Raw genomic sequence first — 576,716 nt, forward strand, 5'->3', positions numbered from 1 at the left:
TTCCTGCCCCATGCCAGGTTGAGTAGCCATCAATCTGGTATTCTCTTGACAGAACCTCATAAAAAACTTCCTTTCTGCAGCCATAGTGTCTCCAATACCAGCAGGGGTCTCACACCTTTAGCCTGGGCAGCGAGCTTCAGAGGAAAAGGACAGATCCTTATCACACAGCTGGTTGGTACAGGAAGGAAGATGACCTGAAAGTCCTCTTCAATCCATAAGCTTCATATTTTTCCCAAATTTCCCTAATATTTCATGGGTTATGGAAATGTGAAAGGAACCATCTTTTCAGAGATGGTTTTGGTTCTCCTAACCCACCTTCTAAGAAACCCGCGGACAAATCAGAGATTCCCGCTCTGAGATATAAAGGTTCTCAGGCACCCTGTGTTATCTTTTAGTCGTATTTGTTATCAGATGATGCGTAAAATTGTACTGATTATCAATATCAACTATATTTCTTGATTGGATGTACGGGATATGGAGAAATTGGCAAAGCAAAGATGCTGCCAGGTTTTCTCCCTATGGGGCAAAGGACTGCCCCTGTTCCAATTACACAAGGCTGGACCTGAACGTGTCATAACCACTCCCCACTTCAGAGTAGGTAAAAACAGTGACACACTGAGGTCCTGCGTCCTTCACCTACCATCTGACGTCGTCTAACATCTCGACCGCCCGCAGGGACACGGGCACCCCACCATCTTGGATTATTATTTCAAAGACTTTGCCTATTACTGGACCCTACCACGGTAATTCTGAACTTACAAACATTCTATTCCCTTCCACCTCTTACCTATTTCTATCCAAACCAATCTGTTCACCTGGCCGGTATATTTATCTGTCAGCTTTAATATATATATTTTTGTGTGTAGTTTTAGAATAAAAACTAACGATTTCATCGTTCCAGTTTTGCCCTTGTTACTTGATGACCTGATCTATGCTAAGAACTCTGTCCTCAGAAGACATCCTACCAAATTGTTTCATTTTTATAAATTGTTAGTGTACTAGTTGGTTGCAAATAACCGTTTCGTCCCTTAAGGATTAGCTAGCCGGGGTCTCTTCGCCCCAATTCAATACGAAGAGTGGTGGCAGCAAATTAATTTGATTTCCAGCGTGAAATCAGTAATTTTATTTTTACCGATTGTACATACAATCGTGATTGCATCCTGTCTGGGCCCACCAACCAATCTTAAACGTCTTCTGTGCTCACAGTGGATTCGCCTCCAGGAGTCTCTAGTGGAGACCTGTATGGCAACTGTGGCATAGTACGACGGGATTGGCGGGTGGTCGTCACAGGTATCACTCACAATCAAACGGATATTGTGAACTATGCCCTTTAACGATTTCTGAGAAAGTGGAACGGAATCAATAGCAAAAACAGGTATATCCTTTCCCAAAGTGCATACCTGGAAACCATGAGTTATAGCAAATTGATTATCAATGAGATTGACAGCTGCTCCACTATCTACAAAAATCTCACAAAAAAATGTTCTTGCTCTCTAGCGCCACCCTAGCAGGTATGACAAAACGGGAACTGCAAGCAAACGGTAAACCTACAATTTCCGCATCAACCTTGCCAATAGTAACAGATGGAACGTTTTTAGAGGATTTTTATCTTTTTGTTTCTTTATTACTCTCAAAAAACTGCCTGAATCTCCTAGAGGGACAAACATTTGCCTAATTCGTCCTAAGCGGGTTGCCTACTCCTCTAGTGTTGGGGCAACCTGGCTCACTAAACATAACCCCACCATTGATTGGCAAGCGAGGCAAATAAATGGTTGGAGTGACTTTTGCAGAGAGAATTGCCTCACGACATCTGTTTCAGAGGTTTCTACTAAGACTGTACCATCTTTTCTCTCTGAATTTTCGGATGTGTTTTCTGAGAGTGGTGTTCAGGACTTGCCCCCTCACAGGGAGTACGATTGCCCTATTAATCTCACCCCAGGCGCAAAGCTGCCTAAATCTCGTTTATACAATCTCTCCCAACCTGAAAGGGTCGCTATGCCTGCTTATATCTCTGAGAGTCTGAGAAAGGGACACATACGACCCTCGAAGTCACCTCTTGCCGCAGTTTTTTTCTTTGTTAAGAAAAAAAGATGGTTCTTTAGGACCATGTCTGGATTTCAGGGAGATGAACAGTATCACAATTCGTGACCCTTATCCGCTTCCTCTGATCCCGGACCTGTTTAACCAGATTGTTGGGGCTAAAGTTTTTTCCAAGTTGGATCTAAGAGGGGCATACAACCTGGTCAGGGTCAGAGGAGACGAATGGAAGATGGCCTTCAATACCCCTGAGGGCCATTTTGAGAATTTGGTAATGCCTTTTAGTTTGATGAATGCTCCAGCCGTCTTTCAGCATTTTTTATCATTTAATGGGGAAATTTGTATTAGTGTATCTAGATGACATTTAGATTTTTTCTCCTGATTTCAAAACTCATAAGGAACACTTACGTCAGGTCTTGCTCATCCTGCGGGAGAATAAATTGTACGCTAAACTGGAAAAATGTGTGTTTGCGGTTCCAGAAATTCAATTTCTGGGGTTTCTTCTTTCCGCTTCTGGTTTTCGCATGGACCCCGAGAAGGTCTGCGCTGTGCTTGAGTGGGAGCTCCCTGAGAATCAGAAGGCGCTGATGCGTTTTTTGGGTTTTGCCAATTATTACAGGAAGTTTATTTTGAATTATTCCTCTGTTGTTAAACCACTCACTGATATGACTAGAAAGGGGGTAGATTTTTCCTCCTGGTCGGTAGAGGCGCGTAAGGCCTTTTCTAATATCAAGGAGAGTTTTGCTTCCGCTCCCATCTTGGTACAACCTGATATTTCTCTGCCCTTCATAGTTGAGGTGAACGCTTCTGAGGTGGGTGTGGGTGCGGTCTTGTCTCAGGGTCCCTCTCCTGCCAAATGGCGACCGTGTGCCTTTTTCTCGAAGAAACTCTCATCCACAGAGAGAAATTACGATGTGGGAGATAGGGAGTTGTTGGCCATCAAGTTAGCTTTTGAGGAATGGCGCCATTGGCTAGAGGGAGCCAGACACCCTATTACCGTGTTTACTGACCATAAGAATCTGGCCTACTTGGAGTCAGCCAAGCGTCTGAACCCGAGACAGGCCAGATGGTCTTTGTTCTTTTCAAGGTTTAATTTTGTTGTCACGTTCCGCCCTAGAGTTAAGAATGTGAAGGCGGATGCCCTGTCACATTGTTTTCCGGGAGGTGGGAATTTGGAAGACCCGGGTCCCATTTTGGCTGAAGGAGGCAGAGGTTCAGGTAGCCCAGTCAGAGGCTCCTGATCTTTGTCCTCCTGGGAGGTTGTTTGTGCCTCTCGCTTTAAGACACAAGATTTTTAAGGTGCACCACGATACTGTCCTTGCTGGGCACCCGGGGGCAAGAGCCACAGTGGATCTCATCGCTCTGAGATTCTGGTGGCCGGCTGTCACGGAAGGTGTACAGAAAACAAGAAGACACAAAATGAAGATCCGACTGACTGGATCCAAAACTAAGGAACAAAAGGGAGAGCCCTGCAACAGACCTGGCTCTCTCCCTAACTGCTCAGCCTATGCGAAAATCTCAATGGTAGATGATCGCATATCCTCGTACCTCGACTGTATAACACCTGAACACCCTATAATAGTGAGGGGACATGACCACCGGCTCCCTACGCTTGATACGGAGGGAGTCAGGGTCACCTGGGATCCAGCAAACAGGAAAACACAAATGAATGAACAAAACTTATCTGTAGAAGACTCAGTAGTAGGATCAGCATGCACACACTCCAGGAAGGAATATAAACCGCAAAGTGATGCAGTATGGGGTGGGATTTAAAGGGATGCAATCAGTGCAACTACATGACAGCTGAGAGAGGCTAACGAGATGAGAAAATGAAAGCAAAACAAAAGGAACCTCAAGGAGGAGGTTCTGAAGGACGTCTGTCAGAGCTTCTCAGATGTCTGGTGGTGACAGAAGGCTTTCTGTTCTCACTTGGGGGTTCGGTTGTCATTCTCTTCTGCTTTCCACCCGCAGTCGAATGGCCAGACAGAGCGCGTCAATCAGAATCTGGAGACATATCTGGGCTGTTTTGTGGCGGAGAATCAGGAGGATTGGTGATTTTTTGTCCCTTGCTGAGTTTGCTTTAAATAACCGTCGTCAGGAGTCCTCTGATAAGTCACAGTTTTTTGGTGCATATGGGTTTCATCCGCAGTTTGGGACATTCTCTGGAGAGGGGTCTTCTGGTTTACCTGATGAGGACAGATTCTCCTCGTCTTTGTCATCTATTTGGCAAAAGATTCAGGATACTCTAAAGAGCATGAGTGAGAGATATAAGCGTGTGGCGGATAAGAGACGTGTGCCTGGTCCGGACCTGAATGTTGGTGATCTGGTGTGGTTGTCTACTAAGAATATCAAATTGAAGGTTCCCTCCTGAAAGTTGGGTCCTAAGTTTATTGGGCCTTACAAAATCTTGTCCGTCATCAATCCTGTTGCCTACCGTCTTGATCTTCCTCAGACTTGGAAAATCCATAATGTTTTTCATAAGTCCTTATTAAAACCTTATGTCCAACCCATTGTACCCTCGTCTTTGCCTCCTCCTCCGATTGTGGTTGATGGTAATCTTGAATTTCAGGTCTCTAGGATTGTGGACTCTCGTGTTGTCCGCGGTTCTCTCCAGTACCTCGTTCATTGGGAGGGTTATGGTCCTGAGGAGAGGATGTGGGTCCCAGTGATGGACATTAAGGCCACTCGTCTCTTTAGGGCTTTCCATAGGTCCCATCCTGAGAAGGTGGGCTCTGAGTGTCCGGAGTCCACTCGTAGAAGGAGGGGTACTGTCACCACCAGACACCTGAGAAGCTCTGGCAGACGTTCTTCAGAACCTCCTGCTTGAGGTTCCTTTTGTTTTGCTTTCGTTTTCTCATCTCGTTAGCCTCTCTCAGCTGTCATGTAGTTGCACTGATTGCATCCCTTTAATTCCCTTCCCATACTGCATCACTTTGCGGTTTATACAACTTCCTGGAGTGTGTGCATGCTGGATGCTACAACTGAGTCTTCTACAGATAAGTTTTGTTCATTCATTTGTGTTTTCCTGTTTGCTGGATCCCAGGTGACCCTGACTCCCTCCGTATCAAGTGTAGGGAGCCGGTGGTCGTGTCCCCTCACTATTATAGGGTGTTCAGGTGTTATAAAGTCGAGGAACGAGGATATGCAATCATCTACCATTGAGATTTTTGCATAGGCTGAGCAGTTAGGGAGAGAGCCAGGTCTGTTGCAGGGCTCTCCCTTTGGTTCCTTAGTTTTGGATCCAGTCAGTCGGATCTTCATTTTGTGTCTTCTACTTTTCTGTACACCTTCCGTGACAGTCATGTGACCCTCACACACTGCCCCTGCACTTAACTCCCAACAGTGGATGTACAGTTGGGAGGTGGAGAGTATTTGAACAGAGGAGACATCACATGGAGGTGATTTGCCTGGTCACATTTTATGGACAAAACTTCTGTGTGGACAGCACAAAAGACTTGGCAAATAAAGGGCATATCATATTAAATATAGAAAATGGTGCAGTATTTCAACAAAGTACCATATAATTATCTTACAAGCACATTGGTCAACATTAGTCAGAAAGTGGCCAACCCCTTTAATGGTGTTCCAAGTGGTAAATGTAGCAGTGAGGATGACATTTTGGGGGCTTATGCGTAATATGAGCCTTGTATAAAAAAAAAAAAAAAAATGAAAAAGGGTTTGCACTACACTCCAATTTTCAATATGGCCATGAACCGGCCACAATTCCACAATTCAAAGCAATTCTGACATTTTTGCATTCCAATCATAATGCACAATGCCCACCCCAAAATGACCTGAGATTTGACCATCTATTTAAAATTAAGTCATTCCTCAACCACTTTTGCACCAAGTTTGCTGAGGTGTACATCCTTTCATTTTCAAGAGGTGCTCAGGGCCAATTTTAGATAAAATATGGCCCTGGGCAAAATTAAAAGTTTGGCCCCAAATTCTGAAGTATTGAACAAACAGTCACATTCAGACAGTCTAGTAAATTTGGTAATTACATTTACCAAATAGTATATAGTATCACCCCCCAAGCCCCACACTATATTTAGTATAACCTCCCTCAGCCCCACACAGTATATGCTATTCCACCCCCAGACCCACACAATATATAGTATAGCACCCCCAGCCCCAAACAGTATATGGTATTCACTCCCAGCCCCACCCTTACACAGTATAGCATCCCCAGCCCCAAACACTATATAGTATAACATCTTCAGCCCCTCATATGTATATAGTATAGCACCCTCAGCTTCACACAGTATATAGTATAACACCCCAGCTGCTCCACCAATCAGCTTTACACTTAACTCTCCACCCCCACATTGTTGATACTGCAGGCACAGCCAGTTACAACATTTTTCGCTGCCTGAGGCGCTCCTACTTTTCGTGCCGAATTATCAAGCCAACTCCTCCCCCCAAGCCAGGAAAATTCAGCACTAAATACCTCTTACATCCAATGATGTCCCTACTCGGATGTAGACGTTCTCTTTCCTCATCTTTACCAGCCACATCTTGTACCTGCAGCCACCAATACTGTGCCCACTATGCTCCCCAATGCCCCAAAATACTATCCTGAAGAAATAATAGTGCAAGATAGTCCCCTAATAGTAATAGTGGTCTTCAAAGTCCCACCAATAGTAATACCCTCCCAGAGTCCCTCATTAGTAATAGTGCCCCCTAGAATGCCCTAATAGTGATAATGATCCAAAGAGTGGCTCTATTAGTATAAGGCCCTTCATATTGTGACCAATAATAATTATGCCCCCAAAGAGCCGCCAGTAGAAATAAGCGCCACCTATAGTGCCCCAAGTGGTAACAAAGCTCCCTCAGTAGTAATAAAGGCAATAATTCTACCCGTTTTTAACAGCCATTAAACGGGTACACTCCTGTGTAAACAGACTATAAAAATGGCCCATTGATTTTAATGAGGTCCGTCTGACCGTGAAAATGGACAAAAATAGGATATGCCCTATTTTTTGACAGCCGCTATTTACTGGCAGTTAAAAAAAAACAAAAAACAGCCATGTGAATAGCTCCATAGCCCTCCATTGGTTCTAAAAATGGTCTCTCACACAGCCGTATTTCCTGTTTGAGTGAATGTAGCATAAGGTTACATGCACACAAATGTAAAGAAAAAAAAATGCAGTTAAAAACAGACACACTGTTAGGCTACTTTCACACTTGCGTTCAGAGCGGATTCGTCTGGGGTCTGCACAGACGGATCCGCTTATATAACGCAGACAATGGGATCTGTTCAGAACGGATCCGTCTGCATTATATTTTTGAAAAAATTTTAAGTGTGAAAGTAGCTCAGACGCATCTGTCCAGACTTTACATTGAAAGTCAATGGGGGACAGATCCGTTAGAAAATGTAGCCATATTGTGTCAACTTCAAACGAATCCGTCCCCATTGACTTAGGCTACTTTCACACTAGCGTTCTGCTGTCCGTCCAGCCCTGATGCAGTCTGAATGGATGCTTCCGTCCAGCCCTGATGCAGTCTGAATGGATGCGGATCCGCTCAGACTGCATCAGTCAGGCGGCGTTCTGCCTCCGCTCCGCTCGCCTCCGCACGGCCAGGCGGACAGCTGAACGCTGCTTGCAGCGTTCAGCTGTCCGCCTGGCCGTGCGGAGGCGTGCGGATCCGTCCAGACTTACAATGTAAGTCAATGGGAACGGATCCGCTTGAAGATGACACCACATCGCTCAATCTTCAAGCGGATCCGTCCCCCATTGACTTTACATTGAAAGTCTGAACGGATCCGCTCAGGCTACTTTCGCACTTAGAAATTTTTCTAAGTTATTAATGCAGACGGATCCGTACTGAACGGAGCCTCCGTCTGCATTAATATGAGCGGATCCGTTCAGAACGGATCCGATCAAACGCAAGTGTGAAAGTAGCCTTACATTGTAAGTCTGGACGGATCCGTTTGCCTCCGCACGGCCAGGCGGACACCCGAACGCTGCAAGCAGCGTTCAGGTGTCTGCCTGCTGAGCGGAGGCCAAACGCTGCCAGACTGATGCATTCTGAGCGGATCCGCATCCACTCAGAATGCATTAGGGCAGTACGGATCCGCTCGGGGCCGCTTGTGAGAGCCTTGAAACGGAACTCACAAGCGGAGCCCCGGACGCTAATGTGAAAGTAGCCTAAGTTTTTACTTCAACCACTTACATGTGCTGGGACACTCACTTTTCACTGGAGGTGAGTATAGTTGAGGTGAGGTGAATAGTGTGAATGTGCCCGCAGGGTGCCTACCAGCCCGCTGCCTCCGGAAAGCCCTCCTGGTGCCTATTTGGATACTGGATCTCATCTTTGTTTGAAGGAAGCAGTGCTGATCTTCGTTTCATCTCTTTCAGCACCATTTGAAATGAATGTGCTTTCAGTGTACCTCGCTGTTAGGTATTTCTATTGCCCGGATGCCTAATATTTTATGGGGGAAATGTTTTTTATGGTGTGTGTGTTCCTGTTTAAGGGAGAATGCCAAATACACTTTTCATCTGTCTGAAATGACTACATTTCTAATATGTGCTCCAAGTTGATATATCACTTTGCTTTACATTTTTTGATGCTGTATGTACTATGCATAATGTATGTTTATTTATACCACTATGACAATAGCGGTTAATGTTATTGTGTAGAATGTGGGGGCCTTAGTGGAGCATCCAAGCATTATGCAATATTCAATCTGTGGCAATACCAGCTGGCCATTATCTGAGACCCATTTGTTCAAAGACTCTATCTTTAGTTAATCACTTGTGGATCAGACACTCTACTTATTCCACTCATGTGAGAGGATGAGTGTCTGTATCCACAAAAATATTCACTTTCAATATGATAAAATCAGTGTGGATCCAGAAGGGCATTATGTTGGTTGTCTCTCTCGGCTATATACACATACACGGACCAGACAGTGATATGGCAGCGTGGTTCTGGTCAGTGGAATACAGCAGTTTCCCCGTTTTTGGGGCAGGAGAACAACCTGAAGGTGTGCAATATTTGAAGCAAGTCACCACCTGTGTAGACGATCTGATAAGAAGCATTGCGTCTCCATGTTAGTTTACCCTCTTTTTTCTCCCTCCATCTTTAAGGACTAAACCTTGATGGTAGGGACCTCTGGTGATACTTGCCCACTGGTAGTGGTGTCTATGAACAGAATTGTGGGCTTTCAATTTTAGATATTAGATTAAAAGTTATATTTTACTACTGCCCGTTTTATACAATATGCTCTGCACATTGCGGTAGTCTGCTTGGACCACACAGGCCCATAAAGCAGAACAGCTTTAGGCTGCTTTTTGATTGCATCCTATACACTACTTTTCTAGTGATTTCTGCATTTTAGTTGCTATATATATATATATATATATATATATATATATGTAGAAAGGCCCAGCCCCTACTCACCTCTGCCGTCTAGTCCAAGTGTCCAAGCACTTCCGGTTCGCGTATCTGCAGGTCTGCGTCACTTCCGGTTCGGGCGTCCGACGTTTGGGGCGGCACAGCGTGTTCGGCGGTCCGGTCTTGGCTCCAGCCTAATCGGAAGTTGTGCTACTCCGGTCCCCACCACACCGCACGGTGGTCTCATCAGGGACCGGAGCGCACATTCCGGAAATTCACAGGGGACCACCTGCAGTCCCCCCCCCCTTACGTCGGCATCTGGGCTGTTTCCGTGCACCCGTCTGGGGTGGGGAGGGTTATCACACTGTTCCTTATGCCGCAGCACGTGGGAAGGCCAGTTCTGCATCGCAGACCTACCTACCTTCCTCTAACTTTCATTCACTCCGGGCTTTGTATTCAAATCGCATCCTGTTTGGCCTGCCAGCACCACCTAGTGGCTCTTAGGTGTTTTTTTTTTTCTGTCTTTTCCACATTATGTATTTCCCCGGCACCTAAGTATAGCAGCAGCCAGTAGCACACTTACTTGGAAGTCACCACGCAATAATTATTCGAACAATAGTTTTCTATGCCTTTACGTACAAAATTGCGCTCAGCCCTGTAAAATAAGCTCTTTTCTCTACAGATCATACTGTGTAAAAAAAACAAAGGGGGTTCTCTTTCCGCAATAGCACCGACCGGTTCGCTCTTTCTTATGTGTCAAAACCCTGATTCTTGTTCATAATCCAAGTATAGTTCATTTTTATCCAACTCTTCACTTCACTTCCTCACATAGTACGCCCATACGTCACGCTCTCTCAGATTTACATCTGTCTTAAACCCTTAGGTCTCTTCTTTCATTAAAACATGAAACAAGCTTTACTTCTCCATAAATAAATCGCAAGACCCTGGTTCTTGTTCCTTATATCCAGGTATAGTTTTGTTTTCAGTTATATTCAAGGCCGCAGTCAGCCCTCATTGTCATTTACCACGCTCGCATATCTCTCATTCATGCCCCCAGTAGTTCTTCAGGCGCTCACATGCCACGCTCACAGATCTACATCTGTCTCAAACCCCCTAGGCTTTTTCAGCGATATCAACTACCACTGGGCCTGTCTTCCATATACCCAAAGATCAAATCCCCGGGTATATTCACCATCAAGGTTAGTATTCTACCATCTCATAATAATTCGCCAATTATTCCATAGATGGTACGTGAACTGGCTCACAGGGTCTGGACGTCAGACCTAGCTCACTGATGCATTTACTAACCATCTCCCACCTCAACACGGAGGTACGGCCCAACGCCCAAATCATAGTTAGACGCCTCATTCGCTCTTCTATAGGGCCATAGTCAGGGCCTCACCTCTCACGGCCACACGTTTTGAACCTTTTAACCGTCATCGAGAGGCCAACATCCCGCCACCAAATCTGTGGCAATGTAGTTCACCTCGCCCAAATCATAGATAGAGCCTCTCACCGCCACTTGGCATTAGCAGGGTCTCATCAGCCACTAGTCTAAGTTAAGTTTTTCGCTTACAGTCCAGTTCACAGGAGCAATCCCCCCCCCCCCAAACCCCTTGAATTTATTTTATTTTTCTCAGACACCCCTACTAAATCCAACTAATTAATTCATTTTCTAGAATGTCGCAAGATACGTCTCCCATGAATGAGGTACCTGATGAGGATATAATATCCACTCCTATCCGACCAGTATCCGCAGGAGTATCTCTCGCCCCTTCTACCCCTATGTCTTTAAGAGCATGGACTATACCCAAAATCACAACTGAACTTAGACTCAGGGGCATCCCCTTTCCTGCTACGGCCAGAAAGGCAGAATTATACAGACTGTTAACCAACCAAGCCCCTGAGCCTAGGCCAGGCAGAAGCTCTCAAGGTCAACCTTTCGGCGCCGGGGTTGCCACCCAGGACACCCTTGCGGCAATCCTGGCCAACCTACAGACCTTGAACAGCAGGTTAAGCAAGGTGGAAAGTGCCATAGCCTCCCCAGGTAACCTTCCTGATCCTTCAGGCCTTGTCCCGGCAGTACCTACGGCACCAGCACCTGCCCCCACGCTTCCCCCTCCAGCTCCTGCTCCAGTCATGTCACCTTTCGTGTCACCAGCTCACTCCGTCCCAGACTCCATTAGGAAAGAAATCCTAGATGGGAAGGACGTGTGTCTGGTGTCTTTACTCATCGCCTCCCAAGACGTACTGGAGAACAGGGCTTACAATTTTGGCGATATCTTGGTGGTCCTTAAAACCAGAGACCCAAGGCTCAACAAGAAATTGTTGATTCCTAATTTTGTGTTGGCCTTTGGAATATACCGTGATGTCATCTGCTCTATGTATCCCCACAGGAGAGAGGAACTGGACCTCTATCTCCATAAAGTTGTGGATTTGGGCGTCAAGAACGGGGGCTCACCTTTTTATGATTATCATAAATCGATATCAGCGAAAGCGGCGACACATTTGAAACAGTTTAATGTCAGAATGAACTGGTGTCAAATGGATACAGAACTTTTCTGTCGCCATTTCGCTGGTCTGAGGCCCCCGTCCTGCACCATTTGCAATTCCTCTACCCACCTGGCCGATTTGTGCCCTTCTATGGCCGACTCATCCACCCCTACCCCTCAATCCTCTTCCACTCCTCACCTTAAACAGGAAGGCGGACAGCGGGATAAACTAGGGAGGCCCATCTCCTTTTTAGGGAAGGCCCAGGTGTGCAACAACTTCAACGCAGGTTCCTGCAGCTTCAGCGCTTGTAGATTGTTGCACATCTGCTGTAATGACCGGCAACACACATAGGGAGGGAAAAGGGAAAGTCCTGCCCAAGGGAGAGGGAAAGATAGTGACCCCTAACTCTCCTTGCGGCTGGCACCTGACTGCCCTGACGTCCCTAGACGGGTTCCTCACCCGTGCGGCGATCACGTGCCTAAACCCTGGCTTTCCCTGAAATGAACCCTAGATAATGAACGGGCCGGTGGGATCGCTAGTCCTCACCACTGACACTAAGAGGGAAACACCAGGGAGAGGACAGACAAACACAGACAAACACAAACACCCAGGTGGACGACAACAACTGTCCACAAAGGTCCAACAGGGATCCGGAGGGTAGCGTTCTGGATCAACTACCAGAAAACGCAACAACACAGCTCCAGTGGGTCAGAATAGATGTCCAGGCAGGAAGCTCTATATCTGGCAACCAGAGAAGTGTGAGAGGGGAATATAAGGAGGATTGGGAGTGCTGGACAAGGAACAGCTGAGAGAAGGAGCTACGGATCCCTGAGTGAGCCAAAAGGGTTTGCAAAGCAAACCTAGAAACCTACAATAAGGAAACATCCCTATCTTACATAGAGCGTGCAGCCAACCGCTGCGACCTCCTGACCCCGGGTACAACCAAGTCAGGCGTGGCTCTTGACACCCTCGTGACAGTACCCCCCTCTCTACGAGGGGCCTCTGGACACTCAGGACCAGGTCTCTCAGGATGAGAGGCATGAAAAAATCCGAACTAGCCTGTCGGCGTTTACCTCAGACGCAGGAACCCACATTCTTTCCTCGGGACCGTAACCTCTCCAGTGCACCAGATATTGGAGAGAGCGGCGGACCCGACGAGAATTAATAATTTTGGATATCTGAAATTCTAAATTACCATCCACGGCCACAGGAGGGGGTGGCAGCGGTGACGGTTCTAGAGGTGGAACATATTTTTTGAGTAACGACTTATGAAAGACATTATGGATTTTAAAAGTCTGAGGCAACTCCAGGCGAAAAGCCTAGGGGTTGATGATGGCTACAATCTTGTACGGACCAATAAACCTAGGACCCAGTTTCCAAGAGGGAACCTTCAACTTAATATTCCTAGTAGATAACCACACATAGTCATTCACTCCTAGGTCCGGACCTGGCGACCGTCTCTTATCAGCCATGCATTTGTATTTACCTCCCATATTTTTCAAGTTAGCTTGCACCTTCTGCCATACCGATGAAAGAGATGACGAAAACCGTTCCTCTTCGGGAACCCCAGAAGACCCCCCCCTTTGAAAGTACAAAATTGGGGATGAAAACCATATGCACCAAGAAATGGTGACTTGCCAGTGGATTCCTGACGGCGATTATTTATGGCAAACTCAGCTAAGGGTAAATATGACGACCACAACTCTTGGTTTTCAGACACAAAACATCTTAGATATGTCTCCAGGTTTTGGTTGGTACGCTCAGTCTGTCCATTCGACTGAGGATGGAAAGCTGAGGAAAAGGACAAGTGAACCCCCAAACGGGAACAAAAAGCTTTCCAAAATTTAGAAATAAACTGGGTTCCCCAATCCGAAACAGCATCGGAGGGGACACCGTGAAGCTTCACGATCTCACTGACGAATACCTGAGCAAGAGTTTTAGCATTAGGTAGTGCGGGTAACGCAATGAAGTGTGCCATTTTGCTAAACCTGTCCACTACTACCAAAATAACTGTTTTACCTGCAGACAAAGGTAAGTCAGTGATAAAATCCATAGACAGATGTGTCCATGGTCTATTGGGAATGACGAGTGGTAATAGAGACCCTGCAGGACGTGTATGTGAAACTTTTGCGCACGCACAGGTAGAACAAGAAGACGCAAAATCCAATACATCCTGACGCAACCTTGGCCACCAAAAACGATGAGACAATAGCTCCAAGGTTGCTTTACTACCCGGGTGCCCAGCAAGTGCCGAATTATGATGTTCCTTTAATAATTCGAGACGTAGGTTCAACGGTACAAACAATTTCTCTGAGGGGCAAAAGACCGGGGCGTCCCCCTGGGCCTCTAACACCTTCCCCTCCAAAGCAGAGTGTACCGCAGAGACAACCACTCCTCTTTGAAGAATGGGCACCGGATTACTCACATTACCCCCTCCAGGGAAACAACGAGATAGTGCATCAGCCTTGGTATTCTTTGCCCCTAGCCTGTCTAGGGGTGAGACGCTTAGCTGATTCGAGGTACAGCAGATTTTTGCGGTCCGTAAACACAGTGACGGGGTGGACTGCCCCCTCTAAGAAGTGACGCCACTCCTCAAACGCAAGTTTAATAGCTAACAGTTCCCTATTGCCAATATCGTAGTTCTGTTCTGCTGCAGATAGTTTTTTAGAAAAGAAAGCACAAGGACGCCATTTGCCAGGAGACGGACCCTGAGACAGTACAGCCCCCACTCCCACCTCTGATGCATCGACTTCAACAATAAAAGGCTGAGAGACATCAGGTTGGACTAGTACAGGTGCTGAGGTAAACCTCTCTTTTACAGAGGAAAAAGCAACTTTAGCAGCGTCAGACCATTTAGAAAAATCAGTCCCCTTCCTAGTCATGTCAGTAAGGGGTTTTACGATCACTGAATAATTTTTAATGAATTTCCTATAGAAATTTGCGAAGCCCAAGAACCGTTGTAATGCTTTGAGGTTCTCAGGAAGATCCCAATCTAAAATTGCCTGGACCTTCCTAGGATCCATACGGAAACCTGACGCAGATAAATAATAACCTAGGAATTGTATCTCCTGAACGGCAAAAACACATTTTTCAATTTTAGCATATAATTCATTCGTCCGTAGGACCTGTAGTACTTGTCTGACATGCTCCTCATGTGTTCTCAGATCAGACGAATAAATTAAGATATCATCTAGGTGTTTTACCACAAACCTGCCGATTAGATGACTAAAAATGTCATTAACGAAATGTTGGAAGACGGCAGGAGCATTGGTCAGGCCGAAAGGCATAACTAGATTTTCATAATGCCCCTCAGGGGTGTTAAAAGCTGTTTTCCACTCATCCCCCTCTTTAATACGAATCAGATTGTAGGCCCCCCTAAGATCGAGTTTGGAGAACCACCTAGCACCCGCAATCTGGTTAAACAGGTACGGAATGAGAGGAAGAGGGTATGGGTCTCGGATGGTTATCCGATTTAATTCACGAAAATCTAGGCAAGGACGCAGGCCCCCATCTTTCTTTTTAACGAAGAAAAACCCTGCAGCCACGGGTGAAGAAGAGGGTCTGATGTGTCCCTTAGCCAAACTCTCGGAGATATAATCCTTCATGGCTTGTCTCTCTGGACCTGAAAGATTATATAACCTGGTCTTGGGTAATTTTGCGCCAGGAATAAGGTTAACCGGGCAATCATAAGGACGATGAGGTGGTAACTTCTGACAACCCTTTTCAGAAAAAACGTCCTCAAAGTCCGAAACAAAAGTAGGTAGGGTAGCTATGGAGGCGACTAAGCAATTGCTATTTAAGCAATTTTCTCTGCACGGCTCACTCCACTCCGATATCTCCCTGGCCTGCCAATCCACCACTGGATTGTGCGCTACCAACCAGGGAAGGCCCAGCACTACCGGAGTGGGAAGCCCCTCCAGAACATAACATGAGAGCATCTCGTTATGGTGGTCCCCTACCCGAAGGTGTAAGTTATGAACAATGTGGGTGAGATTTCTCTGAGACAGAGGAGCAGAATCTATAGCAAATATGGGAATAGGTCTCTGTAGTGTACAGAGAGACAAACCCATAGTGCAGGCAAAATGGGCATCTATCAAATTTACCCCTGCTCCACTGTCTAGAAAGAAAGAAATAGTCTCTGTCTTATCACCAAAAACAATAACCGCTGGCAACACAAATTGTGATGTACGTATGGAGGAAACGTATACCCCCCCGGCTGACATCCTCCACACAGCCTGGGGTTAGTAGTTTTCCGACGGTTTTTTTGTTTCTGAGGAAAGAAGGACAGACATTAATGAAATGACCCCTCTCCCCACAAAAAAAACAAACCCCACGCCTACGGCGAACCTCAGGAGGACGGACCTGATGAGTAGTTCCTCCTAGCTGCATTGGCTCGTCTAAGTCCGTACAGACTAACTGCTGCTTGGGAGGGGTTACCAATGGCTCCGGTTTTTTCAACCTGTCCCTAAGACGTCTATCTATACGGATAGAAAGGGACATAACTGCATCAAGGGAAAAGGGGGTCTCATACAATGCAAGCGCATCCTTAACCCTTTCGGATAACCCAGAGCAGAACTGACTCCTGAGAGCCGGGTCGTTCCATTGGGTATCCGTAGCCCATCTACGGAAGTCAGAGCAATACTCCTCTACCGGCCGCTCTCCTTGTAGGAGTCTCCTTAATTTTGATTCAGCCAGTGCGACTCGGTCAGGGTCATCATATATGAGACCCAAGGCCCCGAAAAACTCATCCACTGACCGAAACGCCTGAGAATCAGTAGGTAAAGAGAACGCCCAGGACTGCGGGTCCCCCTGCAGCAGGGAAATAACAACCCCCACCCGCTGTTCTTCATTACCGGAGGAATAAGGGCGCAGCTTAAAGTTTAATTTACAGGCCTCACGGAAAATCAAAAACTTGTCCCTTCCCCCAGAAAATCTGTCAGGGAGAGGGACCTTGGGTTCCGCAACAACCTGGTTACCAGTAGCAACCGCTGGACTTGCGGTCTGTTGTAATTGCTGCTGTTGCTGGAGGACCGACGCCTTCAATCCTGCCACCTCCAAAGGCAGGCCATGAGATTGTTCAGACAGAGCAGAAATTTGATCCATACTGGATTCTAAGTAGGTAAAAAAAAAATATATATATATTTTTTTACCTACACAAAAATAAGGGCCAGATATAATGTAATGACCGGCAACACGCACAGGGAGGGAAAAGGGAAAGTCCTGCCCAAGGGAGAGGGAAAGATGGTGACCCCTAACTCTCCTTGTGGCTGGCACCTGACTGCCCTGACGTCCCTAGACGGGTTCCTCACCCGTGCGGCGATCACGTGCCTAAACCCTGGCTTTCCCTGAAATGAACCCTAGATAATGAACGGGCCGGTGGGATCGCTAGTCCTCACCACTGACACTAAGAGGGAAACACCAGGGAGAGGACAGACAAACACAGACAAATACAAACACCCAGGTGGACGACAACAACTGTCCACAAAGGTCCAACAGGGATCCGGAGGGTAGCGTTCTGGATCAACTACCAGAAAATGCAGCAACACAGCTCCAGTGGGTCAGAATAGATGTCCAGGCAGGAAACTCTATATCTGGCAACCAGAGAAGTGTGAGAGGGGAATATAAGGAGGATTGGGACAAGGAACAGCTGAGAGAAGGAGCTACGGATCCCTGAGTGAGCCAAAAGGGTTCGCAAAGCAAACCCAGAAACCTACAATAAGGAAACATCCCTATCTTACATAGAGCGTGCAGCCAACCGCTGCGACCTCCTGACCCCGGGTACAACGGAGTCAGGCGTGGCTCTTGACACCCTCGTGACATCTGCTCTATCTGTTTCAGGGCACACACGAAGACCATGTGCCCGGCCAGATTGTCCCCTAACAAATGACTAACCGGCGTTAATATCGACAACCTGGTTTTTTATTTAAAAAATCATCCAAGTAAACATCTGGTGGAGTATTTGATAACAGGTTTTACCCAGGGCTTTCTCACGGGTCTCGTGGCCATTCCCCCAGGGATACTGGAATGCCCCAATCTCCTATCAGCCTGCCTAGACCCGGAGGCCATGAACGTTCTCCTCTCCACAGAAGTAGCACAAGGTTTCATGATCGGCCCCTTCACCTCCTCACCATTTTTCTCCTGGCGCACTAACCCTATTGGCATAGCTGTACACAAATATTCAAATAAAAGCGTATGATTATTGATTTATCGGCACCGCACTCTTCTTTTGTCCCTAGTGTTAAAGATGTGTGAATTTTATTCTATATTTTGTATATCTAGGATTATAATGAGTTAACTTTTTCTACTTCCAAGTGCCCACCCACCTCCCTCTTTGTTTCAAGACTGGAGAGGAGAAAGAGGGGGGCAAAGAGCTGTGCTGTGGGAAGTGTCTGATTTCTCATATTTCTACAGGTGTCCCATAGAGTGTCAGGCATTGCCTTATGCATGAACAGGTGGAATGCGTAAGCCAATCATATGGCTTGATGATATGTATATATTATTCACTGCCTATAGAGAAGCACCTCTTTGAAGTGTCACATATGACGTAGGCAGTATTCTTGTTAGAATAAACTCCATTACAAAATGGCGATGGTAACCAGATGTTTACATTAGTTCACATTCCAAAGTGGTACTCACTGCGCAGATGTTGAAGTGTTATCTATGTTTCTCTTATCATTTTTTTCCTTTTTGACCAATGAAACAATGTTTTAACCTCAGAGAGGACTGCCCTCTTCTGAAGATTCATATACGCTTAGCCCATGTAATAAAGTTAGAGATTGCTTTGACCAACTTCTGTGTCAGTGTCCAGTCTCTGCGTGGATATTAACCCCTGGGGGGGGGGGGTACATTGATCTGGAACACCAGAGTGTATCTAAAATGCCCTAATTTAGGGTGGTTTTAACACTAGCATTAACGCACTCATTCCCGCAGACGAATTCTCACTACAATACGTAAAAATAGACGACGCAATACAAACCATCATTTCAACTGGTAGCAACGCTTGGCTTAGTAAAACAGACATTGCCAACGCATTCAAATTACTGCCCATGCACCCATCACTTTGGCACTTGCACGGTGTTAAATGGCGAAACAGATACTATTTTTCAATGCAACTCACCTTTGGGTCCAGAAGCAGCCCCAAACTGTTTGATATTTTCGCCGAAACTCTTTGCTGGCTGCTCCTGAACATTATTAGATGTCACGCCGTCATTCACTACTTGGATGACTTCCTCATCATAGAACCAAGCACACGCACACCCACAGATATCCTAAGCACCTCTGCTCTTTTCGCCACCCTCGGGGTACCCTTGTCTCCCACTAAAACCATTGGCCCCACCACTAAACTCACTTTCTTGGGGATAGAGCTGGACTCTGGTACCTTCCGCACCAGCCTTCCCCCTGAGAAACTGGTCCGCCTAAGAGGGGATATAGATATGTTCCTGCGGAATGATGTATGCACCAGGAAAGAACTTATCACGATCGGCGTGACTATTACATATGTGACACAGAGGGAGGGAAAGAGGAAGGCCCTGCCCAAGTGAGAGGGAAGGTGGTGACCCCTGACTCACCTTGCGGCTGGCACCTGGCTGCCCTGACGTCCCTAGACGGGTTCCTCACCCGTACGCCGATCACGTGCCTAAAACCCTGGCTTTCCCTAAGATGAGCCCTAGATAGTGAACAGGGCGGTGGGAACACTAGTCCGCACCACTAGCTCTAAAGGAAAACACCAAGGGGAGGACAGACAATACAGACTCAACATATAATCCCAGGTGGGCGACAACAGGAGACAACAAAAAGCCCAACAGGGATCCGGAGGGTAGCACTCTGGAACAACAACCAGGATTCACAGCTCCAGTGGGTCAGTATAGAAGTCCAGGCAGGAAGCTCTATAACTGGCAACTAGAGAAGTGTGAGAGGAGAATATAAGGAGGTTGGGAGTAGCAGACAAGAAACAGCTGAGGAGGAGAAGCTACGGATCCCTGAGTGAGACAAAAAGGATTGCAAGGCAAACACAGAAAACAATCACTAAGAAACAACGTGATCTTTAGACATAGAGCACGCAGCCACCCGCTGCGACTTCCTGACCCCGGGTATAACGGAGTCAGACGTGGCTCTTGACACCCTCGTGACAGTACCCCCCCTTTCACGAGGGGCCTCCGGACACTCAGGACCAGGTCTCTCAGGATGAGAGGCATGGAAAGCCTGAATTAACCTGTTGGCGTTTACCTCTGACGCTGGAACCCACATTCTTTCCTCGGGACCGTAACCCCTCCAATGCACCAGATACTGAAGAGAGCGGCGGACCCGACGAGAATCAACAATTCTGGATATTTGAAACTCCAGATTACCATCCACAATAACAGGAGGAGGTGGCAGCGGTGATGGTTCTAGAGGTGGAACATACTTCTTGAGTAACGACTTATGGAAGACGTTATGGATTTTAAAAGTCTGAGGTAGCTCCAGGCGAAAAGCCACAGGGTTAATGACGGCTACTATTTTATAAGGACCAATGAACCTAGGGCCCAGTTTCCAAGAGGGAACCTTCAACTTAATATTCCTAGTAGACAACCACACATAGTCATTCACTCCTAGGTCCGGACCTGGCGACCGTTTCTTATCGGCCATGCATTTATATTTACCACTCATATTTTTCAAGTTAGCTTGCACCTTCTGCCATACCGATGAAAGAGATGAAGAAAACCGTTCCTCTTCGGGAACCCCAGAAGACCCCCCCTCTTTGAAAGTACAAAATTGGGGATGAAAATCGTATGCACCAAGAAATGGTGACTTGCCAGTGGATTCCTGACAGCGATTATTTATGGCAAACTCGGCTAACGGTAAATATGATGACCACACCTCTTGGTTTTCAGACACAAAACACCTTAAATATGTTTCTAGGTTTTGGTTGGTACGCTCAGTCTGTCCATTCGACTGAGGATGGAAAGCTGAGGAAAAGGACAAGTGTACCCCCAAACGGGAACAAAAAGCTTTCCAAAACTTAGAAATAAACTGGGTTCCCCGATCCGAAACCACATCGGAAGGGACCCCGTGAAGCTTCACGATTTCACTGATAAACACCTGAGCAAGAGTCTTAGCATTAGGAAGTGCGGGTAGCGCAATAAAGTGTACCATTTTGCTAAACCTGTCTACTACTACCAAGATAACTGTTTTACCCGCAGACAACGGTAAGTCAGTGATGAAATCCATTGACAGATGTGTCCATGGCCTATTGGGGATGAAAAGTGGCAATAAAGACCCTGCTGGATGTGTATGAGAGACTTTCGCACGTGCACAAGTAGAACAAGTAGACACGAAATCCATTACATCCTGATGCAACCTTGGCCACCAAAAACGACGAGACAATAGCTCCAAGGTTGCTTTACTACCCGGGTGCCCAGCAAGTGCCGAATTATGATGTTCCTTTAATAATTCAAGACACAGGTTTAACGGTACAAACAATTTCTCTGAGGGGCAAGAGGCCGGGGCGTCCCCCTGGGCCTCTAACACCTTTCCCTCTAGAACAGAGTGTACAGCAGAGACAACCACTCCTCTTTGTAAAATAGGTACCGGATCACTAACATTACCCCCTCCAGGGAAACTACGAGATAATGCGTCTGCCTTGGTATTTTTTGCCCCAGGACGATAGGTGATTACAAAGTTAAATCTAGTAAAGAATAGCGACCACCTAGCTTGTCTAGGGGTGAGACGCTTAGCCGATTCTAGGTACAGAAGGTTTTTGTGATCCGTAATCACCGTGACGGGGTGGATTGCTCCCTCTAAGAAGTGACGCCACTCTTCAAACGCCAGTTTAATCGCCAACAGTTCCCTATTTCCAATATCATAGTTCTTTTCTGCAGTAGATAACTTTTTGGAAAAGAAAGCGCAAGGACGCCATTTGCCAGGAGACAGACCCTGAGACAATACAGCCCCCACTCCCACCTCTGACGCATCTACTTCAACAATAAAAGGCTGGGAGACATCAGGTTGAATTAGAACAGGTGCCGAGGTAAATCTCTCTTTTAGAGAGGAAAATGCAATTTTAGCGGCGTCAGACCATTTAGAAAAATCAGTCCCCTTCCTAGTCATGTCAGTAAGGGGTTTAACGATCACTGAATAATTTTTAATGGACTTTCTATAGAAATTTGCGAAACCCAAAAACCGTTGTAGAGCTTTAAGGTTCTCAGGAAGATCCCAATCTAAAATTGCCTGGACCTTCCTAGGATCCATACAGAAACCTGAAGCAGATAATAGATATCCCAGGAACTGTATTTCCTGAACGGCGAAGACACATTTTTCAATTTTCGCATATAATTTATTCGTCCGTAGGACCTGCAGTACTTGCCTGACATGTACTTCATGTGTTTTCAGATCCGCCGAATAAATTAAGATATCATCTAGGTATATGACTACAAACCTGCCGATGAGATGACTAAAAATATCATTAACGAAATGTTGGAAGACAGCAGGGGCATTGGTCAGACCGAAAGGCATGACTAAATTTTCATAATGCCCCTCAGGGGTGTTAAAAGCTGTCTTCCACTCATCCCCTTCCTTGATACGAATCAAATTGTAGGCCCCCCTAAGATCAAGTTTGGAGAACCACCTAGCACCCGCAATCTGATTAAAAAGGTCAGGAATGAGAGGAACAGGGTATGGGTCTCGGATGGTTATCCGGTTTAGCTCACGGAAATCTAGGCAAGGACGCAGGCCCCCATCTTTCTTTTTAAAGAAAGACCCTGCAGCCACGGTTGAAGAAGAGGGTCTGATGTGTCCCTTAGCCAGACTCTCGGAGATATAATCTTTCATGGCTTGTCTCTCGGGACCCGAAAGATTATACAACCTGGACTTGGGTAATTTTGCACCGGGAATCAGGTTAACCGGGCAATCATAAGGACGATGAGGTGGTAGCTTCTGACAACCCTTTTCAGAAAAGACGTCCTCAAAGTCCGAAATAAATGTAGGTAGGGAAGCTATGGAGGCGATTAAGCAATTGTTATTTAAGCAATTCTCTCTGCAATGCTCACTCCACTCCAATATCTCCCTGGCCTGCCAATCCACCACTGGATTGTGCGCTACCAACCAGGGAAGACCCAATACCACAGGAGAGGGAAGGCCCTCCAGAACGTAACATGAAAGACACTCATTATGGTGGTCCCCTACCCGAAGGTGTAAGTTATGGACAATGTGAGTGAGGTTTCTCTGAGACAGAGGAGCTGAATCAATAGCGAATATGGGAATAGGTCTCTGCAGCGTGGCAAACCCATAGTGCGGGCAAAATGGGCATCTATCAAATTTACCCCTGCTCCACTGTCTAGAAAAAAAGAAATAGACTCCGTCTTAACACCAAAAACAATAACCGCTGGCAACACAAATTGAGATGTTCGTATGGAGGAAACGTATACCCCCCGGCTGACATCCTCCGCACAGCCTGGGGTTAGTAGTTTTCCGACGGTCTTTTGTTTTTGAGAAAGGAGGGACAGACATTAATGAAATGACCCCCTCCCCCCACAGAAAAAACAAGCCCCCCACCTACGGCGAACCTCAGGAGGACGGACCTGACGAGAAGTTCCTCCTAGCTGCATAGGCTCATCTAAGTCAGTACAGACTAACTGCTGCTTGGGAGAGGTTACCAATTGCTCAGGAATTTTCGATCTCTCCCTAAGACGTCTATCTATTCTGATAGAGAGGGACATAACAGCATCAAGGGAAAGGGGGGTCTCATACAGCGCCAGCGCATCCTTAACCCTTTCAGATAACCCAGAGCAGAACTGACTCCTGAGAGCCGGGTCGTTCCACTGAGTATCCGTAGCCCACCTACGGAACTCTGAGCAATATTCCTCTGCTGGCCGATCTCCCTGTAGGAGTCTCCGTAACTTCGACTCAGCCAGGGCGACTCGGTCAGGGTCATCATATATGAGACCCAAAGCCCCAAAAAATCCCTCCACTGACCGGAGAGCCTGGGAACCATGGGGTAAAGAGAACGCCCAGGATTGCGGGTCCCACTGAAGCAGGGAAATAACAATCCCCACCTGTTCTTCATTACCTGAGGAGTAAGGGCGCAGCTTAAAATATAATTTGCAGGCCTCACGGAACGTCACAAATTTGTCCTATCCCCCAGAAAATCTGTCAGGAAGAACAACCTTGGGTTCTGTAACAACCTGGTTACCCATAGCAACCGCTGGGCTTGCGGTCTGCTGCATTTGCTGCTGTTGTTGGAGGACAGACGCCTTCAATCCTGCCACCTCCAAAGACAGGCCTTGAAGCTGTTTTGCCAAAGCAGCAATAGGATCCATATTGGATTCTAAGTAGAGAGAAAAAAAAAATTGTTTTTTTCCTCCCAAAAAATAAGGGCCAGTTATAATATCACGATCGGCGTGACTATCACATACGTGACACAGAGGGAGGGAAAGAGGAAGGCCCTGGCCAAGTGAGAGGGAAGGTGGTGACCCCTGACTCACTTTGCGGCTGGCACCTGGCTGCCCTGACGTCCCTAGACGGGTTCCTCACCCGTACGCCGATCACGTGCCTAAAACCCTGGCTTTCCCTAAGATGAGCCCTAGATAGTGAACAGGGCGGTGGGAACACTAGTCCGCACCACTAGCTCTAAAGGAAAACACCAAGGGGAGGACAGACAATACAGACTCAACATATAATCCCAGGTGGGCGACAACAGGAGACAACAAAAAGCCCAACAGGGATCCGGAGGGTAGCACTCTGAAACAACAACCAGGATTCACAGCTCCAGTGGGTCAGTATAGAAGTCCAGGCAGGAAGCTCTATAACTGGCAACTAGAGAAGTGTGAGAGGAGAATATAAGGAGGTTGGGAGTGGCAGACAAGAAACAGCTGAGGAGGAGAAGCTACGGATCCCCGAGTGAGACAAAAAGGATTGCAAGGCAAACACAGAAAACAATCACTAAGAAACAACGTGATCTTTAGACATAGAGCGCGCAGCCACCCGCTGCGACTTCCTGACCCCGGGTATAACGGAGTCAGACGTGGCTCTTGACACCCTCGTGACAGAACTTCAGTCCTTATTGGGGTCCCTGAATTTCGCAATGCGCATTGTTCCGCAGGGTAGATCCTTTGTGTCCAGGCTCCTCTGTCTGCTTCACGGGGTTCCAGACGCCTGCCCTATCGTGTTGGACCAGCACGCCAAAGCTGACCTACTCATGTGGGGGAAGTTTTTGACCCAATGGGACAGCATCTCCATGTTTATTCCCCCTCTCTCCGATTCCTCTCCCTGCATCTACACTGATGCTGCAGCCAACACGGGTTTTGCAGCTTTATTTGGCAATCACTGGTTTAGGGGTCACTGGCCAGCAGAGACGGATGCCTTGCCGGGGTTTAGAGAAATTTCAGCTCTGTTTGAGATTTACCCCATCGTGGCGGCCGCATACACTTGGGGTCACCTCTGGTCCGGCAAGGCAGTAAAATGTTATTCCGACAACTTGTCAGCTTGCGACATCATTAACAAAGAGCGCTCTTCCTCTCTTACCATCATGCGGCTGATTCGCAAGCTGACCTGGTTGGCAGCAACCGTCCAGTTTCACTTAATTTGCCTTCACATCCCGGGCATTCACAACACGGCTGCTGATGCTTTGTCTCAATCTCAATTTTAGGTGTTTTTCCAGGCACTCCCGTCAGCCCATCATCAACCATCCAGAACACCGAATTTTCAGGAGTTAATCTTGGATTGAACACACTCATGCACCACGCTAGGACTCTTACGCACCAAGCACTATCACCAATAACTACTATCACCTACAGTAGGGCACTTACCATTTTCAACAAATTTACAGCTGAATTCGGATTACAAGGTGATTTCTCGACCCAAACTATGGTGGCTTTTGCCTCTTTTTGCCACTAACACTTAAAACTCTCCCACAACACAATTAAATTATACCTCACGAGGGGACAGCATCACAGCCTCACTAATTTCCCTAACAATACCCCCTTTCTGTCATAATACCCCATCAAGAAAATCTTAAAGGGGATCTCTAAAGTATCGGTTCCACCTATCACCACCAGACTACCTATAGATGGCCCTATCTTTAGAGCACTTAGCAACCTCCTCGACGAATCCTCTTTTGATCCCAACACTAACCTAGTGATTAAATCTGCTATCTATTTGGCTTTTTATGGGTTCTTAGGACCTAGGGAATTTACTGTTGTTTGTCAAGGAGATACCACTCACAGCCTTAAAACCTCACAACTCACTAAAGTAGACGACCATTACATTCTCACAATCCCATCTACCAAAACTAATCAGTCCTCACACCCCACTATCATTCCTCTCTTTCCAACAGATAATGCTTGGTGCCCAGTTAAGACACTAGACCTCTTACGGTCAACCTATAGCACGCACTTATCAGACTCACCACTCTTACAACTACAAGGGCACCCACTCACTACAGCAAAATTCACCACACACGTTAGAACCTTACTGGGGAAATTGGGTCACAACCCAACTTCATTCTCCGGGCATTCCTTTTGTATAGGAGCCACTTCATCAGCCTCTAGCACTAACACCCCAGTCCATATCATAAAGAAACTGGGTCACTGGAAGTCCTCCATATACAATACGTATATTCCACAACCAGAAAGATAACTTCGCCTAGCCTTCAGGAATTTAGTCATGTAAACAAAGGCAATAAAGTGGTTTTTGAACTTCTCTTTGCCCTCTTTTATTTACAGGCCCACTCGGACATTGGTTTCGGCACACCACAACCAACTTCTTTCTCTGACACTATCCAACACATATTAAATTCCGAGCACAAGTAGAAAGGCCATTAGGCCTGAATTTGTGGGAGGAGTTAGTCCCCTACTTAAACCCCCAGCCCCTACTCATCTCTGCCGTCTAGTTCAAGTGTCCCCACCCACCAGCACCCTTGGCACATACAATCCTCCTTGGTGTGCCCTCTTTTATTTACAGGCCCACTCGGACATTGGTTTTGGCACACCACAACCAACTTCTTTCTCTGACACTATCCAACACATATTAAATTCCAAGCACAAATATATATATATATATATATATATATATCCCTACCTTATCCAGGTGACATTATGAAAAGAGTATTGACAATCTTGGCTGCATCATTTTTGGCCCCTATAGTAATGATTGGAGACTTTAACATGTACCTGAATTCCTGTATGGATACATTTCATGGTGGTAATACTCCTGACACTAGCTCTCAGACGGGACTGGCAAAGGTGCTTGCTGAAGTTGATATGTACAATATAGGGGGAATTCAGGAATTGATGTAATTGAATGTGGGTACCGCCTCCTTATTATCAGTGTGGGATAATCTTAAGAACAGAAATCTAAAAGCCTTCAAACTTTACAGACAAGAGTTACTGCCACTACTTTTTCCAGAAGCAAATGTATTTTGAGGAAGGTGAAAGTACTGGCAGGGGCGTAGCATGGGGGGGGGGGGGGGGGGGGGATTGGGGGTTGCTAAATTGCAGTGCAGGGGGCGCCAGGCAGCTGAAATTTAAAAGAGGACAACTGACTGGACATCATAGTAATAAGAGTGGAGAGAGGCAGCCATTACATTAATAACAAAGAAGGGGACATTACATTAATAACAAAAAGGGGGACATTATATTAATAATAAAGAGGGGGCCAATGTATTATTATTTATATTAATAATAAAGAGGGGGCCATTATATTAATAATAATATATTGGCCCCCTCTTTATTATTAATATAATGTCCCCCACTTTATTATTAATATAATAACCCCCTCTTTGTTAATATAATGGCCCCTTTTTGTTATTAAAGAGGGGCCATTACATTAATAATAAAGAGGGGTCCATTATATTAATAATAAAGAGGGGCAATTATATTAATGATAAAGAAGGACATTATATTAATAATAAAGAGAGGGGGCCATTATAATATACAGGGGGAATAATATTATGGGGAATGGGGGACTATCTGTATGGCTCTAGCACAGTATTAGGGGGCAGCAGGATGACAGTGTTTAGACACTAGGAAGGAAAGGATGATAGTAAAGTGAGGAACCTACAGTCAGGTCCATAAATATTGGGACATTGACACAATTCTTAAATGTTTGGCTCTATACACCACCAGAATGGATTTGAAATGAAAGGAAGATGTGCTTTAACTGCAGACTGTCAGCTTTAATTTGAGGGTATTTACATCAGAATCAGGTGAACGGTGTCGGAATTTCAACAGTTTGCATATGTGCCTCCCACTTGTTAAGGGACCAAAAGTAATGGGACAATTGGCTTCTCAGCTGTTCCATGGCCAGGTGTGTGTTATTATTATTATGTCCCATTACTTTTGGTCCCTTAACAAGTGGGAGGCACAGGAGCAAACTGTTGTAATTCCTACACCATTCACCTGATTTGGATGTACATACCATCAAATTAAAGCTGACAGTCTGCAGTTAAAGTACATCTTCATTTTATTTCAAATCCATTGTGGTGGTGCATAGAGCCACAAATGTTAGAATTGTGTCGATGTCCCAATATTTATGGACCTGACTGTACATTTTATTTCTGGGAAACTCTGCAGAGAGGAGAAGCGGCTGAAAGAAGGTATCATGGCGGTCTTATCTCTGAATGAAGACGTTGAGGAAAGTCTACATCACAGGAGACGTCACTGGATGTAACAGGTATGGTGCAGTATTCTACTGTAATAATAATGTCCATTCACATATCTGTTTCACTGTAGGATTGGGGGAGGAGATTGAGAATATGGCCCACCCTGCCTCATCCTGGCCCCAGACTTCAGGTCACACTGTGTGTATTCTGAATTCTGGGGGCTCACACCTATCTACTACATTATCTGTACTCAGAGAGTTATCACTGTGTTATCTGAGGTATTGCATAGGACTGCAGGGAACATCTATTACATTATCTGTACTCAGAGAGTTATCACTGTGTTATCTGTGGTGTTACATAGGACTGCAGGTGAATCTACTACATTATCTGTACAGGGAGAGTTATCACTGTTATCTGTGGTGTTACATAGGACTGCTAGTGATCTACTACAGTATATGTTAAAAGGGGCGTGCCTGGGGTAGGGGGGGCACAATTTTTGGGTTGTCCCAGGCGCTGGCAACCCACGCTATGCCACTGAGTACTGGACACTTTTTATTTATTATTATTAGGGTGCTGTCAGCAGGGCTCATCTTATATTTCTTGTCTTCATGATGTTGAGGGATGAAGATTCACTGAGACACTTTTGTGTGGTTTATAAGGTTCTCTATACCTCTAAACTTCAGCGCAGCAAGGATGAGATTTGGAATTTTCTTGTTGGTATTCCTTCCTCTACCCTGACTAAATGCAGAGAGAAACATTATAAGAATATTAGAATATTTCTTAAAAATACTGAGATTTTTTTTACTACTCCAGTTTCTTGATGTACAGTCGTGGCCAAAAGTTTTGAGAATTACATAAATATTAGTTTTCACAAAGTTTGCAGCTAAACTGCTTTTAGATCTTTGTTTCAGTTGTTTCTGTGATGTAGTGAAATATAATTACACGCACTTCATACGTTTCAAAGGCTTTTATCGTCAATTACATGCCATTTATGCAAAGAGTCATGCTCTCAATCAACTTCTGGGCCAATTCCTGACTGATAGCAACCCATTCTTTCATAATTTATACTTCTTGGAGTTTGTCAGAATTAGTGGGTTTTTGTTTGTCCATCCGCCTCTTGAGGATTGACCACAAGTTCTCAATGGGATTAAGTTCTGGGGAGTTTCCAGGCCATGGGCCCAAAATGTCAATGTTTTGGTCCCTGAGCCACTTAGTTATCATTTTTGCCTTATGGCACGGTGCTCCATCGTGCTGGAAAATGCATTGTTCTTCACTAAACTGTTGTTGGATTGTTGGAGGAAGTTGCTGTTGGAGGGTGTTTTGGTACCATTCTTTATTCATGGCTGTGTTTTTGGGCAAAATTGTGAGTGAGCCCACTCCCTTGGATAAGAAGCAACCCCACACATGAATGGTCTCAGGATTCTTTACTGTTGGCATGACACAGGACTGATGGTAGCGCTCACCTTTTCTTCTCCGGACAAGCCTTTTTCCTGATGCCCCAAACAATCAGAAAGAGGCTTCATCGGAGAATATGAATTCGCCCCTATCCTCAGCAGTCCATTCACCATATTTTCTGCAGAAGATCAATCTGTCGATTATGCTTTTTTTGCTGCCTTTCTTGACACCAGGCAATCTTCCAAAAGTCTTCGCCTCACTGTGCGTGCAGATGCGCTCACACCTGCCTGCTGCCATTCCTGAGCAAGCTCTGCACTGGTGGCACTCCAATCCCGCAGGTGAATCCTCTTTAGGAGACGATCCTGGCGCTTGCTGGACTTTCTTGGACGACCTGAAGCTTTCTTAACAAGAATTGAGCCTCTTTCCTTGAAGTTCTTGATGATCCTATAAATTGTTGATTGAGGTGCAATCTTAGTAGCCACAATATCCATGCCTGTGAAGCCATTTTTATGCAACGCAATGATGGCTGCACGCGTTTCTTTGCAGGTCACCACGGTTAAAAATGTAAGAACAATGATTTCAAGCATCACCCTTCTTTTAACAGGTCAAGTCTGCCATTTTAACCCAATCAGCGTGACATAATGATCTCCAGCCTTGTGCTCGTCAACATTCTCACCTGAGTTAACAAGACGATTACTGAAATGATCTCAGCAGGTCCTTTAATGACAGCAATGAAATGCAGTGGAAAGGTTTTTGAGGGATTAAGTTAATTTTCATGGCAAAGAAGGACTATGCAATTCATCTGATCACTCTTCATAACATTCTGGAGTATATGCAAATTGCTATTATAAAAACTTAAGCAGCAACTTTTCCAATTTCCAATATTTATGTAATTCTCAAAACTTTTGGCCATGACTAGCAACTGAGGAGGGTAAAATACCTAGTTCCATGGACAAAGCAATCATAGTAGTCTTATCTAAACCGGGAAAGGAACGTACAAGAGCTCTTATCATCCCATTTCTCTCATTGCACATACAGGTGAAACTCGAAAAATTAGAATATCGTGTAAAAGTTCACTTATTTCAGTAATGCTACTTAAAAGGAATTGCATTAATGCAACTTAAAATTAGAATATTGTGAAAAGGTTCAATATTCTAGGCTCAAAGTGTCACAATCTAGTTAGCTAATTAATCCATACCCCCTGAGCAAAGGGTATCTGAGATTGTGACTTTCGGGTTTTCATAAGCTGTAAGCCATAATCATCCAAATGTTATAATAAATAAAGGCTTGAAATATCTTGCTTTGCATGTAATGAGTCTATCTCATATAGTAGTTCAATAGTCTGAGACTATAAATTCGTGTTTCTGGTCTTTTATTTAAAACATAACTTTTATTTCTTATTATTAAAAACCAAAAGTGAGAAAAATTTTAAAATACATACGGAAGCGTACTTTGATAGGGGTTCAAGTGTGTAGGGTACTAAAAATACATATGGAGGCGTACTTTGATAGGGGTTCAAGTGTGTAACGTACTATCACTTGGTGTAGTGGAATCTAGGGGATATTATTGTCATATCCACCTGAGGTAGTGTGTAGTAGTCTATATGATTGTTATGTTATATTGTCTTCCTATAAACTAAACTACACACTATTAGCAGATCGACCGTAGGGGAATGCTCCTCGCTACTTGAGATTGTTGTCCTTCCTAGGACTTTATTGTCTCCCCGATTGATTGCTGCTAACTCCTCTAACTAATTATCTAGTTAACTAATTATAGACCAATCCAAAGACTGGTTATGCGCATGCGTTAGAAACTTAGAATATTTCAAGTTCCAACTATTATACTCGCATGCGCTAAGACTTAAAGAGTTCAAGATCTCAACTCACGCGGTTTATACGCATGCGTCAGGAACTTAGATTAATTTCAGGTTCCGAGATGTTAAGGGCGCATGCGTTAGAACTTAGGAGATTCAAGATCTCTACTTGTGCCAATATGCAGTCGCTGAAACTTGGAAATTTCACTATCCCCATCTACATAGTCAGTACGCATGTGTTGGGAACTTAGAATTAATCCCAGTTCAAAATACTAGGAACGCATGCGCTGGGACTCAGAATACTTTGGTACGTATATACGGAGAATCCATTTAAGAAGGTAGGGTTTACCCAGCGCATGCGCTAAAACTTAGAGAGTTTATATATAATATTGTTCAAATGCGTGGAGTTATCCAAAATTGCAAACTTAGAGAGTTTTTATATATATGTGTGATATTGTGCAAATGCGTGGAGTTATCCGCAAATGCAGTAACTAACTTATTTCAGAGGGTAGGACATCCACAAAACATGCACTAGAACTTACAAGATTTTTGGATATACACATCGTATTGCGCAAGTGCGTGAACGTATAATTTTTACCTGTGTATTGGAACTTTTTCCAGATGTTTAAATATACACATCGTATTGCGCAAGTGCGTGAACTTTCTCCAGATATCTCTTGTCACCACCAGACATCTGAGAAGCTCTGACAGATGTCCTTCAGAACCTCCTCCTTGAGGTTGCTTTTGTTTTGCTTTCATTTTCTCATCTCGTTGGCCTCTCTCAGCTGTCATGTAGTTGCACTGATTGCATCCCTTTAAATCCCTCCCCATACTGCATCACTTTGCGGTTTATATTCCTTCCTGGAGTGTGTGCATGCTGATCCTACTACTGAGTCTTCTACAGATAAGTTTTGTTTATTCATTTGTGTTTTCCTGTTTGCTGGATCCCAGGTGACCCTGACTCCCTCCGTATCAAGCGTAGGGAGCCGGTGGTCGTGTCCCCTATTATAGGGTGTTCAGGTGTTATACAGTCGAGGTACGAGGATATGCGATCATCTAGCATTGAGATTTTCGAATAGGCTGAGCAGTTAGGGAGAGAGCCAGGTCTGATGCAGGGCTCTCCCTTTTGTTTGATCTTCATTTTGTGTCTTCTTGTTTTCTGTACACCTTCCGAGACATCTCTATTATCATCGTCATAAGTTGTATACTATATTCATCATAAAATCTGGATATTCTTGCCCTATTACTTCTCAACGTTCTAGTATTTTTTGCATTTCTTTTTAGATTTCTTAAAAGAGAGAGAGAAGCAGGGGTCGAGTGGAGGGGGAACGCATGGGAAACGGCGTTCCTGCACTTTTTTCATCACAGGAACGCCGTTCCCTTTCAGCCTCAAGCCAGGAGAACACGGCTGAATTGATTCACAGGGGGAGACGGAGCGCACTGTGCAGGGCAGGTTAAGGGAGGAGGGGCGGCTTCAGTTGAGAGGAAGCTGTCTGTGACTCCTCTCATGGCGCCCCGCCCCCTAATGACATCATCTCCTTCACTACGAGATCATTTAGAATGTCTTTTAGAAAAGTTTGTCCTGGGATTCGAACTCACGACCTCTACACATCAGAGGAAGGCATTTACCCTCACAGCCATGAAAGCTGTCTAGGTAGTTGCTTAAAAAAAAAAATATAAGACTTCTACTTATACCTAGTGTACTGATACCTAGTGTACAACCATACACATGACAGCTGCCCCAACACACCCAGCTCTGCTACATCCATACACAGTGGGCAAAGTTACCTACAGTAGAAGTCTTATATTTTATTTTTTTTAAGTAACAAGCTAGACAGCTTTCATAGCTGTGAGGGCATATACCTTGCTTCTGCTGTGTGGAGGTCATGAGATCGAATCCCAGTACAAACTTTTCTAAAAGTGTTATTTTTTTTATTTATTTTTTTAGTCCGCAGCGACACAAATTACAGCATGCTAGATTTTCTGTGCTTTTTTATTTTTTGGAGGGGGGGGGGGGGGGGGGGTTGCAGTGGATCTTGGGTGAGTTCACACACTTTTTTTCCCAGGACTTGACCCCTGGAGAGAAGCATTATCAATTTGACTATAATCCTAGCAGAGTCTGGGAAGATTCCTCTCCCTTGCACTCTTCATATGAATGCTGTGAAGGAGAACCCTTCATTTAATCCATTTGAACTCATGGTATTAAGCCTTTGGATCCAACATGCTTCACACTGTAGGAGCTTCATGTCTAGATTGCCTCCTCTAGGGCCCAAACTTAACTTCTCAATACCCCAAAATCGCAGGACTGATATTTTATTATCATGTACATATTTAATGTGTCTCATGATCGAGGTATCCTTGCCCGTCTCAATTGAGCTCAAATGGCCTGAGATACGGCGTCTCAATTCCTGTGTGGTTTTACCCACATATAGCTTAGGACATGGGCAGGACGCTATATATATCACCTCTTGTGTTTTACATGTGATCAGTTGTCTGATTTCATATTCTTTGCTGTCATCAGGATTCATACATTTTTTAATTTGGGGGATATACAGGTCCTTCTAAAAAAATTAGCATATTGTGATAAAGTTCATTATTTTCTGTAATGTACTGATAAACATTAGACTTTCATATATTTTAGATTCATTACACACCAACTGAAGTAGTTCAAGCCTTTTATTGTTTTAATATTGATGATTTTGGCATACAGCTCATGAAAACCCAAATTTCCTATCTCAAAAAAATTGCATATTTCATCCGACCAATAAAAGAAAAGTGTTTTTAATACAAAAAAAGTCAACCTTCAAATAATTATGTTCAGTTATGCACTCAATACTTGGTCGGGAATCCTTTTTGCAGAAATGACTGCTTCAATGCGGCGTGGCATGGAGGCAATCAGCCTGTGGCACTGCTGATTAGTGTTGATCACGAATATTCGAATTTTGAATTTTTATTGCGAATATAGGTACTTCGAAAATTCGCGAATATTTTGAATATAGTTATAGATTCGTAATTTCGAATATTGTTTTTTTCCGATTTTTTCCCCGAATTTTTTTCATATTTTTTTTTTTTTTATCAGTACACATGATCCCTTCCTGCTTCTAGCTTGTGGGCCAATAAGAAGGCTGCAATATACTTGACTTTAGGAGTAGTGATGAGTGGCAGGGGTCATATTCGAAAATGCACGATTTTTTTTTCTTGAAAAAATCGGCAAGGTAATGATTGTGTAATATGCGAATTTTCGTAATTCGACTTTTCGGATTCGAATTTTTATTGCAAATTTTTCAACTTTTAGAGAAAGAAGATTATAGCACTATATTAGCTAAATTGCTCTATATTCGTTTTTTTCGAATATTCGCTATATTGCTATATATTCTTGTTTTAGAATATTACAAATATTCGGAAAAAAAAAATTATAGCAATATAGCGAATATTCGAAAAAAAAAACGAATATAAAAACGAGCAATTTAGCTAATATAGTGCTATAATCATCTTTGTCTAATAGTTGTAATTTTTTTCTCATCTAAAGTTCAGATTGGAAAAAAATTACAACTATAAAAAAAAAGATTATAGCACTATATTAGCTAAATTGCTCTATATTCTTTTTTCTCTAATATTCGCTATATTGCTATATATTACAAATATTCGAAAAAACTGTTATAGCAATATAGCGAATATTCAAAAAATCGAATATAGAGCAATTTAGCTAATATAGTGCTATAATCTTCTTTGTCTAATAGTTTTGTCTAAAAATTCGCAATAAAAATTCGAATCCGAAAATTCGGATTACGAAAATTTGCATATTACACAATCATTAGCTTGCCGATTTTTTTCAATAAAAAAATCATGAATTTTCGAATTTTCGCCGAATATTCTAAAAAATATTTGCGAAATATCGCGAATTCGAATATGACCCTTGCCGCTCATCACTACTGCTGAGGTGTTATGGAGGCCCAGGATGCTTCGATAGTGGCCTTAAGCTCATCTAGAGTGATGGGTCTTGCGTCTCTCAACTTTCTCTTCCCAATATCCCACAGATTCTCTATGGGGTTCAGGTCAGGAGAGTTGGCAGGCCAATTGAGCACAGTAATACCATGGTCAGTAAACCATTTACCAGTGGTTTTGGCACTGTGAGCAGGTGCCAGGTCGTGCTGAAAAATGAAATCTTCATCTCTATAAAGCTTTTCAGCAGATGGAAGCATGAAGTGCTCCAAAATCTCCTGATAGCTAGCTGCATTGACCCTGCCCTTGATAAAACACAGTGGACCAACACCAGCAGCTGACATGGCACCCCAGACCATCACTGACTGTGGGTACTTGACACTGGACTTCAGGCATTTTGGCATTTCCCTCTCCCCAGTCTTCCTCCAGACTCTGGCACCTTGATTTCCGAATGACATGCGACAGTCCAGTGCTGCTTCTCTGTAGCCCAGGTCAGGCACTTCTGCCGCTGTTTCTGGTTCAAAAGTGTCTTGACCTGGGGAATGCGGCACCTGTAGCCCATTTCCTGCACACGCCTGTACACAGTGGCTCTGGATGTTTCTACTCCAGACTCAGTCCACTGCTTCCGCAGGTCCCCCAAGGTCTGGAATCGGTCCTTCTCCACAATCTTCCTCAGGGTCCGGTCACCTCTTCTCGTTGTGCAGCGTTTTCTGCCACACTTTTTCCTTCCCACAGACTTCCCACTAAGGTGCCTTGATACAGCACTCTGGGAACAGCCTATTCGTTCAGAAATTTCTTTCCGTGTCTTACCCTCTTGCTTGAGGGTGTCAATGATGGCCTTCTGGACAGCAGTCAGGTCGGCAGTCTTACCCATGATTGTGGTTTTGATAATGAACCAGGCTGGGAGTTTTTAAAAGCCTCAGGAATCTTTTGCAGGTGTTTAGCGTTAATTAGTTGATTCAGATGATTAGGTTAATAGCTCGTTTAGAGAACCTTTTCATGATATGCTAATTTTTTTAGATAGGAATTTTGGGTTTTCATGAGCTGTATGCCAAAATCATCAATATTAAAACAATAAAAGGCTTGAACTACTTCAGTTGGTGTGTAATAAATCTAAAATATATGAAAGTCTAATGTTTATCAGTACATTACAGAAAATAATGAACTTTATCACAATATGCTAATTTTTTTAGAAGGACCTGTATTTGCAGAAGGAGCAATCTCAGGGTGCTGAACCACAATATTTTTCTCAGTGAAGTATTTTCTGTTCCTCTCTCCTTTAGGTGACTGTGCACTAGTTGATCTTTCAAGTTTGAGCCTCTCCTGTATGTTACACTGGGGTTCACGGTAAGGACTGATTTTAGATCTCTATCTGTCTGGATAATGTGCCAATGTCTTTCCAATATGTGATATATTTCTTTATTTTAGCCATCAAAAGTCTCTATAAATCTGATAATCTCGTTCTTTTTGGTTGGAATTGTTTTGAGTAAATTTTTAATTTGAGGACAAACCTATCCAAAATTCACTTGAATAGGTTCAGGGGTTTAAAAGTTAGTAAAAGTATCTTAAAGGGCCATAATCCTGAGGCAAGAGGCTGGTAAACAGGCCTCTTTAAAACCCAGTGGCGAGGTTGGTTTAGCCACAGGATCACTTGTGGGGTAGTTATACTGCCCTGGCATTTTAGGGGGCCAAATGCGTGCAAAGTAGTTTGAAATCAAAATCTGTAAAAAATGGCCTGAGAAATATCTTGGTCAAATGCCAACTTTGTATAAAAAAATCAGAAAAGTTGTCTTTTGCCGAGATATTTATCTCACCCAGCATGGGTATATGTAAAAAGACACCCCAAAACACATTCCCCAACTTCTTCTGAGTACGGCGATACCACACGTGTGACACTTTTTTGCAGCCTAGGTGGGCAAAGGGGCCCACATTCCAAAGAGCACCTTTCAGATTTCACAGGCGATTTTTTACAGATTTTGATTTCAAACTACTTTGCACGCATTTGGGCCCCTAAAATGCCAGGGCAGTATAACTACCCCACAAGTGACCTCATTTTGGAAAGAAGACACGACAAGGTATTTCATGATGGACATAGTAAGTTCATGGAAGTTTTATATTTTTTGTAACAAGTTAGTGGAATATGAGACTTTGTAAGAAAAAAAAATCATCAATTTCCGCTAACTTGTGACAAAAAATAAAAATTCGAGGAACTCGCCATGCCCCTCACGGAATACCTTCGGGTTTCTTCTTTCCAAAATGGTGTCACTTGTGGGGTAGTTATAATTCCCTGGCATTTTAGGGGCCCTAATGCGTGAGAAGTAGTTTGAAATCAAAATCTGTAAAAAATGCCCTGTGAAATCCGAAAGGTGCTCTTTGGAATGTGGGCCCCTTTGCCCACCTAGGCTGCAAAAAAGTGTCACAGATCTGGTATCACCGTACTCAGAAGAAGTAGGGCAATGTGTTTTGGGGTGTCTTTTTACATATACCCATGCTGGGTGAGAGAAATAGCACGGCAAAAGACAACTTTTCCCATTTTATTATACAAAGTTGGCATTTGACCAAGATATTTATCTCACCCAGCATGGGTATATGTAAAATGACACCCCAAAACACATTCCCCAACTTCTTCTGAGTACGGCGATACCACATGTGTGACACTTTTTTGCAGCCTAGGTGGGCAAAGGGGCCCACATTCCTTTTAGGAGGGCATTTTTAGACATTTGGATCCCAGACTTATTCTCACGCTTTAGGACCCCTAAAATGCCAGGACAGTATAAATACCCCACATGTGACCCCATTTTGGAAAGATGACACCCGAAGGTATTTAATGAGGGGCATGGCGAGATCACAGAATTTTTTTTTTGGCACAAGTTAGCGGAAATTGATTTTGTTTAGTTTTTTTCTCACAAGTCTCCATTTCCGCTAACTTGGGACAAAAATTTAAATCTTTCATGGACTCAATATGCCCCTCAGCAAATACCTTAGGGTGTCTTCTTTCCAAAATGGGGTCATTTGTGGGGTGTTTGTACTGCCCTGGCATTTGAGGTTCTCCGCAATCATTACATGTATGGCCAGCATTAAGAGTTTCTGCTACTCTCCTTATATTGAGCATACGGGTAATGAGATTTTTTTTTTCCGTTCAGCCTCTAGGCTGAAAGAAAAAATGAACGGCACAGATTTCTTAATTCGCATCAATGTGGATAAAAAAAATCTCTGGCAAAAAAAAAAAGGAGGGGAAAGGCGTCTGCCAGGACATAAGAGCTCTGCCCAACATCCATACCCACTTAGCTTGTATGCCCTGGCAAACCTGATTTCTCCATTCACATCAATCAATGTGGATGAATAAATCATTGCCGGGATTTTTTTTTTATATACAAAGTGTTTGCCAAAGCATATGAACACCGCCGCCCCCTCAGCTCATATGCCTCGGCAAACGTATCTTTTTCAGCAGAGGAGAAATCTCGTCTTGCAGCGCCGCATACACTGACTTTTGTGTAATCTGACAGCAGCGCAATGCTTCTTTCACAATGCACATCAGTCCTGCAGCTAGTCGATCGGTTGTTCCACCTGGAAGGTAAAAAAAAGAAAACAAAAAAGAAAAAAACAGGCCGCAACGCAATAAATTTATTAACTTTATAATAACATTTGAACGGAACATATAAACTTTATTAAACTTTTTGAACAGAACGTTAACTTTTTTGCTTACCGGTGATTATTTTTATTTTTTTACCTTTATAGGACAAATGTCTCCTTCCCCATGGGACAATGTGCAAAGCGCATATCGCCCAAAGATGTGGCGAAGTACATTATGCACTTTGTCCCAGGTGAAAGGAGAGGTGTGCAGCAGCTGTGAGTGAAAGGGCCCTAATAGCCCTGTGTGCCTGTCCTGTGAGATGCAATCCCTATGCTAAGTGTACCTGTGTGTGGTACTTCCGGAAACACTCCCCTAAGCATAGGGCAGGGTGGTCAGGGCAGTCAGGACAGAAATAGCGGGTGTCACACCTTATTCCACTCCTGCTACAGACACAACATCTTTTTCGGGGTGACGGTTGGGTTGAGGTACCAGCAACGACATTGGGGAAACGTTGTTAGTGTAGACGGCTCACTACACTGGTGGATGGGGCCACGGAACCTCCTGGATACAGGAGGTTCTCGATGATCTCTTCCTGAAATTTGAGGAAGGATCCTGTTCTCCCAGCCTTACTGTAGAGAACAAAACCATTATATGCAGCCAATTGAATCAAATATACAGGCACCTTCTTATACCAGCGTCTGGTGCGTCGGGAAACTACAAACCGGATTCCAAAAAAGTTGGGACACTATACAAATCGTGAATAAAAACTGAATGCAATGATGTGGAGATGGCAAATGTCAATATTTTATTCAGAATAGAACATAAATCACGGAACAAAAGTTTAAACTGAGAAAATGTACCATTTTAAGGGAAAAATATGTTGAATCAGAATTTCATGGTGTCAACAAATCCCCAAAAAGTTGGGACAAGGCCATTTTCACCACTGTGTGGCATCTCCCCTTCTTCTTACAACACTCAACAGACGTCTGGGGACCGAGGAGACCAGTTTCTCAAGTTTAGAAATAGGAATGCTCTCCCATTCTTGTCTAATACAGGCCTCTAACTGTTCAATCATCTTGGGCCTTCTTTGTTGCACCTTCCTCTTTATGATGCGCCAAATGTTCTCTATAGGTGAAAGATCTGGACTGCAGACTGGCCATTTCAGTACCCGGATCCTTCTCCTACGCAGCCATGATGTTGTGATTGATGCAGAATGTGGTCTGGCATTATCTTGTTGAAAAATGCAGGGTCTTCCCTGAAAGAGATGACGTCTGGATGGGAGCATATGTTGTTCTAGAACCTGAATATATTTTTATGCATTGATGGTGCCTTTCCAGACATGCAAGCTGCCCATGCCACACGCCCTCATGCAACCCCATACCATCAGAGATGCAGGCTTCTGAACTGAGCGTTGATAACAACTTGGGTTGTCCTTGTCCTCTTTGGTCCGGATGACATGGCGTCCCAGATTTCCAAAAAGAACTTCGAATCATGACTCGTCTGACCACAGAACAGTCTTCCATCTTGCCACACTCCATTTTAAATGATCCCTGGCCCAGTGAAAACGCCTGAGCTTGTGGATCTTGCTTAGAAATGGCTTCTTCTTTGCACTGTAGAGTTTCAGCTGGCAACGGCAGATGGCACGGTGGATTGTGTTCACTGACAATGGTTTCTGGAAGTATTCCTGAGCCCATTCTGTGATTTCCTTTACAGTAGCATTCCTGTTTGTGGTGCAGTGTCGTTTAAGGGCCCGGAGATCACGGGCATCCAGTATGGTTTTACAGCCTTGACCCTTACGCACAGAGATTGTTCCAGATTCTCTGAATCTTCGGATGATGTTATGCACAATTGATGATGATAGATGCAAAGTCTTTGCAATTTTTTGCTGGGTAACACCTTTCTGATATTGCTCCACTATCTTTCTGCGCAACATTGTGGGAATTGGTGATCCTCTACCCATCTTGGCTTCTGAGAGACACTGCCTCTCTGAGAAGCTCTTTTTATACCCAATCATGTTGCCAATTGACCTAATTAGTGTTAATTGGTCTTCCAGCTCTTCGTTATGCTCAAATTTACTTTTTCCAGCCTCTTATTGCTACTTGTCCCAACTTTTGGGGGATTTGTTGACACCGTGAAATTTTTAATCAACGTATTTTTCCTTTAAAATTAAACATTTACTCGGATTAAACGTTTGATCTGTCATCTACGTTCTATTACAAATAAAATATTGACATTTGCCATCTCCACATCATTGCATTCAGTTTTTATTCACAATTTGTTTAGTGTCCCAACTTTTTTGGAATCCGGTTTGTAAATAAGGAGCCAACATCTGGTCATTGAAGTCCACCCCTCCCATGTGAAGGTTATAGTCGTGGACTGAGAGGGGCTTTTCAATGACACTGGTTGCCCGTTCTATTTGTATTGTCGTGTCTGTGTGAATGGAGGAGAGCATGTAAACGTCACGCTTGTCTCTCCATTTCACCGCGAGCAGTTCTTCGTTACAGAAGGCAGCCCTCTCCCCCCTTGCAAGACGGGTGGTAACGAGCCGTTGGGGGAAGCCCCGGCAACTAGGTCGCGCGGTGCCACAGCAGCCAATCTGTTCTAGGAACAAATGCCTGAAGAGGGGCACACTTGTGTAAAAATTGTCCACATAAGGGTGACACCAAGTTCCAGACTGTCTTACCACTGCTCCCCAGGTAGTCAGGGCAACCGACCGGCTCCAGGGTCTGATCTTTACCATCATAGATCCGAAATTTGTGGGTATAGCCTGTGGCCCTTTCACAGAGCTTATACAATTTGACCCCATACCGGGCGTGCTTGCTTGGGATGTATTGTTTGAAGCCAAGGCACCCAGTAAAATGTATAAGGGACTCGTCTACGCAGATGTTTTGCTCAGGGGTATACAAATCTGCAAATTTGGTGTTGAAGTGGTCTATGAGGTGCCGAATTTTGTGGAGCCGGTCAAAAGCTGGGTGGCCTCTGGGACGGGAGGTGCTGTTATCACTAAAGTGCAGGAAACTCAGGATGGTCTCAAATCGTGTCCTGGACATAGCAGCAGAGAACATGGGCATGTGATGAATTGGGTTCGTGGACCAATATGACTGCAATTCATGCTTTTTGGTTAGACCCATGTTGAGGAGAAGGCCCAGAAGAAATGTAATTTCGGAAACTTGGACGGGTTTCCACCAGAAAGACTGGGCATAATAGCTTCCCGGGTTGGCGGCTATAAATTGTGTGGCATACAGATTTGTTTCTGCCACGAATAAGTCCAAGAGCTCCGCAGTCAAGAACAGCTCAAAAAATCCCAGGGCCGAACCGATCTGAGCTGTCTCAACCTGAACTCCAGACTGGGCGGTGAAAGGGGGAACTAATGGTGCGGCTGAAGTTGGGGACTGCCAATCAGGGTTTGCCAGCACCTCAGGGACTCTAGGGGGTCTACGGGCCTGTCTGTGCGGTGGCTGCGACGGGGTAACTATTGCACGTGCCACTGTACCAGCTTCAACTGCCCTTCTGGTGCTCGCCACGTCACCATGTTGTACGGCAGTGCTAGTACTAGGTCCAGGAAGGGCTGCGCTGCTGGTGTATGCCTCACCACGTAATCCGACAGCGCCAGCCCCACTCTGCTGCCCTTGAAGGGGATCCTGCGCAACCCGTGGTCTAGCAACACGGGGCCGGGTACGCCTGATGCTATCAGGGACCTCAACCTCCTCGTCCAAACTTTGGGTCAGACTGCCACTGCTTTCTACAGGTTCATATTCTGACCCGCTAGATTCGTCAGATGAGGGTTCCCATTCCTCATCTGACTGGGTCAGAAGCCTGTAGGCCCCTTCAGAAGAATACCCCTTGTTTGCCATTTGGTCAACTAAATTTAGGGGGTATTCCCTGAGACTACCCAAGAAAAAAAGCCAGCCTGTCTTACAAATGGGAGGCTAGCGAAGTACCGGAGGCCCCTGCGATTGATAAAAAATATCAAAACTGATTTTTTTATCGCCGCAGCGCTTGTGCAGTGATAAAAAAAAAATACAAATTTTTGTCACTGCGGCAGGGCGGGCATGGGTGAACGCAAGTGTGGGCGACCGATCAGGTCTGATCGGGCAAACACTGCGTTTTGGGTGGAGGGCGAGCTAAGGTGACACTAATACTATTATAGATCTGACTGTGATAAGGTTTGATCACTTACAGATACTATAAAAGTACAAATTCTGATTAGCAATACGCTAATCAGCGAATCAGTGACTGCGGTGCGGTGGGCTGGGCGCTAAACGATCGCTAACTACCTAACCAAGGGGCCTAAACTATCCTCTAAAACAGTCAATACCAGTGGGAAAAAAAGTGACAGTTTACACTGATCACTTTTTCCCTTTCACTAGGTGATTGACAGGGGCGATCAAGGGGTGATTAAGGGGTTAATTGGGGTGCTGGGGGGTGATCTGGGGCTAAGTGAAGTGTTTGGTGGCTACTCACTGTAAACTGTGCTCCTCTGCTGAGACCAACCAACGAAAAGGACCAGCAGAATATAAATATAAAGTGTTAACTGGCTTCTGATTCGTCTTTTTTTAAAATCATCAGCCTGCCAGCGATGATCATTGGCTGGCAGGCTGATGATGTAACCCCCCTTGAACTTTTACCGGCCGGCGATGCGCATGCACGGGCCGGCTGTAAGCGTCATCTCGCGTCTCGCGAGATGACGCTACGGCGCGTCAAGGAGGAATGAATCGACCGCCGCCAGGACGCATCCCTGTGTTAGGCGGTTGAGAAGCAGTTAAAGCCACAATTCCTATATATTTTTCATGACAGTCTTGTTTATATTTAAAAAAAAAATAAACCCTGTTTATTCCCCAATGAAAATGTGGATCCAAGGGGTTTATTCTTAAAAAAATTAAATAAAAGTTATATTTTAACATGGTGTGATTTAAGGGGATACCCTGGCTAAAAGCTTCATGTTGTATGTAATACTTTACATCCCACATACACTATAGGGTCCTTTTCTGTGTAGTTAATCTGGTAATAACAGGTACCTAACCCATGGCTGTATTTTTGGCTGCACAAGCCCAACAGTTTAAAGGATGAGGTAGCCTAGAGTCCTTGGAATCTGTGGGCAGCCCACCCCATACACACATACAAATATTCTGGAGCTTGGATCCATTATTAGACCCCTAGAAAATATTCCAACAATTTCAGGCATAATGGACAAATGATGCTGGTACCCTAAAGGCAGGGTATACACGTCCAGATGTTACCGCTGATTATCAGGCTGTTTGTTCGGTGAAGGAGACTGCTGCATTTACATGCAGCAAACTCCTTACAGTTTGAGGATGAGGGATTGCTATTTTGATCGCTCGTCCCCATACAGAATCATTGTTTATGGGTAGTAGATCGCTGAACTACCTACTGCCTAAAAGCGATGACCGATGTGCATGCATGAATGACAGGTTCATAGTGACATAAGGCTGTTAGTATGATCCTGTAGCAGCAAGGCCAAGCAGAGGCACAGAGCATTATAAATCAGTATAATGCCGTGTGCTCCTGCAAGTCTAGAGTGGAGGATCACGCTCACACACAGAGAGTGACTCCCGCAATGGACTCGCTCGTGTGCAACAGCCCTTAGGATGCAGATACAGTTGAATACAATGGTGAAGCAGGGAGCCATCACCATTCCTCTGCTATCTGGGATTCAGCACTGGCAGGCATGATATAGTGACATTTGAACTGAGCCACAGACAGCGCTCTGATCGTTAGGGAAATGTGGGGAATAACTCTGAGGGGGGTATCTAAGAGGACATAACTGTGATAACTGTGTAAAGCGGGGGGGGGGGGGCGGGCATAATTGTGAGGCAGTCACCTAAGGGGGCATCAATGTGTGTGGGGTCCACAAGTATAATGGGGGGCATCACTGTGTATGTGTGGGGGGGCATCTAAAGGGGCATAACTATAAGGGGGCATCACTGTGTGTGGGGAGCAACATAAGGGGCCTTACTATGTGGCAGGCATCACTGCATGTGGGAGCCAAATACAGTTGCAAGAAAAAGTATGTGAACCCTTTGGAATGATATGGATTTCTGCACAAATTGGTCATAAAATGTGATCTGATCTTCATCTAAGTCACAACAATAGACGATCACAGTCTGCTTAAACTAATAACACACAAATAATTAAATGTTACCATGTTTTTATTGAACACACCATGTAAACATTCACAGTGCAGGTGGAAAAAGTATGTGAACCCTTGGATTTAATAACTGGTTGAACCTCCTTTGGTAGCAATAACTTCAACCAAACGTTTCCATTAGTTACAGATCTGACGTGCACAACGGTCAGGAGTAATTCTTGACCATTCCTCTTTACAGAACTGTTTCAGTTCAGCAACATTCTTGGGATGTCCGGTGTGAATCACTTTCTTGAGGTCATGCCACAGCATCTCAATCGGTTTGAGGTCAGGACTCTGACTGGGCCACTCCAGAAGGCGCATTTTCTTCTGTTTAAGCCATGCTGTTGTTGATTTACTTCTTTGCTTTGGGTCGTTGTCCTGTTGCAACACCCATCTTCTGTTGAGCTTCAGCTGCTGGACAGATGGCCTTAAGTTCTCCTGCAAAATGTCTTGATAAACTTGGGAAATGTATTTTTCCTTCGATGATAGCAATCCATCCAGGCCCTGATACAGCAAAGCAGCCCCAAACCATGATTTCACAGTTGGGATGAGGTTTTGATGTTGGTGTGCTGTGCCTCTTTTTCTCCACACATAGTGTTCTGTGTTTCTTCCAAACAACTGAACTTTGGTTTCATCTATCCACAGAATATTTTACCAGTACTGCTGTGGAACATCCAGGTGCTCTTGTGCAAACTGTAAACGTGCAGCAATGGTTTTTTTGGACAGCAGTGGCTTCCTCTGTGGTATCCTCCCATCAAATCTATTCTTGTTTTGTGTTTTAGGTATCGTAGATTCGCTAACAGGGATGTTAGCATATGCCAGAGACTTTTGTAAGTCTTTAGCTGACACTCTAGGATTCTTCTTCACCTCATTGAGCAGTCTGCGCTGTGCTCTTGCAGTCATCTTTACAGGATGGCCCCTCCTAGGGAGAGTAGCAGCAGTGCTGAACTTTCTCAATTTATAGACAATTTGTCTTACCGTGGACTGATGAACAGCAAGGCTTTTGCAGCTACTTTTATAACCCTTTCCAGCAATTTTTAATTGTAGCTCTTCTGAGAGTTCTTTTGTGCAAGGCATCATTCACATCAGGCAATGCTTCTTGTGAAAAGCAAACCCAGAACTGATGTGTGTTTTTTATAGGGCAGGGCAGCTGTAACCAACACCTCCAATCTCATCTCATTTATTGGACTCCAGTTGGCTGACACCTCACTCCAATTAGCTCTTGGAGATGTCATTAGTCTAGGGGTTCACATACTTTTTCCACCTGCACTGTGAATGTTTACATGGTGTGTTTAATAAAATCATGGTAACATTTAATTCTTTGTGTGTTATTAGTTTAAGCAGACTGTGATTGTCTATTGTTGTGACTTAGATAAAGATCAGATCACATTTTATCACCAATTTGTGCAGAAATCCATATTATTCCAAAAGGTTCACATACTTTTTCTTGCAACTGTAAGTGGGTTTCACTCTCTGGGTGGCAGCACTTGAAGGGTCCGCACTGTGTGGGGTCACTTAATAGGGCATTATACTGTACGGGGTCCACTTTGGGGTGACTTAAAGGGAACCTGTCATCTGGATTTTGTGTATAGAGCTGAGGACATGGGTTGCTAGATGGCCGCTAGCACATCCGCAATATCCAGTCCCCATAGCTCTGTGTGCTTTTATTGTGTATAAAAACCGATTTGATGCATATGCAAATTAACCCGAGATGAGTCAGAGCTTGAAAATATGACTCTTCTGTGCTCACACAAGTAAGATATGACTCTTTTATGTTAATTTGCATATGTATCAAATCGGTTTTTATACACAATAAAAGCACACAGAGCTATGGGGACTGGGTATTGTGGATGTGCTACTGGCCATCTAGCAACCCATGTCCTCAGCTCTATACCCAAAATCCTGGTGACAGGTTCCCTTTAAGGGATCATCTTACTGTGAGGGGCCACTTAGGGGTATCATACTGTGTGGTGAGACACTAAGAAGGCACCACACTGTGTCGGGGCACCAAAGGAGCATTATACTGTGTGGGGGCACCAAGGGATCACCCTGCTGTTATGGGTGGGGTGGGTACAAAGGGGGTATCATAGTCTGTGGGGGGCACTAAATAGATATTATACTGTCCACAGGGCACTTAGAGGTATCAATATTTTTAGGTAGAACTAAGAGGACATTCTTACTGCTTGGACTTTAGCTGTTATGCTGGTCTTATATGAAATGTCAGCTTTCAAACAAGACCAGTTGCATGTTTCTAGCTGCTACCATTCAGGAGATAGCCGCATCTAAATCAGCCCTCCCCTTAAGTTAGCTACTTTTCGCACTGTTGGAGCAGGACTGGGGCAAAACAGTTAGGTGGTTAATTGAAAAAAAGAAAATTAAGAGAGGGTTAGTAGTCTTTCTAGAAACTAATTATATTGGACGTATATAAACTAGACACAGTAGAGATAAGTCGTTCATCAGGACTTTATCCTTGTTAACATATTTGGAATCGGAAGGACTTCCCTAACATGAGGAAAATCGGCTTCTGCCACCTGGGTGGTTTTCTGTTCTTCTGGATCAACACTGCAAGATAATACATTGAACTAAATAGATGCCTTTTGTCCACCCAAGTTAGGCACCTGCTGGCAAAAGCTTATCTATATATTTTTTTTATATATTCACATTTTTACAATGTTCTTGTAAGCATAATATAGTGATTTCAGCGAATTATATACTATTCCACTGTGTGAGTTGTGCTTTAAGGGAATCTGGCATGTGCAGTTTCCCATGCAGTACACAAAAATGCTGTTTGCAGTGGTTTTGTGTCCAACATGGGAACGCAACAAACTTGAACGGAACACATTCTGTTGTACTCTATTCCAGTTAGTTCCGTTTTGTCACCACTGACAATGAATGGGGACAAAACTGAAGTGTTTTCCTCCGGTTTTGCAATCCTCTGCCGAATCTCAAAACCGGAAAGGAAAACTCAGATGTGAAAGTAGCCTAATCCTGACAGGACTGCTAGAAGAGAGTAGTCCTGACCCTACCCAGGATGATAGCAGCCTTCAGTGTGCACATACTGATACAAGGAGAGTTGTCAATCTCTGAGTGTGGGCATATTTATCAGGACTCTGACCATCTAGCCTAGGACTCCTGTCACGATTTACTCTGCTTTTAATCAGAAATCCTTCTTCAAAGCAAACCTATTTATCACAGAGCTCAGCTCCTCATATAGTATAATCTCTGTTCTGTCCTCCCTATGTGTGAAGGTACCGATGTAGTAGAGTTACCACTCATGCTTTCTGAGTTGTGTTATCTAAACTAAGAAAACACCTTTAACCACTTAAGGACCACAGGTTTATACCCCCCTAGTGACCAGGCCCTTTTTTACAAATCGGCACTCCACAACTTTAGCAGTTTATCGCTCGGTCATGCAACTTACCACCCAAATGAATTTTACCTCCTTTTCTTCTCACTAATAGAGCTTTCATTTGGTGGTATTTCATTGCTGCTGACATTTTTACTTTTTTTGTTATTAATTGAAATTTAACGATTTTTTTGCAAAAAAATGACATTTTTCACTTTCAGTTGTAAAATTTTGCAAAAAAAAACACATCCATATATAAATTTTTCGCTTAATTTATTGTTCTACATGTCTTTGATAAAAAAAAAATGTTTGGGTAAAAAAAAAATGGTTTGGGTAAAAGTTATAGCGTTTACAAACTATGGTACAAAAATGTGAATTTCCGCTTTTTGAAGCAGCTCTGACTTTCTGAGCACCTGTCATGTTTCCTGAGGTTCTACAATGCCCAAACAGTAGAAAACCCCCACAAATGACCCCATTTCGGAAAGTAGACACCCTAAGGTATTCGCTGATGGGCATAGTGAGTTCATAGAAGTTTTTATTTTTTGTCACAAGTTAGCGGAAAATGATGATTTATTTTTTATTTTATTTTTTTCTTACAAAGTCTCATATTCCACTAACTTGCGACAAAAAATAAAAAATTCTAGGAACTCGCCATGCCCCTCATGGAATACCTTGGGGTGTCTTCTTTCCAAAATGGGGTCACTTGTGGGGTAGTTATACTGCCCTGGCAATTTAGGGGCCCAAATGCGTGAGAAGTACCTTGCAATCAAAATCTGTAAAAAATGGCTGGTGAAATCCGAAAGGTGCAATTTGGAATATGTGCCCTTTTGCCCACCTTGGCTGCAAAAAAGTGTCACACATCTGGTATCGCCGTACTCAGGAGAAGTTGGGGAATGTGTTTTGGGGTGTCATTTTACATATACCCATGCTGGGTGAGAAAAATATCTTGGTCAAATGCCAACTTTGTATAAAAAAATGGGAAATGTTGTCTTTTGCCAAGATATTTCTCTCACCCAGCATGGGTATATGTAAAATGACACCCCAAAACACATTCCCCAACTTCTCCTGAGTACGGCGATACCACATGTGTGACACTTTTTTGCTGCCAAGGTGGGCAAAGGGGCACACATTCCAAAGTGCACCTTTCGGATTTCACCAGCCATTTTTTACAGATTTTGATTTCAAACTACTTCTCACACATTTGGGCCCCTAAATTGCCAGGGCAGTATAACTACCCCACAAGTGACCCCATTTTGGAAAGAAGACACCCCAAGGTATTCCATGAGGGGCATGGCGAGTTCCTCAAATTTTTTATTTTTTGTCGCAAGTTAGTGGAATATGAGACTTTGTAAGGAAAAAAATAAAAATAAAAAAAATCATCATTTTCGGCTAACTTGTGACAAAAAATAAAAAATTCTAGGAACTCGCAGTGCCCCTCACGGAATACCTTGGGATGTCTTCTTTCCAAAATGGGGTCACTTGTGGCGTAGTTATACTGCCCTGGCAATTTAGGGGCCCAAATGCGTGAGAAGTAGTGTGAAATCAAAATCTGTAAAAAATGGCCTGCGAAATCCGAAAGGTGCACTTTGGAATATGTGCCCCTTTGCCCACCTAGGCTGCAAAAAAGTGTGACACATCTGGTATCGCCGTACTCAGGAGAAGTTGGGGAATGTGTTTTGGGGTGTCATTTTACATATACCCATGCTGGGTGAGATAAATATCTTGGTCAAATGCCAACTTTGTATAAAAAAATGGGAAATGTTGTCTTTTGCCAAGATATTTCTCTCACCCAGCATGGGTATATGTAAAATGACACCCCAAAACACATTCCCCAACTTCTCCTGAGTACGGCGATACCAGATGTGTCACACTTTTTGGCAGCCTAGGTGGGCAAAGGGGCACACATTCCAAAGAGCACCTTTAGGATTTCACCAGCCATTTTTTACAGATTTTGATTGCAAACTACTTCTCACACATTTGGGCCCCTAAATTGCCAGGGCAGTATAACTACCCCACAAGTGACCCCATTTTGGAAAGAAGACACCCCAAGGTATTCCGTGAGGGGCACGGCGAGTTCCTAGAATTTTTTATTTTTTGTCGCAAGTTAGTGGAATATGAGACTTTGTAAGGAAAAAAATAAAAATAAAAAAATCATCATTTTCCGCTAACTTGTGACAAAAAATAAAAAATTCTAGGAACTCGCCGTGCCCCTCACGGAATACCTTGGGGTGTCTTCTTTCCAAAATGGGGTCACTTGTGGCGTAGTTATACTGCCCTGGCAATTTAGGGGACCATATGCGTGAGAAGTACCTTGCAATCAAAATGTGTAAAAAATGGCTGGTGAAATCCTAAAGGTGCTCTTTGGAATGTGTGCCCCTTTGCCCACCTTGGCTGCAAAAAAGTGTCACACATCTGGTATCGCCGTACTCAGGAGAAGTTGGGGAATGTGTTTTGGGGTGTCATTTTACATATACCCATGCTGGGTGAGAGAAATATCTTGGCAAAAGACAACATTTCCCATTTTTTTATACAAAGTTGGCATTTGACCAAGATATTTATCCCACCCAGCATGGGTATATGTAAAATGACACCCCAAAACACATTGCCCAACTTCTCCTGAGTACGGCGATACCACATGTGTGACACTTTTTTGCAGCCTAGATGCGCAAAGGTGCCCAAATTCCTTTTAGGAGGGCATTTTTAGACATTTCGGTCCCAGACTTCTTCTCACGCTTTAGGGCCCCTAAAAAGCCAGGGCAGTATAAATACCCCACATGTGACCCCATTTTGGAAAGAAGACACCCCAAGGTATTCAATGAGGGGCATGGCGAGTTCATAGAAAAAAACATTTTTGGCATAAGTTAGCGGAAATTGATTTATATTTTTTTTTTTCTCACAAAGTCTCAATTTCCGCTAACTTGGGTCAAAAATTTAAAACTTTCATGGACTCAATATGCCCCTCATGGAATACCTTGGGGTGTCTTCTTTCCAAAATGGGGTCAGTTGTGGGGTGTTTGTACTGCCCTGGCATTTGAGGGTCTCCGCAATCATTACATGTATGGCCAGCATTAGGAGTTTCTGCTATTCTCCTTATATTGAGCATACAGGTAATGAGATTTTTTTTTCCCGTTCAGCCTCTGGGCTGAAAGAAAAAAATGAACGGCACAGATTTCTTCATTCGCATCGATCAATGTGGATGAAAAAATCTCTGCCCAAAAAAAAAAAAGGAGGGGAAAGGCGTCTGCCAGGACATAGGAGCTCCGCCCAACATCCATACCCACTTAGCTCGTATGCCCTGGCAAACCCGATTTCTCCATTCACATCAATCGATGTGGATGAATAAATCATTGCCGGGATTTTTTATATTTTTTTTATATATATACAAAGTGTTTGCCAAAGCATAGGAACGCCGCCTCCTCCTCAGCTCGTATGCCTCGGCAAACGTATCTGTCACTGCAGAGGAGAAAATCCCGTCTTGCAGCGCCGCATACACCGACTTTTGTGTAATCTGACAGCAGCGCAATGCTTCTGTCAGAATGCACATCAGTGCTGCAGCTGCTTGATCGCTTGGTCCACCTAGAAGGTAAAAAAAAAAAAAAAAAAAAACCAGGCCGCAACGCAATAAATTTATTAACATTAACTGTTATAAACTTTTGAAACAGAACAATAACTTTTTTGCTTACCGGTGATTTTTTTTTTTTTTTTTTTTTTTTTACCTTTATTGAACAAACCTCTCCTTCCCCATGGGACAATGTGCAAAGCGCAAATCGCCCAGAGATGCGGCGAAGTACATTATGCACTTTGTCCCAGGTGAAAGGAGAGGTTTGTGGCAGCTCTGTGTGAAAGGGCCCTAAGACCCCTGTGTGCCTGTCCTGTGTACGCAATCCCTATGCTAATAGTGTACCTGAGTGTGGAACTTGCGGAAACACTCCCCTATGCATAGGGCAGGCTGGTCAGGACAGTCAGGACAAAAAAAGGTGGTGTCACGCCTTATTCCACCCCTGCTACAGACACGACATCTTTTTCTTGTGGAACGTTGAGTTGGGGTACCAGGATAGACAGACGGGAAGTGTCTGCCATGTAGCCGGCTCACTACATCAGGGCCTTGGGGCACGGACCCTCCTGGATACAGGATTTCCGAAATGATCTCTTCCTGGAATTTTAGGAAGGATCCTGTTCTCCCAGCCTTACTGTAGATTACAAAACTATTGTACATCGCCAATTGGATCAAATAAACAGACACCTTCTTATACCAGCGTCTGGTGCGTCGGGACACTAAATAGGGAGCCAACATCTGGTCATTGAAGTCCACCCCTCCCATGTGAAGGTTATAGTCGTGGACAGAGAGGGGTTTCACAATGACTCCAGTTGCCCGTTCAATTTGGACAGTCGTGTCTGCGTGAATGGTGGACAGAAGGTAAACGTCCCTCTTGTCCCTCCACTTCACCGCGAGCAGTTCTTGGTCACACAAGGCAGCCCTCTCCCCCCGTGCAAGTCGGGTACTAACGAGCCGTTGGGGGAAGCCCCGGCGACTAGGTCGCGCGGTACCACAGCATTGAATTCCGACTATATGTAAGTGCCGAAAGAGGGCCACGCTTGAGTAAAAATTGTCCACGTATAAGTGGTACCCCTTGTGGAATAAGGGTGACACCAAGTCCCAGACAATCTTGCCACTGCTCCCCAGGTAGTCAGGACATCCGACCGGCTCCAGTTTTGAGTCTTTTCCCTCATAGACCCTAAAACGATATGTATAGCCTGTGGCCCTTTCACAGAGCTTATACAGTTTGACCCCATACCGGGCGCGCTTGCTGGGGATGTACTGTTTTATGCCAAGGCGCCCGGTAAAATGTACTAGGGACTCGTCTATGCAGATGTTTTGATTAGGGGTATACGCATCTGCAAATCTGGATGACAAATGGTCTATGAGGGGCCGAATTTTATGGAGCCGGTCATAAGCAGGGTGGCCTCTTGGATGACAGGTGCTATTGTCCGTAAAATGCATAAAGCACATGATGGCCTCAAAACGTGCCCTAGACATTGCAGCAGAGAACATGGGCATGTAATGTATTGGGTCTTTAGACCAATATGACCGCAATACATTTTTTTTAGTTAGACCCATGCTGAGGATAAGGCCCAAAAAAATTTTAAACTCGGAAACAGTGACTGGTTTCCACCGGAAAGGCTGGGCATAGAAGCTTTCCGGATTGGCGGTAATAAACTGTGTGGCGTAGCGGTTGGTTTCTGCCACAACTAGGTCATAGAGATCCGCGGTGAAGAACAGCTCAAAAAACTGAAGGGCCGATCCTAAATGAGCCGTCTCCACGCGAACTCCAGACTGGGCGGTGAAAGGGGGCAATACGGGTGCGGCGGAATCAGGGGATTGCCAATTAGGATTTGCCAGCACCTCTGGGAGACTAAGGGTTCTACGGGCCTGTGAACGCGGTGGCTGCGACGGGGGAGTTATTGCACGTGCCACCGTACCAGCTGGAACTGCCCTTCTGGTGCTCGCCACTTCACCAGGGAATACGGCAGTGCTGGTAGAAGGTCCAGGCTGTGCTGCGCTGCTGGTGTATGCCGCACCATAAACAAGATCAGCGCTAGCACCACTCTGCTGCAAATGAGGATCATCATGCAGGGTAGGCAGAACTCTTACATGGGATCGGGTACGTCTGGCCGTAGCAGGGACCTCTACCTCGTCATCCTCACTAGCCGTTAGAGTGCCACTGCTGTCTACAGGTTCATATTCTGAACCACTGGATTCAGCGGATAAGGCGTCCCTATCGCTTTCATCCATCACGGTCAGAATCCTGTAGGCCTCTTCAGCGGAATACCCCTTGTTTGACATTTTGGGTTCACTAAATTTAGGGGGTATTCCTCTGAGACTACCCAGGAAAAAGAGCAAACCTGCTTAGTAAAAAGGAGTGCTTGCGAAGTAAAGCTGCGATCGCTAATAAAGATCCAAAAAGCTCAAAAGTGATCTTTTATAGCGGCGCAGCGATTTTACGTTTTTTGCAGTGATCAGAAAAAAAAAATTCTGTCACTGCGGTGGGGCGGACTGAACGCAAGTGTGCGCACAAGATCAGGCCTGATCGGGCGAACACTGCGTTTTTTGTAGAACCTAAGGTGACCCTAATGTACTTATATAGATCTGATTGCGATCAGTATTGATCACTTACAGATACTATATAGTACTAGTGCTGATTAGCGACAGCGATGACGCTAATCAGCGACTAATCGGTGACTGCGGTGCGGTGCGGTGGGCGCTAAACTACCTAGCAAGTAGCTAACTACCTGGCAGGGGTGAGGGACCCTTACAGGGGGGGTGATCAATGACAGGGGGGTGGACAAGGGGGTGATCAGGGAGTCTAATATGGGTGATCAGGTGCTAAATAAGGGGTTAATAAATGACAGGGTAATATCTAATGTGTAGTGTGGTGTTTGGTGCTACTTACTGAGCTGCCTGTGTCCTCTGGTGGTCGATCCAAGCGAAAGGGACCACCAGAGGACGAGGCAGCAGTTATATCAGACGCTATTTTCAAAATAGCGTCTGACATAACCATTTCATTGGACGATTCAAAAATCTACAGCCTGCCAGCCAATGATCGCGGCCGGCAGGCTGCAGATGAACTTGTGCACTATGCGTTCCTGTGAACGCGCGCTCCTGTGTGCGCGCGTTCACAGGAAATCTCGGCTCACGCGAGATGACGCCAATCGGCGTTAGCGTAGCCTGGGAGCGCCGCAGAGATGACGCCTTTCGGCGTTAGAGTAGCGGTAAGAGGTTAATTTCTTTTCAATGGCTTTTGTTTCAAGATAACACGACGATTTAAGAAATTTGAGTTGAGTTTGAGTGGTGTACATAGCTTGACAGACAGCTAAACCTTTCCCAGCAATGAATTGACAATGGAGTAACGTCCAACTTCGTCTTTATTGCAAGGATATACAGGTGAAACTCCATTTATTTCAGTAATGCAAATTAAAAGGAATTGCATTAATGCAGCTTAAAATTAGAATTTTGTGAAAAGGTTTAATATTCTAGGCCCAAAGTGTCACACTCTAGTCAGCTAATTAATCCATACCCCCTAAGCAAAGGGTACCTCAAAATTGTGACTTTGGGGTTTCATAAACTGTAAGCAATAATCATCCAAATTATACCAAATAAAGGCTTGAAATATCTTGCTTTGCATGTAATGAGTCTATCTCTATCACGATCGGCGTAACTGTCACATACGTGACACGGAGGGAGGAACAGAGGGAGGCCCTGCCCTAGTGAGAGGGAAGGTGGTGACCCCTGACTCACCTTGCGTCTGGCACCTGGCTGCCCTGTCGTCCCTAGACGGGTTCCTCACCCGTACGCCGATCACGTGCCTAAAACCCTGGCTTTCCCTAGGATGAGCCCTAGATAGTGAACAGGGCGGTGGGAACACTAGTCCGCACCACTAGCTCTAGAGGAAAACACCAAGGGGAGGACAGACAATACAAACTAAACATATAATCCCAGGTGGGCAACAACAGGAGACAACAAAAGCCCAACAGGGATCCGGAGGATAGCACTCTGGAACAACAACCAGATTCTCAGCTCCAGTGGGTCAGTATAGATGTCCAGGCAGGAAGCTCTATAACTGGCAACAAGAGAAGTGTGAGAGGCGAATATAAGGAGTTTGGGAGTGGCAGACAAGAAACAGCTGAGGAGGAGAAGCTACGGATCCCTGAGTGAGACAAAAAGGATAGCAAGGCAAACACAGAAAACAAACACTAAGAAACACCGTGATCTTTAGGCATAGAGCGCGCAGCCACCCGCTGCGACTTCCTGACCCCGGGTATAACGGAGTCAGACGTGGCTCTTGACACCCTCGTGACAGTACCCCCCCTTTCACGAGGGGCCTCCGGACACTCAGGACCAGGTCTCTCCGGATGAGAGACATGGAAAGCCTGAATCAACCTGTTGGCGTTTACCTCTGACGCTGGAACCCACATTCTTTCCTCGGGACCGTAACCCCTCCAATGCACCAGATACTGAAGAGAGCGGCGGACCCGACGAGAATCAACAATTCTGGATATTTGAAACTCCAGATTACCATCCACAACAACAGGAGGAGGTGGCAGCGGTGATGGTTCTAGAGGTGGAACATACTTCTTGAGCAACGACTTATGGAAGACGTTATGGATCTTAAAAGTCTGAGGTAGCTCCAGGCGAAAAGCCACAGGGTTAATGACGGCTACAATTTTATAAGGACCAATGAACCTAGGACCCAGTTTCCAAGAGGGAACCTTCAACTTAATATTCCTAGTAGACAACCACACATAGTCATTCACTCCTAGGTCCGGACCTGGCGACCGTTTCTTATCGGCCATGCATTTGTATTTACCACTCATATTTTTCAAGTTAGCTTGCACCTTCTGCCATACCGATGAAAGAGATGAAGAAAACCGTTCCTCTTCGGGAACCCCAGAAGACCCCCCCTCTTTGAAAGTACAAAATTGGGGATGAAAACCGTATGCACCAAGAAATGGTGACTTGCCAGTGGATTCCTGACGGCGATTATTTATGGCAAACTCGGCTAACGGTAAATATGATGACCACACCTCTTGGTTTTCAGACGCAAAACACCTTAAATATGTTTCTAGGTTTTGGTTGGTACGCTCAGTCTGTCCATTCGACTGAGGATGGAAAGCTGAGGAAAAGGATAAGTGTACCCCTAAACGGGTACAAAAAGCTTTCCAAAACTTAGAAATAAACTGGGTTCCCCGATCCGAAACCACATCGGAAGGGACCCCGTGAAGCTTCACGATTTCACTGATAAACACCTGAGCAAGAGTCTTAGCATTAGGAAGTGCGGGTAGCGCAATAAAGTGTACCATTTTGCTAAACCTGTCTACTACTACCAAGATAACTGTTTTACCCGCAGACAAAGGTAAGTCAGTGATGAAATCCATTGATAGATGTGTCCATGGTCTATTGGGGATGAAAAGTGGCAATAAAGACCCTGCTGGACGTGTATGAGAGACTTTCGCGCGTGCACAAGTAGAACAAGTAGACACGAAATCTATTACATCCTGACGCAACCTTGGCCACCAAAAACGACGAGACAATAGCTCCAAGGTTGCTTTACTACCTGGGTGCCCAGCAAGTGCCGAATTATGATGTTCCTTCAATAACTCAAGACGCAGGTTTAACGGTACAAACAATTTCTCTGAGGGGCAAGAGGCCGGGGCGTCCCCCTGGGCCTCTAACACCTTTCCCTCTAGAACAGAGTGTACAGCCGAGACAACCACTCCTCTTTGTAAAATAGGTACCGGATCACTAACATTACCCCCTCCAGGGAAACTACGAGACAATGCGTCTGCCTTGGTATTTTTTGCCCCAGGACGATAGGTGATTACAAAGTTAAATCTGGTAAAGAATAGCGACCACCTAGCTTGTCTAGGGGTGAGACGCTTAGCCGATTCTAGGTACAGAAGGTTTTTGTGATCCGTAATTACCGTGACGGGGTGGATTGCTCCCTCTAAGAAGTGACGCCACTCTTCAAACGCCAGTTTAATCGCCAACAGTTCCCTATTTCCAATATCATAGTTCTTTTCTGCTGCAGATAATTTTTTGGAAAAGAAAGCGCAAGGACGCCATTTGCCAGGAGACGGACCCTGAGACAATACAGCCCCCACTCCCACCTCCGACGCATCAACTTCAACAATAAAAGGCTGGGAGACATCAGGTTGAATTAGAACAGGTGCCAAGGTAAATCTCTCTTTTAGAGAGGAAAATGCAATTTTAGCGGCGTCAGACCATTTAGAAAAATCAGTCCCCTTCCTAGTCATGTCAGTAAGGGGTTTAACGATCACTGAATAATTTTTAATAAACTTTCTGTAGAAATTTGCGAAACCCAAAAACCGTTGTAGAGCTTTAAGGTTCTCAGGAAGATCCCAATCTAAAATTGCCTGGACCTTCCCAGGATCCATACGGAAACCTGAAGCAGATAATAGATATCCCAGGAATTGTATTTCCTGAACGGCGAAGACACATTTTTCAATTTTCGCATATAATTTATTCGTCCGTAGGACCTGCAGTACTTGCCTGACATGTACTTCATGTGTTTTCAGATCAGCCGAATAAATTAAGATATCATCTAGGTATATGACTACAAACCTGCCGATGAGATGACTAAAAATATCATTAACAAAATGTTGGAAGACAGCAGGGGCATTGGTCAGACCGAAAGGCATGACTAAATTTTCGTAATGCCCCTCAGGGGTGTTAAAAGCTGTCTTCCACTCATCCCCTTCCTTGATACGAATCAGATTGTAGGCCCCCCTAAGATCAAGTTTGGAGAACCACCTAGCACCCGCAATCTGATTAAACAGGTCAGGAATGAGAGGAAGAGGGTATGGGTCTCGGACGGTTATCCGGTTTAGCTCACGGAAATCTAGGCAAGGACGCAGGCCCCCATCTTTCTTTTTAACAAAGAAAAACCCTGCAGCCACGGGTGAAGAAGAGGGTCTGATGTGTCCCTTGGCCAGACTCTCGGAGATATAATCTTTCATGGCTTGTCTCTCGGGACCCGAAAGATTATACAACCTGGACTTGGGTAATTTTGCACCGGGAATCAGGTTAACCGGGCAATCATAAGGACGATGAGGTGGTAGCTTCTGACAACCCTTTTCAGAAAAAACGTCCTCAAAGTCCGAAATAAATGTAGGTAGGGAAGCTATGGAGGCGATTAAGCAATTGTTATTTAAGCAATTCTCTCTGCAATGCTCACTCCACTCCAATATCTCCCTGGCCTGCCAATCCACCACTGGATTGTGCGCTACCAACCAGGGAAGACCCAATACCACAGGAGAGGGAAGGCCCTCCAGAACGTAACATGAAAGACGCTCCTTATGGTGGTCCCCTACCCGAAGATGTTCGTATGGAGGAAACGTATACCCCCCGGCTGACATCCTCCGCACAGCCTGGGGTTAGTAGTTCCGACGGTCTTTTGTTTTTGGGAAAGGAGGGACAGACATTAATGAAATGACCCTTCCCCCCACAGAAAAAACAAGCCCCCCACCTACGGCGAACCTCAGGAGGACGGACCTGACGAGAAGTTCCTCCTAGCTGCATAGGCTCATCCAAGTCCGTACAGACTAACTGCTGCTTGGGAGAGGTTACCGATTGCTCAGGAATTTTCGATCTCTCCCTAAGACGTCTATCTATCCTGATAGAGAGGGACATAACAGCATCAAGGGAAAGGGGAGTCTCATACAGCGCCAGCGCATCCTTAACCCTTTCAGATAACCCAGAGCAGAACTGACTCCTGAGAGCCGGGTCGTTCCACTGAGTATCCGTAGCCCACCTGCGGAACTCTGAGCAATATTCCTCTGCTGGCCGATCTCCTTGTAGGAGTCTCCGTAACTTCGACTCAGCCAGGGCGACACGGTCAGGGTCATCATATATGAGACCCAAAGCCCCAAAAAATCCCTCCACTGACCGGAGAGCCTGGGAACCAGGGGGTAACGAGAACGCCCAGGATTGCGGGTCCCCCTGAAGCAGGGAAATAACAATCCCCACCCGCTGTTCTTCATTACCTGAGGAGTAAGGGCGCAGCTTAAAATATAATTTGCAGGCCTCACGGAACAACACAAATTTGTCCCTTCCCCCAGAGAATCTGTCAGGAAGAACAACCTTGGGTTCTGTAACAACCTGGTTACCCATAGCAACCGCTGGGCTTACGGTCTGCTGCATTTGCTGCTGCTGTTGGAGGACAGACGCCTTCAATCCTGCCACCTCCAAAGACAGGCCTTGAAGCTGTTTTGCCAAAGCAGCAATAGGATCCATATTGGATTCTAAGTAGAGAACAAAAAATTAAATAATTTTTTTTTTTTTTTTTTTTTTTCCTCAAAAAATAAGGGCCAGTTATAATATCACGATCGGCGTAACTGTCACATACGTGACACGGAGGGAGGAACAGAGGGAGGCCCTGCCCTAGTGAGAGGGAAGGTGGTGACCCCTGACTCACCTTGCGTCTGGCACCTGGCTGCCCTGTCGTCCCTAGACGGGTTCCTCACCCGTACGCCGATCACGTGCCTAAAACCCTGGCTTTCCCTAGGATGAGCCCTAGATAGTGAACAGGGCGGTGGGAACACTAGTCCGCACCACTAGCTCTAGAGGAAAACACCAAGGGGAGGACAGACAATACAAACTAAACATATAATCCCAGGTGGGCAACAACAGGAGACAACAAAAGCCCAACAGGGATCCGGAGGATAGCACTCTGGAACAACAACCAGATTCTCAGCTCCAGTGGGTCAGTATAGATGTCCAGGCAGGAAGCTCTATAACTGGCAACAAGAGAAGTGTGAGAGGCGAATATAAGGAGTTTGGGAGTGGCAGACAAGAAACAGCTGAGGAGGAGAAGCTACGGATCCCTGAGTGAGACAAAAAGGATAGCAAGGCAAACACAGAAAACAAACACTAAGAAACACCGTGATCTTTAGGCATAGAGCGCGCAGCCACCCGCTGCGACTTCCTGACCCCGGGTATAACGGAGTCAGACGTGGCTCTTGACACCCTCGTGACAATCTCATATATTAGTTTCACCTTTTAAGGGTACTTTCACACTAGTTTTTTTCTTTTCCGGCATAGAGTTCCGTCACAGGGGCTCTATACTGGAAAAGAAATGATCAGGCATATCCCCATGCATTCTGAATGGAGAGTAATCCGTTCAGGATGCATCAGGATGTCTTCAGTTCAGTCATTTTGACTGATCAGGCAAAAGATAAAACCGCAGCATGCTACAGTTTTATCTACGGCGAAAAAAACTGAAGACTTGCCGGAATGCCAGATCCGGAATTTTCCCCATAGGAATGTATTAGTGCCAGATCCGGCATTCAAAATACCCGAATGCCGGATCTGTCCTTCCGGTCTGCGCATGCGCTTCCTTCCGGTAAAAGTGTGAAAAAAGATACAAGACGGATCCTTCTCTCCGCTTGTCATTTGGAGAGACGGATCCGTTCTTGCAATGCATTTGTGAGACGGACCCGCATCCGGATGCATCTCACAAATGCTTTCAGTCACATGCAGATCGTCAGATCCAGCGGGCAGTTCAGACGACAGAACTGCCCGCTGGATCACACTGCCGCAAGTGTGAAAGTAGCCTAAGCTGCATTACTGAAATAAATTAACTTTGCACGATAGAGTTCATAGGCTACAAGTAATGGAAGCTGAAGTGGGTCAAACTTCTAGTGTGAAGAGCTGCAGTTTGTATAAACGGCCACTAGATGGTGCAGTTACACAATGAACAGAGAATTATACATTATAAAGCATACTAACTGTGCATAAATTAACAATAACTGCTGAAGGTGTGACACTCTCCACCTGGTATCTTAAGGATACCACAATTAAGTCACCTCTGGAGAGAGCAACAAAATCAGTTCAGTAATGGGTCTGAGGAAGACTTTAGGCTTACGTTGCCTGCAGACTTTAACTTCCACCTTTCTGACTTTCCCATCCTCACTTGGGAACACCTTAGCTGTCAGTCCCAAATGCCAGTCATTTCTTCTTGACTGAAAGTCTTTGACAAGGACAAGGTTTGCCATTTATTCCAGACATGTAGTATAGAGATATATTGTTTCCTCCATTTATTCCAGAATCCAGCTGTATGCAAAGCTTCTTCAGTGAACAAACGTCCCTGGCATTTAGTCTTCTGTGTTGCACAAGTAGAGATGCAATATGATTGTTTGGGAGTATTATGGGATTTACATGTATTACTCTCGAGTTTTGCATTCGAAATATGTCCCCCAACTCTCAACAGGCAATTAGCATCTATAAAGGGGTCAAGTCTCTTGAGGGAACTGTCTTTAGGAACACTGTTGATTTCGGAGGAGTTAAAATTCTTGAGCATAGACCTCTTGTTGGATATAATGAATGATAACGTCTCTGGCCAGTGTGAGCTCGTCCACTGTATGGGCCTTATGAATGAAATGCCAACCTTTGCAATGTTCTGATCTTGTATGTGTGGCTCTAAAGGATCTGGCTATATGAATCAAACCAGCTATAGCTCTGTTCAGTGATTTCCACGTAGAAAACTTGTTGAATTGTTTGGATCCAAGCTGTTAGAAACTTTTGTGGTGAGTACAGAAACATGAGGATCAATCTCTGCATCAACATTTGGGTCTAGTAGTTCAAATGTGTCTTTCCCAAGAGTGTCAAGTACAGATTTGTAGAGGAATGGTGGCCCTGTGAGCCACGTAGTATCTGTAAGGTGGGCTGCAGGAACAGCTCTTGTAGCATGGTCTGCAGGGTTGAGGTCTGATGGTACATAGTGCCACTAGGTAGGCTGTGTTGACCTGCTATTTCTTTGAACTCTGTTATGAACACTGTAAATGTTAGTCCAACACTACTTTGCTGTCTGTATGGAATACTGTACTATCAAGATTTATATCTATTTCTGAAACAATAAGGTCTGCTAGTTCTACGGCCAGAACAGCAGCACAAAGTTCCAGTCTTGGTATGGTAAGCTCAGGACTTGGTGCCAGCTTTGCCTTGCCCATTGCAAAGCCAATTTGGACCTGACCTTTAATGTCTATAGTTTTAAGGTAAGCGACTGCAGAGATTGCTTTTACTGAAGCATCACAAAATATGCACAGCTCTCTGGACTGAACCTCTGCAGGAGAGAAGTGGGCATATGGCCTATATATACTGTACGTAAGTTAGATAATGCCGTTAGAGAGTCTCTAACCTATTCTAGATGACAGAATTATGCTAACTTTCTCCCCTAGATTCTAACACCCCAATATTTTCTATCACAATAGCTATATGGCAATAGGGGCCTATACTCAGATATTCTCTCAACCCAAAATTAACACTGTAACACAAGTTATCTATATGGGACCTAAAATCCTCTAAAATACTACTAGTAACGTTATTCCCTCCGAAAGAGCAAGCTCTATAAGACCACAAGGAAGGGACTTAAATTTTTAAATTTAATACACAATATTGCAGTGCAATACAAAAAGAAAGCGTCAGATAAAAGATAAAAATATACATACAATAACAATGCAGTAAAACAGATAAAATAAAAGGGATAAAATACAGAATATTGGCTTACTGAGATGCAGCAGTTATATTCCGGCTGTGGGGACAGATAAAGATATGGGCAGTCACTCCAAACAATGTGGATCCCCAAAATGGCTGACAATTACCTGTTCCCAAACACCCATTTTATTCCCCCTCAGCCGAGGGGTGGGCTGTGAGAGAACCTCCCTCCTTTCAGTCCGGCCTTCTGGGACGTCTGATATTATTCAGTTTTTTGATTCCTTGCCGTATGATAGGGACTGCGGGTACAGGTAAGATCCCATAATCTGAGTCGCCTCGTCCCGGTCATACAGACACCAAATATGATTGAGTTATGATTTCCAGAAGGCCAGATCCTGAATACCAAGAGATGCCTCATGTTCAGTATGACGTGTATAGACTCTACCCGAAGCCCATGTCAGGCTGAACACAATTATTAGGGTTCTGAGGATGTGGGTGTTATAAGGTCGGAGTTATGGCTTCTGATATTATTTCATTCATTATTTGAATGGGTTAGACCACCCGCTGGTCTAGCAGACAACATGTCTGGGGTTGCTCCGCATTTTTAATATCTCCCTTCCAGGTTTTCATTAGTGTGTCCAAATGGCTTGTAATTAGCAGGCCAGTGTTAAACAGAGCTTCCTCTGAGAAGGTGGAGTGTCTCACATAGTTTTCAGACCGGCTGGTACCTGGAGGTACAATTTGCATATACTTAATAGATCAACAGCCACTGCTATACAATCAGCTATTGATAATATGTTTAGGAAAATATGAAATCTAGCTATCTATATATCTATCTATCTGTCTATTACCTCGGATTTCGTTATAATCATACAGACTGTTAATAGTGGATAAGACTCCACGTCGTGTGAAGGGTTTTTGTTCTTGGTCGACCTGAAAGGTAAAGGTGCTAGACTTGAGGTCCCAGCTGAGCCCTAGGCTGTGTTTAAAAGTAATATCAGGAAGTACAAACCGGATTCCAAAATAGTTGGGACACTATACAAATCGTGAATAAATACTGAATGCAATGATGTGGAGGTGCCAACTTCAAATATTTTATTCAGAATAGAACATAAATCACGGAACAAAAGTTTAAACTGAGAAAATGTACAATTTTAAGGGAAAAATATGTTGAATCAGAATTTCATGGTGTCAACAAATCCCCAAAAAGTTGGGACAAGGCCATTTTCACCACTGTGTGGCATCTCCCCTTCTTCTTACAACACTCAACAGACGTCTGGGGACCGAGGAGACCAGTTTCTCAAGTTTAGAAATAGGAATGCTCTCCCATTCTTGTCTAATACAGGCTTCTAACTGTTCAATCGTCTTGGGCCTTCTTTGTTGCACCTTCCTCTTTATGATGCGCCAAATGTTCTCTATAGGTGAAAGATCTGGACTGCAGACTGGCCATTTCAGTACCCGGATCCTTCTTCTACGCAGCCATGATGTTGTGATTGATGCAGAATGTGGTCTGGCATTATCTTGTTGAAAAATGCAGGGTCTTCCCTGAAAGAGATGACGTCTGGATGGGAGCAGATGATGTTCTAGAACCTGAATATATTTTTCTGCATTGATGGTGCCTTTCCAGACATGCAAGCTGCCCATGCCACACGCCCTCATGCAACCCCATACCATCAGAGATGCAGGCTTCTGAACTGAGCGTTGATAGCAACTTGGGCTGTCCTTGTCCTCTTTGGTCCGGATGAAATGGCGTCCCAGATTTCCAAAAATAACTTTTAATCGTGACCACAGAACAGTCTTCCATTTTGCCACACTCCATTTTAAATGATCCCTGGCCCAGTGAAAACGCCTGAGCTTGTGGATCTTGCTTAGAAATGGCTTCTTCTTTGCACTGTAGAGTTTCAGCTGGCAACGGCGGATGGCACGGTGGATTGTGTTCACTGACAATGGTTTCTGGAAGTATTCCTGAGCCCATTCTGTGATTTCCGTTACAGTAGCATTCCTGTTTGTGGTGCAGTGTCATTTAAGGGCCCGGAGATCACGGGCATCCAGTATGGTTTTACGGCCTTGACCCTTACGCACAGAGATTGTTCCAGATTCTCTGAATCTTCGGATGATGTTATGCACAGTTGATGATGATAGATGCAAAGTCTTTGCAATTTTTCGCTGGGTAACACCTTTCTGATATTGCTCCACTATCGTTCTGCGCAACATTGTGGGAATTGGTGATCCTCTACCCATCTTGGCTTCTGAGAGACACTGCCACTCTGAGAAGCTCTTTTTATTTATACCCAATCATGTTGCCAATTGACCTAATTAGTGTTAATTGGTCTTCCAGCTCTTCGTTATGCTGACATTTACTTTTTCCAGCCTCTTATTGCTACTTGTCCCAACTTTTTTGGGATTTGTTGACACCGTGAAAATTTGACTCAACGTATTTTTCCTTTAAAATGATACATTTACTCGGATTAAACGTTTGATCTGTCATCTACGTTCTATTACAAATAAAATATTGACATTTGCCATCTCCACATCATTGCATTCAGTTTTTATTCACAATTTGTTTAGTGTCCCAACTTTTTTTGAATCCGGTTTGTATTACTTTACTGAGAGAGTAGTGGATGCATGGAATCTCCTTCCTGCAGAAGTGGTAGCTGCAAATACAGTGAAGGAGTTTGAGCATGCATGGGATAGGCATAAGGCCATCCTTTATATAAGATAGGGCCAGGGGCTATCCATAGTATTTAGTATATTGGGCAGACTAGATGGGCCAAATGGTTTTTATCTGCCGACACATTCTATGTATCAAAAGGCAGTAAAAAAAAGTTCGGAGGGAAAAGGACAAGCTAGACCAGCACAGTTGAAATTTTCCTCTTTCAGGGTTAGTCAAGTGCAAGCACATAACCAAAAATGGATATGGCCCACGGAAGGAGAACTGGTAAACTAGGGACAGGATCATGGTGGTCTGAGGCTCCCTGCCACTTGACAAGCACCTGTTGTGAAGGGGAGGGGGGGGGGGGGCTGCTATTAATTTATTAATTGCATTGTGAAGTTGTCTGACAGCACTGGGGGGGGGGGGGGATACAGTTAGGAGATCTCTTTGCACCTTCTTGTCTAGTGAACACAGGGCCATCCTCCATCACTTATTGTTATTAACCCCTCCCTTGCCAGCCCACCCAGCTGCATTTTGCTGTGTGTTCTGCTTTGAACATTTTTCAGTCCATGAAGGGGTTAATTAAGTGTTGGACGGGGTGGGGGGAGGGTGTTATTGTGCATATTGTGTTTGGGAGCCATTTAACAAGTTTGACCAGTTGGGTTTGAGAGTGGTTAAGCGTCATCCACTGATGCCCATAACAGAGTCATCCACAGATGCCCATAACAGTGTCATCCACAGATGCCCATAACAGTGTCATCCACAGATGCCCATAACAGTGTCAAAAGAGTCTACCTTGTCGTGGTAGCAAGCTTCATATTCTTTGGTCAAAAAAAAATGTCCTTACTGAAATCACTGATTATCACTTTTTACTGTCTTTGTAGTTGTAAAAAAAATAATGAAATTGGGGGTGGAGGGGGCTGGGAAGCGGAGTCAGGACAGATTTTAAAGGGGCGGAGTAGGAGGAGGCCATGTTGGGAGGGGGGCCCAGGCCTTGAGCTGTGTAAGCAGAGTCCAGTAGTGGGTATGCTGATGGCAGCCCTGGGTATCGGGTGTCGCCAAGTCCAGATCTTTCAAATCACTGGCAGGATCCTGGCCTCCATAACAACCTTGCTGTTTGAAGCTATCTTATGCAGTCTGAGGTTTGAACAGGAAAGCATACTTTGAGTCCTTTTGAGTAGACTGATTGCAGTCTCTGGTGAGGGCAGCGACTTTAAGCCGTCATCTACATAAAAGTCTCTTTCAACAAACTTCTTAACGTCCGCCCCATAGTCTTTTCCACCTTATTGGGCAGAAAGTCTTAGTCCATAAATATCAACTGCAGGAGATGGGCTGTTGCCAAAAATATGCACCTTCATGAGATATTCTATGATGTTTTGGGTAGGGTCATTGTCTTTGAACCAAAAGAATCTTAAGAAGTTCCTGTTTTCTTCTTTAACTAGAAAACAATAGAACATTTGTTGTATGTCAGCAACTACAACAATGGATTCTTTCCGGAATCTGATGAGGACACTGATAAGTGTGTTATTGAGGTCTGGTCCTGTCAAAAGAACATCATTGTGAACTGAAGTCAAATACTATGGATTTGTCCTGGCTTCTTAGGGTGGTAAACGCCAAAGATTGGTAGGTACCAGCATTCTTCCTTTTCCTTTAGGGTTGGAGCTACTTCTGCATGACTGTTCTCCAATATCTTGTTCATGAATAAGAAAAAATGTTCCATCATATCTGGTCTTTTATGAAAGTTGCGTTTGAGTGAACAGAAGTTTAAAGGCCTGATCCCTGTTGTTGGGAAGCTGGCGTCTGTGTTTTGAAAGGTAGTGGTGCAACCTAGGTGTTCATTTTATCCTTGAGCAAGTTTGGCAAAAGAAGTGGGAAAGAAGGCGCTCATACGGTAGTAAGTTTCGGGTACCAGACCTAGAGGGTATGCTGTGTCAATTGTTATACTCACCCTCTGGTGTTGTGCATGCATCAGTACAACACTCATGAAGGCGGGGAGGGGAAGGGGGGGGAGGGTTGGTGCTGCCGGTACTTCTCAGTCCTTGGAGTTTCCAGTTCTCCAAAGGGGTAATATGGAATACTGTAAGAAGCTGTGTACTGTGATCGTATATAATATGATACCTCTTGGCGCAAAACCAGAACCGCAAATGGCGTCTTATAAAAAGGGTTTTATTTTTGATCAGGTGACAATGCGTTTCAGAGTAGGAGTACTCCTTTTCAAGTCTAAAAGATATATAGTATGACATATAACAGTACAAAGGGATAAAACAAAACAAATAGACTTGTATAATTCATAAGAAAGGTGCGGTGCGAGGGCGATAGACAATATAATAATAACATAAATGTAGATGACATTGTCAAAATGTTCTGATATAATCTAACTGGGTATCCATACAGTAATTAGAATTTTCTTCGCCATTAAGGAAATATTAATAATAATAATAATAATAATATTATAAACATTATAAATATAATGGTAATAATAATGATGTTAAAAATAATGTTAAAATTGGTGGCCTTGATACAAAAGTGGACCCCAATCTCAAGGGGGATGATAACATTTGAGGACCAGGGAAATCATGATTAGAATAATAGTAACACTGATTAAAAAAGGTTAGGATCCAGTATCAAACAGGATTATAACAACAACAATAATAATGACAATAATAACAGTAATGGTAATAATAATGATAGTAGCAATAATGGCAATAATAGCAATAATCACAATAACGCAGACGAGATCAATTATGATTAAGATAATCAGAAACATCATTCATTGGGTGTGTAGATAGTTCAATAATTAAATAATGAGAGTGGCTAATATTGAGTAGAATTAATAATAATAATAATAATAATAATAATAAGAGGCATGGGTGAGGAGGGGGTAGTTACCTTTGGAACTGGACACATGCAGTTAGCGCGACCAATCAAGATGCTATAGGTCAAATGGAAAATGGTGTGAGGATTTGAACCCAGTAATGCTTCAGTGCCTGGCTGCAGCTCTGTCCGCTGAGCCACCTTCACTCCCGACTTGTTACCTTGTCGGATATCTTGTACTAGATACATTGCTTCCCAGTTCATTGCTGAACTCTGAACTCCTGGCTCCTACCATGTACTTCCTTTAAAAGCCATGTCCTGGCTCTGTTTCATTGCCAGATTATTGTGCTCTCTGCCAATATCTTGCTCCTCGCTGCTTCCTGTGAAATCAACGTTATCATCCGTGTACCTACCCGTGGCTTGTATCATCCTACTATGCTTGCTCGTGCTCCTTCACTTACCTGACATCCTCGGCTATAGACCCTTGCTTGTCCTGACTTCCATCTGCTTGCTGCCTCTCATCTACCTCTGCTTGTGCATTACTGCTTCCAGCTACTGGACTCTGAGCCTGAACCTGAATAGTTACAGAATAATCTGACCTAAACATGGAGTCTGCTGTCGCAGCTGCCTTGTCCCCTCTTGTGCAGCAAATTGCTGAGCTGAAAAAGTTTGGTGTCACTTATCAGAACAGGTTCGCAGGTCTACACAACATGGTGAAAGAACAACAAGAGGAGATCAATGATTTGCAGAGGCAAATACTGGACTTGCGCCCCTGGGATATCATCGCTACAGACTCTAGCGCACGCATGCCTTTACCGCAAAAGTTCTATGGGGATCGCAGGCAATACAGAGGTTTCTTTAATCAGTGCCGGATCTATTTCCAACCTGCTAACTGATGAAGCCCTAGCTTGGGCCTCTCCTTATGTTGAACAGATGAGCTTGCCAGAGTAGACACCCCTAATGATCTGGAGGCCTTCATCCAGCTATGTATCCGTATTGATCAAAGACTCACCGAAAAAAGGAAAGAGAGACTTGCACAGCGTGGTAATAATGGTGGGGGGCGTTTCTCTGTTAGTCCACCTGTACAGAGGAGTTTTTCTGACACACCTGAACCCATGCAGATAGACAAAATCAGGAAATCTATCTCTATTCAAGAGAAAGAGAGACGGCGTGCTGAGAATCTTTGCCTTTATTGCGGGGATTCTGGACATTACGCAGTCAACTGCCCTAATAAATTAAAAAGAACTATTGCTGCCACTGATCTAAAATTGTCCGAACAAATAAACTCAGTCGCTCAGACTGTCTCACCAGTAATTCCCGATGGAAATAAAGTTTGCTCTCAATCCTCTCATTTTGTCATTCCTATCCGTATCCTGCTGCAAGGACGTGACATTACTTGTTCTGCCATGTTAGACTCTGGAGCTGGTGGAAACTTTATGGACATAAAATTTGCTCATAATCACAATATAAAACTGATTAACAAGATGGCATCGGTTGAGATGGAGACTGTCGATGGCTCACCTTTATCATCTGGGCCGGTGACACATGAGACTGTTCCTCTTGAACGTCACATTGAATCCAATCACCAGGAGACCATCAGTTTTCAGCTAATAGAGTCACCAAAGTTTCCTGTCATTCTGGGCATTCCTTGGTTTGCTGCCCACAACCCTTCTATCAACTGGGGGTCACTCACTATAACATTCAGTTCGGACTTTTGCAACAAACATTGTCTATGGAGTCAGTACGTCACCCAGGAAGCTCAAGTTGAGGAAGTGGCTCCTATGCAATTTGCCTCCACAACACAGGCAATTTCAAGATGTCTGCGATAAAAATAATGCTGATCAATTGCCTCCACATCGCCCTTATAACTGTCCCATAGAGTTGCTACCTGGGGCAGAAATACCTTTTGGTCGTATTTGTTCTCTCTCAGAACCGGAATTGCGGGTTCTTAAGGAGTACATCAATGAAAACCTACAAAAAGGGTTCATCAGGCCCTCAACATCTCCAGCAGGGGCAGCTCTGTTCTTCGTTGAAAAGAAAGACCATAGCCTGCGACCATGCATCAACTATAGGGAACTGAACAATATTACAGTTAAGAATCGTTATCCACTTCCCTTAATCCCTGAGCTGCTTGAAAGACTTCAAACAGCTAAAATATTTACTAAATTAGATCTAAGAGGAGCTTACAACCTCATCCGTGTCCGTGAGGGTGATGAATGGAAAGCCACCTTCAGAACCAGATATGGACATTATGAATACCTGGTTATGCCCTTTGGCCTGTGCAATGCTCCTGCTACCTTCCAGCATTTCATAAATGATGTCTTTAGAAATCTATTGGACGTTTTTGTCGTTGTTTATTTGGACGATATCCTGATCTTTTCAGATGATGTAGAAGAGCACCGCAAACATGTTTGTACAATGTTTGAACGTCTGAGAGACAACAAACTGTACATCAAATTGGAGAAATGTGAGTTTGAACAAACCCAAATTCCGTTTTTAGGCTACATAATTTCTCCAGAAGGGCTGAGTATGGACCCTACTAAGATTAAAGCAGTAGTAGAGTGGCCCACACCAACTAATATTAAAGAGGTTCAAAGATTTGTGGCATTTGCAAACTTCTACAGGGGATTTATTAGAGATTTCTCAAAAGTCATTGCACCAATCACTCAGTTGACAAAGAAAGGCAAACCCTTATCCTGGTCACCTGAAGCACAGGCTGCGTTCTCCAAATTAAAAACACTTTTTACTTCTGCACCCATCCTGGTACATCCGGATCCCACACTACCTTTTATTGTAGAAGTAGATGCCTCGGATTACGCTGTGGGAGCAATTCTTTCTCAGAGGACTGGAGATAAGATGCAGCTTCATCCTTGTGCCTATTATTCTCGTCTAATGTCTGCTGCTGAAAAGAATTACAATGTTGGCAATAAAGAACTGCTGGCTATCAAAGATGCATTTTCCGAATGGAGACACCTTCTGGAAGGGGCCAATCATCCTGTGACTGTACTAACTGATCATAAGAATTTAGAATTTCTCTGTTCTGCTAAGGGGCTATCATCTCGACAAGCACACTGGGCTTCGTTTTTTTACCAGGTTCAACTTCGTGATCTCCTACAGACCTGGATCAAGGAATGGCAAGGCCGATGTCCTGTCTAGAACTTTGTCCAATCCCTTTGAAGAAAAACAGCCAGACTGTACCATTTTGCCTCAAAAGAACTTCCTGGGGGCTACTACACCCAAAGAGTTCCTAACACTTCTTAAAGATGGTTACAGTAGTGACCTACTCCTTTGTAATCCATCAACGGATATTGGTCGAACTTTTCAGAATGGATTATGGACGCATTCTAATTGCATATATGTTCCCGAATGTGCTAGAGTTTAAGTACTTAGACTAGTACATGATTCTAAACTGGCAGGGCATTTTGGGGCCATGAAGACTGAAGATCTTTTATCCCGATCATTCTGGTGGCCTAGTTATAAAAAAGATGGGAAGAAATAGGTTGCCTCTTGTCTGACCTGTGCCAGAAACAAGACTCCCCGATCTGCTTCTCTGGGATTATTACAGCCACTCCCAGATCCATCACGACCTTGGCGGTCCTTTTTTCATGGATTTCGTGGTGGATCTACCGCCTTCACACAATATGACCACTATCTTAGTAGTAGTGGACCGTCTCACCAAGATGGCTCACTTTATCCCAGCCAGAGGTGTACCCACAGGGGAACAGACTGCTAATCTGATGGTTCGTGAAATATTTTGATTGCACGGAATTCCGGATAATGTGGTGTCTGACAGGGGGGTTCAGTTTACCTCAGGATTTTGGAGGAACTTCTGCAAAGCTCTAGATGTTTCTATCAATCTGTCTTCTGCATTTCATCCCCAGACTAACGGTCAGACGGAAAGAACCAATCAGACTCTGGAACAATACTTGCGGTGTTTCGTCAGTTACCTTCAAGACGATTGGATGGATTACCTCCCCACTGCAGAGTTCGCTTATAATAACTCTAAGCACAGCTCCACTGCCCAGACCCCATTTTTCTTGAACTCTGGTTATCATCCAGTTTTTACCCCTAACCTGCCAGTCTCAACCCCTATACCAGCTGTTTCTACTAGAATAACAGCTCTAAAGGAAATTTAGGAAAAGTTGATTGATACTTTACGGGAAGCTCAGAAACGGTACAAAAAGACTGCTGATAGACATCGCAGAGCAGCCCCTTCTTTTCAAACTGGTGACTAAATGCCAAGTAGACAGCCAGACTTTAAGTCTGCCTCTAAATTGGGACAAAAGTATTTGGGACCTTTTCCAATTAACGCTCGGATTAATTCAGTAACTTTCCGTCTGCAACTCCCTAACAGTATGAGGATTCATCCCGTCTTCCATGTCTCCCTGCTCAATGCCTTTTGTGAAAACCCATTTTCTGGAAGAATTTTGCCAGCCCCACCACCAGTTGATGTCAAGGGTAAAGAGGAATTTATTGTGGAGCGTATTCTAGATTCTCGTATTCAGAAGGAAAATTCTTGGGAACCCGAAGAAAATATGCACGCCCCCAGGGTAACTAGGGAATGCCATCATAGGTTTCCTCATAAACCAGGTCCTCAAACGTCCAGTGGCCGTCATGGAAGGAGGGGGGTAATGTCAGCATTTGAACCCAGTAATGCTTCAGTGCCTGGCTGCAGCTCAGTCTGCTGAGCAACCTTCACTCCTGACTTGTTACCTTGTCGGATCTCTGGTACTAGATACATTGCTTCCCAGTTCATTGCTGAACTCTGAACTCCTGGCTCCTACCATGTACTTCCTTTAAAAGCCATGTCCTGGCTCTGTTTCATTGCCAGATTATTGTTCTCTCTGCCAATATCTTGCTCCTCGCTGCTTTCTGTGAAATCAACATTATCATTCGTGTACCGACCCGTGGCTTGTATCATCCTACTACGCTTGCTCGTGCTCCTTCACTTATCTGACATCCTCTGCTATAGACCCACGCTTGTCCTGACTTCCATCTGCTTGCTGCCTCTCATCTACCTCTGCTTGTGCATTGCTGCTTCCAGCTACTGGACTCTGAGCCTGAACCTACATCGTTATAAATGGATGGTTAGGGATGAAGAACTTAAAAAGTAGATTTAAAAAAAATAAGAAATAAGGAACTAGGTTGAGAATTATTGTAGGTCTTGCAATCAGAGGCTATAAAGAACTGAAGAGGAAAAGGAAATCATTGCAATACCTTTCGATCGGGCTGCTGTATGTGGTGCGGCATCCCATGTGTGTGAGAGCGCGCGCTTTCTTGAGTCGGGCAGTTGGGGACGTGGCTGATGGCGGGCTGCTGAATGGAGGATGCGGGGGAGTGGTGGGCGGGGCTATTGACGGGCAGCTGAAGCGAATGTCTCTCTATATATACATCTTCACATCATCTTAATCATAATTGATCTCGTCAGTGTTATTGCTATTTATTATTGCTACTATCATTATTATTACCATTACTGTTATCATTGTAATTATTATTATTATTATTATATTCCTGATTGATACTGGACCCTGACCAGTGATACTATTAGTCTAATCATGATTTCCCTGGTCCTCAAATTTTATCATCCCCCTTGAGATTGGGGTCAAGTTTTGTATCAAGGCCACCAATTTTAACCTAATGATGTTAAAAATAATTACCATTAGATTTATAATTTTATATTATTATTACTATTATTAATAATATTTCCTTAATGGCGAAGAAAATTCTAATTGCTATATGGATACCCAGTTAGATTATATCTGAACATTTTGACAATGTCCTCTACATTTATGTTATTATTATATTGTCTATCGCCCTCGCTCCTTTCTTATGAATTATACAAGTGTATTTGTTTGATTTGTTTTATTTTATTCCTTTGTACTGTTATATGTCATACTATATATCTTTTAGACTTGAAAATGGAGTACTCCTACTACGAAACGCGTTGTCACCTGATCAAAAATAAAAAACCTTTTTATAAGACGTCATTCGCAGTTGTAGTTTTGCGCCAAGAGGCATCATATTTTGTACGACCCCAGTACACAGCTTCTTACAGTTTTATCCTTAAGGAATCCTTGCTCCATTATATTTAAGAAGGCCTCATCTTCAATAGAGGGAGCTATCTTGTGGTTTTCCTTTGTCCTCTGGAACACCATGCACCCCGAGTGTCTCCACCACAAGAATGATTCTCGATTTCTGTAAAGTCAGGATATAGCAGACTTGCCGGCTTTTCTCTTACAAGTAATCTGTTAGGACAAGGCTGAAAGAGGGATGAATGTCCTTTCTCTAAGGTATTCGTGTAAAGAGAATTCACTGTGGTTGGCTTGTGAACATTTCCTAGGCAAACATATCCTATAATGACCCACCCCAGGTCAAGCTTCTGAGCATATGGAGAACTGTGAGGACCTTTTATTTGTTTTCTCACCTTGTGGACTCTTATGATATCTCTTCCGAGTAGAAGTACTTTTTGGGCCTCTGGGTCGAGTGCAGGTATGAGATGTGCTATGGATTTCAGATGTCCATGATGTAATGCTGCCTCAGGTGTAGGAATTTCTTCTCTGTTGTTTGGCATCCGATTGCATTCGATCAACGTAGGTAGAGGCAGGGATGCTTCACCATTTATGGATTTGATTTGGAAGCCAGTAGCTCTTCTGCCTTTTTCTTCACTCACACTTATCCAAGTTTTAAGTGAATATGAAGAGCAGTGTCCTTTAATATTGAAGATATCAAAGAAAGACGAGTTAGCGAGAGTCTGGTCTGAGGGTGTGAGAGTCCATGGAGCTGGCCCAGGGTGTAAAGCTGTATTGTGCTCTTCACTGAGCATCTGATGTTCGCTGTACCGTCTTTTGCAAGATGAGAGGTTGATGCACAACACCTGTCGCAAATGTGGTTTTCCTTGAGGAAGGTTTTGCAGTCCCTGAAAAGTTTTTCTCTAAATCCTCTGCATTTCAGCAATGAGTGTGGTTTCTTATGTAGAGGACATTCTCTGCATAGGTCCTTTGCTGAGATATTCTCAGTCTCTGCAGTATTATAGGTCTTGTTTGAGAAGTCTTTAAAAGATACACTGGTTTTGTGTACTGCAACAGGTGTACCTTTCATGTTACGAAGTGAGACAGGTCTACCTGATTTAGGGTAAGTGTTGTTAAACATTGAGAAGTCAAAGCTGGGATCATTCCTAGTCTTTGCTTGCTGGTGCACAAAGTCTACAAAGAATGAAAATGGAGGAAATGGCACATTGTGCTGTTGCTTGTACCTGGAGCAATCCACTTCTCTTACAGGTTGTAAGGTAGTTTTTGTACTATGGGGTTTACACCACGCACAGTATCTAAGAATGCCAGACCTTGTCTCCTTCAGCTTTGGCAACTTGGAGCTCTGTCAGATCACTCAGTTCTCTCAGCTTTTGGAAACCTTTGTTTTGGATCTAGGGGGAATCTTCAATTCTTTTAAAGAGTGCGTTCTCTATCACTTCTGGTGAGCCGTAACATTCCTCAAGTCTCTCCCATATCATGTTTAACCCTGTAATTGGGTAGATAATATTAATGGCTCTAATCCGCTTTGCATGTTCTGCCAACTCATTTCCTAGCCATTTGACAAGAAGATCAACTTCTTACCATGCAGACAGGTTTAGGTCTCCGATTGTATTTCTGAATGACGATTGCCATGACCTATATCTTTCAGGTCTGTCATCAAACTAGGAGAGCCCCTTGGTTACTAACTCACGTAGGGCAAAGAATTTTTGAAAACCTGACATACCTGGATCTCTGTTTGATGGATTGTTGTTGCAATAGCCGCTATCTACTTGTTCTTTCTTAAAGGATTTGAATATACTGAGATCATTTGTAGGTTTGAATGCAGGTTGCATTGAGAGCTGATACCCTATGAAACTGCATGGTTTCTGGTTAGCTAAGGTCGCTTGTTGTGTGACAGGAGTCTGCTGGGGATCTTTAGTAGGGGTTGACGCTGCTCTTGGACCCGAATTTAGGTTGTCATCCGACTCAGCATGCTGCATGACGCAATCTGAAGTGTGTTGCGAGTTATTGTGATGATCAGGTTCAGGCCCAATAATGTTGCTGAGTCTATTACTTGTGGACTTTGCTGCTTCTTCTAAAGCCTCTGCCTCTGCTACAGCAGCTGCAGCTTCCTTTTCAACAGTTAGCTTTTCCAGTGTTGCCTGTTATTCATATAGGGCTGCTTCCACATACAAGCTTTATATTTTGTCTTTCTTGTTCGGCAAATGTTGCACAGATTTTGGCGGCTTCAGCTTTTGCTCGGGCAATGGCGACTGTGGAGCTGCTCACTGATCTATTTGAGCTTCTGGAGTTAGCTGAGATGCGAGACCTTGTCTCGAACAGTTCGGATTCTCTTGTCGACATAATGACACTGTGGACAGGTTTGCACACTTGCAACTGTCGTGGGTGATGATCCTGCACCGTAGCACCTTGCAGGGTTCAGTATCATATGGTCCAGCCTGTTAGAGGTTGCTGACTCACTGTGGCCAGGATTTGAGGAATCGCAGTTTCTCGTATCCAGCTTGTAAGAAGCAGCTGTTTTACTGTGGCCAGGATTTAAGGAATCACAGTTTTACTGTTATGTCCTCCTTATGTGTGAAGGTACATAGCTTGACAGACAGCTAAACCTTTCCCAGCAATGAATTGACAATGGAGTAACGTCCAACTTCGTCTTTATTGCAAGGATATATATCAGGTAAAACTGAGGAACAGAAAAATAATGCACTTACTAATGCAGTCTGACATATGATAATACATATAATACAACATGCATACAGATGCAAACCATGTGAGACATACCAGTGATGCTACCGTAAGCTTAGATGTAGAGGATGGATCAGGACACTACCAGACTGTGTGAATACCTCTGTAATGGTGGCTGTGAATGACTGCTATGTGCAGGGCTGATGATGTCATTAGAGTTCATAGGCTACAAGTAATGGAAGCTCTAGTGTGAAGAGCTGCAGTGTATATAAACGGCCACTAGATGCTACCGTAAGCTTAGATGTAGAGCAGTGGTTCTCAACCTTTATAAAGCCGTGACCCCTTAATACAGTTCCTCATGTTGTGGTGACCCCCAACCATTACATTTTTTTCCTTGCTACATTTTGCTACGTCATAACTTATTTTGCTACTGTTATGGATTGTAATGTAAATATCTGATATGCAGGATGTATGGCAGTCTATTACAAGTTGTTAGGTAGTTCTGTAATTGGCGCTGTGTTGTGGGGGATCTGTGGAGGGCGCTGTGTTGGGGGGATTTGTGGAGGGCGCTGTGTTGGGGGGATCTGTGGAGGGCGCTGTGTTGTGGGGGATCTGTGGAGGACGCTGTTATATGGAGGATCTGTGGAGGACGCTGTTATATGGAGGATCTGTGGAGGACACTTATGGGGGACCTGTGGATGGCACTGTTATGGGGTGGATCTGTGGAGTACGCTGTTATAGGGGATGTGTGCTATGACACATAGGGCCATGAGGGGGGCCAGCATAAGACATATAGCATCTTATGCTGGTCCCCCTCATGGCCCTATGTGTCCCCTCATGTGTCCTAAACTGCGCACATAACTGTCTTTGCGTGTAAAGTATGTTACTCCTGTGTGAAACAATTTCTCGATTTCCCTACCTCCTGACTTCCTGTCGCACTGCTAATGACGTGAGAAGGCGTTCCTGAGTTTTGATGATATGCGCATGCGCAAACCGACAGTTTATGGAAAATCTCAGCGGAGTTCAGCTTTACACCGGGACACTGCGCATGCGCAGGAGAGCCTTAGTAGGGAAATATTACGGCCCAGTGCGCAAGCGTGGCTAACTCCGGCCGGCGCATGTGCAGTGTCCCGGTGTGAAGCTGAAGTCCGCTGAGATTTTCCATAAACTGTCGGTTTGTGCATGCGCAGATCGTCAAAACTCAGGAACGCCTCTTCACGTCATTAGCAGTGCGACGGGAAGTCAGGAGGTAGGGAAATCTCACGAAGTAGGGTAATGTAACGCTACAATCGTGCAGCCCTAATAGGAAGCCTCAGGCGACCCCCTGGAAAGGGCCGATCGACCCCTAGGTTGAGAACCGCTGATGTAGAGGATGGATCAGGACACTACCAGACCGTGTGGAAACCTCTGTAATGGTGGCTGTGAATGACTGCTATGTGGAGGGCTGAAGATGTCACTAGAGTTCATAGGCTACAAGTAATGGAAGCTCTAGTGTGAAGAACTGCAGGGTATGGTATATAAACGGCCACTAGATGGTGCAGTTACACAATGAACAGAGAATTATACATTATAAAGCATACTAACTGTGCATAAATTAACAATAACTGCTGAAGGTGTGACACTCCCCGCCTGGTACCTTAAGGATACCGCAATTAAGTAATCTCTGGAGAGAGCAACAAAATCAGTTCAGTAACGGGTCTGAGGAAGACTTTAGGCTCATGTTGCCTGCAGACTTTAACTTCCACCTTTCTGACCTTCCCATCCTCACTTGGGAACACCTTAGTTATCAGTCCCAAAGGCCAGTCATTTCTTCTTGACTGAAGGTCTTTGACAAGGACAATATTACCAACCTCCATGTTGGGTTTGCTAGCATGACAATCTCAGTTAGGGCAGCAGAAATCTCCTGGCAGGTTCACTTTAATGTTTCTATATAGAAGAATAAAGTGGAGAAAACAACACCCCTCAAAGCTACTGTAACATTCTAAAATTCTTAGTCCACTTTTACTACTGGTTTCTTTGCTTCTCTTGAATGGCTGGTGGTGACAAAATATATCTAATTATATTATTATTATAATTAATTCCAAAAGATATTTGTCACGAACCAGCGGGTGTGAACCCACTGTACCATGTGTCCTACCTCCTCTAAGGGCATTGTCTAAGTGAACACCTGGATCTTCACAGTACCCCAGAAGGTGGGGATAGACTTTCCCAAGGAGAACACCAGGTTGCTACCTCTTGAGGAGGATAGGCACATGAGGCACCTGGTCCAGGTGGACCAGGAGGTACCTGAGAAAGGTACCAGAGGAGCAGGACCGAAGGATGAGGCAGAGGCTTAGTCAGACAGGCAAAAGGTTAGGGCAGGCTGCACAGGTACAGTTCAGGCAATCCGGATTGGCAACAGGAAAGTCAAGGCAAGCAGATAGGGATCTAACAGGTGGCAGAGTCCAGAAATACAGATACGAGTCAGGAACACTAGTGGAAAACAGGAACCTTAACAGGACACAAGGGCCTTGACACTGAGGCATCTGGGAAGGGGGCTGAGCGACTTATATATGCGCAGGAGGGCTAGGATAGGTAAGTGAGGTCACATGATCTAACCCATAAAGCCCAGGAAGTGACGCGCCCCAGTCCTTAAAGAAGTGCTGCAGGAAACAAGCAGCAAGCATGCTGTGGCCAGGGCTAAGAGCAACTTTGGAGCGGATCCCAGAACAACAGCACCCACACAGACAGAGCCTAGGACTGCAGCAGGAATGGGAAGCACCGGACGCAGATCATTGCTGAACACAGCACCCGGGATCGCGACGGTAAGCAAAGGAACAGCGGCACCCAGCATGCTCTGCTACAATATTTATTGGGTTTTAAGGCAATGAATGTCAGCAACATACTTGCCTATACACCCCACACAGGGGAAATATACACAAAAGATAGCAACATGATATAACAAACAATAAAGATCAGTATGGATGATTCAATATCTAGTTAAATATACAGAGCGCTGAATAGTCATACAAAGTAGGTATATTCCTATATGACTTTGTTCACCACTTATCACAGTTAAACATAGTGCAAATCTGGATAATATTCTGGATAAAATCTATAAAATATTCAAGGTTTAAAGTGTCACACTCTAGTCAGCTAATTAATCCGTTCCCCTTTGAGCAAATGGTATCTGGGATTTTGACTTTGGGGTTTTCATAAACTGTAAGCCATAATCATCCAAATTATAACAAATAAAGGCTTGAAATATCTTGCTTTGCATGTCTATCTCATATATTAGTTTCACCTTTTAAGTTGCATTACAGAAAAAAATGAACTTTGCACGATATGCAAATGTTTCTAGTTTTTCCTGTATATTACCCTATGTAAGACGAATAGCATTTATTTTATTGATCTGCCTAATGACTGCTTCAAAACAGAGGGTTGATTTTCTCCACTGTTGTGCTATATGGATCCGGGCTGCCATGAGGATATGTTGTAGAAATTTAAAGGAAGCATTTGTGAGTTTAGGAGGTTTGTCTCGCAGCAGTAATACAGACAAGGTTAAGTTAAGTTGGGGTAGCTAACTGAATGTATAAGATGGCAGATTCTATTCCAAAATCAGTTTACTATCGGGCAGCACCAACAAATATGTAGATGTGATCCTCATTCCAAACAACCGCTTAAGCACTGATCCAGAATATCCAGGTTAATTGTGTGTAGTCTGGAAGGGACCATATATGCTCTATGCAAAACTTTAAGTGATGTTTCAGTTACGAGACTTGCTAGCTATTTTTGCTAGCTATAAGAGTACAGCAGTGATGCTAATGTTCTATACACGTGGTGGTATTCATATCAGCCTCCCACTGTAGCATAATTGGCAATTTATCCCGATATTGGGATCCATTGATCTTCCCATATAATCGGGAGAGGATGCCTGGGAAAGTGGAGCGAAATTTGCATATGGGTTCCATAACACTCAATTCTAGCTTAGGGGAAGAGCTAGTTAAGGACGACAGAAAGTGGAATATCTGTTGTTTTGTCCACACTCTTCGGGTGGGGGTTTGTATAGGGTATTAAAATAAGAGACCGATATCAATTTTCTGTGTAGGATGAAATCATGTAACGTAATGTGTTTATGTGAGTGCCACCACATAAAATTAGAGGTTTCTCCTGCTGGGAATGCTGATTTGGAGAATATAGGTGTCAGCATAGAGGGTTTTGACTGTAGTTTATATTTGAACCTCACTGGACACCTGTCACGGCTGAGGATGGGGAAAACCCTCAGCCGTGCGATGCCAGAAGATGTTAGGCTGCTCGGCCAGGACGACAGGATTAGGGAGCAGGTCACCTCCTAAAGCGTCCCTAACCTGACCCTAACTCCTAGCTGCATGGGCCGACCTTGAAGGTAGGCGGGCCCATGCTCAGGAACCTCGGATCCCTAACTCGCCCTCCGACCGGTCCCTGAACTAGGAGTCAAGGTAAGGACGGCCTGTTCCTTCTGGACACAGAGGAACAGGGGTCTCACTGGCCAAGCTACAAGGAATGGGGAAACACATACAACATACAGATAAGCCTATGACCACAAGGGTGGCCCCCACTGGCAGATGATATACACAGGAGGCTGCTCCAGCTAAGCATGGCTGAAGCAACCCACTGACACATGCCAAACACTGAGGCTTTATAGGCCTAAGAGGCCACACCGACACAGACACACCCAGTGTCTCACACACACAGAAAGGGAGTTAACCCTTCCAACACCAGCGAAGGGAAAACACCACTTAAAGGGGGAGTGTCCAAACCAAGATCACACTGTGGCTGTTGCCACAGGCAACGACATGGGTGGCAAACATGTCCTGGGAGTCAGCCCGAAGGCCGGGACACTGCCATCACATGTACACATCCAACCAAACGTTGCCACGGGCAGCCACAGTGAAGGGAAGAGTCCTAGTGCACACACACAACACAAAACGCAGTGCACACCAGACAAACAAACACAACACCCAACATGAAGGTTATTAGGTGCAACCGCATGCCATGCAGCAAGCTGCCCAGCACTGCTCAGGCTGCTCTGCTGAAACCAACACCATACAACTAGTTGCCCGCGGCAACCACAAGTGAGGCCACACACCAGCGGCTCTCAGCTGTGATTGAACACCAAAACCAAACCGCAGGCAACCGCATGCAGTTGAGGAGTCACGACCATAACCGTGGCCGTGACAACACCATAGGAGTATTGAAAAGAATGTAAAAGGAGCTAATTGTTTCACGTCGGCAGGGTGCGAAATTTCAGAAGAGAGCTAGCCAGGAAGCCGCTGGGAATAGTGAAGTCTCAAGGGAGACCCATAGAAGTGCATTAGGGCCTGCTAATATCGGTGCTAGTTGGGCAAGTCTTGCTGCCTTGTTGTAAGCTGCAATTAGGTACAGTCATTCCTCCCACTTTTTCATGTAGGAACATGATCTTTTTAGCTATGTGTGGACGCTTATGAGACCAAATAAAAGAAATCGTTAATTTCTAACGATAATTTGTTTTCCCTTAGTCCTAACAGCAGCACAGATGGGGTTAACTGCCCCTGTGGACTGGTAGGACCGGCGGAATTTTAATGAGCCCAAGAACCAATAAACGATCTTCAGCTCCCTGAAAAGGAGGACATCTTGAAGGAATTGTAGTATCGCAGGAAGGGGCGGATCTGCGGACGCCACCCGTTTGGAATCACACCATGCCACAAAGATTCTCATGATCCTGGAGTAGGCCTTCTTTGTAGACTCTGCTCGGGAATGCGACAACGTTCTCAGGACCGACTTGGAAAGCCCTTCTATGTTGGGAAGGGACTGATCAACCTCCAGGCTGTCAGGTTGAACCTGTGCAGATCTGGGCAGAGGTGAGTGTCCCACGACACCAGGGTCTGCTCCGGGGGAAGTCTCCAATATTGTCCCCGACTCATCTGAATGAGCTAGGTAAACCAGGATCTCCTGGGCCAAAACGGTATGATGGCTATTACCGAGGCCTGATCCTGACGGATTTTCATCAATACCCTCGGTATCATGGAAAACGGAGGGAAGATGTAAGCCAGCCTGAACCTCCACGGTATCGACAGAGCATCTATCGCCAGGGGGTTGTCTTCCCTGTACAGGGAACAGAACCTCAGCACCTTAGCGTTGAACCTGGTTGCCATGAGATCCACCTCTGGCATACCCCAACTGTGAACTAGCTGCCTGAAGATCTCCGGATGCAGAGACCACTCCATGGTCGGTAAACCTCGACTTAAGCGGTCCGCTATCATATTGAGGGAGCCTCAAATATGAACGGCAGATAAATGGGAAAGGTTCAACTCTGCCCACCGAAGGATCACCCCGATCTCTGATAGAAGGGGCAATGACCTTGTGCCTCCCTGTTTGTTTATATAGAGAACCGCAGTCATATTGTCTGACTGGACTTTCACCGCTTTGCCCCGAATCTGAGGGGCGAAGTGAAGAAGGGCTAGCCGGATAGCTCGCATCTCGCGAAGATTGGAAGAAAGACGCCGCTCCAGAGGGGACCAAGATCCCTGTATTGGGGATCCGTCCAGGTGAGCGCCCCAGCCTACCAGGGACGCATCTGTAGTCAATATGACCCAAGCTGGTTGGGTCATAGACTTCCCTGCTGGTAGCCAAAACCACCATCTGAGGGAATTCCGGGTTTGACCGGACAGGGAGCACAGGGAATCTAGCCCCGCAGGGCTGCCGTTCCATAAGTGTAAGACCTCCGACTGAAGAGGACTAAGGTGCCATTGTGCCCAAGGGACTGCGTCCGCAGCCGCTGAGATGAGCCCCAGCATCTTCATGAGAGTCCGGATAGAGACTCGACGAGGGACATAAAGGACCTTCGCCAGGTCCTGAATCCGCGCTTTCCTTTCTAGAGTCAACCAGAGGGACATCTCCACAGAGTCGACCACGAATCCTAAATAATGGATTGAAGTCGATGGGCTCACATACGACTTCTGACAGTTGATAATCCAGCCCAGGCGGAGGAGAAAGGAAATTGCGATCTGAAGATGGTGGGTTAGAACCGGAACTGAAGAGGCTTTGAAAAGCCAATCGTCCAGATAAGGAATAATGGTCAGTCCTTGAAGTCTCAAGGCTGCCACCACCGACACCACCACCTTGGTGAAGATAAGGGGGGCAGAAGAGATTCCGAAGGGAAGCGCGGCGAACTGAAAGTGCCTGCGGACCCCGGAAATCTGGACCGCAATCCTGAGGAGTTTCCGGGACGCGGAATGGATCGGGATGTGAAGGTACGCATCCTTGAGGTCCAGAGTAGCCATGACGTCCCCAGAGTTGAGGATATGGCTGACTGACCTTATGGTTTCCATGCGAAACCTTGTTTTTCTTATAAATCGATTGAGAAATCTCAAATCGATAATCATCCGGAGATCTCCCGTCCTTTTGGGAACCAGGAACACTGGTGAATAAATCCCTAGACCCCTCTCCCCTGCCGGCACCTCCTCTAGGTCTCCCTTGGAGATATAGTCCTGAATGTAAGATTCTAGGACCACTTGTTTGGCAGACCCGAAATTTCGTGTGGCGATGAATCTCTCTGGGGGGAGAGAGATGAGATCTACCCGGTACCCGACGGAAACTATGTCCTGGACCCAGGGGTCTGCAATCAATCGGCTCCAAGAGTCTTTGAAATGGGTAAGACGGCCCCCCACGGGAATCTGGGGGAGGGGTACGGGAAAATCTAGAGGAGACACTGCAGGGGCAGCAGGGCTTATCCAAGAGCCTCGAGGACGGCCCCCCCAATCTCTGCGCCTAGACTGCTGCCCCGGACGACCTTCGCACTTCTTCTCCTGTCTGGGGCGTCCCCAAAAGGGCTGCTAGGGGAGGCTCTTCCCCTTTTTATCGGAGAGCCCCTCCATTATCTTGTCCAATTCGGACCCGAACAGCCTATCCGGTTCGAAGGGGAGCCCACAAAGGTTGAACTTGGACGCGTTGTCAGCGATCCATGGTTTCAGCCAAAGTGGCCTGCGGGCAGCTGAAACTAGGGCCATAGTTTTGGCGGCCAGCTTCAACTGCATCTGGGTGGAATCGACCAGAAAGTCCATAGCCAGATTGGCTGACTTGAAGGCTGCCAGGATGTCATCTCTTGATACGCTCTGATCCACATCCGTCTGGATTTGGTTGAGCCTGGAGCGTAAATAGGCGGCTACCTCCATGGCCGCAATTGAAGTTGTTGCGGAGGCAGCAGCCGCCGCGTAACTCCTTCTAAGGGTGCACTCTGCCCTCCGGTCTAGAGGGTCCTGCAGACTAGACCCATCGTCTGCAGGAACTAGAGTGCGCCGGGACAACTTGGCTATAGCCATGTCCACCATGGGAACGGAACCCCATGATTCCACCAAGGGTTTAGCTATCGGGTACATAAGTTTGAATTTTCTGGTGAGTACTGGACCTTTCTCAGGCTTTCTCCACTCTGTGCGCATCACAGAGAGGAGGGTCTCATCCGCTCTAAAGACACGCTGTGTCCGTCCGGCGGGATCGGAAGACTCCCCAAGTCAACATCCTGGTCCCCCGACCTGATGGACTTGAGTAACTTCTGCATCTTTTCTGGAGGGAAAAAGCAAGAAGTAAATTCTTCTTCCTCGGAAGAAGACCCCACAGAACAGGGGGTAGGTCTTTCGACCGGTGCGACCACCTCCATGGGAGTCTGAGAGGGACCTGGTAGCCTCTCATTAAGCAGCCATACCACTCCCTTAATGGAATCATCCACATATGTTTTTGTCCACTGGAACATCTCCTGCATCGTGGGTTCCGTGGATGCCGTGCAACAATTCTCACATCTGGAGTAAGGACAGCCGTCACCTAAGGGTGTGTTACATTCGTAACACGCCAAATGCTTCCTCTTGGCCCCAGCCTTCCGCTGATCCGGATCCTTAGGGGAAGCCATAGTCTGTAATTGGAAAGAAAAAAACAGGTCATAACACCTACAATACCTGGAGGTGGAGAAACAAGACCTTAGAAGAAATTAGAGCTGTGAAAAAGAGGAACAACAAACCCCAAGCCAAGCAATATGAAAATATCTCAAGGCACAGGGAACTCTGGAGCTAACTTGTGAAAGTGACGCAACCAGAGCACTAACTGACAGGCTCTTGGGTGCTTTAAAGGAGGAAGCCCCGCCCCTTGGGCGTTTCCTTGATCGTAATTAGCCCAGCAAAATAACAGAGCCTATAATGGCTCAGCTGTTCTAAATGTCTCCCTAGATTTAATCCTGGGTCCCAGGATGTCTTTTATAAGGAGACAGTTAATAGAAATGGTGAGTTTTACAACCTCACTGCATCGCTCCGGAAAACCGGAAGTGACGTAGTGCACCCAGTGCGTGTCACTTCCGGAACATTGCGGCGCCCATAGCGCCGCACACATGCGGTTGGAGAGACGGGACACCACATACTGAGATGAAAGAAGAGGGGAGGGGACATCCCCTTCCCCGACGGTACCCCAGCGACAAAAAATCGCCGCGATCAGGCCTAAAATAAAGGCACTGAAAACAGGAAAAAAGCGACGCTTTAGCTTAAGGAAAAAAAAGAGCCCCTAAGCATTCTTCCCTGAGGGGGAGCAATACGCCAGTCCACCTGTCCAGAGGACAGAAAAAAACACGGTGGGCTGGGGGGTGATCTCCTCCTTTTCAGGGAGCTGAAGATCGTTTATTGGTTCTTGGGCTCATTAAAATTCCGCCGGTCCTACCAGTCCACAGGGGCAGTTAACCCCATCTGTGCTGCTGGTAGGACGTAAGGGAAAGATTTGTTTCTGCAGGGTTTGGACCGCATGTTGTGGGACTGGTATTGGGAGGGTTCTGAACAAATAAAGGATTTTAGGCAACAACACCATCTTTACTGCATGTATTCTACCAATCTAGGATAGGAACGGACAGTCCCATTTATGCAGATCAGAGTGCAATTACTTAAAGATGGAGACTTAGTTTTGTATAGATTATCTATGTTCTTAGTAAGTTTAATACCAATATAGGGTATATAGTGATTTCTGGGTTTAAAGCTAAAGTTTAGTTCAATGAGTTTCTGTCACGGCTGTGTCATGGTCTGGTGGTAGTGGACCGTGAGACTTTAGCCGTGCATGCTTGCTGCCCATGGCAACATGTAGTTTTTAGCATGTTTACACACTTTCCCTTTAAGGTTGTTGTCCCTTCTCATTCTGTGGGTATGGGGTTAAAATGTGAGCAAGGTGGAGCTGGGTGTGGGCTCTTATAGTACTTGGGCTTGAAGCCTAAGGTTGGTGGAACTTCAGCTTCTTGTGGAGCTGAAGTTATGCTGCCATCCTGGACCTTAACATCTGTCCAGTTTGTTGGACAAAGATTGTCATCCCTTATGTATCCTCCATGTTCCCTACCTTACCTGTGTTGATGTTTGGTGTGGGTTTATGTTCAGGGTGTGGTGTACGCCTTGTAGTTTCAGGTCTGGTCTTTTGGTGTTGTTCGTCCAGCATGTATGCAAGGCGTTTCCCTGTTTGTTGTGCCTCCGGTGAGGGGGCTCCTGGGTTCCTCGGAGCGGGGACTGCATTGACCACTTGCCTATGGAAGTGGGCTCCAGGGTTTCCCGGAAGGGGAACCACTAATTAATTGCAGTTGTAATTTTATCCAGTTGTTGTGGCAGGTACAGTAAGTGCTGTTGTTCTAGTGTATGTTGTTTGCGCTGGGTGCTTACCTGCCAATCTGGTTTATGCTACTGTCTGCTCCTTTCTTGTTGCTAGGCCTGATGGAGACTCCGGTTCATCAGTGTTGTGGATGAACAGGTCGTCTCCTAGTCCTGACATTATTACCTGGGATCTCTAGGCTTAGTAGGGCCCGAGGTTTGGGGAATGAGCCCCCCACCATTAGGGTTTACTCATACAGTTAGAAAATCAGGGCTAGAATTTAGGGATGTGTTAGAAGGTGACCTGCTCCCCTTATTCCTGTTTCCAGGCCTAGTGGCATATCCCACCAACCTACATTGTGGAGTTTCCCCCCACTGTGACAGTTTCTGGGGTGATACAGAAGAGAACATCAGATTTGGACGCATTCAGTTTGAGACCCGATATCCTAGCAAATTGAGTCAAAACTTTCATAAGGTTAGGGAAAGAGGTAAAGGGATTTGTCAGAATCAGTAGCAGATCATCTGCAAAAAGGCTCAGTTTGGTATGGGAGTGACCTATGAAAATGCCTTTGATATCCAGATTTGTTCTGATGGCTATTGCCAAGGGCTGCATGGCAAGAGCAAAGAAAAGGTGGGGGACAGCAGGCAGCCCTGTCTCGTACTCCTATTGATGTGTATAGGTGAAATCGTAGTAGGAGGGATTTTCAGGTAAGCAAAGTGGTTTGAGCAGGGGTGCACAACCTTTTTTGGACTGAGGGCCGCATTGTCACATCGCTCTATTTCAAGGGGCTGCAAAATAAAAAAAATGTTGATCGGCGCTCATTTGCATCAGCCAATGCAAAGTGATTGGGGAAGAATGATCACCATCACAGTCATTCCGCCTTCATTTAGTTATATTGATTATCGGTAGCTGATCCCCGATTACAGTGGGAGATGTGCTGCAGATAATTGTAATCCTTTCATCTTGATTAAATATGCAAATCCGCCGACAAACCAACGATTTCTTGTTTATTGACTGATCAGCCTATCCAGGCAATAGAACCTGTCTTGACCCAGGTATAAATTAATACTTCACTTTTATTTGAATACAGGTAAAACCTAAATGCTAAGTGTGTGCGAGGTGCACTCTTTAATTGAACTTAAACAGAACCAAAAAATTAAGGGGTGTTAAAAACACAGTACACCACTTCACTGATAGGTGTATTGCTTTGACAATTAGGCAGGGTGAAGAGATGTGCACTCTCTCTCACCCTTACCACTGTAAGGGCTGAACACTACCGTACCACCGTCTGCGGTGACTCTGCCAGGTGAGAATGGTTGTAATAACAGCCATATAGAGTGGTGGGAGAAATGGAAATATCAACCCACTATGTGAATGGCGCATAAAGCGTCTCAGTTGATCTCAGACTGGGCTTAGTGGCAACTAACACCGCAACACGGACTCTGTGCACAGTAGCCAAAACCACAACTAACTTGATTGCTAAACCAAACCAAGCAACGTCGTCCAGCCTGACCGCTAGTTGCTGGTTAACAGTGGAGTGGTGCACAGCGATTAAAAACTAACACTGCCCCTGACATGTTTCGCCAGTATTCTGGCTTCTTCAGGGGTTAATGGGCAGCCATGTTTTTTATGGCTGAGTGGTCTAAGGCACTAGACTCAAGAGTTAATCTCTTCCGTGTATGGGGTGTTCAACAAAAAAAAAAAAATGGCAGAGTGGTCTAAGGCACTAGACTCAAGAGTTAATCTCTTCCGTGTATGGGGTGTTCAAAAAAAAAAAAAAAAAAAAAAAAAAAAAAAAACATGGCTGCCCATTAACCCATGAAGAAGCCAGAATACTGGCGAAACATTATGTGAATGGCATTCCCTGTTGTCCTGGGATAAAACCAACTTGGTCTCTGTGAATAAGGGAGGGAATGAAGGAGTTGAGTCTACTGGCTATAACCCCTTAAGGACTGGGCAATTTACAATATATAATAGCCAAACAAAACTCAATATTTATGGCCCTGATTCTGTAGCTTACAGAAACACAATCACAGGAATAAAGTGGCAAATATGGGGGAACTGCTCAAACCCCAAACACTGTAGCGTGTTTCTCATTAGGGGAGCAGTCCCACCGCATCTGAACCGCAGCAAACGACCAACCCCAGCAAAAAAATGCGTACCATGGAGGATGCCGGCGCGGTCCACATGCACCACAAAGGCATCCTACACAAAACGGAGCCTTGTGCGGATGAAAATATAATGATATAAATCACAGAAGAAAAATGCACCAAACGGATATGCCACTGACTATACTAGCTAGTCATACAAGCAGATATTAAAAGCTGAGACTTTTGCCAATATATTCCTGTCAGGAACACATCGGAGCCCATCATGCTTTTAATATCTGCTTGCATGACTAGCTAGTATTTACTTTTTATTTAATAACTATTAGCCTCCTTAAGGGCTAGAACCCTTGTCATATTTACCCTAATAGAGCTCTATTAGGGTGAATAGGACTTTACACTCTCCCTGCTGCCCTGTGCTTTGTGCACACAACAGCAGGGAGCTGACCATTGCAGCCAGCCTCTCATGTGCCCCCCAGCCTCTCCCTCTTATCAGCCCCCTCTAGTAACTCAAACCCACCCCCCTCCCTCCCCAGTATTAATCATTGGTGGCAGTGGCCACAGGGTCCCCCCCCACATCATTGGTTCCGATTGGTTACCATGGCAGCCAGGACGCTACTGAAGTCCTGGCTGCCATGGTATGTTAGTGAGCAGCATTATACTCATGTGCGCCGTGGCCGCTAGGCGCTCCTTCTCATAGGTCTGTGTGGCGCATTGCTAATGCTATAAGCATTAGCAATGCGCCGCACAGACAGAAGAAGGAGCGACCGGTGGCCACGGCGCACGTGAGTATAATGCTGCTCACTAACATACCATGGCAGCCAGGACTTCAGTAGCGTGACTCCTGGCTGCCATGGTAACCGATCGGAGCCCCAGCCCTAGGGGGGCAACAGTATAACTGTAATAGTCATAGAACAAAATGAGGTTGAATATGACCAAAGTAAGGTCGAAACTGACCTATAGATAACAGATAGTCAAGCATTATGGCCAAACTAGTATCTACAGGTATAACCAGATAAGGCAACATGGTAATCCAAACAGTGACAGCAATATGTAGCTTAAAGTGTAACCGTAGCCTTTAACCACCTCCGGACCGCCTAACGCACGGATGCGTCCGGAAGGTGGTTGATTTACTCCTCCTGGACGCATCCGTGCGTCATCTCGCGAGAGGCGATATTTCGGTCACAGCCGGCCCGCGATGCGGCCAATGATCGCGGCTGGCAGGTTGCTGATTTTTACAAAATCCAATCAGAAGCCATATAGCAGATCATATTAGTAAATATGATCTTTTATATGGCTGCCCTGCTCCTCTGCTGGTCCTTTTCGTCGGTTGGATCCAGCAGAGGAGCAGGCTTCACAGTGAGTACACCAAACACCACACACTAGCCCCAGATCACCCCCTGCACCCCAATTAACCCTTTGATCACCCCTGTCAATCACTAGTGAAAGGAAAAAAGTGATCAGTGTAAACTGTCACTTTTTTTTTTTCACTGGTATTGACTGTTAGGTTTTAGGATAGTTTAGGCCCCTTGGTTAGGTAGTTTAGGGATCAGTTAGCGCCCAGCCCACCGCACCGCAGTCCCTTATTCGCTAATCAGCATTTGTACTTTTATAGTATCTGGAAGTGATCAAAACTGATCACTGTCAGATCTATAATAGTATTGGTGTCACTTTAGTTCGCCCTCCACCCAAAACGCAGTGTTTGCCCGATTAGGCATGATCGGTCGCCCACACGTGCGTTCACCCACGCCCGCCCTGCAGCAGTGACAAAAAATTATTATTTTTTGATCACTGCACATTCACTTTACACGTGCTGCGGCGATAAAAAAATCAGTTTTGATATTTTTTATCAACCGCAGTGGCCTCCGGTACTTCGCTAGCCTCCCATTTGTAAGACAGGCTTGCTTTTTTTTCTTGGGAAGTCTCAGGGAATACCCCTAAATTTAGTTGCCCAAATGTCAAACAGGGGGTATTCTTCTGAAGAGGCCTACAGGCTTCTGACCCAGTCGGATGAGGAATGGGAACCCTCATCTGATGAATCTAGCGGGTCAGAATACGAACCTGTAGAAAGCAGTGGCTCTCTGACCCAAAGTTCGGACGAGGAGGCTGAGGTCCCTGATAGCACCAGGCGTACCCGGCCCCGTGTCGCTAGACCACAGGTTGCGCAGGATCCGCTTCAAGAGCAGCAGAGTGGGGCTGGTGCTGTCGGATTACGTGGTGAGGCATAAACCAGCAGCGCAGCCCTTCCTGGACCTAGTACCAGCACTGCCGTACAACCTGGTGAAGTGGCGAGCACCAGAAGGGCAGTTGAAGCTGGTACGGTGGCACGAGCAGTAGTGACCCCGTCGCAGCCACCGCAAAGACGGGCCCGTAGAGCCCCTAGAATCCCTGAGGTGCTGGCAAACCCTGATTGGCAGTCCCCAACTTCAGCCGCACCTGTAGTTCCCCCTTTCACCGCCCAGTCTGGAGTTCGGGTTGAGACAGCTCAGATCGGTTCGGCCCTGGGATTTTTTTAGCTGTTCTTGACTGCGGAGCTCTTTGACTTAGTCATGGCCGAAACAAATCGGTATGCCACACAATTTATAACCGCCAACCCGGGAAGCTTTTATGCCCAGCCTTTCCGGTGGAAACGAGTCCAAGTTTCCGAAATTAAAACTTTTCTGGGCCTTCTCGTCAACATGGGTCTAACTAAAAAGCATGAATTGCGGTCATATTGGTCCACGAACCCAATTCATCACATGCCCGTGTTCTCTGCTGCTATGTCCAGGACACGATTTGAGACCATCCTGCGTTTCCTGCACTTTAGCGACAACACCACCTCCCGTCCCAGAGGCCACCCAGCTTTTGACTGGCTCCACAAAATTCGGCCCCTCATAGACCATTTCAACCAGAAATTTGCAGATTTGTATACCCCAGAGCAAAACATCTGCATAGACGAGTCCCTAATACATGTTACCGGGCGCCTTGGCTTCAAACAATATATCCCAAGCAAGCGCGCCCGGTATGGGGTCAAATTGTATAAACTCTGTGAAAGGGCCACAGGCTATACCCACAAATTGGAAGACAGTCTGGGACTTGGTGTCACCCTTATTCGGCAAGGGGTACCATCTTTATGTGGACAATTTCTACACAAGTGTAACTTCCCCCAACGGCTCGTTACCACCCGTCTTGCAAGGGGGCAGAGGGCTGCATTGTGTAACGAAGAACTGCTCGCGGTGAAATGGAGAGACAAGCGTGACGTTTACATGCTCTCCTCCATTCACGCAGACACGACAATCCAAATTGAGCGAGCAACCCGTGTCATTGAAAAGCCCCTCTCAGTCCACGACTATAACCTTCACATGGGAGGGGTGGACTTCAATGACCAGATGTTGTCTCCGTATTTAGTTTCCCGCAGAACCAGACGCTGGTATAAGAAGGTGTCTGTATATTTGATTCAATTGGCTCTGTATAATAGTTTTGTTCTCTACAGTAAGGCTGGGAGAACTGGATCCTTCCTCAAATTTCAGGAAGAGATCATCGAGAACCTCCTGTACCCAGGAGGTTCCGTGGCCCCATCCACCAGTGTAGTTAGCCGTCTACACGAGCGACATTTCCCCAATGTCGTTGCCGGTACCTCAACCCAACCGTCACCCCGAAAAAGATGTCGTGTCTGTAGCAGGAGTGGAATAAGGCGTGACACCCGCTATTTCTGTCCTGACCACCCTGCCCTATGCTTAGGGGAGTGTTTCCGGAAGTATCACACAGGTACACCTAGCATAGGGATCACATCTCACCAGGACAGGCACACAGGGCTATTAGGGCCCATTCACTCACAGCTGCTGCAAACCTCTCCTTTCACCTGGGACAAAGTGCATAACGCACTTCGCCACATCTTTGGGCGATTTGCGCTTTGCACATTGACCCATGGGGAAGGAGAGGTTTGTTCTATAAAGGTTAAAACAAAAAAAACAAACACCAGTAAGCAAAAAGGTTAATGTTTAGTTCAAAAAGTTAAAGTTTATATGTTCTGTTCCAACGTTAATAAAATTATTGCGTTGCGGCCTGGTTTTTTCATTTTTTTTTTTTTACCTTCCAGGTGGACCAACCGATCGACCAGCTGCAGCACTGATGTGCATTCTGACAGAAGCATTGCGCTGCTGTCAGATTACACGCAAGTCGGTGTATGCGGCGCTGCAAGACGAGATTTCTACTCTGCAGTTAAAGATACGTTTGCCAAGGCATACGAGCTGAGGAGGAGGCGGCGTTCCTATGCTTTGGCAAACACTTTGTATATAAAAAAATAAATAAAAAAATCCCGGCAATGATTTATTCATCCACATCGATTGATGTGAATGGAGAAATCTGGTTTGCCAGGGCATACGAGCTAAGTGGGTATGGATGTTGGGCGGAGCTCCTATGTCCTGGCAGACGCCTTTCCCCTCCTTTTTTTGGGGGGGCTGAGATTTTTTCATCCACATTGATCGATGCGAATGAAGAAATCTGTGCCGTTAATTTTTTTTCTTTCAGCCCAGAGGCTGAACGGAAAAAAAAAATCTCATTACCTGTATGCTCAATATAAGGAGAATAGCAGAAACTCCTAATGCTGCCCATACATGTAATGATTGCGGAGACCCTCAAATGCCAGGGCAGTACAAACACCCCACAAATGACCCCATTTTGGAAAGAAGACACCCCAAGGTATTCGCTGAGGGGCATATTGAGTCCATGAAAGATTTACATTTTTGTCCCAAGTTAGTGAAAAGTGAGACTTTGTGAGAAAAAACACACACAAAAAAAAAAATCAATTTCCGCTAACTTATGCCCAAAAAAAAAAATTCGATAAACTCGCCAGGCCCCTCATTGAATACCTTGGAGTGTCTTCTTTCCAAAGTGGGGTCACATGTGGGGTATTTATACTGCCCTGGCTTTTTAGGGGCCCTAAAGCATGAGAAGAAGTCTGGGCTCCAAATGTCTAAAAATGCCCTCCTAAAAGGAATTTGGGCACCTTTGCGCATCTAGGCTGCAAAAAAGTGTCACACATGTGGTATCGCCGTACTCAGGAGAAGTTGGGGAATGTGTTTTGGGGTGTCATTTTACATATACCCATGCTGGGTGAGAGAAATATCTTGGCAAAGACAACTTTTCCCATTTTTTTTATACAAAGTTGGCATTTGACCAAGATATTTATCTCACCCAGCATGGGTATATGTAAAATGACACCCCAAAACACATTCCCCAACTTCTCCTGAGTACGGCGATACCAGATGTGTGACACTTTATTGCAGCCTAGGTGGGCAAAGGGACACACATTCCAAAGAGCACCTTTCGGATTTCGCAGGCCATTTTATACACATTTTGATTGCAAAGTACTTCTCACACATTAGGGCCCCTAGAATGCCAGGGCAGTATAACTACGCCACAAGTGACCCCATTTTGGAAAGAAGACACCCCAAGGTATTCCGTGAGGGGCATGGCGAGTTCCTAGAATTTTTTATTTTTTGTCGCATGTTAGTGGAATATGAGACTTTGTAAGGAAAAATAAAATAAAAAAAAAAGTTATCATTTTCCGCTAACTTGTGACAAAAAAATAAAAAGTTCTATGAACTCACTATGCCCATCAGCGAATACCTTAGGGTGTCTACTTTCCGAAATGGGGTCATTTGTGGGGGTTTTCTACTGTCTGGGCATTGTAGAACCTCAGGAAACATGACAGGTGCTCAGAAAGTCAGAGCTGCTTCAAAAAGCGGAAATTCACATTTTTGTACCATAGTTTGTAAACGCTATAACTTTTACCCAAACCATTTTTTTTTGCCCAAACATTTTTTTTTTATCAAAGACATGTAGAACAATAAATTTAGCGAAAAATGTATATATGGATGTCGTTTTTTTTGCTAAATTTTACAGCTGAAAGTGAAAGTCATTTTTTTGCAAAAAAATCATTACATTTCGATTAATAACAAAAAAAGTTAAAATGTCAGCAGCAATGAAATACCACCAAATGAAAGCTCTATTAGTGAGAAGAAAAGGAGGTAAAATTCATTTGGGTGGTAAGTTGCATGACCGAGCAATAAACGGTGAAAGTAGTGTAGTGCAGAAGTGTAAAAAGTGGCCTGGTCATTAAGGGGGTTTCAGCTAGCGGGGTTGAAGTGGTTAAAAAAAAAAAAAGTGTAACCGTCACGTTTTCATAAAAAAATAAAATAAAATTTTAGCATATGTTACTGCAGGTGGAGAATTATGCATAAATCAATCTTTAGTTTCTTCCGATACCACTGTTTTCTTTGAGTTTTTCCCTTAGTTACGGCTGTTTTAACCTCTACAATATGAGGACCGTCTCAAGATGGCTCCTCTGCCAGTTCTCGGAGGCCAAAATTTCCTTCACTCACTTCACATACACACTTGCTGTAGCCAGCAGCTCCCTGCAAGCCAATCAGATTGGATTACTGAGAGACACGCCTCCTCACTCTGAAGCCTAATGCAGGCATGCAGTGTGAAGGTCTGCCCCTCTGGGACCAGTGGACAATAATGAAAGCTGTTATTATAAGGTAATTACAGATCTTTTGACAATCACTGACAGACTAAGGCTACTTTCAGACTTGCGTTCAGAGCGGATCCGTCTGAGACGGATCCGCTCATATAATGCAGACGGTGGCTCCGTTCAGAACGGATCAGTCTGCATTATATTGTAAAAAAATTTCTAAGTGTCAAAGTAGCCTCAGACGGATCCGTCCAGACTTTACATTGAAAGTCAATGGGGGACGGATCCGTTTGAAAATTGAGCCGTAGTGTGTCATATTCAAACGGATCCGTCCCCATTGACTTACATTGTAGGTCTGGACAGATCCGTTTGCCTCCGCACGGCCAGGCGGACACCCGAACGCTGTCCGCCTGCTGAGCGGAGCGGAGGTTGAACGCTGCCAGACTGATGCATTCTGAGCGGATCCGCATCCACTCAGAATGCATTAGGGCTGGACGGAAGCGTTCGGGGCTGCTTGTGAGAGCCTATGAACGGAACTCACAAGCGGAGCCCCGAACGCTAGTGTGAAAGTAGCCTAACTCAGGTGTACATGCCTAGGTCTAATGAACTAGCAAATAAAAAAATATATGACAGTTACACTTTCGAAACATGGTATTAAATTAAACTGGAATCCCAGTAGTACTCCTTTAAGGGTCACATCTAGGTTATACTTGATGCTATGTTTCTGCTTTGTCACAACCTGTTAAACTGAGCAAACTCTCCATTATGAAACAGTGATTGGAGACAAATGCCAAAAGACAGAATATTCTGCGGGGGTAGAGTGGAAATCACATATTAGTCGCTTACGGCGACTACACTAGGCAGCCATTCTTGATAGGTTTAAGTACAAAAAAATGAGCCATAAACAGCTCTAGAGAGCATTTAGTGCAGATAATACTTATCAGTCCAGTGATTTCAGGTAGTTGGTCTGGTTGTGGTCGGACACTGTGACTGCTGGTTATTCTCCCAGAGTCTTGCCGGGCGCTGAGGAAGTGGAGCTCGTGAGCCGGACTGTGGATGAGACTCCATCGGTATGTTTGCTAGCTGTAGTGCGTCTTGCCCTTCTTCCAGGGTCTTTGCCTTCAACTTGGAATGACAGCTGAAAAAAGAAGCCCCATCGATACCGGATCTGTGCTTTCTGTAGGGCTAACGTGACAGGTTGTATCTGTCTCCTGAGCTCTAGCATGGATGGTGCAAGGTCGGCAAACAATTGAACACTAGAGATCATTCCTGGTAAGGGCAAGATATTCTGTGCCGCAGCAATAAGCATGTCTCTAGCTTCGGGGTAGTGTAGATTGGGAATGAAGTCACGTGGCAAGGAGGGGTATTTTGGCGCAGTCAGTGCTCTATGTATGTGGTCTATATGGAAATTCTGAGGATCAGTGTGTGGTAGTAGAGCTTGAAACAGGTTTAAGGCCTCATGCACACGGCAGTATTCCGCGGCCGAGAGCGGACCCTGGAAACCCGGCCGGGATTCCTACTGACAGCATGAGCGCACGGAGTCATTGGTTGCTATGACGCCGTGCGCTTTATGCAGCCGCTGCTTTACAGTAATACACTATACTAGGCCGTGTGCATGAGGCCTAAAGCTGTGTCTTTCAGTCACAATCTTCCCCGGAAGGCCTCTTATACGGAGATTAGCCTGCCTTGAGCGATTTTCTGGGTCTTCCAATTTCAGCTCTAATTACGCTAGATTCATCCCATGATCGACCAGACTTGTTTAATCTGCATCAAGAGCACCTATTATTTCATCTGTTTTGGTTTGCATCTCATCCACCCCTTTACCAAGATCATGCATTTATTTGAAGATTTCTGATACAGCATTGTGGAGGTCTTTGAGTTTTTCCCTTAGTTACGGCTGTTTTAACCTCTACAATATGAGGACCGTCTCAAGATGGCTCCTCTGCCAGTTCTCGGAGGCCAAAATTTCCTTCACTCACTTCACATACACACTTGCTGTAGCCAGCAGCTCCCTGCAAGCCAATCAGATTGGATTACTGAGAGACACGCCTCCTCACTCTGAAGCCTAATGCAGGCATGCAGTGTGAAGGTCTGCCCCTCTGGGACCAGTGGACAATAATGAAGGTTCCTCACGCCCACTCACCACCATGTCTTCAGGTACGTTCTACATTGATATCTCCCTGTCCTAACTCCTGCTAGTGACTCTGCACGTATCCATATTGAGTCTCTTTATATATCTATGTCAACTATTGTTTACATAGTGATTTTCACCTGAGAATCTCACTTCCATGGTTTGCTGCTTTCCGGTTTCAATGCCATGTGAGGATACGCTGTGCCTTTCCCCTGCTATCAACAGGGCAAATTGCATTATTCGTTTGTAGATATTGTGTAGGAACTGCATATTGGACCATTTTGGTCACCTTTAAATGCACATCAGCACTTTACTCTGGTACCTGTAAAATGTGTCATTATTTATTGACACTTTGGTGAACTGTGGCGTCCGTGACCCTGTGCTTCTCTGCATTCTTGTAATTCTGTAGTAGCTCCATCTTTTGTATTTTTATCAATAAATTTAAATTTTTATACCATTCCCCACTTGTTAGTTTTGGTTTATTGTGGAGGTCTTGTCTGAACAATTGTGTTATGTTTTCATACACTTCAGTGGCGTTAAACCCCTGGGCAGTGTGGTTTTCTGGGGCTGTTGTATTGCTCAAGTCCCCTGGCGAGTTAGGCGGGAATGAGGGCTGGGCTTAGGCGGGAATGAGGCTTGCTGAGTACAGAAGAGTGCAGGAAGGGACTACGACAATGCGGTTGTAGTATTTCGCCCTAGGATCCTTTTCATATTTTGCGATATTTAGAGAGGAGCAGAGTGCTGAAGATCGCTTTTAATAGTTTTGTGGACAGGATTCTGGTTGTCACATGTCACTGTTGGAGCGCGGCGTAGCGGGAGCACATATACGCATTCCACACACTGCGGATGATTGCTGGTGAGAGATGTCAGGGTTGTGCCCCTTACAGTACAGTGTCAACAGGTAGTTCACACAGCTTGGGCATAAATGTTGGGAGGCAGGAGGGGAGAGAGGAGTTGGAAGGTACCGCTAATGTCCTGCACTGATTGCAGGTTATTCTCTAGCCCTTGCCTGTTTGTCCGCACTCCACCTGCACTTCCGGTCGGCCTCGTGGATCAAGAAAGGCCAGTGCTCCAGTCGGTGAGTAAGCCGCAAACACAAATCTGAGCCCCTCTGGGTGATCCTCTTGGGCTGAGGACACTGAATATTGAGGAGAGGGGCTGGCACAATGGCGCTAGGGCAGCGGATGGCGTTTCTGCGCTTGGATCTCTGCCACCATAAGTCTGGTCCCGTCCCCGGCCTAGGTCATGCCCCCTTATTATAATATATCACATTATAATATTCACTTGCTACCTAATCCCATTCCATACAAGCAAAATGTCAGGTCTGAACATGTATAGTAGAAAATTGCATTGAATATCTCCTATATTTATCTTTTTCATATCCATTGTGTATGTGAGTTAAATATTATTCAAACAAGACTGATTGCCACAAATTGACAATTTCATTGAACCTATAACCTGAAGTTTAACGCCTGGCTTACACTGCCCAATTCTTAGGCCGATTATTGGGAATGAGTGTTAGTACAAACATTCATTCGCAATAGCTGGCTCGTGTAAAGGAGCAAAATGCTTGTTCATTGGGTGAAATCTTCTATGCGGACACCTAAACTCAAATTTTTGACTAGAAGATTGTGCTGTGATCTGCTACCCAGAAATAATGAATCTGTATGATGAAGAGTGATTGTAGTAGCCATCACTCGTCCCAATACAGTGGAGGTTATTGTTGCATGTAAATGCAGCTCTTTCTTCCACCTATGAGCAGGCAATTCTCAGGAAGCAAATATTCCTGACAATAATAATGATAATTGTCTGCTGAGTCGGCACGTATAAATGCGCTTTAACTTTCTCTGCTCCATCTATGGATATTTTAATGTGAATGTTTGTAAATGATTTTCGAAGCAGCCAGCGAAATGTACACTTTGATTAAAGTCTATCTTTTGGATGGGTCGAAACCTCAAATCTATGCCCAGTAAAATTGTATGTACTATATGACCATCCAATATCTTGTTGTCTAACTGAGGTGTAAAGATTCATTATATGCTATAAAATAATTTTTACCATTCGTTGGTATAATAAGTTTCCCTAGTTTATTCATAAAAAAGAAACTTTTTTCTTCATTGTTTTTTTTTTTTTTTTACCTGAGTTGCACAGCCAAGTTTAATTAAACATAAGAAAAATGCAGTTGTAACAAGGCTGGGCAAAGACACTGGTGTGTATCACATGTAGATTGCACACTGTATACAGGACAATAGAAATCATTTGATGTGCATATAGACATTTTTCAATTCAATGGCACTTAGTGTTAGCGAATAGAATGCATTTAAATTTTTTAAATTTCAGAAAGTTCAGCAAGAAAATTACGGATCCAATCAAACAGGCAGCTGTGGCAGTAATTGGCAAGAAGTTATCTGGTGTCTATTCCTCATAAAGGATCCCTGTCCTCTTGCAGGTTGAGAAGCAAAAGGCAGTGATGTTATGTACAATGTCGTGATATTAACTAAATATGCATTTAATATGCTGTTATATTTAAGTGCACTGGGAAAAGCTCTTTTCTGAAAAATATAACTGACTTCAACTTGACCACTTCAGTTAATGTACATACATCGTCTATATTTGCAAAGTAAGTTGCCAGTACATCCTTTTGTGGCCAGCGTCCAAAGGGCTATTTTGCGTCGTTCACCATTAATACATAGAAAGGCACTTTCAATTATCCTTCAAATCTGTGTGTCAGATTATTTACATGACAGGAAAACGGGTGAGTGCTTGTTTTAGCTTCTCAGCGATCTGGGAAAAAAATAAAAATAATGGAATTACTTCATGTTTACAGTGCTAACATGTATTGATTTCATATTGTGGCTGTGTAAAGAATTGTACTTTCTCGCTGTGATGCAATACCCATACAAGTCAGCACAGATGTCAGACTGAGCACTTGCAGGATGAACTTCACAACAAGGTCAAGGGAAAATGCCCTAGAAACCAGCAACACCCTTTGGAGAAGGTATGAAATGTTCCCAGAATCTCTTTCAAAATCAGAGAGCTAGAATGCCATATATCTGCAAGTTAGGGCTCTTTCACACTTGCGTTGTCCGGATCCGGCATGTACTCCATTTGCCGGAATTACACGCCGGATCCGGAAAAACGCAAGTGAACTGAAAGCATTTGAAGACGGATCCGTCTTCAAAATGCGTTCAGTGTTACTATGGCAGCCAGGACACCATTAAAGTCCTGGTTGCCATAGTAACCATTCAGAAATAGCTAAACGGCGGATCCGGCAATGCGCGAAACGACGTTTAGCTTAAGGCCGGATCCGGATTAATGCCTTTCAATGGGTCGGATCCGGCCTTGTGGCAAGTGTTCAGGATTTTTGGCCGGAGCAAAAAGCGCAGCATGCTGCGGTATTTTCTCCGGCCAAAAAACGTTCCGGTCCTGAACTGAAGACATCCTGATGCATCCTGAACTGATTTCTCTCCATTCAGAATGCATTAGGATAAAACTGATCAGGATTCTTCCGGCATAGAGCCCCGACGACGGAACTCTATGCCGGAAGAAAAGAACGCAAGTGTGAAAGAGCCATTAGTGACTCTATGATGGAATTAAACATGACATTAGATTATAATTTTCTGACAATTAATAAAAAAATATTTAAAATCGGAAATTTATCATGAGGGGAATATTTCAAGTCAGTTTTGCAGGAGTCTGCGTCGCTACAATTTGCACCAAATTTATAAAATTTATGAAAAATCTGATGCATCTTTAAATCTAACACTTCTGTCAAGATGTCACTCCACTTTCTACATCACCCATTTACTGAAGTAAGACTGTGACAATGTTTGTGCAGTTGACAAATTGAGATTTAATCTGGCTCAGCCAGACGGGCTAAACTGTCTACTTTCCAACCGACTTTTCAAAACTGGAGTGAGTGGTGTAAAAATGAAAACTGCTGCACATAAACTTTGAAGAGGATACAGCACTAACACGAATGCTGCAGCCTCTTCAATCAGAGGGAGTGCAGGGAGATGGACCCACATATCTTATATTGATTATCCATTGCCAGGATAAGTCATCAATATACCGACACTGCTCAACCCTTTTAAGTGTGTCCCAAAAAACACATATTTTTTTAGGGCAGCCTATCACATTCAGCCCCAGGACATTATCTGACAGTACCCACCCCATGCACATACAGTGCTGCCCATAATTATTCATACCCCTTGCAAATTTTGACTTAGTTACTTTTATTCAACCAGCAAGTTTTTTTTAGACGGGAAATGACATAGGTGTCTCCCAAAAGATAATAAGACGGTGTACAAGAGGCATTATTGTGGATTTTTTTTTTTATATTTCTCAGCTTTTATTTACATTTAAACAAAAAGTCTCCAGTCCAAAATTATTCATACCCTTCTCAATAAGCAATAGAAAAGCCTTTATTGGCTATTACAGCACTCAAACGCTTCCTATAATTGCAGACCAGCTATTTGCATGTCTCCACAGGTATTTTTGCCCATTCTTCTTTGGCAATGAGCTCCAAATCTTTCAGGTTGAAGGGTCTTCTTGCAATCACCCTGATCTTTAGCTCCCTCCACAGATTCTCAATTGGATTCAAGTCTGGACTCTGGCTAGCCCACTCCAAAACGTTAATGTTGTTGTCTGCTAACCATTTCTTCACCACTTTTGCTGTGTGTTTTGGGTCATTGTCATGCTGAATTGTCCACTGGTGCCCAATGCCAAGTTTCTCTGCAGACTGCCTGATGTTGTCGTTGAGAATCCTCATGTACTGCTCTTTTTTCATGGTGCTGTTTACTGTGATTAGGTTCCCTGGTCCATTGGCTGAAAAACAGCCCAAAAGCATTGTTCCCACCACCATGTTTGACAGTGGGGATGGTGTTCTTTGGGTTGAAGGCTTCTCTTTTTTTACGCCAAATGAAGGAAACATCATTGTGACCAAACAATAAAATTTTTGTTTCATTTGACCATAACACAGAAGACCAGAAGTCTTCTTCTTTGTCCAGATGAGCTTTTGCAAAGGCCAAGCGAGCTTTTGTGTGCTATATCTGGAGAAGTGGTGTCCTCCTTGGTCTGCCTCCGTGGAACCCAGCAGTGGCAGTGTCCGTTGGATTGTCTGCCTTGGAACATTGCCACCAGCAGAGTCCAGATTCACCAGGATGGCGTTGGTGGTGATCCTTGGATTCTTTTTCACCTCTCTAACTATCCTCCTGGCCAGCACAGGTGTCACTTTTGGCTTCCAACCATGTCCTCTGAGATTTTCTACAGTGCGGAACATCTTGTATTTTTTGCTAAAATGTAAATAAAAGCTGAGAAATTTTTTTTTCCCCACAATAATGCCTCTTGTACATCGTCTTATTATCTTTTGGGAGACACCTATGTCATTCCCCGTCAAAAAATTACTTGCTGGTTGAATAAAAGTAACTTTAAAGGATAACTGTCACATTTAGACCCTAATTTCAATTTTCATATATGTAGTTACTCATAACATGATATTCCAGAATCAGTTACTATTAGACTGACTTACCCCATATTTAATAAGATTCAGCCCTTAGCAACCAGTCTGCATAAAACTGCAATTTCACTATTCAGTTAAGATGGCAGCCACTGCCCTCAACCTGAGGCTAATCCCGCCTGCCCTCACTACCCACAATGCATTGAGCTCCTCACAAGCACTAGCCAGTGACAATAGCCCCCCAAAAGTGTCAGTAACCAGAGCTCTCCCCCCCTAAAGGGTTAATCTCCGGCAGCACAAAGGGGTCCTCTTACCACATGTTGCTTTCATTTATACACTGAGCAGATGGCAGATCCCCCTTCCCTGTTGTGCGCTGCTCCAACTCTGCATTCTCCAGCTCTGCTGAGTGAGGGAGTGTCTGCCAAGTGCAGGGAGAAGTGCACAGAGCCCAGGCACTGTTATCAGCTGCTGGGGAGGACCTGGCTTTAATCATTTACTTACAGTCCCTGGCTGTCAGTAATGTGAGCCTTCTTCTGCATGCTCCGTCTATCAACAGATAGGGTTGCTACGCATGGTCCGTCTATTTTAAGCACAGGTAAAAGTAGGCAAAGTATGCAGTACAGGGAACAAGAATGTGGAATTGAGGGGTAATTGAATACACAGTGAAAAGTTGAAATAGGGCCACCAAGGTGATATTAAATCACCACAATCCAATACTCAAAAAATAAATAAAAAATACAACAGTTATCCTTTTAGTCAAAATTTGCCAGGGGTTTGAATAATTATGGGCAGCACTGTACAGAGAGATGTTGGCTGGTTGTTTGGCTCAGGTAGCGCTATATATACTACATTTTCTTACTTTTGGAGCAACCCTCATTTCCTCCTAGATTGTAAGCTCTCGTGAGCAGGGCCTCCAGTCGTAAACTTTTAGTTTTGCTACTCTGTAATGTCTGGTTTTGTGCATCTGATCCCTAAAGTGCTGTGGAATATGTTGGCACTATGTAAATAAAGATTATTATTAATACTTAATCCCTTTTAACATGTCGTACCACGATTTTCATACCAGAGAACCTAAAAGTAACATCACAACTGAAAAGACACAAAACCAAGCTCAGTGGGCACATTGTGAACAGCAACTTACTGCATGACTTGAGGACAGAGAATAATGAAGTACCGCCAAATTCTCCGGAATTTACAATGTAAAGCTGGCACTCTCTTTGACTGTGAAAGAACATTAGCCTTTGATTATGTACAAGGACAATAAAATGCAAATCTTACCGTTTCATAAAACTCTATCTGCTGCTCCAGGTAAATACGAATGACGCTGTTATAATCATAAATTCGATTGGAGTGAAAATGGTTCATTTCAGCTGTAGGGAAAAGCAGAACAGGAAGCTAATAAATTGAAGATTTATCGACACAGTAGACCTCTTGTCTATGCTGTAGACATAGGTTACCTTGAAGTGCAAATGACATTGTGCTCACTCTCTTCACCATGTTTAACTTGTCCTGCTGTGTAATTTTACTGGTAGCCAACAATTTATCACTTTCCTTCACTTTATCAATGGCTGCCTGCAATGTTAAAATATAGTACAATGTTTGAAAGTACAAGCATATATGTGCAATAATAGTATAATCCTTAAAGGGGTTGTCTCACTTCAGTAAGTGGCATTTATCATGTAGACAAAGTTAATACAAGCCACTTACCTAATGCATTATAATGGTCCATATTGCTTCCGTTGCTGGTTTGATTCATTTTTTCCATCACATTACTCACTGCTTGTATCCAGGGGTTACAGCTACCCTGCAGTCCAGCATTGGTGGCCATGCTTGTACTATTCAGAAAAAAAGCGTCTCTGGTGGCCGAGACCGCTGGAGTGTGCATAGGCCAGCGCTTTTTCCTATAGTGTGTAAGCATGGCCACTGCTGCTGGATTTCAGGTGGTCATAACTATGGAAACAGTGATCCATATAAATGCCATAAAAAGTGAATCAAGCCAGCAAAGGAGACAATATGGACAATCACAAAACATTAGTATGGGACTGGTATTAACTTTCTCTACATGATACATGCCATTTGCTGAAGTGAGACAACCCCTTTAATGTACACTAAGCTTTAAGCTGGGGTACACGGTGTTGCTCGATTTTTCATAGCAGACTCATTTAACATACACCACTACTAGTAAGGATCATGTGACAAAATTTCGCTTGGTAGTATGTTTTTTTCTGTGTATAACATAGATCCTGAATTCAAGCACAGATGAAAGCATACTAACAAAGCAACTAGTTTCCATGAGAATTGATGAAGGATGGGTTGTGTCACATAGACCTATAGCTGCAGCTATCTGACATGTTCACATATGTGGACGTGCTGGAGGTTGGCGTGCATCATGGACATGATAGGCGGTCCAGTCAAGGCATAAGAAATGGCTAACCAGAGAGAGTGCCTTTATGGTGTGAATAAACCATGCAGAACTGCTAATGGCAGCATATTACTAAGATGTCCCCATTCCCTAAATACTAGACAAGATTATAAATAGAGTGATTTTTGTTATTTAAAGGGACACTACCATCAACATTTTTCTCACATACTGTATTAAAAGCCTACTATATATACAAATATTCTATGTACTGTCTTTATTGCTTTATTTTTCTCCCAAAAGTGGGAGCAAAAATGTCAGTGCATCTTAAGAAGCAAATACTAATGAGCGCTACCACACTGGTGATATATTTTGTAATGAATCAGCTCTCATTGGATCAATGGCTGACAAAATCATTTGCTATCTAAAATTTAAATATGTAATAAAAATTATCAAAGTACCTTGTGAACAGAGATCATCTCTGGAAAACAACTTAAAAATCCCTTGTACTCATGATTGGTTTCCATTAGGTAATGAAGATCCTTTTTCGGCTGTAAAAAAATAAATAAACACATATAGCATACGGGTAAGTTCACACAGCATCTTTCGCATCTGTATTTTTTGGGCAGAATCCGCCTCCCATTGTTTTCAATCTGCAGCTTTGGGAATATTCCCAACCTGCAGCACACATACCCTGAGGGATAGCACCGCAGGTTGAGGGGGTATGCTGGAGGGAACTGGACATTCAACTATGGGGCACAGGAGCGAAGTCTTCTTGTTATGTTAAAAAAAAAAACAAGCTAAGACTTCTGGATCTATTCCTATTATTTTTATAAAATTATATCTAAACCTACTTTCTATGGATCTGCAATCCTCACAATCAGACAGCTGAGTAGAGTCGGTGAAAGCCGAAGGTGCAAAGGGATCAAAGAAATCCTTCTGCCCCTTTATGCCTTTTTCCCCCCAGGGTTTAGTTTCACTTCAACAAATATTAATCACAATAAATCGTTAGCCATTAACCCCTAAAGCACCATAGACCTCCAGTGTTGTTATATATAAATCCATAACCATGTATAATGTATAACAATATTGCTTCCCTTAAGGGTCTATTCACACGTTAGTATTGTTCTTTTCCAGATTTCCGTTACGGTTTTTTTCGGATATATGTTTCCGCAAAAATCCTTTCTGGTTTTCCACAAATAAAAAGGAAGGAGGAATATATGTTGCTAAGGTACAAAAAAATTTTTTTTTTTCTATTTCCTGGAAATGGATCCGCAATTGCAGAGGACATGTGGATGACATATTGATGCATTCCGTATGTCATCTGCATTTTTGCGACCCATTGACTACAATTGGGCCATTTTGCGGACAAAAGTAGGATAAGCTCTATTTTTTTTTATGGATCTGCATAATGGAATGGAACAACAGATGAGTGCTGTCCGCATTTTTTGCGGGGCCATTGAAATGAATGAGTCCATGTTCTGTTCTGTAAATTTGCGGAACAGATGCGGATTACAAAATATCTGAGCTTTGCCTAGGTCATGTGACAGATGAACATAACATCACTGGCCTAGGGTAAGCTGTGAGAAAGCCCAGGCACTCACTGGAGCATCACAGGGTCTTGGGTGTTGGACCCCACTGATCAGATACTATTGACCAGAGGATAGGTCATCAGTATATAAAAGATAGAAAAATTATTACGTGATTGTCATGTCACATTTGATCAGCCATAACATCTTGCCTAATATGTATTCGTTTCGCTTTATTTTAATCTTGATATGACTTAGGCCTCATGCACACGACCGTTCAGTTTTTTGTGGTCTGCAAATTGCAGATCCGCAAAACATGGAAGCCGCCTTTGTGCCTTCCGCAATTTGCGGAATGGAACTGGCGGCCCATTGTAGAAATGCCTATTCTTGTCAGAAAAATGGACAAGAATAGGAATTTTTTATTTTTTTTCTGCAGGGCTACGTAACGGAGCAATGGATGTGGACAGCACACGGATTGAAGTGAATGGGTCCGCAGCCGAGTCGTAAAGACTGCAGCTCGGATGCGGACCAGAACAATGGTCATGTGCATGAGGCCTTAACTTCATGGATTACTTTGCTTAACTGGATACCAACTATATATACGTTTTGTTTATTAGGTTTTATTTAACAAAAACTATTTAAAAACATGCATTTCATTAGAGATGTTATGTATACATCTACATGCATGCCCATCATATGTAGTCATATGTTATTTTACCTGCTCTTCCACCAAGTTGGCTATTGCTTCATATGTTTTCCCAGCTTCTGTGATAGCGCTGTTTAAGTCAGTTTCCCCTATGGAGCAGAAAAGGTCGACAGAAATAGTTTGAAGAACAAAAAAACAAAACAAAAAAAACATTAGACATCATGGATAGATGAACACAAAATAACCAGGAGGATGTGAATGCTGCCTGGCCCCGTCAATCAAAACTTGGAGGGAGATGACAGAGGTGGCTTAGAGGCTTATTAGCATTATTAAAAGTTATATTTCTGGAGTAACAGGGGCATTAAAAGTAGGAATAGGTTAGTTAGGTTCAGCTGACATTAGTACATCGCTAATGTCAGTCAGTTTAATTTAGGTTTTTCTGGTGAAAGAAACCCTTTAAAAGGTCAGCAGATTTGTACCTATGAAGTTGGCTTTTTGAAAGTGTGCTTCGGTAGCAGAAGGCATCCGTGTTGGCCCCATGTTCATATGTGCCCGTATTGCTGAGAAAAATTATGTTTTAATACATGCAAATGAGCCTCTAGGAGGGTGTAACTGTTGCACCCTCTCCATTTTGATTGACAGGGCCAAGCGTGCTTTACACTGCCTGTAATCAAAGTGCAGAGGAAGCGGCAGTTACGGATAAGCCCACGTTGTGCCTAGAGGCTCATTTGCATATATTAAAACATGTTTTTCCTCAGCAATCGGGGCACGTATGAACAAGGGGCCAACACCGCCTTCAGCTGCCAAGTGCACATCCAACAGGTCACACAGTTTCATAGGTACAAATCTGCTGACAGATGTCCTTTAAAAATAATGAAATATAAACAAAAACTAAACAATCTTTATGCTGGGAAATACCTTGGTAGCCGCTAGAGCTGAAGACTTGTGACAAATTCTGTAGTGCTTTTCCAATCTTCTGATACTCCTTGGGTAATGCTATGGAAAAAAAAAAAAGTAACATATTAGTTAGCATTCAATGAAAATCAAGCTAAAAAACAAAAAAAAAACAAAAAACTAATTATTCACTCATTCATTTAAAATGAATAGGCTACTATTTCATATTATCAACTTGCATTTTGGGTTTTATTACAGATATATTGGGTTTTATTACAGATATATTAACTGTTTATTCCTCAAATGCAGTTGGCACTTTATATGCACTGGCATATATCATTTTACACATTTTTATTTATTTGATATGGTAATATATGCATATGACGTCTGTTTGGGTGGAATTAGGGTTTTAGCTGTATGTTCACTGATGTATGCATTTCCTTTCTTGAGCTGCTCTTTTTGCACATCTTATAAGAGATATTTACCACAGTGGTACCATTTCTATTTTTTTGGTGTCCGTTTTTATTGATGACTTGTGGATAACTAAATAAAGTTTGTGACATTATTTGTATGCACACTTATATAAAGGGAGCCCGTCAGCACTTCTGACCATGCTAAATTTCTTTCAGCACTATGTAGGGGCTGCAAACAGCAGTACAAAAATACCATATCAGGAGTAGTGGAAATGTGAGGTTTTATTCTGCTAGGGTCTGCTCCAGAAAGTGCCCATGAGGCGGAGCTTAATTGTGAAGTACTCTCTGCACTGAGGTACTTCATGGCCCCTCTCCTCTGAACGACAGTTGTTGCATGAAACCAAGAGACCATACAGCTCATGTTCTCAGTACTTCTGTGCTGCTCTCCCCAACCAACTGCTGAGAGACTGCCTTTAATGTGTTCTGTGGCTTTAGTATAATGTACTGTATATCATCTGATAGCTTTTTTTCTCCTGCTCAGAATGGAGCTGTACTAGAGCACATCATGTCCAATGCTTGAAAATACACTAGAGGTTAGGCAGATGATGCGAAAGGTAGTCAAGCCAGAGCAGGAGGGCAAGGAGGTGGTGACTTGTAGCCTAAGAAACATTTTTGTGACTGTTATATTCATGTTCAGTGTTTCAAAGAGTTAATTGTTAAATTGTAGCATATAGGCCAGTTGATGGTCTCCTGCTGGGTTATGGATTGGCTGGAGGGCAAGACCTATCTGATAACATTATCAGTTAACCATCTGACTGGGCAAAGGAAATACAGGTTGTGTTTTCCCAGGGAAATTTTTAAAAACCAACCCAGATGTGTGTGTAGGGGTGGGTGGGAGGGTGTAGTATGTGACTGTGGAGAGTTGCTGAATGACAGCTCCCAGGAGGAAAATGGACTACAAGAACCGAATGCCAAGCTTTACTGCCAGGAATACCCGAACCATATATCTTTTAAAGACGCGAGTTTAGTTTTATGTAATCCTTTCCCATAACAAAATAAAATAAAATAAAAATTGCAATTTTGGCCCACCTCACCTCCCCCCCTAAAAATCAAATGACTCACACAATTGGAAGAAAAATAAAAATGTTCTGGTTATTACAAAACTGGGGGGGAAAAGTTGGTGCGTCTTATACGACGAATACACATTTTGCCTGCATTAAAACTGCCCCTAACTTTGTACTGCGGGCTGTGGAGACTTCTCTGACCCTCCCTGCACGGCCAGGCTGTGTATGTTCGGGCTTCCTCTTCCTCCTATAGCGCGCCTTGTCCCCCCCCTCCCGACAGTCTAACCACACATGTCACGCTCTGCTGAGCTTACCTTTCCCTCCATCAGAGCGGGCTGTGCCTCCTCATGTCCTCCGCAGTCTCACTCCTTGCTGGGCAGTGTGGGCACAATCGGCTTCTGGACATCTCCCGGGCACTGGGCATATCTCCCGCTGAAATGTCTGCCCCTCCTGCTTCATACGCCAAAGCTCCGCCCCCGAATCCCGAGGAGAAGGCACCGGCCTCCCTACGTCATACTGCTGCTCCTGCTCCGCCCCCCCTCCGACAGTCTAACCACATACTGACATGTCAACGCTCTGCTGAGCTTACCTTTCCCTCCATCAGTGCGGGCTGTGCCTCCGCAGTCTCACTCCTTGCTGGGCAGTGTGGGCACAATCGGCTTCTAGACATCTCTCGGGCACTGGGCATATCTCCCGCTAAAATGTCTTCACGTCTGCCCCTCCTGCTCCATACGCCAAAGCTCCGCCCCCGAATCCCGAGGAGAAGACACCGGCCTCCCTACCTCATACTGCTGCTCCGCCCCCCCTACTACTCTATTGGATGCCCATGATTGATGGGCAGAAGAATGGCTCCACAAGCTCCGCCCCTGAATCACAGGGAGAAGACACACACCCCTCCCTACCTCATACTGCTGCTCCTGCTCCGCCCCCCACTACTCTATTGGATGCCCATGATTGATGGGCAGAAGAATGGCTCCACAAGCTCCGCCCCCGAATCACAGGGAGAAGACACCCCCCCTCCCTCATACTGTTGCTTCTGGAAAGATCACAGGCAGCGTGTATGGTGTGTGTGAGAAAGTGTTCAGGCAGAGCAACTACAGGGTAAATAAAATGTAAAATGTGCATACACACCCACACACACCTAGGGTATAAGAGAGCTTAGAGCATAATGAACATTTAAAGCCAAGTATTGGCTGATTTTACTGATGACAAAAGTTAAAGTATGGCTGTTCCTGTGCCCCCATATGATGATAAATTTGCCATTGGCCATCTCCCCATATGTTGTCAGTGTGATGAATAGCTGTTCCCATGACTCCTGCGTGGTCAGTGTAACAGTCTGTAAACCAAGGCTGCAGACTATCCCACAACATTCTCTCCAGCAGCATTCACTCAAACTACCGTAGATGGCATATGAGGGGGTATGAGACCACCAGATGCAATATGGGGGGTTAGAGAGCACCAGATGAAATATGAGGGGGTATGAGACCACCAGATGCAATATGGGGGGTTAGAGAGCACCAGATGAGATATGAGGGGGTATGAGAGCACCAGATGTAATATGGGGGGTTAGAGAGCACCAGATGAAATATAAGGGGGGAGGGGAAATGAAGAACATATTGGTAATTTCTGGATTTCTTGTAGAAAATTACGGTACCGTTATCCTTTTCAAGATGTCTAAGCAGAAGAGACTGGCATATAAAGTTGCTTTCAAGCTGGAAGTAATCAAATTTTCTAAGGAGCATGGAAACAGAGCAGCGGAGAGACACTTCAGGCCACCTCCAACTGAGAAAATGATAAGAGAGTGGAGGAAACAGGAGGATCATCTCCAAAAGTTGGATAAAAGCAAGCACACCTTACGTGGACCAACTGCAAAGTGGCCAGAGGTAGAAGTGAAGGAGTGGATCACACGTCACCGGCAAAATGGACTTTCTGTCTCCACAAAAATGATAATCTATGAGGCCAAACGCATTGCTGTGGAGAAAGGCATTCAGGATTTCACCGGATCACCATTGTGGTGCTTTAGATTTATGAAGAGATCTGGCCTTTCTATGCGCACCAAAACCAGGATTGCGCAAAAAATGCCAAAGGAATATGAATCAAAGATTCTGTCTTTTCATAAGTTTGTTATTGATGTGAGGAAGAAGAATAACTTTGAAATGAGCCAGATTGGGAACATGGATGAAGTCCCGCTAACGTTTAATGTGCCATCTAACAGAACCGTAGATAACAAAGGAGCCAAAACCATAACCGTAAAATCCTCAGGGCATGAGAAAACCCACTACACAGTTGTGCTGTCCTGCTGTGCAGATGGTACCAAACTGCCTCCGATGTTGATCTTTAAAAGGAAAACATTACCAAAAGAAATTCCACGGGGAGTCGTCGTGCACGTTCATGATAAAGGGTGGATGGATGAAAATGGCATGAGGCTGTGGATTGACAAAGTGTGGTTCAAACGTCCTGGCGGGCTTATGAAGAAATCTTCCTTGTTGGTGCTTGACCAGTTCAGAGCGCACATTACAGAAACTACTAAAAAGAACTTTAACGAAGTTAAGACCCAAATAGCTGTGATTCCTGGTGGTCTTACCAGCCAGCTGCAACCTCTGGACGTTTCCATTAACAAACCGTTCAAAGTTCTCATGCGAGAGGAGTGGAACACCTGGATGTCAGCTGGGAACCATGATCTGACGCCTACTGGGCGGATGAAGAGGCCCACTATCACACAAGTGTGTGAATGGGTTAAAAGGTCATGGGACTCCGTGAAGGAGGACATTGTTGTAAAGTCCTTCAAGAAGTGTGGCATTAGTAATGCCTTGAATGGAATAGAAGACGACGTCTTATTTGACATCAGTGAGGAAGAAGGTGATGACAATGACTGCATGGATCTGTCCTTCCACATTTCTGATAGCAGCAAAGAAGAGGAATTCTTGGGGTTCGAATAAAAACATTACAGCCTTATTTTTGTTACTCACTGTTTACTGACTTTTCTGACTGTTAATGAGAGTAAAGATACGTATGGTAATATGTTACATGGTTGACATAAAATTGTTCTTAAACTGCTGTTAACTCTATACAGTTGATATAAAATATTTTACTACAGTATTTGGTTCAGAATCTTTTTTTTCTAGATTTCCCTCCTTTAAAATTGGGTGCGTCTTATATGCCGGAGCGTCTTATACGGCGAAAAATATGGTAGGTGGCAATGCAAAATATAACATGTTTAATAAAAATGAGATTTTAGGATGCAAAACTAGAAAATGAAAATAAAAAACAACTCTATAAATACGGTATCAACTTACAAAATAAAAATATCACATTACATATATCGCATGGTGAACCACATAAAAATTTAAAACTAGAAAACAGGATTGACAGGACTGCTATGTTTGCCCACCTCACCTTGCAAGTAAGATTAAAAAGCAATCAAAAAGCTATATGTACTTCAAAATAGTAAAACTAAAAATTACAGCTTGTTCCACAAAAAACAAGCCCTCACACAGCTGTCATCAAAAAAAATAACAAAGTTATGGCTCTTAAAATCCATTTCACTAAATTGCATGTTACAAAATCCAGCTGCTGCTCCTTCCCTTACAAACACTGTTGTTATATCCCCAAACTGTAGTTTATGACCATATTTGGAGTATTTCCGAACCAAAGAGAAATTGTGTAACAGATTATAGTATTTTCCACTTCATAAAAAATATTTTTCCATGGCAGTGCACCTTAGAAACAAATTAGTAGTGGGCGCTTCCATTATGGAAGCGCTCACTAGTATGCAGAAAGCACAGGGGGCAGTGAATGTAGCGCTTCTAGCACTGGCAGTCCTCACCACTCCCTGCTTTTCTCCAGGCACTGGGCTGCACAGTTCTGACGGCATACAGTGTAGCACAGGCCCCAAGAAGAAAAGGGAGCAGTGACTACAGGATGAGCTTCTGGATGTGCAAAATGGGGGCGCCATCCAGAGAGGTTAAGTTGCATGGATATTGCTTTTTTCTGCGGATTTTTGCCATCAACCAAGGGATTGTAAATGTTTATAGGACTTTGCCAGTAAGTTCTGAGGTCATTAATAGAGTTGAGCGAATTTCATATTTTGAAATTCGTTAACACTTTGTTTGATGGTAAAAGGGGAACTGCATTATGGATTTCATTACCACGGACCATAACGCAATTATGACGGAATGCATAACAGAATGCCTTTAGAAGGGAGTCCTCTCCTGCATAACGGAAACGGGACGGATCCGTTTTGCAGCCGATAGACTTCTATTATGATGGAATAAATAACGGAATACCTCTAAAGTCATTCCGTTATGCATTCTGTCATAGAATTGCATTATGGTCCGTGGTAATAGAATCCATAACGCATTTCACCTTTTACCACCAAACATAATTAGCTCATCTCTAGTCATTATACAGTATAATTATACCTAATGAGGTGTGTGGTGCCAATCTTTCAGCTATATGGAATACTACTACATAAAGTGACATATGTCAGATTTGAAAAATGGGGCTACACATTAAAGCCAAAATAGGCTTCTTAGGGGTTTAAATCATGTTAAACCATTAAAGGATATGGACACCTTTGGGGGTGTTTTTTTATTATTACATCATACTTATTTTGAACTAAAATTATTTTTTCAATTGGTTATTAAAAATGTTAAGCCCCTTTCTCTGTACGGTCTTAAGATTCTATAGTGGCATGCTCTGTGTTTCGGCAAGCAACTCAGCTGACAGCTCTTTATCTCTGACACTATAAACACTCATTATAGCTCAGTTCTTATCTTACTGATAAGAATGTGACTTAAATAAGTGTTTTGAGCTATTAGCAATTTAGAGATAAGGGTTATTAGTTGACGGCACAAAGTGAAAATAGAACTGCGATTCTCACAGCTAGGTAGAAGTTACCCTATATGACAAAGCTGCTGAATAATGTTAATAAAGAACAATTAAATAAATGATTTTAAGCCAAAAATGAGTAAAATGCAATCATAAAAAAAATTGCCCCTGAAGGAGTACATAGCCTTTAAAAGGAAACTCTCACCCCAATTTTGAACTATTATTTACAGTAATACATTTGTAGAACTGCAGATAAGGAGTGCAGATGACATTTTTTTTTCCCCCCAGTCCCCCTGTTGTCACCAATCACGTCTGCATTTAAATACACAGTCCAGTCTGCTGTGTTGTTCTAACATAATGGAGAGGCCTTTTGCGCATGCGTGGCAGTCCTAACAATGTATTGTGTGGAAAACTAAATGTAGCTGAAAGAAGTTATCATGGTGGTCTTCTTCCAATGGAGAAGATGAGGAAAGACAATGTCTAAATCAGAGGAGACAGCAATGGATGTAATAGGTATGTGGTGCTGTATTCTCCTGTATGTGTGATAGCACTGAATGCAATGTTAATGTAAATATCTCTTTAGCAGTACGGCTGGGGGGTACAGTATACTGTGCAGTAAACCCAAACTTGAGGAACAGCTCAGGAACTTCAGACCACTTAATCCGCCCCTGGTTCCAGTTGGACGCCGACACCTATCCTTTATACTGTGGATAGGTAGAAGTCTTTTTAGTTTTTAGGCATGGTTTCAATTCTATTTGTGTGATGAACCTACGTCCTGTGCATCGCTTCCAGTGCTCCTGGCCTACATTAAGTAAATCCTTCACCCCATCATCCATTGCTCTGGTGAACCTGCTGACTGCTTCACACTTCTGTTCCCTGTAGAAACAAAAGCACAATTATACATAACTTTTTATTATTATTATTATTAAATAATAAAAATGAAAATGTTAAAGTTAAACTAAAAAAAGGCTTTTTACCCAGACAAAATTTTCCATTCACCAAGTGCAAATGCAAAAAAAAAATTAAAAAAAGGGAAAAAAATAAAATTAAAAAAGTTTTATAAAGACTAATACACCACAACAGGCAGTGCTAATTAGTATGGGGAAAAGACGCGTGAGGGGAACAGTGTGTCATTTTAGTCTTCCTCCAGCTGTCAGATGCAGAAAGCAGAAAATAAGCTCTCTTTGGAATCCACATTTGTATTTTAGTGTCTTATACACTGCTTACTGCATAGCTTATTTAAGAACTAGCATTCTATAATAGTGATGACCTAGAAGAGGTTGTGCAGAAAGACACCCTTATAGTAAACAGTTATGATTTATAACCTGTTAGTTATGCCAAATGCAAACTCAACAAACAGGAAATCCTGGTATTTTGGGTAATTTTATGTCCAGTGACAAACGATTGTCCCCTTCCTATCATCTAGAACATACTGACTCATTATTAGATTTAAAGGGGTTGTCCACCCCTTTTTGGGGGGGATTTTGATACTTATGACCTACCCTCAAAATAGGTCATCAGTATCTGAGTGGTAGGGGTCCCGGGTGAAGTGAATGGGGCTGTGCACGATACCAACCACAGCCGTTATAAAATGTACAGCACTGTACTTGGTAAGTACGGAAAAAGCCGCAACGCTCACACGAGTGCCGATGCCTTCTCAAATAGTGATTGGCGAAGGTCCTGGGTGTTGAACCACCACTGATCAGAAAAAAATCCCAGAAAACCCTTTAAAGTGATGGCCCATTCTCAGGATAGGCCATCAGTAGCTTATAAATGGGGGTCCGACACCCAACCTTCCTGCTAATCAACTGTTAGCTCTGCAATAGCTCTGGCGCCAGAAGCAGACAGCTCCGCCAACTTTGTAGTGGACTGAACTCATCACTGCAGCGATGCTCCTATTGACTTCAATGGGAGCAGCAGTGCTGTGATGAGTTCAGTCCACTACATAGTAGACTAAGCTGTCTGCTTCCATAGCTATCTTGAGGCTTATTAAAGTGATGACGTTTAAAGGGGTGTCCCGATTGGTATTTCTATGGGAGTACTGGAGATAACAGAGTACTGCGCCCGGCTATCTCCGGAACTCCCATAGAAATTAATAGAGCGGTCGCACGCATGTATGACCGGCTGCTCTGGTCATTTCACGGGAGCCGCAGGGGGTACGAGGCCCCTTTTCTCGCGATTGGTGGTGTCCCAGTGGTAGGGCCCCCACAGATCTTAAGATTATCCCCTATCCTGTGGATAGGGAATAACTTAAACCAACAGGAATACCCCTTTAAACTAAATAAAAAAGTTAAAATGCTTAGAGGACCTTTCACCGGTCCAAATATTGTGAACTAAGTATCATGACATATACAGCGGCGCCCAGGGATCTTACTGCACTTACTATTATCCTTGGGCGCCGCTCCGTTCTCCCGTTATGTCCTCCGGTATGTTCTGGGACTTGGTTATAGTAGGCGGAGTCTGCCCTTGTTCTGCTGGGCGTCTCCTTCTCCTAGGCTGTAGCGCTGGCCAATCGCAGCGCAGAGCTCACAGCCTGGGAGGTTTTTTCTCCCGTGCTGTGAGCTCTGCGATGAGATTGGCCAGCACTACAGCCTAGGAGAAGGAGACGCCCAGCAGAACAAGGGCAGTCTTCTCCTACTATAACCAAGTCCCCGAACATACCGGAGGACATAACGGGAGAACGGAGCGGCGCCCAGGGATAATAGTAAGTGCAGTGAGATCCCTGGGCGCCGCTGTATAAGTCATGATACTTAGTTCACAATATTTGGGCCGATTAAAGTGTCACAACCAGACAGCTGAGAAGCTCTGACAGAGGCCTTTCAGAACCTCCTCCTTGACTTTCTTTGTTGTGGTATTCAGTTACTCATCTCGTTAGCCTCTCTCAGCTGTCATGTGTTGGACTAATTGCTTCCCTTTAAATTCCTCCCCAGAATGCTTTTCTGGGCGGCTTATACTTCTTCCCGGAGTGTGTGTGGTTGCTGGTCTTGTTCTCCTTTCTGCTACAAAGTTAAGTGTTAAACATTTATCTGCTATTTTCTGTTTGCTGGATCCCAGGTGACCCTGACTCCCTCCGTATCTTGTGTAGGGAGCCGGTGGTCGTGTCCCCTCACTATTGTAGGGTGCTCAGGGGTTATATAGTCAAGGTACGTGGATATGCAAACCTCCACCATTCGGATCTTTGCATAGGCTGAGCAGCCAGGGAAAGTGCCAGGTCTTCTGCAGGGGTCTCCCTTTTGTTCCTTAGCTTTTGGATCCAGCGAGTCATTTATGCATGTTGCTTTGCCTTGTTTCCTGTACACCGTCCGTGACATTATAAGCCGCCGAAACCGTCTCAAGCATAGATCCGGTTTCACTTTTGGCTGAACGCCTTCAGGGTCTTTCATTGGAGGTAGCTGATCTCCGCAGGACTTTTTCTCAGCTTCAAGTGACCGGTTCAGCTGGCGTTCATAGAGTTTGTTCTGAGCCTAAGATCTCGCTCCCGGACACGTTCTCCGGGGGTAGGGAGAATTTTGTGCGTTTTAGAGAGGCTTGCAAACTCCATTTTCGCCTTCTTCCCCATTCCTCTGGTGATGAGGAATGGAGGGTGGGGATCATTATATCGCTGCTCAGGGGTAACGCTCAGTCCTGGGCCTTTTCGCTGCCGTAGGGGGCACGGCCTCTCCGTTCAGTGGATGAATTCTTTGTAGCCCTGGGTCAGATATATGATGATCCGGATCGTATTGCTCTGGCTGAGTCTAGACTACGTCTATTATGCCAGGGTAAACAATCCGCAGAAATATACTGCTCAGAATTTCAGAGATGGGCAGTTGATACTGGTTGGAATGATGCTGCACTCCGAAGTCAATTTTGCCATGGTCTTTCAGAGGGATTGAAAGATGCATTTGCCTTTCATGAGAGGCCTATTTCTTTGGACTCTGCTATGTCTCAGGCCGTTCGTATTGACAGGCGTCTTAGAGAGAGAGGAGAGATGTCCCCTTCCTGTCATACTCAGTTCCAGGACAGTGCAGCGGTCCCATTCTGTGCGCAGGGGTTTCAGTCGCTGTCAGCCCCTTCTGAGCAGGAGCCCATGCAGCTGGGGTTGATTGCTTCTGACAATAGAAGATTCAGCTCGCATGGGAGGGTTTGTTTTTGTTGTGGAGGTATAAATCATTTGGCAAATATTTGTCCCTCTAGGAGATTCAGGCAGTTTTCTGGGAGTAATAAAGAAACAAACAGGAAAAAATCTTTTAAAAATGTTCCGTCTGTTACTATTGGCAGGGTTGAGGCGGAAATTGAAGGTTTTCCGTTTGCTTGTAGTTCCCGTTTTGTCCTGCCGGCCTAGGGTGGCGCTAGAGAGCAAGAACATTTTTTGTGAGATTTTTGTGGATAGTGGAGCAGCGGTCAATCTCATTGATAATCAATTTGCGATAACTCATGGTTTCCAGGTGCGCACTTTGGGAAAGGATATTCCTGTTTTTGCTATCGATTCCGCTCCACTTTCCCAGAAATCATTAAAGGGCATAGTTCACAATATCCGTTTAATTGTGAGTGATGCTCATGTTGAGGATGTGTCATGTTTCGTCCTTAGCGGTTTGCCTACCCCTCTGGTGTTGGGGCTGCCCTGGCTCACTAAGCATAACCCCACCATTGATTGGCAAGCAAGGCAAATAAATGGTTGGAGTGACTTTTGCAGAGAGAATTGCCTCATGACATCTGTTTCTGAGGTTGCTACTAAGACTGTACCATCTTTTCTCTCTGAATTTTCGGATGTCTTCTCTGAGAGTGGAGTTCAGGATTTGCCCCCGCACAGGGAGTACGATTGCCCTATTAATCTCATCCCAGACGCCAAGCTGCCTAAATCTCGTTTATACAATCTTTCCCAACCTGAGAGGATCGCTATGCGTGCTTATATCTCTGAGAGTCTGAGAAAAGGACACATACGACCCTCGAAGTCACCTGTTGCCGCTGGTTTTTTCTTTGTTAAGAAAAAAGATGGTTCTTTAAGACCTTGTCTGGATTTCAGGGAGCTGAACAGTATCACAATTCGTGACCCTTATCCGCTTCTTCTGATCCCGGACCTGTTTAACCAGGTTGTTGGGGCTAAAGTCTTTTCCAAATTAGATCTAAGAGGGGCATACAACCTGGTCAGGGTCAGAGAAGGGGACGAATGGAAGACGGCCTTCAATACCCCTGAGGGCCATTTTGAAAATTTGGTTATGCCTTTTGGTTTGATGAATGCCCCAGCCGTTTTTCAGCATTTCGTGAACAGCATTTTTTATCATTTGATGGGAAAATTTGTATTGGTGTATTTGGATGACATTTTGATTTTTTCTCCCGATTTCAAAACTCATAAGGAACATTTACGTCAGGTCTTGCTCATCCTGCGGGAGAATAAATTATATGCGAAACTGGAAAAATGTGTGTTTGCGGTTCCAGAAATTCAATTTCTGGTGTTTCTTCTCTCCGCTTCTGGTTTTCGCATGGACCCCGAGAAGGTCCGCGCTGTGCTTGAGTGGGAGCTTCCTGAGAATCAGAAGGCGCTGATGCGTTTTTTGGGCTTTGCCAATTATTACAGGAAGTTAATTTTGAATTATTCTTCTATTGTTAAACCACTCACTGATATGACCAGAAAGCGTAAGGCTTTTTCTGATATCAAGGAGAGTTTTGCTTCCGCTCCCATCTTGGTGCAACCTGATGTTTCTTTACCCTTCATAGTTGAGGTTGATGCTTCTGAGGTGGGTGTGGGGGCGGTCTTGTCTCAGGGTTCCTCTCCTGCCAATTGGCGACCGTGTGCCTTTTTCTCAAGAAAACTCTCCTCCGCAGAGAGAAATTACGATGTGGGAGATAGGGAGTTGTTGGCCATCAAGTTGGCTTTTGAGGAATGGCGCCATTGGCTAGAGGGAGCCAGACACCCTATTACCGTATTTACTGACCATAAAAATCTGGCCTACTTGGAGTCAGCCAAGCGTCTGAACCCGAGACAGGCCAGATGGTCTTTGTTCTTTTCTAGGTTTAATTTTGTTGTCACGTTCCGCCCTGGAGTTAAGAATGTGAAGGCAGATGCCCTGTCACGTTGTTTTCCGGGAGGCGGGAATTTTGAAGACCCGGGTCCCATTTTGGCTGAAGGTGTGGTGGTCTCAGCTCTTTTTCCTGAATTGGAGGCAGAGGTGCAGGCAGCCCAGTCAGAGGCTCCTGATCTTTGTCCTCCTGGGAGGTTGTTTGTGCCTCTCGCTTTAAGACACAAGATTTTTAAAGAACACCACGATACGGTCCTTGCTGGGCACCCGGGGGTAAGAGCCACACTGGATCTCATCGCTCGGAGATTCTGGTGGCCTGCGCTTCGTAAGTCGGTTGAGGGTTTTGTGGCAGCCTGCGAGACTTGCGCTCGTGCCAAAGTCCCTCATTCACGGCCATCAGGTCCTCTCCTTCCCTTACCCATTCCTTCCCGTCCTTGGACACATCTGTCCATGGACTTCATAACGGACCTGCCTCGTTCCTCGGGGAAGACTGTGATTCTGGTGGTGGTGGACCGTTTTAGCAAAATGGTGCATTTCATCCCTTTTCCTGGTTTGCCCAATGCTAAGACGCTGGCGCAGGCATTTATTGATCACATTGTCAAATTGCATGGTATTCCTTCAGACATAGTCTCTGATAGGGGCACGCAGTTTGTTTCCAGATTCTGGAAGGCTTTCTGTTCTCGCTTGGGGGTTCGGTTGACATTCTCTTCTGCTTTCCACCCGCAGTCGAATGGCCAGACAGAGCGCGTCAATCAGAATCTGGAGACATATCTGCGCTGTTTTGTGGCGGAGAATCAAGAGAATTGGTGTTCTTTTTTGTCCCTTGCTGAGTTTGCTTTAAATAACCGTCGTCAGGAGTCCTCTGATAAGTCACCATTTTTTGGTGCATATGGGTTTCATCCGCAGTTTGGGACTTTCTCGGGAGAGGGGTCTTCTGGTTTACCTGATGAGGACAGATTCTCCTCGTCTTTGTCATCTATTTGGCAAAAGATTCAGGATAATCTAAAGAGCATGAGTGAGAGATATAAGCGTGTGGCAGATAAGAGACGTGTGCTTGGTCCGGACCTGAATGTTGGTGATCTGGTGTGGTTGTCCACCAAGAATATCAAATTGAAGGTTCCCTCCTGGAAGTTGGGTCCTAGGTTTATTGGGCCTTACAAAATCCTGTCTGTCATCAATCCTGTTGCATACCGTCTTGATCTTCCTCAGACTTGGAAGATCCATAATGTTTTTCATAAGTCCTTATTGAAACCTTATGTTCAACCCATTGTACCCTCGCCTTTGCCTCCTCCTCCGATTATGGTTGATGGGAATCTTGAATTTCAGGTCTCTAGGATTGTGGATTCTCGTCTTGTCTGCGGTTCTCTTCAGTACCTTGTTCATTGGGAGGGGTATGGTCCTGAGGAGAGGATGTGTGTCCCAGTGACGGACATTAAGGCCACTCGTCTCATCAGGGCTTTCCATAGGTCCCATCCTGAGAAGGTGGGTTCTGAGTGTCCGGAGTCCACTCGTAGAGGGAGGGGTACTGTCACAACCAGACAGCTGAGAAGCTCTGACAGAGGCCTTTCAGAACCTCCTCCTTGACTTTCTTTGTTGTGGTATTCAGTTACTCATCTCGTTAGCCTCTCTCAACTGTTATGTGTTGGACTAATTGCTTCCCTTTAAATTCCTCCCCAGAATGCTTTTCTGGGCGGCTTATACTTCTTCCTGGAGTGTGTGTGCTTGCTGGTCTTGTTCTCCTCTCTGCTACAAAGTTAAGTGTTGAACATTTATCTGCTATTTTCTGTTTTCTGGATCCCAGGTGACCCTGACTCCCTCCGTATCTTGTGTAGGGAGCCGGTGGTCGTGTCCCCTCACTATTGTAGGGTGCTCAGGGGTTATATAGTCAAGGTACGTGGATATGCAAACCTCCACCATTCGGATCTTTGCATAGGCTGAGCAGCCAGGGAAAGTGCCAGGTCTTCTGCAGGGGTCTCCCTTTTGTTCCTTAGCTTTTGGATCCAGCGAGTCATTTATGCATGTTGCTTTGCCTTGTTTCCTGTACACCGTCCGTGACAGAAAGGTCCTCTTTAAAGTCGTGGTCCTAGGACAGGAGATGTCTGAGGAGTTCGACCGCTAGGACCCCGTCGATCACAAGAACGAGGAAACAGTGTTCCCTGTTTGAATGGAGAGGCAGTTATGCTGCTGCCACATTCATCTCTATGAAACTGATGTAAAGTCTTTATAAAGAGACAGCTCCTTTAGGAAATAACACCAGGGATGTTAATTGAATACCAACATATTAAATATTTTCAAAATTCAGCCCCATTCACTTCTTTGGGGCTGAGCTGCACCCAGGCAATGTGACCAATGACCGTGCTACTGCGAGTGCCACCGTCTTCTTAACCAGCTGATCAGCAGGGTTGTTGGACCCCCACCGATCAGATACTGATGACTTATCTAGAGGATAGTCACAGAAAATCAATTTAAAGGTGCTATGTTATGGCAACATAATACCAAGAAAATATACCTCATTAGGCTAGTTTCACACTAGTGTTAAGAAGATTCGGCAGGTTGTTCTGACAGGGACTCTCTGGATCCAGCATTGCCGAAAGCTACATGGATGTTGTGTGGCCCCATTAACTATAATGGGGACCAGCGGAGATCTGGCTGCACCCCGGAAAATATGTAGAGAATCGGCCCGACAAATACCACTGCAGCCGGATTACAGTTAATGGGGCCAGACGGCATCAATGTAGCTTCCGGCAATGCTGGATCCAGAGACACCTGGCAGGCAGTTTGGGCCTGATCTCCCGAACACTACTGTGAAACTAGCCTTATTTACTTACAGGTTTATTTCATAAAACAGACTTTTTTTAATTTAGGAACAAAAACATTACACTTCTATTATGTCCAAGTCAGGTGCTTCTGGTTCAATTGTGGAAAAAATCATACTGCCAACTAGTTCATCCTTCTCTGCTTTCCTCTTCCCAGTCTTCCATTCCTTAAAAATTGAAAATATATAAATAAGAATACCCTCCCCAAAAAGTATCATTTTACAATAAATAGTGCATTTCAAATGAACAAATACAGTATCTTACATGAAAACACTGTAAGAAAAACAATATTTTAAATTTCTAATTTTATTTAAAATAATATTCCCCTACATTCCATGACACAATGTTGTTCCTTTTACTCAGAATCCACATTTAATCTTCTTGAGGAGCTCTGGGCAAATAAGCCAGTTTTCCTTTACACCAGGTTTGATAAATCTCCCCCTGTAAGTTTTGCTGTGGGCATGCCATTCTTCCATTACATTGCACATATTTTGCTTTCATATCCTGTTCTCATAGAAACGATTCCTTAAAATTCCTGGAACTGCTAATATTGCTATTTTGGTTTTCATAGTGGTTGAGTTTTCTACAATTTCAATGGGTCCAATATTTCTGGAAGTAAACAGTGCTGACCAATTAATGGCTTCATAGGGTAGTTCAGCGCTCGACTTTGAGAACTAACAACTTTTTTATATATATTTTATTTCACTTTTGCACCTTGCCTGGCCCCCTGACTATGGGTTCTTGGAGAACAGCTTTAAAAACACTTTTAAACGTGTGGATGACATTTTTTTAAATGCATTCAACAATTTGCTAAAGGTTTTACTAAAAACTAAAATTTTACCAAAATACAAAACATGAATTTGTGAACATGGCTGCTTTCTTTTTTTATCAATTCAGAGCTAAATAATTTTAAAGCTCATATTAGATTCAGTGAGCAATAAAATATCCCATTCAGTTCATTCATTACCTTTATCTGTTTATACAGGTGAACAGATTATAACCCGAAATCTACACACTCGCCTGTTGGGAACAACACATCATAGCAAGCAAAGAAATGCCAAACAAAAAAAAGAAAACCAAACAAACATATAAACAATGTATTAACATATTACTGCAGTGTCAACATACCTTCTCATCTCGGAAAGCGAGGAACTGCTGGAAAACATCACTCTCCGATACAACAGGATGTCGGCACATTCGAGACATCCAAGCCTGTAACCTCTCCATGCGCATCTTAATGAATTCTTCTTCAAAACGACCTAATACACATAAAATAAATAAATTAAGCATACTTTGTACATGGGCTTATGTTCATTCATACTTGTATAAAATCTCATGCACAAATAAAATCAGAAAACACAAATCGCTCACCATATAGTATAGTATCATATAGTATCTATATTCTTAGTATTCCACATAAGGTATGGCATAAAGATTTACAAACTTTGTGAGAGTAGCTCCAGGTACACTCACAATTTCCGCATTTAGAAAGGGAAAGATTCCCGGATAGAACCCACAGAATGCCGCCCATCCTAGGAGATAGTGGGAAGATCGTGTGGCACTTACTGCACCCACTGCTGGATAAGTGTTACCACGTCTATGTGGATAACTATTATACCAACATACCCCTACTCATATCCCTAACTGGAAGAGGTACTGTGGCTTGCGGCACAGTGCGCAAAAATCAGAGAGGCCTCCCTAGATCCCTGGTAGGGCAACCGCAGAGAATGGGTTAAATTGGGCTCCCCTTCATGAGAAAATGCTGGTGGTTAAGTACAAGGACAAGAGGGACGTCCTTGTACTGACCACCATTCACATTAACACCAGCTCCCCTGCTCCTGTATGAGGTACCACAACCACTACCCCCAAACCAGTTTGCATACTGGACTACAACAGGGAGGGGTGGATCTTTCAGATCAACTTCTGAAGCCCTACAGTGCCACACGAAAAACGAAAGTGTGGAACAAAAAGCTGGCCGTACACATTGTACAGAAGGCAATGTGCAATGCGTACATGCTATCGCAATCTGCACTCAGGAACTTTCCTTCAGTTCCAAGAGGTGGTTTTCAAGGCCCTAATTTTTCAAAGCCAGGCCGAGGTGGGTCCCAGTACTTCAGGAAGTCATGGTGTCCATGTTGTACCAGGGCAACATTTCCCAGGTCAAGCCCCCCAGAAAGCAAGGAAGTGAAGGACCCCAAAAAGATGCAGGGTGTGTTCCAAAAGGGGGATAAAGAAAGACACCATTTACCACTACGAAACCTGGCCTGTGCATGCAGGAGTGTTTTAAAATCTACCACAAATCCATTGAGTATTAATTTAATCCATGATGTACCCTGTAGTTTTACCACCTTATATCTCTGATATAGTGTTGCATAGCTTACAGATCCACTTTTCACCAACCACTACATATTCATTTCTATGAAACACCTATCAAGTCAAAAGTGCCCTTTCCACCCCTTAAAACGTTCGTACGGATTCACCACAGCTACTGTGGATGGGATCTAATCCTGCCCCATCCACCGCATTAACACCGCCACAGTGCCCCAATTTCTGCAGTCCTGTGCTCCACTCATCACCCGACATCGTTTGAGCCAAGTGGGGAGCTTCTATGACCCGGGCGGCCCGAGATACATTTGCGGCCTAACCGACCAGACGGATCCCCGGCCTCGATTTTCAGGCGCGGCCCGAGCGCTGGTGCTCCGTGCTAGAGGCCCTCTGGTCCATCTTTCGATCCCAGCGGAGCTCGGAGGGGATTGAGTGGAGACCAAGCTCCATCAGGTCAGTGCTCCCCCCCCGCCTCCCCCCACTCACCGGGTTAGACGAGGAACATCGGCATAGCAGTGGCGCCATCTTGGAAATGGCGTTCTCCTTCTCCAGCATCCTCCCACAAGGGAGCAGAAGTTCTCTGTGCCTGCCGTCTACCGGACCCACAGGGTACCCTTTCCTGAGAAGGAGAGGGCCACACAGGATCACCGTATACCTGATAAAAGGCACAGCCTTGATGGGGAGTGTGTCCGGTTGCTGACGGTGATGGCTGCCTGAAGGAGCTGCTCTCGCCTGCACCGCAACTTTCTGGCCAGCTACACATCCTTCTGTGATCTTATGGGGAAGAAAAAGACCCCTAACCCTCCCCGATACCACTCGCCTGCTAGGACCCTGGACCAGTGCTGGGATCGCACATAGAGTCCGGCGCTTCCTCCTCGCAGCACCAAGGCACATAGGGCCTCCCGCCATTCCTCCTTCCCTCCGCTGGATTCCCGCGCCTTGACCAGGGAAGGGGACTCAGCGCTATTCACCCCTGCTGGACCTCTTCCAGGAACCGGGCTGCTTTCCTCGCGGATCCTCTGATCTGGGGCTCTCACCGGCCGCTCCGGATTTTTAGGAGGGATCTCGCCATGATGGCTCCAGGATCCATCTCTCAGGGGACGACTGCAATTAAAGGTACTGTGACCACTAGGGGACGGGATATTATCCCAGGGGACTCTACATCCAGCCTCCTTGGGGCCTCCCCACATGAGCCCTGGCAAAATTTGCAGTCCCCAGCTCCTCCATTGCTGGACCAGGGGGACAGCAGCTCTCCTCTCCCTTCTGACATCTGGGCCAGATCCCCAAGCCATCCATCACTTGTCGTTATTGACCCCCCACCCCTGCCTGAACCTCCACAGCCCTGGGCGAGCTATTTTAGTCGCTTTCCTACAAAAGATGACTTTTGGGTTCTTATTTCTGAAGTTACGGAAGCCTGCAGAGCTGAAATTGCGGCAGTTCGCACCGATATTAAACACGTGGTGGACTGGGTTGGCTCCCTAGAAAATGCCCATGATGATACCAGGCAGTATATTTCCACGCTTCATGAATCCATTTCTGCCCAAACGGCTGTGCTCAGGGGTATGGGGCGGCATTTAGAGGACTTGGATAACCGAGGGCGCCGGAATAATATTCGAGTTCGGGGTCTTCTAGAGGCTAACGGTGACGAAGATCTCTTTGCTACACTGGAAGCCATCTTCAACATGATCCTGGGGCAACCATCCTCGCACAAGATCAAGCTGGACAGAGCTCATAGAGCACTCAAGCCTAAGGGATCTGCTGCGCGTCCTAGGGACGCAATTTGGTGTGTCCACGATTTTGCCCTCAAAGAATCCATCATGGCTAAGTCGAGATCCTTACGCAACTTTGACTTTGATGGCGCCCCAGTCCAATTGTTCCCGGACCTGTCCTGGTTCACACTCCAGAAAAGGAGACATCTCCAGCCTCTCCTCATATTACTCAGGGACCGCCAGATCGCCTATCCCTGGGGATTCCCTTTCGCTCTGACGGTCCGTCATCAAGGAAGAACAGAGACTCTCCGTTCCTTTTCGGATCTTCAACCTTTCTGCGAATCGCTTAGAATCCCTATTCCTGACATGTCGGACTGGGAGTTTGTGTCTCCAGCGCTTCCTCCGCCCCGCATTTGGTCTCCTGTAACCAGGAAAAGAAGGCCTGGTCCAAGTGTGTCCTCTTCCCCGCGGTCTCCTCCGTCATCAGGACATCGCCCATCTGCTTGATCACCAATGGCTGAGGGGAATTGGTTGTCCAGAACTGCCCCTTAACCCCTTTCGCCCTCAGGATTGATGGTCCCGGAAGGGTCCCCATTTTGATCACTTATTCCCTCTGTTTAGCCAGTCATTGTTTTCTTGTTGCTACATTACGGCGCAGGCTCTCTGAAGGCTCCACCTAGTTGTATACGGTTTTCACTTCTCTCAAATAACTTGTAGTTGGCATCCTGGTTAGCCTTAACCTGTTGGTTTCTGACACTTACACCCCTGAAAGGGCCTTCTTTATTTCCCTAGCAGGAATTACATTTCTGGGAAAAGCGTTTTAGTGCTGTTTGTCTGTCTTTGTGTTGTCCCGTCCTGTCTTTTGCCCTTCCCCTCCCTTGTGTTCTCTCTCCTGTTGTAGGTACCTGAACTTCATTGCCTGTGGAGATCGTGTACTTCAGCTCTGCCTTTGACTTGTTGTCCAACTAGTGCGAACCTCCTGACATATACGGACCTCCTTGGTGAGCTGTACCCTATATACACTGTGTTCCATTTCATTCTCACACGATAAGGTGCATAACCTTTAATGTCAAGGGGCTTAACTCCAACGCCAAGAGGAAACGCTTGCTTTTGGAATTTAAATACCTTAAGGCGGACATTGTGTTCTTACAAGAAACACACTTTGATGGCAGCTCCTCCTTCCGTTTTGCTTCTCACCTTTATCCTACCGTTTACTCGGCTACTCACAGCCGTCGGAGGGTAGGTGTTGCCATCTTGGTATCTGCACAGTGTCCCCTCAGGATTGAATCTTCAATAGTAGATCCACAGGGCCGTTACATTATACTCCGGGGCCGTTTGGCGGATAGACCTATCACCTTGTGTAACATTTATGCATAAACACGTCCCAGATTCGCTTTCTCGGCGGAATCTTCCACAAGGTGTTTGGTGGGGGTGCGGACTCTTCGGAGCCCCTAGTCCTCCTATGTTGAGATTTTAATGCAGTGTTCTCTGAATCGATGGATCGTCTGGCTCTCCCATGTAGACCAATACACTCCACACAGCAGCGCTTAGCCAGAGATTTTCGTAAACTGTTGCGGAAATACTCTCAGTATGACCTCTGGCACCTCACCTATCCCACTGATAGGTCCTTCTCCTTTTATTCGGCCCCACACCCGTATTGATTATTTCTTTGGGACCATTTCAACCCTCAGATTATTGGAAGGAGCGGAAATGGGCCAAATCACCTGGTCAGACCATGCTCCTGTACCAGTTGACATTAGTTGTCGGTCGGGCCATGTACTCCATTGCCACTGGAGACTTAATGACTCCCTCCTGAAACAACCTACCATTAGGGAGGAACTACATGAACATTTAAAGACGTATTTTGAACTCAATGAGGGATCGGTAGGGGATGTCAGCCCTATGTGGGAAGCTCATAAAGCGGTCATGAGGGGACATTGTATCGCAATAAGCTCAAAATTAAAGAAAGACTCGACTGCCTTAGTCAAGACCCTTAAGTCCCGCCTTCAAACACTAGAAGGCAAGATGGCTGCTCACCCCTCACGCTACACACTGAGACAAATTGTAGATACTAGGACCCAATTGAAGACCCTAGCCTTAGGTCGCGTCAGCAAGTTGTTACTTTACACACAACAGCGCTATTATGCCTAGGGGGAACAAACCCCACACTTTGCTGGCCAGACAACTTAGGAACCACAGCTCCCAAACGGGGCCGAGTGCTATTAGGGGATCTGACGGAACAATCTACTATGACCCCCGGGTGATAGCGGAGAGGTTCTCAGCCTATTATTCCTCCCTGTATAACTTACCCTCCGACCTTCCCACGGATGAAGGACTGAGAGATAGTACACTCCGGTCTTATTTAGCATCCTGTCGCCTTCCTACACTATCGGCTTCCAACACCTTGCCGCCCTTAATAGTCCGATCGTGCCAGAGGAGATTGGGGAGGTGGTGGAAAATCTACCTGAGGGAAAATACCCAGGGCCTTTAAGGCCAAACTAATCCCTCACTTAGTTACCCTATTTAATCATTTCCTAGGGGGCAATGCTGTGCCTGCCCCAATGTCTCACTCGTATCTCACGATAATTCCGAAGCCTGGGAAGGATCTGCACGAATGTCCTAACTATAGGCCCATTGCCCTACTTAACTCAGATCTTAAGATTTTCACCAAAACCATAGCTACCTGACTAAACATCTTTCTCCCCTGCCTGATTCATAAAGATCAGGTGGGATTTGTCCTGGGCTGTCCGGGGGCCGACAACACACGAAGAAACATTGAACTGATGGATGTCATATCTCGCTCGGGTGAGGAGGCATTACTTCTTAGTTTGGATGCAGAAAAGGCATTCGACCGTTTAGGTTGGCCATTCCTCTTTGCTACCCTCCAGGCTTACGGCCTTTCTGGCCCGTTTGTTAGAGCCATCCATAGTCTATACTCCTCCCCCACAGCGACGATCAGACTTCCTCATGCTCAACCTCGACCCATAAACATTGCTAATGGAACGAGGCAGGGTTGCCCCATCTCCCCTACTTTTTGCCATGTGTATTGAACCCCTGGCGGCCAAGATCAGGGCTTGCCCAGATATTAGAGGTGTTATGGTCAAGGATAGGGAGTTTAAGCTATCGCTATATGCTGATGACACTCTCCTTACCCTTACCAAGCTTCACATTTCCTTACCAAACCTCCACTCCATCTTACAGGAGTTTGGTCGTCTCTCGGGGTATAAGGTCAACACCCATAAAACTGAGGCCCTCCCTCTTAATCTTTCTCAGACGGCCCTGAGCTCTCTCAAAGTTAACTTTTCTTTCCACTGGAAGACGGATTCACTACGATATTTGGGGGTTGACCTCACTCCACGATATGGCGAGCTTTACAAAGCTAATTTCCCACGCATATATGCAGAGATCAGGGGTCTTCTAGATAGGTGGCACCCTCTCCCACTCGCTCTCATGGGGCGTATTGCTGACACTAAAATGACGATCCTACCCAAGCTTCTGTACCTTTTTGAGACCTTACCGATTAAAGTCCCCCTTAAAGACCTGAGATCCGAACAATGGAGTATTCCACCGCTATGTTTCAGAAAAAAATAGCACTCTTCAACGCCATATGGGACATATGGGATACTTACTGGGCCACTAGGCAACCTTGAGGATCTCTGGTGAAAGGATTGTCCCCCCCCCCCATGTCTTTGTCCATGTCATTTGTCATGTCTGTTGGTTGGTTATTTGTTGGGTTGGGTATTACTAGTTGAGAATTTCTGGGTCTTAGGGTCCTTATGGCTATCTTGCTTCTACCTGATGTTTCTTTAAGACATATTGCACAGCAGTTCTTTCTAGTGCTGGTTACAGATAAACGCAGTCTCAGTTAGTTCAATTCAATGCTTTATTTTTGTTCGGTCTTCAATGCTTCATCACTGAATATTATCAAGTATTACATATGCTCATCCAATATGTATGTGATGTATTTTGTGTATTATTGTCCTTTCCTTGAACTTCTGTGCACTATGCTATTGTAAAAGTGTATTCACGTTTCTGTTTTATACTAGGGGTGCACCGAAATGAAAATTCTGGTCCGAAACCGAAAATTCAGGATACCACTTGACCGAAACCGAAACTGCCTTTTTGCCCAAATACTTTTAAAATACTTTTTTTTTAATGATTTTATTAATAATTCTTTTTCATGAATTTAATAAATCATATTACCCACCCACCCCATAACAGTGCCATCCACAGACCCCCACCCACCCCATAACAGTGCCATCCACAGACCCCCACCCACCCCATAACAGTGCCATCCACAGACCCCCACCCACCCCATAACAGTGCCATCCACAGACCCCCCACCCACCCCATAACAGTGCCATCCACAGACCCCCCCACGCTGAGGGCAGAGTGAGGCACTGGGAAATGAAGGGAATGGTAATGTTCTGTGGGAGACATGCAGTGAAAGCCTGAAACTTTGCAAACATAAAATTATACATTTCTCATTCAAAGGGCTGTGCAGTGTCCTGTTCAACTAAATGGAACATGAAGCTCTGTAATTACCCTGCACTCTGCTCCCGCGTGATCTATGGGAACACTCAGGGAGATTTTAATGTCTTCACTTTGCAGGCGGCGTCTTACCCTGTCCCTGACACAGCAGGGTAAAACCACTTTAGCCTCCCTCAGGTTAAAAGACAGCTCCACCTCCACATTACCTTGCCCTGCTGCTTCGTGCTGCTCAGTCCTCCTCTCCTCTTCCGGTCAGAAAAAGAAGGAGGAGCTGCAGCAGTAGCGCAGAAATATGTGGAGGCGGCGCCGCACACTGAACGTATTGCTGAAGAAGTCATCATCATGATGACTGCAGGTGGCGCTGAGCGGACATTATAAAGTGGTGAGCGGGGGCACAATAACTGATGCGCGGCCGCACACCCGCGCACCTTAGAGGGAACACTGCTGCAGAGGGGGCCTCATGAATAGAATGCTTATTAATTGCACACATTTTATAACTACTGGAGCTGGGGGCCAGAGCACAGTGAACGCACCGGCCCCCAGCTCCTCCTCCCAGTCCCTCCCCGCTATTTTCGGCCGATATGTACAAATATCGGGAGAAATGGATTAGGTGCATTTTCGGCCGATATTTTCGGTGGACGAAATTTCGGTGCACCCCTATTTTATACCATAATAAACATACAATTATATAGAAAAAAACGTTCGTACGGGGCTGCTCTTTCCAAAATGGGGTCACTTCTTAGGGTTTTAAATTTCTGGGGACCTCGGGAATTTTTTTTAATGCGACATGGCACCTAAAATCAATTTCTGCCAATTGCCTGCTATGCACCTATACAGCAGGCTACAAGCACATATGGTGTGTTTCCTGAATGGGGAGAAAATACTGGGGTGCATTTTCTCCTTTAACCCCTTGTGAAAGTGAAAAATTGGGGTCTCCATGTAATTTTTCATTTTTACAAACGTGTGCTTTGAAATCCTTTAACAAGTGTTTCTGTCCTCTGTGAAACACCTGTTTGCCACCTGTTTGCTTAAAAGTACCCTTTCCACAACTTAAAATGTTCATACGGGGAGGGGGGGGGGGTGCTCTTTCCAAAATGGGGTCACTTCTTAAGGTCTGCCAATTCAGGTCAGCAAAATCCATATTTTGCTGTTTGATTCTAGAGCCCTGCTATACGCCCATACATCATTTTTAAGCACATGTGGGGTGTTGCTCTATTCGGGAGGAAATGGGGGACAAAATGTGGGGTGCACGTTGTCCTGTTACCCTTTGTGAAAGTGAAATATGTGGGTGTAAAGCAACTTTTTCTAGAAAAAAATGAAATTTTTCATTTTCACTGGCAAGTGTTAATTCTAGGAAACACCTTTGAGGTCAAAGTGCTCATTACATATCTTGAAAGATTCCTTGAGGGGTGTAGTTTCCAAAATGGGGTCACATGTTGGGGGTTTCCACTGTAGGGCCACCTCAGGGTGTCTTCATATGCGATATAACTCCCAATTACCATTCCAGCTAAATCCGCTCTGCTAAAGCCATATAGTGCTCCTTCCACTCTGAAGCCTGCTGTGTGCCCATACATCAGTTTTTGAGCACATATGGGGTGTTTCTGTATACTCCAATATCAGGGTAATCAGTTTTAAGTCTTGTTTGGCTGTTAACCCTTGATGTGTCACAAAAAAATTGATTACAATTTAAAGTCTGCAAAAAAAAAAAGGGAAATTTTTAAATGTTATTCCCATTTTCCTTTAATTCTCGTCGGACACCTAAAAATATGTAAGCCCCACAAAGTGACTTCATAACTGAACTGGTCCTGAAAAAATTGGGGCTTGGAAATTTTGCTTCTAACGTCCCAAACAAATAAAATGTAATTTTCAAAATGATCCAAACAAAGTCAACATATGGGGAATGAAAAGTAATAACTATTTTGGGAGATATTACTATCTATTTTAAAAGTAGAGAAGTGGAAATTTGGTTTTGTTTTATAACTAAAAATGAAATATTTTGACTCAAATTTACCACTGTCACGAAGTACAATATGTGACGAGAAAACATTCTCAGAATGGCCTGGATAAGTAAAAGTGTTTTAAAGTTATCACCACATAAAGTGACACGTCAGATTTGCTAAAAATGATTTGCTAAAAATGGCCTGGTCCTTAAAGGGGTATTCCCTTCACAGACAATGGGGGCATATCCTAGACCTACAATGAGAATAGAGCGGGGAAACGAACAGAGAGTGCATTGAGCATGTGCAGCTGACCTCCATTCATTTCTATGGGGCCACTGAAAATAGCCGAGTGCTGGCTCGGCTATTTCCGTCTGCCCCATAGAAGTGAATGGGAGCAGGGGCCGAGCGTGTGTGGTGCGCTCCCATTCACTTCTAGGGGAGCAGCGTTTGGTGGTGGACGGATCCTGGGAAATCCGGGGTCCTCCAGCCACAGCTCTCCGTTCTAGTTGCGAGTCCCAGAGGAGAAAAATGGCAGGGTTCTACATTAGCTTTATATTAAATACCATTGTCTTTTAGTGTTTGCCGTAGCTGTACTTGCTCTCTTGCTACAGCAAAATATCTTGTGACTTAAGTTCTTTTCCGGTTTCTGAGTCATCTGGCTTAGACACGACATGAAAAACATTCTCTGGAGCATAATGTACAAAACACATGCTCTGCTATTAAATTATGCTAGTTTTATGCAACCTGTGGTTCACTCCATTACTCATAACATTCCCAGCATGACCTGTCAACTGGTGATTTCTAGGAGCAGTGGTTCCAAACGAGGTAACAATTCATACTATGGCCTAAGACCCAAATGTCATTTATAACTGCAGTTTAAAGGGAGTGTATAGTCAGGGACATCCCTATCCAACTGTTTACATAGGCACCTGTCTGTGGTTCCCCCAATTAAAAGACATCTGTCAGCAGATTTGTACCTGTGACACTGGCCGACCTGTTACATGTGCACTTGGCAGCCGAGTTGGTCCCATGTTCATATGTGCCTGCATTGCTGGGGGAAAAAAAAAATCATATTTTAATATATGCAAATGAGCCTCTAGGAGCAACGGAGGCTCTGCTCTCTCTGCTGCTACCTCTCCACTTTGACTGACAGGGTCAGGCAGTGAAAACGTTACCTTGTCTGGCTCGGACTTCTTCTAAACTCAATCAAGATGGAGAGGATGCAGCAGTTGCAGAGAGAGCAGAGCTACTAGGTGTAAAGACAAAGCCCCCATTGCTCCTAGAGGCTCACTGGCATAAATTTAATCTTCATTTTTCTCAGCATTGTGGGCACATATGAACATGGGACCAACATAGATGTCTTCAGCTGCCAAGCACATATGCCACAGGTCACCCAGTTTCATAGGTACAAATCTGCTGACAGATGCCCTGTAAAACACAGATTTTATTTTGTTGATCCGAGGCTCTGATACTTTTTCCTAATATGTAAATTAAACCTTTAGTTTAATGAGGGTGTCACCATTGCCCTTGTTGCACCGAAGCTCTGCTCCTTTCTGTGGCCAGCCTCTATTTAGCTGCTTTGCCACTGACTTTCCCTGTCAATCAAAGCGGTGAGGGACAGGTTGGCCACAGACAGGAGTGGAGCTTGTGTGCAAAGAGAGAAACGGTGTTGCACCAAACACCTAATCAGTGTTGCACCAAACACCTAATCTGCATATTAGAAAAAAGGAGCCTCAGATCAGCAAAAGAAAAACAGCACTTTAATCAGATGAACCACAGCTATGTGTCTATGCAAATAGCAGGATAGGAAGGTCGCTGGTGACAGATTTTATTTTAATGATGACAGTTAAAGGAGTTATGCCATGATAAATGCTAGAAATGAAAATCCACCATGATATATTAAATGACAATCTCTTTCTAACAAGGTGAGAACTAGCCTTGCGACTCACATGGATCCTGAACTCGCCCCATTAATTGCTCCAACAGCTCTGCTAGATTATTTCAAGATGGCAGCTTAAGGGGTATGTCCTTTCTGCTGCAGCGCTCTCCCCATAATTCTCACATCTTCTCACTGAAGATAAGGCGGTGTCAGTTGGAAGATCGAACTGAGCATGTGCAACAACTTCAGGGAAGTAGACAGAGAAATAAGGGAAAAAACCAGCAGGTGGCGCTATACAGATACATTACATTGAATAAATCCGGGCAAATCTAAATTTGTAATTACTTGCAATTACACACGTATTCAGATCCATGTGCTGGCTTGTAGAACGTAGAGCATTTGTTGTTGAAAAAAACCCTTTAATAAATACACTAATTGAGCTAATCAGCTAGTGTAGAAGCTCAATAGACCTCTGAACTTCTCAGTATTCCTATTGGTATTCCTCACTGTTTTCAAGACCTTTATTTGTTGTTATGAACCTCTACAGGATGAAAATAAAAATAAAAATCGGTCCTCCCATTTTTTTTCTTCAGAAGTAATATTTGGAGGTTTCCATTCAATTACTGCAAGCAGAGCAAGAAACTGACTTGCAAAGTATATTAGAAAGTGGCTTACATTTTCATCAAACAGAAAAATGGTGCTGAATTAAAGGCCCCTGCCTGTTTCCTAAGATAATAATTCCAAGGGACAAAATAAAAAAAGCATACATCCAAAAATGATGAGTTATCAACTATAGTGTGAAACATCCAGGAAAGGGATTTCCTTTTCTTAAGATTTCACTTTAGTAGCATCCTTGTATTGTGATAGTGCCTGCAACGCATGTAAACCATTGTAAAAAAAAAGTTTCTGTAACAGAAGTAAACGGCAAAAATAACAACTCTGTAAGCTAAAAGACGAGCAATACAAGAGCACTGGAAAGTCTGGGAATGTCAGCAAAATGACATGCAGTTACTCTAGAACAGTGGTGCCCAACCATTTTTTGTCTGAGGGCCGCACTAGACTTGCTATAAATTTCGCAGGCTAGAACCAGGTAGCTTTGCCAGAAAGAAATGCAAACACTGTGAGGGGCACATGTGAGCATTACTGCAGTGAAGAGGGCACATATCTGGCCATTATTACTGTGAGGGGGCACGTGTGAGCATTCCCATACTGCAGGGAGCTGTATCGCTCCGGCGCCCGCCCAATCTAACCAATAGCAAAGCTCCTTGCTGTCCGGAGCATTGCTATTGGTTATTGCAGACACAGGCAGCATCGCTGCGCTGCCTGTGCCATTCACAGCACACCCTGCGCTGATAAAAAAAGCTGGGAAAGGTCTAAGGCAGTGATGGCGAACCTATGGCACGGGTGCCAGAGGCGGCACTCAGAGCCCTCTCTGTGGGCACCCACACCCTGGAAAACGTCTATGTTGTACCAATATGCCTTAGACTTCTCCTGTCAGTCTTTAGCACAGGGCGCACCATGAACAGCACAGGCAGCGCACTGAATGTAGGCAGGCTACTATAGATGAATAATAAAGGACATGGAAGATATACTATATTGGACTGTAGTATTCAAGATAAATTGCTGTGTTGGCACTTTGCAATAAATAAGTGGGTTTATGTTGCCGTTTGGGCACTCGGTCTGTAAAAGGTTCGCCATCACTGGTCTAAGGCCTCCGGTCACTGCAGGGGCCGCATGACACAGCTTCGCGGGCCGGATTAGGCATCAGTGCTCTAGAAGATGACTTTGCTGAAAAGTCTTAATCCTGATCCAACCAGGTGCTACCTTCAAGCAGAAAGCTAGATAAATTTTCAGAGATACTTCCTATACAAATACACAGTTCTGTCCTAGAACATACAATACAGCTGTAGCCTAAAGTGGAGATTGCTTTCATAGACATTTCAAGGACACGCATCACACAAATGTAGGGTGACAATTGAAAAGCAAAGTAGACAAGTAGCCCAAACTTCAATAATGCTGGCAACCAGTAGGCCAGGTAACATAGTATAGAATGTCGAAAAAAGACATTTGTCTATCCAGTTCGGCCTGTCATCCTGCAAGTTGATCCAGAGGAATGCAAAAAAAACCTGTGAGGTAGAAGCCAATTTTCCCCAAATTCCTTCCCGACTCCAATCAGGCAATCAGAATAACTCCCTGGATCAACGACCCCTCACTAGTAGGTATAGCCTGTAATATTATTAAACTCCAGAAATACATCCAGGCCCCTCTTGAACTCTTTCAGTGAACTCGCCATCTCCACCTCCTCAGGCAGAGAGTTCCATAGTCTCACTGCTCTTACCGTAAATAATCCTCTTCTACAGTGCCTTGCAAAAGCATTCACCGCCTTTACTTTTTTTTGTATTTTGTTACATTACAGCCTTAAGTTCAATGTTTTGTTCGTCTGAATTTTATGTGATGGATCAGAACACGATAGTCTAAGTTGGTGAAGTGAAATGAGAGAAATATATAAATAAAACTATTGTTTAGAAATAGAAAACAGAAAATTGGCATGTGCGTATGTATTCACCCCCTTTGTTAGGAAGCCCATAAAAAGCTCTGGTGCAACCAATTACGTTCAGAAGTCACATAATTAGTGAAATGATGTCCACCTGTGTGCAATCTAAGTGTCACATGATCTGTCATTACATATACACACCTTTTTTAAAAGGCCCCAGAGGCTGCAACGCCTAAGCAAGAGGCATCACTAACCAAACACTGCCATGAAGACCAAGGAACTCTCCAAACAAGTAAGGGACAATGTTGTTGAGAAGTACAAGTCAGGGGTTAGGTTATAATAAAAAAATATCCAAATTTTTGATGATCCACAGGAGCACCATCAAATCTATCATAACCAAATGGAAAGAACATGGCACAACAGCAAACCTGCAAAGAGACGACCGCCCACCAAAACTCACGGACCAGGCAAGGAGGGCATTAATCAGAGAGGCAGCACAGAGACCTAAGGTAACCCTGGAGGATCTGCAGAGTTCCACAGCAAAGACTGGAGTATCTGTACATAGGAGGACAATAAGCCGTACGCTCCATAGAGTTGGGCTTTATGGCAGCGTGGCCAAAAGAAAGCCATTACCTTCAGCTAAAAACAATAAGGCATGTTGGGATTTTGTGAAAAGGCATTTAGGAGACTCCCAAAATGTATGAAGGAAGGTGCTCTGGTCTGACGAGACTAAAATTTAACTTTTCGGCCAAAGAAAACGCCATGTCTGGCGCAAACCCAATACATCACCCAAAGAACACCCTCCCCACAGTGAAACATGGTGGTGGCAGCATCATTCTGTGGGGATATTTTTCAGCAGCCGGGACTGGGAAACTGGTCAGAGTTGAGGAAAAGATGGACATTGCTAAATACAGGGATATTCTTGAGCAAAACCTGTACCACTCTGTGCGTGATTTGAGGCTAGGTTCACCTTCCAGCAGGACAATGACCCCAAACACACTGCTAAAGCAACACTTGAGTGGTTTAAGGGGAAACATGTAAATGTGTTGGAACGGCCTAGTCAAAGCCCAGATCTCAATCCAAAAGAAAATCTGTGGTCAGACTTAAAGATTGCTGTCCACAAGCGTAAACCTCCAACTTGAAGGAGCTGGAGCAGTTTTGCAAGGAGGAATGGGCAAAAATCCCAGTGGTAAGATGTGGCAAGCTCACAGAACTCGGAACTGCCTGCTCCCGGTGACCGCATGTGTTTCAGAGTGGCTTGCAGCACCGGTAAGGACTTACCTCTGCATCGCCGGGCTTGGGAATAAAGATGGCAGATCGCATGTGTTCGTCGGCGAACACTGTGAACTGGCCATCACTGATAGAGACTTATCCAAAGCGACTTAGAGCTGTGATTGCCGCAAAAGGTGGCTCTACAAAGTATTTAGACTTTTTTTTGTTATTTTGTCCTATTTGTTGTTTGCTTCACAATAAATAAACATCTTCAACGTTGTGGGCATGTTCTGTAAATTAAACGATGCAAATCCTCAAACAATCCATGTTAATTCCAGGTTGTGAGGCACCAAAATACAAAAAAAGTCAGGGGGGGGGGGGGGGGGTGAATACTTTTGCAAGGCATTGTATGTTTGTGTACAAATGTTCTTTCCTCCAGGCGCACAGGATGTCCCCTCGTCACAGTCACAGTCCTGGGGATAAATAGATTATGGGATAGATCTCTGTAACGTTTATGCATAGTAATTAAATCTCCCCTCAGTTGTCTTTTTTCTAAAGTGAATAACCCTAATTTTGATAATCTTTCAGGGTACTGTAGTTCCCTCATTCCAGTTATTACTTTAGTTGCCCTCCTCGGAACCCTCTCCAGCTGTGCTAAGTCTGCCTTGTTCACAGGAGACCAGAACTGTACACAGTACTCCATGTGTGGTCTGACTAGTGATTTGTAAAGTGGTAGGACTATGTTCTCATCACGGGCATCTATGCCCCTTTTGATGGAAACCATTATCTTATTGGCCTTGGCAGCAGCTGCCTGAGACTGGTTTTCACAGCTTAGTTTGCTGTTCACTAAAATTCCTAGGTCCTTTTTCATGTCAGCATTACCCAGTATTTTACCATTTAGTATGTACAGGTGACTTGCATTATTACTACTCATGTGCATAACGTTACATTTGTCAGTGTTAAACCTCATCTGCCACTTCTCTGTCCAAGCCTCCAATCTATCCAGATGCATCTGTAGCAGTACCGTGTCAATTACTTTACACAGTTTAGTGTCATGTGCAAAAATTAATATTTTACTGTGCAAGCCTTCTATAAGATCTTTAATATATTGAAGAGAATAGGGCCCAATACTGACCCCTAAGGTACTCCACTAGTGACAGTGACCCAATCTGAGTGTGTACCGTTAATACCTACCCTCTGTTTTCTATCACTGAGCAAGTTACTTACCAATATACAGACATTTTCTCCCAGTCCGAGCACTCATTTTATATATTAACCTTTTAAGTGGTACAGTGTCAAATGCTTTGGAGAAGTCCAGATATACGATATCCATTGATTCGCCGCTGTCTAGTCTAGAACTTACCTCCTCATAGAAACTTAATAAATTAGTTTGACATGACTGATCCCTCATGTCAAACTAATGACATGAGGGATCAGTTTTGGCGTTATTTACTTATTTTCATTGAGGTGCTCCAAGATAGCATCTCTTAGAAAACCTTCAGTTTACCCACGACTAATGTTAAACTTACTGGCCTATAGTTTCCAGGCTCTGTTTTTGGACCGTTTTTGAATATTGGCACCACATTTGCTATGCGCCAATCCTGTGGGACACTCCCTGACAGTATAGAGTCCTTAAATATTAGAAATAAGGGTCTGGCTATGACATTACTTACTTCTCTTAGGATACGGGGGTGTATGCCATCCAGTCCTGGCGATTTGTCCATTTTAATATTTTTAAGACGCGGCTGTACTTCTTCCTGGGTCAGACAGGGCACTTTTAATGGGGAATTTACTTTTACATTCTGCATTTCATCTGACAGTTTATTTTCTTCAGTGAATACAGTGGATAAAAAAAAAAAAAAACTTTAATAGCTTTACTTTCTCCCCATCACTCTCTGCAACTCCCTCCTCATCACTCTGGTAAGGGCCAACACCTTCAGATTTATACTTTTTACAATTTATATAACTGAAGAACATTTTAGGGCTAGTTTTGCTCTCTTTGGCAATTAATCTCTCGCTCTCTAGTTTGGCCGCTTTTATTCGTTTTTTACATATTCCATTTTTTTCCTTATAGTTCTTCAGTGCTTCCTCACTACCCTCCTGTTTTAGTGATTTAAATGGTCATAAAGGAGATTCTTTTTACGAACCTGAGAGATACCAAAACTAAATAATTGTTGCAAATCACATTCATACTTAAAAGGGTTGTCCGGGCCTGTCCTCAGGATAGGTCATCAGTATCAGATCGGCGGGGATCTGACATTTGACACCCTCGCCAATCAGCTGTATATGAGGAGATGGCGCGTGTAGTGCTCATGTGTCCCGCCTCTCTTCTCTCTTCCTGTTCATCCCTGCTGTTTATCGTCTTTACCATAGACAGCAGCAGCAGACAGGAAGAGAAAAGGGAGAAGCCATTTGCGCATTGCACGCGCCATCTCCTCATACAGATGATCGGCGGTGGTGCTGGGTGTCGGACGCCCGCTGATCTGATATTTATGACCTATCCTAAGGATACGTAATCAATAGTAAAAGCTTGGACAACCCTTTTCAAGAAGGCAAATATTTAACTCCGAACCATTACTGTCCTATATCACTGCTGGATGTAGATGTTGAACCATTTGCCAAATTCATGGCAAACAGACTGAAACAAGTGCTGATGGGTTGAGAGAGGAAGCATAATACCACTCAGATTTTACACTTTATCCAGTTCAGCCAGTTGAAAAACATCCCTCTGGTCTTATCATAAACTGAGATGCGGTCAACAGGATGGACTGGATATATCCTCTAATCTTTCTTAATTTTGTTTTCTGGCTGGATTTAATCAGCAAGTTTCTCTCTCTCTCTACTCTTCTATTAATGCTAGGATGTGGGGGTCAATGGCTCCTTGTCTCAACCTTTTCAAATTCGGAATGGAACAGTCAGGGGTTTCCCCTCTCTCCTCTGCTTTTTATTCTTAAATTACAATGGAAACTTTCTAAGGAGAACTGTCCCTGTTGTGACTGACCTTATAATTATTACCAATCTGCTAACACCCCTCCGCCCTTCTAAAAGTCTTTGGAACACTAACTTCAAGATTAATGCTAGTAAAAGGGGTATTTCCATCACAGACAATGGGGGCATATCGCTAGGATATGCCCTCATTGTCCGATAGGTGCGGGTCCCACCTCTGGGACCCACACCTACAAATGAGAACAGAGCAAGGAAATTAACGGAGGGAGCACTGCACATGCGCAGCCATCCTCCAATTATTTCTATGGGCCGCCGGAAATAGTCGAGCGCTGGCTAGGCTATTTCCATCGGCCCCATAGAAAAGAATGGGAGTAGGGTCTGCGCGTTCGTGGTGAGCTCCCATTCACTTCTATAAGAGCAGCGCTTGGTGGTGGACAGACCCCAGAAATCCGGGGTCCTCCAGCCACAGCTCTCCCCTCTCCTTGTAGGTGCGGGTCCCACCTCTGGGATGCCCCAATTGTCCCACCACCTATCAGACAATGGGGGCATATCTTAGCAATATGCCCCCGTTGTCTGTGATAGGAATACCCCTTTAAGGCCTCTTTACAAAGCCAATGTTCTTAGGAACGCTCGCTCCCAATACTGTGTAAATCATTGAGTGAAAGGACCCAAATCATGATTTCTGGGCAGCAGTTCTTGCATTCTAAAAATGGGCATGAGTGAGTACAGTAACGATCACTAGCCCCCATATAGCGGAGATGACTGCTGCATGTAAATGCAGCATGCATCTGCTATGACAAGCAAGCAATTATCGGGGATAAACGGTTCATTACCCATAATTGCCTGCTGTGTCGGTCTACGTAAAAGGGTCTTTAATGATAAGTCTGGAATGTCTTCTGCACACAAAAAAAAAAAAATGTAAGGATCGCTTTTCTACTTTATCTCTTTATTATATGAAAGGTTTTCAAAATTAAATTTGCACATGTCTCTTAAATTATAGGAGCATAACTACTCAACACTACTCTCCAATATTTAAAAGCATCATCTTGGGAGAATGAACCTTCTTAAGATAATAATCTTGACAAAAATGTTTTACTTACTTTGTCCCTTCTGATCCCTATTCCCCACAACTCTTTTTTAACATCTATCAGACACACATATCTCTGGAATAAGAATAAAACTTTACGTACTAACCCCTTTGCTTTGGATGAAAATTAAGTGAGCTAAACACTTTCTTGGCAATACCTGTAATATTCTCACTCAATTCTCTATTAAAACATGGTATTTCATGTATTTGGTATTAATTTTACTTTTTCTCCCTGTCCAATTACGACAATCAGGGATTTGAGCTACTGTTGGCTCTCCCTCTTATTTCCACAGAAGTTTCATGACTCCCATTACACTCCTCAACACTTACTGTTGTAAGTTATAGCTGAAGTCTGTGCCAGTGCAGGGAGATCAAGACTGGCGTGTGATAAATTTGTTAAAGGGGATGTCCCACGAAAAATATTCTACAGTCTTCAAACCAGCACCTGGATCTCAATACTTTTGTAATTGCATGTAAAAAAAAAATTTGCATAGCTACTGAGTAAGGCCTTATGCACACATCCGTGTCCATTGTTCCGTTTTCCGTGATTTTCTGCGGATCCATTGACTTTCAATGGGTCAGTTGAAAATGCACCGTTTGTCATCCGCGTCCGTGATCCGTGTTTCCTGTCCGTCCAAAAAATAGGACCTGTCCTATTTTTTTTGACGGACAACGGTTCGCGGAGCCATTCAAGTCAATGGGTCCGTGAAAAAACACGGAGGTACACAAGATTCTCATCCGCATCCATGATCCGTGTCCGTAGGCTACTTTCGCACAGACGGATCCGCAGATCAGTCTGCATAACAGCTTTTCAGATCTGAGTTTTCACATCGTGAAAACTCAGATCCGACAGTATATTCTAACAAAGAGGTGTTCCAATGGTCATGGGGACGCTTCAAGTTAGAATATACTAAGAACTGTGTACATGACTGCCCCCTGCTGCCTGGCAGCACCCGATCTCTTACAGGGGGCTGTGAGCCGCACAATTAACCCCTCAGGTGCCGCACCTGAGGGGTTAATTGTGCGTATCATAGCCCCCTGTAAGAGATCGGGTGCTGCCAGGCAGCAGGAGGCAGACCTCCCTCCCTCCCCAGTTTTAAATTCATTGGTGGCCAGTGTGGCCCCCTCCCTCCCCAGTATTAAATTCATTGGTGGCCAGTACGGCCCCCCCCCCTCCCTCCCTCCCCTGTATTAAATTCATTGGTGGCCAGTGCGCCCCCCCTCCCCTGTATTAAATTCATCGGTGGCCAGTGAGGCCCCCCCCTCTCCCCTGTATTAAATTAATTGGTGGCCAGTGCGGCCCCCCCTACCCCCCTAATTAAAATTCCCCCCCCCCCCGATCATTGGTGGCAGCGGAGAATTCCAATCGGAGTCCCAGTTTAATTGCCGCGGGCTCCGATCGGTTACCACTGCAATCCTGGCTGCCATGGTTACTTAGCAATTTTAGAAGCATTATACTTACCTGCGCTGTGAGGGGGCTATGATACGCACAACTAACCCCTCAGGTGCCGTTAATTGTGCAGATCACAGCACCCTGTAAGAGAACGGGTGCTGCCAGGCAGCAGGGGGCAGTCACGTACACAGTTCTTAGTATATTCTAACTTCAAGCGTCCCCATCACTATGGGAACGCCTGTGTTAGAATATACTGTTGGATCTGAGTTTTTTGACGCTGTAACTCAAATCCGATGGTATATTCTAACATAGAGGCGTTCCCATGGTGATGGGGATGCTTCAAGTTAAAATATACCATCAGATTGGAGAAAACTCCGATAGGGACTCCTGACTTTACATTGAAAGTCAATGGGGGACGGATCCGTTTGCAATTGCACAATATTGTGCCAACTTCAAACGGATCCATCCCCATTGACTTGCATTGTAAGTCAGGATGGATCCGTTTGGCTCCGCACGGCCAGGCGGACACCAAAAATCAAGGAAGACACACAGAAGAAAAAACTGACACAGATCACGGAACAACGGAACCCTATTTCGCGGACCGTGAAAAGAATACTGTCGTGTGCATGAGGCCTTATTCTGTAAAACGTATCTTTAGGCCGCTTTAACACAAGCGAGTTTTCCGTGCGGGTGCAATGCATGACATGAACACATAGCACCCGCAGTGAATCCTGACCCATTCATTTCAATGGGTCTTTGTACAGGAGCGTTTTTTTTCTTCACACATCAGTTCTGCTTTGCGTGAAAAACGCATTTTCTATATTCTGCTTTTTTCACGCAGCCCTGGCCCCATAGACGTGAATGGGGCTCCAGTGAAAAACGCATAGTATCTGGAAGTAAGTGTGGACGCAATGCATTTTTTACTGATGGTTGCCAAGAGATGTTGTTTGTAAACCTTCAGTTTATTATAACGCGCGCAAAAAACGAATTGCACCCGTGCGAGAAAAAAACTGAACGCAATAGCAGACAAAACTGACTGAATTTGCTTGCAAAATTGTGTGAGTTTCTCTGAACGCATCCGGAGCCAATCCGTTTTTATTATTTATAATTTCTTTGTCCAGCTCACTGAGAAGGCCGCACATGCTCAGTTTCCTCTTTCAGCTGCTTCCTGAGTTGTGATAGGGAGAACTGAGACACGCCCCCTTAGCTGCAGCAGAAAAGACACGCCCCCTGAGCTGCCAGCTTGATATAAATCTAGCAGAGCAATGAATAGGAAGATCTCTGGATCCATGTGAGGTACAGGGCTGGTTCTACGTTTATTAGAAAGGTATTGTCATGGGCTATATGATGTCCCATTTTCGTTTTTTACATTATTCATGGGATAACCCCTTTAAGGAAATCACAGGATTGACAAATATGTTGAAGATATGCCGTTCAATGTAACACCCAGCTGTTAGTGTATCTGAAATGAAGACTAGAGGGGTCCGGGTACCGTACATTATGCCACAAAACACTTTAATCCAGGGAGTAGGGCTGGTGTCACGTTCCCTTGTAAAAGCCTCTTCATGGCATTACCCACATGGCCATGACACCAATCTCTGGCTATCATCACATCCAAGACAAAAGGTGTGGCTCATCGGTGAACAGAATAGAATAGAACTTCATTCCAGCCCCCATTGATGTCTTTCTGTACACCATGATAGCCATGCTGTGAAATGGAACACCTGTACCCGGATTGTAGCCCACTGTCATACCACACTGTCTGATGCCCTAGGCTTGGGATGCGACATCCAAGTTCACCTGCAGTGCAGAAAGGATCACTATGCACCATTCTTATAATCAGATGATCTGTCCGTACAGAGATTCGCCTCTGTGCATCTCTTGCGGTCGTTCCAGTTCGCCGTTGTTCTCCTAATCAGTGCTGACATCTTGTCCTAGGCACTCAGTGATCTGTTGGAGTGATAAGCCAAGGTCTCTCATTCCAAGCATACTCTCCCTCTCAGTTTGTGGCGATAACTGGCATGTTAACAAGCAGGAGGCATTTCACAATCATCCAACACGATTTATCCAATCACGGCTAAAAAACTTTGCTTTCAATCTGGCTTTTATGACCCACATGCCACAGATTGGAACTAGGCGCTTGAAAATGTTATCTGCAGAGTGACACCTGCTATTTCTAATGGGCTTGTCCTATTGGGCTTGTCCTATTGGGCTTGTCCTATTTGGTGTGCAATTTCAATGTTGAGGACTGTATATTCAAAAGGCAAGAACTGCTTTGACATTCTTGTAAATCCACAACATACAGAGTTCACTCTCCTAGATCTTCTTTCTTACAAACATCTGAAACAAAGCTACTTGAAGGCCCTTAAACTGTGCTCTCCTTATCATTCTGAGATGTGGCTAGAAAATATTTATGTTTGTAGGGAGGTCATTAATATCTGATTGGTGAGGGTCCGATACGCTGCACCCCCACTGATCAGCTGTTCCCTGCAGCCTCTAGCAATTTAACCAGTACTTTGAATAGAACAGGAAGCACAGCTCTAGTGTTTGTGCTGGGTTACTGCAGCTCAGATCCCATTCCCTTAAAATGGAAGCTAAACTGTGGTAACCAATCATGGCAACTACCCAGATAGGTCTCCATTATGTTGGAGATGTTCCAACTCACCTTTAACATACTTAAACCATTTGGACCCATATCCACACAACATATTTCCTGGGTGCAAACTTAGTTTTTTAAATTTGTGGTCTTATTTTCTTAGGGCTTCCCCTGAATCCTCCTCAATACAGCAAAGTCGCTCATTCAGTTTTGCTGAGCCTCTACAGCAATCCCACTGATTCACTATTGGCTAATAAAGGTGGCCCAGTTGACTATAATGGAAGAAATGTCCCATCTGGAGCTGTGCACCTATCCTAAATACAGTATAAACAGACCCTAGTTTTTATTCTGCTCTACTTCTGTGTTTATTCACGGTAGGCAGCCTGAGCTCACTTTGGCTAACCTATGAGCTGATTGTGGATAATCTTTATAGTTACTGCTGTATTTGCAACTGGACTTACGCTCAACGTGACTGGTTGGTTTTGTCGGTTATTGTAGATGCCATACACAAACATGGACAGAAAAATTTAAGTGCGGAAAATGCCAGGTAGCAAACCTACTGTATTGATGCAGAGTCAAAACTAAAAGTGCCTGTTATATGATTTTGACCCAGGAGTCAGTCAGGTATATGGTTCTAGCTAAAGGCCATATGCACCTGACCTTGTGCCATACTTCCGTAAAGCTAGAACATCTATGGTTTTCTTAGGCTACAAACAGGGTTCTGTAGCAAACATTTTCCAATTTCAACTATCGAGCTACAGCGATTGTCCAAAGGAACAAATTGGGGCACATTTACTAAAGTGTTCTCATGAGTAAAAAGCCCGATTATGACAGTCTTATTTTTTAAGTCTCAATTACCAATTGTTTTTGCACCCGTTTTGGAGACATTTGCACCTATTTTGCTTTTTATGACAAATTCAGAAGTTTTCTAACTTTTGGGCCTAATTTCTGTCCCATTTTATGTAGGTGCACCTTATTTTGTCATAAAAACTGTCTAAGGCCTCTTGCACGCGAACGTGTGCGCCCTGTGGCCGCAATTGCGGGCTGCAATGCGTGAACACCAACCGTGGGGCAGCCGCAGCGGATCGCGGACCCATTCACTTTAATGGGTCCCCGATCCGCCTGTTCCGCAAAAAGATAGAACATGTTCTACCTTTTTGCGGAACGGAAGTACGGGACGAAACCCATCGGAAGCACTCCGTAGTGCTTCCGTAGTGTTCCGTGCTTCTGTTCCGCATCTCCGGATTTGGGGACCCATTCAAGTGAATGGGTCCGCATCTGTGATGCAGAATGCCCACGGAATGGCGCCCGTGTATTGCAGATCCGCAAATGCGGTCTCCAATACAGCCACGGCGCGCACACATTCGTGTGCAGGAGGCCTTATTTCTACGCCACTCCAGGGCTGGGGTACTTTTCTATCTCTGTTTTGAGTGGTGAGTTGCGCCACAATTTGCCTACTTTCATGGAGATGTGCGGCAAAATTCAGCTCATGTGCGCCACATTTTCATGCGCATACTAATAAGACCAGTTTTAGTAAATTTGAATCTGTCTTACGAGAAAATGACCGCTGGATTCAGACAAACCAGATTTATTAAGGAATAACCAATGAGGCACAAATTGTAGACAGACTTTGCCAATACGTAATTTTTTTTTTTTTTTACGCCCAAAAAAAGGTTAGCTTAGTAATTGTCCCCCATTAAGTCCTGTGGACTGCAGTAACCATTTAATAGTTAAATCAATCTTGTAGTACCACATAACGTCTAAGTGTGGCCTTATGGCGGATTGAGACGAGTAGATAAGCGTTACAATTCGAGCTATAGCGATTTGTGTTGGATGATAATCTTGTAATGTAAATGTAGGTGCATCGTGTGATCTTTCAGCGATGTGAATGATGTCAAAGCAGGCATACCAATTATCTTCCTGTGACTGTCTGAATACAGTCAATGATCACTGATTAGTAAACAACTGAATACAAACGATTTTGTACACGATTCTCCTGGCTTAAATATGCTTGTCTGTCATTAGTGTTAAATCGCTAATAACAATCATGCCGCTATTTGCCAAGAGGATTATCCACTCGTCTAAATCCGCCTTTAGTCTTCATGCACAATAGAATTTGTAACTGCCAACAGCTGTAAAGCCACAAAGTTCCCGAGTCACTAGATGGCGAACACTGCTGTATATATTGCCTAAAGGACTTGGGCTAGGGCTATAAAGGCAACTTGGGCTGCATACCATGAAGACTGCAAGTAAAGATTGTAATGTGGTAGCACTGTGACATATGCACTTCAGTTGAAAAAAATTCAAGCCTGTTGGAGTTGTGTTCATAAGTAGTGTTGAGCAAACTTGTGTTTTAAGTTCGGTGTCTAAAGTTCGGGTTATCGAAGAATTGCGTTATGGATTCCGCTACCACGAACCATAATGAAATTTAGAATCCATAACGCGATTCTTCGATAACCCGAACCCGAACTTTAGATATCGAACGTAAAACACAATTTCGCTCAACACTATTCATAAGTTGCAGGTTGCATGCCACTGCCATTCACTTCTGATATGTCTGAGATTATTCTTTCTGCCTTTCTTTCACAAATCCAAATTCGCAAATAGTTGAGTGACAGCAAGTGGCAGGCGAATCACACCCATTTTTCGGTCAGGTGACTAATAAATACAGATTGCTGTCACACAACCATACAGCCCTAGACTTATCATGAAATGTTAGTGAATATTCCTAACATGTTAGGGAATGTTCACATGTGGAAGATTTGTTGCAGAAATTTCTGAGACTATCCCATAAAACGAAACTGGGTTTGTACACATGTGTTGCATATACAACCCCATTCAGATGCATATAACGGATTTGTAGTTTGCTACAAAACCTGCTATACTTGCACCCTTATATCAAACTTTGTGGAATCCTTAATATGTTACCTGTGACTTGTTTGTCTGGAAGAGAAGGAATGGGAATAGCTAAGCCAAATTTCACCAAGAGACGCTCATACAGCCAATCAAAGTGCTTATATCTGTGGTTTACTGCCCGGTTTGTGCTCTAGAAGAGATAAAGAAAAGAATAAATAAAAGAAAGCAGAACTACTAAAATCAAAGCCCCACTGACAGTGAGGAGAGAAGCTTTGAGACTGATGGTTGTGGTTAAAGGCAATGTGTCACGTGGCTAATGAGGCCCTATTTGATGTAGCATAAACTGACCCCGATTTAAAGTAAGTTGAATCACTTGCTTTGACCCAATCATTCTATTAAAATCCCTACTGAGCAGCTCCAGCGAGAGATGAGCGCTAAAGTCCGCTCAGTACACGAGTTTGGGAGTCTTCGTATTCATGAGCTCCTACAAACTATAGGAACAGAGCTGTCAATCATCTGCAGGAGGGCGGGAGCAGTCACAGCTGATGAATATCATGACTCTAGCTGGAGTTTCTCATCGAGAAATTTAAGAAAAGGAGTGGGTGAAAAACACATACCGTAAGTGATCCAGCATTTCAATCAGAGTTGTTGTAGGACAACACAGAACTAGTGACAGGTTTCCTTTAAGCTGGCTACTTTCACACAGGCAATTTGGCCGATATCACAACACTTTCAGAAAATCACTCATCTCTCACTGCCTGGGAAAAATACTTCATATACTTTGGTTGGCATTACAATAGCAGAATAATAATCAGGCGAGAATTTCCGTTTCTAACATTATGAGACGCCTCTCACTTACTGTTGGTGTTAGCTGATATTCAATGTAACTCTTCAGACCATACATTTTGGTTCCCTTACGTGGATCAGCTACAACACAATCAAACGTTGATGTTGGGTAGACCCACATTGGCCCATAATCTCCAATCTGGAAAGCGAGAACTAAGTTTAGTCATGTTATGTTTCCATTTCTAAAGAGGCACTCTGTCCCCCTCAGTTTTAAATGTGCTGGTAAACATAATCATTACAACAAAAATAAAGGAGTGCCCCTTTAACCCTTTACTGCCATAAACATATGGAATATTTCAAATTCTTGCTGCACTTAGAATACATAAACCATAGATTGTCATTATACTGAGGACCAGAATCTTAGCTATAACAGATACCAGGCTCAATGTTTTAGCTGGAATATTTGGGGTGTAGCACTCATTCGTAGTTGGGGAGTAGCATGAAAAAGTGGGTGTATGTGGTGGAAGAGGTGGAAAGGAAGGAGCTGTAAGAGACATTAGGAAGAAAGACCACAGCCTTTTACAGGAATGAGCTTACACAAGATGTGCTGCTGACAACAATGACTTTTAGGCCCACTTAAAGAAGCGATCTGCCAAACAAAACACAAAAAACACCCCAAAACAAGTGTTTGCTTGTTTATTGTCTGATCGCTTTCATGTTTACACGGGCCAATAATCTGGAACAACTGTTCTCATGAAAGCAAGTTTGGATAATTTGTGGCCTACCGAAAAGAGCCTTGTGGGTCCTTTTACACAGGCAACATTTTGTCCTGTAATACCATGCTAGTTCTCTGCATTTACAGTACAGACCAAAAGTTTGGACACACCTTCTCATTCAAAGAGTTTTCTTTATTTTCATGACTATGAAAATTGTAGATTCACACTGAAGGCATCAAAACTATGAATTAACACATGTGGAATTATATACATAACAAAAAAGTGTGAAACAACTGAAAATATGTCATATTCTAGGTTCTTCAAAGTAGCCACCTTTTGCTTTGATTACTACTTTGCACACTCTTGGCATTCTCTTGATGAGCTTCAAGAGGTAGTCACCTGAAATGGTCTTCCAACAGTCTTGAAGGAGTTCCCAGAGATGCTTAGCACTTGCGCCTTCACTCAGTGGTCCAGCTCACCCCAAACCATCTCGATTGGGTTCAGGTCCGGTGACTGTGGAGGCTAGGTCATCTGGCGCAGAACCCCACCACTCTCCTTCATGGTCAAATAGCCCTTACACAGCCTGGAGGTGTGTTTGGGGTCATTGTCCTGTTGAAAAATAAATGATGGTCCAACTAAACGCAAACCGGATGGAATAGCATGCCGCTGCAAGATGCTGTGGTAGCGATTCTGGTTCAGTATGCCTTCAATTTTGAATAAATCCCCAACAGTGTCACCAGCAAAGCACCCCCACACCATCACACCTCCTCCTCCATGCTTCACGGTGGGAACCAGGCATGTAGAGTCCATCCGTTCACCTTTTTTGCGTCGCACAAAGACACGGTGGTTGGAACCAAAGATCTTAAATTTGGACTCATCAGACCAAAGCACAGATTTCCACTGGTCTAATGTCCGTTCCTTGTGTTCTTTAGCCCAAACAAGTCTCTTCTGCTTGTTGCCTGTCCTTAGCAGTAGTTTCCTAGCAGATATTCTACCATGAAGACCTGATTCACACAGTCTCCTCTTAACAGTTGTTCTAGAGATGTGTCTGCTGCTAGAACTCTGTGTGGCATTAACCTGGTCTCTAATCTGAGCTGCTGTTAACCTGCGATTTCTGAGGCTGGTGACTCGGATGAACTTATCCTCCGCAGCAGAGGTGACTCTTGGTCTTCCTTTCCTTAATTCAGATAATTTTTATTGAATATTTTCAAAACAAAAGATGTTACAACATCTACAAATCCCCCCCCCCCCCAAAACCCACCAAGGCAAGAGCAATTCACCAAAGTCCCACCATAACAACAGGATCCGACATATCAGCAAGGCAGTATTCAAAAGCTCAATACAGGGTTACAGCACAGTTAAAATCCAAATTTTGAACTACAATCTATGTTATTCATTTACCCACAGATCTAATATCATGTACACATTTCAAAAGCCCCTTGAAGCGATTATGTCAAACAGAACCCCTCAGATATCCCTAAAATACACCCTTGTACCCCTTTAAGTAAACTCTTCCATACCCCCATTCACACTCACTCCCATTTCCTTACACTTGAATATTGTAATGTTGGATCCTTAGTGCCCAAATTTTTTAAAAAAATTTCAGACCGTTTCTTTTATGATAGACAAATTTTTCAAGGCGTATCAGCATATGCACTTTATTTTCCAGCTCACTCGTCACTGGCGGCTGTTTGTCCAACCAGTGAAACGCTATCACCTTTCTCGCCTAATACAACACTCGGAGGATAGCCAATCGTTTCTCAGGCGCTGCTTCAGACAGTTCCACACATCCCAATATACAGGTCGCAATCGACATATCAATTCTAACTTCAAATACATTCCTTACTATCCCTTCCACTCCCTTCCAGTATCTCCTTAGTCTGGGGCAGTTCCACATTAAGTGAATGAGATCCGCATTCGCCACATCACATCTCGGACAACAATCATCCATTCTGTACCCAATTTTCTTCAAAAGGACTGGTGTTTTATATACGCAATGTACCAACAGGAGTTGAGACACCCTCTGAGCCTCACTCACCGCTACCTGAGTAAATTCTTCTAGGACAGTGTCTCATTGCTCCTCCGTTAAATCCGGAGCATCCTTCTTCCACTTCTCATATAACTTAAACTCCTGCTTTTTAAGCTGTTTTTCCATAAGGCAGGCATAGTTCAACGAAATAACTCCTGCTGTACCTCCACTAGACTTTACCAAGTCTATTACTGAGTTTTTCTGCGCCGGACGTACTTCAACCACCCGTCCTTGGGCTCGCAATGCATGTCTAAGTTGCAAGAATAGATAGAATTGTGACTTCTGCAACTCAAATTCCTGCTGCAGTATATTCTTTAAGGATATTATTATCATATAATTGTCTCATATATTTAAGCCCTTTTTCTTCCCATACCTGAACTCCGTTAACTTTATGTACTTCTTTATACATGGAATTCGGCCAAATACGGGTGAGATCAGAATACCCCTGTATACCCATAATTTCCCTAGCTTTCCACCACGTATTATGAATGGAACGCAATATCCTATATGTATTACCCATTTTGTGAAACGTGCCATCCTCCAGAGATGCCCTTAAGTTATCACTCCTCACCATAGCCTGAATAATTCTGCTGGCTGTGCCCAAGTCCTCCGTCGACTCCCATCCCCTCATATGCTGCAGTTGTGCCGCCAGATAATATATCCATGGATCCGGAACTCCCAGACCTCCATTAGTCTTGGGTCTACATAAAGTCGCTAATTTAATGCGGGGTGTGCCTTTCTTCCATATAAGGTCTCTAAATATTGCATTGACCACATAAAAGAGTCTCAAGGGAAGCCATACTGGAGAATTATGCAACAAGTACAAGAGCTGAGGCATCATTATCATTTTGATTAGGTTAGTCCTCCCTATCAAGGACAATGGTAGTTTTATCCAGGCACTCACCTTCTGTTTAAATTTTTGTAACAAGGCGGTGATGTTCAGTTTCTCAAAATCTGAATCATCACATGAAATCTGGATACCCAGGTATTTACAAGACTGAACAACCTGTAATCCATCGACACACGAGCTGACCTGAGCATTATCCCCCTTCAGAGGCATCAGCACTGATTTCGTCCAATTGATGCATTGACCTGATAATTTCCCAAATCTATCTATCACTTCCATAGCTGCCGGAAGAGATGCCTTCCAATTGTTCAGAAATAATAACAGGTCATCTGCATATAAAGCTACTTTCTCTGTTAGGGTACCATACGTGAAGCCTTTAATCCCCTCAGATGCTCGAATAGCCTCTGCTAGTGGTTCCACTGCAATCGCGAACAATAAAGGTGACAAAGGGCAACCTTGCCGCGTCCCCCTGTGTAGTACAAAGCTATCAGAAAGATTACCGTTAACTCTGATTCTAGCTGATGGACCATTATAAAGGAGTTGCACCCAACCTATAAATGCCCCACCAAACCCCATTTTCTGCAGCACTTTCCACAAGTACCTCCATTCCACACTATCAAAAGCTTTGGCCGCATCGAGAGATGCGACCGCTGCAACCGAAGTGTTGACCTGTCAATGTTTAGGAAAAGGCGCCTAATGTTGACCGCTGTAGACATATTTGGCATAAAGCCGGCCTGATCTGGGTGAATAAGCTTAGAGATAATTGTGTTTAACCGATTGGCCAACACTTTAGCAAGAATCTTAACATCCACCTGGAGTAAAGAAATAGGCCTATAAGACTCCGCCTCCAATGTATCCTTACCCGGTTTTGGTAGGACCACAATTGTCGCCTCGTGTCGTCATGCTGGGGGGCAATTTTTTCTGTGTCTTTGCCTCCTTAAAAACCTCTAATAGCTAAGGCAGCATCACTGAGGCAAACCGCTTATAGATCTCTACTGGTAACCTGTCACTTCCTGGAGCCTTATTATTAGACATACTTGATAACGCTGTCTCCATCTCAGTGACTGTTATAGGAGAGTCTAATGTAGCCCGCTGTTCAATTGTGAGTACCGGCAATTGCAGACCCATAAGAAATGACTATCTCTACATCTGAAGCTGTTAATTTGGAAGTATATAGACTTGAATAGAACTCCTTCATAATCCCCAGTATCTGTTCCGAAGCCTCACACTGAACTCCCGATGCATTCTTAAGTGCCGCTATATAACCTGAAGAGCGTTGTGCTCTAGACACCATTGCCAACATCCTTCCTGTCTTTTCTCCCTCTTCATAATATACTTGCTTCTGGAAGAACTGTTTGTTCCTAGCGTTAAGCAATAGTCTATCATTAAGCTCCTTTTGTGCCTCCTCCCACAACACCCTATGCACTTCAGTAGGCTGCTCAACATATTTAGCTTCTGCCACTTCCATTGCTCACGTTAATGCCTGTACCTTAGCTCTAGTTTCACTTTTTTTCCTGTTTACCTGTGCTATAAGTAATCCTCTCATATAAGCTTTTATAGTGTCCCATACTATTAGTCGTGAGGTTGCATGCAAATTGGTTCTAAAAAACTCCTCCAGTTGCTCCTTAATACTACCCACGTCTGCTAATATAGGTAACCAGAAAGGGTTAAACGACCATGGCTTACCATTCCCTATTCTAGGGGGTATAAAGGTAGCGGACACCAATAATGGAGAATGATCCGTCAGTCTCCTGGGAAGGTATGTAATATCTTGTACTAAACTCCCCATTACCTTGTTCACCAGTGCCAAGTCTATTCTAGACAATGAACTAAAGGAGCTAGAACAGCATGAGTATTGCTTCACCTGCGGATTTCTTTCTCTCCAAATGTCTATTAGAGATACCTCCTGCAACATTCTACCAAACAGGGTGTAGTCTCCTGTTGAAGCTCTCCCCGCCGTCCCCATTCTATCCAAACTAGAGCATATCACATTATTAAAATCCCCCATTATGAGAACTGGAACCCCTGGGAAGTCTGCTATGAAAGATAAGATCTTCCTGACTACAAGTGGGGAGTATGGTGGTGGGATATACACTCCACATACAACACACAGCCGGTTGTACAAAGTGCCATATAGGCATACATAGCATCCGTCATCATCCACCTTGCTAGAAAGGCAGCAAAACTGGATGTTCCTATGGATTAAGATACTGACCCCCCTAGCATATGTGGAATACGTTGAGTGAAATCCCACCCCGCCCAGGCAGGCCTGAGTAATTGTACCTGCTCCGGCAACAGGTGAGTCTCTTGAAGGCAGCATATGAGAGGATGTAGCGGCCGAATGCTCTCCAGGATCGCTCTCCTTTTGGCTGTGTCTTTAATCCCTCGCACATTCCAGCTAAGAAATTTAACGCAATTAGCCATTAGTACTACATAAACGTCTTCTGCACATTCTTTTAGCACCCCTTAGTTCCCTGCCCTTCTGTTCTCTTCGCTCTGGAGGATGGCACACCACATTCCACTGCATACACATCCACATCCAGCCTTGCATCCACACATTCCTGGAATCGCTCTGCCTCATAACATTTCCCACTCCCCCCCCCCCCCTTATAAACCTTGCCATTTGGTGGCAAAAACTAAAGAACTCTTTAATACACTGGCCTTTCCGACAGGCCCCACAACACGCCCAAATACTAGGCCCGTGGGACTATACTATACCTGTCAGCAAGGCCAGTTGTGATCCTCTGCTGAAAACAGTATCAGCAAAAAGGAACACAGCTAGATATAGCTTAGAGATATTGAATGTGCAAACGATAGGTCGTCCACACACACTGCAGTTATAGCTGATCGCCCTTCCACACCCCACACCTTACCCGGATATATAATATACGTTACATTGAACACATATCATCAAAACCCTCTTCATATTTACGAGACACATTAGCTGAGCTATCCCTAGAATGTTTCCCACCAAGCTCATTCCTGTCTAATATTATACCCCATCACAATCCTATTCATATACAGCAGTGAACATATGAACCTTTACCCTAACTCTCATGTCCGTTCCACTCTATATTGCTTTTAACAGGAAACCAATGTAAAAAATACCCCAATATAGAGAAATATGCAAAGGAGAGGTAGCTATAGTTAAGCAGTCATCTGCACCAAAGATGGTAAGGCCCTTCAAGCTGGAGGCTGCTGTTCCACCCGTATCTGCCGTTCATTTCTGTCCAGCCACTTTGCCGCCTCCTTGGGATCCTCAAAGAAGCTTGTTGTATTCAGGGCCACCACTCGCAGTTTGGCCGGGTATAGCATGGAGTAAGGAACTCCCATACTTCTCAGCCGCTTTTTAATGTCCAGGAACCGGGCTCTTCTTTTCTGGACCTCCATAGAGTAATCCGGGTATAGTTATATTTTATGTCCTTCCATGGAAATATCAGGCATTTCTCTGGCCTTACGGAGCAAGATATCCCTATCTCTGTAATGCAATAACTTAGCCAGAACTGTCCTCGGAGGGGCTCCAGGTGGCAGAGGCCTAGAAGGCACCCTATGGGCACGTTCTACTGCAAACAGCAGGGTTAGAGACTCGGGTCCAAACTGCTCTTTCAGCCACGTTTCAAAAAATTCTGTAGGATTCCTTCCTTCCACCCTTTCTGGTACTCCTACTATGCGCACGGTGTTCCTACGCAGACGATTCTCCATATCATCCTGCTTTGCAGATATCACACTCAACATTCGGGAATGTTCTACTAGCTCTCCCTTTACAGGTTGAACCTCGTCTTCAACATCCCCCATTCTATCTTCTAGGGCGCTCCGCTAATTTTTTAAAATCATGCCTTATGATAGAAATGTCCTCCTTAATTGCACCAACCTGAACTGTCAGGGCATTGAGGGATTTGCCACACTTGGAAATGGCATGCATCACATCCTTGAGGGTAGGTTCCCCGGAGTCTGAATCACAGGCTGCACGGTCTGGCTCCTCACTATTCAACTGTAGGGCCGCAAATCTGTTAGCGCTCTTACTCACAGTAGTGGAAGCTTCCGTCTCCTCAGGCTCTGAATCATCTCCCTGGTCAGGGGGTCCCCGATCCTGTGACTCTGGACGCCGTTTGGCACTGGAAGCCTGTGAGGAGCGGGCATACTGGCTTAGTTTCGCCACCGCCTCCTTCTGCATTTCAATAGCGCGCTCCCGCCGCTTCGGCGTGCCTGCTCCGGCGCCATCTTGGGGATCCTTGTCTGCTCCTCTGCCTTCTCGTTTTCTCGACATGGTTGCAGCAAGTGGCACGATATACCCTCCGGTAGGTGTCAGCTGACAATCCTCTATCGCCCAGGCTATATATCTTTGCAAATATGCGGATTTTCCAGGATAAATGGCCGGGTCAAAGCGGAAGCTCACTCAGCGTGCGACCGCTCACATGCCTTGCTAGCCACGCCCCCCTGGTCTTCCTTTCCTAGGGCGGTCCGCATGTGAGCCAGTTTCTTTGTAGCGCTTGATGATTTTTGTGACTGCACTTGGGGACACTTTCAAGGTTTTCCCAATCTTTCGGATTGACTGACCTTCATTTCTTAAAGTAATGATGGCCACTCGTTTTTCTTTACTTAGCTGCTTTTTTCTTGACATAATACAAATTCTAACAGTCTATTCAGTAGGACTATCAGCTGTGTATGCACCTGACTTCTCCACAACGCAACTGATGGTCCCAACCCCATTTATAAGGCAAGAAATCTCACTTATTAAACCTGACAGGGCACACCTGTGAAGTGAAAACCATTTCAGGTGACTACCTCTTGAAGCTCATGAAGAGAATGCCAAGAGTGTGCAAAGTAGTAATCAAAGCAAAAGGTGGCTACTTTGAAGAACCTAGAATATGACATATTTTCAGTTGTTTCACACTTTTTTGTTATGTATATAATTCCACATGTGTTAATTCATAGTTTTGATGCCTTCAGTGTGAATCTACAATTTTCATAGTCATGAAAATAAAGAAAACTCTTTGAATGAGAAGGTGTGTCCAAACTTTTGGTCTGTACTGTATATGGAGCAATTATCATTAGTATACATGCGTCTACTATGGGAGGCAAATCCAGCCAAAAATGACATGAAAATGCAAATACCTTTGTGAAATTTCTTTTTTTTTACATGTGTGAAAATGTCATGACAAAATTGAAAATAAAATTAAATCACTTAGTTTGCAATTTAAATTTTTCACCATGAGTAATTGGAGACAAAAATGAAATTAAAAAAGCTTTTCGTAATTTCATTTTCATTACCATACTGGCACTTCATGATCAAATCTAAAATACAAAAAAGCTGAATGGGAAAAGAAAAGTCAAGCTTCACTTTGGCTTCACTATTTCTTCATAAACTGCATAAGGGTACTTTCACACTAGCGTTTTTCTTTTCCGGCATAGAGTTCCGTCACAGGGGCTCTATACCGGAAAAGAACTGATCAGGCATATCCCCATGCATTCTGAATGGAGAGTAATCCGTTCAGTTCGCATCAGGATGTCTTCAGTTCAGTCGTTTTGACTGATCAGGCAAAAGAGAAAACCGTAGCATGCTACGTTTTTTTCTCCGGCGAAAAAAACTGAAGACATGCCTGAACGCCGGATCCGGCATTTTTTCCCATAGGAATGTATTAGCGCCGGATCCGGCATTCAGAATACCGGATCCGTCGTTCCGGCATGCGCATGCGCAGATCGGTAAAAATACGAAAAATGTACAAGACGGATCCGTCGGTCCGCATGACAAGCGGAGAGACGGATCCGTCCTTGCAATGCATTTGTGAGACGGATCCGCATCCGGATCCGTCTCACAAATGCTTTCAGGCAGCAGCAGATCGGCGGATCCGGCGGCCAGTTCCGACGACGGAACTGCCCGCCGGATCACACTGCCGCAAGTGTGAAAGTAGCCTAAGTGTCAAAATGAAAATGCAATATGCATTTGTTTTTCCTTTTCAACTGTCATATGCTACAGATGTGCCAAATGCAAATGAGAAATGGATAAATAAAAAGGCACAGTGGCAGTTTAAGAATCATTTTTAAGCCCTGAATCTGCTTTCGGTGCCAAAATGAAACTAAAAAGTGCAATCTACTGCTGGATTACCTTTCATTTCACACTTTTCCTCCCATATGTTTTCTAATTTGTGGGTGATCAATGTAATGTTTAACCCCTTAGTGACCAAGCCTGTTTGGGCCTTTATGACCAAGCGTTTTTCTTCCTTTTTTCATTGTCTCGTTCCAAGAGCTATAACTTTTTTCGTCTATATAGCTTTATGAGGGCTTGTTTTTTACGGGACAAGTTGTAGTTTTTAATGGCACCATTCTGGGGTACACATAACTTTCTGATGAACTTTTATTAACTCTTTCTGGGAGGGAGATGGGGAAAAATAGCAATACTGCCACTGCGTTTTTACATTATAAATTTTACGGCGTTCATTTTTCGGTACAAATAACATAATATCTTTATTCTCTGGGTCAGTACGATTACAGTGATACTAAATACTTATAATTTTTTTTTACGGTTTACAACTTTTTTTTTCCAATAAAACCCCTTTTATTAACCAAAAAAATGATTTTGCATTGCCACTTCACAAGACCCATAACTTTTTTTTTTCTTTTTCTATGGAGTTGTGCTAGGGCTTGATTTTTGAGGGACAACTTGTATTTTTCATTGGTATAATTTTGGAGTAAATGGAACCTTTTGATTGCTTGTTATTACGTTTTTTTCGGCGGAAACTAAGAATAAATTTGAAATTCTGTCTTGTTTTTTATTTTTATTTTTTACGGCGTTCACCATAGGGGATAATTTATGTAATATTTATGTAGTCCGGGTCATTACGGACGCGGCAATACCAAACATATGGGGGATATTTTCTTTTTGCAATTTTTTTCATTGAAAAGCGTATTTTCAATGGAAAAAAAAAACATTTTTTATTTTATGGAATTTTTTTTATTTAATAAATGTGCATTTTTTTCTATTTTTTTTACTACTTAAAAGTCCAACAAGGGGAATATAATATACAGTATTTTGATTGCTTTTAAAATGTAATGCATTATCCCTATAAAGCATTACATTTCAATAGCAATGCATTTCAAACATTGACTAGCAGGCTGCGCCAGAGAGGCACAGCCTGCTGGAGAGAACTGAAGACAGGCTCTGGGCCCTGAACGGAAGCAAGGTAAGCTTCCGAACACATCAGCACCTCGCGATCGCATTTTCGGGGGGGGTGATGGGAGACAGAGGGAGTCCGCTCCCTCTGTCACCACTTTACATGCAGTGGGCGCCATTGCGCCCGGCATGTAAAGGGTTAAACAGCCTGGATCGGCACTTCTGCCGGTCCGGGCTGTTAGAGCAGGGCCCTGGCTCTCATGTGAGAGCCGGGTCGGCGCTCCCCGCTGCACGGAGGAGCCGTAAAAACACGGCGGCCCAGCCTAAGGCCCCTTAGTGACCGCCATAAAAACATGTATGGGTGGTCACTAAGGGGTTAAACAGGGAAATTAATGTTCTCTCCTGATCAACAATCTGAGTAAAAGGATACCTTGACTGTCACCTTGGTGGAGGGTTATTTTTAAGTTCTACTAAAGAAGTGAGGAAATAAGTGACTGCACATTTAAAGGGGTTATCCTGGAAAAGACAATGATTACTTATAGTCAGGATAGGTCATCATTATCACAACAGAGGGGTCAGAGTACTGGCACCCCCACCTATCAGCTGATTCAAGGAGCCGCTGCACTCACTGAAGCTCTGGTGAGTGATGCAGGCTCCCAGCAGGTTTCCAAGGACAGCGCCGTACACTGTATGGTGGCAGTGCTTGGCATTGCAGCTCAGCCACATTCACTTAAATGGGGCTGATCTGCAACTAGGCCATGTGACCGATGTATAGTGATGTCACTGGCCTAGGAAAAGGCTGCGGCGCTCAAGACCTCTTCTAATAGCTGATTTGCAGGGGTCCTGAGTGTCGCACCACTGCAGATCTGATACTGGATAAGTGATAAATAACTTTACCTGATTAACCCCTTTAAGGCCCCAATACACATTAATTTGTATGAGAAGTTCCCGATTCTCCTTTCACAGATGAAGTGTGGGGAGAGGAGGATGGGGTAAAATAAACCTATTTTTCTCCCAGGAGATAAACTGCAGTCAGAGGTGTCTGGCAGAAGCTCTCCCCTCTCTTCCATAGACAACACGTACACTTTTGGCCAATCCGAACGTGTATGTGCATAGGGAAGTCAGGAGACGTAGCTGTTGGCCGAACAGTTGCTGTTGACCCTGTGAATCACAGGCTTCATTGTTTTTTAGCAGGTTCTGCATTGTTCAGACTTCTAGAAATGTATATAACTTATACTTTGATGCAAAATTACAAGGTGCCCATGATTATTAAGTGCCAAGTGGCATTTTCAGAATTTTCACGTCTACTAGGATGCCACAGATCCGCAAAACACTGACACCAGCAATGTGCGTTCTGCATTTTGCAGACTGCGCATCGCCGACACTATAATAGAATATGCCTAATCTTGTCCCCAAGAATAAAACTTGGTCTAGTTTTTTGGGGAACGGAAATGCGGACCTGGAAGTGCGGGTCCGCATTTCCGGATCCAGGGAGCACATCGTGCAGCCCCATAGAAATGAATGGGTCTGTAATTCTGTTCCGCAAAATGCGGAACAGAATTGCGGACGTGTGAATGGATCCATTTAATGTATGTCTATGCTTCCAGCGAGCCAAACCTTCAGTAGCACAACTGAAAACTTACAATAATTGATAGTTTTTCTTTGGGCTTTGCTGTCTGTTTGGATAACAGATACTGTTCAATTCCAGACTTTCCAAAACCAGGAAATCTAACAAAAGCAGACAAAACCAAAGTAAGTATTTTTTTTTTTTCATTTCAAAATTTACAGAAACAGGGGGAAACAAACGCTAGAAGTAGGTTATGGTTAAAAGAAATCATGAAAAACTCAGAAACATACAGATATATTGGATTGTGATTCTGCGGTTTGGAAGCAAAAGTGATTATGAAAACATGAGATTTGAATCAATACATTAGTTAATTGAATCTTTTCCTATAAAACTATATATGATTCTTCTCAGGTTGTCTTGCTCTTTCATGCTGCCCACACATAGAGCAGATGGTTCAACATGTCAAGATTCCCAAGTAGAATTAAAAATCAAAAGGTTTAATTGCATATAACAACTTTAAATGAATTCACTTTCCAATCAATATATGAACATAGAGTACAGTGTGGGTAAGGCTACTTTCACACTAACGTTAATATTTTCTGGTATTGAGATCAGTCACAGGGGCTTAATACCAGAAAAAAACGCTTCAGTTTTATCCCCATTCCTTGTCAACGTGGACAAAACGTAACTGAACAGAATGGAAAGCATTTTGGAGCTTCCTGCGGTTTGCTTTCCGTCCTGGGATGAGGAGCAAAACTCAATGGACACAATAGAAAACGGCTCCATCCCCCATTGACTTTCAATGCAGTTCATGACGGATCCGTCATGGGTATCTTAAAGATAATACAACCGGATCCAATCATAACGGATGCAGATGTATTATCTGTAACCGAAGCGTTTTTACTGAACCCTGCTGGATCCAGTAAAAATGCTAGTGTGAAAGTAGCCTAAGGCTAGGTTCAGACCTGCAGCTAAATTCAGCTTTTCTGTTTCAGTATAGGAACTGGAAAAACTGAATCGCCAGATCTGATGTATACTGGACATGAACAGGCCCGACGGATCCCACTCACCCCACTAATAGGGTCTCTTAGGTTTCTCTGCCAGACAATATACTGCTGCATTTAACTGTATTTTGTAAAATGTTTTACTTGTTAAGAGGTATCTTCATGGAGCTTTGCTTCCCTGCTCCCCTCTGACCTGCTCCTGCATCTGAGGTTTCTGAATCTTTGTAGCCAAGGTAACCAGGGGGTGAAGATTTTGGGTCATCCCAGTCATCATCCCACTCATCATCATCCACAGCTCCTAATAAAAAATTTAATATAGAAGATCTCAAAAGCATATGGAACAGACAACAAACAAGTCATAACTGTTATGCAAAGTAATAAAATAATAATAGTAATTTTTTTTTTACACATGACAATGTTATTCTAGTTTAAGCAAATAAACGCTACTTTTAACGCTACTTTTGGTATAAGGAAAAGTTATTTAATTTTCCAATTCGCTTTCATTCATCCCTTGGGAGTAAATAATGAAAGCTAAGGGACCAGTATTTTTCGCCCCATAAGACGCACTCCCCCCCCCCCCCCCTACCCAAAAGTGGGGGGGAAAATGTCCCTGCGTCTTATGGGGCGAATGCTTCCATTTTACATCGCAGACTGCGATGTATGAGCCGGGAGAACGGAGGGGCTGGAGTCCGGAACTAGGGGGCGGGGCCCGGTGCAGTCACTGTACTCTTACACCGGGCCCCGTCGCTCACCGAAGTATTAATAAACATGAATCCTTATCCTGTTATTAAAGGGAACCTGTCACCGGGATTTTGTGTATAGAGATGAGGATATGGGTTGCTAGATGGCCGCTAGCACATCCGCAATACCCAGTCCCCATAGCTCTGTGTGCTTTTATTGTGTACAAAAAAAATGATTTGATACATATGTAAATTAAACGGAGATGTGTCCTGTACGTGAGATGAGTCAGGGACAGGACTCATCTCAGGTTAATTTGCATATGTATCAAATCTTTCTTTTTACACAATAAAAAGCACACAGAGCTATGGGGACTGGGTATTGCGGATGTGCCAGCGGCCATCTAGCAACCTATGTCCTCAGCTCTATACACAAAATCCCGGTGACAGGTTCCCTTTAAGTTTAACTAACGCTGCGCTCTCCCATGTTCCCCTGTATCCCCACAGCACTTCCGAACAAGCTTCAATAGCAGGCAGAGCGGACGGCAGCAGTAACGTCACTCACTGACGTTGGGTGTCTGCTCCATTCATAAAGTGGGCGGAGCAGGCACTCGACGTCAGTGAGTGATGTTACTGCTGCCGTCCGCTCTGCCTGCTATTGAAGCTTGTTCGGAAGTGCTGTGGGGATACAGGGGAACATGGGAGAGCGCAGCGTTAGTTAAACTTAATAACAGGATAAGGATTCATGTTTATAAATACTTCAGTGAGCAGGGGGCTGGTGTATTGAGGGACACTGTTATGAGGAGGATCTGTGGATGACATAGCAGTGTCATCCACAGATTCCCCCCATAACAGTTCCATCCACAGATCCCCCACCCAATAACAATGCCATCCACAGATCCCCCCCACCCCATAACAATGCCATCCACAGATCTCCCACATGACAGTGCGTCATCCACAGATCCACCCATAATAGTGTCATGCACAGACCAACATTAATTCAAAACCCACCAAAAGCACACCTTTTGGTTAAAAAAATGTTTTTTCTTATTTTCCTCTTCAAAAACCTCCAAAAAAAGTCTTATAGGATGAAAAATCTGGTATATGAACATAGTATAACCTATCGTAAAACGTATAAAGTATGTTGATATTCTGACACTCACATTTATAGTAATGCATATTCATTATAGGAGTTTTCTGAGAAATAAATATTAAATATCGTCTTGCACAGCAGTTATGCAGCTTAAAGGGAACCTTTCACCTTTAAAATGCAGTCATCTGTAAACAGCATGTTATAGAGCAGGAGGAGCTGAGCATACTGATGCATAGTTTTGTGGGAAAATATTCAGTGTAACTTGTAATTTGCGGTCAATCACTGATAGGATTGCTTACTTGGCTTCAAACCTCTGAATGAGCAGGAATTTGAATGAATGAAATACAAGTTATACTGAATCTTTCCCATAAAACTATATATCAATCTGCTCAGCTCCTCCTGCTCTACAACGTGCTGCCTGCAGCTAAAACACCAAGTTCAATGTGTTAGGTTCCCTTTAAATATACAAATTACAACTTATACTGCATCTTTTCCCATAAAAGGCCGAGAACGCATTGCACCCGCACTGAATCCGGACCCATTCATTTCTATGGGGCTGTGCACATGAGAGGTGATTTTCACGCATCACTTGTGCGTTATGTGAAAATTGCAGCATGCTCCTCTTTGTGCGTTTTCCACGCAACGTAGGCCCCATAGAAGTGAATGGGGCTGCGTGAAAATCGCAAGCATCCACAAGCAAGTGCGGATGCGGTGCGATTTTCACGCACGGATGCTAGGAGACGATCGGTATGGGGACCCGATCTTTATTATTTTCCCTTATAACATGGTTATAAGGGAAAATATTAGCATTCTTAATACAGAATGCATAGTACAATAGGGCTGGAGAGGTTATATAAAAAAAAAAAAAAAAAAAAAAAAAAAGTATTTTTTTTAAACTCTCCTTAATCCACTTCCTCACGCAGCCCGGCTTCTCTTCAGGAAAAGGACCTGTGGTGACGTCACTGCGCTCATCACATGGTCCGTCACATGATCCATCACCATGGTGATTTTGTACATAATTATTTGAGCCTGTCTTCCGCACATCAAGCTGACCTCTGTAAGACGGCAGCCTAACACTAAGTTCTATCTGTGAAGCGCCATGACAGCGACCATGAAATTCAGGGGGTGTAGGTTCCACATGCATACTGGGTCCCCTTTGGTTTTTATCATTTTTGGTGCCAAAATGGCCTCCATTGAATACAAGGGATGCAAGTACCAACATGCATGCCGAGTCCACTACCCACTCCATACCTCTCCTGGTGTCAGGGGCTTCAGTCATAGCAGCGTGCACCTGCGCATTGGGATGTGCTGACCAACCCCTTTTGTGTTTCCCTTGTATTTTGCACTGGAGGTGTGGCTGACTCCAGTCGGTCGTGCATTCCTGACCAGCCTTTCTGCCTTATAGGCTGATTTTAATTAGCATGAGTATAAACCTTAGCCTGCTCCTCCCCACTCACTGGAAGAGGACACTAGGAGAGGTATGGAGTGGGTATGTTGGTACTTGCATCCCCTGTATTCAATGGAGGCCCTTTTGGCACCAAAAATGATAAAAACCAAAGGGGACCCAGCATGCATGTGGAACCTACACCCCCTGAATTTCATGGTCGCAGTCATGGCACTTAACAGGCAGAACTTTGTGTTAGGTTCCTGTCTTACAGAGATCGCCTTGACGTGCGGCAGACGGGCACAAATTTTGTACAAAATGTATTTGCCAAGCATCTCTACTTTATTAGCATAGCATTACAATATGTTTTTGTACTTTATTTGGCTCGCAGAGAGCGGTTGCATTATATGTTGTGTTGTTTTGTGTTTTCAGTCATAGCAGCGTGCACCTGCGCATTAGGATGTGCTGAGCAACTCTTTTGTGTTTCCGCTGGATACACCCATAACGTCGGCAGATCCACCGCCAACTATAGTGGTTATTAAGACCAGGGTCTATAACGCTAGTCTCAATAAATGGCCCCATAGTCTTTAATGTACAAATACCCTTTAATATGTACTCTAGTATGCCCTAGGAATCCCTCATAATCAGAGACCTACCCGAAATACGACCACCCTGCAAGGCACTCTTTTGTTCATTTTCTTGTTCCTTTTTTAAAAATAGACGATTAACAGCCTCCGGACCGCCTAACGCAGGATCGCGGTCCGGAAGTGGCAGTGTCAGGCAGAGTCACGCAGAGATGCGTCATCTCGCGAGACGCGAGATGACACGCTAAGCCGGCCCGTGCATGCGCATCGCGGGCCGGCAATAGTTCGAGGGGGGTCACGTCATCAGCTTGCCAGCCAATGATCGTGGCTGACAAGCTGATGATTTAAAAAAAAAAAAACAATCACAAGCCATCTAACACATTATATTTGTAAATATAATGTGTTAAATGGCTTCCCTGCTCCTCTGCTGGTCCTTTTGGTCGGTTGGTTCCAGCAGAGGAGCAGACATCACAGTGAGTAGCACCAAACACCACACAGCCCCAGATCACCCCCCCTGCACCCCAGTTAACCCCTTGATCACCCCTTCTTGCCCCTGTCAATCACCTAGTGAAAGGAAAAAAGTGAACTGTCCCTTTTTTTTTCATTGGTATTGACTGTTAGGTTTTAGGATAGTTTAGGCCCCTTGGTTAGGTAGTTTAGCGATCGTTTAGCGCCCAGCCCACCGCACCGCAGTCACTGATTCGCTGATTAGCGTATCGCTAATCAGCATTTGTACTTTTATAGTATCTGTAAGTGATCAAAACTGATCACAGTCAGATCTATAATAGTATTAGTGTCACCTTAGCTCGCCCTCCACCCAAAATGCAGTGTTTGCCCGATCAGGCCTGATCAGTCGCCCACACGTGTGTTCACCCACGCCCGCCCGGCTGCAGTGACTGCACAATCACTTTACAAGCGCTGCGGCGATAAAAAAATCAGTTTTAATATTTTTTATCAACCGCAGCAGCCTCCGGTACATTGCTAGCCTCCCATTTGTAAGACAGGCTTGCTTTTTTCTTGGGTAGTCTCAGGGAATACCCCTAAATTTAGTTGCCCAAATGTCAAACAGGGGGTATTCTTCTGAAGAGGCCTACAGGCTTCTGACCCAGTCGGATGAGGTATAGGAACCCTCATCTGATGAATCTAGCGGGTCAGAATACGAACCTGTAGAAAGCAGTGGCAGAACCTGTAGAAAGCAGTCTGACCCAAAGTTCGGACGAGGAGATTGAGGTCCCGGATATCACCAGGCGTACCCGGCCCCGTGTCACTAGACCACAGGTTGCGCAGGATCCGCTTCAAGGGCAGCAGAGTGGGGCTGGCGCTGTAGGATTACGTGGTGAGGCATACACCAGCAGCGCAGCCCTCCCTGGACCTAGTACCAGCACTGCCGTACAACATGGTGAAGTGGCGAGCACCAGAAGGGCAGTTGAAGCTGGTACGGTGGCACGTGCAGTAGTTACCCCGTCGCAGCCACTGCACAGACAGGCCCGTAGACCCCCTAGAATCCCTGAGGTGCTGGCAAATCCTGATTGGCAGTCCCCCTTTCACCGCCCAGTCTGGAGTTCGGGTTGAGATGTTTTTTGAGCTGTTTTTTTTAGCTGTTCTTGACTGCGGAGCTCTTGGACATAGTCGTGGCAGAAACAAACCGGTATGCCACACAATTTATATCCGCCAACCCGGGAAGCTTTTATGCCCAGCCTTTCCGGTGGAAACCAGTCCAAGTTTCCGAAATTAAAACTTTTCTGGGCCTTCTCCTCAACATGGGTCTAACCAAAAAAGCATGAATTGCGGTCATATTGGTCCACGAACCCAATTCATCACATGCCCATGTTCTCTGCTGCCATGTCCAGGGCACGATTTGAGGCCATCCTGCGTTTCCTGCACTTTCGCGACAACACCACCTCCCGTCCCAGAGGCCACCCAGCTTTTGACCGGCTCCACAAAATTCGGCCCCTTATAGACCACTTCAACCAGAAATGAGCAAATTTGTATACCCCTGAGCAAAACATCTGGGTAGACGAGTCCCTAATACATTTTACCGGGCGCCTTGGCTTCAAACAATACATCCCAAGCTAGCACGCCCGGTATGGGGTCAAATTGTATAAGCTCTGTGAAAGGGCCACAGGCTATACCCACAAATTTCAGATCTATGAGGGAAAAGATCAGACCCTGGAGCCGGTCGGTTGCCCTGACTACCTGGGGAGCAGTGGGAAGACAGTCTGGGACTTGGTGTCACCCTTATTTGGCAAGGGGTACCATCTTTATGTGGACAATTTCAACACAAGTGTGGCCCTCTTCAAGCATTTGCTCCTAGAACAGATTGGCTGCTGTGGCACCGCGCGAACTAGTCGCGCGGGCTTCCCCCAACGGCTCGTTACCACCCGTCTTGCAAGGGGGGAGAGAGCTGCCTTGTGTAACCAAGAACTGCTCGTGGTGAAATGGAGAGACAAGCGTGACGTTTACATGCTCTCCTCCATTCACGCAGACAAGACAATCCAAATTGAGCGAGCAACGAGTGTCATTGAAAAGCCCCTCTCAGTCCACGACTATAACCTTCACATGGGAGGGGTGGACTTCAATGACCAGATGTTGGCTCCGTATTTAGTTTCCTAACGCACCAGATGCTGGTATAAGAAGGTGCCTGCATATTTAATTCAATTGGCTCTGTATAATAGTTTTGTTCTCTACAGTAAGGCTGGGAGAACAGGATCCTTCCTCAAATTTCAGGAAGAGATCATCAAGAACCTCCTGTATCCAGGAGGTTCCGTGGCCCCATCCACCAGTGTAGTTAGCCGTCTACACAAGCGACATTTCCCCAATGTCGTTGCTGGTACCTCAACCCAACCGTCACCCCGAAAAAGATGTTGTGTCTGTAGCAGGAGTGGAATAAGGCGTGACACCCGCTATTTCTGTCCTGACTGCCCTGACCACCCTGCCCTATGCTTAGGGGAGTGTTTCCGGAAGTACCACACACAGGTACACTTAGCATAGGGATCACATCTCACAGGACAGGTACACAGGGCTATTAGGGCCTATTCACACACAGCTGCTGCAAACCTCTCCTTTCACCTGGGACAAAGTGCATAATGCACTTCGCCACATCTTTGGGTGATTTGCGCTTTGCAAATTGTCCCATGGGGAAGAGAGGTTTGTCCTATAAAGGAAAAAAACAAACAAAAAAAAAAAAACACCAGTAAGCAAAAAAGTTAACATTCAGTTCCAAAAGTTAAATAAAGTTTTTATGTTCTGTTCAAAGGTTATTATAAAGTTACTAAAATTATTGCGTTGCGGCCTGTTTTTTCCACCTTCCAGGTGGACCAACCGATCGACTAGCTGCAGCACTGATGTGCATTCTGACAGAAGCATTGCGCTGCTGTCAGATTACACAAAAGTCGGCGTATGCGGCGCTGCAAGACGAGATTTCTCCTCTGCAGTAAAAGATACGTTTGCCGAGGCATATGAGCTGAGGAGGTGGCGGTGTTCATATGCTTTGGCAAACACTTTGTATATAAAAAAATAATTAAAAAATCCTGGCAATGATTTATTCATCCACATCGATTGATGTGAATGGAGAAATCGGGTTTGCCAGGGCACACGAGCTAAGTGGGTATGGATGTTGGGCGGAGCTCCTATGTCCTGGCAGACGCCTTTCCCCTCCATTTTTTTTGGGCAGAGATTTTTTCATCTACATTGATCGATGCGAATGAAGAAATCTGTGCCGTTCATTTTTTTCTTTCAGCCCAGAGGCTGAATGGAAAAAAAAAAAATCTCATTACCTGTATGTTCAATATAAGGAGAATAGCAGAAACTCCTAATGCTGGCCATACATGTAATGGTTGCTGAGACCCTCAAATGCCAGGGCAGTACAAACACCCCACAAATGACCCCATTTTGGAAAGAAGACACCCCAAGGTATTCGCTGAGGGGCATATTGAGTCCATTAAAGATTTACATTTTTTTCTTAAGTTAGCGGAAAGTGAGACTTTGTGAGAGAAAAATAAATAAAAATCAATTTCCGCTAACTTATGCCCCCCAAAAAAGGCCCATCATTGAATACCTTGGGGTGTCTTCTTTTCAAAATGGGGTCACATGTGGGGTATTTATACTGCCCTGGCTTTTTAGGGGCCCTAAAGCGTGAGAACAAGTCTGGGATCCAAATGTCTAAAAATGCCCTCCTAAAAGGAATTTGGGCACCTTTGCGCATCTAGGCTGCAAAAAAGTGTCACACATGTGGTATCGCCGTACTCAGGAGAAGTTGGGGAATGTGTATTGGGGTGTCTTTTTACATATACCCATGCTAGGTGAGATAAATATCGGGAAAAAGTTGTCTTTTGCCGAGATATTTCTCTCACCCAGCAAGGGTATATGTAAAAAGACACACCAAAACACATTGCCCTACTTCTTCTGAGTACGGCGATACCAGATGTGTGACACTTTTTTGCAGCCTAGGTGGGCAAAGGGGCCCACATTCCAAAGAGCACCTTTTGGATTTCACAGGCCATTTTTTACACATTTTGATTTCAAACTACTTTGCACGCATTTGGGCCCCTAAAATGCCCTCATTTTGGAAAGAAGACATCCCAAGGTATTTCATGATGGGCATAGTGAGTTCATGGAAGTTTTTATTTTTTTGTCACAAGTTAGTGGAATATGAGACTTTGTAAGAAAAAAAAAAATAATCATTTTCCGCTAACTTGTGACAAAAAATAAAAAGTTCTATGAACTCATTATGCCTATCAGCTAATACCTTAGGGTGTCTACTTTCCGAGAAGGGGTCATTTGTGGGGTTTTTCTACTGTCTGGGCATTGTAGAACCTCAGGAAACATGACTGGTGCTCAGAAAGTCAGAGCTGCCTAAAAAAGCGGAAATTCACATTTTTGTACCATAGTTTGTAAATGCTATAACTTTTACCCAAACCATCTTTTTTTTTTACCCAAACATTTTTCTTTTTATCAAAGACATGTAGAACAATAAATTTAGCTAAAAATATATATTATATATGGATGTCGTTTTTAAAAAAAATAAAAATTACAACTGAAAGTGAAAAATGTCATTTTTTTGCAAAAATTTAGTTACATTTCGTTTAATAACAAAAAAAGTAAAAATGTCAGCAGCAATGAAATACCACCAAATGAAAGCTCTATTAGTGAGAGGAAAAGGAGGTAAAATTAATTTGGGTGGTAAGTTGCATGACCGAGCAATAAACAGTGAAAGTAGTGTAGTGCAGAAATGTAAAAAGTGGCCTGGTCATTAAGGGTGTTTCAGCTAGGGGGGCTGAAGTGGTTAAAACAGTGAAACCCTTCCAAATTACCACTTCTTTCAAATGAATCTGTCACAGTTTTTCTATGCTACCTATGTAAGGGCAGCACAGGGGCTTACTGGGAACTTAAAGTGGCCCTGGAAAAAAACCCCTAAAAGTGGCTCCATTTTGTAGGCAGGTCCAAATTGACCAAAGGCGGAGCAACACAAGTAGGTGGGGTCAACCATACCATAGTGCAAAATACCATCCCTGTAGAACCAAATAACACAGTGTGGCACACTCTATTGTCCCAAAAGCTGGCCCTCTGTGGTGGTCATCAATAGCTACCATCTTCTGTCCTCCTTCTCTAGTTGTCTATGGAGCAGGGGGCTTAGGAGGTGAGGTGCCGACCGCAGCAGTTGAATTCAGGGGGGCATGTGCGGTCGCTGGCTAGGCACATGGGTTCCTGATTCTCACAGCATGAATTACTATTGAGAGCTCATTATGTACCCGGTCAGCAGCACAGAGGAGGACTTGGGTGTGCCCCCTGGGGCATCATAAGCAAGTGACAGATCCCTTGTCCCTTCTTGAACTTACCCATCAGTTTTGATAACATATTGCACTGACCAACTTCAGCGCTGGAGCAGCTCAATACACATCACAAGCTGATGAGTCTTGATATTCATGAGGACCTGGCTCTCCTTGCCCCCGATTTACATATTTTCTCCTACAGCAAGCCATTTATAATTATCAGGACTCATCAGCTAAAATAGAAAAAATAGATTTTTCTGGAAGAAATGGAGAAGGCCAGTAATGTTGGAATAGGGAAGAATAAGTAAAAGAGAGCGTATCACAAAGTTTATAATGGATATTTATAAGCAATTTTCTATTAGTTGACTGTATATTAAGGAGTGTGTCCAGATCAAATATTTTAGGAAAATTGGCAGAATGGGTTAAAAAAATATGAGAGGGGCATTACTCATCTCATTAATTCAAAGCTTAGTGGGTCTCCGCTTCCTGGTCCTGTATTAACACACTGGAAATGCCTGCTCAGCCAGTCACTGGTCACAGCAGACACCCTATTGGCAGAGCAAGCATTTCTTGCGCGACGAGACTGGACTGGGAAGCAGAGTATTGGGCAAGCCGTTTAAAAATACAAATCCACATGAATATTATGTTTATCTCACCTGGGCCCTGGTATGCCTGCGGGTGACCAAATGCAGAATCCCAGTTGTCTGATGTGGAATTTTGGCTTGTACCCCAAGGATCACTTGCATTGTTGGTCGCAGAAGGCTTAGGTGGATTCCAGCTTGACCAGGGGTCATTTGTTGCCTGCATGATAAGGTTATGATAAAATATATAAAAATCCTCTATAATTACATAACTTTACAATTTAAAAACTCAATTTATTTCTGGTTGAGCATATCATTTAGAGCTATGAATTGAATTATAGTCGGATTACAAAACCTATATATGTACATTGTATGCAACTATACTGTACTGTTGTATGACTCCCATTTTATCTATATTATTATGCAGTATTATGGAGGTATTCTCACAAGAAGCATTACTTGAAGGTAATAGTGCAGAGAACTATAATCGTGATACATAGCAGGGGAATTTATCATGCTTTGCACTCCAGAATTCTAGCTTCAAAAAGCCACAAAAATAGGGTTTTCCAACTTTTTCAGATTATTTGCGTCTTTTTTGACAGTTTTAAAAAATGGTTACCACTGACCATATCGCAATTCAAGGATGGAATGCATAACGGAATGCCTTTAGAGGCATTCCGTCATAATAGAAGTATATGGCCAGCGTAACGGATCCCCCCACCCTTCCCCCGAGAGTGCCTAGCTCTCCAGCACAGAGCCCCTATGTGCCTCAGTACATCCTCCTGCACATGGTTTTTCAATGCTCAAAGCATAAAGTTGACCTTAAAAGAGAAATCCAATAATCTAGGTCACTTCAAAGAAAAAAAAAAAAATTCAACTCGTTTAGAACACTTGAAAGGTACATATTTCTGTTATCATATTTATAAAATAAATACAACCTTGACGTACTGCTGCTGTTTCAGCGCAGTTATCTAAAACTAACTTTGCCTGTAATGATAAGTACATAATAGCAGCACCATGAGCAGAGTTACGGACATTACTTTTCAGAATAATCTGGCTCAGTTGGAAATATACCATTAGGGTACTTTCACACGTGCGTTGTTGAATTCCGGCAGGCAGTTCCGTCGCAAACGCATACCATTTGTAGACGGATCCGGATCCGTCTCACAAATTCATTGCAATACCGGATCAGTCTCTCCGGTTGTCATCTGTAAAAACGGATCCGGTATTTATCTTTTTCACATTTTTCAAAGGTCTGTTTTTACAGAACAGTTGGGGCCGGATCCGGAATGAATGCATTTCAATGGAAAACAATGCCGGATCTGGCATTTCGGCAAGTGTTCCAGAATTTTAGACAGAGAAAACAGGTCTCACGCAGGTTGGAGGCAAGGAAGGGATGGATAGTGCAGTCCACACCCCTGTTCCACCACAGGTGAGACAAAAACTGGATGTAATCAGCCTGGCATAAAGCACCTCCTAGGGTGTCAGACAGGGGGCGGTGTTACCTGTAGACAGAGGCCTGGAGGCTCTGTCTGTGCGGCCTCAGCTGGGCTAAGCTGAGGGACCACGAGTCTAAGTGACAGCCTGGAATTTGGGGGACGCAGTGACGCCTACGGTACAAGGGCCACAAGGTCAGAGTCGGGAGGACTGCTGGACCACAATCCCCCAAAGGGACTTGCGTTTGCTACAGCCTGGAGGCTGCTGGGCTAGCTGAGAAAGCCACATGTTATGACTGTGTCTGAACAGCACTCTATAGGTGAGTCAGGGATACTGCACTATGTTTAGTTATAGCCCAGCTGGGCAGGTATTTGTTTTGTATTATGTTTGTTTTGCACAATAAATGCAATGTTTGGACCTGAAACCTGGTGTCCTGTATCTGTGGAATGACCCCCAGAAAAGACCCCCCCCCCCCCCCCACAGGGTATAAATCATTTGGCTAATGTTTGCCCCTCTAGGAGATTCATGGAGTTTTCGGAGGGTAATAAAAACAAAACAAAAATTGGAAACTTTTGCTTGTAGTTCCCGTTTTCTCCTACCTGCCAGGGTGGCGCTAGACAGCAAGAACATTGTGAGATTTTTGTAGATAGTGGAGCAGCTGTCAATCTCATTGATAATCAATTTGCTCTAACGCATGGTTTCCAGGTATGCACTTTTGAAAAGGATATACCTGTTTTTCCCATCGATTCCGCTCCACTTTCTCAAGATCGTTAAAGGGCATAGTTCACAATATCAGTTTGACTGTGGGTGATGCGCATGTTGAGGATATGTCATGTTTCGTCCTAAGTGGATTACCTACTCCTCTAGTGTTGGGGCTACCCTGGCTCACTAAACATAACCCCACCATTGATTGGCAAGCAAGGCAAATAAATGGTTGGAGTGACTTTTGCAGAGATAATTGCCTCACGGCGTCTCTTTCAGAGGTTTCTACCAAGACCGTACCATCTTTTCTCTCTGAATTTTCAGATGTGTTTTCCGAGAGTGGTGTACAGGAGTTGCTACCTCACCGGGAGTACGATTGCCCTATTAATCTCATCCCAGGCGCCAAGCTGCCAAAATCACGTTTATACAATCTCTCCCAACCTGAAAGAGTCGCTATGCATACTTATATCTCTGAGAGCCTGAGAAAGGGACACATCCGACCCTCGAAGTCACCTGTTGCCGCTGGGGTTTTTTTGTTAAGAAAAAAGATGGTTCTTTCAAGACCTTGTCTGGATTTCAGGGAGCTGAACCGTATCACAATTTGTGACCCATATCCACTTCCTCTGATCCCGGACCTGTTTAACCAGATTGTTGGGGCTAAAAATTTTTCTAAGTTGCATTTAAGAGGGGCATACAACCTAGTCAGGGTCAGGCAAGGGGAAGAATGTAAGACGGCCTTCAATACCCCTGAGGGTCATTTCGAGAATGTGGTTATGCCCTTTGGTTTGATGAATGCTCCGGCCGTCTTCCAACATTTTGTGAACAGCATTTTTTTATCATTTAATGGGGAAATTTGTACTGGTGTATCTAGATGACTTTTTTTTTTCTCCCGATTTCAAAACTCATAGGGGCCACCTACATCAGGTCTTGCTCATTCTGTGGGAGAATAAATTGTACGCTAAACTGGAAAAATGTGTGTTTGCAGTTCCGGAGATTCAATTTCTTGGTTTTCTTCTCTCAGCTTCTGGTTTTCACCTGGACCCTGAGACGGTCTGCTCTGTGCTCAATTGGGAGCTTCCTGAAAATCAGAAGGCGCTGATGCGTTTTTTGGGTTTTGCCAATTATTACAGAGAGTTCATTTTGAATTATTCCTCTGTTGTTAAGCTACTCACTGATATGACTAAAAAGGGGGTAGATTTTTCCTCCCGGTCGGTAGATGCGCTTAAGGCCTTTTCTAGTATCAAAGACAGTTTTGCTTCCGCTCCCATTTTGGTACAACCTGATGTCTCTCTACCTTTTATTGTTGAGGTGGACGCTTCTAAAAGGTGGGTGCGGGTGCAGTCTTATCTCAGGGTCCCTCTCCTGCCAAATGGCGACCGTGTGCCCTTTTCTCAAGGAAACTCTCATCTACAGAGATAAATTACGATGTGGGAGATAGGGAGTTGTTGGCCATCCAAATTAGCTTTTGAGGAATGGCGCCATTGGTTAGAGGGAGCCAGACAGCAAATTACCGTGTTTACCGACCATAAGAATCTGGCCTACTTGGAATCGGCCAAGCGTCTGAACCCAAGTTCTTTTCTAGGTTTAATTTTGTTGTCACGTTCCACCCTGGGGTTAAAAATGTGAAGGCGGATGCCCTGTCACGTTGTTTTCCGGGAGGGGGGAACTTTGGAGACCCGGGTCCCATTTTGGCTGAAGGGGTGGTCGTCTCTGCTCTTTATCCTGATTTGGAGGCAGAGGTTCAGGCAGCCCAGGCAGAGGCTCCTGATCTTTGTGCTCCTGGGAGGTTGTTTGTGCCTCTCGCTTTACGACACAAGGTTTTTAAGGAGCACCACGATAATGTCCTTGCTGGGCACCCGGGGAGTAGAGCCACAGTAGATCTCATTGCTCGGAGATTCTGGTGGCTGGCTCTTTGTAAGACTGTTCACGGCCATCGGGTTTTCTCCTCCCGTTACCCATTCCTTCCCGTCCTTGGATGTATCTGTCCATGGACTTCATTACAGACCTGCCTCGTTCCTCGTGGAAGACTGTGATTCTGGTGGTAGTGGACCGTTTTAGCAAAATGGTGCATTTCATTCCCTTTCCTGGGTTACCCAATGCTAAGAAGTTGGCGCAAGCGTTTGTTGATCACATTGTTAAATTGCATGGCATTCCTTCAGACATTGTTTCTGACAGGGGCACGCAATTTGTTTCCAGATTCTGGAAGGCCTTCTGTTCTCGCTTGGGGATTCGGTTGTCATTTTCTTCTGCTTTTCACCCGCAGTCGAATGGTCAGACCGAACGCGTCAATCAAAATATGGAGACATATCTGCTCTGTTTTGTGGCGGAGAATCAGTATTCTTTTTTGTCCCTTGCCGAGTTTGCTTTAAATAACCTTTGCCAGGAGTCCTCTGATAAGTCACAATTTTTTGGTGCATATGGGTTTCATCCACAGTTTGGGACATTCTCTGGAGAGGGGTCTTCTGGTTTACCTGATGAGAGATTTTCCTCGTCTTTGTCATTTATTTGGCAAAAGATTCAGGGTAATCTGAAGAGGATGAGTGAGAGATATAAGCATGTGGCGGATAAAAGACGTGTTCCTGGTCCGGACATGAATGCGGGTGATCTGGTGTGGTGGTCTACAAAGAATATCAAACAGAAGGTTCTCTCCTGGAAGTTGGGTCTTAAGTTTATTGGGCCTTACAAGATCTTGTCCGTCATCAATCTCGTTGCCTTCCGTCTTGATCCTCCTCAGACTTGGAAGATCCATAATGTTTTTCACAGGTCCCTATTAAAACCTTATGTCCAACCCACTGTACCCTCCTCTTTGCCTCCTCCTCAGATTTTTGTTGAAGGTAATCTTGAATTCCAGGTCTCTAGGATTGTGGATTCTCGCATTATCCGTGGTTCTCTCCAATACCTTGTTCATTGGGAGGGTTATGGTCCCGAGGAGAGGATGTGGGTCCCAGTGGCGGACATTAAGGCCACTCGTCTCATCAAGGCTTTCCATAGGTCTCATCCTGAGAAGGTGGGTTCTGAGTGTCCGGAGTCCACCTGTAGAGGGAGGGGTACTGTCACCGCCAGTTCTGTGAGAAGTTCTGACAGACGTCCTTCTCTAACTCTTGCATGATGTTCTTGGTTTGGTTTCACTTTCTCATCTCATTTCCTTCTCCCAGGTGTCACCTATTTAGACTAATCTTCTTTCCTTTATATTCCCTCCCATACTGCCTCACTTTGCGGTTTATACTACTTCCTGACTGAAGTGTTCACTGCTGGAGGCTTCTGCTGCTGCTTGTTCAGATAAGTCCTTTCATGTATTGTGTTTCCTTGCTGGCTTGATTCTAGGTGACCCTGACTCCCTCCGTATGAAGTGCAGGGAGCCGTGGTCGTGTCCCCTAACTATTATAGGGTTTTCAGGCGTCACACAGTCTTAGGTACGTGGGGCATACAATCGTCTACCTTCGAGACCCTTGTATGTGCTTAGCAGTCAGGGTGAGCTCTTAGGGTTTTATAGGGGTCACCTATATGCTCCTTAGTTTAGGATCAAGCCAGTTGAACGTTTAGTCATTACTTACAGCTGCAACATCATCCGTGACAGCAGCAGCTATACCCATGGTCTCCTGTATCCCGCAATGATATGCGCGAGAAATGGTAGTGCGTATGACGGGGAGAATATTAGTGAGCGCTTCCATTCTAAAAGTGGTCACTACTATACCGTATGACAGGGAGCGGTAAATACAGTGCTCCTGATGCTGACTGTACTCATCGCTCCCTGGCGCTTCATTGTCCTGCATGCGAAAAGTGTCAGAACATAGTACCCACACTATGACCTGACGCTGTGTGATGTCAGGTCATCGTGCAGTGAGGCACACGGAGAACACTAGGGAACAATAAGTGCATGAAAAGCCACTCAATATGCAAAGAGGCGGCATGTCCTGGAGCTGGAGAGATAAGTTAATTTATTTATCTTATGTCTGATCTGAGGTCTGATGAGAAATGGTGGGGGTCTGAGGTCTAATGATCAATGAGGTTCTGATTTGGAGGTATGATCTGAGAGCTAATGAAGAACAGAGGTTTGATCTGAAGTCTGATGAGGGTCTGATCTGAGGTCTAATCAGGAATGGTGGTCTGATTTGAGGTCTGATCTAAGGTCTGATGAAGATTGGCAGTTTGATCTGAGGACTGATGAAAAATATTTTTTTCGTTCTTTTCTTTGTTTAAATCCTAGTCGCATCTTATGGTCCAATGCATCTTAGGGAGTGAAAAATATGGTATTTTGTGTGTATATATGTTGTTTTTGTACTTGAAACATTTACTTGTTTTTTCTTTTTGTCATTGTAAGTTCTTTTCTCTAATTAATACAAATCTATTGAAATAGAAAATAATGACTTGATAAATGTTTTTTTTTTTTTCATTTTATATTTATTATATGAAAAGTTTTTCTTTTCACATAGAAGACTTCTTTCACAGGGTGCCTTTAATATGTATTTAGTTAGGTTTATTTTACTTAGGCCTCTTTCACACTTGCGTTGTCCGGATCCGGCGTGTACTCCACTTGCTGGAATTACACGCCGGATCCGGAAAAACGTAAGTGTACTGAAAGCATTTGAAGACTGATCCGTCTTCAAAATGCTTTCAGTGTTACTATGGCAGCCAGGACGCTATTAAAGTCGGTAGAGCGGTATACTTACAGTCCGTGCGGCTCCCGGGGCACTCCAGAATGACATCAGAGCGCCCCATGCGCATGGTTGACATGCCATGCGATCACGTCATCCATGCGCGTGGGGTGCCCTGACGTCACTCTGAAGCGCCCCGGGAGCCGCACGGACAGCAAGTATACTGCTCCCCCGCTCCCCACTACACTTTACCATGGCTGCCAGGACTTTAGCGTAACCAATCTAAAAAAGCTAAACGTCGGATCCGGCAATGCACCGAAACGACGTTTAGCTTAAGGCCGGATCCAGATCAATGCCTTTCAACGGGCATTAATTCCGGATCCGGCCTTGCGGCAAGTCTTCAGGATTTTTGGCCGGAGCAAAAAGCGCAGCATGCTGCGGTATTTTCTCCGGCCAAAAAACGTTCCGTTCCGGAACTAAAGACATCCTGAACGGATTTCACTCCATTCAGAATGCATTAGGATAATCCTGATCAGGAGTGTAGTAGGCAACTACAGTCCTGATCAAAAGTTTAAGACCACTTGAAAAATGGCAAAAAATCCTATTTAGCATGGCTGGATCTTAACAAGGTTTCAAGTAGAGCTTCAACATGCAACAAGAAGAAATGGGAGTGAGACAAAACATTTTTTGCGCCTTAAATTTAATGAAAACGACGAATAAACTGAAACAGGCTGTTTTTCAGCTGATCAAAATTTTAGGACCACATGCCTTTAAAAGGCCAAATCTGTGCAAAGATGTGGATTCATTGTCATTTTCTGTCAGGTAGTCACACGTTGTGATGGCAAAGGCAAAGGCAAAACGAGCTCTCCCTTTTTTAACGTGGCCGGGTTGTTGAACTGCATAAGCAGGGTCTCTCACAGCGTCCCATCGCTGCTGAGGTGGGACGCAGTAAGACAGTTATTTTGAATTTCTTTGAATTTCTTAAATTCTGAAATGATCTTGAGGGTGATGAAACAAAAAAGTCAAGTGGAAGACGCAAAAAAAAATTCATCAGCACTGAGCCGGAGGATCCAATTGGCTGTCTGTCAAATTGGAGCCCTTACTGGTGCTGACTGTCCCATAACCATCTGACAGCATCTGAGACTGAAGGGCTTCAAAAACAAAAAACGTCTTGAAAGACCTCGTCTCCTTAAACGCTACAGAACTGCTCGTTTGGACTTTGCAAGAGAGCACCAAACATGGGACATTCAAAGGTGGAAGAAAGTTTTATTCTCTGATGAGAAAAAATGTAACCTTGATGGTTTCCAATGTTACTGGCATGACAAGCAGATCCTACCCGAGATGTTTTCTACGCGCCACAGTGGAGGGGGCGCCATAATGGTCTGGGGTGCTTTTTCCTTCAGTGGAACAATGGAGCTTCAGGAAGTGCAGGAGTGTCAAACGGCAGCTGGCTATGTCCAGATGTTGCAGAGAGCATTCCTCGTGACTGAGGGCCTTAGCCTGTGTGGTAACAACTGAGTTTTTCAACTGGACAACTCTACAGTACACAATGCATGCAGGACAAGGGACTTCTTCCAGGAGAATAACATCACTCTTTTGGCCCATTCTGCGTGTTTCCCTGATCTAAATCCAATTGAGAACCTTTGGGGATGGATGGCAAGGGAAGTTTACAAAAATGGACAACAGTTCCAGACAGTAGATGGCCTTCGTGCGGCCGTCTTCACCACTTGGAGAAATGTTCCCACTCACCTCATGGAAACGCTTGCAGCAAGCACGCCGAAACAAATTTTAGAAGTGATAAACAATAACGGCGGAGCTACTCATTACTGAGTTCATGTTTGGAAGTTGGATTTCTGTTTTTTTTTTTTTGGGGGGGGGGGGTTAGTTGTTTTTTTTTTGGGAGGTGTGGTCCTAAACTTTTGATCAGCTGAAAAACCGCCTGTTTCAGTTTATTCGTTGTTTTCATTAAATTGAATGCTCAAAAAATGTTTTGACTCCGATTTCTTCTTGTTGCATGTTGAAGCTCTATTTGGAACCTTGTTAAGATCCAGCCATGCTAAATATGATTTTTTTGCCACTTTTCAAGTGGTCTTAAACTTTTGATCAGGACTGTATTTCTCCTTATGGAGCGCATCTAAGAGGCGGGAGAAGCCTTATAGGCCAGGCAACATTCCTCTGGAATTCTGGGAAAAAGGAATGCAAATGTGTCTTAGAAGCTCTGCCTCTAATGCCACCACATGTAAGGTAGCTATCCTATAAATCAATGTTTGACCTTTTGAACAGGCCTTGAGACATGACTTAAATAATAATTAAGCCAGCATCTCATCTGCAGACAGCTGTTTCAGGGTGAGTAACCCTCATCAGTGCAAAGCAGAGTACTGGCTTAACTGGGTGAGAGACCTAGGTAATGTTTTGGGGGAATACTATGTTAATTTTATTTATTTATCTGCATCTTAATTGTAATAGGAATGTAGGGTCTAATCATGTTATTACTTATCAGCTTTCAACATATTACTATAAACCTTCATGCATATTATTTTAAAACACAACCCATTTTCATCTAACCAACCAATGGAGGCAAGGGGAAAAAAAGACAAACATTCTAACAAAAGGCCTACCGTAATTATTTCCAAACTGCTTTTAAGAGTTTTTAATTTTGTACTGCTTAAAATTTTTTTTTTTTTAATCTATTTTCATGTTTTTCATATGTTGATTATTTACTTTAGTTGCTTAAGGCACAAATATTTCTTGAATGCATAGATTTAGCTTTTGGGTGTGGGGCATTTGGTGTTCATTTTAGTGTGATGCTAACCTCATCTTCTGTATGGGTTTAGTCATTTTTTGCAGCACCCATTTTCATCAAGTGATAACATGAAGTACAGCCATATGGGTTTTCCGAGACTCCTAATATTTTTCACTAGGTATACTCATATAGGTGCTCATCTCTTGTACATCTTACTCAAGCTTTTCTTTTTAAATGTGGACTCTCCTGACCCATTTTCACCAGTTAAATTAATTACTCTGTTTCTGCCACAGTTCCCATATAGTCCCTAATAATACCCCGTTTATAGCTCCCGCCCACCCCGCTAATTACATAGACACTCCCCTATCACTGCCCCTGTTGCTGATTTGAAATGACAATGGGTATAAAATCACAGGAAATAAGAGCTGCATGGACATGGTGATGTGACAACATCCTACAACAGAAGATAGGTGTAATAAATGTAAACAAACACATCATAAAAATGACAGCTACCTTCATTAAAGTAACACTCCCACAACATTTTTTATTCTCTGACCTGTTAGAAAGGCGCATGATGTTAACTGTAGTGGGAGTAATTTTCTTACCAGTGACTGTATTTGTGAGTTATAATCTCTCTTCTAATGTGATCAGCACTCTAACTATACAAATAACATAGCATCTTATGTGTGGACAGGAAGCCAGTTTCTCTATGTATTCCTACGAGAGCCTCAATGTCAGTCTCATAGGAATGCAAAGAGAAGTAACTGACTTCCTGTCCTGTGTCAGTTGGAGAGGCAGAGTGCTGGTCACATGACACAGCTAAGGATCAAAAGCGAGGTTATAACTCACAAATGCAGTCACTGGAAAGAAAGATTACCTTCACCACAGTTTACATCATGTACCTTTCTAACAGGTCAGAGTATAAAAACTTTTTGTGGGAGTGCTTCTTTAATAATTATTTACACAGAGTGTTGATGCAAATCGGAAAACCCCTTTATAGTAAATCAAAGTTTTATTAGAAAGCACGTAAAATTATAAAATATGAGTTATGTATAATTACACATTAATATGAAATCCAAGACAAAGTAAATAGTCTTATAAAAAGATACAGATCTGTTAGAATATTCTTACAGTAAAAAAATTTGTTCCAATGGAACAACCCTCTCAGACTGTCCCTGCGTGAGGCGCCAAGGTGAGTCGCCCGATCATTCGCCCAAAGGCCTTAACGCTCAGGTACACTAAACAATGAACAAGTTATGTCCCTTGGGACATAACTTGACGGCTCAGTGTTGCTACCATCTTTCTGTCCCTCTGTTTGCTTTGGGCGAATGATCGGGCAGCCCACCTTGGTGCTGCACGCAGGGACAGTCTGAGGGGGTTGTTTATGAGGTAGATGCAGGGCAACTATGGGTCTGAGAGACCCGATCCTGTATCTTTTCCATTTTCATCTCTTATGCCTCCCTTGGTCTCTAATTAACAGTGTATACGCACCTTGTATGCTACTGGTCTTCATATTCACCGTGGTGGGGCTTATTTTATTGATTGAATAAACGTTATGTTTTAAAGGTTGACCACATATATTTATTTGATCTATCCCAGGTACCTCGCTTTGCAAGGTTAGATCCCCTTACACGGGATCAATTCTCTTCCTTGCATGCTATACATAAATTTTTTCTAATACAGCACTTACACATAAGATAGCTGTTGACCAAACAGCCATCTCTCCTGACTCCCTAATACACATATGCATAAGTCTCGACCGAGTGTGCGGACTAAAGGTGTATTTAGACGGGACAATTCTACAGCCGATTGTCAGGAAGGAAGCATTTGTTCTAGACAGTTGGCTGCTTGTTTAGTGAAGGAGACTGCTGCATTTATATACAGAGATTTCCTTCACTCTATGAGGACGATTCATGGTTTCTGAGCAGCAGATTGCTGTTTAGACCACACGATCTTCTGCCCAGAAACTATGATCAGTGATGAATGACAGGATCACCCGATGAACGAGCACCTTTATCCACCTAACTGTTTTGAACAAGGTCAGCTTCGGCTGTGGGAAAAGTACTTAACTGGAAGTGGAAGGACTGCTTTAACTGCTGATATTCTCTGAATGGCAGCAGCTAGAAGCATGCAACTAGTCTTGTTTGAAAGCTGACATTCCAGGCTTTCATACAAGACTGACAGCATTAGTCCAAGCTAAACAGGAGATATCACCATTAAAAATAGGGTCTGGAACAATTGATTTAAACTTTTATATATATATATATATATTTTTTTTTTTTTTATATATTTAACATTTTATTTTTTACAGCTTTGTGCATTATTGTCAGTCGTGGTCATTTGCCGTGGGTCTCTGCGGAGACCCGCTGGCCATTGCGCCTGCTGCACACGCCAGAGGGGAACATGTTTGCCCATTGCTCCAGCTTTGTACATGTATGGCACTGGTAGCATAGGGGTTAAGGCTTTTTGAGGCCTGGTTAGTAAGTGGTTGATAGCCATGTAGAGAGCACCTGCTTAACATATGGTAACTAGGGCCCCGTAAATGTGTTAAAATGTTGATAGGGCTGTATTCAACTCAATCTTTGTTTCATAAGGGAAACAAAAAACCTTATTTATACTACTTATATGCACATATCAAATGGAGTATAAGTAAAACTACATAAGGTGATATAACAAAACATTAGTTAAAAGATACTGAAGTGTGAGCATCTTGAAGCTTAGAAATGACCTTTAGACAATAACGTTCGATGAAAAGGTTCTCGCTACAAACGTACCAGTTCACCATTATTGGTTGCAGCATTCTGAGCAGAACCACCAGAAAGGGAATCAAAAAAGGCCAAATCTGCAGCTGAATTACTGGAAGGAGCACCATGTGACATCAACTAAAAAACAAAGGAGTAACCATATAACAATAATTTGAAAAACAAAGCCAATATCATAAAAACATAATTTATACATATCTAGCTCTAGCCATAACAACCAATTTAATACAAAGCTAAGGCTTCAAGGGCTTGTTTCATTTCAGCAAATGGCATTTATCACGCAGGCATATATTGTGTGCAAATCCAGCCGCTGCTGCTGGACTGTAGGGTGATCGTAACCCCCAGAAAAGAGCAGTGTATATTGTGATGGAAAAAGTATTTACAGACGTGGACAAAATTGTTGGTACCCTTTGGTCAATGAAAGAAAAAGTCACAATGGTCACAGAAATAACTTTAATCTGACAAAAGTAATAATAAATTAAAATTCTATAAATGTTAACCAATGAAAGTCAGACATTGTTTTTCAACCATGCTTCAACAGAATTATGTAAAAAAATAAACTCATGAAACAGGCATGGACAAAAATGATGGTACCCCTAGAAAACACAGAACATAATGTGACCAAAGGGACATGTTAATTCAAGGTGTGTCCACTAATTAGCATCACAGGTGTCTACAACCTTGTAATCAGCCATTGGGCCTATATATATGGCTCCAGGTAATCACTGTGTTGTTTGGTGATATGGTGTGTACCACACTCGACATGGACCAGAGGAAGCAAAGGAAAGAGCTGTCTCAAGAGATCAGAAAGAAAATTATAGACAAGCATGTTAAAGGTAAAGGCTATAAGACCATCTCCAAGCAACTAGATGTTCCTGTGAGTACAGTTGCACATATTATTCATAAGTTTAAGATCCATGGGACTGTAGCCAACCTCCCTGGACGTGGCCGCAGGAGGAAAATTGATGACAAATCTAAGAGACGGATAATCCGAATGGTAACAAAAGAGCCTAGAAAGACTTCTAAAGAGATTCAAGGTGAACTTCATGCTCAAGGAACATCAGTGTCAGATCGCACCATCCGTCGTTGTTTGAGCCAAAGTGGACTACATGGGAGACGACCAAGGAGGACACCATTGTTGAAAACGAATCATAAAAAAGCAAGACTGGAATATGCCAAACTACATGTTGACAAGCCACAAAGCTTCTGGGAGAATGTCCTGTGGACAGATGAGACAAAAATCGAAGTTTTTGCCAAGGCACATCAGCTGTATGTTCACAGACGAAAAAATGAAGCATATCAAGAAAAGAACACTGTCCCTACTGTGAAACATGGAGGAGGCTCTGTTATGTTCTGGGGCTGCTTTGCTGCGTCTGGCACAGGGTGTCTTGAATCTGTGCAGGGTACAATGAAATCTCAAGACTATCAAGGAATTCTAGAGAGAAATGTACTAGCCAGTGTCAGAAAGCTTGGTCTCAGTCGCAGGTCATGGGTCTTGCAACAGGACAATGACCCAAAACACACCGCTAAAAACACCCAAGAATGGCTAAGAGGAAAAAATTGGACTATTCTAAAGTGGCCTTCTATGAGCCCTGACCTCAATCCTATTGAGCATCTTTGGAAGGAGCTGAAACATGCAGTCTGGAAAAGGCACCCTTCAAACCGGACACAACTGGAGCAGTTTGCTCATGAGGAGTGGGCCAAAATACCTGCTGAGAGGTGCAGATGTCTCATTGACAGTTACAGGAAGCGTTTGATTGCAGTGATTGCCTCAAAAGGTTGCGCAACAAAATATTAAGTTAGGGGTACCATCATTTTTGTCCATGCCTGTTTCATGAGTTTATTTTTTTACATAATTCTGTTGAAGCATGGTTGAAAAACAATGTCTGACTTTCATTGGTTAACATTTATAGAATTTTAATTTATTATTACTTTTGTCAGATTAAAGTTATTTCTGTGACCATTGTGACTTTTTCTTTCATTGACCAAAGGGTACCAACAATTTTGTCCACGTCTGTATATTTAAATATAATCTGTCTATCTATACACTTTCCTCAACATTGAAACTGCAACACAGAGAAGGATGGAATTACGGAAATCTGGATATACAAAGGATAAAAAAAAAAAAAATGGAAACAAAATATTCAAAACGTCTCGATTTCTACAGTATCAAGTGTGAGCACGAATCACAGAATTACATGTACTTACATGCCTTGGTATGCTATCAACGAGGTTACTAACTGTTGTCTGAGGAATCATCAAGAATTGGTACTGGCAGTGCCATTTGCAATTGCAACCAATGACGTCCCAGATATGCTTATAGGAGACAAGCCCGGAGATGCCACAGGCCATGGTAGCACATTTGGGCCACGGAGGCTGCTTACAGAAGCACATGCAACATGCAGTCTGGTGTTTTCCTGTTGAAAAATATGGCCCCTGGAACCATTTGGAGAAATGGCTGTACCCCTGGTTTCACAACTATGCCAATGCAAGAGGGGTCGATTACCGTACATTGTGCCACCCCACATCATAATCCCTGTAGTAGGGATTTGAGTGCAGTGGCATGAGGCCAATGGAACAACTGTGGCTGGACGTCTGGCTTGTAGCTCTATGTCGTGCAACGCCTTCTGAGGATTTGTGTAGACATGGCTTGCCGTCCTAGGCTTGGAATGAAACATCCACTTTCAGAACAAATCACTATGCTCCATTCTTATAAACAGACAATCCGTCCGTGCAGAGGTTCGCCTCATGGTTCTCCCAACCACAAGGACATCCAACATTGAACAGCACAGACATCTCAGCCTAGAAATGTAGTGATCTGCCAAAGTGATAAACAAAGGTATCTCAGTTGAAGGATTCTGTTCCTCTCAATTTGTGACAAGTGACAATAACTGGCACGTCGAAGAGGAGGCATTGTACAATCATCCCACATGACTTGATTTTTTTAGGCTAAAAAAACCTATGCTTTCAATCTGGCTTTCATGCACCTCCCACATGCCACAGATTGGAGATAGGTGTTTGGAAATGTAATCATTTGCAGATCTTAGCAACACTTGCTACTTCCGCGATTTGTATAACATTATGGCTTGTCCTTCTTGGTGTTGCAATTTCAATGATGAGGAATGCATACAGAATTAGACACATACTGTATATAGATATATTAATTATTTACATTTAAAGGGAGTCTGTCACCTGTTTTTCACCCACATATCTAAGAGCACTGTACCACAGAAGACTGCATACACATTACAGACATACCTGTGTGCACTTTGTGCCTTTTATTCTGCTGGAAAACAGCTCCTAAATGCCCAGCTCTGCTGCTCCAAATGCCCAAAGCAAACCAGACTGAAGAGGGGAGGGCTGCTTTAGCTGCTCATATCTCAGGATTGGTACCAGCTAGAAATATGGGCCTAACCTTGTTTGAAATCTGGCATTCCAACCTTTTAAACTGTACCAGCCCTTAGAAATTAAGTCAGGAGTGAAAGCTGTTTTCACTTTCAGCTGGCCACTTGGGAGCTGTTTTCAGCAGAATAAAAGTGGAATGAAGACACAAGTACACACAGGGATGTCTGGAATGTGTCTGCAATCTTCTGTGGGGCAGTGCTCTTAGTTATATTGGTGAAAATTAGGTGACAGACTCCCTCTAAAGCATAGTTCATTTTATTGGAGAGCACTTTATTTTTCATTTCGTAAGTACTATGTTATTAAAGATTAAATATAAAATATAGTCCCACTGTTAGTCAGCACAAAGAGAAAAAAACAACTCATATTGACAGGTAAACAATTGTTAGTTTACTGCAACTGTGAGGGAAAACGATATTTGTTAGTATGATAGACTGCAGAATCTGTATTACAGCTCTATTGTTCTCTTGATAGGCTTAGGAAAGATGCCCATAGCAGAGCATTGCTCAGTGTAATGTGTGATGCTCTAAGTCACTCACTGCCCCTTCCCACTCTGGTTGGAGTGAATGATCTCACTGAGAAAGTCAAACAAGGCTGTTTACAGTGCTAAAAGTCCCAACAAAGGGGTTGTCTCACCAGCAAATGGCATTTATCATGTAAAGAAAGTTAATAAAAGCCACTTTCTAATGTATTGTGATTGTCCATATTGCATCCTTTGCTGGCTGGATTCATTTTTCAATAGCATTATACGACCACCCTGCAATCCAGCAGCGGTGGCTGTGCTTGACAGAATGTTTAGACTTCTGCAGAGATTAGTCCATATACCACATGTGACTGCTGCAGCCAATCACCTGCCTCAGCAGCCTCTTGTCATAAAGGACAGTGTTTGGCTGCAGTGGTCACAAGTAGCGTTGGTCGAACTTGTGTTTTAAGTTCGGCGTCTAAAGTTCGAGTTCAGGTTATCGAAGTATCCCGTTATGGATTCTAAATTCCGTTATGGTCCATGGTAGCGGAATCCATAACGGGATACTTTGATAACCCGAACTTTAGACGCCGAAATTAAAACACAAGTTCGCTCAACACTAGTCACAAGCTGTATAAGGGCACATCATGGTTGCAACAAAAATATTACATTATGTTAGCAGCTCAGTGGAGAGGAGTGGTGGCACTGGATCAGGGTGGACTTGGGAAGGGTTTCATTTTTTTTATCATTACAGTCTCACTGCAGTTTCCAACCCCCCCCCCCCCCCCCCCAAAAAAATAAAAATTAATTTTTTTTTTGAGACAACACCTTTAACCCCTTCCAGACATCCACTGTACATGTATGACGAATGCTGGGTCTTTAAAGATGGCTCGACAGCAACCAGGTTTGCTTTTTAAGCAGCCAGGCTTTCTGTTTAACCCAGGGCTAATCTCCACGATAAGAATTTCCATTTTACCATTTAACACTTCAGATGCCCTGGTCAAATGTGACCACAGCATCTGAGAGGCTGAAAACTAGGAAGCACACACTTGCCAGGCAGGAACACCTCCTCCGGGTAGAGATTGGGAAAGGTGTTCCATTAAATTAATAGAGTCAGCCGGATTCTAGGCATTTACAATTCAGGCCATGATTGAATGTTGGGTTCCACTTGGGGGGGCCTAAAAAATAAATAAATAAATAAATAAATAAAAAGTTTGAAAAAAAATTATACATATTTCATATATATATATAGATGTCTGTCTGGTCGTTCTTTATGCGCGACCAAACGACTGGACCAATCTTCATCAAATTTGACAGACAGGTACATCAGCTGTCTGGGAAGGTTTTAGACCGGGTCTCAAACGTACCGTTCCTGAGATATTCCCCCAAAATGACCCACATTAGCCAATACAAGCCTGCAAGTCTTTCTCTTCAAATCCCAACTGCCATAAACACAGTTTTACTCCAGGTTTCCATAACAACCCAGCAATTTTTAATTACTGCTTAAAGGGGCGGGCACAGTGGAGGTCACAGTTATTAAAGGGATGGGCGCTATGAAGGTCCCTGTTAAAAAGGCGGTCACTGTGAAAGTCACTGTTAAAGGGCGGCCACTATTAAAGGGACGGGCAATGTGGAGGTCACTATTAAAGGGACGGGCAATGTGGCGGTCACTATTAAAAGGACGGGCAATGTGGAGGTCACTATTAAAGGGATGGGCAATGTGGAGGTCACTATTAAAGGGACGGGCAATGTGGAGGTCACTGTAAGGCTAGGTCTACAAGACGACATTTGTTGCGCGACATTTTGGAGGTCACCCTTAAAGGGACGGGCAATGTGGAGGTCACCGTTAAAGGGACGGGCAATGTGGAGGTCACCGTTAAAGGGACGGGCAATGTGGAGGTCACCGTTAAAGGGACGGGCACTGTGGAGGTCACCGTTAAAGGGACGGGCACTGTGGAGGTCACCGTTAAAGGGGCGGGCACTGTGAAGGTCACTCACTGTTAAAGGGGCAGGCACTGTGAAGGTCACTCACTGTTAAAGGGGCAGGCACTGTGAAGGTCACTCACTGTTAAAGGGGCAGGCACTGTGAAGGTCACTCACTGTTAAAGGGGCAGGCACTGTGAAGGTCACTGTTAAAGGGGCAGGCACTGTGAAGGTCACTGTTAAAGGGGCAGGCACTGTGAAGGTCACTGTTAAAGGGGCAGGCACTGTGAAGGTCACTGTTAAAGGGGCAGGCACTGTGAAGGTCACTGTTAAAGGGGCAGGCACTGTGAAGGTCACTGTTAAAGGGGCAGGCACTGTGAAGGTCACTGTTAAAGGGGCAGGCACTGTGAAGGTCACCGTTAAAGGGGCAGGCACTGTAAAGGTCACCGTTAAAGGGGCAGGCACTGTGAAGGTCACCGTTAAAGGGGCAGGCACTGTGAAGGTCACTGCTAAAGGGGCAGGCACTGTGAAGGTCACTGTTAAAGGGGCAGGCACTGTGAAGGTTACTGTTAAAGGGGCAGCCACTATGAAGGTCACGGTTAAAGGGGTGGTCAATGTTAAAGGGGTGGGAACTGTGGAGGTCACGGTTAAAGTGGCCATCACTATGGAGGTCAGTGTTAAAGGGGCAGGCACTGTGGAGGTCATTGTTAAACTCTTTAGGACACAGGGCGTACAGGTATGCCCTGATGTACTGGTACTTAAGGACTATCTGGACTTCTCCAAAGCATTTGACACTGTACCGCATACAAGGTTAGTATATAAAATGAGAATGCTCGGACTTGGAGAAAACGTCTGTATGTGGGTAAGTAACTGGCTCAGTGATAGAAAACAGAGGGTGGTTATTAACGGTACACACTCAGATTGGGTCACTGTCAATAGTGGAGTACCTCAGGGGTCAGTATTGGGCCCTATTCTCTTCAATATATTTATTCATGATCTTGTAGAAGGCTTGTATAGTAAAGTATCAATTTTCGCAGATGACACTAAACTGTGTAAAGTAATTTACACTGATGAGGACAGTATACTACTACTGAGGGATCTGGATAGATTGGAGGCTTGGGCAGATAAGTGGCAGATGAGGTTTAACACTGATAAATGTAAAGTTATACACATGGAGTACTGTTTACAGTCCTGGGCTCCTGTAAACAAGGCAGACATAGCAGAGCTGGAGAAGGTCCAGAGGAGGACAACTAAATTAATAACTGGAATGGGGCAACTACAGTACCCTGAAAGATTATTAAAATTAGGGCTATTCACTTTAGAAAAAGGATGACTAAGGGGAGATCTAATTAATACGTATAAATATATCAGGGGTCAGTACAGAGATCTATCCCATCAGCTATTTATCCCCAGGACTGTGACGAGGGGACATCCTCTGCGTCTGGAGGAAAGAAGGTTTGTACACAAACATAGAAAAGGGTTCTTTACGGTAAGAGCAGTGAGACTATGGAACTCTCTGCCTGAGGAGGTGGTGATGGTGAGTACAATAAAGGAATTCAAGAGGGGCCTGGATGTATTTCTGGAGCGTAATAATATTACAGGCTATAGCTACTAGAGAGGGGTCGTTGATCCAGGGAGTTATTCTGATTGCCTGATTGGAGTCGGGAAGGAATTTTTTATTCCCCTAAGGTGGGGAAAAATGGCTTCTACCTCACAGGGTTTTTTTTTGTTTTTGTTTTTTTGTTGCCTTCCTCTGGATCAACTTGCAGAATAACAGGCCGAACTGGATGGACAAATGTCTTTTTTCGGCCTTATGTACTATGTTACAGGGCGTACCTGTACGCCCTGTGCATTTCCGATCACTGCCGGCTAAATGCGCGGCACCTCGGCTAAATGCGCGGGGGTGTCCCGTGACCCCCCCATGTCGGCTTTTATGGTGCGGGCGGCGGTGCCATCGGGTCCCCATGGGGCTGTAGGGGGGACCCGATGGCATGGAAGGTAGCGTGATGCCTTCCTGTCACGAGCCTGTGAGATCCAGCCCCCTGGATCTCACAGGCCGGAAGCTGCATGAGTAATACACACAGTATTACTCATACAGCCAATGCATCCCAATACAAAAGTATTGGAATGCATTGTAAAGGATTAGACCCCCAAAAGTTGAAGTTTTAAAGTGGGACAAAAAAAAAAGTGAAAAAAAAAAAAGTTGAAAAAAAAAAATCAAAGTCCCCCCCCCATTAAAAGTAAAAATAAACAAAAACGTCATAGAAACATAGAATGTGTCGGCAGATAAGAACCATTTGGCCCATCTAGTCTGCCCAATATATCTGAATCCTATGAATAGTCCCTGGTCCTATCTTATATGAAGGATAGCCTTATGCCTATCCCATGCATGCTTAAACTCCTTCACTGTATTTTTTCCTTTATTCCCCAAATAAAGGAAAAAAAAAAAATTGGGGGAAAAAATAGACATATTAGGCATCGCCGCGTACGTATCGACCGGCTCTATAAACATATCACATGACCTAACCCCTCAGATGAACACCGTAAAAAATAAAAACTGTGCTAAATAAACCATTTTTTATCACCTTACATCACAAAAAAGTGCAATAGCAAGCGATCAAAAAGTAGTATGCACCCCAAAATAGTGCCAATCAAACATCTCATCCCGCAAAAATCATACGCTACCCAAGATAATCGCCCAAAAACTGAAAACACTATGGATCTCAGAATATTGAAACACTAAAACATGATTTATTTATTTGCTTCAAAAATGAAATCATTGTGTAAAACTTACATAAATAAAAAAATTGTATACATATTAGATATCGCCGCGTCCGTGACAACCTGCTCTATAAAAATACCACATGATCTAACATGTCAGATGAATGTTGTAAAAAAAGGGCCAAAACAGCTATTTCTTGTTACCTTGCCTCACAAAAAGTGTAATATAGAGCAACCAAAATCATATGTACCCTAAACTAGTACCAACAAAACTTCCACCCTATCCTGTAGTTTCTAAAATGGGGTCACTTTTTTGGAGTTTCTACTCTAGGGGTGCATCAGGGGGGGCTTCAAATGGGACATGGTGTCAAAAAAAAAGTGCGGCAAAATCTGCCTTCCAAAAACCGTATGGCATTACTTTCCTTCTGCGCCATGCCGTGTGCCCATACAGCAGTTTACGACCACATATGGGGTGTTTCTGTAAACTACAGAATCAGAACCATAAATATTGAGTTTTGTTTGGCTGCTAACCCTTGCTTTGTAACTGGAAAAAAAAAATATTAAAATGGAAAATCTGCCAAAAAAGTGAAATTATGAAATTGTATCTCTATTTTCCATTAATTCTTGTGGAACACCTAAAGGGTTAACAACGTTTGTAAAATCAGTTTTGAATACCATGAGGGGTGTAGTTTCTAGAATGGGGTCATTTTTGGGTGGTTTCTATTATGTAAGCCTCACAAAGTGACTTCAGACATGAACTGGTCCTTAAAAAGTTGGTTTTTAAAAATGTCTGAGAAATTTCAAGATTTACTTCTAAACTTCTAAGCCTTGTAATGTCCCCCAAAAATAAAATGTCATTCCCAAAATGATCCTAACATGAAGTAGACATATGGGGAATGTAAAGTAATAACTATTTTGGTAGGTATTACTATGTATCATAGAAGTAGAGAAATTGAAACTTGGAAATTTGCTATTTTAAAAAAAAAAATAGTAAATTTGGTATTTTCTTTACAAATAAAAAAAGATATATTTTTTTTTTACTTCATTTTACCAGTGTCATGAAGTACAATATGTGACAAAAAAACAATCTCAGAATGGCCTGGATAAGTCAAAGCGTTTTAAAGTTATCAGCACTTAAAGTGACACTAGTCAGATTTGAAAAAAATGGCCTGGTCCTTAAGGTAAAATAATGCCGTGTTCCTAAGAGGTTAAGGTAAAATAAGGCTGTGTCCTTAAGGAGTTAAAGGGGCGGGTACTGTAGAGGTCACAATTATGGGGGAAACTGTTGATCTAATTTTGACACACAGAAACAGAAAATGAAATATACTTGTGTGAAGCCATGTCCTTTAGCTAATATATATATATATATATATACACACATATACACACACACATATATATATATATATATATATATATATGTATATATATACATACATACATACATACATACACACACACACAGTAAAGACCAAAAGTTTGGACACACCTTCTCATTCAAAGAGTTTTCTTTATTTTCATGACTATGAAAATTGTAGATTCACACTGAAGGCATCAAAACTATGAATTAACACATGTGGAATTATAGACATAACAAAAAGGTGTGAAACAACTGAAAATATGTCATATTCTAGGTTCTTCAAAGTAGCCACCTTTTGCTTTGATTACTGCTTTGCACACTCTTGGTATTCTCTTGATGAGCTTCAAGAGGTAGTCACCTGAAATGGTTTTTACTTCACAGGTGTGCCCTGTCAGGTTTAATAAGTGGGATTTCTTGCCTTATAAATGGGGTTGGGACCATCAGTTGAGTTGTGGAGAAGGTGGATACACAGCTGATAGTCCTACTGAATAGACTGTTAGAATTTGTATTATGGCAAGAAAAAAGCAGCTAAGTAAAGAAAAACTAGTGGCCATCATTACTTTAAGAAATGAAGGTCAGTCAGTCCGAAAAATTGGGAAAACTTTGAAAGTGCCCCCAAGTGCAGTCACAAAAACCATCAAGCACTACAAAGAAACTGGCTCACATGCGGACCGCCCCAGGAAAGGAAGACCAAGAGTCACCTCTGCTGTGGAGGATAAGTTCATCCGAGTCACCAGCCTCAGAAATCACAGGTTAACAGCAGCACAGATTAGAGACCAGGTCAATGCCACACAGAGTTCTAGCGGCAGACACATCTCTAGAACAACTGTTAAGAGGAGACTGTGTGAATCAGGCCTTCATGGTAGAATATCTGCTAGGAAACCACTGCTAAGGACAGGCAACAAGCAGAAGAGAAATGTTTGGGCTAAAGAACACAAGGAATGGACATTAGACCAGTGGAAATCTGTGCTTTGGTCTGATGAGTCCAAATTTGAGATCTTTGGTTCCAACCACCGTGTCTTTGTGCGACGCAGAAAAGGTGAACGGATGGATTTTACATGCCTGGTTCCCACCGTGAAGCATGGAGGAGGAGGTGTGATGGTGCTTTGCTGGTGACACTGTTGGGGATTTATTCAAAATTGAAGGAATACTGAACCAGCATGGATACCACAGCATCTTGCAGCAGCATGCTATTCCATCCGATTTGCGTTTAGTTGGACCATCATTTATTTTTCAACAGGACAATGACCCCAAACACACCTCCAGGCTGTGTAAGGGATATTAGACCATGAAGGAGAGTGATGGGGTGCTGCACCAGATGACCTGGCCTCCACAGTCACCGGACCTGGACCCAATTGAGATGGTTTGGGGTGAGCTGGACGGCAGAGTGAAGGCAAGAAGGCCAACAAGTGCCAAGCATCTCTGGGAACTCCTTCGAGACTGTTGGAAGACCATTTCAGGTGACTACCTCTTGAAGCTCATCAAGAGAATGCCAAGAGTGTGCAAAGCAGTAATCAAAGCAAAAGGTGGCTACTTTGAAGAACCTAAAATGTTGTAGTCTGCCCCTCACCTCACCTGATGTATGGCATCATTGCTTGGAACTAGAGGAATTTTCAGGGTTAAAAAGGAATCCTCTTCCTCTGCCCCTGGATGGTTGCCACCTTTCTTGACCCCTCTTTTTTCTTCTGGTCCAACTCTGATTTCTGGTTTTGAAAGGACTGTCTCTGATAGAAGTAACGGTTTTCCATTGGAAAACCTTTTTCCTATCAGAGGCTCTATCAAGTATGTCATCCAGGGTTGAGCCAAATAATCTGTCTCCCTCACATGGTAGTGAACATAGGAGTTTTTTAGAACTTGCATCCACAGACCACGTACATCTCCTGCTCCTGGACGCCGCCGCTCCTCACTGCACGTGATCTGCTTCCTCCTGCTGTCGGCTGTGCTGTGAACTCCGACAGGAGAGGACCAGGAAACTGTGAATACAGAGCCTTCATCGATTCCTGGTCCTCCGGTACTAATTAGCGCTCATTAGTATTCGCTCCATAAGACGCAAAGGCATTTTCCCCCTACTGGGGGGGGGGGGGGGGGGGTTCTTATGCGCAAAAAGTAAGGTATATGCAAATGAGCCTCTAGGAGCAACAAAGGCATTGTCATTACACCTAGAGGCTCTTCTCTCTCTCCAACTGCCACACCTCTACACTTTGATTGACATGATGATGTTTTCACTGCCTGGCCCTGTCAAGGTGATGAAGGTGTGGCTGTGGTGAGGGTGTAATGGCAACGCCTATTAAATCTTCATTTTTCTCAGCAATTGTCACGGCTGAGGATGGGGGAAACCCTCAGCCGTGCGATGGTGGAAGATGGTCGCTGCTTGACCACTAACAGAGCGCTGCCAGCAAACGACCAGAGATGGGAACATGGAGAGGGACAAGAAATCACCAACACGGAAGGTAAGGTGGCGGGGAATAAGCCACCAACCGTGCCGTTAACGGTGATCCCCCCGGAGCGCTCTCCCTCTGGAGAACGCGCATGCAGGCCACAAGGGGATGGCACTGCATGCTGCACCCTCTTTCGAAGGTGTGCAAACCGCACACCAAACAAACACCACAAGTGCAAGATAAAATTAGGGGACGCCTAACGAGGCAACGGTGAAGGGATGGCGGGGAACGCCATTCACCGCGCCGTCAGCGGCGAAACCCCCATAACGCTCTCCCTCTGAAGAGCGCGCATGCACCCCATCAGCCTATGGCGATGCATGCTTCACCCTCTTTCGAGGGACACCAGGTGAGAAGCCGTTCTGGTCATACTATCACGGCTGAGGATGGGGAAAACCCTCAGCCGTGTGATGACGGAAGATGGTCGCTGCTTGACCAGGACTACAGGATTAGGGAGCAGGTCACCTCCTATCGCGTCCCTAACCTGACCCTAACTCCTAAATGCATGGGCCGACCTTTAAGGTAGGAGGACCCATGCTCAGGTACCTCAGAGCCCTAACTCACCCTCCGACCGGTCCCTGGACTAGGAGTCAGGGTAAGACAACCTGTTCCTTCTGGATGCGGAGGAACAGGAGTCTCACTGGCCAAGCTGCAAGGAAGGGAGAACAAATACAACCTATGGCAATGGCAGGTACTTGCCACAAGCATAACACTCACCTGCCACAGACACAAAGCCTGGAACCCATGTGGAAGTACTGCTATCCACCAACAAAAGGACTCAGCACACAGGAACCCAGGACCATAGGTGCAATAAACAAGCTTAAAACCAAACACATCTTCAAGACACCAAACGAGATATTATTTTGCTATGACCAGAAGGATGGCCCCCACTGGCAGTTGGTAAGTAACCAGGAGGATGTCTCCAGCCAGCATGACTGAAGCACCCTCTCTGGCTACTGCCTACAACTGAGGCTATATAGGGCCAAGAGGCCACACCCAACAATCAGACACACCCCGTGACTCACACACACAGAAAGGGAGTTAACCCTTCCAAAACCACAGAAGGGAAAACACAACTTAAAGGGGAAGTGTCCAAACAACAAACACACTGTGGCTGTTGCCGCAGGCAACGACATGGGTGGCAACCGTGTCCTGGGAGTCAGCCCGAAGGCCGGGACACTGCCACCACATGTACACACAACCAAACGTTGCCACGGGCAACCACAGTGCAGGAAAGATGTCAGTGCACACCACACATAACACAGAGTGCACCCAGACATACAAAAGTGCATACAAACACGCACACAACTCCAAGGGAACCGCACACATACCTGTTGTCCGCGGCAACCGCACCTGAGGCCAACAACATTATGTCTCCAGCTGCGGTTGACACTACAACCCAAACCACGGGCAACTGTATGCGGCTCCCAAGGAGTCACGGCCATAGACATGGTCGTGACAGCAATGTGGGCACATATGAACATGGGACCAACACAGATGTCTTCAGCTGCCAAGTGCACATGTAACAGGTCAGCCATTTAGTTTCATAAGTACAAATCTGCTGACGGATGCTCTTTAACATATCACTTACCTCAACATAATCTGTTGGTACAAGCCCTCTTTCACCTTGGTTATTCTTTACTTCTATCCATCCTCCACCGACATCCTGCAAGAGATCACAGGATGGTGAGTGAGAAATTCAGGTACAAACCTCAGACTTACATGAAAATGACATACACAATTAGTACATGCATGACTCTATAGAGGAGTCTGATTTACGAAACATCAGGCCCAGGCTCAAAGTGCTGGATCTTGGCATGCCTCTTATTTTCACAAGAAAAATCAGCATTGCTGAATACAAGAAAAATTATAAAACTATTACAATATATGTAGTATAGACACAGCAATCTATAAAAAATAAATGGTCCAAGCATGTTTTGTCCAGCAACATACAGTACATTCTGTGCAAACAGGTAAGGACAGGGAAAAAGCTAGGAAATAATGGTGGGGACCAGTCAGGAAAACATAGGAAAATAATCAAAGCACTACAGATGTATCTTCAGAAGTTAGGGTCTAGTGAATATCCAACGGTGGGGGCCATAGAGAAGAAAATGTGTCTAAAATGATTTAGCAAATTTTTGTTTTTGCATTTTTGATTTTACTCCCTGCCTTCCTGGAGCCACGACTTTTTTATTTTTTCGTTCACATAGCCATATGAGGGATGTTTTTTTTGGCGGGACAAGTTGTACTTTCTAGTGGCAGCATTTAACATTGCATACAAGGGAAAGCTGAAAATAAATCCAAATGGGATTGGCATTTTTATTTATTTTTTTAAATGGCGTTTTATACACTAAAACTGGCCTGTTCCCTTCATTCTGTGGGCCAGTACGATTACAGCAATACCACATTTACATAGGTTTTCTCACGATTTAAATTCTGAAAAAAAAATTACTTTGAAAATATATATTTTTTTTCCATCGCATAATTCTGACCGCCAGAACCTTTTTATAGTCACGTCCATGGAGCTGTGTAGTGGCTAATTTTTTTGAGAAGCAATATGTAGTTTGCTGTATGGGACAAAAATTTTTATATTTTTAAAATATGGACATTTTGGGATGCACCAATGCCCATGATGTTAATTTTTTCTTATTTATTTTTATTTCAATTTGGAGAAAGGGGGATAATTTGAAATGTTAGTTTAAAAAAAAATAAAAAAAATTTGGCCATTTTTATTCAGTAATGGAATTTTATCCTTTACGGAATACAAAAATTAGTATATTCCAATCCAATACAGTCACCTGCAGGCCTGCATTGGAATATACCATTAATAGGTCTAGAAGCCTTGTGCAGGCTAAGGGACAACTTCCCCGATCTCAGCAAGGGAAAGTCGCTCCTGGGTTTTTTACCTCTCAGATGCCGTGGTCGCATTTGATGCCATGGGTAAAATGTCTCCTATCGGCACTATCGCCGATCACAGACATTCTATTAGAAAACACCATTTTAGGCTGCATCACTGTCTCAGTCACGCATCACATGACTTCCTACATTGATAAGAATTCTATAAATATAAGAAATGAGCTCTTTAGCATTGAGTCATCTAGTTTGAGACAATGTACAGCTTCCTCTTAAAGCAGCAGGGAAACCTCATTCACTGATGAATAAGTAAAAAAAGTGACTGGACTCTGGACTTTTTAGTAATACGACAGCTGAGATAAGATTTTTTTGCCAAGAAATTATGTCATAAGTAAAACACATGACATCCTATTTTTACCCAGTACTATGTATTACAGAATAGATTATGATTTGTGAATTAGAGGGAGCACAACAAAAAGTTAGGCTAATTTCACACTGGCGTTTCTGGGTCTGCTTGTGAGATCCGTTTAAGGGCTCTCACAAGCAGCCCCAAACGGATCAGTTCAGCCCTAATGCATTCTGAATGGATAAGGATCCGCTCAGAATGCATAAGTTGAGCTGCATTCGATCACCGTTCCGCGTTTTGGTGACCGCCTGACGATCCGGAGCCAAACAGATCCGTCCGGACTCACTATTGAAGTCAATGGGGACAGACCGTTTGTACTGGCTCTGCTTTGAGACGGATCCGTTTCAAAACGTTCCCGTCCCTGCGCATGTCCAGTGATTTTCTTTCCCCCCCACCACTGTCGGCCATCTTGGAGTTTGTACTGTATGATTTGTTGCATTAATCAGTATGTGCTCTTATTATAGGCTTCTTCATCATCATCATCGGCCGGCTCTGACCAAGCCCGGACCGGGGCTGTCAAGAATTAAATGTAAATATAAAAAAAAAATATTATATTATAATATGTGCAATCTGTCTCTCTTTGGAATGTATAAACGTGCAAGAGAACTGTGAAAGGTTAATATACAATTCAAATATAGTTTATATGATTAATAATATATAATATTTCTCTTTGCCTTTTAGAACATTTTAATGCACCTGTTGTCGGATGCGGATCCATGAACTGTGCCCGTTGGAGATAGTGGACATCATAATGCACGTCTCGTGTCTCTTCTATATGCACTAATCCAGAATCATAAGCTTTATCACTGCATGTAGCTTCTCCATTATTGTCTGATTGTGATGCTGTCCCTTATTTTGGGGATGATCTCCCCACAGTTGTTTTTTTGTCAGGGGCTTGGCCGTTGATGTTGATATGGATCATGGAAGTGCTTCCTGTCGATACCTTCGTCCCTTTGGTTCGGTGTCCCGCTCGGCAGGGTGGGATTTCCGTCCTTCCACTGACATTAAAATAGGTAGGAGATCCCTACTACAACTACGTATAAAATGTTGATGATATTAGGTACAGCTCACATTAGCAATACATAGGGCTATTTGCCCTTAATTAAGATGGTGATCTTTTTGGATGACGCTACAGAACGCATGCGTCAGTAACTTGACTCCCAAGATGACGCTTCATTGGACTTGCGCATTGAAAAGATGGAGACGCTAGATCAGCATTACGGTATATGTGGACGCTATTTCTCCTTCTGGCATTTGTTTCTGTGATCCGCACCCTACCTCATATCACTGTTTTATCATGGTCTTCACTGGCATTATATATCTTTGTAAAAGATTCTCACTTTGAGAATATAAATCAGATGACACATGTCATTTTGACGCACGTGCACTTTAGATGTCTATAACAGATGTATGTAATTGGAATTTAATTGTAATCCCTACCTGATTGGTTACACAATGATGATATGTCTTTTATAATACCTTCACTTTCACTGTTTCAATGCTTGAGAAAGTCTCTGCGAGCCGAAACGTCGCGAGTTATGCCTGTTATGGGTGAATAAATCACTTTTTTCACTTTTATCTTGGAGTGCATTCTGGACTTTCCTGCTACTATATATATATATATATATATATATATATATAGATAGCAAAAAGATGAGGCAGCACTCCAACGTCAGGTGAAAACCGTGGATCCTTTATTCCCCTCTGCAACGTTTCAACCGCTCATTGCGGTCTTTATCAAGCATGGTTTACAAGTGTCATACAGGGGTATATATACCCAGAGTGCATTGTGCCAATACAAGTGAAAATTATTCAATTACATCAATATAAACATAAAAACACATTTTAGACTAACAGAAGTTGTTACCGGAGTAAACCCAGCATCACAGTGAAAACATACAATTGTACATATAATGTGAAATATCAATATACATGATCATATAAATGCCGCAGCATAGATATTCTAAATGAGGCTCATTCAGCCAATGATTCACCACATGTGTAGACGTGTTGATTATAATCATAATTAAAGACATAAAATAAACTCACACAGCAGTAGATGACTATCGGCGCCAAAATCCGCATCCTCTCACCCCAGCTGCGCATGTCCAAGCACCCAGCAACGCTACCCACCCAAAGCCAGAAAGGAGGCGTCACGCCGGCCACGGGATCGATCACCTGATCAACCACATGACCACCGCAACACCCACCTGTCACGTCAGAGGGCGGCGCCGGACCACGTCATCAGGGCGAGAGAGCGACGAACGTCAAAGTGCAAACGGCGTCAGCTAACTGGCGTCGTTGTCACAGTAACCATCCGCACATCCCCGCCCACCAGACGCGTCCAAGCTAGGGGCGGACATGAGCAGCAGGAGCATACAGGGAGTAGGAGAACCAGAGGGCACAATCTGATTAATGGTCAACAAAAACAAGATATACAAGTGAAAGTCAACATAAGAAATGTGTTGACTAAACATGCATGATCGCTGTGATAACAGCTCAAAAAACAGAGTGATCGTGGTACAACGTATATCAGCACCATATAAAATCTATCGAGATCGGTGCCATACAGCCCAATATGTGAAGGAGAAAGAGAGGGAAGAGCCAATGGTTATCCCATTTCCATGGTCATAGCCAGAAGCTCATAAAAGGTAAGAGGTCAAGGACATATCAGTGCCCCGTACCCCAACACCCAGTTTCACCCCGTATTCTCAAGAAAAAAGATAAGAAAATACCACCACTCCATATATATAGCCATCAGCAGACAACCAGCATAGTAATCATAAATATTTATTATGACATTTATCTCAATTAATTAGTATATGATTATTGTGCCCCATGGAACCCCCCAATCACAAGATAACATAAACGGAGAATCGCAGGATTCCGGAACCGCAGTACAACGAAACCGCTGTCAAGGCATTGATAGAAGTAATCTAAAATAGAAAACCAAAAACGGTTTAGACAATACTGTAAAACCAGTAATTGTAACAAATGGTGAAATAAATGACACTTATACATCTCACACATACACAGACAGAACCTAAGAAAAGGAAGAGCAGAACCGACAAGCAAGCCCTACATTATATCAAACTCCACTTGAAGTCAACATTAAGACCAGTGGGTCTCAAGGTGTTGAGGCGATGTATCCATCTAAGCTCCCTCTGTTTGAGAGCCCTTGTCCTATCACCTCCCCTCCTGGACTGAGTGATTTGATCCAGAATCATAAATTTAAGATCCTTCTCTTTATGATTAGCTTCAACAAAATGTTTGGGGACTGGCAAATCTCTTCTCTTACATCTAATGGAGAAACGATGATTATTGAGACGTGTCTTCATGTCACATGTGGTCTCCCCCACATAGAGGAGACCACATGGACAGGAAAGCACATACACGACAAATGAACTGTCACATGTCAGATAGTGACCAATAGCATACGAAACACCTGTTTGGGGAATTTCTCTCCCTTTATCATGTACGAACAATTTACACAACCAAGACAAGGGTAACTCCCTTTTCTACGTGATCCAATGTATGTTTGTGCAAAAACTTTAGTTGGAATATCAGCCCTAACCAATTTATCACGAAAACTCGTGGGGCGTTTATATGAGAAAAGAGGGGGTACAGTAAACGCTGTGATATTAGGGAGATTACTCTTAAGTATGGACCAGTGTTTGCGGACAATTTTAGCAATACATCCACTTTGCTCTGAATAAGTGGATATAAAAGGGATTCTCTCCACCTTGTTTTGTGTCAATATTAGTGACCCCTGCTGTGTCTTTTTAACCTTATTGAGATGTTTCTCAATGACCTGGGAAGGGTAACCTCGTTCCTTGAACTTATGTGTCATCTGTGCATACCTATCAGGCAATTTATCAACCTCCTGTACCACTCTCTTAACCCTAAGAAGCTGACTGTACGGCAATGAGTTAATAGTCGACCTGGGATGACAACAGCTGTAGTGCAATAATGTATTGCAATCTGTAGGCTTTGTGTAAATATCGGTAAGTAATTTATCTCCAACTATCATGACAGTAGTGTCAAGAAATTGTACTTGGGTCTCCGAATAGACCAAAGTGAATGTAATATCCGGATCCAATCCATTCAAAAAATGATGAAATGACTCCAGTGAAACTGGGTCACCATGCCAAATAAGGAAGACATCGTCTATGTATCTCCACCACCCCAGTACCTTACTGAAGTGGTGGGATACATAGACAAGGTCCTCCTCGAGGGCCGCCATGAAGACATTGGCGTAGGTGGGCGCCACATTTGACCCCATAGCGGTCCCTCTTAATTGTAGATAGAAACTATCTAAGAACAAAAAATAATTGTTCTTCAGAACCAGATCCAACAATTGGACAATGAAGTCCTGACAATCACAAGAGTGGTTACTTCCGGATAATTGTCTCCGGACAGCAGACAAACCTCTTGTATGGTCGATGGAAGTATATAAACTGGTAACGTCAAAAGACGCCACCAGACATCCATCAGGTAATCTGATACCAGAGATCTTGTCAAGAAAATCCCCAGTGTCCCTAATGTAGGATCTGGCATCAACTGCATAGTGGCGAAGCAGACGATCTAAAAAAATAGAGATGTTAGAAAAGATGGATCCGGTGCCAGCAACGATAGGCCGGCCAGGAGGGTCTATCATAGATTTGTGTATCTTTGGTAACACATAAATGACCGGTGTCCGTGGCTGTGATATGATCAAGAAAGAATAGAGCTCATTGTCAATAATGTCCTGACACAGAGCTGCATCAAGGACCCTCTTGATACAACGGGCTATATCAAATCTCGGATCACCTGTCAAGACCCTATATACATTCTCATCATTCAGTTGTCTCCTGATCTCCTGTATGTACTTGGGGGTGTCCATAACAACAACCGCACCCCCCTTGTCTGCAGGTTTAATCGTGAGGCTGTTGTTATGGCAAAGTCCCTCAAGCACAGCAATCTCAGAAGTGGTCATGTTAGGATGTCTCAGTGGCGTATCAGTAACCTCATTACGTAGGGCGGCCATGTCAACTGAGATAGCCTTTTTGAAGGTGTCAAGTACAGGTAAATTGCTAGATGGTGAAAAATCACTTTTAGTGAAAAGTCCAAAAGCCCCCAGCTTTAACTCAGAGTGTGTCAAACAATCAGTGGATTGGTCAGATGGAGGACGATCAGCGAACCATAACTTTAGTTCTATATTCCTATACAGGCGCTGCAGATCGACCTCTAACTGAAACCAATCCACTTTAGTGGCGGGACAGAAGGACAAACCTTTAGAGAGCACATTAATTTGTACATCAGATAAACATACAGACGAGATATTTACCACAGTAGACACATGATCAGATGCATTGATTATGGGACTTAGTTGGCCTTCCTGCGTCGAGCCATGGGTTTCACCAGTTTGGGGGATTTTTGATTTCCGCCATCTGTGATGTCTGGTGCCACCCCGTCTGGTTCTTTTGACGGCAATGGGCCCATCTCTAAAAAAGACTGAGTAGAGGAAGGGTCATGAGTGGCTATAGACCCTAAATGTCCAGGTGTTTGTGGTTTCCGATTAGACGGCCGATATGCAAAAGCTTGTTTTTTGGGTCCATCATTCTGCCACGTGTACACTTTACCCTTTGCATAATCATCCGAATCACGTAGCCACTTTTTCCTTTTGGTGGCTTCTTGTTCTTTGATGAATTTAGATAAATGTTCCATACAATTTTCGTCATAGGTTTTCCATTCTTCAGGTCCCAACATGGTTTTTAAAGCCAACATAGTTTCAGATTGTCGTTTTTTGCTTATCGCCAGTTCATGTTGTAAATATTCAAGATTCAGCAAAATTATATCAAAGGCATATTTATTTGAAATCTGGATAAATTTTTGAGCAAAGGCTGATTCCGTCGGAAATAAATTAGGTTTAAGTTGGGAACGGATCCCTCTGGGGATTCTGTGTTCCTTGAAATATTGACCAAGGGTCATTAGATGCAGGTCAGTAGAAGCAATTTTCTTGGCGTCAGCCTCATAACATTTTTTCAAATCAATCAAGGTTGGAGTGGATAAAAATGACGGCTCACTCACCAGACCCTGCAAAATCCTTTCCTCATCATCTCTAGTGTATGTGAAGACATCAGGGGGATCCATTGAGGTGATAATTTGAGCACGTAAAGGTAGGTGCAAGCTGGAATGAGTCCAAGTAATACAAAAAAGAAAAAACCAGCAGCACAAGACAAAAAATAATATGGGTGCAGAAATATCCTCAATTGAGGATATTTCTGCACCCATATTATTTTTTGTCTTGTGCTGCTGGTTTTTTCTTTTTTGTTTTTTATATATATATATATATATATATATATATATATATATATATATATATATATATTATACAGTAATAAAAAAAAAATACATTATGGTTAAAACATTTTTAGTTTTTGTTTCAGCAACCTGCACCTAGAGCCGCCAGTGAGGATCCCCCAGTAGCCCCCAGAGTTTGCGGGAACGTGCGTGGCGGTCGTAAACGTGCAAGTCTTGATTAAGTAGTTGCAATTTGCATTTTGTATTCGGATTTTCAGTGAATTTTGTATTTCTTTTTCTTTCAGGGTTCCAGAGGCTCCACCAGAGAATATGAGGAGCTCGAGGTCCCTACCATTGATAACAAGCTCCTCATACAACTGGTGGAGGTGCGTCCATCTTTATGGGACCACTCCGACCGCCGCCAAGCTGATCATCATTGGACCGAGCGGCTCAGACTTTTTTGAGGACTGGGGGGGATCTAAATGTGGCAGCTGTTAAGTACAGCAATATGCATTTTTCTACATTCCTATTGTTCTTTACCTTACATCATGCTAAGGCCCCATTCACACGACCGCAAAATGGGTCTGCATCCGTTCCGCAAAAAAAGACCCATTCATTTTAAATGGGGCTGGAATGTGCTGTCCGCATCCGCATTTGCAGATCCGCACTTCCACATCCGTGCTTCAGTTTCCGCAAAAAAATAGAACATGTCCTATTCTTGTCCGCAATTGCAAACAAGATTAGGCATTTTCTATTATAGTGCCGGCGATGTGCGGTCCGCAAATTGCGGAATGCACATTGCCGGTGTCCATGTTTTGCGGATCCGCAAAACACTTACGGATGTGTGAATGGACCCTTATTTTTAATTTTTATGTTACCACGCATTGGCGATCTATCCAGGGCCACTTCAGGAGGGACTATAACAAGGAGGTTCAGGCCCCAAGTGGCTCTGGAGCAACCTCAGGGCCTACATACATCTATATGGTGGCCCTGGGGTTGCTGCGATGCCCAATGGCACCAAGAAGGTAACTTTTTTTAAGGACTGTAAAAAGAATTTATTTAAAAGAGGCTGTCTGAGACAGCGGAGCATTTGGCTCCCCTGTTTTGGCCAGCCCCCTACAGTCAGAGGGACAACTGTTCTCTCCGTCTGAGTATAAGGGGCTGTCTGAGACACCGTAGCGTTTGGTTCCCCTGCTTTGGCCAGCCCCCTATGGTATAAGGTAGCCATAGCATAGTATGTTGTATTTAAAAGGACAATTCTTTACTTTCCTTTTTTTTTTTTTTCCTACAGAAGTGCCAGCAGCAACTACCACCAGGGTAACAGTAACCTTGGGCACTCCAGCTGCGGAGAAATTAAAACTACCCTAGGCTCACTACTGTGCGTTCATTATAAAACGCCCTTGTTATTTTTGTTTTCAAAACAGCATTAGTGCCAAAGGTGGCGGAACCATAACCATGACCATCAATAATGAGCTATCGTTTGGCTCTTTATTGATTGTATACTCTATAATTGGCACATGAACAAGCAAATTCTTGTTTAATCTTGTGCCCTTTCATATGAGCCCTTGTGGGGAGTCACGGTCCATCAGCATCATCATGAATTCATTAACAAATTGTAATTTCACAGTTTGATTAATGATTTTCCGATGACGTTCTGACATAACTAGTGTGATTACGCAAGGGACACGCAAAGGATATACTGATATGCCCCCATTGTCTGATAGGTGTGGGTCCCACCGCTGGGACCTACACCTATATCGAGAACTATATTGAGAACTAATACAGTCCTGATCAAAAGTTTAAGACCACTTAAAAAATGGCAAAAAAAATTCATATTTAGCATGCTGTTTTTCAGCTGATCAAAAGGACCACACCTCCCCCCAAAAAACTAACCCCCCCCCCCCAAAAAAAAAATGAAATCCAACTTCCAAACATGAACTCAGTAATGAGTAGCTCCGCTGTTATTGTTGATAACTTCAAAAATTCGTTTTGGCATGCTTGATGCAAGCGTTTCCATGAGGTGAGTGGGAACATTTCTCCAAGTGGTGAAGACGGCCACACGAAGGCCATCTACTGTCTGGAACTGTTGTCCATTTTTGTAAACTTCCCTTGCCATCCAACCCCAATGGTTCTCAATTGGATTTAGATCAGAGGATGGGCCAAAAGAGTGAGGTTATTCTCCTGGAAGAAGTCCCTTGTCCTGGGGGCATTGTGTACTGTAGCGTTGTCCTGTTGAAAAACCCAGTCATTACCACACAGACGAGGGCCCTTAGTCATGAGGAATGCTCTCTGCAACATCTGGACATAGCCAGTGGCCGTTTGACACCCCTGCACTACCTGAAGCTCCATTGTTCCACTGAAGGAAAAGGCACCACAGACCATTATGGCGCCCCCTCCACTGTGGCGCGTAGAAAGCATCTCAGGTGGGATCTGCTTGTCATGCCAGTAACATTGGAAAACATCAGGACCATCAAGGTATAAAACCTTCTTTCACCTTTGAATGTCCCATGTTTGGAGCTCTCTTGCAAAGTCCAAACGAGCAGTTCTGTGGCGTTCAAGGAGACGAGGTGTTTGAAGACGTTTTTTTGTTTCAGAAACCCTTCAGTCTCAGATGCCGTCTGATGGTTATGGGGCTGCAGTCAGCACCAGTAAGGGCCTTAATTTAGGTCGAGGATCGTCCAGTGTCTTGACTGACAGCCTATTGGATCCTCTGGCTCAGTGCTGGTGAAATTTTTTTGGGCCTTCCACTTGACTTTTTTGTCCATAAACCTCAGGATTATTTAAGAAATTCCAAATGACTGTCTTATTGTGTCCCACCTCAGCAGCGATGGCGTGCTGTGAGAGACCCTGCTTATGCAGTTCAACAACCCGACCACGTTAAAAAAAGGGAGTTTTTTTGCCTTTGCCATCACAAAGTGTGACTACCTGACAGAAAACGACAATGAATCCACATCTTTGCATAGATTTGGCCTTTTAAAAGGCATGTGGTCCTAAAATTTGGATCAGCTGAAAAACAGCCTGTTTCAGTTTAATCGTTATTTTCAATTAATTGAATGCTCAAAAAATGTTTTGTCTCACTCTCATTTCTTCTTTTTGTATGTTGAAGCTCTACTTGGAACCTTGTTAACCACTACAGGACCGCCGTACGCAGGATTGCGTCTTTGCGGCGGCCCTGTTATTCCGGGTGGACGCGCCTGTGCGTCAGCTCGCGAGATGCGAGATTTCGGGCAAAGCTGGCCCGAGCATGCGCATCGCAGGCCGGCAAAAGTTAGGCCTCTTCCACACTTGCGTTGTCCGGATCCGGCATGTACTCCACTTGCCGAAATTACATGCCGGATCCGGAAAAACACAAGTGTACTGAAAGCATTTGAAGACTGATCCGTCTTTAAAATGCTTTCAGTGTTACTATGGCACCCAGGACGCTATGAAAGTCCTGGTTGCCATAGTAGGAGCGGGGAGCGGCATACTTACAGTCCGTGTGGCTCCCGGGGCGCTCCAGAGTGACGTCATAGCGCCCCATGCGCATGTATGACGTGTCATGCGATCACGTGATCCATGCGCTTGGGGTGCCCTGACGTCACTCTGGAGCGCACCGGGAGCCGCACGGACGGTAAGTATGCTGCTCCCCGCTACACTTTACCATGGCTGCCAGGACTTTAGCGTCCCGGCAGCCATGGTAACCATTGAGAAAAAGCTAAACGTTGTATCCGGCAATGCGCCGAAACAACGTTTAGCTTAAGGCCGGATCCGAATCAATGCCTTTCAATGGGCATTAATTCCGGATCCGGCCTTGCAGCAAGTGTTCAAGATTTTTAGCCGGAACAAAAAGCGCAGCATGCTGCGGTATTTTCACTGGCAAAAAAACGTTCCGTTCCGGAACTGAAGACATCCTGAACGGATTTCACTCCATTCAGAATGCATTACGATAATCCTGATCAGGAATCTTCCGGCATAGAGCCCCGATGACGGAACTCTATGCCGGAAGACAAGAACGCAAGTGTAAAAGAGCCCTTAGAGGACAATTTCGTCATCAGCCTGCCAGCCAATGATCGTGGTTGGCAGGCTGATGATTTTCAAAAAATCGAATCAGAAGCCAGTTAACACTTTATATTTATAAATAAAAGGTGTTAAATGGCTTCTCTTCTCCTCTGCTGGTCCTTTTGGTCGGTTGGTTCCAGCAGAGGAGCACAGTTCACAATGAGTACACCAAACACCACACTTAGCCCCCAGATCACCCTCCATCACCCCAATGAACCCCTTCATCGCCCCTGTCAATCACGTAGTGAAAGGGGAAAAAGTGATCAGCGTAAACTGTCACTTTTTTTTTCACTGGTATTGACTGATAGTTTTAGGATAGTTTAGGCCCCTTGGTTAGGTAGTTAGCGATTGTTTAGCGCCCAGCCCATTTGTACTTTTATAGTATCTGTAAGTGATCAGAACTGATCACAGTCAGATCTATAATAGTATTAGTGTCACCTTAGTTCGCCCTCCACCCAAAACGCAGTGTTTGCCCGATCAGGCCAGATCGGTCACGCACACGTGCGTTCACCCACGCCCGCCCCGCCGCAGTGACCCAATTTTTTTGTTTTTTAGCACTGCACAATCACTTTACAAGCGCTGCGGCGATAAAAAAAAAAAATCCGTTTTGATATTTTTTATCAATCGCAGCGGCCTCCGGTACTTCGCTAGCCTCCCATTTGTAAGACAGGCTTGCTTTTTTTCTTGGGCAGTCTCAGGAAATACCCCCTAAAGGGGTATTCTTCTGAAGAGGCCTGCAGGCTTCTGACCCAGTCGGATGAGGAATGGGAACCCTCATCTGACGAATCCAGCGGGTCAGAATAAGAACCTGTAGAAAGCAGTGGCAGTCTGACACAAAGTTCGGACGAGGAGGTTGAGGTCCCGGATACCACCAGGCGTACCCTGCCCCAGGTTGCTACACCACAGGTTGCGCAGGATCTGCTTTAAAGGCAGCAGAGTGGGGCTGGCGCTGTCGGATTACGTTGTGAGGCATACACCAGCAGCGCAGCCCATCCTGGACCTAGTGCCAGCACTGCCGTACAACATGGTGAAGTGGCGAGCACCAGAAGGGCAGTTGAAGCTGGTACGGTGGCACGTGCATTAGTTCCCCAGTCGCAGCTACCGCACAGACAGGCCCGTATAGCCCCTAGAGTCCCTGAGGTGTTGGCAAACCCTGATTGGCAGCCCCCAACTTCAGCCGCACCAGTAGTTCCCCCTTTCACCGCCCAGTCTGGAGTTCGGGTTGAGACAGCTCAGATCGGTTCGGCACTGGGGTTTTTTGAGCTGTTCTTGACTGCGGAGCTCTTGGACTTAGTTGTGGCAGAAACAAACCGATATGCCACTGAATTTATAGCCGCCAACCCGCGAAGCTATTATGCCCAGTCTTTCCGGTGGAAACCTGTCTTCTGGGCCTTCTCCTCAACATGGGCTTAACCAAAAAGCATGAATTGTGGTCATATTGGTCCACAAACCCAATTCATCACTTGCCCATGTTCTCTGCTGCCATGTCCAGGACACGATTTGAGACCATCCTGCGTTTCCTGCACTTTAGCGACAACAGCACCTCCCGTCCCAGAGGCCACCCTGCTTTTGACCGGCTCCACAAAATTCGGCCCCTCATAGACCACTTCAACAACAAATTTGCAGATTTGTATACCCCTGAGCAAAACATCTGCGTAGACGAGTCCCTTATACATTTTACCAGGCGCCTTGGCTTCAAACAAATACATCCCAAACAAGCGCGCCCGGTATGGGGTCAAATTGTATAAGCTCTGTGAAAGGGCCACAGGCTTTACCCACAAATTTCGGATCTATGAGGGTAAAGATCAGACCCTGGAGCCGGTTGGTTGCCCTGACTACCTGGGGAGCAGTGGGAAGACAGTCTGGGACTTGGTGTCACCCTTATTTGGCAAGGGGTACCATCTTTACGTGGACAATTTCTTTGCCCCTCTTCAGGCATTTGTTCCTAGAACAGATTGGCTGCTGTGGCACCGCGCGACCTAGTTGCCGGGGCTTCCCCCAACGGCTCGTTACCACCCGTCTTGCAAGGGGGGGGAGGGCTGCCTTGTGTAATGAAGAACTGCTCGCGGTGAAATGGAGAGACAAGCGTGACGTTTACATGCTCTCCTCCATTCACGCAGAAACGACAATCCAAACTGAACGAGCAACCAGTGTCATTGAAAAGCCCCTCTGTGTCCACGACTATAATTCACTCATGGGAGGGGTGGACTTCAATGACCAGATGTTGGCTCCTTAGCTACTTTCCCGCAGGACCAGACGCTGGTATAAGAAGGTGTCTGTATATTTAATTCAATTGGCTGTATATAATAGTTTTGTTCTCTACAGTAAGGCTGGGAGAACAGGATCCTTCCTCAAATTTCAGGAAGAGATCATAGAGAACCTCCTGTATCCAGGAGGTTCCGTGGCCCCATCCACCAGTGTAGTGAGCCGTCTACACAAGCGACATTTACCCATTGTCGTTGCTGGTACCTCAAACCGACCGCCACCCCGAAAAAAATGTTGTGTCTGTAGCAGGAGTGGAATAAGGCGGGTAAGGCATGACACCCGCTATTTCTGTCCTGACTGCCCTGACCACCCTGCCCTATGCTTAGGGGAGTGCTTCTGGAAGTACCACACACAGGTACACTTAGCATAGGGATTGCATCTCACAGGACAGGCACACAGGGCTATTCGGGCCCATTCACACAGAGCTGCTGCAAACCTCTCTTTTCACCTGGGACAAAGTGCATAATGTACTTCGCCACATCTTTGGGCGATTTGCGCTTTGCACATTGTCCCATGGGGAAGGAGAGGTTTGTCCCTAAAAATAAAAAAAAATAAATAAAAAAAAAATAAAAAACACCGGTAAGCAAAAAGTTAACGTTCTGTTCAAAAAGTTATATAAAGTTTATATGTTCCGTTCAAATGTTATTATAAAGTTAATACTATTTATATTATATTTATTGCGTTGCGGCCTGAATTTTTATAATTTTTTTTACCTTCCAGGTGGACCAACCGATCGACTAGATGCAGCACTGATGTGCATTCTGACAGAAGCATTGCGCTGCTGTCAGATTACACAAAAGTCGGTGTATGCAGCGCTGCAAGACGAGATTTCTCCTCTGCAGTAAAAGATACGTTTGCCGAGGCATTTGAGCTGAGGGGGCGGCGGTGTTCATATGCTTTGGCAAACACTTTGTATATAATTTTTTTTTAAATAAATCCCAGCAATGATTTATTCATCCACATCGATTGATGTGAATGGAGAAATCGGGTTTGCCAGGGCATACGAGCTAAGTGGGTATGGATGTTGGGCGGAGCTCCTATGTCCTGGCAGACGTCTCTCCCCTCCTTTTTTTTTTTTTGGCAGAGATTTTTTCATCCTCATCGACAGATGCGAATGAAGAAATCTGTGCCGTTCATTTTTTCTTTTAGCCCAGAGGCTGAACGGAAAAAAAAAAAAATCTCATTTCCCGTATGCTCAATATAAGGAGAATAGCAGAAACTCCTAATGCTGGCCATACATGTAATGATTGCGGAGACCCTCAAATGCCAGGGCAGTATAAACACCCCACAAATGACCCATTTTGGAAAGAAGACACCCCAAGGTATTCTCTGAGGGGCATATTGAGTCCATGAAAGATTGAAATTTTTGTCCCAAGTTAGCGGAAAGGGAGACTTTGTGAGAGAAAAAAAACTTGCTAACTTGCACCATTTTTTTTTTACCCAAACATTTTTTTTTTTAATCAAAGACATGTAGAACAATACATTTAGAGAAAAATGTATATATAGATGTCGTTTTTTTTAAAAAAAAATTACAACTGAAAGTGAAAAATGTCATTTTTTTGCAAAAATTTAGTTAAATTTCAATTAATAACAAAAAAAAGTAAAAATGTCAGCAGCAATGAAATACCGTATTTTTCGCCGTATAAGACGCACTTTTTCCCCCCCAAAAGTGGGGGGGAAATAGCAGTGCGTCTTATACGGCGAATGTAGCCGATTTTGCTTAGTTTTCAATGATACACCCGCCGCGATGCCGTGCGGCGGGTATATCAGCTGTGAGGGAGGAGGGGCTGGGGGCGGCATCTGCATTTATAATGACAGCGGGGCCCGTGCAGTGACTGTATTCTACTACACGGGCCCCGCTTACTGTACAATCATATCCCTAATACCGTAGTTAATTGTTGTGTGCACTGCATGTAAAAGCATAATGAGCGATGATGAGCGCTATTACTTACAATTAGAAGCGCTTGCCGTTCGGAGCAGAGAGGAGGGAGGAGGCAGGCCGGGAGGACGGGCGCTGGCAGTGTGAGTCATACGTCACGCGCCTGCGCCGCCTGCTTCATGAATGAAGCAGGCGGCGTGGGCGCATGACGGATGACGGATGACTCACACTGCCAGCGCCCGTCCTCCCGGCCTGCCTCCTGCCTCCTCCCTCCTCCCTGCTCCGAACGGCAAGCGCTTCTAATTGTAAGTAATAGCGCTCATCATCGCTCATTATGCTTTTACATGCAGTGCACACAACAATTAACTACGGTATTAGGGATATGATTGTACAGTAAGCGGGGCCCGTGTAGTAGAATACAGTCACTGCACGGGCCCCGCTGTCATTATAAATGCAGATGCGACCCCCACCCCCATTATAAAAGCAAATGCGACCCCCACACTTATGGAGGGGATCTGTGGATGACACATAGCATAAGATGCTATATATGTGTCATCCACAGATCCCCCCCATAACTGTCATACACAGATCCTCATAACAGCGCCATCCAGAGAGGATCCCCTATAAGTGTCACCCACAGATCCCCCATAACAGTGCGTCATCCACAGATCCCCATAACAGTGCATCACCCACAGACCACAATTAGTTCAAAATATTTTTTTTCTTATTTTCCTCCCCAAAAACCTAGGTGCGTCTTATACGCCGGTGCGTCTTATACGGCGAAAAATACGGTACCACCAAATGAAAGCTCTATTAGTGAGAAGAAAAGGAGGTAAAATGCATTTGGGTGGTAAGTTGCATGACCGAGCAATAAACGGTGAAAGTAGTGTAGTGCAGAAATGTAAAATGTGGTCTGGTCATTAAGGGTGTTTAAGCTAGGAGGACTGAGGTGGTTAAGATCCAACAATGTAAAATATGATTTTTTGCAATTTTTCAAGTGTTCTTAAACTTTTGATCAGGACTGTAGATCATATTAGTGCGGGACAATAGCCCAGTGTGCGGCACAACATGGTCTGCACATGGTCCATACACACGATCAATGGCGAACCTGGACATATGGCCTGCTAATGAACACTATACATCTTTTAGTGCATGTAGTCCTGTAAAACAGTCCGAGAGGTGTGCTCCGTGATCAGAGCTGAAACCGGATCGACTTGGAATTTCAGCAAGACGGCCCCCAAGAGATTAGCAACGGAGCATTTAAATGCTTCAAAGCTAATGAGAACCCTGGTGATCTGAATACATGAAGTGGGGGGACACTTTGAGATGCTACTCAATACAAAACGGATCCACTAAACAGATGCAAAAACGGAAATGAACGTGACAAACGGATCCGCATTACAGACGGATCAGTTTGTACTGATCCGTCTGAATGGCTTCCATTCGTCTCTGTTTAGTCATTTTATTGACGGATCAGTTTCAAACGGATCGGTGAAACGCCAGTGTGAAAGTAGCCTTAAAAGAAATGATGGCACAATTCAATGGGTGTAAATATATTTGTCTATAATATTGCAACTTAAAACATTTATTTTTATTTTTTTTCATTAAATGCAACAAATGGAAAATTCTTTGAGAGAATACAGGGGTCGATTTCCTGCTGATCTTTTCCATTTTTGTAATGCAAATGTTGACGGGTGTACATGGTTTAGTAAGGGCAGGGTTGAAAGGGGTATTCTGGTTACGACAAGCTACCTTCTATGAACAGAGCAGTAGGTCGGGCATGTGCACTGACGTTCCATTCATCTCGATACGATTTCTGGAGACAGTCAAATACAGCCCTCAGCTTTTTCTGAAACTCCCATAGAGATGAATAAGATGGCAGTGTGCATGCTAGACCTCTTGCTCTGTTCATTTCAGTAGCCCCTAAGGGTATGGGATCTCCATTTCTGTGATCGTGGGGGTCCCAGCAGTAGGACCCATGTGGATAGGTAATAACTTGCTGCAAATGATTTCTTCCTTTAATGATTTCTTCCTTTAACCCATTCACTGACCTACACCACCGGGCACAAGAAGTTAGTATTATTTGGATACTGCATGGAGGTAATATATAGGCATAGATGGTTGTATATTTTGGTGGCATTATGTCTCTGTCTGTATACAGTTTAAGTCTTCAAAAAGCAGAGCAAAGTCTTTTTAGAACTTAAGCAGAAACACATGCAAACTCAATGCAAGTGTTTTCCTTGGATCTGAACCTGGAAACCTGATGCCGCAAGATAGCATTGATAACCAGTGATCCAATGTGCTGCCCATATTCAATGAATATCTGGTACAAGAATAGTAATACAAAATACAAATTACAACGTATTCCTGCTCAGTAGCCTATAACAGGAAACTCCAATTACACAAGTTAGAGGTTTCTGCAATGCACCATTCCTTCTGCTTTCTCAAAATCCTTGCATCATGAGAACACTACTGACAGCAATTTCCAATTTCAAGAAAAATTACAATCAGAGATGAGCAAATTTCATATTTTGAAATTCGTTCACACTTAGGCCGTGAGCGGTCCGTGGAACCACGGGCTGGATTCCTGCTGAGAGCAGGAGCGCACAGAGTCATTGGTCGCTATGACGCCGTGCGCTCCCTGCTGCCACCGCAATACAGTAATACACTGGTATGATCTATATAGCAACCAATAACGCCGTGCGCTCCTGCTGTCAGCAGGAATCCAGCCCATGGTTCCACGGACCGCTCACGGCCGTCAAACAGTTTGTTGGTAAAAAGGTGAATTGCGTTATGGATTCCGTTACCACGGACCATAACGCAATTCTATGACGGAATGCATAACACAATGCCTTTAGAAGAGAGTCCTCTCCTGCATAACGGAAATGGGACGGATCTGACAGGGAGCTGCGATAAGCGGCAGTTAACCCCTCCGGTGCGGCACCTGAGGGGTTAACTACCGCTGATCTGCTGCCAGACCCACTTCCTGTATTAAAGGTTAATTATTATTGGTGGTGCAGTGCGCCCTCCCCCCTCAACCCCACCAGTATTAAAATCATTGGTGGCAATGGCCACAGGGTCCCCTCCCTTCCCTCTCATTGGTGGCAGTGGCAGCGACAGCTTCTAATTGGAGCCCCAGCAGTGTAATCCTGGGGCTCCGATCGGTTATCATGGCAGCCAGGACGGTCCTGAAGCCCTGGCTGACATAGTCAGCTCCCTACTGCTGTGTGTACTATGCACAGGGCAGAGGGGAGAGTGTAAGATCCTATTCACCCAAATAGAGATCTATTAGGGTGAATAGGACAAGGAATCAAAAGATCCCAGAATAGAGCGAGCAGGGGCTCGTTACATTGGTGGCAGCGGTGGGATTGGCTCTCCAGTTACTGGGACACTCAAAATCACAACTAGGAATGACCAGCTACTTAGCCTGCAGGAGAGACACGCTGAAAGATTTACTTGAGAGCAGAGGAGGGATCGCTGGGACAAAGAACAAAGCCACCTTGATCAGCGAGTTAGCTGAGATGGATCAGAGGGATGGTGATGCTGGACCTCAGTCAGCGGAAGCCTTGTTTCAGCAACGAGTTAGAGAACGGTTGGCATTATATGGTGCTAACCAACCCATCCGAGACCGCCATACAGAATGCCATCAGAGACACAAAGCTGGAGGATGAGCGGCAAGAGAGAGAACTAGACCGACGAGAGAGAATTGGAGCGACAACATGAGTGGAGAATGGCGGAAATACGGTGATCAGAGACAGCACCTAGAGATACAGCACCTGTCCGTAAGTTGCCATTTCGCGCATTCAAATTATTTAAGGAAGGAGAGTAGGAAATAGAAGAGTTCCTCCAGGACTTTGAGAGACTGTGCCAGATACATAAAGTGCCGTCCCAAGATCGAGTCGCCTTACTGGCGAGTAACCTAACTGGCAAAGCTGCGGATGCGTATCGGGCCATGAAGATAATCGGCAGCACCATCGTCAGGCGGTATGGGTTAATGGGCAGCCGGCCCAGGGACTTCGTGATTTCGGGGCTACGATTACCCTTATTCAGCCGCACATGGTTCCTCAGTTGGCCCGAACCGGCCAGACTGTGGCAGTCAGGGTAGCAGGGGGCAAGGTGCTGCGCTTATCCACCTGCAGAGTTAACCTGGATTGGGGCTCAGGGAAGCGACAAGTGAGAGTAGGGATACTCTGTGAGTTACCCGCAGAAGTACTTTTGGGGAACGACTTGGGGCATTTGATTTCTTCATTTGCACCAGAGACCGCCATGGCCGTGACCACCCGACAACAAAGCCACCTACAAGGCAACTCCACTCCTATGGGGACCCAGGTAAGAACAAATCCTCCCACGTTACCCCGACTTGACAACCCCATGTCCTGGGATTCTCCTTCCGACATTAGGCAAGAAACCCGGAGAGACCCTACTTTAGCGTGCCATCGGGACAGGACGGGCAAGGATCCAGGGGGGTTAGGGGAAGACCGAATAGAGTGGGAGGGAGGGCTTCTTTATCGTTACACTGAAGGGGTGGGCAACGGGAAGCGCGAGGGCCCCCACAAACAGCTAGTCGTACCCCAGAAGTACAGACAGGAGCTATTGACATTTAGGGATAGCTAAGACCCGGAGTCGGTTGTCTCGTGCTTTCTTCTGGCCTAGGTTACATGCAGAGGTACGAGAATACTGCCAGACCTGTGAGACTTGCCAGAGAGTAGGAAAGGCGGGGGATCATCCAAAAGCCTCTCTGCACCCCATGCCGATAATTAGGGAACCCTTTAGCCGGATAGCAGTAGACATTATTGGCCCACCCCAGTGCCACTGGGAAGAAGTATATTCTTACAGTGGTGGATTACACCACCCGCTACCCGGAAGCTATTCCCCTATCCAATATCCAGGCTGACACGGTAGCTGATGCCTTACTGCGGGTGTTTACTAGGGTAGGATTTCCCCAGGAGATATTGTCTGATCAAGGAAATCAGTTCACCGCCGAGCTGGCCCAACAGCTCTGGCGCCTCTGTGGTATTAAAACCCTCCAGAGTGCACCCTACCACCCCCAAATGAACGGGCTGTGCGAGAGATTTAACGGGACCCTAAAACAGCTACTTCATGCCTTCGTGGAGAGTAGGAAGGATTGGGGAAAATATCTTCCCCACCTACTGTTCGCATACAGGGAGGTACCTCAAGAGTCCACAGGGTTTTCACCATTTGAGCTGTTGTATGGGCAAAGGGTTAGGGGACCCTTAGACTTAGTGAGGGCCCCGTGGGAAGGGGAAGAGGATCCTGAAGGCTTCCCCATCCTTAGTTACATCTTGGAACTCAGGGATCGACTGCGGGAACTTACCGAGCTAGTCCATGAGAATATGCAATCAGTCCAGAGTCAGCAGAAGGTTTGGTATGATCGATCTGCTCGGAACACAGCAGTTCTGTCGCACTTTTTGTGTCGGACAGAAGGTCCTAGTACTAAAACCCTTGAAGCAAAATAAATTACAGGCCTCCTGGCAGGGCCCCTATCAGGTGGTAAAACAGCTGTGCGACACCACCTACGTGGTCGCCAGCTGTGCAGACACAAGAATTAAGAGGACATTCCACATCAATATGATGAAGGCCTATCACGAGAGGGCTGAGGCAGTAGCCACCATATGCGCTCCTGCCACCGGGGACTCTGAATACCTGCCGATGCTGGAGCTTCCTGCAATCAGTAACCGTTCTGTGGGGGTGGAAGATGTTCAGTTAGGAGATGGGTTAGGACCCCAGGAACAAGAACAGGTCAGGGAATTACGCCAGGACCGGAAAGAGATGTTCTCAACACTCCCAGGATACACTCACTTGGCAGTGCACAAGGTGGAGACCCTCGGGCAGAAGCCCCTGAGACAATCAGCCTATAGGATTCCTGGAGCTGTGCAAGAAGGGATAAGAGCAGAGATTAGGGAGATGCTTGAGTTAGGGGTGATCGAACCATCAGCAAGCCCCTGGGCTTCCCCTGTAGTATTAGTCCCAAAACAGGATGGCACGACCTGATTTTGTGTGGACTATTGGCGACTGAATGACTGTACTGTGACAGATGCCTACCCCATGCCTCGAGTGGATGAAATGTTGGATAAAATAGCTCAGGGACATTATCTGACCACTATTGACCTGTGTAAGGGTTACTGACAGATTCCCCTAGAGGCGGACGTCATTCAAAAGTCGGCCTTCATCACCATGTTTGGCCTTTACCAGTGTCGGGTAATGCCATTCAGGATGAAAAATGCTCCGGCTACCTTCCAACGAATGATAGATCAACTCCTCGGTGGTCTGCAGGATTTTGCATGCGCATATCTTGATGACATCGCAATCTATAGCCAGACAAGTATAATATCGGGATGTCTGAGGTACAATATTTGGGACATAGAGTGTGATGTGGGAAGCAGAGGCCAAAAAGCGAGGCCATCCTAAACTGGTCAGTTCCCAGAACCAAGGCCCAGGTACTTGCATTTTTAGGGACAGCCGAGTACTACAGAAAGTTTGTACCTCACTATAGTGACATAGCCAAACCACTGATGGACCTGACCAAAAATAATTTCCCTAGACAGGTCCTGTGGTCCCCGGAGTGAGAAACAGCATTTCAACAGTTGAAAACCACCCTAACATAAGCTCCCATACTGGCGGTACCCGATCCTAACAAACGCTTTGTCGTACAAACAGATGCCTCCATGTTCGGACTGGGAGCTGTACTAAGTCAAGTTGGCGACGATAGGAAGGAGCACCCGGTGGCGTATCTCAGCCGCAAGTGGTTACCCTGTGAAGTTGGATATGCTGCCGTGGAAAAAGAATGTTTGGCTTTAGTCTGGGCTTTAAAGAAATTGCAGCCCTACGTCTATGGACGCTCTTTTACCGTCATGACGGACCACAATCCCTTGATATGGCTAAACCGGGTGGCGGGAGAGAATGGCCAATTACGAAGGTGGAGCCTGGCTTTGCAACCCTACAATTTCACCATACAATAATCGGCCAGGGCCTCAAAATGGGAATGCGGATGGATTATCCAAGCAATCGGACCTGGAATCTTAAGACTACTTTTCCAACATCCTCGAGTTGAACCGGTGAGGGTCCCACTGTGGCTGTTGGTCTGTTTCCCGGGAGGGGGGGGGGGGGGGTAATGTCATGGTTTGAATCTCTCTGTGACAATGGCCACACCCATCTGTCTCCCAGCCAAGCTCTTGAACTAATCTCTGCTTACCTCATTTGCATAGCCAATCAGAGGGGGTTTTACAATTTACCAATTGAAAGAGGCGTTCCAACTGTCAATATAAATATATGTGATGCATTCAATAAAGAATGGTCAGTTTGAACTCACATACAGCCTGACTGGTGTTAGTTCTGTGAGAATTAAAACGACATGAGCGGTCGTTTGAGGCCAGATCATCAATGGCGGAACCAGCAGATATTGTGGTCACATCAGGAAGTGCCGTGAGAGCAGAATAGAGAGAGCAGGGGCTCGTTACATTACACCCAGGTTCTAGCCCCTAAGGGGGGAAAAAGTAATTAACCCCTTTGGGACACAGCCTTATTTCAACTTAAGGACCAGGCCATTTTTTGCAAATCTGACCAGTGTCACTTTAAGTGGTGATAACTTTAAAACGCTTTGACTTATCCAGGCCATTCTGAGATAGTTTTTTCGTCACATATTGTACTTTATGACACTGGTAAAATGAAGTAAAAAAAAAATAGTTTTTATTTATTTATAAAAAAAAACAAATTTAGCAAAAATTTGCAAAAATTGCAAATTTACAAGTTTCAATTTTTCTACTTCTATAATACAAAGTAATACCTCAAAAAATAGTTATTACTTTACATTCCCCATATGTCTACTTCAGGTTTGGATCGTTTTGGGAATGATATTTTATTTTTTGGGGTTGTTACAAGGCTTAGAAGTATAGAAGCAAATCTTGAAATTTTTAAGACATTTTCAAAAACCCGATTTTTAGGGACTACACCCCTCAAGGTATTCAAAACTGATTTTACAAACTTTGTTAACCCTTTAGGTGTTGCACAAGAATTATTGGCAAATGGGGAAGAAATATGAGAATTTCATTTTCTTTGCCAAATTTTCAATTTTAACCCATTTTTTTCCACTAACAAAGCAAGGGTTAACAGCCAAACAAGACTATCTTTATTGCAGTTTACAGAAACACCCCATATGTGGTCGTACACTACAAACCGGATTCCCAAAAAGTTGGGACACTATACAAATCGTGAATAAAAACTGAATGCAATGATGTGGAGGTGCCAACTTCTAATATTTTATTCAGAATAGAACATAAATCACAGAACAAAAGTTTAAACTGAGAAAATGTACCATTTTAAGGGAAAAATATGTTGAATCAGAATGTCAACAAATCCCCAAAAAGTTGGGACAAGGCCATTTTCACCACTGTGTGGCATCTCCCCTTCTTCTTACAACACTCAACAGACGTCTGGGGACCGAGGAGGCCAGTTTCTCAAGTTTAGAAATAGGAATGCTCTCCCATTCTTGTCTAATACAGGCCTCTAACTGTTCAATCGTCTTGGGCCTTCTTTGTTGCACCTTCCTCTTTATGATGCGCCAAATGTTCTCTATACAGTAGGTGAAAGATCTGGACTGCAGACTGGCCATTTCAGTACCCGGATTCTTCTCCTACGCAGCCATGATGTTGTGATTGATGCAGAATGTGGTCTGGCATTATCTTGTTGAAAAATGCAGGGTCTTCCCTGAAAGAGATGACGTCTGGATGGGAGCATATCTTGTTCTAGAACCTGAATATATTTTCTGCATTGATGGTGCCTTTCCAGACATGCAAGCTGGCCATGCCACACGCACTCATGCAACCCCATACTATCAGAGATGCAGGCTTCTGAACTGAGCGTTGATAACAACTTGGGTTGTCCTTGTCCTCTTTGGTCCGGGTGACATGGCGTCCCAGATTTCCAAAAATAACTTCGAATCGTGAATCGTCTGACCACAGAACAGTCTTCCATTTTGCCACACTCCATTTTAAATGATCCCTGGCCCAGTGAAAACGCCTTAGCTTGTGGATCTTGCTTAGAAATGACTTCTTTGCACTGTAGAGTTTCAGCTGGCAACGGTGGATTGTGTTCACTGACAATGGTTTCTGGAAGTATTCCTGAGCACATTCTGTGATTTCCTTTACAGTAGCATTCCTGTTTGTGGTGCAGTGTCGTTTAAGGGCCCGGAGATCACGGGCATCCAGTATGGTTTTACGGCCTTGACCCTTACGCACAGAGATTGTTCCAGATTCTCTGAATCTTCGGATGATGTTATGCACAGTTGATGATGATAGATGCAAAGTCTTTGCAATTTTTCGCTGGGTAACACCTTTCTGATATTGCTCCACTATCTTTCTGCGCAACATTGTGGGAATTGGTGATCCTCTACCCATCTTGGCTTCTGAGAGACACTGCCACTCTGAGAAGCTCTTTTTATACCCAATCATGTTGCCAATTGACCTAATTAGTGCTAATTGGTCTTCCAGCTCTTCGTTATGCTCAAATTTACTTTTTCCAGCCTCTTATTGCTACTTGTCCCAACTTTTTTGGGATTTGTTGACACCGTGAAAATTTGAATCAACGTATTTTTCCTTTAAAATTATACATTTAGTCGGATTAAACATTTGATCTGTCATCTACATTCTATTACAAATAAAATATTGACATTTACCATCTCCACATCATTGCATTCAGTTTTTATTCACAATTTGTTTAGTGTCCCAACTTTTTTGGAATCCGGTTTGTACTGTACGGCCACACGGCGGGGCGTAGAGGGAAAGGAGCGCCGTGTGGTTTTTGGAGGGCTGATTTTTATGGACCGGTTTATTTACACAGTGTCCTGTTTTAACCCCCCGATGCACCCCTGGAGTAGAAACTCCCTAAAAGTGACCCCATTTTGGAAACTACGGGATAAGGTGGCGGTTTTGTTGGGATTATTTTTAGGGTATGATTTTTGGTTGCTCTAAGGAACACCTAAAGGGTTAATAAAGATTGTAAAATCAGTTTGGAATACCTTTAGGGGTGTAGTTTCTTAGATGGGGTCACTTTTGTGGAGTTTTTACTCTAGGGGGGCATCAGGGGGCTTCAAAAGGGACATGGTGTCAATAAAGAAGGCCATCAAAATCGGCGTTCCAGAAACCATGTCGGTCCTTTCCTTTTGCGGCCTCCCTTTTACTGATACAGCAGTTTACGAACACAAATGTGGCGTTTCTGTAAACTGAAGTATCAGGGTAATAAATATTAACTTTTGTTTGGTTGTTAACCATTGCTTTGTTACCGTAGAAAACGGATTGAAATGGAAAAGTGCCAAAAATAGCGGTTTTGGCACAGTTTTAAAATATATATATTTTTTTATATTGTTAATCTGGGGGGTTAGGTCATGGGGTATTTTTATAGAGGAGATTATTACCTAATAGGTCTACTTTTTTTTTTTTTTTTTACAATTTGGGGGCTCATTCTTTGCAGGATGAGAGGACGGTTTTATTGGCACTATTTTGGGGGCTATATGACTTTTTCATCGCTTGCTATTAAACTTTTTGTTATGTAAGGTAACCCCAAAAAAATTTTGGGACAGTGTTAATCTTGGGGGTTGGGTCATGGGGTATTTTTATAGGGGAGATTATTACCGACGCTGAGATACCTAATTTGTATACTTTCAATAAATTATTTTAGATTTTACAAATATTTTGGGTGTCTCAAGTCTGAGAACCAGTTTTTTTATCCAATGTCAGTGCTAAATTGGGATATAAATTTAGTACTCCATGGAAGTGTGGTACTCCCTGAAGCAACCAATAATGCAGAGGCCCGGATGATCGGGGCACCTGTCACATTGAGTAGTGGTGTCCTTCCGCATCCCCCTCCTGTGACACACTATGCACCTTTTTGGGGTTCGTCCCTTCTTTCCAGTATGGGGGACCACACCTGGAAAGTGTTGGCCAGGGACGATCCGGGCGCCTACAGTTCCCGGAGGTACTCCGGCCTGCTTTTTCCCAGTCCGAAAAGATCAGGGCCTTGAGGACTGCCTCATAGAACTGAAGGAATGTCCCTGTGTTGCCAGCGCTCCGGGACAGCACAAAAGAGTTGTACATGGCAACCTGCACCAAGTAGACCACAACTTTTTTGTACCATGCCTGGGTTTTGCGCATGGCATCATATGGCTTGAGGACTTGATCAGATAGATCAACTCCTCCCATATACCTATTGTAGTCGACGATACAATCGGGCTTGAGGACTGTTGCCGCGGTACCTCGCACAGGGACAGGGGTGATGCTGTTACCATGAATTGTGGACAGTACAAGGACATCCCTCTTGTCCTTATACCTGACCAGCAACAGGTTTCCAGTGGTAACGGCACAGGTCTCACCCCTGGGGATAGGTACCTGGAGGGCAGGGAGGCTGCGTTGATTTTTCTGCATGGTCCCACAAGACGTGGATCTGGTGGCAAGGGACTGGAACAAGGGGATACTAGTATAAAAGTTATCCATGTAAAAGGTGGCAACCCTTATCTAGCAGTGGGTGCATAAGGTCCCACACAAAAGTTTCCCGTTAACACCCAGAGTGGGGGGACATTCTGGGGGTTGAATATGGGAATCTCGCCCCTCGAATACATGAAACTTGTAAGTGTACCCTGAGGTACTCTCACAAAGTTTGCATAGCTTCACGCCATACCTCGCCCGCTTTGAGGGAACATACTGGCAGAAAATGAGTCTCCCCTTGAACGCAATGAGAGACTCATTAACCGCGACCTCCCCTTCCAGGTAGATAGGCCTGTACAAATTTGGCCCCAAAGTGATCGATGACCGGCCGTATCTTATACAGACGGTCATGGGCAGGATCACCTCGGGGGGGACATGCTGCATTATCTGAATAATGCAGACATTTCCGGATGGCCTCAAACCGGGAGCGTGTCATGGCCATACTGTAAAGTGGGGTCTGGTAAAGGACGTCCCCACTCCAGTAATGCCTGACACTGGGTTTCTTGACCAGGCCCATATGCAGCACGAGGCCCCAAAATGTCCTCATCTCTACCAAAAAGGAGCCCGGGTGTTGAGCAACGACCTGGTGGGCATACAGGTTCATCTGCTTCACCATCAGATTTACCAGTGGGTCACTGAAAAAAATGACAAAAAAAGACACATCAGTGTAGCCCACTGTGGAAATCTGGATTCCTGATTGGCCTACAAAATCAGGAATCGCGGGCTCATATCGTTCTGGGGTACACCAGACAAGTTCACCGGCAGGGTGCTTCGGTGGATTTAACTGGTGGGCCGGAAAACTAGTACGAGCCCCAGAGCTGCTCGTACTAGGGTGGGCCACAGGGTCACTAACATGGCGGTCCCCTTGCTCCGCCTAGCGGCGTCTCCGCCGCCTTGGGGGCTCATCATCATTGCTAGATGATGAGGAGGGCGCGGATGACAACAGGAAAGTAGGGTCATTCTCGTCTTCATTGGGACTCTGAGTCGGAGGCAAGCTGGGCGTATGCCTCCTCGGCCGAGAACGTCCGGCGGGCTATAGGGGAGTGTGTGTGTGCGTGTGTGTAAATCTTTATTTGGTGTAGGTGTGTGTGGGGGCACGGGTGTTCGCGAACTCACCCTAAAACTAACAGACACCCTACTTAGGGTGATGCATTAAAACTTTTTCAAACTAACTTTCCCTTTATTTTCCCCGCCTAGCCCAACCTTTCCCTAAGTACCTGCTAAACAGATGGGGGGTGCTGGGGCACAGATCGGGTCCTGGTGGGCACAGATGGGGTGATGCTGGCACAGATCGACGACGTGCAGGCAGCGCTCCTCTCTCCTCCGGCTCCGGGACACAAAAGGAGGAGGAGAGGAGCGCTGGCAACATTTGAATCTCCCGCCGACCCGCCCGCCAACCAATCAGAGGCGATCCTGAGGCGATCACCTCTCAGGATCGCAGGATGGTGATTGGTGGGGTAAAATCACACCACGGATCACCATCCTGTTCCGGGTTATCGGGTCCCCAGAAACCCGAATAACCTGGAAACGCAGCAAACCGCAGGTTTGAACTGACCGGCGGTTTGCTGCGATCGCCGACATGGGGAAGGGTCACAGGACCCCCCGGCGCATTTAGCCTAGGTGCCTGCTCAATGATTTGAGCAGGCACCGGGTCTCGATCACTGCCCGCCGGAGATCGGAACCATACGTGACGTACGTAATGTGTCCTTAAGTACCAGGAAAACAGGACGCACCGGTACGTCATGTGTCCTGAAGAGGTTAAATAAATTGTAAAAAAAAAAACTAACCAAAAAAACCACCGAGTATAAATCACCCCCTTTCCCAATTTTACATATAAAATATATAAACAATAAATATATAAACATATCACATATCACCACGTCTGAAAAGTCCAAACTGTTAAAATATATGCGTTGAATGCCGAAACAGGATAAAAAAAAAAAAGCGCAATTCGACTTTTTTTTAATGCAGAATGCACGTGGCTTTTTTGGCGTTTTTCTTTTTCCCGCGTGGTGTCGAATGGTATCGAGGATCGCAATACTTTTTTATGGTCTCGAAATCGAATCAAAAATTTGGTATCGCAACAACTCTAGACTCAATAATATCCGAATAATTGGGGTGCCGTGTCGTTCTTTGAGAAATGGCTTGCTGCCAAATTGGGAGAGATAAGCTATCTCCGCTTTTTGCTATTGAGCGGGCTCATCGTGTACCATTCCGGCTACCACCACCGGCGCCGCCGAGGCGTATTCTGGTGAAAATCTTGCATTTTAGAGATTGTGATGCTATCTTAAGAGGAACAAGAGACTGTGCGGATCTTACTGTAAATAGAAAATCGTATCTCGCTGTTCTCTGACTTCTCTGCAGAAGTCCAAAAGAGGAGAGCACACTTCCTACACGTCAAGAAAAGGTTGAGAGTTTTACAACTTCCCTACTCAATGATCTATCCTGCCAGACAGAGTGGATGTCTAATTCAGTGAGGACTATGGAGCTCTATAGTCTTCCTTCCATAGAATATATACTGTTGCTGAGTTAAGTTTGTTATATGCAGGGGGAAGGGAGGTGGGGGGGGGTCCTCTTGTCTGGGGGCTCTCCCTCCATTCCTTTTTTTGAACAGTATGGGGTTGTCCTGCACTATAGCGGCATAAAATATTTAGGGAGGTCGGGCTTATAGTCGAGTAGTTCTACTGAGATTGTTCATTGTTCATCCTAGTGATCTGCTTTTATATTACAGGGTTGGGAATTTTTTGTACCCCAGTTCCCTCGCAGTTGAGGGATATGTCTAACTTACGTTTAGTTTATGTGGGGATGAGGGGCAGGTATGGGGTCAAGTTGAGACAGAATGTATGCTTTTTATTATGCTATGGTGGTCCTAAAAGTGGTGAGCGGCAGCAGGCGCCTACTTTTCTGGATTTGGTTTGCTGATGGGTATCCTTAGGATCATTGACTGGAATGTGAGGGGAATGGGCTAGACTGTGAAGCATCATGCGAACTTCCATGCTCTGCAAACATATCAGCCAGCAATTCTTTGCCTATCTGAAACGCATCTTACAGATGACAAAACTCATCTGATACACAAAGCATAGATGGCGCATGAATTTCATTCTACTTATTCTACTCATGCGCGTGGTGTCAGTATTCTAATATATAGATTTGTAACATTTGAAGCTAGAGACACATGCAATAATAAAAGATTTATATGTGTAGACTGTTCTATTTTTCATTTTAGGTTGATTCTGGTGGAGGTATACATTCCCCCACCGTACTCCAGTGAAGTTATGACAAAAATACTAATGTTTACAGCCAAGTTACCAGGTGTCCCTGTACTAATGGTGGGAGACTTTAATATGGACAGTTGGTGGCTTGCCGGTGGAATTTTACAAGAAACACCAGGAGCTTCTTCTTCCACCCCTGCATAATGTTTTTATGGACTCATATCGGGCAGGTATTTTATCTAGTTCGACGAGAGAGGCGATTGTGGTAGTGCTTCCAAAACCAGGCAAGGATCTTACACAGGTGGACTCTTATCGTCCTATTTCACTGTTAACGGCAGATGTAAAAGTATTGGCCAAGGTTCTAGCCAATAGATTATTACATGTTGTCAGTATTACTATTTTCCATGAAGACCCATGCCTAGAAAATCCACATCCCTAAATTTTAGACACCCTGTTTCTGAATCTCAAGTTGGATGGGGGGGGGGGGGGGGGGGGCTGTTGTCTCACTCGATGCTGCCAAGCCTTTTGATAGCGTCGAGTGGGATTACCTTTGGGCAGTATTGTCTAAAATGGGATTCGGCCCAGGTTTCATAAGATGGGTACAGTTGTTGTATAACCAACCTAGAGCTAGGAATAGAGTAAATGGAGGGATTTCTCAGGTGCTGGCACTAGAAACGGGGACAAGGCAAGGCTGTCCACTGTCGCCTCTTTTATTCGCTATAGCAATAGAACCGTTGGTTCACCTTCTTAGAGCTACACCTGTTTTCCAGGGCCTTAGAAGGGGGGATTTGGAGGAGCGTTTGTCGCTGTATGAGGATTATATGCTGCTATATGTAGGTGACCTGGTCTCCCCATTGACCCTATTATCTCACTCATCTCTGAATTTGGCAGGCAGTCTGGTTTGGTTATTAATTGGAATAAGTCGGTGATACTCCCATATTGTCCCGGGTCACGGAGAGTCTGTCTTGCTCATACTAAACTCAGGGTAGTATCCTCATTCAAATATCTAGGAGTAGACATCTCCATCAATCCACATAATTACATACCTGATAATGTATTGCCTTTACTAATTCAATTTAGAACCAAGGCTGCTTTATGGCATAAACTTACCATATCCCTAGTGGGTAGGGGTAACCTGATTAAAATGGTGCTGATGCCGCAACTCATATATGCTTCATAAATTTCCAGTATGGATCCCTGCACATTTTTTTTTTTTTTTAAATACAGCAAATATTTTGAATCCTGTTGTGGAAGGATAAGAGAAGTAGAATTAAAGGGCTTCTGTCACCCCCTAAAAGTCTTTTTTTTTTTTTTTTCAATATATGTGGCTCTTACCCTTTTCTGTTGGCTAGTTTCTTTAACCACTTCAGCCCCGCTAGGTGAAACCCCCTTCATGACCAGAGCACTTTTTACACTTCGGCACTACACTCCTTTCACCGTTTATCGCTCGGTCATGCAACTTACCACCCAAATTTATTTTACCTCCTTTTCTTCTCACTAATAGAGCTTTCATTTGGTGGTATTTTATTGCTGCTGACATTTTTACTTTTTTTGTTATTAATCAAAATGTAACGATTTTTTTGCAAAAAAATGACATTTTTCACTTTCAGCTGTAAAATTTTGCAAAAAAAACGACATCCATATATAAATTTTTCGCCAAATTTATTGTTCTACATGTCTTTGATAAAAAAAAAATGTTTGGGCAAAAAAAAAATGGTTTGGGTAAAAGTTATAGCATTTACAAACTATGGTACAAAAATGTGAATTTCCGCTTTTTGAAACAGCTCTGACTTTCTGAGCACCTGTCATGATTCCTGAGGTTCTACAATGCCCAAACAGTAGAAAACCCCCACAAATGACCCCATTTCGGAAAGTAGACACCCTAAGGTATTCGCTGATGGGCATAGTGAGTTCATAGAACTTTTTATTTTTTGTCACAAGTTAGCGGAAAATGATGATGATTTTTTATTTTTATTTTTTTCTTACAAAGTCTCATATTCCACTAACTTGCGACAAAAAAATAAAAAATTCTAAAAACTTGCCATGCCCCTCATGGAATACCTTGGGGTTTCTTCTTTCCAAAATGGGGTCACTTGTGGGGTAGTTATACTGCCCTGGCAATTTAGGGGCCCAAATGTGTGAGAAGAACTTTGCAATCAAAATGTGTAAAAAATGACCGGTGAAATCCAAAAGGTGCACTTTGGAATATGTGCCCCTTTGCCCACCTTGGCAGCAAAAAAGTGTGACACATCTGGTATCGCCGTACTCAGGAGAAGTTGGGGAATGTGTTTTGGGGTGTCATTTTACATATACCCATGCTGGGTGAGAAAAATATCTTGGTCAAATGCCAACTTTGTATAAAAAAATGGGAAAAGTTGTCTTTTGCCAAGATATTTCTCTCACCCAGCATGGGTATATGTAAAATGACACCCCAAAACACATTCCCCAACTTCTCCTGAGTACGGCGATACCAGATGTGTCACACTTTTTTGTTGCCAAGGTGGGCAAAGGGGCACATATTCCAAAGTGCACCTTTCAGATTTTGCAGGCCATTTTTTTTAAACATTTTGATTGCAAGGTACTTTTCACACATTTGGGCCCCTAAATTGCCAGGGCAGTATAACTACGCCACAAGTGACCCCATTTTGGATAGAAGACACCCCAAGGTATTCCGTGAGGGGCATGGCGAGTTCCTAGAATTTTTTATTTTTTGTCGCAAGTTAGTGGAATATGAGACTTTGTAAGGAAAAAAGAAAAAAAAAGAAAAATCATCATTTTTCGCTAACTTGTGACAAAAAATAAAAACTTCTAGGAACTCGCCGTGCCCCTCACGGAATACCTTGGGGTGTCTTCTATCCAAAATGGGGTCACTTGTGGCGTAGTTATACTGCCCTGGCAATTTAGGGGCCCAAATGTGTGAAAAGTACCTTGCAATCAAAATGTTTAAAAAAAATGGCCTGCAAAATCTGAAAGGTGCACTTTGGAATATGTGCCCCTTTGCCCACCTTGGCAACAAAAAAGTGTGACACATCTGGTATCGCCGTACTCAGGAGAAGTTGGGGAATGTGTTTTGGGGTGTCATTTTACATATACCCATGCTGGGTGAGAGAAATATCTTGGCAAAAGACAACTTTTCCCATTTTTTTATACAAAGTTGGCATTTGACCAAGATATTTCTCTCACCCAGCATGGGTATATGTAAAATGACACCCCAAAACACATTCCCTAACTTCTCCCTAAATTTCAATCTTTCATGGACTCAATATGCCCCTCACGGAATACCTTTGGGTGTCTTCTTTCCGAAATGGGGTCACATGTGGGGTATTTATACTGCCCTGGCTTTTTAGGGGCCCTAAAGCGTGAGAAGAAGTCTGGAATATAAATGTCTAAAAATGTTTACGCATTTGGATTCCGTGAGGGGTATGGTGCGTCCATGTGAGATTTTATTTTTTGACACAAGTTAGTAGAATATGAGACTTTGTAAGAAAAAACAAAAACAAAAACAAACAAAAAATTTCCGCTAACTTGTGCCAAAAAAAATGTCTGAATGGAGCCTTACCAGGGGGGGGGGTGATCAATGACAGGGGGGTGATCACCCATATAGACTCCCTGATCACCCCCCTGTCATTGATCACCCCCCCTGTAAGGCTCCATTCAGATGATCCACATGATTTTTTACGGATCCATGGATACATGGATCGGATCCACAAAACGCATGCGGACGTCTGAATGGAGCCTTACAGGGGGGTTATCAATGTCAGGGGGGTGATCAGGGAGTGTATATGGGTGATCACCCGCCTGTCATTGATCACCCCCTGTAAGGCTCCATTCAGACGTCCGCATGTGTTTTGCGGATCCGATCCATGTATCCATGGATCCGTAAAAATCATGCGGAAGTCTGAATGGAGCCTTACAGGGGAGTGATCAATGACAGGGGGGTGATCAATGACAGGGGGTGATCAGGGAGTGTATATGGGTGATCACCCGCCTGTCATTGATCACCCCCCTGTAAGGCTCCATTCAGACGTCCGTATGCTTTTTGCGGATCCGATCCATGTATCCGTGGATCCGTAAAAATCATACGGACGTCTGAACGGAGCCTGACAGGGGGGTGATCAATGACAGGGCGGTGATCAATGACAGGGGGGTGATCAGGGAGTTTATATGGGGTGATCATGGGTGATCAGGGGTTTATAAGGGGTTAATAAGTGACGGGGGGGGGGGGGGTGTAGTGTAGTGTAGTGTGGTGTTTGGTGCGACTGTACTGACCTACCTGAGTCCTCTGGTGGTCGATCCTAACAAAAGGGACCACCAGAGGACCAGGTAGGAGGTATATTAGACGCTGTTATGAAAACAGCGTCTAATATACCTGTTAGGGGTTAAAAAATTCGGATCTCCAGCCTGCCAGCGAGCGATCGCCGCTGGCAGGCTGGAGATCCACTCGCTTACCTTCCGTTCCTGTGAGCGCGCGCGCCTGTGTGCGCGCGTTCACAGGAAATCCCGGCCCTCGCGAGATGACGCGTATATGCGTCATTGAGCGCAGGGCTGCCACCTCCGGACCGCACATCTGCGTTAGGCGGTCCGGAGGTGGTTAAAAACGGCACTTTTATCATATGTAAATTACCTCTACCAGCAAGTAGGGCGTCTACTTGCTGGTAGTTGCCGCATCCTCCTTTAAAAAAAAACGCCCCCTCCTTCTGCTGATTGACAGGGCCAGCGAGTGCTCTCTTCCTCCGGCTGCCCGGTCTGCAATTCAAATCCCGCGCCTGCACCTCATTCGGCGCAGGCACTCTCAGAGAAGGACGCTCGCTTCCTCAGCACTTCCTCTGTGCACCTGCGCTGATGACGTCACCAGAAAGAGAAGATGTCATCGGTGCAGGCGCACTGAGGAACCGCGCGTCCTCCTCTCAGAGAGTCTGCGCCGAAAGAGGTGCAGGCGCGGGATTTGAATTGCAGACAGGGCCAGCTCTCCTTGATGCTTGATGTTGTGGTGGCATCAGGGTCTGTAAAAGGAGCCATCTCAAAAGTTTATCGTTCATTGTATGATAAATACTTGAAGAAATTCAGATTAAAGGACAATGGGAAAAAGATGATTACAATGGGAACGATTACTGACACCCAGTGGGGCGACAATCTTGCATTAACTCCACATTTATCTCCTAGTGAAGCGGATAGCTTACAGCCGCCGATTATTACAGGTATTAACAGAATGCTATATACCAGGAACGTAAAACTTTGGTAGCAAAGTGGATTCATCCAGCCATAGTACAGTTTATTGCTAGGCTCAACGTAGTGATTCGATTGAAAAGGGGGGTGTATCTTAAACAAAATTGCATTTTAAAATTTGAGAGCATTTGGCCCCTTTCACACGGGCTGAGTTTTCCGCACAGATGCAATGCGTGAAGTGAACGAATTACACCCGCACTGAATCCAGACCCATGAGCTGTGATTTTCACGCATCACTTGTATTTTGCAGGCCCCATAGAAGTGAATGAGGCTGCGTGAAAATCGCAGGAAAGTGCGGATGCGGTGCGATTTTCACGCAAGGTTGCTAGGAGATGATCAGGATGGGGACCTGATCATTATTATAAGGGGAAATAACATGGTTATAAGGGAAAATAATAGCATTCTGAATACAGACTGCATAGTACAATAGGGCTGGAGGGATTACAAAAATAATAATATTAATTTAACTCCCCTTAATCCACTTGTTCGTGCAGCCGGCATCTCTTCTGTCTTCTTCTTTGAGCAATAGGACCTTTGATGACGTCACCACGCTCATCTCATAGTCCATCACATGATCCATCACCATGGTAAAAGATCATGTGACGGACCATGTGATGAGCGTAGTGACGTCATCAAAGGTCCTATTCCTTAAGGAAAAAGGCAGAAGAGATGCTGCGTAGCGCGAGCAAGTGGATTAAGGAGAATTAAAAATATGTTTAACCCCTCCAGCCCTATTGTACTATGCATTCTGTATTCAGAATGCTATTATTTTCCCTTATAACCATGTTATAAGGGAAAATAATACAATCTACACAACCCCGGTGTGGGTACCACATTCAGTTTTTTATCACGCGCGTGCAAAACGCATTGCACCCGCGCGATAAAAACTGAACGGGATGCAATCACAGTCCAAACTGACTGCAATTGCGTACCTACTCGCGTGGGTTTGCCACAACGCATCCGGACCTTTGGGGTCTCTGGATAGATAGATTCAGAGTATGTAGTCCTTGGCTGGCTCTTAATAGAGGCATAATGCACATTAACCACCTCAGCTCCCCTAGCTTAAACACCCTTAATGACCAGACCACTTTTTAAAATTCTGCACTGCACTACTTTCACGGTTTATTGCTCGGTCATGCAACTTACCAACCAAATGAATTTTACCTCCTTTTCTTCTCACTAATAGAGCTTTCATTTGGTGGTATTTCATTGCTGCTGACATTTTTACTTTTTTAGGCCTCATGCACACGACCGTTGTGTGCATCTGTGGCCGTTGTGCCGTTTTCCGTTTTTTTTCACGGACCCATTGACTTTCAATGGGTCCGTGGAAAAATCGGAAAATGCACCGTTTGGCAGCCGCATCCGTGATTCCTGGCCGTGAAAAAAATATGACCTGTCCTATTTTTTTCACGGCCAACGGTTCACGGACCCATTCAAGTCAATGGGTCCGTGAAAAATCACGGATGCACACAAGATTGTCATCCGTGTCCGTGATCCGTGTCCGTTTTTTCCTATCATTTCAATGGCAAACTTGACTTAGATTTTTTTTTTTCATTTTTCATGTCCGTGGATCCTCCAAAAAACAAGGAAGACCCACGGAAGAAAAAACGGTCACGGATCACGGCCCTACGGACCCCGTTTTTGCGGACCTTAAAAAAAAAAACGGTCGTGTGCATGAGGCCTAACCAAAATGTTTGCAAAAAATTTACATTTTTCACTTTCAGTTGTAAAATGTTTTTTAAAAAAAACTAAGTTTCTATATACATTTTTCTCTAAATTTATTGTTCTGCATGTCTTTGATAAAAAAAAAAAAAATGGTGCTCTTTAGAATTTGTGCCCCTTTGGCCACCTAGGCTGCAAAAAAAGTGTCACACATGTGGTATCGCCGTACTCGGGAGAAGTAGGGCAATGTGTTTTGGGGTGTATTTTTACACCCCATGCTGGGTGAGAGAAATATCTCTCTAAAAAGTCAACTTTTCCCACATGTGTGACACTATTTTGCAGCCTAGATGCGCAAAGGGGCCCAAAATCCTTTTAGGAGGGAATTTTTAGACATTTGGATTCCAGACTTCTTCTCACGCTTTAGGGCCCCTAAAATGCCAGGGCAGTATAAATACCCCACAAGTGACCCCATTTTGGAAAGAAGACACCCCAAGGTATTCAATCAGGGGCATGGCAAGTCTGGAATATAAATGTCAAAAAAAAATTACGCATTTGAATTCCGTGAGGGGTATGGGGAGTTCATGTGAGATTTTATTTTTTGTCACAAGTTAGTGGAATATGAGACTTTGTAAGAAAAAAAAAAGAAAAAAAATCAATTTCCGCTAACTTGTGCCCAAAAAAAAGTCACCACCCTGTCATTGATCACCCCCCTGTAAGGCTCCATTCAGACGTCCGTATGTGTTTTGCGGATCCGCGGTGTCCGTGTTTTACGGATCCACAAAACACGTACGGGTGTCTGAATTGAGCCTTACAGGGGGGTGATCGATGACAGGGGGGTGATCAGGGAGTCTATATGGGCTGATCACCCCCCCCCCCCCCTTGTAAGGCTCCATTCAGAGGTCCGTATGTGTTTTGCGGATCCGATCCATGGATCCGTAAAACACATACGGACGTCTAAATGGAGCCTTACAGAGGGGTGATCAATGACAGGGGGGTGATCAGGGAGTCTATATGGGGTGATCACCACCCTGTCATTGATCACCCCCCTGTAAGGCTCCATTCAGACATCCGTATGTGTTTTGCGGATCCGTGGATCCGCAAAACACGGACACAGCGGATCCGCAAATCTGAACGGACATCTGAATGGAGCCTTCCAGGGGGGTAATCAATGACAGGGGGGTGATCAGGGAGTCTATATGGGGTGATCAGGGGGTTAATAAGGGGTTAATAAGTGACGAAGGGTGCAGTGTAGTGGTGTTTGGTGCTACTTTACAGAGCTGCCTGTGTCCTCTGGTGGTCAATCCAAGCAAAAGGGACCACCAGAGGACCAGGTAGCAGGTATATTAGACGCTGTTATCAAAACAGCGTATAATATACCTTTTAGGGGTTAAAAAACAAACAAACGCATTTACAGCCTACCAGCGAACGATCGCCGCTGGCAGGCTGTAGATCAGCTAGTTTACCTGCACATCCTGTGTGCGCGCGTTCACAGGAAATCTCGCAATGATGCCCTGGAGGGTCCAGGAGGAATAACAGGGCCGCCGCAAAGACGCAATCCTGCGTGCGGCGGTCCTGAGCTGGTTAAGGAATAACTATGCTCAAAAGATTAGGTTGATGGCAGCTAATCATAAAATGCTGCCACTGCCCAAGGGATGTGCCACTGGCCGTGTCCCCCACCCCCATTAACTGATAAAGAAATGTATGTTATTTCTATTTTGTCCTGCTTAAGGGGGGGGGGGGGGGGGCTGCTGTTGATGACTGTACTCATGGTTTACTTCATGACCAAGTATGATTGTTTATCTAAACAATGTTTTATTTGAATCCGTATAACTTGTATCGTGTGATCAGAAGTGCACTTGTTTTGTACATGTTTTCAAAATAAATCTTTAAATTAATAAAAATTTGGTATAAAAAAAAAAGATATACAGTGCTGCCCATAATTATTCATACCCCTGGCAAATTTTGACTTAGTTACTTTTATTCAAGCAGCAGGTAATTTTTTGACAGGAAATGACATAGGTCTCACCCAAAAGATAATAAGACGACATACAAAAGGCATTATTGTGGAAAAAAAAAAAAACATTTCTCAGCTTTTAAATTTGAACAAAAAGTGTCCAGTCCAAAATTATTCATACCCTTCTCAATATTTAATAGAAAAGCCTTTATTGGCTATTACAGCAATCAAACGCTTCCTATAATTGCAGACCAGCTTTTTGCATGTCTCCACAGGTATTTTTGCCCATTCATCTTTAGCAAGGAGCTCCAAATCTTTCAGGTTGGAGGGTCTTCTTGCCATCACCCTGATCTTTAGCTCCCTCCACAGATTCTCAATTGGATTCAAGTCTGGACTCTGGCTAGGCCACTCCAAAACGTTAATGTTGTTGTCTGCTAACCATTTCTTCACCACTTTTGCTGTGTGTTTTGGGTCATTGTCATGCTGAAATGTCCACTGGTGCCCAAGGCCAAGTTTCTCTGCAGACTGCCTGATGTTGTTGTTGAGAATCCTCATGTATTGCTCTTTTTTCATGGTGCCGTTTACTGTGATTAGGTTCCCTGGTCCATTGGCTGAAAAACAAACCCAAAGCATTAGGTTCCCACCACCATGTTTGACAATGGGGATGGTGTTCTTTGGGTTGAAGGCTTCTCCTTTTTTACTCCAATGAAGGAAACATCATTGTGACCAAACAATTCAATTTTTGTTTCATCTGACCATAACACAGAAGACCAGAAGTCTTCTTCTTTGTCCAGATGAGCTTTTGCAAAGGCCAAGCAAGCTTTTGTGTGCCTTATCTGGAGAAGTGGCGTCCTCCTTTGTCTGCATTGTGCAGTGTCCGTTGGATTGTCTGCCTTGAGACATTACCACCAGCAGAGCCCAGATTCACCAGGATGGCCTTGGTGGTGATCCTTGGATTCTTTTTGACCTCTCTAACTATCCTCCTGGCCAGCACAGGTGTCACTTTTGGCTTCCAACCACGTCCTCTGAGTTTTTCCACAGCGCGGGAACATCTTGTATTTTTTGCTCAAATGTAAATAAAAGCTGAGAAATGTTTTTTTTCCCCCACAATAATGCCTCTTGTACATCGTCTTATTATCTTTTGGGAGACACCTATGTAATTTCCCGTAAAAAAATTGCTTGCTGGTTGAATAAAAGTAACTTTAAGTCAAAATTTGCCAGGGGTATGAATAATTATGAGCAGCACTGTATATATATTATATAAAAATAATAAATAATATATTATATATATATACAGGGAGTGCAGAATTATTAGGCAAGTTGTATTTTTGAGGATTAATTTTATTATTGAACAACAACCATGTTCTCAATGAACCCAAAAAACTAATTAATATCAAAGCTGAATATTTTTGGAAGTAGTTTTTAGTTTGTTTTTAGTTTTAGCTATTTTAGGGGGATATCTGTGTGTGCAGGTGACTATTACTGTGCATAATTATTAGGCAACTTAACAAAAAACAAATATATACCCATTTCAATTATTTATTTTTAACAGTGAAACCAATATAACATCTCAACATTCACAAATATACATTTCTGACATTCAAAAACAAAACAAAAACAAATCAGTGACCAAGCCACCTTTCTTTGCAAGGACACTCAAAAGCCTGCCATCCATGGATTCTGTCAGTGTTTTGATCTGTTCACCATCAACATTGCGTGCAGCAGCAACCACAGCCTCCCAGACACTGTTCAGAGAGGTGTACTGTTTTCCCTCCTTGTAAATCTCACATTTGATGATGGACCACAGGTTCTCAATGGGGTTCAGATCAGGTGAACAAGGAGGCCATGTCATTAGTTTTTCTTCTTTTATACCCTTTCTTGCCAGCCACGTTGTGGAGTACTTGGACGCGTGTGATGGAGCATTGTCCTGCATGAAAATCATGTTTTTCTTGAAGGATGCAGACTTCTTCCTGTACCACTGCTTGAAGAAGGTGCCTTCCAGAAACTGGCAGTAGGACTGGGAGTTGAGCTTGACTCCATCCTCAACCCGAAAAGGCCCCACAAGCTCATCTTTGATGATACCAGCCCAAACCAGTACTCCACCTCGCTGGCGTCTGAGTCGGACTGGAGCTCTCTGCCCTTTACCAATCCAGCCACGGGCCCATCCATCTGGCCCATCAAGACTCACTCATCAGTCCATAAAACCTTAGAAAAATCAGTCTTGAGATATTTCTTGGCCCAGTATTGACTTTTTAGCTTGTGTGTCTTGTTCAGTGGTGGTCGTCTTTCAGCCTTTCTTACCTTGGCCATGTCTCTGGGTATTGCACACCTTGTGCTTTTGGGCACTCCAGTGATGTTGCAGCTCTGAAATATGGCCAAACTGGTGGCAAGTGGCATCTTGGCAGCTGCACGCTTGACTTTTCTCAGTTCATGGGCAGTTATTTTGCGCCTTGGTTTTTCCACACGCTTCTTTCGACCCTGTTGACTATTTTGAATGAAACGCTTGATTGTTCGATGATCACGCTTCAGAAGCTTTGCAATTTTAAGAGTGCTGCATCCCTCTGCAAGATATTAGTTGCCTAATAATTATGCACACCTGATATAGGGTGTTGATGTCATTAGACCACACCCCTTCTCATTACAGAGATGCACATCACCTAATATGCTTAATTGGTAGTAGGCTTTCGAGCCTATACAGCTTGGAGTAAGACAACATACATAAAGAGGATGATGTGGTCAAAATACTCATTTGCCTAATAATTCTGCACGTAGTGTAGAGGGGATTCTCCCTCAGAAAGAGACATAGCACATAATCACTAAACTTTCATATCTGGAAATACGCAGCGGGAAGACACCGATGTTTTTGCTCAGCACCATCATCATCCAGAGGGGCAAGTTCAAGGATCACCATTCAGTCTTTTAAAATTCAAAATTATTCTAAAAGGCAAAGGAGAATTAACAGATTAGTTACGGATTAATGAACCAATTTCATATAGATTACAAATTTGTATTATCACCATTTCAGGGCACTTGTACAAAACCAATAGAGGACAACCACAAATGCACGGGAAATCTGGTTCAACCTCGAATCACAGATCTCTCATCTAAATTCTATGTTGAGCCCCATAGGGTGCAGGCTGTCGAGAGTATACAGGTCCTTCTAAAAAAATTAGCATATTGTGATAAAGTTCATTATTTTCTATAATGTACTGATAAACATTAGACTTTCATATATTTTAGATTCATTACACACCAACTGAAGTAGTTCAAGCCTTTTATTGTTTTAATATTGATGATTTGGGCATACAGCTCATGAAAACCCCAAATTCCTATCTAAAAAAATTAGCATATCATGAAAAGGTTCTCTAAACGAGCTATTAACCTAATCATCTGAATCAACTAATTAACTCTAAACACCTGCAAAAGATTCCTGAGGCTTTTAAAAACTCCCAGCCTGGTTCATTACTCAAAACCGCAATCATGGGTAAGACTGCCGACCTGACTGCTGTCCAGAAGGCCATCATTGACACCCTCAAGCAAGAGAGTAAGACACAGAAAGAAATTTCTGAACGAATAGGCTGTTCCCAGAGTGCTGTATCAAGGCACCTCAGTGGGAAGTCTGTGGGAAGGAAAAAGTGTGGCAGAAAACACTGCACAACGAGAAGGTGACCGGACCCTGAGGAAGATTGTGGAGAAGGACCGATTCCAGACCTTGGGGGACCTGCGGAAGCAGTGGACTGAGTCTGGAGTAGAAACATCCAGAGCCACCATGTACAGGCGTGTGCAGGAAATGGGCTACAGGTGCCGCATTCCCCAGGTCAAGCCACTTTTGAACCAGAAACAGCGGCAGAAGCGCCTGACCTGGGCTACAGAGAAGCAGCACTGGACTGTTGCATGTCATTCGGAAATCGAGGTGCCAGAGTCTGGAGGAAGACTGGGGAGAGGGAAATGCCAAAATGCCTGAAGTCCAGTGTCAAGTACCCACAGTCAGTGATGGTCTGGGGTGCCATGTCAGCTGCTGGTGTTGGTCCACTGTGTTTTATCAAGGGCAGGGTCAATGCAGCTAGCTATCAGGAGATTTTGGAGAACTTCATGCTTCCATCTGCTGAAAAGCTTTATGGAGATGAAGATTAAATTTTTTAGCACGACCTGGCACCTGCTCACAGTGCCAAAACCACTGGTAAATGGTTTACTGAAAATGGTATTACTGTGCTCAGTTGGCCTGCCAACTCTCCTGACCTGAACCCCATAGAGCAGTGGTGGCGAACCTATGGCACTGGTGCCAGAGGTGGCACTCGGAGCCCTCTCTGTGGGCACCCTGGAAAAAGTCTATGGTGTACCAGTATGCCTTAGACTTTTCCTACAATTCATCAGCACAGGGCGCACTATGAACGGCACAGGCAGCACACTGAAAGTAGGCAGGCTGTTATAGATAAATTATAAAGTACATGGAAGATATACTGTATTGGTATTCAGGTTAAATTGCTGTGTTGGTACTTTGCGATAAATAAGTGGGTTTTGGGTTGCAGTTTCGGCACTCAGTCTGTAAAAGGTTCACCATCACTGCCATAGAGAATCTGTGGGCTATTGGGAAGAGAAAGTTGAGAGACGCAAGACCCAACACTCTGGATGAGCTTAAGGCCGCTATCGAAGAATCCTGGGCATCCATAACACCTCAGCAGTGCCACAGGCTGATTGCCTCCATGCCACGCCGCATTGAAGCAGTCATTTCTGCAAAAGGATTCCCGACCAAGTATTGAGTGCATAACTGAACATAATTATTTGAAGGTTGACTTTTTTTGTATTAAAAACAGTTTTCTTTTATTGGTCGGATGAAATATGCTAATTTTTGGAGATAGGAAATTTGGGTTTTCATGAGCTGTATGCCAAAATCATCAATATTAAAACAATAAAAGGCTTGAACTACTTCAGTTGGTGTGTAATGAATCTAAAATATATGAAAGTCTAATGTTTATCAGTACATTACAGAAAATAATGAACTTTATCACAATATGCTAATTTTTTTAGAAGGACCTGTATACTCTCGACAGCCTGCACCCCATGGGGCTCAACATAGAATTTAGATGAGAGATCTGATTCGAGGTTGAACCAGATTTCCCGTGCATTTGTGGTTGTCCTCTATTGGTTTTGTACAAGTGCCCTGAAATGGTGATAATACAAATTTGTAATCTATATGAAATTGGTTCATTAATCAGTAACTAATCTGTTAATTCCCCTTTGCCTTTTAGAATAATTTTGAATTTTAAAAGACTGGATGGTGATCCTTGAACTTGCCCCTCTGGATGATGATGGTGCTGAGCAAAAACATCAGTGTCTTCCCGCTGCGTATTTCCAGATATGAAAGTTTAGTGATTATGTGCTATGTCTCTTTCTGAGGGAGAATCCCCTCTATGGCTGCTCAATTGCCGGCAATGAGGTTGGCGGTGTCAGCGGGGTACATTGCAGTGTCCCCCTCTGTCACATGCGACCTAGTGGGTCGGATCCATCTCGGCAGAGCTGGATCCCTCTCCACGTGCTGGACTAAGTAGGATGTACCTACTGCGGCTCAATACTTTAGAGTAAAAATCTCTGCATAGTTTGACATTTATGAGTTGCGTTTATGAAACTGCAGGGCAGGATTGCCCTTCAACAAAATGGCGGTTTCAACACGATTATGGTGAGCAGGGCTGTGGAGTCGGTAGATAAATGCTCTGACTCCGACTCCTCAGTTTTTTGTACTTCCGACTCCCCGACTCCTCTGTATTTAATATGCGAATGTATTTTATACATTCCTTGAAGGAAAGAAAGAAGTTCTTCTAAGCTCTTCTAGCACAGAGAGGTAGTTGGGCAGAAGCTGCTGCCTTCTCCTTTGTGTGCTGATCTTCTGCTGAAGATAGGGCAGTGGGAGGATCCAGGAAGGGACATTTATTTTAAAACATGATTTCCCTAGAAGAATCCCATAGTCATGTTTAAAGTTTAAGATAACATTCTGAGTTTACACGTTTTACAGCCTTAGCTGAATGACAGCAGTTTTTCCAATGGTTTACAGCTTCAGTCTTGAACTATTGACCCTCCATTCCCTTCACTTATACAAGTGTCTAGTCCTGCAAAACACATATTTACTTAATCCCTTATCAGTGAGAGGCTAGGTAAACCATGGGCATTGTGTTCCCTGTAACATCAGAACACAACACAATGGAAAGTATATGTATTGCCACTCCTAATTGTGCATTGCGTGCCATATAGTGAAGCATATGAAAAGCATGCTTCTTCACATCACTGAATGCGTTTGTTTTGCGGTTACGTGAGGCACTGCATGCATTGGCCTTTATTCTTACAGTAGAGAAGTCATTAATTATAACTGTTTATGAATTCGGACATTTAAACTTGCTTTTTTTTATATTTTTTATTCCAATTTAAATTTAGTAGGCGTAGGAGTCGGAGTCGGTTCATTTTTTGCCGACTCCGACTCCAGGTACCCAAAATGGACTCCGACTCCTCGACTCCACAGCCCTGATGGTGAGCACATGCGTCATACGTAAGTGCTCTGACAGACAGGATGACGCGAATCTGGACATGCGCAGTGAACAAATGGGAATGCTCAATGCGGCTTGATGGTACATGCAGGTGCCATTCCATCTAGAGGTGCGATTCTTAGATCTTCATCTGTAACACTTAATCACATTACCAAGTATGTTATATACATGTATTTGGAAACTATTGAGTTTATATATTTCTGTGATCAATGAACGGGGACATTGTTTCTGTACTTTGGATCTCTTAGCACATGTCACTTTATGCACATGCACTTTGTTTATTTGTATCATATGTATTCAATTTAAATCATGATTGTAATTGCACTGTGATTGGTCAGTCACTTGAGATATACCTTTATATGCTCTCATTTTCACTGTTTCTATGCTGGAAGAAGGCTCTTGTGAGCCGAAACGTTGCATAAGTTGCCACAATATGGGTGAATAAAAGTTCACTATTTTTCACTTTTAATTGGAGTGCAGTCCATTTTTCTTCAAGTGACATTTTTGGGGTGTTGTCGCGGCCCCTGCTGGACTTTTTCATTATATATATATATATATATATATATATATATATATATATATATATACACACATATATATACATACATACATACATACACACACATACAGCAGGCGGAATCCAGCCTGCTTTTGTGGGAGGGGCATAGGGGGCTTCTTAAGCTCTGCCGCCCAGCTCTCCTGGTGCACGTCCTCTCTCGCCTTTTCTGGTAGGAGGAGTTGCACCGGTCAGCTTCCTGTTCCAGCCTAGCTGTCACGCTGTCCGACCATTCTGTGCGCCAGAATCCTGCATCGTTGGTAAGTCCTCTGGTCCTTTCTCCCCCACCACATCAGCTGGACTCTCTCACTTCCCCCCCGCCGCCACGCGCTCGGGACCCGCCGCCGCCGAGCCAGAGGTCTGCGGGGGGGGGGGGGATCTTCCCGCACTGTCCACCCCTCACGCAGCAGCGCTTCACTCACCTTCGCGGCTTACTCTGCCCGCCCGCACCACGCCGATTCGGCCGGTTCCATCACAGTTCCCTCTGCCCGGTCCGCCCCCTCCCGCGTCTTCCGCCCACCGCCGTGCGCTCCAGCGTGGAGTGCATCACGCTGCCACAGCGGGTCGGAGGTCGGCGGGGAGGGCCTTTCACCTGCTGTCGGGCTCCCACCCACCACTGCCGCTCAGCCCCCGGCCGCCCACCGCTTCCTCCTGCCGCCACCCGCCCAGGCCGGAACAGCACTCCCGACCACGGCAGTGACCAGGGAGCCGGGCACGAAAAAAAAAAAAAAAAAAAACATTTAAATTTAAATATGGCTGCGGACATCTCCTTTTCACGAGGTCCCGATCCTCTGTCTCAAACACACATCCCCCAAGACACCCAGCATAAAAATGACATCACCCATGACATCCATCATGACACCCGCACACCGGCATCGGTGGGAGGGACAATGCGGCCTTCTTGTTCAGCCTTCGTCACTCCCACTTTGCACCCCACCACTGGTTCACACACCCGGCATCGCATGGCGCACTTCCCTGCGCATGCGTGCCACCCCTTTGCCCTCCCCGGTGCCAGTCTGGTAGTCTCACCAGGGCCAGCGCTGCCGGCGGGTCCGCATGGATGCCATCACCCTTTTCGGGTTCGGCCCTCCATTGGATTCTGGTAAACCACGGCAACTGTCCTACATACATACATTACCTGGATGACTTCTTACTGGTCGAGAACCCCAACCACGTGCCCGACAGGTTGGAAAGCCTCCTCAGCATTTTCTCTGCCTTACAGGTCCCAGTGGCACCATCAAAGGTTGATGGCCCTACCACGGTCATCACCTTCTTGGGTATCTCGTTAGATACCTGCAGAATGGAAGCCAGACTGCCAGAGGACAAACTAGTCAGACTCCAAACATCCATTTCCGCTCACGTAGGATCCAGGACCATCTCCAAGGCGACCTGCAGTCATTACTGGGCTCTCTCAATTTTGCAACCCGCATCATGCCACAGGGGCGATCCTTCACAGCAAGACTCCTCCAATTGTTGCCTACAGCCACAACTCAAGACTCGCTGATTCAACTGGACCGTGAAGTCCTGGCCGACCTAGACATGTGGAGGGTCTTCCTGTCAGCATGGAATGGCATCTCCCTGTTCGTCCCTCGCTGGAGTCCCACCTGTCCGACCGTGTATTCCAATGCGGCCGCGTCCGTCGGGTTCGGTGCCTTATTCGGCCACCAGTGGTTCGCGGACTCCTGGCCCTCCCAAATCCACTCGGACCCTAAAGCCATTCAGTCCTCTCCTCTCCTAGAGTTGTACCCCATCGTGGCGGCCGCACAAGTCTGGGCACAAGTCTGGGGCGAAGAATGGAGCAACATGCCGGTATGTTTCATCACCGACAACCGCACGGTCGTCGACATCCTCGCCAAAGGCAGGTCCAGCTCGTCCAAGGTCATGAGCTTCCTGCGCAAACTCACCTGGCTAGCCCTCAAACACAATTTCCATATTTCTTGCACCCACATCCAGGGCATCAGGAACGTCGCCACAAAGACCTACACCTTTCGTTTGTCAGGGGTCCAGCATCACCTCATGATCCGTCATCCAGACAGCAACTCAATATTTTCTTCCCACGCCATTAAAGCCACACTGCGGGGTATTCAAAAGAGCACACACAAATCCGAACCCTCCAGGCAACCCATCTCAGGGGACCTGTTCAGGAAACTCTCATCTTCCCTGGACGGCAGTCCTTTTGGCCCTTTCAGAAGCTGCATCCTCAAAGCCACCCTCTACCTAAGTTTCTATGGCTTTCTCCGGCCCGGGGAATTCACCGGCACCTCTCTTCACAACACATGCCCCGCACTAACGAGCGTTTCACTTTCACCTTGCCAGTCTCCAAAACCTCACAAACCGGGCCCCCGGTGTGCATAGAATACTTCCCTACCACCAACTCCTGGTGTCCCGTGGCCGTCCTCAACAGGTTACTAACCACCCTGGGCAACTGGGCTCCCGCCAGCCCTCTCCTTCCTTTCTCGTCATGGCCACTCACGTCCTCGCAGTTCATCAAACACATACGCAGCCTCGCATCAGGGTTTCAACCCCCAGGCCATCACGGGCCATTGATTCAGGATCGGAGCCGCCTCCGCCGCATCCAAACATGGGGTCCCGGCCCACATCATACGCAAAATGGGTCGCTGGAAGTCCTCCTGTTTCTCGCAATACATCCCGCATCGAAAAGCCGAAATCGCCAGAGCTTTCTCTGACTTGGTTCTGTAATACCACTATCCACAATAAAGAGTTGTATCCTTACCATTCCTACTTGTATTTTTGCCCCCTTTATTTGGCCTACTCTCGTCACGTGGCTACAGGCACACCACCAGCCACCTTAGCTAGATTAGGTTCAGTCTCACTCACCAGGCTTCGCGCCGTAGCCAGGACCACAAATATTTACACACACACATACATACATACATACATACATACACACACAGCTTCCATTCCATCAAAATCATATTACTAGCAACATTAAGCAATTCTGCCATAGTTTGACATGTTGCTTGCACCCCCCCCCCCATGCAGTCAGTCCTGTGCCATCAGCTCCCCCCAGTGCCATCACCCCCCATGCCATCAATCCTCTGTGCCACCAGCTCCCCCATGCCATCAGCTCTATGTGCCATCAGCTCTATGTGCCATCAGATCCCCCCATGCCATCAATCCTCTGTGCCATCAGCTCCCCTATGCAATCAGTCCTCTGTGCCATCAGCTCCCCCAATGCCATCACCCCCATGCGATCAATCCTCTTTGCCATCAGCTCTGTGCCATCACTGCCCCATGCTATCAGCTCCTCCCCGTGTCATCAGTCCTCTGTGCCATCATCCCCTCCGATGCCAGTGTGCCTTCAGCTCCCACAGTGCCATCATCTCCGGTCCTAGTCTCCAGCAGCCCTTTAATACTTAACTCTCCTATAGGGGCGCCACTCCACAACTCCTCTGTCTTCTCTGCGCTCTGCACTGTCATCCTGACGTCACACAGCATCAGGTCATAGTGCAAGCATACATGCACTATGCCCTGACAATGTGTCAGGAGCCAGCGCAGCATGCGGGCCGGCGAGTGACCACGGAGCAGTGAGTAATAGCAAGTGCTTGACTCCCACTCCGTGGTCACATGACACAAACGAATCCTCGATGCTAAAAATTAGCATCGAGGATTTTTGTGTCGAATTACTCGATTGAATCTAGTAATCATTTCAGCTCTAGTTACATGCATTAATTTAATTTTAGTTTTCTCCCCTATGCGCCACAGTAGCACAAGGAAGGACAATCAGTAAGCCTTACTGATCCTGTGCACCCAAGGCTCACTTGTGAATATGGGGAACAAGGGCTAGTCCAACCGCATGGAAGATCTACTGTAGCACAGACTGCTGAAAAAGTTAATGTTGGCCATGATGGAAAGGTGTCAGAGGTGTATTGCAGCTTGTCACACATAGGGCTGCTTAGCCTGAGACTGTCAGAGTGCCCATAACGTGAGCATCAAAACTGGGTCATGGAGCAATGAAAGGAGGTGGCCCATCATGTGAGAGATGTCATCTGAATGCACTTTGTTAAGAAGGCAGACTGGGGCAGCGTGATACTCTGGGCAATGTTCTGCTGGGTCTTGGAGTTCATGGGAATGTTACTGTTGACATGTTCCTAGATATCATACTGTTACAGATCAAGTACACCCTCCATGGCAACTTATGCCCCAATGTCAGTGGCCTCTTTCAAGACAGATTCTTCCTGACACACACTGCAAAAGTTGTTCAGCAATGGCTGGAGGAACATGAGTTCACGGTGTTGACATGGTCTCAAAATTCCCCAGATCTCAATCTGATTGAATTTCTGTTAGGCTACTTTCACACCTGCGTTCGATCGGATCCGTTCTGAACGGATCCGCTCATATTAATGCAGACGGTGGCTCCGTTCAGAACGGATCCGTCTGCATTATAACTTAGAAAAATTTTCTAAGTGTGAAAGTAGCCTGAGCGGATCCGTTCAGACTTTACATTGAAAGTCAATGGGGGACGGATCCGCTTGAAGATTGAGCCATATGGTGTCATCTTCAAGCGGATCCGTCCCCATTGACTTACATTGTAAGTCTGAACGGATCCACTCGCCTCCGCACGGCCAGGCGGACACCCGAACGCTGCTTGCAGAGCGGAGGCTGAGCGCTGGCAGGCGGATGCATTCTCAGTGGATCCGCCTCCACTGAGAATGAATTAGGGCCAGACTGCTGCGTTCAGGGCCGCTTGTGAGCCGCTTCAAACGAACTCACGAGCGGACACCTGAACGCAGGTGTGAAAGGAGCCTTAGATGTGCTAAAAAAGAAGTCTGATACATGCATGACAGCTGATTTGGTGGCAACTGGGAGGATGTGGCTACACAATATTAGGTAGGTGTTTTAATATTATGGCTGATGGGTGTATAATCCCCGATTTGGTAAAGGGAATACACAAATAAGGGGGCACACCTGATACAATGTACAGTGCAAAGGATGGTAAAAAAAAAAAAAAACATAAGACAATGTAGCTGACCCAAGAGAGAGTCATGAGAACCACCCCATGTATGCACATCCAACATTATCAAAAATATAAAGTTTATTAGACACACCAACAAATACAGATAAAAAAATTGCATACAATAGAACAAAGTGCGGTATGCAGTAAATATAACCGACACATTCAGGTCCACTAAATGCCACAATTAGGCATGTATATTATAAACCAGCACATACAGGTCCTTCTAAGAAAATTAGCATATTGTGATAAAGTTCATTATTTTCTGTAATGTACTGATAAACATTAGACTTTCATATATTTTAGATTCATTACACACCAACTGAAGTAGTTCAAGCCTTTTATTGTTTTAATATTGATGATTGTGGCATACAGCTCATGAAAACCCCAAATCCCTATCTAAAAAAATTAGCATATCATGAAAAGGTTCTCTAAACGAGCTATTAACCTAATCATCTGAATCAACTAATTAACTCTAAACACCTGCAAAAGATTCCTGAGGCTTTTAAAAACTCCCAGCCTGGTTCATTACTCAAAACCGCAATCATGGGTAAGACTGCCGACCTGACTGCTGTCCAGAAGGCCATCATTGACACCCTCAAGCAAGAGGGTAAGACACAGAAAGAAATTTCTGAACGAATAGGCTGTTCCCAGAGTGCTGTATCAAGGCACCTCAGTGGGAAGGAAAAAGTGTGGCAGAAAACGCTGCACAACGAGAAGAGGTGACCGGACCCTGAGGAAGATTGTGGAGAAGGACCGATTCCAGACCTTGGGGGACCTGCGGAAGCAGTGGACTAAGTCTGGAGTAGAAACATCCAGAGCCACCGTGTACAGGCGTGTGCAGGAAATGGGCTACAGGTGCCGCATTCCCCAGGTCAAGCCACTTTTGAACCAGAAACAGCGGCAGAAGCGCCTGACCTGGGCTACAGAGAAGCAGCACTGGACTGTTGCTCAGTGGTCCAAAGTACTTTTTTCGGATGAAAGCAAATTTTCCATGTCATTCGGAAATCGAGGTGCCAGAGTCTGGAGGAAGACTGGGGAGAGGGAAATGCCAAAATGCCTGAAGTCCAGTGTCAAGTACCCACAGTCAGTGATGGTCTGGGGTGCCATGTCAGCTGCTGGTGTTGGTCCACTGTGTTTTATCAAGGGCAGGGTCAATGCAGCTAGCTATCAGGAGATTTTGGAGAACTTCATGCTTCCATCTGCTGAAAAGCTTTATGGAGATGAAGATTTCATTTTTCAGCACGACCTGGCACCTGCTCACAGTGCCAAAACCACTGGTAAATGGTTTACTGACCACGGTATTACTGGGCTCAATTGGCCTGCCAACTCTCCTGACCTGAACCCCATAGAGAATCTGTGGGATATTGGGAAGAGAAAGTTGAGAGACGCAAGACCCAACACTCTGGATGAGCTTAAGGCCGCTATCGAAGCATCCTGGGCCTCCATAACACCTCAGCAGTGCCACAGGCTGATTGCCTCCATGCCACGCCGCATTGAAGCAGTTATTTCTGCAAAAGGATTCCCGACCAAGTATTGAGTGCAGAACTGAACATAATTATTTGAAGGTTGACTTTTTTTGTATTAAAAACACTTTTCTTTTATTGGTCGGATTAAATATGCTATTTTTTTTAGATAGGAAATTTGGGTTTTCATGAGCTGTATGCCAAAATAATCAATATTAAAACAATAAAAGGCTTGAACTACTTCAGTTGGTGTGTAATGAATCTAAAATATATGAAAGTCCAATGTTTATCAGTACATTACAGAAAATAATGAACTTTATCACAATATGCTAATTTTTTTAGAAGGACCTGTAGATATACAATATCAAGCATAGAGCAAATATGAAATAAGGTGAGACCATTAAAAATACAAGCAAACCAGAATAAAGTCTGAATACAAAAATGTCAAACCTAAATAACCGCTGGTATAGTGGACCTGTGAGAATGAGAACGCACCCAACGCGTATCGCCGGAACATTCCGGCTTCCTCAGGAGTAAAGGACCAAGTGTTGGGGTGTCATGTTATAAAGAGTAGCAAATAAGGTTTGTATAAAATTCACCTGTGCAGCAAAGTACTGTCAGCAATCAAGGGGTGTGTTAGGCGGTTTGTGGCCGGAAACCGGAAGTACAGGTCACATGATCGGCTGGTGGAACGCATATGCGTTGCGTTCCACCAGACGAACCGTGGTAATGTCCGATTGCCATAATGCTTATAGTATTGAGTTTGTAGATGAGACAGTTACCAATAAAGGCTCCTGATGCCAAAAGATTCTGTAAGGATCAAGATTTAACAATTTTTCTATGCAACAAATTTTTCAAAAAGGATTGGAGAATGAATGGGAGCCACCGCTATGCAGCTAAATATGCCGGATATGTGGGTCACATGACCGGAAATAGGGGGCCGCAATGGAGCGCATGGTGGAACGCATCGCGCGCCCCAATTATGTGATAGAACGCGCGATGCGGCCACCATGCTGAAGAGTGAAGGTGTAGCCATACATCACCTTGGTTTAGGGATCACAGATGGGTGGAACAGCGGAAGCAAATTGACGGCAGTGGCGTACCGGAAGTGTAAATCACAGTAACCGGAAGTCCAGGACCGTGATGGAACGCATGCTGGAACGCATCCGGCGCTCCTCAAAGAATCGTGGAACGCACGGTACACTCCACATACTAGGGAAGAAGAGGGGGCATACGGACATGGAGGGGGAGATGATAGAGCATATATGAACATGGAGATGGTATTAACACAAAATCTAGTGCCATCCATCCATATTACATGTTGGGTACATACAATAACTTATATACAATGAATATAGGGCAGAGTCTTACAATATCCACATACCACAGGAAAACATGATAATGATAGACCCAATTAAGGGTTCCTACAGGATAATATCGTGATACAATTTTATTGTCATTATTAGTTATATATTAGTGATAACTTGAAAATGAAGATCCTGGGAATTAATCCAACCTAAACTAAAATGTGACGCAAAAAACATAAGTGAAAGAGTAAGCCGTGTAAGAGAACACAGAAAGGGTGACAAAAAGTGAAAGGGTGCGTGCCCAAGAATGAAAAGGAAAAGAAACAAAAAGAGGAAGACCTGTAGGGAACAAATAAAAGATGAGTACATAAATGAAATACTATATATATTTTAATAGATCAATTAAGCCTGCCCAATATCAATCCACAATAAAATCTATATATCCCTATATACCCATAATAATACATTTTCAATACCGACGCACACATAAAAATAATTAGCTTGAATTGCGTCTCCCATCCACGTATTGACTGCCCAGATGCTCCATTCAATCAGACGGGTTTATCCACCATGCCATGAGCCTGATGGGGGCATAATACAGCTTAAGAGGAAAAATTCTACATATGAATGTACACTCCAAATGAGGAAAGATTTGAGGATACATATGTATATGCTCAGATTTAAATATAGAAGCCAGTGAAGGTAAGTTCTTCATTAAGCCCATGTGGAGTCACTGTGTCCAAATTGAAGATCCATTTAGATTCTAGACGCAGTAGTCGGGACGTAGACGATCCCCCCCCCCCCCCTCACATTGGTACGAACCATATCTAGACCAGCAATCCTGAGTCCAGACGTGTTACATTGGTGGCAATCCAGGAAATGCGCAGCAACTGAGGTCAATGGTTTCTTTGCTTGAGTCCGATCACGACGGGCCAAAGCGATGTTTGATAGATGCTGTTGAATGCGTTTCCTCATCTCCTGACTGGTCTGACCAAAATAAATTTTTCCACAATCGAAAATGAGTGCATAGATTAAGTTCCTAGTCCGACAATTGATGTAATGGCCCAAAGAAATGGCAGTTGAATACCTGCAGGTGGAAAAGGAATCAGCACAAATCATATATTGGCATGTGTTACAATTTCCGCATGGATACGTCCCCCGTAATCTTTCAGAGACCCGTACAGGGTTTGGGGAGAGGTTTTAGATTACGGGGGACGTATCCATGCGGAAATTGTAACACATGCCAATATATGATTTGTGCTGATTCCTTTTCCACCTGCAGGTATTCAACTGCCATTTCTTTGGGCCATTACATCAATTGTCGGACTAGGAACGTAATCTATGCACTCATTTGCGAGGCGAGCGGATCCGTTCCGACTTATAATGTAAGTCAATGGGGACGGATCCGCTTGAAGATGACACCATATAGCTCAATCTTCAAGCGGATCCGTCCCCCATTAACTTTCAATGTAAAGTCTGAACGGATCCGCTCAGGCTACTTTCAGACTTAGAAAATTTTTCTAAGTAATAATGCAGACGGATCCGTTCTGAACGGAGCCACCATCTGCATTAATATGAGCGGATCCGTTCAGAACGGATCTGATCGAACGCAGGTGTGAAAGTAGCCTTAATTGATCTATTAAAGGGTTTCTACCACTTCGGTTTCACATATTTAGCTGTCAGACACTAGCGATCCGCTAGTGTCTGCTCTGCCCAACCATCCTAATATAATTGCTTTTGGGGCAGCCGTTTTGCTAAAAAAAGAACTTTTATTAATATGCTAATGAGCCTCTAGGTGCTATGGGGGCGTCATTAGCACCTAGAGGCTCCGTCTACCTTCAGAAACTGCCGCTGCCCAGCGCGTCCCTCCAGCCCGCCCATCTCCTCCTGAATGCGATCCTCCTTGTGAGCGTATGTATTCTGCGCATGCGCAGTGAATGTCTGACCGCTTCCATGCTCAGACATCTCCACTGCGCCTGCGCGATGACGCCATAGTGCTCCGAGGAACAGGCGCAGTGGAGATGTCTGAGCAGGGAAGCTGTCAGACATTCCCTGCGCATGCGCCGAATACAGGCGCTCACAAGGAGGATCGCATTCAGGACGCGCTGGGCGGCGGCAGCTTCTGAAGGTAGACGGAGCCTCTAGGTGCTAATGACGCCCCCATAGCACCTAGAGGCTCATTAGCATATTAATAAAAGTTCTTTTTTTTTTTTAGCAAAACGGCTGCCCCAAAAGCAATTATATTAGGATGGTTGGGCAGAGCAGACACTAGCGGATCGCTAGTGTCTGACAGCTAAATATGTGACACCGAAGTGGTAGAAACCCTTTAAAATATATGTAGTATTTCATTTATGTACTCATCTTTTATTTGTTCCGTACAGGTCTTCCTCTTTTTGTTTCTTTTCCTTTTCATTCACGGGCACGCACCCTTTCACTTTTTGTCACCCTTTCTGTGTTCTCTTACACGGCTTACTCTTTCACTTACGTTTTTTGCGTCACATTTTAGTTTAGGTTGGATTCATTCCCAGGATCTTCATTTTCAAGTTATCACTAATATATAACTAATAATGACAATAAAATTGTATCACGATATTATCCTGTTGGAACCCTTAATTGGGTCTATCATTATTATCATGTTTTCCTGTGGTATGTGGATATTGTAAGACTCTGCCCTATATTCATTGTATATAAGTTATTGTATGTACCCAACATGTAATATGGATGGATGGCACTAGATTTTGTGTTAATACCATCTCCATGTTCATATATGCTCTATCATCTCCCCCTCCATGTCCGTATGCCCCCTCTTCTTCCCTAGTATGTGGAGTGTACCGTGCGTTCCACGATTCTTTGAGGAGCGCAGGATGCGTTCCAGCATGCGTTCCATCACGGTCCTGGACTTCCGGTTACTGTGATTTACACTTCCGGTACGCCACTGCCGTCAATTTGCTTCCGCTGTTCACCCATCTGTGATCCCTAAACCAAGGTGATGTATGGCTACACCTTCACTCTTCAGCATGGTGGCCGCATCGCGCGTTCTATCACATAATTGGGGCGCGCGATGCGTTCCACCATGCGCTCCATTGTGGCCCCCTATTTCCGGTCATGTGACCCACATATCCGGCATATTTAGCTGCATAGCGGTGGCTCCCATTCATTCTCCAATCCTTTTTGAAAAATTTGTTGTAAAAATTTGTTGCATAGAAAAATTGTTAAATCTTGATCCTTACAGAATCTTTTGGCATCAGGAGCCTTTATTGGTAACTGTCTCATCTACAAACTCAATACTATAAGCATTATGGCAATCGGACATTACCACGGTTCGTCTGGTGGAACGCATATGCAGGGCTATGAAAATTCCATACCACTTCATGTCAGTTTTCTCTGGAGGCTGCACCGTTAACCGCATAGCCTCTGGAGAAAATGCAGCAGAGTTAACATTTAAATTATCATTATAGGGAAGGGAGTAAATCGTATCAACTTTGCAAATCATCGGCTGAACCAGGGTGAAAGAAGTGAATTCAAATATAAACAAACACCGTTTCAATTCTTTACACCCATACCAACACATAGGGAACTTTGCCCTGGCCAGATGCTTTATGGTTAGGCTGCCACATTTTAGAATAATTTTGTAGTTATCCAAGGCTTTAATACAAAGCATATAAACAGTTCCCTTTACTTTATAATCTGTTTCATAAGAAAAAATCTGAATGACTTAGAAGGATAGTCCCCCATCTGGATATTTATGGCATATGTACAATAAATGTTCATATTTGCAAGGGTCCCACCTCTACGAACCACACTCTACCTCTTAGGGCCCCCATCTCATCTCCGAACCGAATTGAGAGATGGATGCACGGCTCTCTCAATCAATTTCTATGGGATCCCAAAAATAGATGATCATGCTTAAATGGCTATCTTCAGAACCCCCTAAGAAGTGAATGAAGTGAGCTGTGCATGCAAGGCCATTAACGGTGGATGCAATCTGGGGGCCCATAACAAGTTAAGTGCGGGTCCCAGAGGGGGTACTTGAATCTACTGGATATTTGCATCCTTGCATGTGGATATGTCATAATGGTCGAGATGGGAATACCCTTTTAACATAAAGCTAACATAAAAGGAAATGAGCTGTGAATTTCTGAGTTCCCCTAAACACTATCTAGAGGAGTGGGTAATTATTAGCACAGTAAAAAAAAAAGGAAACATAACTATAATATTTCATCTAAAGGGGTTGTCCAGCTTTTATCACTTTAAAAAAAATAAAAAGATATTGTCCCATCTGAGACATTTATGGGACCTGCTCCTATCTCAAGAATGGCAAGTGTAGCTTTTGCTACGGGTGAAGCAGGAGGGAGTTGAAATTTTTAAAAATAAAATAAATAAAATAAAAAATAAAACAAAAAAGCTGGATAACATCTTTTTAACCCCTCTTGCTACCAGCACCATACATGTATGGCACTGGAGCAATGTAGGAACACGGTGCCCAATCGCACATGTAGCGGGCCTTCATGGCCTGCAAGTCTTTGCTGTTTCAAACAGCAGAGACCTGCGTCCTAATTACCGTGACCGGCAATAATGCCGATCACTGCAAATAAAAGGCTTTAGATGCCGTGATTAAGTGAGATCACGGCATTTAAGTGCGCAAAAACCCAGAAGCTTGCGCTTTTGAGCTTCCTACCGACACCCCCTGCGGCCAATGGAGGCATCGGTAGTTGTGCTGAACATTATGAGCCTCACGGACTAGCCTGATACTGTTCATGCTGCAATTCTTATTTTGGCCAGGATAAGAAATGAGCAATTTTCAAACCAAAACCCATTTTAAAAATCCCTGATGGCACAAAATGAAAAATTAAAAAAATATTTATAGGCTCATATATGAGCTTCAAAATCATCACAAGCAATAAAAAAAGTAAAATATTTAAAAAAGTTTCACCCCCCTTTCCGTCTAATTAAAAAATAAACACCTAAATAACAATAAATATAAAAATCATGGGTATCACCGTGACCAAAAATGCCCACACTATTAAAATATAGAAAAAAAAATCCAATACTGTGAATGGTGTAACGGAAAAAAAAGGTCAAAATGGCAGATTATTTTTTACCTATACATATGGGGCATCGTCTTAATTGTACTGACCCAGAGAATGAAGAGCATGGGTCAGTTTTGCCACAAACAAAACGCTGTAGGAATAAAATCCGTAAAACGGTGGAGAAATAGCTTTTTTTTTTTTTTTTTTTTTTTTTTATTCCACCTCATTTGGAATCTTTTTACTGCTTCCCACTACATTTTATGCCATAATTAATGGGGACATTAAAAAGTACAACTTGTCCCGCAAAAAATAAGCTCTCATTCAGCTATGTTAACAGAAATATAAAAAAGTTATGGCTCAAGGAAGATAGGGAAGAAAAAGAAAAATGCAAAAACGAAAAAACCTCAGGTAGTGAAAGTGTTAAAGTCCTGCACCATGTCACCGCTGAGTGGGGGTTAGTAAGGTCCCCGAAAACCTAACGTCCTATTACATGGCAGATTATCTAAGTAAATAAAAGTCAGTCAAATATATAGCATGGCTACTATCGTTTTTTTTTGTACATTTAAATGCACCACTTATACTGTATGAGAATGAATGATAGTTAAAGTAGTTGGCATTTGTCTGCCAAAAACACAAGCCTTTTGATGCCCGCATGAAAGCTGTGCATGGGGGGGACTGGCCACAGACTCTACAGGGAAATTTCCCAGTGGGCCGAAGCCCAGCAGGCCGTCTGAGCCTTTCTTATGGCCACCAGCCAGGTAAATAAAAATCTAATTCTCTCAAAATTAATGAATGTAGGGGCAACCGACACTTATGCACCTGACCAGTGGCTGCAGGTGCCCTCCTAAATTTAAATGCATTACCTTGCTCTCGATGCGTGGGCCTCTATTTAAGCGCCACGGTTCTGCTGACCCTGCCTACTTCTGTTGTCCTACCTTCTGTCATTTTGGACCCACCAACAACATGAGGCCACTTTTCTATTTTATCGGAGAGCCATTTTAAGTTCCCAGTCCTTCCCTGAAAATTTGATCAACTGATTTGAATTGAAACAGTGTTTCAGAGTCTTTCCCTGCACAGCAGGGCCCCACTCCATTCAGGTGAATCATCACTACAGCCCCTTCATTCTCAGGATCAGTGGAGGTCCCACAGGTCAGATACCCCCATGAACATAAAGTGATAATATATCCTAGAGATACACATCAAATGACAGGTGATTTCCCTGTATTAGACAGCCCGATTTAATAGGCGATTGTCGGGAGGAAAGCGTTCCTTCCCGGCAATTGTCTGCTCGCTAGAAGAGAAGACCACTGCAATTACATGCAGCGATCTCCTCCTCAGTATAGGGAGGAGCGATCGTTATGCCATCGCTCTTCCCCATAATGAAACATTGTTTGCCGGAAGTAGATCGTGATTACCCAGCATGATCTGCCCCCTAAAACAATGATTTTTATTTTTTTTAAAGGGAACCTGTCAGGCTGCTTTCACACTAGCGTTCGGTATTCCGTTCGTGAGCTCCGTTTGAAGGAGCTCACGAGCGGACCCGAACGCAGCCGTCCAGCCCTGATGCAGTCTGAATGGAGCGGATCCGCTCAGACTGCATCAGTCTGGTGGCGTTCAGCCTCCGCTCCGCTCGCCTCCGCACGGACAGGCGGACAGCTGAACGCTGCTTGCAGCGTTCGGGTGTCCGCCTGGCCGTGCGGAGGCGTGCGGATCCGTCCAGACTTACAATGTAAGTCAATGGGGACGGATCCGTTTGAAGATGCCACAATGTGGCTCAATCTTCAAGCGGATCCGTCCCCCATTGACTTTACATTGAAAGTCTGGACGGATCCGTCCCAGGCTATTTCCACACTTAGCTTTTTTTTGCTAAAATAATGCAGACGGATCCGTACTGAACGGAGCCTCCGTCTGCATTATTATGGGCGGATCCGTTCTGAACGGATCCGCCCGAACGCTAGTGTGAAAGTAGCCTCACCTGGATTTTGGGTATAGAGCTGAGGACATGGGCTGCTAGATCGCCGCTAGCACATCTGCAATATCCAGTCCCCATAGCTCTCTGTGCTTTTATTGTGTAAAAAAATGATTTTATAGATTATATATAATATATATATATATATATATAAAAACCTTAGATGAGTCCAGTCTCCTCCATGCTTGAGAATTGAGTCCAACGTTCTCTGACTCTGAGCCCAGCCACGCCCACTGTGAAGGAGCCCAGCACAGCCCCGCATCCTCCGAATCTCCTCCTTGCTCGCCGATGTCACAAAGCTAGTGCGCCATAATCTCGCGATGCGGGAGCTAGCACATGCACAGTTCGGTCCCTGAGGCTGATGCCAGCACAGGGAAGGAACACTATGCCGACACTGCGCATGCGCTAGCTCATGCATCGCGAGATTATGGCTCTAGCTTTGTGACGTCGGGGAGCAAGGAGGCGATTCGGAGAATGCGGGCGGTGGTGGGCTCCTTCACAGTGGGCGTGGCTGGGCTCCGGAAACGTTAGTAGCCTCATTTACATATATATAAAATTGTTTTTTTGACACAATAAAAGCACATAGAGCTATTGGGAATGGATGGATTGCGGATGTGCTAGCGGCGATCTAGCAGCCCATGTCCTCAGCTCTATACACAAAATCCCGGTGACAGGTTCCCTTTAACCGGTCAAAAGATTTGGATTGCCTGATGAACAAGCTCGTTGATCGGGCAATCGGCGGCAGTATTAGACAGCTAGAAAGCTTGTTAGCAATCATCTGCTGAAAATTCGGCAGGCGCAATACACCCTTTATTTTGTGTATAGAAAAGACATAAGTCATAGTGTGCGGTTTGAGGAAACATGACTCACACGGTTTCTTAGAAGCCTGCACACATTGCAGATTACGCGCATTTTCCTGTGCAGATTTGGATGTGGAAAAACTGAAGTGTAATGAAGTACCAGCAAAGTGAACGATATTACATAAAAATTGTGGGATTTCGCTCTGGTAGACAGGATTAGCGGAAGCAGTATAGAGGCAACAACAAGTTCTTTAGATCAAACAATTCAGGGTTTATTCACACTTTAGGCAAGTGACAAAACAAGCAGTCATATTCAAATAAAAAGTCACCTTGCGGTGTTGGTGGTAATTCACACCATACAGCAATTCTGCCTCAAAGAGTCCTTGACCATAGCAGCACCACCCTGTTTTCACGCCAAACAGGTATCAAGCCTTCATCCAAACACAAGGCTCCCAGATCCCAACACAGAGAGCTGGCTTCTGATCCCAGCTGCCCATTTAAGGACAGCCAGGTGCTGCCAAAACCCAGACCGGCGCTTAAAATCCGGTCCAGTATTTGACCTCACCTGGCTGTAAATAAGCCCATGCTGGGAGGAAAATAAATTTTTTTCCCCCCAGACAAAACCTCTCACTGTCACAATATATACAATATATATGATCTGCTGTGCAGATTTAGAAATTGGATTGTTTGTGCAATTTTTGGTGCGGATTTCATCCTTTTCAATGAAAGTAACACATGCGGTTTCTGGTGCAAAGACACACAGAAATCCGCACAGAAAACCACAGACTTTCTGCACATTAACCTACACCCATGTGCAGGTACTTTTAGGCCCCACGGGCGAGTATTCCGCGCGGAGGCGATGCGCGAGTTGAACGCATTGCACCCGCACTGAATCCCGACCCATTCATTTCTATGAGGCTGTTCACATGAGCGGTGATTTTCACGCATCACTTATGCGTTGCGTGAAAATCGCAGCATGCTCTATTTTGTGTGTTTTTCACGTAACGCATGCCCCATAGAAATGAATGGGGTTGCGTGAAAATCGCAAGCATCAGCAAGCAAGTGCGGAGGCGGTGAGATTTTGACGCACGGTTGCTAGGAGACGATCGGGATGGAGACCCGATCATTATTAGTTTCCCTTATAACATGGTTATAAGGGAAAATAATAGCATTCTGAATACAGAATGCAAAGTAAAATAGCGCTGGAGGGGTTAAAAATAATAATAATTTAACTCACCTTAGTCCACTTGATCGCGAAGTCGGCATCTCCTTCTGTCTTCATCTTAGCTGTGTGGAGGAACAGGACATGTGGTGACGTCACTCCGGTCATCACATCATCCATCACATGGTAAAAGATCATGTGATGGATCATGTGATGACCGGAGTGACGTCACCACAGGTCCTGTTCCTGTACACAGCACAGAAGAGAAGCCGGGCTGCGCGAGCAAGTGGCTTAAGGTAAGTTAAATTATTTTGTAACCCCTCCAGCGCAATTGTACTATGCATTCTGTATTCAGAATGCTATTATTTTCCCTTACAACCATGTTATAAGGGAAAATAATAAAGATCGGGTCCCCCATCCCGATCGTCTCCTAGCAACCGTGCGTGAAAATCGCACCGCATCCGCACTTGCTTGCAGATGCTTGCGATTTTCACGCAGCCTCATTGACTTCTATGAGGCCTATATTGCGTGAAAAATGCACAAAATAGAGCTTGCTGCGATTTTCACACAACGCACAAGTGATGCATGAAAATCACCGCTCATGTGAACAGCCCCATAGAAATGAATGGGTCCTGATTCAGTGCGGGTGCAATGCGTTCAACTCAAGCATTGCACCCGCGCGGAAAACTCGCCCGTGTGAAAGGGGCCTAATAGAAGATGTATTTGTGGTTCAAGAGAATGGGACGGAGGAGCTGCAATGACACTGCTCGCCGCTGCAATGTTGACAGTGAGCAGGTAAACAGTGAAGAGAATGCAGCGCTCGCCCCCAAACAGTTTTTAATTTGGGTGAAAAAACATTTCAGCATTAAAAATATAAACAAGTTGCCAAATACTTACAAATACTAGAAGCGACTACAGTATAACCCTGGAGTCAACTCGGAAATGACAATTAATTGTAAGCGCAGCTCTATACTATAAAAGCTTTGGCCCACAATTAGGACAAGAAATAATGGAAGGTATTTACAAAGTGAATTTCTGGCAAATGCAAAGTATCAGGAAATACAAGAGATTCACTAATGAAAACTTTCAGGAGGAAATTTCAGTTTTTCCATTGCGTGGGTGTGAGGCAATGCTTTCCGGGATGTCCCCATCACATGCAGTTTATGCAGCAGAGTGACCACATGATACCTCCCTCACTGGACAGTGATCACAGCAATATACAGTGATAACAGCAGAAACAACAACCTTCAAAGGAATATTTCTCTTTTATGACCCACCTTATTGATTATTGTGAGAATTTCCCCTTCTTTCACGGTTAGCTCATTATTTCCAGGCTCAGCGACAAAATCGTACAAAACTTTAGCCTAAAAATGTAACGAAAACACAAAAATATTATTAAATGCCGGCATTTATATGTAATTTCAGTTCAACTAAAAGCCCTGCTGACTCATATCTGCTCATCTGTGTCTCTCGGTTCTTCATTTCATCACATTGCACAGTAAATCAGAAAACCTCATGAAACGTCCTATCTACATCTATACTTCGCAGATCCAAACACGGCAGAACGAGCATTTAGAGAAATTCAATAATTCCTTCTGAGGAGAACAAGATGAACAGTCTGGGTTTTGGGAAGGTCACAAAGCTGCGCTTTAGGTTTGCATTTTATTCTGAAGTCCAGATTTGAATTTGCAATATGAATAGTTAGCTATAAAGCACTGAACGGATACAAGCTAAATATACATAGATGTAAATATGAGTTGTGTGTCCATGGTGTTTCCTATTACAACTGTATGTGAATACTGCCATCAAGCTTCACATTGTCCCACGAATTTTAGAAACATTTTAGCAATTATAATATTTCATAATACCGATTAATGCCAATAGTGCATAATGTTCTACATCAGATATATGTAACTGAACTTCCACTTGAGGTCATACAGGTGGAATAATACTGGTGGAACGTCAGCCTAACAGCTGTAGCCTAGGTGAGACAAACTCTTTATGTTAGTAGTTAGTCCCAGATGGGAAGGTTTTTGCGATTTGTGATTTGTTACTGAAATACTGGAAATCCTGGATTCCACTAAAGAAAGCCCGTGTTGATTTAAACCTCATGAAACTGGATCCTAATAAAAGCGACGTGAACTTTATGCCATCTGTGCCTCCGCGGTTGTCAGTAACAGTACTCTACCCCCCCCCCCCCCCCCCACCCCACCGGCTTACACACTGCATAAAAGAAAGACAACTCTTATTATTTCATCACTGTGAGAAATGGTCCCCATTTACTATTGTGGCAGCACATGAATTCTGTCAGTATTTTCACAAACATTTGGGACATTTTACATATACAGTGGTCCCTCAAGTTACAATATTAATTGGTTCCAGAACAACCATTGTATGTTGAAACCATTGTAAGTTGAGTAATCGGTTCCAAAGCCCCAAAACGTTATTCAAGATCAGAGAAAATGCAGTTTGTTTGAACTGATGTATCCTCTGGATAGATCATCAGCATCTGATCAGTGGGGTCCGACACCCGGGACCCCTGCGGATCAGCTGTTTGAGAAGGCGCCATGGCCTTCTCACTGTCTACCGCAGGCCCAGTGACGTCGCGACTAGTATCACTGGCCTGGGCGCGGCTAAGCTCCGTTCACTTGAATGGAGTTAAGCCGCGCCCACGCTAGTTGATACTAGTCGTGACGTCACTGGGCCTGCGGTAAACAGTGAGAAGGCCATAGCTTTGCTGGAGCACCGCTGCCTTCTCAAACAGCTAATCAGCGGGGGTCCCGGGTGTCGGACCCCCGCCGATCAGATGCTGAGGATAGATCATCAGTTTAAACAAACTGCAGAACCCCTTTAAGAACAAAAAGCAGGCAACTGATACAGATAAAACAAGTCCTTACATATAACAGCCAGGACTAGCTGCTAAGTAGCAAATAATACAGCTATTTTACCATTGAAGGGGTCTTGATCGGTTGGGTCTCAGTTATTGCATGTTGAGTCTAGTTTCAACTTACAAGCAAAAAAGATATAGTCTCTGTTAAATACACCAATATCCTCGAGCGCTGCAAGTCTAAAGACAATGTGGGAAAAGTCTATTACTTGGCGAAAATGTACGGAAAAAGACTGCGCTGCAAGAGGAAAATCTTCTCTGTGTATAAAGTTCACTTTTTAAATCTTCAACTAGTAGAATCACAAGCCACCTCACAATCCAACATTAGTGTGCAAACCTGTGGATGATGAAAACGCACTATGGTGTAGCAGGTTCCAAACAACTAACGCTCCATGTGAACACATTTATACTCACAAGATCCCTTGTAAGTGAAGGCGTGTATAGATATCGATGGTATCAAGATAGAGCTCTGTGGAAAAGAGGACTATAGCGTAGTATATCACAACACTTAAAATGCCTGCAAACAGATTATACTTACAGGGCTTCACTTGTCAGGTGCGCATATACGATTTTCTGTAGGTCGCTCAGATCCTGGATTACAACCATACTCGATGTCCAAAAACTCTCAAGGGAAAAGGTCACAAGAGAAGTATGTGCGTACCAGAGGTCAGATTGAAAACAATTTAATATTGGTAAAAATTACAGCTAAAACATATAAAAATCAGGAATATAGCCCGACCCGGGTTTCGCGTTGATGCTTCGTCTGGGGCATTAGTTGGTAATTGCAAACCACTGTGTTTTAAATAGACAGGGAACCTCCCCTGGATGACATCATAGGCTCTTCCAATAATACAAGTTAAAACAAACTATACACACAAAATAAAACTAAAACATTAAAAGGACTGGGACCAGACCGGACAGCTGACGGCAAATATATTAAAATAGACAATTGTTAATGTCACATTCGATATTCAAACCTTGCGGTTGAATGGTGCCCATACGAAACATCCACTCAACCTCTTTTTTTATTCATTAAGGCAACAAAGTCCCCCCCTCGAATGGGGGTATGTACTAGTTCTAATCCAGTAAAACGGAGACCTTTCGGATTTTTGTCATGGTAGATCTTAAAATGCAGCGAAACACTATGGGTCTCAAGACCTTTTTTGATATTACGAATGTGCTCCTGCACCCGAGTCTTAAGGCTCCGTGTAGTCCTGCCTACATATTGGAGGCCACAAGGGCACTCCAAAAGATAAATGACTCCAACATTGTTGCAAGAAAAATGTCCCTTAATTTTAAAAATGGTCTCTTTTGTCTTTTTGGATGTAACGTGATCCACACATCTCTCTCGTTGTTTCAGGATACGGTTTTTGCAAGGTAAGCAAAAGCCGCACCATGTGAACCTACCCTTACTAATATCAGTGCATTTTTTGTTAGTAGCGAGATTAGCACTACGGACCAATTTGTTGGAGAGATTATCTGCTCTTTTGAAAACTACAGGAGGTTTCAATGGTAGATCTTTACTAAGTATAGGGTCATTTTGAAGAATGTGCCAGTTTTTTTTGAACCATATTCTTAATATAGCCTGTTTTACTATTATACTGGGTCAGAAAAGTGTACCTAAAATCTTTCTTTGTTGTTGCCTTATTAACATTATCAATCTGGGGCTTATTCTCAATACGTTTCTGTTCTATTTCATCTTTGCAATGGTCTAAAAAACCTTTTTCATAGCCTTTTTCCAAAAATCTATGTTTGACCATCTGCCCCTGCTCTCTGTAGTCCTCTAATTTGGTACAGTTTTTTGAGATGCGCTGAAATTGGCTTTTGGGTATGTTTTTAAGCCAAGAGGGATGATGACAGCTCTTGAGCTCTATGTATGTATTCACATCTACTGCTTTGAAAAAAGTCTTAGTTTTTAGTCTATCATCCTCCAAAAAAATGACCAAATCGAGGAAATCCACAGAGGTGTCGCTAATGCAATGAGTGAATTTGAGATTAAAGTTGTTGACATTAATGTCCGCTAAAAAACTTTCTAGACCCTCCCTCTCACCTAACCAGATGAGGAGGCAGTCGTCTATATATCTTCGCCATACAAAATATATCTTAGCTGTAATTTTTACCAATATTAAATTGTTTTCAATCTGACCTCTGGTACGCACATACTTCTCTTGTGACCTTTTCCCTTGAGAGTTTTTGGACATCGAGTATGGTTGTAATCCAGGATCTGAGCGACCTACAGAAAATCGTATATGCGCACCTGACAAGTGAAGCCCTGTAAGTATAATCTGTTTGCAGGCATTTTAAGTGTTGTGATATACTACGCTATAGTCCTCTTTTCCACAGAGCTCTATCTTGATACCATCGATATCTATACACGCCTTCACTTACAAGGGATCTTGTGAGTATAAATGTGTTCACATGGAGCGTTAGTTGTTTGGAACCTGCTACACCATAGTGCGTTTTCATCATCCACAGGTTTGCACACTAATGTTGGATTGTGAGGTGGCTTGTGATTCTACTAGTAGTTTCAACTTACGATGGGTCAGAAAAGCCCACTGTATGTTGAAAATATTGTATCCTAAGGCCATTGTATCTTGAGGGACCACTATATACAGTATATATGTGTGCTGTCCACATTTTTTTTCCGGCCCCATTGAAATGAATGGGTCCACACACCCGTTCTGCAAAATTACGGAATGGATGCATTCCTCGTTTATACGGCCGTCTTAATGAGCCGTAAGGATGTACTTTTTTAAGTTTAGTATTCTGTAGTTCTGGAGAGGGTTATGGGATTGCACAGTTGTAGAACCCTTTAGAACTAGTTCTTTTATCAGTAGGACAATTTAGGGATGCCATTTGTTATGGAGGAATTTCATCTTCAGAGGTTTGGACAATTAAGTTACTACATTTTCAATATAAGTATGTAAATTAAAAGGGTTTTCTGAGATTTTTGAACTGATCAGTGGGGGGTCTGACACCCAGGACCCCCGCCGATCAGCTGTTTGTGATGGCACCAGCGCTTGAAGTTGCACAGCGGCTCTCTGCTCACCAACCACAGTGCCTTCCATTGTATAGCGTCCGTGCTTGTATTCACTTCAATGGGGCTGAGCTGTGTCTAGGCCATGTGACATCATATGGCCTAAGTAAAGCTGTGAGAAGGCCATGGTGCTACTGTGAGCACTATTGCCTTCTCAAACAGCTGATCGGCGAGGATCCCAGGTGTCAGGCCCCACAGATGAGATGGTGATGACCTATCCAGAGGATAGATCATTAGTTCAAAAATATCAAAGAACCCCTTCAAGTCAATCAGGTCACTAATTTAAGGGAAAGAACAGAATTTTTCAACTGGAAGAACTGGTATAACATGAGCTGTTCTTTTAGATAAGTACAATTGATAATCATTATAGGTAGAGCTGAATACATTTGCTCTCATTGTACTGTATCATGTTCGATCTTCCTGCTATCTTTACTAGCTCACTGGCCTCGGAAAAGCCGGGAGAATGCCGCTGTGCTCACAGGAGCGCCAGAGCCTTTTCAAACTGCTGATTAGCGCGGTCCCGGGTGATTCAGAGGATAGGTCATCAGTATTAAGATCTCAGAAAACCCCTTTAACTGCATGTTACGTTACTACGATCGTTAATCACTCAGTTTCATGGATTGTCAGCAGCAGATCCCTGCCGAGTCTATGTGCTGCCGACAATGATTTCTTTTGTATAGCAAAAACAGATTAGCTGACAAAACAGCATTTGTTTGTCCACTGAGCACTGGCGCAATTATAGAGGCCCATTATTGGGAAATTAGTGTTCATATAAATGCTTTTTAATGATAAATGACCTGATCGTCTGCCCATGTAAGGCTGCATTCATATCTGTGTTTTTAATTCAGGTTTTGAGATCCGGCAAATCTCAAAACCTGAATTAGGCTACTTCCGGATTTGCGTTTTGCTGGATCCATCAAGGGATCAGCAAAAACGCATTCGGTCAATACAACTGTCTGCATCCGTTCAAAACGGATCCGGTTGTATTATCTCCAACATGAACAAGACAGATCAGGCACTAAAACAATTGTAAGTCAATGGTGCCAGATCCTTTTTCTTTATTTTTATTTTTTTCAGACACCGAAAAATAAAATAAAAAATAAAAATAATAATAATATAATAAGGATCCAGCGCCCATTATTACTACTGGGGGGGGGGGGGGGGAAGAGTGTGGAACAATTACTGGGCACAAAGGACTACGGCTGCAAAAAACTGCAGAGAAGAATGCAACAGGGCTGTGATGTGGGGCAAACATACACACAGCACATGTTCTGCTCAAGTCAGGGGTTTTCCAAGATTTATTTTTATGAATGATCCATCCTCTGGATTAGTCATCCCCAAGAACCCCCGCCGATCAGCTGCTTGATTAGGCACTAGCCCTAAGACCCCTTTCACATAGGGCGAGGTTTCCGCGCGAGTGCAATGCATGAGGTGAACGCATTGCACCGGCACTGAATCCGGACCCATTCATTTCTATGGGGCTGTGCACACGAGCAGTGATTTTCACGCATCACTTGTGCGTTGCGTGAAAATCGCACCATGTTCTATATTGTGCGTTTTTCACGCAACGCAGGCCCCATAAAAGTGAATAGGGCTGCTTGAAAATCGCAAGCATCCACAAGCAAGTGCGGATGCAGTGCGAGTTTTTACGCACGGTTGCTAGGAGACAATCGGGATGGGGACCCGATCATTATTATTTTCCCTTATAACATGGTTATAAGAGAAAATAATAGAATTCTTAATACAGAATGCATAGTACAATAGGGCTGGATGGGTTAAAAAACAAAAAGAATAATAATTTAACTCACCTTAACCACTTCAACCCCCCTAGCTGAAACACCCTTAATGACCAGGCCACTTTTTACACTTCTGCACTACACTACTTTCACCGTTTATCGCTCGGTCATGCAACTTACCACCCAAATTAATTTTACCTCCTTTTCTTCTCACTAATAGAGCTTTTATTTGGTGGTATTTCATTGCTGCTGACATTTTTACTTTTTTTGTTATTAATCGAAATTTAACGACATTTTTGCAAAAAAAGAAAAAATGACATTTTTCACTTTCAGTTGTAAAATTTTGCAAAAAAGAAAAACGACATCCATATATAAATTTTTCGCTAAATTTATTGTTCTACATGTCTTTGATAAAAAAAAAATGTTTGGGTAAAAAAATAAATAAATGGTTTGGGTAAAAGTTATAGCGTTTACAAACTATGGTACAAAAATGTGAATTTCCGCTTTTTGAAGCAGCTCTGACTTTCTGAGCACCTGTCATGTTTCCTGAGGTTCTACAATGTCCAGACAGTACAAACACCCCAAAAATGGCCCCATTTCTGAAAGTAGACAGACACCCTAAGGTATTCACTGATGGGCATAGTGAGTTCATAGAACTTTTTATTTCTTGTCACAAGTTAGCGGAAAATGATGATTTCTTTTTTTCTTACAAAGTCTCATATTCCACTAACTTGTGACAAAAAATAAAAACTTCCATGAACTCACTATGCCCATCACGAAATACCTTGGGGTGTCTTCTTTCCAAAATGGGGTCACTTGTGGGGTAGTTATACTGCCCTGGCATTTTAGGGGCCCAAATGCGTGCAAAGTAGTTTGAAATCAAAATCTGTAAAAAATGACCGGTGAAATCCGAAAGGTGCTCTTTGGAATGTGTGCCCCTTTACCATCCAGCGCTATACCCCTGAAACACAGCACCTAAGATTTAGACCACTGAAGAAGGCCGTGACAGGCCGAAACGTCTGGTCAATTTTCTTCTATACATTAAGCTGTGATGTGAAAATTTGCAATAGAACTTTGATTATGTGATGAAAAAAGAAAAAATTAAAATTTAATAAGCAACAAGAAAAACTGTGTGCTGCAATCTTTCTATTATTGGAGTGCGACTGAATAAGTCCTTGCAGGCACCAGTGAACCAAAACGGAGTGCGGTACTCCAAAACTCAACACCTTTGCCCACCTAGGCAGCAAAAAAGTGTCACACATGTGGTATCGCCGTACTCAGGAGAAGTTGGGGAATGTGTTTTGGGGTGTCATTTTACATATACCCATTCTGGGTGAGAGAAATATCTTGGCAAAAGACAACTTTTCCCATTTTTTTTATACAAAGTTGGCATTTGACCAAGATATTTATCTCACCCAGCATGGGTATATGTAAAATGACACCCCAAAACACATTCCTCAACTTCTCCTGAGTACGGCGATACCACATGTGTGACACTTTTTTGCAGCCTAGATGCGCAAAGAGGCCCAAATTCCTTTTAGGAGGGCATTTTTAGACATTTGGATCCCAGACTTCTTCTCACGCTTTCGGGCCCCTAAAATGCCAGGGCAGTATAAACACCCCACATGTGACCCCATTTTGGAAAGAAGACACCCCAAGGTATTCAATGAGGGGCATGGCGAGTTCATAGAATTTTTTTTTTTTTTGGCACGTTAGTGGAAATTGATTTTTTTATTTTTTTGTATTTTCTCACAAAGTCTCCCTTTCCGCTAACTTGGGACAAAAATTTCAATCTTTCATGGACTCAATATGCCCCTCACGGAATACCTTTGGGTGTCTTCTTTCCGAAATGGGGTCACATGTGGGGTATTTATACTGCCCTGGCATTTTAGGGGCCCTAAAGCGTGAGAAGAAGTCTGGAATATAAATGTCATTTGGATTCCGTGAGGGGTATGGTGAGTTCATGTGAGATTTTATTTTTTGACACAAGTTAGTGGAATATGAGACTTTGTAAGAAAAAACAAAACAAAACAAAAAAAACTAATTTCTGCTAACTTGGGCCAAAACAATGTCTGAATGGAGCCTTACAGGGGGGTGATCAATGACAGGGGGGTGATCAGGGAGTGTATATGGGGTGATCAGGGGTTCATAAGGGGTTAATAAGTGACGGGGGGGTGTAGTGTAGTGGTGTTTGGTGCTACTTTACACAGCTACCTGTGTCCTCTGGTGGTCGATCCAAACAAAAGGGACCACCGGGTAGCAGGTATATTAGACGCTGTCATCAAAACAGCGTCTAATATACCTGTTAGGGGTTAAAAAAAAAAATCGCATCGCCAGCCTGCCAGCGAACGATCGCCGCTGGCAGGCTGGAGATCCACTCGCTAACTTTCCGATCCTGTGAACGCGCACGCCTGTGTGCGTGCATTCACAGGAAATCTCAGCTCACGCGAGATGACACGTATATGCGTCACTCTGCGCAGAGCTGCCGCCTCCGGACCACGATCCTGCGTTAGGCGGTCCGGAGGCGGTTAATCGACTTGTTCGCACAGCCCGACTTCTCTTCTGCCTTCATCTGTGAGGAAAAGGACCTGAGGTGAAGTCACTGCACCCATCACGTGATCCATCACTATGGTGATGATCAAGTGATGAGCACAGTGACGTCACCATAGGTCCTTTACCCAGGTCCTGAAGAAAGAGGACACAAGAGAAGCCGGGCTGCGCGAACAAGTCGATTAAGGCGAGTTAAAAATGTATTTTTTTTTTTTTTTTAACCCCTCCAGCTCTGTACTATGCATTCTGTATTACTATTTTCCCTTATAACCATGTTATAAGGGAAAATAATACAATCTACACAACACCCAAACCAAACTTCTGTGAACTTGCGCGGAAAACTGCGCATGTTCCCACAACGCACCCGCATCTTTTCCCGCAACACCCGTGTGAAACCAGCCTAAGGCCCCTTTCACAGGAGCGTGTTTTCCGCGAGGGTGCAATGCGTGAGGTGAACGCATAGCACCCGCACTGAATCCTGACCCATTCATTTCAATGGGTCTGTGTACATGAGTGTTGTTTTTCACGCATCACTTGTGCGTTGCGTGAAAATCGCAGCATGTTCTATATTCTGCGTCTTTCACGCAGCCCTGGCCCTATAGAAGTGAATGGGGCTGTGTGAAAAACGCATTGCATCCGCAAGCAAATGCGGATGCAATGCGTTTTCTCACTGTTGGTTGGTAGGAGATGTTGTTTGTAAACCTTCAGGTTTTTTTTCACGTGCGTGAAAAACGCATTGCACCCGCACAGAAAAAACTGAACAACTGAACGCAATCTCAGGCAAAACTGACTGAACTTGCTTGCAAAATGGTACGAGTTTCACTGAACGCATCCTGAGCGTATCCGGACCTAATCCGTCACGCTCGTGTGAAAGAGGTCTAAGGCCTTCTCACACAGCTTTACCTAGGCCATGTGAGGTCATATTTATTGGTCACATGAATTAGGCCAGTGATGGCTAATCTTCAGCACTCCAGCTGTGGTGAAACAGACTCCCAGCATGCTCCATTCATTTCTATGGAGTTTTGAGAACAGCCACGCAAGCGTAAATCTTGGGAGTCGTAGTTTTACCACAGCCGGAGGTTAGCCATCACAGATGTATGCGCAGCTCAGCCCTATTGAAGTGAATGGCCATACAATGTACGGTGCAGTGCTTGGTGAGCACAGAGAAGGTCGTAGCACTCACAGGAGCACCAGTGCCTTCTCAAACAGCTGATTTGCTAGGGTCTTGAGTGGCAGACCCCCAACGATCAGATACTGATTATCTATCCAGAGGATAGGTAATCAGTATATAAGTCTTGAAAAAAAAACTTTAACTCGCTATCGCTATATTTAGTTTTTGATTCTTTACGACATATCGCGTGGCACCAGAGCAGTGTGATCATCAGTTACTCATCGAATCACAATTTTGAGTCAGCAAGTCAGTTTCAATGGATGAAGTAACAGCTACATCAGCCAAGAACAAGCATTTCAGGTTTGCATTCTTGGCAGTAAATGGTACATAATCCATATTATTTTCGATCGCTATATTGCAGCTTTCTCCAGAGGCAGGTGATATCAGCAATGATGTTGTAACGCATGTACATTTATGCGATTAATGTTAAATCTATTAAAGACACAGCAGCATAAACATTAATGATGTATCTTAACAACTAAGCCATCTGGGTATTGTAGTAGCCCAGAGGGAAGAATCGTGGATGGTCAGTACGTCTCACTGAGAATGTATGCCTCAGTGATATAATTCTCGGAAGCAAGTATACCAGTAACATTAGGTTGCTGGGAGGTTTTCATTAAAGTGTATTTTGGGTCCGGGTTTTAGGAGTGACCAGAGAGCTTGGGTGGGACAGGTCACTCCCGTACTCCATCCAGGGTTTTCCTACTGTGTGGTTAAAAAGGATGTGGGAATCTCAGCTGAGGAGATCACAAGTCTGCACAGGCTAACTGAAAGCTGAACAAGCTGAGAGGGAGGATTTGGTCTCTGAAAGACACCAGAGAGTGGTGAGATCGTATTGTTGTTTCTGATTTGGACTGAACACAAAATGTGGGACTTTATGTTATGTACTATTTGCGGGCTGAAGAAAGCCTAAAGCTAAAGTTTGGACATGTTTACTGCTGTTTTCTGAAATAAACACTGCCTGTGGTGAAGAGTGAACTGACACGCGTGTATGTGTGCACAGTGACGGAATTAAAACCCCCACAATTGGTGTCGGATGCGGGCAAAACGCTCCTAGAAATCGCAGCCACCAGCAGTTGTAGGAGGTACATGTCCTGGGTAAAAACTGCAGCGAAATTACAGTCTGAACGTCCAACCATGGAGGATTTAGTAAAGCAATTGGTGCAGGCTAACTTGCTACAGCAACAGGCTACTGCTCAACAGCAGAGAGCCCATATGGAGGCTATGCAAGCCCAGCAGGAGACAAATCAGCTACTGATACGACAGATGTCTGTATTGACTGAGGCCGTCAAATCTCAGGAGGGGGTGAGCCTTCCCAGTCAAAATGGCAGTGTTAAAGCCCGAAAGAATGTGAGGGAAACTTTGCAAAAAATGACACCTGAGGACGACGTTGAGGCGTACCTGTCCGTGTTTGAAAGGGTGGCAGAAAGGGAAAGTCTCCCACCCGAGCAGTGGGCAGAAGTGTTGGCGCCATATTTAACAGGAGAACCTCAGAAAGCATATTATGATTTAACCTTGCAAGATGCGAAAGAATACAGCAAGCTAAAAGCAGAAATTCTTGCTCGGCAGGGGGTGACTGATGCAGTCCGAGCGCAGCGTGTTCACAGCTGGGAGTTTTGCCAAGATAAGCCTCCCAGGTCCCAAATGTTCGATCTGTTCCACCTGGTACAAAAATGGTTACAACCAGAATCATCCTCCCCAGCTCAAATGGTGGAAAAAGTGGTGATGGACCGGTTCCTTCATACGCTGCCAAAACCCATACAATGTTGGGTTGCCCAGGGAAACCCCCAGACTGCGGACGAATTGGTGGGCCTCGTAGAAAGGTATGTCAGCGTGGAGGACTCCCTGGAAAATAAGGGGGGATTGAGTCGGCCATATCGCTGCACCAAGAACGGGACTGGGTTCCCCAAGAAAGGACTACAATCCAGACCCAACTGGAAAACCCAGCTTAAGGAAAAGTTGGAGACTGGAACCCGAGTCCAGACCGGCCCCATTATCTGTTGGAGATGTCAGGCTCCTGGACATATAGCAGCGCACTGCCCTTTGTCTGCCGAGCCCATGGAGTGCGGTGTCGGCCAACCTTATTCTCTTTTTGCACATCCTGTGTGCAGTGCAGTTACCCAAGCCCAGGAAGGACCCCAGGTGTGCCAAGTGACCGTGAACAATGTTATAGTGACTGCCCTCTTGGACTCCGGCAGTTTGGTCACTTTGATGATGTCCATGGTGCCTCATGTATTAAATCCTGAAAGGCATGTGGGAGTGTTGTACATCCATGGAGACACACGGGAGTATCCTGTCGCTCAGGTGTCCATAAACACTATGTGTGGTACGGTACTACATGAGGTGGGAGTTGTGAAGGACTTACTGCACCCAATGATACTGGGAAGAGACTTCCCGCTGTTCTGGGACCTGTGGGCTAACGCTAAGGTCCCGACGAAACTGTCAAGTACTGAGCATTCTAGTTGTGATGTGGTGGGAGAGGTGTTGGAGTATCCTGGGACTATATCAGGGTCTCCATTAGCAGTGATGTTAGGTGATGAGGATGAGGAATTAACCCCTGAGACCGATGTCCTGGATCTTGAAGTGTCTCGGGACAATTTTGGAGAGGCACAGCTCAGAGATCTTACCTTGAAAGGTGCCCGGGAGAATGTATCAGTTCTGAATGGGGTTGCCCAAAGTCCAGGGGCTGATAATCAGTTTCCCCACTTCGCCATAAACAATGATATGTTGTATAGAGTGACCAAAAGGGGGGATGAAGTAGTGGAACAACTGCTAGTACCCAGTCCTTATCGACAAGTGGTATTAAGGATGGCCCACTCGCATGTTTTAGCAGCTAAAACCCAAGAACGCATTCTGCAACGATTTTATTGGCCGGGGTGTTATAAGGAAATAGCTGACTATTGCCAGTCGTGTCCCACTTGCCAGGTATCAGCCCCTATCCCTCATTTCAAAAGTCCTTTGGTCCCTCTGCCAATCATTGAAGTTCCGTTTGAACGGATTGCAATGGACCTCGTAGGACCCCTAGTAAAGTCAGCTAGAGGTCATCAGTATATTTTGGTGGTAGTAGATTATGCCACCAGATACCCGGAAGCAGTCCCTTTAAGAAATACCTCATCAAAAAACATTGCGAAAGAGTTGTTCCAGATGTTTGCCAGAACTGGTATACCAAAAGAGATATTAACTGATCAGGGAACACCGTTCATGTCTAAAGTCATGAAAGAGTTATGTCGGATGTTAAAAATTAAACAACTGCGAACATCAGTATATCATCCGCAGACAGACTGTCTAGTAGAACGTTTCAATAAAACACTTAAGAGTATGTTAAAAAAGGTGGTAGAGAAGGATGGTCGTGATTGGGACTGTCTGCTACCATACTTACTGTTCTCTATTAGAAAGGTTCCTCAAACCTCCACTGGGTTTTCACCTTTTGAATTGTTATATGCTCGGCACCCTCGGGGGTTACTAGATGTGGCAAAGGAAACCTGGGAAAATGAGACAACCCCATATAAAAGTGTAGTGGAACACATTTCACAAATGCAAGAGAGGATATCTAAGGTCATGCCCATAGTAAAAGAACATCTAGTGAGGGCTCAAGGTAACCAAGCTCGAGTGTATAACAGGGCAGCCAAGGTTAGGCAGTTCAGTCCAGGGGACCGAGTGTTAGTTTTGGTACCCACGGTGGAAAGCAAATTCCTAGCTAAGTGGCAGGGCCCTTATGAGGTGGTTGAGAAAGTTGGGGAAGTTAACTACAAAGTTCATCAGCCTGGGAAAAGAAAACCCATCCAGTTGTATCATGCGAACTTGTTAAAACCGTGGAAAGATCGAAACTCCCTGGAAATGACCTGTTTGGTGGTAGAGGCTAAAAGTAACAGTCAGGATGTCACAATTGCGGAGACCCTCTCCAACTCCCAAAAACAGCAATGTAAGGAACTGCTACAACAGAATAGAGATTTGTTCTCAGATTTGCCAGGTCTCACTAATTGTATTGAGCATGAGATTCGAACAAAACCACATGTTCGAGTAAACATAAAACCCTATAGAATCCCTGAGGCTCGTAAGGAAGTAATATCACAAGAGATCAAAAGGATGTTAGAGCTAGGAGTGATTGAGGAGTCCCGGAGTGGGTGGTCCAGTCCAATAGTTTTGGTACCAAAACCGACTGGGGAATGGCGGTTCTGTAATGATTACAGAAAACTCAATGAGGCTTCGGAGTTTGACGCCTACCCTATGCCAAGAGTAGACGAACTCATTGAGAGGTTAGGTCCAGCGCGGTATATTACTACGTTAGACCTAACAAAAGGGTATTGGCAGATCCCTCTATCAAAGGATGCTAAAGAAAAGACTGCCTTTTCCACACCTGAAGGGTGTCACCAATATGTAAGGATGCCAATCGGTTTACAAGGTGCCCCAGCTACATTCCAAAGGGCTATGGACAGGATCTTAGGCCCTCACAAAAAGTATGCAGCTGCATACCTGGACGATATCGTCATCTTTAGCCCAGATTGGGAGAGTCACCTGGGTAAAGTTCAAGCCATACTAGATTCCCTAAGAACAGCCGGATTTACCATAAACCCCAAAAAATGTGCCATGGGTATGGAAGAGGCCAGATATCTCGGGTATGTAGTAGGGAGAGGTCTGATTAAACCCCAGATTAACAAAGTGGAAGCAATTCAAACCTGGCCACGTCCACTTACAAAAAAACTGATAAAAGCTTTCTTGGGAATAGTGGGCTATTACAGACGATTTGTACCGAATTTTGCTACAATAGCTGCCCCGCTAACGGAGCTTACAAAAGGGACAAAGTCAGTCATGGCTAGATGGACCCCGGAAGCAGAACAGGCATTTAACGAGCTTAAGCTACGGTTATGCCAGCAGCCAGTATTAGTGGCCCCAGATTTTAGTAAGGAGTTCATAGTGCAGACAGATGCCTCAGAGGTAGGTCTAGGCGCTGTGATGTCCCAAGAGGTTAGGGGGAAGAACACCCGGTGTTATATCTGAGCCGAAAAATTACCCCCTGCGAAAAAAATTATTCTATTGTGGAAAAAGAATGTTTGGCGATAAAGTGGGCACTGGACTCCCTTACATATTATCTACTGGGTAGGAGGTTCAGATTAGTTTCAGATCATGCACCACTAAAGTGGATGTCTGAGAAAAAGGGGAGTAATGCCAGAGTAATGAGATGGTTTCTGACGTTACAGGATTTCAATTTTTATATAGAACACAGGGCCGGGAAGTTGCATGGGAATGCCGATGCTTTATCAAGGGTACGTTGTTTGATGGTAACAGGTGCCCAGCCCCTCGGCTTTAGGCAGAGGGGGAGGGTATGTAGTAGCCCAGAGGGAAGAATCATGGATGGTCAGTACGTCTCACTGAGAATGTATGCCTCAGTGATATAATTCCCGGAAGTAAGTATACCAGTAATATTAGGTTGCTGGGAGGTTTTCATTAAAGTGGATTTTGGGTCCGGGTTTTAGGAGTGACCAGAGAGCTTGGGTGGGACAGGTCACTCCCGTACTCCATCCAGGGTTTTCCTACTGTGTGGTTAAAAAGGATGTGGGAATCTCAGCTGAGGAGATCACAAGTCTGCACAGGCTAACTGAAAGCTGAACAAGCTGAGAGGGAGGATTTGGTCTCTGAAAGACACCAGAGAGTGGTGAGATCGTATTGTTGTTTCTGATTTGGACTGAACACAAAATGTGGGACTTTATGTTATGTACTATTTGCGGGCTGAAGAAAGCCTAAAGCTAAAGGTTTGGACATGTTTACTGCTGTTTTCTGAAATAAACACTGCCTGTGGTGAAGAGTGAACTGACACGCGTGTATGTGTGCACAGTGACTGAATTAAAACCCCCACAGTATCTAGAAAACACAAGGCTGTCCCCCAGGTACTGTACTCTGATCAGGAGGCACAGACTCGCGCATTAGGCAAAGACTCTCTAATTTATTTTCTTGTCTATACATGTAGCCCTCATCTCTAGAACCTTGTATTACTAGTGTTGTCATTAGCTAATTGTGTATTATAATAAGCAGGCCACAGCAGATAACATTTATCACTATTAAAACATTTATTAAAGATGTATTCTGGTTTTACTGATTGCACTTATTTGTTCAGAAAACAGGATGCTGAACAGTTCTTAAAGGGCTTCTGTCAGCCCACTAAACCCTTTTTTTTTTTCCCCCGTTAATATTAATCCCTACACTGCAAGCTCCCTCTACATATGCTAAATATTCATTTTCGTTCAGTAGATATTGTTAAAAATCAAGTTTTATAATATGTAAATTACCTTGCTACCAGCAAGTAGGGCGGCTACTTGCTGGTAGCAGCCGCATCCTCCTCTCATCATGACGCCCCCTCCGCCGTTTGATTGACAGGGCCAGGGAACGGGTTCGTTCTCTGCTGGCCCTGTTCTAATTCAAAATATCGCGCCTGCGCCGTACCTTTCTTTAATCGGTGCAGGCGCACTGAGAGGCGGCCTCTCTCCCGGCCGCTCCATCCTCAATGCGCCTGGTGTGGATGTGACGTCATCGGCGCAGGCGCACTGAGAGGCGGCCGCTCTGTCGGCCGCTCCATCCTCAATGGACCTGCGCCGATGACGTCACATCTACACCCGGCATGATATTTTAGGCATGATATTTATACATGAGAACATCGAACATGTGACCATATTATCTCATGTGACCGCCAGACTGTGGAGCATTTGGAATCTTATATTGCTCTCCTGACGATGTGATGCGTCCAGCCACATGATCGGGGGTGCGATCACATGGTATGATCACATGCTCTAAGGTCCTTGGACATGCGCATCCTGATGATCGGCCTGAATGGATGATCACATGATCAGAGTAATCAGGAAGGTCCTGTGACATGTGCAATGTAATGCTAGAGACACCCAGCTCATCACCTACACTGAAGGTACACCTGTACACTTTGGGTTTTGAAGAAGACCCACACCTGTGTTAATAATTGTCACAATTAGATAATTTTGAATTATGTATGATTATTCTAACACTGTTATGAGAAGGATCGACATTACATCACTTTATTGAGATCTGGAACAGGTTGCGATTGTACCAGCACACTGATAATACTTTTTGTATTAATATTTTTTAATATATTGTCTCTAATGAATGCACACTGCACTGCCCACTGTGTCACTGCTTGAGAAAAATCCCATTGAGAGGATTGAAACGTTGCATGTCTGGTAAATAAAGCCTTTTTCTACAAATTGGATGTGCTGCGGAATTCTTTGCTTTTACATTTTGGAGGTGGATCGCCCCCACAGCCGCTGGCACGCCGACTGCACCTAGTTGACAGTGGTGCTGCCCACGCCATTTTTATCTGTGTGTATGTATATATATATATATATATATATATATATATATATATATATATATATATGGTACAGCCCATTTTAGGGTCCATTCACACGTCCGTATCATATTTTGATGATCCACAAAACACGGACACCTTCAATATGCCCATTCTTGTCTGCAATTGCGGACAAGAATAGGACAAGTTCTATTTTATTTTTTTAATCGGGAACGGTAATGCGGATCCGGAAGTGCGGGTCCGCATTTCCGGAGCCGGGCCTCACATCGTGCGGCCTCCTAGAAATGAACGAGTCCGCAATTCAGGTCCCGCAAAATGCAGAACGAAATTGCAGATGTGTGATTGGGGCCTTAGTCCTATAAAATGCATCCATAGAAGAGCGGGCTAGGACTAAACATGGCTTCAGTCATGTGAGCTGTCATGTTACCCAGTTTTCGGTTTCCTGTCCAGGTATCTAAAAGGTGAATAGTAGTGCACTGAGGAGCAGAACATACTCAGTATATACCATATTACAAACCTTAGCAGCATCTCATAACATCTGTCATTGTCTGTATAGAAACAGATCTGTGTTGTGTTTTTATTTAACACTAAACGTCATTTACAAAATAACCACCTACAGACAGGCAGCCATTTACAACATAAAGTACAGACAAGTGGCCATTTTACAAATCACCTATAGACAGGCAGCCATGTAAATACACACAATTATGTAGTTACTGTAATAATCACAATAAAAATAAATCATGATTCCATCACCAGTCCTATTTAATTATCACATGGATGTGTGCTGAGCAAGCACATCTATGCTGCTTACTGAATGACAGGGATTATATGATCAGAAGAGGGTCACATGACAGATACCATATTTAAAGGGGTTCTGCAGTTTGTTTAAACTGATGATCTACTCTTTGGATAGATCATCATCATCATCTGATTGGCGGGGGTTCGACACCCAGGACCCCCGCATTTCAGCAGTTTGAGAGGGCAGCGGCGCTCCAGGAGCACCGCGGCCTTCTCACTGTTTACCGCTGGCCTAGTGACATCACAACTAGTATCAACTGGCCTGGGCGTGATTAAGCTCTGTTCACTTGAATGGGGCCGCAAAAGATGCAGACAGCACTCTGTGTGCTGTCCGCATCCGTTGCTCCGTTCCGTGGCCCAGCAAAAATGATAGATCATGTCCTATTCTTGTCAGTTTTACGGACAAGAATAGGCATTTCTATAATGGGCCATTCAGTTCCATTCCGCAAATTGCAGAAGGCACAACGGCGGCATCCGTGTTTTGCGGATCCGCAATTTGTGGACCACAAAACACGGCACGTTCGTGTGCAAGAGGCCTGAGGGAAATGCTTGGTTGCTTGCAGCTTTCCCTATTAAAATCCGCTCTTTGCTGGTGCACCAGGAGTGGCAATCAGCTGATTGCAATGGCACATTCTAAAGGCTTATGTACATGAACCTATTTGTTGTCCGTGTCCTGTTTTTTTTGTATTTTTTTTTGCAGTAGAACTATTCAGTTTAATGGGGCTGCAAAAAAAATTTTTTTATATATATATATATATATATATATATATATATATATATATATATATATATATATATAATCACTCCATGTGTATTCCATGTCTGTATAGTCATTCCTCAAAAAAAATAGAACATCTCCCATTATTTTCAGCATTATGGATAAGGATAGGACTATTAGGGTCCGGCTGTTCCGCTACGCATAATGCAGAATGCACATGGCCATAATCTGTTTTTTTGCAAATACGCAATTTGCAGACCACAAAACATCCAACAGCTGCGTGCATGAGCCCTAAAAAAGATTTTCTCTGACGAGAAAACCCCTTAAAGGAAGTCTGTATTCAAAGATGACAAAAAAGAATCTCTTTATAAATGAACATATTTCTTACGGTTTACAACTGGGGAAATATCAAACAGGTAACCAGAACAAACAAACCAAGAACGCAAGGGAAAGGGACCAGTACATAATAGATGAATGTTGATTCTACAACGGTTGTATTTTGGGGGGGGGGGAATACATATACTGTATATAATGTAGCAAAGCAAAGAGTAAAATAATATATATAATGTAGAAGTGAACCCTTATGGGATTTCCAAGTAGTCCAATGAGAAAGCCTGACAGAGGACTTGATCTGTTCCCAGGCAGACATGTTCCTCTCATTCTGGAAAGCATTACTGCAGACGAGGACAGCGAGCCCACATCACGTGCAGCATTGCACAATGTTACTTGTTTTAAACCCCTGTTTTTCAGTCAGCATTTTGAGGTTTTACTTTAACAGCATGTGTACACACAGACAGTCGTTTCCAGCTTGTGGGAGAAGGCCACTAAGACAGAGCACAGTACAGAACCATATAGCGGATGTATCTTGCTCACTATTTCGGTTTAATACTGACCTGTAAGGGTACGACATAAGACATGGTGCAATTTTTTTTATGCAGAATCGGCCAAAGAGACACCCTTCCTATATCCTATGCATGGCTGCTGATCCTAGTGCACTTTTACCGTGTATATACCTGAAGGAAGGAAACGTTCATACTTGCACTGGCAGATCAGCTAGACTATGACACCCCGCTGCACAATATATCACGTGCTATCATATAACCGGCAGGCTACACGCTGCTTGACAATTAACAGACTGAAGCGTGAGCTACAGGAACCAATGGGTTATCTAAACCCTGCATTATATTATCAGAACGCTTCCGCCCATGTAAATTCAGTATATCAGGAAAGCACACATTCATTCCTTAATAGGAGGACATTGCTATTCTGGAACTTTACTTAAAAGTTACCTAAAAAGTCTTGTGCTATGGGTTCAGCCTGATTAGGGGACACATAGATACACAGTAGCAGTTATGCATGGACACGAGTGAAAATTTATTTAAATCCACTTAGTGAGGGAATTTATCAAAGGGCTGGCCCAGATCTCAGACAAGACCCCCAGTTTTATTTTCTCCAGCACAGTTCTCTGCACAGCGACATGGGGGGTATAGCATGTGACCACAGCAGCCAATCACTGTCCTTAGCACTAGACCGCAGAGAACAGCAGTGGGCTGAGACGGTCACGTGCAGTGTTAATATCTTTTTTTTTTACTTTAGGTTATTGTATTGCTTGTCGGAGAATTTTAAATATGTCGGACAACCCCTTTAATTCATTTGCACCAGATTTGTAGTGCAAAGAAGAAGTCAGAAATTATGGTGCATGTTGTATTTGCAACCTTTCTTCTAGTCACTTTTCCTAAAGCAGGTGGGGTTAACCAGGAGAGACCTATCATCACTAAAGACAGAGGTAAATAAAAAAGCAGGTAGGTGCTGACTTAGGGTACTTTCACACTTGCGTTGTTTGATTTCGGCAGGCAGTTCCGTTGACTGATCACGCATTTTTCCAGACTGATCAGGATCCTTATCAGTCTGAAAAATGCCTGATCAGTCAGAAAAATGCATTGCAATACCGGATCCGTTTTTCCGGTGTCATCAGGCAAAACTGATCCAGTATTTATTTTCTCATTTTTAAAGGTCTGCGGATGCGCAGACCGGAAGGACTGATCCGGCATTCCAGTATTTTGAATAATACATTCCTATGTAAAAAAAGGCAAGTCTTCAGTTTTTTTCGCCGGAGAGAAAACCGTAGCATGCTGCGGTTTTATCTTTTGCCTGATCAGTCAAAATGACTGAACTGAAGACATTCTGATGCATCCTGAACGGATTACTCTCCATTCAGAATGCATGGGGATATGCCTGATCTGTTCTTTTCCGGTAGAGAGCCCCTAGGACGGAACTCAGTGCCGGAAAAGAAAAACGCTAATGTGAAAGTACCCTTACCTATCATTTCTGACCTCCAGACTGGACCGTTAAGAGGCTGCTATCATTTCACTTCTGATATGCAATAGAGATATGTCAGAAGTTCAGTTTTAGATCCCCACCAACTGATGGGTACTAGTACGCTGCTGAGTAGTGTGCCTTTTACCCGACGGCAAATGTGATGGGGTATAAGGTTTGGGCAGTGGGATTTCAACTGCCAGAAGCTCTTATTCTTGGGGAGACAACAGCTTTTTCCCGTCTTCCCATTCACAACACATGCAAGCTTTAGACAAGCTGAGGAGCACAAGTATAGGATGGATCGAGGGAGAGGGCTTTCAGCCAAACAGATATCTCCTGTGTATGTCCGGCCTATGGCTGTCCTAAGATCTGTAACTTTAATATAGGAGCCTGCGTTTCTCCCTGTACCACTCAGAGCTTATTGGCAGATGGAAGTTGATTGCCTCCACATTTACAGTATTTGTGCATATGTTCTTCAAAATCATCAAGGAAACAAACCACAAACTAAAAAATGAAAAGCCAAAGAAAACCTTACTAAAATAATAACTACTGCTCAGAGAAAAAATAAATAAAAATAATATATATATATATATATATATATATATATATACACATATATATACATATACACACACACATACACACAGTACAGACCAAAAGTTTGGACACACCTTCTCATTCAAAGAGTTTTCTTTATTTTTATGACTATGAAAATTGTAGATTCACACTGAAGGCATCAAAACTATGAATTAACACATGTGGAATTATATACATAACAAAAAAGCATTAAATAAGGAAAGAAAAGAAGAAATCGCACATCCACTGCAAATGCTATGATCTCATCCCTGCTTTCCTGCAGGAGACAGCACTAAATAGCGCATGTGTACCACCTCCAAGCTACATGCTAAGAGGCATGTGAGCCAGTTTCTTTGTAGCGCTTGATGGTTTTTGTGACTGCACTTGGGGACACTTTCAAAGTTTTCCCAATTTTTCGGACTGACTGACCTTCATTTCTTAAAGTAACGATGGCCACTCGTTTTTCTTTACTTAGCTGCTTTTTTCTTGCCATAATACAAATTCTAACAGTCTATTCAGTAGGACTATCAGCTGTGTATCCACCTGACTTCTCCACAATGCAACTGATGGTCCCAACCCCATTTATAAGACAAGAAATCCCACTTATTAAACCTGACAGGGCACACCTGTGCAGTGAAAACCATTTCAGGTGACTACCTCTTGAAGCTCATCAAGAGAATGCCAAGAGTGTGCAAAGCAGTAATCAAAGCAAAAGGTGGCTACTTTGAAGAACCTAGAATATGACATATTTTCATTTGTTTCACACTTTATTGTTATGTATATAATTCCACATGTGTTAATTCATAGTTTTGATGCCTTCAGTGTAAACAAAACTCTTTGAACGAGAAGGTGTGTCCAAACTTTTGGTCTGTACTGTATGTGTGTATATATATAGCAACATAAGTTCTGCACGTTTCTGGCAATATATTTATGTCCCTTCACATCCACAAATGTCCCTTTAAGGCTACTTTCACACTAGCGTTCGGGGCTCCGCTTGCGAGTTCCGTTTGAAGGCTCTCACAAGCGGCCCCGAACGCATCCATACTGCCCTAATGCATTCTGAGTGGATGCGGATCCGCTCAGAATGCATCAGTCTGGCACCGTTTGTCCTCCGCTCCACTCAGCAAGCGGACACTTGCAGCGTTCGGGTGTCCACCTAGCCGTGCGGAGGCAAACAGATCCGTCCAGACTTACAATGTAAGTCAATGGGGACGGATCCGTTTGAAGTTGACACAATATGGCTCAATTTCAAACGGATCCGTCCCCCATTGACTTTCAATGAAAAGTCTAGACGGATCCCATCGTCTGCATTATAGGAGCGGATCAGTCTGTGCAAACACCAGACGGATCCGCTCTGAGCGCAAGTGTGAAAGTAGCCTAAATCTGTAAAAGTCTAAACTTTGCTGCATGGGATTTTAGTCTACTTAGATTTAACTGAATGTTTATCTATCTACTACAAACATGGTTTCTGCTTAAAGTATAACGGTCATATTATTATTTTTTTGAGTATTTAATTGTGGTGATAAATATCTCCTTGGTGGCCCTATCTAAACTTTTCAATGTTCAATTAGCCCTTAATTCCACATTTTTGTTCTCTGTTTTACCTGTGCTTAAAATAGGGTTGCTAGGCATGGTCCGTCTAACTGTTGATAGACGGAGCGTGCAGGGTCACATTACTGACAGCCAGGTCCTCCCCAGCAGCTGATAGCAGTGCCTGGGCTGTGTGCACTTCTCCCTGTCCCTGCGCTTGGCAGACGCTCCCTATTATTTTTTTGATCACTGCACAATGACTTTCTAAGCGCTGCGGCGATAAAAAAAAAAAAATCTGTTTTGATATTTTTTATCAATCCCAGCAGCCTCCGGTACTTTGCTAGCCTCCCATTTATAAGACAGGCTTGCTTTTTTTCTTGGGTAGTCTCAGGGAATACCCCTAAATTTAGTAGTCCAAATGTCAAACAGGGGTATTCTTCTGAAGAGGCCTACAGGCTTCTGACCCAGTCGGATGAGAAATGGGAACCCTCATCTGATGAATCTAGCGGGTCAGAATATGAACCTGTGAAAGGGCCACAGGCTATACCCCCAAATTTCTGATCTATGAGGGCAAAGATCAGACCCTGGAGCCGGTCGGTTGCCCTGACTACCTGGGGAGCAGTGGGAAGATACCATCTTTATGTGGACAATTTCTACACAAGTGTGCCCCTCTTCAGGCATTTGTTCCTAGAACAGATTGGCTGCTGTGGCACCACGCGAACTAGTCAAGCGGGCTTCCCCCAACGGCTCGTTACCACCCGTCTTGCAAGGGGGGAAGAGGGCTGCCTTGTGTAACGAAGAACTGCTTGCGGTGAAATAGAGAGACAAGCGTGACGTTTACATGCTCTCCTCCATTCACGCAGACACGACAATCCAAATTGAGCGAGAAACCAGTGTCATTGAAAAGCCCCTCTGTGTCCACGACTATAATTTGCTCATGGGAGGGGTGGACTTCAATGACCAGATGTTGTCTCCGTATTTAGTTTCCCGACGCACCAGGCGCTGGTATAAGAAGGTGTCTGTATATAATAGTTTTTTTCTCTACAGTAAGGCTGGGAGAACAGGATCCTTCCTCAAATTTCAGGAAGAGATCATCGAGAACCTCCTGTATCCAGGAGGTTCCGTGGCCCCATCCACCAGTGTAGTTAGCCGTCTACACGAGCGACATTTCCCCAGTGTCATTGCCGGTACCTCAACCCAACAGTCACCCCGAAAAAGATGTTGTGTCGGTAGCAGGAGTGGAATAAGGCGTGACACCCGCTATTTCTGTCCTGACTGCCCTGACCACCCTGCCCTATGCTTTGGAGAGTGTTTCCGGAAGTACCACACACAGGTACACTTAGCATAGGGATCACATCTCACAGGACAGGCACACAGGGCTATTAGGGCCCATTCACACAGAGCTGCTGCAAACCTCTCCTTTCACCTGGGACAAAGTGCATAATGTACTTCGCCACATCTTTGGGCGATTTGCGCTTTGCACATTGTCCCATGGGGAAGGAGAGGTTTGTCCTATAAAAAGGTTAAAAAAAAAAAAAAAACCCCAGTAAGCAAAAAAGTTTACGTTTTTTTCGCAGATGACAATAAACTGTGTAAAGTAATTAACACTGAAGAGGACAGTATACTACTATAGAGGGATCTGGATAGATTGGAGGCTTGGGCAGATAAGTGGCAGATGACAAATGTAAAGTTATGCACATGGAAGGAATAATGCAAGTCACCCGTACTTATTAAATGGTAAAACACTCGGTAACACTGACATGGAAAAGGATCTAGGAATTTTAATAACCAGCAAACTAAGCTGCAAAAAACAGTGTCAGGCAGCTGCTGCCAAGGCCAATAAGATAATGGGTTGCATCAAAAGGGGCATAGATGCCCGTGATGAGAACATAGTTCTACCACTTTACAAATCCCTAGTCAGACCACACATGGAGTACTGTGTACAGTTCTGGGCTCCTGTAAACAAGGCAGACATAGCAGAGCTGGAGAAGGTCCAGAGGAGGGCAACTAAAGTAATAACTGGAATGGGGCAACTACAGTACCCTGAAAGATTATCAAAATTAGGGTTATTCACTTTAGAAAAAAGACGACCGAGAGGAGATCTAATTAATATGTATAAATATATCAGGGGACAGTACAGAGAACTATCCCATCATCTATTCATTCCCAGGACTGTGACTGTGACGAGGGGACATCCTCTGCATCTGGAGGAAAGAAGGTTTGTACACAAACATAGAAAAGGATTCTTTACGATAAGAGAAGACACTATGGAACTCTCTGCCTGAGGAGGTGGTGATGGTGAGTACAATAAAGGAATTCAAGAGGGGCCTGGATGTATTTCTGGAGTGTAATAATATTACAGGATATAGCTACTAGAGAGAGAGATTGCCTGATTGGAGTCGGGAAGGAATTTTTGTTCCCCTAAAGTGAGGAAAATTGGCTTCTACCTCACAGGTTTTTTTTTTGCCTTCCTCTGGATCAACTTGCAGGATGACAGGCCGAACTGGATGGACAAATGTCTTTTTTCGGCCTTATGTACTATGTTACTATGTTCAAAAAGTTAAAGTTTATATGTTCTGTTCAAAAGTTATTATAAAAGGTAATAAATTTATTGCGTTGCGGCCTGTCATTTTTTATTTTTTTACCTTCCAGGTGGACCAACCGATCGACTAGCTGCAGCACTGATGTGCATTCTGACAGAAGCATTGTGCTGCTGTCAGATTACACAAAAGTCGGTGTATGCGGCGCTGCAAGACGAGATTTCTCCTCTGCAGTAAAAGATACGTTTGTCGAGGCATATGAGCTGAGGGGGCGGCGGTGTTCATATGCTTTGGCAAACCCTTGTGTGTGTGTGTGTGTGTGTGTGTGTGTGTGTGTGTGTGTGTGTGTGTGTGTGTGTGTGTGTGTGTGTGTGTGTGTGTATATATATATATATATATATATATATATATATATATATAAAAACGTGCAGAAAGTGACGCACAGGAATGGTGCAAACAGTGGAGGAGGTGCTCTCAGTAGAAAAGGAATCACCCTTCCTTTTGAAAATGAATAGTAAAAGAATAAAATACTGGGCACTCTCCAAAATATATGTACCTCACAGTTTATTGAAAATTAAAAATTAATAATTAAAAGCTAACAATACATAAAACATGATCTTAGAATAGCTGATAAAACATACAGATAAAAATATATATATATATATAAATAGTTAAAAAATATATATATCAAGAGTCCTGGGTATTAGTGTGATCCAATCTATGGGGATGATAATATTTGGAGAAAGTTGTCTATTCCACCTTGGTGGTTATATTCTGTACAGTCTTTGTAGGAAAATGAAATCCACAATGTTAGTATCCTTCGAGTAGGAGACACAGAGGCAGCTGATACAATAGCAGTGAATGATACGTGCGGCGTCCCGCTGTTACTCACTATTCGGTGCTATGCAAGATTCCGCTGCTGTGCCAAAGCCTTTTAGGATCGGTATTTCCTTCGGTCCTTTCCCCACACTGTCCTTTAACACGCCGCTCTATAGATGTAGGTTCCGGCGCTTGTTGCAATCATCGACTCCTTTTTCAGCGCTGGACGGGCGTCATGCGTCCCTCTGGTAAATCAATGTCCGATGCGCCTTGGATCTCCGATTGTGACAGGGTTAACTTGGGGTGTCCGTGGTCTTTAGGCTGGCAGATTCAATGTTCATAGGGGGGTTTTTCTTTACACCAAACGCGTTTCGGGGTCCTTTATCACCCCTTCCTCAGTGGTAGTGAGGCCCCCTTCTGACTTTCTTTTTATAGTGATTGGTGATTGAATTATTGACATCTCCTGCGTGGTTTGGGCTTACTTGGCAAAACTTGGTGTGGATTTCAGAACGCCCATTTTTCCATGTTTTCTCTCTTTATTTACCCCATTGAACTATTTCATGTGTAATGTGGATCTTATCCATTAGTTTGCTGCACAGAGATCATATTCATTATCAATTGACATCATACTGCATTTCATTTCAATATAAATGTTTTGTGGCAGTTCCTTTTAATACATATGGTGACAAGTGTATCTTTTTTCTTGTTGCATCTACGCTTTAAAAACAACCGCTAGTTGTTTCCTGCGGCAATCCTGTGGTTTTATCTTTAGTTCGTTATTAGTGCAACAGATACACCTCTCCATATATATTGGCCTGCCCCAACTGTTTGATCAGTTTGAATTCTTTTGTTAAATTGCATACATATAAGTGAACAAACAGCATAGGTTTGAGCACTATAAAAAGGTATATACCATATAGAATACATTAAACTACCGGTGTGCATATAAAAAATCATTAAATAGATGTTATTGCCATTCTAATATAACGGTACATAATACACTTAAAATTTTTGTTTCAATAAAAATATATATATAGATGCATCAAACATAAAAAATAAATAAAATATAATATAAACATATGAAGAATTTCCTAATTCTGCTATATACAAAAGGTATTGAGGACAGTGCGGATCTGCAGGTCCTATATGAATTGACCGGGTGAAGCGGTTGTTTTTAAAGCGTAGATGCAACAAGAAAAAAGATACACTTGTCACCATATGTATTAAAAGGAACTGCCACAAAACATTTATATTGAAATGAAATGCAGTATGATGTCAATTGATAATGAATATGATCTCTGTGCAGCAAACTAATGGATAAGATCCACATTACACATGAAATAGTTCAATGGGGTAAATAAAGAGAGAAAACATGGAAAAATGGGCGTTCTGAAATCCACACCAAGTTTTGCCAAGTAAGCCCAAACCACGCAGGAGATGTCAATAATTCAATCACCAATCACTATAAAAAGAAAGTCAGAAGGGGGCCTCACTACCACTGAGGAAGGGGTGATAAAGGACCCCGAAACGCGTTTGGTGTAAAGAAAAACCCCCCTATGAACATTGAATCTGCCAGCCTAAAGACCACGGACACCCCAAGTTAACCCTGTCACAATCGGAGATCCAAGGCGCATCGGACATTGATTTACCAGAGGGACGCATGACGCCCGTCCAGCGCTGAAAAAGGAGTCGATGATTGCAACAAGCGCCGGAACCTACATCTATAGAGCGGCGTGTTAAAGGACAGTGTGGGGAAAGGACCGAAGGAAATACTGATCCTAAAAGGCTTTGGCACAGCAGCGGAATCTTGCATAGCACCGAATAGTGAGTAACAGCGGGACGCCGCACGTATCATTCACTGCTATTGTATCAGCTGCCTCTGTGTCTCCTACTCGAAGGATACTAACATTGTGGATTTCATTTTCCTACAAAGACTGTACAGAATATAACCACCAAGGTGGAATAGACAACTTTCTCCAAATATTATCATCCCCATAGATTGGATCACACTAATACCCAGGACTCTTGATATATATATTTTTTAACTATTTATATATATATATATTTTTATCTGTATGTTTTATCAGCTATTCTAAGATCATGTATGTTTTATGTATTGTTAGCTTTTAATTATTAATTTTTAATTTTCAATAAACTGTGAGGTACATATATTTTGGAGAGTGCCCAGTATTTTATTCTTTTAATATATATATATATATATATATATATATATATATATATTAGGGGTGCACCGAAATTTCGGCGGCCGAAAATGCACATAATCTGTTTCTGCCGATATTTTTACATATCCGCCGGAAATAGCGGGGAGGGACTGGGAGGAGGAGCTGGGGGCCGGTGCGTTCACTATGCTCCGGCCCCCAGCTCCAGTAGTTATAAAATGTACAATTAATAAGCATTCTATTCACGAGGCCCCCCTCTGCAGTATTACATTCAATACAGCCACATCCTACTCACAGGGCTGTGCTGGCCGGCCGGGCAGAGGAGCGGCAGCGTCACGACTGACGTCACATGCCTGCGCCGCCTCCTTCATTCAGAAAGTAGGCCGGGCACATGACGTCAGTCATGACGCTGCCGCTCCTCTGCCCGGCCGGCCAGCACAGCCCTGTGAGTAGGAAGTGGCTGTATTGAATGTAATACTGCAGAGGGGGGCCTCGTGAATAGAATGCTTATTAATTGTACAACATTTTATAACTACTGGAGCTGGGGGCCGGAGCACAGTGAACGCACCGGCCCCCAGCTCCTCCTCCCAGTCCCTCCCCGCTATTTTCTATTAATTGTACAATGGGGGGGGGGGGCTGTGGATGGCACTGTTATGGGGTGGGGGGCTGTGGATGGCACTGTTATGGGGTGGGTGGGGGTCTGTGGATGGCACTGTTATGCGGTGGGGGGGTCTGTGGATGGCACTGTTATGGGGTGGGTGGGGGTCTGTGGATGGCACTGTTATGGGGTGGGTGGGGGTCTGTGGATGGCACTGTTATGGGGTGGGTGGGGGTCTGTGGATGGCACTGTTATGAGGTGGGGGGGTCTGTGGATGGCACTGTTATGAGGTGGGGGGGGTCTGTGGATGGCACTGTTATGGGGTGGGGGGTCTTTTAAAAGTATTTGGGCAAAAAGGCAGTTTCGGTTTCGGTCAAGGGGTATCCTGAATTTTCGGTTTCGGACCAGAATTTTCATTTCGGTGCACCCCTAATTATATATATATATATATATATATATATATATATATATATATATATATATATATATATATATATATATATATATATATAGGCAATGATTTATAAATCCACATCGATTGATGTGAATGGAGAAATCGGGTTCGCCAGGGCATACGAGCTAAGAGGGTATGGATGTTGGGCAGAGCTCCTATGTCCTGGCAGACGCCTTTCCCCTCCCTTTTTTTTTTTTTTGGGGCAGAGATTTTTTTCATCCACATTGATCGATGCGAATGAAGAAATCTGTGCCGTTCATTTTTTCTTTCAGCCCAGAGGCTGAACGAAAAAAAAAAAGAAATCTCATTACCCTTATGCTCAATATAAGGAGAATAGCAGAAACTCCTAATGCTGGCCATACATGTAATGATTGCGGAGACCCTCAAATGCCAGGGCAGTACAAACACCATTTTGGAAAGAAGACACCCCAAGGTATTCGCTGAGGGGCATACTGAGTTCATGAAAGATTTGAATTTTTGTCTCAAGTTAGCGGAAAGGGAGACTTTGTGAGAAAAAAAATAAAATCAATTTCCGCTAACTTGTGCCCCAATTTTTTTTTTTCTATGAACTCGGCATGCCCCTCATTGAATACCTTGGGGTGTCTTCTTTCCAAAATGGGGTCACATGTGGGGTATTTATATTGCCCAGGCTTTTTAGGGGCCCTAAAGCATGAGAAGAAGTCTGGGATCCAAATGTCTAAAAATGCCCTCCTAAAAGAAATTTGGACACCTTTGCGCATCTAGGCTGCAAAAAAGTGTCACACATGTGGTATCGCCGTACTCAGGAGAAGTTGGGGAATGTGTTTTGGGGTGTCATTTTACATATACCCATGCAGGGTGAGAGAAATATCTCGGCAAAAGACAACTTTTCCCATTTATTTTTTTTATACAAAGTTGGCATTTGACCAAGATATTTATCTCACCCAGCATGGGTATATGTAAAATGACACCCCAAAACACATTCCCCAACTTCTCCTGAGTACGACGATACCACAGGTGTGACACTTTTTTGCAGCCTAGGTGGGCAAAGGGGCCCACATTCCAAAGAGCATCTTTCGGATATGACAGGCCATTTTTTTTACAGATTTTGATTTCAAACTACTTTGCACGCATTAGGGCCCCTAAAATGCCAGGGCAGTATAACTACCCCACAAGTGACTCCATTTTGGAAAGAAGACACCCTAAGGTATTTCATGATGGGCATAGTGAGTTCATGGAAGTTTTTATTTTTTGTCACAAGTTAGTGGAATATGAGACTTTGTAAGGAAAAAAAAAAATTTCATAATTTTCCGCTAACTTGTGACAAAAAATAAAAAAGTTCTATAAACTCACTATGCTCATCAGCGAATACCTTAGGGTGTCTACTTTCCGAAATGGGGTCATTTGTGGGGTTTTTCTACTGTCTGGGCATTGTAGAACCTCAGGAAACATGACAGGTGCTCAGAAAGTCAGAACTGCTTCAAAAAGTGGAAATTCACATTTTTGTACCATAGTTTGTAAACGCTATAACTTTTACCCAAACCATTTTTTTTACTTACCCAAACATTTTTTTTTAATCAAATACATGTAGAACAATAAATTTAGAGAAAAATTTATATAGAAATGTTTTTTTTTATTTTACAACTGAAAGTGAAAAATGTCATTTTTTTGCAAAAATGTTGTTAAATTTCAATTAATAACAAAAAAAGTTAAAATGTCAGCAGCAATGAAATACCACCAAATGAAAGCTCTATTAGTGAGAAGAAAAAGAGGTAAAATTAATTTGGGTGGTAAGTTACATGACTGAGCAATAAACGGTGAAAGTAGTGTAGTGCAGAATTGTAAAAAGTGGTCTGGTCATTAAGGGTGTTTAAGCTAGGGGGGGCTGAGGTGGTTAAAGGGAACCTGCCACCAGTTTTATGGTGTCCTAACTAAGGGCAACATAAATAAGTGACTGATTCTTTTAGCAAAATGCTGGGTCACTTTCTTTAATTGACCCAGTCAATCTGCCAACATCTTGTATTGAAAAGCTCCAGCTGATGATGATGAGTCATGAATATTCATGAGCTCCTGACTCTCCCTGCCCACCTGCTGTTGAATGACAGTTTGTTTCCATAGGAATCAGCAGCAGGTGGGCAGGGGAGTGGCTATAGCTCTGAATTAAATATACGCTGGACTCGATGACCTCACGCCGGACTCGAAACAGCTCATTAGCATGCGGCATCTTTGTGTGTATATTATGAGGTAACCATCTGTCACACCAGTAAGTGAATACATCTAAGGTACTTTTTAGTAGTTAATGATTGTATATAATTAGTTAGATTATAATTAAATATCCACATGACAGGTTCCCTTTAAATATGGGGTAAGTCAGTCTAATAGTAACTGATTCTGGAATATCATGTTATTAGTAACTACATATATGAAAATTGCAATTAGGGTCTAAGTATGACAGTTATACTTTAACCGCCTCAGGACCGCCGCACGCAGGATTGCGTCCTGGCGGCGGCCCTGTTATTCCTCTTGGACGCGCCGGTGCGTCATCTCGCGGGAGGCGAGATTTCCTGTGAACGCGCGCACACAGCAGCGCGCGTTCACAGGATCCAGAGGTAAACTAGTGCATCTACAGCCTGCCAGCAGCGATCATTTGCTGGCAGGCTGTAGATGCGATTTTTTTTTTTTTTTTTTTTTTTTTTTTTTTTTAACCCTTGAAAGGTATATCAGATGCTGTTTTGTTAACAGCATCTGATATACCTGCTACCTGGTCCTCTGGTGGTCCCTTTTGCTTGGATCGACCACTAGAGGACACGGGCAGCTCTGTAATTAGTAGCACCAAGCACCGCACTACACTACACCCCCCCCCCCCCCCCATTGATCACTTCCCTGTAAGGCTCCATTCAGACTGTCGGTGTCCGTGTTTTGCAGATCCGCGGTGTCCGTGTTTTGCGGATCCGCACATTGCCAGAACTATATAGAAAATGCCTTTTCTTGTCCGCAATTGCGGACAAGAATAGGACATATTCTATAGGCTCTACAAAAAAAAAAAATGCTGTGTTCGCCCGATCAGGCCTGATCTTGTGCGCACACTTGTGTTCAGTCCACCCCACCACAGTGACAGAATTTTCTTTTTCTGATCACTGCAAAAACACCGTAAAATCGCTGCGGCGCTATAAAGATCACTTTTGAGGGGCATGGCGAGTTCATGGAAGATTTTTGGGGGGGCACAAGTTAGAGGAAATTTTTTTTTTTTTTTTCTTACAAAGTTTCATATTCCACTAACTTGTGATAAAAAAAAAAATCTCACATACCCCTCACGGAATCCAAATGCGTAATTTATTTTTTTTGACATTTATATTCCAGACTTGGAAAATGCCAAAAATGCCAGGGCAGCATAAATACCCCATAAGTGACCCCATTTTGGAAAGAAGACACCCCAAGGTATTTCATGAGGGGCATGGCGAGTTCCTAGAATATATCCCTTTTTTTTTTTTTTGGGCACAAGTTAGCGGAAAATGATTTTGTAAGAGGAAAAAAAAAACATTTTCCGCTAACTTGTGCCCAAAAAAAAGAAAAACTCACCATGCCCCTCACGGAATACCTTGGGGTGTCTTCTTTCCAAAATGGGGTCACATGTGGGGTATTTATACTGCCCTGGCATTTTAGGGGCCCTAAAGAGTGAGCATCCAAATGCCTAAAAATGCCCTCCTAAAAGATACTCATTGGAATTTGGGCCCCTTTGCGCACCTAGGCTGCAAAAAAGTGTCAAACATGTGGTATCACCGTACTCAGGAGAAGTAGGGCAATGTGTTTTGGGGTGCATTTTTACATATACCCATCCTGGGTGAGAGAAATGCAAAGTCAGGACGGATCCGTCTGACTAACTTTCAGACTTAGATTTTTTTCTGACATATAATGCAGACGGATCCGTTCTGAACGGATACCATTGATTGCATTATAGGAGCGGATCCGTCTGTGCAGACACCAGACGGATCTGCTCCAAACGCAAGTGTGAAAGTAGCCTTAGTTAGGGGAGCTGAGGTGGTAAAGACTTCTTTATGTGGAGCGAAATTATATACTAAAATCCCCTGCATTTACAGTAGCAGCAAAGTCAGTGACATTGACATGCAGATTTATGCTGCGGATTTTACTCTTAGAATGCAAAGGATGACATCCGGGCCAAACCCAAAGCGTTTCTGCCACCAGTCACAAGATTATTAAAGCGCTTTTCTGGCATTTTGATACTGATTACCTATCCTGACACCCCAGAGCCCCACCGATCAGCTGTGTGAGAAGGCACTGGTGCCCCTGTGCGTGCTGCAGCCTTTTCACAGTGCCGTACATTGTATAGCAGCTGTACTTGGTAATGCGCTCAGCTCCATTGAAGTGGCACCAGTATTTTCTCAAACAGCTGACCAGCGGGGGTCCCAGGTGGCAGACCCCACGATCAGATACTGATGACCTATACTGAGGATCAAAAGTATCAAAATCCCGGAAAACCCCTTTAATAAGTCATAAAACATCAAATAATATTACATTTCAAAACATATAATAACATATCAAAATTGATCATTCTAAAAAGGAGGTGGCCGTGTAAAGAGAAATCATACTAATGGTACTCACCATGTACAATTCAGAAAGTATTTGCTTTGAGGATACAAAAGCAAAAAACAACTGCAAATGAATGTAGACAAACCCTTCTACTCCTTTAAGACTAAACATTACATGGGTGTATCCTAAGTGCAGGAAAATTACGAAAGTATCTCTTCCTAGCAAAGTACTGCCAAACCCATGCTTGACTGGGGCTATTTTTAATGGCCGTTCCCTAGAAATACACAAGATCAGGAGAACAAGAGCTGCAGAGTCCTCCCTGTATCTGATGTCTCAGGAAAACAGGAGATAAGAAACAAATGCACTATTTCCTCCAATCAAGGTCAGCAAAGTTAACTCTTTTAGGCTAGTTTCCCATATGCGGTAAGAGATCCAGTAGGCTGTTCTGGCAGAGCTCTCTGGATCTGGCATTGCTGGACAGTACCTTAATAGCCGCTGGCACCGTTAAAGGGAATATGTCAGCTCCAAGACACCCCGTAACCTAGAGTAAGCGGTGTATAGGGTAAGTGGTGCCGAATCAGATTATGTAATTTGTTTTCTTCATACTCACTTGCATTCTGATCCTGTTCTCTGAAAAAGCAGCAGTACAATCCATTGGGAGCTCAGGAGTCCTCTCAATGCACTTTACTGCTGGTTTGTTGGGACAACATGCAAGTATGAAGATAAAAATGATATAACTGGCAGAGGTTGCAATAACGCCTGTACAAGTGTAAAAAGTCTAAGGCATACTAAAAGCTTTGTTATTGGTTATTTTGGGCAGGCGCTGGAGAGATGCAGGCCCTACAGTAGAGGACGCCAGCGGGAGCTGGAAGGAGGGCAGGGCTCCCGGGGGTGGGTGCAGCAAGGAGTGCCGGTTGCGATGCGAAAGGACCCTGGTAACCATGGCCCAGCTTGGTGCTCAGCAAAACATGCTGTGACCTGAAAATAAAGCTAATGCCACCCCACTCTGAGATAAGATCCTGGAAGCAAGCAGAGCAGCCGATGACGCCCAAGTTACCAGGTACCCGTGTATCATTCCACCCACCGCAGCCAGGGACAGAACCATACAAGTTTGCTCAGAAACAGTTTGTACCATTCAAATTTGTTGGAAGAGAAGCAATTGTAGCACTGGTCCTGAAAAGATCAGCCCCTATATCAATAATAAGGTTTGATTTAATCCTGGCTCCTTTCATATTCTAGTAATAAGCCTATAATGGACCTAAGTAACACATTCCCTCTCCAACAACATTCTGTAAACCTAACAGCATCCATAAACCTTACATTTCACTCATACCGCTCCATTCTCCTCACTGATCATGAAATTAACCACATACATCACACTGATGTGTATAGTGCAGTGTGGAGTGCCAAGTACAGGGAAGATCTGCCATATTGGACTGGACTTTATCATTTGGCTAGAATTGTCTGCTGTTATTTAGATCAGTAATGGTCCCCCACATAAATAATCCCCTCATACCACCGCTATTTACTTATGTTGTTCTGCTCAGTTACATGAGAACAATGAAAATAACAAGTGCTGGATCGGGCAAGTGAGGGTGTTTTTATTTCATAACTTCAACATGCACAAAAAACGTATACATTAACAGATGCCATACTGTGGCATCCGTCACCATGGAATTCCACTGTAAAAAAACAATAAAGTATAGATTTTTTAGCAGAACTGCAGGATGGGAAAATCATAGTGTACCATGTTTTTCCATCCTGCAAAGTCCAGCAAAAAACATAATTATTTTTTTCTGTAAACCAAATGTATGACAAAAATGTGATGTGAACCCAGCCTAACTGGCAGGGAAGAAGCTGAACAGACTCTGCTGACTGTGATGGGATCTGTCTTTTTACCAGACAAAAAAAAAAAAAAAAAAAAAAAAAAAAAAGAAGGAGCTGCATATAAGGCTTTTTTTTTTCGGTCTGGTCTTAGGGTACTTTCACACTTGCGGCAGGACGGATCCGACAGGCTGCTCACCATGTCGGATCAGTCCTGCGGCTATTTCGCCGGACTGCCGCTCTGTCCCCATTGACTATAATGGGGACGGGGGCGGAGCTCCGGCGCAGCACGGCGAAAGCCCGCCGGACTAAAATTACTGCATGTCAGGCTTTTTAGTCCGGCGGCTTTCGCCGTGCTGCGCCGGAGCTCCGCCGCCGTCCCCATTATAGTCAATGGGGATGAAGCGGCAGTCCGGCGGCACGGTGTAATAGCGGAAGGACGGATCCGACATGGTGAACAGCCTGTCGGATCCGTCCTGCCGCAAGTGTGAAAGTACCCTTACAACAGAACCTGCAACAGAGGCTCCAAACGCAGCCTCCAACACACATGTGAGCGAGTGCAGGCCTATGTATTATGTATTTGAATTACCGCAACTTTCGCACTCCTCCTCGGGTAAAAATACTTCTCAAAAATGGTCAGAGGACAACTGAACTCTGCATCACTTACACCCCTTAGGGCTGTTTCACACGAGCGGATGCCGTGCGTGACATCTGCTGCGTGAATGACAGCCAAGACCTGATGCGGACAGCAGAAGCACGGAGCATTAACATTATTGATAATGCTCCGTGCCTCTCTGTGATCTCTTTACTATGAAATCACAGTGACAACTTTATCTCACTGTGATTTCGTAGTAAAGAGATAACAGAGAGGCACACGGAGCGTTATCAATAATGTTAATGCTCCGTGCTTCTGCTGTCCGCATCGGGTCTTGGCTGTCATTCACGCAGCGGATGTCACGCACGGCATCCGCTCGTGTGAAACAGCCCTTACTTTGGTTTTGGAGCTGACAGATTCCCTGTTAATGCTGGCTCTTTCTCCAGCAGTTTTACTGAAGCAAATACAGCAATGGTCCCACATGCACAGTACCTATCTATTCACATAAGGGACCTCCATTATTGTAATCGCTGGGATCTCAGCAGGCAGAACCCAGCAATAAGTGTTCTTAGTGGGGAAAACCCCTTTAAGAGGCTAAACCCATGAATATGTAAATCAAGAGTACCGTATTTTTCGCCCAATAAGACGCACCTAGGTTTTTGAGAAGGAAAATCAGAAAAAAAAAATATTGAACCAAAAGGTGTGTTTTGGTGGGTATTTCATTAGACATCAGAGCCAGATCAACTGTAACTATCTAACTGAACTAGACTGCTTTTTCTTCTTAAGGCCTCATGCATACGGCCATGGCAGGTCCGCAACACACGGACATCGGCCGCATGTACCCCGCATCATGGATGCAGACCCATTCACTTAAATGGGTCCGGAACAGAAGCACAGATCGGAAGCACTCAGTCGTGCTTCTGTGGCGTTTCTGTCCGTGCCTCCGTACCACAAAAAAATAAAACTAGATGTTCTATTTTTTACAGTGCGGACGGATCTCGGAACCATTCAAGTTGAATGGGTCTCGATCCGTCCCGGCCGCCGCACGGATGTGCATGGAACAGCCACACAACGACCGTGTGCATGAGGCCCAACAGTAATATTACAAAGGGATAGTTTCCCCATGTACTCAGACTGTGGTTTCCTGCTTGTGATTCTACTTGGATGCGATAGGACATTTCATAAATTTTAGAAGCCTGTAATGTAATAAACAGGTCACAGATGCAAGCTCCGGCAAGAACAATTAACGTCACATTTCCAATTCCTCAGCTGGAGAATTCAGTGAGCTATCTTATTTTCACCTTCATCCAGAAATCTATCCCAAAACGTTGGAAAAAATAGCTCAGCAGGCTCACCCAACTAAGTAACTACAGTGGATATACAAAGTCTACACACCCTGTTAAAATGTCAGGTTTCTGTGATGTAAAAAAATAAATAAAAATTAGACAAAGATAAATAATTTCAGAACTTTTTCCACCTTTAATGTGACCTATAAAACTGTACCACTCAATTAAGGGTACTTTCACACTAGCGTTTTTCTTTTCCGGCGCTGAGTTTCGTCCTAGGGGCTCAAATCCGGAAAAGAACTGATCAGTTTTAGGCCTCATGCACACGACCGTTTTTTTTTAAGGTCCGCAAAAACGGGGTCCGTAGGTCCGTGATCCGTGACCGTTTTTTCGTCCGTGGGTCTTCCTTGTTTTTTGGAGGATCCACGGACATGTAAAATGAAAAAAAAACGGACACGGATCACGGACACGGATGACAATCTTGTGTGCATCCGTGATTTTCACGGACCCATTGACTTGAATGGGTCCGTGAACCGTTGGCCGTGAAAAAAATAGGACAGGTCATATTTTTTTCACGGCCAGGAAAAACGGATCACGGATGCGGCTGCCAAACGGTGCAGTTTCCGATTTTTCCACGGACCCATTGAAAGTCAATGGGTCCGCAAAAAAAAACGGAAAACGGCACAACGGCCACGGATGCACACAACGGTCGTGTGCATGAGGCCTTATCCTAATGCATTCTGAATGGAGAGTCAGTCCTTCAGGATGCATCAGGATGTCTTCAGTTCAGTCTTTTTGACTGATCAGGCTTTTCAGAAAAACGTAGCATGCAGTATTTTTACCTCCGGCCAAAAAGCCTGAACACTTTGACTGAACGCCTGATCAGGCTTTTTTCCCATTGACTTGCATTAACGCCGGATCCGGCCCCGTGTGATCAGTCAAAACGGATCCGGCTTTTGCATGTTAAACCCGAAAAATGTGAAAAAAAAAGTCCATAAATGGCGGATCCGTTTTTTCCAATGCATTTTTCCCTTGTGATCGAAAGCCTGATCAGGATTCAAATGTAATCCGTTTTCACACGTTTTTCCGGATCCGGCGGGCAGTTCCAGTGTCGGAATTGAACGCCGGATTAAAACAACGCTAGTGTGAAAGTAGCCTAAAAAACAAACCGAAATCTTTTAGGCGGAGGGAAAAAAAAAAAAGAATAATAATGTGGTTGCATAAGTGTGCACACCCTCTAATAACTGGGGATGCAGCTGTGTTCAGAATGAAGCAATCCCAAAATCATGTTAACCACCTCCGGACCGCCTAACGCACGGATGCGTCCGGAAGGTGGTTGATCTACTCGTCCTGGACGCATCCGTGCATCATCTCGCGATAGCCGAGATTTCCTGTGAACGAGCGCACACAGGCGCGCGCGCTCACAGGAACGGAAGGTAAGCGAGTGGATCTCCAGCCTGCCAGCGGCGATCGCTCGCTGGCAGGCTGGAGATGTGATTTTTTTTTAACCCCTAACAGGTATATTAGATGCTGTTTTGAGAACAGCGTCTAATATACCTGCTACCTGGTCCTCTGGTGGTCCCTTTTGTTTGCATCGACCACCAGAGGACACAGGCAGCTCTGTAAAGTACCACAAAACACTACACTACACTACACCCCCCCGTCACTTATTAACCCTTTATGAACCACTGATCACCCCTGATCACCCCATATAGACTCCCTGATCACCCCCCTGTAAGGCTCCATTCAGAGGTCCGTATGATTTTTACGGATCCACGGATACATGGATCGGATCCGCAAAACACATGCGGACCTCTGAATGGAGCCTTACAGGGGGGTGATCAATGACAGAGGGGTGATCACCCATATAGACTCCCTGATCACCTCCGTCATTGATCACCCCCCTGTAAGGCTCCATTCAGACGTCCGTATGATTTTTACGGATCCACTGATACATGGATCGGATCCGCAAAACACATGCGGACGTCTGAATGGAGCCTTACAGGGGGGTGATCACGCATATAGACTTCCTGATCACCCCCCTGTCATTGATCACCCCCCTGTCATTGATCACCCCCCTGTCATTGATCACCCCCCTGTCATTGATCACCCCCCTGTCAGGCTCCATTCAGACGTCCGTATGTTTTTTACGGATCCACTGATACATTGATTGGATTAGCAAAACACATGCGGACGTCTAAATGGAGCCTTACAGGGGGGGTGATCAATGACAGGGGGGTGATCACGCATATAGACTTCCTGATCACTTCCCTGTCATTGATCACCCCCCTGTCATTGATCACCCCCCCTGTAAGGCTCCATTCAGACGTCCGTATGATTTTTACGGATCCACTGATACATGGATCGGATCCGCAAAACACATGCGGACGTCTGAATGGAGCCTTACAGGGGGGGGTGATCAATGACAGGGGGGTGATCACCCCATATAGACTCCCTGATCACCCCCCTGTCATTGATCACCCCCCTGTAAGGCTCCACTCAGACATTTTTTTGGGCCCAAGTTAGCGGAAATTTTTTGTTTGTTTTTGTTTTTTCTTACTAAGTCTCATATTCCACTAACTTGTGTCAAAAAATAAAATCTCACATGAACTCATCATACCCCTCACGGAATCCAAATGCGTAAAAATTTTTAGACATTTATATTCCAGACTTCTTCTCACGCTTTAGGGCCCTAAAATGCCAGGGCAGTGTAAATACCCCACATGTGACCCCATTTCGGAAAGAAGACACCCCAAGGTATTCCGTGAGGGGCATATTGAGTCCATGAAAGATTGAAATTTTTGTCCCAAGTTAGCGGAAAGGGAGACTTTGTGAGAAAATACAAAAAAAAACAATTTCCGCTAACTTGTGCCAAAAAAAATAAAAATTCTAGGAACTCGCCATGCCCCTCACGGAATACCTTGGGGTGTCTTCTTTCCAAAATGGGGTCACATGTGGGGTATTTATACTGCCCTGGCATGTTAGGGGCCCGAAAGCGTGAGAAGAAGTCTGGGATCCAAATGTCTAAAAATGCCCTCCTAAAAGGAATTTGGGCCCCTTTGCGCATCTAGGCTGCAAAAAAGTGTCACACATGTGGTATCGCCGTACTCAGGAGAAGTTGGGGAATGTGTTTTGGGGTGTCATTTTACATATACCCATGCTGGGTGAGATAAATATCTTGGTCAAATGCCAACTTTGTATAAAAAAAATGGGAAAAGTTGTCTTTTGCCAAGATATTTCTCTCACCCAGCATGGGTATATGTAAAATGACACCCCAAAACACATTCCCCAACTTCTCCTGAGTACGGCGATACCAGATGTGAGACACTTTTTTGCAGCCTAGGTGGGCAAAGGGGCACACATTCCAAAGAGCACCTTTCAGATTTCGTAGGCCATTTTTTACACATTTTGATTGCAAAGTACTTCTCACACATATGGGCCCCTATAATGCCAGGGCAGTATAACTACCCCACAAGTGACCCAATTTTCGAAAGAAGACACCCCAAGGTATTCCGTGAGGGGCATGGCGAGTTCCTAGAATTTTTTATTTTTTGTCGCAAGTGAGTGGAATATGAGACTTTGTAAGAAAAAAATAAAATAAAAAAAATCATCATTTTCCGCTAACTTGTGACAAAAAATTAAAAGTTCTATGAACTCACTATGCCCATCAGCGAATACCTTAGGGTGTCTACTTTCCGAAATGGGGTCATTTGTGGGGGTTTTCTACTGTCTGGGCATTGTAGAACCTCAGGAAACATGACAGGTGCTCAGAAAGTCAGAGCTGCTTCAAAAAGCGGAAATTCACATTTTTGTACCATAGTTTGTAAACGCTATAACTTTTACCCAAACCATTTCTTTTTTTTGCCCAAACTTTTTTTTTTTTATCAAAGACATGTAGAACAATAAATTTAGCTAAAAAATTATATATGGATGTCGTTTTTTTTTTGCAAAATTTTACAGCTGAAAGTGAAAAATGTAATTTTTTTGCAAAAAAAATCTTTAAATTTCGATTAATAAAAAAAAGTAAAAATGTTAGCAGCAATAAAATACCACCAAATGAAAGCTCTTTTAGTGAGAAGAAAAGGAGGTAAAATTCATTTGGGTGGTAAGTTGCATGACTGAGCAATAAACGGTGAAAGTAGTGTAGTGCAGAAGTGTAAAAAGTGGCCTGGTCATTAAGGGGGTTTTAGCTAGCGGGGTTAAAGTGGTTAAATAGGAGTTAGCATACACCTGCCATCATTTAAAGTGCCTCAGATTAACCCCAAATAAAGTTCAGCTGCTCTAGTTGGTACAAAAGAATTCCCAAGGCATTAGATATACCATGGAACACAGTGGAGAAAATATGGCACAACAGTGACATTAAACAAGTACGTCCCTCCAAAATTGATGAAAAGACGAGAAGAAAACTGGTCTGGGAGGCTACCAAGAGGCCTACAGCAACATTAAAGGAGCTGAAGGAATATCTGGCAAGTACTGGCTGTGTGGTACATGTGACAACAATCTCCCGTATTCTTGACATGTCTGGGGTATGGGGTAGAGTGGCAAGACGAAAGCCTTTTCTTACGAAGAAAAACATCCAAGCCAGGCTACATTTTGCAAAAACACATCTGAAGTCTCCCAAAAGCATGTGGGAACAGGTGTTATGGTCTGATGAAACCAAGGTTGAACTTTTTGGCCATAATTCCAAAAGATATGTTTGGCGCAAAAACAACACTGCACATCACCAAAAGAACACCATACCCACAGTGAAGCATGGTGGTGGCAGAATCATGCCAAGGGGCTGTTTTTCTTCAGCTGGAACTGGGGCCTTAGTTAAGCTAGAGGGAATTATGAGCAGTTCCAAATACCAGTCAATATTGGCACAAAACCTACAGGCTTCTACAAGAAAGCTGAACATGAAGAGGAACTTCATCTTTCAGCATGACAACGACCCAAAGCATACATCCAAATCAACAAAGGAATGGCTTCACCAGAAGAAGATTAAAGTTTTGGAATGGCCCAGCCAGAGCCCAGACCTGAATCTGATTGAAAACCTGTGGGGTGATCTGAAGAGGGCTGTGCCCAGGAGATGCCGTCGCAATCTGACAGATTTGGAGTGTTTTTGCAAAGAAGAGTGGGCAAATCTTGCAAAGTCAAAATGTGCCATGTTGATAGACTCCTACCCCAAAACACTGAGTACTGTAATAAAATCAAAAAGGTGCTTCAACAAAGTATTAGTTTAAGGGTGTGTACATTTCAGTTTGTTTTTCAATTGAGTTGTACAGTTTATAGGTCACATTAAGGCTATATGCATATGGCCGTGCCGTTTTTTTTTTGCCCACGTGCCTTACGCAATTTGCAGAACGGAACGGGCGGCCCATTGTAGAAATGCCTATTCTTGTCCACAAAATGAACAAAAATAGGACATGTTTTTTTTGTTTTTGTTTTTTGCGGGGCCATGGAACAGAGCAACTTTTGCGGCTTCACTGAAGTAAATGGGTCCGCATCCAAGCCGCAAAAACTGCGGCTCTGATGCAGACCAGAACTACGGTCGTGTGCATGAGGCTTAAAGGTGGAAAAAATTCTGAAATTATTTATCTTTGTCTAATTTTATATAACATCACAGAAACCTGACATACCAGGGGTGTGTATACTTTTTATATCCACTGTATATGCTGGATAAACTGAATATACAGTAACCATAGAGCCGCTTCATACTTCTGCAATACCGTGCAGCCATTAACAATGCAGACTAAACAGTACAGTCCTCATTACTTATCGCCCACTGCAGTACCCAACCACGATGCAACACGGCATGTACCTTTCGTGCACACAACCATTTTGTGTTTTGCGGTCCACAAATTGCGGATCCGCAAAACATGGATTGCGTCCGTGTGCGTTCTGCAATTTGCGGAACGGCATGGACAGCCATTAATATAACTGCCTATTCTTGTCTGTAAAACAGACAAGAATAGGACAGGTTATTTATTTTTATTTTTTTCACGGACCACGGAATGGAGCAACAGATGCGGACAGCACACGGAGTGCGGCCCCATTAAGGTGAATGGGTCTGCATCCAAGCCACATTCACGAAATGGATGTGATAGGACACGTAAATTCACAAGCAGATGTCAAACTCATGGCCCTCCAGATGTTGCAAAACTACAACTCCCATCATTCCCTGATAGCTGTAGTATGCCCAGGCATGATGGGAGTTGTAGTTTTGCAACAGCTGGAGGGCCACGAGTTGGACATCCCTGGTCTACTGAGTACATGGGGAAAATATCCCTTTGTAATATTACTGTTGGGCCTCATGCACACGGTCGTTGTGCGGCTGTTCCGTGCTTCTGTTCCGCACCGAATCTCCCAGATTGCGGACCCATTTAAGAGAATGGGTCTGCATCCATGATGCAAGGTGCACGCGGCCGGTGCCCGTGTATTGTGGACCCACCGTGTGTGGGCCGCAATACAGCAATGGTCATGTGCTTGAGGCCTTAAGAGATTGTGGCCTCATTAACCACCTCCCGACCGCAGGAGGCCGGGTTATTCCTCCTGGACGCGCCGGCGCGTCATCTCGCGAGACGCGAGATTTCCTGTGAGGTAAACGAGTTGATCTACAGCCTGCCAGCGGCAATCATTCGCAGGCAGGCTGTAGATGCGTTTTTTTTATTTTATTTATTTTTAACCACAAAAAAGGTATATTAGACGCTGTTTTGATAACAGCGTCTAATATACATGCTATCTGGTCCTCTGGTGGTCCCTTTTGCTTGGATCGACCACCAGAGGACACAGGCAGCTCTGTAAGTAGCACCAACCACCACTACAATACACCCCCCCTGTCACTTATTCCCTGATCACCCCATATACACTCCCTGATCACCCCCCTGTCATTGATCACCCCCCTGTAAGGCTCCATTCAGACGTCCGTATGTGTTTTGCGGATCCAAGGATCCACAAAACACGGACACCGGCAATGTGCTTTTCGCATTTTGCGGATCCGCACATTGGCAGAACTATATAGAAAATGCCATTTCTTGTCCGCAATTGCGGACAAGAATAGGACATGTTCTATAGGCTCTACAAAAAAAAACGCAGTGTTCGCCCGATCAGGCTTGATCTTGTGCGCACACTTGCGTTCAGTCCGCCCCACCGCAGTGACAGAATTTTTTTTTTCTGATCACTGCAAAAACACAGTAAAATCGCTGCGGTGCTATAAAGATCACTTAGACTTTTAGACATTTATATTCCAGACTTCTCACGCTTTAGGGCCCCTAAAATGCCAGGGCAGTATAAATACCCCACAAATGACCCCATTTCGGAAAGTAGATACCCCAAGGTATTCGCTGAGGGGCATATTGAGTCCATGAAAGACTGAAGTCAGAAGTTAGCGGAAAGGGAGACTTTGTGAGAGGAAAAAAAAAAAAAAAAAGGAAATGCGATACCACATGTGTGACACTTTTTTGCAGCCAAGATGCGCAAAGGGGCCCAAATTCCAATGAGTACTTTCAGGATTTCACAGGGCATGTTTACGCATTTGGATTCCAAACTACTTCTCACGCTTTAGGGCCCCTAAAATGCCAGGGCAGTATAAATACCCCAAATGTGACCCCATTTTAGAAAGAAGACACCCCAAGGTATTCCGTGAGGGGTATGGTTAGTTCATGTAAAAATGTATTTTTTGTCACAAGTTAGTGGAATATGAGACTTTGTAAGAAAAAATAAAAATAATCATTTTCCGCTAACTTGTGACAAAAAATTAAAACTTCCATGAACTCACTATGCCCATCAGTGAATACCTTAGTGTGTCTACTTTCCGAAATGGGGTCATTTGTGGGGTGTTTCTACTGTCTGCGCATTGTGGAACCTCAGGAATCATGACAGGTGCTCAGAAAGTCAGAGCTGCTTCAAAATGCAGAAATTCACATTTTTGTACCATAGTTTGTAAACGCTATAACTTTTGCGCAAACCAATAAATATACACTTATTGCATTTTTTTTATCAAAGACATGTAGAACAATACATTTAGATAGAAATGTAGTTTTATTTGAAAAATGTTACAACTGAAAAATGTCATTTTTTGCAAAAATTTCTGTCAATTTCGATTAATAAAAAAAAAAAATGTCAGCAGCAATAAAATACCACCAAATGAAAGCTCTATTAGTGAGAAGAAAAGGAGGTAAAATTCATTTTGGTGGTAAGTTGTATGACCGAGCAATAAACGGTGAAAGTAGTGTAGTGCAGAATTGTAAAAAGTTGTCTGGTCAGTAAGGGGGTTTAAGCTAGGGGAGCTGAAGTGGTTAAATAGCTGATTGGTCGAGGTGTCAGATCTGAGGACAGTTCATCAATATTTAAGGCTAGGGCTACACTGGTCGCACTACAGCTGTAGTAGCTAGCATCGCAGAGTAGCGGTGATCCCATAGAAATCAATGCCAAAAATCTAATACTGTAGAATTTTTTGCAACACATGCTGCGATCCCATTAATTTCAAAGGGATCACCGCTACTCTGCAATGAATCTCCCACAGAGTCTGTTTTTTTTTGTTTTGTTTTTTTGCAGAAATCTAAACAACCTGCAACAGAAATTCCACTGCAGATATGCCACAAATTTCGTCCAAAGCATTGCAAAGGGTAAAACATGCACAGTAGATATCCGCAGCTCAAATGAAAATTATTCAAAAGGTCCAAAAATATTTTTTTCCGGATATATCATGGATGACATATTTCTTAAAACCTCATCCAAAAAGTCCTGCACGCGCAAACTTTTGTCTGGTCTAAACCCAACATTTATGCCAGAAAGTGGCTTGAGCCAATTATAGTCAATGGGGTCCGGCCGTGCTCGGCATTGTGAGCCAAAGCCAGGCGCAGGTAAAAACACAGAGTAGGTGCAGATGTTCCCATTATACCTTATCGGCTTCACTACTGGTTTTGGCTCACAATCACTGATGGAAATAACTAACCAAATAAGGCCCCATGCACACGGCCGTGTTTCACAGCCGTGTGCGGGCCGTGGAACCGCGGCCTGGATCCCTCCTGAGAGCAGGAGCGCACGGCGTCACTGGTTGCTATGACGCCGTGCGCTCCCTGCTGCCGGCACAGTAATACACTGGTATAGATCAGCAGGGAGCGCACGGCGTCATAGCAACCAGTGACGCTGTGCGCTCCTGCTCTCAGGAGGGATCCAGGCCGCGGTTCCACGGCCCGCACACGGCTGTGAAACACTGCCGTGTGCATGGGGCCTAACTGAAGTGTGAACTCCGCTTTAGGGATCATGCACACAAACGTATTTTTTTTCCTTATCAGTTTTTTTTTTTGGGACCGTATACGGAACCATTCATTTCAATGGGTCCGCAAAAAATAAAAAACTACTCCGTGTGCATTCAGTCTCCGTATGTCTGTTCTGGAAAAAAAAATAGAACATGTCCTATTATTGTCCGCGTTATGGACAAGGATAGTACTGTTCTATTAGGGGCCAGCTGTTTCGTTCCGCAAAATAAGGAATGCACACGGACGTCATCCATATTTTTTTGCGGACCACAAAATACATACGGTCGTGTGCATGAGGCCTTAGGGCTCATGCACACAAAATGTACAGCCCATTCCGTGCATTGGGGACTGCAAATTGCAATCCCCAATGCACAGACACCGTACGTTTGGCTGGTGCAGAGTTGCAGACCTATTCAACTTGATCCGTCCGCACCACAAAATAAAATAGAACAAGTTCTATTTTTTTGAGGTGCGGAGGCACGGAGAGAAACACCCACGGAAGCACTCCATAGCGCTTCTGTGCCTCCGTTTGGCACTGCACCTTCCGGATTACAGACCCATTAAAGTGAATAATCTTAGAAATAATCGCTTGTTCCCCATGCAGTTTCTATTGGGCAGAGTGAACCTTTATTGATTTGTTTTATCGTTAACCACTTCAGCCCCGCTAGGTGAAACCCCCTTCATGACCAGAGCACTTTTTACACTTCGGCACTACACTCCTTTCACCGTTTATCGCTCGGTCATGCAACTTACCACCCAAATGAATTTTACCTCCTTTTCTTCTCACTAATAGAGCTTTCATTTGGTGGTATTTTATTGCTGCTGACATTTTTACTTTTTTTGTTATTAATCAAAATGTAACGATTTTTTTGCAAAAAAATGACATTTTTCACTTTCAGCTGTAAAATTTTGCAAAAAAAAACGACATCCATATATAAATTTTTCGCCAAATTTATTGTTCTACATGTCTTTGATAAAAAAAAAAAATGTTTGGGCAAAAAAAAAAAAAAATGGTTTGGGTAAAAGTTATAGCATTTACAAACTATGGTACAAAAATGTGAATTTCCGCTTTTTGAAACAGCTCTGACTTTCTGAGCACCTGTCATGATTCCTGAGGTTCTACAATGCCCAAACAGTAGAAAACCCCCACAAATGACCCAATTTCGGAAAGTAGACACCCTAAGGTATTCGCTGATGGGCATAGTGAGTTCATAGAACTTTTTATTTTTTGTCACAAGTTAGCGGAAAATGATGATGATTTTATTTTTTTTATTTTTTCTTACAAAGTCTCATATTCCACTAACTTGCGACAAAAAATAAAAAATTCTAGGAACTCGCCATGCCCCTCACGGAATACCTTGGGGTGTCTTCTTTCCAAAATGGGGTCACTTGTGGGGTAGTTATACTGCCCTGGCAATTTAGGGGCCCAAATGTGTGAGAAGAACTTTGCAATCAAAATGTGTAAAAAATGACCGGTGAAATCCAAAAGGTGCACTTTGGAATATGTGCCCCTTTGCCCACCTTGGCAGCAAAAAAGTGTGACACATCTGGTATCGCCGTACTCAGGAGAAGTTGGGGAATGTGTTTTGGGGTGTCATTTTACATATACCCATGCTGGGTGAGAGAAATATCTTGGCAAAAGACAACTTTTCCTATTTTTTTATACAAAGTTGGCATTTGACCAAGATATTTCTCTCACCCAGCATGGGTATATGTAAAATGACACCCCAAAACACATTGCCCAACTTCTCCTGAGTACGGCGATACCAGATGTGTCACACTTTTTTGCTGCCAAGGTGGGCAAAGGGGCACATATTCCAAAGTGCACCTTTTGGATTTCACCGGTCATTTTTTACACATTTTGATTGCAAAGTTCTTCTCACACATTTGGGCCCCTAAATTGCCAGGGCAGTATAACTACGCCACAAGTGACCCCATTTTGGAAAGAAGACACCCCAAGGTATTCCGTGAGGGGCATGGCGAGTTCCTAGAATTTTTTATTTTTTGTCGCAAGTTAGTGGAATATGAGACTTTTTAAGGAAAAAAGAAAAAAAAAAGAAAAATCATCATATTCCGCTAACTTGTGACAAAAAATAAAAAATTCTAGGAACTCGCCATGCCCCTCACGGAATACCTTGGGGTGTCTTCTTTCCAAAATGGGGTCACTTGTGGCGTAGTTATACTGCCCTGGCAATTTAGGGGCCCAAATGTGTGAGAAGAACTTTGCAATCAAAATGTGTAAAAAAATGCCCTGCAAAATCCGAAAGGTGCACTTTGGAATATGTGCCCCTTTGCCCACCTTGGCAGCAAAAAAGTGTGACACATCTGGTATCGCCGTACTCAGGAGAAGTTGGGCAATGTGTTTTGGGGTGTCATTTTACATATACCCATGCTGGGTGAGAAAAAGATCTTGGCAAAAGACAACTTTTCCCATTTTTTTTATACAAAGTTGGCATTTGACCAAGATATTTTTCTCACCCACCATGGGTATATGTAAAATGACACCCCAAAACACATTCCCCAACTTCTCCTGAGTACGGCGATACCACATGTGTGACACTTTTTTGCAGCCTAGATGCGCAAAGGGGCCCAAATTCCTTTTAGGAGGGCATTTTTAGACATTTGGATCCCAGACTTCTTCTCACACTTTCGGGCCCCTAAAAAGCCAGGGCAGTATAAATACCCCACATGTGACCCCACTTTGGAAAGAAGACACCCCAAGGTATTCAATGAGGAGCATGGCGAGTTCCTAGAATAAATTATTTTTTTTTTGCATAAGTTAGCGGATATTGATTTTTTTTTTTTGTTTTTTTCTCACAAAGTCTCACTTTCCGCTAACTTAGGACAAAAATTTCAATCTTTCATGGACTCAATATGCCCCTCACGGAATACCTTGGGGTGTCTTCTTTCCGAAATGGGGTCACATGTGGGGTATTTATACTGCCCTGGCTTTTTAGGGGCCCTAAAGCGTGAGAAGAAGTCTGGAATATAAATGTCTAAAAATGTTTACGCATTTGGATTCCGTGAGGGGTATGGTGCGTCCATGTGAGATTTTATTTTTTGACACAAGTTAGTAGAATATGAGACTTTGTAAGAAAAAACTAAAACAAACAAAAAATTTTCGCTAACTTGTGCCAAAAAAAAATGTCTGAATGGAGCCTTACCGGGGGGGTGATCAATGACAGGGGGGTGATCAATGACAGGGGGTGATCAGGGAGTGTATATGGGTGATCACCCGCCTGTCATTGATCACCCCCCTGTAAGGCTCCATTCAGACGTCCGTATGCTTTTTGCGGATCCGATCCATGTATCCGTGGATCCGTAAAAATCATACGGACGTCTGAACGGAGCCTGACAGGGGGGTGATCAATGACAGGGCGGTGATCAATGACAGGGGGGTGATCAGGGAGTTTATATGGGGTGATCATGGGTTTATAAGGGGTTAATAAGTGACGGGGGGGGGTGTAGTGTAGTGTGGTGTTTGGTGCGACTGTACTGACCTACCTGAGTCCTCTGGTGGTCGATCCTAACAAAAGGGACCACCAGAGGACCAGGTAGGAGGTATATTAGACGCTGTTATGAAAACAGCGTCTAATATACCTGTTAGGGGTTAAAAAATTCGGATCTCCAGCCTGCCAGCGAGCGATCGCCGCTGGCAGGCTGGAGATCCACTCGCTTACCTTCCGTTCCTGTGAGCGCGCGCGCCTGTGTGCGCGCGTTCATAGGAAATCCCGGCCCTCGCGAGATGACGCGTATATGCGTCGTCGTGCGCAGGGCTGCCACCTCCGGACCGCACATCTGCGTTAGGCGGTCCGGAGGTGGTTAAAGGGATTCTGTCCCCAGGTTTCACCCCTGTCAGCTAAACATATGCTGATGTTCAGGGCCTCATCACGATTCCTAATGTGGGCTGCTAAATGTGATCTGTAGCCTTATTTTGCTAAAAAAAACAGCTTTTACTAACCTGTCATTCAAAGAAATAAAAAGGTGCCCAAGGGGATGTCAAGAGATCCAAGCTGCCGGCCACACCCGCCGCCGTTCCTGCCCAGCGCCGCCTTTCCAGACTTCTGCGCCGCCTCCTAACCCTCTGTGCCGCCTCTCGCTCTCCCTCCCCCCTCCTCCTGCTGTAAGATCTCGCGCATCCAGGGGTTGAGCGAAGTGCCGGCGCATGCGCACTTCGCTGTAAGAAGCCAAATTGAGAAGTCCGCGCGTGCTCACAGGGCTCTGCCTGATGCGCCCGTGCGGACTTCTCCATTTTGCTTCTTACAGCGAAGTGCACATGCGCCGGCACTTCGCTCGAGATCTTACAGCAGCAGGAGAAGGGAGAGCGAGAGGCGGCACAGAGGATTAGGAGGCAGCGCAGAAGTCTGGAAAGGCGGCGCTGGGCACGAACGGCGGCGGGTGCGGCCGGCAGCTTGGATCCCTTGACATCCCCTTGGGCACCTTATTTCTTTAAATGACAGGTTAGTTAAAGCTGCTTTTTTTTTAGCAAAGTAAGGCTACAGATCACATTTAGAAGCCCACATTAGGAATCGTGATGAGGCCCTGAACATCAGCATATGTTTAGCTGACAGGGGTGAAACCTGGTGACAGAATCCCTTTAAGCAGCGCATGTTATGACCGTCTAAAAAGAGAACGGACCATAGACTCCTAATGCCTCATGCACACAGCAACATCAGTGCGGCAGCCGGGACGGATAGAGATCCATTCAACTTTAAAAGGGTCCGTAATCCGTCCGCAGCATTAAAAAAAAATAGAACATGTTCTATATTTTTTTTTTGCTGTGCGGAGGTACGGACAGAAACACCACGGAAGCACTCCGTAGTACTTCCATAGGTTTCCAATCCGTGTTTCAGTTTTGCACCGCAGCTCCCAGATTCAGCAACACCCATGTGGATGAGGCCTAACACTGCTAAATAAGTGCTGGGGAAACAAGTTATGATATCATAATTGTTGCATACCAGAGAAAAGAGATTTTTATTCAATTGTCTCCTGTAAAAGGACATCACACGAGGCTGAAGACTAATCCAAATGGCTTCTTGCTACTGCCCTGTGAATCTTCTGTGATGGTTTCTCATGGTTTGTACGGTACATGCAGATTCCATATACAAACAGCAGCTTTACACATGCTTAGCTCTTAGGAATAACACAGTGTTTTGGTTACCCAAGCAGTTTTGGGCCATTAGGCACAGAACTCATTTAAACATAGGGGTTTAGTTACATTTTCCTTTTCATATTGGGCCCTCTCGCTATACCAACTGTGACTAGCAGTGCCTCAGCAATAGGAAGGGCATGTTCCACAGATAGCAGAAAAGCAAAGAGCCTAAGGCTACTTTCACACTGGCGTTTTGGCTTTCAGTTTGCGAGATCCGTTCAGGGATCTCACAAGCAGTCCAAAACGGAAATGGATCCGCTCAGAATGCATTAGTTTGCCTCCATTCAGTCACCATTCTGCTCTGGAGGCGGACACCAAAACGCTGCTAGCGAAACTGAGCCAAAACGGTTTTCTCTGACAATAGAAAACGGATCCGTCTCCCATTTGACTTTCAATGGAGTTCATGACAGATCTGTCTTGACTATGTTACAGATAATACAAACTGATCCGTTCATGACGGATGCATGGGGTTGTATTATTGTAACGGATCTGTTTTTTTTTTTTTTTGCAGATTCATGACGGATCCTCCCAAAAGGCGAGTGTGAAAGTAGCCTAAGATGTCACAAAAACCTCCCACCTACTGTTTAGAAGTGGCCCTTGTGCCATTAACTGAATTTTTCCGCTGCATTCTTCCTCCCATTACAAAAGCCACGTTTGCACCCCCTTATGCCCCCTACTAGTACATTGCCAATCCACATTGGCTTCCATCGTACACATTGTACAAATTCACAGATATCCATTTTCTGACATCAGTTGTTTCAGGTAACATTATGTGGCACTCCTGGGGTATATTCATACGTTTCATATATCTGCAACCCGTACTTGCTGCTGCTCCGCTACCTGAGGCAGGTGCTACTCCACTGACCCTCCTGCTACTTCTTTGGTGATCAGGACCCACCAGTCTTCCACAGCTCCCCTGCGGCAGGTTAGGTCACTGGAGTCGTCTGCTCCATCCTCCCCTACCATCATTATTTATAAAAAAAAAAAGTTTAAAAAAATAAAAATAAAACACACACACTAAGAAAATAAATGCAATGTGATATCCACTCCCAAAAAAAAAAAAATATATACATTTTTTAAATATAGCCAACTAAAGCTGAATCTAAACCAGCACTTAGATCTGTTAGCAAACTGTTCTCATCTAATAATTATCTACAAAGGGTGGAACTTTATGTTGCAAGAGACAAATTAGGAGGCTAGGTTACTTGTATTCTTCCACTTGCAGAACTACAACATGTACATGTGCAGTTAATATGTACCTCCAACAATAAACAACTTTGCATAAATGAATACTAGCGGTGAAGTGAAGAAACCTTTCAATATATCTTCTAAAAGAAAAATGCATATTTCTCTATTGGCAAGCCTCCTTTCGTCAAAGGGGGCCTCTACTGTGCCTTCGATTGTCTGCGCCAAAAAGCGCTCTAAAAAAGTAACGCAAACTGCGGCAATTTGGTGCATTTGGGTTTCTACAATCCCCCCCTCCCCCAACATGCTTGACAGAAGGCTGGAGCATACCAGGAAGTGGGCATATATCTCCTAGAAAAGGGCGGTTTAAGCCCAAAAAAATACTCTATATTGGACAGATTGAGATGTTTGGAATATTTTGTTTCTGATTTATCATTTTCAGATCATTAACAATGTCTATCAATCCTTTGATTTCCATAATTCCTTGACTTTTCCTCCTTAGGGCCCTTTCACACGAGCGAGAATTCCACGCGGGTGCAAGGCGTGATGCGAATGCATTGCGCCCACACAGAATCCGGACCCATTCATTTAAATGGGTCTGTGTACATGAGCGGTGGTTTTCACGCATCACTTTTGCGTTGTGTGAAAATCACATTGCAGCCGCAAGCATGTCCAGATGCGATATAATTTTCACAGATGGTTGCTAAGAGATGTTGTTTGTATACATTCAGTTGTTTAATCAAGCGCAAAACGCACTGCGATAAAAACTGAATGCAATCACAAACAAAACTTAATGGCTTAGTTTGGGAAATCGTGCAGTTTTCACTGAACACATCCGCAATGCATTTGGACATAATCCGGACACGCTCATCTGCAAGGGGCCTTAGTGTTGCAATTTCAATGTTCAGGAGTGTAATTTGTGGTTATTCAAATAATCCATACTACAAACTACGCTTACTCATATACCTATGAGATCCAAAGTGATGTGACAAATACTTGAGATGCTTAATAAAGCTAAAGCACCAAGGAGACTTGAAGATGACTTCATTGTCCCTACTATGAGAAACAAAGTTGTAAGAGACCTTGAAACATAAGGGCTACTCAAATACTGGAGATTGTTGTATTTTTATAAAACATCAATGCTCTTCTAAAATTGGGACAGAGAAATTTCCAAAATGCCGCACCTTGCAGAACTTTATTTTGTATGGTCTATTTCCAATGATCTGTGTCAGAAATCTGACTACAACCATGTGTGTGCCTCGCCTGCTGACATACTAAAAGTCAGTATAGTCAAGTATGCGGAGCTGTCGTGGTCAGTACTGCCAGCGAACAGTCTTTTTCAGCCATCAGCCTATGAATGGTTTTCCACTACTAAAGCCTATGTGCTGCCCGATTTAACTTAGTATGATCTCTTTACAAAATCTGTGTGTACACTCCTCCATTTTCAATATATATGTCAAAACCACCAAGTGCTGTCTGTATGGCAGGGTCAGTGCTTGACTGTTCCTAACAGAAGAAATGGCACTTGGCGCAACTAGCAGTCAAATATCCTTGACGTTAAAAGTGTTGGCCAGCCATATATATTGAGGACTTATCCTCAGGATAGACCATCAATATCTGATTACACTACATGTCATCTTGTCTGTAGCAGCGGCGTCCTAGTGTAGTAAGCACTGGTGTCGGACCCCTGCCGATCAGATCCTGATAACATATCCTGAGGATGTCATCAATGTATATGGCTTGGACAACCCCTTTAACCCCTTAGGGACACAGCCTTATTTCACCTTAAGGACCAGGCCAGTTTTTGCAAATCTGACCAGTGTAACTTTAAGTGCTGATAACTTTAAAACTTTGACTTATCCAGGCCATTCTGAGAATGTTTTTTCGTCACACATTGTACTTCAAGACACTGGTAAAATGAAGTAAAAAAAAAAAAAAAAAAAAAACTAATTTACCAAAAATGTGGACATTTGCAAATTTCAAAGTTTCAGTTTCTCTACTTCTGTAATACATAGTAATACCCCATAAAAGTGTGACTTTACATGCCCCATATGTCTACTTCATGTTTGGATCATTTTGGGAATGATATTTATTTTTTGGGGATGTTACAAGGCTTAGAAGTTTAGAAGCAAATCTTGAAATTTTTCAGAAATTTGCAAAAACCCAATTTTTAGGGACCAGTCCAGGTTCTGAAGTCACTTTGCGAGGCTTACATAATAGAAACCACCCAAAAATGACCCCATTCTAGAAACTACACCCCTCAAGGTATTCAAAACTGATTTTACAAACCGTTAACCCTTTAGGTGTTGCACAAGAGTTATTGGCAAATGCGGATGAAATTTGAGAATTTCATTTTTTTTGCCCAATTTTCCATTTTAACCCATTTTTTCCACTAACAAAGCAACTGTTAACAGCCAAACAAGACTGTATCTTTATTGCCCTGACTCTGCCGTTTACAGAAACACCCCATATGTGGCCGTAAACTACTGTACAGCCACACAGCGGGGAGTAGAGTGAGAGGTGCGCCGTTTGGTTTTTGGAAGGCAGATTTTGCTGGACTGGTTTATTTACACCATGTCCCATTTGAAGCCCCCCGATGCACCCCTAGAGTAGAAACTCCATAAAAGTGACTCCATCTAAGAAACTACACCCCTTAAGGTATTCAAAACTGATTTTACAAACTTTGTTAACTCTTTAGGTGTTGCACATTTAATGGAAAATAGAGATACAATTTCAAAATTTAACTTTTTTGGCAGATTTTCCATTTTAATATTTTTTTCCCAGTTACAAAGCAAGGGTTAACAGCCAAACAAAACTCATTATTTATGGCCCTGATTCTGTAGTTTACAGAAACACCCCATATGTGGTCGTAAACTGCTGTACGCACACGGCAGGGCGCAGAAGGAAAGGAATGCCATACGGTTTTTGGAAGGCAGGTTTTGCTGGACTGGTTTTTTGACACCATGTCCCATTTGAAGCCCCCCTGATGCACCCCTAGAGTAGAAACTCCAAAAAAGTGACCCCATTTTAGAAACTACGGGACAGGGTGGAAGTTTTGTTGGTACTAGTTTAGGGTATATATGATTTTTGGTTGCCCTATATTACACTTTTTGTGCGGCAAGGCAAGCTTTTTTGGCACCGTTTTTTTGTTTTGTTATTTACAACATTCATGTGACAGGTTAGATCATGTGGTAATTTTATAGAGCAGGTAGTCACGGACGCAGCGATACATAAATAAAAAAAATTGTATACATATTAGGTAAGTTTTACACAATGATTTCATTTTTAAAACAAAAAAAAAATCATGTTTTAGCATTTCCATAGTCTGAGAGCCATAGTTTTTTCAGTTTTTGGGCGATTATCTTGGGTAGGGTATGATTTTTGCGGGATGAGATGAAGGTTTGATTGTTACAATTTTGGTGTACATGCAAATTTTTTGATCACTTTTATTACTTTTTTTGGGAAGTATGGTGGGCAAAATTTCAATTTCATCATAGTTTTTTATTTTTTTATTTTTATGGCGTTCACCGTTCGGGGAAAGTAACATAACCGTTTTATAGATCAGGTCGTTACGGACGTGGCGATACCAAACATGTGTAGGGAATTAAAAAAAATTCATTTTTAATCAGTGATAAATGTTTTTTGATTTTTACCTTTTTTTCCCTCATTTTTTTTTACTTTTTTTTTTTTACCCAGACCCACTTGGTTCTTGAAGATCCAGTGGGTCTGATGTCTGTATAATACAGTACACTATATAGTGTACTGCACTGGATTTTACTTACACTTTGTCTGAACAGATCTATGCCTTTAGCACAGATCTGTTCAGAACCATGGACAGCAGGATGCCGGAGAACCAGTGGCCACAAATGCGCAGACTGGGAAGGGTAAGGAGGGGGGCTCCCTCCCTCTGTCACTGCATCCTGTCCGGGGGCTGCAAAGGCACAGCAGCCCTCCGATGGGAGAGGGAGGGAGCCCCCTCTTACTGTTAACCTTTTCCATACCGCGGTCCGTACGGGCCGCGGTATGGAAAGGGTTGAACGGCTGACATCGCATCACAGATGTAAGCCGATTATACCAGGGTGTCAGCAATGTGCTGACACCCTGGTATACCCACTTGCCACCGATTATTCAAGGGAGGCGGGCGGGGGATCGCGATCCCGCCTGCCCGCAACCCGCCCCCCCCCCTGCACCCCGCCGACACGAAATCATAAATCATTCAGGGGTGCGGGGGGGAACATATATTTTAGGCATAAAAAAAGTTTCTGATCCCCGCGGCTCAGAAACTGCAAAAAGCGCAGCAAACCGCAGGTCTGAATTGACCTGCGGTTTGTTGCGATCGCCGACATGGGGGAGTCAGTAACTGGACCCCCCGCGCATTTAGCCGAGGTGCCTGCTCAATGATTTGAGCAGGCACCTTGTTCCGATCACTGCCGGCCGGGCGGCAGTGATCGGAACAACACATGACGTACCGGTATGTCATGTGTCCTTAAGAACCAGGACGACATGTGTCCTAAAGAGGTTAAGGTGAACAGACATGGTCGATGCAGCCTATCAATGGCTTTAGCAATCTAGTGCTGTATACAGTTAAAGGGCTTCTGTCACCCCCCCCCCCCCCCCCAAAAGTCATTTTTCATTTTTGTGGGTATTGCTAATATTTACACTTAAAATCCTTATAGTGCACCTATTCAATATATAGTGCTCTTACATTTTTCTGTGGTTTAGTCTCTTTAAAAACTGCACTGAGGCGGGCCCCGTCTGCGTTCCAAATCTCGCGCCTGCGCCGTACAGGTCTTCAGTCGGCGTAGATGTGCCGTAATCGGCGCAGGCGCACTGAGGAAGGAGCGGTCGAGCAAGGTCCTCCTCTCAGTGCGCCTGCGCCAACTGAAGACCGGTACGGCGCAGGCGAGAGATTTGGTACGCAGACAGGGCCAGCCTTAGGAGGAGAGCGCTCGCTGGCCCTGTCAATCAACAGGAGGAGGGGGCGTTTTTTTTAAGGCGGATGCGGCGGCTACCAGCAAGCAACCACCCTACTTGCTGGTAGCCAGGTAATTAACAGATTATAAAAGTGCCGTTTTTAAAGAAACTAAACCACAGAAAAATGTAAGAGCACTATATATTGAATAATCGCACTATAAGGATTTTAATTAGCCCAAAAATGAAAAATTACTTTTGGGGGGTGACAGAAGCCCTTTAAAGCCAGCGATAGGATACAGAGGTCACATGCCATATATACCTTCACATCAGCGCTGCAGTTTTGATTACAAAGAATGGGAGCAACAACTGCAGCAATCACCTCTGCTGTACGTGGAGAAATGATAGTCACTGCAATAACTTGTCCTCATGCAGATCGCTGTTTACAGAGAATAATTTGCTGCACAGAAACAATGATTTTGATGTCCACATCAACCATGCCTTCAGATGATGGAAGAACATTTTGGCCTTTACACGGGGCAATTATCAGGAATGATTGTTCGTAGCGACACTCCTTCCCCATAATTGCCCGGCTAAAGGGGCCTTAACACCTCAAGAGGTCACATGCCAGTCTGAATCCTATTTGGTATTATCTAATCTGTTTATCCGCAGACAGGTGGACCAAGCAGATTAATACCAAAGTGTGTTTCTCTTTTAAATGGATGTTGTCATAACAGTGAAACGTGTATATATGTAACTCAGCTGTAGAACAACAATAAAGCCCTTCACTTTCTATGGTGTGTAAATATTAGCAATATCCAAATAAAATTTAAAAGGTGGTGCCCACTTTGGGCTATACCTCTCTATCAGACGCGTGCCTTGACACTATGCCGATTAGACAGAGTGCCACTGCTAGGCCCCTCAAGGGTTAAATTGTCATCCAGTGGCACCACAACAGCAGGACAAAGTAGTGCGCAAATGAATAAATGCAAATACATTGGAAATACTATATACACAGACGAGTAAAGAGGTAACAGTGTTTTGAACTTTTGAATTTCAGGCTGCATACTGTATCTCACCATCCACTACAGCTTGGAAAGTGAGACTATTATAATTTTATAGACAATCATCTTGGCTATATCTTACATAATTTGGACTTACAACTATTTATCATATGATTAGTTATGGAGATTCTTGGGTGGCCGTGGCCGTATTGCGGCACTTGAATGGGTCCGCAATTCCAGAGATGAGGAACGGAGTCACGGAACTGATCACCTGAAGCGCTACAGGTCATTTTTTATTTTTTTTTGCGGTGCGGACAGACCACGGACCCATTCAAGTTAAATGGGTCCAGCCTGCTGCACGGATGTTGCCCGTGCATTAGAGACTGCAATTGCGGTCCCCAATGCACGGAACGGCAGCACAACAGCCGTGTGCAGGAGGCCTAACTTGTTCTGTAGGATACATACAGTAAAGCTCGGCATTGAGACCACCATAGATCCTAGTATCCAACGCCTTTGGCTGTTAAACAACCCCATATCATCAGGCTTCCTCCACCAAACTTGACAGTTCCTTCAATTTCTCAATCAGTTAGTCTCCTTCTCCCTCATTTCTTCCAGACCCATTTTCACCCATCAGAGGCCAGTCTATTGACTTTCATCTCATCGCTCCAAATTTCCAATTTTTCCACTGTCCATACTATTTAGCAAACTCGAGCCAACACTTCTGATGACGATATTGAAATTGAGGCTTCTTCACCTTTTTTCAGCCCACCATTCCAGACTAGTGTAATGCGCATCGGTTAGTGCTTGCATGGACGTCTGTGATCTCGATATTACAAAGCATACGACCCACCTCCACTGCCGTGTTTGACGTGCCAGAACTGATAGACCTTGTGATGAGCCGACGTGTTGATTCTGATATTTTGGACGTCCACCTCTTGGCTTTGGAGTGAACAGATAGCGGTATCTCTGCCAAGAAAATTGATATCGATGAGCTGGATGATGCCATTTCTCTTTTCTTGGGGAATCTTCTTCATGGCTGCTCCTAGATTCAAACCAGTGATCTTTTGCTTGGGAATAAACCTAATAAGACATTGAGCCATTAGGGTGCTTAGCTATAGTGGTGTGTATTGCAGTAATAATTCCAGCTCCAGATGTTAGCTGAATGTCTATGGGAAATATGAAATACAGAACACACAAGCATTTAATGCCACTTGCCTTTTTGTTCATTATGTGGCATTTTGTGTCTTTCTTGCCTCTTTTCAAAAAGGTGGCATTTCCATATGGTAGGGGCTGGCACAGACTTGAGCTATGACCTACACCAGTTTCTGTGTGACTGGCAGCTCCGGTCATTTCAGGGATATGCAGGAGATACTGGGCACCCACTCTCGTGATAGGTAGGAACGCCAGCAATAGGATAACTTGTACCAACCAAAATACCCTTTAACTCAAATGTGATTAATGAAGAGGTAACTGAAGTGTTAACGTAAGCATGTATAACCAAAAAGTCTGGTACCGTGTTAGCCAATAGAAAAATGGTTTAGTGCTCTCATTAAGAGAAACAAAATAAGAGTATTGCAGGTTTGATACCTTTTTAATGGCTAACAAAAATAGAAGTAATGATGTTACATAGCGAGCTTTCGAGACATCATTCTCAAGATCTTTAATATGTTTTTTTTTTTTTTGTTTTGTTTTTTTCAAATGTCCATTCATTACCCCCATGCCTCTGTTCTTATTGTATATATTCCCACACAGAAGTCAGCTTTCTGGACACCACCATAAAACTTCAAGACAGCTCAATACAGACATCCCTGTATCGGAAACCTATTGATCGGCCTACATACCTCAAATGGGACAGCTTCCACCCCAAACATATTAAAAAGTCCATCATCTATAGTCAAGTCGTCAGAGATAACCGAATCTGCTCCAGCCCATTAGACAGGGATGAACATTTACAATATCTGAAAAGGACATTTTTACACCAGGGCTACCATCCTGCTTCAATTGAAGATCAGATCACAAGAGCCACCAAGATCCCCAGAAGTCAACTTCTCCAATACAATGAAAAGAAACAGAAACAGCGCATACCTCTGGTTGTGACCTACAACCCACAACTAGATGTACTGAGGAAAACTGCCAAAAAATTACATCATGTCCTACGTAAGGATGAACGACTAAAAACAATCTTCCCAGACCCCCCCTTACTAGCTTACCGACAACCTCCAAATCTGAGGAACATTTTGATCAGATCAAGTTCAAGGCCAGGTACCACAGAAAAAGGAACCCATCCCTGTAATATAAGCAGATGCAAAACCTGTTCCCATATAATGACAACAGATAAGATCCGGATCCCCAACACACAGCAGGAATATAGGATCCCTGGGACATTCACATGTTCTACATCTAATGTTGTTTATCTGATTCTCTGTACTAAATGTCCTGTTAGAGGCCTCTACATTGGAGAAACAGGACAGAGACTCAATGCAAGGATGAGGTCCCACCGCCACACAATTAAAGAGAAGAAACTACACTTTCCTGTGGCTAAGCATTTCTGTAGCCCAGGACACAATGTAGAACATATGAAAGTTCTCATATTAAAAGGTAACTTCAAATCCCAAAAAGCTAGAAGAATTTGGGAATACAAATTTATAACACTGCTTGACACTTTGAATACTGGACTGAATTTGTCCCCGGGATTTATGACACACTACAAGATCTAAAGAGTCTTCTGAAGACATAGTCGGGGCACCAGGTCTCTGAGATAACATCAATTTAGAGACCATAAAACTTTCACACCCCTTATCTGTAAGATAATTAAGGACTCATTCTCAAGATCTTGAATATGTTGTTCTGTTTTTGTTTTTTTTTCAAATGTCCATTCATTCCCCCCATGCCTCTGTTCTTATTGTGTATATATATTGCTGTTTCTTCATATATTCTTGTAGTACGCCTGATGAAGAGACTACTCTTCATCAGGCGAGAAAGCTCGCTATGTTACATCATTACTTCTATTTTTGTTAGCCATTAAAAGGTATCAAACCTGCAATACTCTTATTTTGTTTCTCTTAATGAGAGCACTAAACCTGTATAACCAAAGACATCTTAAACCTTAAAGGGGTATTCCCATCTCAGACACTGTTGGCATAGCACTAGGATAGGTCTGGTCGCCCTCTGGGACCCTGAAATGAAGGAGAGCACACTGTACAAGCGCGGCCACCCTCCATTCACCACTATGGGAGCGCTGGCTCAGCTATTTCTGTCAGTCCCATAGCAGTGAATGGAGAGGTGGCTGTGCCTGCATGGTGTGCTCTTCATTCACCCCTATATGACGTCTAAAAGCAGCCAAGCATATTTTCACAACTCCCATAGCAGTGGATGGAGAACATGCCATGCGTCCAGTGTGCTCGCGCTCCATCACTTTGGGGGCCTTGTTCCTGAGATAGGAGTAGGTCCCAGAGGTTGAACCCGCACCCATCTGACATGATGGCATATCCTAGTGATATGCCATCAATGTCTGAGATGGGTCAACCCCTTTTGCATGTGGCTACAGGGCGACACGTGGCGAGACTTCTTGTTGCAGAAACGCCGTGACTATCATTGTAAAAAAAAAATTGCAATGGTGTCATAGTACAGCATGTGATATGCTGCAACTGCGACAGTCACAAACAAATCCGACTTGGATGGATTTTTTGTGACTTACATTACAGTATGTCACATTGTGACCCGACTGACTATAATTACAAAAGTCATGTGACATGTCGCCATGTAGCTGTAGCCTGACCCTTACACGATGCAACCCTGACAGCAAGATCCGCATGCAGCTCATCGCTAATTGCCATGCCGAATCTATAACCATCAACCAGTAGCTGTACAGTAGTGGCCAAAAGTTTTGAGAATTACATAAATATTGGAAATTGGAAAAGTTGCTGCTTAAGTTTTTATAATAGCAATTTGCCTATACTCATATAATGTTATGAAGAGTGATCAGATGAATTGCATAGTCCTTCTTTGCCATGAAAATTTACTTAATCCCAAAAAAACCTTTCATTGCTGTCATTTTGGAAGATGGCCTGGTGTCAAGAAGGGCAGCAAAGAAGCCACTTCTCTCCAAAAAAAACATTAGGGACAGATTGATCTTCTGCAGAAAATCTGGTGAATGGACTGCTGCGGACTGGGGCAAAGTCATATTCTCTGATGAAGCCTCTTTCCGATTGTTTGGGGCATCGGGAAAAAGGCTTGTCCGGAGAAGAAAAGGTGAGCGCTACCATCAGTCCTGTGTCATGCCAACAGTAAAGCATCCTGAGACCATTCATGTGTGGGGTTGCTTCTCATCCAAGGGAGTGGGCTCACTCACAATTTTGCCCATAAACACAGCCATGAATAAAGAATGGTACCAAAACACCCTCCAACAGCAACTTCTTCCAACAATTCCACAACAGTTTGGTGAAGAACAATGCATTTTCCAGCACGATGGAGCACCGTGCCATAAGGCAAAAGTGATAACTAAGTGGCTCAGGGACCAAAACGTTGACATTTTGGGTCCATGGCCTGGAAACTCCCCAGATCTTAATCCCATTGAGAACTTGTGGTCAATCCTCAAGAGGCGGATGGACAAACAAAAACCCACTAATTCTGACAAACTCCAAGAAGTGATTATGAAAGAATGGGTTGCTATCAGTCAGGAATTGGCCCAGAAGTTGATTGAGAGCATGCCCAGTCGAATTGCAGAGGTCCTGAAAAAGAAGGGCCAACACTGCAAATACTGACTCTTTGCATAAATGTCATGTAATTGTCGATAAAAGCCTTTGAAACGTATGAAGTGCGTGTAATTATATTTCACTACATCACAGAAACAAAGATCTAAAAGCAGTTTAGCAGCAAACTTTGTGAAAACGAATATTTGTGTCATTCTCAAAACTTTTCGGCCACGACTGTACATGCCGTTTGTTTCAAATCCCATGTATAAGTGTGGCCAGGCGAGTATAGGTTCCGCTAGGCAATTAGTGGTGAGCCACACGTGGATTCTGCTTCCGGGGCCACAAGTGTAGTTTTACAGTGTCAATTTGCATTAACATTTCTGTGAACTATTTACTGTAATGACTCAATTTCCACACACAACAGCAAAATGTAAAACTACACCCTTCAGTTTCCAGTCTAGGCATAGTAGTACTATTAATAGACAAGAAAAAAAATAATAATACTATAGCTGCAAAAGCGACTTACCAATGGAACACTGCTGAATCCTCAGTGGTGGAGACTGCTGCTATTACATGCAGCGATCTCTTCCACAGTATGGGGAGGAGAGATCGATAATGTCATTGCTCGTCCCCATACTGACTAATTTTTTTGCCAGCAGCAGATGCCGTTTACATAGTGCACGCTACTGCCGGCAAACGACAATTTTAGGGACTGCGTGATACTGCCAGATAATCGACACCATCAAGTAGTTAGTAAGGAGCACTCCTGCGATCATCTGGCCGAGAATCAACCCACGTAAACGGTCCTCTAGAGTCACCTGCAATTTATTGTTAAACTGTAGTTTTGCAAGTAATTTCAATGATGCAAGAGACGACGTAAAAATCTCAGTTTAAGGCCTCATGCACACAACCATTGTGTGTTTTGCGGTCTACAAATTGCGGATCCGCAATACACGGATGGCGTCCATGTGCGTTCCGCAACTTGCAGAACAGCACGGACAGCCATTAATATAACTGCCTATTCTTGTTCGCAAAACGGACCACGGAGCGGAGCAACGGATGCGGACAGCACACGGAGTGCTGTCCACATCTTTTGCGGCTCCATTGAAGTGAGTGGGTCTGCATCCAAGCCTGCATCTGCGGCTCGGATACGGACCAAAACAACGTTCGTGTATGTGGGATAAGGCTACAAGCACATGAATGGATTTTGTTTCTGTTTCCGTTCTAGTTTTTTGAAGATGATAAACAATTCTTTTCAATGGGTCAGCAAAAAAACCTTGTGCTGTCCGCAGTATGTCTGTTTCATAGTCCCGCAAAAAATATAGAGCATGTCCTAGTCTTGTCCTAGTCTTGTCAGGATAGGCATTGTTACAAAAGAAAACAAAAGAAAACAAAAAACAAAACAAATGCAATACGGATGCCAAAAGGACGGCATCCATATTTTTTGCAGATCAGTGTTCTACTGACCACAAAACACATACGGTCGTGTGAATGTAGCCTAAGGGCTCCTGCACACAACCGTATGTATTTTGCGGTCAGCAACAAAACAGAGCCGCAAAAAATACGGATGACGTCCGTGTGCATTCTGTATTTTGAGGAACAGAACAGCTGGCCCCTAATAGAAAAGTCATATCCTTGTCTGTAATGCGGACAATAATAGGATATGTTCTATTTTTTTTTTTTGCGGAATAGACATACGGAAACGGAATGCACACAGAGTAACTTCCTTTTTTTGCGGACACATTGAAATAAATGGTTCCGCATACAGTCCGCAAGAAAAACGGAATGGACACGGAAAGAAAATACGTTCGTGTACATGAGTGCTAATTTTTTTACTCACAGGGAAACACTTAAGTGTCCTGGAAGTAGCAGTCCAATAAATAGAAGTGGAGGCAGCATTTATTGGGAGCCGCTTAAGTGAAAAAACACGTGCAGAGGGTAGTTACGTTTCGGCTTTTGCTGTGGGTCAGCCAAAACGTAACTACCCTCTGCACATGTTTTTTCACTTAAGCGGCTCCCAATAAAGGGATTTTTTGTACAGGACATGCTGCCTCCACTTCTATTTATTGGACTGTATACACAGGAGCCCTGATGGATCTTGGACTCGAGGTAGGCTGTTGCATTCCGGATGACCAGAAGTTCTGGTGAGTGCGATTCCACAATACTTTTTTTTTCACTGGAAGTAGCAGCGACATCATGAGTCTCCCTGGAGTCCTTTCTCAATGGAGGGCAAAATCACTTAGCTTAGTGTTGTCAGCGGAGAAATTGGTTATATATTACAAAATCTTCCCCCGTATCTGCAAATTACCACAATATGGCACAATTAGATCTTCATTTTTTTTCCCCAACTCGCTGGAGTAGGGTGTGGGGCTTAGTAGGAAAAGGGGTGTGGGGCTTAGTAGGAAAAGGGGTGTGGACTAAAATGCAAAATTTTTCGCCAAAATTCTGCAAAATTTCACTACAATTCTGCCATAAAATTGTATCTCAAAGTAATATATACAGTTAGAAAAAAAAATGTGGTTCAGTACAAATGATAAATCAGGTGCAAGTCTAGAAAGTCTAAGTTTATGCCATCTATACCAGGAGTACTCAACTGGCAGACCATGGTCCAAATCCGGGATGTGGTTGTCAGCTGTCTGGACCCCTGCATATCATGCCTTCAAATGTATCTGCGTCCTAAGAGCAAAACTGTATGTGAGGAACCACTAAAGATGGCATAACTATAATGGGGGTATATCTAAGGGTGCATAACTATGCGGGCGGCAAGACTGTGTGTGGGGAGGGCAAATCTAAGGGCGCATAACTATGTGTGGAAGTACGAGGAGGCTGCACTGTGTAGTGGGTCACTTAATAGGGCATTAATACTGTGTGGGGGGCCCATTTAAGAGGACAACATAAGGCAGCATCATACTCTGTGGGGCACCAAGGCATCATTATTATCAGGTGGCACTAAGAGGACATTGTTACGGTGTGGGGAGGCATTAAGGGGGGGGTACTGCTACCGTGTAGTTGTCAGAATGGGGATCAGAGGTGTGGCTAGCGTAAAAAAAATAAATAATAATAATTATAATTTGCTGCTGGTGTTGTCCATCCTTACTTTTGTGTGTGTGTGGCTCATGTCGACAGTACTTTGTATTCTGTCCAGGATGAGAGTGACCAGACTGATTTGCTATGCTTGCCCATAGATCTCTATTATGATGGATCAAAACGGAATGCCAATGCGAACCCGCCATTGCAAGGAAAAAACAGCCCCTGTGGGGGCATTGTGCAGAGGTATTGCTGGATCAGGGTCTGCTTAGACCCTGCAGCTCTGCTCCAGACACACTTGGCAAACATGTGATCACTAGGTTCAACCACTTCCTCTATTTACTGAGCTATTATGTGTTATGCATCTGTCTTCTCCACAGGTCCCTGGATATCACTGACAGTGACTCGTCCTAGGCCAGCAATGTCATCGGTCATGTGGCTTAGTGCAGCTCAGCCCCATTCAAATTAGTGGAGGTGAGCTGCAATACCAATCAGAGCTGCTATACCAGGGATTACCAACCTTTGGCACTCCAGCTGTTCCGAAACTACAATTCCCAGCACGCTTCATTCATTTCTATGAGAGTTCTCAGAGGAGCATAGAAAATATGCATGCTGGGAGTTGTAGTTTCACAACAGCTGGAGTGGCGGAGGTTGCCTTACCCCTGCGATATACAACGTACGGTGCTACGCTTGGTAAGCTGCTGGGAGGCCACAGTGCTCAAAGGCGGTAGGACGGATCCAACAGGCTGTTCACCCTGTCGGATCAGTCCTGCAGCTATTTTGCGATGCCGCCGCTCCGTCCCCGTTGACTATAATGGGGACTTAGGCTTCTTTCACACCTGTGTTTAGGTGCGGATCCGTCTGGTATCTGCACAGACTGATCCGCACCTATAATGCAAACACTTGTATCTGCTCAGAACGGATCAGTTTGCATTACCATGAAAAAAAAAAAAAAATTTTTGTTCATGGTAATGCAAACAGATCCGTTTTGAGGCGGATCAGTTTTCAATTGCACTATATTGTGTCAGTAAAAACAGATCAGTCCCCCAGGACGGATCCGTTTGGCTCAGTTTCGTCAGACGGACATCAAAACAGCGTTTTGGCGTTCGCCTCCAGAGCGGAATGGAGGCTGAACGGAGGCAAACTGATCCTTATCCATTCAGAATGCATTGGGGCTGAACTGATCCGTTTTGGGCCGCTTGTGAGAGCCCTGAAACAGATCTCACAGGCGGACCCAGAAACGTTCGTGTAAAAGTAGCCTTAGATGGTTTCCAAAATTGGCTGCTAATTATGTATGGACAGCTTTAGGAACCAGGCATGATCAATGACCTCTTCTGACATGTCTACGAGATGCCTGCTTGTTTGTCATAGCAGTGTTTTCATGTGTATGGATTCATGGAGTTTTTAACCTGTAGGATACCAGCGCTGAACATGTACGGCGCTGGAAAGTGGGTCAGAAATCCCACTTCAGCGCTGATTACACCTGGTCCCTGAGCGAAATCGCTCGGTGACCAGAGTATAATGGCTGCTCTGCACGGCATGGTGATGGATCATGTGATGGGCCATGTGATGGGCGCAGTGACTTCACCAAAGGTCCTTTTTCCTCCCAGGTCATCGAAGAAGAAGAAAGAAGAGAACCCGGGGAGCGCGAACAAGTGGATAAGGAAAGTTTAATTTTTGTTTATTTTTTTAACCCCTCCAGCCCTATTGTACTATGCATTCTGTATTAAGAATGCTATTATTTTCCCTTATAACGATGTTATAAGGGAAAATAATAATGATCGGGTCCCCATCCCGATCATCTCCTAGCAACCATGCATGAAAATCGCACCGCATCCGCACTTGCTTGCGGATGATTGCGATTTTCACGCAGCCCCATGGGGGGGGCCCCCGTTGCGTCAAAAACGCACAATATAGAGCATGCTGCGATTTTCACACAAGTGATGCATGAAAATCACCGCTCATGTGCACAGCCCCATAGAAATGAATGGGTCCGGATTCAGTGCGGGTACAATGCGTTCACCTAACGCATTGCACCTGCGCGGAAAACTTGCCTGTGCGAAAGAGGCTTTAGGGGCTAGAACCTGGGATTCCTTGTCCTATTCACCCTAATAGATCTCTATTAGGGTGAATAGGACTTCACACTCTCCCGGCTTTGTGCACATGGCAGCAGGGAAGTTACCATAGCAGCCAGGGATTCAGTAGCGTCCTGGCTGCCATGGTAACCGATCAAAGCCCTAGGATTACACTGCTGGGGCTCCGATCAGAAGCTGCCACTGCACCACCAATAAGATCGAGGGGAGGGGACCCTGTGGCCACTGCCACCAACGATTATAATACTGGGGGACGCACTCCGCCATCAATGAAAATAAGTAACCTTTTAATACAAAATACAGGAAGCGGGTGACAGCACACAACCTTTATGACAGGGCGCTGCGATCCGTGGCAGTTAACCCATCAGGAGGTGGGTGCCGGTGGCAGAATCACATAGCCGGCACCCGCCACAGTCCCTCCCCTCCTCCGCCCCTCTCTCTCTTCTTATTGGCAGCAGCAGCACAGGGGGGTGGGAGAGACTCTCTCCCCTGTGCTGCTGAGGAGAACATGGAGGAAAGGGAAGGACCCAAAAAATATGCAGGGTGTGTTCCAAAAGGGGGATAAGGAAAGACACAATTTACCACTGTGAAACCTGCCCTGAAAAACCTTGCCTGTGCATGCAGGATTGTTTCAGAATCTACCATGGAGTATTACCGTAATTTAATTTTATCCTTGATGTACCCTGTAGTTTTACCACCTTATATCTCTGATATAGTCCTCATATCTTACAGATCCACTTTCACCAACCACTACATATTGATTTCTGTGAAACACCCGTTACGTCAAAAGTGCCTTTTCCACCACTTAAAATGTTCGTACGGGGGTGCTCTTTCCAAAATGGCATCACTTCTTGGGGTTTCTAATTTCTGGGGACTTCAGGAATTATTAACATGCGACATGTCACCTAAAATCCATGTTCGTTTATTCAGGGCTTCTTCCAAAATCCATATTTTGCTGTTTGCCTGCTGTACGCCGATACAGCAGGCTACAAGCACATATGGGGTGCTTCCTGAATGGGGAAGAAATGGGGAACATATAATGGGGTGCATTTTCTCCTTTAACCCCTTAAGGACACAGGGCGTACAGGTACGCCCTTGTGCCCTGGTACTTAAGGACACAGGGCGTACATGTACGCCCTGTGCATTTTCGATCACTGCCGTGCGGCTGGCAGTGATCGGAACCCGGTGCCTGCTCAAATCATTGAGCAGGCACCTAGGCTAAATGCGCGGGGGGGTCCCGTGACCCCCCCATGTCGGCGATCGCGGCAAACCGCAGGTCAATTCAGACCTGCGGTTTGCTGCGATATCTGCAGTTTATGATCCCCGCGGTCCCTGACCGCGGGGATCAGAAACTTTAGGATTCAAAACTTTGTCCAGTATTCCTCCCCCTGCACCCCTGAGTTATTTGGGCACGGTGGAAGGTGCAGGGGGAGGGTTGCGGGCGGTGCGGGCGGTGCGGGAGGCGGGCGGTGCGGTAGGCGGGATCGCGATCCCCCGCCCGCCTCCCATTGCGTAATCGTTGGCGTCTAGTGGGTATACCAGGGTGCCAGCACATTGCTGGCACCCTGGTATAAACGGCTGACATCGGTGATGCGATGTCAGCCGTTTAACCCTTTCCATACAGCGGTCCGTACGGACCGCTGTATGGAAAAGGTTAACAGTAAGAGGGAGCTCCCTCCCTCTCCCATCGCAGGGCTGCTGTGCCTTTGCAGTCCCCCGAATGGAGAGGGAGAGAGCTCCCAGGCAGCCCCCCCAAGCCCCGTCCTTACCCTTCCCCGTCTGCGCAGTTCTGACCATAACTGAGCAGACGGGGAAGGTTCCCATGACAACAGGACGCCTTCTCAGGCGTCCTGCTGTCCATGGTTCTGAACAGATCTGTGCTGAAAGGCATAGATCTGTTCAGACAAAGTGTAAAATACAGTATAGTACTATATATTGTACTGTACTGTATTATGTAGACATCAGACCCACTGGATCTTCAAGAACCAAGTGGGTCTGGGTCAAAAAAAAAGTGAAAAAAGTGAAAAATAAAGTAAAAATCAAAAAACACATTTATCACTGATTAAAAATGAAAGAAATAAAATTCCCTACACATGTTTGGTATCGCCGCGTCCGTAACGACCTGATCTATAAAACGGTAATGTTACTTTACCCGAACGGTGAACGCCATAAAAATAAAAAATTAAAAACTATGATGAAATTGGAATTTTGCCCACCTTACTTCCCAAAAAAGGTAATAAAAGTGATCAAAAAAGTCGCATCTATGCCAAAATTGTAACAATCAAACCATTATCTCATCCCGCAAAAATCATACCCTACCCAAGATAATCGCCCAAAAACTGAAAAAGTTATGGCTCTTACACTATGGAAACACTAAAACATGATTTCTTTTGTTTCAAAAATGAAATCATTGTGTAAAACTTACATAAATAAAAAAAAAGTATACATATTAGGTATCGCCGCGTCCGTATTCACCGGCTCTATAAAAATATCACATGACCTAACCCCTCAGATGACCACCGTAAAAAAATAAAAATAAAAACGGTGTAAAAAAAGCCATTTTTTGTCATCTTCCGTCACAAAAAGTGTAATAGCAAGCAATCAAAAAGTCATGTGCACCCCAAAATAGTGCCAATCAAACAGTCATCTCATCCCACAAAAAATGAGACCCTACTTAAGATAATCGCCCAAAAATTTAAAAAACTATGGCTCTTAGACTATGGAGACACTAAAACTTTTTTTTGTTTTAAAAATGAAATTATTGTGTAAAACGTACATAAATAAAAAAAATTGTATACATATTGGGTATCACCGCGTCCGTGACAACCTGCTCTATAAAATTACCACATGATCTAACCTGTCAGATGAATGGTGTAAATAACAAAAAAAAAAAAAACGGTGCCAAAAAAGCTATTTCTTGTTACCTTGCCGCACAAAGTGTAATATAGAGCAACCAAAAATCATATGTACCCTAAACTTGTACCAACAAAACTGCCACCCTATCCCGTAGTTTCTAAAATGGGGTCACTTTTTTGGAGTTTCTACTCTAGGGGTGCATCAGGGGGGCTTCAAATGGGACATGGTGTCAAAAAAACCAGTCCAGCAAAATCTGCCTTCCAAAAACCGTATGGCATTCCTTTCGTTCTGCGCCCTGCCGTGTGCCCGTACAGCAGTTTACGACCACATATGGGGTGTTTCTGTAAACTACAGAATCAGGGCCATAAATAATGAGTTTTGTTTGGCTGTTAACCCTTGCTTTGTAACTGGAAAAAAAATATTAAAATGGAAAATCTGCCAAAAAAGTGAAATTTTGAAATTGTATCTCTATTTTCTATTGAATCTTGTGCAACACCTAAAGGGTTAACAAAGTTTGTAAAATCAGTTTTGAATACCTTGAGGGGTGTAGTTTCTTAGATGGGGTCACTTTTATGGAGTTTCTACTCTAGGGGTGCATCAGGGGGGCTTCAAATGGGACATGGTGTCAAAAAAACCAGTCCAGCAAAATCTGCCTTCCAAAAACCGTATGGCATTCCTTTCCTTCTGCGCCCTGCCGTGTGCCCGTACAGCAGTTTACAACCACATATGAGGTGTTTCTGTAAACTACAGAATCAGGGCCAGAAATAATGAGTTTTGTTTGGCTGTTAACCCTTGCTTTGTAACTGGAAAAAAAATATTAAAATGGAAAATCTGCCAAAAAAGCGAAATTTTGAAATTGTATCTCTATTTTCTATTAAATCTTGTGCAACACCTAAAGGGTTAACAAAGTTTGTAAAATCAGTTTTGAATACCTTGAGGGGTGTAGTTTCTTAGATGGGGTCACTTTTATGGAGTTTCTACTCTAGGGGTGCATCAGGGGGCTTCAAATGGGACATGGTGTCAAAGAAACTGTCCAGCAAAACATGCCTTCCAAAAACCAAACGGCGCACCTTTCACTCTACGCCCCGCTGTGTGGCCGTACAGTAGTTTACGGCCACATATGGCGTGTTTCTGTAAACGGCAGAGTCAGGGCAATAAAGATACAGTCTTGTTTGGCTGTTAACCCTTGCTTTGTTAGTGGAAAAAATGGGTTAAAATGGAAAATTAGGCAAAAAAATGAAATTCTCAAATTTCATCCCCATTTGCCAATAACTCTTGTGCAACACCTAAAGGGTTAACAAAGTTTGTAAAATCAGTTTTGAATACCTTGAGGGGTGTAGTTTCTTAGATGGGGTCACTTTTATGGAGTTTCTACTCTAGGGGTGCATCAGGGGGCTTCAAATGGGACATGGTGTCAAAAAACCAGTCCAGCAAAATCTGGCTTCCAAAAACCATACGGCGCACCTTTCACTCTACGCCCCGCTGTGTGGCCGTACAGTAGTTTACGGCCACATATGGGGTGTTTCTGTAAACGGCAGAGTCAGGGCAATAAAGATACAGTCTTGTTTGACTGTTAACCCTTGCTTTGTTAGTGGAAAAAATGGGTTAAAATGGAAAATTAGGCAATAAAAGGAAATTCTCAAATTTCATCCCCATTTGCCAATAACTCTTGTGCAACACCTAAAGGGTTAACAAAGTTTGTAAAATCAGTTTTGAATACCTTGAGGGGTGTAGTTTATAGAATGGGGTCATTTTTGGGTGGTTTCTATTATGTAAGCCTCGCAAAGTGACTTCAGACCTGAACTCGTCCCTAAAAATTGGGTTTTTGTAAATTTCTGAAAAATTTCAAGATTTGCTTCTAAACTTCTAAGCCTTGTAACATCCCCAAAAAATAAAATATCATTCCCAAAATAATTCAAACATGAAGTAGACATATGGGGAATGTTAAGTCAGCACAATTTTTGGGGGTATTACTATGTATTACAGAAGTAGAGAAACTGAAACTTTGAAATTTGCAAATTTTTCCCAATTTTTGGTAAATTTGACTTTTTTTTATGCAAAAAAAAATATTTTTTTAACTTTATTTTACCAGTGTCATGAAGTACAATATGTGACGAAAAAACAATCTCAGAATGGCCTGGATAAGTCAAAGCGTTTTAAAGTTATCAGCACTTAAAGTGACACTGGTCAGATTTTCAAAAAATGGCCTGGTCCTAAGGTGTAAAAAGGCTGTGTCCCTAAGGGGTTAACCCCTTGTGAAAGTGAAAAATTGGGGTCTGCTAGAAATTGTTCACTTTCACAAATGTGTGCTTTGAAATCCTTTTAACAAGCGTTTCTGCCTTCTGCGAGACACCTGCCTCTAGAGCCTTGCCATGCGCCCATACAGCAGGCTACAAGCACATGTGGGGTGTTGCCCAACGCTGGGTTCAGACCTGAGCGTTCTGAAAGGAGCGCTCTGTATGCGCGATTGTACCGGCGTTTGCAATCACGCATACAGAGACAAGCGAACGCCCATTGTCGCGCGTTCCCGAAAATCTATGTACGGGAACGCGCGACAAGACGCCCCAAAGAAGCTCATGTACTTCTTGGGGCGTCGGGCGTTTTACAGCGCGATCGTACACGCTGTAAAACGCCCAGGTGAGAACCATTCCCATAGGGAAGCATTGGTTTCTCCTTGTTGAGAGTTTTACAGCGCGTAGGAACGCACTGCAAAACGCTCAGGTGTGAACCCAGCCTGATGCAGGGGGAAATAGGTAACAAAATGTAGTGTGCATTTTGTCCTGTTACCCCTTGTGAAAGTGAAAAATGTGGATGTAAAGCAATTTTCTGTAGAAAAAAAAATTGGTAATTTTCCGTTTTCACAGCCAAGTGTTTCCTAAGGCCTCAAGCACACGACCGTTTTTCGGGTCCGCATCTGAGCCGCAGCTTTTACAGCTCGGGTGCGTACCCATTCACTTCAATGGGGCCGCAAAAGTTGAGGACAGCACCACAAAAAAAGATATAGCATGTCCTATTCTTGTCTGTTTTCCGGACTAGAATAGGCATTTTTACAATGGGGCTGCCCGTTCCGTAAATTGCGGAAGGCGCACGGGCGGCTTCTGTTTTTTGCGGATCTGCGGACCGCAAAAAACAGAACAGTCGTGTGCATGAGGCCTTATTCTGTGAAATGCCTGATGGGTCAAAGTTCTCAGTACACACCTTGAAATACTCCTTGAGGGGTCTAGCTTCCGTAATGGGGGTCAATTTTTGGGGGTTTCCACTTTAGGGCCACCTCAGGGGGTCTTCATATGCAACATCCTCTCAACCCTGCAAAATCTGTCCTCCAAAAGCCCTATGGCGCTAGTTCCCTTATGAACCCTGCCATGCACTCATACGACCGTTTTTTAGCACATTTTTTGGGAAGTTTGTAAACTGAAGAATCAGGGTAATAAATAATGAGGTTTATTTTCCTTTTAACCCTTGCTATGTTACAGCAAAAATGGAAGAAAATGGAAAATCTGGAAAATAAAAATAATAATTTAGAAATTTTGCCTTAAATTCCCATTAATTGTTGTGGAACACATCAAGGGTAGGGCCTCTTTCACACTGCGGGCTGCAATACACGAGCACAGTCCGTGGGGCAGCCGTAGCGGATTGCGGACCCATTCACTTGAATGGGTCCGCGATCTGGACGTTCCGCAAAAAGATAGGACATGTTCTATCTTTTTGTGGAACGGAAGTACGGGACGAAACCCCACGGAAGCACTCCGTAGTGCTTCCGTAGGGTACCGTTCCATACCATTCTGCATCTCCGAATTTGCGCACCCATTCAAGTGAACGGGTGCGGATCCGCAAATGCGGCAACGGGGTGCACACGTCAGTGTGAACGAGGCCTTAACAAAGTTTGTAACATCAGTTTTGAATAATTTGAGGGGTGTAGTTACCCATTTATGGGTGGTTTCCACTACATAAGCCCCTGAATAACTTTATAACTAAATTGGTGCTTAAAAAAAATGGTTTTGGAAATTTTTAAAAATTGCATCTAAAATTGTAAGCCTTCTAACGTCCTAAATAAATGAAATGACATTTACAAAATGAAGCCAACATAAAGTAGACATCGGAAAAGTGTAAAGTAATTATTTTGTGAGGTATTTAGAAAATAGTGAATTTTTCTAAAATTTCTGTAATTTTTTTATAAAAATAAAAAAAGGTCTGTCATGAAGTACAATGTGGCATGAGAAAAGAATCTCAGAATGTCTTGGATAAGTAAAAGCGTCCCAAAGTTATTACCACATAAAGTGACACGTCAGATTTGCAAAAATCGGCCTGGATTTTAGGCATTGTAAGTCTGGATGGATCTGTTTGCCTCCGCACGGCCAGGCGGACACCCGAACGCTGCAAGTGTCCGCCTGCTGAGCGGAGCGGAGGACAAACGGTGCCAGACTGATGCATTCTGAGCGGATCCGCATCCACTCAGAATGCATTAGGGCTGGACGGATGCGTTCGGGTCCGCTTGTGAGAGCCTTCAAACGGAACTCGCAAGCGGAGCCCCGAGCGTTAGTGTGAAAGTAGCCTAAGGCCTCTTGCACACAACCGTATGAGCTCATTCTCCCTGGCTAAGAGGGGGGCACTCTGATTGGATGCGCTCACAGCCAGGGAGATGATAACCACTCCCAGGGAAAATACAAGTCTCCGCCTAGTATAACCAAAGTCGCCTCATTATAATATAAGGTGCCAAAATATACAAGGCCAACAGCGGACGAACTGTAGAAAGAAGAAGAAAAAAAAAAAGAAAAAAAAAGGCCATGGCATCAGTGGGGGCCACCCTATAAGGTAGGATAATAATTAGACTAGGGCTAGTCTGACAAAAGGTCCTCTTTAAGGGCTCATGCACACGGCTGTTGGTCGGCCGTTCTGTGCATTGGGGACCGCAATTTGCAACAGCCGTGCAGATGCCGCAGACAGATCCAGACCCATTCAACAATTGGTCTGTGATCCGTCTGCACCGGGGTTCTGTGCCTCCGTTCCGCACCGACCTGCGCCCCACAGCTTTTAATGCAGAACTTCAAGTCAGCTGCGGCGGATGGAGGGCGGGCGGCTTTCTTCCTGCAGCTCACGCTCAGACGGCCCAGTGCTGCTTTCTGAGTGTGAGCTGCTAAAAGGAACATCCCTGCGTCCGTCCGGGCCCTGCGCCGGACGGAGGACAGGGGGGTCAGAAAGCCGGACTATCCTGCCTAAGACCGGACCTCTGGCCATGAAGGATGAGCCAACTTGTGTTTCAAGTTCGGCGTACAAGGTTTGGTTTATTTAAGTATTCCATAACGGAATGATTGGCGCTATAAAAATAATAAGTCTGCGGCATTTTCCACGATTTTTACAAAAAGTTTGCGGCACTGGATCCGGCAGGAAAGAGAAGTCCTCCCTTTACATTTCTCATTCCCTTCTGGTTTTGACTCAAAAACTTCCACAAAAACTGCAATAAAGCGCAGCGTCACACTAAAAAGAATAAAAATATTTTACAAGTTTTTCCGTACCACAAACACTTCAAGTAAAATTACACTAATGGGACAGCTCAGCACCAACATGTGGGGAAGGATGAAGCAGTTCAGGACTGTCAGTGAAGGGTTAAGCCGGTCCTGGGTATGAGCAGTCCCGAGTATGAGATCTTCCCTGTGACACTTGCAGCCCTTTGCCCCGGCCCCTCCCAGGCTCATGTGTGACCCGGGCCCGGTGACTATACAGGGCACCCACATATGTGGTGGACATGGCTGTTCCAGGAGTGCCCTCCTCACCCATCTTCCTGCCCCGCTCTCCCAGTTTAGATCAAATGTCACTTCAGTGACTCCATCCCCCTCCCCATGTAACGTTCCTCTCCCCCCTCTAGACTTCCACTTTCAATATTAAGAATGCCGGGTGAGCCCCCCGCCCCTGGCTGTTGAAATCAGGCACTGGCCGCTTTGTGTCACTGAGCCCCCCCAAGTTTCTGTCAGTGTCCCTCATTGTGCTGCCCTGACACTCTGCTCCCGCCCTGTAGACAGACTGCCCGCGACCCCGGCAGCCAGCCGTCCCCTATAAAAGCCCTGCTTACCTTTGTGGCCATGCTGTGCCCCTCCAGATCACTAGCACCTCGGGAGCCAGACGCACAGGGAAGCTACCACAGCACTACCTCTTCCTGTCCCAGCCCCTGTGCTGTGTACACAGGCCTGCTGCTGACTCCCTCTATCTTCCACACGGCGCCATTACCGTCCTCACTCACTTCCACTATAGCTGAAGTACTGTGTGTATAGGGCACGGGCCTGTGCTGCTATATAGTGCGCCCCAGTGCAGGTGTGCGGGTTGTTGCTAGGGGACAATGCCAGGTATACTGTACTATTTACAGCTTATGCCAGAGGCCAAGGAAAGGTGAATGCTGCCCCTCGCCTATGAAGACAGCCGTAGGTTTGTCCTGGCAGCCATATAAAAAAATTGCACAGTGCTCTGTCATATATGTGCCTTCAGACAGGGCCGTCTTTAATATTGATTGGACCCTGGGCAAAAATTTACTTGGGGCCCCTTGGATCCTGCCTTCCCACACCTTAGCAGGCAATCACGCCCTCCACCACAACACACACACACAAAATCCACACATCTGGTAGAGTACAGTGAATGACTGTAAATACTTCCAGTTCTGAAGACTCCAGCGGCTCAGGATCAGTGCTCTGGGCAGCTGGGCTCAGGCTGGAAGTGGGCACCGCTCTGCAGGAAGGAGACCATGGCTCGGCTCACCCTAGTGTTACAGTGCACCCCACAGTATGCAGTATAGCACCCTATAGTATACAGCACCACACACTATGCAGTATAGCACCCCACAGTATATAGTAGAGCAGTATAGCAGCCCACAGTATACAGCACCCCACAGTATACAACACCTCACTGTATACAGCATCCCAAACTATACACAATACAGCAGTATAGCACTCCACACTATACAGGCCCCCACACAGTATACAGCCCACCACACAGTATACAGACCTCCCACACAGTATACAGCCCACCACACACTATACAGCCCCTCACAGTATACAGCCCACCACACAGTATACAGCCCCCACAGTATACAGGCCCCCACACAGTATACAGCCCACCACACAGTATACAGTCCCACACAATATACAGGCCCCCACACAATATACAGCACCCACTATACAGTAGTTTACAGTATATTAACATAACAGCCCCTGTCACTTTTTTCTGATGTAATCTTCACACAACAAAGCTCCACAGTTAACTTCTGCAACACTCCTGATAGGACCTATGATGACCTCATAGCCATGTGACCAGTAATTGCTAGGTTACTGGTCACATGGTGATGATGTCATTAAGGTCCTACATCACAACGTTAAAATCCACAGACAGCTTGACACCCGGGGCAGTAGCTAGCAGGGCTCAAGAGGCAGCTGCCTTGGGCCCCCCAGGAGCAACTGGGCCCGGGGCAGCTGCCCCTTTTGCCCCTTGGTAAAGACAGCCCTGCCTTCAGACCTCTGTGTCTTTATACAAACCATTATTCGCAGGAACAACACGGCCGCGTGCATTACTTCGCTCCATTCTATTCAAAGGGTCCTGTGATGCCATGTTAGTGTTCCCTTTTATAACTGACCCATCGCATAGTAAACTGATAAAAAGTTTATTTAAAAAATTTGGCGGACAGATCGACAATGGTAAAAAAAACACGACCTAAACTTGGACACATTTTATGACACATTGTACTTCATGTTAGGCCTCATGCACACGAGCGTAGACGGCCACGTGAATGAGTCCACAATCCAGGAGATGCGGAGGCACAGATCGCAAGCCAACAGAATCACTATGGTTTTCAGTCTGTGCCTCCACACTGCAAAAAAGTAATGCATGGGGTAGTTTTTTGCAGTGCTGATCATGGACCCCATTCAAGTAGATGGGTCAACGTCCATAGACGGCAGGCAAATGGTCGGTGCCTGTACATTGTGGACTGCAATTTGGGGTCCACAGCACAGGCATGCCCAGCACACGTGTGCATGAGGCATTAGTGGTAAATTTGGGTCAATATGTTTTACCTTTATTTATAATCCACCCTTAACATTTTTCAAAACTGAACTTAGAAACTCTCTTAACCCTTTTGCTGTTCCGCAAAATGAAGTTTTAATAAACATTTCACATTTGCACGGCAACACCCCTATGTGGTCACAATCTGCTGTCTGGGCACACTGCAGGGTACAGAAGAAAAAGAGTACCATGTTCATCTGAGGCCTAGTTTGGTGATTTATACAGCACTTGCCGACAACTGCGCAGGTGAATTAAAAAACGAAAAAAAAAAAAACAAGAAGTGACCCTATTATGGAAAACGCACCCCCTCACAGAATTTAAAGGGAGTCTTTCGCGCCGATTGACCCTATAAACCTATTAATAGACTTATGTCCATGGCATCCCCCCTATTAAAACTGTTCTTACCGTCAGTTCCCTGCTATAATCGTTCGTCCGAAAAACACTTTTATTCTGTATGCAAATTAGGCAGTGAAGGTGCCCAGGGGCGGCCTTACAACGGCCGGTGCCCAGGCCCCTAGGTCATCTTCATACCAATCCACTCCCCCTCCACCGCGTCTGCCCGCCCATCCGCCGCGTCTGCCTGCCCTTGGTCTCTTCTCTATCCTTCCTCCTACTGGCCGTAATCCCGCACATGCGCCGATGACCGCGATATCAGCTCATGCGCATTGTATGCCCACAGTCTGGCCGGGGCATCACAGTTTACCTTGCCTAACTTACGTCACAGCGCTACGCTGACGGCAAAGAAGTCTGGTCTGTGGCAGGCATTACTTCTCTCTTCTCTCTCCTCTCCTCCAGTGTCAAAGACTCAAAGAGGATTGAATTAGTTAGTATAGTTAACTAAATATATGTGTAATGTATTTTCCCACTAATAGTCTATCTCCCAAAGAAAGGCAACAAATAAAATGATAGATAGTACAGCCATACAGAAGGACATGCTGCTAAGTGTGTCTTCCCTACTTTTGAAAATCAAAGACAGAGCCACATGTCCCCTACTTTTGACACTCAAATACAGAGCCACATGTCCGCCACCTTTGTGTGTCAAAGATAGGGCCACATGTCCGCCACCTTTGTGTGTCAAAGATAGGGCCACATGTCCGCCACCCTTGTGTGTCAAAGACATATATGCAGTCGAGATATAGACTCCTGTCGAAATAAATAACCAGTGTCATTTTAAATTGAGTAAAGCTATACAACAATGTGAATCACTCTAATAATTAAAAAATATACTGTGTTCACATGTGCATTACTTTAATCGCCTCCGGACCGCCTAACGCAGATGTGCGGTCCGGAGGCGGCATCGCTGCGCAGACTGACGCATATACGCGTCATCTCGCGAGACGCGAGATGACGCGCTATGCCGGCCCGCGCATGCGCAGTTCGGGCCGGCATTTCGTCAAGGAGTAAATCGTCATCAGCTTGCCAGTCAATGATCGCGGCTGGCAAGCTGATGATTTTTAAAAAATCCAATCAGAGCGCCAGATAGCAGATCATATTAGTAAATATGATCTGTTATATGGCTGCCTGCTCCTCTGCTGGTTCTTTTCGTCGGTTGGATCCAGCAGAGGAGCAGGCTACACAGTGAGTACACCAACACTACACACTTAGCCCCAGATCACCCCCCCGAACCCCAATTAACCCTTTGATCGCCCCTGTCAATCACTAGTGAAAGGAAAAAAGTGATCAGTGCAAACTGTCACTTTTTTTTTCACTGGTATTGACCGTTAGGTTTTAGGTATAGTTTAGGCCCCTTGGTTAGGTAGTTTAGGGATCGGTTAGCGCCCAGCCCACCGCACCGCAGTCCGTTATTCGCTGATTAGCGTATCGCTAATCAGCATTTGTACTTTTATAGTATCTGGAAGTGATCAAAACTGATCACGGTCAGATCTATAATTGTATTAGTGTCACTTTAGTTCTCCCTCCACCCAAAACGCAGTGTTTGCCCGATCAGGCCTGATCGGTCGCCCACACGTGCATTCGCCCACACCCGCCCCACCGCAGTGACCCAAAATTTTTTGGGGGGGATCGCTGCACATTCACCTTACACGCACTGCGGCGAGAAAAAAATCAGTTTTGATATTTTTTATCAACCGCAGTGGCCTCCGGTACTTCGCTAGCCTCCACTTTGTAAGACAGGCTTGCTTTTTTTTCTTGGGTAGTCTCAGGGAATACCCCTAAATTTAGTTGCCCACATGTCAAACAGGGGGTATTCTTCTGAAGAGGCCTACAGGCTTCTGACCCAGTCGGATGAGGAATGGGAACCCTCATCTGATGAATCCAGCGGGTCAGAATACGAACCTCTAGAAAGCAGTGGCTCTCTGACCCAAAGTTCGGACGAGGAGGCTGAGGTCCCTGATAGCACGAGGCGTACCCGGCCCCGTGTCGCTAGACCGCAGGTTGCGCAGGATCCGCTTCAAGAGCAGCAGAGTGGGGCTGGTGCTGTCGGATTACGTGGTGAGGCATACACCAGCAGCCCAGCCCTCCCTGGACCTAGTACCAGCACTGCCGTACAACCTGGTGAAGTAGCGAGCACCAGAAGGGCAGTTGAAGCTGGTACGGTGGCACGTGCAGTAGTGACCCCGTCGCAGCCACCGCAAAGACGTGCCCGTAGAGCCCCTAGAATCCCAGAGGTGCTGGCAAACCCTGATTGGCAGTCCCCAACTTCAGCCGCACCTGTAGTTTTCCCTTTCACTGCCCAGTCTGGAGTTCGGGTTGAGACAGCTCAGATCGGTTCGGCCCTGGGATTTTTTGAGCTGTTCTTGACTGCGGAGCTCTTAGACATAGTTGTGGCCGAAACAAACAGATATGCCACACAATTTATAACCGCTAACCCGGGTAGCTATTATGCCCAGCCTTTCCGGTGGAAACCAGTCCAAGTTTCCGAAATTAAAACTTTTCTGGGCCTCCTCCTCAACATGGGTCTAACTAAAAAGCATGAATTGCGGTCATTTTGGTCCACGAACCCAATTCATCACATGCCCATGTTCTCTGCTGCTATGTCCAGGGCACGTTTTGAGGCCATCCTGCGTTTCCTGCACTTTAGTGATAACAGCACCTCCCGTCCCAGAGGCCACCCTGCTTTTGACCGGCTCCACAAAATTCGGCCCCTCATAGACCATTTCAACCTGAAATTTGCAGATTTGTATACCCCAGAGCAAAACATCTGCGTAGACGAGTCCCTGATACATTTTACCGGGCGCATTGGCTTCAAACAATACATCCCAAGCAAGCGCGCCCGGTATGGGGTCAAATTGTATAAGCTCTGTGAAAGGGCCACAGGCTATATCCACAAATTTCGAATCTATGAGGGAAAAGATCAGACCCTGGAGCCGGTCGGTTGCCCTGACTACCTGGTGAGCAGTGGGAAGACAGTTTGGGACTTGGTGTCACGCTTATTCGGCAAGGGGTACCATCTTTATGTGGACAATTTTTACACAAGTGTGGCCCTCTTTAGGCATTTGTTTCTAGAACGGATTGGCGCCTGTGGTACCGCGCGAACTAGTCGCGCGGGCTTCCCCCAACGGCTCGTTAGCACCCGTCTTGCAAGGGGGCAGAGGGCCGCACTGTGTAACGAAGAACTGCTCGCGGTGAAATGGAGAGACAAGCATGACGTTTACATGCTCTCCTCCATTCACGCAGACACGACAATACAAATTGAGCGAGCAACCCGTGTCATTGAAAAGCCCCTCTCAGTCCACGACTATAACCTTCACATGGGAGGGGTGGACTTCAATGACCAGATGTTGTCTCCGTATTTAGTTTCCCGCAGAACCAGACGCTGGTATAAGAAGGTGTCTGTATATTTAATTCAATTGGCTCTGTATAATAGTTTTGTTCTCTACAGTAAGGCTGGGAGAACTGGATCCTTCCTCAAATTTCAGGAAGAGATCATCGAGAACCTCCTGTATCCAGGAGGTTCCGTGGCCCCATCCACCAGTGTAGTTAGCCGTCTACACGAGCGACATTTCCCCAATGTCGTTCCTGGTACCTCAACCCAACCGTCACCCCGAAAAAGATGTCGTGTCTGTAGCAGGAGTGGAATAAGGCGTGACACCCGCTATTTCTGTCCTGACTGTCCTGACCACCCTGCCCTATGCTTTGGAGAGTGTTTCCGGAAGTACCACTCACAGGTACACTATTAGCATAGGGATCTTCTCACCAGGACAGGCACACAGGGCTATTAGGGCCCATTCACTTACACAGCTGCTGCAAACCTCTCCTTTCACCTGGGACAAAGTGCATAACGCACTTCGCCACATCTTTGGGCGATTTGCGCTTTGCACATTGACCCATGGGGAAGGAGAGGTTTGTTCTATAAAGGTAAAAAAAAAAAAAAAACAGTAAGCAAAAAGGTTAATGTTCAGTTAAAAAAAGTTACAGTTTATATGTTCTGTTGCAAAGTTAATAAAATTATTGCGTTGCGGCTTGGTTTTTTCATGTTTTTTTTTTTTTACCTTCCAGGTGGACCAACCGATCGACCAGCTGCAGCACTGATGTGCATTCTGACAGAAGCATTGCGCTGCTGTCAGATTACACGCAAGTCGGTGTATGCGGCGCTGCAAGACGAGATTTCTACTCTGCAGTAACAGATACGTTTGCCAAGGCATACGAGCTGAGGAGGAGGCGGCGTTCCTATGCTTTGGCAAACACTTTGTATGTAAAAAAATAAAATAAATCCCGGCAATGATTTATTCATCCACATCGATTGATGTGAATGGAGAAATCTGGTTTGCCAGGGCATACGAGCTAAGTGGGTATGGATGTTGGGCGGAGCTCCTATGGCAGACGCCTTTCCCCTCCTTTTTTTTTTTTGGTAGAGATTTTTTCATCCACATTGATCGATGCGAATGAAGAAATCTGTGCCGTTCATTTTTTTCTTTCAGCCCAGAGGCTGAACGGAAAAAAATATCTCATTATCTGTATGCTCAATATAAGGACAATAGCAGAAACTCCTAATGCTAGCCATACATGTAATGATTGCGGAGACCCTCAAATGCCAGGGAAGTACAAACACCCCACAACTGACCCCATTTTGGAAAGAAGACACCCCAAGATATTTGCTGAGGGGCATATTGAGTCCATGAAAGATTTAAATTTTTGTCCTAAGTTAGCGGAAAGTGAGACTTTGTGAGAAAAAAAAAAAAAAAAAACAATTTCCGCTAACTTATGCCCAAAAAAAAAAAATTTATATAAACTCGCCAGGCCCCTCATTGAATACCTTGGGGTGTCTTCTTTCCAAAGTGGGGTCACATGTGGGGTATTTATACTGCCCTGGCTTTTTAGGGGCCCTAAAGCGTGAGAAGAAGTCTGGGATCCAAATGTCTAAAAATGCCCTCCTAAAAGGAAGTTGGGGAATGTGTTTTGGGGTGTCATTTTACATATACCCATGCTGGGTGAGAGAAATATCTTGGTCAAATGCCAACTTTGTATAAAAAAATTTGAAAAGTTGTCTTTAGCCAATATATTTATCTCACCCAGCATGGGTATATGTAAAATGACACCCCAAAACACATTCCCCAACTTCTCCTGAGTACGGCGATACCAGATGTGTCACACTTTTTTGCAGCCTAGGTGGGCAAAGGGGCACACATTCCAAAGTGCACCTTTCGGATTTCACCGGTCATTTTTTACAGATTTTGATTGCAAACTACTTCTCACACATTTGGGCCCCTAAATTGCCAGGGCAGTATAACTACGCCACAAGTGACCCCATTTTGGAAAGAAGACACCCCAAGGTATTCCGTGAGGGGCATGGCGAGTTCCTAGATTTTTTTATTTTTTGTCGCAAGTTAGTGGAATATGAGACTTTGTAAGGAAAAATTAAAAAAATAAAAAAATCATCATTTTCCGCTAACTTTTGACAAAAAATAAAAAATTCTAGGAACTCGCCGTGCCCTTCACGGAATACCTTGGGGCGTCTTCTTTCCAAAATGGGGTCACTTGTGGGGTAGTTATACTGCCCTGGCAATTTAGGGGCCCAAATGTGTGAGAAGTACTTTGCAATCAAAATGTGTAAAAAATGGCCTGCGAAATCTGAAAGGTGCACTTTGGAATATGTGCCCCTTTGCCCACCTTGGCAGCAAAAAAGTGTCACACATCTGGTATCGCCGTACTCAGGAGAAGTTGGGGAATGTGTTTTGGGGTGTCATTATACATATACCCATGCTGGGTGAGAAAAATATCTTGGCAAAAGACAACTTTTCCAATTTTTTTATACAAAGTTGGCATTTGACCAAGATATTTCTCTCACCCAGCATGGGTATATGTAAAATGACACCCCAAAACACATTCCCCAACTTCTCCTGAGTACGGCGATACCAGATGTGTCACACTTTTTTGCAGCCTAGATGCGCAAAGGTGCCCAAATTCCTTTTAGGAGGGCATTTTTAGACATTTGGATTCCAGACTTCTTCTCACGCTTTAGGGCCCCTAAAAAGCCAGGGCAGTATAAATACCCCACATGTGACCCCACTTTGGAAAGAAGACACCCCAAGGTATTCAATGAGGGGCCTGGCGAGTTTATAGAAAAACATTTTTTGGGCATAAGTTAGCGGAAATTGATTTTTTTTTTTTTTTTTCTCACAAAGTCTCACTTTCCGCTAACTTAGGACAAAAATTTCAATCTTTCATGGACTCAATATGCCCCTCAGCAAATACCTTGGGGTGTCTTCTTTCCAAAATGGGGTCAGTTGTGGGGTGTTTGTACTGCCCTGGCATTTGAGGGTCTCCGCAATCATTACATGTATGGCCAGCATTAGGAGTTTCTGCTATTCTCCTTATATTGAGCATACAGGTAATGAGCCTCTGGGCTGAAAGAAAAAAATGAACGGCACAGATTTCTTCATTCGCATCGATCAATGTGGATGAAATGCCAACTTGTATAAAAAAATGGGAAAAGTTGTCTTTTGCCAAGATATTTCTCTCACCCAGCATGGGTATATGTAAAATGACACCCCAAAACACATTCCCCAACTTCTCCTGAGTACGGCGATACCAGATGTGTGACACTTTTTTGCAGCCAAGGTGGGCAAAGGGACCCACATTCCAAAGTGCACCTTTCGGATTTCACCGGTCATTTTTTACAGATTTTGATTGCAAAGTACTTCTCACACATATGGGCCCCTAAATTGCCAGGGCAGTATAACTACGCCACAAGTGACCCCATTTTGGAAAGAAGACACCCCAAGGTATTCTGTGAGGGGCATGGCGAGTTCCTAGAATTTTTTATTTTTTGTCGCAAGTTAGTGGAATATGAGACTTTGTAAGAAAAAAATAAAAATAAAAAATCATCATCATTTTCCGCTAACTTGTGACAAAAAATAAAAAGTTCTATGAACTCACTATGCCCATCAGCGAATACCTTAGGGTGTCTACTTTCCGAAATGGGGTCATTTGTGGGGTTTTTCTACTGTTTGGGCATTGTAGAACCTCAGGAATCATGACAGGTGCTCAGAAAGTCAGAGCTGCTTCAAAAAGCGGAAATTTAAATTTTTGTACCATAGTTTGTACATGCTATAACTTTTACCCAAACCATTTTTTTTTTTTTTTTGGCCAAGCATTTTTTTTTATCAAAGACCTGTAGAACTATAAATTTAGCGAAAAATTTATATATGGATGTCGTTGTTTTTTGCTAAATTTTACAGCTGAAAGTAAAAAATGACATTTTTTTGCAAAAAAATCGTTAAATTTCGATTAATAACAAAAAAAGTAAAAATGTCAGCAGCAATGAAATAACACCAAATGAAAGCTCTATTAGTGAGAAGAAAAGGAGGTAAAATTCATTTGGGTGGTAAGTTGCATGACCGAGCGATAAACGGTGAAAGTAGTGTAGTGCAGAAGTGTAAAAAGTGGCCTGGTCATGAAGGGGGTTTTAGCTAGCGGGGCTGAAGTGGTTAAGAACGTCTGTGTTTGCAGCACATTCATTTCAATTTTTAAAAAAGTGTTTAGTCTGCCTTATGTGCACAGGTGGATGTGATTTTTACATGTAAAAAAAAAACAAAAACGGTGTAATAAGGCGTTGTGTACCTGTGGACGTTGAACAGCCAGGCTTCATAAACAGGGTGTAATATGTGTGTGTGTGTATAGGTGGACCTTCTACCTCATGGCGGCAAACTACACGCTGATTCTCTGTGCTTACCGGTGGACCTTCTACATCATAAGATGCTATATACAGTCATGTGAAAAAATTAGGACACCCTTTGAAAGCATGTGGTTTTTTGTAACATTTTTAATAAAAGGTTATTTCATCTCCGTTTCAACAATACAGAGAGATTAAAGTAATCCAACTAAACAAAGAAAACTGAACAAAAGTCTTTTCAAGATCTTCTGTAAATGTCATTCTACAAAAATGCCTATTCTAACTGAGGAAAAAGATAGGACACCCTTGCCCCTAATAGCGAGTGTTACCTCCTTTGGCTGAAATAACTGCAGTGAGACGGTTCTTGTAGCCATCTACCAGTCTTCGACATCGGTCTGAGGAAATTTTACCCCACTCCTCAATGCAGAACTTTTTCAGCTGTGAGATGTTTGAGGGGTTTCTTGCACGTACAGCCCTTTTCAAGTCACCCCACAGCATCTCAATGGGATTCAAATCTGGACTTTGACTTGGCCATTCCAGGACTCTCCATTTCTTCTTTTTCAGCCAATCTTTGGTTGATTTACTAGTATGTTTTGGGTCATTGTCATGTTGCATGGTCCAGTTCCGCTTCAGCTTTAATTTTCTAACTGATGGTCTCACATGTTCTTCAAGCACCTTCTGATACACAGTAGAATTCATCGTGGAGTCTATGATGGTGAGCTGACCAGGTCCTGCTGCAGCAAAGCAGCCCCAAACCATGACACTTCCACCTCCATGCTTCACAGTTGGTATGAGGTTCTTTTCTTGGAATGCTGTGTTTGGTTTACGCCAAACATGTCCTCTGCTGTTGTGTCCAAATAATTCAATTTTGGACTCATCTGTCCAAAGAACATTATTCCAGAAGTCCTGGTCTTTGTCAACTTTATCTCTGGCAAATGTCAGTCTGGCCTCGATGTTTCTCTTGGAAAGCAAAGGTTTCCTCCTTGCACACCTCCCATGCAAGTTAAACTTGTACAGTCTCTTTCTGATTGTAGAGGCATGTACTTCTACATCAACAGTAGCCAGAGCCTGCTGTAGTTCTCGAGATGACACTTTAGGGTTTTTGGAGACCTCTTTTAGCATCTTGCGGTCTGCTCTTGGGGTGAACTTGCTGGGGTGACCAGTCCTGGGCATGTTGGCAGTTGTTTTGAAAGCCCTCCACTTGTAGACTATCTTCCGGACAGTGGAATGGCTGATTTCAAAATCTTTTGAGATCTTTTTAAATCCCTTCCCAGACTCATAGGCTGCTACAATCTTTTTTCTGAAGTCCTCTGACAGCTCTTTTGCTCTCACCATGGTGCTCACTCTCACTTCAACAGTCAGGAGCACACCAAACTAAATGTCTGAGGTTTAAATAGGGCAAGCCTCATTCAACATGCAGAGTAACGATCTACTAATTATGTGCACCTGGTGTGATATACCTGTGTGAGATCTGAGCCAATTTAAGAGGGAATACATGTGAGGGTGTCCTATCTTTTTCCTCAGTTAGAATAGGCATTTTTGTAGAATGACATTTACAGAAGATCTTGAAAAGACTTTTCTTCAGTTTTCTTTGTTTAGTTGGATTACTTTAATCTCTCTGTATTGTTGAAACGGAGATGAAATAACCTTTTATTAAAAATGTTACAAAAAACCACATGCTTTCAAAGGGTGTCCTAATTTTTTCACATGACTGTATGTGTCATCCACAGATCCCCCCCATAACTGTCATACACAGATCCCCATAACAGTGCCATCCAGAGAGCCCAATAAGAGCCACCCACAGATCCCCCCTAAGTGTCACCCACAGATCCCCCCTAAGTGTCACCCACAGACAGGGCCGGATTGGGGATAAAAACCAGCCCTGGAAAAAGTTGCATACCAGCCCCACAGCATTGCATCATTATTTACTTGTTTATAAAAGGGGAAAGCAGTCATTTTAAAACACGAATATGAACTTTGCCCCACAATAGCTCTTTTGTAGAACCCCATTGTTCATATTACCGTTTTACTGGCTAGGGCAGCGCTAAATCCCGGCCATCAGTGACGGTGACATCACTGGGCTTCCTGGCAGCCCCATGGAGAGCCCTGGTACGTCACCAGATCTTCAAAAAATGCCTTTGCCCTGCACGATTTAGCGCAGGGCAAAGTAGAGCATCGGAGCATGAACTGCTCCGATGCTCAAATCAGGGGGGCTGCCGGGGTGAAAATGGAGGTATGTCTGGGTTCAGCTCTGAACCCGAACAACCCCTTTAATTTATACTCAGATATAGTCCTCCTGTAAGTACCTGGCCTTCCCCCTCTTTCTCACCCCCCTTCCCCCCCTCTTCCTGACCCCCTTCCCCTTCTGTCCCCCTTGAATGTATGTCAGCAGCAGCACCAGGAGAAGGACTGGAGTTGCAGGCTGCACAGGGACAAGTGAGTGACTGGCAACCCCTTCCTGCTGTCACAGAGTTGCTGGATTCTCCTGGAAAAGTTATTGAAGCACAGCTGCCTGGAGGTGGGGGCTCCAAGCTTCTCACAGCCACTCAGTCAGGCCGGACGAGGAGCGCAGCGGTGGGGGAGGCCGAACATGAAGCGGCTTGGCGGTGAAGGGACAGGTGAGCTAAGGGTTAAGTGTGGGTGGGGGCGGGCTTGGAAGAGAGGCGCGAGTTGCTAGAGTAGCGGGGGGTGCGGCCAGCCCTGTGACGAAAGGAGGAGGCGGGGAGCAGGAGCATTGCAGCCAGGGGAGAGAAACGTCAGGCTGTGTGATGGCGGCGCCGGTGATGTCAGTTGAGGAGATGTTGGAGCGGCTGCAGTGTGAGGCGGAGGTGCGGGGGCCTGGCTGGCTGCAGGAGCAGGTCGGTGCGTGTATAGTTTCTCCTGCTCCTGTGGTTACCCCCACTGTTCGGGCTACCCGGCCGCGGCGGAGTATTCCACCGGCGCGCCTAAGCCCTGAATGCACCCCCCGGGCCCGGCGCCGAGTGGGGAGCCCCTCTGCGGACCTTCGGCGGCGGAGAGCGTCCGTTCAGCCTTCTCCGAGTCGCTCTCGCCACGGGAGGAATCCCAATACACGGCGGGGCCCTGAGCGGAGCGGGACGCCCCTTCCCCTGCTCCCTGCGGCAGTTCAGCTGGATTCAGGACCAGGATCAGTGGACCGGCCCAGTCCTTCCTACAGCGGGCGGTCCACTCAGCTTCTTGGCGATATCCGGGTTCCTCGGGCTGCACTGAGTGGAGGGGAATATCAGCGCAGGTCCAGAGAAGAGCAAGACAGTGAGGAAGAAGGTCCCCTTGCCGTGGGGGGTGCCGCGGTCTCGTCCCGGTGTCCGTCCAGCGTGGTGCAGAGGGTCGTGCAGGTGATCCAGGAAGGAGAGCCGTCGACGTCCAGGAGCTGTGCCGGTGAAGTGTCCGTGCTGCGGGAGTCTGGATCTACGGCAGCGGGAGTCACAGCGCCCGTGGTGCCTGGTGAGATTGCTTGGGGCTCCATGTTAGCGCAGGGTTTCCCGGTTAGGGGGGGGGGGTGGCCATGGGTGACTTTGGTAAGGGGTTGGGGCAGTTGTTGGGAGAATGGCGGGATGGTTGTCTAGTGTGGGGGCTGGCGGGGGGTCTCCTTTGCCGGGTTGGGGAGTGGTGCCGGGGCCGGTTGCGGGGCCGCAATGGGGGGTGGCTGGGTCGGTGTCGGTTGAGACTCAGGCGGGGGGAGAGGAGGAGGTGCAGAAGTTGGATGATAGGGCGCGTGGGGAGGTGTATGTGTGCTTTGAGGGCCCTTTGGGGCTCATTTGAAGCAGGAGGTGAGGGAGAAGATATGGAAGGGAGAGTATGTGGAGATATTCTCGCTGCTTCCATTGGAACGGTTTAACCTGGATAGGGGGAAGAAGGATGAGAGTAAATAAGAGGATGAGGATAAGCGACGGCATCGATTGATTCCGCGGACGTTTGCTAATTGGCTGCAGGCGTTTGCCATATTAGCAAGTGTCATTGGGGAGCGGTCTCCGGATTGTTGTTCGGCGCTGTTTTGCTACCAGGATGCCATTGGTGAATCTTACAGGGTTTATGGTGGCGTGGGCTGGCTCAGTTATGACGAGCAGTTCCGGCAGCGTAAGGCGGTGAGGCCTGATATCCGGTGGGATCACAAGGATATTGGGTTGTGGTTGAGGGTGACAGCGCCGCCTAGGGCTGGGCAGTCCTTTCGGGGGGAATCCGGGGGGTCATCCCCGGGTGCCTTGGCAGCTGCGTCGGCAAAAGGGTTGTGTTTCCTTTTTAATGAAGGGAACTACAGATTTGGTGCTAAGTGCAAATTTAAGCACGAGTGCACGGGGTGTGGGGGACCCCATGGAGCTAACCGTTGCTTCAAGGGGGGAAGGAATAAGGGGGGTGAGGGGGCTGGAAAAGGGTTGGATGCCGGTTCGGGTGGAAGAGATGCAGGAGTTTCTAGATAAGTATCCTGTTCGGGTGGCGGCTGGGTTGTTGGGGGATGGGTTTAGGTTCGGTTTTCGTGTTCCGTCGGTTGTCACGGCGGGGCCTGTTGTTCTTAAGAATCTTAGGTCCGCGCTGGTTCATGCGGGGGTAGTGGCGGAGAAGTTGAGGAAGGAGGTGGAGTTGGGACGGATGGCGGGTCCGTTCAAGGAACCGCCGATCCCAGGCTTGAAGGTGTCTCCTCTGGGGGTGGTGCCTAAGAAGGAGCCGGGCAAGTTTCGGCTCATTCATCACTTGTCTTACCCAAAAGGTGCGTCGGTCAATGATGGTATAGATCCTGAACTTTGTTCGGTGGTCTATACTTCCTTTGATGCGGCTGCTAGATGGGTGAGGCGGTGGGGACAGGGGCGTTGATGGCTAAGGTTGATGTGGAAGCGGCTTTTCGGTTGCTTCCGGTTCACGTGGAGAGCATGGGTTTGTTGGATTGTTTTTGGGATGGGCAATATTTTGTGGATAGGTGTTTGCCCATGGGGTGCTCTCTCTCGTGTGCGTATTTTGAGACCTTTAGCTCATTTTTGGAGTGGGTGGTGGTGGAAGTTTCGGGTTGTTCGTCTATTATTCATTATTTAGACGATTTTTTGTGTTTGGGCCGGCAAATTCACGGGTTTGTTCTTTGTTGCTGCACTCGGTGCAGTCGGTTTTTGCGCGTTTTGGGGTACCGTTAGCGCATGAAAAGATGTTAGGTCCGGTGACGGAGTTGTGCTTTTTGGGGATTGTCATAGATATGGAGCGGATGGAGTGTAGGCTTCCGGGGGATAAGTTGCTGGATTTGCGCCAGGAGATTGATAGGGCCATAGGTAGGGAGAAGATTAAGTTGCGGGATTTGCAGTCGTTGTTGGGTAAGCTGAATTTCGTATGTCGGATTATGCCGATGGGTAGAATTTTCTGTAGAAGATTGGCCGCGGCTACAGCGGGTGTGTCAGCGCCTTATCATTTTATTAGGTTGCGTAAGGAGTTAAAAGGGGATTTGAGGGTGTGGGCAGAATTTTTGGGTCAGTACAATGGCAAGTCTTTAGTGATTGGGGAGTTGTGCGATAGTGTGGATTTTGAGTTATATACGGACGCGTCGGGGGGGGGGGGGGGTTTGGGGCTTATTGCCAGGGACAATGGTGTGCGGGCAGGTGGCCGGATTCGTGGGTGAGTCGGGGTTGGGTGAGGAACATGGCTTTGTTAGAACTTTTTCCCATTGTGATGGCGGTTGTGTTGTGGGGCGGGAAATTTGAGAACAGGAAGGTGCGGTTCTATTGTGACAATTTGGGGGTGGTTCAGGCTATCAACAGTTTGTCTGCGTCTTCCCCGCCGGTGGTCAGGCTCTTGCAGTTTCTGGTATTGCGATGTTTGTCGCTTAATGTGTGGTTGGTGGCAGAGCATGTTGCTGGAGTGTCTAATTCTGTGGCGGATTCTCTTTCTCGTTTACAGTGGGAGCGGTTCCGGCCGTGGCTGTGGGGGATCCTGGAGGAGAAGTGATGGGATTGTTAAGGGATTCGCTGAGTCCGGGTACTTGGAGGGAGTACGGTAAGGCGTGGGCGACCTGGGAAAGTTGGAATGGGACTTGGGGGGCTGGTGTGGGGGAGGGGGATGTTAGGTTGTTGATGTTGCTGGGTCAGTTGAAGAGTGAGGGGTGGTCGGTGTCGAAGGTGAATCATTTTATTGCGGGATTTGACAAAGAGTTTTTTGGTGCGGCAGGTTTTGAAGGGATGGCGTAGGGGAGCGGGTAGGGTGATGGATTGTAGGAGGCCAGTGTCTTTTGAGCTGTTGCTACAGTTGGGTGATAAGTTGAGTGTCATTTGTAGCTCGGCTTGGGAGTTGGGGTTGTTTAGGGTGGCGTTTGCTCTAGCGTTTTTCGGTGCCTTCCGCTTGGGGGAGTTGGTGTGTGGCAGTGTTAACAGAGCGGGGGGACTTAGGAGTGAGGATGTCGAGTTGGCGGGGGATAGGGTGTTTGTCCGGATTCGCAGGTCAAAAACGGATCAGGAGGGTAGGGGGCAGCGGTTTACTTTGTTTTCGGTGCCGGGGTGTAGTATGTGCCCGGTGCGGTGTGCAGGGTTTTATGGTTCGGGTCTTCAGAGGGATGCGGTTCCGTTTCTTAGGCATGTGGACGGTTCCTTTTTGTCTAGATTTCAATTTTTGGCAGTCTTTAAAAAATGTTTAAAGGGTTTGGGTGTGCCGGTTAAGGACTATTCGGGTCATTCGTTTAGAATTGGGGCGGCGACTGAGGCAGCCAGGGTAGGTGCCAGTGAGGAGGTGATTAACCGCTTGCCACCACGCTAACGTGAGCCGAGATTTCCTGTGAACGCGCGCACGCAGACGCGCGCGTTCACAGGAACGGGAGGTAAGCGAGTGGATCTCCAGCCTGCCAGCGGCGATCGCTCGCTGGCAGGCTGGAGATGTGATTTTTTTAACCCCTAACAGGCATATTAGACGCTGTTTTGATAACAGCGTCTAATATACCTGCTACCTGGTCCTCTGGTGGTCCATTTTGTTAGGATCGACCACCAGAGGACTCAGGCAGCTCACTAAAGTAGCACCAAACACCACTACACTACACTACACCCCCCCTGTCACTTATTAACCCTTTATAAACCACTGATCAGCCCATATAGACTCCCTGATCACCCCCCTGTCATTGATCACCCCCCTGTCATTGATCACCCCCCTGTAAGGCTCCATTCAGAGGTCCGTATGATTTTCACAGATACATGGATCGGATCCGCAAAACGCATACGGACGTCTGAATGGAGCCTTACAGGGGGGTGATCAATGACAAGGGGGTGATCACACATATAGACTTCCTGATCACTTCCCTGTCATTGATCACCCCCCTGTAAGGCTCCATTCAGACGTCCGCATGTGTTTTGCGGATCCGATCCATGTATCCGTGGATCCGTAAAAAATCATACGGACGTCTGAATGGAGCCTTACAGGGGGGTGATCAATGACAGGGGTGTGATCAATGACAGGGTGGTGATCATCCCATATAGATTCCCTGATCACCCCCCTGTCATTGATCACCCCCTGTAAGGCTCCATGTAGACATTTTTTTGGGCACAAGTTAGCGGAATTTTTTTGTTTGTTTTTGTTTTTTCTTACAAAGTCTCATATTCCACTAACTTGTGTCAAAAAATAAAATCTCACATGAACTCACCGTACCCCTCACGGAATCCAAATGCGTAATTTTTTTTACACATTTATATTCCAGACTTCTTCTGACGCTGTAGGGCCCCTAAAATGCCAGGGCAGTATAAGTACCCCAAGGTATTCCATGAGGGGCATATTGAGTCCATGAAAGATTGAAATTTTTGTCCCAAGTTAGCAGAAAGGGAGACTTTGTGAGAAAATACAAAAAAAAATCAATTTCCGCTAACTTGTGCCAAAAAAAAAAATTCTAGGAACTCGCCATGCCCCTCACGGAATACCTTAGGGTGTCTTCTTTCAAAAATGGGGTCACATGTGGGGTATGTGGGGTATTTATACTGCCCTGGCATGTTAGGGGCCCTAAAGCGTGAGAAGAAGTCTGGGATCCAAATGTCTAAAAATGCCCTCCTAAAAGGAATTTGGGCCGCTTTGCGCATCTAGGCTGCAAAAAAGTGTCACACATCTGGTATCGCCGTACTCAGGAGAAGTTGGGCAATGTGTTTTGGGGTGTCATTTTACATATACCCATGCTGGGTGAGATAAATATCTTGGTCAAATGCCAACTTTGTATAAAAAAATGGGAAAAGTTGTCTTTTGCAGAGATATTTCTCTCACCCAGCATGGGTATATGTAAAATGACACCCCAAAACACATTCCCCAACTTCTCCTGAGTACGGCGATACCAGATGTGTGTCACTTTTTTGCCGCCTAGGTGGGCAAAGGGGCCCACATTCCAAAGAGCACCTTTCAGATTTCACAGGTCCTTTTTTACACATTTTGATTTCAAACTACTTACCACACATTAGGGCCCCTAGAATGCCAGGGCAGTATAACTACCCCACAAGTGACCCCATTTTGGAAAGAAGACACCCCAAGGTATTCCGTGAGGGGCATGGCGAGTTCCTAGAATTTTTTATTTTTTGTCACAAGTTAGCGGAAAATGATGATTTTTATTTTATTTTTTTTCCCCTTACAAAGTCTCATATTCCACTAACTTGTGACAAAAAATAAAAAATACGGTATATAACTTTTTTTAAATGATAGTCTAAAGTCAATAAAAAAAACTTAAAAATACTACTGCAGTAAATATCTAACACAAGGTCTTCTGAGAGAAGCATGTTTAATTATGTCAAATAAACTGCAAATGAGCAGAAAATTAATGGAAGGAACATCTTTCAAACGACAAAAAACATCGAGAGTCACATGTCAACACAGAGACCTGTCCGATAGACTCAAGTGCTGCAAATATTTCTGATCTGCTCAGACCTCTCACAGGGAGGGCAGTAACACTGAGCTTTTTAATTGAAAGTTAACATGCAGTACACACCTTTTCTGTTGTTGACCATACGTCTATGGTTTCAATTGTTTTTTGTCTGAAATTTTCATTTTCTATATAGTATAAATTCTATATGTATGTAATTAAATCAAGCTATAACAATTTTGAAAAATAGATTTATAAAGAGTATTAATTCTTCCTTTAATTTTTTTTTATAAAGATATTATTTTTTTCATATGTACATTAACCGTTTATTTTTTTCGACGGAAGAGAACATCCCTGCAAATGATTGCAGCAATCTATACGTGATATTATCTACACAATCTGATTCAAGTATTTTGTTGAATACAAATTACAATATATTAGCATGCTACATAGAGGATGAATCTCTTAATCTAGAAGTATGTAATAGTTAGTTTAATCTAGCTGGCCTCACCTCACTTAACAAAAAAAAAAAAATTCATTATAGATAATTATTAATTTATCAACTGATTAATTATGATACAAATAAATTTTTCTATTAATTTTGTAAACTTGATTATGGAGTAATCAAACTTTAATTTTTTTTAAATTTCCTTGTAGCACTAAATGGTCTAGAGTGCCTCACCTTTTTCATCGTCGATTACTAATACTCTAGTTGATCAATGCAATATAAATGTTATGTTTATTCGATATATGTGTTGTTGCGGAAACACTGGTATCAAATACAATGACAAATTTGATTGCACAGATCAAACATAATATTTGTATTTAATGATTAATATTTCATGATAAATATTTTAATTACATTTTTTATTTTATTTCAGGCGTTATTTGAAAACTCTGATTTGCATGGTTCGGAGAACATGTTTCCGTTGGAGGAAGTAACAACAACCGTATCTCAACAAACATTGTTGACGGCAGATACAAAAATAACAAATGAGTCTGAGGATCCGGAGGTAATTAGATATTTCTAAATATCATACTAATACTAATTAACCGACTTGAATGTTGATTACAATTATTAATATATTTTTTTACAGTTACAAGAACTTATGTCTCAGTTAAGAATAAAATATTTTGGAGATCTCTTGACCTCCCCAGCAATCCTATTAGAGATGAAAACAGCCAGTAATATCGTGTTTCAACCGGCAAACTCTAATTGTCGTATAGGAAAAAGAGATTGGTGTCTTTGTGACAACTGTCCAATAATAAAAACAAACATTGAATCTATATGTTGCAGAGTGGTAGAAAATGCACAAGAATTTATCGAGGAATCGGGTTGCATCACTAAACATGAATTCTTTTCTATTTTCTGCCAAAGAGAAGATACCGTTACTGTGGTGTTTCGCACGGTTGGGCAACAACAAGCACCACCACCTGCCAAAGACATGAACAGGTAATGTAATATATTATATGCTCTTTTGCTCATATATGCGCTTGCGCTCCTCTGGCCCTTTGTTCCGGTGCATGGTCCACAACCCCTTTGGCTTGCAGAATGTGCATGCGATTACTGTTTTAGCATTGACTCAGCATTTCAGTGGATTATAATATGCCAATGGATACTATGGATATGGATTGTGATTTTCTCCTTAATCATGTATGTTATGAAATGTATATATTTTCAATTTATGAATTAGCTTTTATGTATTACACTGCGGCTGGATAGGGACTGGATGTTCGGACATCATGGATATGAATTGTGATCTTCTCCTTTAATCATGTATGTTATGTGATGTATATATTTTTATGTGTCCGGACATCATGGATATGAATTGTGATTTTCTCCTCCAATCATGTATGTTATGTGATATCCTAAAAATTCATGAATTAGGTTTTATAAATTATATTATTATTGGTCAGGGATTGGAGGCTTTGGGGTCACATGATATTTTTAATGTATTTTTGCACTACTGTATATCTATTGTGGCATATAACAATCATACAATTAGGAGGTAAATCCGGAAATGTATCATTTTCCATATATTGTTCTGTTACTATGTAGATGTATATATTAACCACCTCCCGACCGCTGTACGCATATATGCGTCCGGGAGGTGGTTGCTTTATTCCTCCTGGACGCATATACGCGTCTTCTCGCGAGACGCGAGATTTCCTGTGAACGCGCGCACACAGGCGCGCGCGCTCACAGGAACGGAAGGTAAGCGAGTGGATCTCCAGCCTGCCAGCGGCGATCGCTCGCTGGCAGGCTGGAGATCCGAATTTTTTAACCCCTAACAGGTATATTAGACGCTGTTTTCATAAAGGCGTCTAATATACCTCCTACCTGGTCCTCTGGTGGTCCCTTTTGTTAGGATCGACCACCAGAGGACTCAGGTAGGTCAGTACAGTCCCACCAAACACCACACTACACTACACTACACCCCCCCCCCCGGTCACTTATTAACCCCTTATAAACCCCTGATCACCCCATATAAACTCCCTGATCACCCCCCTGTCATTGATCACCGCCCTGTCATTGATCACCCCCCTGTCAGGCTCCGTTCAGACGTCCGCATGATTTTTATGGATCCGATCCATGTATCCATGGATCCGTAAAAATCATGCGGACGTCTGAATGGAGCCTTACAGGGGGGTGATCAATGACAGGCGGGTGATCACCCATATACACTCCCTGATCACCCCCTGTCATTGATCACCGCCCTGTCAGGCTCCATTCAGACGTCCGCATGATTTTTACGGATCCGATCCATGTATCCATGGATCCGTAAAAATCATGCGGACGTCTGAATGGAGCCTTACAGGGGGGTGATCAATGACAGGCGGGTGATCACCCATATACACTCCCTGATCACCCCCTGTCATTGATCACCCCCCTGTCATTGATCACCCCCCTGTAAGGCTCCATTCAGACGTCCGCATGATTTTTACGGATCCGATCCATGTATCCATGGATCCGTAAAAATCATGCGGACGTCTGAATGGAGCCTTACAGGGGGGTGATCAATGACAGGCGGGTGATCACCCATATACACTCCCTGATCACCCCCCTGTCATTGATCACCCCCCTGTCATTGATCACCCCCCTGTAAGGCTCCATTCAGACGTCCGCATGATTTTTACGGATCCGATCCATGTATCCATGGATCCGTAAAAATCATGCGGACGTCTGAATGGAGCCTTACAGGGGGGGTGATCAGTGACAGGGGGGTGATCACCCTGATTACCCTGATCACCCCCTGTCATTGATAACCCCCCTGTAAGGCTCCATTCAGACGTCCGCATGCGTTCTGTGGATCCGATCCATGTATCCATGGATCCGTAAAAAATCATGCGGATGTCTGAATGGAGCCTTACAGGGGGGGTGATCAGTGACAGGGGGGTGATCACCCTGATTACCCTGATCACCCCCTGTCATTGATAACCCCCCTGTAAGGCTCCATTCAGACGTCCGCATGCGTTCTGTGGATCCGATCCATGTATCCATGGATCCGTAAAAAATCATGCGGATGTCTGAATGGAGCCTTACAGGGGGGGTGATCAGTGACAGGGGGGTGATCACCCTGATTACCCTGATCACCCCCTGTCATTGATAACCCCCCTGTAAGGCTCCATTCAGACGTCCGCATGCGTTCTGTGGATCCGATCCATGTATCCATGGATCCGTAAAAAAATCATGCGGATGTCTGAATGGAGCCTTACAGGGGGGGTGATCAGTGACAGGGGGGTGATCACCCTGATCACCCCCTGTCATTGATAACCCCCCTGTAAGGCTCCATTCAGACGTCCGCATGCGTTTTGTGGATCCGATCCATGTATCCATGGATCCGTAAAAAATCATGCGGACGTCTGAATGGAGCCTTACAGGGGGGGTGATCAGTGACAGGGGGGTGATCACCCTGATTACCCTGATCACCCCCTGTCATTGATAACCCCCCTGTAAGGCTCCATTCAGACGTCCGCATGCGTTCTGTGGATCCGATCCATGTATCCATGGATCCGTAAAAAATCATGCGGATGTCTGAATGGAGCCTTACAGGGGGGGTGATCAGTGACAGGGGGGTGATCACCCTGATTACCCTGATCACCCCCTGTCATTGATAACCCCCCTGTAAGGCTCCATTCAGACGTCCGCATGCGTTCTGTGGATCCGATCCATGTATCCATGGATCCGTAAAAAAATCATGCGGATGTCTGAATGGAGCCTTACAGGGGGGGTGATCAGTGACAGGGGGGTGATCACCCTGATCACCCCCTGTCATTGATAACCCCCCTGTAAGGCTCCATTCAGACGTCCGCATGCGTTTTGTGGATCCGATCCATGTATCCATGGATCCGTAAAAAATCATGCGGACGTCTGAATGGAGCCTTACAGGGGGGGTGATCAGTGACAGGGGGGTGATCACCCTGATTACCCTGATCACCCCCTGTCATTGATAACCCCCCTGTAAGGCTCCATTCAGACGTCCGCATGCGTTCTGTGGATCCGATCCATGTATCCATGGATCCGTAAAAAATCATGCGGATGTCTGAATGGAGCCTTACAGGGGGGGTGATCAGTGACAGGGGGGTGATCACCCTGATTACCCTGATCACCCCCTGTCATTGATAACCCCCCTGTAAGGCTCCATTCAGACGTCCGCATGCGTTTTGTGGATCCGATCCATGTATCCATGGATCCGTAAAAAATCATGCGGATGTCTGAATGCAGCCTTACAGGGGGGGTGATCAGTGACAGGGGGGTGATCAGGGAGTCTATATGGGTGATCACCCCCCTGTCATTGATCACCCCCCTGTCATTGATCACTCCCCCCCTGGTAAGGCTCCATTCAGCCATTTTTTTTGGCACAAGTTAGCGGACATTTTTTGTTTGTTTTTGTTTTTTCTTACTAAGTCTCATATTCCACTAACTTGTGCCAAAAAATAAAATCTCACATGGACGCACCATACCCCTCACGGAATCCAAATGCGTAAACATTTTTAGACATTTATATTCCAGACTTCTTCTCACGCTTTAGGGCCCCTAAAAAGCCAGGGCAGTATAAATACCCCACATGTGACCCCATTTCGGAAAGAAGACACCCCAAGGTATTCCGTGAGGGGCATATTGAGTCCATGAAAGATTGAAATTTTTGTCCTAAGTTAGCGGAAAGTGAGACTTTGTGAGAAAAAAAACAAAAAAAAATCAATATCCGCTAACTTATGCAAAAAAAAAAAAAATTCTAGGAACTCGCCATGCCCCTCATTGAATACCTTGGGGTGTCTTCTTTCCAAAGTGGGGTCACATGTGGGGTATTTATACTGCCCTGGCTTTTTAGGGGCCCGAAAGTGTGAGAAGAAGTCTGGGATCCAAATGTCTAAAAATGCCCTCCTAAAAGGAATTTGGGCCTCTTTGCGCATCTAGGCTGCAAAAAAGTGTCACACATGTGGTATCGCCGTACTCAGGAGAAGTTGGGGAATGTGTTTTGGGGTGTCATTTTACATATACCCATGCTGGGTGAGAAAAATATCTTGGTCAAATGCCAACTTTGTATAAAAAAATGGGAAAAGTTGTCTTTTGCCAAGATATTTCTCTCACCCAGCATGGGTATATGTAAAATGACCCCCCAAAACACATTCCCCAACTTCTCCTGAGTACGGCGATACCAGATGTGTCACACTTTTTTGCAGCCAAGGTGGGCAAAGGGGTACCTTTCGGATTTCGCAGGCCATTTTTTACACATTTTGATTTCAAGGTACTTCTTACACATTTGGGCCCCTAAATTGCCAGGGCAGTATAACTACGCCACAAGTGACCCCATTTTGGAAAGAAGACACCCCAAGGTATTCCGTGGGGGGCACGGCGAGTTCCTAGAATTTTTTATTTTTTGTCACAATTTAGCGGAAAATGATGATTTTTCATTTTTTTTCTTTTTTCCTTACAAAGTCTCATATTCCACTAACTTGCGACAAAAAATAAAAAATTCTAGGAACTCGCCATGCCCCTCGCGGAATACCTTGGGGTGTCTTCTTTCCAAAATGGGGTCACTTGTGGGGTAGTTATACTGCCCTGGCAATTTAGGGGCCCAAATGTGTGAGAAGAACTTTGCAATCAAAATGTGTAAAAAATGCCCTGCAAAATCCGAAAGGTGCACTTTGGAATATGTGCCCCTTTGCCCACCTTGGCAGCAAAAAAGTGTGACACATCTGGTATCGCCGTACTCAGGAGAAGTTGGGGAATGTGTTTTGGGGTGTCATTTTACATATACCCATGCTGGGTGAGAAAAATATCTTGGTCAAATGCCAACTTTGTATAACAAAATGGGAAAAGTTGTCTTTTGCCAAGATATTTCTCTCACCCAGCATGGGTATATGTAAAATGACAGCCCAAAACACATTCCCCAACTTCTCCTGAGTACGGCGATACCAGATGTGTGACACTTTTTTGATGCCAAGGTGGGCAAAGGGGCACATATTCCAAAGTGCACCTTTCGGATTTCACCGGTCATTTTTTACAGATTTTGATTGCAAAGTACTTCTCACACATATGGGCCCCTAAATTGCCAGGGCAGTATAACTACCCCACAAGTGACCCCATTTTGGAAAGAAGACACCCCAAGGTATTCTGTGAGGGGCATGGTGAGTTCCTAGAATTTTTTATTTTTTGTCGCAAGTTAGTGGAATATGAGACTTTGTAAGGAAAAAAGAGAAAAAAAAAAAAATCATCATTTTCCGCTAACTTGTGACAAAAAATAAAAAATTCTAGGAACTCGCAGTGCCCCTCACGGAATACCTTAGGGTGTCTTCTTTCCAAAATGGGGTCACTTGTGGCGTAGTTATACTGCCCTGGCAATTTAGGGGCCCAAATGTGTGAGAAGTACCTTGCAATCAAAATGTGTAAAAAATGCCCTGCAAAATCCGAAAGGTGCACTTTGGAATATGTGCCCCTTTGCCCACCTTGGCAGCAAAAAAGTGTGACACATCTGGTATCGCCGTACTCAGGAGAAGTTGGGGAATGTGTTTTGGGGTGTCATTTTACATATACCCATGCTGGGTGAGAAAAATATCTTGGTCAAATGCCAACTTTGTATAACAAAATGGGAAAAGTTGTCTTTTGCCAAGATATTTCTCTCACCCAGCATGGGTATATGTAAAATGACACCCCAAAACACATTCCCCAACTTCTCCTGAGTACGGCGATACCACATGTGTGACACTTTTTTGCTGCCAAGGTGGGCAAAGGGGCACATATTCCAAAGTGCACCTTTCGGATTTCACCGGTCATTTCTTACACATTTTGATTGCAAAGTTCTTCTCACACATTTGGGCCCCTAAATTGCCAGGGCAGTATAACTACCCCACAAGTGACCCCATTTTGGAAAGAAGACACCCCAAGGTATTCTGTGAGGGGCATGGTGAGTTCCTAGAATTTTTTATTTTTTGTCGCAAGTTAGTGGAATATGAGACTTTGTAAGAAAAAAAATAAAATAAAAAATCATCATCATTTTCCGCTAACTTGTGACAAAAAATAAAAAGTTCTATGAACTCACTATGCCCATCAGCGAATACCTTAGGGTGTCTACTTTCCGAAATGGGGTCATTTGTGGGGTTTTTCTACTGTTTGGGCATTGTAGAACCTCAGGAAACATGACAGGTGCTCAGAAAATCAGAGCCGTTTCAAAAAGCGGAAATTCACATTTTTGTACCATAGTTTGTAAACGCTATAACTTTTACCCAAACCATTTTTTTTTTGCCCAAACATTTTTTTTTATCAAAGACATGTAGAACTATAAATTTAGCGAAAAATTTATATATGGATGTCGTTTTTTTTTGCAAAATTTCACAGCTGAAAGTGAAAAATGTCATTTTTTTGCAAAAAAATCGTTACATTTTGATTAATAACAAAAAAAGTAAAAATGTCAGCAACAATAAAATACCACCAAATGAAAGCTCCATTAGTGAGAAGAAAAGGAGGTAAAATTCATTTGGGTGGTAAGTTGCATGACCGAGCGATAAACGGTGAAAGGAGTGTAGTGCCGAAGTGTAAAAAGTGGCCTGGTCATGAAGGGGGTTTCACCTAGCGGGGCTGAAGTGGTTAAGGATCTAATTATGATTAAGAAAATTACATATGTTTTTTGTATCAATAATATTTTTGCTGTAGCTGTTTTCGTTTGCGCTTTGCGCTCCATGGGGATCAATTTGCGATGTGGCTCGCGGATGTGACGTCGGACTCCTCGCTGCGCTTCCGCTGTTTGGAGCGCATCGTGGAGCTGAGGTCTCTTCCGGGAGCCATCTTGCGCATGCGCACCCGCGATGTCAACACGCCGGCTTCGCTGGCGTTCGCGGGTGCACGTGGACCAAGCACCGGGACACCTTCAGATGATACCTGCCGGCCCCTCCACCTAACGTTAGCTTCTTTTTTAACAGGTATGATTACAATCTATATATATTTATTCAATTAATGATATTGACTATATAAGATGAGATTTTAGGATCACAATGTCACGAGGGTGTCAAGAGCCACGTCTGACTCCGTTATACCCGGGGTCAGGAAGTCGCAGCGGGTGGCTGCGCGCTCTATGTCTAAAGATCACGGTGTTTCTTAGTGTTTGTTTTCTGTGTTTGCCTTGCTATCCTTTTTGTCTCACTCAGGGATCCGTAGCTTCTCCTCCTCAGCTGTTTCTTGTCTGCCACTCCCAACCTCCTTATATTCTCCTCTCACACTTCTCTTGTTGCCAGTTATAGAGCTTCCTGCCTGGACATCTATGCTGACCCACTGGAGCTGAGAATCTGGTTGTTGTTCCAGAGTGCTACCCTCCGGATCCCTGTTGGGCTTTTGTTGTCTCCTGTTGTTGCCCACCTGGGATTATATGTTTAGTTTGTATTGTCTGTCCTCCCCTTGGTGTTTTCCTCTAGAGCTAGTGGTGCGGACTAGTGTTCCCACCGCCCTGTTCACTATCTAGGGCTCATCCTAGGGAAAGCCAGGGTTTTAGGCACGTGATCGGCGTACGGGTGAGGAACCCGTCTAGGGACGACAGGGCAGCCAGGTGCCAGACGCAAGGTGAGTCAGGGGTCACCACCTTCCCTCTCACTAGGGCAGGGCCTCCCTCTTTTCCTCCCTCCGTGTTACGTATGTGACAGTTACGCCGATCGTGATATTATAACTGGCCCTTATTTTTTGAGGAAAAAAAAAAAAAAAAATATATATATATTTAATTTTTTTTTTCTCTACTTAGAATCCAATATGGATCCTATTGCTGCTTTGGCAAAACAGCTTCAAGGCCTGTCTTTGGAGGTGGCAGGATTGAAGGCGTCTGTCCTCCAACAGCAGCAGCAAATGCAGCAGACCGTAAGCCCAGCGGTTGCTATGGGTAACCAGGTTGTTACAGAACCCAAGGTTGTTCTTCCTGACAGATTCTCTGGGGGAAGGGACAAATTTGTGTTGTTCCGTGAGGCCTGCAAATTATATTTTAAGCTGCGCCCTTACTCCTCAGGTAATGAAGAACAGCGGGTGGGGATTGTTATTTCCCTGCTTCAGGGGGACCCGCAATCCTGGGCGTTCTCGTTACCCCCTGGTTCCCAGGCTCTCCGGTCAGTGGAGGGATTTTTTGGGGCTTTGGGTCTCATATATGATGACCCTGACCGTGTCGCCCTGGCTGAGTCGAAGTTACGGAGACTCCTACAGGGAGATCGGCCAGCAGAGGAATATTGCTCAGAGTTCCGCAGGTGGGCTACGGATACTCAGTGGAACGACCCGGCTCTCAGGAGTCAGTTCTGCTCTGGGTTATCTGAAAGGGTTAAGGATGCGCTGGCGCTGTATGAGACCCCCCTCTCCCTTGATGCTGTTATGTCCCTCTCTATCAGGATAGATAGACGTCTTAGGGAGAGATCGAAAATTCCTGAGCAATCGGTAACCTCTCCCAAGCAGCAGTTAGTCTGTACGGACTTGGATGAGTCTATGCAGCTAGGAGGAACTTCTCGTCAGGTCCGTCCTCCTGAGGTTCGCCGTAGGTGGGGGGCTTGTTTTTTCTGTGGGGGGAAGGGTCATTTCATTAATGTCTGTCCCTCCTTTTCCCAAAAACAAAAAAACGTCGGAAAACTACTAACCCCAGGCTGTGCGGAGGATGTCAGCCGGGGGGTATACGTTTCCTCCATACGAACATCTCAATTTGTGTTGCCAGCGGTTATTGTTTTTGGTGTTAAGACGGAGTCTATTTCTTTTTTTTCTAGACAGTGGTGCAGGGGTAAATTTGATAGATGCCCATTTTGCCCGCACTATGGGTTTGTCTCTCTGTACGCTGCAGAGACCCATTCCCATATTCGCTATTGACTCTGCTCCTCTGTCTCAGAGAAACCTCACTCACGTTGTCCATAACTTACATCTTCGGGTAGGGGACCACCATAAGGAGCGTCTTTCATGTTACGTTCTGGAGGGCCTTCCCTCTCCTGTGGTATTGGGTCTTCCCTGGTTGGTAGCGCACAATCCAGTGGTGGATTGGCAGGCCAGGGAGATATTGGAGTGGAGTGAGCATTGCAGAGAGAATTGCTTAAATAACAATTGCTTAATCGCCTCCATAGCTTCCCTACCTACATTTATTTCGGACTTTGAGGACGTTTTTTCTGAAAAGGGTTGTCAGAAGCTACCACCTCACCGTCCTTATGATTGCCCGGTTAACCTGGTTCCCGGTGCAAAATTACCCAAGTCCAGGTTGTATAATCTTTCGGGTCCCGAGAGACAAGCCATGAAAGATTATATCTCCGAGAGTCTGGCCAAGGGACACATCAGACCCTCTTCTTCACCCGTGGCTGCAGGGTTTTTCTTTGTTAAAAAGAAAGATGGGGGGCCTGCGTCCTTGCCTAGATTTCCGTGAGCTAAACCGGATAACCGTCCGAGACCCATACCCTCTTCCTCTCATTCCTGACCTTTTTAATCAGATTGCGGGTGCTAGGTGGTTCTCCAAACTTGATCTTAGGGGGGCCTACAATCTGATTCGTATCAAGGAAGGGGATGAGTGGAAGACAGCTTTTAACACCCCTGAGGGGCATTACGAAAATTTAGTCATGCCTTTCGGTCTGACCAATGCCCCTGCTGTCTTCCAACATTTCGTTAATGATATTTTTAGTCATCTCATCGGCAGGTTTGTAGTCATATACCTAGATGATATCTTAATTTATTCGGCTGATCTGAAAACACATGAAGTACATGTCAGGCAAGTACTGCAGGTCCTACGGACGAATAAATTATATGCGAAAATTGAAAAATGTGTCTTTGCCGTTCAGGAAATACAATTCCTGGGATATCTATTATCTGCTTCAGGTTTCCGTATGGATCCTGGGAAGGTCCAGGCAATTTTAGATTGGGATCTTCCTGAGAACCTTAAAGCTTTACAACGGTTTTTGGGTTTCGCAAATTTCTACAGAAAATTTATTAAAAATTATTCAGTGATCGTTAAACCCCTTACTGACATGACTAGGAAGGGGACTGATTTTTCTAAATGGTCTGACGCCGCTAAAATTGCATTTTCTTCTCTAAAAGAGAGATTTACCTCGGCACCTGTTCTAATTCAACCTGATGTCTCCCAGCCTTTTATTGTTGAAGTTGATGCGTCGGAGGTGGGAGTGGGGGCTGTATTGTCTCAGGGTCCGTCTCCTGGCAAATGGCGTCCTTGCGCTTTCTTTTCCAAAAAATTATCTGCAGCAGAAAAGAACTATGATATTGGAAATAGGGAACTGTTGGCGATTAAACTGGCGTTTGAAGAGTGGCGTCACTTCTTAGAGGGAGCAATCCACCCCGTCACGGTAATTACGGATCACAAAAACCTTCTGTACCTAGAATCGGCTAAGCGTCTCACCCCTAGACAAGCTAGGTGGTCGCTATTCTTTACCAGATTTAACTTTGTAATCACCTATCGTCCTGGGGCAAAAAATACCAAGGCAGACGCATTGTCTCGTAGTTTCCCTGGAGGGGGTAATGTTAGTGATCCGGTACCTATTTTACAAAGAGGAGTGGTTGTCTCGGCTGTACACTCTGTTCTAGAGGGAAAGGTGTTAGAGGCCCAGGGGGACGCCCCGGCCTCTTGCCCCTCAGAGAAATTGTTTGTACCGTTAAACCTGCGTCTTGAGTTATTGAAGGAACATCATAATTCGGCACTTGCTGGGCACCCGGGTAGTAAAGCAACCTTGGAGCTATTGTCTCGTCGTTTTTGGTGGCCAAGGTTGCGTCAGGATGTAATAGATTTCGTGTCTACTTGTTCTACTTGTGCACGCGCGAAAGTCTCTCATACACGTCCAGCAGGGTCTTTATTGCCACTTTTCATCCCCAATAGGCCATGGACACATCTATCAATGGATTTCATCACTGACTTACCTTTGTCTGCGGGTAAAACAGTTATCTTGGTAGTAGTAGACAGGTTTAGCAAAATGGTACACTTTATTGCGCTACCCGCACTTCCTAATGCTAAGACTCTTGCTCAGGTGTTTATCAGTGAAATCGTGAAGCTTCACGGGGTCCCTTCCGATGTGGTTTCGGATCGGGGAACCCAGTTTATTTCTAAGTTTTGGAAAGCTTTTTGTACCCGTTTAGGGGTACACTTATCCTTTTCCTCAGCTTTCCATCCTCAGTCGAATGGACAGACTGAGCGTACCAACCAAAACCTAGAAACATATTTAAGGTGTTTTGCGTCTGAAAACCAAGAGGTGTGGTCATCATATTTACCGTTAGCCGAGTTTGCCATAAATAATCGCCGTCAGGAATCCACTGGCAAGTCACCATTTCTTGGTGCATACGGTTTTCATCCCCAATTTTGTACTTTCAAAGAGGGGGGGTCTTCTGGGGTTCCCGAAGAGGAACGGTTTTCTTCATCTCTTTCATCGGTATGGCAGAAAGTGCAAGCTAACTTGAAAAATATGAGTGGTAAATACAAATGCATGGCCGATAAGAAACGGTCGCCAGGTCCGGACCTAGGAGTGAATGACTGTGTGGTTGTCTACTAGGAATATTAAGTTGAAGGTTCCCTCTTGGAAACTGGGTCCTAGGTTCATTGGTCCTTATAAAATTGTAGCCGTCATTAACCCTGTGGCTTTTCGCCTGGAGCTACCTCAGACTTTTAAGATCCATAACGTCTTCCATAAGTCGTTGCTCAAGAAGTATGTTCCACCTCTAGAACCATCACCGCTGCCACCTCCTCCTGTTGTTGTGGATGGTAATCTGGAGTTTCAAATATCCAGAATTGTTGATTCTCGTCGGGTCCGCCGCTCTCTTCAGTATCTGGTGCATTGGAGGGGTTACGGTCCCGAGGAAAGAATGTGGGTTCCAGCGTCAGAGGTAAACGCCAACAGGTTGATTCAGGCTTTCCATGTCTCTCATCCGGAGAGACCTGGTCCTGAGTGTCCGGAGGCCCCTCGTGAAAGGGGGGGTACTGTCACGAGGGTGTCAAGAGCCACGTCTGACTCCGTTATACCCGGGGTCAGGAAGTCGCAGCGGGTGGCTGCGCGCTCTATGTCTAAAGATCACGGTGTTTCTTAGTGTTTGTTTTCTGTGTTTGCCTTGCTATCCTTTTTGTCTCACTCAGGGATCCGTAGCTTCTCCTCCTCAGCTGTTTCTTGTCTGCCACTCCCAACCTCCTTATATTCTCCTCTCACACTTCTCTTGTTGCCAGTTATAGAGCTTCCTGCCTGGACATCTATGCTGACCCACTGGAGCTGAGAATCTGGTTGTTGTTCCAGAGTGCTACCCTCCGGATCCCTGTTGGGCTTTTGTTGTCTCCTGTTGTTGCCCACCTGGGATTATATGTTTAGTTTGTATTGTCTGTCCTCCCCTTGGTGTTTTCCTCTAGAGCTAGTGGTGCGGACTAGTGTTCCCACCGCCCTGTTCACTATCTAGGGCTCATCCTAGGGAAAGCCAGGGTTTTAGGCACGTGATCGGCGTACGGGTGAGGAAACCGTTTAGGGACGACAGGGCAGCCAGGTGCCAGACGCAAGGTGAGTCAGGGGTCACCACCTTCCCTCTCACTAGGGCAGGGCCTCCCTCTTTTCCTCCCTCCGTGTTACGTATGTGACAGTTACGCCGATCGTGATACACAATGCACATGGACCTCTGAGGAAGCTGGTCTAGGAACCAGCGATACGCGTTTTAGTGCACTCCTCTTGGATGGGTTTTGTATGCCTTGTGTGTTACCACTGATCATGTTTCTATTACAGGATTGAGGGACATAATTTTGATAGTGATTTTACGGTTTTCCCGCTTGTTCATTGTCTTTCTTGTGGGACATTATTATATGTTTATATAATTATTGTCATACCTCTTACTGAACCATCCTTGGGGTTTGCCCCATGTACTTGTTGTTATTTTTAACCTAGATATTTCAATAAAAAATTCTCTATTTTCTTTTTGATGTGCGGCCATTTTATGGTATTTCTTTGTCTGGTTGTATTCATGTCTTATATATATACCAGGCCAGCACTCTGTTAAAATGATTATTGGTGTGCCCCCCGTGCTTTAGTACTATAGTTTCGCTTTTTTGGCTTGGGATACGTTCTCTTCTGCCTTTTCTGGGGTTGTGGCACCCTATTGTGGTCATATCATGGCATTTAATTTGGAGGTGAGGGAAGCAGCACGGGCTTCGCAGGCTACTGCTTTGTTCCATGAAGATGGGGTCACTGATAGAGGGGGTGACTTCAGAGCATTAACGTCTGAGATTATCGACGCTCATAAGTTGTATACACGAGTATGGTGGAATATCAAGAGTCTTGAAGAATACCTTAAGTGCTCCATTATCCCTAGGGGCCTGAGGGTACAAAAATGTCCTGCATGGGAGGTCACTGTTGAATTTAAAGAGACCTGGGAACAGGGACTCCTGCAATGTTCCAAAATAATGATGGATATGTTGATTACACATGATAAGGAATTGTTACAACAAACTAGATTAAGACTGATGGAGTTAGAATCAAAATTGGGTCAGCATGATAAGGAGAAGGTTGCGTCATTTCAAGTGAGATTGAAAGAAATATTGGAAAGCTTTGATAAAGAGATTTTGATAGGTAAAAAAACGAAATTTCAACGTGACAAAAGTGACTTTGAGAGGAGACAGGCTTTTAGGTGGAAACATAGTGGTAATACACGGGCACCTCCTAGGGGTTATCAAACCAACAAAGTAACTGTAAAACAAGTGACCCCTGGCACGATGAGTGATGCCGATTTTTTTTTTTTTATCCGAAAACAGCGAAGACAGCGAACTCGGAGGGGATTATGAAAATCCCAGAAGGAAGGGACCTCAATTACGCAGGGGCAACAACCAATCAGCACCATACAAGAAACGGATGTAGAAACTATGCCATCACAGACAGTTATGCTTCAAGCTACTCTATGCCCAACCCACATTGTTGACGGAATTAATGGAGGATGAACGTGGTGTTTTTCTTGATCTAATGGATTTATTAAAGGAGAGTGAGAGCGACCTAGCTGTCCTTCAGGAAATTCGCAAAATCCCAAAAAATACTATCAGGGGACGAAATATGGCTGCAACAGAATCTGTCATCATTAAACAGCTGCAACAAAACAGTTCCTTTGTCATTAAAGAAGCCGACAAAGCAGACCCCACAACCACCTTTAAGAAAAAAACTGGACCAACTCGTGAAAAGGGCCCTTGATATGAGAATCATAACGAAACGGGAACTCCATTTCTTGGAGCCATTCGTCCTGGGATTGAAATCTTACATCCGTGACTCTATGCACCTTATTCAACAACTTAAGCATATTACCTTGCCATCAGATATTCTATTGGTTACATGCGACGTTGAGTCGCTATATTCCAATATTGCCCACAACCATGGGATCACTGCCGTTGAATTTTTCTTGTCCTGTTCCACTACAGGCGATCCCGCCCACCACACTTTCCTGGGTTCAAGACAAGAATGTGAAGATTTCATTAACCAACTCAATGACAATCAATATAATATAACCTTGACATCTAATATTTCGGATTCCAAGGTTGATTTCCTGGATCTTCAAATTAAGCTTTCACCCTAAACATCTAAAGATGGGTATACCTGGGGGCCAGTTCCTACGCTTACGCCGCAACTGCACGGAAATGAATGATTTTAAGATGGCATCAGCAGATTTATCCATGAGACTACATGAGAGGGGTTACCCCAAAAAAGTCATATCACGGGCATTTGAGAATGCAAAAGGATCAACACGTGAGGATCTATTCATACCCAGACTTAAACCAAGGGATAGTAAGGTACGGCTAATTACTAAATACAACAATCAATGGTCGGACCTCTATAAAATCTTGAATACCCACTGGTTTTTACTCCAATCGGACAACAAATTGGCGGCATACGTTGATGATAAACCTAAGATCATAGCACGAAGGGCAACTAATTTAAAAGACACGCTAGTATCCAGCCATTTTCAACGCCCGGCTAAATCTACGGGCAGGGGTACTGCCCTAAAGGGAATGTAGTATATGCTCTTTTGTGCCCCTGTGAGAAGATCTATGTGGGCCAGACAATGCAAGAATTGAGGAAAAGAGTGCAACAACATACATCAAATATTCGATTGGCAGCAAGAGATAGAAGCAAGGGCGAAAAACCACTTACATCAGTGGCAGCTCATTTTTTGGACCACCACAATGGATCACAGCATTAAAGCTCACTGCAACACAGGATTCACCGCAACACGAATACTTTTCTCCCCTGGATCTTTTCGTCTAATTGACCTTATAACAGAGGGATAACTTATCAAAAGGACACTTCTAATATTATCACTGACCCCGGATCTTTGGACTTGCTATGATTTATTTGTGCGACTCCAATGACCCTAGGTCATATTTCTTCATTGTAAACACAATATCCTCATTTTAACCCGTTTCGGGTGATTAACCGGGTCTTTATTTGAATCATATATCTTCATCTATATGCTGTATGGACTGCTGATAATTTGGTTTTTGATATACAAATAGCGGGATCATATAATTTTAATTGAGATATATATTATTCGTCTTTTTATGAGTGCTCCTGGTTTGCTCTTTTGCTCATATATGCGCTTGCGCTCCTCTAGCCCTTTGTTCCGGTGCATGGTCCACAACCCCTTTGGCTTGCAGAATGTGCATGCGATTACTGTTTTAGCATTGACTCAGCATTTCAGTGGATTATAATATGCCAATGGATACTATGGATATGGATTGTGATTTTCTCCTTAATCATGTATGTTATGAAATGTATATATTTTCAATTTATGAATTTATGAATTAGCTTTTATGTATTACACTGCGGTTGGATAGGGACTGGATGTTCGGACATCATGGATATGAATTGTGATCTTCTCCTTTAATCATGTATGTTATGTGATGTATATATTTTTATGTGTCCGGACATCATGGATATGAATTGTGATTTTCTCCTCCAATCATGTATGTTATGTGATATCCTAAAAATTCATGAATTAGGTTTTATAAATTATATTATTGGTCAGGAATTGGAGGCTTTGGGGGTCACATGATATTTTTAATGTATTTTTGCACTACTGTATATCTATTGTGGCATATAACAATCATACAATTAGGAGGTAAATCCGGAAATGTATCATTTTCCATATATTGTTCTGTTACTATGTAGATATATATATATATTAAGGATCTAATTATGATTAAGAATATTATGTTTTTTGTATCAATAATATTTTTGCTGTAGCTGTTTTCGTTTGCGCTTTGCGCTCCATGGGGATCAATTTGCGATGTGGCTCGCGGATGTGACGTCGGACTCCTCGCTGCGCTTCCGCTGTTTGGAGCGCATCGTGGAGCTGAAGTCTCTTCCGGGAGCCATCTTGCGCATGCGCACCCGCGATGTCAACACGCCGGCTTCGCTGGCATTCGCGGGTGCACATGGACCATGCACCGGGACACATTCAGATGATACCTGCCGGCCCCTCCACCTAACGTTAGCTTCTTTTTTAACAGGTATGATTACAATCTATATATATTTATTCAATTAATGATATTGACTATATAAGATGGGATTTTAGGATCACAATGCACATGGACCTCTGAGGAAGCTGGTCTAGGAACCAGCGATACGCGTTAGGTTTTAGTGCACTCCTCTTGGATGGGTTTTGTATGCCTTGTGTGTTACCACTGATCATGTTTCTATTACAGGATTGAGGGACATAATTTTGATAGTGATTTTACGGTTTTCCCGCTTGTTCATTGTCTTTCCTGTGGGACATTATTATATGTTTATATAATTATTGTCATACCTCTTACTGAACCATCCTTGGGGTTTGCCCCATGTACTTGTTGTTATTTTTAACCTAGATATTTCAATAAAAAATTCTCTATTTTCTTTTTGATGTGCGGCCATTTTATGGTATTTCTTTGTCTGGTTGTATTCATGTCTTATATATATACCAGGCCAGCACTCTGTTAAAATGATTATTGGTGTGCCCCCTGTGCTTTAGTACTATATATTATATCTTATTCATTTTTTTTTCTTCTTAAAGGGGTTACCTGAACTTTCTTACAGCTGCAGATCTATCCTCGTTATAGATCATCAGCATCCGATCGGCGGTGGTCCGTGGACTAGGACCCCCGCTGATCAGATTCTGATGATCTATCACAAGGATAGATACTAAGCTGAAATAAAGTTCTGTGGTCCAAGAGTGCTAGATGGAAGACCACACAATAGAATGTTGCGCTAGTGTAGCCAAGGGATGATGAGGACATGTACAAGCAGATGAGTAAGGTGCGGATGCTGGATAGGTTTTTCAGTCTGAGGCGACAGGTGGGTGAAAGGGTTCGGATGTGCGATCGGAATGAGAGGGTAGAATATAAGGTCACTCCAATACAAGGGAACTTGGCTGTTATTCTGGTCAATGTTGACTTTGGTGATGGCAGTATCATCCGGAACTTATTTTAATCGGTGTAATTCAAATATTTTTTGTGATGCCATTCTGTTCTATCATTAACAACGCCTCAGACTCGAGCCTGAAGACGTGACCAGGTGCATCAGAGAACGGCGGGACGGCTGTATTTATTTGTCGTGCTCATGAACAATACAGATTTTTTTTTTCTACGCCATAAATGGCCATAGCAACGCTCAGTTGCAGAACATTTTCTAGCTTGATTTATTCACTTGACTCTTGTAACTTTCGACAGCTGGAGGTGGTTATACGACAGAAGGGCTGATCAGAAGGCAGAAATAACTTTTTTTTTTACATTGACATGTTCTATTAATGCCAACTCGGGGCGCCTTTAGAAGCTGAATAGGATACTTTTAGAAATATATTTTTTCATTATGTTTAAAACAAACAACACAAAAAAGGTACCATTGTACTAAGAGTCAAACATTCTGTATTATGATGAATGGGCTGATTATAAAAGGCTAGAATTGTTTGATATAATCCCTTTCATTTAATTTTGTAAGTTATTTTAGAAGTATTTGAATAAATTATATTTTTTATATTTATAGACAACGCAGAAAGACTGCATATCGGACTTTTACTGCATGGGTGCATGGATATCTTGGGAAGGGTAATCGACGACCCATCCCGGCATGTGTGGTACATAAAGTACGGCAAGCCTTTGCTGACACGGATGAGGAATACACTGGTTTCAAGCATGCACCAGATATTCCAGCTGAATTTATGGCCTATGAATAAGCTCTTGTTATTGAAAAAATTAATAAATCAGTTTTTGTTGCCAGGGGTAGAAATAACTATTTTATATTAATGGTATATTAATAGAATAGGTAATCTATACTAAAAGTACAGGCACCCGCTTAAAGCAACTATAGTATTAATATTATGTTGTTTATGTTTTCAATTTCAAATTAAAATTCATGTTATTTTAAAAAATTTTAGAAGTTGAATCTCATTATTGGTTAATATATATAATATATAAATGCTTTAAAAAGTGTAATGTGTTTGTTAAAAAAATACAGGGTGGGCCATTTATAAAATGGTAATGGGTGGTGATATTAACTTCCTGTTTGTGGCACATTAGTATATGTGAGGGGGAAACTTTTCAAAATGGGTGGTGACTAGAGTTGAGCGAACACCTGGATGTTCGGGTTCGAGTAGTTCGGCCGAACTTCCCGGAAATGTTCGGGTTCGGGATCCGAACCCGACCCGAACTTCGTCCCGAACCCGAACCCCATTGAAGTCAATGGGGACCCGAACTTTTCGGCACTAAAAGGCTGTAAAACAGCCCAGGAAGGAGCTAGAGGGCTGCAAAAGGCAGCAACATGTAGGTAAATCCCCTGCAAACAAATGTGGATAGGGAAATGAATAAAAATAAAAATAAAATAAATAAAAATTAACCAATATCAATTGGAGAGAGGTCCCATAGCAGAGAATCAGGCTTCACGTCAGCCACCACTGTAACAGTCCATTGTCATATATTTAGGCCCAGGCACCCAGGCAGAGGAGAGAGGTCCCGTAACAGAGAATCTGGCTTCATGTCAGCAGAGAATCAGTCTGCATGTCATAGCAGAGAATCAGGCTTCACGTCAGCCACCACTGTAACAGTCCATTGTCATATATTTAGGCCCAGGCACCCAGGCAGAGGAGAGAGGTCCCGTAACAGAGAATCTGGCTTCATGTCAGCAGAGAATCAGTCTGCATGTCATAGCAGAGAATCAGGCTTCACGTCAGCCACCACTGTAACAGTCCATTGTCATATATTTAGGCCCAGGCAGAGGAGAGAGGTCCCGTAACAGAGAATCTGGCTTCATGTCAGCAGAGAATCAGTCTGCATGTCATAGCAGAGAATCAGGCTTCACGTCAGCCACCACTGTAACAGTCCATTGTCATATATTTAGGCCCAGGCACCCAGGTAGAGGAGAGAGGTCCTGTAACAGAGAACCTGGCTTCATGTCAGCAGAGAATCAGTCTGCATGTCATAGCAGAGATTCAGGCTTCACGTCAGCCACCACTGTAACAGTTCATTGTCATATATTTAGGCCCAGGCAGAGGAGATAGGTCCCTTGACAGAGAATCTGGCTTCATGTCAGCAGAGAATCAGTCTGCATGTCATAGCAGAGAATCAGGCTTCACGTCAGCCACCACTGTAACAGTCCATTGTCATATATTTAGACCCAGGCAGAGGAGAGAGGTCCCGTAACAGAGAATCTGGCTTCATGTCAGCAGAGAACCAGTTTGCATGTCATAGCAGAGAATCAGGCTTCACGTCAGCCACCACTGTAACAGTCCATTGTCATATATTTAGGCCCAGGCACCCAGGCAGAGGAGAGAGGTCCCGTAACAGAGAATCTGGCTTCATGTCGGCAGAGAATCAGTCTGCATGTCATAGCAGAGAATCAGGCTTCACGTCACCCAACATTGGAACAGTCTATTGGCATATATTTAGGCCCCGGCACCCAGAGAGAGGAGAGGTTCATTCAACTTTGGGTTGCCTCGCAATATAATGGTAAAATGAAAATAAAAATTGGATTGAATGAGGAAGTGCCCTGGAGTACAATAATATATGGTTAAGGGGAGGTAGTTAATGTCTAATCTGTACAAGGGATGGACAGGTCCTGTGGGATCCATGCCTGGTTCATTTTTATGAACGTCAGCTTGTCCACATTGGCTGTAGACAGGCGGCTGCGTTTGTCTGTAATGACGCCCCCTGCCGTGCTGAATAAACGTTCAGACAAAACGCTGGCCGCCGGGCAGGCCAGCACCTCCAAGGCATAAAAGGCTAGCTCTGGCCACGTGGACAATTTAGAAACCCAGAAGTTGAATGGGGCCGAACCATCAGTCAGTACGTGGAGGGGTTTGCACACGGACTGTTCCACCATGTTAGTGAAATGTTGCCTCCTGCTAACATGTTGCGTATCAGGTGGTGGTGCAGTTAGCTGTGGCGTGTTGACAAAACTTTTCCACATCTCTGCCATGCTAACCCTGCCCTCAGAGGAGCTGGACGTGACACAGCTGCCTTGGCGACCTCTTGCTCCTCCTCTGCCTTGGCCTTGGGCTTCCACTTGTTCCCCTGTGACATTTGGGAATGCTCTCAGTAGCGCGTCTACCAACGTGCGCTTGTACTCGCGCATCTTCCTATCACGCTCCAGTGCAGGAAGTAAGGTGGGCACATTGTCTTTGTACCGTGGATCCAGCAGGGTGGCAACCCAGTAGTCTGCACATGTTAAAATGTGGGCAACTCTGCTGTCGTTGTGCAGGGACTGCAGCATGTAGTCGCTCATGTGTGCCAGGCTGCCCAGGGGTAAGGACAAGCTGTCCTCTGTGGGAGGCGTATCGTCATCGTCCTGCGTTTCCCCCCAGCCACGCACCAGTGATGGGCCCGAGCTGCGTTGGGTGCCACCCCGCTGTTACCATGCTTCATCCTCCTCCACCTCCTCCTCATCCTCGTCCTTTGTACCTGGCCTCTGCTGTTGCAAAAAAACTCCCTCTGAGTCACTTCGAAGAGACTGGCCTGAAAGTGCTAAAAATGACCCCTCTTCCTCCTCCTCCTCCTGGGCCACCTCCTCTTCCATCATTGCCCTAAGTGTTGGTGGAGTACTCGAAACAGCGCAACAGGGCACACAGGTCTCGCATGGAGGCCCAGTCATTGGTGGTGAAGTGGTGCTGTTCCGCAGTGCAACTGACCCGTGCGTGCTGCAGCTGAAACTCCACTATGGCCTGCTGCTGCTCGCACAGTCTGTCCAGCATGTGCAAGGTGGAGTTCCACCTGGTGGGCACGTCGCATATGAGGCAGTGAGCGGGAAGGCCGAAGTTACGCTGTAGCGCAGACAGGCGAGCAGCGGCAGGATGTGAACGCCGGAAGCGCGAACAGACGGCCCGCACTTTATGCAGCAGCTCTGACATGTCGGGGTAGTTGTGAATGAACTTCTGCACCACCAAATTCAGCACATGTGCCAAGCAAGGGATGTGCGTCAAACCGGCTAGTCCCAGAGCTGCAACGAGATTTCACCCATTATCGCACACCACCAGGCCGGGCTTGAGGCTCACCAGCAGCAACCACTTGTCGGTCTGTTGTTCTATACCCCGCCACAACTCCTGTGCGGTGTGGGGCCTGTCCCCCAAACATATGAGTTTCAGATTGGCCTGCTGATGTTTACCCCGGTTGTGCTGAAGTTGGTGGTGAAGGTGTGTGGCTGACTGGATGAGCAGGTGGAAGAAGAGGAGGAGGAAGCTGAGTAGGAGGAGGTGGCAACAGGAGGCAAAGAATGCTGCCCTGCGATCCTTGGCGGAGGAAGGACGTGCGCCAAACAGCTCTCCGCCTGGGGCCCAGCTGCCACTACATTTACCCAGTGTGCAGTTAGGGAGATATAACGTCCCTGGCCGTGCTTACTGGTCCACGTATCTGTGGTTAGGTGGACCTTGCCACAGATGGCGTTGCGCAGTGCACACTTGATTTTATCGGATACTTGGTTGTGCAGGGAAGGCACGGCTCTCTTGGAGAAGTAGTGCCGGCTGGGAACAACATACTGTGGGACAGCAAGCGACATGAGCTGTTTTGAAGCTGTCTGTGTCCACCAGCCTGAATGACAGCATTTCATAGGCCAGTAGTTTAGAAATGCTGGCATTCAGGGCCAGGGATCGAGGGTGGCTAGGTGGGAATTTACGCTTTCTCTCAAATGTTTGTGAGATGGAGAGCTGAACGCTGCCGTGTGACATGGTTGAGATGCTTGGTGATGGAGGTGGTGGTGTTGGTGGTACATCCCCTGTTTGCTGGGCGGCAGGTGCCAACGTTCCTCCAGAGGCGGAAGAAGAGGCCAAGGCGGCAGCAGCAGAAGAGGCCGAGGCGGCAGCAGCAGAAGAGGTAGCAGGGGGAGCCTGAGTGACTTCCTTGTTTTTAAGGTGTTTACTCCACTGCAGTTCATGCTTTGCATGCAGGTGCCTGGTCATGCAGGTTGTGCTAAGGTTCAGAACGTTAATGCCTTGCTTCAGGCTCTGATGGCACAGCGTGCAAACCATTCGGGTCTTGTTGTCAGCACCTTGTTTGAAGAAGTGCCATGCCAGGGAACTCCTTGAAGCTGCCTTTGGGGTGCTCAGTCCCAGATGGCGGCTGTCAGTAGCAGGCGGGGTCTCTTGGCGGCGGGTGTTCTGCTTTTGCCCACTGTTCCCTCTTTTGCTACGCTGTTGGCTCGGTCTCACCACTGCCTCTTCCTCCGAACTGTGAAAGTCAGTGGCACGACCTTCATTCCATGTGGGGTCTAGGACCTCATCGTCCCCTGCATCATCTTCCACCCAGTCTTGATCCCTGACCTCCTGTTCAGTCTGCAGACTGCAGAACGATGCAGCAGTTGGCACCTGTGTTTCGTCATCATCAGAGACATGCTGAGGTGGTATTCCCATGTCCTCATCATCAGTAAACATAAGTGGTTGCGAGTCAGTGCTTTCTATGTCTTCCACCGCTGGGGAAGGGCTAGGTGGATGCCCTTGGGAAACCCTGCCAGCGGAGTCTTCAAACAGCATAAGAGACTGCTGCATAACTTGAGGCTCAGACAGTTTCCCTGGTATGCATGGGGGTGATGTGACAGACTGATGGGCTTGGTTTTCAGGCGCCATCTGTGCGCTTTCTGCAGAAGACTGGGTGGGAGATAATGTGAATGTGCTGGATCCACTGTCGGCCACCCAATTGACTAATGCCTGTACCTGCTCAGGCCTTACCATCCTTAGAACGGCATTGGGCCCCACCAAATATCGCTGTAAATTATGGCGGCTACTGGGACCTGAGGTAGTTGGTATACTAGGACTTGTGGCTGTGGCAGAACGGCCACGTCCTCTCCCAGCACCAGAGAGTCCAATAACACCACCACGACCCTGTCCGCGTCCTTTACTAGATGTTTTCCTCATTGTTATCGTTCACCACAACAACAAAAATATTATTTGGCCCAATGTATTGAATTCAAATTCAGGCCTTTTTTTAAAGACACCTAACACTATCTGGCTATCTATTTAGGTACCGTATTACACCGTATACAGGCACAGCAGTAACCACAGATTTAGCTGACTATAAATTTGAGGCCTATTATTTAGGCGCTGAGTGACAGGTATACGTTTACAGACAGAATTAGACTGGGATATGCACAGTAGCGTGTGTGTGAAGTTATTTAGAATGACCCTATCTGCACCTTGAATCTAATATACCCTTTTAGGGATAAATTTAAAGTAGGCCTGATACAGCAGAAACCACTAATTTAGAGAATTGCTAAATTGGGAATTGTATTTCAACCCAGAACAAAAACTGTGCTTTGACGGACACTAAATAACTTGACCAGCTACAGCAATAACGACAGATTTGGATGACTATAAATTTGAGGCCTATTATTTAGGTGCTGGGTGACAGGTATACGTTTACAGACAGAATTAGACTGGGATATGCACAGTAGCGTGTGTGTGAAGTTATTGAGAATGACCCTATCTGCACCTTGAATCTAATATACCTTTTTAGGGATAAATTTAAAGTAGGCCTGATACAGCAGAAACCACTAATTTAGAGAATTGCTAAATTGGGAATTGTATTTCAACCCAGAACAAAAACTGTGCTTTGACGGACACTAAATAACTTGACCAGCTACAGCAATAACGACAAAAATATTATTTGGCCCAATGTATTGAATTCAAATTCAGGCCTTTTTTTAAAGACACCTAACACTATCTGGCTATCTATTTAGGTACCGTATTACACCGTATACAGGCACAGCAGTAACCACAGATTTAGCTGACTATAAATTTGAGGCCTATTATTTAGGCGCTGAGTGACAGGTATACGTTTACAGACAGAATTAGACTGGGATATGCACAGTAGCGTGTGTGTGAAGTTATTTAGAATGACCCTATCTGCACCTTGAATCTAATATACCCTTTTAGGGCTAAATTTAAAGTAGGCCTGATACAGCAGAAACCACTAATTTAGAGAATTGCTAAATTGGGAATTGTATTTCAACCCAGAACAAAAACTGTGCTTTGACGGACACTAAATAACTTGACCAGCTACAGCAATAACGACAGATTTGGATGACTATAAATTTGAGGCCTATTATTTAGGCGCTGGGTGACAGGTATACGTTTATAGACAGAATTAGACTGGGATATGCACAGTAGCGTGTGTGTGTGTGAAGTTATTGAGAATGACCCTATCTGCACCTTGAATCTAATATACCCTTTTAGGGATAAATTTAAAGTAGGCCTGATACAGCAGAAACCACTAATTTAGAGAATTGCTAAATTGGGAATTGTATTTCAACCCAGAACAAAAACTGTGCTTTGACGGACACTAAATAACTTGACCAGCTACAGCAATAACGACAGATTTGGATGACTATAAATTTGAGGCCTATTATTTAGGCGCTGGGTGACAGGTATACGTTTACAGACAGAATTAGACTGGGATATGCACAGTAGCGTGTGTGTGAAGTTATTGACTATGAACCTATCTGCACCTTGAATCTAATATACCCTTTTAGGGATAAATTTAAAGTAGGCCTGATTCTGCAGAAACCACTAATTTAGAGAATTGCTAAATTGGGAATTGTATTTCAACCCAGAACAAAAACTGTGCTTTGACGGACACTAAATAACTTGACCAGCTACAGCAATAACGACAGATTTGGATGACTATAAATTTGAGGCCTATTATTTAGGCGCTGGGTGACAGGTATACGTTTACAGACAGAATTAGACTGGGATATGCACAGTAGCGTGTGTGTGAAGTTATTGAGAATGACCCTATCTGCACCTTGAATCTAATATACCCTTTTAGGGATACATTTTAAGTAGGCCTGATTCTGCAGAAACCACTAATTTAGAGAATTGCTAAATTGGGAATTGTATTTCAACCCAGAACAAAAACTGTGCTTTGACGGACACTAAATAACTTGACCAGCTACAGCAATAACGACAGATTTGGATGACTATAAATTTGAGGCCTATTATTTAGGCGCTGGGTGACAGATATACGTTTACAGACAGAATTAGACTGGGATATGCACAGTAGCATGTGTGTGAAGTTATTGAGAATGACCCTATGTGCACCTTGAATCTTATATACCCTTTTAGGGATAGATTTAATGTAGGTCTGATACAGTAGAAACCACTAAATTAGGAAATTGCAAAATTGGGAATTGTATTTCAACCCAGAACAAAAACTGTGCTTTGACGGACACTAAATAACTTGACCAGCTACAGCAATAATGACAGATTTGGATGAATATAAATTTGAGGCCTATTATTTAGGCGCTGGGTGACAGGTATACGTTTACAGTCAGAATTAGACTGGGATATGGCCACGAAATAACCACACTATTGATGGTTAAATGCACTTGGTGTGACAGCTTGACCCTGATGTAGGATATAGCCAAAAAACAACCACACTATTGAGGGTTAAATGCACTTGGTGACAGCTTGCCCCTGATGTAGTATATGGCCAAAAAATAACCACACTATTGATGGTTAAATGCACTTGGTGTGACAGCTTGACCCTGTCACGAGGGTGTCAAGAGCCACGTCTGACTCCGTTATACCCGGGGTCAGGAAGTCGCAGCGGGTGGCTGCGCGCTCTATGTCTAAAGATCACGTTGTTTCTTAGTGATTGTTTTCTCTGTTTGCCTTGCAATCCTTTTTGTCTCACTCAGGGATCCGTAGCTTCTCCTCCTCAGCTGTTTCTTGTCTGCCACTCCCAACCTCCTTATATTCTCCTCTCACACTTCTCTAGTTGCCAGTTATAGAGCTTCCTGCCTGGACTTCTATACCGACCCACTGGAGCTGTGAATCCTGGTTGTTGTTCCAGAGTGCTACCCTCCGGATCCCTGTTGGGCTTTTTGTTGTCTCCTGTTGTCGCCCACCTGGGATTATATGTTGAGTCTGTATTGTCTGGCCTCCCCTTGGTGTTTTCCTTTAGAGCTAGTGGTGCGGACTAGTGTTCCCACCGCCCTGTTCACTATCTAGGGCTCATCTTAGGGAAAGCCAGGGTTTTAGGCACGTGATCAGCGTACGGGTGAGGAACCCGTCTAGGGACGTCAGGGCAGCCAGGTGCCAGCCGCAAGGTGAGTCAGGGGTCACCACCTTCCCTCTCACTTGGGCAGGGCCTTCCTCTTTCCCTCCCTCTGTGTCACGTATGTGATAGTCACGCCGATCGTGATATTATAACTGGCCCTTATTTTTTGGGAGAAAAAAAATATTTATTTTTTTTTCTCTCTACTTAGAATCCAATATGGATCCTATTGCTGCTTTGGCAAAACAGCTTCAAGGCCTGTCTTTGGAGGTGGCAGGATTGAAGGCGTCTGTCCTCCAACAACAGCAGCAAATGCAGCAGACCGCAAGCCCAGCGGTTGCTATGGGTAACCAGGTTGTTACAGAACCCAAGGTTGTTCTTCCTGACAGATTTTCTGGGGGAAGGGACAAATTTGTGACGTTCCGTGAGGCCTGCAAATTATATTTTAAGCTGCGCCCTTACTCCTCAGGTAATGAAGAACAGCGGGTGGGGATTGTTATTTCCCTGCTTCAGGGGGACCCGCAATCCTGGGCGTTCTCGTTAGCCCCTGGTTCCCAGGCTCTCCGGTCAGTGGAGGGATTTTTTGGGGCTTTGGGTCTCATATATGATGACCCTGACCGAGTCGCCCTGGCTGAGTCGAAGTTACGGAGACTCCTACAGGGAGATCGGCCAGCAGAGGAATATTGCTCAGAGTTCCGTAGGTGGGCTACGGATACTCAGTGGAACGACCCGGCTCTCAGGAGTCAGTTCTGCTCTGGGTTATCTGAAAGGGTTAAGGATGCGCTGGCGCTGTATGAGACCCCCCTTTCCCTTGATGCTGTTATGTCCCTCTCTATCAGAATAGATAGACGTCTTGGGGAGAGATCGAAAATTCCTGAGCAATTGGTAACCTCTCCCAAGCAGCAGTTAGTCTGTACTGACTTAGATGAGCCTATGCAGCTAGGAGGAACTTCTCGTCAGGTCCGTCCTCCTGAGGTTCGCCGTGCCGGGGGGGGGGGGGGGGCTTGTTTTTTATGTGGGGGGTGGGGTCATTTCATTAATGTCTGTCCCTCCTTTCTCAAAAACAAAAGACCGTCGGAAAACTACTAACCCCAGGCTGTGCGGAGGATGTCAGCCGGGGGGTATACGTTTCCTCCATACGAACATCTCAATTTGTGTTGCCAGCGGTTATTGTTTTTGGTGTTAAGACGGAGTCTATTTCTTTTTTTCTAGACAGTGGAGCAGGGGTAAATTTGATAGATGCCCATTTTGCCCGCACTATGGGCTTGTCTCTCTGTACGCTGCAGAGACCTATTCCCATATTCGCTATTGATTCTGCTCCTCTGTCTCAGAGAAACCTCACTCACATTGTCCATAACTTACACCTTCGGGTAGGGGACCACCATAATGAGTGTCTTTCATGTTACGTTCTGGAGGGCCTTCCCTCTCCTGTGGTATTGGGTCTTCCTTGGTTGGTAGCGCACAATCCAGTGGTGGATTGGCAGGCCAGGGAGATATTGGAGTGGAGTGAGCATTGCAGAGAGAATTGCTTAAATAACAATTGCTTAATCGCCTCCATAGCTTCCCTACCTACATTTATTTCGGACTTTGAGGACGTTTTTTCTGAAAAGGGTTGTCAGAAGCTACCACCTCATCGTCCTTATGATTGCCCGGTTAACTTGATTCCCGGTGCAAAATTACCCAAGTCCAGGTTGTATAATCTTTCGGGTCCCGAGAGACAAGCCATGAAAGATTATATCTCCGAGAGTCTGGCTAAGGGACACATCAGACCCTCTTCTTCACCCGTGGCTGCAGGGTTTTTCTTTGTTAAAAAGAAAGATGGGGGCCTGCGTCCTTGCCTAGATTTCCGTGAGCTAAACCGGATAACCATCCGAGACCCATACCCTCTTCCTCTCATTCCTGACCTTTTTAATCAGATTGCGGGTGCTAGGTGGTTCTCCAAACTTGATCTTAGGGGGGCCTACAATCTGATTCGTATCAAGGAAGGGGATGAGTGGAAGACAGCTTTTAACACCCCTGAGAGGCATTATGAAAATTTAGTCATGCCTTTCGGTCTGACCAATGCCCCTGCTGTCTTCCAACATTTCGTTAATGATATTTTTAGTCATCTCATCGGCAGGTTTGTAGTCATATACCTAGATGATATCTTAATTTATTCGGCTGATCTGAAAACACATGAAGTACATGTCAGGCAAGTACTGCAGGTCCTACGAACGAATAAATTATATGCGAAAATTGAAAAATGTGTCTTCGCCGTTCAGGAGATACAATTCCTGGGATATCTATTATCTGCTTCAGGTTTCCGTATGGATCCTAGGAAGGTCCAGGCAATTTTAGATTGGGATCTTCCTGAGAACCTTAAAGCTCTACAACGATTTTTGGGTTTCGCAAATTTCTATAGAAAGTTCATTAAAAATTATTCAGTGATCGTTAAACCCCTTACTGACATGACTAGGAAGGGGACTGATTTTTCTAAATGGTCTGACGCCGCTAAAATTGCATTTTCCTCTCTAAAAGAGAGATTTACCTCGGCACCTGTTCTAATTCAACCTGATGTCTCCCAGCCTTTTATTGTTGAAGTAGATGCGTCAGAGGTGGGAGTGGGGGCTGTATTGTCTCAGGGTCCGTCTCCTGGCAAATGGCGTCCTTGCGCTTTCTTTTCCAAAAAGTTATCTACTGCAGAAAAGAACTATGATATTGGAAATAGGGAACAGTTGGCGATTAAACTAGCGTTTGAAGAGTGGCGTCACTTCTTAGAGGGAGCAATCCACCCCGTCACGGTGATTACGGATCACAAAAACCTTCTGTACCTAGAATCGGCTAAGCGTCTCACCCCTAGACAAGCTAGGTGGTTGCTATTCTTTACCAGATTTAACTTTGTAATCACCTATCGTCCTGGGGCAAAAAATACCAAGGCAGACGCATTATCTCGTAGTTTCCCTGGAGGGGGTAATGTTAGTGATCCGGTACCTATTTTACAAAGAGGAGTGGTTGTCTCTGCTGTACACTCTGTTCTAGAGGGAAAGGTGTTAGAGGCCCAGGGGGACGCCCCGGCCTCTTGCCCCTCAGAGAAATTGTTTGTACCGTTAAACCTGCGTCTTGAATTATTAAAGGAACATCATAATTCGGCACTTGCTGGGCACCCGGGTAGTAAAGCAACCTTGGAGCTATTGTCTCGTCGTTTTTGGTGGCCAAGGTTGCGTCAGGATGTAATGGATTTCGTGTCTACTTGTTCTACTTGTGCACACGCAAAAGTCTCTCATACACGTCCAGCAGGGTCTTTATTGCCACTTTTCATCCCCAATAGGCCATGGACACATCTGTCAATGGATTTCATCACTGACCTACCGTTGTCTGCGGGTAAAACAGTTATCTTGGTAGTAGTAGACAGGTTTAGCAAAATGGTACACTTTATTGCGCTACCCGCACTTCCTAATGCTAAGACTCTTGCTCAGGTGTTTATCAGTGAAATCGTGAAGCTTCACGGGGTCCCTTCCGATGTGGTTTCGGATCAGGGAACCCAGTTTATTTCTAAGTTTTGGAAAGCTTTTTGTTCCCGTTTGGGGGTACACTTGTCCTTTTCCTCAGCTTTCCATCCTCAGTCGAATGGACAGACTGAGCGTACAAACCAAAACCTAGAAACATTATTAAGGTGTTTTGTGTCTGAAAACCAAGAGGTGTGGTCATCATATTTACCGTTAGCCGAGTTTGCCATAAATAATCGCTGTCAGGAATCTACTGGCAAGTCACCATTTCTTGGTGCATACGGTTTTCATCCCCAATTTTGTACTTTCAAAGAGGGGGGGTCTTCTGGGGTTCCCGAAGAGGAACGGTTTTCTTCATCTCTTTCATCAGTATGGCAGAAGGTGCAAGCTAACTTGAAAAAGATGAGTGGTAAATATAAATGCATGGCCGAGAAGAAACGGTCGCCAGGTCCGGACCTAGGAGTGAATGACTATGTGTGGTTGTCTACTAGGAATATTAAGTTGAAGGTTCCCTCTTGGAAACTGGGCCCTAGGTTCATTGGTCCTTATAAAATAGTAGCCGTCATTAACCCTGTGGCTTTTCGCCTGGAGCTACCTCAGACTGTTAAGATCTTCCATAAGTCGTTACTCAAGAAGTATGTTCCACCTCTAGAACCATCACCGCTGCCACCTCCTTCTGTTATTGTGGATGGTAATCTGGAGTTTCAAATATCCAGAATTGTTGATTCTCGTCGGGTCCGCCGCTCTCTTCAGTATCTGGTGCATTGGAGGGGTTACGGTCCCGAGGAAAGAATGTGGGTTCCAGCGTCAGAGGTAAACGCCAACAGGTTAATTCAGGCTTTCCATGCCTCTCATCCTGAGAGACCTGGTCCTGAGTGTCCGGAGGCCCCTCGTGAAAGGGGAGGTACTGTCACGAGGGTGTCAAGAGCCACGTCTGACTCCGTTATACCCGGGGTCAGGAAGTCGCAGCGGGTGGCTGCGCGCTCTATGTCTAAAGATCACGTTGTTTCTTAGTGATTGTTTTCTGTGTTTGCCTTGCAATCCTTTTTGTCTCACTCAGGGATCCGTAGCTTCTCCTCCTCAGCTGTTTCTTGTCTGCCACTCCCAACCTCCTTATATTCTCCTCTCACACTTCACTAGTTGCCAGTTATAGAGCTTCCTGCCTGGACTTCTATACTGACCCACTGGAGCTGTGAATCCTGGTTGTTGTTCCAGAGTGCTACCCTCCGGATCCCTGTTGGGCTTTTTGTTGTCTCCTGTTGTCGCCCACCTGGGATTATATGTTGAGTCTGTATTGTCTGTCCTCCCCTTGGTGTTTTCCTTTAGAGCTAGTGGTGCGGACTAGTGTTCCCACCGCCCTGTTCACTATCTAGGGCTCATCTTAGGGAAAGCCAGGGTTTTAGGCACGTGATCAGCGTACGGGTGAGGAACCCGTCTAGGGACGTCAGGGCAGCCAGGTGCCAGCCGCAAGGTGAGTCAGGGGTCACCACCTTCCCTCTCACTTGGGCAGGGCCTTCCTCTTTCCCTCCCTCTGTGTCACGTATGTGATAGTCACGCCGATCGTGATAGACCCTGATGTAGGATATAGCCAAAAAACAACCACACTATTGAGGGTTAAATGCACTTGGTGACAGCTTGCCCCTGATGTAGTATATGGCCCAAAAATAACCACACTATTGATGGTTAAATGCACTTGGTGTGACAGCTTGACCCTGATGTAGGATATAGCCAAAAAACAACCACACTATTGAGGGTTAAATGCACTTGGTGGCAGCTTGTGCTGGCGCACCACAAGACACAAAATGGCCGCCGATCACCCCAGAAAAAAGTGACTGAAAAACGCTCTGGGCAGCCTAAAAACAGTGAGCAATTGAATAGCAGCAGTTTAATCATCCACAGCTGCAGATCGATCTCTGAATGAAGTCTTTTGGAGGAGTTAATCACTGCCTAATCTCGCCCTAATGTCGCAGCTGCAACCTCTCCTTATACTGATCAGAGCAGAGTGACGTGCGGCGCTACGTGACTCCAGCTTAAATAGAGGCTGGGTCACATGCTGCACTGGCCAATCACAGCCATGCCAATAGTAAGCATGGCTGTGACGGCCTCTTGGGGCAAGTAGTATGACGCTTGTTGATTGGCTGCTTTGCAGCCTTTCAAAAAGCGCCAAGAAAGCGACAAACACCGAACCCGGACTTTTACGAAAATGTCCGGGTTCGGGTCCGTGTCACGGACACCCCAAAATTCGGTACGAACCCGAACTATACAGTTCGGGTTCGCTCATCCCTAGTGGTGACCATGGCGGCGATTTTGAAGTCGGACATTTTGAATCCAAATTTTGTTTTTTCAATAGGAAGAGGGTCATGTGACACATCAAACTAATTGGGAATTTTACAAGAAAAACAATGATGTGCGTCAAGACATAGGAACACTGTGGGCATGGTGATGGTGACACACAGGGAGAGACACACAGACACAGGTGACAGACACACACACACACAGGGACAGACACATACATATGGACAGACACTTATACGATGGTGAGATCGTCACAGCACCTGCTGTGTATAGGGCAGGCTCACTGCCGCAGTCTGCTCCATCCATTGTCTCAGCACCGCATAGTGAGTGGAGCACAACACTGTCTGCATGGCCTGGCTTATCATTAGCTGGGCCATGCAGGCAGCCGCCGGAGACAGCGGTGAAAACCCAGTGACAACTCAGGGTTCTTTCACATCACCGTTCAGCCTTTCTGTTCTCCTGCTCCATTTAGGAGCAGGAGAATGGACAGGACGGATTCGGCACATAACTGAGCCGACCGATCCTAAGGACCCCATAGACTATAATGGGGTCTGTTAGGTGTTCGCTCAGAAGAAGATTTTTGAAGGAAGCGGGATTGGAGTCGGGAAGGAATTTTTATTCTCCTAAAGTGAGGAAAATTGGCTTCTACCTCACAGGGTTTTTTTCTTCCTCTGGATTAACTTGCAGGATGACAGGCCGAACTGGATGGACAAATGTCTTTTTTCGGCCTTATGTACTATGTTACTATGTTACTATGTTACAAAAGTCTTGCATGCACTACTTTTGTTTCTTCTCCAAAATCATCTTCTGAGCGGAAACCTAAAAGACTTTATTATAGTCTATGGGATCCATAGGCTCCGTTATGTTCTGAATCTGTCCTTTACATTGTCCTGCTCCTAAATTGAGCAGTGGACGATGGGTGATGTGAACGAAGCCTCATACTGATCTTTTCTATACGGGCCCCCTTCTCTCTCTGTACAGAGAACACTGACAACTGTTGCGGTCTGCATCTTTTGCAGCCTGATTGAAATGAATGGGACCGCTCACATTACGCAAAATTGTGGCACGGAGGCGGACAAGAATTACGGTCGTGTGACTGGACCCTAAAGGTGGGTCATCAGCGATACTTGGTGGTGACAGCAGCGCTGAGTGACAGTAACTACTGACAACACCTACTAAGGACACACTCTAAAGATTTAGCATGGACAAGTACTACTTCTCCATGCTAAATCTTACAGCGTGTCCTGATTATAAGTAAATGGGACATCATGGGAGGGGAGTGGTGCTGGCCGAGACTCACTATTTGGCTAATGGAAAAAGCTCAGTCACTGTGACATGGCAGAGCCTCGAGGGGTTAAAATTAAACAACTGGACAAAAGAAGGAAGAAAAAAAGGACCTTACTAGCTTACTAGTTTGAAGACAGGCCAGCAGCAAGCAGGACAGGAGCAGCCACACTGAGTGGTCACCCTCTGGTGATCACAGAAGAACGTGGGGCATGTCAGGAGCACGGAGGACTGCAGAAGGAGGAGGCAATGATCGGGTTATTTTCCTGGGACCCGGCCCCTCCTTCTGCAAGTCTCTCTCTCAAGGCTGTCGAGCTCTTTTCCCTGGCTGTGTGAGGAGGCAGAGCCAAGGATAGCAGCATCGCACAGTGAGTGAGAGGCAGCAGCACACTTATCATAAGCCGGGACATGCTGGCAGCCGCCCGCGACATTTGGGACCTATCATATTTAGCTGCAGGAGTGAGCTGGCACAGTGGGCCCCCCCAGGAGCAGTGGGCCCCGGCACTTGACCCACCCACACTCCAGCAGCTCAGCTCGCAGCTTCCTATCCTTGTACGTGGCGCTCCAAGTCTGCGACTCCGCCTCCTCCACTTCCGGCCAACCACCTCCAAGACTGCCTCTCTACCTACGGCCTCCAGCTCCGAGTCCAACCGCCCCCTATCAGAGCACCAAGCCCGGCCCACTCACCACATAAATTTTATTTTAATTTTTTTAATCCTCAGTTGTCGGCGGCCCCCCAGTGGCATAGGGCCCCATATCCATTGCTATGGCTGCTATGGCGATCCCTACGCCACTGGTTCAAGTGGCATAACAATAAACATACAGTAGCTTTCTTTATGTTTGAGAATATTTTCTTTACTTGAGTTTCTATGTATAGTTATTATTATAATTGCACATGTGTTTCCAAAATAACGTTAAATAAAGGATAAATTAATGTTTTCTTGCTCCTCCATAGGACAATATACATTTAATACATTGTTATAGTGCACACCGATACATGAATGTAATGCTACCTTGTTATTTTTCTTTACACTTGCAGAAGTTTCAAATGAGGACTCGAAGGGGACCAGGGATGGTACTTACTGTGTTTGAGACCAGGCTGCTAAAACCTTCTTTCATTGTTTCCCCGCTCAGCTTCTGCCTATGCCCACCCCTTATTCCCTTGCATCAAGCTGTTTCTGGCACGAGTTTAGTGCGGCAAACTGAACTAGCTGCACCATGTATCTGTAAAACAGTTAAATCGCTAGAGCAACATATCTGAGATCCAAGTGATCGTTATTAACTAGCCTATAATAAAGAATCAGAAAAAACAATTTTATACTTTAGCGCAATTACAAAACACACAGCAATTAAATTCAATGTAAACTAATTGCTTTTTCACAGTCTATTTATCATAGTGCGTTAAGGATTGAAGCACTGCATATTCAAAAAACAAAGGGTATCTATCTATTTGAAGAAAACATAAATCTGAACAGTTTTCTAATCTTGCATTTTAAACAAATATGGTTTGTTCAATTTCAGTTGACTGGAATGTGTCCACCGGTCAAATTTTCAACTGTATTTAAATAGATTTGAATCGACTGATTTGCTGGCATTTAATGTCCTCTTTTTGTGGTTGTGGTCTTTTCTTGTTGATGATATTCGGTGGTAATGTCGGTGCTCTAGATGTCCATGTTGATTTAAGATCACCCTTGACTAGTTTCAAAACCTCTACACATATATCTTCGAGATAGTCTACTGATTTTTTTTCATAAACGTCACGTACTATCCATCTTGTTGTACCCTTTGGAATCACAAGACAGGTATGTTTTGTTCCAGTTGATTCAGAATTTTTCTTTGGGCACTTGATCACTGCTTGCTCTCGACCAACATTTCTGTTATGAGTCAGGGCAGCTAATTTTGTCCTGGCCTCCATTGCGTCTTTGCCAAAATTGATTCTTTTAGTTCTGTATTTTAGGGCCAAACTATGAAAGTTTTCCAATAGACCTGTATGGCAAATGTGTTTTTATTTCATGTCCAGGAAAAGCACTTTTATTCTGCTGAAAAACGGCTCCCAAGTGCCCAGCTGGGCGGCCTTTACTTTGCCTTGGGCACTTGAAAAATCAAACTTTGCCCATCTCTATCGGCTACAGTCTCAATCATAGGGATGGGCTGCTCTTGAATGGGGAAGGGGCAGCTCTTTTTGGGAGAAAATGGCTAGAAGGTTGGAGGAGTGTTTAAACTAGGTCATATATCAAACACGTAAAAACAGAAAACACACAGGCGGCACCGCTCAGTACAATACAGTGTACGTGGTGCACTGCCCTGAAGAGGGTGCAGCTTCAACAATTGATTGTAGATAAAGACTAAACAGGCGGCACTCACCACTGGAATCATCAGTCTTCTTTATTCATCAATATAGGTAGAGATAAAAACAGGGCTGGGCCGGACTTGCATCTCCCAGAGCGCTAAGTAGCGACGGCCATTTAGCACAACTGCACTTCTTCCGGCTACTGGCATCATGCCATCAGCGCCATGATACCAGTAGCTGGAAGAAGAGCAGTTGCGTGGAACGCCCCAGCCCTGTTTTTATCTCTACCTGATGAAAAAAGAAGATTGATGATTCCAGTGGTGAGTGCCGCCTGTTTATTCTTTATCTACAATCAAGTGTTTAAACTAGGGACTGGGTAATTACATTATAGGATGGGAAGATAGTGCAGATAGAGACCGGGTAAAAAATATACAAAGGCCTCTGAATTGTATGTACACTGATGCCAGAAGCCTGACTAATAAAACCGGGGAACTGGAATTAGTGATATGTGAGTGGGTAGAAATATATGGAGGCAAAAACAATAATAAAATACAGATTTGTTATAAGCCACCTAATATACCACAGAAAATCTGCTACTAAGGGAAATAATCATAATGAGGTTGCTATTATAGGGGACTTTAAACAGGTTCTTGGCCATAACCAAAGACCATTACCTTTCCCAAGTGGTTCAGGACCCAACTAGAGGGACTGTCATTCTGGACTTAGTATTAACCAATAGACCTGACAGAACAACAGATATGCAGGTTGGGGGACACCTGGGAAATAGTGACCAATCTTAAACTCTAATTGGTACGTTATTGGAATAAATAGGTAAGGAACAATAAAAACAATGTGGTAAATAGAATTGTAAAGAAAGCAATAAATGACAAAAAGAAAGCATTTAAATCACTAAAACAGGAGGGTAGCGAGGAAGCATTGAAAAAATAGGAAAAATAATAGAATATGTAAAAGACAAATAAAGGCAGCTAAACTGGAGACAGAGAGAATTATTGCCAAAGATAGTAAAACTAACCCTAAAATCTTCTTCAATTATATAAATGGCAAAAAGTATAAATCTGAAGGTGCCGGCTCTTTACAGAGTGAAGAGGGGGCAGTTGCAGAGAACAATGAAGAGAAAGAAAATATTTTTTCTCCACTATATTCACTGAGGAAAATAAACAGTCAGATGAAATGCAGAGTTTAAAAGTAAATTTTCCATTAAAAGTAGCCTGTCTGACTCAGGAAGAAGTGCAGTGGCGTCTTAAAAAGATTAAAATAGAAAAATTGCTGGGACCAGATGGCACACACCTCTGTATCTTAAAATAATTAAGCAATGTCATAGACAGACCCTTATTTCCGATATTTAAGGACTCTCTTAGCAGGGAGTGTTTCACAGGATTAGAATTTTAGCAAATGTGGTGCCAATATTCAAAAAGGGGTAAAAAACAGAGACCCAGAAACTATAGGCACCGCTCTCCTAAACGTGTCGCAGACTGTTCTTACTCTGTAAGTGTTGCTGTGTCTATATGAGGAGATAGACAGGATTGCTGTGATCACTCTGAGTTCTCACTTGCTTAAGGCTGAAGGGTCACTATAAGGGCTCATGCACACGACTGTATGTATTTTGCGGTCCGCAAAACCCGGATCTGTGAGCATACCGTATTTTGCGGAACAGAATAGCTTGCTCCTAATAGAACAGTCCTATGCTTGTCCGTAATGTGGACAATAATAGGACATGTTCTGTCTTTTTGCGGAACAGACATACAGAAACAGAATGCACACAGAGTAACTTTTGATTTTTTTGCTGACCCATTAAAATGAATGGTTCCGCACAGCGCAGACTGGCCCACAAGTGAACAGGTGAATCCTCCGGTGGTCCCCTAAGCAAGGTGCACCCCTAGAGTCTCCCATCCCATGCACAAGTGGCACATAACACAGTAGACTTACTGCACTACATATGCATATTCCATGTACAGCACCTCCACGAGCCTATGTTCATATAAAAAAAACTTGATAGATTAAAGAAACTCCCCAGTTTATTATTATAGACATGATCAGCGCTGAGATGACTTGCCAGTATCCTTTTTCTCAAGGACCTACCTTCTCAAAGTTGCTGCAGGGAGCCCCATATTCAATCATCTGGCAGCATAGTGCTGCTGTGTGAGCAGGTCATATTTGAATGTATCCTTACGGTGGTTCTTCAATTATTTTTTTCACCCAGGCCGACACTGGTTCCGCATACAGTTCGCAAAAAAAACGGACACGGAAATAAAAAATTTTCGTGTGCATGAGCCCTAAGATTGCTGGGATGTTCAGATCAAAGAAAACACCCAGTTGGGCTAATAAATGTACAGTTTAGCTGGTAATGCTGCACTCCAAAAGTCCCGCACAAGATCAAAGGACTTTGTTGCTTTACATAAAGAGCATAATGATTCTGCCTTATGCCTCATTCACATGTCACTGTTTTGGTCAGTGATTTCTATCAGTGATTTTAAGCCAAAAGCAGGTGTGGCTCTAAACACAGAACAGGTGCAGATCTTTCCCTCATACATTATGTCTGTGAAGGCTCCAGTCCTGGTTTTGGCTCGCAATCATTGATGGAAATCAGTGACCAAAACACTGATGTGTGAATGAGGCATTAGGAGCCTCAATCTAACTCTCCAGGGCCAAAAATCAACATGGAAATAGTTAACCCCTTCCCAACGAGCGCCGTAATAGTACGTTGCAGCGGGACGTGACTTGCCGCCCAGCGCCATACTATCACGGCCCGCTGATTGGGCGGGTGCAGGAGCTGCACCCGCCCATTCAGCTACAGGGGACTGGAAGTTCCTGTTAGCTGGACCCTGCTGTATGCGCCGCCATCGGTGAAAAAACAGATTCCGGCGCATTTACCTCTTCTATGACGCGGTCAGCGCTGACCGCGACATAGAAGGGGTTTGAGAGAGAGCCCATCGGTTCCCCGCGCTGCTGTGGCAGGGATCCGATAGGTGTGAGAAGGCAGTCCTATGACGTGTAGAGGCTGCCCAATGCCTTGCACGGCATTGGGACCTGCCTTCTACGAGTGACCAGGAGATCCTGCATCAGGCTGGGTATCTTAGGCAACCTGTTAGTGGATTACACAGAGTAATACACTAACAGGCAATGCATCACAATACAGATGCAGATGTAATGCATTACAATACAGTGTTTTGAATAAAAATAAATAATGTTTTAAGTGAAAAAAAATGGCCCTTTTCCCCTGATTTTATAATAAAAATAAAAAAACAACACATATATTAGGTATCGCCGCGTCCGTAACAACCGGCTCTATAAATATATCACATGATCTACCCCATCCAATAAACACCACAAAAAAATTAAAACTGTCAAAAAAAGCCATTTTTGTCACCTTACATCACAAAAAGTACAACACCAAGCGATCAAAAAGGCGTATGTCCCACAAAATGATACCAATAAAACCGTCACCTCATCCTGCAAAAAATGAGATCCCACCTAAGACAATCGGTCAAAAAATAAAAAAGCTATCACTCTCAGACAATGGCGACACTAAAGTATGTTGTTGTTTTTTTGCTTCAAAACTGCTATTATTGTGCTAAAGTGAAATAAATAAAAAAAGTTGACATATTAGGTATTACCGCATCCGTATCAACCTGCTCTATAAAAATAGAAAACAGTGCCCAAAAAAATCAATTTTTTGTCAACTTACATCACAAAAATTGCAACCCCAAGCAATCAAAAAGGCATAAGCCCCCCAGAATAGTACCAATCAAACCGTCGCCTCATCCCGCAAAAATAAAAAAAAGCTATTGTTCTCAGACTATGGCTACACTAAATCATCATTTTTTTTTGTTTAAAAAATGCTATTAATAAATAAGAAAAAGTATACATATTAGGTATTGTCACATCCATAACTATCTGCTGTATGAAAACATCACATGACCTAACCCCTCAGGTGAACGCTGGAAAAATAAATAAAAACTGTGCCAAAATTACCAATTTTTTGGTCACCTTGCCCAATAAAGTGTAATAATGAATGATCAACAAAATGATATTTACCCAAAAATGGTACCAATAAAAATGTCAACTCTTCCTGCAAAAAATGAGCTCCTGCATAAGACGATCGGCAGAAAAAAAAAAAAAATACGGCTTTCAGAAAATGGAGACACAAAAACAAACATACTTTAAAAAAAAATGCTTTATTATGTAAAACTGAAACAAAGTAGACATAGTTTATATAGTTGCATCCGTAACAACCTGCTCTATAAAAATAGCACATGATCTACCCTGTCAGATGAATGTTATAAAAACAAAACGGTGCCAAAACAGCAATTTTTTGGTTACCTTGCCTCACAAAAAGCGTAATATAGAGCAATTAAAAATCATATTTTTTTAATATACCTTTTCCCCTAGTTTCCAAAATGGGGTCACTTTTTGGGAGTTTCTACTATTAGGGTGCATCAGGGGGGCTTAAGGCTACTTTCACACTGGCGTTTCAGGGTCCACCTGTGAGATCCGTTTCAAGACTCTCACAAGCGGCCCCAAATGGATCAGTTTAGCCTCAATGCATTCTGAATGGATGCGGATCCATTTAGAATGCATCAGTTTGGCTCCATTCCGCCTCCATTCTGCCCTGGAGGCGGACAGCAGCGTTTTGGTGTCCACCTGGCGGTGTGGAGCCGAACGGATCCGTCCTGACTTACAATGTAAGTCAATGGAGACGGATCCGTTTACATTGACACAATATTGGTGCAATTGTAAACGGATCCGTCCCCCATTGACTTTCAATGTAAAGTCAGGAGTCCCTATTAACCCTTTCATGACCAAGGGTCATTGATGCCCCAGTGTCCAGGTCAAAATTTACAAATCTGACATGCGTCACTTTATGTGGTAATAGCTTTGGAACACTTTTATTTATCCAAGCCATTCTGAGATTGTTTTCTCGTGACATATTGTACTTCATGATAGTGCAAAAATTTCGGTCAATTTCGATTAATAACAAAAAAGTAAAAATGTCAGCAGCAATGAAATACCACCAAATGAAAGCTCTATTAGTGAGAAGAAAAGGAGATAAAATTCATTTGGGTGGTAAGTTGTATGACCGAGCAATAAACTGTGAAAGTAATGTAGTGCAGAATTGTAAAAAGTGGTCTGGTCATTAAGGGGGTTTAAGCTAGGGGAGCTGAGGTGGTTAAAAGTGCCCTCTCTGACCCAGGAAGAAGTATAGCGGTGTCTTAAAACGATTAATTACAACCCCGTATCCTAAGACAATTAAGTAATGTCATAGCCAGACACTTATTTCTGATATTTAAGGACTCTATACTGACAGGGAGTGTTCCACAGAATTGGCGCAATTAGCAAATGTGGTGCCAATATTCAAAAAGGGTTCAAAAACTATAACTATAGGCTGGTAAGTTTAACCACTTCCCATCCGGGCCATTTGCCCCCTTCCTGACCAGGCCTAATTTTGCAAATCTGACATATCTCACTTTATGTGGTAACAACTTTGGAACGCTTTTACTTATCCAAGTCATTCAGAGATTGTTCTCGTGACACATTGTACTTCATGCTAGTCATAAATTTGAGTCAATATATACCTTTTTTTTATGAAAAAATCCCAAATTTTCAAAGTTTCAATTTCTCTGCTTCTAAAACAGAAAGTCATAACTAATAAAAATATTTATTTCTTAACATTTCCCATATGTCTACTTTATGTTGGCATCGTTTTGGAAATGTAATTTTCTTTTTTTAGGACGTTAGAAGGCTTAGAAGTTTAGAAGCAATTCTTAAAATTTAAAAAAAATATCCAAATCCCACTTTTTAAGGACCAGTTCAGGTCTGAAGTCACTTTGTGAGGCTTACATAGTGGAAACCGCCCATAAATGACCCCATTGTAGAAACTACACCCCTCAAGTTACTCAAAACTGATTTTACAAACTTTGTTAACCCTTTAGGTGTTCCACAAGAATTAAAGGAAAATGGAGATGACATTTCAAAATTTCACTTTTTTGGCAGATTTTCCATTTTATGACATTTTTTTTCTTTAACACATTGAGGGTTAACAGCCAAACAAAACTCAACATGTATTACCCAGATTCTGCGGTTTACAGAAACACCCCACATGTGGTCATAAATTGATATAAGGGCGCACGGCAGGGCGCAGAAGGAAAGGAACGCCGTATGGTTTTTGGAAGGCAGATTTTGCTAAACTGGTTTTAGATCTCATCTCCCATTTAAAGCCCCCCTTGATGCACCCTTATAGTAGAAACTCCCAAAAAGTGACCCTATTTTGGAAACTAGGGGATAAGGTGCCAGTTTTATTGGTACTATTTTGGGGTACATATGATTTTTAATTGCTCTATATTAAGTTTTTTGTGAGGCAAGGTAACTGAAAAATGGCTGTTTTGGCACAGGTTTTCTTTTTTTACAAGATTCATCTGACAGGGTAGATCATGTGCTATTTTTATAGAGCAGGTTGTTACGAACGCAATGATATCAAATATGTCTACTTTCTTTCTTTGTTTGTTTCAGTTTTACATAATAAAGCAATTTTGAAAACAAAATTATTTTTTTGTGTGTCCATTTTCGGAACACCATATGTTTTTTATTTTTCTGCCTTGTGCAGGGGCTCGTTTTTTGCAGAAAGAGTTGTGGTTTTTATTGGTACCATTTTTGGGTACATAGGATTTTTTTGATTATTACACTTTATGGGGCAAGGTGACCCAAAAAGTTTCTTTTTTGGAACAGTTTTTATTTATTTATTCTTACAGAGTTTATCTGAGGGGTTAGGTCATGTGACAGTTTTATAGAGCAGATCGTTACGGACGTGGCAATACCTAATATGTATACTCTTTCTTATTTAAGTTTTATACAATAATAGCATTTCTGAAACCCAAAAAATGATGTTTTAGTGTCTCCATAGTCTGAGAGCCATAGCTTTTTTATTTTTTGGGCGATTGTCTTAAATAGGGTATGATTTTTTGCGGGATGAGGTGACGGTCTGATTGGTACTATTTTGGGGGTCATACGCCTTTTTTATCGCTTGCTGTTGTACTTTATGTGATGTAAGGTGACAAAAATAGCTTTTTTTTACACAGTTTTTATATATTTTTTTTATGGTGTTTATCGGACGGGGTCTATCATGTGATATCTTTATATAGACGGTCGTTATGGACGCGGTGATACCTAATATGTGTAGTTTTTTGTCTTTTTTTTATAGGAAAAGGCAATTTATTTTTTTAATTTTACATATTTATTTATTTTATTTTTTACTTTGATTTTTTTCATTTTTTTTTTCTCAAGTCCCTCTTAGATCTCTAGGATCCAGTGGGGCTGATGGCTGTGCTAGTATAATACAATCAGATGCCCTGTAGGTGGCAACAGCGGACGCAGCATTGCAGCCCCGATGGTGGAGAGAGGGAGCCCCCTCCCTCTATTAACCCCATGGATGCCGCTGCCGCGGCATCTATGGGGTTACAGCAGAGTGTCAGCATACAGCTGACACTATCTGCTGATGGCGGTGGCTCAGGAATGGAGCCGCCGCCATCACACACAGCAGGGGGACCGAACCGTATCGGGGGCAGTGCTGGAAGGGGGGGGGTGTCATGGCCAGCATTGAGGGAGGTGGGGCAGGAGGAATGTATGGGGTGGGGAGGGGGCGGACCGCATCAGGGCACTGGGCAGCAGGCTGATTGACTGTGGAGACAGGTGCAGGCGGCAGGCGGACACAAGGAGGGGCACAGATCGGGGGGGCACGAGGACACTATGTGATTTCAGGCTCTGATCTGCAGAGCGCAGATCAGAGCCTGAAACCGGCATTTTTTCACTGCCTCGATCCGATTGGTTAGTCTGCACAGACTAACCAATCGGATCGATTGCCGGCAAGGGGCCATTCTGACATTGGTCCCTTGCCGGCATTACTGCACTGTATTCTGTCCGAGACAGCAGCAGTGCAGGGACAGAAACTTTAATCCAAGCGCTTTGCAGTGCTTGGATTAAAGAGCTGTCAGAACGTTTATATACATGGTAGCTGCACGGGGTATGTGCAGCTATCATGTATATATACGGATTGTGGTCAGGAAGGGGTTAATATACCATCGGATCGGAGATTTCTGCAATCCGATGGTATATTTTAACTTGAAGCGTCCCCATCACCATGGAACGCCTCTATGTTAGAATATACCATCGGATTTGAATTAGATCGTGAAAACTCAGATCCGACAGTATATTCTAACACAGAGGTGTTCCCATAGTGATGGGGACGCTTCAAGTTAGAATATACTAAGAACTGTGTACATAACTACCCCTGCTGCCTGGCAGCACCCGATCTCTTACAGGAGGCTGTGATCCGCACAATTAACCCCCCAGGTGCCGCACCTGAGGGGTTAATTGTGCGGATCTCAGCTCCCTGATCGGGTGCTGCCAGGCAGCAGGGGCCAGACCCCTCTCCCTCCCCAGTATTAAGCATAAGGGAACAGCTAACCATCTTCCCCTTCATTGACCAGTGTGTTATAAAGGTCTTTTGCTGAAACACCCCTTTGAAGTTATTTCTTTTATTGGTTAACTGAAAAAGTAGCAAAATATTTAACTTGGCTATTATAGCAGTTATCTTACAATGTATTTTTGAAATCCACTGTTGTAAAAGCTAGTTACAGTTAAAAGAATTATTGAAAACATTTAATTAATTTTGAAATTGTTTGAATATTCTATGTACCAAAGTACTAATATCAAAGCTAGTGGAAACTTGGGTTGCTGAGTTTTGTGTTTTTGTCAAAAAAATAAAAGAAAGATAACATAAATTTGGAAAAATTAGCAATTTTTAAGATTGGGAAATGTATGATTTTAAGGAGATGTACACAACAAGCAGTTCCTTTTTTATTTTATTTTTTTTTATTTATTTTTTGTTGCAGCCCGTATGCGGAACCATTGACTTCAATGGGGCTGCAAAAAATGGAAACGACTCGTATGTCCACATGGCCGTCCTGCAAAAAATAGAACATGTCCTATTATTACGGATAAGAATAGAATTCCTATTATTGTCCATATTATGGACAAGAATAGAATTGTTCTATTAGGGGTGGGTCATTCCACAAAATGTGGAATGCACCTGGCTGGTATTCGTGTTTTGCAGATCCCTAGTTTGCAAACCACCAAACATTCAACGGTTGTGTGCATGACCGATAGATAGTCATACCAAACAAAAAAGTTTCCCATAGGTATTTCACAGAATTTATTACCATTGGGACCGTAGTCCCGAAACGCGTTCGGTACGTCCCCCATGAAAGATTAAGAAGACTCATACTTCAAGCATTGCTGGTTTCAGTAATTAAGAACTCTGCAATTTTTTTAAAAACCATTGGAAAGGAGCTTCCCTACTTCCGTAATATAGACCTACCTACGTGCAAGAAAGCTTCGGTCCTAAGTGAATCGGCACCGGAAAACGAACCGAGGTCAAAGTGGCGGTGCTAGCTAAGCGTGGGAAAAAGAAGTAGCGAGGACGCCAAATCGTGAGTTAAACAAATACACTCAAGTGTGTTATATATCTCTCACGAAAACAACATATATCGCATGCTATATAATTCAAGAGTATTGTTGATATTTTATGAGAAGGAAATCAGCAAAAGGAATTTATTAAGAAAGAGTATTTGGGAATTAGGACGCCATTTGTATGTTTGGAGTAGCGGGACGCCGTTAACTCGTGAGAACTTTTTTTAACTATACAAACCTATTTCCTCATACAAGTATTCTAGTTTAAGATATTCTTTAAAGTACTTTCAAGAGGATTCGAATATTCTGAATATTCTTATGTACCCAGTTACATGTTTCTGATACAATTAGCCTTTGGTTCCTGTTTATCTTCTGTTGATTCACATACTTTGCACAGACTTTCGAACTGCCTCAAGTAGTAATCGATTTTATTCTATATCTATCGATTTATCAAATTTATCGATTTTTGGGAGTATTACATGCTGCTATTGTTTTTTTTTGTTTTTTTTGCACATTAGAGACCCTCTTCTGGAGTATTATACAGGACTGCTGCTATATATTGTACCCTGTTTTATTTATATTTACCAATTTGTTCAGTGTTAAATAAATTAATTGCTCTTAACCTTTCTCCATTGTCAGTGAGTGCCCAGTTTTTACTTGAATATTATGCAGTTTTAGCTCCAAAGTTTTCATTTTTACAAGGGCTAACAGAAGACTAAGCACCCCAAAGGTTGTTACCCATTTCTCCCGAGTACAGCAATACACATTACATGGCTTTAACATGTTGTTTGGGCACACACCAGGGCTCAGAAGCGAAGGAGCACCATTTAGCTTTTGAAACCCAGATTATGCTTGAATGGGTTTAGGTGCCATGTTGAACTTACTCCTCATGTACCAGTTTGATGGAAATCCCAATAAATAACACTATTTATGAAACTACACCCAAAATAATTCAGCTAGGAGTGTACTGATAGTTTTGACCCCACAGGTGTTTCATAGCATTTTTTTTTTTCTAAAAGTGTAAGAAATATAGGTTTTGGAAATAATATATGCATTATGTTGCATTATATTTTATAGATTATGAGGGATTTATTTGTGTGAATCAGAGACGGGTAGGTGACTTTACGCATGAGTATGTATCTAGCTTCTTTTGTCTTGGGGCTTGTTCACACGACCGTGCCGTTTTTTACAGTCCGCAAATTACGGATCTGCAAAAAACGGATGCCGCCCGTGTGCTTTCCACAATTTGCGGAACAGAACAGAAGGTCGATTATGAAATGCCTATTCTTGTCTGCAGAACGGACAAGAATTGTCACATCTGTGACAGATCTCAGAAGGTCTGAAAGATTATCTACGCATTAGTGATCTGACAGCCTCTTTTGGTTTCACTTTGTCTATGTGTTGCTGGTATGTCCACACTCCTGTTCAGGTGTGGATCATGTGACCTTTACCTCGCCCTATTTAGTCTGACTTTACCCATCACTCCTTGCTTGGGATAGCTTCATTTGGTTTTGGAAGAGCTGGAGTGTGGTTCTTGCTGGAGTCCTGTTCATCCATCATCCTCAGAAGTTAAGTGTTCCGCTTGTGTTTTGTATCCCCGCCCGGTTGTTTACTAGGCCTCAGTGAGATGCTAGTTCCTTCAACGGGTGGTCTCTGCCCTGTCATTATCTTTGGGGCATCCAAGGGTCACCAGGGTTTTCTAGGTTCCTGTGTATGGGTATCTCTACCATCGAGAGGTGCCCATATGGATAGGAGTTAGTGCCAGGAGCAGGGTTTTATTGGTGGTGACCCTTTTTCTTCCCTAGCGGTGAGGCCTAGTGTCTTTCCCCTTCCTTCTTGTTGTCTTTTGGTGTTCTTCCCTACTACATCTGTGACATTATCTCAAGCCAATACCGCCATTTTTGTTCTGATCTATGCAGCTATTGATACTATGTCTGCACTGTTAGACCAGCTGCAGAATATGACTTTGGAGGTAGCATACCTCCGCGCAACTGTCTTGAAGATTCAGTTCCGGAGGTGGGTCCCAGGCCTGTCCTGAACCGAAGGTGGCTCTCCCGGACAGGTTTTCCGGCGGTAGTGACAATTTCATCCGGTTCGAGGAGTCATGTATATTATACTTTAAGCTGCATCCATACAGTTCTGGGGATGAGTGTCAACGTGTGGGTATGATTATTTCATTGCTTAAAGAGAACATGCAATCTTGGCCTTTTTCTCTGCCGACTGTATCACCGTCCCTCCAGTCGGTAGATTAATTCTTTAGAGCCTTGGGTCTCATCTACGATGACCCGGATCGGATCTCTCAGACCGAGACCAAGTTACGGAGTTTGCGGCAGGGAGAACGTTTTGCTATTGCTCTGAACGTTTTGCTATTGCTATTCTGACCTATTTCTCTGAATTTAGGAGATGGGCTACCGACACTGAGTGGAATGATCCTGCTCTCCGTAGCCAATTTTGTCAGGGTCTCTCTGAGAGACTGCAGGAGGCGTTGGCTTTTCCTGAAAATCCTGTGTCATTGGAAGCAGCTATGTCCCTTGCTGTACGTCTAGATAGACGCCTGAGGGAGGCATCTAAGGGTCCTCACCTTCAGGATGTACTGTCCAATAAGAGTACTGCTTCCTTTGACACTTATGGTGGAGAGACACTAGTGGTTGCGCCTTGCGAGGGGTCTATGCAGTTAGTAGGAGCTACTCCTGGTACTACTGGCAAAAGTTTGGGTCATGTGAAAGGAGTCTGCTTTTATTGTGGCAAGAAGGGACATTTTGTGAATATTTGTCCATACTTGCAGCATCAAGTAACAAAAAGGAAAAAACATTTAATCCTCAAATTACTATTGGTGGTCTGGATGGGGAGCAAGAAAACCTACTTTTGTCTTTTACTAGTAGTACCCGTTTTCTCCTGTCTGCCGAGGTGGCGCTAGAGTCCAAAACTGTGAAAAGCATTTATTGACAGTGGGGAAGGAATTAACTTGATTGATGGACAGTTTGTACACATTCACGGGTTGACTACTAATGCATTAGAGAAAAGTATTTCTGTCTTTGCAATTGACTCAGCACCTCTCACCCAAAAATGCCTGTCGCAGGTAGTAATTCATTTAAGAGTGGGTGATTTGCATCAGGAATCTATCTCCTGTTATGTATTGGAGGGTCTGCCTGCTCCGTTGCTGTTGGGCTTACCATGGTTAAGCAAACATAACCCTAACATCGACTGGCAAGCGAGACAGATTCTCGATTGGAGTGATTTTTGCAAGGACCACTGTCTTAATGCATTGTTCTCTATGGTTACCACTAAAACTGTACCCTCGTTCATTTCTGAATTTTCTGATGTGTTCTCTGAGAGTCGTAATCAGGAGTTGCCTCAGCACCGGGAGTATGACTGTCCCGTCAATCTTATTCCCGGAGCTAAATTGCCCAAATCTCGGTTGTATGATCTTTCGGAACCCGAAAGAAAGGCCATGCGAGAGTATATTACCGAGAGTTTGGCAAAGGCACTGTAACGGATCTCCTGACACCCCGACCGGGTACCTCCGTTGATAGATGCTCCAGTGCCTCCCGAGGACTCCAAGCACTCCGCTCGACACCGATATCACCACAGGAACAAGGAACAGCTCTTGCAAGAGCTAGGAGTAATAGCTAGCCAATATACACGTATAGCAATCCCCACACACATGAGACGAGGCTCTATGTTGAGTGTAAAACAGGAACTCTTTATTGAGGGCTACCCGCCCGTATTTATGCAGGTCCCCATCTGGTGGACACGCCCCTAGGGGACCAGAAGAAAGATTGTGACACAGGACAGATATGCAGCAATTCAGGATACAGACACAATACATCCCCACAATGCATCATGGTTTCCTCCTCTCTGCCCTGGAGACACCCGAGGAGCAATTCAATTATCTCTCAGGACAAAGGGAAATCACCAATACACATGTGGAGACAACAGGACAGAAATCACCATTTAAACATACAATGTCACAACCCTTACAGTAAACACAGACATTTAACATATCCCCAGATAGCTCAAGTCTGAGTGCATATTATTAGGCGAATGGCACTCAGACTACACAAATACACTAAAATTAGCTATCTGGGTAGCCTCACATAACATACAATACAATTCCAAAGACAGAAAAATACCTGAACTTATATAACTATGCCGCTATTGCATAAAACCGATGCATACAACATGGGACCATAATCACAGGGTAAGAGGCTGGCAAGTAGTCCTCTCCAAGCCCTTGAGGCAACCTCAAAAGAGGGGAGTTTGTCACAGGGACATATTAGACCATCCAAGTCCCCAGTGGCTGATGGGTTTTTCTTTGTAAAGAAAAAAGATGGTACCCTGAGACCATGTCTGGACTTCCGTGAGCTCAATCGTATCGACGTTATTCCTTACCGCCTTCCTTTGATTTCGGATTTGTTTAGTCAGATTGTCAGTGCCAAGGTGTTCTCTAAATTGGATCTGAGGGGGGCATATAATCTGGTAAGGATCAAGGAGGGGGATGAGTGGAAGACCGCATTTAACCACTTCAGCCCCGCTAGGTGAAACCCCCTTCATGACCAGAGCACTTTTTACACTTCGGCACTACACTACTTTCACCGTTTATCGCTCGGTCATGCAACTTACCACCCAAATGAATTTTACCTCCTTTTCTTCTCACTAATAGAGCTTTCATTTGGTGGTATTTCATTGCTGCTGGCATTTTTACTTTTTTTGTTATTAATCAAAATGTAACGATTTTTTTGCAAAAAAATGACATTTTTCACTTTCAGCTGTAAAATTTTGCAAAAAAAACGACATCCATATATAAATTTTTCGCCAAATTTATTGTTCTACATGTCTTTGATAAAAAAAAAAACAGTTTGGGCAAAAAAAAAAATGGTTTGGGTAAAAGTTATAGCATTTACAAACTATGGTACAAAAATGTGAATTTCCGCTTTTTGAAACAGCTCTGACTTTCTGAGCACCTGTCATGTTTCCTGAGGTTCTACAATGCCCAAACAGTAGAAAACCCCCACAAATGACCCCATTTCGGAAAGTAGACACCCTAAGGTATTCGCTGATTGGCATAGTGAGTTCATAGAACTTTTTATTTTTTGTCACAAGTTAGCGGAAAATGATGATGATTTTTTTTTATTTATTTTTTCTTACAAAGTCTCATATTCCACTAACTTGCGACAAAAAATAAAAAATTCTAGGAACTCACCATGCCCCTCACAGAATACCTTGGGGTGTCTTCTTTCCAAAATGGGGTCACTTGTGGGGTAGTTATACTGCCCTGGCAATTTAGGGGCCCAAATGTGTGAGAAGAACTTTGCAATCAAAATGTGTAAAAAATGACCGGTGAAATCCAAAAGGTGCACTTTGGAATATGCGCCCCTTTGCCCACCTTGGCAGCAAAAAAGTGTGACACATCTGGTATCGCCATACTCAGGAGAAGTTGGGCAATGTGTTTTGGGGTGTCATTTTACATATACCCATGCTGGGTGAGAAAAATATCTTGGTCAAATGCCAACTTTGTATAAAAAAATGGGAAAAGTTGTCTTTTGCCAAGATATTTCTCTCACCCAGCATGGGTATATGTAAAATGACAGCCCAAAACACATTCCCCAACTTCTCCTGAGTACGGCGATACCAGATGTGTGACACTTTTTTGATGCCAAGGTGGGCAAAGGGGCACATATTCCAAAGTGCACCTTTCGGATTTCACCGGTCATTTTTTACAGATTTTGATTGCAAAGTACTTCTCACACATATGGGCCCCTAAATTGCCAGGGCAGTATAACTACGCCACAAGTGACCCCATTTTGGAAAGAAGACACCCCAAGGTATTCCGTGAGGGGCATGGCGAGTTCCTAGAATTTTTTATTTTTTGTCACAAGTTAGCGGAAAATGATGATTTTCTTTTTCTTCTCTTTTTTCCTTACAAAGTCTCATATTCCACTAACTTGCGACAAAAAATAAAAAATTCTAGGAACTCGCCATGCCCCTCACGGAATACCTTGGGGTGTCTTCTTTCCAAAATGGGGTCACTTGTGGCGTAGTTATACTGCCCTGGCAATTTAGGGGCCCATATGTGTGAGAAGTACTTTGCAATCAAAATCTGTAAAAAATGACCGGTGAAATCCGAAAGGTGCACTTTGGAATATGTGCCCCTTTGCCCACCTTGGCATCAAAAAAGTGTCACACATCTGGTATCGCCGTACTCAGGAGAAGTTGGGGAATGTGTTTTGGGCTGTCATTTTACATATACCCATGCTGGGTGAGAGAAATATCTTGGCAAAAGACAACTTTTCCCATTTTTTTATACAAAGTTGGCATTTGACCAAGATATTTTTCTCACCCAGCATGGGTATATGTAAAATGACACCCCAAAACACATTGCCCAACTTCTCCTGAGTATGGCGATACCAGATGTGTCACACTTTTTTGCTGCCAAGGTGGGCAAAGGGGCACATATTCCAAAGTGCACCTTTCGGATTTTGCAGGGCATTTTTTACACATTTTGATTGCAAAGTTCTTCTCACACATTTGGGCCCCTAAATTGCCAGGGCAGTATAACTACCCCACAAGTGACCCCATTTTGGAAAGAAGACACCCCAAGGTATTCCGTGAGGGGCATGGCGAGTTCCTAGAATTTTTTATTTTTTGTCGCAAGTTAGTGGAATATGAGACTTTGTAAGGAAAAAAGAAAAAAAAAGAAAAATCATCATTTTCCGCTAAATTGTGACAAAAAATAAAAAATTCTAGGAACTCGCCATGCCCCTCACAGAATACCTTGGGGTGTCTTCTTTCCAAAATGGGGTCACTTGTGGCGTAGTTATACTGCCCTGGCAATTTAGGGGCCCAAATGTGTAAGAAGTACCTTGCAATCAAAATGTGTAAAAAATGGCCTGCGAAATCCGAAAGGTGCCCCTTTGCCCACCTTGGCTGCAAAAAAGTGTCACACGTCTGGTATCGCCGTACTCAGGAGAAGTTGGGCAATGTGTTTTGGGGGGTCATGTTACATATACCCATGCTGGGTGAGAGAAATATCTTGGCAAAAGACAACTTTTCCCATTTTTTTATACAAAGTTGGCATTTGACCAAGATATTTTTCTCACCCAGCATGGGTATATGTAAAATGACACCCCAAAACACATTCCCCAACTTCTCCTGAGTACGGCGATACCACATGTGTGACACTTTTTTGCAGCCTAGATGTGCAAAGGGGCCCAAATTCCTTTTAGGAGGGCATTTTTAGACATTTGGATCCCAGACTTCTTCTCACACTTTCGGGCCCCTAAAAAGCCAGGGCAGTATAAATACCCCACATGTGACCCCACTTTGGAAAGAAGACACCCCAAGGTATTCAATGAGGGGCATGGCGAGTTCCTAGAATATTTTTTTTTTTTGCATAAGTTAGCGGATATTGATTTTTTTTTGTTTTTTTTCTCACAAAGTCTCACTTTCCGCTAACTTAGGACAAAAATTTCAATCTTTCATGGACTCAATATGCCCCTCACGGAATACCTTGGGGTGTCTTCTTTCCGAAATGGGGTCACATGTGGGGTATTTATACTGCCCTGGCTTTTTAGGGGCCCTAAAGCGTGAGAAGAAGTCTGGAATATAAATGTCTAAAAATGTTTACGCATTTGGATTCCGTGAGGGGTATGGTGCGTCCATGTGAGATTTTATTTTTTGACACAAGTTAGTGGAATATGAGACTTTGTAAGAAAAAACAAAAACAAAAACAAACAAAAAATTTCCGCTAACTTGTGCCAAAAAAAATGGCTGAATGGAGCCTTACCAGGGGGGGGGGGGGGGGGTGATCAATGACAGAGGGGTGATCAATGACAGGGGGGTGATCACCCATATAGACTCCCTGATCACCCCCCTGTCATTGATCACCCCCCCTGTAAGGCTCCATTCAGACATCCGCATGATTTTTTACGGATCCATGGATACATGGATCGGATCCACAGAACGCATGCGGACGTCTGAATGGAGCCTTACAGGGGGGTTATCAATGACAGGGGGTGATCAGGGTAATCAGGGTGATCACCCCCCTGTCACTGATCACCCCCCCTGTAAGGCTCCATTCAGACATCCGCATGATTTTTTACGGATCCATGGATACATGGATCGGATCCACAAAACGCATGCGGACGTCTGAATGGAGCCTTACAGGGGGGTTATCAATGACAGGGGGTGATCAGGGTAATCAGGGTGATCACCCCCCTGTCACTGATCACCCCCCCTGTAAGGCTCCATTCAGACATCCGCATGATTTTTTACGGATCCATGGATACATGGATCGGATCCACAAAACGCATGCGGACGTCTGAATGGAGCCTTACAGGGGGGTTATCAATGACAGGGGGTGATCAGGGTAATCAGGGTGATCACCCCCCTGTCACTGATCACCCCCCCTGTAAGGCTCCATTCAGACATCCGCATGATTTTTTACGGATCCATGGATACATGGATCGGATTCACAAAACGCATGCGGACGTCTGAATGGAGCCTTACAGGGGGGTTATCAATGACAGGGGGTGATCAGGGTAATCAGGGTGATCACCCCCCTGTCACTGATCACCCCCCCTGTAAGGCTCCATTCAGACATCCGCATGATTTTTTACGGATCCATGGATACATGGATCGGATCCACAGAACGCATGCGGACGTCTGAATGGAGCCTTATAGGGGGGTTATCAATGACAGGGGGTGATCAGGGTAATCACCCCCCTGTCACTGATCACCCCCCCTGTAAGGCTCCATTCAGACGTCCGCATGATTTTTACGGATCCATGGATACATGGATCGGATCCGTAAAAATCATGCGGACGTCTGAATGGAGCCTGACAGGGGGGTGATCAATGACAGGGGGTGATCAGGGAGTGTATATGGGTGATCACCCGCCTGTCATTGATCACCCCCCTGTAAGGCTCCATTCAGACGTCCGCATGATTTTTACGGATCCATGGATACATGGATCGGATCCGTAAAAATCATGCGGACGTCTGAACGGAGCCTGACAGGGGGGTGATCAATGACAGGGCGGTGATCAATGACAGGGGGGTGATCAGGGAGTTTATATGGGGTGATCAGGGGTTTATAAGGGGTTAATAAGTGACGGGGGGGGGGGTGTATTGTAGTGTAGTGTGGTGTTTGGTGGGACTGTACTGACCTACCTGAGTCCTCTGGTGGTCGATCCTAACAAAAGGGACCACCAGAGGACCAGGTAGGAGGTATATTAGACGCTGTTATGAAAACAGCGTCTAATATACCTGTTGGGGGTTAAAAAATTCGGATCTCCAGCCTGCCAGCGAGCGATCGCTGCTGGCAGGCTGGAGATCCACTCGCTTACCTTCCGTTCCTGTGAGCGCGCGCGCCTGTGCGCGCGCGTTCACAGGAAATCTCGCGTCTCGCGAGAAGACGCGTATATGCGTCCAGGAGGAGTAAAGCAACCACCTCCCGGACGCATATACGCGTACAGCGGTCGGGAGGTGGTTAATACCCCTGAGGGTCATTTTGAAAACCTGGTCATGCCATTTGGGTTAACCAATGCTCCTGCGGTTTTTCAACACTTTGTCAATGACATCTTTCATCATCTGGTGGGGAGGTTTGTCGTTGTATACCTTGATGACATACTAATTTATTCGCCTAATATGGAGACTCATCAGGATCATGTGAGACAGGTCCTAAGAGAGAATAAGTTGTATGCTAAGATGGAAAAGTGTGTATTTGCTGTACAGGAAGTGCAATTTCTGGGTTACCTGCTTTTATCCTCAGGTTTTCGTATGGATCCCGAGAAGGTCCGTGCCGGGATCGACCCGAAAATCTGAAAGCGATTATGCAGTTTTTGAGGTTTACCAACTACTACCGTAAATTTATCTTGAACTATTCATCGGTGGTTAAACCTTTAACAGACATGACTAGGAAGGGTGCGGATATTTCTGTCTGGTCTGATGCAGCATTACAGGCCTTTTCTGCTGTGAAAGAATGTTTTGCTTCGGCCCCTATTCTGGTGCAACCGGGTGTGACTCAGCCATTTATTGTTGAGGTTGACACGTCTGAGGTAGGGGTAGGAGCAATCTTGTCGCATGGTCCTTTACCTAGTAAATGGCGCCTATTGCATTTTTTATTTTTCTCTAAAAAACTCTCTACTGCTGAAAGGAATTATGATGTGGGGAATAGGGAATTGCTGGCCATTAAGTTGGCGTTTGAGGAATGGCGGCATTGGTTGTAAGGAGCAATTCACCCTATTACGGTAATTACGGATCACAAGAATCTGTCCTACCTGGAGTCGGCTAAGCGACTGAACCCAAGGCAGGCCAGATGATCATTGTTTTTCACCAGATTTAACTCCATCGTCACTTACCGCCCTGGGGTTAAGAACGTCAAGGCGGACGCTTTGTCGCGTAGCTTTCCTCGGGGGGGGGGGGGGGGGTGAGTCTAATGACCCTAGTCCCATTTTATCTGAAGGGGTAGTCATATCCGCTCTTTATCCTGATCTCGAGGCCAGGGTGGTGGAGGCACAGGAGGATGCTCCGGACTCTTGTCCTCCGGGGAAATTGTTTGTTCCCTCCGAATTACATCACAAGGTGTTTGAGGAACATCACTGTACGGTGCTTGCTGGGCACCCTGGGAGCAGATCGACTGTCAATCTTATCTCTCGCAGATTTTGGTGGCCGGGGTTGCGTAAGAGTGTTGAGGACTGTGTGTCAGCCTGTGGTACCTGTGCACGTGCTAAGGTGAAACATACTCGGCCTTCCGGATCTCTGCTTCCATTGCCCATCCCATCCAGACCTTGGACCCATTTATCCATGGATTTTATCACGGATTTACCGAATTCTTCGGGAAAAAACGTGATTCTGGTGGTTGTAGATCATTTTAGTAAAATGGCACACTTTATTGCATTACCTAGTCTACCCAATGCTAAAACTCTTGCACAGGTGTTTGTCAACAACATTGTGAAACTACATGGCATTCCCTCTGATTTGGTGTCCGATAGAGGGACTCAGTTTGTTTCCAGATTCTGGAAAGCGTTCTGTACTTGTCTGGGTGTACAATTGTCCTTCTCTTCGGCTTTTCATCCTCAGTCGAACGGACAGACGGAGCGCACTAATCAGAATCTGCAGACTTACTTTTGTTTCAGAGAATCAGGAAGAGTAGTCTTCATTTTTGTTGTCAGCTGAGTTTGCTATAAATAACAGTAGACAGGAATCCACTGATAAGTCACAGTTTTTTTGGGCTGAAAGATTTTGGAAGGCACTCCGTCAAAAATAAAGGAGTATGTACTCCAATTGGGAGGTGCTCGGTGGAGAGGCTGTTAATGCCAGTATCAAATAATATATGGATCCACGGCACTCTCGAGTAGTAGTAGTAGTAGTAGTAAAGAAATATTTTATTGTAATGTACAACACCAACTTGAGTGTAGTATAACTAAAGAGCAGGGCCAACGTTTCGGTCCAATCTGACCTTGATCACGGCCTATAGTCAATACAGAAATATTTATATATAACATCAGTCAGTTGTTGGGTCACAATAATCAAATATAAGATATAAGATGAAACAAAAATAATCCACATAGGAATAAGGTTCATAAATAATCGCTAGTGGGAATTAGTCTACCCAAAGGTGGAAAAATGAACTCACAAGGTGAGAGTGAGTCAAAACCATATCGAACAGCAATATTTTAAATAAAGGTTGTTAGCCACAAGATTTAATTCTATATAAATTTAGTTTTAAATAAGATATGGATGACTAACTGTCAACCCTGTAAGACAAATTATCAACCATGGTGTATTCAGACAGACAATAGATGTACTATAAAGCAAATAGTCTACTAATCATGTACAAGAAACAGTAATATGCAACAAAAGGGGCTATATGCAGAGTTACAAGGGAAAATGACATTTTGACTAAAGCCCAAGATGCAAGTCAACAAAAGATTTAAAGAGATGGTCATATTCTTACCTATATGCTGTGGAAACAATGTATGCTCGTTGGTGGTATAGGAGAAACTGAGACTGTGCGGTCTATTTATAATGGGTCAACTCGTGGAGAGTGGCGTCTGACGTCATTGATCGGCGTCTAGTGTGTATGTGAAGCGCAAGGCGCACAGTTAGGGCGTCATAGTTGAGCGTCCGGTTGTAAAGTGGAACGCACAGTGGCAAAGATCCAATTTGAGCATGCGCATAAACTATTCTATAGTATCGTCCGCCAGAGCGCCCAAGTTTATAGGACATCAGGTATATATATAGTATAGACATGGGAGAGATACATTATAAGTCGGCGTCTGGTGTGTGAGCGAGGCGCAAGGCGCTCAGATAGGGCGTCACAGCTGAGCGTCAGGTTGTAAGGTGGAACGCACAGTGGCCAAATTACAATTTGCGCATGCGCATGAATTATTCATTAGTATCGTACTCCAGAGCGCACATGTTTCCAGGGCATCAGGTATATTAGTATACATTTTGAAACAAGTACAAACAGTATAGACATAGAGGGTAATGAGAGAGACAGGTTGATGGAATAATGATGGGAAGATCAAGATCGGCATATAGTTGAATTTGAGAGTATTATTCATCACAAATTGTTGGTTTGGATAATATAAATCATCACAATGCTTGCATCTTGAATTTTGACATCGGCGAACTAGATAACCAGTCTCAATCCTCATTGATCTCATAAGGTGTCTGGATTAGTTACAAGGTTAGATATGACACAAATTAATATGTTAATGTGAAATAATGAATATCTCAAAATAGTATATAGTAGTACAATTATCGAAAAAAACTGATTGAATAACTAAAGAAAGTTATGGCCATCCGCAGAATTATATTCATCAATATTATCAAAATATCATAGTATCAATCATGAAAATTCTATTTGGATGGCATTCATATTGTTCCCTAATTATTATTATATAGTAATGAATAGCATCAGTTAGTTGTAGAATTAATCTAACAAGAATTAGTATATATTAGGAACAAAATATATTTAAGGGCCTACCTAGACCTATGTATCAGCGCGTCTAGATAGGAAGAAGATAAGAAAGACATATGGTTATTAAAGACAAATGCAGTCAAGGGCCTAGTATAAAGAAATCAATATGAATATTATATTAATTGTACAGAGACATCAAATCAATAAATCAAATTCACGATTTAATCCATATGGTGTAATGGTCTTAAGGTCATAAATCCAGAAGGACTCTCTCTTGCGTAATAGAAGTTTACGGTTGCCTCCACGCCTTGGCATTGATACGTGGTCTATGATCTGAAATTGTAGCTGACTAACTGTATGTTGTGACTGCAGAAAATGGTGAGGGATAGGGAGTTCGGCCTTTTTGCACCTGATGTCCGATTTGTGTTTGCTGATCCTGTCACGAATGGGTTGTGAGGTTTCGCCAATGTATGTCTGGCCACACGGGCACTTAATCATGTAGACTACATAGGATGTTGCACAAGTATAATAGCCTTTGATGTTGTAAGTTTTGCCAGAGTGGGGATGGGAAAAGGTATTGCCTTTTTTCACGTTAGTGCATTGAGCACAATTTAAGCAGGGAAAGGTGCCAAATTTCGAAGGAGCCAGAGTGGGCTGAATAAATTTAGGTTTTAGAGGACCAATATCAGCACGAACCAGAGAGTCTCTAATGTTGTGTGGGCGCTTGTAGCACATTCGCATTGGGAATGTGAACTCTGGAATCTCAGGATGGAATTTTTTAAGTAATGACCAGTGTTTCCGAATGATTTGGTGTATCTACGGTACGAGTGGATGGTAGGTGGTAACGAATGGTATGCGTGGAACAGGAGTTGGTTTATTAACTGATGTGGTATATGAAGCTATTTTTTTGAGTTCAGTGTCTAAGAGTGTTTGGGGATAACCACGTGCACGGAATCTTTGGGACATTTCTTGGAGACGTATCTCACTGGTGTGGGGCTCAGTCACGATTCGTCCAACTCGCAGAAATTGGGATTTTGGTAAGGATATTTTGGTATTATGAGGATGATTGCTAGAAAAGAGAAGAAGGGTATTTCTATCGGTCGTTTTTTTGTAAAGATCTACCGTTAATTTACCATCTCTTTTCACTATTAGCGTATCTAGAAAGTGAACAGAATGTTCGCTAATAGTAACTGTAAATTGTAAATCAGGTGGCACATGGGTTCCATCCACAGTTTGGTACATTTTCTGGTGCTCAAAATTCCGGCATTCTTGAGGAGGAACGACTTTCCTCTTCTTTGTCTTCTATTTGGCAGAAAATCCAAAATAACCTGAAAAAGATGGGCAACAGGTATAAGCGTGCAACTGACAGGAGACATATGTGTGATCCGGACCTGAGAATGGGTGATTCTGTGTGGTTGTCTACAAGAAACATTAAACTTAAGGTACCTTCTTGGAAGTTGGGCCCAAGATTTATTGGTTCATATAAGATCACTGCCATTGTAACCCTGTAGCCTTCCGTCTTGAACTTCCTCAGGCATTGAAAATCCATAACGTATTTCATAAGTCGTTGCTAAAGAAAGGTGTCAAATCTGTTGAGCCATCCTCCTTACCTCCCACTCCTGTCATGGTGGACGGCAATTTAGAATTTCAGATCAGCAGGATTGTGGACTCCTGAGATCCCTCCAGTATCTCGTTCATTGGAGAGGGTACGGACCAGAGGAGAGGATGTGGGTTCCAGCGACCAATGTAATCTGGCCTGGTGCAACTGGCCAACCCCTACCATCCCTGCCTCTTCCTCTGCCTGTCATTTTCTAAATGACCCTATGATATTATGAGTGCGGGACAATAGCCCTGCGGGCGGCCTGATGCGCACAGCATCATAGTAACCTATGATGCTGTGGCTCCCGTGCGCACGACGTATGCCGCTCTGGGACATATGGCCCGCAAGAAGGTATATAGCAATAGCACCCCTCAATCAGTATTTTGTGGAAGAAGGTATATGGCAAGCCTCAATCAGTATTTGGCAGAAACAGGTATATGACACCCCTCAATCAGTAATTTGTGGAAGCAGGTGTATTGCAGCCCTCAATCAGTATTTGGTGGAAGAAGGTATATAGCAATCGCACCCCTCAATCAGTATTTAGTGGAAGAAGGTATATAGCACCTCTCAATCAGTATTTGGCGGAAACAGGTAGGTATATAGCACCCCTCAATCAGTATTTGGCGGAAACAGATATATGGCACCCCTCAATTAGTATTTTGTGGAAACAGGTGTATCGCAGCCCTCAATCAGTATTTGGTGGACAAAGGTATATGGCAACCCTCAATCAGTATTTGGTGGAAACAGGTATATGACACCCCTCAATCAGTAATTTGTGGAAGCAGGTGTATTGCAGCCCTCAATCAGTATTTGGTGGAAGAAGGTATATGGCACCCCTCAATCAGTATTTGGCAGAAACAGGTAGGTATATAGCACCCCTCAATCAGTATTTGGCGGAAACAGATATATGGCACCCCTCAATTAGTATTTTGTGGAAACAGGTGTATCGCAGCCCTCAATCAGTATTTGGTGGAAAAAGGTATATAGCAATCCCACCCCTCAATAAGTATTTAGTGGAAGAAGGTATATGGCACCCCTCAATCAGTATTTGGCGGAAACAGGTAGGTATATAGCACCCCTCAATCACTATTCCAAGGTTAGCCAACAATACACGAATGTGGGTTATGAATTTGGGGCAGGTGAGGTGAGTATCGTAGAAAGGCAGCAACGGGCTATAGGGCAGTTTGCCGTTTAACATGTTCAATAGCTGTTGGAGAACATGAACAGGGCACCAACGATGTGTGGTAGGAAAATATGACACCTGAGTCGGGGGCCTACCTGAGACATATTGTGGTAATTAGCGAGAGTATGAAACCGTCTCTGGTACCGTTGAGCTGTCTGACGGTGACAAACCTATCACTGTTAGGAGGGTAAGTAAACTCTACTGGTCTCAAGAAACCGTAAAAGGCCAAGTACATAGCTGCTTTCACTACTAAACTTTGCTGGGCACCGAAAGGTTCTCTGTCCAGCATGTCGGACAGATCACAGAAAACCTTGCCGGTAATGGGTTGCCGGCAAGTGCGTCTCTTGCTTTGATGGCATGGATAGAAAACAAGGAACCCTCCTCCGTGTGACTCATGGCTCTGAAATGCTGAACTCCCGCGTAGGACTTGACCGTGGAGTGTGACAGTTTCAAATCGGTGTGACAGTAACCAATGAATGCTAGAATGTACTCAACAAACTCAGTGTTGCCTTGAGGAAATTTGCCCTGGAATTTGCGCAAAGCTCCCCAACCTGTCTGATAGGCCCTAGCAGTATTAGGCGATAGGGATTTGGCTAACAATGAACGCGCTGTGGCTAGATGAGAGTCTAGATTAGGGTCAGAGAGGCGTACGGAGGGACTGTGGCACCGATGACGTCTGCTTCTGGACAGACCTGCGAGAAAAGGGAAAAGTTAAATCGAGATAAGGCATCGGCAGCTGTATTGTTGGTCCCGGGGATGTGCGAACATATATAGCGGAATTGGTGTTGTAGAGCAAGAAGAACCAGACGTCTTACAAATGACATAACGTGAAGGGACTTGGACGACCCGCTAGTCAGAATGTCAACGACTGCGGCATTATCTGAAACAAATGATACTGTTTGGCCAGGCCAATCTTGACCCCAAACATGGGCAGCTACTACTATGGGGTAAAGTTCAAAAATTGCCGAAGTGTGAAAGAAACCTGGGATAGAGCTGACTTCATTTGTCTACTAGCCAGTGGGTGCCAAAAATAGCTGCAAATCCTGTATTTGCTGCGGCATCAGAAAAAACTACAGGAGAGTTGTTGGATATTTTCGGATTGAAAAGCGAAATGCCATTCCACTGCCTAAGAAAGTGGTCCCACATGTTTAAGTCTGCAATGACTAGCTCGTCCAGGCATATGAGGCTATCCTGGGAGGGGGCTGTAGGGAGGAGTGTGAGCAAACGAGAAATGAACGCCCTACCTTGCGGAATGATGCGCAAGTTCAGCATGCCCAAGAGTGGCTGTAGCTCCACTTTTTTGACCACCCTGGCCAACTTGAAATTGTGGATGACTTCCCTGATCCTGTGTAATTTGTCTTCCGGCAATCTGGCTAGCATATTGTGGGTGTCCAAAATGATGCCAAGGAAGGTGATTGTGGATGGGCCCTCAACCTTCTTGGGAGACAGAGGAACGGCAAGTTGACTGAAACAGTTTAGAAGTGGATAAAGGTCTTTTGTGGTGGAGTCAGGGTGTTCGATAATTAGAAAATCATTTAGGTAGTGAATGACATTACTGCAGTGGAATTCATGGACTAGTATTCAGTGGAGAGCTTGGGCTAACTGGTCGAATAACCATGGGCTACTCTTGGAGCCGAATGTGAGTTTGGATGCAAAATAATAAAGACCCCTTCACTTGATACCATACCACTGCTACAGAGACGGCTTCATAGGCAGTAATTTGAAGGCATCTGAAATGTCAGCTTTTGACAGGATTGAGCCGGGGCCTAACTGCAATATGATGGCGATGGCTTGGTCTATGTACGAATATCTCATGCTAACTTCTTCTGACGGAATGAGGGAATTGATGCTGGGAATGGAGGAACCATGCGGGGCAGACAGGTCGATAATCAATCTCTCTTTCTTGCTGAATTTACCGGTGACTGACCCTCCACCGTTCGAAGGGTGAGGATGAAAAAAGGCCTATCAAGAAACCTTTAACTAACTCTGCTGTGATCAATTTATCAGAGACATTTGGGTTACGGTCAGCGGATTGTACATTTTTGCATTCGTGCAACCATCCCAGTGTCGAAACCAAACGTGAGACCTATGACTAGGAATTCCACAAAACCTGGGTCGTGATGGTAGCGTAAGAACCTTTGCAAGCAACCTACGTTAACGACACACATGTAACTTTTATCCGATTTTAATGAACAGACTGACTTAGGATGGGCTCTGAAGCAGTTAGAACAAATATGCAGCAAATGACACTGACTATAGTTACAGGATGAGTAATTGAAATTGTTGCATATCTGTGACCTACCAAGAAGTTTGATGGGTCTACCTAATTTGTCTACCTTGCCAGAGGATTTCTGCGGTTCAGAGGGCCCGGCAACCGTAACTGTGGAACTGAACTCAGCACCGGGAGCGGCCTTATGACACCATACTGTGGAATGATAAATGGATTGGCACAGGGAGCATGATGGGGCCCCCAGACTAGCAAAATGCCTGCAAAATATCTGTGTCGATGTTGGCCCAGTTCGTAAGGAACTGGAACTGACTGAGAGCAGCTGCTGCCTTAGCTGAGAAAGAACAGTGGTAGTCATAGAAGGAACTACCACCGTACTTGTGTCCCAGTTTGGTTACTCTAAACAAATACAAATCTAGTTCTTCCCTCCGGTCAGGATGCACTGAGCAGATCACGTGTCTGTACAAACTGAAGGCAAGAACAAACTCTGGTATGGTGAGCTTGCAATTCAGCCTGTGGTCCCGGCCTCTTAGGACCACCGGCTGAATTGCAAGCTCACCATACCAGAGTTTGTTCTTGCCTTCAGTTTGTACAGAGACGTGACCAGTAAGCGAAGTATTAGCGGTACCGCGGGACTCAACCGCATCCAGTCTGGTTTGGATATCCGAGACGGACGAAGTCAGGTTGTTCTTGCAATTTGTGCAAGGGAAGTCTGTACTGTGGTCAGGGAGACCTCTTCCTGACGTTGAGGGCATGAGCTAGCGATGAGCAGACGATATAGTTCGGCTTTTCTGGCAGTAGCGGGAAACGAGATACCCCTTTTTGATAGTTCCGACATTAACCTGGAATACTGCCCCCTTCTGACATCCTGGTGGCGTTCTCGTCGACCGAAGCCTCCACTATGTCTGATGCGTGTGCCATTTTCCTGTGGATACAGTATGCTACAATGAATCCCGGTAACCAAGCCGTCACCAGAACCGCGTGGCAAACGACACTCGTGCAAGACGTGAGAAGGCTCAAGACCATGCAAACTGTGTTGGATATATATGAGGGATGAGTGACACGGTGAGCCTGTGAAGCAACCTGAACTGAAAGCTGAATCCTGACTTGTCCACAGTGACAGGTATGTCAGGTGGTGATACGGAGCTAACACTACCACCTGACAAGAACTTTAGGATAGAAATAGCAAGTAAAGGCTGACGTCTACCATACTGTACCCTGCTAGTTGTAGGAAGGAACGTAAAACACGTAGAACCACAACACGGATCCTGAAACAAAAGGAGATGTAAGAACATAGCATACGCGCTACACCCAATGCGTGTTGGCACATGGATGAAAATAACGAGTAGACGAGTATGTGCAAAAATGCGTCATCGTTCTTTTTTTTTTTTATTATATATATATATATATATATATATATACACTTATTTTATATATATATATTTATTTGTATATATAAATATATATATATATATATATATATATCCTTTTTTTACATGTAGTAACTGAAGTGGCCACTACAGGGAACTGTGAACTGTGACTCTCCTCCTGCCTGCAGTACCGGACCACTAGAGGGCACCAGAGACACTACCAGGAGCATCTGTGGAAACCGAACAGCAGATCAGTGCAAGGCAGGGGTGAGTGAGTGCGGGATTCGGGATCGCGCTGACACGTGCCCCTACGATTCATGCCGCGTGGAAGCCGAAGCTGCCTGGCAGAACACTCTGGTGCGGTGTAGCTCCCCCTTACCTAGGAAGCCGGCACCGCCGGTCAGACTTTCGACATCAGAGCTGCGATACGAGGCAGCCACTTACCTGATCTTGTCGCGAGTTTGTCGATGTAGTTTGTGAGGCACGAAAATTTCGCAGGCTAGAAGCAAAAGCTGTAGCGCTCCACCACACAGAAACGAGGCCAGTGTTGAAACGACGTTCGTTGAGGGAGGGGGCATACTGCCAGGATATAGGCAGCAGTGCCCCTCCCACAAATACGGGCCAATGGATCGGCCTTAAAACTATTTCTATGTTATACTTATAATATACTTTCTATTACAACCCTCTATAGCACACCTATCGATGGCACACCTATACCAGTCCTTAAAAGGACTTTTGTGGCCTTATTAGCTAGCGTTTAGTGTCCCTAACTGTCCCTGCTCCAAAATGCAACCTCTCCCTACACTGGCCAAACACATAATGTAAAATGGCTGCCAGATCGGGTTCTTTTATAGGGTTGGGGGTGTGTCCGTGTGCTGAAACGTCTCAATTGGCTGTCCTGTCCCACCTGATGGATGTGTCATGGGTCAAAGTTTGGCACTATGCAAAAAAATATGGCGTGTGCGAATATCGCCATATGTTTGCATGTTTGGCGAATAGCAAACGAGCAAAGTTTGCTGCAAAATGATCACAGGGCAAACCGCAAAGCCATATCTATTGAGAAATTCATGAGGGAAGAGGAGCTGACACTGACGCGCCAAGAAAGCGAGATGGACACCAGGACAAGCGAGAAGACAAGCAGATGAGTCCGAGGAAGAAAGGGAGAGCGACTTGGCAGATACCAGAAACCCTGACGAGAGACCTGTCTACACATCATTTATGAGAGAGCTTCTAACTGAAGCTATGGACCCTTTGGTTCAAGAGCTTAAAGACATGCGGAAAGATCTGCTCCAGCTTGGGGAACAAGTTGAGGCCTTGCAGTCAAACCAGTCGGCGCTGATTGAGTTAGATTAGATGGTGATCCGGAACTTGGACAATGCTCAAGCTCATATTAACACCCTCTACAATATGATAGAGGATCAAGACAACAGAGGACAATGAAATAATCTCCGTCTGAAGTGATTTCCCAAATCCATTCCGGCGGATTCCATCATGGCCGCCCGACTGACTTTTTTACCTCATTGCTGGGGGCTGATGACACAGTTAACTTTACCATAGACAGAGCGCATCGGGCACTGCGCTTCACACCTAAGCTTAATGAGCCACCCAGAGATATTGTGTGCCGGATAGCAAATTTTTTGGTGAAAGAGAGGATTCTGAAAGCAATTGGTGCTGGGCCTCACATTTGCTGAATCTCCTGTGTCCATCTATCAGGACTTGTCCTCCCAGAAACTCTGCAGAAACTGTGTTTTTAAGAATGCTGCCAGAGGTTCTCAAGGAGAGGAAACTGACATACCATTGGTTGCAATCCTTTGGCCTCCTTTTAAATTGCCCAGATAGGAAGCTGGTTGTCAGGGATCATGGAGACCTCTTCGGAGTTTATACTGCCCTGGATATCAAGGACTTACAGATTGAAGATTGGAACCCTGCAAGGGAATTGGCATCCTTACCGGAGCTCCCAATCATAGAGCCGTGGTCACCTGGACGCACGCGGAGACACAAGAGGAAGCACAGAAAAATATCCCCGAACCATCTTCAAGCTAACCCAGACTGAGATACTAGTAAGCTCTCTGCTATCTATACAAGGCCCAGAGCCTAGCTGTTGCTGGAGCAGCTACCTCGCTGAGGGCCTCAACCTCTATAAATCCGCCAAAGAAGGTCCCCTAAAGATATTCACCAGGGATTTACCCTTCGTTCTAAGTTGCACTTATCGTTGTTTTACCCTCTTTTTGGGCTTTCGATCTGAAAAGCGGATCCCTTTGCAACATTTACATTCTCCATCTTCAGTCTTCTGTTTCTTACTGAAGGGATTTGCACTTTTTTTTTAGCCATATCCCGGGCCTCACCCATCTAGAAGGCCTGCATGTCCTAAGATCCACTTTTCAACAGCTTACACTTTCCCTTTCCTTGTCTATTCCCTCCAACTCACTACTCTATGTGCAAGAATACGATTGAGCTAACTCTCCAAAGAAAAAAAAGGGAGGACCTGTATGGTGCCTTCTCTGTATATGACCTTTCCACCTGTTTATTATGGCCTCTATAAAACGATGTTCCTTTAACGTGAGAGGGTTGAACACGCCATCCAATAGAAGCCAAATATGTCATATGGTACGTTCAGACAGCTTTCCTCTATAGAACATCTCTCTACATCTCCTTCTTTACATCTGGCATGCATTTGGGGCTTTTTCTGGTTTTACACTTTCCTTGCCCTGGCTGCTACCTAATCCAGGGCTGGCTTCACTCTCAGCTCTGACACTTAGCATGAGCTCCCATCCCCTCTCTAGTCATAAGGGTGTATTAGACAAACTAATAATTGGAAGAAAATCGTTATATAATTTGCAAAATACTGATATTTGTAGTGTGTAATAGCTGCTATCGATCAAGAAATTGCTCAATTATCCTGGCACCAGATATTTCAACTTACTAAAAAATGATCGTCCATCGGGATGACATTTCAGCACATAATAAGTCGTTACCTGCTTGTGAAGACATCATAATATAGGAGTGGTATCGTCTTTGTGGGCGTACAAAAAGGAGTGTCTACTTTAATTGCATCTGTTTAAATACGTGTCCATATAAATAGAGAGTAGATTTCAGTCACTCGCAATTTTCTATACCATTGTTGATGAACATGCAAATGCTCAAACATTGACTCGTATTTTGCTACATACTCTCACTTATAAAAGGTAATGATTGTTTTCATGTTGTAATGTTTGTTGCTATGTACCTATGTCTGCATACATTTTAAATGTTTGAAGCAACATACTACAGATAATGCTTTCCATATAAGTTTTCCACATTAAAAGTTAATTGTCATTGTTACCAAATCGACCTAATACACCCTTTAGACTCACTCCCACTCAAGCACTCTAAGACTGGTCTAATGCCTCCTCTCTATATAGAGAGGGTGACAACAGCCCCACCAAGTGGAGGGTGTAAATATGGCCTATTAAGTCCTTGCATAAAAAGTGCATTTTCAGCACCTCTGCAGTATACAGTTGATAGAAAAAGTATGTGAACCCTTTGGAATTATATGGATTTCTGCACAAATTGGTCATAAAATGCGATCTAATCTTCATCTAGGTCACAACAATAGACAATCACAGTCTGCTTAAACTAATAACATACAAATAATTAAATGTTACCATGTTTTTATTGAACACACCATGTAAACATAAACAGTGCAGGTGGAAAAAGTATGTGAACCCTTGGATTTAATAACTGGTTGAACCACCTTTGGCAGCAATAACTTCAACCAAACGTTTCCTGTAGTTGCAGATCAGACGTGCACAGCGGTCAGGAGTAATTCTTGACCATTCTTCTTTACTGAACTGTTTCAGTTCAGCAATATTCTTAGGATGTCTGGTGTGAATCGCTTTCTTGAGGTCATGCCACAGCATCTTAATCGGGTTGAGGTCAGGATTCTGACTGGGCCACTTCAGAAAGCGTATTTTCTACTGTTTAAGCCATTCTGTTGTTGATTTACTTCTATGCTTTGGGTCGTTGTCCTGATGCAACACCCATCTTCTGTTGAGCTTCAGCTGGTGGACAGATGGCCTTAAGTTCTCCTGCAAAATGTCTCGATAACTTTGGGAATTCATTTTTCCTTCGATGATAACAATCCGTCCATGTCCTGACGCAGCAAAGTAGCCCCAAACAATGATGCCCCCACCACCATTCTTCACAGTTGGGATGAGGTTTTGATGTTGGTGTGCTGTGCCTCTTTATCTCCACACAGTGTTGTGTGTTTCTTCCAAACAACTCAACTTTGTTTTCATCTGTCCACAAAATATTTTGCCAGTACTGCTGTGGAACATCCAGGCGCTCTTGTGAAAACTGTAAATGTGCAGCAATTTTTTTTGGACATCAGTGGCTTCCTCTGTGGTATCCTCCCATGAAATCCATTCTTGTTTAGTGTTTTACGTATCGTAGATTCGTTAACATGGATGTTAGCATATGCCAGAGACTTTTGTAAGTCTTTATCTGACACTCTAGGATTCTTCTTCACCTCATTGAGCAGTCTGCGCTGTGCTCTTGCAGTCATCTTTACAGGACAGCCAGTCCTAGGGAGAGTAGCAGCAGTGCTGAACTTTCTCCATTTATAGATAATTTGTCTTACCTGAAAGTGTCCTTTCCTTCTCAATGCACCTTGATTCCTTTCTTTGTCTCCAAAGACAGGTGCCTGGAGAACTTGTTTCACATTGACACATGCAGTATGATGTCAGAAACAGTTCTGTTTATTCTTAATCATACGGGCCTTTTATACATCCATCCATACATACAAGAACAGCTGCAGCTCTCATTACAATAATGCTGACTAGGAACAGTTCCTTATACAGACAGAAGGTCAATGTAAATATAGTCACCCTCTAATATGATGTCACCCAATCTCCTGTCCTTCATACAGATCATATAGCTTATTCTATTTAACCCTTCAATCCCCTCTTAAGTCATGAATATGACTTATCTTTTTTTTTCTCATAGAGAGGTAAGTAGCATATGATTGTCCAAGGTCTGTGGGTTTTGGACACATTACACAAAACATCTGTATGAGGGAAGGGATACATTGCATACAACAACATATGACAATCAAGGAAGCAATTATAATTATAATACTGATCAATAATGTTCTTAACCAACTCAAATCCGGCAGCCAGCTCAATAGCCAGTCCCACCAAGAGGATGAATCAACATCTTCCCTGATATTATTAGCAATTTCATGTAACGCTTGAATATGGGACTGGATTGATCTGGAATGATCAGATAAATTAAAGCAACACATTCCTTTAAAATCTTGACATCCTATATTATGTTTAAGTTTAAATTATGTTTAATTATGTTTCTAGCACTCCTCCTCTTACGCCTTGTAGCTAGGTCACATGCAATAGAATTTATAGTACGAGTATTATATATAGCCAGTCCAGGCACTCCTAATATAGAGGCGCTCAAACTTGTATTTTCTGTACGGCTGAGAAGGGGTAAAGTAGAGTCACAGTCTTCTGATAAAGTCTTGGTAACCGTTCTGTAAGCTCTCCTGATAGGGGGTTGACTGGGAAGAGCCAAAGTCAGCCTGGATAACGCACAGGGACCTCCAATAACATTAGCAGGAATGTAATTGTAAGTGCTGTTACCACAAGACAAAAACCATCCCTTAGGGAGCATTATATTATAGATAAAACTGGGAGTCACAATGGTCTTATTACAACTCATGGAATTATCCAGGGAGCTAGCAAGCCTACTATTCTTTTTACAAGTGTCGTCAATATAATCATATACATATTATCACAATATAAAGTCATATACTGGGGAAAAAGTAAAACAAGTCTCTGCTGCAGTCACGTTAATAGTAGTTATTCTAATATTATCCCTGCTATTTTCTAATTTCTGACACTCCCCACAGAAGTCATACAAGGGAATAAAAAATTGTACATTGTTAGCCATTGCCCAGACTTCAAGGAGGGATTCATCGGGTGTAGGCACAGCAATAACACATGTTTGTATAAGATCCCGTGGACTCTGTAAGTCTTTAAGGCACAATGAACTAACATTTAGGGCATTTGCCCTCCTGACTTTACTATTCTGTTCAGAATAAAAGGGGACGGGAGCAAAGGAATCTTGCTCCTGAGCTCTTTTATATACTGGCCGATTATTTGGTGCACCGCAGAAGAAATTCATCTCATCTGGGTGATAAATACATGTTGTGGCCGCGGCCACGGTCAGTAAGGTGACGGGAGGGGGCTGGACAGTGGCTGGTGTGTGCCTGGAGCCACGGGACGTGGGCCTGCCTAAAAAGAGGGCCAACCCTAGGGAGAGTGGAAGAAAGGGGGGGGAAAGGGTGGGTGAAGTGCGGTGGCGGACGCGGTGAATGGTGAGTCGTGCAGGGGGGTTTAAGTAGGGGACCTGGCCCCTCCCACAACAACAGGCTGCATGCAGCCTTAACTATTTGTGGCCGCGGCCACGGTCAGTAAGGTGACGGGAGGGGGCTGGACAGTGGCTGGTGTGTGCCTGGAGCCACGGGACGTGGGCCTGCCTAAAAAGAGGGCCAAAGAGACACCAGGTAGGAGAAGTGCTGCTGTTTAATGCGTGTGAAACAGGGTTACAAAGCCAAGGAACGGAATACCTGTCGGGTTTCAGTCAGCGGATCCGGGATGTATCGGGAAAAACAGGCAGATCTCCACCTACCCATGTGACGGATGACGTGCGGAGGCGTCCCGTGCTTGGAAGCCGCTGAAGCTGCTCCGATGCGGAATGAATGACCTGATATGGTCTTGGGGTCCACCCCCAACCCTGCGACCAGGGATCTGATGTGGGAGACAAACTGTGGCGTGGAAAGGGGGTTCCCCTGGAATGGCAGCAACGGAGACTCTGGATCTGGAGAAGGTGTGTAACCCAGGAGATGTTGGAGTACCACCACCGGACACCAGGCGTTCCCGGACTTGAAGAAACGGATCAGTACGGGAGGACCGGTCTGGGACGTCTTGGTGGAAGGCAGGCTTAGTACCAGATGATCCTGGCTCCAGGATAGCTGTTTCTTTTTCAGGAAGACCGTTTTCCGGGAAGGAACTGAAAATTCTCCTGGACGAAGGAAGCCGTAGAAGCTTAGGTACATCGCGGCTTTGATGACCAGGCTAGTGAAATGGCCAAAAGGATTGCCATCTAGGGCTGCAGACAGCTGCCTAAACAGCTCACCGGAGACCGGCCGACGGGACGGGTTGGAGTCTTTACTGTTTTTCTCAATGCCTCTGAGCGTGGCCTTGACGGCTTGGGATGTGAACGCTGCGCGTACTTCTGGGTTCTGAAGGGCTAAGAAGTGCTGTGCCCCGGCCAGGTACAAACGTATGGTGCTGGGTGCCAGCTTGAGGTTGACATGGCAATGGGCCATGAAAGCCATGATGTACTCAATGAAGGACATCCCCTGTTGGGGATGGACCCTGGAAAACGCCTGGAAGTGGTTCCAACCCGTGCCGTAGTTGCGAGCCGTGTTGACCGAAAGGGATCGGTGCCTGAGGTCCTCGGCGGTTGCCAGCAGAGACCTTAGTCCAACATCAGGTCGCTGAAACCGGGAATTCGGGCCCCGGTCCGGTCTGCTTCTGGACATACCTGAAAGAAGGTGTGAAAATTGAACCTTGATAAGGCATCGGCCGCCGTGTTGCTGGTACCTGGGATATGGGAACATGAAAAATGAAAGTTATGGGTCATGGCCAGCCAGACCAGTTTGCGCAACAGGGACATGACCCTGGCCGACTTAGCTCGGCCTTTGGAGATGATGTCCACGAGGTCCTGGCTGTCAGACACAAACATGACGCTGGAATTCGCCCAGAGGTGACCCCAGACAGAAGCGGCCGCCACGATGGGGTAACATTCCAGGAATGGTGATGAGCTGAGGGACTGAGGGTCAGAACTGACCTGAGAAGGCCATGGGCCAGCCAGCCACTGGGACCCGAATATGGCCGCGAAACCCCGGGATGCCGCGGCATCGGCAAACACCCTGGTGGACGACTGGGACCATGAGGGGACAAACAGGCTGACACCGTTCCAAGATAACAGAAAGCTGTCCCACATGCGTAAGTCTGCCATGGCAGCCCTGTCCAAGTGGACAATGCTGCTGGGTTCGGAGGCTGAGGGAAGGAGCGAGAGCAGCCGGGAAATGAAAGCCCTGCCCTGGGGCATGACCCTTAAGGCAAAGTTCAGCCGACCCAGGATGGACTGTAGCTCGACCTTGGTCACCTGGGACGAGGTGATGGCCCTGGCCACGACTTCCCGTATCTGGGACAGCTTTGCCTCTGGGAGCCTGGCTTCCATTTTGTCTGAGTCCAGGACAATGCCCAGGAAGGTGATGGAAGTTACCGGCCCCGCGGTCTTCCCCTGCGAGATTGGAATGGAAAGGGCGGCAAAGATCTCCAGGAGTGAGAGCAGCCCTGATGGTTGACCTAGCGGAGGTTCGATGAGGAGGAAGTCGTCCAGGTAATGGATGACCGCTGGGGCGCTGCCATGGTGGATCAGGATCCAGTGCAGGGCCTGCGCCAATTGGTCGAATAACCACGGGCTGCTTTTTGAGCCGAAGGTCAACCTGTTGGCAAAATAGAACCTGCCTTCCCACCTGATGCCATAGAACTGCCAAAGGTGAGGGGCAATGGGCAGCAGTTTGAAGGCGTCCGCAATGTCAGTTTTGGACAACCAGGCGCCTTTCCCGGCGCTAAGGATGAGGGCAATGGCCTCGTCTATGGATGCGTAGGTCATGGAAAATTCTTCCGAAGGGATGAGCGAATTGATGCTGGGGATGACAGAATCATGGGGGGCGGAGAGATCATAAATTAAACGTTTTTTATTAGAATCTTTTTTGGCCACGATGCCTATGGGACTGATGCGCCAGCGCGAGAAAGGAACCTGGTTGAAGGGGCCCAAGAGGAACCCTTTCTCTACCTCCGAATTCAGGAGTTCCTGTACAGCGGTGGGATCTGACCTGGCCGACTGCAGGTTGTCGCACTCCCAGGTGGAATGGGGTAGTGCCACCAACCCTGTGTCAAACCCGGAGCAGAGGCCCGTGATCAGGAAGTCCACGAACCCTGGCACCGGATGGTCCCGTAACAGGAGAGCCAGGAGGTTGATGTCGCAGTCGGCTAGTCATAGGCGTTTGTACCCCTTCTTGGGACATGTGGACCTGGGGTGGGCCCTGAAGCAGATGGAGCAGATGTGCAGGGCCCTGCAACCGCTAAACACACATGCACCAAAGTTAAAGTTGTTGCAAACTTGGCTGTTGCCAAGGTAGACAATGGGTCTGCCCAACTTGTCGGTGGTGGAGGGGCTGCGGGAGACCCCAGAGGGGCCCGGAATGGCCTTGTCTGGTTGGGCCGTGGCCGTCTGAGGGCACCACTCCGTGGAATGGAAAATCGACTGGCAGGTCGAACAAGCGGGGGCCCGGAGGCCGGCGAAATGCTGGCAGAACAACTCCATGTCCAGCGTGGCCCAGTTGACGGAGAACTGGAACTGGGCAAGTGCGGCGGCGGCCCTGGCTGAGAAGGAGCGGTGGTAGTCATAAAAAGCCGTGCCGCCGTACTTGTGCCCCAGTCCAGTGACCCTGTGTAGATACGTGTCCAGCTCCTCCCGGCGGGCCGGGGCAGCGGAGCAGAGCACGTCTCTAAACAGGCCGAAGGCCAAAACAAACTCGATGACAGAGAGCTTGCGGTTGAGACGCCCATCCTTGGCACGAAGGACCACCGAGACCTCCCCGCAGTCAAAAGTCTTGCTGTCTGCGGCATCGTGGGACGCAATCAGGATGGACGCGAGATTCACGTCCTTGCCCGCCAAGATGTCCTTCCTGATGTGGTCGGGTACCAAGTGCGCAGGAGCCACCACCGGAGCAGCCGGGAACGTACCTGGAGCCGGAAGCTGCAACAGAGGGGAATCGGAGACGGGGACCACCGCCTGGGAAGATGCCGGTGTTCTGGACTCCAAGTCCACCACCCTGGTCCTGATGTCAGCCACGGACGAGATGAGGGAATCCAAGGAGGCCTGTAACAGCACCAGGGACTGTTGGATGGCTGGAGGTGGATCTTCCCCTTCAGGAGCGCCGGACTGGGTCATCAACAGGCGGTATAACTCGGCCTTCCTGGCTGACGCTGGGTGTCTGATGCCTCTCTTGGCCAATTCCGCAATGAGCCTCGGCACAGTCCATCTCCGGAGGGCAACTGGGCCGCCTTGACTGGAGACTGACGTACCCGGGAGGGACAACATGTCGTCGACGTCGGAGACCTGAGACATGGCTTCAACGATGGCCGAGACCTTGCCACACCTGGAATTAAAGACAACAATACGGCCGCTGGAGAGGTCGTGGGGTCGTGCACCCCGACTAACAAAAAGTCGTGGATGAACGTAAAAGATGACGTACCTGGGAGCGTTGGGTCAACACACTTGTCTTACCGTCAGAGGACGGACGGGAACGAACCGGCTGGACCTGGGAACTGGAAAGTGGGGAGTGACGTGAGAAAAAGCTGCGCGAGCCTGGAACTATTGTGGGTGTGCATGGACACCGTGACAGTGAAGACACCTGAACGCTTCAGGCAAGGACGGACAGAGAAGACACCTGAACGCTTCAGGGTACCTGGACGAAGAAGACACCTGAATGTTTCAGGGCGCCTGGACAGAGAAGACACCTGAACGCCTCAGGCAAGGATGGACAGAAAAGACACCTGAACGCTTCAGGCAAGGACGGACAGAGAAGACACCTGAACGCTTCAGGGTATCTGGACAGAGAAGACACCTGAATACCTCAGGCAAGGACGGACAGAGACGACACCTGAACGCTTCAGGGTATCTGGACAGAGAAGACACCTGAATGCCTCAGGCAAGGACGGACAGAGAAGACACCTGAACGCTTCAGGGTATCTGGACAGAGAAGACACCTGAATGCCTCAGGCAAGGACGGACAGAGAAGACACCTGAACGCTTCAGGGTAGCTGGACAGAGAAGACACCTAAGTGCCTTAGGCAAGGAAGGACAGAAAAGATACCAGAACGCATCAGAGTACCTGGAGCAGACACCTGGACGCCTTGGGAAACGATGGACAGAGAAGACCCCTGAGCGCTTCAGGGTATTTATACAGAGAAACCACCGGTACGCCTCAGGCAAAGATGGACCGAGAGGCCCCTGAACGTTTCAGGGAACCTGGAGAGAGAAGACACCTGAACGCCTCAGGTCAAGATGGACAGAAAGAACACCTGAACGTTTCAGGGTACCTGGAAAGAGAAGACACCTGAACGCCTCAGGCTTAAGCAGGACAGAGGAGACACCTGACCGTCTCGGGTTGAGAGTGAGAACACATCCCCGTGTGCCTCCTGGGAGGCAACCCGGGATGTCGGGAGGAGGGACTGCCAGAAGCAGCCCCCGACTACCTACCTGAACCCTCAGGTATGAGTTCTCCCGTGAGCGGCCGACAGCAATTTCCTGCAGGACCTAACCTGACGTCGGGAACGTCGGAATAAGGTACGACGGGAACCACGAACGCTACTGGCACCTGGGAAAGGAACACACATGTGAACATGGAGAGTACCAAGGCCGGAGCCCCCAGGGGCCCCGCAGGGAGGCCGTGGGTAGGCCGAGCCCTGGATGACCTGGAGCGCCCCTGAGCTGGACGTGTGTGACGGAACCGTGGCGTGTGCCGACCTAGCCGGAGCGGACCTGGGGGTGGGCCCGCCGGCCCGGCACGGCGGCCTGAAGGGGCAGCGGGATGTGGAGGGGATGTGGCCCGTGAATTGCCCATCTGGCCACCCGTGGCGGGCAATTCGCCGTGTGCCAGGGCTCAGACCACCCAGTGTCGGTCATGATCATGGGGCCATCCCGGGCTGGGCCTGGAGCAGGACGAGGCCCAGGCCCCATGAGAGGCCTTTTTTTTTTTTTTTTTTTTTTTTTTTTTTTTGAGAAGGGACATGATTGTGAAAATGTTTTGAAGGGAAAGATGCCCCCCCCCCCGCCCATGGCAACCAACCACACCACAGCCTCCAATCTCCAAGAGCAGGATTTGGAATGACCGCCGGGCCGTGACTGGTCGCCATGGGCAACAGCCAGCCTCCCCCCCAGACAGCTCCCCAATCCATATCATGCGCGGCTGCAGTGTACAGTCGGGGTGCCGCGACATGACACATCTTGTGGCCGGCGGTTTCCCCCCCCCCCCCCCGGCCGCCCGCGTGCGTTCGGGAGCGGGTGCTGTGGAGCCGCGCATGCGTCCCGCTTCTCGCGAGAGGACGGGCGGCCGGACGGCGGAGAGGGGAGGGAGAGGGCCCGCGGCGGCCGAATGCGGGTGGAGGAGTGAGCCGGCGGACGGACAGGCCGGCAGGCGGGAGACCGGAGCTCACCATGGGAACGCGGCGATACTTACCCGGGGCGCGTGCTTGCCGGAAGTTACGTGCTTACCGGAAGTGACGAACACGTGAAGTGCGGTGGCGGACGCGGTGAATGGTGAGTCGTGCAGGGGGGTTTAAGTAGGGGACCTGGCCCCTCCCACAACAACAGGCTGCATGCAGCCTTAACTATTAGTAATAAGCCAGACTGGCAAGAAAACACAAAGATTAATAATTATCAGCAGACAAACAAATCTCCCAGAATATTGTGGGGTCATCATCTTCAGCCTGTGGCACGGCACTTTTCAGGGAAACTTCTTCTGAGTTCCCCTCTTTGATCAGGGAATTCACACCTGCTTCACCCTCTTTGTCTTTGTCCGTCACCGGAGAAGAAGCCTCAGGGACCCTTTTCACTCTGCTAGCGTGAATCCAGATTGGAGCCTGTTCTGTGAGAATCGCTGTTCTGGTGACTGCTACCACTCGGGTGGGTGGTCCAAACGGGAACTCAGTCTGTTTTCGTCCTTTTGCCAGGTGCTGGACTATCACCACGTCTCCTGGTTGGAAAGGATGCATAGGTTTCTGTAGAGAGAAAGGAGAGGCACGGCAATATCTTGTTCAAATTGATCTAAAGTTTCTACAAGTTTCCTCACATATTCTGCCTGTACCACTTCTAGATCCCCTTTTTCTATCACAGGGGACTTTGGACCCCAAGGGGTGGGGAAGGGTCTTCCCATTAGGACCTCAAATGGTGAGAAACCAGTATTCTTATTAGGCTGCATCCTAATTTCTGCTAGGGCTATAGGCAAGAACTTTTTCCAATTAGTGAATGTGCCTCCAGTAATTTTCCTTATTTTCTCTTTAATTGTTATATTCATTCTTTCTTCTACCCCTGAACTCTGCGGGTGATAAGGAAAATTAAACTTCCAGTCAATGCTAAGGGCTTTGGAAAGCTCCTTACATACCCTGGACGCAAAGCTGGGCCATTATCTGAGTCGATTTGAACAGGACACCCCCATCTAGGGATGATCTCCTGTAACAACATTTTTACCACAATGTGTGTGGTTTCATTGGTGGTAGGAAAGACCTCTGGCCATCTAGAGAACATATCCACAATTACAAGGTCATACACCTGCTTTCTTCCTGTCTTTGGGATATGGGTGAAGTTAATTTGTAAGTGAGTGAATGGTGAAGTTGGGTAATTCAGATGCTGGTGTTGAGCCTTCTTTAAATTATTTGGGTTGTTTCTGAGACCTATAATACACAGTGAAACATAAGATTGTACCTTTTGATCTAAGACCTAGTATAAAAAAAATCTCTCCGGATGAGGTCAGTGGTTGCCTGTGCTCCCCTATGGCCAAGACCATGATACTGTGCAATTAAAGTCGGGGCGCTTGCAACTGGGATACATGGCTTCCCCTCTTTGAAGATAAGACCTGTATTAGGGTCTTGTAATGCACCTACCGACTGCCATTCTATTTTGTCATTACTGGTAGCCAAATCCTGGAGGCTGAGCAATAGATTGTCAGTAAGGGTAATGTCTGGAACTAGGTAGGGCATTTGAACTGTTTCTGCCATTCTAATAGCAGCCTCTTTTGCTGCCTGATCAGCTAGGGCATTCCCTTTAGCTATGTGCTTTTGTAGACTAGTATGTGCCTTACAATGGATAATAGCACTTTTGCTTGGTAATTGGATAGCGATCAGGAGATCATGTACTAGGGTGGAATGTAAGATTTGGCTCCCATCTGCAGCTATGAAGCCTCTCCTCTCCTCTCCTGCCAGATTACCCCATGGTCATGTACAACCCCAAAGGCATACTTGGAATCGGTGTATACATTTACATCTTTCCCCTCAAAAAGACAACAAGCTCTAGTGAGGGCAATCAGTTCAGTTGCTTGGGCTGACTGAAAAGGTATAGGATTCGATTCCAGTATAACATCAGGGAGCTGAATCGCAGTGTATCCTGCATGATAAGTGTTGTCATTAGGGCGGGATCAGGATCCATCCACAAAAATATCAGGTGCTCCTTCAATGGGTGTGGACTGTCATTAGGGCGGGAACAGGATCCATCCACAAAAATATCAGGTGCTCCTTCAATGGGTGTGGACTGTAAGTCAGGCCTAGGTGACGTATGTTCATGTATAAGTTCAGTACATGCATGGGGAGGAGGCAAATCATCCTGCTCTCCCTTGTAGCCAAGTAGGGCATTCAGTATAGCCATTGGACCGAATGTGGGTGCTGAGTATTTGATATTAAGTTGAGTATTAGATAGCAACAAAACTTCATATCCACTCAGTCTTTGTGCTGACATATGGTGCATATGTATGTTCTGTCGGGCATATTTATATCTGCACATTAAGGTCTGACAATATTAGAACCAAAATGGAGATTCACATTACCTTTAAGAGGCCAAACTCTCTGTTGGAATAAGCCAGAGAAGATCATGATGGTCACTGGCACACAATGTATATTGTTTTAAAAGTTATTGCCAACAGATGTGGTATCTTAAGAGAATGTAATGGGTCTCTAAACATATCAGTCTGAGGAACAATGGGTGTTTCATGGCTAAGCCATGATCTGATAAGAGACGTCCATAAAACACATCTGGTGTGGAATGGGTATCTTTTCGTATATATATATATATATATATATATATATATATATATATATTCCTGTGTGCATTTATTTAGCGCTTGAACTTGTTAATGATTCATATATACTATGCAATATTGATATATTATAACCAAACATTATTAATGTATCTTTTTGTATTGTATCTCATTGAGGGGATATAGCAAGTTGTTGTTTTTCTTCTCTTAAAAAGGGTCTATTCAGAGGAGCTGATATTTCAAACGTCATTAGTCAATAGCTGTGACATTAGGTGTATACAAACCAGGGCAAAAGCTAGAAGTTTATGGTTCTCTTATCTGACCATAAATAAGATGGTCTGTTAACTGTCAAAATGGATCCATGATGTCTGGGAAAGTGATCCTAAAGTGTCAGAAATAATACCTCCTAATTGATTTAAGTTGGGAGAGACCAAAGGTTAAGAGGAGTAATAAAGCCAGATATATATGTTAATTCTTAAAATTGCTATATGATACAACAGTGCCATCAAGTGGTAGATGGACAGAAGGAATGCCCATTAAATGACATCATCCCCATGATTACCATACGTAACACCCACCTTATCTAATTGGAAATCCCTAATCCAAGAAGGGATGGACATAGATAAGGATGAGAATATAGATTCCAGTTTTGGGGACTTGAAAAGGAAGATCACTTGAAAACTCACTTGAGACAAAGAGGACTTGAGCCAAACATCACTTGGAACTTCTTCAGGGAGAACACTTGGGAATTCATTCATTAGCATCACTTCACACATCAGGAACGTACCACAGGACGGGATAGATCTGAATCTTGGAAAGCTGGGTCCCTTCTAAAAGCTCTTTATCCCAAAGCAAGGGGTAATGTATAATCTATTTTACTTGCAGTAATTATAAATCGCTCCAATTGGCATATAGTTGAGACCCCATTATTAGTGGGTCAATAGTGTTAAAACAATAATTTTATGGGAAATTTTAATGAACGTGCACATCATTAGAATTTCTGTAATGTTGCTATCAGAGTGGAATCTCTGATCAGATTTTATTATCCGTAGTTAGGTCAACGGACGTATTTATAAGATGTCTCTGACTGCCATATTCTCTGATTGAGCATAAGGGATTTTCTACAGATTCATTTCTATCGTTTTTTTTTGTTGTTGTTGCATTATAATATTTTGATTACCAGTATATTAATCGGTAATAATTTGATAAAAGGAAAAAGTAGTATTGTATTGTACTTAAGTCAGCCTGTAAACGGTGGAGCACCATCTTATGGTCAATTTTGATATTATCTTTGTATTCAGTTGTATGCCATTTTTACTGCTTGTATTTATAATAAATTATATTTTATATAATTAATTGCACCCTGTTTCATTAGCTGCACAAATTAACTTTAGATCTCATCAATAAAAGAACTGGCGTTTATATGTCCGCCAATTAAATTTTCAAAATTTATTTTTTCATAAAAAATATGAAATCATAATTTTATGATTTCATATCTTATATGAAATAAATACCCGACAGTTCTTCAATAGGGCCTGAACATTGTGTGAGGTATGTAGAGTAGTGGGATGACCTATGATGATAGGCATGGCCATCTCAGCGACCATAGCACAGGCTGCCAAACTCCAGAGACACGCAGGCATGCCCTGAACCTGTACGGGAACCACTTTTGAGAAAAAAGCAACAGGGTCGAATTTGCCTCCATGATCTTGCACCAGGACTCCTGCCATGGTTTTACAATTGTCCCTGGCAAATAAGTGAAACATCACGCCATAGGCCCAAACCAGGACTTTAAACCATTGCACATTTCAAATGACTAAAAGCTTGTAACATTTCATCAGACCATTTAATAAAGTCAGGCATATCAGTATTAGTGGCTTGTCTCAGAATATTATCATAGTAGGAACAATCAGCAATCCATTGGTGGCAGTAACCAATCATGCCAACATGTATTTTCTATTCCGCAGACAGAGCCCCCAGCTGAAAGTGTCCTTTCCTTCTCAATGCACCTTGATTGCTTTCTTTGTCTCCAAAGACAGGCGCCTGGAGAACTTGTTTCGCAGTGACACAGGCAGTATGATGTCAGAAACAGTTCTGTTTATTCTTAATCATACGGGCCTTTTATACATCCATCCATACATACAAGAACAGCTGCAGCTCTCATTACAATAATGCTGACTAGGAACAGTTCCTTATACAGACAGAAGGTCAATGTAAATATAGTCACCCACTAATATGATGTCACCCAACCTCCTGTCCTTCATACAGATCATATAGCTTATTCTATTTAACCCTTCATTACCTTGGACTCATGAACAGCAAGGCTTTTGGATATACTTTTATAACCCTTTCCAGCTTTATGCAAGTCAACAATTCTTAATCGTAGGTCTTCTGAGAGCTCTTTTGTGCAAGGCATCATTCACATCAGGCAATGCTTCTTGTGAAAAGCAAACTCAGAACTGGTGTGTGTTTTTTATAGGGCAGGGCAGCTGTAACCAACACCTCCAATCTCATCTCATTTATTGGACTCCAGTTGGCTGACACCTCACTCCAAATAGCTCTTGGAGATGTCATTAGTCTAGGGGTTCACATACTTTTTCCACCTGTACTGTAAATGTTTTTGTGGTATGTTCAATATAAACATGGTAACATTTAATTCTTTGTGTGTTATTAGTTTAAGCAGACTGTGATTGTCTATTGTTGTGACTTAGATGAAGATCAGATCACATTTTATGTCCAATTTGTGCAGAAATCCATATCATTCCAAAGGGTTCACATACTTTTTCTTGCAACTGTACATCTGCATTGCATGGCTTTTTCCTGTGTTATCTGTGCAAATAATGAACATGCTCATTAGTCTTGCAAATTATAGTCTGGAGCATGTAAATGAGGTTTAAGGCTACTTTCACACTAGCGTTTCTCTTTTCCGGTATTGAAATCCGTCATAGGGTCTCAATACCGGAAAAAAAAGCTTTTGTTTTGTCCCCATTCATTGTCAACGGGGACAAAACGTAACTGAACAGAACAGAATGCTCCAAAATGCATTCCGTTCTGTTCTCCTACTGGAGAGCTTTGCGACCTGGGATACGGAGCAAGATGGATTCGTCATGACCCACAATGCAAGTCAATGGGGACGGATCCATTTTCTATGACACAATCTGACACAATAGAAAACGGATCCGTCCTCCATTGATTTTCAATGTAGTTCATGACTGATCTATTTTGGCTATGTTAAACATAATACAACCGGATCCATTCACAACGGATGCAGATGGTTGTATTATCAGTAATTGAAGCGTTTTTGCTGAACCCTGCCGGATCCAGCAAAAATGCTAGTGTGAAAGTAGCCTTACACACTTATTCTTTTTCACTGGATGTACAATATTAGTGGAATTGAAAGGATTTTGGTGTGGAATCCATGCTGAAATTCTAATCAAATTGTCAGCATGTGTATTTACAATTTTGGACACAGAAATCAATTAGAATCCTTTTAAAGGGGTACTCCCATTTAGGTATTTATGGCATACCCACAGGATATGCCATAAATGCTTTACTCACGTATGGAGAGAATAGCCACTTGCTCTGTCGTTGAATTCTCCAAATGCTTCAGCCGTCAGGTGGCCTTATTGAAGTGTACTTAGTAGCCAGAGGATTTCTGTTACTAGAATTCACATTTACTATATTGTAACTTGCTTTGGATTTTGGGGTGCAGTTTGCACCAATCTGTGACAAATCCATGTTGTTTTAACCCTTAAAATACCTCAAAGGGCATGATCAGTGGAGGTTCTTCTCTGCACAAAAGCTTTACTGGTCACTCACATGAGTTCTCAAATAGAGGCCATGCAGACAACACAGTGTGCAAAACAGGGGTATGTGTGGATGTGTGCTAAAATTAATAATTTCATTTAACAGATAATATTTCCATGTAGCTGAATCAGTTCGACTGGTGCACTTGTGGGCCATTGGCACCACAGTCTGACACTGATCATAAAGACCTCTTTCAGACAAAACTTGTCTCTGCATACAAGCCTGCTACCCCCAATACCATTCTCAGTGCCCCATAGTCAGTAATTGTGCCCCAGACAGTAATATATTTCCTATGTTGCCAACCACATAATAGTAATGCCTCCTGTGCGCCACAGTTAAAATTCCCAACCTTGGGGGCCCCACGCAAAAATAATTACTCCTTTGAGTTCCACACAAATGAATAATGCCCATTTATGCCCCACAGTACTATTGCCATCCTTTGTACCCTAAGCCGATAATAAGTAGCACTTTACTACCCTTCATAGTAATCCTCCTTTGTTCTTACCACAAGGTAATAGTGCCCTGAAAAGTAATTCTCTCTTTGTGCCCCCATAGTAACAATGTATATGACTATTGAAACAATTAACGCTATATCACATTCTCATAGCAAGAATCTGCTCTGCCACAGTATTCAAGTTGAGTCTGGCAATGGCCTGGTGTGCCAAACCAATTATTCATTGAATGGCCCCACATACCCACTGCTAGCAACTAGTGACGAGCGGCAGGGGTCATATTCAAATTTGTGATATTTCGTGAATATTTAGTAGAATATTTGTCATATATTCGTTATATACAACTTTTTTTTTTACGCAAAAATCCGTAAGGTAATGATCGAATATATAGCACTATAGAATATTCGTTTTTAGAATATTCGTAATTTTTTCCATCTGAACACATGATTCCTCTTTGCTTCTTGCTTAAGCAGGGAGGAATCATGACTTCAGATGTCAAAAAATGACGAATATTCTAAAAAACGAATAAAAACATTATATTCAATATAGTGCTATATATTCGTTTTTAGAATATTCGTCATTTTTTTTCTATCTAAAGTGAACACATGATTCCTCTCTGCTTCTTGCTTGTGGGCCAATAATGTAATTGGCCCACAAGCAAGAAGCAGGGAGGAGGTGCAGAGTACTGGAGTTAGGGTTGATGGTGTTCCTGGGTGTTGTAGTGCAATCTTGACCACTAACCTGGGACAGCTGACTCTCTGAAAGGGGGTGCAGTGATAGGTAATGTTCGTGACGCCAGTGCCAAGTAACGGTGGCACGCCTTTTGCTGATAGCAGGAATAACTGAGGAACCACGTAATAATAAAACAGAACTTGAACTTTACTTGTTCTTTAGTAGTCATCATGCATGGACATAGTTGGAAGCGCAGTTCCTTTGAAGACAGTTAGTTTCTGTACATTGAAGACAGGCCTTATGTAGAAAGGTGACTTCAGAGGGTTAACCACAGGACTTGCAGTACAGGCGGCTTGCACTCTATTCCTGACTGATCCTGAAACATGGAAACTATTCTCCAAGGCCCGATGCCCTAGCTCTGGCGTATATCCTTGGGTCTGTACTTATCAAGTACCTCCTCTGCTGCTTCGAGTACCTTTAGCTTTATTAGACTTGCCTCTGCTTCTTTCTGTTTCCTCAGGCTGGTTAACTGTGGCGTTCCTGCCTTAGCAAATAAGGACTCAGGAGGGGAACCTTCTCCTTGGATCTGGAACCCGGTTACAGGGATTACAATACCCTCTCCTAGTCTGCAGGCTCCAGGCCTGCTCTGCTCTCACAGGCCCATGGCCTGGCCTTAACTCGGACACAGTCTAATCTCCCTCTCCCTATTCTTCTCCCTGACTGGGCCTTATATAACCTAGGGCTCCCTAGCTCCCTCTAGTGACTCAGAGCTGGAATAACACCCCTAGCAGGCCTGCACATTCACATTTCACAGTAACAGGGAAGTACATAGCATTACATTATGAAGATGACTTATACCAACCTCCCCATAAATAAGGGGAAACGACAGCACACAAGTGACCCTTCTGTAGTGACGGGCATTACAGCTCCCGTACACTACAGAATCATTTGTTAAGATGTTAAAAAAAAATGCAGACTATTCGTCATTACGAATATATAGCACTATATTCTAAATATTAGTGAATTCTCGAAGTGCCGATATTCCCGATTTAAAATTCGCTATTCGAATATTTACGCTCAACACTACTAGCAACACCGCTGCTTGACTATGTGAACATGTGGCATTTTGGGGTTTTGTTAAGCATGTACATTATTGTTTATTTTTTAGCACTAATAAATGAAATCTATGAAATGTAAATATAAGTATTTTTAAAATTTCTTTTTTGACAATATTGAAAATTTAAAAAAAAATCCACATAAATCACTAAGATATTGTAAACCTTAGTTATCTGTTCCACAAAACAAATCATTCATTCCATCATTGGCTGTGTAATGACAGATGCAGTAATCTATCTGTGGATTTTCCGTACGGATTTCAACCTTTGCAATATGGAGAGTGTAATCTATGGCCAATCCGCAGCAAAACTACTGAAAAATTCACTCGTAGCATCACATCTGACACCAGCATTACATGTAACACCGCTACTAACACTCTGTTGACCTCAAAGTTGGAGGCTACAATAGGTGTACACACCAGGAAAAGCTCTTGTCATAGACACCAAATATACCCATGGGGCTCCGTGTACTAAAAAGATGCCAGAAGAGTGTGCTTGTCTTTGCCTCTGTCAGGCTGTTACATGCCAGTATACTACTTTTATATGGTACAGTGTTGTAGACTACACTACTGCATACAAAGGTACACAATAATACATGGTATACTGCTCGGTATACAAAGTATTATGAAGGCTTTAAATGTGTCAATTTACTGTATGCTGATGTTTTAACTGACTTCAACAAACTTGGGGGTCATTTACAGGGCCGGCGCTATAATAAGGCAGACCAAGCGGCTGCCTTAGGGCGCAGAGACGGCCCTAAGGCAGCCAAACTTTTTTTTAAATACCTAGTATTTTTCACCCCTGGGTCTTATGGGGTGAGTACTAATGAAGCGCTTCCAGTTTGGGAAGTACTGTTGAAGGATCTGTACTCACCTCTTCCTGATCCTCCGCTTGGCTGTCTGCTGTAAAGGGCTGCGCACCATGACTGACATGGAGGGGCATGATGACTGACATGGAGGGGCATGATGGCTGACATGGAGGGGCATGATGACTGACATGGAGGGGCATGATGACTGACATGGAGGGGCATGATGACTGACATGGAGGGGCTGACCTGAGTCATTGGGGGTCTAATCTGAGGTCTGATTAACATTGGGGGTCTGATTGCTGGTCTGAACTGAGGTGCAATGGAAAATATTTTTTTCTTATTATCCTCCTCTAAATCCTAGGTGCCTCACATGGGCCGGTGCGTCTCAGAGGGCGAAAAATACGGTTCTTAAACCAGTCTGAAGCAGAGCGAAGATACCAGGACCACACAGAGGAGAAGCCAGCTGCTGCAGACGGGACCAGGGCCAGGTGAGCTGCGAGGGTCAGGGGGACGCCAAAATATAGCTTTGCTTGTGTTGGCAAAAATCCTTGCACCGGCCCTGGTCATTTATAAAACTAGTGTAAAGTAGAACCAGCTTAGTTGCCCATTGCTGTCACGGTAGGTGAGGGAAGGGAAGCAAACCAAACCCAACTAAATTAAACAAAACAGCAGGCTAGGCCCCACAGCTAGGGAACAGGGAAAGGTCACCACCTGACAATCTCTGAGCCTTTCCCTGACTGCTACCAACATGAACAAATCTCGATGATAGAAGTGTTCATGCACTCCAACCTAAGCCCTGCGGCAACTGACACAAACCCTCAGCTAGGGAGCAGGTGAAAAGACAACCGGCCTACCCAGTACAAACAACAGAAGGGAAGTAAGGAGGACTTAACTGAAGACTAACTCGGGGCACGAGATCCACCAAACACCAGCAGAGAACTCCAGGAGAAACTCTAAACCGCAAGGGCTATATGAGAGGCAGGTATAAATAGCACCACTAACTAACTAATGAGCAGAACCTGTGAGGGGGTGAAATCCTGCCCAAAGCCACAACAAAGAAATCTGTCAGATTCATGTGCAGCAAGTCTGACAGATCTTCTCAGAATACTCACAGGGTAGGGCGTGACAATTGCATACAAACAGAGTCCACCTGATTGGAATCTGATTGGTTGTGATGGACAACTAAGCCAGTTCTACTTTACACCAGTTTAATAAATGACCCTCTTTACTTTTATGGACAGGCTCTAAATCTGATTTGAATAGAGCCTTACGTGTGAGCTGCCAGAATGGCTGAAGTAGTTGGTATGTTATGAGAACAGTCATGTTATTGGCAGATTAGGGACATACAGTACAATGTAGTGTAGTCTTATTTCTAAGAGAAGACATGCAGATTATATTCACATTATATCACATATTTCTACACAGAGTATATATAGACTGCAGCAGCAGTAGGGATTTTAGGGATTTTCGATCACACTGGCTGCAAAGTAAGCTGATAAAATATATTGCAATGTTGATTAACTTCATGATTCCTAACAAAATTTGCAATAAAAATATCTTGTCTTTAACCACCTACCGCCCGCCCGTTGATTATAAACGTCCGGGAGGTGGTTCTCTATCTCTGAATAGACATTTCTGAACGTCCATTTAGATATCGCAGATGAACGCTAATCGTGCAGCTGCAGATCGGGTTGCCCGCTGTCAGTGACAGCAGGGCAACCCAGAGAGAGCCCAGGCACAGTTCCCAGGTGTCCCTGCCTTCTAGATCGCTCACCAAGCGCTGTGTATACAGAGCAGGAAGCGCTATGCGCCAGGAACCATCAGGGACAGGAGAGTGCAGGAGCTGTTGGGTCTTTCACAGACCTTGATCAGCCCTGCACTGAGGCTGTAAAGCACAGTATACCGCTGTACAGCCTATCTGGGGGGTGTATTTCTTCTGTAACTGGGGCTACTATGTCAGCTGCGTCCGTAACAACAAGCTCTATAAAAATATCACATGACCTAACCCCTCGGATGAACGCCCTAAAAAAAAAAAAATGCAAAAAAAGCCATTTTTGTCACCTTACATCGCAAAAAGTGCAACACCAAGTGATAAAAAAAGGCGTATGTCCCACAAAATGGAACCAATATAACCGTCACCTCATCCTGCAAAAAATGAGCCTTTACTTAAGAAAAATCATTAAAAGAATAAAAAATAATATAGCTCTCAGAACATGGACACATTAAAACATGATTTTTTGTTTTAAAAATGCTATTATTGTGTGAAACTTAAATAAATAAGAAAAAGTATACATATTAGGTATTGCCACATGCGTAACGATCTTCTCTATAAAAATGTCACATGACCTATGCCCTCAGGTGAACGCTGTGAAAATAAATAAATAAAAACTGTGCTAAAACAACCAATTTTTGGGTCACCTTACCCCATAAAGTGTTATAATGAATGATCAAAAAATCATATGTACCCCAAAATAGTACCAATAAAACTGGCACCTTATCCCCTAGTTTCCAAAATGGGGTCACTTTTTGGGATTTTCTACTGTAAGGGGGGCTTCAAATGGGACATGGCATCCAAAAACCAGTTCAGCAAAATATGCCTTCCAAAAACCATGTGTGTTCCTTTTCTTCTGCGCCCTACTGTGTGCCCTTACATCAGTTTACAACCACATGTGGGGTGTTTCTGTAAACCGCTGAATCAGGGTAATATATAGAGTGTTGTTTGGCTGTTAACCCTCAATGTGTTAAAGAAAAAAATAGATCAAAATGGAAAATCTGCCAAAAAAGTGAAATTTTAAAATTTTATCTCCATTTTCTTTAATTCTTGTGGAACACCTAAAGGGTTAACAAAGTTTGTAAAATGAATTAAGTAACTTGAGGGGTGTAGTTTCTACAATGGGGTCGTTTATGGGGGTATCCACTATGTAAGCCTCCCAAAGTGACTTCACACCTGAACTGGTCCTTAAAAAGTGGGTTTTGGCAATTTCCTTAAAAATTTTAAGAATTGCTTCTAAAATTCGAAGCCTTATAACGTCTTTAAAAAAAAAATAAGTTTACAAAATGATGCCAACATAAAGTACACATATGGGGAATGTTAAGTAATACATATTTTATGAGGTATCACTTTCTGTTTTAAAAGTAGTGAAATTGAAATTTTGAAAATTGCAATTTCTTTTTATTTTTGGGTAAATTTGGGATTTTTTCATAAATAAAGCTGAAATATATTGACTCAAATTTATAACTATCATGAAGTACAATGTGTCACGAGAAAACAATCTCTGAATGGCTTGGATCAGTAACAGCGTTCCAAAGATATTAGCACATAAAGTGAGATATTTCAGATTTGCTAAATTAGGCTTAGTCAGGAAGGGGGCAAATGGCCCGGATGTGAAGTGGTTAACTTTATTTAACTTCATATCTATGCCAAAAACTATTTCCTATAGTTTTTCCTGCCTTTTATTCTTTTTTACTTATTCTTTTTTTTTTTTTTTTTTTTTTTTTTTTTTAGCTTTTCCGGTCTTTGGTATATCCCGAGGATTTGAGGGGTTGTGCCTGTTTGGGGCAGAACTGTGAAAGGAAACATACTTACCTGCTGATCCCCTGCTGGCCCCAACTCCTTTCCTCTTCGGCCTCTGCTGCTCTGCTCATGTCCTTCAATGTAAACTTCCAGTTTGATGCTGCTGCAGCCAAATGCTGGCTGCAGTGGTGACCTGCTCCCACCAGCAGTTGGTTGCAGCAGCATCAAACAGTAGAGGCAAGTATGCTTCCATTTGCAGTTCTGCGAGGAGGTTGGAGGGGATAGGATGGGCAAACGTTCACAACCCCTTACTTGACTTTGGATGGCCATATTGGAAGTCTAGTATTTTGTGATGTGTTGGAAGTTATATTATATGCATAATTGAAGTGACATTGCTTTTCTTTAGATGATTTTGTTTTGCAGCATGAGAGAATCAATATAGATGTCCTTGTTTATGCCTGCTGTGCCTATTCCTGGCTTCTGTTCTTGTTTATGCTGTTAATTTGTGGTTTTAAAGTATTTCTTAATTTGAATGACTAGCCTTAAACACTATTTCTTTAAAATCTAAGTGTGCCTAAAATCCAACAGATTCAATTTTCATATGACCTCTTTTTGGGATTGAAAAAAATAAAAATTTGAAGCTGCACAATTAAAAAATTTAACCTTTCTGGTGGTGGTGCCGGCAGTGTTGGGAGCCAGTCTGAAGATCCCCTTCAATGTGTCGTATATATAAAAAAAACACAGCATTCACTTGTCTTCAATTATGCAGGATTTACTCACCAACACAATGCAACGTTTCGACTGACATGGTCTTTCTCAAGGCTTGAGAAAGACCATGTCGGTCAAAACGTCGCATTGTGTTGGTGAATAAATCCTGCATAATTGAAGACAAGTGAGTGCTTGTTTTTTTTATATATATACGATGGCTCTCTTTTGGAGGCAGAGTGCAATTTACTACATTACTGCTCAACAATCCTGAAATCACTAGCTGAAGTATTTCTGAAGTATTTCTCCACACCACAAAGATTGGCAGAGTTTGTTCCACTTGATGCTGTACGTTTCACATCCAATCCTTGTTCCAGCTTCTTCATGTCTTTATATTTCGTAAATCCTAATGCATGCTCTCACCACTGTGTCCAGCTCTCTGCTGAGATTTGTAGTTTCATGCAGCCAATACCTCTTGTGGATTTAATCCTGGATGCTAGAAGTTAACAACTTGTAACATGTCTGTACCTGAATACTTTATACTATGAATCCATAAGGAAGACCTGTCTTATGGTTGAAATGCGTTGATTTTATGCAGGAAGATTATTTGTTTTTACATTTTTTTGAAAGAAGAAGTAAAGAATCATTGATTTTACTCGTTGGATCCATTTGGACCTTTTTGGCTGCATCTACATTGGGTGTGAACACAGCCCGGATCCGTGCAGAGCAGAACACCTTTACCACTTGAGAGCAGGACTTTGTTGTATTTATAAGCCTACTGTTTCATACAGACACCTGCACCTAATGCCTGCGATCAGCTGTAAAGGCAACAGCGGACATTTAACCCCTCAGATGCCATGGTCAAATGTGACCACGGCATCTGAAAAGGCTAAAACCTGGAAGTGCGCGCTTCCAGGTCAGGCATGCTTTCACCCGGCCGAGATCAGGGAAAGCGCCCTGTTCTAATAATGAGCTGGAGCCTGTACTAGGCTTCCAGGGTCATTATTAGTACATCCCACTTCAGGTGAGCAGGTGGCCACACTAAACTGGGATACAGCCATTTCTGTACAGAGTATTAAAGCAAATGCCATTATTCTCTCCAAGTTGCAATTTAATGATTGGGGACCTAACAAAAAGTAAAAAAAAAACTTTTGAAAAATGTAATATATACAATACAGACCAAAAGTTTGGACACACCTTCTTATTCAAAGAGTTTTCTTTATTTTCATTACTATGACAATTGTAGATTCACACTGAAGGCATCAAAACTATGAATTAACACATTTGGAATTATATAAATAACAAAAAAGTGTGAAACAACTGAAAGTAGCCACCTTTTGCTTTGATTACTGTTTTGCACACTCTTGGCATTCTCTTGATGAGCTTCAAGAGGTAGTCACCTGAAATGGTTTTCACTTCACAGGTGTGCCCTGTCAGGTTTCATAAGTGGGATTTCTTGCCTTATAAATGGGGTTGGGACCATCCATCAGTTGCGTTGTGGAGAAGTCAGGTGGATACACAGCTGATAGTCCTACTGAATAGACTGTTAGAATTTGTATTATGGCAAGAAAAAAGCAGCTAAGTAAAGAAAAACGAGTGGCCATCATTACTTTAAGAAATGAAGGTCAGTCAGTCCGAAAAATTGGGAAAACTTTGAAAGTGTCCCCAAGTGCAGTCACAAAAACCATCAAGCGCTACAAAGAAACTGGCTCACATGCGGACCGCCCCAGGAAAGGAAGACCAAGAGTCACTTCTGCTGCGGAGAATAAGTTCATCCGAGTCACCAGCCTCAGAAATCGCAGGTTAACAGCAGCTCAGATTAGAGACCAGGTCAATGCCACACAGAGTTCTAGCAGCAGACACATCTCTAGAACAACTGTTAAGAGGAGACTGTGTGAATCAGGCCTTCATGGTAGAATATCTTCTAGGAAACCACTGCTAAGGACAGGCAACAAGCAGAAGAGACTTGTTTGGGCTAAAGAACACAAGGAATGGACATTAGACCAGTGGAAATCTGTGCTTTGGTCTGATGAGTCCAAATTTGAGATCTTTGGTTCCAACCACCATGTCTTTGTGCGACGCAGAAAAGGTGAACGGATGGACTCTACATGCCTGGTTCCCACCGTGAAGCATGGAGGAGGAGGTGTGATGGTGTGGGGGTGCTTTGCTGGTGACACTGCTGGGGATTTATTCAAAATTGAAGGCATACTGAACCAGCATGGCTACCACAGCATTCCTCCACACTCTATATACCTCCTGAAATAGAAATCTGCAATAATCTGTTGTAGAAAAATGTAATAGTGTAATCAGCTCGCATCAAAGTTTGTGTAAGCAAAAAGGTAAATCCATTCTTATCATCTGCAGTCAGAGACAGACCCACTTGTTACCATCTTGATTGAAATCTCCTGAGCATCTTCCCCCGCCCTGCTCAGTATGTACACTTTTATTAACTAAACAAAAGGTGTAAAAGGGGCTGGCGTATAGAAGGAATGGAAACAAAAAACAACATAAGTACATGTCCTATTTCCTTTCGCCCGGATCCAATGGAAAACCAGTGAGCTCCAAGACCTCCCAAACCTTTAAAAAGGATTCCAACCCTCACTAGTCATAGCTCCTCTGCCCTGCTCCTGTCAGTATGGACCTGACCCTTATCAATGGTGTCTGCTAGCCAGGTATAACCGTCATCTAATTCACAGAAACCCTCCTCTGGACGCTACTGATGTTTCTCGGGGATCTCTCTCTCTGCCTCAACGGTTTCATTGAACATCTCATCCACTATGGACGAGGAATTGTTCAATCACTTCATAAGTCCAACTCCCCATCCCACCCAGCCACAAAACAAATCCCTTCCAGCTCTCCCTGCCCTTCTTACCTCCTTCCACATGATCAGTTTCTCCCAATCAGCTGCAACGTAAGATACAGGGACAAGCTTCACCAGGACACATGAACCTCTGGCATTAGGGGGAATTACCTTATAAGCGGCTAAACCGCATAAGAAATAGTACGGACCCGTCAACTCTACACAAGAACTTCTGACGGTCACGGGCTTCCAGTAATAACTGAATATACTGAGCGATCGCTCCCTGAGTCTGAACGTCACACCCTTCTTTCCAGCAGATATAATCTGGTCTATGGGTGTTATTAAAGAGATCGGGGGTTTCATTAGTAAGGTTGTCCATTATACCTTCCTCACAACTGGAGGATCCCACAAACTTATGCCCTTTACCACATCCGCGGGCCGCCTAGCTGCCCGGATACCCATACAGGATTAACAACCGAGGAGCAGGAGCCAGAGCTATTATTAAACCTATAGCTGATATTATCCTATAGGAATGTAAAACCAGTGCTATCAACAAACATTAAACTAAACAAATAAACAAAAGTGATACTCTGCATTCTTTGACTTAGTTGAGCAGCTTCTTGCAGTGACCGGTGTGGATTCAGTTGTCTCGTCCCTCGAACTTCAGAGAGGTTGTCGTCATTAACAGCACCTGGAATGGCCCAAGATATCTCGGCTCTAGTCCCGTCCTTGGATGTTTCTTTAGCACGACCCAATCACCTGGTTGACTAAAAATGAACACTGGTTATTGAGTCTGGGTCCGGGAGAACTCCCGAACCCGGTGGTGGACATTGGGTGATAACCCGTGGGGCTGCCTGGGGGCATACCTGATGGAATAAAAGGGTTACAGCGGAACATTCAGGCCATGGATCGGCCGTGATTTTTACCTTCTTTGCAAAAATTTGACCCAAGTACCAGCAAAGAAAAGGCAGTTGTGATGGTTTAGAAATTGATTGACATTTGAGAGGTTAGAAAGTTTGAAGATCGTTGTTTTCTGCACCACTTTCCCCCCTTCTCATCGTCCTTAAAACCAGGATGAAGAGAAGCTGGATTAAACATGGTGCATCGTCTCAAGGTTAGATGGAGAGATGAGGGAGGGATGAGAGAGAGATAGAGAAAGAGAAAAAGATAGAGAAAGAGAAAAGCAACCCTGTCAGTAGTGGAGGTGGAAGTGACTGTTAGGGACTCACTTACCTCGGGTACTGGTTGTTTCAGTAGGCCCGGGTTTAGTGGATCCAGCCTGTTTCAGCAAAGTCAGCCCAGATAGAGCCTCCTCTGCTTCCTGCATTGGATCCCTAATCTCAGTTTACCCCTCAGGCCAGGCCGTACATCACTCAGTTCTTCCGGATTAAAACTGGGTTCTGTACGCCCTGCTTAATTACGATGATTGACTTTTGCAGCCACAATTGCGCTACCTAACGTCCAGAGGGATACTCCAATTAGTTCCCTTGGACCACCTACTCCATTCTTTAAGGGGCTTTGTGGCCTTCACCCCATAACTAGATTTCATGTACTGAGCAGCCGTCTGACCCCACAAGGGGAACTATGTTTTCCCCCCAAAAAATGGATCTACCACAACCCATCCTTGGTTAACCAAGCTTTACCAGTGTTGCCTGCGTCCAGGGACATGCTTTTGACCGTGCATGGAGGGTACCGCCTGGCTCATTCTTACGGTACGTCTGCCCGACCCCGACTTTTACACAGCCTATGTCGAACGGCTAGAAATCTCTTGCACTGAGGGCAGCCTATTGCTACTCTCAATGCTATTTCCACTCCCACAGGGCATTTAAGCCAAAGCTCCTTTTGCTGGATTCCCAGTATGCCTCCTAAAGGGCTATACACACAGCTGAGCTACGCCTGCGTTCGGCCAGCACGACAAGCCAATAATTGAGACCCGCTTTACTCCAGCTCAATGTGGCTCCTCTAGTCAATCTCCTGCTGATAAAGTAAAAATAAATACGGGGTTAACCTCTGGTTGTTAAAGAGAGAAGAGTCCTGGAGTGGAGAACCGTCACTTGGAAAAGAGTAATAGAAGGAAAAAAGTATGTTAAGATTGAATATAGAACTGCAGAAAAATGTCAATGTAAATTAATCAAAGAAATACCCAAACAAAAATAGACAAAAATAACTGAAAAATTAAAAAAGGAAAAAACACTTGATTACATACATTGAGCTTGAATAAAAAGTTAATTAACCCAAAACACATACAAAACCTAAAACCTTAGGAACAGATACAATTGTATAGGACTGAATTAACAAATCAATGTCCTGGAGGGTTCCCCTGAAACTGTACAGGAGAAATTCTACCCACCCAGTAATTGAAATGTTAATTTGCCCAGCCCCAAACAACTTCAGATTCATTTTACCAGAGAAGCAGGATTCAACATCACAAGGTCCCAAAACTGTTTTTTCCTAGGGCAAGGGATTCTACTCAAATTAGGTCTTAAGAGTTAAAATGGTTTACAAAGCCCTTAATGTACCCCTTCTTTGACACACAAAAATTAGAAACTCTACTGAATTCCAAGAACCGATCTCTTTCCTCTCTGAGCTTCACATTTTCACATTTTAACAGGTTCATATTGTGATTTAAAATCTGCTTCACTGATAAATGACCTTGGCTGTCCCTGGGTTCTCTGCCTTTGCAAAGAAACATGTCTGGGACAATTACCCCACCTTGCTGAATAAACCACTTCACTTCTAGGTGTGGTTCTGGGGTACTTAGCAAACCTGTGTCTGTTGCCATTAGCAACATTACAATATCGTGCAATGTGACTGTATTCCCTGCATGCAAAACAGCGGATAGCTCGCCTCCGTGCACAAGGCGATTTGACTTGGCGCACAACATTAACCATCTTAGCCACACTACTATCTGCATTGGGTCCACTTACCACGGACTCATCTGAGGAATCTTCTGGCCTTGTGTTAACACTTCCAACTCCAGGGTCAGACACATTGTCCATCTCCATCCCTGAGTTGGTTCCACCATGTGACCCACAATCCTCAGACTTCTCCATGCTTTCAGCCCATACATTGCCTCTAATCCCAGATACATTACTCTCCAACGGTTGTTTCAATAACTCTGGCAATTCCCTTACAGCACCCTGTGCATGCATCAGGCTTTCAGATAAACTTTCATTTTCCTTGCACAGCTCAGTATTACACCTCACAGTACATTCATACTCAGGGCTAGCTTCAGCTGCCTGCTGGACAAGAGTTTTCTATTTACCAATTTCCACTTTAAAATCCTCTACTTCTCCTTCCAAACTCAGCTTCAGCCTACAAGACTCCTGATATTTATCCGCTATCCACCCAGCAGCAAAAATCAGAGCATACTTGCCTTTCCTTTTGCACCATTTTTTGGTACCGATCAGGTTTGCTACACAATTCTGGGCCTGCAGCCATGGATCAGTAGATCCCTGCATAGCCTCAAGAATGGCTGCCGTGTCCTTCAACTTTGCTACTTCTTTAAAAATATTTTCCATTGCACCAGAAAACAAACACCACAATGGTTGCTACAAAAAAACAAAACACCTAGTACCAGTTTCTAGGAGTTGTCCCAATACTTTTGGCACAGAACCTTTCTACACTGTAGTACCCGTATTAATTATGCCAAACAAGTCTACAATTCAATGTAACAGCCACAGATATGCAAACATTAAGCAGAATTATCAACTATAGGATGATTTCACCACTAAACTGCCACTAATGTTCACACAATGATTCCTGTATCAGACTGGTCACTGCGCTATAACATAACCAAACACTAAATCGATATCCAGCACAAAACTTATCAAAACAAAATCAAACTGTACATAGAAAGGTTACAAAAAGACAAGATAACTATTCAACAAAACTAACATTTCAGGCAAAGACAATCAAATCGACTCCATAGCAACTTAACTAAGATGGCCGACAAACTTAAAGATGGCCGACAAGCATGGTAAAGATGGCCGACAAGCACATGGTCATACACAAAGGAAATCAAGATAGTGTCTACAATATCCAGCAATAAAAATCAGTTTTTATATTTCCCTATGTTCCCTACCCCTGAAACCAGAGCAAAACCTCCACTCTGTGGGTGATTTACAGGCTAACAAATGTACAAACACTAAACCCAATTTCTACCTCTATAAACCTCTATAAAATTGCCTCTTACAAAATCACAGTAACATAAAAGTTAGGAAGTTACAAAAAAACACAATTCCCTGTACTATTCAGCACACAATCGCATCGTACAACCTCCATACAATCAACACAGATCCACCAAAAACTATACAACGGAAAAACTGTTACCTTATCCTTACACAAATAGAGCGAAAAATGTTCTTTTAACAAGCAGAAATTTTCTCTGACGCAGCAGACAAAACTATAGTTTCCCTCCTTTTACCTGCCGTGCAGAGAAAAATATCTGTTGAATCCACCTAGCTCGCCATCTGAAATAGAAATTTGCAATAATCTATTGTAGAAAAATGTAATAGTGTAATCAGCTGGCATCAAAATTTGAGTAAGGAAAAAGGTAAATCCATTCTTATCATCTGCAGTCAGAGACAGACCCACTTGTTACCATCTTGATTGAAATCTCCTGAGCATCTCCCCCCGCCCTGCTCAGTGTGTACACTTTTATTAACAAAAGGTGTAAAAGGGGCTGGTCCAAGACAAGGATACAGGAAGTGATGACGTACAGGAAGTGATGACATAGGAAGACAAGCATTTAGAATAACATAGCCAGCTAACAAACACATGTATACAATAATCTAACATTACCACTGGAGTGAACTTTATCCAGCCTTGCTCAGTGATCAATGCCAGATAAAGTTACTATGATTCACATGCAGGTTTATTTACAGGACAGCGTCATTATCTCCAGCGGCTGAACAGGCGCACTAGAGACAACAAACGCACGTTCCTTTATATTGTTCTCTTAACAAATGCATCCACGCCAAGCCAATAAATCCGCGTCTTGCGCGGGGGCCCTAGCCGGCGGCAATACATGAGCCAACAAAACACTGCTCTGCTGAACACATCAGTCTCCCCCTGCCCACAGCCCAGTGCTTAGCACATGGACCATTCGCCGATGGAGACCCCTGCGCCCAGCAGCTGTGACAGGACATACACGGGAAAATATCCACTCCAATGGTTTACCCTGACACTGAGAGACATGATGACAATACACAATATATCAAATACACATCCTAATAAAATTTCCACAACACTCCCTTGGGACATCTGTAGAAAACCACAGCACTACTCTTTGTCTCCCCCTCTCTTCTCCAGTCTTGAAACAAAGGGAGGGGTGGGAGGCACTTGGAGGAGAAAAAGTTAACTCATTACAAACATTACAAACTAGATATACAAAAATATAGAATAAAATTCACACATCGTTAACAAAGGTGTGTCCAACCTTTTGGTCTGCACTGTGTATATATATACATATATATATATATATATATATATATATATAACAGAAAAAAGGAATTGGCGGCACCAGTCTGTTGGCTCAGGTGCTGTGTCCAAAGGAATGAGCTTTCACCTTCTTATATATGTAGAGAATCGGACAGCACTCCAAGACTTGAAAAAAGTAGAAATCTTTATTCACCCATGTGAAAAATAATTGCAATTATTTTTCACATGGGTGAATAAAGATTTCTACTTTTTTCAAGTCTTGGAGTGCTGTCCGATTCTCTACATATATATATATATATATATATATATATAGAGAGAGAGAGAAAAATATATATTTATTAAAATCACTCCCCTTTCCCCAAAATCAAAATAAACAATTAAAAAAAATATAACATCATGGGCATACTTAAAAAATTATCCCATACGGTGAATAGCTGTTTTTTTAGCAACTTATCTCCCCAAAAAATTGAATAAAAAAATTATCAAAAAGTCATTAACATCCCAAAATGGTATTATCAACAACTACAGATTGTTCCGCAAAAAATGAGCCCCAGTTTTTATTTTTTGTGGTATCACTGCAGTTTTACTGCATGGTGAACACCGTATAAAACAAAAAAAACTAAAATTGGGTAGGAATTGCGGTATGTTTTTTTTTTCAATTCCACCTCATTTCAAATTTTTTCCCACTTTCCATTACATCCTATGCAATATTAAATGGTGGCATTACAAAGTACAATGTCCCTCAAAATAACAATCCCTCATACGGCTATGTCAAGGAAAAAAAAATAGAAAATTGCTGTGTCAGGGAAGGATTAATTCTGCCCCAAACCTACTATGAAGGACCCACTGAGACTGACCAGTCCCAGTCTTAAGAATATTGGAATGTTTATCAGCACTTCAGGTTCTTCAATACTTTTTGTACAATAAATATAACACTTCAGTTCAGTAGTTTGAAAAAAAAACCACTAATGATAAACGGTGTAAATATTGTGAATCAATAATTAATAATTATTGTAATCTCGATTATATTGAGTGCTTACACTGTATGGCTTTGAATGTAATTGCAAACGTGATGCAGTTTAGCAAGTTTCAACCAGATATTGCTGTATGACAACAAAGGTGTCTTTCGAGCAGCGAGTTTGTAGAGTATATGATTGTATAGACTTCACTATTAGCAGATTGTCTTTAATATGCTATGATTCAAATGTTTCAGGACATTACAAAAGAATATTTAGTTTCAAAATCTTTGAAGACTCAGCAGTAGTTAACCACATGATCCCACTCTAAAGTCACTCTCACAGATCGTACAGCTGAAATTGCTGTACGACACAAAAAAAGCCGGGAATGTATCGTGCTCACCAGTAGGTATTGTGCAATGGTAGGCACAACGCTAATGTGAGCTGTTGGAGCATACCTGAGGGTTGGTGCAGCCGAAGCTATTTGCAGTCCTCCAAGAACAGTAACCAACTGACAGCTGAAGTAAGGACGGTCTCACAGTGATTAGTAGGTTTGTAAGAGCAAGAACATACATATACTGTATGTGACTAAAAACAGAAGAACACAGAGGCTCAATGATTGGTGTGCAAGTCCTTCAAGAATGATAGCCAACCGACAGGAGGCGAAGGTATAAACAAGGGATGGCTGAAAGTTGAACCAGAACAAGTCTCACTGTTATTCTTAAAGGGGTTGGACACTTTCTGGCTACTGTTGACCTATGTGTTTGTAAGATGATTTTCTGACACTTACTAATATAGTCTTTGTTGAAATTCTATGGTATTTTCAGAGCCAGAAAGTGGCCAACCCCTTTAAGCTTTTTGGTGCAAGAATACGACCATTAGAATAGAAGATAGAACTTTGTTGATAGCCGTACTTTAGTACTTTATATTGAAAATGAATTTTCGGGGACTAGGACCCCTTTTTCAAGTCTAAAATGTAACATTAATAAAAAAATATAAATAAAATCTATACATGTATGTGACTAAAGGACACAGGGGCCCTACTACGAACTGTGGGGATTCGCTCTGTTAGGCAGATTAGTGGACGCAGTACAGAGGCTAAAATAAAGTCTTTAACTTAAACAGTGCAGTGTTTATTCACACAAATAAAAATGACAGTTCGTCGTCTTGGTGTTCATTCACACCATGGCAAGTCCACAAAACAAAAAACACTCACCTTGTCAGCGGTTTTGGCAGTAGCAGTCCCCAACAGGCTTTAGGGCCTGCTTCCCAGCAACGCAGCTCTCAGCCCTTTAGTACGGCACACATCATGCAGATCTCAAAAACAGAGCCTCCACAGCTTCCCTATGAAATGGAGGATAATCCACACCCAGCTGCGACTGCTGGCTGGGTTTTTATATCCCAAACCAAAACCCGACCTGGAACGTGGGAAACAGCCACCCACCCTGCACTTTGGCTGCTCCCAGTAAGAGTCGGCCCGGATCAGCTTTACAGTCACACTAAATAACCAATAGTGTTAGTCAGCACTTGCTGTCGCTGACACTTAAAATTACCGGCTCTTAGCTCACCGAGGCCAGGAACCTCGGTAACACATATCTTCCGTCAATGACAGACCCTTGCACTTTTCTACATACCTCCCCCTTTGTTCAACCCTGAGAGGGGTGAACACCCACCAGTGTCCCTGGGACAGGGCATCTGCATTTCCCTGTAACCTGCCTGCCCTATGTTCCATGGAAAACTTGAAGTTCTCTAGAGACAGAAACCACCTAGTAACCCGAGCATTCCTCTCTTTGGCTTAGCTCATCCACTTGAGGGGAGTGGTCGGTTACCAGGCGGAACTTTATCCCCAACAGATAATAGTGGAGAAACTCGAGTGCCCACTTGATGGCCAGGCACTCTCTCTCCACTATACTGTTCCTAGTCTCAGCTGGGGTAAGTTTGCGGCTCAGGAACACAACGGGATCTTCCTCCCCATTGATGTCCTGAGATTACAGCTCCGAAGCCTACTACAGAGGCATCGGTCTGTACCACAAACTCCCTCTTGAAGTCGGGTGTAGCCAACACCAGAGACCCACACATGGCTGACTTCAGAGCGGAGAAAGCCTTTTCTGCCTGCTCATTCCACTGCACCGTCACTGACTTGTGTCAGTTCAAAGGGCCTCTCAATGGTGCAGTGACTGTAGCAAAGTGGGGGACAAACCTCATATAGTATCCCACCATTCCCAGGAACAACTTTACTTGCCGAGTAGTGACTGGTCGTGGTCAATTCTGAATTGAGGTTTAATAATTCCGCGCCCAATTACATACCCCAAGGTACTTTGTCTCTTCTAACCCAATTGCGCACTTTTTTGGGTTAGCGGTTAAGTTAGCCTTCCTAAGGGAGTCCACTACAGTCTGTACTTTAGGTAGGTGACTTTCCCAGTCGGTGCTGTGGATAACAATATCGTCGAGGTACGCCGAAGCGTACCAACGATGTGGATGGAGTACAATGTCCATTAGCCTTTAAAACGTGTCGGGAGTGCAATGTAAACCAAAGGGTAATACCTTGTACTGACACAGCCCCTATGGCATGATGAAAGATGTTTTTTCCTTGGCAGCCTCCGTCAAGGGTACCTGCCAGTACCCTTTGGTGAGGTCCAACACAGAAAAATACTGGGCTTGGCCTAACTTCTCAATAAGCTCATCTACTCGGGGCATGAGATATGCGTCAAACTTGGACACCTCATTCAGTTTACGGAAGTCGTTACAGAAGCACAATGCCCCATCCGGCTTGGGTATTAACACTATCGGACTGGCCAATTCACTTTTTGACTCCTGGATGACACCTAGCTGTAGTGTTAGCTGCACTTCCTCCGCGATGACTTGTCGCCGATCCTCGGGTACCCAGTATGGTTTTAACCCGACTTTTGCTTGAGGCTCAGTGATAATGTCATGTCGGATTAGGGAAGTGCACCCATTCGTGTTCCGACTAACGAACTCCCTGATTTCCTGAGCCTGTTTAGAGGAGAGGCTGTCAGCAATTTTCACTGTGGCAGCCGCTTCCCTTGCTTCAGACAGAGGGACTGATTATAGACCCTACTCTGGGCACGCTGCGCTGCCTCCAGAGGTAACACTGTTTCCATCCGTCCTTGCATATGGGTGACATACTCAACAACACTATTGTGCGGTGTGGGTTGTTGTACTGAAGGGCGAGAACCCATTAGAGGCCTGGGGCACCTCTTGCGCTGCGAACATGAGATAGGGCAGAAGAAGATCCCAGTCCCTCCCATCCTTAGGCACCACTCTTTTTAACATATTTTTTAATGTTTGATTAAACCTCTCCATCCATTTGTGGGTGATAGAACAAGTTCTCTCATGACCTTGGACATAAAAGGGGTCCCTTGGTCAGTCAGAACCTCTTTAGGCAGACCCACTTGGGAAAACATCTCCATTAACTCCTTACATATGAGTTTGTCTGATGTATGACGCAGTGGCACCGCCTCCGGGTACCATGTGGATAGTCGAGGATGACCAAGATGTGTTGATGCCCTCTAGCGGACTTCGGTACTGGGCCTATGAGATCCATAGCGATCTGCTCGAAAGGAACCTCAATAATTGGGAGAGGGAACAGAGGGCTCTGGAAATGTGGCTAGGGGCTGGTTATCTGGCAGGTTGGGGAAGACTTGCAATACTCTTTCACCTCTCTGAACACACTGGGCCAGTAGAACCGCTGTAGAATCCGGTCCTGCGTTTTCTGCTGGCCCAGGTGTCCCCTAAGAACATGTTGGTGTGCTAACTCCATCACGAGCTTGCGATACGCCTTGGGCACCACCAGCTGTTCAATATGTTAACCCCGTAGTTGATTTATCCAGTACAGCATCTCCTGTTGAACCACAAAACGGGGGAACATAGACTCAGCTCCCGTTTGTTGCGGCTCACCCTTAATTATTACCACATTTTCCCAGGCTCGAGACAGAGTCGAGTCCTGGTGCTATGCTGTACCAAAATTATCCCCAGAGACATTGATGTCTGCCAGCTCAGGACCCGGCGGCAAGTCCTCCACGTCTCCCACCATCACACTTAGCGGGGTTGTCTTCCCCTCTTCCACCGAAATGGCGGTCACCCCTACTGCTGGCCCTTCTGACTCAGGTTCCTAGGGTTCTGGTCTTCCCCCTGACCCGGGTCACTTTGCTAGGGTTACGTCTGTCTCGCGGGTATTGGTAACTTTCGTATCCGGCCATAGTGCCGGGAAACCGGAGAAGTCTCTCCCAATTATTAACTCATACGGTAATTTTGTGACCTGATAAAAGGTCCTCTTTAAGGACCCTGGGATTTTCCATTTTTGTTTTTCACTCCCCGCCTTCACATAATCCTAACTTTTTTATATTTTCATTCACATATTTCTTGTGGGACAAGTTGTACTTTCTAATGGCACCATTTGTGGTTGCATACCATGTAGTAGGAAGCAGCAAAAAAATTCTAAATTGGGTAGAATTGGGAAAAAATGCAATTCTGATAAATGTTTTTTATAATTTTTTTTACACTGTACACTATGCGGTAAAATTGACCTGTTATGTTCATTCTCCAGGTCAGTACGGTTACAATGATACCACACTTGTATAATTTTTCTTGCGTTTTAATACTGAAAAAAAAGTAAACCTTTTGAGGAAATTTTTAACATTTTTATTACCATATTCTGACCCCTATAACTTTTTTGTAGTTATGTGTACGGGGCTGTTTGAGGGCTAATTTTTTGCGGGGCGATCTGTTCTTTTCAGAGATACCAATTTTAAGTGTGTGCAACTTTTTGATTACTTTTTATAAAAGAATTATTGGGTAGTTGAAGTGACAAAAAATCGCCAATTGGCTGTTTACATTATTTTCCCCGTTACGCCATTTGCCGTATGCCATTAATATTGTTACATTTTTCTAGTATGGACATTTTCACCCGCGGCGATCCCCATAATGTTTATTTTTATTTTTACTTTAAGGAAGGGAGGGTGATTTGAACTTTTTTTTTTTTTATCTTTGTAAAAACTTTCTTTTACTTTTTTAAAGTCACCTTGGGTGACAATAACTGGCAATCATTAGATCGTCAATTGTGTTCATTGATGTCTATATAGACATCATTGAACATTTAATTTGCACTATACCAATACAATGCTGCCACCTAGTGGCCTATATTGGTATAGTCATCTAATAGGCACTGAAGCCTGCTTGAGGCTTCAGCCTATTAGCACAAGGTAACAGGTTCCCTGCTCTCACTCGGGGAACGCTGTTACCAGAGCGGAAGTGCGCGACTTTCGCTTCCGGACTGCACAGATGTCATGGTCACATTTGACCACGGCATCTGAAAGGGAAAATTTATGTGATCAGCCTTATGGCTGATCGCATACATGTGCCGCGGGTCTATGCTATTTAAAATAGCAGGAACTCTTCTGCTAAGGCAACCACTGCATGTGCGAGCGGGTGCCATGTTTAGGGGCCAGACCTATGACGTACATGTATGTCATAGGTCCTTAACCGCCTCTGGACCGCCTAACGCAGGATCGCGGTCCGGAGACGGCTGTCTGAGGCAGAGTCACACGTTGGTGCGTCATCTCATGAGACGCGAGATGACGCTCAAAGCCGGCCCGCGCATGCGGCAAAAGTTAGAGGGGTATTACATCATCAGCCTGCCAGCCAATCGGCTGGGGGGCTGATGATTTTCAAAAAAACAAATCACAAGCCATATAACATATTTATATTTATAAATATAAGGTGTAAAATGGCTTCTCTGCTCCTCTGCTGGTCCTTTTTGTCGGTTGGTTCCAGCAGAGGAGCAGACATCACAGTGAGTACACACAAAACACTACACTTAGCCCCAGATCACCCCCCATCACCCCAATTAACCCCTTGATCACCCCTTGATCGCCCCTGTCAATCACCTAGTGAAAGGGAAAAAGCGATCAGTATAAACTGTCACATTTTTTTTCCACTGGTATTGACTGTTAGGTTTTAGGATAGTTTAGGCCCCTTGGTTAGGTAGTTAGCGATCGTTTAGCGCCCAGCCCACCGCACCACAGTCACTGATTCGCTGATTAGCGTATCGCTAATCAGCATTTGTACTTTTATAGTATCTGTAATCAGATCTATAATAGTATTAGTGTCACCTTAGTTCGCCCTCCACCCAAAACGCAGTGTTTGCCCGATCAGGCCTGATCGGTCGCCCACACGTGCGTTCACCCATGCCCGCTCTGCCACAGTGACAAAAAAAATTTGGGGGATCACTGCACAATCACTTTACAAGCGCTGCGGCGATAAAAAAAAAATCAGTTTTGATATTTTTTATCAATCGCAGCAGCTTCCGGTACTTCACTAGCCTCCCATTTGTAAGACAGGCTTGCTTTTTTTCTTGGGTAGTCTCGGGGAATACCCCCTAAATGTCTAAATGTCAAACAAGGGGTATTCTTCTGAAGAGGCCTACAGGCTTCTGACCCAGTCGGATGAGGAATGGGAACCCTCATCTGACGAATCCAGCGGGTCAGAATATGAACCTGTAGAAAGCAGTGTCAGTCTGACCCAAAGTTCGGACGAGGAGGTTGAGGTCCCTGATACCAACAGGCATACCCGGCCCCGTGTTGCTACACCACAGGTTGTGCAGGATCCGCTTCAAAGGCAGCAGAGTGGGGCTGGCGCTGTTGGATTACATGGTAAGGCATACATCAGCAGCGCAGCCCTCCCTGGACAACATGGTGAAGTGGCAAGCACCAGAAGGGCAGTTAAAGCTGGAACGGTGGCACATGCAATAGTTACCCTGTCACAGCCACCACACAGACAGGCCCGTAGAGCCCCTAGAGTCCCTGAGGTGCTGGCAAACCCTGATTGGCAGTCCCCAACTTCAGCCGCACCATTAGTTCCCCTTTTCACCCCCCAGTCTGGAGTTCGGGTTGAGACAGCTCAGATCGGTTCGGCACTGGGATTTTTAGAGCTGTTCTTGACTGCGGTGCTCTTGAACATAGTCGTGGCAGAAACAAATCAGTATGCCACTCAATTTATAGCCGCCAACCTGGGAAGCTATTATGCCCAGCCTTTCCGGTGGAAACCCGTCCAAGTTTCTGAATAAAAAAAAATTCTGGGCCTTCTCCTCAACATGGGTCTAACCAAAAAGCATAAATTGCGGTCATATTGGTCCACGAACCCAATTCATCACATGACCATGTTCTCTGCTGCCATGTCCAGGGCACGATTTGAAGCCATCCTGCGTTTCCTGCACTTTAGCGACAACACCACCTCCCGTCCCAGAGGCCACCCAGCTTTTGACCGGCTTCACAAAATTCGGCCCCTCATAGACCACTTCAACAACAAATTTACAGATTTGTATACCCCTGAGCAAAACATCTGCGTAGTTGAGTCCCTTATAGATTTTACCGGGCGCCTTGGCTTCAAACAATATATCCCAAGCAAGCGCGCCCGGTATGGGGTCAAATTGTATAAGCTCTGTGAAAGGGCCACAGGCTATACCCACAAATTTCGGATCTATGAGGGCAAAGATCAGACCCTGGAGCCGGTCGAATGCCCTGACTACCTGGGGAGCAGTGGGAAGACAGTCTGGGACTTGGTGTCACCCTTATTTGCAAGGGGTACCATCTTTATGTGGACAATTTCTACAAAAGTGTGCCCCTCTTCAGGCATTTGTTCCTAGAACAGATTGGCTGCTGTGGCACCGCGCGACCTAGTCGCCGGGCTTCCCCCAATGGCTTGTTACCACCCGTCTTGCAAGGGGGGAGAGGGCTGCCTTGTGTAATGAAGAACTGCTTGTGGTGAAATGAAGAGACAAGCGTGACGTTTACATGCTCTTCTCCATTCACGCAGACACGACAATACAAATTGAACGAGCAACCAGTGTCATTGAAAAGCCCCTCTGTGTTCACGACTATAATTCCCTCATGGGAGGGGTGGACTTCAATGACCAGATGTTGGCTCCTTATTTAGTTTCCCGACACACCAGACGCTGGTATAAGAAGGTGTCTGTATATTTAATTCAATTGGCTGTATATAATAGTTTTGTTCTCTACAGTAAGCCTGGGAGAACCGGATCCTTCCTTAAATTTCAGGAAGAGATCATCGAGAACCTCATCTATCCAGGAGGTTCCGTGGCCCCATCCATCAGTGTAGTGAGCCGTCTACACGAGCGACATTTTCCTAATGTCGTTGCTGGTACCTCAACCCAACCGTCACCCCGAAAAATATGTCGTGCCTGTAGCAGGAGTGGAATAAGGCATGACACCCGCTATTTCTGTCCTGACTGCCCTGACCACCCTGCCCTATGCTTAGGGTTTTTCCGGAAGTACCACACACAGGTACACTTAGCATAGGGATTGCATCTCACAGGACAGGCACACAGGGCTATTAGGACCCATTCATACAGAGCTGCTGCAAACCTTTCCTTTCACCTGGGACAAAGTGCATAATGTACTTCGCCACATCTCTGGGCGATTTGCGCTTTGCACATTGAAGAAGAGGTTTGTCCTATAAAGGTAAAAAAAAAATTATAATAATAATAAATTTATTGCGTTGCGGCCCAATGTATTCCGTGAGGGGCATGGCGAGTTCCTAGAATTTTTTATTTTTTGTCACAAGTTAGCGGAAAATAATGATTTATTTATTTTATTTTATTTCTTACAAAGTCTCATATTCTACTAACTTGTGACAAAAAATAAAAACTTCTACGAACTCACTATGCCCATCACGAAATACCTTGGGGTGTCTTCTTTCTAAAATGGGGTCACTTGTGGGGTAGTTATACTGCCCTGGCATTTTAGGGGCCCTAATGTGTGAGAAGTAGTTTGAAATCAAAATGTGTAAAAAAATGCCCTGTGAAATCCTAAAGGTGCTCTCTGGAATGTGGGCCCCTTTGCCCACCTAGGCTGCAAAAAAGTGACACACATGTGGTATCGCTGTATTCAGGAGAAGTTGGGCAATGTATTTTGGGGTGTAATTTTACATATACCTATGCTGGGTGAGAGAACAATTTTACAACTGAAAGTGAAAAATGTCATTTTTTTGCAAAACTTTCGGTAAATTTCGATTAATAACAAAAAAAGTTAAAATGTCAGCAGCAATGAACTACCACTAAAAGAAAGCTCTATTAGTGAGAAGAAAAGGAGGTAAAATTAATTTGGGTGGTAAGTTGCATGACCGAGCAATAAACGGTGAAAGTAGTGTAGTGCAGAATTGTAAAAAGTGGTCTGGTCATTAAGGGTGTTGAAGCTAGGGGAGCTGAGGTGGTTAAAGGGTTAAGGTAAGAGCTTGCTAAATGTAGGTGCCCTACAGTTCAAAGGATTGTAACTTGTATATCCAGAACTTGGAAGCAGGGGCATACATAGAAATCATGGGGCCCATAGCAAAACTCAGTATTGAGCCCCTCTCTCCCCGCACAAAAAAAAAGTACAATTTGAGTTTTATATATATATATATATATATATATATGTTTGTGATCAGGGCGACGGCCCCTGAGCGTACTAACTGGACCCTACCGCTGGCTGGTTAATGCCGGGAGCCAAGGACGAGGGTAGGCCTAAAAGGGGGCCTACCCCAATGAACCGAAGAAAAAGGGGTGGGTGGGTGGAGTACCTGGCTGCACGTCCCACCTAAGTGCTTAGCCTGGGGTTATAAAGGCAAAGGGGGAGTGGCCTTAGCCCCTCTCACAAATACAGGCTGCCAGGCAGCCTTAACTACTTGTGGTCGGGGCGACGGCCCCCTGAGCATACTAACCGAACCCTACCGATGGCTGGTTAATGCCGGGAGCCAAGGACGAGGGTAGGCCTAAGGCCTCTTTCACACGGGCGTCATGTTTTTTGCCCGGATAAGAGGCGGGTGCGTTGCGGGAAAATGCGCGATTTTTCTGCGCAAGTGCAAAACATTGTCATGCGTTTTGCACTCGCGTGAGAAAAATCGCGCATGTTTGGTACCCAAACCCGAACTTCTTCACAGAAGTTCGGGCTTGGGATTGATGTTCTGAAGATTGTATTATTTTCCCTTATAACATGGTTATAAGAGAAAATAATAGCATTCTGACTACAGAATGCATAGTATAATAGTGCTGGAAGGGTTAAAAAAAATTAAAAAGTTAACTCACCTTATCCTCTTGTTCGCGTAGTTCGTTCTCGGTCTGTTCTTTGCTAGCTGTGTGCTTGGGCTGAATGACCTGTGGTGACGACAGATCACATGCTCCAATCACATGGTCCATCACCATGGTGATGGAGCATGTCATCTGACGTCATCAAAGGTCCTTTAGCCCAAGCCCACAGCTAGCAAAGAACAGACCGGGAACGAACTACGCGAACAAGAGTATAAGGTGAGTTAACTTTTTATCTTTTTTTTTAACCCCCTCCAGCACTATTATACAAAGCATTCTGTATTCAGAATGCTATTATTTTCCATTATAACCATGTTATAAGGGAAAATAATACAGTGAATAGACTGTCACCTAGAACCCATGCGTGAAAATCGCACCGCATCCGCACTTGCTTGCGGATGCATGCGATTTTCACGCAACCCCATTCATTTCTATGGGGCCTGCATTACGTGAAAAACGCACAAAGAGGAGCATGCTGCGATTTTCACGCAACGCACAAGTGATGCGTGAAAATCACCGCTCGTGTGCACAGCCCCATAGAAATGAATGGGTCAGGATTCAGTGCGGGTGCAATGCGTTCACCTCACGCATCGCACCCGCACGGAAAACTCGCCCGTGTGAAAGGGGCCTAAAAGGGGGCAAAGAATAGAGACACAACGTACTGCAAAACCACTTTATTGTACGATTTACAGGGCAAGTGAGCAAAAAGCATTGCGAATTTCAGATTGAGGATTCGGGACATATCTGGAGAAACAAGACGACCTACAACGCTCCATGCTCCTGATGATGTGTGGAGGTACTTGGTGTCTAGAAGCCGCCCCAATGCGAAAGGAGTGGCCTGAGATGGTCTTTGGATCATAACCCAACCCTGCCGCTAATGAGCGAACATGAGAAATGAACTGTGACGTTGACCCCTCTTGAATTGTAGCAAAGGACTAACTGAGGCTGCAGCTTGAAGCCCTGATGTTAATTGCTGTAGTGTGCTGACCGGGCACCAATCGTTGTGAGAAGGGAAAAAGCCCACCTGAGTCTGAGGCCCTGTTTGTGTGGTCTTAGTTGAAGGAATGCTGAGTATGAAGTGATCGTGATGCCAAGATAAATGTTGTTTTTGGAGATGACGTCCGCTCCTAATGGTGACGGTGAATTCCCCGGGCCGGAGGAACCCATAGAAACCTAGGTATATTGCGGCTTTAATGACTGTGCTGATGAGAGGCCCAAAAGGATTACCGTCCAGGGCCAAAGACAGCTGCCTAAACATTGAGCTGGACAGGGGTTGCCGGACCAATGGCCTACTTTCACTGACTTTCTCAATGCCCCTGAGAGTGGCTTTGATGGCTTGAGACGTGAAGAATGAGCCTCAGGCTGGGTCACTTAATGTAAAAAGGTGTTGTCCCCCCGTCAAGTAAAGCAGAATGGTGTTAGGAGAGAGGCCGAGGTTGGAATGGCAGTGGGCGATAAAAGCCATCATGAACGAGACATCATTGAGGTCGCCCTGTGGATGTCTAACTGCAAAATCCCTGTAGAGATTCCAGCCCGTGCGGTAATTCCTGGCGGTGTTCACCGAGAGGCTTCTGTGCAAGAGGTCTTTAGCTGCCATGATCAAGGATGCTAATCCCAAGTTAGGTCGCTGAACTCTGGGATTGACGCCCCCATTGCGTCTGCGTGTGGCAAGTTCTGGAAAAAAACATTGAAGTTAAAGCGGGACAGAGCGTCGGCGGCAATATTCCTGGAACCCTGAATGTGGGAGCACTCAAAGTAGAAATTATTCACCATTGAAAGCCAAACCAATCTACGCATGAGGGACGTGATTTTAGGGGATTTGGCTCTGCCTTTGTGGATGATGTCTACCAGGTCCTGACTGTCAGTGACAAACATCACCCTAGAATCTGACCACAGCCGTCCCCAAACCTGTGCCGCTGCCACTAGTGGATAAAAACTCTAATAGGGGGGAAGAGCGAAGAGCCTCCTTATCTATGGTGATTTGTGGTGGCCAATGATTCCCGAAAATGGCCGCAAAAGCCTTGGATGCGGCCGCGTCCGAATAAACAGTGGGGGAGGAAGGGCCCCCGGGGGGAATGAACAACCTGACCCCATTCCATGTGGACATAAAAGTGTTCCACATTGACAGGTCCGCCAATGGCCTGTTGGTCCAAATGAATGATACTGTCCTGTTCCGGAGCAGATGGCAAGAGAAGCAAGAGCCGCGAAATAAAGGCCTGACCCTGGGGCATAACCCTCATGGCGAAGTTCAGCCTGCCCAGCAATGACTGGAGATCCGATTTGGTTAGGAAGCAGGAATCGGAAGCTTTAGTGATGACCGTCTGGATCTGCAGCAACTTCTCCTCGGAGAGCTTTGCTTCTAACCTAACAGAGTCGAGAATGACCCCCAGGAAGGTGATAGCCTTGGATGGGCCTACCGTTTTCCCTGGGGCTACCAGGACTTAAAGTGCGGAAAATAGTTTCAATAGGGTGGACAAGCTAGAGGGCTGCTGGAAAGGGTGCTGTACCAGCAGGAAGTCATTCAGGTAGTCGATGCACATGAGGGCCTCACCGTGTTCGACCAGGATCCAGTGCAGTGCCTGAGCGAGGCGGTCAAACAGCCAAGGGCTGCTTTTGGAGCCAAAAGTTAAGTGATTGGCAAAGTTATACTTGCCCGCCCACTTGATACCATAGTATTGCCAAAGTTGAGGATGGATCGGAAGAAATTTGAATGCGTCTGCAATATCCATTTTGGACAACCAAGCTCCCCTACCTGCCTTGAGTATGAACTGTATGGCCTTATCAATGGAAGAGTACTTCATATTGAATTCTTCTGAAGGTATGAGGGAGTTAATGCTGGGCACAATGGAAGAATGAGGAGCCGAGAGGTCATAAATAAGCCTTTTTTTATTTGAATCTTTCTTGGCCACCACACCGATAGGGTTGACCCTCCAAAAATCGAAGGGAATGGAATCGAGGGGGCGATGAGGAACCCTTTGTTCAACTCTGAGTCAATTGCTGCTTGCACTGCCCCCGGATCCCACTTAGCGGAAAGAAGGTTCTCACACTCCCAGTTGGACTGAGGGAGGGCCACCAACCCTGTATGGAACCAATGTGAAAGACCCGTTAATAAATGAGTTACAAACTGGTGATCGAGATGACCCTTCAGGAGCGCTCCGAGGAGGTCCACGTTTATTTCGGTCAGTCATGGCTGCTTGGAGGATTTTTTGGGACATGTGGACCTGGGGTGAGCACGGAAGCAGACTGTGCAAACATGAAGGGCCCTGCAACCGCTGAAAAAGCAGTGACCAAAATTGAAATTGTTGCATATTTGACTTTTACTCAAATAGACAATAGGTCTACCGAACTTATCCATGAGGGCCGTGCCCCTGGGGACCCCAGACGGGCCAGGAAGGGCGCTATCTGGTTGGGAAACAGCCTCGTTGGGGCAGCATTCAGTAGCATAAAAGATGGACTGACATGAACCACAAGTGGGGGCTCAGAGACCTGCAAAATGTCTGCAGAAGAGCTCAATGTCGAGAGTAGCCCAATTTGTTAAGAACTGGAATTGCGCCAGGGCGGCTGCTGCTTTGGCCGCGAAGGAACGATGATAATCGTAAAAAGCCGTGCCACCATACTTGTGGCCTAAATCTGTGACCTGGTAGAGGTACGAGTCAAGCTTTTCCCTCCTATTTGGCTGAGCAGAGCAGATCACATCCCTGAACAGGCTGAAAGCTAGCACGAATTCGGATATGGAAAGCTTCCGATGGAGGCGGGAATCTTTGGATTTTAACACTACTGAGACCTCTCCGCAATCAATCATTTTGTTCTCATTAGCATCATGAGATGCTATGAGAATTGATGCCAGGTTGACATCTTTCCCCGCCAATATGTCCTTCCTGATATTCTCTTCCACGAAGTGGGTCGGGGCGATGGCCGGAGGAGTGATGGACATACCTGGGGAACCTGACAGAGGCCAGGGTGGGGTTGCCACGGGAGCCACTGGCTGCGAGGAGGCGGGTGCCCTGGACTCGAGCTCCATGACCCTGGCCTGGATGTCCGCTACCTAAGTAGCCAGACTTCCCATCGTGGCGTGCAGTTGTGCCAATTAACTCTGATTTGAGGGTAACAAAGTTTGATCACTGGCAGGTCACTGATTAGATACCAGAAGTCTATACAGATCCGCCTTTCTGGCCGACGCTGGTTGGCTGATGCCCCTTCTGTTTAATTCAGTGAACAGCTTTGGAATAGTCCAATTCCTGAGGGATCCATGGGCTGTCTGACCGGATAGCTGGGACTCGGAGATGGACGAAGCATCTTCTATGTCAGAAGCCTGGGACATGTTGGCCATGCCGACTGAAGGGCCGAAGACTGGTAACCACCTGAGGACTAAAACCTTAGTTTAACATGTGGATGGGAGACTGTGAAGAGACCAAAACGCATGCTGAGGAAACCCTGGTTACAGGGGAGGGATCCCAGGGCCACCACAAGGGGTGAGATGGGCCGACCCTAAGACAGTGGATGGTGCCACGTGTACCAGCGCTGAAACACTTACCTGGGTATGAATAAGGACATGACTGGATCAGGTACTGTGGAAGTGGACACAAACAATCTGAAGGGGGTGGAAGCCTTGCTTTACGAAGGCCGGAGAAACTGGAGCCCCCTAAAAGTTGCTGTCGTGTGAAGAAGAGATTCATGATGAACATAATACCTACATGACCGAAATGCAGAAGGCGACACCCATGCTAGAAGTGCACTGACCGGCGGCCACCCCACCACAAGTGTTTTTTTTTTTTTTTATACGCAAGACCTGATGACCAGAGATGTCGCGAACATAAAAATTTTCGTTCGCGAGCGACGAACGCAAATTTTCACAAATGTTCGCAAACCGGGCGAACCGCCATAGACTTCAATAGGCAGGCGAATTTTAAAACCCACAGGGACTCTTTCTGGCCACAATAGTGATGGAAAGGTTGTTTCAAGGGGACTAACACCTGTACTGTGGCATGCCTGAGGGGGATCCATGGCAAAACTCAATGGAAAATTACGTGGTTGACACAGAGTTGGGTTTTAATCCATAAAGGGCATAAATCACCTAACATTCCTAGATTGTTTGGAATAACGTGCTTTAAAACATCAGGTATGATGTTGCATTGATCAGGTAGTGTAACAGTTACGCCCGCTTCACAGTGACAGACCAAACTATGACAGACCAAACTCCCTGTTTAACGCACTGCAAACAACCGCAAACAGTCCATTTGCAGACCTGCAAACTTCCCATTTGCACAAAGTTGGATACCAAGCTAGCCATGTCCCGTTCCTTGTCCTCACTGATGTCATTGGAGGTCTCTTCCTCCACCCAGCCACGTACAACAGCCCCCTGGGACGCCTGCTGTGTTTGGTCTTCCACCTCCTCAAAGCCACCTTCCTCCCCTGACTCCTCTTCTTCAGACTCCTCTCTCTGCGTTGCCTCTCTCTGCGTTATTATAAGGTGTGTTAAGTAGTACTATTCCTATCAGTTTAATCCCCGTTTAATATGGGGACGTGTATATGGAATCGATTTTAGGAACTGGGAGATGGAAAAAGATGCTTGGTCGGTCCTCCTACTTCCAATTTGGGGCACTGCGCGTGCAATCTAATGTGCCACCAGATATGAGTGGTGTGTTAAGTAGTACTATTCCTATCAGTTTAATCCCTGTTACATCCCCTATCAGGAGACGTGTATATGGCATCGATTTTAGGAACCGGGAGATGGAAAAAGATGCTTGGTCGGTCCTCTTAATTCCAATTTGGGGCACTGCGCATGCGCCGTGTAATGTACTGTGCAATTCGAATATGTGTGGTATGTTAAGTAGTACTATTCCTATCAGTTTAATCCCTGTTACGTTCACTAGTATTATTATTATCATTATTATTATTATTATTATTATTATTATTATTATTATTATAAGGTGTGTTAAGTAGTACTATTCCTATCAATTTAATCCCTGTTACGTCCCCTATCAGGGGACGTGTATGGAATAGATTTTAGGAACCGGGAGATGGAAAAAGATGCTTGGTCGGTCCTTCTACTTCCAATTTGGGGCACTGCGTGTGCAATGTACTGTGTGTGCCACCAGATATGAGTAGTGTGTTACGTAGTAGTATTCCTATCAGTTTAATCCCTGTTACATTCACTACTATCATTATTATTATTATAAGATGTGTTAAGTAGTACTATTCATATCAATTGTAACAATGTAGCGAGGGTCAAAGAAATATGTGGCACTCACCGAGGCATATGAATCTGTGTCTTTTTATTCAGTCCTAAACATCGGACGAACAGGTGGGGTTATGAGGCGGACACGCTCCTGCAGATGAATGGCGGCTACGGCCGTTTCGCGCAATGTGTTGCGCTTCTTCTGGCCGCTGATCGTCAAGGCGCAATACTGCGCCATATATAAGCGACGCCCATCAGCCGGCATCATGTGCAGCAGCTGTGCGCCGTCAGTAAGTGACGTAAAAACATGTCCATGTGGTAGAGGGGGAAGGAGGAACATACCAAAATATAAACAGAAAAGCAAAAGTTAGGTTAACAGATCCGGCAGCAGTAACTTATCATACAGGCAGAAGTCATTCCTATGGACAGAAATTTTAAATTAAAACAGCATGGGTATAGAGAGGACAGAATCTGAAGGGGTAAATCTCTAAAAGGGCCATGGGATCCATTAATGACACAACAAGCCCCCCGCTTTGGCTATATTCTTAAATGCCCCACTCTTAAAGGGATACGGACATGTCATTCCTATCGTTTAATCCTGCAGCGCTGGTGGCTTTGGTACGGAGAATCCACCTTGCTTCCCTCTGCAGGAGTAGCCGGTGACGATCCCCTCCCTTAGGGATGGGTCGGACCTGTTCCACTCCCGCAAAGGAAAGACAACGGGGATGGTAGTCATGCGCGTCCCTGACATGATCGATCAGGCGGGGACATCCTCTACCTGAACGAATGGAATTCACATGCTCCCGTATCCGTTCAAAGAGCGGGGAATGGTTTTACCGATGTAATACCTATTGCAAGGGCAAAACACGGCATACACAACGTATGGCGTGCGACATGTTATAAAGTCCCGTACCGCGTGCTGGACCCCTCCTATCAGCAGCCATTTACTGCACGTATTTAATGCGCAAAAGGAGCAATGCCCACATTTATAATTGCCCTCAGGTTTTTTACTGGTGAGCCATGTCTCCACCTTGGGTGTGCAGAATACACTGTTCACCAATTTATCCTTGAGGGTTGCGCATTTTAAACCACCCCGTTTCGCTTTTGTTTTTAAGTACAGTCCAGCTGCAGACATCATTAAGCGTGTAATACATGACAATTGGGACCTTCTTAAGGGAGATCCAGCCTTAAGTAACCTCTCCAGTCAGCGACCATTGGTTACTTTTAAAAAATGCGCAACCCTCAAGGATAAATTGGTGAACAGTGTATTCTGCACACCCAAGGTGGAGACATGGCTCACCAGTAAAAAACCTGAGGGCAATTATAAATGTGGGCATTGCTCCTTTTGCGCATTAAATACGTGCAGTAAGTGGCTGCTGATAGGAGGGGTCCAGCACGCGGTACGGGACTTTATAACATGTCGCACGCCATACGTTGTGTATGCTGTGTTTTGCCCTTACAATAGGTATTACATCGGTAAAACCATTCCCCGCTCTTTGAACGGATACGGGAGCATGTGAATTCCATTCGTTCAGGTAGAGGATGTCCCCGCCTGATCGATCATGTCAGGGACGCGCATGACGGCCATCCCCGTTGTCTTTCCTTTGCGGGAGTGGAACAGGTCCGACCCATCCCTAGGGGAGGGGATCGTCACCGGCTACTCCTGCAGAGGGAAGCAAGGTGGATTCTCCGTACCAAAGCCACCGGCGCTGCAGGATTAAACGATAGAAATGACATGTCCGTATTCCTTTAAGAGTGGGGCATTTAAGAATATAGCCAAAGCGGGGGCTTGTTGTGTCATTAATGGATCCCATGGCCCTTTTAGAGATTTACCCCTTCGGATTCTGTCCTCTCTATACCCGTGCTGTTTTAATTTAAAATTTCTGTCCATAGGAATGACTTCTGCCTGTATGATAAGTTACTGCTGCCGGATCTGTTAACCTAACTTTTGCTTTTCTGTTTATATTTTGGTATGTTCCTCCTTCCCCCTCTACCACATGGACATGTTTTTACGTCACTTACTGACGGCGCACAGCTGCTGCACATGATGCCGGCTGATGGGCGTCGCTTATATATGGCTCAGTATTGCGCCTTGACGATCAGCGGCCAGAAGAAGAGCAACACATTGCGCAAAACGCCCGTAGCCGCCATTCATCTGCAGGAGCGTGTCCGCCTCATAACCCCACCTGTTCGTCCGATGTTTAGGACTGAATAAAAAGACACAGATTCATATGCCTCGGTGAGTGCCGCATACTTCTTTGACCCTCGCTACATTGTTACAATTGATACCGCCTCCCGTCTCTATGCTGAGCACCACATATGAAGCAGATTAGCTACATTGCTGTTACTTTAGCCAGCACTAAGGACCGGAGCTCCTACCTGTCGCTTGCAGTGCCGCTGTGTTCTATTTCTGTTTATGTGTACTATTCATATCAGTTTAATCCCTGTTACGTCCCCTGTTAGGGGACGTGTATGGAATAGATTTTAGACAACCACAAAGTTGTCAATAGTTGACACACTCATGACATAAATTTTATACCTCTATGCGTCAATCTTGGTGTAGTGATGACTGTGCTCGTGCGCATGTTTGGGAGATTGCAGGCGATGTTTTTTTTTTCAAAGCCTATGGTCGTGCTGAGGTAGTTCAGTGACAGTTAGGTGACCCAGAAAACAATGATTCTGCAGTGTGGGCCCATTGTTCACAATTTGGTTCATTTGGTCTGTTCACAATGAAGCAACGACCTTATCATCTGGGGTGTGCCAACATTGCCATTGCCAACACACTCATAGAGGTGGTTGCTTCATTGTGATACGCAAGCCCCTTCACCACAACAAGGTACCGATCACGAAGGGGAATTGACACATGTATGTGCCTTTTTTTTGTTTGGTTTTTGAAGCCAAAGTGCAGCACCAGAGGCCAGAAAAAATTAGGCATGTACACATGCCTGAAAAATTAGGTATTGTTGCAGCCGCTGCTGTAGCAGAGGCCAGTAAAATTGATGTTTGTTTCCCAGGCAGAAAGTGCCCTAAAACATTGCGGCTTGAACCCTAGTTGGGAGCGGATAAGTCACGCAAGTCACCCGGCATTCACAGATAAAATACAGCAGCGTGTGGACCATTTTTAGCCCAAGGCAGCTCATCTCATCAGGCCTTTTTTAGTTGAATGTATCGCTCACTGTCAGTCCCTTCGGGATCCATCCCTCATTCATCTTAATAAAGCTGAGGTAATCTAGCCTTTTTTTTTACCTAGGCGACTTCTCTTCTCGGTGACAATACCTCCTGCACTGAAGGTCCTTTCTGACAGGACACTTAAAGCGGGGCAGGCCAGAAGTTCTATCGCAAATTGGGATAGCTCAGGCCACAGGTCAAGCCTGCACACCCAGTAGTCAAGGGGTTCATTGCTCCTCAGAGTGTCGATATCTGCAGTTAAGGCGAGGTAGTCTGCTACCTGTCGGTCGAGTCGTTCTGAGGGTAGACCCCGAAGGGCTGTGGCGATGCGTAGGACTTAAAAAGCTCTGCATGTCCTCCATCAACAACACGTCTGTAAAGCGTCCTGTCCTTGCCGGCGTGGTCGTGGGAGGAGGAGGATTACTTTCACCTCTTCCCCTGTTAGATTCCCGTTGTGCTGTGACATCACCCTTATATGCTGTGTAAGGCTACTTTCACACTAGCGTTCGTCGGTCCGCTCGTGAGCTCCGTTTGAAGGGGCTCACGAGCGGACCCGAACGCAGCCGTCCAGCCCTGATGCAGTCTGAATGGAGCGGATCCGCTCAGACTGCATCAGTCTGGCGGCGTTCAGCCCCCGCTCCGCTCGCCTCCGCACGGACAGGCGGACAGCTGAACGCTGCTTGCAGCGTTCGGGGGTCCGCCTGGCCGTGCGGATCCGTCCAGACTTACAATGTAAGTCAATGGGGACGGATCCGTTTGAAGATGCCACAATATGGCTCAATCTTCAGGCGGATCCGTCCCCCATTGACTTTACATTGAAAGTCTGGACGGATCCGTACGAGGCTATTTTCACACTTAGCTTTTATATGCTAAAATAATGCAGACGGATCCGTTCTGAACGGAGCCTCCGTCTGCATTATTATGATCGGATCCGTTCTGAACGGATCCGATCGAACGCTAGTGTGAAAGTAGCCTAAAGCATACTTTTTAATTTATTTTGGAACTGCTGCATCCTTTCCGACTTCCGGTAATTCGGTAACATTTCAGGCACTTTCTGCTTATACTGGGGGTCTAGTAGCATGGACACCCAGTACAGGTCGTTCTCCTTCAGCCTTTTTATACGAGGGTCCCTCAACAGGCACGACAGCATGAAAGACCCCATTTGCACAAGGTTGGATGCCGAGCTACTCATGATCTCACTGAAGGTATGTTCTTCCCCCCAGCCACGTACAACACCACGGGTACCAGATAGGTGACAACGAGCACCCTGGGATGCCTGTTGTGGTTGGTCTTCCTCCTCCTCCTCAAAGCCACATTCCTCCTCTGACTCCTCTTCCTTACACTCCTCTTCCAGCGTTGCCGCAGGTCCAGGAAGCGATGCTGATAAGGCTGTTTCTGGTGGTGATGGTGACCACAACTCTACCTCTTCACGCTCATCTACGGCCTGATCCAGCACTCTTCGCAGGGCATGCTCCAGGAAGAAAACAAATGGGATGATGTCACTGATGGTGCCTTCGGTGCGACTGACTAGGTTTGTCACCTCCTCAAAAGGATGCATGAGCCTACAGGCATTGCGCACGAGCGTCCAGTAACGTGGCAAAAAAATTCCCAGCTCCGCAGAGGCTGTCCTAGCACCCCGGTCATATAAATACTCATTGACGACTTTTTCTTTTTGGAGCAGGCCGTCGAACATTAGGAGTTTTGAATTCCAACGTGTCGGGCTGTCGCAAATCAAGCGCCTCACTGGCATATTGTTTCGGCGCTGAATGTCTGAAAACTGCGCCATGGCCGTGTAGGAAAGCCTGAAATGGCCACATACCTTCCTGGCCTGCTTGAGGATGTCCTGTAAGCCTAGGTACTTATGCACAAAGCGTTGTACGATCAAATTACACACATGTGCCATGCACAGCACATGTGTCAACTTCCCCAAATTCAATGCAACAAATTGCTTCCATTGTCACACACCACTTTGCCGATCTCGAGTTAGTGCGGAGTCGGCCGCTGATCCACCTGTGCGTTCAGGGCGGACAGGAGTGCTGGTCTGGTGTGACTCTCTGCTTTCAGGCAAGTCAACCCCAAGATGGCGTGACACTGTCGGGGATGTAGAATAGCCCCTGGGGAGCTGTGGGGATGCCGTTGATGTGGAGCAAGACGCAGCCGCAGAAGAGGACTCAGCCGAGGAGGTTATGGAAGAGGATGGAGTAGGAGGAGTAGAGGAGGTGGTAGCAGGCCTGCCTGCAAGTCGTGGCGGTGTCACCAACTCCTCTGCAGAGCCACGCATTCCATGTTTGGCAGCCGTCAGCAGGCTTACCCAATGCGCAGTGTAGGTGATATACCTGCCCTGACCGTGCTTTGCAGACCAGGTATCAGTGGTCAGATGGACCCTGGCCCCAACACTGTGTGCCAGACATGCCATGACTTCCTTTTGCACAATCGAGTACAGGTTGGGGATTGCCTTTTGTGCAAAGAAATTTCGGCCGGGTACCTTCCACTGCAGTGTCCCAATAGCGACAAATTTTTTGAAGGCCTCAGACTCCACCAGCTTGTATGGTAAAAGCTGGCGGGCTAAGAGTTCAGACAAGCCAGCTGTCAGACGCTGGGCAAGGGGGTGACTTTGTGACATTGGTTTCTTACGCTCAAACATGTCCTTGACAGACACCTGACTGTGGGCAGATGAGCAGGAACTGCTCAAGGCGAGAGACGGAGTGGCGGATGGTTGAGAGGGGGCAAGGAGGACAGCAGTGGTTGACGTGGCTGAAGATGCTGGACCTGGAGGAGGATGGCGGCTTTGAGTTTGTGTGCTGCTTGTTCTCATATGTTGATCCCATAGGCATTTGTGATGCGCAATCATGTGCCTTCGCAAAGCAGTTGTACCTAGGTGGGTTTTGGACTTCCCACAACTCAGTTTCTTTTGGCACAGGTTGCAAATGGCATCGCTGTTGTCAGAGGCAGACACACAAAAAAAATGCCACACTGCTGAGCTCTGCAATGACGGCATTCTGGTGGTGGCAACAGCATGCGCTGATTGGTGTGTGTCTGGCTGACCCCGAGTGCCGATGCATGCCGTCTGACTGTGCCACTAGTCCTTGCGACGACCTCCCCCTGCTTCCAACTCGTCTCTTCCTCCTCTCTGTCTTCCCATCAGAACTTTCCACCTGTTCTTCTTCTCTTCAAGCGGGCACCCACGTGACATCCACGGACACATCGTCATCATCAACCACTTCACTTGTATCTGACAAATCAGCAAAGGAAGCAGCAGCGGGTACAACATCATCATCATCACACCGTACGTCCATGTGTGTCATTCTGCCTGACTGAGACATATCCCTGTTATCTACATCCTCTGGCAATAATGGTTGCGCATCACTCATTTCTTCCAACTGATGTGTAAATAACTCCTCTGACAGATCAAGTGAAAAGCGGCTGTGGTGCTAGTGTTGGTGGTGGCGGCAGGCGGGCGAGTGGTAACTTGAGAGGTGCCCGGAGCTGATCTGGAGGAGGATAGTGCGTCAAGGTTCCGAGCGGAAGCTGTAGAAGATTGGGTGTCCTGTGTTAGCCAGTCAACTATGTCCTCAGAACTTTTAGAGTTCAGGGTACGTGGCCTCTGAACACTGGGCATTATTCTAGGGCCAAAGGGAATCACAGCACCACGACGGCCCCTGCGGGGTGGCCTGCCTCTGCCTGTCATTTTTTTTAGATTCGTTAAGTTGTACTATGCGTGCAAGCTACTGTGACACCAGATATGAGTTGCGCTGGTGACACTATACACTTGCAGCTGGGCCTTAAACACACAAACACGTGCAGGCAACTGACTGCTATTTATTCACAGTCAAAATTGTTGTTTTTCTTTAAATATAATCAAATGTGACACCAGATATGAGTGGCGCTGAAGTGACACTATGCACTGGCACTGGGCCTTAAACACACAAACACGTGTGTGCAACTGACTACTAGTTATTCACAGTCAAAATTGTTGTTTTTCTTTAATTATAATCGAATGTGACACCAGATATGAATGCCGCTGAAGTGACACTATGGACTTGCAGCTGGGCCTTAAACACACAAACACGTGACCTGTGTGAAGTTGGCACCCCATGTTCTTAAATTTCAAAAATAAATACACCATTCGTTTGTGCTGGTTTGTGCCGCAAAAATGAACGTTTTCGCCGGTTCGGTTCCTGAGATATTGCGCGTTTGATTTTTATGAAGCCCCGCCCATTTTCCACCCCATGTTCTTAAATTTCAAAAAGAAATACACCATTCGTTTGTGCTGCGTTTGTGCTGATTTGTGCTGCAAAAATGAATGTTTTTGCACCGCTTTGGTTTCCGAGATATGGCGCGCTTGATTTTCTGAAACCCCGCCCATTTTCCACCCCATGTTCTTAAATTTCAAAAAGAATACACCATTTGTTTGTGCTGCGTTTGTGCTGGTTTGTGCTGCAAAAATTAGCATTTGCGCTGCTTTGGTTTCCGAGATATTGCGCACTTGATTTGCTGAAACCCCCGCCCACTTTCCACCCCATGTTTTTACATTTCAAAAAGAAATACACCATTCGTTTGTGCTGCGTTTGTGCTGGTTTGCGCTGCAAAAATGAATGTTTGCGCCGCTTTGGTTTCCGAGATATTGCGCACTTTATTTGCTGAAACCCCGCCCACTTCCCACCCCATGTTTTTAAATTTAAAAAAGAAATACACCATTCGTTTGTGCTGCGTTTGTGTTGGTTTGTGCCGCAAAAAATTAACGTTTGCGCCGCTTTGGTTTCCGAGATATTGCGCGTTAGATTTTTATGAAGCCCCGCCCATTTTCTACTCTATGCTCTTAAATTTCATAAAGAAATACACCATTCGTTTGTGCTGCTTTGTGCTGCAAAAATGAACATTTGCGCCGCTTTGGTTTCCGAGATATTGCGCGCTTGATTTGCTGAAACCCCGCCCACTTTCCACCCCATGTTCCTAAATTTCAAAAAGAACTACACCATTCGTTTGTGCTGCGTTTGTGCTGATTTGTGCCGCAAAAATGAACGTTTGCGCCGCTTTGGTTTCCGAGATATTGCGCGCTTGATTTGCTGAAACCCCGCCCACTTTCCACCCCATGTTCTTAAATTTCAAAAAGAAATACACCATTCGTTTGTGCTGCGTTTGTGCTGGTTTGTGCTGCAAAAATGAACGTTTTAGCCGCTTTGGTTTCCGAGATATTGCGCGCTTGATTTGCTGAAACCCCGCCCATTTTCCACCCCATGTTCTTAAATATCACAAAGAAATACACCATTCGTTTGTGCTGCGTTTGTGCTGGCTTGTGCTGCAAAAATGAACGTTTGCGCCGCTTTGGTTTCCAAGATATTGCGTGCTTGATTTGATGAAACCTCTGACTCTAGACCCCCCAGGTGTGCTGCAGCTTGCCCCCCTCCCACCCCGCCCCACAACTTTTTTTTGGGCACAAGCATATTATTTTATTTTTTTCTGCGTACGCTGACTGTGGCCGGGACTCTTAGCGTCTGGCAACTGTTAGCGCATCGCACACCCCACCGCTGATCAACTTCGGACGGTTGATCATCAACTTCGAACGGTTGATCAGCGAGTTTGAATAAAAATAAATAATTTTTATTTTTTTATTTTTTGTCTGTTAGGTTTAGGGTAAGTTCGCGAACACCCGTCCCCACACACACGCACACCAAATAAAGTTTATCACGCACACACACTCCCCTATGGCCCGCCGGATGTTCTCGGCTAAGGAGGCATATGCCCAGCTTGCCTCCGAGTCTGAGAGCCTCAGTGAGGACGAGGATGACCCCACTTTCCTTTTGTCATCCGCGTCCTCCTCATCATCTAGCGATGATGATGAGACCCCAAGGCGGAGCAAGGGGACCGCCATGCTAGGGACCCTGTGGCCCACCCTAGTAGGAGCAGCTCGGGGGCTCGTACTAGTTTTCCACCCACCAGTTAAGTCCACCGGTCCCCTCTACCGGTGAACTTGTCTGGTATACCCCAGAGCGTTTTGAGCCCATGATTCCTGATTTTGTCGGCCAACCAGGAATCCAGATTTTCACAGTGGGCTTCACTGAATACGACTACTTTAGTCTTTTTTTCAGTGACCACTTTGTGAATCTGATGTTGGAGCAGACGAACCTGTACGCCCAACAGTTCATTGCTCAACACCCGGGCTCCTTTTTGGCTAGGCCCGGTGGCTGGATGACGGTCAGTGTAGCCGAGATGAGGAAAGTTTGGGGCCTCGTGCTGCATATCGGCCTAGTCAAGAATCCTTATTACTGGAGTGGGGACGTCCTCTACCAGACCCTACTTTACAGTACGGCCATGACACGCTTCCGGGTTGAGGCCATCCGGAAATGCCTGCATTATTCAGACAATGCAGCATGTCCCCCCCAAGGTGATCCTGCCTATGACTGCCTGTACAAAATCAGGCCAGTCATCGATCACTTTGGGGCCAAATTTGTGCAGGCCTCTGTGACTGGAAGCGAGGTCGCGGTTGATGAGTCTCTCATTGCTTTCAAGGGGAGACTAATTTTCCGCCAGTATGTGCCTTCCAAGCGAGTGAGGTATGGCGTGAAGCTATACAAACTTTGTGAGAGTACCTTAGGGTGCACTTACAAGTTTCGTGTGTACGAGGGGCGAGATTCGCGGGAAACTTGTGTGGGACCTTATGCACCCACTGCTAGATAAGGCTTACCACCTGTACGTGGATAACTTTTATACTAGTATCCCCTTGTTCAAGTCCGCTTGTGGGACCGTGCAGAAAAATCAACGGAACCTCCCTACCCACCCCCTCCAGGTACCTATCCCCAGGGATGCGACCCGTGCCCTTACCAGTGGAATCCTGTTGCTGGTCAGCTATAAGGACAAGAGGGATGTCCTTGTACGGTCCACAATTCACGGTAACAGCATCACCCCTGTCCCTGGGCGAGGTACTGCGGCAACGGTCCTCAAGCCCGATTGCATCGTCGACTGCAATTTGTATATTGGAGGAGTTGATCTATCTGATCAAGTCCTCAAGCCATATAAAGCCATAGGGAAAAACCCGGGCATGGTACAAAAAAGTTGCGGTCTACTTGGTGCAGGTTGCTTAGTACAACTCTTTTGTGCTGTCCCGGAGCGCTGGCAACACAGGGACATTCCTTCAGTTCTATGAGGCAGTCCTCAAGGACCTGATCTTTTCTGACTGGGAAAGAGCAGGCTGGAGTACCTCGGGAACTGGAGGCGCCCGGATCATTCCTGGCCAACACTTTCCAGGTGTGGTCCCCCATACTGAAACGAAGGGAACAAACCCAAAAAAGGTGCAGAGTGTGTCACAAGAGGGGGATACGGAAGGACACCACTACTTAGTGTGACACGTGCCCCGATCATCCGGGCCTCTGCATTATTGGTTGCTTTAGGGAGTATCACACTTCCATGGAGTACTAAATTTATGTTACCCTTCCCCAATTTAGCCACTGACAATCGGATAAAAAACTATGGTTCTCAGACTTGAGACACTAAAACAAAAAAATATTTTTTCAAAAATATTTTGTAAAATCAAAATAAATAAAAAAGTAGACATATTAGGTATCGCCACGTCCGTAAGAATCTGCTCTATAAAAATACCCCATGACCTAACCCCTCAGATGAACATGGTCAAAAAATAAAATAAAAACGGTGCAAAAAACGTTTTTTTTTTGTCACCTTACATCACCGTTACACCGTTTTTATTAAATTTTTTGACCATGTTCATCTGAGGGGTAAAGTCATGGGGTATTTTTATAGAGAAGATTCTTACAGATGCGGCGATACCTAATTTGTCACTTTTTTTTAATTTATTTTAGTTTTACAAAATATTTTTGATTTACTCAAGTCTGAGAACCATAGTTTTTTATCCGATTGTCAGTAGCTAAAATGGGGAAGGGGAACATAAATTTAGTACTCCATGGAAGTGTGGTACTCCCTGAAGCAACCAATAATGCAGAGGCCTGGATGATCGGGGCACGTGTCACACTCAATAGTGGTGTCCTTCCGTATCCCCCCCGTGACACACTTCTTTCCAGTATGGGGGACCACACCTGGAAAGTGTTGGCCAGGAACGATCCGGGCGCTTCCAGTTCCCGAGGTACTCTGGCCTGCTCTTTCCCAGTCAGAAAAGATCAGGTCCTTGAGGACTGCCTCATAGAACTGAAGGAATGTCCCTGTGTTGCCAGCGCTCCGGGACAGCACAAAAGAGTTGTACAAGGCAACCTGCACCAAGCAGACAGCAACTTTTTTATACCATGCCCGGGTTTTGTGCATAGCATTGTATGGCTTGAGGACTCGATCCGGGAGATCAACTCCTCCCATATATCGATTGTAGTCGACGATGCAATCGGGCTTGAGGACCGTTGCCGCGGTACCTAGCACAGGGACAGGGGTGATGCCGTTGCTGTGAATTGTAGACAGTACAAGGACTTCCCTCTAGTCCTTATATCTGACCAGCAACAGTTTCCACTGGTAAGTGCACAGGTCGCACCCCTAGGGATAGGTACCTGGAAGGGGTGGGTAGGGAGGCAGCGTTGATTTTTCCGCACGGTCCCACAAGCGGACGTGAATTTGGTGGCGAGAGACTGGAACAAGGGGATACTAGTATAAAAGTTATCCACGTAAAGGTGGTAACCCTTATATAGCAGTGAGTGCATAAGGTCCCACACAAGTTTCCCGCTAACACCCAGAGTGGGGGAACATTCTGGGGGTTGAATACGGGAATCTCGCCCCTCGTACACACGAAACTTGTAAGTGCACCCTGAGGTACTCTCACAAAGTTTGTACAGCTTCACACCATACCTCCCCTGCTTAGAGGGTACATACTGGCGTATAATGAGTCTCCCCTTGAAAGCAATGAGAGACTCATCAACCGCGACTTCCCTTCCAGGTACATAGACCTGCACAAATTTGCCCCCAAAGTGATCGACGACCGGCCTGATTTTGTACAGGCGGTCATAGACAGGATCACCTTGGGGGGGACATGCTGCATTATCTGCATAATTGTAAAGTGGGGTCTGGTAGAGGACGTCCCCACTCCAGTAATGCCTGACACTAGGTTTCTTGACTAGGCTCATATGCAGCACGAGGCCAAAAAACGTCCTCATCTTGGCTGCACAGACCGGAGTCCAGCCACCGGGCCTAGCCAAAAAGGAGCCCGGATGTTGAGCAATGAACTGTGGGGCGTACAGGTTCGTCTGCTCCAACATCAGATTCACAAAGGGGTCACTGAAAAAAAGACTAAAGTAGTCGCGTTCAGTGAAGCCCACTGTGGAAATCTGGATTCCTGGTTGGCCTACAAAATCAGGAATCACGGGCTCAAAACGCTCTTGGGTATACCAGACAAGTTCACCGGTAGGGGGCTCCGGTGGACTTAACTGGTGGGCCGGAAAACTAGTACGAACCCCAGAGCTTCTCGCACTAGTGTGGGCCACAGGGTCCCTAGCATGGCGGTCTCCTTGCTCCGCCTGGCGGCTTCTCGGCCGCCTTGGGGTCTCATCATCATCACTAGATGATGAGGAGGACGCGGATGAAAAAAGGAAAGTGGGGTCATCCTCGTCCTCACTGGGGCTCTCGGACTCAGAGGCAAGCTGGGCATATGCCGCCTAGAACATCCGGCGGGCCATAGGGGAGTGTGTGTGTGATAAACTTTATTTGGTGTGCGTGTGTGTGGGCGGACGGTGTTCGGGAACTTACCCTAAACCTAACAGACAAAAAAAAAGGCCATTTTTTTTTATTCAAACTCGCTGATCAACCGTCCGAAGTTGATCAGCGGTGGGGTGTGCGATGCGCTAACAGTGGCCGGACGCTAAGAGTCCCGGCCACAGTCAGCGTACGCAGAAAAAATAATAATAATATGCTTGTGCCCCAAAAAAAGTTGTGGGGGGGGGGGGCGGGAGGGGGGCAAGCTGCAGCACACCTGGGGGGTCTAGAGTCAGGGTTAAAAACATGGGGTGGAAAGTGGGAGGGGTTTCATCAAATCAAGCACGCAATATCTCGGAAACCAAAGCGGCGCAAACGTTCATTTTTGCAGCACCAACGCAGCACAAACGAATGGTGTATTTATTTTTGAAATTTAGGAACATGGCTTGTAAAGTGGGCGGGGTTTTAGAAAATTAAGCGCACAATATCTCGGAAACTAAAGAGGCGCAAACGTTCATTTTTGCAGCACAAACGCAGCACAGACGAATGGTGTATTTCTTTTTTAAATTTAAGAACATGGGGTGGAAAATGGGCGGGGCTTCATAAAAATCTAACGCGCAATATCTCAGGAACCGAACCGGCACAAACGTTCATTTTTGCGGCACAAACCAGCACAAACGCAGCACAAACGAATGGTGTATTTATTTTTGAAATTTAAGAACATGGGGTGCCAACTTCACACAAGTAAACACGTGTGTGCAACTGACTGCTCGATATTCACAGTCAAAATTGTTGTTTTTCTTTAAATGTAATCGAATGTTACACCAAATATGAGTGGCGCTGAAGTGACACTATGGACTTGCAGCTGGGCCTTAAACACACAAACACGTGTGTGCAACTGACTGCTAGTTATTCACAGTCAAAATTGTTGTTTTTCTTTAAATATAATAGAATGTGACACCAGATATGAGTGGCGCTGGTGACACTATGCACTTGCAGGGGTGTGAGCCTGACACACGCTGGCAGGCAACTGCAATTTGATTACACAGGAAAAAAAAAAAAAAGCAGACTGATGTTCTAGCCCTAAAAAGGGCTTTTTGGGGTGCTGTCCTTACAGCAGAGATCAGAGGAGTCTTTCAGGACTGTAGTGGACACTGAATACACTAGCCTAGCTATTGATTTCCCTATTAAATCAACAGCAGCTACACTGTCCCTCCTCTGCTGCTGCTGCTGCTGATTGGCTGGAATGTGTCTGCTGACTGTGAGGTACAGGGTCAAAGTTTATTCAATGATGATGAATAGGGGGCGGACCGAACATCACATATGTTCGCCCGCCGCGGCGAACGTGAACAAGCTATGTTAGCCAGGAACTGTTCGCCGGCGAATAGTTCGGGACATCTCTACTGATGACCTGGACGTACCAGGCTGGACAACATGCCACCAGGGGCGGCAGACGTGACAAGGTGCCTGAACGCTTCAAGCAGACGTGCAACGAGGACTGACAACCATAACGACCTGGATGTTTCAGACAGGACAACATGCCACCACGGGCGGCAGACGTGACATGGTGCCTGAATGTTTCAAGCGGACGTGCAATGAGGACTGACAATGACAAGCATAACTACCTGGACGTTCCAGGCAGGACAACATGCCACCATGGGTGGCAAACGTGACAAGGTGCCTGAATGCTTCAAGCGGACGTGCAACGAGGACTGACAAGCATAACGACCTGGACGTTCCAGGCAGAACAAAATGCCACCGCGGGCGGCAGACGTGACATTGCGACTGAACGCTTCAAGCAGACATGCAACGAGGACTGACGAGCATAAACGACCTGGACATTCCAGGCAGGACAACAAGCCACCGTGACGGCAGACGTGACATGGTGCCTGCATGCCTGAGGCGGACGTGCAACGAGGACTGACGAACATAACAGCTGAAGGTACTGAAGTAGCCATGGTGATCACCGTGGCAAGACACCTGACCTTTACTGGTCCCACACTAAAGGAACCACCCCCACACTGAGCCGACGTGGATATGACCAGAACCTGCACCTTCAGAAAATGTAAAACGCAGACAAATGATGCCTGGACGCACCAGGTGAAGACACACCAACAATGAGCCCCCAGCCAAGCCTGTAAGCCCACTTGGCATGGTGACACCAATATGACAAAATGCGTGGGATATCTGGACGTACCACCTATGCTTGACAAGAGACGTCTGCGAGATTGGGCGTGAAGCGTCAGCTACATGGGACCATAGACCATAAACCTGACAACAGAAAATGTAAACTTTTTTTTTTTTTTTTATAACTTTATACCTTCCCACCTGACATGAACAACATAACGGACACTCGGGAAGGCAGCAGAAAACACATGTGGGCGGGGCCTACGCTGATGCCAAGGGTGGGCCTGACGCGACCTCGTTGCCTTGGCACTAATGACATCCTGCAGCTGGAGAGGCCGTGGTGACAGGGGGTGGAGCCGGCGTGGGTGCCTAGTAACTGGCAACCACATGGCGGCCCAATGAAGAACAAAACTCTGCACCAGGAGTGCATGATAGCAGGGGGGGGGGGAGCAATGCCGGACCTGTGGTTTCACAGGATCCCGCGTGGATCCGGACCCGACCATCAGCTCCCCCCGCCCATTGACAAAGGTAAGCGGCATTTTTTCCCCCTAGAGCGGCACCTGCCAGAATCTGCAGCGGGCCCCGACACCCGAACCCCTGCTCACTTGATCGCGTCGGCTTCAATCGAACGGACAAGAACGGCCTGGCCAGACCCCGATACTTACCGCAGCCTGTTTGAGGAGCTGCGGGACATGCAGAGTACAGGGCAAGCACAACGTGACCCGGATGTACCTGGCTGCACATCCCGCCTAAGTGTTTAGCCTGGGGTTATAAAGGCAAAGGGAAAGTGGCCTCAGCCCTTCCCACAAATATAGGCTGCCAGGCAGCCTTAACTATATATATATATTTACACTCACCTAAAGAATTATTAGGAACACCATACTAATATGGTGTTGGACCCCCTTTTGCCTTCAGAACTGCCTTAATTCTACTTGGCATTGATTCAACAAGGTGCTGATAGCATTCTTTAGAAATGTTGTCCCATATTGATAGGATAGCATCTTGCAGTTGATGGAGATTTGAGGGATGCACATCCAGGGCACAAAGCTCTCGTTCCACCACATCCCAAAGATGCTCTATTGGGTTGGGATCTGGTGACTGTGGGGACCATTTTAGTACAGTGAACTCATTGTCATGTTCAAGAAACCATTTTTCCAGTCTTCAACAGTCCAATTTTGGTGAGCTCGTGCAAATTGTAGCCTTTTTTTCCTATTTGTAGTGGAGTTGAGTGGTACCCGGTGGGGTCTTCTGCTGTTGTAGCCAATCCGCCTCAAGGTTGTGCGTGTTGTGGCTTCACAAATGCTTTGCTGCATACCTCGGTTGTAACGAGTGGTTATTTCAGTCAACGTTGCTCTTCTATCAGCTTGAATCAGTCGGCCCATTATCCTCTGACCTCTAGCATCAACAAGGCATTTTTGCCCACAGGACTGCCGCATACTGGATGTTTTTCCCTTTTCACACCATTCTTTGTAAACCCTAGAAATGGTTGTGCGTGAAAATCCCAGTAACTGAGCAGATTGTGAAATACTCAGACCGGCCCGTCTGGCACCAACAACCATGCCACGCTCAAAATTGCTTAAATCACCTTTCTTTCCCATTCTGACATTCAGTTTGGAGTTCAGGAGATTGTCTTGACCAGGACCACAACCCTACATGCATTGAAGCAACTGCCATGTTATTGGTTGACTAGATAATCGTATTAATGAGAAATAGAACAGGTGTTCCTAATAATTCTTTAGGTGAGTGTGTGTATATATATATATATATATATATATATATTTATATATATTTTGTGGCACTGTGAACAGTGATGGGTGCAGTAAAGTCCCGGGGAAGCATGAAAAAGGGGTGTTGTTTGAGGAGTGTGTCACCAAGGGGCCTGGCCTTGGTGGAGTAAAGGCCGTAGATATAGGTTGCCACTAAGCTAGTTGGTGGACACCAAGCTAGTCCAGGGCGGGCTTTTACTGGGAACAGACAATGTGTTGGGTGGGTGCCTGTTCCCCATGCTCCAGTCCGGGATTTTGGAATATGCCCATGTCCAGGGATGGTATTTAATCCTGTTGCTGGACTTGGGTGTGGCTCCCAGTCTGGGGAAGGAGACAGAGTTTTTGTGAAACACAGTCCTGCTGGAGGCTCTGGAAGAGTGGGCTCAGCTGGGCTGGCTGAGGGGCCACAGGGCTAGGTGCTAGCCGGATTGTTGGGGGACGCTGTGATGCTTGGGCGCAAGTGGTCACAAGGACGGAGTTGGGAGGACTACTGGGCCACACTCCCCCATAAAGGCACTGGACTTTAGACCGTGTGTGAATGGTGCTCTGTACAGCCAGGAGGCTGATGGACATTGGGCTGGGAAAGCTGCATGTTATGACCGTGTGTGAACGGTGCTTTAGGTGAGTCATGTTTTGTTATGTTTAGTTAGAGCCCAGCAGGGCAGGTATTTATTTTGTATCATTTATGTTTGTTTTGCTGAGGTGCCAAATAAAGCAATGTTTGGACCTGAAACTTGGTGTCTGGCGAAGACCCCCGGAGAATAGCTAACCCCCCACAATATATACACACACACACAGCAGGAGCGTACATAGAAATCATTAGGCCCCAGGGCAAAATTCTGAATTGGGCCGCCTCCCCTCCCACAGTAAGGCCTCATTCACATTTTCGTGTCCATTAAAACAACCATCCACGTTTTATCTGTGAAAATGTATGTGAAGGATCCGTGTTTAGTCCATGTGTTTTCATTTTTTGCCCTCCGCATGTCATCCGTATTCCACAGACAATGCTCAGCTGAAAATTTATTTCCAGAGTGTCTCCTATTAGTGAAAAATGGACCAAACATGAATGCCATCCATGTTGTGTCCGTGATTTTCACAGACCGATAGACTTCAATGGATCTGTCAGTGAGACATATTAAAATCAATGGGTACGTGTGCTGTCTGCAGTAAATACAGACAGCACATGTTTGTGAAAAATGGAAATGTGAATGAGGCCTAAAAAGTACAATAATTGTACTAACCTAATAAGAATGTTATGGATACATTTTATGGGGCACATTTATGTAGACTGGCGGTTTAGACAGTGGTTCCGCAGAAGTTATGTAAAGGCGCCTGCCCTCCAAAACTTTGGCGCATCCAGCACCAGTTCTAAATGTAAGACTGCTTCCGAGCTATGGGGGGTCTAGGTTATTAAATATATTGTATATGCCATATATATATCACTTACAGCACAGTGTGTGACTACACTAACAGTCACTTACAGATTTAATAGCTGTCTACCCCGTCTGTGCGGGCTAAGAATGGGCTCAGGAGTTGGACCTGTGCTTCTGACGGCTTCTTTCTGCGCTGTCTCCGGTCCAGATTCCAGGCTACAGTTCACAGAGGTCAGGAGGAAATCAGAACAGCGGAGCACTGCTGGATATGACGTGGGTCCTCTATTTCTTTCTATCGAAGGGCTCTGCTGCTTATTCTCTGCAATGATGACAGATACGGAAGGCACGTGAAGCAGCAGAGTCAGGAGGCGGTGTTTAAAAATCAGCTGGCCAATAAGCAGTGTAGAGAGCGAACCATCTTTCTTACTTATTGGCCAGCTGTGTATCCCACACACACCATGGAGGAACCAATAAAATTATAGATTAGGCAGTTGGCAGGCAGCAGTAGAGGCAAGGAGGAAGGGATACAATAGTCAGAAAAGAGGCAGAGCTATTCAGACAGACGGGCCCCATAGCAAGTGTGTGCTCTGCCTCTATTGGTGGTACGCCAGTGCTTGGAAGCGGTCTGGACAAGATCTTTTCATTGGGATTTATGGTGAGCTTTGTAGGGTCGTTACTGTGTGCCTGGACATACTGTGTTTTGCATAACTCTGCATAATATTCCACCAATGTTTATTCATTCTTTCACAAAAGACAGAGAATTGTGCATCCAATTGTCAGAGCTGTGTCACGCTTCCCCCTCCGAGGAACCCAGGAGCCCCCTCACCGGAGGCACAACACGTAGGAAAACGCCTTGCATACATGCTGGAGGAATGAAACTACAACAAGACGTACACCATACCCTGAACATAAACCCACACCAAACATCAACACAGGTAAGGAAGGGAACATGGAGAATACATAAGGGATGACTATCTATGTCCAACAAGGTGGCCCTCAAACTGGACAGATGGAATAAGCTGGACAAGAGCAAGCTCCAACACACACCAAGGCTGGTGGATAACTGACTCCATCCTGCCAGCCACAGGCAAAATAAACACCAATTGGCCACAACGAGCCAGGAAGTTAACCCCTCCAGCCCCACACATGGAAGGAACTAAGATATAAGGGACAGTGCACACACATGGAGACATACCAACTTGTTGCCCCTGGCATCAGCATGCACGGGTAACGTATCACGGCGTACAGCAACAAAACCGTGACACAGCTGTGACACCGATATATTGGAGTCCATATTCACATTCAATGAGATAGATTATAAAGGTAATACACTTTGTGTAAGTGTTACCAAGAATGTAACTCGAGTGAACGCTTTTCTATTTATATTCATAAGTTTATATCTTTATTACATTTTATACATGTAGGGGCATTTGAACTCTTGTTATTGGTTATATTTTACTTATTCCATCAACTGACTCATTTTATAATCTTTTCTTTTAAGTATTCTATCTTGTATTTTATGTTCCAGGAACTAGTTATGATTTTATTTGTAAATTATTCATGTTACATTTTAGACTTGAAAAAGGGGTCCTAGTACCTTGAAACTCGTCCATATGAAGTAGGCCTATTAATAAAGTTACATTAATTGTGTTCTTGCACCAACAAGCCAACTAATAAAGTGAGATCGTCCTGGTTCACCACTTTGAGCCATCCCCTGTGTATAAATTACTCCTGTCGGTTGACTACAGTTCTTGGAGTATTGCAAATAGCTGCATCAGTCCCAGAGATATACTCCGACAGCTCACATTAGTGTTGTGCCTAAAATTGCACAACACCAACCAGAGAGCATGATACAGAGACCTGATGCAAACAGTGATTTCATTGTGCTTTTTGTCATAAAAGTCAAAGCAAAACCCACAACAAAATGGCTTTTTTAATGGCCCCTGGCCCAAAGACATTGTACATCCCAAAGACAAGCTGTCTTACATTTAGACCTTTTTCTACGCCTTTTTACAGACGTAGAAAATGGTAAATCAGACGGGCCTCTGGACCCATCCCTTTTCCCACCCACACCACGCCCATTTATTTAGACCTGGCGTGAGCCGGGTGAAGTTGCAGTGAATTGTGGACATCACCTGAAATACGTCTAATTTGGTTGTGGTGTGCCGAAACCAACGTCCGAGTGGGCCTGTAAATAAAAGAGGGCCCACCAAGGAGGATTGTATGTGCCAAGGGTGCTGGTGGGTGGGGACACTTGGACTAGACGGCAGAGGTGAGTAGGGGCTGGGCGTTTAAGTAGGGGACTAACTCCTCCCACAAATTCAGGCCTAATGGCCATTCTACTTGTGCTCGGAATTTAATATGAGCTGGATAGTGTCAGAGAAAGAAGTTGGTTGTGATGTGCCGAAACCAACGTCCGAGTGGGCCTGTAAATAAAAGAGGGCAAAGAGAAGTTCAAAAATCACACTTTATTGCATTTGTTTACATGACTAAATTTCTGAAGGCTAGGCGAAGTTCTCTTTCTGGTTGTGGAATGTACGCATTGTATATGGAGGACTTCCAGCGACCCAGTTTCTTTATGATGTGGACCGGGGTGTTAGTGGTAGAGGCTGATGAAGCGGCTCCTATACGAAAGGAATGCCCGGAGAATGAAGGTGGGTTGTGACCCAATTTCCCCAGTAACATTCTAATGTGTGTGGTGAATTTTGCTGTAGTGAGAGGGCGCCCTTGCGTTGTAAGAGTGGAGAGTCTGATAAGTGCGTGCTATAGGTTGACCGTAAGAGGTCTAGTGTCTTAACTGGGCACCAAGCATTATCTGTTGGAAAGAGAGGAATGATAGTGGGGTGTGAGGACTGATTAGTTTTGGTAGATGGGATTGAGAGAATGTAATGGTCTTCTGCTTTAGTGAGTTGTGAGGTTTTAAGGCTGTGAGTGGTATCTCCTTGACAAACAACAGTAAATTCCCTAGGTCTTAAGAACCCATAAAAAGCCAAATAGATAGCTGATTTGATCACTAGGTTAGTGTTGGGATCAAAAGGGGATTCGTCGAGGAGGTTGCTAAGTGCTCTAAAGATAGGGCTATCTATAGGTAGTCTGGTGGTGATAGGTGGAACCGATACTTTAGAGATCCCCTTTAAGATTTTCTTGATGGGGTATGATGACAGAAAGGGGGTATTGTTAGGGAAATTAGTGAGGCTGCGATGCTGTCCCCCCGTGAGGTATAATTGAATTGTGTTGTGGGAGAGTTTTAAGTGTAAGTGGCAAAAAGAGGCAAAAGCCACCATGGTTTGGGTCGAGAAATCACCTTGTAATCCGAATTCAGCTGTGAATTTGTTGAAAATGGTAAGTGCCCTATTGTAGGTGATAGTAGTGTTTGGTGATAGTGCTTGGTGCGTAAGAGTCCTAGCGTGGTGCATGAGTGCGTTCAATCTAAGATTAGCTTGTGAAAATTCAGTGTTCTGGATGGTCTGATGATGGGCTGACGGGAGTGCCTGGAAAAACACCTGAAATTGAGATCGAGACAGAGCGTCAGCAGCCGTGTTGTGAATGCCCGGCATGTGAAGGCAAATTAAGTGAAACTGGAAGGATGCTGCCAACCAGGTCAGCTTGCGAATCAGCCGCATGATGGTGAGAGAGGAAGAGCGCCCTTTGTTAATGATGTCGCAAGCTGACGAGTTGTCGGAATAACATTTTACTGCCTTGCCGGACCAGAGATGACCCCAAGTGTATGCGGCCGCCACGATGGGGTAAATCTCAAACAGAGCTGAAGTTTCTCTAAACCCCGGTGTAATGCAAGGCACCAACAAACAGACCAGTGATGAAAGCAAAAAGGTGTTTATTCACCAGAAACATAAACGTCCAGGACACTTGCTGGTAACAAGGAATAATAACAAAAAACCAGGCAAGGAGATTCCAGGAATAGTCCCAACCAGTGCTGAATGATGCTGTGCACTTGGCAGTCGAGTCACTCCAGATCTTGGGTCCGCTGTAAAGGACAAAGTTCCTGGCAGTCTTCAGTCACTAGGAGTTGTGACCTATACCTGGTTGAGGGAAAATAACAGTGGGCACTGATCACCCTGAGAGACCTCCTTTTAAATGCCTGCTGACCAATCCCAGGGTGCCAAGTGTCCACTACCATAGGTGAACAAATTGCCCTGCACCTGAGTACAAGGCCTAAGGCAATCACAAGTTGATTAACCCATGGCTGGCTCCCTAATCCACTTTGCTCTTGTGAGTCAGTATAATATGCGCCACTGGTCGACGAAGTGCATAAGAAGCGCGTACTCGCGACCGTGTATCCCTTTGCGAACCTGCCCTCGTGCGTACGCACAGACGCATGATTGACTCAGCGCGAGTATGCGAGCGCGTGGACCCAGATGCGGAAATGGAAGTCGCAGGAGACACCGGAGACAACCCTGGCCGCGGCGTCTTGTCACTCGCCTGGCCACTCTGTCCCCGGGACTCCGACGGTCCTCCCCTCCGATGTCCACGCGAACGCATCTCCGCACTGGCTCGCAAAGGGGTCAGCGCTGGTGCATCAGAGACACGCATAACCTGTCCTGCAACTCCACGAGGACCCCTCTTGGTTCCCCTGGAGTGCAAAGCAGGTGAGGATCTTACATTACCCCCCCCCCCTCGAGGAGGCGGCTCTGAAGACTCCAAGCAAGCTTTCCCCGGATTATCCCGGTGAAAGGCTGCCACCAACTCATCCGCATGCACCTGGCGAGCAGGTATCCAACATCTCTCCTCTGGACCAAAACCCTTCCAGTCCACCAAGTATTGAAGAGACCTTTGGACAAAACGAGAGTCCAAAATTCTGTTCACTTCGAACTCCGGTACCCCTTGGACCTCCAGCGGGGATGGGGTCTGAATGAAGGGAGCGGAGTCGGCTGCCGATTTGAGAAGTGAAACATGAAAGGTGTTCACTCCTCGGATCGACGGTGGAAGAGCAACCTTGTACGTAACTCGGTTGATCTTTTGTGTCACCGGGTATGGGCCAATGAATCGAGGACCCAACTTGGAAGATGGCTGACGCAGCGGAATGTTCCGGGTGGAGACCCACACCTGATCTCCCACCTTAAACTTTTGCTCTACGGTGCGATGACGATCAGCAAATTTCTTCTGTTGCGCCACCGCACTGCGGAGATTCCGCTGGGCCGACGACCAAATGGGACGTCTATCCTTGAACCACTGATCCACCACCGGTGAGTCAGTGGAGGGTCCGGCCAAAGAAGAGAGTCTTGGATCCCTGCCCCCCACACACCTGAACGGAGACATCTTAGTGGAAGCATGCTCAGAGTTATTATAAGTCACCTCCGCAAAGGGTAGATACGCTGCCCATTCCTCCTGGCAGTCTGACACGAAGCACCGGAGTTATTGCTCCAGGGTCTGGTTAGTCCTTTCCGTCTGACCGTTGGTCTCTGGGTGAAAACCAGAAGAAAAAGACAAATTAATACCCAATCGGGAGCAGAAAGAACGCCAGAAGCGGGAGATGAATTGCACTCCTCTGTCTGAAACAATGTCATCCGGCGCTCCGTGTAATCGAAAGACATGATTCAAGAACAGATCTGCCAATTCTCTGGCCGAGGGCAATCCAGGGAGTGGGATAAAATGGGCCATTTTACTAAAACGGTCCACCACTACCCAGATTACCGTACTTCCAGAGGACCTTGGCAAATATGTGATGAAATCCATGGAAATGTGAGTCCATGGAGCCTGGGGAATAGGCAGTGGGAGTAAAGTCCCAGAAGGGGCAGACCGGGACGGTTTACATCTGGTGCAAACAGTACATGCCTGGATATAGGCCTTAACATCCACGGACATGTTGGGCCACCACACGTGACGTTTAACAAGGGCAAGTGTTTTTTTAACACCCAAATGCCCGGCAGACTTTGAGTCATGAAGCTGTCGGATGACCTCCAATCGAAGGTTAATGGGTACGAACCATCGACCCTCGGGTTTGTCAGGTGGACTCTCTGCCTGTGAGGGCTCAAGAAGAGAGGACAAGTCCTCCATTACTTCTGCGGCCCCCAGGGCAGCAAGAAAACATTTAGTTGGGAGAATGGTTTCTGGCTCAGAGTCCAGGACGGAAGCAGCCTCAGGGAAGCAGCGGGACAGGGCATCTGCCTTCACGTTTTTGGAACCTGGTTTATAAGTGAGGCGGAAATTGAAGCGGGTGAAAAACAATGCCCACCTGGCTTGTCGGGAGTTGAGTCTTTTGGCACTCTCTAGATACTCCAAATTTTTGTGGTCAGTGTAAACCGTGATAGGATGTTCTGCACCCTCTAGCCAATGTCTCCACTCTTGAAAAGCCAATCTTACTCCCAGAAGCTCTCTATTGCCAATATCATAATTACACTCGGCTGGAGAGAGCTTCCGAGAGAAGAAGGCACAGGGATGTAACCTCTCGGGGTCCCCAGAATACTGTGAGAGAACTGCCCCTACACCGACCTCTGAGGCATCGACCTCGAGAACAAAAGGTCTGGAGGTGTCTGGATGAGTAAGAATTGGTGCCGTGCAAAAGGCCTGTTTCAGCGTCTCAAAGGCTCTGACTGACTCTCTCGTCCACTTAGAAGGATTAGCTCCCTTCTTAGTGAGGTTGGTGAGAGGTACTACTATCGCAGAAAAATTCTTAATAAACTTGCGGTAGAAGTTGGCAAAGCCTAAGAAACGCTGCAACCCCTTAAGATCCTTAGGTTGAGGCCAATCCAAGACAGCAGAAAGTTTGGATGGGTCCATAGCCAATCCCTTTTCTGAGATAATGTACCCCAGGAAAGGCAACTCCTTCACCTCAAACAGACACTTCTCAAGTTTGGCATAGAGGCGGTTCTCCCTCAGCCTCTGGAAAACCTGACACACGTGTCTCCGATGAGAGACCAGATCCGAAGAGTAGATTAGTATGTCATCTAAATAGACAACAACACATCTATCCAAGAAATCTCTGAGAACATCGTTGATGAACTCCTGGAAGACCGCGGGAGCATTACAGAGACCGAAAGGCATCACGAGATACTCGTAATGCCCGTCTCTGGTATTAAATGCGGTCTTCCATTCGTCACCCTCTCTAATGCGAACTAAATTATAAGCACCCCTTAAATCGAGTTTGGTGAAGACTCGGGCCCCTGCCACCTGAGAAAACAGATCATCAATCAGAGGCAGTGGATACCGATTCTTCACCGTAATCCGATTAAGGGCACGATAATCGATGCAAGGTCTCAAGCCTCCATCCTTCTTCTCCACAAAGAAGAATCCAACTCCAGCAGGGGAAGTGGATGGACGAATGAAATTCTTCTGAAGGTTCTCTTTAATATACTCCCGCTGAGCCTGAACCTCAGGCCCAGTGAGATTATAAAGATGCCCTCGTGGTGGCATGGTGCCTGGCAACAGGTCTATAGGACAATCATATGACCTGTGGGGGGGTAATACATCAGCCCCCTGAGGACTGAACACATCTCGGAAATTATGATACTGCTGTGGTAAAGTACTTAATACTTCCATGGAGGCTAGTGACAGGTCGGGACGAATGCACTTAGTAAGGCATTCCGTACTCCACTGACAGATAAGACCAGTCCACTACTGGATTATGGAGCCTTAACCAAGGGAGACCCAAAATCACGGGAGTGGATGGCATGTCAAGGACAAAAAGGCTTAAGGTCTCCCGATGATCAGCCCCCACCGTTACCTGAATTCCCGGAGTCATCCACACTGCACGACCATCTTGAAGAGGGGAACCATCAATCGCGGTCACTGACATGGTGGTTTTCGGCTGGATCAACGGGATGCCAAGTCGACGAATCAAGGTTGAGTCCACAAAATTCCCAGCGGCCCCAGAATCGATTAGTGCTGAAAACTCATGGACCTTGTCTTGCCACCATAAGGATATGGATACCATCACCCGGCTTGGAGGAGGGATAATAGCACCTAGGGGGTTCTCCTCTATGTCCCCTAGGTTCATTCGTTTCCCGCCGGCAGGAGGGGACAGGTTTTAACGAGGTGTCCAGACTTTCCGCAAAATAGGCACAGGCCTTTCTGTTGGCGACGAGCTTGTTCTGCCTGTGTGAGATGGGAGGATCCAACCTCTATTGGCTCTTCGGCCGACTTTAGAGGCCCTGGATGTGGTCGAGAGGATGAAAACCGAGACGACCGTTCCACTCGCCTCTCACGGATTCGCCTGTCGGCATCGATTGCCTGAGAGATAGCCATTTCCAACGAGAAGGGGGTAGGCAAGGCCAAAAGAAGATCCCGGACCGCATCCGAAAGTCCCAAACGGAAGCGATGGCGTAGGGCTGCGTCGCCCCAGGTGGTGAAAGCTGCCCATCGCCTGAATTCTGCAGCGTATTCTTCAGCTGGGCGGCGGCCTTGTTGAATATGCTCAAGATTGGTCTCTGCGGTGCGAGTACGATCCGGGTCATCGTAAATCACAGCCATAGCCTCGAAGAAGGCATCCACTGACGAAAAAGCTGTATGGTCTTGAGGCAAGTTAAATGCCCAACGTTGGGGGTCTCCACATAGCAGTGACATTACAATCCCAATTCTCTGCCTGAGAGTGCCAGAAGCCATCGGTCGTAACTGGAAATAAAGGAGACAGGAGTCCCTGAAGTTTAAGAACTCCTGTCGCTCTCCTGTGAAGGGGTCAGGCAGAGGGATCTTAGGTTCTGTTTGATGCCTTGCGATAGTGACGGGTAGTGCTGAGGCTCCCTGGATAAGCTGCTGAACCTCCTCCATCACAGTTGTCAGTTGCTCTTGGATTTGCGCTGCAGCGGCTGCTGGTATATTTGGGCGTCGTTGGAACAGCAGGTTAACGGCTCCCGTTAATTCATTCAGCTGCTGCTGGATCTTGTCCATGGCAACTGTTAGTTAGGCCCACTGTTCTGTAATGCAAGGCACCAACAAACAGACTAGTGATGAAAGCAAAAAGGTGTTTATTCACCAGAAACATAAACGTCCAGGACACTTGCTGGTAACAAGGAATAATAACAAAAAAACAGGCAAGGAGATTCCAGGAATAGTCCCAACCAGTGCTGAATGATGCTGTGCACTTGGCAGTCGAGTCACTCCAGATCTTGGGTCCGCTGTAAAGGACAAAGTTCCTGGCAGTCTTCAGTCACTAGGAGTTGTGACCTATACCTGGTTGAGGGAAAATAACAGTGGGCACTGATCACCCTGAGAGACCTCCTTTTAAATGCCTGCTGACCAATCCCAGGGTGCCAAGTGTCCACTACCATAGGTGAACAAATTGCCCTGCACCTGAGTACAAGACCTAAGGCAATCACAAGTTGATTAACCCATGGCTGGCTCCCTAATCCACTTTGCTCTTGTGAGTCAGTATAATATGCGCCACTGGTCGACGAAGTGCATAAGAAGCGCGTACTCGCGACCGTGTATCCCTTTGCGAACCTGCCCTCGTGCGTACGCACAGACGCATGATTGACTCAGCGCGAGTATGCGAGCGCGTGGACCCAGATGCGGAAATGGAAGTCACAGGAGACACCGGAGACAACCCTGGCCGCGGCGTCTTGTCACTCGCCTGGCCACTCTGTCCCCGGGACTCCGACGGTCCTCCCCTCCGATGTCCACGCGAACGCATCTCCGCACTGGCTCGCAAAGGGGTCAGCGCTGGTGCATCAGAGACACGCATAACCTGTCCCGCAACTCCACGAGGACCCCTCTTGGTTCCCCTGGAGTGCAAAGCAGGTGAGGATCTTACACCCGGCAAGGCATCCGTCTCTGCTGGCCAGTGACCCCTAAACCAGTGATTGCCAAATATGGCTGCAAAACCCGTGTTGGCTGCAGCGTCAGTGTAGATGCAGGGAGAGGAATCGGAGAGAGGGGGAATAAACATGGAGATGCCGTCCCATTGGGTCAAAAACTTCCCCCACATGAGTAGGTCAGCTTTGACGTGCTGGTCCAACACAATAGGGCAGGCGTCTGGAACCCTGTGAAGTAGACAGAGGAGCCTGGACACAAAGGATCTACCCTGCGGAACGATGCGCATCGCGGAATTCAGGGACCCCAATAAGGACTGAAGTTCTTATCTGGTGCAAACATCATTCTGCAGGAACACATCTATATCCCCTCTTAGGCTGACTAGTTTCTCAGGGGGAAGGCTGGCGCGGAAGGTACCAGAGTCCAGCTCTATCCCCAAGAAAGTGAGTTTAGTGGTGGGGCCAATGGTTTTAGCGGGAGACAAGGGTACCCCGAGGGTGGCGAAGAGAGCAGAGGTGCTGAGGATATCTGTGGGTTTGCATGTGCTTGGTTCTATGTTGAGGAAGTCATCCAAGTAGTGAATGACGGCGTGACATCTAATAATGTTCAGGAGCAGCCATCAAAGAGTTTCGGCGAAAATATCAAACAGTTTTGGGCTGCTTCTGGACCCGAAGGTGAGACGCGTTGAAAAATAGTATCTGTTTCGCCATTTAACACCGTGCAAGTGCCAAAGTGATGGGCGCATGGGCGGTAATTTGAATGCGTTGGTAATGTCTGTTTTACTAAGCCAAGCGTTGCTACCAGTTGAAATGATGGTTTGTATTGCGTCGTCTATTTTTACGTATTGCAGTGACAATTCGTCTGCGGGAATGAGTGCGTTGATGCTAGGGACAAAAGAAGAGTGCGGTGCCGATAAATCAATAATCATACGCTTTTTATTTGAATATTTGTGTACAGCTATGCCCATAGGGTTAGTGCGCCAGGAGGAAAATGGTGAGGAGGTGAAGGGGCCGATCATGAAACCTTGAGCTACTTCTGTGGAGAGGAGAACGTCCGTGGCCTCCGGGTCTAGGCAGGCTGATAGGAGATTGGGGCATTCCAGTATCCCTGGGGGAATGGCCACGAGACCCGTGAGAAAGCCCTGGGTAAAACCTGTTAGCAAATACTCCACCATATGTTTACTCGGATGACTTTTTAAATAAAAACCAGGTTGTCGATATTAACGTCGGTTAGTCATTTGTTAGGGGACAACCTGGCCGGGCACATGGACTTCGTGTGTGCCCTGAAACAGATAGAGCAGATGTGCAACAATCTACAAGCGCTGAAGCTGCAGGAACCTGCGTTGAAGTTGTTGCACACCTGCGCCTTCCCTAAAAAGGAGATGGGCCTCCCTAGTTTATCCCGCTGTCCGCCTTCCTGTTTAAGGTGAGGAGTGGAAGAGGATTGAGGGTGGTGGTAGATGGGTCGGCCATGGAAGGGCACAAATCGGCCAGGTGGGTAGAGGAATTGCAAATGGCGCATTACGGGGGCCTCAGACCAGCGAAATGGCGACAGAAGAGTTCTGTGTCCATTTGACACCAGTTAATTCTGACATTGAACTGTTTCAAATGTGTCGCCGCTTTTGCGGATATCGATTTATGATAATCATAAAAAGATGAGCCCCCGTACTTGACACCCAAATCCACAACTTTATGGAGATAGAGGTCCAGTTCCTCTCTCCTGTAGGGATACACAGAGCAGATGACATCACAGTATATTCCGAAGGCCAACACGAAATTAGGAATTGACAATTTCTTGTTGAGCCTTGGGTTTTAAGGACCACCGAGATATCGCCAAAATTGTAAGCCCTGTTCTCCAGTACGTCCTGGGAGGCGATGAGTAAAGACACCAGACACACGTCCTTCCCATCTAGGATTTCTTTCCTAATGGAGTCTGGGACAGAGTGAGCTGGTGACACGAAAGGTGACGTGACAGGAGCAGGAGCTGGAGGGGGAAGCGTGGGGGCGGGTGCTGGTGCCGTGGGTACTGCCGGGACAAGGGCTGAAGGATCAGGAAGGTTACCTGGGGAGGCTATGGCACTTTCCACCTTGCTTAACCTGCTGTTCAAGGTCTGTAGGTTGGCCAGGATTGCCGCAGGGTGTCCTGGGTGGCAATGCCGACGCCGAAAGGTTGCCATTGAGAGCTACTGCCTGGCCTAGGCTCAGGGGCTTGGTTAGTTAATAGTCTGTATAATGCCGCCTTTCTAGCCCTAGCAGGAAAGGGGATGCCCCTGAGTCTAAGTTCGGCTGTGATTTTGGGTATAGTCCATGCTCTCAAAGACATAGGGGTAGAAGGGGCGAGAGATACTCCAGGGGAAACTGGTCTGACAGGAGTGGATATCATATCCTCATCAGGTACCTCATTCAAAGGAGACGCATCTTGCGACATTCTAGATAATGAATTAATGAGTTGGATTTAGTAGGGGTGTCTGAGAAAAATAAAATAAATTCAAGGGGTTGGGGGGGGAGGGGGGGGAATGCTCCTGTGAACTGGACTGTAAGGCTAATGCCGAAGTGAAAAACTTATCTTAGACTAGTGATGGATGAGACCCTGCTAATGCCAAGTGGCGGTAAGAGGCTCTATCTATGATTTGGGCAAGGTGAACTACGTTGCCACAGATGTGGTGGCGGGATGTTGGCCTCTCGATGACTGTTAAAAGGTTCAAAACGTGTGGCCGTGAGAGGTGAGGCCCTGGCTATGGCCCTATAGAAGAGCGAATGAGGCGTCTAACTATGATTTGGGCGTTGGGCCGTACCTCCGTGTTGAGGTGGGAGATGGTTAGTAAATGCCTCGGTGAGCTAGGTCTGACGTCCAGACCCTGTGAGCCAGTTCATGTACCATCTATGGGATAATTGGCGAATTATTATGAGATGGTAGAATACTAACCTTGATGGTGATTATACCCAGGGATTTGATCTTTGGGTATATGGAAGACAGGCCCAGCGGTAGTTGATATCGCCGACAAAGCCTAGGGGGTTTGAGACAGATGTAGATCTGTGAGCGTGGCGTGTGAGCGCCTGGAGAACTACTGGGGGCATGAATGAGAGGTATGTGAGCGTGGTAAATGACAATGAGGGCTGACTGCGGCTTTGAATATAACTGAAACAAAACTATACCTGGATAAAAGGAACGAGAACCAGGGTCTTGCGATTTATTTATGGAGAAGTACAGCTTGTTAGATGTTTTTAATGAAGAAGAGACCTGGGGGTTTAAGACAGATGTAAATCTGAGCGAGCGTGACGTATGGACGTACTATGTGAGGAAGTGAAGCGTTGGATAAAAATGAATTATACCTGGATTATGAACGAGAATCAGGGTTTTGACACGTGAGGAAAGCGAACCGGTCGGTGCTATTTCGGAAAGAGAACCCCTTTATTTTTATTTATTTTTTATTTATTTTTTTACACAGCATGATCTGTAGAGAAAAGAAAGCTTATTTATACAGGACTGAGCGTAATTATGTACGTAAGGCATGGAAACTATTGTGCGAATAATTTTGCGTGGTGACTTCCAGGTAAGCGTGCAACTGACTACTGCTATACTTTGGTGCCAGGGAAATACATGATGTGGAAAAGACAGGGAAGAGAAAAAAAAAAAAAGAAGAAAAAAAGCACATGAGAGCCACTAGGTGGCGCTGGCAGGCCAAACAGGATGCGATTTGAATACAAGCCCGGAGTGAATGAAAGTTAGAGGAAGGTAGGTCTGCGATGCAGAACTGGCCTTCCCACGTACTGCGGCCTAAGGAATAGTGTGATAACCCTCCCCACCCCAGATGGGTGCACGGAACAGCCTAGATGCCGACGTGGGAGGGGGGACGACTGCGGGTGGTCCCCTGTGAATTACCGGCATGTGCTCTCCGGTCCCTGATGAGACCACCGTGCGGTGTGGTGGGGACCTGAGTAGCACAACTTACGATTAGGCTGGAGCCAGACCGGACCGCTGAACACGCTGTGCCGCCCCAAACGTCGGACGCCCGAACCGGAAGTGACGCAGACCTGCAGATACGCGAACCGGAAGTGCTTGGACACTTGGACTAGACGGCAGAGGTGAGTAGGGGCTGGGCCTTTATACAGATATATATAACAAATAAATACACCGCAGCACGTCCAATAGTGAAAAGAAAAAAAAACTAAATCTGCGCAAGTCTGTGATGTCACTCAGGGAAGAATCACGTGATCCCGAGTGATACATCACCTGGCACGTCGCATAGCAAGTCGCTTTAGTAAAACGTATAATATAGGTACATGCGTCATAACAATGTATAAATATATAACGGCAATGTATAATTCAGGATAAATCACCCAGGGTATATTATCAGGTGACATGCTATCTTGCGATACACTGACATCTGAAATATGCAAGCAGAGGAGGCGGGAACCAGCGGCAGCCGTTACTCTGCCACCTTGCTCGCCCAATGTAAACCCATAACGGGTGAAAAACATCCAAAGTAGCCGTAGAAAAACACATTCAGAAACGCTTCTATTATAAGTCTAATGTGTACACAACTGTCACGGGATAAGCTGCACGTGTCCAAAAGCATCCAACCTCCTGTTGAGCAAGGCCCTTCCATCCAAAGGTCCTATATGTGAAAATAAAAAAATATCCAAATATATTTATTTAGGGCTTGTTCACATCAGCGTTTAGTCCTCCGTTCGGCTTAGCGTTATGAATTGCGTCCGTCTCAAATTTGAAATGGATTAATTTATAACGGAACGTAGCGGACATATTTTGCTACGTTTTGAAACGGTTACCATCTAACGGATACGTTAATAAACGGATTAAAAATGTCCGTTAAATGTCCGTTCAATCCGTTCACTCTTTTTTTTTTTTTTTTTCTTCAGTTGTCCCTCCCCTATCTGCATGCTATATAAAAATGGTGCTATATTGTGACATCCAATTGCTGGAAGAGGAACAATGCTGCCCGCTCATGTCCTTTTTTCTGTGGACTATATGGTATGGAAACTTCGAAACATGCGAATGTCATCCATGAAAAGGAAACGGCGATATTGGGTGCATCCCATTACATCATGCCGAATGACACTATTCGACCCTTTATCAAGAACTCAGAAAACACCCTGTCAAATTTTCAGAATATCTCCGTGTCAGTGTCGCAAGCTTTGATGAACTTTCACAACGTTTACGTCGTCGATTGAGACGGAAGGATATGAAATTTTGTTGAAGTGTAACTCCAGAACAACTCATGGTCACTCTGCGGTATGTATGGTACAACTTTCCATTATTGCTTCTACTGGGTTTCAGAGCCTTTTTGATTTGATTATTATTGAGAGTATATGATTAATCTCAAGAGACAACTTTTTATATATAGTAGTTACCTAAAATATGTAAATGCATCCAAATTTTATACCATTTTCCATTCAACCACTAGGTAATGTTGATCTGTTTGCTGTGAAGGATCTTTAATTAATGCTTGTGGGACAATCCGAAAAGTTGTTTTGCTGCAGTGTATTTCTTGTCAATAGTATTTGTGTAAAAATTATGTTAAATTTAATTTTATTTTTTTGTATGTTTCTGGCTACTGGTGAAAGTTTTTCCAGTCTTCATTTTCAATTTCGACTGGGAAAATCTACAATATATTACATTGTTAAAGATACCTGCCGGGCAATTTGGAATCTTCTGCGTGAAGAATTTCTTCCCCATCCTACTTGCCAACAGTGGATCAGCATAGCCGACAAGTTTTATGAGGTGACAGTTTCCCAATTGTATTGGTGCAGTGGATGGGAAGCATGTGTGGATCCTCCTTTTTTAACTATAAAAAGTATTTTTCTGTGATCCTAATGGCAATTGTTGATGCACATTACAAATTTGTGTCTGTTGATATTGGAGCTTTTGGACGAACAAATGACTCACGTGTTTTTAAAAATTCTAATATGGGAAGGAGGCTGTACTCGGGAAACTATGGTATACCAGAGCCCAGGCCTTTACCAGGTACTAAAAACCCTGCTCTTCCATTTGTTCTGGTCGGAGATGAAGCTTTCCAAATGTGTGGAAATTTACTGAAGCCATATGCCAGCCGTGGTCTAGACTATCACAAAAGAGTGTTCAATTACAGACTGACTCTCGCAAGAAGAATGGTCCAGTGTGCTTTTGGCATATTGACTGCAAAATGGCGAATATTCACTCGTGCAATACAATTGAAAACAGATACTGTGGATGATGTCATAAAAGCATGTGTTGTGTTGCACAATTATGTACTGACCAAAGAGCCTTTGCCTACGGAGCCACTGGCATTAAATCAACCAGGAGATCACATAGAAACTGGCCCAAGATCAACAGTTGCTGTGAGTCACATGCGCGATCGATTTGCAGAATATTTAATTTCTTCATCTGGATCTGTGCCTTGGCAGGATGAACATACAGGTCCTTCTAAAAAAATTAGCATATTGTGATAAAGTTTATTATTTTCTGTAATGTACTGATAAACATTAGACTTTCATATATTTTAGATTCATTACACACCAACTGAAGTAGTTCAAGCCTTTTATTGTTTTAATATTGATGATTTTGGCATACAGCTCATGAAAACCCAAATTTCCTATCTCAAAAAATTAGCATATTTCATCCGACCAATAAAAGAAAAGTGTTTTTAATACAAAAAAAGTCAACCTTCAAATAATTATGTTCAGTTATGCACTCAATACTTGGTGGGGAATCCTTTTGCAGAAATGACTTCAATGCGGCGTGGCATGGAGGCAATCAGCCTGTGGCACTGCTGAGGTGTTATGGAGGCCCAGGATGCTTCGATAGCGGCCTTAGGCTCATCCAGAGTGTTGGGTCTTGCGTCTCTCAACTTTCTCTTCCCAATATCCCACAGATTCTCTATGGGGTTCAGGTCAGGAGAGTTGGCAGGCCAATTGAGCACAGTAATACCATGGTCAGTAAACCATTTACCAGTGGTTTTGGCACTGTGAGCAGGTGCCAGGTCGTGCTGAAAAATGAAATCTTCATCTCCATAAAGCTTTTCAGCAGATGGAAGCATGAAGTGCTTGACTGTGGGTACTTGACACTGGACTTCAGGCATTTTGGCATTTCACTCTCCCCAGTCTTCCTCCAGACTCTGGCACCTTGATTTCCGAATGACATGCAAAATTTGCTTTCATCCGAAAAAAGTACTTTGGACCACTGAGCAACAGTCCAGTGCTGCTTCTCTGTAGCCCAGGTCAGGCGCTTCTGCCGCTGTTTCTGGGGAATGCGGCACCTGTAGCCCATTTCCTGCACACGCCTGTACACGGTGGCTCTGGATGTTTCTACTCCAGACTCAGTCCACTGCTTCCGCAGGTCCCCCAAGGTCTGGAATCGGTCCTTCTCCACAATCTTCCTCAGGGTCCGGTCACCTCTTCTCGTTGTGCAGCGTTTTCTGCCACACTTTTTCCTTCCCACAGACTTCCCACTGAGGTGCCTTGATACAGCACTCTGGGAACAGCCTATTCGTTAAGAAATTTCTTTCTGTGTCTTACCCTCTTGCTTGAGGCTGTCAATGATGGCCTTCTGGACAGCAGTCAGGTCGGCAGTCTTACCCATGATTGCGGTTTTGAGTAATGAAGCAGGCTGGGAGTTTTTAAAAGCCTCAGGAATCTTTTGCAGGTGTTTAGAGTTAATTAGTTGATTCAGATGATTAGGTTAATAGCTCGTTTAGAGAACCTTTTCATGATATGCTAATTTTTTTAGATAGGAATTTTGGGTTTTCATGAGCTGCATGCCAAAATCATCAATATTAAAACAATAAAAGGCTTGAACTACTTCAGTTGGTTTGTAATGAATCTAAAATATATGAAAGTCTAATGTTTATCAGTACATTACAGAAAATAATGAACTTTATCACAATATGCTAATTTTTTTAGAAGGACCTGTATTTGAACTTATATATTCCAGCGTTGTTCTAAAAAAAATAAAAAAAAAAAAAAAAAAAAAAAATTCTCTATTGTTTGTTGCTGTTTGTTTATTAAATATGTACAGTTGAAAGTTGTAATTAGTTATGTACATCATAGTTTATTTTATTGTTTGTTCTTAATATATTGTTGAGTCAACCATGATGCATCGGTCTACCTACATTTAAATCAGCAGAAGGTAAGTTATGCCTCTCCAACCATCTGCATATCCCTTGTTTGTCGTTTTGAGTCTTGACTGTATTAAAACCACTGACAAAGTATATTTGAAATAATAAAAGTATTTATTTAGATAAAGATTTTTTTAATATATATTTTTATATTTTAAGAATCATTTGCATAAGTTTACAAATAAACTTCCATAAAAGCACATAGCTCAACACAATGGAAGTAGAATTCACATTAGAAAAGGATAAGATAATCTCTACCGTACATGTAGAAATGGCAAAATGTCCATTGTGAAAAGGTTGTTCTATCTGTGACTGTGATCCTCCTTAGTACATGATGCAAGTGTACACCATTCTCATGATTGCACATGCTATGTGATACCACCCCATACCAAGTTCTGAATCATCACACTACAGTATGCACCGCGAGACATGTCTTCCTTGAGCGGGATAGAAGTTATATGGTGACATGGAACATGCAAATGGAAGTGCACATTATCAGCTATTTCAATGTTATGCATGTCTTGCCAAACACAGGGCTACTGTGCATCATCAATATGATGTAAAAAGTGCTAGACTACAGTCATGTGGGTGGCACAACATGCAAAGAATCAGTGTAATCACTGAAGGTGTGTCCTCCAGTACCCCTATAAAATGAGTGTGTTCAGTCTTGTGCATGAGACATTATATCAAAGAAAATAGTAATGACATATGCCATTTATAGTATTGTATTTGCATACTTTTCAAGCTAGTGTACAATGGAGGATCACGATAGCGAGACAATAGCAATGGAACAACAGGTGGAAGACTGAAAAAGTCATCAGCTTTGTGCAGACCACTCAAGGTGCTGAATAAGTGACAGTAATATGGATTTGTGTACTGTGTCACTCACAAGTGTTAAACAAGAACTATCATCATAATCATTGCAGTCCATTACCGTAAAAGAGTTGAACCAACCTGAGTCTAGTCATGGTAGCTAATCTCTGTGTCTCTGACCCATGTGCTGACGAATGGCATTTATATCCTTAATATAAGGAAAAAAAACTAGCTGGAAAACTGTCAGTCATTAGCATCTTGGCCTGGAGATAAAGTAATCATGAATACTAAGGACAATTACTATTTTCAGGGTCCAATCTGCTATGATTATCATGTTAGTTCTTGAAAATCTAAATGTACGAACGAGGAAATCAAACCACCTGCCTATATTTAGCAGCTTGTATGGGCTTCTGAAAGCTGATAAGTGCACAATAATTACACACATATCTGAAACATCCTTAAAAGTAATCTAAAACTATAAAAGTATAAAACATACTCATTTATAAACTTCAAGAAAACATATTATATATTGTGTTAACTAGGGTGGTGGTTGAGTGAATGGAGCCTTTCCTGGGGCTGCAATTGGGGACCCATCATCTTCTGCACTTTGGTCTAGGAGTGATTGCATGAACGACTGTTGCGATCTGACATATTCACCCTGTTGTTGTGGAGTATGAAGGGAATATGAATCAGTACCAGATTGGTATGGAACAGATTTGTTTGAGAAAGGGGTATTAAAAGCGGTGGGAGTGGGAAAACCGGAGGTAGAAATACCGTCGTTTGTGGAGATTCTATTTGGAGCCGACATAGACATCACATTCGGACTTGGTGTCTGTAGACGTGTTGGAGAACTAACAGTGCTTTGGGATTGCAAACGTGTTTGTGCAGAGACATAGGAAGGTAGCTGTGATTTAGATTGGCTTAAAGTCTCTTGAAAGGTTGATGCAGGTTGATAGCTGAGGGATGTGCTATGGCTTTGAGAAGGTTGAAATGTGTGAGACGTTGGGTATTGGTGGGACGTAGGTTGTCCTTGGGATGGTGGATGGCTTTGGGATGGAATAAAGTTGTGGGATGTTGATGGAAAGTTGTGGAAAGCTGGAAAGTTTGGTGCAGTGCCTATGTTTTGGGCCTGTTGGAAGTTGTTGTATGGAGGTAAAGTGTTGGATGGTGGAAAGTTTTGGGACTGGCTAAAGTTTTGTGAATGGGGAATTTTTTGTGGTTGTAGAAAGTTTTGGGATAGGGGTAAGTTTTGTGACTGTTGAAAGTTTTGTGACTGGGGAGCGATATGTGGCTCAATGTATGAGTGAGCCGGTGGAGAAGTCATGGATGTTGGGTAGGAGGTGGCTGGGGGATACGACTGAGCCAGAGGACCAAAATGAGAGGGTGGAGGGTGTTTAATATTCCAAACAGTTTTTATCAATGTCACTCGACAATCACAATTCTGCTTTGGAGTCATGCTGTCCATCCAATGACTTAACGTTAAGAGAAACTGCTGATTATGGTTAAGGGGTTCTGGACGACAAACTACCCCGACATGCTTGATCATGGTAGTTAACTCTTGCTTATACCGAGTTTGCTCCTCCTCTATTTTTAATAAACAATCTCGGAAGATCAGTGCAAGATCCTCAAAGACTCTATGTGGTCTTCGAAGTGGTCTCGGTATCTTCAATCTGAGCACATGTCTCAGTTTGGCAGCGGCGCTACTCCAGAGCAGAATCCTGTGACTGAGATGGTAACGAAGTTTGATCGGTAGATCGTCCAGACAATTGTTCGGTTGATTCCTCATGTTCAAGAGGTTCTGCTTCAGGAGGGAGTGTGCTTGAATGAGTCCTAAAATAGATAGGGAAAATAAAGGTATAATTTCTATATTCATTATTGTTTTTTGCTTCCCTTTAGGATATTCAACTCACGTGCGCTGCTGAAAACAACGTTGAAGAAATTGAAGATGTGGTGCATATTGGTAAGGTTTCCTCCGAGAAGTACCTGAACCACTTGGCGCGGTTCGATCACGATTGAGGTCACGCATATACCTATCGCGTATTGACCGCCAGCGTGTTGATATGATTTCAGCTAGAAAATAAAGATCAATTATAATAACCGTATATACTGCTATATATATTCTTATCTGTCGACATCGGATTGAATAAAAAACTGTTGCCCTAGGCAGTCCAACATTCGGCATTGTATATAACAGTTTTTTTGCCCGGTACCTGAATTGGCTGTATCAGTTGTTGAAACCAACTTTTCCGAACAGAAAACTTATGCTCACTTCACTATTCTTCTAACTAGAAACATCACTATCAAATCTTCTAAAACCAAATGAATTAACAAAAGGAATGAAATTAATGTAAAATTATTTTGAGCCTGACGGCTCAAATCGTTCCATGTGGGAACCACATTGGCATAGACCTCTTGCCATTTTTGACGAGTCGTGTTGTGGTCCGAGTGTTTGGGGTCTGTTTGATCCCATAGAGCTGGCCTTGCTTCTACTAGCTGTATTAGCAGCTCACAGTTTATGATTGGGAGAAATTGCCTATCTTCCTCGTCCAATTCTTGCTGTCTACCCTATTTGGTTTAAAACAAATGTTATCATTACCTTAAAAAGCTACCTGCAATTCCAACTGCACTTTTTTTGTTAAAACTTGTATAGCGAATATGTTGCATGTGCTACCACTGCCCACTGCATCTTTGGTTTTAATAAAAAAATTGTAAAAAAAAAATTGGCATCCTTGTATTTGGTCTTTCAGTGTGAAGGGGTATAAAGATATAGACTTGGAGAGCGGGTCGTTGCTTTTAATTTAATATGAGAGTCGCCCCTGTTCATGGTATGTCCATTATGGGATAAGCAAAACTTAAATTTTTGTTTGGGTAAAACCAATGTCTCCAATCCTCACGATCATTTGTTATAATAAAAATAATTTTTTGGGGGGGTATGATGGCCACGTTATCTTATAGGTGATATAAGATACTGTATACTGGGGGCAGTGTGTACAGCTCACATCACAGCACATGTGCCTACTCACACGGCCTACACGTCCACGATGACTGCCACGACCACGTTGTCCGCGACCACCACGCCTAGAAGTTCTTGTTTGAACAGGTGATGGATTTTCACTTTGCCTGTTTGTGTCCTAATAAATAATATAGGTATAGTTATCACAAAAGACAATTGATTACTTTCGAGAACCTAAGTATAGATACTCACATCGTCGTCGTTATGACGTCTACTTCGCGGATTTTCAATGGAATGTGTACCCTCCTGTGTCTGAAAAACAAACACAGTTTTGGATTCATTGAAAATTGCTGTCTGCCTGCCCTGCAGCAACCAAAATGAATCACCCATATACACTCTTTCATATCTTGTTGCCAATACATTGGCCTATCTATCCTTTTGCGGTGTTGGCAAATCATGTACCTTTCGAGTTTATATCCATTGTACCAATTATGGATGTGTAGAAACCACAAAATCTAAATATAACATTCCACACTTACTGACTCCATTGGTTCAGGAGAAAAACGCAATTCCTCGCCAGCAGAGGATTCAGTGTCGGAGTGTCCCTGAAATATATAAATATGTATTGTGGTTCAGACATATTTATTATTTGGAACATTAATAATTTATTTTTATTTAAAGATTTTTACCTGGAGGATGGAGTACTTCGACTGCCAGCCGAAGGAGAAGGGGAAGACATCTGAAAACGTTACAGAACCATTATAGACAAGAGCTTATAGACCTATTTCAACATACACATTGGCACAAGATGCAACAAGGGTTAAAACAGGGATTAGTCAAAACACTAAATTGCTCCTCTGGTCCTTAAAATTATATCAACCCCCTATTGCAATTCGACTTTTGCCAACATCAACAGACCAGACCACAACTTAGATCACTCTACAATGTGAATGACCCACACAAAATCAGACGTCAGATTAGATCCTCATGACAATAGCCTTATAGCATCCCCCAATAGCCTTATAGCATCCCCCAGTAGCCTAGTAGCACCCCCGGCAGTAGCTGAATAGCATCCCCCAGTAGCGTAATAGCATCCTCCAATAGCCTTCCACAGTAGCATAATAGCATTCCCCAGTAGCCTTATAGCATCCCCCAGTAGCCAGAGCATTCCCCAGTAGCCTTATAGCATCCACAGTTTCAAAATATTTGCCCCAGTAGCCAAATAACATGTCCCAGTAGCGTAATAGCATCTCACAAAAGGCTAATAACATCCCCCATGTGCCTAATAGCATCCACAGTTTAAAGATATTAGCCCCAGTAGCCAAATAGCATTCCCCAGTACATGATTAAAGTAAATACTTTTCAATTGCATCAATTCATACCCTTTTCTTGAGACTTTCTCCAACTTGAACACCAGCTTTCAGAAATGGTGAGGAGTAGCGCTCACGTGACTGTCACATGACACTACCTTGTTTTCCTGTCTTCGTTTGTTCTGTGCATGTTCATAAACAAAAAAACGTATAGGAACGTTGTGTCCGCGAAAGAAAAATGTAACAATCCGTTTCTCATTTACTACAATGAACGTGAATGGACGCTCCGTCAAGAATCCGCTATTCGGAACGTAGAAAAAAATCCTGCAAGCAGGATTTTTTCTTCCGTCTGAAAAAACGTATTCCGAACGTATTACCAACTAACGGAGTCAAACGTATGCATACACACGTCAATTAGTTTCTATGGGAGGTTGAACGGATACGTTTTTAGATTTGCTTTTCTACTTCCGGACGGACTGCAGGAACAGAGAGCTTGAACACAGATGTGAACATAGCCTTAAAAGAGAACAAATTCTTCAACACATACGCCGACAGAGACAAAACAATGAGAAATCATATGAGTAACCATGGCTTATATACTACATTCAAACCCCCCGGTTTGACAGTTTTTAATTTAAAGATCCATTCAGACTCGCGTTTGTTAAGCATTTTTATGCGATTACAACCTGTTCGCGGTAATGGAACATGGTCAAGGATCATGAACTTGAGTTCACCTTCAACATGGCCCATATACATGGGCACCATAAAACATAAATAACATAATATGAATCACAGGTCAAATAAAATTTAAGGGGGTAGGAGACCCCCGTGCTTGGATGGATGAATTCATGTCCCTTCACCATGTATTTACAATTTACACAGTGGAGGCATGGATAACTGCCACTTTTTTAGGGGCTAAAATGATTGATGTACACCTTTTTGTGGGCCTATGTCATTTTTTACTAGTTTATCCTTTAAGTTACAAGCTCTCTTATACGACATGATAGGTCTAGTAGAGAATTCTGGAATATTTTTGTGTTCTGTACTGAGAATCAACCAATGTTTATTAAGGATTTTACTAACATACGGACTGGCTTCACAAAAGGTGGATACAAAGGGTATTTTGGGGGATTGGTCCCTCCTAGTGCCCTGGAACAGTTCACTTCTCTCTTTTTGATTGATACGTTTTAGTTGTTGTTGCAATGTAGATGCTGGATAATGCCTCTGTTTGAAACATTGTGTCATCAAAAAATGCAAAAGTGTTGGCAGAAAATTCTAAAGTAAATTGTTTATCAGGAATCAGGCTATTCAAATAATTGTGAAACAATTGTAACTCAGATACCGTCCCCGCCCAAATAACAAAAATATGGTATATGTATCTCCACCACCTCAGCACATGGCTGAAGTGGTGGGACACATAGACATGCTGTTCCTCCAAATGAGAGACGACCATGTTGGCATGAGTAGGGGCCACATTAGTCCCCATGGCCATCCCCCTAATTTGCATATAATAATCATTTCCAAATAGGAAATAATTATTATATAAAATCAATCGTAATAAGGCAAGAAAAAAAGTTTGTGCCTCAATGGTATAGTCAGAGTTCTCCAAAGCAGATTCCACAACTGCCATTCCGATGTTATGCTGTATAGAAGTATACAGACTGACGATGTCGAAGGAGGCCAAGATTGGCGTCCTCCGGCATCGACACGTCTGCTAACTTGACCAAAAAATCAGTGGTGTCTTTTAGCTAAGATTTAGAATTTACTACATAAGTTTGAAGAATTTTATCCCAAAAAAATGGAAGCGTTACCTAGTAGAGAACCACGGCCAGAAACTATTGGTCTGCCGGGAGGACACTGTAAATTTTTGTGAATTTTTAGTAATAAATAAAATAAAGGAGGGACTGGATGGTTTATCTGTAGGAACTCACTGAGTTGTTCATCTATAAGGCCTATTTGTGCATACCTGTTAACAAGTGACTTTAATTCACGTTGTATATCAAATTTGGGGTCCCTTTGGAGTTTAACATAAACCGCAACATCAGATAATTGACGGGCAGCCTCTGCTAGATACATAAAAGTATCCATGACCACTACCGCACCACCCTTATCAGCTGATTTGATGGTGAGGGAGTGGTCGTGGATTAACTGATTGAGCGCCTGTAATTCCTGTTTGGTCACATTTGGATGTTGAATGTGATCAAAAAGCCCAGATTTTTTTAACTCTTGTATATCTCTCAACACTGCATCTGAAAATACTTCAAAAGTCTTAGAAGATATTTGAGGGGAAAAATCTGTTCTCTTTTTTTAATAAATATATTTGGATAATATATTTTTTTATTTTCACATAAAGGACCTTTGGATGGAAGGGCCTTGCTCAACAGGAGGTTGGATGCTTTTGGACACGTGCGGCTTATCCCGTGACAGTTGTGTACACATTAGACTTATATTAGAAGCGTTTCTGAATGCGTTTTTCTACGGCTACTTTGGATGTTTTTCACCCGTTATGGGTTTACATTGGGCGAGCAAGGTGGGAGGGTAACGGCTGCCGCTGGTTCCCGCCTCCTCTGCTCACATATTTCGGAAGTCAGTGCACCGCAAGATAGCACGTCACCTGATAATATACCCTGGGTGATTTATCCTGAATTATACATTGCCGTTATATATTTATACATTGTTATGACGCATGTACCTGTATTATACGTTTTACTAAAGCGACTTGCTATGCGACGTGTCAGGTAATGTATCACTCGGGATCATGTGATTCTTCCCTGAGTGACATCACAGACATGCGCAGATTCAGTTCTGGGACGCCGTATCCATGCGGTGCAATTCGCAACATTGTATCCTCCTACCACTGAGCATGCCTGATTCCATCTCTGGTCCTTCTACGTCAGCACATGTACAGGTGATGATTATTCACTGTTGATTGCCACTTGTGTAAAATATTAGGCTATTTATGAATTAATATACCTGGATGTTTTGGCTATATGAATTTATGTATTCAATTACACTGTTTTCCGGGTATGATGCTTTTGATATATTTATATGAGATGCTTTATGGCACTTTTCTGCATATTATTATTAATTGTCACTTATGTATGCTAATTTGATATGACCACATGAAAACCAATATGTCTGGAAAGTCTCATTGATCCGGGCAAGAGCAGATACCCCCTGCTGAGAGTTTTCCTGCCGGATTCTGGTGGCTCCAAACTGGTGCCTGGAGGTGTGAACTTCTCCTTGAAGCTTGGACCCCCTGGGGTGTCTTCCTGGCCCACTGACACTCAGATGGCTGGGGGGGGGACTTATTTTGCATATACACTGAATCATGCCAAGAGGTGCATAAAATTACAATCAGGGCTGGGGGGCTTTGAAGCAGGGAAATCCTGTGGATTTTCCGTACCTCTGCTGTCTGTCAGCAAATGGGGGGTGTGAGGACATGGCTGACAGTAAATATTAATCCATATTCCTCACACCTCCCCCTTTTAGAGGGCGCCAGGGGGCAGCACATTCCTGTGCTCCCCCGTGCACCCATCCGCCCCCTCCCTGGTGGTTAATGGCAAAGTGGCACGGCCGGAGAGCCAGGCTCCCGCGTACCAACCTCCCATTCGTTCCTGACCCAGGGAGTCACCTGGATTGAGCCTGACCCTGAGGCCACAATGGCTGGCATCAGACGGTACTATAAACGGCCGCGTGCAGTCGGCTGCCTGTAGTACCGGGAAGCTAGAAAGGGCATGCTCCCGCGCCTGGAAGGCTGTCTCGCAGTCGTTGGTCAAATCGACTGCGGAGGGCAGCTTCTTCCTGGTGCGGTCCGTCAGGGGCCTCGCCAGGCTACTATAGTGGGGTGCGAATTCCCTATAGTACCCGGCGGAGCCCAGGAAGGACATCACCTGGGGCTTGTCCCGGAGGGTGATCCAGGATGAGCTGGCATCCCCTCTCCCAGGTTCCGGTTCCGAGGCTTCCCTGCCTGCCCGGGGCCCCTCGCTTATGCCCAGCTGGCACTTTCCTGGCGTAAGGGTCAAGCCTGCCTGGCAGATCTGCCCGAGCATCTGCGCCAGATGCTCTCGGGGATCCTCCCATGTAGGACCGAAGACGGCAATGACCTCCAGGTACGCAGCCGCGTACCCTTCAAGTCCCTTAAGCAGCTTGACCATCCGCTTAGAAGTGGCGGGGCATACTCCATGCCCAAGGGCATCTTGGTGGACGCAGTCCTTCCATGCGTGCTTGCTAACATTTCCCGGAAGGGGTGGCCTTCTGGGAGGGCACCTGCCTCCCGTGCCTTCTGCCTTCCCCGGGCGTGGTCCAGGGTGACCAGGTACATCCTGGCATTGAGCTGCTGGTGCGCGAGGTACGGTCCCTCCCAGGCCACCTGAAGCTTAGTCTGAGGTACTGGAACCAGTATCCATGCTTGCGGACCCACGTGATGGGTCCTTTCACAAGCTAGCTGGTCGTACCCCTGCTTCTGGATGGTCTGGGCCTGCCCCATACTGTCGTGCACCAACCGCGACAAGGCCGGCGCTTTTTCCTGGAAGCGCACGACACACCCGATGACCGATGCCCCAGGGGTGGCTAGGTCTCCACTCCAAGCCTCTGCCTTAGCGGCCCCTGGGTATCTGGTTACCAGAATCTCATGCCAGAGCAATGAAGATAAGGAAATCTACAAGATTAGGCAGAAAGAGGCCAAGCAAGTTATAAGAACTTCTAAAGCTCAGGCAGAAGAAAAACTAGCTCAGTCTATGAAAAAAGGGGATAAGACATTCTTCAGATATATAAATGAAAAAAGGAAATTAAAACAAGGAATAACTAAATTAAAAATAAAGGACGGAAGGTATGTAGAAGAGAATAAAGGGCTAGCCGACTGCCTTAATGAATACTTCTTGTGACGAAACCAACCTCGCCACGGTGTTTTGGAGGGGGCTGGTTGCTAGCCTCTTGCCTCAGGATTATGGCCCATAGTAACTTTAAAGAAAACAGGCCGGCCGCACAGCTTAAATCTGTCTTTGGAATTGTGTTTTATGTTATTATGCGTTCGGTTAAATTGTATGTTATGTGAGGGCACCCAGATAGCTAATAGTATTGTATTCGTGTATTCTGAGTGCCATTCACCTAATGATATGCACTCAGACTTGAGCTATCTGGGGATATGTTAAATGTCTGTGTTTGCTGTGGGGGTGTGCCATTGTGTGTTTGGGTGGTGATTCCTGTCCTGTTGTCCCCACGTGTGTATGTGCGATCTCCCCTTTGTCCTGAGAGATAATTGGATTATCCCCCGGTTGTCTCTGGGGCAGAGAGGAGGAAACCATGATGCATTGTGGGGATGTTTTGTATCTGTTCGGTGTGTCGCAGTCTCCATTCTGGTCCCCTGGGGGCGTGTCCACCAGATGGAGACCTGTATAAATACTGGCGAGTAGCCCTCAATAAAGGTTCCTGTTTTATCCTTCATCATGCTGAGACTGGTGTTTGGATAACTGATCAAACTGGGGGATTGCTATACGCTGAAGATTTGCTATACTCCCCTGGCATAACTACTAGCTCTTGTAAGAGCTGTTCCTGCTCTCTGGCTGTAGGAGAGGTTCACCCACTGGAGCCTGGAGCCTTGTAGTAGGTCCAGCGTGGGTGGAGGACGGTGAGGCCCCAACCAAGCTACGGCGGTTCGTGGGGTCTGCAGTGCGTACGGTGCCAAGTGGAGTGCTTGGAGTCCTCGGAAAGCACTAGGAGCATCTATCGACGGAGGTACCCGGTCGGGGTGCTAGGAGATCCGTTACATTGGTGGCAAGCAGTGGGATAGCGTCCTAGTGTGAGGAGAAGCAGCTCGGAGACACCGTTCGTGGAGTATATTGAGGGCAACGCTAGTATCCGTACAGCACCCCTGGCTACAGCAGGATGGAATCGGCTAGTCTTCGAACAGCGTTCCACTACGAGGAGGATGATGACCCGGACTGGAGGGATGCAGTCCGGAAAGGCGTCTGGCACGAGGCCCTGGAAGATGTACAGCGTCGGCGGGGTGAGTGTCTCCCCAGTGAGGAGCAGCAGTTGCGGATGCGAGTGGCCCTGCGAATGCCCCTTCTGGGAGAGGAGCCCCTGAATGAGTGGGTGACAGAACTGGAGAGCCTGGTATGGAAGGAGCTTTGGCTAGATGACGCCTACCAGGCACTCTGGTGGTATGTGATTCGGCACTCTCCCTGGATGGCTGAGCACGACAGACCCGAGGGTGAGGATTATGATGGCCCTGGCCTGTTGTTTGAGGCCTTCGCAGAACCGGAGTTCGGAGATGCTGGAGGGTCCCGGTTCTGGGATATCTATGACTACAGAGAGGCTATGCATGATTGGGCTACAGCGAGAGAGGTGAGACAAGACCTGGCATCTCTAGTGACAAAGGAGTGGGAGCTGGAGCAGGACTACCAATACTTCTTCAGCTCAATTCGGTCCCAATATACACTGCCAGAGAGCTGGGTGGCAGTCCCAGACCTACAACCCTACAGCTGGGAAGACCCGACTGAAGTATCCCCTGCTTCAGTACCAGCTACAGAGGTAGGGGTCCTCATAGACTGGTCCTGTGAGGAACCACAACAGGCAGGTGGAGACGGGACCGAGGGCTCTCCACCGGGATGCTGGGATGCTGGCCCAGACCCTCAGCAGCAGCCGGAGTTGCCAGGTGTGGATGCAGGTGATCCTAACTCGCAAATGTTGAGGGACCTCACAGACTGGTCCTGGGAGGACCCACAGATGGCAGGTGGAGATGGGACCGAGGTCTCTCTACTGGCCCTACAGGGATGCTGGGCCGCCTGCCCAGATCTCCAGCGGCAGTGCATATCACAGGGAGAGGAGACAACCGGTCTCTCTCCCCAGCGGCAACCTGAGTTCCAGGGGGAGGAGATGCGGGGTCCCTCTGCCTTACAGCAACCAGAGTCCTGGGGAGGAGAGGCAACCGGCCTCACCTTCCACCAGCAGCCGGAGATACCGGGAAAAGGGGAACACAAGCCCCTCTGCATGGGCGCAGATGAGACCGCGGGCTCGGTGCCAGTCCTACAGGGATGCTGGACAGTCGGTCCAGATCCCCATCCATCTCCGCAGGGATACCAGGAGGAGGAGGTAAGCGAGCCCTCCCCTTCCCAGCTACTTCCCAACAGAGTTCTGGGGGCAGGGGATGAGCCTGCGCTACCCACTGATTTCTTCCCAGCGGAAGAGCTGGCATCAGGGCAGAGCGCAGTCGGCCTCTGCCCTCCTCTATCCTCTTCTCCAGAGCCGGACATCCCACAGGCTACCCCAGCGGAAGTGCTGGCATCTGGGCAGAGCGCAGTCGGCCTCTGCCCTCCCCTATCCTCTACTCCAGAGCCGGACTTCCCACAGGCTACCCCAGCGGAAGAGCTGGCCTCTGGGCAGAGCGCAGTCGGCCTCTGCCCTCCCCTATCCTCTTCTTCAGAGCCGGACTCCTCACAAGCGACCCCAGCGGAAGAGCTGGCATCTGGGCAGAGCGCAGTCGGCCTCTGCCCACCAAGTACCTACAGCTCCAAGCTGGAGAACCACAAGGCAGCAAGGAGTCGCAGATGCCCGCTCAACAGCTGGGGACATACAGAACAGAGCCAGGCCCCAAAATTCAACAGGTCCAGTATGGGGTTGTGGTTGGACTGCCAGACTAACTCAGGTACTGACCGTGAGGTCAGGTATCTGGTTAGTCTTCCCTGGAAGGGGGAGATGTGTGACGAAACCAACCTCGCCACGGTGTTTTGGAGGGGGCTGGTTGCTAGCCTCTTGCCTCAGGATTATGGCCCATAGTAACTTTAAAGAAAACAGGCCGGCCGCACAGCTTAAATCTGTCTTTGGAATTGTGTTTTATGTTATTATGCGTTCGGTTAAATTGTATGTTATGTGAGGGCACCCAGATAGCTAATAGTATTGTATTCGTGTATTCTGAGTGCCATTCACCTAATGATATGCACTCAGACTTGAGCTATCTGGGGATATGTTAAATGTCTGTGTTTGCTGTGGGGGTGTGCCATTGTGTGTTTGGGTGGTGATTCCTGTCCTGTTGTCCCCACGTGTGTATTGGCGATCTCCCCTTTGTCCTGAGAGATAATTGGATTATCCCCCGGTTGTCTCTGGGGCAGAGAGGAGGAAACCATGATGCATTGTGGGGATGTTTTGTATCTGTTCGGTGTGTCGCAGTCTCCATTCTGGTCCCCTGGGGGCGTGTCCACCAGATGGAGACCTGTATAAATACTGGCGAGTAGCCCTCAATAAAGGTTCCTGTTTTATCCTTCATCATGCTGAGACTGGTGTTTGGATAACTGATCAAACTGGGGGATTGCTATACGCTGAAGATTTGCTATACTCCCCTGGCATAACTACTAGCTCTTGTAAGAGCTGTTCCTGCTCTCTGGCTGTAGGAGAGGTTCACCCACTGGAGCCTGGAGCCTTGTAGTAGGTCCAGCGTGGGTGGAGGACGGTGAGGCCCCAACCAAGCTACGGCGGTTCGTGGGGTCTGCAGTGCGTACGGTGCCAAGTGGAGTGCTTGGAGTCCTCGGAAAGCACTAGGAGCATCTATCGACGGAGGTACCCGGTCGGGGTGCTAGGAGATCCGTTACACTTCTGTTCAGTTTTTACAAAAGAAAAAGAAGGAGAAGGACCTCCACTAGAAAGGATGACTATTAAATCGTTTGATGCATGTGTCTTTACAGAGGAAGATGTTCTAAGTTTGCTGTCTAAAGTGAAGACAAATAAGTCACAGGGGCCTGATGAGATACACCCAAAATTATTAAAAGAGTTTAGTGGTGAGCTGGCAAAACCGTTAACAGATTTATTTAACCAATCATTAGTAACAGGAGTCGTCCCGGAAGATTGGAAATTGGCAAATGTCGTGCCCATTCACAAGAAAGGTAGTAAGGAGGAATCGAGCAACTATAGACCAGTGAGTCTGACATCAATAGTAGGCAAATTAATGGAAACCCTATTAAAGGATAGGATTGTGGAACATCTAAAATCCCATGGATTGCAAGATGAAAAACAGCATGGGTTTACTTCAGGGAGATCATGTCAAACAAATCTTATAGATTTTTTTGACTGGGTGACTAAAATAATAGACGGTGGAGGTGCAGTAGACATCGCATATCTAGATTTTAGTAAGGCTTTTGACACTGTCCCACATAGAAGACTTATCAATAAACTGCAGTCATTGAGCATGGACTCCCATATTGTTGAGTGGATTAGGCAGTGGCTGAGTGACAGACAACAGAGGGTTGTAGTCAATGGAGAACATTCAAAACAAGGTCATGTTACCAGTGGGATTCCACAGGGATCTGTACTGGGACCAATTTTGTTTAATATCTTCATAAGTGATATTGCAAAAGGCCTCGATGGTAAGGTTTGTCTTTTTGCTGATGACACAAAGATATGTAACAGGGTTGATGTTCCTGGAGGGAAACGCCAAATGGAAAAGGATTTAGGAAAACTAGAAGAATGGTCAGAACTCTGGCAACTGAAATTTAATGTGGATAAGTGCAAGATAATGCACCTGGGGCGTAAAAACCCAAGGGCAGAATATAGAATATTTGACACAGTCCTGACCTCAGTATCTGAGGAAAGGGATTTAGGAGTAATTATTTCAGAAGACTTAAAGGTGGGAAGACAATGTAATAAAGCAGCACGAAATGCCAGCAGAATGCTTGGATGTATAGGGAGAGGTATAAGCAGTAGAAAGAGTGAAGTGCTTATGCCGCTGTACAGATCACTGGTGAGACCTCACTTGGAGTATTGTGCGCAGTACTGGAGGCCATATCTCCAGAAGGATATAGATACTCTAGAGAGAGTTCAGAGAAGAGCTACTAAACTGGTCCATGGATTGCAGGATAAAACTTACCAGGAAAGGTTAAAAGACCTTAATATGTATAGCTTGGAAGAAAGAAGAGACCGAGGGGATATGATAGAAACTTTTAAATACATAAAGGGAATCAACTCGGTAAAGGAGGAGAGCATATTTAAAAGAAGAAAAACTACCACAAGAGGACACAGTTTTAAATTAGAGGGGCAAAGGTTTAAAAGTAATATAAGGAAGTATTACTTTACTGAGAGAGTAGTGGATGCATGGAATAGCCTTCCTGCAGAAGTGGTAGCGGCAAATACAGTGAAGGAGTTTAAGCATGCATGGGATAGGCATAAGGCTATCCTTCATATAAGATAGAGCCAGGGACTATTCATAGGATTCAGATATATTGGGCAGACTAGATGGGCCAAATGGTTCTTATCTGCCGACACATTCTATGTTTCTATGTTTCTATGCACAGCCCACAGAAATTCTGCCCTGTACGGATAGAATACCACAAATTGTCGGTCCCTAGGCCACGCCCCTGGTGAGCCCTGTTGGACCGTTTCCTGGCACAACCGACCTTGGTTCCGGACCGCCCTCTGGAGGTCTGAATCCAAGGGAGGCCGCGCCACATGCTCTGTGAGAGCTTTCAAGCTGGCGCTAGCCCCTAACGCCACCTGAAACCCCTGATGGGACGTGGTCAGAATGGATGAGACTGACACGTCCCCTGTCAGTTCTACTAACTGCTGGTCCCTAGGCCACTCCTCCGGTGAGCCCTGCTGGACCATGACCCGGCACCTGCTTGAGGTCTGAGTCCGAGGGAGGCAGTGCCGCTTGCTCCCTGAGAGCGTTCAGGCTGGCGTCAGTCACTAACGCCACCTGAAACCCCTGACTGGACGTGGTCAGAATAGAGGAGACTGCCACGTCCTCTGTCAGGTCCCTGGGACCTGTCTCTGGGCCTCCATCTGACTTGGCAGCCACTTGGTCGGAAGGGGGAAAGCCATCAGACCCCTGAGGGGCCCCTAGGGACCCAGCACTCCCACTGCTTGTGACAGCCACTGCCACCGCTGGTAGTGCCTGCTTCCCCTCAGCTCCCGACCAAGTCGCCAATCCAGACGGACTAACCTGGCCCTCTGACATCCCAGTGGTGGAGCAACTGTGCACTGAGGCTTTACCTGGGAGCCCTACTTCTCCTGGGACAGCCCTGACCTCATTTGCATCCTCCTCCCCCGCAGCTGTCTGCCCCCTGCTTGTCCCCCCAGTCACCACACTGGAGGACAACAGGTCCCAGCATGCTTGCTGGCTACACCCTGGGGCTTCAGCCCAGCTGACAGGAATGACCCCCTCCCCACTGAGGGGAGAGGCACACATTACATCCCCCACATCCCCATCAACCTGCATAACAGGTACATTCACAGTATTATCAGGGGGGGACATTACATCACATTCTGGGGAATCGGGCCTTGGGGTGTCAGCGGCCACATACTTAGACACAAGCCGCCCCAGGTCCGTCCCCAGCAAAACACTGGCAGGGATATTTGCGGATACCCCCACCTCCCTTACTCCTCGACCGGCTCCCCAGCCCAGATAGACCTTGGCGACGGGCAGCGCCGGTTCCACTCCTCCAATCCCGGAGACAGTGAGGGATCTCCCGGGCAGTAAATCATGGGGTGCCACCAGTTCAGGCCGTACCAGTGTCATTTCAGTGCCGGTGTCTCTAAGTCCCATGGCCACGGCCTAGCCCACGGCGACCGGTTGAACATTGTCAAGGGACCTCCCACCACCCCCACCCACACACAACACAGTGGACGGTTTCCGGGTTGATGACTGGGACGGATCCCTCGGGCGCTGGGGACACATGGCTTTGAAGTGTCCTGGCTGCTTACACAGGTGACAAAGTTGGGGCTCCCCCACCGACGTGGAAAGTGCAGCAGGGGCCGGTGCCCACTTGGGCCTAGGGGCAGGGGTAGCAGGTGCAGCGTGCGTCTTACCCCCTCTCCAGCCGACAGGTTTCCGGGCCTCTGAAGTCCTGTTGTTGGTGTATTCATCGGCCAGGGCTGCTGTTGCGGAGGCCCCCTTTGGCTTCCGGTCACGGAGGTACTGCTGGAGATCCTCTGGGCAGTTCCACAAGAACTGTTCTGTGGCGATGAGCTCCTTCAGCTGCTGGACGGTGCTGAGCTCCAATCCTGTGGTCCATTGGTCGACCGCTCTCAGCAAGGCCCGCATGTGATCGACCCAGCTCTGGGTAGAACCCCGGTGCAAATTCCTGAGCCTTTTCCGGTACGACTCAGGGGTTAAGTTATACTGCCTGACCAGAGCCTGTTTGATGTCCTCATAGCTCAGGATGGTCTCGCTGGGCAGGCACCCGAAGATTTCAAGGGCTTTTCCCCTGAGCCATGGCGTGAGGAATCTGACCCACTGGTCCTCTGGCAGCTGGTATTGATGGCAGGCTGTCTCAAATGCCAACAAAAAGGTGTCCAGGTCCCCATCTTTGTCCAGTAGGGGAAAGTCCTCCGCCCGCAGTTTCGGAATCCGGACCTCTGGAGACTCACATTGGGCTGGGGAGGGCTGCTGGAATTGGAGCTTTAGCTGGAGCATCTGTAGCTGGTGCTCACGCTCTGCAGCCTGCTCGCGACGCTCTGCAGCCTCTGCTCGCTCGTGACGCTCTGCAGCCTCTGCTTGCTCGCAACGCTCTGCAGCCGCCAGTAGGAGCTCAGAGGCTGCCTGGTCTCTGGTCCATGGCAGCTTCTAGGAGTGCAGCTGAGCCAGCTTGGCTGGGGGGATGGGCAGGTGGAGTGAGGCCCACCGCGGACCTCACTTCTGGCGACTGGCTTCTTGGGGAGCTTTGGCTGTGCTCCCCTCGCCTTCCACCTCCTCTCCGCCCCCAATTAAAGCATCGGCCATCTCCTTCGATTTGCTCCTTGTGATACTGGCCGGCATTGCAACGGATGGTCACTGACACCACTGCAACCTGATGCACACACACCTTATTGTATCTGCACTCAGACTGTCTAGTGTTGAGCTGATCTTAAGACTCCAGCAGCAAGAGCTACTGCTGGTCGTCTTTAGTGTCTGGGAGTATGGGTCTCACACTCACACACACTAGTATCTCGATCCCACTTTGCTGCCACCAATATGTGATGAATACCACCCCTCGTGCCTGCTGACGTCAACCACGTCGAGCTCACGAGACCCGGTATGATCACAGGGTTTACCAAAAACGTGAAGTTACGCCCTCCAGAGGAGCATGTAAGGTCAGGCTGGTATAGTTTACACACACACCTCCTGTCCACGCGGGCACAGAGAGGCAACAAGCTGAGAGAGCCTTTTCACTGCCACAGTGAAAACAGCCCACACGCCCGGGTAACTGCCACCAGTTTCTCATTTGATATAAGCCCGGTCCGCTAACGGGATTATATAGGGTCAGAAACCAACCCGCGGTAGCTTATAACTAGGCCAAAACACGGACGTGGGGATTCGTGATCGAGATACAAGATAGCACAAGATTAAATTATAGATTTAATCTCTGTAAGAGCCCACTAGATATGACACAATATACACAGACAATATATACAGTGGTCTGAGGTTACAGATACAGATTATATGGGTACAACAGGGTTAAGCAGTGTAAAAGTAAGTTACCAAGTATGATGAAAGTTCCTTGTGATGTCCTGAGCTGGAGTCCACACGAAGGGCTGTGATCTCCTGCTATTTCCTGGGTCCCTCTAAACACATGTGTAGGATGTGACCCCTCTTCAGAGAAAGACCACACCTACTTGCTGGCACCAGGCTTTTAACCTGTAGCCGGCCCATCCCCTCCCTGCCTCAGGGAGGGGTCAACTCCCCCTCTTCTGGGCTGACGGTGAATGACCCACAAAACCCTTTAGGGTTCATAGCTCCAGACCAGAGGGTCACAGGGAGATGTGCAGTGTCCCCGGGGGTCAGTAGTGTAGCTTTAGGTAGGCTGGGCTTTGTAGTGCAGGGCAACCCACTAACCTGGGATTCACTGTCGTCTTCAATCTGGGCAGCGACTGGAACAGGCAGTTCATAAACGTTCGTGACGCCAGTGTCAATTGAACGGTGACACGCCGTGTAATGTTATGTGGAATAATGGAGTAACCACGTGATAGCCAACCAAAACTGGAACTTTACTGGGTTTCAGTAGTAATCATGCATGGACATAGGTGGAAACGCAGTTCCATTGAAGACAGTTGATTTGCATATGAAGACAGTGGGTTTGCATAAGTTACAGACAGGCCGGAAATAGCAAGGTGATTTGCAGAGGGTTAAACACAGGACTTGTAGTACAGGAGGCTTGCACTCTATTCCTGACTGATCCTGAAACATGTGACTTATTCTCCAAGGTCTGATGCCCTAGCTCTGGCGTATCCTTGAATCTGTCTTTATCAAGTACCTCCTCTGTTACCTTGAGTACCTCTTGCTGATTAGACTCGCCTTCTGTTTTATTCTGGGTCTTCAGGCTGTTTAACTATGCCCTTCTTGCTTCTACGAATACGGACTCAGGAGGGGAACCTTCTCCTCGGATCTGGAATCCGGTTACAGGGCTTACTCTACCCTCTCAGCACTGAGTCTAGAAACTTCTGCCTTCCTGAGCTAGGCCCTAGCCTATTTGTACTGAACTGGGGGCTCCCTCTGCTGGCTGTGACAAGGATTGCCGGTAACCGGCCTGACTGGCTTAAAGGGAAATACACATTCCAATCTAGCAGTGTCGGGTAGCCTACCCGTATGCTGCAGATGGTTCTGGGACTAATGGACCTGCCTGGGTTCCGGCTACAAGTAGAGCCCAAACCTGGTACCGGTAGGTGGTTTCTATGGGGAGATATGGGTATCTCCCTACCCCGACTGGGTACGAGTAAACAAAGACCATGGGACCGTACCTCGTGGCCACCGGGACACAAATATGTTTCCGGTTTGCGCCTGCGATGGCCGGGCGCTTCATAATTCCTTATGAGAGGTAGGTGCCAATATGTCTGGGAAGTCTCATTGATCCAGGCAAGAGCAGATACCCCCTGCTGAGAGTTTTCCTGCCGGATTCAGGTGGCTCCAAACTGGTGCCTGGAGGTGTGAACTTCTCCTTGAAGCTTGGACCCCCTGGGGCGTCTTCCTAGCCCACTGACACTCAGATGGCTGGGGGGGGGAACTTATTTTGCATATACACTGAATCATGCCAAGAGGTGCATAAAATTACAATCAGGGCTGGGGGGCTTTTCCGTACCTCTGCTGTCTGTCAGCAAATGGGGGGTGTGAGGACATGGCTGACAGTAAATATTAATCCATATTCCTCACAAGCTCCAAGGTTGCTTTACTACCCGGGTGCCCAGCAAGTGCCGAATTATGATGTTCCTTTAATAATTCGAAATGCAGGTTCAACGGTACAAACAATTTCTCTGAGGGGCAAGAGACCGGGGCGTCCCCCTGGGGCTCTAACACCTTCCCCTCCAGAGCAGAGTGTACCGCAGAGACAACCACTCCTCTTTGTAGAATGGGTACCGGATCACTCACATTACCCCCTCCAGGGAAACAACGAGATAATGCATCAGCCTTGGTATTTTTTGCCCCACGACGACAGGTAATAACAAAGTTAAACCTGGTAAAAAATAGCGACCACCTAGCTTGTCTAGGGGTAAGACGCTTAGCTGATTCGAGGTACAGAAGGTTTTTGTGGTCCGTAATCACAGTGACGGGGTGGATTGCCCCCTCTAAAAAGTGACGCCATTCTTCAAACGCTAGTTTAATAGCTAATAGTTCCCTATTGCCAATATCATAGTTGTTTTCTGCTGCAGATAGATTTTTAGAAAAGAAAGCACAAGGACGCCATTTGCCAGGAGACGGACCCTGAGACAGCACAGCCCCCACTCCCACCTCTGACGCATCAACTTTAACAATAAAAAGCTGGGAGACATCAGGTTGGACCAGTACAGGTGCCGAGGTAAACCTCTCTTTTAGAGAGGAAAAAGCTATTTTAGCGGCGTCAGTCCATTTAGAAAAATCAGTCCCCTTCCTAGTCATGTCAGTAAGGGGTTTTACAATAACTGAATAATTTTTAATGAATTTCCTATAGAAATTTGCGAAGCCCAAGAACCGTTGCAGTGCTTTGAGGTTCTCAGGAAGATCCCAATCTAAAATTGCCTGGACCTTCCTAGGATCCATACGAAAACCTGAAGCAGATAATAAATAACCTAGGAATTGTATTTCCTGAACGGCGAAGACACACTTTTCAATTTTAGCATATAATGTATTCGCCCGTAGGACCTGCAATACTTGTCTGACATGCACCTCATGTGTTTTCAGATCAGACGAATAAATTAAAATATCATCTAGGTATATTACCACAAACCTGCCGATAAGATGACTAAAAATGTCATTAACGAAATGTTGGAAGACAGCAGGAGCATTGGTCAGACCGAAAGGCATGACTAGATTTTCATAATGCCTCTCAGGGGTGTTAAAAGCTGTCTTCCACTCATCCCCCTCCTTGATACGAATCAGATTGTAGGCCCCCCTAAGATCAAGTTTGGAGAACCACTTAGCACCCGCAATCTGATTAAACAGGTCAGGAATGAGAGGAAGAGTGTATGGGTCTTGGATGGTTATCAGTTTTAATTCGTGAAAATCTAGGCAAGGACGCAGGCCCCCATCTTTCTTTTTAACGAAGAAAAACCCTGCAGCCACGGGTGAAGAAGAGGGCCTGATGTGTCCCTTAGCCAAGCTCTCGGAGATATAATCTTTCATGGCTTGTCTCTCCGGACCTGAAACATTTTATAACACGGTCTTGGGTAATTTTGCGCCGGGAATAAGGTTAACTGGGCAATCATAAGGACGGTGAGGTGGTAACTTCTGACAACCCTTTTCAGAAAAAACGTCCTCAAAGTCCGAAACAAATGTAGGAAGGGTAGCTATGGAGGCGACTGAGCAATTGCTATTTAACCAATTTTCTCTGCAATGCTCACTCCACTCCAATATCTCCCTTGCCTGCCAATCCACCACTGGATTGTGCGCTACCAACCAGGGAAGGCCCAGCACCACCGGAGTGGGAAGCCCCTCCAGAACATAACATGAAAGCATCTCGTTATGGTGGTCCCCTACCCGAAGGTGTAAGTTATGGACAATGTGGGTGAGGTTTCTCTGAGACAGAGGAGCAGAATCAATAGCGAAAATGAGAATAGGTCTCTGTAGCGTACAGAGAGACAAACCCATAGTGTGGGCAAAATGGGCATCTATCAAATTTACTCCTGCTCCACTGTCTAGAAAAAAAGAAATAGTCTCCATCTTAACGCCAAAAACAACAACCGCTGGCAACACAAATTGCGATGTACGTACGGCTGACATCCTCCACACAGCCTGGGGTTAGTAGTTTTCCAACTGTCTTTTGTTTTTGAGGAAAGAAGGACAGACATTAATGAAATGACCCCTCTCCCCACAGAAAAAACAAACCCCACGCCTACGGCGAACCTCAGGAGGATGGACCTGACGAGTAGTTCCTCCTAGCTGCATAGGCTCGTCTAAGTCCGTACAGACTAACTGCTGCTTGGGAGGGGTTACCTATTGCTCCGGGTCTTTCAATCTGTCCCTAAGACGTCTATCTATTCGGATAGAAAGGGACATAACCGCATCAAGGGAAAAGGGGGTCTCATACAGCGCAAGCGCATCCTTAACCCTTTCGGATAACCCAGAGCAGAACTGACTCCTGAGAGCCGGGTCGTTCTACTGGGTATCCGTAGCCCACCTATGGAACTCAGAGCAATACTCCTCTACTGGCCGCTCTCCCTGTAGGAGTCTCCGTAATTTTTATTCAGCCAGTGCGACTAGGTCAGGGTCGTCATATATGAGACCCAAGGCCCCAAAAAATTCATCCACTGACCGGAGAGCCTGGGAATCAGAGGGTAAAGAAAACGCCCAGGATTGCGGGTCCCCCTGCAGCAGGGAAATAACAACCCCCACCCGCTGTTCTTCATTACCAGAGGAGTAAGGGCGTAGCTTAAAATATAATTTACAGGCCTCACGGAATGTCACAAACTTGTCCCTTCCCCCAGAAAATCTGTCAGGGAGAGCAACCTTGGGTTGCGCAACAACCTGGTTACCTGTAGCAACCGCTGGGCTTGCGGTCAGTTGTAATTGCTGCTGTTGCTGGAGGACCGACGCCTTCAATCCTGCCACCTCCAAAGACAGGCCATGAAATTGCTTTGACAAAGCAGCAATTGGATCCATAATGGATTCTAAGTAGGTAAAACATTTTTTTTTTTTTTTACCTACACAAAATAAGGGCCAGATATAATGTAATGACCGGCGTCACGCAAAGGGAGGGAAAAGGGAAGGCCCTGCCCAAGGGAGAGGGAAAGGTGGTGGGATCACTAGTCCGCACCACTGACACTAAGAGGAAAACACCAAGGAGAGGACAGACAATACAGACAAACATATAATCCCAGGTGGGCGACAACAGCAGACCACAAAGGCCCAACAGGGATCCGGAGGGTAACGTTCTGGAACAACAACCAGGGAACGCAGCAACACAGCTCCAGTGGGTCAGTATAGAAGTCCAGGCAGGAAGCTCTATATCTGGCAACCAGAGAAGTGGGAGAGGGGAATATAAGGAGGTTGGGAGTGCTGGACAAGGAACAGCTGAGGAGAAGGAGCTACGGATCCCTGAGTGAGCCAAAAAGGGTTGCAAAGCAAACTCAGAAAGCTACCATAAAGAAACAGCCCTATCTTTCTACATAGAGCGAGCAGCCAACCGCTGTGATTTCCTGACCCCGGGTATAGCGGAGTCAGGCGTGGTTCTTGACACCCTCTTGACACTGTTACTGTCTGTAGGCTTATAATAAGTCTGGGTCACTATTTTATTATTTTGAATTTTAATAGATCTAAAAAATTAACTTCGGTGGGCATAAATTGCAAATAAAAATCATTTTTATTAATTTGCTTTAAAAAAAATTTTGTGATGATTCACCCCCTTTCCAGATAAAAACAATATCGTCGATGAATCTCTGCCAGAGGACCAGATCGGCGCGGAGTGTGCCATCAGGGAAGATGGTGGACTCCTCCCACCTTCCCATATATAGATTGGCGAAAACTCGGCGTGAATCTGGTCCCCATAGCGGTCCCCCACGTCAGTAGGAAGAAAGTATCCTCGAATTTAAAATAATTGTGGTTTAAAATGAATAGAATGCATTCCCCGAGGTACTCTATTTGTTCAGGCGGCACAATTCCCTCTTTCTGTAGGAAAAATGTTGTCGCCTCCTTCCCTTTAACATTCTCTATTACTGCGTAGAGAGAAGTAACGTTGAGAGTCCCCAGGATGTATTCTGGTTCCCAAGAAATGGTTTCCAGAATTTGCAGGACATGTTGTGTGTCCTTTAGATAGGCAGGTAATTTTTGGACTTGCTTCTGGAGAATAATGTCCACATACTTGCACATACTTGTATAAATTGCTGGTTAAGCTACCAATGCCGGAGATTATAGGGCGCCCGGGTGGTTGAGATTCTGACTTATGAACCTTGGGCGGGTAATAAAAACAGGAAACGCGTGGGTGTCTAATATTTATGAAGTTGGCTTCTTCTTTATCCCCCCCCCCCCTTGTCTGCCGGTCGAATAATAATGTCATTATTAGTCTGTAATTTTTTTATACTAATCTGCTCTTGTTTACTTAAATTGTGATTGTGTATTTTAATACTCTTCTTAGGTTTAAATTTCCTTACATCTCTTGTGACCAGGGTTTCAAAAGTCTTGAAAGATTCCGAATATTCGCTCAAAGGGTTAAAATATGACTTGGTTTTTAAATTAGTGTGTAGATATTGGGTATTGGCATTTACACACTCTGTCCTCTCTACAGTAGACTTGGTAGTCGTTATGTTGGTACCTTTTATTTTACTGCATTCTAAATGGGCATCTTTTGTTTTATAGTATTTTTTTCAAAGTATTTTTTTAAAGCTAGATTTCGTAAAAAAAATTAACACCGATAAAAGCATCAAAAGGGCGAAAATGGGCAGAAGGTGCGAACTTCAGTCCTTTCTGTAATAATTTTGTGACACTGTTGGTTAGTGTGTATTTACCAAGGTTGAAGATTGTTTGTCCTATTTTTCCGATGATTTTTTGCCCCTTTCCTCTCTTTGTTTGTGTTTTTCTCTTGTGGATCTTGGTTGAAAAAAATCCTTCCTCCCGTTTTTTTTCACTTTATTGGTATTCCCAGTATTATATGTTGGTGGGTTTCCGACATTACCGGCATGATCAATTGTGTGGATTGGGTTGTTATCATTTTTTTGGACTATCGCGCTATAGCTCAAAGATCCTGTGGTGTTTCCATAGTGGTTTGGTCTATCACTGGATGTTTTTTCGAGTGGGCTAAATCTATTTGATAGTTCCAAGGGACTATTCGGGGTCACTTCTGCTCCTTTCCTATTCTGAATATGCACAGTTGGAGTGAGTGTGATGATTCTGGGCTCTATTTTGATTATCCTCTGTGTGATTTTTTTCCTAGATATCTGGACTGTTGGAACCAGTGGGGTTGTATTGGCTTCCTCTTGTATCGATGTTGCTGAACTTACATTGTGGAGTGTAAAGTCACTTTTATATGTGTCATCACAGTTGGTCTCATCAATGGTATTTAAATTGGATCTATCCATAGTAGTGCCCGTTGTACCTAGTGACGTGATTTGAGGGATACAGTCTCTATCGAATTTATGTTTCTTTTTATTTATTATTTCCTCTTCTTTCATTCTTATTCTGTTTTTGATTGATCCCTGTAGTTGAATAATGTCCGGGTGATCTTTAAATGATTTTAAGCTTTCAAATATTTCAGCAATTTCTCTGTTCATTCTAATTAGTCAGTTTTTTCTTTTTTCAATAATGAAGCTCATTGTCTGTCTTGAGAAATTGTGAAACAGCTCATCCCATTCTCTTTGTGTGTGATTATCCCCTAAATCACCCGCCAGGGTTTTGTATATTTTTAACCCTTTGGGGATGATTTCCCAATCCAGATATTTCTCTAAGGAAGCCACTTCCCATAGGTCGCGCATTTCATTTATCAGTAGCCTTTCAAATTTTTTCATCCTACCCAAAAATAAAAATATAAAATCAACGGCTAGTTACCACTGGCAACTACACACTATGGATCCAATCCAAAGAATATACACATACAGACCTATAAATAAAACCAATGAGATCGAACAATATGGTAAATCGCTCTCCCCTGATCACTACAACGCCTTTTTTGTATCTGCGCTGTTTTGTAAACAAAAACCGTCTCCTTGGTAACCAGCAGGCTTAAAAACCGGTGAGGCAGGATCCACACTTATCCCTGAGGAAGGAATACGGCTATTCCGAAACGCGTCGGAGGTATTGTGGACCAGAGAAGCTTCCCTAGCTTCTAGTGTGACGTCACACGCTAGGTTTCCAGGACGACAGACAAGCAAGTATTGCTTCCAGGAGCGCGCGCGTGCTACCGGCCGGAGCTACGTGCATGCCACCAGGTAAGCTGAAGATCGCAGAAGATGGCGTCAGTATATACACTGGAGAAGCGATTTAAGAGAACAACTCTAGGAGAAGCATCGCGACAAGCAGAAAAAGTATCCAGCTGCATGAACAAGATCCACCCTCAGGAGCGCTGAGCAGTAAGTGCCTGCTGGCTTTGCTTTATATACGCTCTGAGACTTTATTCATTGAACTTTGAACTTTGCTTATAAACATCTAAGGACATATAGATATACTGGTATTACCAAATTGTTTTACGCTATTGGCCGGTATACACCTTCAGCTTTTATTAGGCACGCTAACATATATAGCAGTGTATAATATCATTGTACTTAAGCAATACCCAAATTTGATATGATTACCATTGTTCAGGCTCAAAAGAACCACAAACAACCTACATAGAGAAATGAGCCCACAACATAGTAACTTAGTTTATAGGGCTGAAAAAGACATCTGTCCATTAATTCAGCCTACTATCCTGCAAGTTAATCCAGGGGAAGGCTAAAAAAACTGTGAGGTAGAGACCAATTTTCCCCACTTTAGGGGGAAGAAAATTCCTTCCCAACTCCATTCAAACGTCCACAATTCCGTTCCACATTTTGCGGAACGGAATTTTGGACCCATTAATTTCTTTGGGGCCACAGAATGTGCTGCCTGGATTCGGAAATGCGGACCCGCACTTCCGGGTCCGCAATTCCGATCCCGGAAAAAAAAAATAGCACCTCTGTTTTTTATCACTGAGCCAGCTACTTACTCACATACAGACATTTTGCCCCAGTCCAAGCATTTTTATTTTATATACTACCCTTTTATATTAGATATTATATATATTTTATATATAGTGTAGGAGAGTACCTGGGGTGGTGGTAGACGGTAGGTACGTGCCACCAGTGGTCCTGGCCCCGGTGTAGTAAGAGCCGGAAAGGTGCATTTTGCAGTGGTTATGCTGTTAACACAGCGGATCCGGGTCGGCTCTTACTGGGAGCAGGCAGATATGTCTCCCCACGGTCCAGGCCAGGTTTTGCAGGGAAGGGTTAAAACCCGACCAGCAACAAGGGTGTGGTGCGCAATGTGGAGCTTCTGTGTTCTCTGGCTTTGAGAGTAAGAAGTGGAGGTGAGCTGGGCTGTGTGCTGAGGCCTGTAAAGGAGTGTGCAGGAACCCGCAGCTGAAGCCAGGAGGGATCCGTGTCCTGTGGCTAGAAGCAGGACCCATGGACTTACTTCACCAAGGAGAAAAAGGTGACATTACTCCTGGCTTTAAATAGACTTTGCTTTATGTGACTGAAACAGGCCTCAAGTAGCCTGCAGCAGGGACTTGCTGTGTTTGAACTATTATTTTGCTGTTGTGTGTGACCACCCTCCCTATGAACTGCACCGTCTTTCACTTCTATGCACAGTGTGAATAAACAAAGCATCGTGTTTTACACCAAGACCGGTCTGTGTTGCCTCTATACTGCACTCGCTACCACTGCCTACCAGAGCGGATCCCCACAATAGATATTCGCAGCGGTCAAGTCTAGAACTTATCACCTCATGGAAACTGATTCAATTAGTTTGACATAGACAATCCCTCATAGAGCCATGCTGATAGGGCATCATTTGCTTATTTTCATTGAGGTAATCCAAGATAGCATCTCTTAGAAAACTGTCACAGAAGGTGTACAGAAAACTAGAAGACACAAATGAAGATCCGACTGACTTGATCCAAAACTAAGGAACAGGAGGGTAAGCCCTGTAAGAGCCCTAGCTCTCTCCGTTACTGCTCAGCCTATGCAAAAATCTCAATAGTAGAAAATTGCATATCCTCGTTCCTCGACTGTATGCACCTGAACACCCTATAATAGTGAGGGGACACGACCACCGGCTCCCTACACTTAATACGGAGGGAGTCAGGGTCACCTAGGATCAAGCCCAAAGGCAAACAGAAATAAAGAAAACAGACTTATCTTGTGGATGCAGTAGTAACAGCTTCTAGCATCAGCACACTCCAGGAAGTTGTATAAACCGCAAAGTGATGCAGTATGGGAAGGGATTTAAAGGGATGCAATCAGTGCAACTACATGACAGCTGAGAGAGGCTAACGAGATGAGAAAACGAAAGCAAAACAAAAGGAACCTCAAGCAGGAGGTTCTGAAGAACCTCTGTCAGAGCTTCTCAGATGTCTGGTGGTGACAGTACCCCTCCTTCTACGAGTGGACTCCGGACACTCAGAGCCCACCTTCTCAGGATGGGACCTTTGGAAAGCCCTGATGAGACGAGTGGCGTTAATGTCCGTCACTGGGACCCACATCCTCTCCTCAGGACCATAACCCTCCCAATGAACGAGGTACTGGAGAGAACCGCAGACAACACGAGAATCCACAATCCTAGAGACCTGAAATTCAAGATTACCATCAACCACAATCGGAGGAGGAGGCAAAGACGAGGGTACAATGGGTTGGACATAAGGTTTTAATAAGGACTTATGAAAAACATTATGGATCTTCCAAGTCTGAGGAAGATCAAGACGGTAGGCAACAGGATTGATGACGGACAAGATTTTGTAAGGCCCAATAAACTTAGGACCCAACTTCCAGGAGGGAACCTTCAATTTGATATTCTTAGTAGACAACCACACCAGATCACCAACATTCAGGTCCGGACCAGGCACACGTCTCTTATACGCCACACGCTTATATCTCTCACTCATGCTCTTTAGATTATCCTGAATCTTTTGCCAAATAGATGACAAAGACGAGGAGAATCTGTCCTCATCAGGTAAACCAGAAGACCCCTCTCCAGAGAATGTCCCAAACTGCGGATGAAACCCATATGCACCAAAAAATGGTGACTTATCAGAGGACTCCTGACGACGGTTATTTAAAGCAAACTCAGCAAGGGACAAAAAAGAACACCAATCCTCCTGATTCTCCGCCACAAAACAGCGCAGATATGTCTCCAGATTCTGATTGACGCGCTCTGTCTGGCCATTCAACTGCGGGTGGAAAGCAGAAGAGAATGACAACCGAACCCCCAAGCGAGAACAGAAAGCCTTCCAGAATCTGGAAACAAACTGCGTGCTCCTATCAGAGGAATACGAAGAAATACCATGCAATTTGACAATGTGATCAATAAATGCCTGCGCCAGCGTCTTAGCATTGGGCAAGCTAGGAAAAGGAATGAAATGCACCATTTTGCTAAAACGGTCCACCACCACCAGAATCACAGTCTTCCCCGAGGAACGAGGCAGGTCCGTAATGAAGTCCATGGACAGATGTGTCCAAGGACGGGAAGGAATGGGTAACGGAAGAAGAGGACCTGATGGCCGTGAATGAGGGACTTTGGCACGAGCGCAGGTCTCGCAGGCTGCCACAAAACCCTCAACCGACTTACGAAGCGCCGGCCACCAGAATCTCTGAGCGATGAGATCCACTGTGGCTCTTGCCCCCGGGTGCCCAGCAAGGACAGTATCGTAGTGCTCCTTAAAAATCTTATGTCTTAAAGCGAGAGGCACAAACAACCTCCCAGGAGGACAAAGATCAGGAGCCTCTGACTGGGCTACCTGAACCTCTGCCTCCAATTCAGGATAAAGAGCAGAGACCACCACACCTTCAGCCAAAATGGGACCCGGGTCTTCAAAATTCCCACCTCCCGGAAAACAACGTGACAGGGCATCCGCCTTCACATTCTTAACCCCAGGGCGGAACGTGACAACAAAATTAAACCTTGAAAAGAACAAAGGCCATCTGGCCTGTCTCGGGTTCAGACGCTTGGCTGACTCCAAGTAGGCCAGATTCTTATGGTCAGTAAATACGGTAATAGGGTGTCTGGCTCCCTCTAGCCAATGGCGCCATTCCTCAAAAGCTAACTTGATGGCCAACAACTCCCTATCTCCCACATCATAATTTCTCTCTGCGGAGGAGAGTTTATTCGAGAAAAAGGTACACGGTCGCCATTTGGCAGGAGAGGGACCCTGAGACAAGACCGCACCCACACCCACCTCAGAAGCGTCCACCTCAACTATGAAGGGCAGAGAGATATCAGGTTGTACCAAGATGGGAGCGGAAGCAAAACTCTCCTTGATACTAGAAAAGGCCTTACGCGCCTCTACCGACCAGAAGGAAAAAATCTACCCCCTTTCTAGTCATATCAGTGAGTGGTTTAACAACAGAGGAATAATTCAAAATAAACTTCCTGTAATAATTGGCAAAACCCCAAAAAACGCATCAGCGCCTTCTGATTCTCAGGAAGCTCCCACTCAAGCACAGCGCGGACCTTCTCGGGGTCCATGCGAAAACCAGAAGCGGAGAGAAGAAACCCCAGAAATTGAATTTCTGGAACCGCAAACACACATTTTTCCAGTTTAGCGTACAATTTATTCTCCCGCAGGATGAGCAAGACCTTACGTAGGTGGTCCATATGAGTTTTGAAATCAGGAGAAAAAAAAATCAAAATGTCATCTAGATACACTAATACAAATTTCCCCATTAAATGATAAAAAATGCTGTTCACAAAATTCTGAAAGACGGCTGGAGCATTCATCAAACCAAAAGGCATAACCAAATTCTCAAAATGGCCCTCAGGGGTATTGAAGGCCGTCTTCCATTCGTCTCCTTCTCTGACCCTGACCAGGTTGTATGCCCCTCTTAGATCCAACTTGGAAAAAACTTTAGCTCCAACAATCTGGTTAAACAGGTCTGGGATCAGAGGAAGCGGATAAGAGTCACGAATTGTGATACTGTTCAGCTCCCTGAAATCCAGACATGGTCTTAAAGAACCATCTTTTTTCTTAACAAAGAAAAAACCAGCGGCGACAGGTGACTTCGAGGGTCGTATGTGTCCCTTTCTCAGACTCTCAGAGATATAAGCATGCATAGCGACCCTTTCAGGTTGGGAGAGATTGTATAAACGAGATTTAGGCAGCTTGGCGCCTGGGGTGAGATTAATAGGGCAATCGTACTCCCTGTGAGGGGGCAAGTCCTGAACACCACTCTCAGAAAAGACATCCGAAAATTCAGAGAGAAAAGATGGTACAGTCTTAGTAGAAACCTCAGAAACAGATGTCGTGAGGCAATTCTCTCTGCAAAAGTCACTCCAACCATTTATTTGCCTCGCTTGCCAATCAATGGTGGGGTTATGTTTAGTGAGCCAGGGTAGCCCCAACACTAGAGGAGTAGGCAACCCGCTTAGGACGAAACATGACACATCCTCAACATGAGTATCACTCACAATCAAACGGATATTGTGAACTAATGCCTTTAACGATTTCTGAGAAAGTGGAACGGAATCAATAGCAAAAACAGGTATATCCTTTCCCAAAGTGCATACCTGGAAACCATGAGTTATAACAAATTGACTATCAATGAAATTGACAGCTGCTCCACTATCTACAAAAATCTCACAAAAAATGTTCCTGCTCTCTAGCGCCACCCTGGCTGGTAGGACAAAACGGGAACTACAAGCAAACGGAAAAGCTTCAATTTCCGCATCAACCTTGCCAATAGTAACAGATGGAATGTTTTTAGAGGATTTTTTTCTTTTTGTTTCTTTATTACTCTAAAAAAACTGCCTGTATCTCCTAGAGGGACAAACACTTGCCAAATGATTTATGCCTCCATAGAAACAAACCTTCCTATGAGAGCTGAATCCTCTATTGTCAGAGGCAAGCAAACCCAGCTGCATGTGATCCTGCTCAGAGGGGATTGAGAGCGACTGAGACCCCTGTGCACTGAATGAGACCGCCGCACTGTCCTTGGACTGAGTATGACAGAAAGGAGTGATCTCTCCTCTCTCTCTAAGACGCCTGTCAATACGAACGGCCCGAGACATGGCAGAGTCCAAGGAGGTAGGTCTCTCATGAAAGGCAAATTAATCTTTCAATCCCTCTGAAAGACCATGGCAAAATTGACTTCGGAGTGCAGCATCATTCCAACTAGTATCAGCTGCCCATCTCCGAAATTCAGAACAGTATATCTCTGAGGACTGTTTACCCTGGCATAAAAGACGTAGTCTAGACTACGATCCGGATCATCATATATCTGACCCAGGGCTAAATAAAAATCATCCACTGAACAGAGGGGCCGTGCCCCCACCGGCAGCAAAGAGGCCCAGGACTGAGCGTTATCCCTGAGCAGCGAGATGATGATCCCCACCCTCTGCTCCTCATCACCAGAGGAATGGGGAAGTAGGCAAAAATGGAGCTTGCAAGCCACCGGAGAACGTATCCGGGAGCGAGATCTTAGGCTCAGAACAAACTCCATGAACGCAAGCTGAACCGGTCACCTGAAACTGAGAAACAGTTTTACGGAGATCTGCTACCTCCAATGAAAGACCCTGCATGTGTTCAGTCAAAAGTGAAACCAGATCCGTGCTTGAGACGGTTTTGGCGGTTTATAATGTCACGAAAGGTGTACAGAAAACTAGAAGACACAAATGAAGATCCGACTGAGTTGATCCAAAACTAAGGAACAGGAGGGTAAGCCCTGTAAGAGCCCTAGCTCTCTCCCTTACTGCTCAGCCTATGCAAAAATCTCAATGGTAGAAAATTGCATATCCTCGTTCCTTAACTGTATGCACCTGAACACCCTATAATAGTGAGGGGACACGACCACCGGCTCCCTACACTTAATACGGAGGGAGTCAGGGTCACCTAGGATCAAGCCCACAGGCAAACAGAAATAAAGAAAACAGACTTATCTTGTGGATGCAGTAGTAACAGCTTCTAGCATCAGCACACTCCAGGAAGTTGTATAAACCGCAAAGTGATGCAGTATGGGAAGGGATTTAAAGGGATGCAATCAGTTCAACTACATGACAGCTGAGAGAGGCTAACGAGATGAGAAAACGAAAGCAAAACAAAAGGAACCTCAAGCAGGAGGTTCTGAAGAACCTCTGTCAGAGCTACTCAGATGTCTGGTGGTGACAAAAACCTTCAAACAGTTTACCCATGACAGATATTAAACTTACCGGCCTATAGTTTCCGGGCTCTGTTTTTGAACCTTTTTTGAATATTAGCACCACATTTTCTAATTGCGCCAATTCTGTGGAACACTCCCTGTCAGTATAGAGTCCTTAAATATCAGAAATAAGGGTCTGGCTATGACATTACTTAATTGTCTTAGGATAGGGGGGTGTAATTAATCGTTTTAAGACACCACTATACTTCTTCCTGGGTCAGAGAGGGCACTTTTAACCACCTCAGCTCCCTTAGCTTAAACCCCCTTGATGACCAGACCACTTTTTACAATTCTGCACTACACTACTTTCACGGTTTATTGCTCGGTCATACAACTTACCACCCAAATAAATTTTGCCTCCTTTTCTTCTCACTAATAGAGCTTTCATTTGGTGGTATTTCATTGCTGCTGACATTTTTACTTTTTTTTGTTATTAATCAAAATTGACTGAAATTTTTGCAACAAAAAAAGACATTTTTCACTTTCAGTTGTAAAATTTTTCAAATAAAACTACATTTCTACATACATTTTATCTAAATTTATTGTTCTACATGTCTGATAAAAAAAATGCAATAAGTGTATATTTATTGGTTTGCGCAAAAGTTATAGCGTTTACAAACTATGGTACAAAAATGTGAATTTCCACATTTTGAAGCAGCTCTGACTTTCTGAGCACCTGTCATGTTTACTGAGGTTCTACAATTCCCAGACAGTAGAAACACCCCACAAATGACCCCATTTTGGAAAGTAGACACCCTAAGGTATTCGCTGATGGGCATAGTGAGTTCATGGAAGTTTTTATTTTTTGTCACAAGTTAGCGGAAAATGATTGTAAGAAAAATAAATAAATAAAATAAAGTCATAAAGTCTCACCATACCCCTCACGTAATACCTTGGGGTGTCTTCTTTCCAAAATGGGGTCACATGTGGGGTATTTATACTGCCCTTGCATTTTAGGGGCCCTAAAGTGTGAGAAGTAGTTTGGAATCCAAATGCATAAAAATGCCCTGTGAAATCCTGAAAGTACTCATTGGAATTTGGCTGCAAAAAAGTGTCACACATGTGGTATCGCCGTACTCGGGAGAAGTAGGGCAATGTGTTTTGGGGTGTCTTTTTACATATACCCATGCTGGGTGAGAGAAATATCTCTCTAAAAGACAACTTTTCCCATTTTTTTTATACAAAGTTGCCATTTGACAGAGATATTTCTCTCACCCAGCATGGGTATATGTAAAAATACACCCCAAAACACATTGCCCTACTTCTGCTGAGTATGACAATATCACATGTGTGACACTTTTTTGCAGCCTAGGTGCACAAAGGGGCCCAAATGCCAATGAATATCTTGAGGATTTCACAGGGCATTTTTTACGCATTTGGATTCCAAATTACTTCTCACACTTTAGGTCCCCTAAAATGCCAGGGCAGTATAAATACCCCACATGTGACCCCATTTTGGAAAGAAGACACAAGGTATTCCGTGAGGGGCATGGCGAGTTCCTAGAATTATTATTTTTTTTGGCACAAGTTAGCGGAAATCAATATTTTTTTTTGTTTTCTCACAAAGTCTCCTTTTCCGCTAACTTGGGACAAAAAGTTCAATCTTTCATGGACTCAATATGTCCCTCAGCAAATACCTTGGGGTGTCTTCTTTCCAAAATGGGGTCATTTGTGGGGTGTTTGTACTGCCCTGGCATTTGAGGGTCTCCACATTCATTACATGTATGGCCAACATTAGGAGTTTCTGCTATTCTCCTTATATTAAGCATATGGGTAATGAGATTTATTTTTTCCGTTCAGCCTCTGGGCTGAAAGAAAAAATGAACGGCACAGATTTCTTCATTCGCATCGATCAATGTGGATGAAAAAAATCTCTGCCCAAAAATGTGCAAAAATAAAAAAGAGGGGAAAGGCGTCTGCCAGGACATAGGAGCTCCGCCCAACATCCAAACCCACTCAGCTCGTATGCCCTGGCAAACCCGATTTCTCCATTCACATCAATTGATGTGGATGAATAAATCATTGACAGAATTTTAAATTTTGTTTTATAAAAAATGTTTGCCAAAGCATATGAACACCGCCCCTCAGCTCATAAGCCTTGGGCAAACGTATCTTTTTTTACTGCAGAGGAGAAATCTCGCCTTGCAGCGCCGCATACTCCGACTTTTGTGTAATCTGACAGCAGAGCAATGCTTCTGTCAGAATGCACATCAGTGCTGCAGCTGGTCGATCGGTTGGTCCACCTAGAAGGTAAAAAAACAAACAAAAAAAAACAGGCCGCAACACAATCAATTTATTAACATCAACTTTATATAACATTTGAAACAGAACATTAACTTTTAAAAACTTTATTGAACGTTTGGAACATTAACTTTTTTGCTTACCTGTGATTTTATTTTATTTTTTACCTTTATAGGACAAACCTCTCCTTCCCCATGGGACAATGTGCAAAGCGCAAATCGCCCAGAGATGTGGCGAAGTACATTATGCACTTTGTCCCAGGTGAAAGGAGAGGTTTGCAGCAGCTGTGAGTGAAAGGGCCCTAAGAGCCCTGTGTGCCTGTCCTGTGTCATGCAATCCCTATACTAATAGTGTACCTGTCTGTGGTACTTCCGGAAACACTCCCCTAAGCATAGGGCAGGGTGGTCAGGGCAGTCAGGACAGAAATAGTGTGTGTCACGCCTTATTCCACTCCTGCTACAGACACAACATTTTTTTCGGGGTGGTACCAGCAACGACATTGGGGACGGCTCACTACACTGGTGGTTGGGGCCACAGAACCTCCTGGATACAGGAGGTTCTCGATAATCTCTTCCTGAAATTTGAGGATTTTGTTCTCCCATCCTTACTGTAGAGAACAAAACTATTGTACAGTGCCGATTGAATTAAATATACAGACACCTTCTTATACCAGCGTCTGGTCCTGCGGGAAAGTAAATAAGGAGCCAACATCTGGTCATTGAAGTCCACCCCTCCCATGAGCGAATTATAGTTGTGGACACAGAGAGGCTTTTCAATGACTCCAGTTGCTCTTTCAATTTCGATTGTCATGTCTGCGTGAATGGAGGAGAGCATGTAAACGTCACGCTTGTCTCTCCATTTCACTGCGAGCAGTTCTTCGTTACACAAGGCAGCCCTCTCCCCCCTTGCAAGACAGGTGGTAACGAGCCATTAGGGGAAGCCCCGGCGACTAGGTTGCGCGGTGCCACAGCAGCCAATCTGTTCTAAAAACAAATGCCTGAAGAGGGGCACACTTGTGTAAAAATTGTCCACATAAAGATGGTACCCCTTGCCAAATAAGGGTGACACCAAGTCCCAGACTGTCTTACCACTGCTCCCCAGGTAGTCAGGGCAACCGACCGGCTCCAAGGTCTGATCTTTACCCTCATAGACTCGAAATGTGTGCGTACAGCCTGTGGCCCTTTCACAGAGCTTATACAATTTGACCCCATACCGGGCGTGCTTGCTTGGGATGTATTGTTTGAAGCCAAGGCGCCCGGTAAAATTTATAATGGACTCATCTATGCAGATGTTTTGCTCAGGGGTATACGAATCTGCAAATTTGGTGTTAAAGTGGTCTATGAGGGGCCGAGTTTTGTGGAGCCGGTCAAAAGCTCAGTGTGGCCTCTGGGACGAGAGGTGCTGTTGTCACTAAAGTGCAGGAAACGCAGGATGGTCTCAAATCGTGTCCTGGACATGGCAGCAGAGAACATGGGTATGTGATGAATTGGGTTCGTGGACCAATATGACCGCAATTCCTGCTTTTTTGTCAGGCCCATGTTGAGGAGAAGGCCCAGAAAAGTTTTACATTCGGAAACTTGGACGGGTTTCCACAGGAAAGATTGGGCATAAAAGCTTCCCGGGTTGGCAGCTATAAATTGAGTGGCATACCGGTTTGTTTCTGCCACGACTAAGTCCAAGAGCTCTGGAGTCAAGAACAGCTCAAAAAACTCCAGTGCCGATCCGATCTGAGCTGTCTCAACCTGAACTCCAGACTGGGCGGTAAAAGAGGGAACTACTGGTGTGGCTGAAGTTGGGGGCTGCCAATCAGGGTTTTCCAGCATCTCAGGGACTCTAGGGGCTCTACGGGCCTGTCTGTGCTGTGGCTGCGACGGGGGAACTAATGCACATGCCACCATACCAGCTTCAACTGCCCTTCTGGTGCTCGCCACTTTACCGTGTTCTATGGCAGTGCTGGTACTAGGTCCAGGATGGGCTGCGCTGCTGGTGTATGCCTCACCACGTAATCCGACAGCGCCTGGGTCAGACTGCCACTGCTTTCTACAGGTTCGTATTCTGACCCGCTGGATTCGTCAGATGAGGGTTTCCATTCCTCATCTGACTGGGTCAGAAGCCTGTAGGCCTCTTCAGAAGAATACCCCTTACTTGCCATTTGGTCAACTAAATTTCGGGGTATTCCTTGAGACTACCCAAGAAAAAAAGCAATCCTGTCTTACAAATGGGAGGCTAGCGAAGTACAGGAAGCCGCTGCGATTGATAAAAAATATCAAAACAGATTTTTTTTTTATCGCCGCAGCGCTTGTGAAGTGATTGTGCAGTGATAAAAAAAAAAAAAAAAAATGTATCTGTCACTGAGGCGGGGCGGGCGTGGGTGAACGCACGTGAGGGTGACCGATCAGCCCTGATCGGGCAAATACTGCGTTTTGGGTGGAGGGTGAACTAAGGTGACACTAATACTATTTATAGATCTGACTGTGATCAGTTCTGAACACTTACAGATACTATAAAAGTACCAATGCTGATTAGCAATACGCTAATCAGCGACTGCGGTGCGGTGGGCGCTAACCGACGCTAACTACCTAACAAAGGGGCCTTAACTAACCTAAAACCTAACTGTCAATACTAGTGAAAAAAAAATGTGACAGTTTACACTGATCACCTTTTTCCCTTTCACTAGTGATTGACAGGGGTGATCAAGGGGTTAATTGGAACAATATCACCTGACCCAAGAGAGAGTCATTAGAACCACCCCATACAAGCACATCCAACAATCCATAAATATAAAAAATATAAAGTTTATTGGACACACCAACAGACACACATTTAAAAATTGTATACAATAGAGACAGAGTGCGGTATACAGTGTAATAAATATAACCGACACATACAGGCCCACTGAAATGCCAAAAATAAGCATATATATTATAAACCAGCACATAGAAATCCAATATGAAACATGACCTAAATGAGCCGCTGGTACAGTGGACCTGAAATAATGAAAAAGCGCCCAACGCGTATCGCCGGAGCAATCCGGCTTCCTCAGGGGTAAGGAGCCATATGCTGGGGTACCACATTATAAAGGGTAACAAATAAAATAAAAATGTTATTCACCTGTGCAGCAGGGTGTTGTGAGCAATCAAGAGGCATGTCAGACAAAACAAATGTAGCCGGAAACCGGAAATGCAGGTCACATGGTTGGCAGGTGGAATGCATGTGCGTTCCACCTGTAAAATCACAACAATATATGGTTATTATACATTTATCAAAAGGGGACCATGGAGCGTCGTATGGTCAATTACAGTACATACATCAAAATGTGCCCCAACAGAAGAATCAGTGAGCAGGTAGAGCGGTGGCTGTATCGAAAGCGGCACTGACAAACCGGATATGTTAGACCGGAAGTCAAGTGCCGCGGTGGAACGCATGGTGGAACGCATCGTGCGCTCCACAAGGAGTGGTGGAGCGCACGATGCGCTCGTCATGCGGAGGAGGGACATAACACACATAGAGGCACACAGCATGGTAAAGGGGAGGACCTAGGTATATAGATGCAGTGGAACCTATTTGAAAAGGGAGTAATATTAGGAGTATAATGCCTAGCAAAATGCCATCCAATGCAATACAATAAGATCACACCATATGCTGGGGGCAGTTGACTTGATATATATATATAACAACCAGAATGCCAACACATACACAATAAACATAATGCAGATATGCATATTATAACAATGACCACAGTACATAATCCTACAGGATAAAAACGTGATATAATTAAAGTTATAATAATAATAATGGGGATCCTAATTAATAATCCAAGGTGAATCCAACCTGAAAGCAAACAGGTGATGATGAAAAATTTTTTTTTTTTTTTTTTTTTATAATAGTAAAAAATAATGATAAAGAATAATAAATAAAACGTGAGAAATACTACAGAAATAGTGATGTGAATAGCGGTGCACACCCGTGAATAAAGAAATTGAGAAGTGAAGAAGACCTGTAAGGAACAAATTTATAAATTAATTGGTAAATACATGAAAAGATATAAATATATTTCAACAAATTCGAAATATGGCAATAGGCCAAATGGCCCTGCCTAATATAGATGTACTGAACTCCCATATTCAAATCGCCACAGAATCAATATCTTTGCACATATCAGCAATATTTTTAAGTCGCACGGCCTATCAGCATGTGGCGTAACCGACTGCCCAGTATTAGACCTCATCAGGGCATCTTGCCTGTTATGCAGAAGGACTCATGGCTTACAAGATGATAGTAAATCCTCAAAGAGTTTATTTTTTATTTTTTATATGACCTCCCAAATACAGAAGATACAGATGAAAATCCCCAAATTCAATTATAAAAACCGGTAAATGTGAGTTCTTCATTTAGTCCATGTGGGGCCACTGTATCCAAATTGAAAATCCATTTGGATTCCAAGCGTAATAGTTGGGAAGTAAGCGACCCTCCCCTCAAGTTGGTGCACACTACATCAAGACCGGCAATCCTAAGTCCAGAAGTGATACATTGGTGGCAATCCAGAAAATGCGCAGCCACTGAGGTCAGCGGTTTCCTGGCTTGAGTCCGATCACGACGGGCCAAGGCAATATTTGATAGGTGCTGTTGGATGCGTTTCCGCATCTCCTGACTGGTCTGGCCCACATAAATTTTTCCACATTCACAGATAAGTGCGTAAATCACATTCCTGGTCCGACAGTTGATGTAATTGTCCAAAGGAATTGCAGTCGGATGCCTGCAAGTGGAAAAAGAGTCAGTACAAATCATATATTGACAAATATTACAATTCCCGCACAGAAATGTTCCGCGCAACCTGACTCCTCTCCCCAGACCCTGTGTGGGCCTCTGGAAGTGACTACGTACCAATTTGTCTCGTAAACTCGGGGCTCTTCGTGCAATGATCTTAGGACTTGGTTTGACATAGCTACTCAGTTTGGGATCCACCAACAGAAGGTGCCAGTGTACATTTAGTATTGTGTATAAATCACGCCATTGGTTATTATATTTGGCGATAAGATGAACTTCAGTATTCCGAGGCTTGGATTTCGGTTTCAACAGTTCCAGACGGTCGGCCAACTTTGCCGATTCAAATGCCCCCGAGATTACTTTCTTAGGGTAACCCCGTGCTCGAAATCTGGTTGTCAAGTCACCAGCAGCCTTGTTGAAATCGGGCATAGTGGTACAATTACGACGCAATCTCAAGAATTGTCCCTTGGGGATCCCTTTTCGCAGATGGGCTGGATGAAAGCTGTCAAAGTGTAACAGGCTATTAGTTGCCATTTTCTTATGGAATAGCGATGTACGAACACCCTGGTCGTCCAAGTTTAATCGTAGATCAGTGGTGTCCGAGATCCTATGAGTAAGGGAGATGTTATAAGGATTGGTATTGAGCCTGCCGACAAACTCAGTACACTGTTCCGCCATGCCCTGCCAGAAGATCAGGAGGTCATCAATATAGAGAAACCATGCTATGACGTGTTCGTTGTACATGGCCATGGGGTACACCTGTGTCTCCTCCCACCAGCCTAAAAAAAGGTTGGCGTAGGAGGGCGCACAGCGTGCCCCCATCGCGGTCCCCGAGACCTGTCTGTAAAAGACACGGTCGAACACAAAATAATTGTGGTGGAGAACAAACTCTAACAGACTCACCAAAAATGTATGATGCACCAGATCTCCGGAGGTTGATTTTGGAAGAAAGTATTGGGTAGCCTGTATACCGTCACTATGCGAGATGTTCGAGTAGAGAGACTCCACATCACACGTGAGTATTAATGTGCCCGGAGGAAGTTGGATCTCTTGTAGATGTTGTACCAACTGCATGGAGACCTAGAACAAAGGGCTGTAGGAAAAAGTCAAGATAAATACATGCCTGTTCACATAACCCACCTATCCCCGCCACAATTGGGCGTCCTGGTGGTACAGTCAGATCCTTATGCACCTTGGGAAGCATATAGAAAGTCGGAGTGACGGGAAATTTGACTTCCATAAATGATTTTTCCTTTTTGGTGATAATATTGAATTGCCATGCAGAGGTAAGAAGTCTGTCCAGTTTTTTCTTAAAAGTTGTAGTGGGGTCTGTAGGCAATGGGGTATAGAAATGGCAGTTATTCAATTGTCTCCTGGCCTCCGCTAGGTATAACCCAGTCTCCCACAATACAATGTTACCTCCTTTGTCGGCCTCCTTGATGATAAAAGCTGCATTATTCTGCAAATTCTGGATGGCCACCAATTCTGCTTTAGTCAAGTTTTTGTTATGGATTTTGTTCACCTGGAGTTTCCTGATTTCTACCACCATAACCTGAAAGAATAATTGGATATTAGGGAACAAATTCAATGTTGGAATAATAATGGATGATTTACGTGGCGTGAATAAACGCCTACCTGTCTCACATTCATTTTCCTTCAATAAGTCCATCAAATCATTTTCCTTCAATAAGTCCATACTACATTTCATCCTCAGGTAGCTGTTGTACCAAAGATGGTTGAGCATATAATGCTCTAAAACACAGTTGTCTGCAGAATAGATAAATATCCTTTATAACCTCAAATTTATTCAATCTATTCATTGGAGAGAAGGAAAGACCTCTTACCAATACGGATCTCTCCATGGGTGTGGGTGTGTTGAAAGATTAATGATTCTTAAGATGTCCTCATCATTTGAAAGTTCCTCAATAGAGGCCCCCATTAATGCTGGGGTCGTCGTTTGCGAGTGGCAAGGTAGTGATTGTTGCCTCTCTGCTGTGCAAAGGTCCTCTTTCTGGGATTTACGTAATTCTCGCCTGGTGCGCCTTCGTCGCTTGTCTCAGATAAAAAAACATCGCTAGTATTGCTATTAAAGCCAATAGAATTGGATGTCGTATTGTCACTACGTTTACTGGAGCTGTTGGTATTCACATGGCCCGACCCATGCTGCGTGGGTTACCAGCATGTCTTCATTTGAATGCTTGTTTGCATTCAAAATCAGTTTTGTCCCTCTGAAATTTATTTTTCTTCCCAGTCATGATCTCCTCCTCATAACTCTCTAGGTTGGACTGCAACTTGACTTTGAATGCTGTAACTTTATCATCGTCCATTTTGGACAGGCTCTCTTCTAAGTTCCTAATTTGTTTTTCACATCATTCAATAAGGCCTTATCATGATCTATAAGCATACCCATCAAAATCTTGGAACAAGGGGTTAATTGGGGTGATGGGGGTGATCTGGGGCTAAGTGTGAAGTGTTTGGTGTACTAACAGTTATCTGTGCTCCTCTGCTGGGACCAACCGACGAAAAGGAACCAGCAGAGGAGCACAGAAGCCATTTAACACCTTATATTTATAAATATAATGTGTTAAATGGCTTCTGATTCTATTTTTTAAAAGTCACCAACCTGCCAGCGATGATCATTGGCTGGCCGCTGGTGATGAACTTCTGATGCAACGATTCCCGGCCCCCACTGCGCATGTGTGGGCCTGCTCTGCTCGAAGTCTCGCGTCTCGCGAGAGAACACATCGGCGCATCCAGGAGGAACAACAGGTTAATGGGTAATTTACTTTTACATTCTGCATTTCATCTGACAGTTTATTTTTCTCAGTGGAGAAAAAAATATTTAAAGCTTTGCTTTCTCATCGCTCTCATTACTCTGTAAAGGGCCAACATCTTCAGATTTATACTTTTTTACCATTTATATAATTAAAGAACAATTTAGGGTTAGTTTTACTCTCTTTGGCAATTAATCTTTCGGTCTCTAGTTTGGCTGCTTTTATTTGTCTTTTACATATTCTATTTTTTTCTTGCTACCCTCCTGTTTTAATGATTTTAAATGCTTTATTTCTTCCTTTCTTGCTTTCTTTACATATCTAATATCCACATAGTTTTTTTTTCTTGTTCCTTAACCTATTATTTCCATAAAGGTATGTACTGCTCACAATTAGATTTTAGGATGCTCATTTACCATTTTCTACACCCAAACAGGTGTAGAAAATGGTAAATGAGACAGGCCTGCTGGCCCACCCCCTTCCTCACCCATGCAATGACCACTTTTTTACCTGGGGGGGCGGGTACTTTCTCTGGCACTCCCCCCCAATACTTTAAAAAAATACACAGCCTCTCATGCACCCCAACACGCTGCCACCATCTATTACATTTAAATCAATACACCGATTAATTAAGAACTCATAGAAAGCCCCACAGCGCCCCATTCGCAAGCAGGCTCACCTTGGCACAGGCCACACGTATAGCAAATACATGGTAATGCATACTGCACTCATACACTTTAAAAAATTGAGGTTACTGGGCTTGTTTAGGACACAAGCCAAAACCATTAAAGATGTGCTTTAATGTACTAAAAAGGTACAGTAATTAGTTACAAAAAGTTAAAAGAAATAAGACATACATAAACGTGCACAAAACAGTATAAAAAAAAAGTATAAAAAGCAAAAAGGTGTCCAAGCCTTCTGGGATGGCCCTCACTACCTGTGCATGCTCCACTTCTCTTACTCAGCTGGCAGACATGAAATATTATTAAAACATTTCATGCGTTTATAGTTGGTGTCTAAATTCAATAGACCCACTAGTAATTACTCTCAGTAGTCGCAAATAGTGTATATTCTGTGCCTTATTATATTTAAGTTAATATTTAACTTTTATTTCTATCATTTAAAATAAATGAGACAGTGGAGTAAAGTGAACTCCTGCGCTATTTTGGGGAAGGAAGATAGGGTCTAGATAGATAGAGATGGGCCTGGTAGCGTTCCTGTGTAGTAGGGGGCGTGTTATATGAAATGGGGAGGAGCCTGCTTAAGTTGCTAACTCTCCCTACGTGCTTGCCCTACTTGACCTAGTCTAGTCAGTGTAAATGCCTCAGTGGCTGTAGTCGGGGCACTCGTCTTAAAAAAGACGACCCCCAGCCTCAGGAACCTCGGGCCTGTACTGTAGATCACTACGCTGGCGAAACGCGTCAGAGGATGACACAGGACATCTATACTAGGGATAGTATAGATGTCCTGTGTCATCCTCTGACGCGTTTCGCCAGGTAGGAACTTGGCTCTTCAGGGAGAAAGGATGTCCAGGCACTAGAAGGATGTCCAGGCACTATTGCACCTCTTTCGATCATGCAGCAGTGGCGGTTTGATAGTGCTGTTGCCTCTCATTTAAAGTGCGTCCCGCTCCACCCATATTCAGATGGACCAATCGGTCACTGTGAGCGCTGCGCACTGGTTACTCCCCCCCGCATAATTACCTTTCAGCTTCTAAGCGGAGACGTATACAGTAAGGTGCCGCCTCTTGGATGGGACGGCCTCGGTATGCTCAGTTATTAGGCAGAAGTGACATGGTATGCGGGCGTGTCTGGTTGTCATGGGGATCTAACACAGCGTCCCCGGCCTGCTTTCTGTACAGCAAGGTTAATGATCATTAGGTGTCATTATGGGCTCAGTTAGATTTAGAGAGAAATATCAAGAATAACACTCACATTATAAGGATTATATTAACCCTGGCTATCTTGAAAGTTATAGTGCGATTTCTAGATACTATCATGTCTATATTCACACACTCAATGTTGGATTTGTATACGTTTGGCTTGTCTGGTTATGTGACCCCTATACAATAGATTGGTATGAAGGTAAACAGGATCTCTTTTTATATACAGTACAGACCAAAAGTTTGGACACACCTTCTCATTCAAAGAGTTTTCTTTATTTTCATGACTATGAAGGCATCAAAACTATGAATTAACACATGTGGAATTATATACATAACAAACAAGTGTGAAACAACTGAGAATATGTCATATTCTAGGTTCTTCAAAGTAGCCACATTTTGCTTTGATTGATGCTTTACATACTCTTGGCATTCTCTTGATGAGCTTCAAGAGGTAGCCCCCTGAAATGGTCTTCCAACAGTCTTGAAGGAGTTTCCAGAGATGCTTAGCACTTGTCGGCCCTTTTGCCTTCACTCTGCGGTCCAGCTCACCCCAAACCATCTCGATTGGGCTCAGGTCCGGTGACTGTGGAGGCCAGGTCATCTGGCGCAGCACCCCATCACTCTCCTTCATGGTCAAATAGCCCTTACTTTCAAAGTTTTCCCAATTTTTCGGCTGACTGACTGACCTTCATTTCTTAAAGTAATGATGGCCACTCGTTTTTCTTTACTTAGCTGCTTTTTTCTTGCCATAATACAAATTCTAACAGTCTATTCAGTAGGACTGTCAGCTGTGTATCCACTTGACTTCTCCTCAACGCCACTGATGGTCCCAACCCCATCTATAAGGCAAGAAATCCCACTTATTAAACCTGACAGGGCACACCTGTGAAGTGAAAACCATTTCAGGGGACTACCTCTTGAAGCTCATCAAGAGAATGCCAAGAGTGTGGAAAGCAGTAATCAAAGCAAAAGGTGGCTACTTTGAAGAACCTAGAATATGACATATTTTCAGTTGTTTCACACTTGTTTGTTATGTATATAATTCCACATGTGTTAATTCATAGTTTTGATGCCTTCAGTGTGAATCTACAATTTTCATAGTCATGAAAATAAAGAAAACTCTTTGAATGAGAAGGTGTGTCCAAACTTTTGGTCTGTACTGTATATATCTGTATATATATATATATATATATATATATATATATATAGGGAGAGAGAGAGAGATAGATAGTTAACTTAGTAAGGCAGAGTTGGACCTGCCTTCTGTGTATATGGTAAGGCACAGTTGAAACTGCCTCCTATATATGTGGTTTATACTTCAAACTTGTGACTACAGGAAGGGCTTGTATGAGAGATATTCATTTAGGCAATTTGGTGTTACAGACTTCAGTCTGTAGATCCACCCTGTTTCTGCCCTCAGGATCATTTTGTCCAGGTCTCCTCCCCTCCTTGGTTTTGGGACATATTGGATACCTATAAATTTAAGGCAGGTGGTGTTTCCGCCATGACAGAGATTGATATAACGTGCCACTGATGTATCTTTTTCATTTTGAATATCATTATAGTGATCTCTAATGCGTCGCCTGAATTCTCTTTTGGTTTTGCCTACGTAGTCGAGGGGGCAGGAGCATTGTGCCAGGTATACTACCCCCATGGTTAGACAATTCACATAATCACGGATGGCATATTCTCTGCCTGTGTGTGAGCATGTGAATGTCTTAGTTTTCAGTACCTGGCTACACGCAATGCATCTACCACATTTGAAGGTACCAGTAGGCTTCCTAGACAGCCAGTTACCAGGGTTGGTGGGGGCAGGTAGTGGCTGTTAACTAGTCTATCTTTGAGGCTTCTTCCCTTCCTGTATGTTATCAGTGGGTATGGTCCTATTATGTCCTCCAGATCAGGATCTGTTTTAAGTATGTCCCAGTATTTTGATAGCACCTGTCTAACCTCTTGATGGGCATTATCAAAGGTCCCTATGATACGAGCAGTGTTCGAGGGCATTGTGGGGTCCATCCTTTTTTTCTTTGGTATGAGGAGCATATCTCTATTCTCCGAACATGCTGCCTCATAGGCTACTCGCAATATTCCGTCAGGGTATCCTCTTTCCCTGAATCTGTACCTTAGATCCCTTGCTTCACTTTAGAATTTTTTCATGGTGGAGCAGTTACGCAGGAGTCTAAGGTACTGACCCTTGGGTATACCCTTCCGTAGGGCATATGGATGGGCACTCTCCCAGCGGAGCAAGCTATTGGTAGCTGTCTTTTTGCGGTAGATGGAGGTGATTATATTGTTATTTGGGCCTCTTTCAATTAGCACATCTAGAAATGGTAGTGAATCATGGCTATGTTCAGATGTAAATCTGAGACCGAGAGTGTTGTCATTAATCACCTCCATGAAGTCCCCGAAAGAGTCAGCTGTCCCTCTCCACAGTACAAAAATGTCGTCTATGAACCTCAGCCACAGAACTATCATGTCTTGCCACTTAGCCATCCTCTCTGAGCCAATGACGTTGGCTTCCCACCATCCCAGGAGCAGATTTGCATACAATGGCGCACAGGAACTGCCCATCGCGGTGCCCCTGAGCTGGTGGTAGTAGTGGTCATCAAGAAAACCACCAACCCTGGTAACTGGCTGTCTAGGAAGCCTACTGGTACCTTCAAATGTGGTAGATGCATTGCGTGTAGCCAGGTACTGAAAACTAAGACATTCACATGCTCACACACAGGCAGAGAATATGCCATCCGTGATTATGTGAATTGTCTAACCATGGGGGTAGTATACCTGGCACAATGCTCCTGCCCCCTCGACTACGTAGGCAAAACCAAAAGAGAATTCAGGCGACGCATTAGAGATCACTATAATAATATTCAAAATGAAAAGGATACATCAGTGGCACGTTATATCAATCTCTGTCATGGCGGAAACACCACCTGCCTTAAATTTATAGGTATCCAATATGTCCCAAAACCAAGGAGGGGAGGAGACCTGGACAAAATGATCCTGAGGGCAGAAACAGGGTGGATCTACAGACTGAAGTCTGTAACACCAAATTGCCTAAATGAATATCTCTCATACAAGCCCTTCCTGTAGTCACAAGTTTGAAGTATAAACCACATATATAGGAGGCAGTTTCAACTGTGCCTTACCATATACACAGAAGGCAGGTCCAACTCTGCCTTACTAAGTTAACTATCTATCTCTCTCTCTCTCTCTCTCTCTCCCTATATATATATATATATATATATATATATATAAAAAAAGAGATCCTGTTTACCTTCATACCAATCTATTGTATAGGGGTCACATAACCAGACAAGCCAAACGTATACAAATCCAACATTGAGTGTGTGAATATAGACATGATAGTATCTAGAAATCGCACTATAACTTTCAAGATAGCCAGGGTTAATATAATCCTTATACTGTGAGTGTTATTCTTGATATTTCTCTCTAAATCTAACTGAGCCCATAATGACACCTAATGATCATTAACCTTGCTGTACAGAAAGCCGGCCGGGGACGCTGTGTTAGATCCCCATGACAACTAGACACGCCCGCATACCATGTCACTTCTGCCTAATAGCTGAGCATAGCAAGGCCCATCCAAGAGGCGGCACCTTACTGTATACGTCTCCGCTTAGAAGCTGAAAGGTAATTATGCGGGGGGGGGGGGGGAGTAACCAGTGCGCAGCGCTCACAGTGACCGATTGGTCAATCTGAATATGGGTGGAGCGGGACGCACTTTAAAAGAGACGCAACAGCACTATCAAACCGCCACTGCTGCATGATCGAAAGAGGTGCACAGCCACTGCTTCTAGTGCCTGGACATCCTTTCTCCCTGAAGAGCCAAGTTCCTACCTGACGAAACGCGTCGGAGGATGACACAGGACATCTACACTAGGGAAGTAAGAGTGTAGGGATCTACAGTACAGGCCCGAGGTTCCTGAGGCTGGGGGTCGTCTTTTTTAAGACGAGTGCCCCGACTACAGCCACTGAGGCATTTACACTGACTAGACTAGGTCAAGTAGGGCAAGCACGTAGGGAGAGTTAGCAACTTAAGCAGGCTCCTTCCCATTTCACATAACACGCCGCCTACTACACAGGAACGCTACCAGGCCCATCTCTATCTATCTAGACCCTATCTTCCTTCTCCAAAATAACGCAGGAGTTCACTTTACTCCACTGTCTCATTTATTTTAAATGATAGAAATAAAAGTTAAATCTTAACTTAAATATAATAAGGCACACTCGGTACAGAATATACATTATTAAAACATGGCTTCCCGTCCACACTAATGGGTATTCGGGACCCAACATGTTTTAATAATGTATATTATATCCGGCTGATCATTTTGATACCATTATAACCAGTGTGGTTGTCCCAGAAGGTGAGATACTGGTTATGTGGGAATGCTTGCTGTTAGGGATGGCATGTTTAGACCCCCTACGATGCCCACATTACACGGAATACAATTATCACAATTATTAATTCGTCAGTTGTACCAGAGATGAGTTATTGCTTCTGAGATATTTTCTTCATCCTCTGTATTTGAAAAGCTTCTGAACCTCTGCGAAGTGAGGTTCTAGGCTGTCTGAGTGGCTGCATTTCCAGGAACCACCTTCATTACCACTTGCAAAGGGACCGTTTTTTAACATTCAGGTGATAAACTGATTTCCTCCAAGGGTAATGCGTATTCCAACTGCCGGCCCAGATGGAATGGCACACACAATCACAGAATGGAAATAAAAACATACACAGATAATAAAAGTTATGAGAATTGTTGTCCATTTCTCACAGTGCCCCCTTCACAGTAATAATCCCCATTGTGCCCCCTTCACAGTAATAATCCTAATTTTGCCCCCTTCACAGTAATAATCCCCATTGTGCCCCTTCACAGTAATAATGCCCACTGCCCCTTCACAGTAATAATGCCCAGTGCCCCCTTCACAGTAATAATGCCCATTGTGCCCCCTTCACAGTAATAATGCCCACTGTGCCCCCACTCCACAGTAATAATGTTCACTGTTCCCCTCTTCATTGTAGTAATGCCCTCTGGCTCTGTGCCCCCTTCATTGTAGTAATGCCCTCTGGCTCTATGCCCCCTCCATAGCAATAAACTCCTCTGTTCCCCCTCCATGGTAATAAACTCCTCTGTGCCCCCTTCCATAGTAATAAACTCCTCCGTGCCCCCTCCATAGTAATAAACTCCTCTGTGCCCCTCTGTGTTATACAAACAAAACAAAAAAACACAGTAACTACTCACCTCGTCCCGTTCCTGAAGCTCACAGTCCTCTCTCCTCTGCAGACACAGATCGCTCTGCAGCACGGTGTGGGCGGAGCTTATGCAGATTAACGGGCTGCAGGCTCCGCCTACACATGCTGGCAGCGCGATCCGTGCCTGCAGACTGAATCGTGGAGCGTGGAGAAGTCTTCCTGCGACATCATTCTGAGCGCCACCGTCCTGAAGGAGGAGAGGAGCGCTGGGAGCTGAGCAGTGAGTGACAGGACCCAGCTCCCAGTGCTCCAGCAATGAGCGCTTCCATCTGTATTGATGGTAGCGCTCATTTCTTCTGACACCCCCCTGAGAGCCGGCACCGTTCCCACGCGACCCCCCCCCCCTTAGTACTAGTTTCTTTTTACACATTTACCAGTACACTTGTATCAAATTAATGTAATCTAAAGTCTGACTAGTCTGTCTTTAAAGTTTGTTTGAATCAGTTTTAACTATAGATGCAGGGATCACCTTCACTGAAATGGGGCTGAGCTGCTTCTAGGCCATGCGATAAATGAATGTGATGTCACTGGCCTAGGAAATGAAGAGAGAAAGTTATGGTGCTCACAGAAGCTCCACTGCCTTCTCAAACAGCTGGTCGGTAGGTGGTCCGACACCCGAGACCCCCTACCGATCAGATACTGATGACCTATCCAGAGGATAGGTCATCAGTAGTGTTGAGCGAACTTGCAATTTGCAAGTTCGGATTTGGGTTATCTAAGAATTCTGTAATGGATTCCTTTACCATGGACCATAACAAAATTCTATGACGACATGGAAGCCTATAAGAGGCATTACATATTGCATTCTGTCATAATAGAAGTCTATGCTGGCAATAGACTATTATGAAGGAATGCAATACGGAATGCCGCTTATAGGCTTCCGTGGTGCATGCTATCATAGAATTGCGTTATAATCCATGGTAACAGAATCCATTACGGAATTCTTAGATAACCTGAACACCAGTGGTGTACATAGAGAAGTAAGGGCCCCATAGCAAGGATCAAACCAGGCCCCCACACAGGATAGAAGAGTTTCTGCCTAAATCCTGTTCAATGACTGTTCAGTAGAAGAAGAGATAATCCAAACTAAGACTGGGCCCCATAGCAGTCTCATGGTCTGCCACTATGGTAGTTACACCTCTGCTGAATGCGGAACTTGCAAATCGCAAGTTCGCTCAACACTAGTAATCAGGAAAAAAAAAGTCTTAGAAAACACCTTAATAAAATTGGAAAATCACCAAACTTTGCAGGTTTAGTTCATTTTTTTTTATTTTTTATTATGCATACTGAGAACAATTTATGCAAAAAAGGTCTAAGGCATTTCTTGCATATTGGACATCTAAGATGGATCTAGGTGGAAGCCACCCCCAAGTTATCAGTTAGCTGGTGTACACAATACTTATGTGGATGTACCATTTGCCTCTTCAACACACACAAACCACTGCTCTATAAGTGTAGAGACACTGATTGCAGCATTTGTGTTTGGCCAAAATTCCATTCACATGCAGTGGCTCACATCTGCCACAGCCTCCAATCTATCCAGATCCCTCTGTAGTAGTATACTGTCCTCTTCCGTATTACTTTACACAGTTTAGTGTCATCTGCAAAAATTAATATTTTTACTGTGCAAGCCTTCTACAAGATAATTAATAAATATATTGAAGAGAATAGGGCCCAATACTGACCCCTGAGGTACCCCACTAGTGACAGTGACCCAATATGAGTGTGTACCCTTAATAACCACCCTCTGTTTTCTATCACTGAGCCAGTTACTTACCCACATACAGACATTTTCTCCCAGTACAAGCATTCTCATTTTATATACTAACCTTTTTATGTGGTACAGTATCATCCCGCTTTGGAGAAGTCAAGATATACAACATCCATTGATTCGCTGCCATAGAAACTGATTAAATTAGTTTGACATGACCGATCCCTCATGAAGCCATGCTGATATGGCGTTATTTGCTTATTTCCGTTGAGGTACTCCAAGATAGCATCTCTTTGAAAACCTTTAAAAGCTTTCTGTCACCAGATTTAACCCTATTAAGCTAGTGTAATGACCGGCAACACGCACAGGGAGGAAAACAGGGAAAGCCCTGCCCAAGGGAGAGGGAAAGGTGGTGACCCCTAACTCACCTTGCAGCTGGCACCTGCCTGCCCTGACGTCCCTAGACGGGTTCCTCACCCGTGCGGCGATCACGTGCCTAAACCCTGGCTTTCCCTGAAATGAGCCCTAGATAATGAACGGGCCGGTGGGATCGCTAGTCCTCACCACTGCACTAAGAGGGAAACACCAGGGAGAGGACAGACAAACACAAACACCCCGGTGGACGGCAACAATTGTCCACAAAGGTCCAACAGGGATCCGGAGGGTAGCGTTCCAAGGCAACACTCAGAGAACGCAGCAACACAGCTCCAGTGGGTCAGAATAGATGTCCAGGCAGGAAGCTCTATATCTGGCAACCAGAGAAGTGTGAGAGGGGAATATAAGGAGGATTGGGAGTGCTGGACAAGGAACAGCTGAGAGAAGGAGCTACGGATCCCTGAGTGAGCCAAAAGGGTTTGTAAAGCAAACCCAGAAAGCTACAATAAGGAAACTTCCCTATCTGACATAGAGCGCGCAGCCAACCGCTGCGACCTCCTGACCCCGGGTACAACGGAGTCAGGCGTGGCTCTTGACACCCTCGTGACAGCTAGCTGACATTAGCGATGTGCTAATGTCAGCTAAACCTAACTAGCCTATTCCTACTTTTATCTATGCCCCCGTTTCGCCAGAAATCTAACTTTTATAATATGCTAATTAGCCTCTAGATGCAGGGCCAGGCAGCACTCGCATCCATCTGCCAGCCCTGTGCTCTGGTGAAATCACACGCCGTTTAGCATTCGGCGAAGGCGCGGTGAGGGAAAGATGCTCGCAGGCTGCAAGCTTACTCACCGCACCTGCTAAACAGCGTGAGATTTCACCAGAGCACAGGGCTGGCAGACAGATGTGAGTGCTGCCTGGCCCTGTCAATCAGGACTTAGAAGGAGGTGACAAGGATGGGAGAACAGTGCCTATAGGAGCAGGAACAATGCCCCCCTGCTCCTAGAGGCTAATTAGCATATAATAAAAGTTAGATTTCTGGCGTAACGGGGGCATTGATAAAAGTAGGAATAGGCTAGTTAGGTTTAGCTGACATTAGCACATCGCTAATGTCAGCTAGCTTAATAGGGTTAACTCTGGTGACTGAAACTCTTTAACCCTTTCTTCCCCGGGCCAGTTTTCCAAAACCCACTTTTTAAGGACCAGTTCAGGTATGAAGTGACTTTGTGGGGCTTTCATAGTGGAAACCACCCATAAATGACCCCATTTTAGAAACTACACCCCTCAAGCTACTCAAAAATGATTTGACTAACTTTGTTAACCCTTTAGGTGTTCCACAAGAATTAAAGGAAAATGTAGATTAAATTTAAAAATGTCACCTTTTGGCCAGATTTTTCATTTTAATTCATTTTTTTTCTTTAACACATCGAGAGTTAACAGCCAAACAAAACTCAATATTTATTACCCTGGTCCTGCGGTTTACAGAAACACCCCACAGGTGGTCGTAAACTGATTTAAGAGCACACGGCAGGGAGCAGAAGGAAAGGAACGCCATTTGGTTTCTGGAAGGCAGATTTTGCTGGACTGGTTTTTGGATGCCATGTCCCATTTAGCCCCCCTGATGCACTATTACAGTAGAAACTCCCAAAAAGTGACCCCATTTTGGAAACTAGGGGATAAGGTGACAGTTTATTGGTACTATTTGGGGGTACATTTGATTCATAATTGCTCTATATTAAGTTTTTTGCGAGGCAAGGTAACCAAAAAATGGCTGTTTTGTCACAGTTTTTATTTTTTGCAACATTCATCTGACAGGGTAGATCATGTGCTAGTTTGATAGAGCAGGTTGTTACTGATGCAGTTATATAAAATATGTCTACTTTGTTTGTTTTCAGTTTTACATAATAAAGCAGTTTTGAAAAAAAAAATGTTTTTGTGTCTCCATTTTCTGAACGCCTTAGTTTTTTATTTTTCTGCCAATTGTCTTGTGCAGAGCTCGTTTTTGCAGGAAGAGTTGACGTTTTTAGTGGTACCATTTTTGGGTAAATCCAGCTCAGGAATGGTGGAAAGAATTGTAGCTTTATTGCGGCATCAAATCTTCGACAAACTGGAACAGTTCGGTTATGCGTTTCAGACCATAAATAAATAGCGGTCCTTCCTCATGACAATTATTGACAATGACATTTTTGGGTATGTATGATTTTTTGATCATTCATTATTACACTTTATGGGGCAAGGTGACCAAAAAATTGGTACTTTTGGCACAGGTTTTATTAATTTATTTTTCCAGCATTCACCTGAGGGTCATATGATATTTTTTTAGAGCAGATCATGGCAAAACCTAATATGTATACTTTTTCTTATTTATTTAAGTTTTTACACAATAATAGAATTTTTGAAACCAAAAAATTATGTTTTAGTGTCTCCATAGTTTGAGAGCCATAGCTTTTTTATTTTTTGACCGATCGTTTTAGGTAGGGACTCTTTTTTGGGGGATGAGGTGACGGTTTGATTGGTATTATTTTGGGGAACATATACCTTTTTGATTACTTGGTGGTGAAATTTTTGTGATGTAAGGTGACAAAAAAATGGCTTTTGCAAATTTTTATTTTTTTTGTAGTGTTCACCTGAGGCGTCAGGTCATGTGGTATTTTTATATAGCAGGTTGTTACCGAAGCAGAAATACCTAATACAGTATGTCTACTTCTTTTTCATTTATTTAACTTTAGCACAATAATAGCATTTTTGAAGCAAAAAAAATCATATTTTAGTGTCTCGTATTGTCTGAGAGTGGTAGCTTTTTTATTTTTTGACCGATTGTCTTAGGTAGGGTCTCAATTTTTGCAGGATGAGGTACCTGTTTTATTGGTACTATTTTGGGGGGCATATGCCTTTTTCATCGCTTGGTGTTGCAATTTTTGTGGTGTAAGGTGACAAAAATTGCTTTTTTTACAGTATTTTTTAATGGTGTTTATCGGACGGGTGGATCATGTGATATATTTATAGAGCTTGTCGTTACGGACGCAGCGATACCTAAGGGGCGTTTTTTCTTTTTTTTACTTGAAACTATTTTTTTTTTATTAAAAGCAGTTTTTTATTTTATTTTACTTTATTTCTGACTTTAACTTTTGGGGGTATGATCCCCTCTGCAATGCATTACAATACATCTGTATTGTAATGCATTGCTTGTTAGTGTATTAAACAGAGTAATACACTAACAGGTTGCCTAGGAGTTCCAGCCTGAGGCTGGATCTCCAGGGCACCCATAGAAGGCAGGTCCCGATGCTATGCATTTGCAAGGAATTGGGCAACCTCTGCACTGCATCGAGCTGCCTTCTCACTCATCGGGTCCCCACCACTGCAGCGCAGGGACCCGATGGGCTCCCTCACCCACAGCAAACCCCTTCTATGTTGAGGTACAGCTAGTGCTCACTACACCCCTCCCTTTCGATTGACCTCTAGATATCATGCCTAGTGCTGTCTTCTGGCACCTATGCTGTTGTGCATAAATTTGGCAACATCTTGTCACACGAAAGAGTTCTTCCTTTGTCTCTGAAATAGTGAACACCTCCACTTTCGGGTGGAATAACGTTGTCAGCAGCAAGTTTGTGCACAAAAGTGCAGGCACCAGAAAGCAGCTTTAGAGTTGTTATCTTGGGCTTTCAATAAAAGGAGAGTGTAGTGAGCACTAGGGGATAGCTGAAGCAGTGGTGTAGCTTGGTTTGCCAGCACCCGGAGCAAGCCAAGTATTGCACCCCCCCAACCTGTGACCACGCCCCTTTTTACAGATAATATAGTGGATATCACCCGCAGTCCTCTGTAAGACCACAGATAACATGGTGATAACTCTCTGTGTACAGATAATGGGTGTGACGCCCCAGATTTCAGAACACGCACAGCGTTAACTGAAGTGTGGGGCCAGGCTGCTACAGTGTGGGCCAAATTCTATATCCACCCTCCCATCACTACAGAACATACAGGGTAAGGCTACTTTCACACTAGCGTTCGGGCGGATCCGTTCTGAACGGATCCGCTCATAATAATGCAGACGGAGGCTCCGTTCAGAACGGATCCGTCTGCATTATTTTTAGCATAGAACAGCTAAGTGTGAAAATAGCCTAGTACGGATCCGTCCAGACTTTCAATGTAAAGTCAATGGGGGACGGATCCGCTTGAAAATTGAGCCACATTGTGGCATCTTCAAACGGATCTGTCCCCATTGACTTACATTGAAAGTCTGGACGGATCCGCACGGATCCGCACGCCTCCGCACGGCCAGGCGGACACCCGAACGCTGCAAGCAGCGTTCAGCTGTCCGCCTGTCCGTGCGGAGGCGAGCGGAGCGGAGGCTGAACGCCGCCAGACTGATGCAGTCTGAGCGGATCCGCCTCCATTCAGACTGCATCAGGGCTGGACGGCTGCGTTCGGGTCCGCTCGTGAGCTCCTTCAAACGGAGCTCACGAGCGGACCAGCGAACGCTAGTGTGAAAGCAGCCTAATACAGCGCCACGTACTTCTTACATCCAGTGACGTCTCTTTGAGGTAGATGTTCCTTCCCTCTTTCCTCATCTTCTCCTTTCGGACCTTCAGACCAGACCACCATTTTTCAGCCATTTCTCGTCTCGGCAGTTTGACAAAAAAAATATTAGTTTACTACTTTTCCATCATCCTCCCATCTTCTGGACAAATCATCCTACCATCCCCAATACTGTGCCGCTGTGCTCCCCAATATTATTCTACAGAAACAGATAAACCCCCTGATAATAGTAGTACCATGCAGATAGTGCCCTTTAATAATTATTGGCACGCAGTGCCCTAAAATACCTGTGCCCAGCAAATAGTGCCCCTGACACTAATATTGTAAACATAACGTCCCCCAAAAATAATTGTGAGCTGAGACTGTGCCAGGGTGCCCCCACAGTAATAGTGCTCCCAAAAGTCCCACTGATGGGAATAATTATTTGCTAGAGCACACATGGTAGTAATAGTGCCACCAACATGTCCCCACACAAAAGTAATAATGCTCCCATAATGCCCATCCTAGTAATTATGTTCCCCCTAGACACCCAGTAGTAATAAAGCCCACCAAAATGCCCCCCAGTAGTAATAATTCTCTTTATAATGTGACAGTGCAAAACAAATACCCCCTTTTAATGCCCCCAGTTGAGATAATGTCCCTATAGTGCCCCCATAATGTGCCAGTATAAAATACCCCTATATAGTGCCCCCAGTAAATTCCCCCATAGTGCTTCTTTCCCCACTTCCTCCTAGTGCCCCCATAATGTACCAGTATAAAATGTCCCATATATAGTGCCCCAGTAGATGCCCTCAGTTTCCCCCATAATTTGCAAGTATAAAATAACCCTTCTTAGTGCCACCGTAGATGACCCCATAGTACTCCTCTCTCCCCTTCTCCATAGCACCCACCATAATGTGCCCCAGTATAAAATGCCTACTATACAGAGCCCCCCATATAAAATACTCCTTCTTTGTGGCCTCAGTAAATGCCCCCAATAATGTGCCAGTAAGAAGTGCCCCCACAGTGCCCCCCAATAATGTGCCAGTAAGATATGCCCCCCAATCATGTGCCAGTGAGAAGTGCCTCCCATAGATGTCCCCCCAATCATGTGCCAGCGAGAAGTGCCCCACATAGATGACCCCCCAATCATGTGTCAGTAACAAGTGCTTCCCAATCGTCTGTCAGTAACAAGTGCCCCCATAGATGGCCCCCCTATCATGTGCAAGTAGCCAGTATTGCACCATATAAAAAAAATAAACATTTATACTTGGCTCCATGGCAGCGATGTGATGCGGGCCTCTTCCGGCCTGTGTCCCGCGCTGTATGGCTCAGGCAGTGCGATGACGTCATTGCGCTGCCTGCAACGGCCTGCCTCGCCGCGACATAGCCATCTGTGAGCAGGGCCGCGCTGCCTGGGGCGATCACCTCACTTTGCCTAATTGGTGGTGCGGGCCTGCTGGCACCCCCGAAACTTTTGCGCCTGGGGCAACGCCTCCCTCCCCCAGGCTACACCGCTGTCTCGAAACACTACAGACCACCCCTCAGTGCTCCAACTGCCTAACTTGAATAAAGATAAAAGTCTACATAACTCAGCAACCCTGAATGTGACAGAGAAAATAAATATATTGTTTTAATCAGCATGATCAGCCTTTCCAGGTAATATGCTTGGTTTAATAGGGTTGAAAATGCTGACAGAGGCCCTTTAACTTCTGATGGATATTTATGGTTAGAATCTTCTACAAACTTACAAATTATGTTTGAGATATTATTGTCTACTGAAGTAGATGACTGAAATTCAATGAGAAATCATAAGAAATTTATGAAAAAAGGTATGAATTAAGTTAGTGAATAATGAATCATCATTGTTTTATGATCCATTTTGAAATGCTGATTTGTGACTACAGCTAACTATTGCTTTCTAGTAAGTTCGGATTTTTTGGTGTTTATGATACACTTACTGAGGTGGGAATGAGGCCTTGATTAATAACTGAGCACC

The 576,716-nt window shown here is 44.7% G+C and overlaps 2 protein-coding genes across 5 annotated transcripts; both read right to left on the reverse strand.

Annotated features, from left to right (window-relative positions):
* Positions 1–101,203: 101,203 nt before the first annotated feature.
* SNX9 (sorting nexin 9) lies at positions 101,204–345,678 on the reverse strand. Of its 4 annotated transcripts, none has more exons than XM_044291890.1 (18): positions 345,545–345,678; positions 267,116–267,202; positions 202,357–202,431; positions 188,474–188,581; positions 176,298–176,442; positions 166,277–166,430; positions 165,205–165,289; positions 152,932–153,057; positions 152,145–152,262; positions 126,273–126,403; positions 125,208–125,311; positions 117,105–117,208; positions 110,050–110,127; positions 109,204–109,280; positions 107,418–107,507; positions 106,055–106,169; positions 105,876–105,967; positions 101,204–101,923 (listed from the first exon to the last, which is right to left on the reverse strand). In XM_044291890.1, the coding sequence occupies exons 1-18, from the start codon at positions 345,554–345,556 to the stop codon at positions 101,876–101,878; spliced, it is 1,749 nt and encodes a 582-aa protein (XP_044147825.1). In that variant the 5' UTR covers positions 345,557–345,678; the 3' UTR covers positions 101,204–101,875. The 4 variants fall into 4 exon arrangements, with proteins under 4 accessions (XP_044147825.1, XP_044147824.1, XP_044147826.1 ...); XM_044291889.1 differs by lacking the exon at positions 345,545–345,678 and adding an exon at positions 301,681–301,794; XM_044291891.1 differs by lacking the exon at positions 345,545–345,678 and adding an exon at positions 268,787–268,893.
* A 172,412-nt stretch (positions 345,679–518,090) lies between these two features.
* LOC122935975 lies at positions 518,091–521,874 on the reverse strand. The gene is made up of 3 exons (XM_044291948.1): positions 521,708–521,874; positions 520,595–520,754; positions 518,091–520,514 (listed from the first exon to the last, which is right to left on the reverse strand). Exons 2-3 carry the CDS (start codon positions 520,638–520,640, stop codon positions 519,223–519,225), a joined length of 1,338 nt encoding a protein of 445 aa, XP_044147883.1. The 5' UTR covers positions 520,641–520,754; positions 521,708–521,874; the 3' UTR covers positions 518,091–519,222.
* Between the last annotated feature and the right edge of the window lie 54,842 nt (positions 521,875–576,716).

This window comes from Bufo gargarizans, chromosome 4 (genome assembly GCF_014858855.1).
Source record: "Bufo gargarizans isolate SCDJY-AF-19 chromosome 4, ASM1485885v1, whole genome shotgun sequence".
In the NCBI taxonomy this organism is placed as follows: Eukaryota; Metazoa; Chordata; class Amphibia; order Anura; family Bufonidae; genus Bufo; species Bufo gargarizans.

Bases quoted from the DNA above. Each gene is read 5' to 3' on its own strand.
- LOC122935975 (XM_044291948.1), bottom strand. From the start codon at position 520,640: ATGCACCACATCTTCAATTTCTTCAACGTTGTTTTCAGCAGCGCAC. The intron at 520,515-520,594 runs GTGAGTTGAATA...TATCTATTTTAG, and splicing joins CGTTGTTTTCAGCAGCGCAC to GACTCATTCAAGCACACTCC.
- SNX9 (XM_044291889.1), bottom strand. From the start codon at position 301,779: ATGTTTAGTCTTAAAGGAGTAGAAGGGTTTGTCTACATTCATTTGCAG. The intron at 267,203-301,680 runs GTGAGTACCATT...TTACATTTTTAG, and splicing joins TACTTTCTGAATTGTACATG to GCTAAAGTTTTGTACGATTT. The intron at 109,281-110,049 runs GTATTTCCCAGC...TCTGCTCCATAG, and splicing joins CAGCTCTAGCGGCTACCAAG to GGGAAACTGACTTAAACAGC.